At 40.6% G+C, this 576,716-nt stretch overlaps 4 protein-coding genes across 13 annotated transcripts; 2 read left to right on the top strand and 2 right to left on the bottom strand.

The window, feature by feature from the left end:
• Positions 1-152,307: 152,307 nt before the first annotated feature.
• On the top strand, positions 152,308-360,909 carry NR3C2 (nuclear receptor subfamily 3 group C member 2). Of its 2 annotated transcripts, XM_075708790.1 has the most exons (9): positions 152,308-154,082; positions 267,161-267,300; positions 303,632-303,748; positions 324,543-324,881; positions 325,295-325,439; positions 344,284-344,414; positions 348,699-348,856; positions 359,354-359,464; positions 360,856-360,909. In XM_075708790.1, exons 1-9 carry the CDS (start codon positions 152,308-152,310, stop codon positions 360,907-360,909), a joined length of 2,970 nt encoding a protein of 989 aa, XP_075564905.1. The 2 variants fall into 2 exon arrangements, with proteins under 2 accessions (XP_075564905.1, XP_075564906.1); XM_075708791.1 differs by lacking the exons at positions 324,543-324,881; positions 360,856-360,909 and having other exon boundaries at positions 152,323-154,082; positions 359,354-359,509.
• Positions 360,910-367,829: 6,920 nt separating this feature from the next.
• ARHGAP10 (Rho GTPase activating protein 10) lies at positions 367,830-528,153 on the bottom strand. 5 transcript variants are annotated; one of them, XM_075709175.1, is made up of 24 exons: positions 527,965-528,153; positions 484,459-484,554; positions 484,308-484,369; positions 470,296-470,367; positions 466,844-466,945; positions 463,599-463,709; positions 461,387-461,491; positions 457,450-457,579; positions 455,672-455,778; positions 453,900-453,994; positions 450,007-450,088; positions 448,796-448,838; positions 447,463-447,528; positions 440,866-440,940; positions 435,643-435,730; positions 434,225-434,283; positions 431,505-431,610; positions 430,724-430,883; positions 414,688-414,838; positions 413,293-413,403; positions 399,173-399,335; positions 385,971-386,102; positions 384,409-384,500; positions 367,830-368,099 (listed from the first exon to the last, which is right to left on the bottom strand). In XM_075709175.1, the coding sequence occupies exons 1-24, from the start codon at positions 528,116-528,118 to the stop codon at positions 368,011-368,013; spliced, it is 2,451 nt and encodes an 816-aa protein (XP_075565290.1). In that variant the 5' UTR covers positions 528,119-528,153; the 3' UTR covers positions 367,830-368,010. The 5 variants fall into 5 exon arrangements, with proteins under 5 accessions (XP_075565290.1, XP_075565295.1, XP_075565291.1 ...); XM_075709180.1 differs by lacking the exon at positions 413,293-413,403; XM_075709176.1 differs by lacking the exon at positions 447,463-447,528.
• Positions 528,154-534,435: 6,282 nt separating this feature from the next.
• Positions 534,436-554,982, top strand: PRMT9 (protein arginine methyltransferase 9). Of its 3 annotated transcripts, XM_075709172.1 has the most exons (13): positions 534,436-534,549; positions 535,110-535,322; positions 535,854-536,002; positions 537,335-537,571; positions 538,154-538,321; positions 540,232-540,334; positions 541,519-541,625; positions 545,489-545,681; positions 549,385-549,568; positions 551,644-552,352; positions 553,753-553,906; positions 554,368-554,490; positions 554,696-554,982. In XM_075709172.1, exons 2-13 carry the CDS (start codon positions 535,137-535,139, stop codon positions 554,909-554,911), a joined length of 2,529 nt encoding a protein of 842 aa, XP_075565287.1. In that variant the 5' UTR covers positions 534,436-534,549; positions 535,110-535,136; the 3' UTR covers positions 554,912-554,982. The 3 variants fall into 3 exon arrangements, with proteins under 3 accessions (XP_075565287.1, XP_075565288.1, XP_075565289.1); XM_075709173.1 differs by lacking the exons at positions 534,436-534,549; positions 535,110-535,322; positions 535,854-536,002 and adding an exon at positions 536,667-537,177; XM_075709174.1 differs by lacking the exons at positions 534,436-534,549; positions 535,110-535,322; positions 535,854-536,002 and having other exon boundaries at positions 537,527-537,561.
• Positions 554,983-557,449: 2,467 nt separating this feature from the next.
• TMEM184C (transmembrane protein 184C) lies at positions 557,450-568,712 on the bottom strand. Of its 3 annotated transcripts, XM_075709542.1 has the most exons (10): positions 568,596-568,712; positions 566,929-567,059; positions 566,795-566,831; positions 564,665-564,870; positions 563,791-563,865; positions 562,797-562,890; positions 561,242-561,354; positions 560,428-560,527; positions 559,751-559,922; positions 557,450-559,283 (listed from the first exon to the last, which is right to left on the bottom strand). In XM_075709542.1, exons 1-10 carry the CDS (start codon positions 568,710-568,712, stop codon positions 558,991-558,993), a joined length of 1,338 nt encoding a protein of 445 aa, XP_075565657.1. In that variant the 3' UTR covers positions 557,450-558,990. The 3 variants fall into 3 exon arrangements, with proteins under 3 accessions (XP_075565657.1, XP_075565658.1, XP_075565659.1); XM_075709543.1 differs by lacking the exons at positions 566,795-566,831; positions 568,596-568,712 and adding an exon at positions 566,466-566,547 and having other exon boundaries at positions 566,929-567,040; XM_075709544.1 differs by lacking the exons at positions 566,795-566,831; positions 566,929-567,059; positions 568,596-568,712 and adding an exon at positions 566,378-566,494.
• Positions 568,713-576,716: the final 8,004 nt, after the last annotated feature.

Genomic DNA, 576,716 nt, shown 5'->3' with positions numbered 1-576,716 from the left:
GGTGTCTGCCAACTGTAGTGTCTAGTCAGGTTACACTGAATGCAAAGAGAAATGTGTTTTGTATTTGGATCCTTAATACGCTCATCTCTTCCCATGGGCCAAGCAGAATATTAAGCGGTTGCAACTCTAAAAGGCTAGGATGGCAGCGGAAGAAAACCTTAGATTTAAAAAGAATATTTAAAGTCGGCTTTAAAGCTTGACTGAATGGAAGTGCTAGTATAACGTACGCAGCAGCTCTGTACTGGCAAAGGATGGATTTAATAAGTGATGGGACTTTTCCCATCAGTTCTTTCTACAATTTTATTTTTTAATTGTAATTTGCCTATTTATATGTGATTAGAATGTTGTTAAGAGAGCTAATTTTTTTCTTTAAACTCTGCTTGTCCCCTAAATAATAAAAAGGAAATACTAGAAGTCTGAAAAACTCATTATATGCCTTTTGCCAAGTATTTTTCAGAGCAGGCTGCATCAATCTGTGCCTTGCATAGACTGTTTTACACTGTGTATTTTCAGATGAGCCTTCCCCCCTAGATCTCCCCCTTTTCTTTTCTCCCCTCCCAAGGATACCACACAACTGGAAATACAAATGCTTTTGCCAGACCCAGTCTTACCACATTACTGCCACGTGAAAAGACCTATGAGTTATAAGCCCCTAATGACAAGTTTCTTACTTAGCTGGTTTCCTTCTTCTACCATAAGAAGTTTTATCACGGGCTTGCACAATCACAGCAGCCAAGTGCCTGAAGTGGCCATTTGGGGAATTATTTTTCAAAGATGGCAACACTATCTGCCTCGGTACTACATGCTTCTAGGCAGAGCGCATTAAGGGCATGTCCTCCATTGCATTTTGGTGCTTCAGTGTCCCATCCTTGAACAGCAGAAGCAGTCTTTGCATCCTTGAACCACAATTTTCATAATACCACTTGCTCCTGAGTCATGTGCATCAGCTCTTCACAGGCTGATTTGATGGGTAATATTGCCCATGGGCTTGAAACTGGCCAGGAAAGTGCTGTGGGATTTTCATTATTTTCACTGATTTTTATAGGAACTGTAAACTGGCATTGTATTCACTACTTTGTTTCTACAAACTAAAAGAACAGACACAGGGCAGCTGCCCTGCAGGAGACAGCAAGTTAGCCATGGACCCATTTGATTTAAGCCAGAGGGAAAGCCAGGTGTCCTGGTTTCAGCTGGGATAGAGTTAATTTTCTTCCTAGTAGCTGGTATAGTGCTGTGGTTTGGGTTTAGCATGAGAATGATGTTGATAATACACTAATGTTTTAGTTGTTGCTAAGTATTGCTTACACTAGCCAAGGACTTTTCAGCTTCTCATGCCTTATCAGTGAGAAGCTGGGAAGGGGCACAGCCAAGACAGCTGCACCAAACTGGCCAGAGGGATATTCCATACCATATGACATCATGCTCAGTATATAAGCTGAGCAGAGTTGGCCAGGGGCAGCGATAGCTGCTCGGGGACTGGCAGGGCATCGGTCAGTGGGTGGTGAGCAATTGCATCATGCATCACTTGCTTTTTATATTATTATTATTATTATTATTATTACTACTACTACTACTACTATTTTACTTTAATGTATTTCAATTGTTAAACTGTTCTCATCTCAACCCATAAGTTTTCTCACTTTTACACTTCCGATCATCTCCCCCATCCCACCGGGGGAGGCAGGAGTGAGTGAATGGCTGTGTGGTGCTCAGTTGCTGGCTGGGGTTAAACCATGACACCAGGCTGGCCACAGCAGTGCTGGTTAGCCTGTGCAGGATGATGATGGTGTCTGCGAGGGTGCATCTTCTCCCATACCCCCAGCCATCCCCTTTCCCCGGGGACAAGGGAGCAGCAGGGGAGCTGCTGGCTCTGGACGGATTTCCCTGCAAGCCTACCCACTTTCCAGCTTTCCAGGGCTGGGGCTGGGTCCTGTCCTTCAACCCAGTCTGACCTTGGTGACCAGAATTCAGCCGTTAATGCTGCAGGATCTGATAAGCAGCCAAGGTTTGAATACCTGCTCGAACCAGTACAAGAGCAAGGCTTTGAGCCTGCAGCTCTCAAGCCCCAGGGGAGCACCTCATTTACTTGCCTGCTCTCCATTCTGCCTCCCTCTCTGCCCCCGACTGATATTTGAAATTTCATCCAACACCTGACAAGTGTCTGGCCTGAGATCTGGTCTGAAAAATGTGCTTTCCCACAGAAGGTGGATTTTTATACAATTACCTGGCCAGTCCTACTCAGGTTTAAGACCACAATTAAAGCTCAGGTTCCTGCTTTTATCTGTTCTTCAAGATTAATTAATCAGTTCTGCCTTTTACATCAGGGTAAATAAGGAATATCTCTGCCTGTCAGAGGAAGTGTAGTCCAGTAGAGGCACAAATGGAACAAGAATAAACACTTTCTCATCAAAATATGGAGGGAAAACACAGACACGTTTGCTGTTCCACTTGATACCATATAAATTTTCCTTTAGGACATACAGATATGGACAAAGGTTGAAGTTTTGGATTGATTCTTATTTTGCTTACTCAGTTTGCCTGTCTCTTTTAAGGAAAAATGCCTGCAGTGAAGTCTAGCTAGAAAACAAAAGTGAACTATGATTTTTAACCAAGCACAGAAAATCATAAGAAATCAAGCTCTTAACTTCTGAGAGCAAGCTCCTCAACACCAGCATGTTGAGACCAGCTTATCAGACCTCTTCATTTGCTAGATTTTAACCAGGGTTGTCCATGTGTCACACACTTCCAAAGTACAGCTTTGTCCAAAAGTAAAACCCCCAAACAACTACAACGGCAACAATAATAAATCCTAGAGAGGCAGTTCAGACTATATTTACTATATACCATCTGCACCAAGCCCTGAGAGACATTATGTTCCACATTCCCTGTCTGTACTACGGAGAGCTTTTCTGATGTGTAAACCATCATTTATCTTGTCTTTGATTCCCTTCATGTGACCTTTTTCAGAGTATGGCAGTATAACATCCTCGCTATGGCAGGCTCCGAGACCATTTGAGGACAGGCCTCATAAAGCCTGCCTTTAACATTAATCGATCACTTTATTATGGAAGTAAATCAAAGCAGTTAAACTCAGGTCTTCTGGGAGTTGAAGGTCAAACAGGGAAAAACAAACTTTATTCTGGGAAGAACATAGAAAAATTCTTTCAGCCCCATCCCTTTGTTCTTTGCCTTAGAGGCATGACAAAAGCGTGTACTACACACACCATTTAGGGAAGTACAAAAGCAAATATACATTAATATACACAAAATGCTTGTCTGCATCCCATCACTCTTCATCTCTGTATTCCAAGCAGTTTTATAAAGCCCTTCTTTCATGTCCTGGAAAGCTGAGGCTAGAGAGAGGGGGTGATTGAGGGGAGAATACAGACCCTCTTGCCTTCCCAGCAGCTCAGCTGGAGAGGCAGAGGAAACAAGGAGTGAGTGGTGCAGAGGAAGGCTCTAGCAGATCTGGTCTTTATTCATCATTGCCCCACACCGTACCTTCTCTTATATATTTTGAGAAGCGCAGAAGGACCTCCACACACATGTGCACAGAGTCTGCAGAAACACAGGTACAGCTGTAGGTGCAGGTGAACGTATAGATATTTTCAGAGAGGAAATTCAACTTAAAGAAGTTTTACAAATAAGAAAATCAGCAACTTCAGTCTTCCTTCACTCTGCAGAGCTGGATAAACTGACAGCCAGCATTGCTTCTTCCCATCTTCTAGCTAGCCTGGAGAGATATCCCTCTCTGCCACAGCTGAGCTTCTCTGTGGTGCCCCAGGCACAAGTGGCCTCAGTGCTTTATTACTGTAACCCTTTGTATCTTGAACTAAAACTGTAAGGCTTGAAAAAGTGCCACAAGACTGAGTGTGAGGAGAGGCTGTGTGAGGAAAGCCCGGCAGAAAGCTGCTGCTTCACTGTGTGCCCAGCTTGAGGTGATGCTGATGCCCAGGACTTGCTCCTTCCCCACCAGCTGCAGTGGCTGAGGGGCTGCCCACACCCCCTCAGCCTGCAGGAAACACTGCTTCTGCTTGACAAGCACATGCGCAACTTTGAAAAGCTGTCCCTTCCCACCTTGGCAATGGGACAGAAGAGCAAAAGCAGTTGCACAGGCGAGGATGCCCCCTGAGCATGACAGCGAGCTGTCTGCCAGCCAAGGACACACGAGCAGAGACTTTAACATCACCTTGGACCATTCGCTAATTTCTGTGCCTCAGTTTTCCCTTGCTGAAATGAGGAATATCAAATATTATTTTTTTTCTTGTTTTTCCTGGTTCATTTGTATTGTTTTAAAGAAAAAAGTCCTCAGCACTGACTTTGCTTTTAGCCTTGCATTCTTTGAGCCCTGTGATCTGAGATTGAAGTGTTTCCTTGAACTGTTTTGCTTTTTGACTTACCTTGGGTTTTTTCAGGGCTTTACAGGCACACCCAAATGACACAGGAGGGTGTTGGTCAGTAATGAGCTTTCTAGTCAGGGGAACCTGCCAGTTTAATTTGTTTCTTTGTAAGACAGAAATTTGCTGACATAGTAACTAATATGAGTGCAAGCACCGATCAACTTATTACTTACTTATTGTATTTAGCATGCTGAAAACTGTGCCAGTCACTTTAAAGAACACCTGTGAAGACGTTGTCCCTGTCCTAAAGTATCCCAAATTTAAATGTAGACATACAGTGACACAGAGGGTAAAGCATCACTAGGAGCAGGCAGGGTTAGGAGAGGCAAAGGTTACAAAATAAGATGATGCCACTGATCAGTTATGGAATGTTCTTATCTTGGCATCTCCATGAGAAATGTAATAAATAAGCTTATTTTAATGGGATTAGAGCAGTGGTTCATTCACAGACAAGGTAGCCACTCAGGAAAAACATGCATGCGAAGGCAGTGGTTCCCAGCCCCAGGAAGCAAGACACAAGTATTTATGGGCAAAATGACAAATAGACTATTGTAAGCAAAGCTGTGAATGGAGTGGGAAACATGGGTAAATTTATGATAGAACAGAGAGACAGAAAAACAGGCAAAGAAGAGTTATATAGAATATATGTATCTATTGTATCTATTAATGGAAGGCTGAGGAAAGAAAAAGAGCACTGTCAGCTTGAAATATAATACATTTCGTGGAGTTATGTTTTCCTATTTTTAAGTGATTTCATCTCTCTTTGTTTTATGCAGTGAATCATCTGAAAAGAACAGGGAAAGCTGACTGCACTATTAATTAGAAGAAAATTGAAATATAAAGTACTATCAAGTACACAGCACTAAAAACCTAGAATAAGTATACCTATTTCCACATCTCTGTCAATTACGGTATTATTAAAAGTATTACCAGTAGATTAGAAAAATCAGAAAAAAATATGTTTTCAGTATCACAGTGACCTTTTTAGGCCTGAAGTACTGGGAAAGGGAGTTGACTCAAAGATGGCACGATGCTGCCAGTCAGTGCGAGAAAGGTCATTTTTCTAAAGAACTCTCTGAAATTTAGCCAGGTTGATTAAACAGCACAGTGTGGGACACCAGGTTTAGGAACAAGACTACGTGAGCGGTCACAGAGTGGTAACTATTACTCTAGCCACAGCCACAAAGGAAAACTGAGGCTGCCCTAGAAATTATGAGTTCTTAGCTATGGTCATTTCTGATGGGAGGATCCATAGCATCAGAGATGGGCTCCTATCTGAAACCGTGCGCAAGAAATGCAGTGTCCATTTGACTAAGGGTCCAGCTCCAAACATTACAGCTGAACCCCCTTTTGAGAAAAGCACAATAGGACACTTTGGCTCCAAATCCCCCCTCACTTCTAGCAGGAACATCAATCTGAATCTGAATGCTGTGGCTGGGGCCCATACCTCTTCAAAGGATTTCTGGATTGGTTTGGACAGGCATCCAAATCCCAAATGATCTAACCCTCTAGGATACACCCAATTAAGTTTGAAATATTTATAGCAGGACTTCCTGAAAAATCTTGGTGCTTTCTAATTCTTAGCAGGTCAAGGAAACAGAGGACTGAATATTCTAATATTCCGAACCCACTGACAACCACAAATTCAAAGGTCCAAGTAAAAGACAAAAAAATATGGAAGATTTTGCCTGAACTATGATAACTGTCTCAAATCTCAGCAAAAGGTTCTGCTGGGTTTTGCTTTGAGAATTTGAGTGAAAACTTGACTTATTATTTCATCCCAACAGACTCATACACTATGTTAACAGTCAGTCAGCATTGGAGTGCTTCCTTCTGTATTCACATGTGCATGTAAATAATTCCAATAATTTCCCCAGACACAAATTCCAGCTAATGGTTTGTTTCTAACTATAATGTTTGTCTCTGTGTGCGCTCCCTCCCCAACGTGCCATTTCAGCGATATAAGATTTTTTTTTTTAATCTTCTTGCAAACTGACAATGAAGATACATTCCCAGGTTAAAAAAGAAAATGCCCAAATTTTTCCATCAGGATTCCCATCTGAAGCAGTCCTCTCTACCTGAAAGGTATAAATATGCATCTATCTGGCTGAGCTAAAACCTACTCAGCATTCAGTGTGTGGTTTGTTCCTGATGTGGCTGTTCTACAAGGAAAGACAGAGTTATTTTGTCTGACCACTCACAGTCCTGACTCCTCAGATTTCAGTGTTCCCCAGACTGCTAGAGGCCACAGCCTGAACTTACTGGTAAATCTTTTAAAAGATAATTTCCCCTGTATTTGCATTTATGTGTTCAGCTAGACTGGTGGCTACTACTCCTAAGAGTATTTGCAATCTTTATATAGCTGATATGTGACAAAACATGCTCTTTTTTTACATTTGCTAAAATGTTTCTGATTTGCTGGATGAAGCTTAGTGAGCAGAATTCATTGACTTTAGGGTGTAACTTCTTATAAAAGCAGACAGATTTATTAAAATGCTAGCACTCTAGATAGGAAAACTAAGCTTAAATGTTGGCTTTGAGATTGGCAGTCCAAAATAGCAACTCTTGCAAATGGACCCCCTTGTACACCTATATGTTGTAGCTCCACTAGAATAAAATATGGCCAGGAGGGCTATTTTCATGATATATTGCATTCATAATCAATTTTTATATAATCTGTTCCTCTACTTAAAAAATAGAACCTTTCAGAAAATGTAAAACACCGTTGTTTAATGAAAAATATATAATAACTGGCTTGGCAAATGTTGTATGTGAAATTTCAACAGAAACCATAAATTATATTAAATGCCCAATAAAAATGTTCAATCAAAAGCTCATTTTAAGATACATTGTTAATGAACTGTATGAAATGATGCTTAATCAAAACCCGACACCTTGCAGGGGAGAGAGATTCCACAGGACCTCAAGAGCACTATTGTTCTGAACAAAAGATAACAATAGAACAGGGTAATTAATAGTCTGCACCTCCATGGCATTCTCCAGGGAATTCCAATTTCTAAATGAGCTCCATTGTTTTTCAAGAAAGAAGAAATTATGCTGCATGATACCATTAATGCCTTGAACTTGATCAAACATTAAGACATCATTTGTCAGGCAGGGTTTGTTTGCTCTGGAGTTTTGATCATTCCCCCATTTAAAGTTACTGTGTGAAAAAGAAAAGAAACTTTTCTGTAAAGGCTCATTTTGCAAAAGCAGTGCAGTGTCTTTATCTTGTCTGTCTGTAATTTTGTAATTCTCAAATTACATAAAACAAGTTAAAGGAAACATCTAGGAAGAGTTCTTTACCATAGCAGTATTAGTAAGATGTTCAATGTGGGTATATTGATATGCACAACAGATTTTCTTATTTGGTTCCCTTTCAACTGGCACTCTATAATAAGCATGTCATATTCATCATATATAAATTTCTAAATTTTCCTAGCCAAAGATAGAAAAACGCTACTCTTTCTAGCAGAGCAGAAGAGGGGGGGGCAAAGTACTACGAGGACAGCATACTGAAATACTCAAGTCATCCTAATTACTGTCAGCATTTACAGTTGTAAATAGTTTCAAATTCAGTTCTGTGTATATTTTTTCCCCTCTTAAATCTTCCTTCCTTGGAGCAACTTGGAAACATTCATTTTCTAGCAATGCAATTTTTCAAAACAGTCATAAGCTGCTATTATTATTAATCACGATATTCATGTTAGTACAAAGATGGATTTACTGAACAGCAGAAGAAGATGTAGCCCCCTCCCCTTCTCTTCATTACCACCTCCCACTCTGAGCCATGTTCCTGCTCGCTCAGCCTGCAACACTTAGGACTAGAAAAAACACAGACATACCATCACCAACAACGCCTGAGAAGTATTAATGCCTTGAAAGTTATGTTTCCTAACAGGAAAGTCAAGTTTTTAAACTGGACTTGTGCTCCCCTGAGACTACCGGCAGCTGACCAAGTTCCAGGGAGAAGCTGGGGTGCGAATTTGTAGCATGCCGGCAGTGCTGTGGCTGCTCCTCACGCTTGCACCCCCACCCAGCGGGTGTCTTTCCCTTTCCCTTGGGGTCCCAGCATATCCACCGTCACTGACAAGAGGCTGACCGACACGCCACAAATTCGCTCTCCTGCTGCTTTATCCCTGGCAACGTGTCTGCATCCTCAAGTGCTTTTCAGAAGTTGTCCCACTGTCATGTAAGTGGAACAACTCCATTTGATGGGGTGGGAAGTGAGAAAGCCCCTGTGGAACATGCCTTCTTCTGGGGACTTCCAAGTCTGTCAGTGTTATGAAGATGCGTGCAAAAAAATGGATTTATATTAGAGACAGTTAGATGTGAAATGTTCCTACTACAAAAAGCCCCTTTTAATGCATTTTCTGCTGGACTGGAGACAGCTGTACTGAAATGAGCAAAACAGGCTGAGCAGGGAGGCTGTGAAGGGTATTGTATGGCTACACAGGACAGCTTTCTGCATGCCTGAGTATACGTGTCTCGGTGCAGAGAAATAGTTCAGATTATTAAGGTTAGAAAAGCGCATTGGGATGTAGGTTTTGATGACAGAGGCATTACTGTCAACAGCACGTAACATGCAGCGTGTTCGTAGTGGTGGGCTTATTTTTGTTGTTTCCAGCAATGGGGATGGCACTTTGGGCCCCCTTTCTGAAGGGGGCTGACACAGACAGAGGAGCCACTTCTTCCATCTGCTGCAGAGGCAGCCTGGGTCCGGGCCCAAAACTCAGTCCCTGCAGGGAACGGGGCTGGCTGGCTCCTCTGCTGCTGTAACGCGCACGTCAGCAGCTCTGCGCTGCCAGAAGGGTTGTTCCTACTGGTGTTCAGGGTCTTTATTCCACAGTCAAAATGCAGGCAAATGCAGTAAAACTATGTGGAAATTCAGGAAATACAGATTAAGCCAAGGAATCACTGCATTCATCAATCTTGGTGTGTTTTCTGAAAAAATTACTTTTTTCTTCTTTACTTTTGCTCCTTATAAATGAATGTATGTACACAGAGAACTGTGAAGAGCTTAGATATGCAGCCAACGTGAGACGCAAAAAACCAAACCCTGATGTGGCGAGGGACAACACCAGATCTCGCATATCTCAAAGGTGTCCTTTAACCACAACACCACCTTTCTGCTCTATCCAGTTATCAGTTCTAGCTCTTTCCCTCAAATTTCTACACAGTAAATGTGGTACATTGCTATCTTTATTCCTTAAATATATACTATAATTGCTCTTTATATTTTCTAGGCAACGTTCTTCCCAACTAATCATTTAAATGGATTTTCATTTTTTTTTCTTTGCAGTAATGAACACCACTATACCTGTTTCTTATTTTTAATTTCAGCTATGATGCACCTTCCTCTTCCATTTTTTAACCTTTACTTATGATTTCTTTTTCATACCTTGCAGCATCTTATAAAATATAAAATAAAAGAATGTAATGAAACATTCAGAGGTTTATTTTCCTTGTGGGTTTTAGGAGATGCAACATTGTGCTGAAGTTCCAACCTGCATTTTATTACTTCCAAGAAGGTGCAAAGAATAACAATAAACACCTGCCTGCACTTGTAAGCTGACAAATAGAACATGCTCAAAGGTCCTCTCACCTCTATTCTGAGTCACAACTGGATGCCTCCAAGGCAGGGATGTGGACATTATGATATGTTGTCATTCTTCTTTGCATATGGAAGTTCCCCAATCATTAATTTAAATATACAATGCTCATACAGTCTTGACTGATTATTGAAGTGGACCGAAAGCTCTTGCATTCTCACCAGAACAATTCACTGCTGCTACCACAGTCCCAACTAACCAAGCTCACTTTTGGGTTGTTTTTTTTTTAAGGAAAAAACATACTGTGTTTTAGTGTCTGTGGTTGTCTGGGCCTCTGCCGTGATTTCACAGCATACTTTCCCACCTGTCTTGTTCCACTCCCTTTTTCCTGCCCATCAAGATCTTCATTATAACATTCTTTCTCTTAGTCATATGCATTTCTTCTAGGTTACATGAGCTACTTATGCCAACCAGGAAACTAAATGAGATACCATCAGAAAACTCTGGTTCTAAGCAGTTCTCTCCCTCTTCCTCGATCGCCTAGCATGGCTTCTTAGGATTAGCTGCTGCTTACAAGCATGCCTGTGCGGACAAAGCAAAACCTGACAGTGAACACAACTGTACATGATGCTGGAAGTAACAATAGGGCACCACTCTCCACAGAAAAGATGGGTCTGCACATGAAGGACTCTGGAAATTCATTCTGGGAATACAGCATTTCCCTGGGAAAAGACGAGTTTCTGGATGTTTGAAGAGTGATGCTGTAAGAGTCTCCTGCAATCAAAAGTGAACAGGGGAAATGGTACTGGCTAGTCTTTGTTGAAGTATAGAAAGATATTCAGATGTGTATATTAGCTGAAGAGAAAAACTAGCTGGTGATATACTGTTAATAGGCTTTTTAGTGATGGCGTGCTATTAATAGGCTCAATATAGACCATGGCAGGGGGGTTGGAATGAGATGATCTTTAAGTTCCCTTCCAACCCAAACCATTCTATGAATCTATGATTGTATATTCTTGTCATCCCAAAGGTAATCCTAGTGTCCAAAAGCAAAAAATTCTGTAAGAGTGTAACGTTTGAATACACCTACAAAATACTTTGGGAGAAAATTAATGTTCCTAGGTAAGGTTTGTGCTTTTACCGATATATATGAAATGTTGGTCACAGGGGACAAGTCCCTTGAAAGTTCATGAGTCAGTCATGAACTATGGTCTGTTTGAAATAAATCAAGGTTCAAATGCAATGTATTTAAATATGCCAGTGTTAAATCACATAGAATAGAACACAATTCCACTGAAAAACCAAGTCTAAACAGAAGACAACGCTTCATTACAGTTATAAAAAAAATCTGTGCCAAAAGCTAGCAGACAATGAAGCTGTAAACAAAGAGAAGAAGCAGTGGGAAGTATGTGAAACCACAAAACACAGATGAATGTCTAAAAAAAGACTGGCAAATTGGAAATGTGCAGTTCTCAGACAGTCAATGCAGTGGGCTCAGGGTCACAGTATGGAAGGAATGATGCAGTGGACGCACAAGGCTGCATGAATAGGCATAATAGAAGGTTCAGCTATAATAGCACAGTGTATTCACAAAGGTTACCAGCATGGAGAAATGACACCAGGATAAACATTAGTTGATATTTAGCCCACACATTATTTTAATATCCATAAAGATATTTGAACAGGTAAAAATATTCATGCTTACCACAGTCATTGTCTAAAAACTGGACTCATTTTGCAGATTAGTCATGAACGTGCAAGATGTGTGTATGCATTAAAGCAGATAAAATATTTACAATTCTAAATTGCAGATACAATGTCCCACTACTGCTTGCTTTAAAACCATGCCTGAATCTTAAATTGATCGTGTAGATATTAAGACTGGGAACCATCTGACTTCCAGTGCTACCAGCATTGAGCCAGAAGATGTAATGGAAGGATACAGAGATTCATTTCATAAGGCCCAGCTGTTTCCTGGGGAATACAAGATTAAAGTGAATCCTGCACTATGAGAACCATGAAATATCCCTCTTGCACTAAGACAGATTGGCTAGCAAGACTCTTTGAGACTAAAAAACATACAAAAACTCCATGCCAAAAATAGAAAAAGGCATGCATGAGGGAGCTGTAACTGCATCTAAGTCTGTGATCAAGAATATGACTAAATGACTGTATCTGACTGTATATATATTTATATATGCAGTTTAGGCTGTACTAAATACTTCAGATGAAGGATGTAAATGCAGCTCTAGTTTATTGTTCTGTGTATTACATGTTCTTAAATCTTATTGCTTGTCTGCATTGAGTCTATAAATTTTCTTTGACTGCAGTGCACTTTCCAGAGGACACCACATCTCAGATAATTTCAGTTGTGGCAAAGCCACCCCTTTCTTTCCACTCCCATGCAACAACTCTTGGTAGCACACCTTCCCTCGTCAGATGAAAGCACCCTCAGCACCCTCATTTTTCCCCAAGAGCATACATACACGCAGTCATAATTTTCCTTTATGATAATTTAATCAGGCTGAGCTCTTTAAATCTCTTGGATTATTTACAAGGCCAAGCTGAACCATGCCATATAACACTTGTCGCAATCACTAAATGGAACTCCTGCAGCAGGATCCTACCCTTAAGTAAGTAAAACCAGAAACCACAAATACAAGCTTATTCTATGATAAAAGCATGGATAAATAGCAAACTCATTTGCATAAGGGCTTGGGACTAAATGGGTCCAAGAGGGCAGTCAGTAATTGATACAACCAAACCTCTAATTCTCAGGAAAATATGCTGTGCAACAAAGGTATGCCCAGGACATTTCAGCTGTTCTTCCATCAGCAAAGTTATGCCTGAGTTTTGACTAAATCCTCATTAAATTTGGCAAGGCAATGTCCAGTCTCCAGAGAATAATATTGTGACTATGGAAATACAGCAACAGAGATGCAGCAATGGAGAGAAACTCAGATTCAGAGATGGATATGCCAGCTGCTGGCACCTGAAACAGACTGTGGACGAGAATAATAATACAGACAAATCGCTTGAGGCAGGTGATGAATGCGATATAACTAAGGGTTTCATCTAAGCCAGATCATCAGTTATGTCTGTTTCTAGATATTTTCTTTGGGCATTAATCAAAATAAATTCTGTGAACATTGTATTTCCAAACAGGAATGCTTTCTCAAATCTGTGCTAGTTCCAAACATAACAGTAATGGATAACAAATTGATCTATATACGTGAAAGACTGGTTAGTCCATGATCACTGAAGGATCATGTAGTCATTCATATTGTATGCAAAATGCGAGGGCAGTCCCAAAATGTACTCTTCTTACATGTATACAAATGCATGAGTAGCTTTACCAGTCTGTATAATATTACCTGAAAATACCAACACTAAACTGCCTACGGAGAATTTGCTTTGGACTGGGAATAGAAGACTACTTTACAAGCTTAAATTACAAACTTATTTTAATCTGTGTACTTCAGATTACCTTTCATGAGTCTATCTTCAGATTAGATAAGATTTGCCTCACTGAATTTTTCTGATTCAGTCCATAAAGAAACAAAAAGATACAGGAAATCTCTGTTACCATTTTGTGTTGCTTATACTCTGAAACCACCTGAAGGCTTGAATATATGAATATTTGCTCTGAAGTTGACATTAAAGTTCCTGTTGAAAGGTAATATGTAGTGCACTGAAATATTAGCAGAGCGCTGTCTAAACCCCACCTTTAATTATAAATTCAAGGGGGTTTGCTCTCTGAAGCAGGCCCTGAGCTCCTGAAGCAATGATATTTTGGAGCCACCATGGAAGTGGGGAGAACAGAGGCTGTGGGTAGGCACGGGATTTTGGGGAATCACTAGATGGTGTTATGGCTGACACATATATACCACTGTCAGTTCTGCTTAACCAAAGGCAGGGTGAAAATCTTCATTCCCTGCTGTGGGACCTCTCAGAAGCAGCGTGTATTATTGGTTAAAACCTTCCTATTATTGGTTAAAACCTTCAGATTTTTCTGACTAGAAATTATTTCTTAGCTATAGTTATTGTCCCAGGCTAGAGCTACATTTTAAAATCTAAGTCTAGACTCACAGGCCTTTCTCCTGGAGCACCAGCAGACAGGGAGGTGATGCCTGCTCCCCTTCCAGGCTTCGCATCCTTGGAGATCCCAAATTCCCCTGAGACTCTAACTTGAAAGGTCTCCTCATTCCCAACCATTTGTGAGTCCAGACAGATGCAGCTTCAGAGAACAGCAGTGGACATAAATGATGTTGTAACACATGGACCCATCCCTGACTGCTCATTGCCAGCCCCTGGAAAAGGAGCTCTGTGTGTGGGAGCTGCGTGGTCTGCTCGAGACAAGACAACATGGGTTATCAGAGGCCAGCAGTTTAAACCAGGAGTGATGACAGAGGAGGAGGTGATAGCTTTGGTCAGGGAGGTGATGGGGAGCTGCAGCGATGGGATACTCCAGCAGAAGCTCTGGAGATGGCATCCAGCTGCTGCCCTAGTGGCATGGGGGCCTGAGCAGCTCCTCGGTGGGGTTCCTGCAGGAGCTGCTGGTCCTGCATGGCCATGAAGCCAGGGCTATGGCACGAATCCATATAACAATATGTTACAGATGTCCACTCGTGCCCTGCACTTTGCTGTGGGGATTCATTCTTTTATTGTTCAACTACACCAAAAACTTTGTTGTTCGAAGCTGGTTGTGTCTTTGTTGTTTCTGCTGGTCAGGACTCTCCTTCTGGACTGGTAGGAGAAGAGAATGAAAAGAAAGGAATGCAATGTATTGATTTTTTAAAACGTATTTATGATGTCTTTCAAGATACTTTAATAAAAGATACTACATCAGAAGACCGTGGTTTGCTTTTCATTCCTTTCACAAGACTGAGAACTTGTTGCACTCTTTGCAATAAAGGCAGTGATCAGTCTTCCTGCTTCTGCTGCAACAGTTCCAAAGTAATTGGTTGGTTTTATTACTCGATCAACAGGCAGGGTATGAAATATGCTATGAGGAAACAAGGTTTCTGGCAATATATTTATAAATATGTTAAATAGATCTTTAGAATGTTTGGGGTTTTTTTCCAATTCTTTACCATTGTTCCAAAATGTGTCTCTTTCATTGTTACCACAGAAATACATGTGCTTACCTTGAATATCTCATTACAATCTTTCGTACAAAGACCTTCAGGAATTTAAAAGGAAAATAAATTCTCTTATTCAAAATAATCTCATCTTAGTAGACTATTTTCCTGTAGCCAGTCTGGGTACAGTGAGAGTGTTTTGCAGGTGCATTCTTGCTGACCTTGGATATAGCAAATAGGTGTAAATGACATTCAGGCCCCTCTGCTGCTGTCATTATGGGTTCTTTGTTATATTGCAGGAGTCACATTAGCATTACACTGAGAGTACAGTATTGCAGGTGAAAGAGAAAACTGAACCTCATGGATATTACAGTATAACAGCTTTGGCTCAGACTCCTGAGGCATTGAGCCAAGTGATAACAAAATGTATGTTAAATTAAATACAAAAAACCCTCCTACATTAGCATTAAGGATTTGACTTACACTCCTAAAGAAAAAATGTTCTAAGTTAAGTCTGCTTCTGAGTTTGAAAATAAGGCAATATGAGCAATTTAAACTTTCAAAAAATGGACAATTGCTTTGCTTGTTTTTGTGTTGTGGGTTTGGTGGTTTTTTTTTTTTTTTAATTCTGCTTTGGATGGTTTATAAACAACATATACTAGATTTTGGTTTTAAACCTTTATTTGTTTGGTCATAATAATTTTTTTTTTTTCAGAAAGGAAAAATTAAGGGTCCGACCTATGATTGCTGTAATCAAATTCAGTGGACTTTGAGGCAGGCCCTGACAATCCAGGAATATAAGTGAAACAAAATTTTTCCAAATGCATAAGAGGACATGCTGGAACATAGTTCCAAAAAAACCTTTTCACAGAGTTGTTCAAGTTGCACTAATTTCCAGCATTGCATGCATCCATTGTAGGTTCACAGTTTTTACAGTAAGAAATAAAATTTTCCAATTGATAGAGTCTTGCTTAACCATATAATTAATTAATAAACTTTTTAAAATGAGCTTATGTATTAAAAGCCAGAGAGTGCAAATTATTAAGCATATACAAATTTGCCTGAAAAGAATAGGACTTATGTGAGCAAACCACACAGTATGTAGGCTTGTTGCAAAACTGAACTGTTTATTTGACCTGCCGTTTCTTTTTAAGCATAGTCACACACATATAGCACAAGTAATCTAGATAGCAGGTTTAACTTGGAATACAAAAAAAGGGCTGCTAAGAAGTTCCTTCTCTCCTTCAAAAGACAGAACAAAGAAAACACCAAAAGCTATGTAGTAATCTATTCTCCTGGTGGCAGGGAAGAAGCAGGACTTTAAGTCATTCTTCATCCACAGGAATGGAAAAAACAAAACAGGATGTGATCAAATTATAATTCTAAACCTGATTTTAAAAAAAAAAAAATTCTTAGCTTCTTTTTTTATTAATTACCAGATCTTGTGAACCGTTACATATGTCACAGAAATGAGTCAGAAAAGATGTTTGCTTATAATTAAACTGATAAAGAAACATTGAAATAATGTCCCAGTTCAATAAAAAATAATAAAAATGAAAATAGAATACATGTAGTGACAACAAATAATGTGAACATGCTTGAAAGATATAAGGCAGGAGTCAAAAAGGACACCGAAAAACCTGCAGCCTACTGATAGCCTGAATGATCCTGCATGTAGTGAAATGCTTACCTATCAACCTTTCTATGGAAATTTATGATTCTGAAACTTGTGGGAAATGATCTTAGCTTAAATTGAAATTGTTACATCCACCAGGAGACAGAAGTGCTCATGGGGCTTCATTTGTTTATTTCTTATTAACTGAATTCTAAGTAGAAATGAAAAAGGCTGGCATTTATAAAAAAAAAAAAAACAAAAAACCAAACAGGTAAGAATTAACATGAAGACAGATGAGTTTCAAAACAAAATCAATTTCTTATTGATATTGATTAACATAATTTGTCACAACATTTTATACATCTTCAAACTAATGAAATACAAAAAGAAAAGGAAGACTTATCTCTCAATATTATTACTGTTTAATTTGCTTCTGCTGACTGCAACAAACTCTCAAAGGTGACAGAAAAAAATAGTTTTTCCTAACCAACAGTCTGTTTCTCCAATTGATCTTTGCTCTTTTTTTTTTTTTAATTGGGACTAACCAGCAGACAATAAAATGAAAGTCAATAAACAGGTCAGCTTCTGTCCACCTCTGTGGACATTCCTGGTTTTGTCTAAATAACCCAAACCTCCAGTTGTATGGTAAATGTTCTCTCAAAAAAATAATGAGGACAAGTTATGAAAAAAGGTTGAAGAAGTGGTAAGAGAGTTTGAAGAACACTCTCCTTGCAATAGAAAATTTCAGATTGTGAAAAGAAAAGGCAGCAAGTCTTTTTCACGTACTATGCACAATGAGAGGCAGAACCAAGCAGCCAAGCTTGAAGCCATCCTGGTGCTAACCTTGGGCTCATTGTCCATGGTCACATTCTCATGCAGGGGAGAGTCCATGGGCAATCCGTGGGGTTTTGTCCATTTTTATAAATGCCAGCCTTTTCACCTCCAAGTGGATCAGAGGATCATGTTAGTATAAGCACCCCGGCAGTATGTGGTCCAAATACACATTGAGGGTAAAGTTGCATTGACATTTCATGATAATCAACAAAAGATTCTAGCTCCAGGGAAGTAATGGTGTGCTTAGGTGAGCTCATGTTCCTAGAGAAGCCTGGCTCAAGGTCCTCTGACATGTCCTAGGGCATGTTTTAGACGCTTTTCTGCATTTACTGTACTTGTGCCACAGTGGCTGCTGTCCTTGTTCATGGTGATTAATGTGTGGGACAAGTCCATCCGCTGTGCGCTGAGTCAGTCACGGCATTAGTCAGAGGTTTTCCGCCTCTTGTCTCCTCCCAGCAAGGAGGCTGGAAACACGCTTGGTATCCTTGAAACTGAGATCCAAGATGTGAACAGGATGTCATGCTACTCATATTCTTAATACCCTGATGCATGAGTCTCTTCATAGCATCTGCTCCATATGAAGATCCCTTTTCACCCACTTGCTTAGAGTGAGACAGCACTGATATCTCACTGATGTAATTTCTCTAGAACCAGATGAGATGCACTGTTTGGCTGAAGGAAGCATCTTGGTTGCCAGCTGATTGACAGGTAGCGCTGACCTATAAAGTCCCAAATAGGCCTTTCCTGTGCTCATGTCCTCTTCTCTCCCTCTATGAGTCCAAGATGATGAAATAGTTTAGGCAGGCAGTTAAGGAAAGCTTCTGGTCTTGAGCAGATTTTTTTTTTCTAGGTTTCCACAGTTCTTTTATACAGTGATTGTTCAATCATTTATCCAAAATGAGGAAGGGACAGACATTTCCAAAACAGAGCCAAAGGCATAATTGAATTTAGAGTACAGTATACACAGAGTCTTGCCCTGAACAGGTAGAGTAGGATGCAAGCTCACTCCAAAAAGTACAGGGTTTGGGTAACTGCAGCCTCAGGGGAGCTGCTGGGCAGCTGGGTTTGAGGTCCCTCTCAGCCATTGTATGTGAGCTGCAGTGGAGAGCTCGGGGTAGAAGCACGTGTCTTTGCACAGGCAGAGTGACATCAGTGTGAAGTCTCTCATTCTTCCTCTAGCCTGCTCAGAAGTTTCCCCAACCAATAAGGCCTTAATTAAAGGAAAGGTTTTGAGTAGCTTCAGCTACAAGCTTTGGACTGGCCCAGGAGGCCATTCAGCTGAGTCACATCTCTAGGCTTTTTCACCATGCTCAGCAGTCGCTTTTGTACAGTATAACATGCCAAGCCCAATCAGTTAAACTAGCCACAAGGTCTTCATGAGCAAAGATCAGGCTCTTTCCACATTTTCTTTCAGCAGTAACAACAGTGTGAACAAACCTGCCAAGAGGAGGTGGATAAGCCGCACGACTTTAAATTGCTGCTGCTGAATTATTAATTCTCCAAGAAGGTTCTGGGATTTGAAATTTGGAGAGGAGATGTAACCTCCAAACATCTACGGATCATTGAAGACGGACTTGTTCCTGAAAGGGACAGTGTGAGAGACAAGATTAGGAGAAAGGTGCTAACCTGGGGGCAAGTTGAGCACATCTTGCTTTCCTGGAAGGCTCTGAATTTGCCCAAGTTGTACGCAACCATACAAAAAAATAGGCCTTACAGAGTTTGGCCAGAAATTACGCTAAACCAATCCTAACATAATTCTCTGAAAAGACTACTGCGTAATTGCTTGTTTCCTCCTTAACTTAACAGTTGCCCAGTAGTCCCCCAGGTGAACACAGTCAGAAGCCCACCTCTGTGAAAGCAGATTCAACAGCCTTGAGTCCTGCATTCATTTGCAACAGGAGAGAATAAGGTTTAGCCGAACAAGGCTGACTGCAGCAGTTCTGGTAATCCTGCCCTAACCGATGTTAAAGTAACAGCAACAGCCTGCATGAAAATGCCAGTCCTTGCAGACACAGCCCAGAGTGTTAAGACTTAATGCTGAAGAAATTCAAATTTAAAAGAGCTGGAAAATCTCCATTATCCTCATAACTGAGCAAGGGTGGATGGGGGGTCCTAGCTGATCACTTTCTACCTCAGCACCCCCAGGCTCAGCTTGTCTGAAGCCCTCATTAAGACAATGGGTCTGATGAACTGCATGATGAGTCTGATGAATTAGAGAATTAGTATCTTCCAACGAACATTTCAGGGCAACTAGGTACATTAGCAAATTAATTTGGTACATTATTTGTGCCAGATCCTGTATATTTCCATCAGTGCATCAGAAATTCAGTTCAAGCCCTGCTGAAGGCATGGCTTTCTAACACATGGTAAAGTTACTTTCATATGTTGATGCGTCATTTAAAGTTGATGCAAACTCTGTTCCAGTGTACAACCTGTGTAACACAGAGAGAGACAATGGAGTTAAGGCAGAAAATCCAGATTTGCCACTAATGTAAATGATCATAACTTCACTGGAGCCCTCTAAAACAAAGGCAGCTTTAAAAATCCAGATCACAAAGCCACACCCAACATTAGCTTTCATCCTCTCAACAATGAGCCACTGTCATCCTCTCATCATACCCAAAGGAGAAGAGAGGAAAAAGGAGCTCTGGTTGCAGAGCAACAGTTACATTTGCTTAGATATACTCAGTCTGGGGAGATATGGTAGGTTTCTATACATCAGCACATTCATTTCTTTAACTTTCAAGAGACCCTGAAAATAGAAATGTCTGTGTACTGGTTTGTACAGGTGCTGTCTCAACCCTAGCATCAAGATTTCAGAGCTGGCTAAACAGTAAATGTAAGGCTTTGTGAATTTAAGCTAGAGGATATAGTTACTAAAGGAAATATTCAAAATGCATTTGAAGGGATAGTACAAACTACTGGTACAGGCTAAGGCTGGTAAAGCATAAATAGCATTTCTCTCAGAGTACTCATGGCTGATAGCTGAATCAATATTCCAATCACAACAATTAATTTGGCCAGGCCAAGTCAAGTGGTACATCTGACCTGTGGCTCAAGAACTGAGCAGCAATAAAACTAAAAGCAACGGCTACTGGGTGAGGGAATTCGCGATCCAGGTCTGTTCTGTCACTCACCCTGCATAATGGCAATCACTTCTATGTAGAGGGCGTTTCCTGCCTATCAGGACGGATTTAAAACACTGCATATCTGCAGAGCAACTGAAAGCTCATTTCCAGCAGACTTAAGTGAAAGGCCGTGGTTTTAACAGCAGATCGTTACTGCAGCCTCAGGTAGGTGAGCTGCAACACCCCACTTCAATCTCTTCTGCCACACCCATGCCTGGTTGTCAGCCATGTTCAATAAAGCACGCTAGAGCACACAGGCATAACCCTCTTTCCGTTGTGCCGTTACAGCTTGGTGTGCAGATACATCCCATTACATAGCCAGCAAAACGTCACAGCTTGTAAATCAGCAGCTTTTTTTATGTATCTACTGGCTGCGCACAGCTTCTCTGAGACTCGCAGCTGCGTATGGTGGGACCAGTCAGCTGGGGAGCTCACCCAGCCGCACCACGTAGGGCCCGGCAGAGTCAGAGAAATGTCAGCTCTGCAGAATGACCAGATAGGACAAAATCACTCACTTTTGGCACAGGCAAAGTTTGGGGTGAAGGCCTCAGTGATTTGCTTTGCACAAACCCAAGCAGAGTCTAGTGTCTTTATAAATCCCCTACATGTTTTTAGATCTGATGAAAGTTAAACTGGTAATTCAGCAAAGGTAAAATTCCTCCGTGTGCAGGGGAATTGTATGAGGCTGTGTGCTTTACATGCCCGAATACGGTTTCAGTGAGACCCAGAGGTACGCTGGCCTTTTCCAAGCACTCTGCCCAGGGAGGAATTCCTCCCTAAATGAACAACAGCTCTCCAGTAAGTAAAACCTTCCAGAAATAGCTTGCATGACTGATGTATCACACGGTACATCATGTACTGTATTTCCCCCCCAGGTAACCTGCCTGAACAAAGACTCACTTTTGTCCTCAAGTTCTTTTGCCTCCTTGTGTGACTTGTATCGCTCATTCTTCAGCAATGCCCTCCATGCTGGAGAGACGCCGTGAAGGCTTGCTAAATTGTGCAACGTTGTCAAAGAAATTTATGGTACAATATTTTGTTTTCAGAAGGCTGCTCCTCCCATTTTTGCTTTAGCAAAGAATTTACTCTGGCCAAGGTCATGTGAATTTCAGCAGTGGGGATACCTGACTGACAGTCTACTTCAGCATGCCCCAGAGATGTATAGCCTTTCAAAATACATGACAACAATGTATTAGACCCATACTCAGCCTAGAGCTTTTTAATTCCAGGTTTGACTAGGTTTGCACCCTATACTGACAAAACTTTGGTAGTTGCTCCAGAAAAAAAATAAATTGGTAAGTCAGAATAAAAGCATGAATCCATATCAAATCACTCACACAGGTTTATACACAGATAGGTGTGTGGGAAAACTGGAAGAACTCAATCAAAACTGCTGTGGAGAAGAAATGGCTGGCTATATTGACAATGAGGGATAATCACTATAGAGATACACACCAGGAAGACTTACAAAAGGAAGCCTCAGAAATAGTGACATAATTTGAATGAGAAATGTCTCAGGGAAACTTAAATGTCATTGCTGTTCAGGTTGTCAACAGTAATTCTGTCCTTTAGGTAAATGCTCCATTACTTTATTACAAGACATTAATTATTGTTCTTGCATTCTAAATACGTTTTGCGCTTTGAAGCTCAACGATAAAGTGACCCATTATTTATTAAAGGTACAATGGCAGCATAATAGCATACTAGCCCCAAAACAGTCTTAATTTTGAGATGCATTCATGGAGCTAATACTGGACAGCCATGCACAGTACTTCATTAATATGTCAGGTCCGTTGTTTGGTTTGTCTGTTTGTGTTTGTGACATCTTCAAAGAAGTATGAAGATCAGCCTTACTCCATACACCAAGGGCATGACAGTGTATTTCTAAAGACTGTGGAAAGCTGACTAAAAAACAATGAGCATTTGTTCCAGTAATCTGCCAGGATGGATGCATTATAGGGCTCCTAGCCCTCCAGAAGAGAGATTTTATGGAGGAATTGTAATCAATATGCTTTTCAAAAGGAGACTTCGTACCTTGACAAGTACACCTTAAAGAGAGATCACATCAGGTAGCTTTCCAACCCAGGCTTCCTTAAGGACATTAATTCATGAACCTATTTTATAACTGACAGCTGAACTGTGTACTTTGGGTTTTTTTGCACAGTATGTGAGATTGTGCTCCCAAACGCCCAGACGATGCAGTGGAAAAAAACTGGAAAATGCAGTTATACCTCAGTCCCATCACATGACTTGTCTGTTCTTGACCCCAAGTTCACATTCAACTTAACTAAGAAAATGAAACAGATATATAACAAGGGAAATGGGACTGGGGGAGGGGAGTAATAATGGCCACATGCTGCAATACAAAGAAGAACTGGAGCAAAGTATTAACACATGAAAATCACAATTCAAGGCAGGAATAAATCAAACGGGCTGCAAAGACTGCAGTGTATCCAAGGTACTTTCTGTGAGCTAGAGAAAAAGAGGCCATCCAGGGATTTGCAGAAGGGACAGGTGTCAGCCCCTAAAAAAAGTTCCTGTTGAACAAGTAGCAAATATCACCCTCTGATCTAATTTTCTTACTTTGCAGTTTTTTCTTGACCTGCTATAATTTTGCAATGTGTTCTACAACTTTGTGGCTGGTCTGTTGCTTGAAACAAACTGACTCATCAAATGATGCACCTTTACTGCTCTGTACACCACTGTAACAGCCTTATTTACAGTACAATAGTTCACTGCAATACCTGAATATATATATAAAAAAAAAAAAAACCAGACAAAGCTACCAAAGATAGAAGCATATTCTTATCTTAGGGGTCTGTAACAGAACTTGCATAGTGCACTAAGTCCTTAATAGAGTTGGTGAGCGCTTTCCATCCAAAGCACTAAGTATTCAATCCTTGTCGGATCTAAATATATGCAAGGTTGCATGCAAGACTGCTTCTGGCTTCAAGAAGCCTCAGTGTGAAACACAGGATTCAGACTGAAAAGAGGAAGGATGTCAGGGAGAAAAGAACCTGAATTTGATCATAAAACTACATTTGCATATACCATACACAGGGGAAGTGGTAAAGCAGTAAGAGGAACTGCATAGAAAGTATAGAAAGAGTTGACACGAGCTGATTTAAAGAACATACTTAAGCCCCTCCAAAATTTGATCCCCACCCCTTAACTTGCCTTTTTCCTTCACCTTCAACAAAGTTCTTGATCCATCGTAAATGCTTAAAACTTCTTTTAACTTGATGCTTTAAAAAGGAAGAGGTTAACACCACCATCAGGAGCCAAGGAGTAGTTGTGGGTAGGTCTTTGCAAGCTTTAAATACACAGCTCTGTTACAGCACCTCTGCCTTACCTATAATAGCCCTCCTGCTAAGTTTATGGGGTTGAAACCGTAAGTCAGGTAGAAGGAAGTTAAAGCACAAGATGCTTTTGTGATGCAAAGAAATCTTCCTTGGAGACTGTATTTCAGTGACAACCCAAATGCTGTATAAGACTATCTGAGCATAATCCCTGAGTGTAGCTCTGCCCTATGTATCTCAGGCTGTTTTTGTTCAGTGCTCAGTACCAGGAAGCCATTTCTAATGTGCATGAGCAGGAATAGGAACAGAATTAAGCAGTTAATGGGAAGCATTTGTTATTGCTTAATTGCATCAAATATATCAGTATTTAAGAAAGCAAATTATAAATATAACTGACAGTCATGGAATTGTTCAAGGTTGAACACAGTCCTGGAATCAAAGATTAAATAGCCTTTGCCTGCCATGATTCATCATCATGAACCTGCGGGTATAATGGCAGCCAAGGAGTTTTTGGCCAAGGAGAGAATTCATAACATATGACAACTCAGTGGATTTTCAGTTATTTTAAATGTCTTTTTTCTTTAAATATAGACCATCTATATGAGTATCTACTCATTGTTCCATAAGGGTCAATTATTAGCCTTTTGCAATTATTCTTCCAGCCTCTGGGTCTCAATGATGCCTTTTTTCTTCCACATTTTGATCACAGTTCTCAAGTATTCAAGCACAGAGAAACCCTCTGTAGTGAACAACTGCACAACTTAATTTCACATCCAGAGCTGACATAGCTGCATGAACGAGGCAGGCTAAAAAATACAGGTTTTGCACATGATAATAATGGCCCACATAAATGGGACACAGTATTACTTGTAATTTGACCAGTAGGTTTTTTACAGAAAATCAAAATCGCTATTGATATAAACAATAGACTCAAATTTATTTGTTCTTGAGAGAAATAAGTGACTCCTAAGGTCACTGGCTCCTGAAAGCAACAGTACTGTTGCTTGCTTGAAAAACTGTTGCTCCCTGAAAAGTAGCTATCCTCCATGCTATGAGTAGCTATGCTGTACTCGGCGCTGGTGAGGCCGCACCTGGAATACTGTGTCCAGTTTTGGGCCCCTCACTACAAGAAAGACATTGAGGTGCTGGAGCGTGTTCAGAGGCGGGCAACGAAGCTGGTGAAGGGTCTGGAGCACAGGCCTTATGAGGAGCGGCTGAGGGAACTGGGGTTGTTTAGCCTGGAAAAGAGGAGGCTGAGGGGAGACCTTATTGCTCTCTACAACTACCTGAAAGGAGGTTGTAGTGAGGTGGGTGTTGGTCTCTTCTCCCAAGTAGCTAGCGATAGGACAAGAGGAAATGGGCTTAAGCTGCGCCAGGGGAGGTTTAGACTGGAAATTAGGAAAAATTTCTTTACGGAAAGGGTGGTCAGGCATTGGAACAGGCTGCCCAGAGAGGTGGTGGAGTCACCATCCCTGGAGGCGTTTAAAAAACGGGTAGATGTGGCACTTCGGGATATGGTTTAGTCTGGTCTACCCTTGATTAGTCTAGAGTGGGCTTGGTAGTGTAGGTTAATGGTTGGACTGGATAATCTTAAAGGTCTTTTCCAACCTAGATGATTCTATGATTCTATGATTCTATGATTATTTATTTGCATGAAGGACTTGCTTTAAAATGGCAAGATACATAAAGAAGAGTAACAAAAATTACACTGGAGATGAAAAAGAAATGAGATTTAAACTTAATGTAAAATATCTCAAAGATAAAACTCAGCAGAGGTCACAAAAATTATATAATACATTACATAGTAGTAAGCAATTTTCATTAACACAAATGAAACCCAATCTAGTGCTCTTGGGTTGACATCATTAAAAAAGAGTAAAAAAGGGGTACACACAAGATATACTGGAATAAGATATGTTAGGACAAGAATTAAAAGACCAAAACAATTCTGAATATGTGGAATTATCACTGCAGTCTTTAGTCTAAGATCACTACTGTGTAGTTTAACATTATTGGTTGTTAAATCATTATGTGTCACTTTCATAAAAAAAGATCATAAAATAAGACCCAACTGTCAAGCCTAGAGGGTTATCATTATGGCTGCTCTGGGAGTTTCTAGTAGTCCCTTAGAACTGTGATTAGAGCACCCATGACCACTACAAACAGTAGAATGCAGCTGAGGCCTGTTTCCATCTCTTTCTACAAGCCGAACAGTTGATGAGCCATGTGTGTTTTAAACGCCACTAAGGCTATCAGATCATACTCTCAGGGGAAAAAAAGCCAGAGCAAAGATGAATCTAAGTCACTGGCAAAAAATGATGCAGGAAAGGAGGGAGGGAAATGAGCTAGTGATGTTTACCTTGCAGTTCCGTCACCATCTACCACAAGCTCAGCTTTCACAAACTCTGCATGGGTATGAACATCTCCTCAGATGTTCATGCTGACTTTTGGAGGGGGTGTCTCCCACCTCACTCTCCCATGGCACCCTGAAAATATTGGTCTATATAGAACAAATAGGCCAGCACTGTTCTGGTAGACTTGATCATTGCATACTTTTGTGTCATTTGAGAAGTTATGCCATAAGTTCTTATTTTCCTGGCACCCCAGGCAGTGTCTCCTCCATTTATGCATTGAGTCACTTCAAAGAAAACGACTGTGTAAAAGCCTAACAAAAGCAGTAAAACTCATTTTGATGCTCTCTTGATGTGCAGTGGGCTTTGACATAAGTTCTCACAATCATTCCAGCATAAGGAAAAAAGCAGTCCTGTGTCTGCTTTTTTATTACATATTAAACCTCAACAAACAAAACCATAATCAGAAATAGAAGCAATGATCAATTCTGCTATGTGTCTCTGACATTAATGGAAAAACAGAGGCCACAGATAGATTCATTTGGAAAGAAGAAAAAAATACAGAAATGTTCTTCTCAGCTATTCAGGCAAAATCACCTTCTGCAATATTCTAAAAAATTGATATTTAGATGCCATTGTACCAACTGAAAAAATATTCACTGGGTGCTCACAGTGAAATCCACGCTGACATCACTGTTTAATTACTTACAGTGAATTAAAGGATCAAAGTCTTGAGGAAGTGAAAATAAGTTCTCTTGTGCTTTAAAATTATGGATTTTACTAAACCATGCTGAAATATTCAACTTCAATCCCTTTGCAAGTCAACAAACAAGACAGGGGCAAAAGCTCCTGCTCACAAATGTTTGTTCTCTAATATGAAATTAGTTTTCATTTACCTCAATTTGTTCTGTTTGCTAAGAATTACTGGAGCTATTAAAGCTCAGACTTGAATTTTAAGATCAAATGACTCTCTCATGAATTTATTAGTATATTAATGTCACATACCAGTGGCATCTTCCTTTTCTAAGACCTCCATATCTCCTGTTCATCTCTGGAGTGGCAAACTGCATATATTGTCTGTAAATATACACATTTCTCAGCAGTCTAGAGAGTTCATTTATCCTTCCTGGTGCATGGGCCACCCCAAGCCTTGGTCTCAACCTTCAAGTTGAGAAAGTAAATGGGGAAGTAAATGATTTCTATGTATTTTTTTATTCAAACAGTCAAGAGGAAGTTTCTTTGTATCTTTGGACTCCTTGGCAGTGGCAGACCTTGGGAGAGCAGTTTTTAGTGCCCCCCATCACTATGAGGCTGATCGCTCCCAGCTCCCTCAGAAGATTTTTGCCCAGCATTTGCCTTCTCACCCCCCGATTCATCAGGACTTCTTCAGTTACATGTGTATCAATAAACAAACGCATGCACCACATACAGTCCTGAATTGCTGAGGAATAGCTGCCAGAAATAACTGAGCAATTATAGACATGGTGCAGGTCATATTTCTTGATTCATTGACGCCCCAATGCAAAACATAACATCACACAAAGATCCAGAAGTGAAGAAAAGAAAAAGAACTCCTAAAGAAACATAAAAAGTTGCAGGATTATTTTCTTTAGGGTAATTAATTTATATAAAATCTGCTTCCCGGATTTATTAATGATAAACAGTATTAGAAACATTTTTCAAAAGCAGTAGAATGCAAGACATAGTCTTCTCCTGAAACAGAAATTTTAGACATCCTGAAATGAGGGGCATTTGAAAGTTATGTTAACAAAGAGTGGCTGCTAATGATCTTAGCTATTTTGTTTGCCCTAAATCATTTTGGATAAACTTTTTACTGTCACAAAAAAGACATTCCCTATGCTTGCTCAAGAAGTTGACAGAGCTAGTCAAGGACTCCTTACGAATCGAGAAAGCTCACTTCTGACATCAGAGCAGGACATGGGAGCTGGTGGTGGGTTCACATTTCAGCACAAGATGAGCAGGGAAGCCCTGGAGAGGTTTTGATTGCAAGAGACGAACTATTAGATAATAACTGGGATGAAAGCCCCACAAAGACACTCAGCTAATTAATTCATAGGATCTTTAAACAGTATGATCTAAAACAAGTGCTGTTGCCACGTATGCATCAACATCAAACCACTCTCACACAGGGAGATGACAGAAATGTGAAGTTAAACTCCTGAATTCCCAGGAAAAAAAGCTAGAGAGCATGATAAAAACATTACAGACAAGAAAGCACAAATCTGATCTCAAAATGAACATGAATAAAACCATCATCACAAACAACTAGTATGTCAAATCAAAAGATTTTATTATTGTACTATGTCATTGGAGAAAACAGATGACTTTGCAATACCTATGGGAACAGATAAACATTAATGACAGCATGAGAAAGATGAAAGAGATTAACTAGCTATTCTGGCAATGTGTCCTTCCTGCCTTGACCTACAGTGCAATGCAATACAACTTATTTTTTACATAAAATACTTAACATGTCTCATAAAATGCTTTATAGGGAGAGTCAGCCAAGGTAGAGGAAGACTACAGAGAAATGCAATCCCAAGAGAAAGTCATAAGTAATTGAGATAAAATTCTGCACAATTTTCTTGTTCTCCCTTTTCTGTCCACACCTCTTGTAAAATCTGCAGATTTTTCTTCATGTTTTCTACCCTTCTATGCCTGCTTTCATACTTTAACGTCACAAGCCATTACCATAATTTACTTATTCCACAAAACTTATTCTTCTGGTTGCTGCTTAGTTGAGTTTACACAAGAAATAAATTAACACCCCCTGCACCTGGCAACCTCCCAATTTTTTTGTGATGAACCTGATAAATTCAATGTTTAAAAATTCTTAAAATAAAGGGAGATTTATCCACTATTCTGCAAGCAGAAGTCTTACAACCAATTTTCCTTGGTATCTCTTCTCAAATCAAGATACAGCAAATAGACATACCTGGCTACTCCTGAGAAGTGTTACTTAGGTGTTTCCTGTAAACCATCCAGCACTGAAAGGCTTGAATAAGTCTATATTTCAAATAGATAAAGTCACATCCAGAGTCTGAAAAGTTTATTCCTTCTAGGTGATGGCAGCAATTTTTTGTAGCATTTTGTTTCATTTTTCTTGTGGATTCAAGATGAATAGAAAATCATATCGGGCATCTTTTCAGTTAGAAGAACAGTTTACTTTTACCAGAGACTGTAATATGTTATGTAAAAAACTACACCAAAACAAAACCCAAAACACCAAACACCACAAACCCCAGGAATACTTAGGATTTCTATTTCTGCTGATTCCTAAGACTGAGGGGAGAAGGTGAGAAATTGGTGGGGATAGTGGGAGGAAGAAGAGTTCAGAGTCCTTTTTTGCTGAGGGAGTGCAGATAAATAACACAGCACAGGTCAAACTTCCTGCCTCACCTTCCCAAGTCCCTGTAGTCAGACTGTGGAGGGTGGGACCTGAGGGAGGCAGACACCACCATGAGGAGCAGAAACCTGTAGCTAGGCTGGAAGTGGAGCCATGTGGAACAAACTACAGGAAGTTTTCACTTTTATAAGAACTAAGCACAATTTTACAGTTAGGCTTAGAGGCAGCGGTTGTGTGTGAAATTAATAAAGGAGATAACACAGTCATTGGTTTGTGTTGAGACGTGCAGGACATCCCTAGTGCCAAGTCCATCCTGTTATTCATGGCCCAGACAGATGTCAGTCGAGTTGTGCTTGCAGATGCCAAGACTCAGTTGGGCCCACTTACACTTATCGAACATGCCAGGCTACATCAGGTAAAATGGAAAAATAAGGAGGAAGCAATGACAGGAATTGCAATGAGATACCATAAAATAAATAGCTGAGCAATGAACAAAAGCCACAAATCAAGCAGTGTGTTGAAATGAATAAGAAGGTAATGGGCCAGGGCAGGGTATGCATCTATTCTTTTCTCATGGCTGCTGGACCAGTTCATTGACCACACATATATTTTTAAAGAACAAAGTACTGGGATGCCTAAGATAGAACTCCTGGCTTATTTTTTACAAAAGAGATTTGGATACATTATGGCTACAGGTAATGGAAGCAACACTATCTCAAAACACAGCATAAAAATTGGTGATAGTTATTGGCAATTGCTTTTTGTGGATGGTGGATGGAAGCAGGAGCTATGGAAATTCTGCGCCATGGCACACATAATTTCTATGGACCATGTCTGGCAGCATTTGAAAGATCAAAGATGGAGAGCAGAAGTTGCCACAATTTGAAGTTTCTGCTCATATAATAACACATACTGTCCTTTGGTTTGCCACAGAAGACACTTATACTGCTTGACTTATGGAGGAGTTGGAAGTGTTGTTCATGCCGACTTCTGAAGTTAGGACATACTGGCACTGGGGGATGTTTTGTTTCTTGGTACAGATTAAATCACTGGTAATGAATGACATCGCCCATAGCTCGTCCCTAGCACTGCTCCCAAGAACTCTGGAATTAAAAAGCAGGGTTTGCAACTACCCCAACTGAATGCTTGAACTAAGACTCTAAATTTCTGTCCATGAGATCACAAAGAAGGTCAGGCTGGTTGTTATTCAACACTAACAATTTTTTGCTTGTACAGCGAATCTTGCCTATGGTGGCTGTCGGTAGGCAGCCTAGTCCTGGCTTTCCCTATCTATGAGCTTTCACCAGTTCACTGCCCCATAAACCCTCAGTCGGGCAGCTTTTCCCCCCACTGACTGCTTCCTTCAGCAGATAAGGCAAGCCTCAAGCAGATGGTAGGATGTGTTGTCAGTCCATGGAAAGGGTGCTGGAAGAGACTCCTGTAATATGTTTATGTCCATGTCAATCAGGACTTAAACAAGTCTTTATACTATGTTAAACCACGGAACTGTGCAATACCAAGCACACCAAGATAAGATGATCTCTCATTCTGTACTTAGTTCTACATTATTCTGAGATAGTCCATGAACTTATTTTTGTGATTCTACCATCTTGTCAAGCATTTCTTGAAGCAAATTTGCCTATTGCTAAGCAAAGTTTTTGATCCATTATAACTAGGAATTTGATTCCACATACAATTGAAGGGAGTTCCATTTATTTTGGCACAAATTCTGCTTGTGTACTATTAAGTCCTTATTTTTCATTTAAGGCTCAGCATATCATCTAAGACAATAGGAGCAACCTTTAATATCTACCCTTTCAAAGCTGTCACCATAGTTCTAGACTAAGTGAATTTCATTAATTGCAAAATTATAGTAGAATTCTTATGAAAAATACTTATTACATTCACATGAATGCCATTGTTGTTAATAATGATTACATATTTGCAGTGAAGAATAAAGGCCTATTTATGATTTACCATTAAGGACGGAATGCTGTCATCTGGAGCTGACACAAATATGACTAAAAGAGAGAAAGAGAAGAATCGTCATGTGTAGTTGACATTAGGAGCTGTGATAAGCACATGAGGCAGTTGTTACATCTTTAGAAATTAAATCATTGCTCTTTTCTCAATTTTCTTGTATTATGTCTTACACACTTTGCCACGTTATTTCAACAAGCAAAGTTTAAAAAAGAATTAAAATACAGTAAAATGCTCATATCTGTTTGTCCATAATTTACTTCTATGCTAGTCTTGATTTCTTTTCCCATTTTTTTCATTCAGTTGTTTGTATTGATAGCAAAGAAACTCGGAACAGAGCATGGGCAGAAAATCATTTCCCTATCCTCTATTAAGCATATCAGATGGATTCCTAGCTCATATATGTTAAACCTGAATGCAGCTATGAGCTTGTTTCTCATGATTTGAAAAGATTTCCTCTTCCACTTTAAGATGATGGGAAGTCCATTTCATAAAGTGTTCCCACCACTTCACCAGTTAGCTGTAGAGCTCAGTCCCATGCCTCATTTCATGGAACAGACATGTCTTAGGAAGTCCTACCTATGCTTTCTAATCCAGCTAATATCTTTTGTGACCATTTTTTGAAACTCAAAACCCCCCCAGTATTTCTAATAACATGTCCTTTGAAAACTGGGCTCTTACATGATGTGTCTAAGTGAGGCCACAAAGGCTGAGGTACCTAAAATCAAAAATTAGGCTTAAAATTCTTCATCACAGTATTTTAAGGTTTTAAACTTTCATGTCTCAGAGTTATGGTGGCACTTGCAACAGATTCATGTTTCATCGTGTTCATGTAAATTGCAAATATAAATACTCACAAAGTATTCTGAATAGCTTGGGTATGTAACTCATTACCCTGCAAGGGGAAACTTTGCAGTAGCCAAGGAAGGAAAAGGCAGAAACCTTACAAACTTAGTGAGAAGAGGTTGGAAAAAATCCCTAAAGAATCTAAATTGGTTTAATTTCAGCTTTCATCTTCTTCTCCTCAGGATGTAAATTATACTTTCTTGCTGTTTGTCTGGGAGTAGGCCTGTCATCTTTTTGAAGCAGAGAAAAAACAAACCTTCAATAAAAAATCATTTACTTTTTTGAGCCATACTGGCAAGAAGGGAAGTGTTAATTCTGAAAGCCCCTCTTGGTCCATCTTCTAGAAGAGAAGCTGTTCAGAAGAGCACAGAGAAAGAGAACTGCTTGTGGCACATTGCCCCTCTGACAGCTCTTATGAGGTGCCTAGCATGGGTCAGGGAGAAGTGGATGGGATGGCAGACAAACGCTTTACACGTTTGCAATGTGCTTGATCACAATAACATGCTTCAGTGTTAAGAAGTCTTCCCCTGCAAAGAGAAGGGGTTTTTGCACCTGAAGTAGTTTAGCTTGGATGCAGCATCCCTGGGACCAGATTCACTCTCCCAGAAGCTGCAGATGCCAGGCTTTGCAAAAACAGGGATGCTAAGCCCACACATGGTTCTCCAGCTTCCTCCCTTCATGTGTCACAGCCCTGCCCAGCTCTGGTGTGGTTGTCCAGCCCTGACAGACTCAGTAAGGCTCTCAAGGATCATGTGGTTGTCTTCAACCTGCTATCAGACTTGCAAGTTTTCACATTAGATTGGAAACACACTTTTTGGTAGGAACAGCTGAAACCTACCATGGTCAAGGGGAGCTGTTCCTGTTTTGTGGATGCTTCCCACTACTAAATGGTTCATCACCACCATGATGGACAGACACCTGGCAGTCTCACACCTACAGTGCCTGCAGAAGTCTGGAGAAACACATACATGTACAACAGTGTTAAATTCCTCATCTGTGGAAGGGTAGGAAGCTCACCATAAGTCCATAAACTCATAAATTTCTCTTTAGCTCCTATTTGTGGGGCAAATGAGGTGCTGTGACATGCACATCTCTTGAACTAGTTTGGGTTAGAATTTCTAGGATTTCATTCATTAGAAAAGGAATCAAAACAGCCCACAGGGATGCAGGGATTAAACTAAAGACAGCATGCTCCTCATGCAGCAGCCCATAACTAACCAGCAATAAGAGACATTTACCTCAAATCCCAGCCTTGCCAGGTACTGGCCAGGTACATCCCTCTGGAACAAGATCTCTCCACCTGCTAGTCATCTTTTTGGGATGTAGGGGGCCTGCAGTCCACAGCAGTGAGCTCTTCTAAAATAGGATGGCAGCTCCTTGTTAAATAAGCCCCAGTGGCGGGAGGCAGAGGGAGGGAAAGGATTTACACCTTTGCACTCTCTCCATCTTACCAGGACTTTGCAGCAAAACAAATGCAGAAGCCTGACCAGGAACCAAAGACACTCTTCTATTTCAGTGCTGCATACTTTGCTAATCCTATCTGCTTACCTTCCTTGTATTGAGTGGGGCAGGATGTGTCCAAGATTTATAAACTCGGGCTAGTTGTTTAATTAGTCAGGTCTTCAGTCATCTAACAGCATTGATTGGGGGAACTGAGTCACAGCTGAACTTCCACACTGGGTTGCATAGCACTGATTATTATAGTGTAAACAAGAACTGAGTACCACGTGTGTGATGAATACCAGAGTATTAAATGCATTCCTCCACTTACAGCTCAGAGCAGTTTCAAGGATTGTTTTCTGAAAAAAAAAAAAAAAAAAAAAGACTTTGCAATGTCTAGTAGAGATAAGAACACTGCATAATTTTGAGATTTCATGACTTCTGAGTTGTTTTATTGGAAAATAAAACCTTCCTTCAGCCATTAATGAGAATGAAGTATTTATATTTAATAGAGTTTAAGTGATAGTGAGAAATATTGTGTCTTAAATTGAGACTTCAGCTCCTAATTGGCCTTCTCACACTGTATGAGACTATTTATATGCTGAAGAAAGCCGCTGCAGTACCTAGCCATCTGTATAACCCTCCATCTCTGCTTTGTTTGTGTGAATTATAATGGAGATTTACAGGAATGTGTGGTCTGCAGAATAGCTTTGTTTAAAATATAATTTCCATGTATCATCAGGAGTTCTTCTCTGAAGAGGCCTGAACAGCCAGTACAGATAAATATTCTTTTCCACCTGACAAATTATTGTCCTGCTCGGGTGCATGAAACAGGGCAGAGCAAGGCAGACTGGGAGGTCTATTGTGAGGCAGCAGAAATTAGCTAGCCAGTAGTTCTCTATGATATAGCTATTTTAAAATACAAGTGTTAAACCTTTTAAGACATATTTTTGGTGATGAGTTATATGTAAAACAAGTTTTATACTGACAATGGTGCAATGTTTTATAAGACTTCTGGGAAAATAAACAAAAAGGAAAGATGGAAAAAAAGGAGGTTTGATACAGGTGACTTACTGCAGCAGTGACTTTTATTTCTCACTTTGTGTAGCCTCTGAGGACTTGTTTAATCAATAACAGTATCCTATTTGATCACCATATTCCATCCTTTTTAATACAGGAATAAGAATAGATAGCTCCCCAAAAGGTGTCTGAAAAGGAAGAATTTTGTTGAACAGGTCAGCCTTGAGTCCTGCTGTGCTTTCTGAATATAGATCTCCTTCCTAGTGCTTCTCAAATGGTAGTCATCTGATAAGGAGGTATATGTGCTGCATCCAAGTATGTTCTTATATGGCAGGTATATTTGTATATATATGTATATGTGTATGTATACACGTGTATACATATGTGTAAGTAGTAAAATAACATGATTTCTCCTTTACCTTCTGAATTCTGATATATTAATTTTTGTGGTGGGCTCCACGGAAGCAAATGGTTCTAGTACAGAGCTTCGGACAACCTTGTTTTAAACAAGCTTTCTTGTGTGCACAGAGGTCTGTTCAAAGTTTCTCATTTTACTAAGAAATTGCTTCAGGGATGGAAAGTCACATTGTTTTTTCTTTCTTACTTGCTAGTCACATGTCACTTTACTGTAGTAACAATGTTAAAGCTCCTGGAATCAAATATAAGAGCAGAATGTTCTCTATTTTAGGAAAAATAAAGATTCTTTCATATTTGCTATACTGACTGTCAGAGCTTGCACACCAACATTTTTGCTGTGACACCTGATCCTAGGGTATAAATTCATGTATTTGTCAGTGCTGCTCTGCAAAAGACATATTAAGCTTGAACACTAAAATGCACTGGAGACTGCTGAAGAGTAGATTGATTTAGAGTCCCAAGACAGCCTTCATATGATGCATAACTCCTACAAACCAAGAAGGTTGTAGGTCTTTTAAGCCTGTACTAAATCACATACAAATACAAGATGATGAACACACTAAGGAGGTTAGATCTTCACTTTTTAGATACCCTTGAGCACATGATAGCAAAGTGATTCACTACTCTAAGAAAAAAATGGTGGTCAAGCTGTGATTTACAAAGGGAGTAACTTAAAATTTTCACTCACTCATTTGGAGTGAAAAATCACCAATTTGTGTCCAAAGAACAGTTCAGGCATAATTAAACAAATTTACAACAAAATTATACTTGTTTTTGCCTTGAGATTTGTGACTATATTTATAATTTTGCCAGGGGTTGCTAATATTTTGTGATTCTAGTAATTAAGGATGTTAAATATTTCCTCCAATTGAACATTATCTCTATTACAAAAATGTTCTTACAGAGCTAAACCACAGATCTGGGGTAGAATGCAAATGCCTAAGCAAATCTGTTTAATGATATTTTAAATGCCCAGCATGATGCTTTATTGAATGGGTCACCTATAGGCCTTTTGTCACATCTGCCAGCTCTACATGGACACTTCAGACACAGAGGGTGTAGAAAACAACAATAGGTGACTATGTTAGGCTCCTGAATAATCCTCTAGGTCACCTGAAACTTCATTTCTAGAACTATAATTTTCTTTTTTGTTAAAGTACCTATGCACATATTTCCCAGAAAGAAATGTGGTAGAAGTAATTGACAGACCAAAACTAAAACCAAATTGCAAGGTTTTGGCCCTCAAAAATTTAGTGCATGGCAAGCTTATCCCATGCCAGTCCCATCTCTCTAATTCAGAAAATATGATGATCATGTAGTTTGGATTAAAATCACCACACCTTTTCATTTCAGATAAATTCTTAAATAGAATAGTATTGTGGAAGCAAAAATCTGGCTAAACAAAGTGCTTGAGTACATAAGTAATCCCACTACAGAGAAATAGGACTGCTTGTGTGCTCCAAGATAAGCGTATTCTTAAATGCTACATGAAGCTGAAGCCAAAGAAAATAGGTATAGAACAGAGACAAGAAAGACATGTTAGTGGAAATGTGGAGTAAGAGGGGAAACCAGCGCAAGAAGGTGAAAGCAAGACATTTCAATTAATCAGCAGGGGTAAGGGCACGTGAAAGAACCTGAAACTATTTTCTGGGAAAGAAAAATCGAGGTCTTTTTGGTTAATTCTCTAGTGTTTACTGTTGTGGGTGAATGTTCAGCTGGAGAAAATTTTAAGCAAACAGAAGGTAGCATTTGCTGAAGATGAATTTTGCGCTAAGCATTATCAGATTTTCTTTGAGGTATTTCATCATATGGTTTACATTCACCCCAACAATGAGCCGCAATGCCATAAGATCTGTGGAGTCCAAATAAAACAAGATATCTCAAATCAACTGAGAAACTAAGATGCCCTGCCAGGAAAAAAAAAAAAAAAAGACAAAGCGTAAGTAATGAGGCACATTATAAATTTTATAGTAAATACACTTGTGAATTCCAAGCTGTTATGTTCACTTCACAAAAAGAAAATGGTATAGATTTGTCAAGTAACATTTCACAGCAAACACTTCCTTCAGCTTACATTTACTGCTACTAATGTAGTTTATTCTGGGTATTACTGCAGAACCTGCGTGCTCCTCTGAGCCTGATGCAAAGGTAAACCCCATTGTCTTTGTCCTTGTTTTTACAATCAGGGAGCTGAATCATGTAAAGGTGGGGTGTACTCACATGTACTTTAGTGGTAAAGCTGTGTTCCTGCCTCCTTTTCCAGCTGACTTCTTCTCCACCTCTGCTGTTACCCACCTATCAATTGTTCATTACAAGGAAACTCCTTGTAAGCCTGATTTCTAAACCAGATATACTAAATGATGCCTTTAGCATTCATAAATTAGACAGAGGACAGGCAGCAAAGCAAGAGATGGAATACTGCATGGAGAAGAAAATTCAGATTAAAATGCACCATATAGTCATGGTATATCATTCAACCAGCTGGGCTAAATGTCAAAGTGACTGACACTTAACTCATGCAAAACTCCCACAGATTGGAATAAGAGCGATGCATAAGTAGTGACTTCAGGATCAAGTCTGTTCCCAGGAGCTACTGAACACTCTTCACTTCTACTGCAGTCCTGGAATACACTCGTCAGCATCCAAGAATCTGCCCCAAATCCTAGCTCTGTTCTGCACAGCACCAAAGACTGTAAAATTCACATTTTATCCCATTACTGAGCAAAATCTTTGGTTTGTTTTTCTATAAAAATATATGTATGGTTTTAACGGTTTTAAGGATAATTTCACCGATAGGGAACAATAAATACAAATCCCTTGTGGTTCTGTGTAATGCAGAAAGAAAATATGCTGATGATATGGTCTCCAAGAGGCTGAAATACTGTTGGCCAGAGATTGATTGCACAGCCTGTAGCCATTTAATGTCCCTAAATCTGTTTCTTTTCTGACTAACAAATGGGGTAAATAACAGGAAGTCTATACAGTCTACTCCTGACTACTCTCATCACAATTCATTCAGAATCAGTATCTTCTGGACTGACAAAAAACCTCTGTCATTAAAGTAAATTAACTTTATTAATTAGACACATTAAACACATTGAAGATGATGAAACATTTGGGTACTACAGCTACGCAGTCCACAGGAAGGGCATACATAGCTGTTTGTCTCAAGTAACTCTCCTTAGCCTATTGCAACTCAAGAATTTGAAACTTTTCCATGCTGTTTCCAGGAGGACCTTCATATAATGGTTTTCATGTTTACAAAAGTAGAAGAGACGTTTGCACAATTTTTGGCATTGTAAGAGTTGCTTTTCTAATTTTTAGAAACAGAAACATCAATAAAATTAATAAAGATTATTATTCTATTTAAAGCTAAAGCAGCTTCTTATATTTCAGGGACATACACCAACAGATTTCAACTCTTTCTGAAGCTGATGTCATCGCCTGCAATATGAATCATCATATTGCGCCATGGAAAGTGAGGAAATATGAAGATGGAAAAGGGAAACTTTTGCTTTCCACCATTATCCCTGCTCAATGTGGCATGTACCTCTGCCACTTTATTTAGATGGGGCCTGTATCTACCCCAGAATAAACTGAACTACTATATATGATTTACAACAGAGGCAATAATTTTAGTAAAAACCTTTCTCCTTAGCTTCTGTGAGTGATAGAGAGAGGCAAGTTTCTCTTGTAAAAAGAAGAGTTACACAGTTTTAGTATCTTGCCAGTGCGACAGCATATTCATCACTGCTAGCTTCAGTGGAGCGCACAGGCTCACCGGAGCAAAGCGTGGGGCTGTGTTTAACAGGTAGCTATAATTGCCTGGTCCGATGGTTCAACAAATGAAGGCATGTTCATTGGTAGAAAAATAATCTAGTTTTGTCAGAAATATCTATAGTCTGTCTTCTGCAAAACCTGCACCATTATCACATCACCCAGAGCTTTTCTCTTTTAATAGATTCATCTTTTTCTGTAATTTTTTTGGATAACACTTCCCTGCATATGTAGTGTCAGCCAACTGTACATTTTTTTAGAATCTCAAAGTATAAGCAAATGCTTCAGTTTTCATATGAACCTGGATTCTTACTTTCTTCATGAGGGGTGCAGCCTACAAAGGATTTTCTGCTGTTTTTTCATAATTACTCCTTATCATAGGTGCTCTTTGTAAACACTTCAACAGCCACTTTCCCTTCATACCTAGATGTTTCAGGAGCAGCAACCTGCCAGCTCTCTCTGTCTTCAGCAGAATGAAAATTTATAGTCAGTTTTCATGACCTTGCACAGAATTTCACACAGAACTGCCCAAAAGGAATTCATCAGCTTTTGGGTTTCACCCCAACTTACACTGCTTCAAAGTTATTTCACCTCTGACACCCCTTGCACGTTGCAGCCATATTCACAAACTCCAGCTTGCCCCAGTCTCGGTCTCCCCAGTCTCATAAGAGTGCTGGCAGGCAGGGCAGCAACCAGTGAGTGCTGATGGTGCCTCAAATCCTTCACCTTTCTCATCTCTTGCATCTGCCACCTTTTTGCTAAAATTTTCAAGACTTACTAGCATGCCAGTATTGTCTGCAGACATCTTGTATGCTTCAAGGTCTGTTGTCACTGTTTTCCAGTGTGCCCATGCTTGTTATGCTAACTTTGGGGTACCGTGAGGTTTTTTTGCCTCTGTGTTGCCCTTTTCCACATGACAGGCATGATTGCTAGAGAAGGCTGTGGACACTAAAAGGTTGGTGGGCTGTGCTGTCTGCCTGTCCATCGAGCAGTTTCAGGAGGGAGCACAGCTGGCTGTGCATCTGCTCCCTGCAGCAGTGCCAGCCCTGGGCATGGGCTCTGCTATGGCTGTGGCACCCTGCTATATCGGAACCTTTGTTTCTTGTGAGGATGTTTTATGACTAACTCAAAATCAAAGAGACAGTAAATTAACATTTAAAAATGTATACTGAAACCAAGAAAAAAAATATTTCTTTCTCTATTAGCATCTGTTTGCTTCAAAAACGAAGAAATGGAACTTCATGTAAAGAAGAAAATATTTTGTTTTAATTTGAATAAACATTTTAAGTATCTTTCTTTAAGAAAATAATCATGGTTGTAATCAACATATGCAGCCCTCAATTCAATTTTCAGAGATTTGCTGAACATTTGCGGAGAAATATTTGATCTCCAGTCTGCTGTTTGGCATAGTGCAACACTTTCTCTGCAAGCGCCTATAGCAGTGACATTATTTGTTACATTAATTGTGAGGAAGAAAGAAATGGTCTTGTGGTTGAGGCACAGAAGCCGAGCACCTCAGACCTATTCTTGGCCCCACCGCTGATTTCCTGCACAGTCTGGGGTGAGAGACATAACCTCTCTGTGCCTCCATTTCATCCTCGCTAAAGCTTGTCTAGGTTTTTATAGACACCTTTGTCACTGCAGTTGGGGAGGACCTGCTCAGGGCAAGGCAAACAAATGCTCAGCTGCTTCAAGTTTGAAGTCCCTCTTTTATTTCAGCAGAGACGCTTGGAGGCATAGTGCAAACTGTTCTGCAAACCTCCCAGCAAGTGGAAGCTGAAGGCTTGATCAGCAGCCCGGCTTCTTCTGTTATGCAGAGGATATGCACTTCCACCCAGCTGCTGAGAGAAACCGTGGTGTCAGGAAGATAAGGACAGTCAATATTTCGCAACTGATTCTTCTCTCAACTAGAGATGAAAAGCTGAAGCCTTGAAAAGGTCACTGAGGCACAAATCTGACCAATTAAATCAATGTATACGTTACTATTAAAATATTTTATATATTTAAAATGTAGTATTGTTAAGTGAAAAAAAAAAAAAAATCACAGTACATTCTTGAACAACCTGAAAACTGAGACTATGGTATATGCAGAAGTACAGTGCAATCCACGGTCTGAAATTTTAACTCACGTATCACAAGTTACCAAAAGTCTAGAAGTTTCCATTTCCCCTCTCCTGTTTCTGAATTTAAATAAAAGAACACATATAGAAGAAAACAAACTAAAATGTTAAAGTAAAGCTCTGGGTTTAGAAAAAAATTTCTTCTGAAATTAAGTGTGAAATACAGAAAATCACCAGAGTAGCCTGTTCTAATCTTTTCTGCTGTTAACAGGCTGATTTTCAAATTGAACGGATTCTGATATTGCACATAATCAGTAAGTAAATATCCAGAGTTTTGGATGCTATAGCTGAATTAAACTCCGAGTGTTGTTTGGTGATGGGTATCATTACTTCCCAGATACTCAGTTATCCTGAAATGACCTAGAAAAGCAGCATCACAAAAATACATTGTAGATTTTATGAGGTCAGTTTCAATTATATCCAGTCCGTTACTTCTAACACACTTTCCTCTGAGCACTATATCTATTATTTGAAAAACGTTACTTTATGTTTGCTGTGATATTCTCCAGATTTTTAATAAAATGCCTTTGAAAATGCCTATTTATCAATAGCAGGCGTAAGCCTGACTTTTGCCTTGGGAAACAGTGATCTTCCCGGAAGAATTACTTTACACTGCTAGAAAGATTAAAAACATAATTTAGTCTTATACAAACATGAAGTATGACTTTAAAAACCTGCCCTTCTAGATATATGGTTTGTTCTTTGGTCAAAATTAAAACAAAGAATGAAAATACTTAGCTAAAAGGTGTACTTTTCATCTTCTACTTGCTCTTTATAGCAAAAATCCACTTATCTTGGCTTTCTATATAAGGTATTTTACATCATCTAGAATTATGGCCGGGTGTGTATAAAGGTTGTGTCAGCATTTCCATTATAAAACCATATTTTAGGGGGTTTATAACTCAGTCATAAAAACTCACTCCACACTGAAACTTGGCATACAAAACCCCAACCTGGAACACTTTTTTATCACCACCATTTTATAAAAAAACCCATTTTCGTCTGTTTTTCTGTTTTCTGAATGACACATAAAATGAGAAGGATTTTGGGTAGGGGTGAGGGGTAGCGGCTGCCTGGTGAAGATGCTGCTTGCCAGCAATGAAGTAATCGGGAATGGCACGACTTCAGCCCAAGCCACACTGCCTTGTCACTGATGAATATTCACTTCAGGCAGGGGTCTGCCCTACGTGCACAGGAGGTACAAACTGGGCCCGTGCCAGGCTGGCAAGGCTCCCCAGGTGTTCAACCTGCACAAAACAGTGAGGTGACCACCGCTTCCCCAGACCCAAAGCTGCACACAGAAGTAGGAAGGTCAGGAGAAGCCACCTTCAGAGATGCCACCTTGTCTGGCAGGAGGGCCAGTCATCTCCGGTAGCAGCCAAATCATGGGCACTGTTTTGCACAGAAGGAAATGAAAGCAGATATTGAGTGTCCACGCGACCCTTAGATACCCTGTGTTGCTGCTTTTCGGAGGTACTTGTGAGATATCTCATGACAGAAGCAGCCTTTCCTAATTTATGCCTTGAGTAGTGAGCAGGATCATGTTGAAGGTGTGACCTCTGACAAGCGATGCTCCAATATATGTAATAATGACCACACTATTCAAATTCAGCACTGTCATGGGTGGTGAGAAACATCCCCAAATCCAATATTTGGACATTATATAAAATGAGGGAGGTAGATAAAAGGTCAGTGAAAGGAGGAGCAAAAGAAGAGTAAAATGCTTGCAATCAGGAGACGTGTTTAACGACACCAGACGAGACACTCAGAAGTTATACCTGCTGTCAAAGTCTACCACCAGCAAGAAGGCTCAGAAGAGAGCTCAGGAAGCAGAGGAAAGGTGGCTACAAGTAAAAAGATACCCTTCAGAAATGACAAAGTGTGTCCAAAAAAGGAGAAGCGCATAAATCCTGACAAGTTAAATGTTAAACCTCAGGAAGGTATGCCAATTTATTGAGGAGCAACTTATTAAAGGAACTCATTAAAGGAATAAAAGTTAATAATAAAACCTTTTTCAAATGTTTCAGGAGCAGGAAGTCTGTCAGAAAGTCAGTGGGGTGAATCCCAGATCTGAGAGAAGTTCTTGGTAACAATAAAACTATCAGAAATGTTACATGAGTTATTTGCTACTTGTCTCTGCCATGGCAGTCACGCAGGCTCCCAAACCAAACCTGAACTCTGGGACAAATGAATTGAGGGACCTATCTCAAACTGGGTCTGTAGAAGGTTTTTTAAAAGTCTTGAAAAACTGCAAAGTGTTCTATTAAGGAAAATGGTACTCATCCAAAAAAGCTGAAGGGACCAGTTCAACCAAATTGCAAGCCATAGTGTGGAAATTATCGCTTAAACCAGCCTCTGTGTGCGCCAGCATCTCTATAAGATTGGAGGTTAGACTGACCTTTGCTTTGAGCCAGTATGGAGGATCTTATGGTTTACATACTTACAAGTAATTTTTTTCTTAAAATTATATACTTATATCTTAATGCTTTGTTCCTTTTATGGAAGCTCAGCTTCTGGTGACCTAGATACTCCAGCTACACAAGATTAGAGATAATAATATGAAACATAGATTTTTCTTTCTTAAGTCTCCTTGCTAGAGTTTCCACCTAGCATCTACTGGGCTGATGTTTTCATCAGGAAATGGCAAAAGAACCCCTTTGTTTGCAGCAGTATGCAGAAGATCAGTCTTACAGATTCCTGCTCCCTTTGCACCACTGAGCCCTGTGGCCTGGGGAGCGCAGCCCCCACACTGAGAGTCATGTTGCTGGGAGGAGAAAGTTTATGAATGTTATGTCAAAAATCTACCACTGAGCAAAGAGACCATTTTCACAATGACCTTTCTGGCTCCAAGACCACCCATGTTAAAAGGGATAATTCCATTAGTTAGCATCCTGAATCCTTTTGAAACAAATTCACTTCCGAAGCTGACTGGAAATGTAGCCCTCGAGAGTGCATTGTACGCTGAGATCACGCAGGGCTGCAGAGCTGTCTCAACCATAGCAGATGCTTTTGAAGAGGACTCTCCTAGTAGCAGGGAGAAGTGCTGCATCACCACCTCCCCCAGCAACTGGGCTGCAGGCAGCGCCGTTGACTTCCGAGGCCATTCTGCTGGCCCTCAGTCCTGGCAGTGAGGAGCTGTCCTGCCCTGCACCACGTCTTTCTCCTAATAGTTTTTCACCTTGGGAACATTGTTAGTTGCAGAAGCAAACAGTTCAAAGTCCTGATGCTAGGTGACTAGTTATAAAAACTCATTTTTCTTTAAAAAAAACCCCACAAGCTAGTGATCTTTGACCTTGTCATTTAGCTTTCTTCAGTGGTAGACAATTTCCATTCCTATAAGCAACTCTTTGAAAAGTCAGAGTGCCCTCCTCCACCACATTACAGTACAGTCTCACCTACACAGACAGTGTCCTGTGTATTAATTGCAGTTATTGCCACTTAGTAGGAGCATTGGGAGATCGCACAGCTCTGCCATTTCTGCCACGTCCTGCAGAGGAGAGCAAACCTTGCCTGTTTTCTAATAGCGTCCCAGGTTACCTTTGTTTCAAAGCAATTTATTATGAACTTCGGTATTACTTTTGAACATTGTGGTGGCTTCTTATTACACATCTACTAAAGCTTGCTTCTCTAGAGGGAACACACGGGGATCTCATGTATGGAGGCTGTGTCCCAGTGCAAGGCTGGGCCTCGCACCACTAATACTTCAGGTTAGGAACCTTTACTTTTCTTTCACTCTTCCTTTTCCCTATTTTTCCGTTGTGAAAGACCTCCTATAACTCCGTGGTACTCAGAACAACCCATATGACTTCTTCATGAAAAAAAAAAAGGTTGTTTTTTTTCTTCCCTACATCAAAACTGTGGCCAGTGTGCAAGACAACATGACAATAGACTCTCCTTCACGGGTGGTCTTGGTCGTGGCCATAATGAGAGTGCACTGACAATCCTTTGTATCTGATGCACTCAGAATTCCTTCCTGTGGGGATGGGGACAGAAATGGGGATCACCAGCTCTTAGACCCATATGAGCAAGTCCTGTCAAAGGTATTCACTGGTAGTAATCCCGGTTCCTTGTCCAGCATCTCCTGAGAGAGCACTCTTTTTAATTAAGGTTTTGCATCTTCCAGGAAGAATGTTTTTGGCATTTATGATGTAGTATTCCTCCACAAAATGACTTTCCCAGAGCTGTCCGATCCTTATCCCAAGTTTTTATGGCAGTATCTGTTGTGTATTTAGGCATGAGAATATGCATATTCCACTGTGGTAGTGAGCAGAGAAACTGTTAATTTCTCTACTACTGTCAATTCAGCTCTGAGGCAGAGTGCGTCACTTCTTTCCAGCCTTCAGGTTGGATCAATAAGATCCAAGTGCAAAACATGCATATGTTAGGGAAGACAAGGAGTTTAAGAAAGAAAAGTCTGAATTGCCTCAAACCTCTGAAAGTTTTAGTGATGCATTTGATGTTCTCTCTTATAATACTGCATATCATACTGCTGGTTTAGTGCTAACTGTGTCTTCTCACACTTCACAAGTATGTTATGACGACAGTGTTAGTGTTTTAGCAAATACTGACACTGTACAAGTATCACTGGGGTCATCTTTAACCTGTGCTTATCCCATTGCTGATGCTGCTTTCTTAGTGACAAAAGTATATACGGTGAGTTGGTGCTCGGGTGTATTGAGAGACTCCTCTCTTACACAGGCAAGGTAGGGTTGCCTTGCCTGTAAGAGGGTACTGCCCTAAGAATACTGTACCCCTCCTTTCCCCTGTACTCCCAGAGTACACTGTGATGACTAACAGCATTGGGTTGAGTTTGGGGGTTTTTTTGGTGCTCCTCCCACACATGCACACAAAATCACTCCTGTCCATAGCTGTGCAGAAACCCTGTTACCATTACTGCTCAGCTGGTACTCATTAAAGCCTAAGATCCCTTTGTGTAGTTGTGCTGTGGCTCCTGGGCTTCCTCTTAAACTCAGACTAAGCTGCATGATCTCATGGCTGTCGCAGCACTCAAGCTTCTCACAGGTTTCGAGGAAAGGTCCCTATCTCTTCCCCTACAGCCTGCTGGAAGTACATGGCAACACTTTCACAGGCAGCATGGGGGACTTGCTTGACTCAAGTCCTTCCCTAAAATGATCCTAGAAGCAGTGTGTACCTAGATGACGAATTTTAAGGAATGACAGAGGAATTTGTGGTTGTCCTGGAAACTGAGACTAGAGTCCATACTGTGTGTTAGAGATGGGGCTGGGGCTGGACAGGAGAAGACTAGAGAGCTGTCATGAGCCAGGCATTGTCTGTGGCTGACCTGCAGCAGATAAAACAAGAGAGGTATGGATGGCAAAATAATGATAATAGTAATAGGTCACCATAGTTGCTTAACACAGCCTGTGAAGCTTTTCATCTGACAATTAATAAGCTGAGGAGAGGGTGATTGCACTCTCAGAAAGCAGTCAAGGACAGCCTGTAAGGAGATGGGAGAAGGCTTCCCTCCTTCACGCAGTGCTGAGCCCAGGGGTCCTGGCCTACAAGAAGAGCTCCTGGGCACCACGACCCTGCACCTGAGAAGGCCAATCTCTTCAAAGGCTCATATATTTAGGAAATACATTACAGATACTACCTATTCAAGTGAGTTTCTCTTGGTTTATATTACTTGAATTGTATTCCTCATTGTAGCATAGGGAATGAAAACATTCCATTTTCTCATGACATTCAATACTGAAACGTGTAAAGGGAGTCCCCTTGGTTTGAAGAAGGAAAGAATTAACCAACACTGTAAATTCTGTTGATCTATGCTAATACTGGATTTGTTTTCATGGACAGAACCCTATAATACAGTACCATTTTGAGCATAATGTCAGAAGAAAGTCCGCATTTGCTTTCCCCCACTCCCAGGTTGTTGCTTTCTGTATTTTGGCAGGGAATGATCTGCACAGCCTCCAGATCATAAAGCAGAAGTAGCACTTCAACAAAAGAAAAAAAGTTGGACTGCTCATAGTGTTAAGTAGTTTTAAGGCATAGAATATATTTGGAGAAAAGTATGAAATAAGGATTACTTCAAATAGCTATTCACTTTTTTTTTTTTCACTGTGTCACAAAAACTACTTTTTAACTTCTCATCTGCTTTCTGTGTTTCCCTAAGGCTAGATCTAGAATAGGAGAATTTAGGTTCATATTACTGTATGATACAAGGTGGACACTGCTTGTATGAGTAAAACTAATTTTTGCAGGCACAGTTTCTTACTACTTACCGTGAACAATATAATCACTAGCAGTTGAAAAGCAGCTGCTCTGTAACAAATCCAGCAGTGGTAGGGCTTTTGTAGACACAGGCACATCAGTCAACCACTCCTGGCATAGGCTGTTACAGCTGTGCCAGAAAATATTGGTACTGTAGACTTGGTTACGTTGCTATTTGTCAGTAATTTCTTTCCTATCAATCACAACAGCATTAAGCAGGAAAGCCTTACAAAACTGGGTGAAAAACAGTGAAAGAGCTTCATTTTAATTATAGAAAAGAAGGAAGAGTTTTAATCCTGCCCTAATACATGGTAGAAATACAGTGAATTAAAGGTCAAAAGCAAGAACATTGATGTGCTTGTTAGATCACAGCTCCCAATGCATGTGAAAAGAGGATTTCCACAGGAAGAGAGCAGTCCCCCAAGTACTGTCAATCTTAGTTATTCTAGGGTACTTAGCTATGGAAGTCAGATAGGAATATCCATGTCAGATAGGAACATAGGCAACAAGTAATTTATTAATCTGTATCACAGCTTCCACTGTATAGCAAGTGATTAAACAGATTGACCTGCATGTTGAAGGAATATGTTGTCTTCTGTTTCCTTATGATAAACTTTTTTTGCATTGTGCTATCCGAGACATTTCCCTGTCTATTCTCTTCCTGCTAGAAAATCAAGAAAGTGATTTTAATTATTACTTTTGCTATCTGAAGAGTATTAGCAATGTCATCAATGATCAGAACAAGAGATGTAAAAGCCACACTGATTTGAGTGGAAGCATAACTACGAGCTTCAAAGTGCTGGAAATAAGACAAGGGAGGGAGCTGGCAGGAGCCAGAGAAAGCATAGTAAACAGGTTCTTCCTCCACCTCCAAGATGGAGGTGTCCAAACAGTGGAACTCCCCACTGGCTGCAAGGAAAAACTGAGGGACATAGGTTGCCTTGGTTTTAACTTTCTAATTTGCCTTTCAGTAAGCAAATTTCATTGTTCTCAAGGAAGATCTTCCTTTACCCTTACTCACTGCCATCAAAAATTCCCAGGGAAAGAGGTTTACTGATGTGATACCCATTTGACCTGTGATGTTTCCTCTATTGAGAAACCAGGATGGCAATCTCCTGGAGCTGTGGGACTTTGGAGTTCAGATCAGAAATAGGTGTAGGAGGCCGAGCCTCTTGTCTGGTGCCCTTAGGGTGGACGAAGGAATTCAAAACTTATTGGCCTCTTATTCATGCCAGGTAAGCTGGAAAAAGTCCTAGGACTTTCACTAAATAACTAACAGACTACTTCTGCATTAGTTTATAGTGCACATTAAAGTATCTGCAGCTGTTGCACACTTAATAGGAACATACACCAGTTTTCTCTTATTGGGCCTTACATCAGACTACCAAATGCAAATTATTCAAGTAACTAATTAAGATGCAGTCTTCCAGTTCAGTATTTCTATGTAAATATGTCAAATAAGAGGCCTATTTCACAAGGATATGACCTAACTTTGATGACCTTGGTACACCGTGTGCAAACCTCACGGGAGGGCTTCTGGGAAGGTACCTCTTCTGGTCCTGCCCCAGGAGCAAGTCCACAAGCCTGCTCTGCAGCCAAGGGTGGTGCAGAAGTGTGTGTATGCCAGGTTTTAACCAAGTCCAGCCAACATCAACATATACTACAGAGGATAATTGCCTTTAACACCATTACACTGGAGGCTAAAACCTAATCACTATAAGATACAGAAACAAGACACTTAATGTTTCTAACTCCCATGCAATGTTCAGCACTCACACAGCTGTTACGGCCCGTCTAACTTTAACTTTATCCCCTTGAATTTGGAGAAGTACGTGTAAAGGTCAAAATAAACATCCAGGAGATTAAAAATCCCATTTCCTTTTCAGTTGAATTATCTCCAAAGTACTAAAACATGAACATATGCTACAGTATTACTCACTACATAAAAATACATATGTTAGTAGATATACAGTACAGTTAAAACACAAAATTATACAATCTACATATACTTATATAAACCTGCAACAACATCATCTATCAACACACTCAGTCAATCAAATCCTATATATAAAAATATTTTCTTATTCTCTCCCAGACACCAGACAAAAAGTTACAGAACTTTCAAATGTAGGCATTCCTCTTGAAAATTTCATTACATTCATAAACGACAGGATTTTTTTAAATCAAAGTATACAGTGTTGCCATGTCTCATGATTTCAATGAATTCTCATGATTTGATGGTTTCTGAAGTCTCAGTTCCTGAAACTCCAGCTTTTTAAAAACAGGGGGGTTTGTCCTCATATTAGGGAGAAATGGTTGATGACAGTTTTAATACCTAAAAATTCAATTACCAGAAACAAATAAAAATAACTCAACTTAGTATTTTGAAAAGACTCTTCCTTACTCTAACAGGAAAGGTTATCATTAATCCACCCAAATCTGCTGATTCTTTTTTCAGACAGGTTTCCTTCCAAATTACTGTGTTTTAAAATAAAATCTAAAAAACATCTGGGTATTTTGGCTTCTTTTTTTTTAAATTATTTATTAGAAAGGAAAGTCAGTTTTCTAAGCCTACCTTTTCCTAGCTCAAAGTTCCTTTAATTTTTAAAAAGCAGAGGAGTCTTGAAGGCTCGAGATTGGTAGACCTTATTGATTTTAAACCCTGAAAATACTAAATTAAAAAAAAAAAAAAGTCGTCATTGCCTCAGCCACAGGTAAAATGTTTTCTTTGTATCTACAAGTCTTGAAACTTCCTCACTGATGGCTGAGCTTTCGGTGCAAGCAAGGCACTTGCAGAAGACCACCACCTTTTATGCATTGCTATAAAAAGATACAACAACTAACAATGAGAGAGGTTTATGGCTCTCAAATCTCATAGCAGTCTGCAGCCTAAGAAATGGTTCCTTGAAAGCCCTCTAACACGCTTTATGCCCAAACTAGCTGTTGATTGTACTTATTTATGCAGGACACAGGGACTGAATTCTCTGGATTCCTACAATCGAAGTGTCTCACCTGGCAAACCCTTGGCACTGGTAAGGCAGTAGATTGCTTCAAGAATTGTGGTGTTTAGTCAAAATATTTTCCTCCATTTCACAAGCTAGAACCTTTCTATTACTTCATCTCTTCAGTGAAACATTTCCTGGTATGAAGCCCAAAAGCAGCACCTGCATACAAAAATCAGGTTTTAAGCTCCCTAAAAAAATGGCAGATGCTGATTTTTTAAATTTGCTGTTAGGCAGTGGAGCAAAACTGACATGTTTGTGTTTTTGAGCTGGCTCTGTACAGAGCAATGAATTTCAGCCAAAGTTACATGAATATTTTTTGGCAACTGGTTGCATGGCAGTCCTGAGAGCGACCCCCAAGACACAGAAGCTGTTTTAAAAATTTAGAAATTATGGAATGCAGAAGTTCTTTTGTATTATTGGTTATTGACCCGAGGTTTTCTTAGACTGGTTGACTTACCAGTACCTAAGAGTAGCAGTAATTATAATTCCTGAAAAAAGATGGTATGATCAACAGATATGTGCAATTGGTAGGGGAAGCCTTAGGGGAGCCTCAAACTTTCAAATGGATACAGGGATACAAACAATTTTTAATTCTCCAGGTTAAATTTACACTTAATATAAGTATCTAGGAAAATGCCTACTTTCTAACAGCATTTAGCTAAATAATGTTATAATCAAAAAACCCAAGTCTATGTGTCTAATGTTAGAGCTCTACATTAATGGTCAATGGGTAAGTAGTCTGAGCACTTGAAGATCTCGTCTTCACTGTATTGAGGGATGTTTGGCACTTTTCTGAAATAAGATGCTTATATTTTTGTTACTCAGTTTCTATTACTGCAAAAACCTAAGAGAGGCAGTCAGTTAGTTTCTGTCTTTCAGGCTTCTCATTCATTTATTATTTGGTTGCCGTTGACTTTCTTGGGCAATTTTTAGACACTTGACAGATTTTCAGAAATCTTCAAAAAGAAACTTCAGAAATCTTCTATAATTCTGTTCCTAGGTGTTTTGAAATAATGTGTTAATAAAATAAGTAAGTAAAAAATAAGAAGAGGGAGAGGGGAATATATGCAAAGCCTTTTTCCTGCAAAGAAGTGTTCCAATAGCCATAGCATTTCTTTTTTTTTTTAACTAGCTTAGGCAGGATTATTACTTAGTTAATACTTGAATACTTTTTTTACACTGGAACATGATTTAATAAGTCAACACTCGCCTTTTTTTGACCCTCTACAGTTTACTATTCATAATCATGAGAAATAGCTTGGGTATTTGTTGCTGCACAGATCTGTATCTTCTTGGACACCACAAACAATGTAAATCTTTCCATTTATATGCCTGATCATTTTTCCAATGTACTGAAGTGTTTGAATTACCAGGGTCAGAAAATGATTAATCTTATTTAAATGTTTGACACAATGAACTAGCAAAACATCTTTTGATATTATAAAGAGAAGATAAAAGAATGAATTCTTATCTTTCTAATGCTTTAGCTGCATGACTTCTGGGTTCTTAGGCTATCATAATATAGTGTTTATTAGAAGCCAAAACAAAGATTTCTCTCTTAAAGAAATATCAGAATGTAATACAGAAGGCAATCTGATAGATATATCCTATTCAAAAAGGAAGTACTGTGTTTGCAAGATGCTAGGAATATTAATAAAAAGAAAAATGTTTAAAAACAGTCAAATGAGAATCTCCTTTCTGGGCAGGACACTCACGATGTCTAACACGCTAACAATAAAGATTTTCACTGGAATGTATAACAAATCTGGGGGACTTTTATTGAAAAATGGCCATGGGCAGCCATATTTTGGTTTTGGCTAAGCCTCAGTCATCATGTTTTGATTTAGAAGGAGAAAACCCAAACCACCTGTGGTTTTCATTTTTAATTCATGGCCCATAGGAATACAGACTTTACACTTTCCAATTTTTCCTACCCATGTGCAGCCTGTTAGTCAGAAAAATAATATTTTAAAGCTATTCCTACCCATGTGTAGAATTTTAAAGGAACTAAAGTGAAAATATACAGAAGCCATCAACATTATTGCCCATGAGCACTCAGGAGGGATCTTGCAAAATCCAAACCTCCAACCTGGCTGTCACAGGTTGCCCTTTCTAGATAGAGCACATCTGCTGCAGTGACAGCACTCTCCAACTTAAGGTTATATGTTATTTTCTTTTCTTAATGAATAATGATGGAGATGAGTGAAATAACAACACATCTAATGTGACCAGGAGACAGACTTCTCCTAGGTAATGCTCACTTTCTGCAAGCACATTGAATGGTTTTGAAGAGGCTATGGACAACAAACCTCCTTATTCAGTGAGGATCCAGGTAGCAAGCTGCAAGAATTAGGACAGTACCCTGGAAAAGTAAAGGGAGAGTACAAAAAAGAAAAGTATGTACACAGTCTCCAGAGGTGGCAGTGGTGAGATTTCAAGTGAAAAGAGACTACAAACAGTCTGCAACCTGGAAGCTCAGGTGAGGGATACTCACTTCTCAGTTGTGCCTTATGTGGTTATGCCTACAAAGATACACCAAAACAGAAATATCAGTCAAGTGCTCACCCTATGTTATTTTAAAGGAAAAAGTGCATTTTATGTACTAATCTACCACAACAGACTTTCAAAACCTCCATCCTTTGTCATGCAAAGAAATGCTGATATGCATTTCTTTTGTCTTAACCCACATCTAACTGGGTCTCCAGCTGGCAGATGTTACTGGCAGCTCTCTTAGAGAAAATACACCGGGTGAAATCCAGATCCCTTTGAAGACAGTGGGAGCTTTGCCATGGGCTTCACTAGGGCCATATTTCACACACTTCCATTTGGTAAGGGTAGCAAACTAATAGAAATAATTTGTTTTTAAAATCTTTATCAAATTATAGGTACTTTCTTAGCTAAACTAGGCTTCATTTTCTTTGCTACAGCACTCCCATTGCAAGAAATTTGGTTTATATATTTAAATGTATGTATAGATGCACAGGTACATATGAATATAAAATACGCATAAATACAGTTTGTATTAAATATCTTTAAAATACTAAAAACATTTGATAGAAATCCAGGTATGTAGACCATTACCTTTCCTTTTACAGTTAAACTATTTCTATAATAAATGGTCATTTTCCCCACAGACATTAAGAATATGATAGTTAAAAAGATAGTAAGTAAATGTATATATAACCATTACATATATATAAGTTAAAAACACTGAATCTCTTTCATTCCCTCTCATATGCATATCAACATATACATACAATAGTAAAATACCAAAAGAAGTCCTAAATAAGGCAACTTCTCTGGAAAGGTTTTGATGAAGCAGAGAGAGACCACAATGGCAATCAATGACTTTTTGAACAATTCTGTAGTTAGAGGCTTGATCATACAAACTAGTCATGACAAAATTATAACTTAAGGCCCTGGTAAAAGCACCATAAAATCCAGAGAGACTCATCACATTAGTAAAATTACTAATATTCATGTTTGTAGGTGCAGATCCTTTGTTATAATGAATTATAACAGCCTTCTGTAAAGTCTCTGTGATCTGCCTCTCAGTGGCATTTTTCTAAAGTGCTTCCAGAAGCAAATGAGAGAACCAAACCCATACTTAATATTTAGACATCTTGCTACTCTCCCTAGATTACTCCTTCAGTCTTTAAGCAGATGTATATCCACTTGATTTTTATAGTGATTTTGCTCTAAGTTATGCAGCAGGATGGGGTTCCTTGCACACACTTACATTTTTTCATTTTTTCAATTGTCTTACCGATTTGTCACTTAAAAATAGTGAATAACACAATCCACTGACATAGCAACATAACAGTTTCTCCAAAAGTGCCTGAGAAATAAGACATGACTGAGCCCAGCAGTTTTGCAAGGTGGATAAATATTATCCAAGTCTCATAAACGAGGAAGTCAAAGCACAAAATGCTTGACAAGTGAAGTACTTGTCAAGAATAACCAGCAATGCCATGGCAGAACTGAAACTAGGTCCAAGATCCCCATTTTTCTGGGAGGAAATGGCTCGGCATAAAAGTTAGTCTCAGGTTTTACCAAACCTGAAGCATCATGGGTATCCCACTAGCTCCCCGCAGACACCATTCTGCTGCTGATCCAGTTGACATGAAAGCAAATGTTCTGGTTAAAAAGAATGTGTTTAAATGCCATGGAGGGTCACCTTCCATAGTAAACCAGGTCTACCAAAAGCTGAGTTTCAATCACCTGTATGCCTTCCATTTCTTATTTGCATCTGAAGAAAAGAAAATACAGAAGTGAAAGTCAAAACAATTTTTGGGTAATGAATAGCCCAGCTCCTACATTTCACGTGCCTTCCTAGATGGATGCTGCCAAAAAGGCCTGGGGTAGGGAGGGAAAATAGACAGTGCAGATTGTCGGGGGAGAAGAGTTTTGAAGCTGTTTTGATCCAATGCAAGAAAATAATATTTAAAAGCTATTTGTACAGACAAGAAGAAAGTAACACATTATACAGAGATAAATTTATAAAACTGAAAAAATTTTACAAGCATGCCTATACAGTATAACTGAAATTCTCCATCATTTTTATCATGCTGACTTGCTTACATTCATGTGGTTTTAGTCTCACAGATGTTCTGGAGGATAGGACATGTAATATGGCTCCATAGTTTTCTAACCACAGAATATCCAAAATATATAACCAGGAAATCACTTGCAGTCTGTGTGGGGTTTGGCAGATGGTATTTCTAAAAATGCAAATATCCAATATGGAGGTAGTGGAGAAGACGGATTTCACAAGGGAACAGTGTAACTCTTTATATGGAGTGTAAACTTTACACAGTATTCCAATATAGAACTGGTGAGTACTGTTAAAAAAGTTTCCAATGAATATTCATTTCAGTTTATAAACATATTCTCTTCAACAGTTTCAATGCCCTCTTTGTGTTTGCTTACTGTGCATGTTCTAGCTATTGCATTTACTGGCAAGAACATTTGTAGAAACAGTGAATTTTAAGCAAGTATTAGAGAATATATGTGGGAAACAAATTTTTAATTTGGAAATGTAGGTGCCGGCACAAGAAATTTATTCCAAACAGGTATCGTCATCCATTCAAGAGAGGAATGTATGTGATCTGCAAGATCAAAACTAGCTTAGATTAGATTGAATTTGGGTTGTTGAATGCTTGCAACCACATACACTAGCAGTGCACGATTTTAAATTTTGGTCATATGAGACAAAATTGGAAAGTAGTGCATTCTCCTGCTAAGGCTTTTGTGTGTAATGGAGGGAAATCAGGAAGCAGGATGGTGTGAGATACTGGCTGAGCTGTATTCTGATTTTTGTTTAGATACCAGTCAGCCTGATACAGTTATGAAAGGGGTACTGGGAAGAAGGGATGTCTCAGCCGAGGGGCAGCCTCCCAGCCAGCCTGCTTAGGCTATGACCAAGTTTTTTCAGCTATGAGAGCTGCGCTAAGCATCCCTCTTTGCTCTGGAGCACAGTTTCAAGATAGAGCAGGAAGAAAGCCCATTTCTGACTGCTGAGGCAATGTGCTGTGCCCCTGACAGAGCAAAAGGCACCACCTGGAAGGCAACATGGGACACGCTACCTACCCACCATTAGCAGCACAAAGGTTCTGCCTCTAGTTTTTTGCAGCTGGTTGGAAAAATCCTGAAACAAGCAGAATGACTCTCTCAGTTCCTTATAGCTGAAGAAATCTCTACCACTAGTTTTCCTTGCCTGACAAGCCATGTAGCTTCTAGTTCTGGGGGTTTTCAAAGCTAAATGGTAAATATAAAATATGAATACATGAAATATATGAAATATGAAAACGATTTGAGACAAGATTTGCTCACATGGGACCTGAATGACATGAAATCTTTGGTAATGATGGTTTAGATTTAGATAACAGTAAGCACAGAAAAGACCAGGCAGATTTCATATGATGGAAGATTTCATTTTAAGTTGCACAGCTGCAGTCACCATCTTAATATACCATAAAATATATAAGTCCAAGTTCTTAACTGATGCAAGCAATTACTGCTCCATCAAGCCAATTTACAGTGGAATTGAAACATATCATTCGCCTGGCAATTCTACCATAAACAGACTGGATTCTCTGTTAGTATAGCCTAGTAGTTTTATAACATAAATATATTTACTAGAAAAAATTAGAGTGCAAAGCAGACAGAAATGCATGTCCTCACATAATATTGTTGTAAAGTTTAACAGAAATAGAAATTTTTCTATAAGCTTTTTTTACAGACATGCCATGGCTTAACTTTATGTGCATGTATACCCATCTCAAGCACAATACTCTGTAAAGTGTTTTAATCACCTGATAGTGACATAGAATCATAGAATCATAGAATCATAGAATGCTTTGGGTTGGAAGGGACCTTTAGAGGTCATCTAGCCCACCTCCCCTGCCGTGAGCAGGGACATCTCTAACCAGATCAGGTTGCTCAGAGACCTGTCAAACCTGACCTTGAATGGTTCTAGGGGTGGGGCCTCCACTACCTCTCTGAGCAACCCATTCCAGTGCCTCACCACCCTCATTGTAAAAAATTTCTTCCTTATATCTAGTCTAAATCTACCCTCCTTTAGTTTAAATCCATTATTCCTTGTCCTGTCACAACAGGCCTTGCTAAAAAGATTGTCCCCATCTTTCCTGTAGGCCCCCTTTAAGTATTGGAAGGTCGCGATAAGGTCTCCTCGTAGCCTCCTCTTCTCCAGGCTGAGCAACCCCAACTCCTGAGGCCAGTCCTTGTAGGAGAGGTGCTGCAGCCCTCCGATCATTTTTGTGGCCCTCCTCTGGACCCGCTCCAGCAGGTCCATGTCCTTCTTGTGCTGAGGGCCCCAGAGCTGGACGCAGTACTCCAGGTGGGGTCTCACCAGAGCAGAGTAGAGAGGCAGAATCACCTCCCTCGACCTGCTGGCCATGCTTCTTTTGATGCAGCTCAGGATTTGGTTGGCTTTCTGGGCTGCAAACACACATTTGCCAGCTCATGTCCAGTCCAGCTTTTCATCCGCCAGGACCCCCAAGTCCTTCTCCGCAGGGCTGCTCTCAATCCCTTCATCCCCCAGCCTGTATTGATATTGGGGGTTGCCCCATCCCAGGTGCAGGACCTTGCACTTGGCCTTGTTGAACCTCATGAGGTTCACACAGGCCCACCTCTCCAGCTTGTCCAGGTCCCTTTGGATGACATCTCTAGTGACAATGTCAAACTTGATTAAGTTTTGCAGCGTTTTAAGGTTGGGTGTTAGGTTTAAACTTTATTTCTTTTATATCTTTTTTATATTCTTTATATCTTTTATGCCTTTTGTTTTTTATCTCTAACTTTTGTATGGTTTTTCAGTTCATATTTTGTCAAAGAAAAATCATAGAACAGAGAAAAAAGTTATCTATGTCTGAATTGCTGACTTTACTAAAGGGTCAGTTTCTTTCCAAGCCGTATCAATCTCAGACAGCTTTCTGGCAATTTCAGTTCAGCTGCAAACAGCCAAGATCATGTGAGATGATCCAAAAGATTCCTAAAATATTAGATATGTCTGTATATATATTCAGGCTAAATATTTTCATGAATGTAATCACAAGAAAGAAAAAAAATCCCTAATGCATGTGAAGACCCAGTTTTACATACTTTAGACTCTACTTAGGAACCAATAAGCTATATAAATTGGATTGTCTCTTTCTTAGTGGCTTACATGGGCTTTCTCCACAAAAGTTAAGTTCCAGCTGAAGTGAGGTTACATCCCACATTGCATCAGTAATGTTTCACCACTTTGAAAGGACCACACGGTCTGTAATAATGAGAATCCATTTTCTCTGGTAAGAGGGCCTGATCCATGGCCACTTAGGTTTGTTAAGTTGAGGTCATTATGCTAATTCATTTGCAATGTGTTAACTGTCAGTTTGTACAGAAGTTGTTCCTTCTTCAGAAAGTATAACAAAATATCGATACAAATTTCTGTGTATCTGTAATTAAACGTTTCCTATCTAAAATCATGTCACTAAAATTTGTTTGAATTTTTTCTTTATTTTGCATTCTAATATTTAGTATGTGATTGAACAAAAGACTTAGCCTGTGTTTATGTATATTAGCAGTACAATTTTGGTGCAAAACATCATACTTGATCTCCATTTACTTCATTCATTGTCATAAATCAGTAGATATGTTTACTTACATGAAGAAAATAATTATTTCTTGAACCCATGATTCCAAGGTACCATATTGCCAAGTCTTAAATTCCAGTGATGTGCTATGCAGTTTTGCAACAGCAACACCTGAAGACATTTCTAACATGATGTCCCCCATGGCCCGGGTTTCTGGATTTCAAACTTACATCCTATTTCTGGCCCCAGTTAAGTCAGCAAGACTTGTGAGCTTTCATGGCAATGGACCGCTGTTGTAGCTGTGTAACAGTTCCTAACTCCTAAGCACTCTTTCTCCCCTGCAGCAGTGGGAATATAGACTACTTGACTGAGACAGGAAGCCATAATACCAAATCACAGACCTGGAGCACACTCAGATAATGTAGGACTATTATTATTCTTGTTTTTGAAATGAATTATCTAAAGGAAGAACAGATACAAAACCAAAATAATTTGGGGTCATACAGTTCTTCTCTGTGAAACAGAATAAATTATCATTAGCTTTACAGTCAGAGATATGAATATCTGTGACACCAAGCACAGTTTAAAATTTTCAGCTGTGCTTCACATCACAGTATTGGAATTGGAACTAAGCTCTTAGTATTTTTTCCAAGAAATTTTAAAGGAAGAAGGGCTGATCAATGTAAGAAGTTGAATAATCAGTACAGGTCTGACTCATGTGTTGCTAATGCAGTAAACAAGGGTGGTAAACAGTTACTTGTACTCCATCAAACTTGATTCTCATATGACTTACTGCAATTTTACTCCAAAATAACACAGCTGGACTTCTGTGAAGTTTCTCTTTTTCTACTGTGACTGATAGTGTAATCCAAATACAGATTTAAATGCTTTTTCTCTGGACTCACACAATTACAATAGAAATCAATATCTTACACTAGGAGTTTTCTTTTCAGTGTCTTAAAGGCAGAATATGTTTTCTTCCATAATTTTGAAAGGAAGTGATTATGTTTTCCCATTCACAAAGTGCAAAAAGCCACAGTGGCTTTCATTTTAGAATGGATGAAGATAAGCCAAACACAAAACAGCACCAAAGTCCTATTCCTCCTGCAGTCAATGGCAAAGCACCTTGTATGAACAGGATCATACTCTGGAGAAATGCATCTCTGATGTTTTTCCCTAAAAGCCATCAGCAGAGGTCTGGGTACAAGCAACTGTGAAACAGCAGGAATATGTGAAGTGCTTAAAAATTTAAGCACTACTTAGAACCGGAATATACCACTTTTTGCAGATATAAGAACATACCACATTCTTATTTTCTTCCTGTGGGAGGTCAGTGTTTATACTGTGGATGTGCCTGCCAGGAAGAACATTTTTGCGCTTGCTCTTCTTCCAGTTGCTAATCTGCACGTTTATTTGCCTCTGCTTGAAGAATGGTTTGTCTGAGCTTTTCCAGCATTACTGGCATTAGACCCAAACATTTTCACAGATTCATACCATTTCGCTGTCACCCCCTGTAGCAGGCACAGGATGGAAATTTTATCTTCCCCCTGATTTGCCTTTCCCACGGTACCAGCATGTGACTGCCTTCAGTCCTGCCCCAACTGCTGCACTGGCTTTAAAGGCAGGGTCTGAAATTACAGAAACCTTGACAATGGAGGTGTGCCCTGCTCTGACCAGGAGGCTGAGAGGCAGCTTTCCTGACTGCTGCCTTGGTCCTCGCTTCTGGGAACGTCCCTGGACCCCCTCGCTATCCCCAGTTTGGCTGTGTGTGCGCCAAATAAGATTGCCCTCATGCAGCACCATGTTGGTGTGTCTAAAAATGCTCATAAAGCCCTTAGTTATCCCTGACAGTAAGCTGGAGAAGAAGCATAACACTCACTGCCTCATCATTTTGTTCTGTAGTAGTTAAGCTCACCACAGTCTTGTTTTTGCCTTGTGTCAGGAAAATAGCAACAAGATAACTGAACAGCAGAGTTCCCTTGTAGGGATATTTCCAGGCTACCTCCTAGTGGTATTCAATATACATTATTCCATGCTGTGCATTTTACCCAAGCTTTAAGCAGGCTGCACAAAGAAAGATCAAGATGGTTTCTCCTACAAATTTGCATGAGCTTGAAGGAAGGACAAAAAGGCAAGACCTCATTGTGGGACTTTTGTCGCCAAACACCCTCAGGTTTTAGCTTGTTTTAGTGGAGCAAACTAGTGTTGGATGCAAAACAGTCCCCAACCAGCCTGTTCAGGTCTTTTCCCTTCATGCCTTCCCCATTGGTAAAAAAAAAAAAAAAAAAAAAAGAAAGAAATGCATTAACTTCTCAGCCTGTCTGTGCTCTCTGCGGCCGGTCTATCACAAGTAGCAACTGCTGCTGACTCCCGGGCCATGCTGGAGACAAGCTGCCTCTCCTGGTCTCCAGCTGCACAGCCAGGAGCTTGATGGCACACACAGGCTTTTCCGAAGGATCCTGCAGTCAATAAGCCACTCTCAGAACATCTAAGAATGAAACATGTGGCTTTTACCCCTACCCGGAGAGAGCCGAGGCCACGAGTGAAAACGAAAACCTGAGCAGTGCGGTGCCTCACTGCTGCTCTCACTAACCCTGCGGTTTGCGGGGAGATCTTAACTGAGAGTTTCCTGGTTTTCTAATGTTTGTTTGGGGTTTAATTCTCCCACATCCCAGGAGGTACGAGTTGAAGGAGGTATTGTGAGAGACTGCAGCCAAAACTCCATCTTGATAACATTTTTATGGGGGTGAAACTACAAAGAGCAACTCAACAGCTGCCAGCAGGGCTCTGTTAGAATGAAAGAATCACCAGAAGCAGGCGACTAACATTCATGCTGAAAATATGATTGATCGCTTCTTTTTTTTCCTGCAACTCTGCCCTGGTCCAAATCCAGGCTCGGTGAGAAGTGACTTTAACTGGGGCTGAGTTCAGTCTTCAGATGTAGCTGCACTTATTTCCACTAAGTCACCAGTTCACATACCAAGCCCAGGGCAAAGCTGGAGGCTTGTGGATGGCATGTTGCCTCAGTCTTTGGTTTGCGTAAAAATGACAGAAGTGGACATTGGTCATTTTTTGAATTCCATCCAAAAGGCAAGTCAATTAATCTATGTGTGTGCCGAAACGCTGAGGTAGTTAACTGATCACTTTGTGCTTAGAAAATACAGCATGCTTCTAATAAGGTCACTTTACCTTTGTTTCAAGAGGAGCTGAGGGATTTTCCAGACAGGTAAAGGGCTAAATCACTGTTCACCTTCAAATATACCGGCTCACTGTACATGTCTTTCTGAATAACATTTACACTAAGAGAAAGCAGGATTAGCACTGCTAAAGTTAAGGATACTAAAATGATGTGCAACCACATGTGCCCTTTAGTTGACATGCTGATTTGTCCTGATCGCAGGTACCGTATATAACTTGCCTAAGAGTACATTTATGTAATTTACTTAATTTAACATCTGATTTGCATATTCAAATATCTACCAAAGAATTTGCCTCTGAGTAGGGTTTTCAGAAAAAAAAAAAATAGTATAGAATCTGGAAAATATATTAAGACCTTTTTCTTAATTCTTTAAGTTCCCTGCTGCTTACAGGAATTAAGTATGGAAACAACATCTGTGTAATATTGTGAAGGATTTCAAAAGGGCTCCTCAAAAAGGGCTGACACAATCTTACTCCTTTTAGAAGAGGATATGAAATGAATTGCTTACTTTGGCTATTACATGCACTCCCTTCCCCCCAGCAGCAGAGCCAAGAACTAGTGGTACGTCTGAGAAATTTTTTTACGGGGAGTCCTTCAAATATTTTTGACTGTTTGCAATAAGACCTAAGAGAGGTCCCCTCCCATAAACATAACAAAGAAAATTGCTACACTAAAGCCCCACTTAAATGAATGAGTAATAGTTTAATAGAATCTTATGATTAATTATTTATGTCATGTCTTTGCATATGACCCTGACAACTGAAAAGGGTAAATGAGTAAAATACCTATAAGAACTTTTAAAAATCATAGGCACTTGTTAAATGTTAATTAGTTATGCAACAATAATATTATTATCCAAACTGGTAGGTTTTAGACATAAACTGTTAATTATCAGCAAGTCTAAAGAAATGTCATTTGACAGTAGGGAACACCTCCATCGATGAAAATATAAATGGATGCTGCCGTCTCCCCCTTTCTGTGTAGATAGTGAAGAGTTATTAGCCAGAATTGATCATCTGCCCGGAGTCTTGTAACACTGCCCTTGCATAGGCAGACACCCCCAATTTGGCGTACAAAACCAGGTATGTTTCCAAAGTCATTAATTAAAGTCTTAATGTCAGTATGGAACTTGATTTGAGTTTTGCTCAGCTTTAAAGATCACCTTAATGATACTTTCAGAACTTGCCTGGGCCTAATTACATTTATTTTCTATCAACTCTGAGGTTACTCATGTGTGAACACACAAAAATAACATCTTTCTTGTACTTTCCAGAAATATTCCAACTGATTTTAAGTGAGGAGTTTGCCGAAAAAAATAAGGTGGTTTTTTGAACTGAAAGACCACAGACTGATTTGGGATGAAGCTACATGTTACATAAAGCAGCTTGTTTAGGGAAGCTAACCATGAAGTTGCCATTGACATGTAATTAGAATAACAAAACAAAGTGCTTTCTTATAAGAAAAGCGAGTTGCAAACACTATGTATCTGAGCTAGGATCACTAAAGAAGATCACATAATGTATGTCTCTTCCTCCCCACTTCAGGCATGCCCATCTACATGACTTGCTATTCTCACAGCTCCTTTGTATCACAAATGAGCCTTGCTGCACCAATGCCTTACTGAACTGCCGTCTCCTAGCAAGAGTAAATACAGATATTTTAAGACAGAGAGTCTGGCAAAGGGGGACACCAGCATCCTATAGACTCAGACATAAGAGCAGCTTCTGTGATCTGCGATACACAATATCACTTTGTCAGGTAGCTATGGGTAGGTATATTCTACTTATCAGAAAATTGCCGTGATGGCAACTCCACCTGGACACTGTTGCATTTAGAGTTGGAACAAGCTGTCCAATATAGCTCTTTAAATAAAAATCTGTTTTTCTGCAAATGGGGAAAAATAACTGGAGTTGTGCTGTAAAAATGCAGATTCAAAATTTTTAGGCATTTTGACCAGCTGTACTTGAAATACCATAAATGTGAAACATGTTGCAAAAGCAAATAAAATGCAGACTTACATCCCAGCTGAGGAGAGCTCTAGTCTCCACTCTGCAGAGATTTTTTTTGTCCTCCCTGAGGACAGGGGAAGGAAGACCTGGAACAGGATAAAGGCATCTTTTCCAGGAGCATGCAATCAGCTGCAGCATGGCTCCACACCTCTGCTCCCCTCTCAGGGGCCAGCCCCTACCTAACACCAGGCACTGCTTGACTCAATTTGGAAGAGCCGTGGTGGTGAATCTCCCCATGCCCGGTGAGACAAAGTTGCTGTACCCTGATTCTCCATGCATCTCCTTCGGTACCAGGCACTGGAGTCTGGCTCACCCTTAACTTGCCAGTTTGGCAGGAACAGTGGAGTTCACTGAAAAGATTATTTGTAGTAAGAATATTTCCATGCATCAAGCCAGAATCCAACAATGCTCTTTCAAAATAATGCTGTCTGGTAAAATCAACCAGCTGAAAGGCATTTTGCACAGTATCAAAAATGTAAATAGAATGGACAGTTGGCTGGTTACTATGCATTCGTATGAATATGTAGTCACCAGGCAAATCCAAAACACACATGTAGTTTAGAAAATAAAACAGATGCATGTAAAAATTAATTGCATTTAAATAATTATTCTGTACAAGTACAGGGCTATTGTTTTACTGTGTAACAGGAACTGACCAGGAAGGAGAAGGTGCCTGTATTCTCATAATGGTGTTTTAAAACTCTGTGCTTTCTCTTATGTATTTCTTATTCATAGGAAGGTCCCCACTGAAGCTATCAAGACTAAGTCCTCCAGGATCAAGCCCTTAATTTTTGCATTAACAGAGTACTTTAGCCTCCAGTATATTTAATCTTCCATATCTGAAAATTTCCCAATAGTATCACAAATACTTTATGAAAAATAAATATTTAGACAAGATAATGTATATTAATGTAGAACCTATTTAACATTGATTCTTTCTTTCCATTACAACTCATCTAATGCCATGGGCTGATTAGATCAGCCCGCATACACATCAACAAGGCTTGCAATCATCTAATTTATCCTCGGGATACTAACTTCTAAAATTGTAACATTTGGGAATTATTAAATTTAAATGAAATGCTTTCGATTTTCCATTCAACATTCAACCCTTCATTTCAAAAGAGAAAAGTAGTCTGAATCCAAAAAAAAAAATCAGAAGAGCACCAGCAGTATGATCAGAGGACTTTTTCTTCACTTGCACCAAGGACTTCAGCAGCAGCAGCCTAATCAGGCAGGAAAACAGGGAAGGATGGTGGCAGCACCTTTGATCCATTGAGACTTTTAAGGGGATCATGGTACACTGCTGTAAGCTGCATCCATAGGGCAGATGCATGCCCAGACAAATGATTGCAATCAGGTGGTTGGAATAATTTTTCTATCAGCAGCATGCGAAAGATTGGCCAAAGCAACATTTAGGCCCTGAGTTGCTGCAAGCATTTGATCTGCTTTGCAATGCTCTCCTTGTGAGAGAGCAGACCTGTGCCCAGCAGGTCAAAAGGACTGCCATGTGCCAGCCGAGCTTCAGCGGCAAGAGCTGCCATGTCATTCAAGAGATGCTCAGCGCCTTGCCAGGAGACTCTGGTGCCTCCCTGACTCGTGGCTGCTGGCAGCTTCTGCAAACGGACAGTCCTGGGAATGGCTGCAGATTGAAGGTGGCTGACCCACACCCTCTCCCTGCTGCAGCTTGTGCTTGGTTGGGCAAGGCTGTAAATTGCTTTCACTCCCCTGAAATGACGATGCCTTTAGTTGCAAAGAAGAAGAAGTGAAGGGTCGTGTAATGCGGAAACCCTCAGCCCGGGCCCTCAGGTGAAATGTCTTGGAGTCAGAAGCCCTGATAAAAAAGCCAAAGAAGCCTTTGAGCCCAGAAAATGGTTAAGTGGATTTACTTGGTCCAGAGAAAAGCCATGCAGAAACAAGGAAAGAAACACACTGCCTTGGTATCTTCAGCTTACTGCTACTCAAGAGAGAAGAAATATGAGTTACAATGAACTGGGAAAGAAAAAAAAATATGTTATTCGTGCTTATTTTATGTTGTCCAATAAACCACTCTGGGAGAGGGATAGCCATATAGATTTCCGTATTTCATGGAGAGCTGAGAAAAGGAAACTGGGGCAGTGGGTATACTGCTTCAGCCACCCATTACCGGCTGGTGCTGGAGACATCGTTCTTGCAGATTACTTTGTCAGTGGCCATTTTCTGACATGCAGCATTTGGGTAAAGGCTGTCTGTACCATGGCCATGTTATTCAGGAACCACAGAACTGCCCAAATCCTGATTATGGCTGCAACATTGCATGTGCTAATGGATGCAATATAAATAGCTTTTCTGTTTCTCTTATAGTCTCTGTGTTTCTGAGTATCAATAAAATGCCTATGATGGACACTTCTTAAAAGATTCACCTCTGAAATGAGTGCTTGTATGCAGGCATCCTCTTTATATTTGTATTTAACTTTCACTTTTTTAATACCCTAAGTCTGCTTATCTGTAGGAGACACTTTAATAATCTAATGTGAATAATATTGATATGTAAGGATGAATGGAAATTCATGATGCCTATTCTGTTATTCAAAAGTAGGTGCTGAGACTGTGCATTTCTGCTAGTATAAACATTTATTTGTTGGAAGAACAGTATAATATAGGCCTCCATTTCTGTTTAAATATCAGGTGAAGATAGGAAAAGATTAATAAAGACAGACTTGCCACTAATTTATCAGAAAGTGTCATTAAACAGAGCTTTGAAAAATAGCAGAAGTTGCTCTCTGGCTCTCAGTACCAGATCTTCTGGTAAAATTCCCATTCACTCCTCTGGAGTCTTTTCTTTGGTTCGTTGGTTTTCCTCTCCAGAACATACATGGCCTCATCATTTCTGCTGCTCTTCTACATCAGCCCAAACATTTTACTGGTGTAAAAAGCTGTTTGTGTGTCTTTGGATATCTGTTTCTTGCCCTCTTTGGGCGGTTCCTCTTTTAAATCACGGGCAGAGACCTGTTTTGGAAGAAATGCACGTCCACACATCTTTGTATATTCAAGGCCACATTTGTTTGCAGCAATTTGCTGACATGCTGCAGGGTCACGTGCTTATTTCTTCATTTTAAACTTTATTTAATGTGTTTCTATAAAAATGAATATCTGGACCATGAACTCTCCTTTATCAAAGTATATATTTGTAGGCTGTGATATCTCTGAGTACACAGATACCTGATTAGGTAACATGTTTGCATTCGGGCTATTTGTGGAGCTGTTGAGCAGCAAGAGTCACTGAAGCACCGTAACAGAGTGCCAAATTTGCTGAAGTCTGAGAACCATTTATGGCTTCAGATAGCAACGCTTTGCTTCCCGCTTGTGTGCAGAGCAGATAAATAAGTTATTGTAGTGTTCTCCATCACCAGTCAAACAGAAATTATTTTGTCATTACATGGCTTTAGCAATAGGATATATGCATCAGGACTGGCTTACTAACCTAAATGAGAATGACGAATGTGAATAACTCTTGAGTCTGATTCTTCTCTGCTTTTCCTCTAGTCTGTGTACTTAGACCTATGAAAAAAAGGATATAAAATGGTTCATACCCACTCTGCCCGTAGTATACAAAGTGACATGTATGTAGCAGGGGAAATACACAACTCTGGAAGCATGTCTGTCTTCACCTGTGTGATTGACACACAACAAATGCTGTCTTTGAAGAGCTTCAATAATTTTCTTTTGCTTAAAAACTTTCCTTAAATCCTGAAACAGCTTAAAATTTCAAAATAGCGTTTGCTTTCTTCACTGAGGACAATATTTCCCTTAAGCTTCTTTTTTTTTTTTGACCAGGGAGAATCAACATTGCAGGAAAAAAATTTCAGTAAAGGTATTTTCTCTCATGCCATGCTCCTCACGCACTTTCCCTTTTCCTACTCACTCCACCTCAAAGGCATAATTAGTTGCTAAAAAATATGTTTCATTTTGGCTGGGAGAAGACAGAACATGTTTTTAACTAAGGAAGTGTTATTAAAATTAACTTCTAGGAAAATGTGTACAGGGTAATACATAACATAATTAGAAAAATACAGGTTTTTCTCAAAAATGTTTGACTGAAAAGTTGTCAGTCAACGCCAATATCAGCTCTAGACTGTAAGTCTTTTCTCTTGTGCTGTCTCATTAACTTCAAAATATTGCTTCAGCCTCTGTATCTGTGTTGGCCAGGTCTCTCTATAAGATGCTATCAAAAGGCATCAGTTTTTCCAATATTTTCTGACATACTGTCAGCACAACTGAGCAAGTTACGTTATTCAAACCACATGGTAAATGCTGCTCAGGTGGAAACAGCAGGCAAAGCTGCAGGTTGTGTCACACCAAAACAAAATGTGAATGGTAGGGCTCCCTCCCTCAAAGGAAAAATGGCACAAGTCATTATTATTGCAGGCAGTATACCTGGCAGACTTTTGTTTCTAAAGTAGCCATACAGCAATTCGGTGACTAATATCAGGGTTGGTTTGTTTGCTAATAATAGCATCATTGAATAATAACACCACTTCAGAGAAAGCGGTACAAATCTGAATAGTAGCTTTAAGCTATTTGGACCTGTGATAACTTGAAATTAATGAGCTGCATGCTATTGATACATTTTAAAGACTGTCTATAAATGCCTTTTGCTTTTTTACTCCCTGTATAGAGCTGTGTTTCAATTATCATCTTCCATTGTCTTCTGTTGTACTACACAAGTATACTGTTATTTTTCTTTTTTTTCTTCAGTTGAAAGCTGAATAAGCACACTGATAAACCTGTTTATAGCATGTTCTAGCACATTCACAAGTCAGTTTTAAATATGCTGTGGTGCACAGGAATAAACAAAGGTTTCAGGCTAAAGTCACAGAGGAGATTCGGTGCTCTAAAGCAATGCTGATGTTAGGTCCCTTGACATCTACCACAATCCCAAATGTCTAAGTAAGGCACCAAAGCTGTGGTGCCTACAAATGGGACTTACAGAAGCCAGATCAGGATGGGTGTCATTGCTCATTTAGCCACCAGGAAATGCTGAAGAGACAAGTCATATTTAAATAACCCTGATCTCTTGAGGTATTTTTCAGAGTACTCCTGCAGGCAGAGGCTAAGCTCTGGGCAAGCAGGTATAAGGCAACGCCGTAGCAGAAGTTGCAGTGAGTGCTTGAAAACAGCGCTGAGCCGGAGTCAAGGGGTGCACCACATGATGGGGGATGCAGGCTGCAGCCCTGCACCTCTCTAGGGTGGTTACACAGCTGCTGATGGGAGAAGTGTTCTGGTAACATGGGATTGAGGAGGGCTTACTGCTCAGGAGGCACCCACGGTGAAGATTTCATCTAAACCAATGAAACCGAAGCTGGAGCAAGGACTGGTGCCATGGCTAGGTCAGAGCAACAGCAGACAACAGCAGGACTGACAATAAGAGATGCCACCTCTTACATATGCTCTGCCCCTCAACCTGGAGACCCATTTGCACAAGGAGATGATGTCTCAGCAGAGCACACCACTGGAGGCAACAGGGCTTCGCACAAGTGCTAAGATGAAGATGCATGCAGCTGATTGGCAGGTCAGAGTCAAATGCAGGTAAATGTATGTGAACGCATGAGACAAAGTAACATTTATGTGAATTTTGGTGTTCGTTTGAACATAAACAATGAAAGAAGCCATAAAATGAATGAAATGCCATACTTAAAGAAGTGTTAATACAGCGACTAAGGAAGGTAATAGGACGCTTAGAGAATTGGTGTATGTTCACATTTTGTTTTTATTTTATAGCTAAGCAGAAGCAAGATGTATTATTTCCTCTAAAGTGTGGTTAAAAGTGACTGTAAAAATGCCTAATGTTTATATTTAATTTAGTTCCAGGTATAATATTCTTTTCAGTTCATAAATAAAAAGACTCCTTCTGAACTGTCAGCTCAGCAAGCACAAGCTGGCCTCTGAGAACTGGGCATCCCCATGTCTGGTCTGGCCAGTAATAAAAGTTATGCTGTATATCCGTAACCCCTGCTGTGCTGCAATTTGCATGCCAGTTTTGGATAAAGGTGTGCATTTAATGAATGACTTTTATATGCAAATTTTGGTTTATGCAAACAAAGGAGACCGTCAACTATACAAATAAACACGTGTATGCAAATCCTTCTTGTGCAGCAAAATGCCTTTGGATTTGTCAGCAGTTTCCAGAATATATATATAAAAAAAAGACAATCCTGCCTGTTGTTTGCAGCAAATATCTCAGGAAGGCAATGTGATGATTTCCCTAACTTACTATTACCAGCGCAAGGCTCAGCCTGCCCCTAGCATTTAAGGCCCCATCCAGAGAAAATGTACAGGGAGGAGTTTCCAGGAACTAGTTTATTCTCTTTGTTGTCTGATATTCTGCCAGATGACGCACATGTGGAGGGGAGGGATTCACGAAACCCTGACGAGTAAGTGAGGCTAATCTCCCTGACTCCCTCCGCAGTCACTCAAGAGGTAGGTAGCCTCCTCTCTGTCCCAAGTGGGCACCAGCATCTTCCCACGAGGAAGCCTGGAGAAATCAGGGGTGGCCCCTGGGGGCTCTGGCAGCAACCCTGCCCCTGGTCGCCACGGGGCAGGCAAGTCTGCTGGCCGGGAGCCCGGGAGCCCAGGGTTTTCCCCGCTGGGCACAGCCAGAGACATCCCTCGCAGCTCCCTCCCAACTCCATGATCCCCATCCGCAAACAAAGAGGGAACTCTAGGTAACAGCACCTGGTCGGTTTGTGGTGGTCTACAGGGCAGACGGAGGCTTTAACATTTGAGCTGGGTTTGCTTTTGAAAACGTATCCATCGCACTTGAAGAAAATACGTTCTCGAAGTTGCTTGAAAGAGTCAAGAGTCATTAAAATATGTAAATGGTAAAATTGTACATGGATAATAGTCTGATTACCATTTCAGCGACAGATGTTCTAACACAGCACCAGATTTTCAAAGGAGATCCGGGTTAAATTTTCAAGTATTCAGCCCCACATCTGGAGTTGAATTTTCAGATGAGCTCACCTCTCGCTGAGGCACTAAGTGGGCAATTCTCTGTAAAGTCCTCGACATGTAGTTTCCATTGTGGTTTTAGTCAGATCCTTTTTTTTTGGTTGGTTGCAAAAGAAAAGTTGCAAGCAGCTGGACTTGTTTGAAAATCTGGCCCTGGCTGTCAGTGTTGAACACTTGTGGAAATCCAGCTTCTCACATGTACCTGAGCCCCACAGGTACAGGTTGCCCCACACACCTTCTCCCGAGGGGTTTGCCAGTGACCTTGCTACAGCAGAGTGGATTCCCTTGCCCTACTAAAGGCATTCAGCAATGGCCTGCTATACCCCATGCTATGCATCAGTCTCTCTAGGATATCAGGAGAAGACAAAGATATGGGTAAAATGCTAAAAGCCACAATGAAACCAAAGGCAGGCTTCCAAACATTGGTGCAATGAACACTAGGTGCCAGGATCTGATCTTGGTCGCAGCAGTTCAGTACTGGAACTACTATCAAAGTCATGGGAAACTAAGTGTGACTGGGAACTGGCTTTCTATACACATGTACATATTGTCCAAAATGTGACAGAACCTCCCAGGCAACCTCAATCTGTCTCCTTACAAAGTTTCAAGTTAAAAAAGGAGCTTGTAATGACAGCTAACTTCAGGAAGAGCATCGCCATTTGACTTGTGCACCATGCAGCATTTGCACTTAAGCCTGCACTTCCATTCTGCTGAAGTTACTACAGAGGGAAAGTGGCATTACTTGGCTGAGCTACTGTAGAGCCCCGTTGCAAAGAGGGCCATATCACTGAATCACACACCATGAAGCTACGACAGCTTAAACACATCTAAGAATAAACATCGTCACCATGCTGCTGCATTGGGGAGATGCTGCAAGGAAGGGCATGGAGGAGTCAGGGCGAAGCTCCCAGCAGCCGCAGCCCCCTTGGGAGGGCCCAGCACAGCCACCTGCACCATCAGCTGACATGGTGGAATTGCCACCTATAGAAAAAAGAATTTCTATGCATTTCTTCTATTAAAAATAGGCATCTTTCATCAATGTATGTAAATTGCTTTAAGAGGGGGAAACATGTTCAAGTATGATGACTCATTTTCACATTCATATCTAAGAGTATACGGCTAATACTGAAAGTACAGGAGCCGTTCTTGCACATTTGGTTTATTATGTGTTCAGATTCTAGAGTGTACGAAACACTTTCATAAACACTTAACTGTCTGATTTGGGTTTCCTTATTACTGGGAGGCAAAACTTGCCTGCTCCACTCGCTCAGTGCCTTGTGTTGCACCAGTGACCTTCACAGTTCACTCATAATAATGCTAAACTGGTATTCTGGGGGCAGGTAATTCCTGCTGCTGAGGCTTTTTTTTTTCTTTTTCATTGTAATTTAAGCATCTCCCAGCAACTCATTTCCTCAAACCTGTGACTTTTTTTTAACTAATATTTATTTCAAAGTAATATGTCAATGGGAAAAAAATGTGCTTGGCAGGCACCCCCTCTCTGTATTTTGTCACCACCAGTCACTACTGGCTGCCTCATTTTAAAACTGAGGCATGCGTGTTTTCTACAAGAAAATCAACAAGCTTTATGACTGCAGGATTATGACTGTCCTTGCTCAGCATTTGTAGAAGTTTTGTTAATCTCAAATGTCATTAATTTTTAGCACCCAGGATTGTCTATCAAGAAGTTTCATGTTGGAAGGATTTAATTTTGAAAGTCTGTACTCATAACCCTTTATTATGCTGTTTTAGCAGAAGAAAATGTATTTTATAAATGTTGCCTAGAACTAGTGGCAGCATGGAGGGATGGCTAGTACCTGATGGCTAACATGTGCACATGTTGATAGATACCGTAAAATGTGACATCATTACAGGTCTTTATGACAAGCTGCTGGAGGAAGCAGTCTGATAGTTGGCTATCTTAGCTTAAGTTGATGCTTACAGTTGGAGTCAATGACAAAGAAGTAGGAGCTAATTAAGATGTGGAATGGGGGAGAGACTAGAAAATGATTCCAAAATCTTATAAGGGTAGATAATTAGTGACACAGTGTCTAATTGCCAGAATTGTATACAAATATCAATAAGAATCTTTTCCTCTTTTCCTAACTAAATACAAACATTTCTTGTTTGTGTAATAATTACTAGCTGTCTTTTGTCGCTCTTATTTTTGCATGTGAACAACTATTTCTATTAAAAGCTAAATCAAAGCAAGATGATGTATTTATCAGTTCTAAGTATGGTGAGGTTAATAATCACTTTTACCTGCTGTGAGGCGAGTTTCATGCTCCGCATCTAGCTACTGAGAAAGGTCTGTCCCCAGTGTTCACAGACGTCCTGTTTTGCTTGGAAGTTTTGCTGTTAGTGCATTTCCCAGCATTGTGAAAGGCTGTGATGGAAGCAGGTTAAAAAATAAATGTTTCAAGTAGCTAGAGACACTCCTAAAAGAGACTGTGCATTGATTTCAGATTTTAGCTTTAGTAATCATTAACGTCTTGATGACCGTGGACTAATTTTTCAGGTTAACTAGCAGCACTTTTTTCCTATAGACTTTCCTATCTGGACTCACAGAATTTATTCAACTTTATTTAGTCATCGATTAAGAAGCCCAGACAAATATTTCTGTTACATTTTATAATTGTTTCTGAAGATTAAACATGCAAAATATCTATAATATATGTTGTTTCTTAAGTAGAAATCTCCATACCTCAACTAAAATGACTGCTGGGAGCCTGACAAGCATCGGTCACTTGTGAATCTACTTGGCAAAGACTCAGCGCAGTTAACAAGTCCCTATAGAAAGTGCTGTTTGTCGCTGAGGCTGCTGTCAAATTGCACGATGCTTTTCCACTATGTCCAAGCAGTTTGAGAAAAATTTGATCATTCTGTGTCAGGCCCATTCAGAGAAAACTCGTTCGGATCGACAGTAATCTGAGGAGGCACTGTTTGATCAGAAAGATGCTTTCTTCAACATACAGGTTTAGGTAAAGAGAGTTTACCAGATGTCACAGTGTAATCAGTTGCTTCCCATTGAGGTGGTACGTGAGACAAACAGCGATTCTGGCAGAGAGCAGATGACGGCTGTGCTTCTGCAGGTGGGGCATCTCCGTCTGGAAGCGCTCAGCACTGATGTGCAGGAGGTGATCCCATAGGAAATCACGTCTTTTCCTACCCGTGAGAAGACCACAAAGTCACCACATGTACGATCCTCAGTTATGAGCATCTGCTTGCATTTCCTCAGATGCTGATATTATACTTCACAGAGCTCTGGAAATTAGATTAATCTACCAGGAATGTCAGAACAAGAGAAAAACCTGGGGTCCCACCATGGCATGTTCCAGTCAGCTTTTGCAACATCGGAAGTGTGAATTTCCACACGTGCCACCGTCAGGACACAGGGGTAACACCACATGAGAAACAAGCCCCAGGACAAAGGCAGCATCCTTGGTTCAGAGAGGAGGGAAGACAGCCTGGCACCCACACAGGGCGTCATGCCAAAAGGTCACTGACACTGTTGATGCCATTTTTATCTTATTTCTTTTATCTGAATCCTACCACCAAAAGACAAATAGCAGAGGGCAGTCCCGTGCTGGCAGAGCAGTCCTGAGATGGTGAGCACCAAGGTGGGTGGGACTGGAGGTGTCCTCTTTTCTGGTCACAGCTCTGCCCCCGAGGTGTTGCACTGCATGTGTCTCTTCCTTTCCCGATTATGTTCACCAGCCATAAAATATGAATAGGGCCTATTTAGCTCTTAGTCATGTTGTAAGCATTATTTTATGAGTGTGTTACAGTGCTTTGAAAACTAAAGTATTCTCTGAATTACTGTTCTAATGCTGTGCCAGAGATCAACAACATTGATAAACCAGGTTGCCTTGTCATTAAGTCATATTTTGACCAGCACACCACTCAGCACACAACTTGGAGAGCAGTGAGCTCTCCTCTCGTTCATACCATCACCAGAGCAAGAGGCTTACCCGTAGTCGCTGAATCATCTGCTGGAGCCGCAAAATCAATGTCATTTGTTCTAGACACTATTTCCAGTGAAAATAACTGCTCCTGGGCCACACCTCACACTTCTAGTGAGATAAGCAGTTAACCATTGTCTTAACTAAAGATTGACATGAAGCTGATAAAGCCAATAAGCTAACTGAGCATTAACTTCATTAACTGCCTACACGCCAGTCAACCAGGGAGTTTTACAAGCTGACCAGAAACTAAGGCCACCTGAAATGCAGTGCAGTCCTGTTCTTGAGTGTTTACTGAGTAAATCTCCCACTGTTAGTGTGCACACTGTGCCAGCTTTCATGCCTTACGCTTGCCTGTTTCAACTAGCTTTGTAAGCATCTGCAACCAAACCTTCACCATGACTGTATGTCCTTGACACCATGACTTCAGGGTCCCCAGACACCAGACCTTCAGAAAAAGCCCCATTCTCTGGTCTATGCAAACGCACTTTCTTATCTCGCTTCTTGTCTCCTCTTTTCTCCTTTACAGCAAGAAAAACACAGATCAGTCACAACATGGATGGAGTGCCACAGTGGACAAGACACAGTTATACCCTACCCAATGGAGTTGTGCAAGTCCTCGAGATTTCTCTTGCTGTACCCAAAATGAAAACATGGCACTTTTGCTTTTTCCCCCCTCCAGGTGCTCTGTCCAGCAGCCTGCTTGCTGTAACACTGGTGGGATGGAGACACCGTTGCCTAAAGAGCCTGCAAGAGCCTTGTCAAAGCTCATCTGCTTTCAAGACCCAAATCCAGCCCTGCTTCTGGATATCCTACAGTTATCTTTCAGCCTACCTCCAGTGTCTGCATTCCCTCAGCAGCTCTCCGGAGAGGTGGTTTTGTTACCAGCACCTCCCGCTAGCGGCCTGCCTGGGTCAGCCCTCCTGCTGCCCACGTTGCCCTGCCCTGCCCGCACATTGCTGGGTGCCCACACACCACCTCCCCTGCCCTGCCCTGCCCCTCCAGCCCACCCATGCTCCTCCTCACCCACCGCCTTGCCAGCTGCGCAACAGCAGTTCAGCTAAACCTTTGGGACTGGGTGGTTTGCGGTCTTAGAGCTGACCCAGACGTAATTGTCAGGCTTGTTTGCTGTCTTCTCGGAAAACCATGGGCTGAGTGGACATAACAGCTTCTCTGCCACAAGAGTTGTCTTTTCAGATCAGGACTGAGGCACATTGCCAGGATAACATAAAAAAAAAAAAAGTGCTACAGGGGAAAGCTCTGAAAGTCCTGTTGAATCCCAAGATTCAAGTATCCCTCCTGCAAAACCTTCAGTCTTTGCTGTGCAATCTGCTGAAGTTTGGAGGATGATGAATAGCAAGTTTCACTTTCTCAGACTGCTCATCCAGAGTTCCACAGAGGGCCCCAAACCTACGGTGTACAACTTCTGCTGCTTAAAATGTGGCACTTTGTTTTCCCCACAGACTTAAGAGTCTGAGAAACCACCTTGTATATATTACAACAGTCTCAGATCTGTAGTAAGTCATCAATTGCAAAGAGAAAATATTTGATGGCTCCATCCTGTTGGGTAATCAACATCTTGCCCTTGGACTACATCATAACATTTGCAGCATGCCTCTGCACAACATACTCTGCAAAGGGATCCCTGATTCCTTGTACTTGCTATGCGTATATTGCTTTTATCTTTCCTGCAGATGAAATCTCACTGAATCTTTCACACCCCAGGAGATAGGGCAGGGTTTTTTTGAAACAAATTGCAAAGTAAGGAGTTCCGTACAAGAGCAATTATGGTTTATTGTTTCAGTCGGTAAATGTTTAAAAAAGCAGCTGTCTCTTAAGAACATACCATAAAATGTGACGTGCACACAAACTGTAAATAAATAGAAATAATTGCTTGTACTAGAAGATTCAGTCCAGAGCTGATTTCAGTTCCTGGTATAGTTGCAAACTTTCTGTCCACTTATGAGCAAATCAATTAATCTTCCCTGTATCTCATTTCCCTTTCAGTGCAATGAGCAGAACACGTCCCCTGTCCAAAGAATGAGTTCTGTAGCTTGACAGAGCCCCAGCATACTTAGCCCCTGCCCCAAGGAGGACTTTAGCAGGACCAAAGTAAATAGCTTGCAGTAATTTCACATGTTCTCAGCACTGCGGGCTTAATGTGGTTTTTAAAAAGAGAAAGGATTTCCAGCCAGCTTGTGGTTTGACTGTCACCCATTTACACCAAAGAGCCCAGAAAGGGCTCTAGTTGAAGCCTGACTTGGTTAGCAGCATTTATTTTCACAGTCAGGTACCTCACTGTCTTTTAACACCATCCCTGTCCAGAGGAGCAAAGGAGAACCTCGAAAGCCAGGATTTACATGAGGACCACAGACGCAGCTGCTCCCATAGCTCTTGAAACAAGAGCAATCAGATTTGTGCTTCAATGATTTTTTATTCTTGCTCTATCAGTTAATATTGGTAATCATGCAGCACTGACAGTTAGAAGCAGTGTTGTTTGCCGCCCGTTGTTATTACATCTAACCATCCTCCCATAATTAAAGTGCAGGGGCTCCTTCTCCCATTTCCCCACCCACTTCTAGGAAGCATCTGAAAATCTTTGTGTCTCTACAGGGAGACACAATAAAGCCTCATGCTTGTGTTTTTCTGCAGGTTTTTTCCTGCTGAGCTGGTGATCTTGTTATCTGTATAGAAAAAAAGACTCATTTTCAAGGAGAATGAAAAATGGATCTCTGCAATTATGACGGACTCACCTCTCTGTGCTTCACTGGTACCTTCACTAGCATGACAGTGGCTACCTAGCAACCATGCCTTTTGACTCAAGGCAGCTTTATTTATATATATTTGTATTTCTACTGGCGTGGGGGAAAGGTGGCCATAAAAATATTAATTTACTTGGACACAGCAAGCTAAAGCATCTTCTTTCAGAGAATTTAAAACAATATTTCATCAGCAGCTTGAAGAAACACCAGTGTCTTGTTTGTTGGCACGGCAGGTGTACCTGTTTAAGCTCACTATTTAGACATGCTTCCTCCCAGGTTTGAGTGTGCAAAAAGTACTTGCTGTAAAAAGTAAAAAAACCCCAGCCACTTTCCCCCCCGCAAGCCCCTGAAAAGCAAGACCTTACAGTTTTACAGGAGCAAGTCCTCTTCCTAATAAAGCAAAGTAGCAATTAACCCCCTCCAGTGCATGGTTTCTGGGCTTACCTTAACATAAGAATTACTTAAGCTTTACATCTACGTACTTAATGCCAGTTACTTTTTGCCCAGAAGCCAGGGTGGGGTTAAGTGTGCTTGAGATTTGTAGACAGAGGCAATCTAAGGCAATAAATAAGTTCTTTTGCCTCCCTCCTGTCTGAAGGCAGAACTAGGCTAACCTTATAAAGCTATGTAATTGTTCTGGTTGTTTGTATTTTAGATCACTGCCCTCCCTTTCAGCTCTCCCTCCTCCCTCCCCATCACCTATGAAAAACAAAATTAAGCAGAAGCTGTAAATCACTGTATGGAGTGATATACTCATCCGTTTTGCAGCTGACAAGAAGCAAAACCTAGTAAATATAGTTCCTGCCCATTTTCACATGGCAACAGTTTTGTCAATTCATGGGACAAGATACCCTTCCAAAAATGTTTAAGTACAGCTCTGTATTCCTCCCTATCACCCTTCTGCTCTGAGCTGAAGCCTTGTCACAGCGCTCCTCTCTCTGGATTTGTTCCAGACTTCAGACTGGGGTATTAGGTTCTTACCCATTTCAGTGTTTCTTATTTAGTATTATCTCATTAACTTTGAGTTTTTCAGAATATTTATTGACTAACCTTCACAAAACTTCTGTGAGGTAGGAAACTGCTCCTAGTCCAATTTAACATGCAAGGAACAAGGCACTGTATTATAGTGTTATAGAGTATTGGGTAAATTTCATGATTCTGCCAGAACTGGGTACTGAATAAAAGGACTTTGTACAAGCAGGCAGTATTTGGCCAACTGTTAGAAAGACTGAAACAGAAACAGCCAGTAGGCAAATCAAAGGAAGGAGGGGAAAATTATTTCCGTAAAAGGAGACATGGTAATAAACAGATGTACAAATAAACTAGGGCAATTATATAGAGTATTGCAGAGTGAAATGAACAGCCAGTATTTCTGAATATCAGAGTACTCATCCTGGATGTTAGAGGTGTGAGTTCAACTTCAGGCTCCTACAGGAGCCTAAAGGTCCTGTAACAGGTTCACAGTTAACACATAGATATAAGAATCATAGAATCATAGAATCATAGAATGCTTTGGGTTGGAAGGGACCTTTAGAGGTCATCTAGCCCAACCCCCCTGCAGTGAGCAGGGACAGCTTTAACCAGATCAGGTTGCTCAGAGCCTCATCCAACCTGACCTTGAATGGTTCTAGGGGTGGGGCCTCCACTACCTCTCTGAGCAACCCATTCCAGTGCCTCACCACCCTCATTGTAAAAAATTTCTTCCTTATATCCAGTCTAAATCTACCCTCCTTTAGTTTAAAACCATCACTCCTTGTCCTGTCACAACAGGCCTTGCTAAAAAGATTGCCCCCATCCTTCCTATAGGCCCCCTTTAAGTACTGAAAGGCCACAATAAGGTCTCCCTGCAGCCTTCTCTTCTCCACGCTGAACAACCCAAACTCTCTCAGCCTGGCCTCGTAGGAGAGGTGCTGCAGCCCTTGGATCATTTTTGTGGTCCTCCTCTGGACCCAATCCAACAGGTCCATGTCCTTCTTGTGCTGAGGGCCCCAGAGCTGGATGCAGTACTCCAGGTGGGGTCTCACCAGAGCAGAGTAGAGAGGCAGAATCACCTCCCTCGACCTGCTGGCCATGCTTCTTTTGATGCAGCTCAGGATTTGGTTGGCTTTCTGGGCTGCAAACACACATTTGCCAGCTCATGTCCAGTCCAGCTTTTCATCCACCAGGACCCCCACGTCCTTCTCCACAGGGCTGCTCTCAATCCCTTCATCCCCCAGCCTATATTGATATCAGGGGTTGCTCCATCCCAGGTGCAGGACCTTGCACTTGGCCTTGTTGAACCTCATGAGGTTCACACAGGCCCAACGTCTCGAGCTTGTCCAGATCCCTCTGGATGGCATCCTGTCTATCAGGTGTGTCAAGCGCACCACTCTGCTTGGTGTCATCTGCAAACCTGCTGAGGGTGCACTCAATCTCACTGTCTATGTCATTGATCAAGATATTAAACAGCACTCGTCCCAGTACGGACCCCTGAGGGACACCACTTGTCACCAGTCTCCATTGGGACATTGAGCTGTTGACCACTATCCTCTGGATGTGACCATCCAACCAATTCTTTATCTACCAAACAGTCCACCCACCAAATCTGTACCTCCCCAATTTAGAGAGAAGGATGTTGTGGGGGACTGTGTCAAAGGTTTTACAGAAGTCCATTTAGATGACATCTGTTGCTTTTCCCTTGTCCACTGATGCAGTCGCTCCTTCATAGAAAACCACTAGTTTAGTCAGGCAGGACTTGCCCTTGGTGAATCCGTGTTGGCTGTCTCGAATCACCTCCCTGTCCTCCATGTGCTTTAGCATAGCATCTAGGAGGATCTGTTCCATGATCTTCCCAGGCACAGAGGTGAGGCTGACAGGTCAATAGTTCCCAGGGTCCTCCTTTCTTCCCTTTTTAAAAATGGGCACAACATTTCCCTTCATCTTAGAAGGGACTAAGTGAAATGTAGCCCCACATTAAGTGCTTGGGCCCTTGAGATGCTCCAAGTAGGATTCAAAACAGTTGTCACTTTGAGTAGTGACAGAAAAGAAACTGAGATGTGAGAGGAGGGCCACTCTTTCCCAAGGTCTCAGTCATCTCAGGTAAGCCTTTAAGGAGTCACTCCTATTCACCTGAAATGCACAGACCAGTGGACATGTGGACTCTGGTCCCTACAGGTAACTTTTTTCTACATTTCACATTGTTTGAAGGACTATATACAATTTTGAATTCATGGATTAGGTCTCAGATCTTCACCACTAATGCATTAGTCATGTAGTATCAATTCCTGTCTGCCTTTGTGCTATCCAGCTGGATTACACTGGAAATCATTGTTTTACAAGAGGGGGGATGCCAGTGAGTCACCCAAAATCTCCTGTGGTCCTGCCTGCTTGAGACAGACTGAAGCATGGACTCCTGCTGAAAGGAGCTGAACCCACAGGTCTCACTAGCTGGGTGACTGTTTAAAGAGGACAGAGAGTTCACCAGCAGCAATTTAAAACACAGCAGCTACAGCTGGTTTCTTTGTGAGGTGCCCATCCCTTCAGCATTTGAGCCACTCCCTGAGAAGGTGTCAAATTCCAGCTGAACATTGAAAAAAAGATTTTTTTTGGACAGGATTCACTATCCACTTAAATCCTGCTGTAGGTACCAAGTTCTTGTTCAAGACATATCTTTGACAACTGATCTTATTGAGCCAAACATGTCACTGCTTCAAGCCTGCAAAAGCCCATGACGTTGCATCACAACCTGCAGCTCCATTTCTTAGCAGGTTCAGCAAAGAAGAGCTGAACCTTGCCTTTGCCACCCTTACTGCTTTCGTTAGATCTGATATTAAACATGTCGGATGTAAAAAGGCAAAGAGCCTTTGAGGCAAAGAGCAGGTTCAGGTTTAACATGGGTTGTATTGAAGGTCTGTAAAATGGGGATAATACCACTTGCCTAACTCACAGGAGAGCTAAAGTTTGCAAAGCATTCTACAGATGTCAGAAGAATTATAATGATCATTAATTAGAAAATGATCATTCAATTTAGTCTTTGATTCTAGGCAGATTTCATCCTCTACCCTTTCTATTACACTGTTGAATTGCAATTTCATTTATCTTCATTGTCTGCAGTTTTGAAGTAATGGGAAAAGTTCACAGTGAAGGCTTTGAAGTGTCTTCCTGTTATCAGGGGTTCCTATTAAATACATTAAATTGGTCTAAGCCTATTAGTTTACCAAAAGAGCATAATCCTATTCTTTAGCTTTCAAGGGAAAGCAGCAACTACCTCAGTTAATTACTGTTTCCTTGCTGGTACCCCAGAGCAAGCCTTTTCCACAGTCCAAAGTAATTGGTAATGACTGGGAACAAATGTGTACATATTGGTCCTACTAACTAATAAGGTTAACTGGAAAAAGTGTGGACTGCAAAATAACTGAGTTTTCTTCACAAAAGAACATGTATCTTCCAGCTTACAGAAAACATATACATGTTTTACTTGGTACTTATATAAAAAACAGGTTATGAAAACTCCCTAAATGACATAGACATGTAACCTATAAGTTGCCAGACAAATGTATCAAATGCTGACAAAACCAGTTTTGACAAGATGCCAGCCATCTTGTCACAGTACACAAGTGTAATGCAAAGTGTACAAGCACCCCTGTACAGGGACCGAAAAGGTTCAGCTGCCCACAGATCCCGCTTGCCCTCATCATAGGCAACTTTAGGGTCCTTCTTCTGAAGATCTGCTGTGTCATTTTATGAACAGCTCACCTGCATCCCACCAGCCACATGATGCTGTTGCAAGGCGACAGTAAGTGTACAGTGGGAGTGGAGAGGGTGAGTTTGTCCTGGCCATGCTGCCCCAGAGGCGTATTTAGCTAGGAGTGAGAAAGGAGCTGGTGTTTCCTCCCTGATGTGCAGGGTCCTGATACACCTCACCCCAGGTGGACAGAGGAAACACATCCCAGGGTGGGAGAGCTGAACAGGACCAAAGGAATGGGAATGGGTGGACAAAGCAAGTTGGGTGCAGGGAGAGGCTGGTGGCATGCAGAGGAATGATGCATTTTGCCTCACATGGTTTTGAATCCAAGCTGGAGAGTGCAATGAAGCAGAAAGCTTTTTGAAGGGCATTTCAATAAATTTGCCCAGATTCTTAAGAGATTTCTAATAAAATAGTCCTGTCAACTTCAGTGAATCTTTGATTTATACTGACTAGGGATTTATCCCTCTGCTGAGGTATTTCTAAAGTACCTATAATTTTGTTATACTAGAGAGTCAGAGTTATTCTGATATATGTATTATTGGTTATTATGGACTGTCATCAACCCTTCAGTCAGCTGGCCATGATTCATGAAAGAAAATCACTCCTAATTAAACATTCATCTAATTATTCTTGCCAGAAACAAATGAAATATGCAACCAATATGTTCCATAACAGCTTCAGAAGAGTACCACTAGGATTTGTGAAGCCAGATGATTGAATGCACAGGGAAGCTTTTCAGTATGTTACATGAGAAAAGGATCCATCCCTACCTTTTAACTGTCTTCTGAACATTTCAAGCAGTATTTAACGTCAAACTAGATTTTGGAGCAAGGCACATTAATGACTACAGTAATTGCTCTTTGGGAGAACAGATTTGAGTGACAACACTTTCTCTAACCTCCAGGATCTTACTCTCCTATGAACAGCTTAACGTTTAAACAAACTGATTTCTCAATATTTAAAAAAAAAAAAAAAAAAAAATTCCCCACAGAGGCTCACGTAAACATTTTTCTGTACGTAATTAAAAAGAAAAGAGCTAGCATAACATTTTTCTTTGGTGTGTCACTATATTGTTAGTGTTTCATGCACGTATGTGCATCTAAGTAGTAGGATGTTGACCCCTACAGAATGACTTCAAAATGCCTACAGTTTATTGTTCTCCCTGTGTCTGAGAGTATAAATCTAATTACCAAGTGCCTGGAATTGTTTTGTGATTCCTGCAAATTTCTTTCTTGCCCTACCTTATCTCAGCTTACAAAGTGTTGAATATGCAGTAGCTAAAGATTTTCTTCCCAACGCGTGGACGTACGTGATGCAAATTACTTATATACATTTGACTGAAATCAGTTGAACTTCCCTGGTATTAAAAACTAGTCTAACTGAAGGGAGAAACAGAAATGAGGTTTAGCAATATTTCCCTCATCAAAAAGGCAAATCTATAAGGTGAGTGCATGTTTCCACTTCAAATTCACCCCCAAAGTCAGGCCTTTGGGTTTTTTTACTACATAATCCAATAACCATTAACAGATGGGTTGCCAAAAGATATATTGTGCCTTAATAAAAACTACAGTAATGCCATGAAATTCTCAATACTTGTAATTGTAATAAAATTGTAATAAAATAATCTCTGTTAAGAAAATGATTCTTCCTCTCAATCTGAGGAAAATGTAACATGAATTATAGGAAAATAAGTAGCAATTTGTGGGATTTATGCTGTTCAAATATGTGGCAAAAGCCTGGAGATTCAGCAGGTTGCTTCTGATACCATCATATCTGCAGGTTATCAGGTTCTGGCATGCTACTTCTCTGTAATTCTTCATTAAAAGACCTAAAATTAATGTTTCAAAAGAATTTTGGAGAGCAGTTGGAGTTTGGGTTTGTTTCTCAATCCTGCCAGCTTTTATGTGCAGGAATTTTAGAACCACACTGGTTGAAGCAGGTAGGTGCTGATCTCCCTTTGAAATGAAGACTTACAGATGTTTCTTATTAAATCGGTGGGAAGTAGACATCTAAGAAACTTCAAAAATCTAGCCTCTATGCTCTCTAGAACAACCTCCAATTGGAAGCAAGAAGTGCAATGCCTGATATGGCTTGGGAGTTCAATGTAAATTGATTATATCTTGGAGATTTCTTGAGACCAGCTTGGCTTTTCATAGATATCTTAGTGTTCCAAGGACTTCTTTCAGCAAACATAAAATATTCCAGTTTTTCACTGAAAGTTATATTTTGAACTCATAGAACTGACTGTTTAATCATATTTTGATTCCAAACACAATTTGTTCCATATTTGCCAGAAACAGGTAATTCAGCAAGACAAGTGATTGTTGTTGACAACAATTACCGGAGTCAAGGTGTTGAATAGATATGGATGCTGCTGTTGTTTTATACATGGTAAATATCTGTTCTCTGGGGTTGTGTTAAGATTGGGGCTCAAACAATCTCCTCTCCAAGAGCCACATGTGTATCACCTGAAGCTGGTAGTCACAGTACAGGCAGCACACTATTAATATACTTTTACGGTATGGGAATATTTTGTGACTCTTGAATACCACCATTGATGTTTCCTCTTTCTCATTCTGAAAATACAGTCAATTTAGCTTTTTTTTTTCAGTTATCATAACCAGAGATTACCACTGATCTTAATCCACAAATCACGTCTGCCTTACCACATTGACCAGATTAGTCATCAAATAGTCAGATCCGTAGTCATCTTTCTCTCTTGGTTTCCTTATTATAATTTTATTAGCTGCAAGTTCCTGCAAAACCACACAGACTTCCTTTCCAAATCTGACTACCACTGCTCCCATAAGATGGAGGAGTATTTTAGCAAGCTGTGACCACAAGATAATGACAATTAAGAAGTTTCTGCTATGGCTGCATCCTTCTGTGATTGCCAGCAGGCACCAGCTAAGCACTGGAGCATCTCATACAGCACCCAAAAGTGTGAAAAGCAGAGGAAGCATCAAGGCAGTACACCAGCAGCAGACTGATGTACTGGGAGGCTGGAGGTGCAGGGTCCCTGAGAAGTCTGCCCCACACAATTGCTCACGCCGCCAAAGCGCCTGATTTGCTTCTCCTGCTGCCTCCTGCAGCTACCAGCAACATGGAGCATGCTTTCCCATGGGAGATTTCTGCTTTCGCTTGTGCTGCAACACATTAGCGTTGAACTTGTGACTCACTCCTCATGCAGCAAGCGCAGCGCTCTCTCCTCCCATTGCACTGCTGGCAGCGATGCCTGCCCTCCACATTGGCCCTCCTCTCACCACCCTTTAGCTCAGCAATGGGACCAGCCCGGACTTCAGACCCCAGGGGAACAGGACTGCCTCCATGGGTGCTGAGTCTTGTGAGATGGACAAATTTAAAGCCATGCCCTGTGCTTAGTGTTTCCAACTAGCTAGCTCCAGACAGGTCTCTGCTTAGCTGTGAGAGGTTTTTTAACAAGCGCTTTTGATGTGTCTGTGTGCTGTTCGAAGGGTCCAAGCACTTAACTTCAGATTTTTGCTTCTATTCTGGGGACCAGTTGGCTAAATATTCACTTTACAGCATCTAAACATATGGGCATCTACATTCTTTATCACATGTAGCTGAAAGTCCACTGAGCAATAAGGAGACTTATTTGTGCTAACTGTTCATTTTACATTGTTTTTAATGCTGCAAAATAAGGATTTAAATTTGTTTGCATACAGAAAGAAAATTATTTTTATGTTGTGCTGCCAGAGTAAAATTTTGTTGCATGCAGATTTCCTCTTCTTTTCTAAGAAGCTATTTAAAAATAAATGCTGTACACCTGCTTCTTCTCTGTGTACCATCCAGTAATTCTAAAACTAAACATGTATGTAGCACTGTGCTAAAAGCCTCAGTGAAGCCTAGAGAGGGAACTTCACATGCACTGCCTTTGCCAACAGTTGCATTTGCCTCACACATCAGAGATCTTGGACTGTCCTAGCCCAAGCTTCCCCAAAAAACCACCCTTGATATAACATGCTGTAACTTTGGTTAGCCCTGAAGTGGTCAGGCAGTTGGACTAGATGATCATTGTAGGTCCCTTCCAACTAAAATATTCTATTCTATTCTATTCTATTCTATTCTATTCTATTCTATTCTATTCTATTCTATTCTATTAAAAAAAATCCATTTCCTTTCTCTTTCCTTTTTGCAGGCTTGCCCAATCTTTCCGTTCAGTTTACTTCAGCCTGCGTTCCTGCAGCCACACACCAGCAGATGTAGCAATGCAAGGTCAATCACGACATGAACCAAGGCCAGAAGCACATTCCAGCGTTGGGAAGGTCCCACACCTCACACTGGAGCTCCCGCTGGCAACAGGGGGTCACGAGCCAAAACACGACTGGTGCGCTGGCTTGTACGACAGACTCATTCTCTGAGAGTGTATGCGGCAAATTGTGGTTTCTGATTCAGATTGGGCCTCAACAAGTCTTACGCTGTCAGATACACCTCAGTTTCAAGGATTTACGTCATCCGGATTTCTGTTTCACACTAGCTCTTTCTGTCTTCTGAAAGAAACACTCTTGTTTTCACATTCTGGAAAACATTGTGAATGTTGTTATGCTGCTACAGCAATATACCATTGGGTAATAGCTATTTTGGAAATTCATGACAAGTCTGTTCAACCATTTTTATTCTTCTCTTGTCCATTAAATCAGACTGGCATCCTAGGCCACAGTCACTCTCCCATTGATTTCTGGCCCATGCTAGCTAATGCAATGCCCCCAAAATTTCATGGTAAGCTCCTCTTCTCCAAAGTTATATGGATGATCTGCTCATAAATCAAGCACATATAACTGGCTACAATGACATCTGTAAATCTAACACAAATTAAATGCATCTGGGACCTATAGCCAGGATCAATGAAGATCGATGAATCCTGCACTCTTCACCATCACTGAAGGATTTCAAGAAATAATGTGGAGAGAGCCGTACTTCTTGACTTGAAGTTGCTTATTGCTTACTGCTTGGGGTACTCTGTTTAGAGATGGGAGGTACATGTTTGAATGCCTCAGACTGAGAACAGATTAAACTGTGGTTTTCCATTTGCTGGCCCTGAGCAGAGGACCATATGCATATTATACTGAAAGCTGTAAGGTGGCCTTTTCCTCCTCCAGTGGTCCTTACAAGCAAGGAGCAGCTCCTGTTGCATTTCACAGGAACGGATTCTCATGGCATGCATACCCAGCCTCTGGGCTTCTGCAGGTGGGAGACCACCTCTAAAGCATGACCCAAGGAGTACTGAGGTCAGCTGGCCAAATCAGAGCCTAAACTGAAGACCAACCAGTCTGATCTGATCCAGCTGTGTCCCACTGCTTTTGAAAATGTAGAGATTAAAAGGCAAAAAAAATGTAAATCTGAGAAAGGTTTTCCTGCTGCATTGGATAACCAAACAAAGCACACTACTGACATAAAAAAACATTTTCAGGGAAAAGTTGCATTGTTGCTGTCATGGTTTAGCCCCAGTCAGCAACTAAGCACCACGCAGCCGCTCGCTCACTCCCCCTACCCTGATGGGATGGGGGAGAGAATTGGAGGAGTAAGAGTGAGAAACACTCCTGGGTTGAGATAAGAACAGTTTAATAATTGAAATAAAGTCAAATAGTAATGCTAATAGTAACTATAATAATGATAATAGTAATAATAATATACAAAGCAAGTGATGCACAATGCAATTGCTCACCACCCGCCGACCGATACCCAGACAGTTCCCGAGCAGCGATCGCTGCTCCCTGGCCAACCCCCCCCAGTTTCTATACTGAGCATGACATCATATGGTATGGAATAGCCCTTTGGTCAGTTTGGATCAACTCTTCTGTGCCCCCTCCCAGTTTCTTGTGTGCCTGGCAGAGCATGGGAAGCTGAAAAGTCCTTGACTAGCATAAGCAGTACTCAGCAACAACTAAAAACATCAGCATGTTATCAACATTCTTCTCCTACTAAATCCAAAACACAGCACTATGCCTGCTACTAGGAAGAAAATTAACTCTATCCCAGCTGAAACCAGGACAGTTGCATGAATTAAAAGTTTTTTCATTTATACCTGTTACATCACAATGACAATTGTCAATCCCTGCACTTTAGGGCATAAAATAAGCCTAGAAAAATATTCCTGGAGGATGAAAGGTTTGCAAAGTCATGTTAAAAAAGGCACTGTAGAGTAATTTTACCTTCTGCTGGACTACCTATGAAAATCAGTGGAGACAAGTGATTGGACTAGTCACTGGTGTGTGGCATTAAGATTTCTACAGAAATAATCACTGCAAAATTACTGAGACACATGATAGGTGCACACTGTCTTCAGCTATGAAAACAAAAACATTGTGGGTAGGCTGTAGTATAAAACATGTAGTTGCTATCAAATGACACAGAAAGGTTTCTCTTTGGTGATTATTACCATTTTTTAGATGACATGTTTGGGGACAAGGAAATTCTTTTTGTCATTAATTGTTTGCTCTTTTGGTTCCTGGGTCAAGAGCTCTGGAGGCACCAATAATATACGAACTACAGATTTCTTTCTTTGTCACAAAATGTGCCAGCCAGATCATTTTAGGAGAACCCACCAACCTGAATGGCTGCAATAATTTGTCAAAAATAAGAATGGATGTGATAGACCCTGACAAGCAGTAAGTCACCAGAACAATGGGGAAGAATATAGCATAATGCCCCGTAAGCAATATAGATACAGTCAACAGTCACTCAGTGCAGCTATGAACTTCCAAAGCAGTTAGAGAGTTGTGCCCACAAGGAAAATAAATCAGTAATGTAGTAAATGTTTCAGAATGGTTTTGGACTGGAGTCTATAGCATGTCAACATGCAACAATTTAATTAGCCTTCATTCTGCACTAAATACCTCAGAGCCCTATCCTATACTTGGGAAAAATGCCCATGAAAGCCAAGAGGAAAGCTTAGAGCCCTTTAGCATAAGGAGAGAAATACAGTTTGTTTTTTTAATAAATCTACAAATATCTCAGCCAAGATTGGAATAATGCAGGGAAGTTGTTTCCTTCTTCATACAAATTTGTCTTTCAGTGGAATCTCACACTTCCTAATTTGAAATGGACACTTCTAATGGAAATATGGGATTACATCTGAGTGATAATCTTTTGATTCTGGAATTAAAGACGCAGAGAAAGTCTGCTTCAGACCAGATGCAGCAACTTTAAATTGCTTCCTCTCTTCCTTCAGTATATCTTATGCTGTTGTTTAGAGAGGGTGTTATTAAGCTTTTTCAAACTACCATCATAGATGTATCAACATAGCGCCAGCGGCTTTGAAACCGGTGTAAGTTTATAGCAGGTGAGGATGCAGCTTGCAGTTTGTACTTGTGTGTGGGCATGTGTGTGTGCTGAGGAGAAAAACACATGTGCAAGCACAGATTTCTAGTTTTCTCCATTTGTTTATTTTTAGCAATTTCTCGGTTCAGCCACTGTTTGAAGTGTAAGCTCTTTCAAAGCTCTCTTTAAAAGTCCTGCCCTTTTTGAAAGACATTTGAGAGTTTTGAAAATAACCTTTAAAATGTCCATGTCCCATAAAAGAGATTTGACCACTTCTCAGTTAACATATAGTCAATCATCTAATAAGATTTAATCCAACTAGGAGACCAACTAAGAAGTTGTTTTGGGGGCAGCTCTTATAAATCAGGAACATATTTAGATGAGTAGTAGTAGTGGCAGTTGAGTTGTAGTAGTAAATGGGTTTTGACCCACTTCCAATTTATTAGAGCCTTTCTCAACTCAAGGTAAATCCCACTCTTAGAGTTAAAAACTGATAGAAAATAAAATCTAATGTAACATCTTTTCAATGACATAGGAAATGACAGTGGTATTTCATCTTCTGTTGTTCAACACTTAAAAGTACTATTACTTTGAAAAATTGAGAAAAAAATCTGTAGGACAGAGTAACTCCTACATTTAAGATGAAAGAATAACTGTAGATTTCTTGAACTGATTAATCTCCCTTCCTTTCTCATGAAAAAGACTTCCATATGAAAACAAAATTGCATATTTCTTACAGCATGAATTGTCTTTACCTAACTAAATAGAAGACTCTTCCAAGAGTGCTGACGAAAATGTATTTATCCTTAGGCAGCTCATAAGTACACATGGGTATGAAGGTCAGCCTGGTTTCTAATCTGACTGAAATATATGTACCATATTTAGCAGATGCATGTACAAGTATGCCCATACAGGAAGAGAGAGTAAGAAAAGCAATTATAATTGAATCGTGAATTCTCAGATTTTCATATTATGCTTTTACATTCCAAGAACAAACCTTCACAGGTCTTGGGTCTTGCTGTGGGGCGGGGCAGGGGGGCATGGAGGGTAGGGGAGATAAGAGAAGTTTCAGCTTCTCACAGGACTTTTTGCTTGGTTAAATGTTAAAAAAAAATGTAAAATATCTTTAGTGAACAGCAATCCTTTTGTGATCTTTCCAAAAATTATATTAATCCAAAAAGCAAATTTTATTCTAGGCAAAGTTGGATGGCAAAATTCTGCTCTCAGTGCAACAGTTTAGATGCCCACAAATTGCATGACTCTGTCACTGGAAGTTGAATTTGATGCCAAATATCTGTATTTTCAGAGCCTATTGACAGGCCTACAAATAATATATCTAACTAGTCTGCTACAGAGGGAATAGTCTGATCTTTGTACCTTAGCTTTTGTATTTAAACAGCCTTAAGGAAGACAACTTGGTATAAGGATATTAGAGTGTTTTATACATACATACGAAGAAACACAATTGATTTCCTCTTTTATCACTATTCAAATGAAATCAAAGCAAATCCATAGTCCTCAGGTTTTTTTAGGCTTAATACCTATTTTATAGACAAGCTAGGTCCTTTGCCATGTGCACCATTGTTATGGCAATGTACATGGCATGTGCCTTCCTTGCTTTTGCTTTGTGCTTTTAGGACATATGATAAAGACAATTAGAAAATTAATTGCTGCTCATCGGAATTGTTCCCCCTTTTTACACAAATAGACTTTTACACATCTTGAAAGGGTGAAAAAGTTAAGAAGTTTTATGCCGGTACTAGAATGGCACAGCTGTCAAGGTCTGATCTCTCTTCCCTTTTTTAATTCTATTGTAGCACAGGAAGAATACAAGAATTCAATAGAAAAGAATTAAAGTAAAATCATTACATTTCTTATAGCAAATCATGACCAATTGTGTGGTGTCACTGAAGAGCATGAAGTGCACTAAAGTCTAAAAGCTGTAAGTGCCCCATTATTCATTTTTACTGAAGGTCTAAGAGGGCTTCTTAGAAACTCAAAATTTTTCATATGGCCCTTAAAGCAGGCCTTTCAAAATTTCAAGAAGTTGCTTCACTACTGACCTTCAGAACCATGAGTTATTTCTTTGTTTATGGGGTTCACAGCATTTATAGATGTCTAAAGTGCTGTGTAAAGAAGCAAAAATGCAAAGTGAAAACTGGATCTCTTTGGCTACCAACATAAAACTAAAACCAAAATATAAACATATGGAGACTGAGAAAAGAATGGCTTTCCCTCTTCCGTTTAAAGCACTTCAGTGATTTTTGTGTCTTCACTTCTAGCCTTTGCAAGGATTATACTTTTAAGCCAAAAACTCTCAATCCAATAACGGAAAGGGATTTCTTCAAAATCTGGGATTCCACAATACTTTGGAGTTTATTGTTCTCTGAAGTGAAAGATGCAAATGAAAAATAAAACAGTTACCAAAGTGGACTTCATAGTTACTGAATGTTGATTGCTTGGGAAGACGTTGACCTGCATTAACACTTCCCATATTCCTCAATAGACCAATTGGTCTAGTTTAAATTTTAAATTTGCTCACACAAAAAGAAATATTGCACAGGCAGAGAGATCTGTAAAAGTGTACCTGTTCCAGACCCAGTTTATAGGGTAGGTAACATCTCTGAACATCTTCTCACCACCCAATGGTTTTCCTGACTTTATTCCTTGTGCAAGTGCATCTGCATGCACCATTTCAATAATTTTTCAGGATCTTTTTGTAATTCTTTAATCTTGTATAGCCATCTACCACCTCATCCCACTCCATCTCAGTATTTAGGATATTCAGATTGAATCTGTCCCAAGACGTCTGTTTCATAATAGAAAACATCACTGACAGAAAGTCCTACTGCCTCATGCTGGACACGTGCCTCCATACCAGGGGAGACCATTTCTTTCTGATCACAAGGCATGCCTTCATGGTTACTGTGCCGGCCGTAGCCAGTGACTGCTTGACACGTGCCGCTAGCTGCCAGCACCCAGCCAGGCATTACGCTACACCCCGGCACAAGTGTAGCTTCTGACTACAGGCAGACAAAGCCATCTGGCTTGGTTCCTTATTGCTCGTAATGATGATGATGGACCTCAAGCATTAGCTCCTGGCTATGCCAAACTCCAACTTTTTTTTTTTTCCTCTCCATTCTGTAATAGGTAATTAAGAGCTGAAATTGCAGCAAGTAGATGACAAAATGCCTACAGAGAACTATGCTTCTTAGGAAGGAAACTTATAGCCTCAGTACCAAGCAGCAGCAGCAGCCTGCACCCATCCTGTATTCCACAATCTGTAATTTCAGCTACATATCTATTTATTCCAATGCTGCAGTATTCCATTTCTGAATGAGTTCCCACATCATGGTGACACATGCCTAGCATTATTGCATTTTAGACAGCCATCTGTACTGATATATTCAGCCAATAATTTGCCACCAGGAAATTGGTTCCTGGGAATATATTTTTTATACAGAGTGCATGCATGCCTGTCTCTGACTTCTAAAATCCATATATCCTTGACATATCTTCTAGGAAGCGGAAATCCTCTTTCATCCTGAACTGGCCGTAAAATATAATGCTTGGTATTAATTAACAGGCAAGAAAATTTATGCCATAGTTCATCAGCAAAACCTTAGCACTAGTGTAACTATCCCTGAAAGAATAAGTAGTAGCATGGAGATGCCCGTTATCTAAATATGGCAAATGGCAGGGAGGAATGAAATAGGTCTAGAGGGACACAGATCCTCCAACTGATGAAAGATATGGGCTAAAAATATAGTTCAGTGCAGATAAATATAGAATGATTGTAAGAAAAATAATCCGAATGTGGGTTGTGGCATTCAGTGGAGCGATCTTACAGTACGCTGAAAAAGAAAAGAGCCAGGTAGTTATTAATGAATAATCCTTCAGTATATTATTAGACCGGCTTGTAATGCCCATAGGTAGTGAGAAATGGCCACCTAACTTCAGATCATTAAGTCCATTTCCTGTGACACTAGAACATAGTCCACCAGATGGGAGACACATGAAATATTAAAAAGATACTAAACATGTACTTTAACTTTGGGCAGAAAGCCAAGGGTAGTAGAAGCACGGGCAGGCAGCTCACAGGGAGGTCTGAGGAGGTAAGAGTTCCTCAGCTGAAAAGCATGGTTCAAATTATATGGAATGCAATTTTTATGTCTGCTAAAGTAGGCTTTCCCCCCCCCCCCCTTTTTTTTTTTTCCCCTAGGGAGGGGTGGCAGAGGGGGAAAGAATTAAAAAGGGAAAGACTGAAAGGATAGTTCAACATACTAAAAGAGAAAGAGAAATTCTATTACTTTAAGCTAAGAGAGACAGACTTATGGAAATAAAGGGCTTTTTTTTTTTTAATTATCAGACATTTTCCTGTCCTTGCACAGACACCAGGCTGCTAATCAGGGGTTTTCACAGCAGTTAATTCTACTTTGAGTAGGATTAGCTTTAATATTTAAATAAATAATCTCCATGGCTTTGCAGGAGTCTGGGGAGGAGAAAACCGATAATAATGGGAAAAAAGGAAGCCTCCGTCCTCCATCAGATCTGGAAGCTAAGCAGCAAAATTGGGAGAATATCTCAAAGATCATCCACAGCCCTGGAGGAAATTTCAGAGGAACTGGTAACTGGTCAGCCAGTTGCAATAAATGTAAGTTCAGTCTGTTCTTGGAGAAGACATTCATAAGTATCTCTACTCTACTAAGTCTTTCCAGAGAGAATACTTGTTCATAGTGAAGAAGCAGTCTCCAAAGTATTTATGAAACTGTACATAAATATTGTTTTGACTGACACAAAATTGTCTTTGGTGTAGATTAATTTTTTTTTTTTTCCAAATTTACACAATACTACAAAAATACTACATTTTGCAATACGTCAGCCAGGTTTTGTATTTCAAAAAATTATTTCCTGCTCCAGCATGGGCTCCTCTCTCCTTGGGTCCACAGGTCCTGCCAGGAGCCTACTCCAGTGCAGGCTTCCCATGGGGTCACAGCCTCCTTCGGGCACATCCACCTACTCCAGCATGGGGTCCTCCCCAGGCTGCAGGTGGATATCTGCTCCACCGTGGACCTCCATGAGCTGCAGGGGGACAGCCTGCCTCACTATGGTCTTCACCACAGGCTTCAGGGGAATCTCTGCTCTGGCTCCTGGAGCACCTCCTCTCCCTCTTTCTTCACTGACCCTGGTGTCTGCATAGATGTTCCTCTCACATATTCTCACTCCTCACTCCAGCTGCAGTTTGAGTCCCATTGGGGTTTTTTTTGTTTCCCCTTCTTAAATATGTTATCCCAGAGGTGCTACCACCATCGCTGATGGGCTCGGCCTTGGCCAGCAGCGGGTCCGTCTGGGAGCCGGCTGGCATTGGCTCTGTCGGACATAGGGGAAGCTTCTAGCAGCTTCTCACAGAAGCCACCCCTGTAGCCCCCCCGCTACCAAAACCTTGCCGTGCAAACCCAATACACATGTACTTTCTCAGGGGTCATCCATCATTAACTGTAAGATCATGGTTTTGGGAACATTTTAAGCTGGCACCAGCACAAGCACTGGTGCAGCCTTGCACTGCCTCCAGGGAAGGAGTCATTGCAGATTAAGCCCCCCCCAACCCCACTCCTCACTGCATGGCCCCACATGTCAGTGGGCACAGGAGACAGGCACTTACAGTAAGGAATACGGGTGAGGGTAAAGGCAGTCCTGCTTCTTCCACCAGCTTTGCCAGATTTTGTTTGGTTTCCAGAGCTGTGACCTAATACTCGTTCTTGGGACAAAGGGTAAGATTTTCAAATTTTGTCTGTCTGCTTCAAACAAAACTGAGAAAATAGGGAGTGCTCCAAGTTTCTTAGCTCTCCAGGGCTGCAGATCCTGGGATAATCATCCTAGAGGGAAAAATTCTCATTTTTACTGAAGTCCCTCTTGCAAGTACTCTGGGTAAGAAACTACAGAGCTGATGTCGGTTTCATTTAGATTGGCTGTAAGGCCTTTTGGCATTACTAAAATGAAGAAAAAAAGAAAGAAAAAAAAACCCCAGACAGCCATGAGCTGACTTCTAGGCTGAAATTTGTTGCATATGTTCAAAAAATACAAGCGACATTTGCTCCCATGTATTGCAGGCAGCAGTAACAGAAATTTGACATGTCAAATAGAGTACGTGTCACTTAATCTATCCAGCTTGAGATCTGGAACACAGTGTGTTACAAAGACCTGGAAGAAAAAAAGAAACACTAAATATATGTGAAATGCTATGGAAAAAAGTGTAAATTCTGTTTTTCAGCCCCCAGCTTCACAATTCTTTCTTTCTGATGTAAATAGCTTCCAACAGAAAGATTTGGGAGTACAAATTCATATGAATGTTGGCAATTCAAAAAATAAAATGTTGAGAGAAATGACATACTTTGTTTCCTTCAAAATTTCTGAAGTTTTTATTTTTTTTATGAAGCATCAGGAGAGATTTCATAACAGGTCAGAATTAAACCTCCCTGAAATGTTATATATTTCTCTTCAAGTCCTTCAACAGGACAATGTGTGGCAAAAGTCTAAAAAAACCTCTGTATTAAAAAACCCATTTGAAACAGTAATTCAAAGAGTTAACAACCACTGCAAATACATTTACTTCACTTCATTATAAAGTTAAAGTAAATGGAACATTTAAAAAGAAATAACAGATGCCATCATCCCGGATGGATAATTAACAGCAGACTCGTTAACACTTATATTTAAATGGGACAGAAACATTTCAAAAAGATTTTTTTTTCTGTTGCAAAACATTCAGATGTAAAAAAAAAAAAAAGACCATTCTCCAACAACCTTCTTAGGGAAATGAACTTTGGAACAAAACTGAGAGAACACTTCAGCAGTCCAGGTTTCCACATTTCTTGAGACAAGTGTGGGTAGTGTGTTGAGTTCCTGGATGTAGAAAAACAGTGAAGGTGATACCTAACCCATTACCATTCCTTTTGGGCAAAGAGTTTACCTCCTCAGCCTTGTAAACCCCTGCAGACCAGCTTCCCTGCCTCTGGTGGGCTTCCCAAGGCAGCTCTGGCTTGCCTGCACCAAAACGGGTGCTGATACAGAGCCAAGATGGAGCTGTCATCTTCTGCACCATCAGCTCAGGTATAGCTGCATGGGGGCACCATCCTTTAGCAGGTGCTTGATAATAAAAATAATAATACTTTTTTCCATATGCATTTTTCTTCCACCTCCACTTGAGCAACTGCTTTTTTTCCACCTCTCTGGTTTTGTGGAGATGCACAAAGCCAAGGCTTGCTCGAACCTATTCAGCACAAAACTACACCTAGTTTGCCGTCACTTGGCACCTTTTTTGGCTGCAACAGTAGAAAAACTGGCTCACACAGACAGAGGTTGGAAACCTCCTCTGTTTTCTAGAGGTGATCTCTCAAGGTAAGGATTAACACATTGTTCAGACAGTCTGCAGGAACAAAGATGCTTTTGCCGTTCTCTGCCATTTCAAGGTATTGGATAACACCTTTCACTTTAATTTTAAGGAATAAAAAAGCCTTTGAAAAGACAGTGAAACCATCAGCTGCCAGGTTGTAGGACTCGCTCCAAGTTACCTGCTCTGAATGTCAAGGTCGGTGTGTAATGCATGGCTGTCCAGAGGCTGGGTGTATACCTGCTAAGGGTGGACGATCATCCAGGCAGGACATTTTACTCTCATCCTGGGACCCTTCAGCGCATGGCACAGTTCAACCATCAGCTGCCCCAATGTATCATTTCAGGCTCTGAGTGTACGCTGCTTTTAAAACACAGCCTTTCAGATAAACACAGGTTTCTCACTTCCCTTTTCTGTTTACCAGGCTGTATGTGTACAGATTATCTTCTGAATTGAGACACACAGATGCTCTCCTTATTAATGTGAGAAAATAATAGTGCCAAGGGGCAGTACAGATCTGTTCATTCAGTAGGGGGAAAAAAATTGCGCAATATGATGAAGTCAGACAAATACCAGGAAATTAAGGACAACAGCCCCCCCAACTATTTACTTGTCAAACTGATTTTAAGTTTGAATATGTGGTCTGCATATGTAGCCTCCATGTTAGCAGGTGCAAATTAATAATTGAGCCTTTTGACAATCCTAGCACTAGAAACTTAACATACAGCAATAGCAAAGAGTGTAGCGTGTTCCTAGCTTGGTAAAAAAACAAACTGAGACTCCAAACAATAGAACAAAACAGGCTCTATCTCATAATCAGGAACTGCTGCGTTTGCCTGTGCCTACATAGAAAGCAAACCTCCAGCTCGAAGCGTGCAGAGGGTAACTGATGAATATGAACATCCAAGAACGATTATGACAGGAAGTTTACATAATGGTAACAGTATCTGTCATACTTTGCGATTCTCCCACATGTGATATCTGATGTCTGACAGTGACTCACGGGCCATGGCTCTCATGTGGCTGCTCAGTTAGGTATGACTAAAAGGCAAACCCAGAATCATGTAAATGGCATGCATGTGTGCCCCGATGCTGACAGATGAGTGGGCGTTTATTGGTGCTGGTGTCAGACACCTGTATGCATCATCAATATTTAGAGCAAGGCACATGGGCACTAAATTGCATCTTTTATATAACCATGATTTTGAGATGTCTGGGAAGAGAAGTGATACTCAGAGTCACAGTCCCCCCCCTCCTGATAAGTCGATAAGTTAGTATTTCTGTCTCATTTTAATTTTCCCAAACTTCTACGTGTATGAAATTGCTATAGGCAACTGCCCAATGCCTTTGCATCTGCTAGAGCTGTTAAGTAGCTGATGAGGTCTTTTTCACAAGATCTGGCTTTTATTTAATTAATTATTTAGATTTTTTTTTTTTTAACAATTTCTGAAGATATAGAATCTGTTCCAGCAATATGGTGAGTGCAAATGCTCCTACTGGAGACTTCCTGATATGCAAGAAGATGCCTTAGTCCTGCTCATAAAATTATCTTTTGAGCATAAAGGTGTAAATAAGTACATATATATGTATGTGTAGAGAACAGATATTAAGATACATAAATTTCCAGTATCTGAGATTTGTCTATGGCTCCCATGAGAGACATTTATTTTAATGGAAATTGCTAAAGGATAGTCAAGCTCTTCATGATATTAGTATTGAATATCAATATCTTCAATGATACATAGAGAAAGTAATTGGCTATATTCAGTCCTTAGCGCATGGTAAAACTACCACTGAAATTCGAAACTGTTGACTACATACAATTACGATTATATACTTCAGTTAACTTGAAAAACCAGGTAAAAAAACATTTCTTTTTCTTTAGTTAGTCGGGTTGTTTTAATACTATACACAGAACTTTCATCACTGAATGGCTTCCCAGAAATCGTATGAATTGTTAGTTTATAGATGATGTTTCACAGGTGTTTTCTTACACAGGTTTAAGTTCCCTGAAATGCAGCCTGATTTCACAGGTTCCTTCCTTGTAAATTTATTTGTGAAGGGAGGATCTCTGAAGTTTGACAGCTGTCTGCTGCAGATGAAAGCAAGGCAAAGGACTGTAAAACAAATAAAAAAAGGGAGGGGTAAGATCAAAGTACCTCATTCAGAGCAGTACGTTACAGCCTTGTCCAACCTCTGCTTGCAGAGATTGTATAAAAGTCTGTCCCCAAGTAGCTGATACCCTGTTTCTGCAGCACCAGGGCGGGGAGACGAGGAGAGGCTGGGGGCAGAAACGACACGGGTGCTAAAGTTGCCTGTGCTTCCCCACATGAGCTGTATTCTGAGCCATCCTCGCAGCGGGTCGATAAAGTGGGCCAGCACCCTTGCTTGGCTTTTGAGCAAGTTGTCAGACTGCTCGCAATGTTCCCTAGCATCCGAGTTGCATTTCCACCTGAGTGTTCCTGGAAACATACAGCAGATATTTAATATTTATCTTAACAGAAGCTCCTAATTGTATTTGGCTGTGTAGGCACATGTGTTCACACCTCTTCTGACAACTGCATGTCAAGGAAAAGACCGTGGAGGAGAGACTTCTGTATCTACATCATCTCCCACCTGAGTCTGTGACTGAGAAAGGGTGGCTGAGCTGTGCCTGGGCCCTCACACGTTGGCTATCTCTTGCTAACGCCAGTCTGTTCCCCAGCAGAGATGCTAGCCACATTGCAAACTTTCCATGACAATGGCCTCCTCACCTGGGTATGAGGGCATGGCCTGCCTTTCCTTCTTCGCACAGCCAGAGCCAGGAGGACTTTGGACCCATCCTTCCCACCTGACAACTGTTTCTCAGCTCCAAACAGGAGCCAGAAACTCTTTTGAGCTGACAACTCCTCCGGGGCCAGTTTCACACCCACTCCTTGTGAGCGCTCCTCCAGGCTGTCACGGGCTCCTCCAGGCTGTCACGTGTGCAGTGGAGCCCTTAGGAAGGAGGACACATCCCTAGGATTTGAACCAGCTTTCCAGCAGTGTGGCAAGACTGGTCTAAGGAGTTCCGAGTGGCAGAGGCAAGTTGGGATTTGCTCCTCTGTTGAAAAGAAGTAATCAGGAGCAAAAGCAATTGGTTTCCCATTTTGCTGTGTGAGCTAGCTTCTGTCCTGCCCCCTACCAGGACACCTTGGCTGCTCTGCTGCCTGTTGAAATTCTCAGGCATTGCTACAAGGTATGCAATTTAGTTAAGATTAAAAGAAAGTTCAGTGGTAAGTAACCCTTACCTTGACCTGCTTTCAGCAGGCACTGTGTGGCAGCAGCAGCGGTGGCTCTGAAGTACTTCAGGACACTTTGGCTACTGCTTTGGGTGATACAGTACTGCCCGAGCAGGAATACTTGCAGCTTGAAAAGTGTTTTCAGAGCCAAATGACCCTGTTGCACAGCTTACACAGGACATGTTTGGGGCAGTAAGTAGTGATCTTCCTGCCCCGTGCTGGCCTGGCCAGGTGTAGCCACCACAGTCTCCTCTCAAAGCTGCTCTGCCAAGGTGACAGGAGGCACTAGGGCGCTGTGGAGGGCTGGATGCTAATCGTCATAAGTTGCAATGCTCTGGGTCTTTCTCAGTATTTTGGATTTGACCAGAGGACCAGGATAGAAGTTGTGTAGTAATGCTTATAAAACATCAAGGGATTTAAGACAGGGCAATCTTGGCAATCAGGTCCAGGGCTCAGATGTGGTAAGCTCCTTGCAGCAGAAGTAGTTCTTTAGGAAAGACCCTGTTTCAGTCTTATCTCTAGGGAAATGTGCTTGCTGGTCCATCTCAGAGGCTAAGTGAACAGGGAGCCTGCTGCAGCATTTGGCCTCACAGCACAGCATGTCATGAAGCTACAGCTGAAACCGAGTCAAACACCTGAGCATCTGCTCGGGTGGCTACAGCCCTGGCTACAAGCCGGCTCATGGGCCTGTGTCCATCACCTCCCATGCTGCAGGTAGGCACAAGCATACCTCAAATCCTCCCTGAAACACAAAATTCGCATGGTCTTGCCAAGAAGAAAAGGAAAGACAATTTTGCAGCCACCACCACTGCAGCTGCTCATTGCCATTGCCACGTCCCAAAAGGACACCTCCAGAGCCCCATCCCAGAGGTGCCCAGCTGGACTCACCCCAGACCTCACGTGCATAAGTACAAGTGGATTGCAAATGTGAGGAATTTAGAGGCCTAGTAGAGGAGGTGGTTTGCCTTAGGACCTGGCTGCTGACTAGGTGATTAAGCAGCCTTGGCTGTTTGATACACATGTATACGCAGAGGCACCTAGGCTTCTCTGTATGTTTGAATATTGGGGTGCTGCTCTCCTGCAGATGTAAGCTTGACACGTATTTAGCCATCTAGCCTAGGGCCTGTGGTGAGTATGGAAGCGAGAGAAGTCACGAAGATAAATTCCTGCCAAACACATGGATGACTAAGCAGCCTTAGACGCCTAAATTGATAAGATTAATCATATCCTTGATGCTTCCTAGACATGTTGGTCGCACCTGCCCGTGGCTCCTTAATGAGAGGCACAGCAGGTAAGCCCTTCAAATACGTAGGCAGGGGCTGTCTTTTCATTTTACATGCTACCTAAAACATTGGTAACCAAATCACTAGTGGTGCCTTGCAGACTATATTGTTATATAAATAACTACTAATAACAATAGTTCAAATATTTATCAAGCTATAAAGGTCTCCTTGCCACACCCATGACAGCATGATCTGACTCCATTGGAGTGAGATCTCATTTTTTAGCAATCACACCCTTGGCAGGTTTGCTCTGCCATGGCAGCTGTTCACCTGACCTGCCTGCCCAGTGAAGACCATTACATGTCTGCAGCATGGACTCGAGGAAGTTCATGGTTGATCCTTTTTTTTTTTTTAATTACTTACTAATTACCCATTAATAGCCCTTACAAAAATTCCTATTGGTTCTTCTCCAGCTGGATATGTCAGTTTGTAATCCAACTTACAAAAATTAGCTCTTCCATCAAAAAATGTGAAAAACAGAAAGCAGCTCAGTTGCGGTCTCTGCAGCAAAGGATTTACGAGGAGGTTGAACTCCACTTTTAGGGAACAGGTCTGTATTGAGGATGTTTGTGAATGCACTCTCTCTCCCTCATTCTCTTTCTTTTTTATCTCGCCTGTCCCCTGTCAATCCCACTCCTCCTAGGAGGCAGGGACAGCTCTGGGGGCATCTTCTCGTCCTTGTGGAGGCTGTAGCACAAGGTGGCACTGGAGTATTTTTACACCTTTTAGGTGACTGCTGGTTTCCTTCCTATTAAACTGGGATTTTTCCCATAGGGAATACAAACAAATTAGTGTACCATATAAATAATTACCTTTATGTAAATGCATGTGATAAGATAAATGGAATCTGAAATGATTAACTAACCTTCCATTTAACAACATTTCTGACATTTGATTCAAGGAATGAAGCCCAACCAGCTTTCCCATGCCTTTTACTGTGGAATAGCAAGGATGTGTAGTGGTCATTAAAGCAACTCAGCCATGCTTTGATCTTCTTCCTTGCATAGGCTGAAAGTATGAAAAATAAGGGGAAAAAATTAAGGAAGCAAACCAGTCAGCCAATTTTTTGTGTCCAGAGTCAGCTACCACCAGGGGAGGAGCACCTTCTTCTCCATGGCTTGTCTTCATCAATTTCATTTGATCTGTGCTTCAAGTTAGACTCAGGATGACTTGGAGCCTCGAGTCCCAGAATCACCCAACCAGTGCAGCATTGCATGGCAGCCAGCTGGGAACTGGTGATCCAGCAGCGTTTTCCCAGGGTTGGTCCCAAGCTTATTGAAGCTGCCTGTCAGTAGCTCCATGCAAACATGGCTGTTCTGGTTCAAGGTCTGGAGCTAGCTCATTCAGTGTTCATTTGGGGATTTCTGCACCACACCTTCCTGCCCAGTGTAGACATGTCCCAGGTCTATCATCATTTTCATCTGCCAAGCATTCAGACAAAATAATTAACTTAGTTTTGCTGGCACACATTCTTTACTCTAAATTATTTGTATCAAAGAGCATTATTTCAACAAAATCTTTATATTTAAATCATGAAATATAAACATGAGAAGACTCAACAGTAACAACACTGATTAAAAATGTAGAAAAACTTGCCTGTGTTTTCTGGCACAGACAGATAATTAAGAGGATTTTTAAGGGTTTTCTCTGTAACAGGTAGAGATTTAGTGGTATTTTGTGTTAATCACCTCTAGGCTGCAGAGACAGTACCACTGCATAGTGCAAAATAAATGACCAGAAGGCTTAATGGTTTTTGTGTTTTTATTTAAAGTGATTTCATATTACAAGCTCATGCCAAAAGGTTCATTTGTTTCTGAGTTTCTGGCTCTGAGGACTGTTATCCATGCTGTGAATGTACGACTGTTTGTCCACACAGTTATTGGAGTGCCTATGAATAGTTTGCAGGTGCCATTCAAGCTTCTTTCTTTTTTGGTCCCCAAAAATACTTTTGACAGCTACTGATCGGTCCATTTTAACTGCCTACGATGCTGTATCTGCTGTGATTATTACTGTGATTCATGAAAAAAAAGTCTCTTATCAGGCTAGGAATATCTTTTGCATAAGAGCATACCTGCTGTAGGAGTGTTACACAACACCTCTTGCCATCAGTGGAGGAGTCTTACCAGTCACTTACCTACATTGTGAATGAAGTCCTGAATTGCTCATGTAAGCTCTTTTACACCCCTTTTTGGGTTTGTTTTTTGAAGGAATCATTCTTGTCATGTTACCCAGCTCTTCTTTATCCATCTAGAATTTCAGCCACTTTTTTACTTCTGGACATGATGTTCCCACGCCAAGACTTGCCTTGATACCTTTTGCCATACAACTCTTCTGTTGCAAAGTTCCCAAAGGGCAGCCTGAGACACCTTCGGGTAAGACTCACAAGGTGACATTAGCTGCAGCCATCCTCAGTGAATTCAGGTGTTGTTTGAGGCTGTTGGGGCTGCAAAGTCTGCTCCACACATGCAAAGGGTTTGCCAAGTGTTTGGGGACTGCAAGAATCCAGACACCTGGATGTGTCACACCCTAACTGCACCCCTCAGTAGCCCCCTTTTCTCTGAAAGGCAGCAAGAAACTGCGGCTCAAGTGGTAGGAAAGGGGACACCAAAAGTTTTGGGGAGCTGAGAAGGGAGAGGGCCTGTGAATTACAGGTTAATTATTTCAGGTCCTGCTGCTTGATACCCTGCTTGCTGTGCCAGGTTTCCATAAACAAACTTTGGGAATCCTTGTTCTAATAGTATCTTTCCATCTTCTTAATGGTTATGTTTTTTCACTCCATATGGCCACTTCATCTGCATTAAGCCTCCTCACTTATAACAAAAAATCCTTCTGTCGTTTCTGTGTTTAGCCAGGTCTGTTGCTCAGATGGTGCAACCACTGAATGGTTAAGCTGAGTCTGTGTAAAATGTTGTTTCTCTAGCTATAGGCAAGGGCAGAAATAAATATCTTTGGTACCATATCTATTTAACTGAAAATCTAACTAGACCTCTAAATCTGTGCGCTTTGGCACATATGTTAGAGACAGATCCTCTATGAATTGATTTATAATACCCATAACTACCACCACCTCCTCCTCCCCAGAAGCCTGACTGCTCTTGATTATATCTCAATTGTGTCCAAGGAAAATTGTCTGGATTGAGTGAGGCTGAGAGAGGAATTGAATGTTGTTTTAACACCATAACACTTTGGCTGTGCTGGACCAAAGGCCCCATGTTTCCAATACCAGCTGACAAGGCATGTAAGGAAAAGAGATAGGAACAGAGGAGCAGAGTGAACCTATGATGGTACTTTCCCATGCAATCTCCTCTGCTCCAGATATCTCTGCCCATTCTAAGCCATATATAATGTTCTTGCACATGGTAGGTCTTTTCTTCCATGAATTTGTCAAATTACTTCTTGAGCACATTGAAACCTTTAGCATCTGCAGCATCCAATGACAAGCATATTTCAGCCGTATTTTGCATGACAAAGTACTTCCTCATGTTTCTTTTGAACTTGCTGAATGACAGTCTTATCTGGCCTACCCAGTTCTTTTCATATGCAGAACAATGACCAGTTGTTCCTGATTCATTTTCTCCACTGCCACTATTAATTTCACAGATCTCTACCATATTTTTCTTTAGGTCTTACTCTACTGAGTTATTTCTTACAGCACCTATCCCATGCTTTCTTTTGATCACTGTTGTTCTCTGTTTCTCTTCTAGTTCTGCTTTATCTTTTTTGAGAGAAGGATCAGAGCTGCATATGGTAGCAAGACTATGAATTTAGACAGTGACAGAAAGACTCTCCTCTCCTCTCCTCTCCTCTCTTCTCCTCTCCTCTCCTCTCCTCTCCTCTCCTCTCCTCTCCTCTCCTCTCCTCTCCTCTCCTCTCCTCTCCTCTCCTCTCCTCTCCTCTTCTCTCCTCTCCTCTCTTCTCCTCTCCTCTCCTCTCCTCTCCTCTCCTCTGATCCTTTCCTACTAACACTAAGGTAACTGTGCTCATTAAAGACCTTATCCAAGTCACCTTTTGCTCAAGAAAGATTCCCATTAACTGAATTGAATCAGGTGTTGGCTTTCCTACTGCCTGAAGATGGAAGAGGAGTGCCAAAACATATTCTTGCAGCAATCCAGTTGATCAAATGTAGTATCACACTCACTCTATTCTGTGTAAAGCTCATTATTAACACCAGACAAGTCCCAATCCATAAATCTAACAAACACCCAAACCTGGATTTTATGATGTTAACAGGAACCATGTCATTAATTTCAGTATGGACAGGGTCTCTCTCCAGGTCTTTATTTCTCTCTAAGAGCCAGTAGAGTCATCCAGTGCTGCAAAAGCACAATGCTGTACCCAAGACAGCACCCCCGTTGCCTCAGTCCCCAGGTGACTGGACATGTTCTCCATTGCTGTAAAGAAAAACAGATTATTTTAAATTCACTGACAGATTAGCTGCAACCAGACCAGTCATTGTGTTGTGACACTCAAAGACTTTTGCTAGGTAGGATGAGAGGATTTTTTCTTTGAGGCAATCGCAACAGATTGTCGCTACTGTATAATCTTCCTCTTGGTCTTTTAAAATATTGTCTTACATCTTTGTTCCATCCAGCCTTCTTTTGCCTAAAGTCATGCTTACTGTAGACACCTGTATCTAGAGTGACCTATAGGACCTTCATTAGAAAAGGAAGCTGATTTAATCGAGGACTGGGAATCTGTGGCAGTAGCTCGGCTGTTTCATGCTCAGAATTCTTTTTTCAGTTTCTGGTGATGCATTATTTCTGAATTTCTCCTTGCATGTTTTCTCTTAACAGTTCCATTTCCAACATTAACTCACACCTTCATTACCTCAGAGCTGTAAATATGTCTCCAGCAGTCCCCGTGGCAAGGTGCTGCTGTAAGGCATGATGCCTTTTTCACTTTATGTCTTCAAAATTTGCTTCTCCTTTCTACCCTTGCCTCCCCTCCCATCAGTAAACCAGATTTTTCAACCAGAGTATCTGGGCAGCTGGTTCAAAGGCAGGCTAATCCTTCGGTAACACTATAAATAAGCCTGTCTCTCTCTGCTCCTCCAGTTCAGCAGCTCAGGCCTCCTGGTACCATAAAAGTCTCTGTCACTGGTTCCTTTGCTCTGTGACTGCACATTTTTGGGCAATAGGGCATGTAACACACTTTCGAGTCTTCACATGCCAAGATGCAGAAAATCAATTTTAATGTCCCTACAAAAAAGAACTAGTGAAGCGAAAGGCTATCAATATTGCCAGACACCCTCTTGCACTGGAGGTATGAAGAGAAATGCTACAAAAATAAAAAGAGGTTCAGTGCCTTTTTCAGCCAGTTACTGTTGTGACCGTAATTAGCTGTATAACACAGTGCAGGGGAATCGAAATGGAAAAATGACTTACTTCATAATTTTCTTCAGAAATGTTTGTTTCAATAAAATATTAAAAAAAAAAAAAAGGAAAGACGATGCTTTCTTTGCCTGCCTGTTAGTAGATCTTACGCTGTTCGTGTCAGCACCGGATCAGAGATCAAATGAGAAAATCGAAAAGCAGCATCTAGAAACCTACAATACCTGAAGAGAAAGTGTAGAGAAAAATTTCCCAAGACAGAAGTAATTAAATAGTAAAATAATGGTACTGTAAAGATCTTCTGGTAGTTTTAATTAAAATCCCTAGTTCATATCACTCAGTAATAATTGGCTTTATCATATCTTGCTCCATCTGAGGCACAAAACCACCCATATCTTAATTTTTTAAGCCCTCACACTAGCTTCAAAATTTATAATGGTTGAACTCCACAGATGAGAAAATAGAAAGTGAAAAGAGGAGAGAGAACAAATCAAAACAATCAATTCAAACCAAACTGTTTTTTAAAAGCTGAACATTAAAATGTCTTCAGAACATTTCATTTCAGGGTTTTGACAGAGGCAAGTTCTAAAATCTTGGAATACATGGTAGAAAAGAAGTCAACAGCTTTTGTCAGCAAGTAACACATAAATGGGAATTATTTCAATCATATGAGAATCTTAACCTTTGCAACTGTGCCTTTCTAAGGATATTTTGAGTTGTGCATGAACTGACACTCTTTTGTATGCTCATACAAGGCATGTTCTTGTTCTTCCAGTTTTCTTCACCATGTCTGCTGCCGCTAACCTCTTCCTTTCCGGCTCCATCCTGAAACAACTCTCAGTGCACTCCAAGCATTGCACATGGCTATCTATTGGTTTTATTTAGCAATAGGGAAGACTTGTGTTGTGCAAGACTTCTCTGTTAATGTACAAATACTGACACTCACACACAAAATATCAGCAGAGCATTTGGCACAGTGAAAGTCTTTTCAAGCTGGCTATATATCAAAAATAAATGGTTGTTCAATAGGTGGATTTAGCTGGTGTTTTATTTTCCTCTAAATATCCTCTTAATAACAGCATCATTTAAGCAACTTCAGAAAGAAATAATGCTGAGTGCAAAGAGCCAAATATAATAAAGCTGCAAGAAACGTGTTCGTACAGCGCATTTAAATGTGTACCGGATTACAAACTAGGTGATTCCCTAGAAACACCTACATTAAAAAAAGTTTGGTGTGAATAGCTCTTTCTCTTATGAACCAGCTTTTTGTAGAATTATGTAGGTATCGCTGTGCAACCCATTTAAAAAAAGAATTACATAGCATGAGAAAGATTACAAAAGAACAAGTTTGAGGGATTATATCAGACAAAAAATACTCAAGCACAAAAAATTATTGTAAGTACGCCAGACAGGGACCTACAGGCACTTAAAACCTGTTATTTTACAGGGTAACAAACATACAAACATGGTATCAGAAAACGAAGTTAGGCATTCTGAGTGCTGCATGCGCTCAAAATACATAAAGTTGAACATAGATATTCAATATACAATGCAAAAAAAGAAAAATCTGAATTATTAAATCCATGCTGTTTTTCTCTGAGCGATGCTTGCTCATAACAGCTGATTCAATGAAGCTTTCTAAACACACTGCAATAGTCACAGTTTTTACTACATTATTTTACGCTGAAAGAATCATAGCTTAGTGCGTAGCTATGACGTGAAATAATTTTAATATTTGTACCACTAAAAGACATGGTCAGTGTTCTGCTAGTACAAATGGTTATATTTTGTTAGAAATTCACTGGCGATGGGATGATTGGTGAGCTGTGAATGCATGTGTAAATAATGAACTCAGAGTGCACAGAGCTGTTAATTTCTGGAAATAAATCACATTCTGAGTTATTTTACTAAATGAAAGTGTGTACATCATTTCTATATGTAAAGTAATATTATATTTCTATCTGCTACAAGAAGATTTTCACAATAATGGTTTTTTTTTTAATATTGTAACATATACGTATAGCAGGGAAACACACAGAATACAGACTGAGAAATTTGGGGTAGTTTGGCAAAGATGTTTTTCCCAACAGTAGGAAAAATACATATTCTGAAGACGATGTTTTTAAAAAGAAAATCCTGGGGGGGGGGAAAATTATTCTGGGACAATCAGACAGTTTTGGAAGTGAGAGAGAGTATCCATCAGCTCTGCCTCCAGAGCGAGAAACATGCAGAGCCTCGCTGGCAGCCAGGTGTGCCACCGGTGCCCGGCGGTGGTGCTCCTGGCCAGGCATCGGGGTGTGCCAGGACCCCCAGTCATGCGGGAGGACGGGAGTGCCCAGGGGGTCCCCCAGCACCTGCCATCAGCAGCACAGCCATCCCTTGGTGGGACCTGGGGCTGCAGGACCATCACAGCGTGCATCCATGCACTGGAGCTCAGCCTAGGGTCCAGCAAGAGTTTAACCTCTCCGCTTCCCAGAATATCTCCATTTTGACAAACATGCATTATTTCCAGTGGAAAGCTATTTTCTTGCAAAATTCCCAGCTGGCTGTAATCAGGAGTTATAGCTATTTCCTTCCAGAGGTTGTTTTCTACAACAAAGCAATACATGTTGCAAGGCTTGTGACAAATATGTCTTTAATGTCAACGGCATGCCAGGCAACTGCTTTTTACCCGTGCATGCCAAGCTGTGCAGGATCAGGTGTTCGTTGGTTTTCTGCCACTTTTTAAAAGCAAGTGTGTGAGCTATTACTGCAAAACACACCCCTGTCAACAAAATAGTATAGTAACAATAAAAAAGTGTCGCTGCCTTTCACCCAGTATACTCTATCATTATTAGGTTTTGCTCACTGATGGAGCCAAACTAGTTTCTGATATAAATCCACAGACTTCCATGTTTTGTTTTGTTTTTTTTTCACATTAGGAAACAATTCATTTCATGGTGTTTATGAACTGTTAAAAATAACTATACCTATTTTTCTCTTTTCTGCAGTCTCAATTTTCTGCAGAGGATACCACATGAAACTACAGTGATATAAATCTAGATGAACCTGCAGACACATTTATTCATGATTTATTTTAAGAGCTTAAAGCACAAATGCAATGCGGCTCACTAGCTTTCCTTTCAATGGTCCTGAGGCATATAGCAATAGCTTATTATACTGATGTACTCTACAGTTTGCTTTTTGCCAGTTCTCAAAAATCAAGAGAGCCTATATAACCCAAATTTAAATTATAACTTTTTGGTTCACTTCTCTTTATCGTTCTACTTGCAACATGTATGTACTGCAACATACTTGGCTCCACTCACTTAGTATTTATCATCACTGTGAATAGTTCTTGCCCAATTTGTGTATTACTTTGGGTGACTGGCATTAGCTGTACCTAGCACGTTTTCAGGTGTTCGGTTCAGTTAGAAATTCATCCTGTAGAAATGCCTACCAACACTAATCTCTCAGGGCATGTATGTATGACTATGGGTGTAGGTAGGATTAAGGTTAGCTATTTTTTGACTCAGTGGCATCTGGCAGAGCATTTCTTGCAATTCCAAATATACCTGCAAGACTAGTTAACATGTTACAAGAACCGGTATAAGTGTGAGACTTTTGTTAGCCTCTAACTTAGCATTGGTTAGACATTTCCAGAAGCCCAACCAAAGTCGGAACAAGCTGACTACTTGCATTTAACAAAAAAAAAAAGTGCTGTGTCCTTTCTTTTCTGTTTTCTCCTCTCTGGTAGATCAAATACTATAATACACCATCAGTGACAAATAGTGCCTATAATGTTCGCCTAAAGGAGCAAGGGAAGGATTGGAAGAAAACAGAATGAAGAAATTTAGAGAGTGCAGAAGACACCTGAGTGCAGCCTCTGCAGGTGGATGAGGAAGGGAATGGATGCAAAATGGTTTCAATTCCAGCTCCCTTTCCTCCCCACTGGCTTTCTTTTCAGTTTCAGAATCAAGAAAGAGGTCATGGTGCTTTATTCAAAGCTCTTCAAGTCATCAACTAGCTGTTTATCCATCAGGAGCCTCAATGCTCTGACAGAGGAGATCAGTGATAACAGCCACCACCCTCCTATTTCTTTCACAACCTGCATTTGAGAGCATTCCTGATCAGAGGGGAAAAAACCCTTTCTAAGTATTCTGAGTCACAAGCCTCCATTCAAACGGCTTCCTTCAAAGGTGTAGCAACTTTTTGTACAGCAAGAGACTTTTTTCATTTGGAAGAAACTACTTCAGCTACAGAAAACAGTACCAAATACTCGTCCCACATTGCTTCCTCAGCAGGAGCGTTTCAGCCCCACAGCCGCCGCTGAGCCTGCAGGAGCTGGGGTGCTGTGGGACGACTGCTGAAGGACAGTAAACATCAGTCCAGTGCAGGAAAATTACAGCACCCCTCCCTCCCATCCAGCATGGATACCTGTGCATCCTGTCCTGTGGCTTATAATATTAGAAAAATAAAAAATATCTCTAGATAAGCTGTTATTTAGAGAGAGCCTCCCTCCCTGGGTCTCTCTCCAGCTTGCTGCCTCATCTCCTTTCCAGCCACTCCTCCACCCTGCCTGGACACATCCCTTCCCATCCCTTCCCACACCCCAAGCCAAGGGCTTGAAGCAGGTGAAGGCTGCCTGGATGCCAGCTAGGAAAGCGCCTCAGCCCCAGCATGGGTCCCAGGCTGACCCTGGTGTCCTGAGAGCCTCCACAGGAGCCTTGGGGCTCCTTGCATGAGCGAATGGCTATGAAAATTCTCAGATGTGGTGCTCCCATACGCTGAAAACAGTTTTCTTTATCCCAAGGAAAATATTTATTATTATTCAGGTAAGCCTTCCTTACTGCTTTTATTCTTCAGTTTCCCACCTTACAAACAGCAAATGGAATTAAACTCTCAGACAACTGTTGATGTGGGAGAGGAAGAGCAAACACTGACTTGTACATACACAGTTCTTAAGGATCTGCCTCTTATTTTACCAAAAACAACCTTCTGTTATTCAGCCTTACTAAGTCTTGATGATTTAAACTAAAGTTTCTGAGCAATGCACTGCTCCTTCTTCCCTAGGGGGCACATGAGGAGAGCAGACACCTTCCATGCAGCCCTAGACCCACAGTTTAGGTTTTGTTCATCCTTTCTGACTCAAGCACACAGGGACAAAGCCTAAAAACGTATTAACAGAACACAGATTTTTCTAGACATTTCCCATAAGGTCCACGAGGTGCAAGAGACCTAGCTAACCACCAGAGGATGACTGCAAAGCAGCACACAGAGGTACCAACAATCCCAAGGAGACACCATCCTGCAGACGTGCAACGGCAAAGACCCACTCACAAAGGACACAGCCCAGCCACTGCAAAGGCATGGGTTGTCCCCAGACATCCTTGTGCCACCACTAAGCCAGCACGGTGTAGGAGGACTGCAAGCGTTTCCCTGCAAGAGCCTTCCCCAACTGGCGCAGCCGCCCCAGCAGTGCCATGCTGGGTGTGTCCTCTTCCCACAGGCCCTTGCTCCGGCGGGCTGTCCATGGGTGTTGGTTTTCACTTCCGAAGTTGAAACGTTTCCTGAAATGCTGTCAAAACGTGTCATCACTAAATAGGTCAGACTGGCTGGAGCACTGCGTAGGTTCCTCCTGAAACCTCGCCAATATGTCTTAAACCAGTGTCCTTTCGTTCCTGTTTATTTTTTGCCATGTCCAAGCCCAAGCCATACCGACAAATGAAAGTTAACTCCAAAACTCACTCTAACTTTTGTCCTAACGTGGCTTTGAGCCAAAGGCAAAGAGTTAGTGCTTTAATCCACTTCACCATCTATCCCTCTGGGGGTTCATAACTCAGCCATGAATGTTTGTTTTGAGCTGAAACTTGTAGTGCAGGTTCTCCGCCAAAGAGCCGCGGCAGGGCGGCGGGCACCGCTCTCCAGCAGGCACCACGGCCCCCACAGAGCACGCAGTGGGGAAGCAGTGGGGCACGTAGGGGAGAGGAAGGGCAGAACTCCCCTGCAAGGAGAGAGGTGGGAAATGTGCCAAGGTGCAGTCTGGAAAAGGAGGGAGGGAAAAATCACAAGACATATATACGATAACACCTTCGTATTTGGCTTACTCTGTTATGGTTTGGCTGTCTTGACATTTCACTCTGTGAGTTTGTTATGGTTTAACCCCAGCCGGCAACTAAGCCATTCGCTCACTCCCCCCTGGTGGGATGGGGGACAAAATCAGAATAGTGAAAGTGAGAAAACTCATGGGTTGAGATAAAGGCAGTTTAATAAGTAAAGCAAAAGCTGCGCATGCAAGCAAAGCAAAACAAGGAATTCATTCACTACTTCCACTGGCAGGCAGGTGTTCAGCCATCTCCAGGCAAGAAGGGCTCCATCACATGTAATGGCTACTTGGGAAGACAAAACACTATAACTCCAAACCTCCCCTGCTTCCTTCTTCTTCCCCCAGCTTTATATGCTGAGCATGACGTCATATGGTATGGAATATCCCTTTGGTCAGTTGGGGTCAGCTGTCCCGGCTGTGTCCCCTCCCAACTTCTTGTGCACCCCCAGCCTAGTCGCTGGTGGGGTGGGGTGAGAAGCAGAAAAGGCCTTGACTGTGTGTAAGCATTGCTCAGCAGCAACTAAAACATCCTTGTATTATCATCACTTTTTTCATCGCAAATCCAAAACATAGCCCCATACTAGCTTCTATGAAGAAAATTAACTCTATCCCAGTCAAAACCAGCACAGAGCTCTTTGCACAGAGACTGGGGCTTTCTCCTGATCCTGATTAGGCAGTGTTGGTGTCAGCATAATGCTCTGAATCATCATAATCAGAATTATAATAATGTGTGACTGGTTCTTATTTCTAAAACTGACCATTTTTGTATTTGTAAGCATATATTTTTACATCTTTGCAAGTTTTATGCAGATTTTTATAATGCAGAATAAAATTGAAGCAAACAATGCACTTTATCTGAGGTCCTACCACTGGGCTGCCTGCATGTCTCAGGCTTTAGGGTGGGGGGTTTTTTGTAATGCCCTTGTGAACAGTGGAAATGCCATCTCCATTTTACAGGAGAGAAACTGACGTCCAGAGAAGCTAAATGACTTCCCTGAGGCCAGGTAGGATGTCTCACGCAAAGCAAAGAATGCAAATGTTTCACAGAATTCAGATCGCTGAAGTCCTGTAGTGTATTCCCAAGCATGGGGGTGCTGAGATGTGAATGATGACCTTTACTGGCTAAAAAATAAAATTAGACATTCTCTTATCAGAACACAAAGTACTTTATGTATGCCATGTTTACCGACAGTTTTCCTCGGTTTTGATTTCTAGAGTTACATCTTTAATCTCTTTAATGCAAAGCTTGGTGGAATTATATCAATAATAGATATAATGAAAGATTTTCCATTTCTAAAATCCTTTTTCTGTTCTGACATGCACCTTCAACACACATCTTACTGAACAGCTCTCTTGTTTGCTTATGTAGTTATTCCTTTCTTTAGAAATCTTTCCATGGGCAACAGTTAGTTAATCTGAATTTTGAAACTCCAGAAGGAAAACAATCTTTATAACCTACTGTCATCTATATATGGGTATATATATACCACTATGCCTGATCAAAGGTATACCACCAAAGACTGTTGCGGCTGTAGGCATGGTAAATAACATTTTATTTAACATGCTTATATTTAACATGCTTAATATTGATTTAACAGGGGCACAGTCACCCAAGCTGTACATTTCCTGACAATTTTTTGATTGATCCAAGCTGTTTGGTGTGTGGCAGGGACCAAGTTTCAGTACAAAAGTACATGGAAAAACCATATTCTTTACCAACTACTGACGAGCCAGTGTGAGGATAGGCATGATTAAGCAAGTGCATGAATGCGAATAGATGAAAAGTTGAGGTGTTCTTGGAAATGCAGCTCTCGGTGCACAATGCTGCACAAAGATCTGCCCACCTAATTCTGGCTGAGAGAGCATTAAATGATCAATCAACAGCTCACCCACACAGCCATTTACCTTCAACGGAAAAAGGGACAGAGCTTGCACAGGAAGAAGAGCCGCTCATTCAGGCACGCAGTTGCAGAAGCTGGAAAGCTGAAGCATGAACAGTTCTGATGAAAAAAATACATCCCATTTTCCCATGGTACCTCAGTGTTGTCTGCAGCAAGCTGTATCAAACAGGATGACTGGCACAGACTACATAGTTCTGTGCTTCGTACAGGAAAATGGCCACAAAGAGGTGTCAAATGAACACAACAGCCGTAATTGAGCACCTGCACAGGCTCTTGCAGCAGAATATAATCACCAGGTTTGCAGTGCTCTTTGTTCTAAGTCCTCAGCATGCTCCCATCAGTATGCAAATAGCAACACTTCATATGTGGCCACACTGATGAGGTATGTCTCTGGGCCATCCAACTGCATCTCTGACTTCCTGACATCAGCAAGCCCACTTTAGCCAAATATGTTGCACAAGAATAGCTTTTGCCAGATGCCATTTAGCAGATCAAAACCACAAGTGGTCACTCCCATTAACAGGAAAAATAGGCAATGATTCACCGTATATGCATGAGATGGGTGCATTGCAGTGGCTGTGTTGTGCCTTGTAACCAGCTGTCATACCACAAAGAAAAATCATTGTGTACTTTCCAAAGAGTATTTCACTATATGCTAGTGACATAAAAGGCTAGAAAGCTTATTGAGATACCACCATTGATGGCTACAGATGACCCACAAGTCTGAGACTCATTGATCCTTATATATAGGTACTTTGCACTATAGGCACATACACCAGTATACCATCAATAAATGTAGATATGCAAAGAAGAGGTGTAGGAGGGTCATCTAAGGAATATTAACTTAAACTTCTTGAAAGATATGTTCGCATTTCAAGCACATCTGATACACGTGAATACAGAACTGATTTCTCTTCTACATCTTACTCTGTCCCATTCATGGCATTACAGGAAGTGGCTCAGCTTTGCTCTCTAACGCATGCTGCTTCACAACCACCAGTCCAAGAGAGAAATCGAGCCCACAGGCAGGCAGTATAAGACATTACTGAGGATCCCCTTTGAGACAGAAAAATGAACAATCATCAAACCTAGTATTAATGTAGGACATCAAAAGATGCCTCAGCAAAGGTCATGCATCTTACCTGTCTTTTCATTTCCAAAGCGAAATTAGCACATTCTTTGAAGTACCAGTGTTTACTCAGGAGCTGTTAAATCATTGCTGGGTACTAGTAAAGATCTAATGACTAAGCAAAAGCATTTGCACCTCATTTCAACCATGCACGCTGCTTTGAACAGCTGCTCTAGTCACAGAGTGTGCTCTACTCTGCTAGCGCCCAACTGCAGAAAAGGGCTTGTGGCCCACCAAAGAAAAACCCATTCTGGGAAAGCCTTCAGGCCACAGGATCACACACTGGCAGTCACCACCTGCCTGTCAGCACAGGCAATCTGTCACCTCCCCGCTCTGTCACCTGTGTTTATCTGGTGGTCAGTCTGTTTTTCATTAAATGGAATGGGAGCAACATGGGTTGACCTCTTTGCACCCAGTTCCTGGAGTGCTCTGTCTAGTCCTTCTCCACACCCATGTTCTCACAAAAGAAGCAGGAAAAAACCCAAACAAACAAAAATACTTGAGAGAGAGAGACAAGGAGACAGCTACTGCTGAAACATCCTAGCTCTGTCACTCCCAGGAACCAGCATTTGCTCTTCCCGGTGGCCCTCTCTGAATGCAGCAGCATTGGCTGACATATGGTGGGACTTTGTGCTCTGGCTTTTTTGGTGTTTTTCTCTTTCCTTTGGGTGATTATTAAATGTGTTCGCTTCTCTGATATTTGTCTCTTCGGTCTAGAAATAGCACAGAAATAATATTTCAGCTGAATGAGAACACGCTGACTTCTGATGTTTTCCACAATGGATGGGTTGATGTGAATATGAAAGATGATGTACTTGATTTGCTTCATTTTTACCAGCCTCTAGAGAGTTTAATCCATCCAGAGAAGAAGCGTCTGTCTGATTTTTTTTACCCATGTGACTGTCAGTTCATCATCTTGTAAGACAGAGTTATTCTAAAAACAAAAAAGTAGAATTCATAAGGCAACTTGATGAGTTTTACTCATCCTATTTGTAGTCAACTTCCTCTATGAGATTATGTTGTGATATGTTTAATTGGCCAGCTACCATCAAAAAGGTGACACGTGGATTCAGTGCCCAAACGTTGAAAGAAAGTCTGCTTATCAATATTTACTGAATTGAAACTGTTGGATTCAGCTTTATAGAACTGGCCTAAAGCAGCACGTTTACTTCATGTTTACTTACAAATGTAAGTTTATTTTGCATACTTCCTAATATTTATTTTCACTCATTTTATTTCCCAAAGGAAAGAAGAAAAAAACACTTCAAACATCACACAACAACAGAAAGATATCTCAGGCCACAGGGTTTGGGTTTTTTTTATGTTTTATGGGTTTTTATGTTTATACATTTTTTATTTTATGGGTTTTTTATTTTTATAAATATTTTTTTAAAATCCTCATAGTAGAAAAGTTATACACCGAGTATTTTTAACAAGAATGGTCCTGATTCACTGATCTGTGGGGATAAGTCCAACCAGCACAGAAAAAGCTGTAAGGTGGTGCAGAACAACGGGTCTCTTGCTCGATGATCACCAGCAGCCAGACCCCAAAGGGCCACAGCACCTCCTTATACGAGACCCCATCCTTTACCTGAGGGAGCACCAGTTGAAAACATTCAGCTTTGAGGCTTTCTGTCGGCCAAAAAAGGAGAAGACAAATTTAGTTCCTGGTACCTCTAGCTCAAATTCTGGTAAATATGGCCTTTCCCTGCTTTTATTGGACACACAAACCCCCTAGAGACACAAAAATATGTAAGGGCATAAAACAAATGGATGTTGAGCAAGAGCTTCTGCTTTTCTTCCCTAGTCATATGAGGATAAGGTGACATTCAATTACATTAAAAATTGGCAGCTTTGACTAAAGGAGGCCCTCTTTCACATAATTAATGGATGGAAGTCCTGTCCCCAGGATGTCATTGAAAAGAAGTGCTATTCCTTGACTCCAATGAATCTGCAGGGATCTGCACATGCTCCGAACCCAGTCCTGGAAATGCAGTTGTCTCCCTGGGACTTCCCAGATTCAACAGTCTGCAAGATCCAGGGATTTTATAGGAAAAGAACCAGAAAAAATGCCTCCTTTGACATGTCACTAAATGTTTGTTACAAATGACGTCTGTACAGCAGTTGTCAAGATTTACTTCATCATCAACAACTAGTGACGTGCAGTTTTTCACAGCCAGTAGAGTACTAACAACTCTGCTAGAGCTAGCGGCTTCATTGTTAATGATTTAAGAATTTAAGATTATTAATACTTTTAGACAACATTTATCAGCTACAAAATCTTAAGAAGTTCTACATTTTCATTTCCACCATGGCCTGAATTTTTCTGTTGGCTTTGGTGTTTATTTTGATGACCAAAAATCAGATCTGACACCCGCTTTGAGTAGCACATTGGCAAGATTAATAATAAAATAAACAAACATCTCCTGTCAGGTGGATATTTTTTGAAGAAATACTGAGTACAACTTGTGACTAGGGACAATAGGTAAGTAGTCCTAGTTCCTTAGTTACTGGCAACTTTTTTGCCATGCTTTTAACAAACATATTCAGCCACATCTAATTGCATGATAAAAGTAACATCTTCAACGGGTTGGAAGTCACCCATGAAGCTGTCCAATTTGGCTCCCCAAGGCCTGGAGTGGTAAAAATTGAGTATGTTCTGCAGTTACACAATAGTCTTTCAATTCAAGTTTTATTTATAACAGAAGGAGGTGCCTCAAAGGCTGCTTGCATCTAGATAACTAATGGGGGAAATGCAACAACAGGTGGAGCCAGCTTCTGCCCAAGTTGCAGCACAAGTGCACCAGAGTTGTTGGCAGGGAGTTCTTTTCAGAGTATACAAAATACCAGACTAGAATTTAATTCTGTAGTTCAAATAACATGAAAGTACTGCACAGCCCAGGTTAGACTCATAGAATCATAGAATCGTTTCGGTTGGAAAAGACCTTTAAGATCATCCAGGCCAACCCTTAACCTAACACTACCAAGTCCATCACTAAACCAATTAAGGGTAGAATAATAATTAATTTCATGTTTCCTGGCTTGGTGGCTGGATTACTTTTAATGAAAGTAAAACTAGGAATCATTAAGGTTGGAAAGGATCTCTAAGATCATCAATCCAACCACCAACCCAATACCACCATGCCCACTAAACCATGTCGCAAAGTGCCACATCTACCCATTTTTTGAACACTTCCAGGGATGGTGACTCCACCACTTCTCTGGGCACCCTGTTCCAATGCTTGACCACTCTTTCAGTAAAGAAATTTTTCCTAATATCCAATCTAAACCTCCCCTGACACAACTTAAGGTCATTTTCTCTCATCCTATCACTAACTACTTGGGAGAAGAGACCAACACCCACCTCACTACAATCTCCTTTCAGGTAGTTGTAGAGAGCGATAAGGTCTCCCCTCAGCCTCCTCTTCTCCAGGCTAAACAACCCCAGTTCCCTCAGCCGCTCCTCATAAGTCTTGTGCTCTAGGCCCTTCACCAGCTTCATTGCCCTTCTCTGGACACACTCGGGCAACTCAATGTCCTTCTTGTACTGAGGGGCCCAAAACTGGACACAGTATTCCAGGTGTGGCCTCACCAGTGGCAGGTACAGGGGGACAATCACTTCCCTGCTCCTGCTGGCCACGCTATTCCTGGTACAAGCCAGGATGCTGTTGGCCTTCTTGGCCACCTGGGCACACTGCTGGCTCATGTTCAGACGGCTGTTGACCAACACCCCCAGGTCCTTTTCTGCCGGGCAGCTTTCCAGCCACTCTTCCCCAAGCCTGTAGCGTTGCATGGAGTTGTTGTGACCAAAGTGTAGGACCCAGCACTTGGCCTTGTTGAACCTCATACAATTGGCCTTGGTCCATTGATGCAGCCTGTCCAGATCCCTCTGCAGGGCCATCCTACCCTCGAGCAGATCGACACTCCCACCCAGTTTGGTGTCATCTGCAAACTTACTGAGGGTGCACTCAATCCCCACATCCAGATCGTTGATAAAGGTATTAAACAAGGCTGGCCCCAAAATTGAGCCCTGGGGAACACCGCTTGTGACCGGTCGCCAACTGGATTTAACTCCATTCACCACAACTGCCTGGGCTCGGCCACCCAACCAGTTTTTACCCAGCGAAGAGTACACCTGCCTAGGCCATGAGCTGCCAGCTTCCCTAGGAGAATGCTGTTGACTAAGAGGACCAGATTATGTTGGATATCTGTACTAGGTATTGCACCTATAAAAATTTGGGCATACAAAGGGTTGTAGCAGGTGAGACCAAAGCTACATCTCACCCAGTGTCCTGCCTCCCACAGCTGCTCTAGCAAATACTCAGGGAAGAGTAAGACAAGCAACAGCTCAAGTATAAAGACATGCTAGCTTGGCTTAAAAGACCAGCTCCTGAATTTCTGTACTTCAAAGTAAGTATTGGAGCAGCAAATTTAAGGACACTTTTTTCCTCAGAAACATTCACGAGAAGTAGCTATACAAGCAGAGATGTCATTCTCAATGCTGTAATCCAAGTAATTTGAAATAAGTACAGCTGTATTGTTAGAGGTTGAAGAGGATACATGATTATTAAAAAAAATCAGCTTCACCAAACCATGTGTCTTATTTTCTTTGCTTCCAGAGGATAAGATCATGATGGTGTGATCTCTCCTGCAAGAGACAGGCAATTGTGCCATTCTCCTTGCACAAATGGCTCTTTTGGGCAGGAGACAAAACTGCACCCAGTGGAGAGGTGCAAGGTGATGCTACCTGCAATGGAGCAGTGGGCACAGCCACACAAAGCCACCGGGCAGCCCAAAACAAAGGCAGTCTTGGGAGTGTCGGTAAGTTGAACACATTTGTCCCAATGGTCAGTGTACTACAAATACCCACTCCTGCAAGAGCCTTTAAACTTTATAGAAATTTTATGCTTATAAGAAGGGACGGATGATTTAGGCAGAGCAGCTTAGTATTGTTTTAATTCATATTTGCCCTTCATAGCAATTCAGCCCAGTGCCTGAAGTGCTAAAGTACCAAAATAAAATGCATGTGGCAGACCAAATACACCCGGTCAAGATAAGCACCTGAAAGTTAGGATTTCCATGTGAATTAAAGCACTTCATCTTTTGAGGTTTGTGCCTCACTATTTATAGCACAGCTAGGTGGGTTCTGGTCTTGCAGCCTGAGGCATATGAATAGTTCCATTCACTACCACTGCTGAGGAGAACAAGGGCTGTAACAGCATCTTTCACTGTCTCTTTCACCATTAGCAACTGCCAGCACTGAGGCCACCAAGCAGGTGCCATTATAACCCACAGCCCGATCCTGATCTCAGCTTATGGTAGCAAATCATGGGTAAATCCACAGCAGTTGCTGCCGTTACAGCAGGAGTAAAACAGCTGTGAGCTAAGTGGGATCAGGATCAGGTCATCTGCTTACAGCCTCATGTGTTTCCAAAACATTCTCTGATGGGGCTGAAATTTTCCATGATTGATCTTTGGCCAAAGGCAACTCTTCTTTTTTTATTTTTTTCTTTTATGTATAAGCAAACCCTCCATTTTGGGAGGAGAGAAGATGTTGGAAAGAGGGCAGAGCAACCCTGTGAGGGCCAATTCTGTAACCCACAGCCTTTTTGTTTGAGCTTTTGCATCCTCGTAGTGCAAAATGTGATTTATTACCATAAGATAGTTAATTGCTAAAAAAGGCCAGAAAAAGTGCTACTGGACAAAAATACTGGTTTTGTCCCACTTCTTATTCAAACACAATTCCTGCATATATTTTTCCTGTAATTGTATGTATTGTGCAACAGTGGAAATCAGAAAGTAACCACTATACAGCTGTTTACAGAACAGGGGCTAATAAACCTGACTATAAAACAAATAAATCCTTCTCTCTGTAGTTTCAAAAGTGTAAAAGCATCCCTCTACTTTGCAGAGCCTGTGCAGGGGCCTAACCCACAGGTCCCACATCCAGAAGAAAGAGCAAGCTCAAAGCTACTCATCAGGACAGAACCAAAGAGAGGGCCAGCTCATTTGCAAGTGAACAGTTTACATAAACACACCAAAAAGCACAGACCCATTTTAAAAAGTTGTATTACTGTTAAAAATAATTTTTAAAAAAGCTATGAATGTATCCTCTCGCATTTGCCACAGACTTTTGGACAAAATACCTCTTTACTAACTCAGAGCAGAAGATGGAGAGCCTGCTTTAGTTTCTCCAGGTTTTTGTTTCCAGCTCAGTGGTTTCTGCCTGAGCGCAGCCCAGATTCCCCGCGAGGTCAGCAGCCATTCAAAATTGCTCCCGCTCCCGACGACCAGCCAAGCCTCATTATATTTCTGTGCAAACATCCTCCTGAAATCGCAGCTCCACTGACAAACAGTTTTGCACAGCAGAAAACAACAGGGTAAATCACACTGAGCTACAAGTCGCCACTTTAGAGTTTCCAGCGAATCTATAAAAAGCATGTAATAGCGTAGAGGCACAAAATCTTTAAACATGACAAAGGCAGGCAGTGCCAGTCAGGCCTGCGTGTTGGTCTAAGGAGGTGTTCAGGATCCATACAAGGGTCAATTTGGTAAGATGGTCACACATTTAATGATTTTCAAATGCACACAGTGAGGGCCCAGCCCTGGCTCAACAGCAGCATGAGCTGTTCAGCAAAAAGGTTGGTCTACAATGGGAATCTAACACAGAAGGGGAAAAAATGGGAAGATACGAGCTGCTCGAAGGGGAGGTCTCATTTCATAGAGGTGGTGGTACGCACTGCTCCCGCCCCATGCTTCCCCTGCCTCTGGTTCTCTCTGCTGGTGCGTGCAGTCCCCAGGAGGTCATGTCTCCTTCCTGCACTGGGAAGAGGACTGATGGATTTTGTTGGATTTCAATTTAGAGTGTGTATATCCAAAGGTAGAACATTCACGGCAAATGCAAGCAGTATATAGCTGATACCATGGCACAAATATTATCATCTGGGAGGTACCAGTGAAGCAGCCTCAAACCTGGCAAGTGACCTTATCATTCACAGACTGCCTGTGAAATCTTGGGCAAATCACTCACCTGCCCCACAGGACCACAGAGCAGGACTGCCTCAGATATCTGTATCCCTAAATCCCTGCCTCACTGTCCTTTAAGTGCTATTTCTGCACAATCCCAGACTCTTTCAGTAGTGCTGATATCTCACTCCTAAATTTCACACAAGCTTTTCCTTGGCTCCCCTGACAGCCCAATTAGACATATTTCACATTTTAAAAGTTCTCTGAGAAGAGAGATCAAGCAAAATGAGGATTTCCTTCCCACCCAGGGATGCCATAAACACCAGGGTTCAGAGCCAACCTCACTGACATTGAACTTCTTTGTCTCTGCACTACGTTGCTTTGGCAAAGGCCGTGGGGAACACAACCTCCCCCAGAGCCTGCTGCAGCCCCATAGCCTGCTGGCTGGCCAAGGCTGGAGATCCCAGCCCTGTAAAGCACGGGATGCTCTGAGTCCGAGCCTTCCTCAGTAAAGAGGAGGGACACCCAAAGAGGCTGGCTTTCTTCCCCAGCCAGAAGGAAAGGGCTGGCCTCCAGGTGGGGAGCAGGAGTTGGGACTTCTGCCTGCACGGCGCTGGGTGGCGGAGGCTGCTGGGGGACAGGGGGTGGCTGCTTGGCCAATGTGGCTGGTGGCAGTGGTGTGCTGCAAGACAAGCAAGGGTGGCTTCTTCCCACAGTGCCCAGTGGGGACAGCCAGCGTGAGTGGGGGAAGTGGTGGCTGCTGAGTCTGAGGGCACTGGTGAGATGGGGTGCTGCTCCTGTGGCGTGGGTTGCTGCTGGAGTCCCAAAATCATGCTCAGCCCTTGCCGCAGCAGCGATGCTGGGCGGTCCTGACTTGTATGACTAATGCCAAGAGAGAGCTTTGGTTTATGATTCTGGATTTCATCAAGAGTCCTTCCTCAAGTCCAAATTTAAGCCTCTGCCTTCTGTTGGCAAGCTGGGGAGAGCTGCCTCCTCTGCCACAGGGACTGTGCACGTAGAGTGGGTTAAGGCAGAGAGGCACAAAAATAGTGTGGCAATGGGTGACCACAGAAACACCATAGTTAGACATGGTTTGTTTAGTGCCAGAAGTATGCAAGTCACTTTGCCAGACAAGAATCTTCCTCCCAGAGAAGCTCCCAAAGAGCCTATCATCACTTTTTTAAAGTGTTTTCAGTTTGCTGGCTGAAGCTTTCCACTGGAGTTGGTCTTGCCTAGGGGCTGTACACTTGCAGGGTTGGAAAACATAGTGTTGATGTATTCTTGCCAAATTCAGCTTGTTCCTTGGATTGTTTCCTTTCTCTAATCACTGTTTATCTTCACATGGGCCAGATTGGCCCATTTCTTCCACTCTTTCACTAGTCTCTACAACAGATATATGATCTCTGAAATTCTTCCTTGGCTGACCACGGTTCATTCATCAGGGAATAAAATTATCCTTTTGCTGGGCAATTAGTAAGCACTCGGTGAATTTCCAAAGACATTTCTAAGACTTCAGCCACCTTGGATTTCCAGGTGCCACATGAGCACTACCTGATATGTGCCCAGGCTTTTCCCCTTTTAGCAAAGCATCTCCCACCAACAGCCCGCAAAAGCTCTGTACCTCCAGCTCTTGGAGAGGAGTCAGCTCCTCCGGACTCCCACCAGTTTGGCAGGCAAGGAAAAAAAAGAGCTACCCCAAACCTGCACTCAGCTGTGTTTCTAAGCAGGGATTTTCACTGAGCCAACTGCATTTGTGATTTCTACTCTTTCTCATGGTATTTGTTTTGATTCTGTCTATCCACCTCTGTCGCTTCTATACTCCCAGGCCCATTTGCTTAATGTTCTGTTATCATTGCTTACATTTCAGTATATATTCTACTCTGAATAGGTAAGATAGATGAATAAAAGATTACCATCCCTTTTTACAGACAGTGAGAGAGTGGGAAAATCAGGTTATTCCTTCACAGTCTGAAGCACAGTCACAAGCAGAGCCTCAGTCCCTTGAGTTCGGTACCCTGATCGCAATCCCGTAATTTTCCACCTGAACCCATTCCAGCTCTTACTGATTCTGAAGGGCTGGATGAATGTGCTATAGTGGTACCTCTAGCTGCCTGGGACAGCAAAAGCAATACTTTTATGCTGAAGAGAGGGGAAGTAACTGGCCACTAAAGCACCAGGAGGCAGATTCAGCCCTTACATAAGTGAAAGCAACTCTGTTTTGCCAAGCCTGAATTTGCCTCTGTATCCATAGCATTGCATTTTTTAAGTTCTTCTGGCCAGAATGAAAAGGGTTTTGGTAACCCAAAGAAACCATAAAGCCCAGCTCCAAACTGGCTATAACACAGCCGGCTGCCATCTATGACAGCTGGAGATCGTTGGGCTGCGGACGCAGTGCCAGCATGCAGATCCATCACCCATTGCCCCCCACGGGGATGCAAGGACCATCGCCAGACTATTCCCATCTTGCAGCCAGAACCATGGGGCTGAAGCAGCTCTGCTGCTGCCTCATGCTGTGCTGCTTCTGGCCTGCCTCCCTCGAGAGCCTGCTCTCCACCACCGGCAGCGGAAGCCAGGGCTGAGCGCGGCAGTGATGCACAGGGCCCCGTGTGCTTCGCCGTGGGAATTTTCACACATTAGCCTCTGCAGAACTCCCACTTAGAAATAAAAATCGCAACTTTGGGGCAAAAAGTATTTGCCAAGACCCCCTAATTAGATGAATTTGTATTCAATTTCCCAGTGGCTGTGTAGTGTATTTATATACAATTTCTAACTTTTTTCCTCTCAAGCACATATTTAACATTTGGGTGTGCAGATCCTTATGGAAGAAAAGTACTATGACTTTATAAAAGTCTTGTAAATATTGCCTGTGTAAGACAGCGCACAGGGTGGTGATGTCCAGGCAGCTGGCATTAATGGGTAGAGTAATGTCATTGCCAGAGTCATCTCTGTCATCAATGAATTATACTTCATTCAAAATGGTGACATCAGCTCACAGGCAGTGAAGACAACGAAGTTTGCTTGGGACATCCGAACATGTTGTCTTGAAATCCTTAAGGTATGTTGTTTCACCCTGACCTGTGCTTTTCTCCTTGTAAATAAAATGACCAAACCTACTTTTTTTTATAATCTTCTTGCCCATTTTAAAATAAAAAATAGCTGGCTCTATTTTAAGAGCCTTCATATAGCCCCCCTTTCCATTTTCCACAATGAGGCACAAATGCAGCATATACATGTGCATATACATGCAGCATATACAATGTGACAGCATTTACAAAATACAAAGCTCCAGCAAACACAAGACTGTAATCCAGAATAACTTTGACTATTCCAGAGCAAATGGGAGAAATAAAAAAGAAGGATGCTAGGCCCTTGGACGCTGAGGCAAGAAAACCTCTCTGCTGACCATGAGTGAGAAGCAACAAAACCTTTCTGCTGAACTTGAGCAAGAAATCTTTCCCGTCCTTTGCCCTACATCAGCATGAGCCAAATTCAAAGATACCGCAGATGGTAACATGCCCCTTGACCACAGCTTGTAACCAAAAGACTACACCCTTTTGTGGTCACAATTTCAGTGGCCAGCTTGATATCTCAATTTGGGCTCTAGAGACCTCACGAAAACCGTACGTGGTGACTGCTGCATGTAGGAGGAGCATTTCTATGTCCCATTTCCTCCCTAAGACACCTGCACTATGGAGAACTCTATAAAAGACCACAGTTTTATGGAGGGAAAAAAAAAAAAAAAAAGAAGAAAAAAAAACAGTAAACATTTTCAAGAAATGGTCTAATCACATTCAGTTCCTTCAGTGCTTGCTGGAATAATCATGATGAACTCTGTCAGTGTTAATGGGGGTTTTATAAGTATCTGTGTAGGACTGCCTCTGTAATTCAGCATTAATTAGCTGAATCATTATTTTAGAGTGTTACTGAATTATCTTATAATTACCACCTAACTTGGTGCTTGTAAATGAGGCAACAGAAGGAAATGGCAATTCTTTTGAATGTACTTAAAGTTAAGAAGGCATAATAAACACTCCATTCTGTCCTTTTTAGAAGCTTTTTTATCTTCTGTGAGATGTAAGGCTAGTAAACTGCTTTCATCTATGCCTTGTAGATTTATTACAATCATTATAGCAAATGGAAATTAATATTATTCGGGTTTATTACCCCATAGTATATCTTTATGAGCACGCAGGAAACCATATTGCTCCTTTATCCACTGCCTGTGAAGAGAAAGAAAAATCCTGCCTGGAAAAACAGAGTATTGTGATTAAAAAACGATCATTTAATTCTCCTAATATAACTGTTTTGCTAATAACTTATCTGCTCTGATTCCCAACACAATCAGACCTAATTGTCGCTCACTAAGAAGCCTCATTACGGCTTGACTGGGAAGGTAGTTAGGAAATACCATGTACATTTTGTTGTCACTGATTCTGCTCTGGAAGCGTTAATTCTGTGGTACAAAGTCTGTTGCACCATATCCCCCTGCCTGAAATGTGCAGAAGCAAGGGGGAAGAAAGGGAATATGTTTGTCGCTGGGCAAATCAGAAAAGCTTGTAACACCTGGCTGGTTTGGGTCAAGACTCTTGGGATCCTCTCTGAATGCTCTGGACAAGACACTTTGCTCAGATAGCCAGTATAATTTTTTTTTTTTTCAGGATTTTCTGACGGCACAAACACATGCTTATAAAACCATGAAGAAGTGCGTTAAGCAAATCTCTCCTATTCTCAGGCTTTTACTGGAAAGTACTTTTCGTAACTTCTCCACTCAGACTAAAAGAGATTGTCCAGGTCAACAGATCTGAGGTCTGCTAGACCAAAGGGGAGTCAATGTTGTGCAACCAGTTGTACTAGCAACCAGACATTTCTTGCATGCTTTGGTTTTTCAGGGTGTATTCAGAGATTTGCAGCAGGCAGTTACAGTCTGCATTCTCTTACTTTTACCACACACTCCTTATGCAGGAGTCACAACATACCTATAGCCTCCATTTTGTTCGTATTTTGCTGGCAGAGCTGAGGGCACGTTAGTACTTGACTTCTTCAGCAGCTAAGTGATTCTAAATACGAAATAGATAGATAGATAGATAGATAGATAGATAGATAGATAGATAGATAGATAGATAGAGGAATAGAGATACTTGAAAAATCTTTATCATGAACAGATTTTCAGCCTGACTATTCTCAAATACATTGCTTCCTCAACACTAAATAGTATATGCAGTTTGAAATAATGTAATAGTTTATTGCGGGTGATTGCTAGTAGGATGTTACTGATACAATGAAGGTACAAAACACTAAATCACACTTTACTTTTACATCTATGAAAAAAGATGATTTTCATACCCTGGCATGTTTATGAGACCAAGCCTGTTATTTATTAGGGTTCACTCTGTAGTTTTTAGAAATGGCAGAATATTACTATTGTGATTGCTCTTCTCACTAGAATCATGATGGTATTCACTCTTCATACAGAGCATTTTAAATCATGGGAAGAATTCACAGCACAGTTAAACAATTTGGTGGCAAACATAGTCCACAAATAACCACAACTTACGTGTAGTATGGTTTTCCAGGTGACAGGAGAATGTTTTTCTTTCCTTAAGTTTCTCAACCCTCTTAGCCAAGGTCAATCGATGAAAAATGTGTGTCATAGCTGGTCTTCAAAAGCAACTTTCTAAATAGACAGTAGTGATCCATTATTAGGAAGTATAACAGTCCTGAAAACTAGAATATAAAACACTTGGAAGTTTATATGATGAAAGTATGAATGATAGAAAATTTTTGGTTGGAAAGGACCTTGGGAGCTGATCTAGCCCAACCCCCTTCTCACAGCAAGATTAACTTTAAAGTTTTCTCAGGCACCTCAGGATCTCACATAAGCAAACTTTGCTTGCTTCCCAAACTTTCCAAAGCTCCAAATGACAAAATGCAGCTCTTTGTTCAGCTTAATCCAGAACACCCCCAGTCTGGGTGCATTTAGATTTGTGACTCCTACCTGCACTGCTAGTACCAGCACAGGCAGCAGCTTTACATACTAGTAAGGCTGCCAACCTCCTTGAAGAGCCCACTTCCAATTGTGCATAACATTTCCAAACACTACAAAATGTTTCCATACTAAGTGAATTCTTTGCTTTGCTTTTGTTTTAAAAGCCAAATTTCAGCTGAATTAGTGTTTCTAAGAAGCAGACTCAGGAACAAGCTTGCTGCTGAAAAACCTAGTGCCCTCCCATAACTTCGGAGTAAGGACAAGAAGCTGTGTCAAAGAACAGCTTTTCTGTGCAGTTTCTGTGCAGGTCCACCCACATTTGGTTAAAGGATGAGCCTTATAAAAATTGAGATTGAATCCGCTCAGTGTAGACTTGCTAGCCTTTAACAGATACTGTCTGTGAGATGCCAGCCCCACGGAGCATGTCTGAACCTCTCCCCACTTTTTTGGAGAGCAGACTCCAGCTGTGTGCCAGGGTGGGGCTTGGGCACAAGCAAGGCATGTGCGGACCTGCGCACCAGTCCCTGCTACCAAGGGGACAAAAGTCTGGCCACAGGGAGCAGCTGGGAGGTTACTGTCACATGCATCATGTTTGCTGCAGGATAATGCCATGTGCCAGGGATGGAAAGGGGGTGGGAAGTGGCTGTGGCACACGAAGGATGAAGTCTGGGACAGGAGCCTAGGGACTACTGCTGGAGGAACCAGAATGAGCAAGGCATGGATGGGGAGGCTGGAGAGGGGAAATAGGAGGTACTGAGCAAGGAGCCTGTGCCGGGGGCCGGGACCTTGGTATCAAGCCTTGGACCAGCCAAGTGGGGACAGTGCAGGGGCCAACACTGGGAGAGGGAGCACGAAGACAGGAATGAGTTAGAAAGGACAAGAAAGTAATTTGCTCGTAAGCTTCTATATAGTGCTCATCTCTACCAGTCCTGAGTGCTTTACAAACATCAATGATTTCATTTTCACTGCACACTGTGAACTGAGGTGATACTGTTAACAATACTTTAAAATGGCAGTGTAAAACCTGGGGAAATGTAGGTCCAAAGTTCCTACTATTCTTGGTGTCTGTTCTGCGTCTTGTATTTGTTTTTCTTGGAGCATTTACCACTACATAACTTTTGAGGCATTCAAATTTCATTAGAGATGTAGCTGCTCGTATGTCTGAAAACCAAAAGCCATGGTGAAGTGTCCATAAAATAAGAAATGCTGAATTAACCTGTGAAAAACTTGGTTTAAGCAACTACCCAATGTCCTAATGGGACTATTCGGCAAAGCCAGAATAAGAACCATCTCCCACAGTGCAATGCTCAGCTGAGGTTCCCTGTGCTCCAGACTTTCTAGTATGCCATCACTTTCAGTTGGACATCCTAGAAAAATCTACAATGGGCTGGTTTATAAGAAGGAATTTGTCAAGACAGAAGGATAATATGGCAGAAAATATTATTAAAATGTTGATGAATATGCTTAGTTTCCCTCGCTGCTACATCACATCACCATTTGGGCTGACTGGTGCCTCTAACTTACTCCAGTATAGGCATGACCCAGAGAGATCTTAGTAACATCTTCCCTGCTCCCATAAGCACAGACACTCAGCTGTCCAGAATAAATCTCCTGGGAGGTGTTTTTCTTCTCTAGCCCACAATTAAATGACTTCTTCTTTACTGCCTCTTCCTGTTTATGCATTCCTCCTCCCCAGTGATTGGGCTCAGTGGCTCAGGCGTCATGTATTTCTGCATGGAATGGCATCCTTCCTTTCCTCCCTCCTTAAAGTTACTCGCTTAACTTTTCTTCCATGTAGCTTAATTAGCACATTGCCAGCTTTAGGCGTCAGGACACTTTCTCCTACTTAAAGCCTCCTTAAAATACAGTCACGTAACTGCACATTATAGACTATGAAAACATTTAATGATGAAAGCTCTTTTTAAGGTTTATTCTGTTGAACTTGAGATTTTCGATACCCCACTGCGTTAAATCTCCACATACAGAGACAAATGCAACAAGAGGTTTAAGAATGAAATAGTTCAGGCTACGCAGTCAGCATCTCAATTTGTTAGATTAGGGAAACAGCCTTGCACCTGCCCTGTAAAATCAGTGCTAAAATGCACTGGGAGGTTAACTTCAGTTTCGAGGCATTAGCTTGAATGCAAATAAAATACGGTTACTCAGTTAGGTTCAAACATGCGTTGCCTTAGCTGCCTAATAGCCTACGTGATATCATGACATTTATAATTGTGTTGATTCTTACTGTCAGGTTCAATCTTAATACTATAACTCTTGGGGTATTTTTTGTGTGCAAATGAGAAAAAAAAAAAAAAGATGCAAAAGTACAATATGTTTGAGTTTTCTTATGTTCATCCTGAGCTCAGTTAAAATTATCTTATTTACTCTTGGGTTTCTTATTAAGAATCTCATTTCAGGAAACATTTTACATTGATTTCACAGTCTTTCAGGCACAAAACTATTTGCCTGTGAGCTGGTGCCATGACCGCAAAATCCTTAATTTCTGATTTCTAATGATCATTTTGTTGAGATTTACTGACAGCAGCCATTGCCCATCCCAGCACCCCATTTTTGCAGAGCACAGGTGCCATCAGCTCTCTGTAGCTCACCAGAAGCAGGCTTATGAAACAAGCCATGCCCACTATTCACCATACCCATGTAGCAAAACTCAAAGGATGGTTCCTCTAAAAAAGTTTGTCTGACAGATCTGCATACGTCATTTCTTGGCATCTATCTGTCAAATTATTTGGCAGTTCTCTCCATATGAATTGTAGCAGTTTAGCTGCAACAATTTCCAGATCAAAGCTGTCAATCACTAGGCAATTCCCACAAGGACATGCAAAAGGACCTGACAGGGAAATTATCTAAAGCTGCAATAATCTAGAAGATGTGATAAAGAAAAAAAGCAAGATTTTCCAAATTATATGGACTGAAGTGCAATTACTGTTTTCCTTTGTACAATTTAAGACAGTGAGCTATCATAGCCACTCAATCTGGAGGCAAAATTCTAGAAAGTGAATTGCAATTCATCTATTTCCTTGGCATTCCCTCCCTTTCCAATTAAATATGCTTTTCTTTTCTTCTCCATTATTCTGAGGAAGCAGTAAACCTCAGTCTAAATGAGCATTTACATGAAAATCAGAGCTCTCCAAGGCATCCACTGAAACTCCTTTAATACAATATTTGCTTTAATTTCATTTTCTTTCCTGCCTGTGGGAAAGTTTCAATCACATTTGGTATGATCTATAATTGTATGCCCCCTCCTGCAGAGGTCATTCCCTTTCCTAAAACTGCATCATTTGACTAGAAAGAATTCCTTTTACAAGTAAACAGCTCAGCAATCAATATTGTCCACAGATGATAGTGAGCACAGTCCAATTTTTAACAGGTTCTCTCAAATGTCAAAAAGCTCACTTTAATCTCCAAGAAATATAATCTGTTTACATCACCTGCAGCCTCTTGGTTGTCTCCTTCAGCAAGACTGCTTTCTTGGGCTCACTGAATAATCTCTTCTACCTTATTTTATGAAGAATCCAGGTTCATCATACATATTTCAAGCAATCTTTACCTTCCTGAATACAAGTGAATCAGGGAATCATATTCTGTGATTCTCATTTATTTATCTCTCCACTTCAAAATACAAAATCACATACAAGGGTTAGGATGTGAGCATGTTCTTAAAGATATTTAATCCTCCTTTCATGATATCGATCTCACTGTTTTATTAAAATAATCTGCCACATGCTATTGAAACTGTCCCCCAAAGAAACAAATACTTATTTTAAAGAGGATACATTGAGGAAATGTATTGCTCAAAGTATTAAAAAATAGTATTTAGCATTGTATTTGTACAGATATACTAAGCCTTTACCAAACATGGAATGATGTGCAATAAAATAAAAGCTAAAGTCAGTAGCAGAAAAGCAAAACTCTAATAATAATCAAAATAACTATTTTTTCTATTGCTAATCTATGCTATGACATGCCAAAGCACTACCACGCCTGATGGCATACTGAACCCAAAGTAAAAAAATTTGTTTATCTAAAACACATACACTGGGTCTGATTTTTCTCTCCCCATGTTTATCTCCATGTTTTGTTGCATGTCTGCATGGTATTACATACATGTATCGTGAATTCATACATATATACAGTAAAGTAAGCTTCTAGCCACGTCTGCATGTGTGTCTTCTGCTTCGCTATACATGTGTGGTTGCTGATCAGACATATAGCTGATAGAAAAATTAGGGTCCATATCTTTCAGTCAATATATATCCACAGGATCTTGGGGTTTGAATTTTGCGAGATTCCTCTTTCTTGCAGTCTGAAGCTCTTAACAAGTCATTATTTATCTCTCAAACCAGCTTATTTCCCCTATTCACGTATCACAGCTTCAAGACCTGTGGGAAAACCCAGGTGATTTCTGCATAGTTCTTTGGCTTCTTTTGGGGAACTTTGGGCTTTATTTTAGAAACAGTGTGCATTACCCAGCCTCAGGTCAGCTATTTCATCTGTGTTACTGGTTGGCTTAAAAACATTCCCTTCCCTATGCTACAAATGACAGCAGTCTTCGCATTTTTTTTTTCTCTCTTGCTCTTAACAGAATATCTTTACATGAAAAATAAGAAACTTTGCATGCGTGCATTGCATGATAAAGAGCAGTGCAGACACAGCTAACCTGTCTCCAGAAACCAGGTGAGGGACCAAAAGTATGGTACTTGAGTTAATGAACCCTGTAAAATAAATTGATATGCTTTTCTGTAATGTATGTACTCTAACTTGTTTTACTTGCTTTTATAGTGGCTATAGTCCAGCTGCACACAAAGAATATATATATTTGCACACAGCTTCCAAGGGCCATGCCATTTCAGTTGACTGTATTGTTAAAGACAAGGCAGAAAACCACAAAGAAAGCCTGCCAAGCACTCAGACAGGGTAAAAGTTGTGGCTTCTCAGGCTTGAGAAGCTCACGTGAGGGGACATTCCCAAAGAAGACACAAACACATCATCAGTCAAAGATTTTCCTAACCAGAAATCCCCTGCACCACTCAGGAAATCCTGCCAGTCTGCAGCAAAATGCCCAGAGCCACTGGCAAACTGAAGGGGTGAGCAAAACCACTGCACACCACACCAGAGATGCTATCTTACCCCATGGTACTTGGGGAAAGGCTAAAACTGCTGTAGCCCCCTTCCTGGGGCTACGGCTTTTGGCTGGACCATGCTGGCTGACAGGTCTACCAGTCACGCTACTGATCAGTAAACCACTTGTTGGGCTCCACAGGTAAAGAGTGAGAGACCCTGAAATACATCATCCCTAAATCAAAGCTGAATATCAACAATACCACTATCCGTATGCCACTCAGAAAAGAACACTTGCAGGAGACGGTGCCAACTGACTTACGCTGATATGGAGGGGAAAATCCAGAGAAGTGGTGCCTCCTAATCCTCCGGGCCACCCATTTGTCTGGTCACTGCCTGTCTTCATAACACACCCCAAAACCTATTCCACCAGAGCAGTGGGATTTACCTTAAAACTTCCAGTCTAACTGAAACCCTATCAGTCTGCTCAGTATCACACTCCCAGAATGTTCCCTTGTTTATTTATCGTCCTAATAAAGTGAAGCGTCTTGTTTCCAGATGTGTCTGCTGCTCTGAAAGCAGAAGGCACCTTAACTGGATCAATGCACAAACTTCGTCATTCTGTGAGTATGCATTGTTGCCTTACAGTAACTTCTGCCATGCCTTCGATTGCCTTTATCAGTGCCTTTGTCATAGCAAGCTTTTCCTGTGATAAGCAACATCTTGAACAGTGCTCATTTCAATCTGTAGGCATTAGCTGTGGGACAAATCTCCTGTTTTTTCTTATGGAAAACCCATCGTCCTTGAAAAGAAGATATCCATTCACCTGAACCAGGACTATGTCAGAATATTATTAACTTTAAATCCAACAAGTAAAAATAGCAGGGATGCACAGCAATAACTGGAATCATATTTAATATTGCATTCTAGCAAGCCCTGAAGCGACACAATTATGTGGCCACTGCTGCATCAAACAACGAATAACCACTGAACACACTTGAAGGCATATGCTGTCATTTACAGATACTCTTCGGATAAGATTTGTAACATGTAAGTCTGCAGCGTCCCTCTTCCTTTCAGCTATTACAGAGGTGCAGGGAGCTGGGGAAGCAGAGGCAAAGGAGGATGAGGGAGAGCCATTTCTCTGGTTTTGACAGACTCTCTTATCTGTCACCTCCAACTAAGGTTTCTTTGAACTGCTCTTCCCTACTGGTCCGTAACAAGAGTGTCATGTCCTATTCCTTACCAAGGTCACTGGGACATAGTGTTGGAGAGCCTCAAATGTTGGCTGTGAAGGCACCTTATAAGAAACACCTTTCTCACTTCACATGAACCGTATAATGTTACCTTTCCACCTGAGGATTGATATATCTTCGCCAATCCTTTCCCACCTTCACAGAAATAAACTTTCAATATGAGAGTTGTGAATGATTGCCCCTCTGTTACAATCCCTAAGGTGATATTCGAAAACTCCTGCCAGTCTGTTCCCACTAAACCATACCCCTGAAACCCTGGACTCAGACTGAGCTAACAGGAAATTATCAAAGGGATGCTTCAAATGAAGGACATTTCTGCTGCCTCCTTTCTCCAGTTCTACTTCTATCCTGTTTTGACCACTACTGTTCTCAAATCTCTGTCTCCCCAAGGCAGTGGTCCTGGGTCACACACTACAGAAATCTCACCCACCCTGTACTTAGAGCTCTCTGTCTCACCACTGATTCTACCTGCTGCAGGTGAAGGCACGTCACAGGGAGAGGGACCAGCTCGAGACTGCTGAGATCCCTCTGCTCTCCCAGGCAGGACACTGAGCCCCCCATATCAATGCTGACACCGGCCCTCTTTCAATTCAGTGCCCTGTAAAAACTGAGTCTCTCCCCTCCTGAAGGGGTGCTCCAAGTCCCCCAAAGACTTGTGGTACCTCCCCAAGTATTGCTACCCACCACTACTAAAATCTCCACAAAGGCCCAAATGGAAAGAGAAAAATGACAGGGTTTTGTTGGTGTGCTTCAAGTCTTCAGTACGGCTGGGATGGATGCATGGGTCTCCTTGTGTGCCGCACAACCATTAATGAGGAGATACCACTGTCCTCCATGCTCACATTCATTGTCATCTTCATTTTGCCTTTGCAGCCTAAATTGTAGTCATCTTATAACGTCACTGCTGGTATGAAAACCATCCTGCCAAGTATCATATACTCTATAAAGGTCATAGATACCCATTAATTTTTACCACATTTTCTTTTTGTTCTTAATTGCCCAAATACTTTCTGCATTTTATATACATGTTTTCTGGGTTATGTGACACCATATTATTCCTCACTGTCCGTCAAAAGAAAATGCTTTCTTCATACTGCCCTAAGCATTTGAAGTTCTCATATCAATCTGGATTACCTGAAATCCCTCCCTCTCACTCTTCAATTTACAGATTATCAAACTAGATGGGCAATTTTGAACGCAGTATCTTTTTCATACATAAGGCAGGAAGTTGCATCATCTCTTTTATGAAGTATTCCAGTAATCTCTGGATTCATAAATTTCTTGCCTGTGCCAGTTTTTATTTTAACCAGAACTGGCATGGGGAAGTACCTTAGGCTGTTTTGACCCATTACACCTTCAGTCCTAGAAATCATCTTTTTGGCACGTTTGATTAAAATGGATCACTTGAAGGGGACACTTTGCCGTTCCTTGACATAAACGCCTCACTTCTGGTCCCATCCCCTATTTTAGTTCCCAAGAGTCACGGCACCCTTGGAAGATTTTTTTCTGTAATCAAACTGTGATAATACTTTTTATAATGGTGCAATTATCTACTCTCTTCTGGTTTCACCTTAGCAAGCTCAGTGAGTCATAGACCTTTACATCTACTGCATCTACACCCACTAACGATCAACAAGGAGCGACAGTCCCTGGGACTCATTTGCTCTCCACAATGGGTTTACAAGGAAGCACCTGCTTAGAACGAGACACCCTTCAGTATAAGCTCTGCAATAAAAATGCACTCATGGAGTACACTGCCTAGTTTATTTATTCATTTGTTTATGATACCCATTGAAAGAAGGTCTAATTCTTTCTCTCCTGACAGTGTAAATCATGTTACAATCACTATTGTTACAATTATATAAAAGTAGTATAAATACTGCAAATCCAGCTCAGCATCTCTAGTTCCTTAAACAATCCTGTGCTTCCTTTCACTATTCTTATGCATTCCTCTTATGGAAAAGAGTAATGCTCAGGACTTGAAAAGTGAAGCTCATCTGCAGGACTAGCATCACGGTGACAGGTGTCTTTTCCCTAGAACAGAACCAAAGGACCCAGGTTAAAAAGATCAGTACCTCATCTTACTTAGGAGTAGTCATGTCTTCTGTGCAGCTGTTGAACACAAAAGATTTTTGATAGGCTCATTTTTTGAATTTTTAGTCACACATAGGGGACATAATCACACTGGGAGAAATTCTTGTTTGCTAAACCCTCTATCACTCCTGCCCTGGACCAACTTTGACTCTTAAACAAGATTTCCTTTGAGTCCTGGCTGATCTTCCTTTAGAAATCTTGAAAGGGATACATAATTTCCACTCTGTGACAGTCTAGCCAGAGCTGAGAATGGAGTGCAAAATAAATAAATAAATAAATAAAAAACATTCAAAATTACTTTCATTTGGCCATGTTCCTTGGCAAATAGTATGGGCAACTGCCTAGGACAGTGGGCACCTCCAATGTTTTGGAACTTCACCCCTGAACAAGTACAGAATCCTGAAAAACTAGTAAAATATTTGGAAAAAGTATGCTGTCACCCAGGCAAGTGGACTACCATGGAAAGAGGTATCCAGTACCTGCGGGAATTAGGCGTGGTGGAGGTGATTTATGATGACCTGGACAACGAGCACGTATCCAAAAATCCAGATGAAGTCAAGTGCACATGACCCACATGGAGGAAGTTGGTACCGAGTGCACCAGCTCTGTATGCCAACTCATTGGCAGTAATGACTGGGAAAGACAGAGAAGGACAAATGGTAGATGAATTGGCTGGCCAACTCTGGCAATATGAAGAAAGTCTCTCTTCCTCCCTACAGGCCTGCATCTTGGCTGCAGAGAAACTGTCCCAGGAGGCCCAGCAACTCAAAAAGGATGTGTCTACTCCCCACCTGTACAGACCAGTATCTCAGATATTAGGAGTAAGCGTTCCTCTGCTCAAGAGAGAGGATATAATGGGTACACATCACGGGCCACCTTGTGGGTTTACCTGCATGACCACAGAGAGGACATGAGGAAGTGGGATGGAAAATCTACCTCAACCCTAGAGGCACAGGTATGTAAGTTGCAAGAAAAAACAATCACAAAAGGGGGTTCTTCCAGGAAAATTGATGCTCCAGTTTCCAGTGGGCAATTCCCCAGACAGAACAGAAGGGCTGATCTTACTCCTGATCTTAATAAAGGGACTTCTGTTTCATATTTACAAGAAGAGAGTAACGAATACTATGACCAGGACTAGAGGGGCCCTGCCTCCAGCCAGGTGAAGGAAAGGGACAACTGGGTTTACTGGACTGTGTGGATTCGATGGCCTGGCACATCAGACCCATAAGAGTATAAGGTTCTAGTGGACACCAGTACACAGTGTACCCTAATGCCATCAAGTTATGAAGGGGCAGAACCCAACTGTATTTCTGGAGTGATGCAGGGATCCCAACATCTAACTGTATTGGAGGCCAAAGTGAGTCTAACTGGGAATGAGTGGCAAAATCGGGTGATTCTGCCCCATTGTGACTGGCTCAGAGGTTCCAGTGCATCCTTGGCACAGACTACCTCAGGAGAGGGTATTTCAAGGACCCAAAAGGGTACTGGTGGGCTTTTGGTGTAGCTTCCTTAGAGATGGAGGAAATTAAACAGCTGTCTACTTTGCCCAGTCTCTCAAAGGACCCCTTTGTTGTGGGGTTGCTGAGGGTCGAAGAACAACAGGTGCCGAACGCTACCACAACAGTGCACCGGCAGCAACGTTGCACCAACCGAGACTCCCTGATTCCCAGTCATAAATTAGTTCATTGACTGGAGAGCCAAGGAGTGATCAGCAAGATTCGCTCACCCTTTAACAGTCCCATATGGCCAGTGCGAAAGTCTAATGGAGACTGAAGATTAACAGTAGGCTATCGTGGCCTGAACGAAGTCATGCCACCGCTGAGTGCTGCTGTGCCAGGCATGCTAGAACTTCAATATGAACTGGAGTCAAAGGCAGCCAAGCCGTATGCCACAACTGATATCACTAACACATTTTCCTCAATCCCCTTGGCAGCAGAGTGCAGAGCGCAGTTTGCTTTCACTTGGAGGGGTGTTCAGTACACCTGGAATCGACTGCCCCAGGTGTGGAAACACAGCCCTACCATTTGCCATGGACTGATCCAGACTGCACTGGAACAGGGTGAAGCTCCGGAACAACTGCAATACATTGAGGACATCATCGTGTGGGGCAACACAGCAGAAGAAGTTTTTGAGAAGGGGAAGAAAATAGTCCAAATCCTTCTGAAAGCTGGTTTTGCCATAAGACAAAGTAAGGTCAAGGGACCTGCACAGGAGATTCAATTTTTAGAAATAAAATGGCAAGATGGATGTTGTCAGATCCCAATGGATGGGATCAACAAAATAACAGCTATGTCTCCACCAACTAGCAAAAAGGAAACACAAGCTTTCTTAGGTGTTGTGGTTTTCTGGAGAATGCATATTCCAAATTATGGTCTGCTTGTAAGCCCTCTTTATATGGTGACCTGGAAGAAGAATGATTTCAAATGGGGCCCTGAGCAATGACAGGCCTTTGAACAAATTAAATGGGAGATAGTTCATGCAGTAGCTCTTGAGCCAGTCTGGGCAGGGTGAGATGTAAAAAATGTGTTCTACACCGCAGCCGGGGAGAATGGCCCTACCTGGAGCCTCTGGCAGAAAGCACCAGGGGAGACTCGAGGTCGACCCCTAGGGTTTTGGAGTTGGGGATACAGAGGATCCAAGGCCTGCTATCCTCCAACTGAGAAAGAGATATTGGCAGCATATGAAGGGGTTCAAGCTGCTTCAGAAGTGGTTGGTACTGAAGCACAGCTCCTCCTGGCTCCCCGACTGCCACTGCTGGGCTGGATGTTCAAAAGGAGGGTTCCCTGTACACATCATGCAACTGATGCTCTGTGGAGTAAGTGGGTCACACTGATCACACAACGGGCTTGAATAGGAAACCCCAGTTGCCCAGGAATCTTGGAAGGGATCGTGGACTGGCCAGAAGGCAAAGACTTCGGAATATTGCCAGAGGAGGAGGTGATGCATGCTGAAGAGGTCCCACTGTACAATAAACTACCAGAAAATGAGAAGCAATATGCCCTATTCACTGATGGGTCCTGTCGTCTAGTGGGAAAGCATCAGAGGTGGAAGGCTGCTGTATGGAGTCCTATATGACAAGTCACAGAAATTGCTGAAGGAGAAGGGGAATCGAGTCAGTTTGCAGCAGTGAAAGCCATCCAGCTGGCTTTGGATATTGCTGAATGAGAAAAATGGCCAGTACTTTATCTCTATACTGACTCATGGATGGTGGCAAACACCCTGTGGGGGTGGTTACAGGAATGGAAGCGGAGCAACTGGCAGCACAGAGGCAAACCCATCTGGGCCGCTGCATTGTGGCAAGATATTGCTGCCCAGGTAGAGAACCTGGCTGTAAAAGTTCGTCATGTAGATGCTCACGTACCCAGGAGTTGGGCCACTGAAGAACATCAGAACAACCAGCAAGTGGATCAGACTCCTAAGATTGAAGTGGCTCAGGTGGATCTGGGCTGGCAACATAAGGGGGAATTATTTATAGCCTGGTAGGCCCATGACACCTCAGGCCATCAAGGAAGAGATGCAATATATAGATGGGCTCATGATCGAGGGGTGGACTTGACCATGGACACTATTGCATGGGTTATCCATGAATGTGAAACATCCGGTGCAATCAAGCAAGCCAAGCGGTTCAAGCCTCTCTGGTATGGAGGACAATGGGTGAAATATAAATATGGGGAGGCCTGGCAGACTGATTTTATCACACTCCCACAAACCCACCAAGGCAAGCGCCATGTGCTTACAATGGTGGAAGCAACCACCAGATGGTTGGAAACGTATTCCATGACCCATGCCACTGCCCAGAACACTATCCTGGGCCTTGAAAAGCAAGTGCTATGGTGCATGGCTGGGACAGCTGACCCAAACTGACCAAAGGGATAGTCCATGCCATATGATGTCATGCTTAGTATATAAACTAGGGGAAAAGCTGGCTGGGGGTGTGCTGCTCAGGGGCTGGCTGGGCATTGGTCAGCAGATGGTGAGCAATTGCATACTGCATCACTTTTTTTGTATATTCTTATCATTATTATTATTTTCCCTTTCTTTTCTGTCCTATTAAATTGTCTTTGTCTCAACCCACGAGTTTTACCTTTTTTTTTTTCTGATTCTCTCCCCCATCCCACTGGGGGGGAGTGAGCGAAGGACAGTGTGGTGTTTAGCTCCCTGCTGGGTTAAACCACAACACTCAAGAAAAGCAGAGTTCAAAGTGGTGAGTGCATGAACAGCATGCACAGAAGCCAAAATGTAAATGTGCATGTACAAGAATTCATGCCAGAAATTCTTGCACATTCATGGAATGTGACTCTTCTGACCAGGCTCGAGCAGGCAAGGTAACGTCAATCTTTAGTGGCTGCTGCTAATCCATATGATAAAAAGACCCGACAATATGGGTTTTCTAAATTAATTCCAATAATGAATACATTCAAACAGAACACGGTGTGTTTTCCTTCCCCAGACAACAACCAAATGTGTTTTAACTATACGTCATTCATGCTCACGCAGCAATCTTGGGGAGGCAATGGCTGAAAAGGAAATCTGGTCATGTGATAAAAGGCAGCAAACTGGGATTTGGGAAGTACCGAGCTTTGTCATAGCCTTTTTAGGGGACCTGAGATAAATCCTGAAATCTCTTTGTTCCTCCACTCCTTGTCTATAAAACAGTGATAATGCTTCTCTTCTTTCCAGAGCTCGGAAGAAATGTGTCTGTGTGGTACTTGGATGCTGCAAGTGCCAGAATTGTACAAGCACTGACACACTGACAGCATCGTTTTTGGAAACCAAGCTGAGTGACTTTCACTTACGCTCACACCGAAAAAGAATAAACCATAGCCAGGCAACTGGGTTGGTAAGGTTATCAGCTCTCACCTGTGAATCACTGTTTACTTGCATATGTTTGGGGCCATTAGGGACAAACCCATCCAGTGTGTCAAAATTTCTGTCACTCCTGGCTTGTGGGCCAAGTATCAGCAAGAACAGTGGGAAAATTTTGGAATGCATCACCTTTGGTTACCAGATATTTAGTCTAGGCCAGACAAATTCTGGTGTGACCTTCATCTTCAAAGCCAGGACACACTCTCAGAACACCGACTTACGTTTCGCTGTGGCGAATATATTCCTTTCTTAACCAAATCTGTGTAATCAACGTACATCCGACAAGGACCAACTCTTTGTGTCATGCAAGATCAACTGCCCAGCTTGGGCCCAGGTGGCACACTGAATGAGATCCTCAAGCTGCACCATAGCCTGCAGAGGAAGCAGGTATTTAATATATGAAAAAAATCAACAGACTACATCTGTTTCGGAAAGCAGTGCAACTTCCAACAAAATCAATAGGTTTTTTTTTCCTTTTCTGTCTTGGCACATGTTAAATTAACACTTTTCTTGATCAGTCTCTTAACTCAGCTTCATAGCGTCGCTCTCTTCAGTCTCTACTTCACTGTATGCTTCGGGGAGAGCCCATCCGAAATCTCTCTTTTCCAGGAAATAAAGACTTTTAAAAATTGAGAAAACGAAGGTCTTTCAAGTCTCAAAATGAACGTGATCATGCAGGTTAATACCAAACCGTCTCTCATTGCATAATATCTGAGAGCATGTAATTTCAGGATTATAGAAGAATATGGAAAATTATATAAGAATTCTCCTTCTGCTGTAGGAGCTTTAAAGCTGCACCTTCATTCAATCAGGAAGGTAATTTCCTCTATACAGCAAGTTTCAAATTCTACTTATGACCTTGGTGTCATGACAATTTTGGTACTAACTTGTTCCACACTAAGTATTGCTTCTAGAACTGTGAATAATCATCAAAATTAACTAGCCTATAGAGTGATTAAATAATTTCCTCCAATTTGCATTTGATATGTTTATTAAGTGCTGGAGGGTGTTCTTTGCTCTCTTATTTTTACTGCTGTTAAACACTATGTCTGGATTTTTGGCATAGGTGCAGTACTATTATGGTTACTACAAAATTTTAATCAGATTATGGTATGAGTTACCATTTGATACTGTAAAAATGCCAGTAGGTAGTAGATAAATATTAAGATACAGTTAGCTGCCACTACCTTTTATTGCTTGGAATTCATTTATATGGAGATAAATCTGCATTCTGTGGCGATGACAATTTTTTTAATGTTCCATTCTTTTCACAAATTACATTTTCTTGTAAGTAATAGTGCAAATAGTAAACAAGAGAGAAGTTGACCATAAACAATGCAAATAGATACGACAATATTAAAGCTACAAAAAAATACAAAGTACTGCCTGTGTGTTATTCCTTGTGCTTCGTTTGCCCTACCATTGTCAACGAGACCTATTACTCACAGCAAGTAATTCTTTGTGAGACGTTTTCATTCTGAACCGGATGAAACTATCAGCGCTAATTGTCATAAAAAACTGTGATTTTAAACGTATTGGAAATCTGTGTATTCAAATGCATGTCTTGGCCCTTTACACAAGCAAATGGCAGCTAATGCCAATGTGCATTAGAAATGCAATTGTACTATACTTAGATGTGGTTCAACCACAGTTATAACGTGGGCCATTAAGGAGCATTAAAAAAAAGAATTAAAAAAAAGACAGAATAGAAAGAATCCAGGTTAAAAGGGAACATGTTCTGTTGCTCAGCTAAAAGTTTTATCTATAATTAGAAAACAACATTGTTCAAAATTAGACTAAATAGATAACATACTGGTATCTCAGAGAACATAAGCATACCATACAGAAAACATGCTTAGTTACGTTTTCCCAGGGCTTGTAAAGAATTCTAAAGACTTTCAGCATGGCTCAGGAAATTAGCTTTAACACAATTAACTGGTGAGTTAGAGAAGACTGGGGACACCTCTCTTGGAAGACTCGCACCTGTTGGACAGGGAAGGTAAACTCTCATCCGTCATCCCCAATGTTTTCCCAATGTCTTCCCAAAATGCAACTCCTCCCGATCAGCTATAAATCTCAAACAGTCAAAACCACGAGTCAAACGGCATAAAAATTAAATCTACGGTGAATAATATTGGATAAAGGAATAATATATGTGACCATGTGATCGCCTGCTTTCCTGGGCTGGAGCTGGAAAGAAGTGGGAAATGCCCAGCTGCCTTAGTTGGAACCGACTCAAAACTTCATCCGCTTTGGTTCAGTTCTCAAAATAGGGCACATGACCTCTAAGTAAGACAGTACAGTAGGGTGCTTTTACACTACATCGCGGCTCCTGCAGCCCCTAATACCAATTCGCTTGCTTTACTGAGCATGGGAGGAGGTAAAATTTGACACTTGCTGAGTTTCAGTGTTATCTTGTTTTGTAATGCATTATCCATAGCAAAATTATCACTATCTTTAGGAACAGAGATGACATCTGCTACAGAGTGGCTTACACTTGTCTGTCTGCTGCTTCCAGTGTCATGTGTCTGACATGAGTTAACCTCTTGTAAAATCTAATGCGAGGGAAGAGAATTGCTCATCAGAGGTGTTCGCACTGCTCCTCTTGACCTACTTGGAAAACTACGACTAGACTCTTTGCGTTTTCCCCCATCATGACACAGCTGCAGAAGGCAGTAACGGGACCACTTTTAATGGCATTTGAAATGTGCTATATATACATTTGTATGCCTTTGAACAGCATTATTTCCAAACCTTGCAAAGCCCATTCGTTATTTTATCAAGCCCACTATAGGTCCTTTTTTTTTTCATGGAATTGGCATAATGAGCAAAGATAGCCTTTTCTCTTCACAGATAGAGATCCAAATTGCATTTTATAATCTGACAATTGCGTAGTTTGATTTTTTAAATAAAACAGATAATCTCCCTTCCCCGTTCAAGATGAGATCTTAGTTGTTAGTGACAGCTGTTAAAATGCTGCTAAAAATAGATATAGTGTCAACCACTAAAAAGCTAAGTGCTCCTGTGAACCACAAGCAGAAAACAAATGAGGTTCCTACTGAATTTGTGGAAAATCTGTGAGCATCTTGCATGTACTGGGAAAGGTGCTTTATTCTTCCAGCAGCCATCTCTGTATGTAACACAAGGGGGGGGGGGAATCGAACATTTGGTATTAAGACAGATGATAGCTATATTCCCTCAATTTTATTTTCTCTCTCTCCTTTTTGTTCTTAAAAAAAAAAAAAAAAAAAAAAGATGATCCAACACAAAGACTGAGGCTACCTCCAGGCATTTCAGATGCCTTTACACCTTTGCCCTGCAAAAAAAAGAATAGCAGGAAGAGTAAGACAAAAGAAGTGCAACCAATCAGCCAAACACACCATTACTATAAATTAACATAAAATAGTTGTGCTCGGTACAGCAGTTATTGATAGACCAGCCAACGTGCTTGGGTGCTTTCTGCAAGACCGTGCTTTGCCGGGTTACTCGCAGAGTTGCGTGGAACTTTCCTCTGCCTTGGAATTGCAGCCTCCAACCCATCCGCGGTAGCTCGGCTTGATTAATAAATTAGCTGTATTCCAAACCAGATGTATGACACGAAATGAGTAAAAAGAGAGAGAACAGAATTGTTCACATTCGATGTTATAATACATCTCAGTAGGTTCCTCCTTTTTAGCTACATTACGGCTAAAAATAGAGCACTGGTGTAGGCACAGTGAAATATGATTTGCTTCCAATAATATAGCAAACTAATTGTGAAATTAAGCTATTGAATGCGCCGTTATCTCCAAGTCTGGCCTTACCAGCGCTTTATGCTTCCCCGTTTAACATTTATCAAGTTACCCGCAAACTTTGACGGATGCAAACAACAGCTGATAAAACACTCGCCTTTTCCAAGGCCCCGATCCTACAGAGGCTTGGGCACAGGTTAAAATTCCCTCTCTGCGAGCAGCCCTTTTTGCACGTTTAAAAACTTCATTGAGGGTATTAGAATAGGGCCAACTTCTTCCTCCTTTTTTTCCGTTCAGATGTTTAAATGAAGAGACACTTAATGCCCCGAACTTAAAAATAATCCGCTTTAAAAGATCTTTGCCACAAGTGAAATATTAATTTAGAACCAGTAGCGATGTTAGCGCCGATTTTTTTTTTTTCTTTAATTATTAAATGTCTGAAATCGGGATGGGTTTGCTCCGCCGCAGCCGCAGGAGTGCCGCGGGGACGCGCCCCCTCCCCGGCCTTTCCCGAGGGCAGGCGGGGGGCAGAGGGGGGCCCGGCTCCCCCCGTCTGGCAGGAGCGGGGCGGGGGGGGGGGCGAGGGAAGGCGCAGGCCCAGCGCGGGGGCGCAGCCTCCTCCCGAAATCCCGTCCAGGGGCGCCCCGCTGCCTGCAGCCCGCCCGGGGGCCGAGCGGGGCGGTCGGAGGCGGCGGGGGGGGGGGGGCTCCGCCGCCGCCGCCGCCGCCAGGGCCGGGAGAGACGCTCCGCCTGGGGAAGGGCGCGGGGAGACACTCCTCCCCCGCCGCCCGCCCTGCCTCCCTGCCGCCCGCCCTCCTTCCCTTCCTCCGGCGGCTCCGCGAACCAGGAACCGCGGCGGCGGCGGCGGCGGCGGCGGGCTCCGTGCGTGAGAAACCCCGCGGCGCCGCGCCGCCGGGAGCCGCCGGGGCGGGCGGCGCGGGAGGGGGCGGCGGGGGCGGCGCGGCCGCCGGGCGCTGCGAGGGGCCGGGCGGCACCGGGGGGGGGCGGGGGGGGGGGGAGGAAAAAGTTTACACCCTCGCCACTCTCCTCCCTCCTCTTCCTTGGTGGCGCAGATGGGAGTTTTACCTGGAATGACATAAGTTTTTTTTTTTTCGGGTTTGATTTTTTTTTTCCCCCTGGAGGGTGTCTCTCTCCCTCCCTCCCCCGCCCCCGCTTCTCCCCCCCCCCCCCCCGCCCCAAATCCCCCCGCCGGTGCTGGATCCACCCCCCGCTCCCCTCCGCCGGCGGGCGAGGGTGTGACCCGCGGGAACACCCACCCACCTAGGCGTCCATGGTGGGAGCTGTCCGCCCAGCCGCGCCGAGCCGCGCCGCGCCGAGCCCCGGCCGCCCCCGCCGCCGCCCCCTCCCGCCGCCCCCGCCAGCAGCAGCGCCCAGCCCGCTGCCCGGCCCCGCTCCCGGCGTTTCCTCCGCGTACTTTCCCCCCCCCCCCCCCTTTTTTTTTTTTTTTTCTTCCCCCCCCCGTGGCGGTGCGGGCTCTCCGATGGTTTGCTGGCAGTAGCCGGGGGCCGTGCCTCCTCCCGCCGCGCCACCATGTCGTAGGGGAGGTGAGTGCAGCGCGGCCCCTTGCGCGGGGCGCGGAGCGGCGCGGGGGGCGGAGGGGCGGGCGGCGGGGGCCGGGCGGGTGTCCGCCGCACCAGCCGGCGTATCCAGGTCAGGGCCGGTCCCGTCCCCATCAGTGAAAACTTCGCGGGAAGGACACGTCCATTGCTCGGCAGCGCCCGCGCCGCGGGGGAGCGCGGCGGCGGCTGCTCCGCGGGTCGCGCCGCCGGGGGCCGCGAGTGCGGGTCGATATTTGGCAGAATATGAAAATGAGAGGGGGCACGTGACACCCCAAATCCCGGGGCCGCTTTGCGCTTTCGCTGTGACTATGGCATACAAGCCCCGCTCCCCGGAGCATACGCGGATCCGTGCCTCCGTGTGCCTGCGGGCGCGCGGGGGGGGGGGGGGGGACGACACACGGACGATTTGGGGCGAAGGTGCGCGGTGCCCCGGCGCGATGCACGGCGCTGCCGCTCCCCGCCGGGCTCAGCCCCCCCCGCCCCGCTCCCGGGGGCACCTCTGTCACCCTGCGGGGCCGCGGAGCTGTCCTCGCCGGGCCGGGGCCGGGCCGGGGCTGCACCTGGGGGTCGGGCCGGGGCCGGGAGCGGGGCTCGGCGGGGGCCGGGGGGGTTTGGGAGCGTGCGTCAGCGGCTGCCGGCCGCTCGCCGGGAGCGTTATTTACGGAGCGAGTTGGGAGCGCATCGCCTAAAAGTTTGCTCGGCGGTTTTTTTTTTTTTTTTTTTTTTTTTGCTTCCCTGGGAAAAGGGTATTCCTGCAGCCGGGACGCGGGCACCGGGGAGGGGGGGGCGGCAGCAGCCCGGAGCCGGCGGCCGTCCCGGCGTCCCCTCTCGCTGCCCCTGGGTGGGGGGAGGCAGCGGGCGAGGGCGCCCGGCGGGATGCGCGGCTGCCGCGGAGCGGAGCCAGCCCGGCGGAGAGCGGAGGACGAGTCCTTGAACCCTCCCGCGCTCCGCCGCCGCCGCTCCGCTTTTTTTCTCCTCCTTTTTTTTTTTTTTTTTTTTAAATTTTTCGGTTAAATCCCCGCTGCACCGCTACCGCGCATATCCATAACGCCGCTGAAAGGCGGAAATCCCGGAGCGGCGGAGAGGCGATGCGCGGCCCTGCCGCCGGCGCGGCGCGGGCACCGGGCGGGGGCGGCCGCGCCCCGCGCACCTCACCTGCCCGCGGAGGGCCCTGGCCCGGTGCCCCGCGACCCTTCCCCGGGGGCGCCGCCGGGCGGGGCGGCAGCTGGGGGCCGCCGCTCCCCCGGCGGGGCTGGCGCCCGCGGGCTGCGCGGGGCTGCGCGGCCGCGGCGGCCCCTGCGGCTTTAAGGAGATGCGTTTTCCAGCCTGTGTCGCAGCAACTTTGTATCAGTCATGTCGCCCGGCGGGTGACTGACGGCGCGCCCCAGCCAATGGGGCGGCGGCCTGGCCCCAGCCGCGCGGCGCTCCGCGTCCCGCCCGCCAATGAGGGCGGGCGGCGGGCGGGACGTAAACTTGAACTTTATCTGGGCATGTGACATGTTTTTAAAGGACTTGGCACCTTTTCCCGTCCCCTCCCGGGTGCCGCTCCGTGTCACCGGGCGGCGCGGCGCGGCGCGCCTCGGGCGGGCAGGCGGGGGAGGGGGGTGAGCGCCGCCCGCCGAACCGCGGGGCCGGGGCCGGGGCGGGGGGCGCCGCTCCTTTCCCCGAGCCGCACCGGGAGGTGGGGCTGGTGGGGTGTGGCGGGGGGGGGGGGGGGCACTTCGGGGCTCGGCACGGGGCGGGGGGGGGGTGGCGTCCGTGGGGGTGGGGGAGTGTCACGGTGATAGCCCGGACCCCTCTCCGCCGTGGGGGCTGGGGGGCGGCGTTTGCGCGGAAAGCAGCGCTTCTCTGCATCGCGCGGGGGTCCGGGCGGCGGGAGGGAGCCGGCGAGGCGGGCTCGGCCGACAGCGGGTTTGGGCTGTCGGGATCCCCCCACCCCCGGCGGACGCTTGCGAAAGAGGGAGGGAGCTTGCTCGCTCCCGGGCGCTGCTGGGTTCCCCCACGCGTGACAATCCGGATTGTACCTGCGGGGAAGCGGCCGCGGGGGGGGGGGTGGGGGGGGCGGTTAGGGGTGCAAAGCGGTGCCTCCTGCCCGGGAGCTGCGGGGATGCTGCTGCACGTAGCGTAGGGCAGACAGGGAGGCAAGCGTGCGCGCTGCCTGCGTGGTTGTTAACACGCGTGTGTGCGTGCGGGGCCGGAGGGAGCAGCCCCCCGCCGCGGGGGCCGCGCCCGGGGCCGGCGGGTGCCCGGGGCCGTGCTGCCGGCCGGGCTGCCCGCGCTGCCGGCCGGGCTCCGCTGCCCTGCAGAAAGCGGGGAAAACCCCAGCCCATCTTGGACGATGAAACTCTGGTCCCCTGGGCAGTCTTATGTCAGCGAAGCGGCTCGCAGGCAGTGAAACTTGAAGAAAAATTCGTTTACAACCACCGAGAAATAAGAAGTGGGTGGTCGCTTGAGCCATTGGTTTATTTTTTACGAAACTGGATTTACTTCAGATTTTCCCGTATCTAGGTGACCTTTTGGTTGCAGGGATACCAGGTACCATTTGATTTTTTTATTTGGTTGTTGCTGCGAAACTGGTTTCATGCCTGATTGATCGGAGACTCGTACTGCAGAGGGCTGTGTTTGTTGATATGTTTGGGGGTGAAATACGTAACTCGCGGTGTCCGAGTACTTCGGGGGGGGGGGGGGGGGGTCTGTGGTCATAATACAGGCTTCCTTCTGCAAAATATCAGATGTAGATGGTCTCGGTTCTGATACGTAACACGACTCGGCTTCTGTTGTGGTCCGTGGATGTTTTAGCCCACAGTCAAATTCACTTAGCGAAAGTTAGTAAAAAGGCATGTCTGTGCAGTAGGTGAAGTGTGGATACTGTGGATAAACATGCTAGTCAAGTTGTAATAAGTTCTGCTTAGAAGAACAAAACCAAACCCTTACGCTGTCAGCAACCCGCAAGATGATTTATTCGGTTCTACTATCCACCGAGGCTCTCGGAAGTGACAGAAACCAGCACTCCCGCAAAATCTCTTCGCTGCTGCATTCTTACTAATTTTTATCTGTCATTTTAAACCGAACTTGTATCAGGCCACGAAGAATCTCTCTGTGGGTTTTTTATTCTCTTGGACATATTTACCAGGCGGTGCCTCGCTCTCTGGAAGTGCAGGACCAGGGCTTTTTTTTTTTTTTTTTTTTTTTTTCTTTTCCTTTGTGTGACCCAGATTTTTATTTGCTGAAGTTTTAAAGTATGCTCACCTATTGATTATGCATGAAGTTTGAAATTTACTGCTGTGCGAGAGGTCGCTACAAAGCTCGTGCACCAGCTGTAATGTTAGGCCTAGAACTGTGATTTCCTGGTACACAGTGGTGCTGCTGGTGGTTCTGAGGGTTAAAATTCACTTACATCCTAATTTTAAGCCTTAACTAAGTTTCCTGGTTTTCAGAAATGCTGGTCACTCACGGCTGCAATTGATTTCTCTAGGAATTAGGTTTGCTCAGCACTTAAATCGGGGTAGGTGATTATCTGGGAGTGACTTGATGTGAAAGTAGGCACTTCTGTCTGAAAATTTTAGACTATAGGAATGTGATTTGATACACATGATGATGTTCTAATAAAATTTGTGCTTGAGGGGAATGTAGGCGTAGGGCCATAGTTCTAAGTAAGGGCAAAGAAGTATTTGAGTCATTCATTTTAAGTTTTTTTTGTTTCTGTAATTTTGCTTAAAATAGCGTTTTTAAGTAGCATTAAGTAAAGGGGGGGTTAAACGCTAATTTAAATATTGGAAAATTAATACATACTGAAAGGAAAAATATTTGCATAATACTGATATTGTAACTATTGGCACTTGAGTTTCTACAGTTCTAACAATACTATGAGCCAATTCCTTAAAAAAACCAAAAATTGTTGTTACTTATACGTGATTTTCAGAATAATGGAGGCTACGTCATGCATTTTGCTCCCTGGCTCGAGAGTGGCATGCACAATGGGAGGGGTTTTTTAGGGTCTATCTTAGAACAAGGTTTACTTTCCTTTATATATTCCTTTTGCTGGCTGCCATGGAGGCTTGCAGAATTACAGATCCATTTAATAGCCACGTATCCCCGCCTAGTCTGATCCCCTTCCTCTGTGGCAGAAACGCTTCCCATTCAGTTTCTGCACTACTTCTCTCCCTGCTCAGCCCGTCCTTCGTGTCTCCTCAGGTGGCTGTACAAGCAGTTTGTGCAGCTGTGAAGGGGCAAGTCAGCGCCCGGCCCCTCCGAACTGCTGCTTCCTTCTAAAGCATCCTGTGTTACGCTGGATGATGAAGAGAAACCCTCTTAGCACAGCAGCCTCCCTTGCTTTGCTGTCCCTGTAGCATGGCAGCGGGAGGTCCGTGGAGGAGCAGAGCTGTGATGAGCAATTTCCACGGGGTTTATGTCCTGCCTACCACCACCATGTCCTCCTTTCAGGACCTCTCTGGTTCCCCTCCTCCCTTGCTGCCCCCTTCCCTTTTTTCCTTGCAGGCCCCTGGGTGAGGGGCAGCTCATGGTTCTGCTGGCACTGGCCACGGGGCTGTGGCCAGCAAGAGTGGGCGGTTGTTGTGCTGACGTTGCCAAGCCATTCCTTTCGGGGCAGGGCGGGGAGCAGTAATTTGGGTCTCTTCTAACTGCTGACCGGTTTTCTCTCAGAACCCGTAGGGCTGTCGTATCCGTGAGACCTTTTCCCTTTGGTTTGATTGAAATTGGACACGTGGTTGAGAGATGATGGATGGGGCAGGGAAACGGGGCTGGCAGGCAGACAGAGAGGAGGATAGACAGAGTGAGCGGATACGCCTTGTTTCCTTAGGAAATTAGGAAATTTCCTTAGGAAGTCGCGCTGTCCTGTCATTTATTAATTTTACTTTTTTTTGTATATGTCTTTGCTAGTTATGGAGACAAAAGGATACCACAGCTACCCAGACGGCTTAGATATGGAGAGACGGTGGGGTCAAGTTTCTCAGTCTGTGGAGTATTCTTCTATAGGTGCCAGAGAGCAGACTGATGACAGTAACTATATGGAGATTGTAAACGTAAGCTGCGCTGCGGGTGCTTTTGCCAACAGCGGCGCTCAAGGAAACAACAAAGAAAAACCTGAGCTACTCTCCTGCCTGCAGCAAGACAGCAGTCAGCCTGGTCTTTTGCCCTCTGACATCAAAACCGAAACGGAGTCGAAGGAGCTGTCGGCAACAGTGGCCGAATCCATGGGTTTATATATGGATTCGATACGAGACGCTGACTACCCCTACGATCAGCAGAACCAGGGGAGCCCGGGAAAGATCTACCAGAACGTGGAGGAGCTGGTGAAGCTCTACAAGGAGAATGGCCATTGCTCTTCGCCCCTCCGCAGTGCCAGCAGGCCCTTGAGGTCTTTGATGTCGGACTCTGGGAGCGCTGTGAATGGTAGTGCCATGCACGCTATTGTCAAAAACCCTATCATGTGTCAAGAGAAAAGCCCTTCGGGCTGCAGCCCTCAGAACATGGCTTCCTCGGTGTGTAGTCCTGCTGGAGTTAACTCTGTGTCCTCAACTACTGCTAACTTTGGGAACTTTGCCGTGCACAGCCCCATCGGCCAGGGAACCCCTTTGTCACGCTCGCCGAACGTTGAAAACCGGGGGTCTATGTTGCACAGTCCCGCGCACGTTAGCAACGTTGGGTCTCCGCTTTCTAGCCCTATAAGTAGCATGAAATCACCAATTTCTAGTCCTCCCAGTCATTGCAGCGTGAAATCTCCCGTCTCGAGTCCCAATAATATCATGATGCGATCTTCTGTGTCCAGTCCTGCAAACGTGAACTCAAGGAGCTCCATTGCCAGCCCTTCCAATGCCAATAATAGGTCCACTCGTTCTAGTCCAGTGGTTAGTACTGTGGGATCGTCCATCTGTAGCCCTGTAAACAACTCTCTAGGATTCCCGGCTTCCGGCACGCCGGCGGGACCTAGCAGAAGCCAAGATACTGTTCCCAGTCCAGAAACAGAAGACAAGGGTGCTCAAGAACTCGCATTTCCTAAGATAGAGGAAATGGAGAATGCCATCTCCAACAACAGTCAGATGAACCTTGTTCAGTTCATAAAACCTGAGCCAGACGGTTCGTTCGGCAGCGCGTGCATTGGTGATAGCAGCAAAATAAACTCCGATTCCCCCTTTTCAGTACCAGTGAAGCAAGAGTCGGCCAAGCATCCTTGTTCTGGTGCCTCTTTTAAAGGGAATCAAACAGTAAATCCTTTCCCATTTACAGATGGCTCGTATTTTTCTTTTATGGATGACAAAGACTATTACTCTCTTTCTGGGATTTTAGGACCACCTGTTTCTTCGTTTGATGGAGGTTGTGAAGGTAGCAGTTTTCCAAATCCAGGCCTACCTGTGGGAATTAAGCAGGAGCCTGACGATGGCAGCTATTACCAAGAAAACAGTATACCATCCTCTGCCATTGTGGGTGTAAATTCAGGTGGACAGTCATTTCACTACAGGATCGGTGCCCAAGGCACAATATCTTTGTCGCGGCCGGTTGCTCGGGAGCAGGCATTTCAGCACTTGGGCTCGTTCCCTTCCGTCAGCACGCTAGTGGAGACCTGGAAGTCGCATTCGGAGTTGGCATCCAGAAGAAGTGATGGGTATCCAGTTCTAGAGTACATTCCAGAAAATGTGTCCAGGTAAGCAGGCAAATTACTACTTCCCCCTCCACCTCCCTTCTTTTTTTTCTTCTTCCCCTGCATTAAACAAACAAGGCGTGAATTAAAATGGGGACCGGGGTGGTATTTCTCAAGCTGATGCGTAATTATCTCTTTGCATTTCAGTTCTTACCATTAGATTTGCTGGTTTCTACTCTGCCTTTAATAAAAATAAAGTGCTGGCTTTAATATTTAAAAAGAACATATTATATTCTATTGTTATTAGATTTGAAAGTGTAGCTTTAGCATGTTTATGATCTCTTACTACTATAAATGTTGTTTTTCCCATAATGAGAGCTTAGTAAAATTGCTCTCATGTGTCCTATAATGGTTATTCTTTCTTAGCTGGTGCTTGGATGTGTTGTACCTCAGGTGAAATGTTGAGATGAGGATAAGAAAACGATAGTGTCAGGAATCTGTTTTTGTGAAGATGCGTGGTTATAAGTTTGCACTGGACTTTAACTGGTTAAGTTTAAAAACTAAGCCTTACAAGCCCGTGGCAACATATTATTTCTGTATTTTAACTGGAGGAACATTTGGTTTGTATATATAGAAAAATGCCTCCAGAAGGAGGAGGGCTGTTAAAACTTGACGCATTTGAAAGGGATAAATGGATAAACTGATCCCCTCACTTTTGGTGGAAGAAAAATATGCAAGTGTCGTTTGAATTTGTGTTTCTTGGCTGATTTGTGGAAGCATGTACTTCTTCAGCAAACAGGTGTTCGTGTATCTCATGAAGGACGCTTACTTTCATAAACTATCTAGTTTCATTGTCAGTATTACAAGTTATTAAGTGCATCTTGACAGCACAACTGAGTTAGAATAGTTATGTAGCTTCTTTGTGTGTCAAGCAGGCTCGCTAAAGGTTTGTGTTAAAGCTCAGCGAAATAGCCAGTAACAGAATTTGCATTTACTTTTCTCAAGTCTTTTTTTTGTCATGAGATGCACAACTGCCCTCAGTGAATGAAATGTCTGCCTTATTCTTGGAGTGGGGTGAAGAGGATGCGTAGCGTTTTCCATATTTGTATGATGCTAAATATTTCTGAAAAAACAGTCTTGCTGCAAAAAATATAATACCTAAAATAAAGGTGCTTTTGAGGAGGGAGAACAGCCTATCTACCCAGGAGGAAAAAAAAGACTTTAAATATTTCTGGTTTATTCTCAGATCTGTCCAATACCTCTACAACCTCCTTATCGTTTTGCAAGCCATACTTCACTTTTTCTTTGGCCATTTCAACCACGGTCTCTAAAGAATGCACTTTTTAATATGTCTTTCTCAACTTGAGAGGGCTGTATCCCACCTTCATGCTGAACTTTGCATGTAGTTGGATATTTGTTAGCATCCAGGCTGGGCTTAAACGTGCTTTCTTGGATCAAGGAAGGGGAAGTTACCGTTTTCTAGTCATTGTACCTGATGAAATTTTCATAAATTGCATTATATATATAGTGAGAAAAGTTCACCAGAAGACTGATGGGATGCCTGAAAATAAAGACCCAATACTTTACTGCCTTTGTGGTTGAGCGCTGTTACTTGGGCAAGTAGCTCCTGCCCGCCATGAGCGCTCTTGCGTGAGTAAGTGCTGCTTGTGCTGAGTCAAGGCTGTCATCCGTTGCAGGGACAGGCACAATAAACAGGGAAGTGCTGGTAGGACCATGGTTGTCGTCAATAGTTGTGTTTTGAATGACAGTTTCTCATAGGGCTTTCGAAGGAGTCTTCCAATCTGACATCAGTCCCTGGCAGGTCTTGTCACCTATTTACCTTTAGACCACTACATGGATAATCTGTGTCATCAGGCTTGATGATGACACAGATATACTTCTCTGTTCTCTAAGCTGGTATCTCAGTAAGATACGCAGGTGAGCATAGCTGTTACTTTGCAGGATTGAAATCCTGACATTTTTAGTGCTCAGAGCTGCTGCTGCATGCGTGGAATTCTCCTCAGGTGATGAGAGATCTGCAGGGTTGCGACACTTCAGGTATCCTGATCTGTAGTTCAGACTGGGACATGTGTCGTCATTTCAAATCTCTTAACTCTGCCCCATTATTTAACTAAATGTTGTTCTTAATCTGCTTGGCAATGGCTTTATGGTAACAGGTGCAGCTGGGGACCTGTGTAAAGCCCTTACAAGTTGCAAGGTAAATTCATGTAAAGGTCATTTTAGCAGTACAGATTTGTATGTGTAGGTGCCTGTTCAGATATTTGTCTGCTGATGACACAAGTCATAAAGACTCGACGTAGGATGTCACACATGTAAAAAGCTCACTCTTGCTAATGAACCTCAAACTGATCTTTACCTTTCTCTTAATTTCTGTGCCATGTTCCAGCTAAAACAGAGGAAATCACACACAAGTTTGTTCATGCTCCAAAGTGTTTTAATGAAACGCGCATAGTTCAAAACTGAGTCAGACCCAACATCCCTAGGTGGGTCTCAGCTGTCCCATGTCAGCATGGTATGGGGATTGCAAAGTCTGTCTTCCTTCATGTCGTCAGAACAGCAGCATTGCACCTCTGGACTCTGCATCCAAACCAGATCCTTGTTACTTCCAGTTTTTCGTCCTGACATGTCAACCATATCAGGCATCATACATTTTGCAAAATTCTACAGCATGTGATTAACCCTTGAAAGTCTACAATATAAAGTTTCCGGTATTCTAAGTCTTAATCTTTTTTCAGGGGTACTTACCATGCAATGTAATTCACCATAAGTAAATACTAAGGTGAAGGGAAAAAATAGGCTGCATGGTTCGCTGAAGGCAATAGATGACCAGCATCGAATATATCTTGTTTTGGCAGCCTTATTTTCTGAACCTCAATATCGCACCCTTTTTTGACTGCTTCTGACTTGCAGCTTACATTGTGAAAAGGAGTGGGTGACCAGGAATGAAGAAGACTTTTCACACTGAGAATGAATATTTAGAATATTACTGTAAAAAATTGGGGTTTTTTTTCCTATTAGAATATCACCTTTCTTGAGTCAGTTACACTTGATGACACTGTATAATAAACATAGTTTAGGCATTTAAAATGCCTTGCTACGTTATTGACTCTGCCAAGTACCCACTGTCAACTAGAACATTTCTCTTTTTCTCCTTCAGTTACTTTTATTAGATCTCCACAGTTACGGTTCTTTTTAAGTTAGTTGGTGGTAACTTTGTAACAATTACAACTTGTGGTGTTTCGGGAGCCTCTTAAGCAAAACCAAGTTCCCTTATTCCCTTTTAAATGTTTTTCTTCTGCTAATAGGCATGCATAGCATGTCTTTGTCTTTGAAGGATTTTTACATGTTTAATTTTTAATAGAGGGTGAATCATACCTGACTGTCTGTGTGTATAGATCCCCCCTCCATGACTGACATTTCTAAGAAATAATGGTTTCTAAACTAAATAATAGCCAAGTGGGCTTGAAAAAGAAGGTATGTGTGATTTGGTGATGTCAATGATGAAAACCTACACTAAGAATCCAGAGAAGATTTCACTTTAAGGTGATTGCTTATCTGGATCAGGGTACCAGCCTAAGCCTGATGATCATGCCAATTATGCAATTTTCAAAATGGCCTAGGAAAATGTCATGGTTGCTTGAAAGAAAAGTAAAAATTGAGGAGGATGACCTTTCCGCTGCATTAGTTCTTACCTAAAGCTGCTTCTGCAAATGTGCCTTTTCCCTCTAATTTCCATATTAACTCATATATGGACACATACATACTCGCTTTTCTCAGCAGCTGTGGTGGAAACAAAGGGCTGATACCCCTACTGTGGTTTCTTCCTGGCAGTTCCACTGGTGTAATCCAGTCTGGGACGAATTCACAGTTTGATGTGTTATTATTAAAAAAGTTTATTATTTTAACATAAATTGCATACATTTATCAAAAATTATGTTTCAGTTGTCATTCAGACAAGGAGATTTCAAAACAGTGTTTCATGGTATTTTAGAGTCTAATTTATGTCTGTTAAAAGGAGTTGAAACACTGTCGTTGACTTCTCTGGATTTATGGTCAAGTCTTTGGTCAAACATTGACAGTATTTTAGGGACTTCTTGTACCTATCTGTTCCTGAGCCATTCGCATGGATCAGCATTTTTTTCGTAGACCCTACTTGTAGCAACCCCCCCAAAACCCCACCCAACCCAACACAAAAAACCAACCCAACAACATGATCTTCGTTTACGTGTAACCTTCACTAACTTGAATGGGTGATTCTGGTTAAAATCTGATTTTAGGCTATTGCAAGTATTTTTGTAAATAAACTTTTATGTTAAATATTATCTAGAATAGTCACTTATCAGAATTATACCTTCCAGAGAGATAAAGGTCTGGTAAATATTATTTTTAGAATTTATGAATGGCCTTGACCTCTTGTTTGTTTGCTGATGGACTTTATGGGAAAAAGACTGAGCTGTTAAAATATTCTCCATGCTTGGCAGGACTGTTTTCCCCTTTAACTTCCCACAGATTTACTGTGCAAACTTTTTGCACCAACGATTCTCTGATGTTGTAGACTGTAGCCTTAAATCTGTACTTTTTTTTTTTCCAATTTGAAAAGTTATACTTGTTTTTGTAGGCTCTTGTATAATTTTGTGTAATTTTTAACAGCTCTGGGTATAATCTTGATACAACAGGGACCTCTACATATGTATGTCTTTATTTCTCACTAAAGAAGTTAGGAGTCTGTACTAATATCTCAGGCCAGGAGGTCTAAAGGTTCTCCTTAGCGTACCAGCGTGCATTTAACAGCTTTGTACTTTCTACAGCTTTCTTTGTTGTTATTTTTTTGACGGTGCTCTTTTTTGTTGTTTTGTTCTTTTTATTGAGGAGTTGAAAACCTGTATTTTGAAAATGTGACTGCTAATGATGCCTTATTTTGCCTTAAAATTATACACATCAATTGACTCCTGTGCTGTGGCAGGGAGAAGTCCCCATTGCTGGAAAACTGTGCTCCATAAATGGGTGGATCTTCCAAATCTGGGGAAGTAAGAGCTCTGTTGTCAATCCATACGCCAATATCTAGGGGTGGTTTGTTTCTTTGTGTGTGGTAATGAGTGACGTGTATTACTAGAACATTTCTATTGGCAGTTGATACTGCTGAACTTTGCAATACTTGGCTGTTGGAAATCAGTTTGCCATAGTTTATTCTGATAAGAATTAATAATTGTTTCCTAGCTTTTATGTTATTTTTGGTGATAGAATCTCACTATGATATCTTCTTTTGACTGTTTTCTGCAAAAGGGGAAGGTGGGATCACTTTCGTGCATAGATTTTTAGCAAGCAGAAGAAATTTTCATATTCCGACAGCATGGATCAGTCCATTTTAATGAGGACTGGAAGACACTGATGTCTGAAATATGTACTGTACAAAAATGTTCCCATCCTGTTTTATGGGATATGCATTGCAATTACGCAGGTAAGCACACATAGGGATTGCTGCAGTGGTATCAATACTCATGCAGTACTTCTACTGTCTGCAGAGGGAGTAAACTGTTAAGTTCTGATTCAATAACCTGTCCTTACTCAACTAACACTTAGCATTAATGGAACGTAAACCTGCTGTGAAGCACTCTGCCCAGCTGAATTGGATTTCTAGATACGTGTTGGTGCCTTGCTGAACCCAGGCTTGAGTAGCGGTTGCTGTTGGATGTCATTTGTAGCTGAATGACCTATTGTTTGCAGTAGCAAAATATACTGTTGGGCCATGCCTTGTCTGGTCTGACTCTGGTTTTGCCCTTTGTTTGGGCATGTTGTATGTGAGAGCCAGGTCGGGTTCCTGACCCAGTTCACTCTGGAGCTCTAAAAACCAACAGGTCGGTGCAACTTGGTGAGCAGCATGGTGTGACACAGGTGTGAGAACAAACTGAAGGGACGGAAAGGGAAAGGAGCCTATGAAATATCCTTAAGTGCACATTTCTGCTGAAAGATAATGCGTTGCCAAGCCATAATCTTGGCATTTGTGTTTCCAGGGTGTGTTTTTAAAAGGCAGTTTCTGTTTTTTAACAGTATGTATTGCGTCTTCAAACAGAGTTGTAGGAGCTGGAATTAATAGTGGACTGATTTCAACCAAAACTTCTTGGAGAACGGTGGAGTGCTGTGATTTCAGATTTAAGCTCTCAGAGGTCAGAAAATACCACAGTTTAGGATGAACGTAGTACCATAACTTGTTCTTTGGCAAATGTGTCTTACAATATGGCTGTATAAGAGTGATAAAAATGGTCCGACGAGGAAACTAAAAAGAGTGTGTGAAAAACAGGTATTAAATATGTCTAAGTTTAGTACTTCTATCCGTTTCCACATGCAGCTGGTTGCTACACGGTGCTTGGTGCTCAGCATATGAGTTACTTTACTTTAGCTGCAGTCTCCTCTGAGTGAGAGAGATCTGTGGAGAAAAAAACGAGAGAGGTATTTCCATTGTGTGCAATTGTCCAAGTCCTTGCAGCATTAGTGGGCACATTTGAATGCACCCTAAATAGACCATGGCATGATTGGACTGCTTGCCGCCCTACTAGCGCAAACTGCAGCGGAAGGTCACTGTCTGTTGGGTCCTCACGAAAGCCCTCTCCTGCTGGAACCACGGCGGTTTTGCTGCTGGAGGAGACAGGCTGACCTTGGAGGAAGGCATACTTTTTTGATTTATGCTACAGGGCAAGGGATCGTAGTTCAGGAAGGCCCTGCTTATCCATGCCAGCAGTTCCCAGTGTAGCCTGCTCCGGTACCACTACTGGCAAGAGCAGCGGCAGCAGCTCTTGGCTCTGTGCCGGGCTGTGCACATGCTCGGGAGGAGGCACTCCCTTCGCACGCTTGGAAGCAGGGTGCATGTGCATCCTTAGTAATACACACTTCTGCTCAGGGACCCGGGAGTTTTACAAAACCTTGAGAGCTGATTTACTTTCAGGACAAAGTTTTTGAAATAAACTGTCTCTTTAAATGGGAAGCTTTGACCTTGTGGTTTTTTGGTTTGTTTTTTGGGGTTTTTTTGGGGTGGTGGTGGTTTTTTTTTTGCAACTGAGGTTTATTAACATGGTTTACCAGAGCTTAACAGTGTGTTTTCTGAAAGGATGTGATCTGGGTGGTTGTCTTTCTTTGCTTTACTGAAATCAATGCTGAAGGATTTAAAACACCACCCTCCCCCCCAAACCCCAAGAAACGCCCCCAAAACAAACAAAAAAACAACAGAAAACCAAAACCATGCTGTTGATGATTTTGGATTCTTCAAAGGATTAGTAACATTGGTTGTATCTATTCAGTATATGAACAAGTATTTTGCAAGACGCTGTTTCCTTACTGAATTGTATTATAGCAGAAGTTCCCAGACTGCTGGTAGGTCACAAGAGAATAACTTGAAGTTGAATTTTATTTCTTTATCTTAAACTGTGAATTAAGCTCCTGCAATTACATTAGCATGTGTTGCTAGCTGGTTGCTAAATTAAATTTCTATAAATCTGCAGTCTTTAAGCTGCATATTTGCTTCATGAAAAAATTGATAGCTTAAATTTCATATTTGGAGGTGGGGTAACTTAGGGTTAATATATATTAAAGTATTTCTTTGAAAAGGAAAAAGTAAACTTTGGAACATCTGAGCAGAAACAGAATCCAGTATTTGTGGATAATATGTAAAATGGCTTATAGGAATTTGTACGCTCTCCTAAGATGCACGGGTACGCTGCTGATTGTGGTTAGTGATAATTAATAATAGATCAAAGAGTTGCAGCCCTGAGGTTAAAAAGCAAATTTCAGACTAATTGCTGAATGTTTCTGACAATTTTTATATCACTTCACTCATTTCCATTCTCTCTTCTAAACAATACTTTCTACTTGCGTCTGGAGGTGAAATAACTTCTTGAATGGGCTTTCAGGCTAAAATTTGGACTGGACACATGAATCTTTTCTATATTTTCCTTTTCTTTCCTTGTCTGCTTCCGAAAGGTGCTGTCCCAGGTTTCTGAAAGTGGTGGCTTTATAGACCAATTCCTTAGCAATTAGGTTTCTGGAAAAGAGATTAAAAAAATCTGGCATCACTAATAATGTTTTCTGATTCTTCTGGATTTGGGAGTATATCTTACTTCCATTTCTCTGTGTGTGTGTATGACCATTTCTGGTTCATATTCAGTCTTAAGTCTACAAAATAAGCATGCATTTTAGAGGTTTATTTTGGGCAGTGTAATCTGTCAGTGGTCTGAGAGTTTTTAATAACAGGTCAGAATTGGGAAGTAAGTAGCTGCGTTTGTCCTGACTGGGATTTTGGCTGTCCTGGCTGCCGAACTATAGGGTCTTGCTAGCATTTTTGGCAATGGTTTTCTTGAAATACCGTGTTGTGCTAACATGATAGTGCAGTCCTGTGAAACCCGTCGCTACAGTACTTCGTTTCTTTTGTTTGCCAGCTCTCCTTCTGTACCTGCCTTGAAGGGTTGGGATGGAGGGTGCATGGAAACTGTCCGGGTTTTGGCTTGGGAGTCCCTCAGGGAGATAGGAGCAGCTCTGTAGGCAAAGCAGTGTTCTGCTCAATTAGCTTTTGACTTCTGCGTTGCTTCTTGGCGGCAGATTCAGGCCATATAGGAAGAAGGGCAGCAGCTGAGTTTTGCTGGTCTAAGAAGGGACTGAACCGCCTGCGCCGTCAGAGGCGCGTTGCCCTGCCGTGGCTTGCAGCTGCCTGCGCCCGTGCATCGCCGCGAGCTTGCGCAAGGCGGCTGCGTCCGTGTACCCGTGTGAGTGCGTCACCCGGCGTGTCCTTACCGAGACCTGTGCTCTCCGAGCCCTTTGGAAACCTGGTTTCACAACCGGCGAGCCCTGGTTTACTCTGGCAACGTCTCACCTTGAAAAATCAATCGTGTTTGTATCTTTAGCTCTTCGTTAGTACTGCTGCAGGTAAGAGAGGGGGAGGGGAATATTTTGCAGGTGTTTCGCCATATTCCCCATTCAAACACGGCCTCTTGGCTGACTGAAGCAAGGCTGGAGGTGGGACCTGGTCTCCTAGTCAAGTTTCATGTCACTGCCCTCAGACTAGGAGCAGGAAAAAGGTTGCTTCTGGAAGCGTGCCTTAAGGCTGGGGCATCAAGACTACAACCTTTATTTTCCCTTGGGAGGCTTGAGTTCAAATATGAGCTGCTCCAAAAGGTCGGAGATCTCACTTTTAGCATTGCTGAAGGCTTTTCTCTAGAAACCTGTCATGCACTTCAGCATTTTTGAAGACTGGAGTGCCAGGGACCTTGCAAATGAAGGTGGGTGGGAAATTTGCACTGTTTCCAGGCAGACTATCTGAGCTGTCAGCTTCATTATTTTAAACTAAATTAAATTTGTGCTAGAGAGTGCAGTATGTTAGAGCAGTTAGGGAGCTCTTTCTCTAATTGTAGCTTCAGATCTACTCTGCTAGATCTAACTTGGTTGACTTCCAAACTTGTTTGGATAAATTAAAAAAAAAAACAAAACAAAACAGAAACCGTGCACAGATGTTGATCCTGGGATATGTGAAAACTTTCTGGAAAAATTAGACTCTCATTTGAAAACAATATAGTATTATGTTTGCCATGTCTAAGGATCAAGGTCTGTTCTTTTGTTTCTTTTTTTTTTTATTATTTAGTACAAAATAAACATGTGTCATCAGTTCTGGCCCATCGGTCAAGGGATACACGCTTCTGAACCATTGCAGGTGTTGCTTCCCATAACTGGCAAGAGGTCTTGTCCCAGAGTTGGGCACAGTCCTTTGTTACGTGTGTGTCCGTGTCCATACATTTGGGCCGGAAACCTGCTCTCTGAAGCTGCATGTGGCAGGGGGGCTTCTGCAGCTCTGCGGGCATCCCGAGCCCGGCAGGGAGAGGGTGGGATGCCCTGCTGGGATGCTGTTGTAGAGGTCCTCTTCCCCCGTTTCTTGGGGATTGCCCCCCAGCTGGTAGCCTGTTTGCTTGGGCGTAGGGTGCACCATGTTTTGGTTTTGTTGTTTTCATTACAAATTTGTTTGTTTGTTTTTGAGCACTAAGGCTTTCTTAAGTTAATAATGAAAACCAAATATTGGCCAATAAACATTCCTTAAGGATTAGAAAAAGTTACTGAACGTGACTGGCTTGTCAAAATTCTGCATTGAACCTTTGTCGCAGACTGCCCCACTGTACAGTGCATCAAGTAAAACCACATTGCTGCAGGATTAGCTCTGTAAACCCCGTACGGCTTTGCCATACTCTCCCTTCAGATACATGGTGGCAAAACAGAGTAATTCCAATTGATTCGATTAGGATTTTTAAATCCTTATTTTAATCTGAATCCATGTAAACTAGCTGGAAGATGAACAAAGTGGGGGGGTTAGATGTGTCAGCTTCTGCTCAGTGTATGGAAGTAAATATTGGAAGTGGTCCAGAGCTTTATGGCTGCTGCCAACTAATGACATAAGATAATGTTGCAATGAAACAATGCACTTGATTTGCGCTTGTTTCCCAACTAACCTTTCTGATTCTCGAGACTGCTTGGAATTTGTGTTTTTGAGGATTTGACAGTAAAAAGGAGATTAGGCATTGAAAATTTTGACTGATTAAATATGCAGTAATGACAACTTCAAACTGCACATGCAGATAATGAGATAAAGGGCTGTTACTCATTTCATATTAAACCCATTTGGTGGAAGAAGCAAGGAGGATGAGTGTTTTGGATGGACATGTTATTTTAAAAAGAAAAAAACATCGGAGGAGCTAATTTATGTGGAAATAGAAGTGAAAAGAGTTGCTGATTTACTACTTTTTTTTTTTTTTCTGGGACCAAAACTGCAGCCATTGTGGGTCTGCAAATTGTCCTGTATGCCTTTCCTAACATAAACAAGAGTTAACTGTGTGCAGAAGGCTACTAACAAACTTGTTAAGTTTTTGTTAGCGTTTTTATTTGGATCAGAAATGTGCTTTTGAAGTGAATCTTCCAGTTGCCCCCATCTTCTGTGCTGCAGTTCACATCATGAGGCAGCTGAGGAGTGAAAAAAACAGAGACTTCTTAGCCAGCAGTGAATGAAAGAAGTGCTCCAGGAGCTGCCTAAGGCACTCCAGCCCGGAATGGCTTCTGTCAATGGGACCCCGCTGGAGCTGGCCTGAAGCATAGACCTTGCGACACCTAGGAAGTGGATAGTGAATCCTCAGGACCAACCTCTCCTCTCGATAGATCTCCTTCTATTGCACCCCGCTCCCTGTAATGTAGATGCTGCCTGTGTGCTAATTGCATTTTCACCTGTTAACTCAAGGGTCTGTAATTGAAAAAAGATTCGGGGTTACAGGCAGACAAAATTATTCCACAGAAAAATTGGAGGCACTGTTTTCAGCAGATGCGTTTGTTCATAAGTTGTGTTCAGAATGAGCAGAGCACCTACTTACGGTTCCTTCGCAGCACTCTAGAAATCTTAAAAGCAACTGAATTAAATCCTGGAAGTAGGAAATGAAACTGAAGTGACAAATAGGCTGTATCCTGTTTTCGCTTTGGTGAATTTCACTTCTTTTCAACTAGTTGAAAGATCTAGATACAGTTTGCAGATATTCTCATATTTATTATAATACTAATCTGTGAAGGAAAACAGAATTGTTTTGATTATGAGCAGATGCATTAAGTATTTACAAGCAGCTGTAACTTAGGCAAACTAATTTAACAACCTAGAATTGTCGTTTCAGGAAAAAATCTACTTTGTGGATCGATAAATTTTTGTAAAGTAAACCTATTGATTTGCAGCTAATTATATATTGCGGATGTTTGATAAATTAATTTTAATATGAGGCTGAGTTGAGTAGGTGATGTATTAGTGGCTTGTAAATCATTTACAGCCATTAAATCTATTTATAAGATAGATAAAGGAAAAAAGGAGTTATAAACCTATCTTAATTTCTAATGAATCAGCACTGTAATACCAGGATCCAGATGAGTTCTGAGCTCATTCACTAACTTCCTAAGAGGAGCTTCATGTTTTTCTTGTTTTCATACCCTCTGTACTGTGATGAACAAGATACTCCATGTCCTCCACCATCGTTCCATGTCCTTCCACCTGTATTAGCCCTTTCCATGATCTCAGGATGCTTCAGGTTCTGCTTGCTTCAGCACAAACACCTGATATTGTGCTTATCAAAAGAAAGTCTTACTGAGGTTATAGCAAGGTCCACCAAGCCGACTCTGGTGCAGCACAGAAGTTGGGTCCTCCATCTGCCAAGTTCATGTTCAAAGCTGGTGTGCTTCAGGGTGTGAGGAGATGGCAGCCCCAGCCGTGCTTTTGGGCGATAGCAGTGGTGGAGGTCAGTGGGTGGTCTGGGGACTTCTCTACACCAGTGCTGGCAGTGTTGACATTTATAGTTCTTTCCAAATCCTGCTCAAGGTACCTGAGGTTTTGAGCATATCTAACTCCATAGGAAGAGTTACTGCTGATTGGGATATATATTGGCCTTTTTCCATCATGTGGTGTACCCCAAACTCATGACTTAAATCAGTAAGTCAATAGAAATGAATGCAGTTTTCATGCTGAGTGGAAAAATTATTCAGGACCAAATAGGAATGAGCTTGAGATCAGAAATGCAGAATAATAAGAAATATGACTTAATGAAAAAGAAGAGAAGGATTATAGGAGCAAGGAAAATAGCGGGTGTTGGTACAAGAGGATGTAAGCTTAATACAGTGCACCGGATCCTAGGAAAACTTGTGGTTTTGTCTGACATGACTAAAAATTGAGAATATTCAACATCTCGTCAGTTAGGTTTACAAGAAATAGCTTTGATTTTTATAGATGTGTTTCATGTAATCAGTTTGAAAGACAACAGTAAATACACAAGTGTTTCCCATTTACTGTTTTTGGTACAGTCTAGTCTTTGATGTTTCACATGGGGATGTTAAGGTACCTCTGTACTAGGCATGAGAGTTGATGGTGGAATATGTTAAATTATCCATTGTTCAGAGGGCAGAAGTGTAAAAATAATCTGTCATTTGTAGAAGACTTTGCATTAATGTTGTGGCTTTTTTTTTTTAATTAAGTATACACAAAACCAAGCAAAAGAGAAGAACTTTGTGTTCATCTCTGTTACTTTGTCTGCGCTGCCTGCAACGTCCAAAATACCCGTGATGTTACAGGTCCCACAAATGTAAGGTAACTGCATATCCAACTCTTAATTATATTTCTATATTACGTCAGGTCTGTGGATTAGGAAAGTGAGATGTCAAGAGTAAATTTAGGTTGGGGCTTCTCCGCCAAGTCCTCCATGCTCCCACCAGTAGCTTAGTATGAATTAGTCTGTTTCTTTAAAGGCTTGAAGTAAATATTGAGTAGGGTTTCCTAGCAACATTTGTAAGGTTAAGTAAAAATCAGATTTGCCAGGTATTGCTTCCAGACCACACTGGTCTTTCTATTTCAAAATTTATACTTTTGATACGTTATCTGCAGTATGAAATGCTCAGCAGAATCTGGTAGTATCGTAAATTAATTTTGGAGAGTCGTATGTCCAAAGACAAGTCAGCTGAAATATTATTCTTACTTTGGGACACAGTTTTTCTTTTGCTGTGTATTTGTGCTGTACCTAAACTAATGGGGACTAACCTTACTTGACTTCTGCAAGTATTAGTTATGTATATACATGTGTGTATACGTATATATAAAAATACAACAAAAATAAAGCCAGTAGATATCTTCCACTGTTTAAGCCTGCTAAAAAACGTTCGTTCTTACTGTTGGTTTTGTCAGAGTAAACAAAGAAATGATGTGCATGTCCAAACTGGTCTCTTGAGTTAGCAGAGGTCTGAGATACAGGTGGTAGAATCTCTTACAGAAATCTTGATTTTTCTTCAGCTTTGATTTGTAGTGACAGGAGAGAAGGTCAGTGTGAATACTTTCTGTAGTGACATAAAAGTAGAGGATTTATGTTCTTTCAGCCTGTTCAGTAAATTGCATGCAAGGGTCTCCACAGGTGCTTTTGTGCAAGAGGTGTGTGTGCCTATGGCTGTGTGTGCCTATGGCATACCTATTCTGGGTAGGATAGTTCCCCCTTGAGAAACATAGAAGGCTGGAATTTAGGTTAGCCCAGGACAGATAGATAGATAGCGGAGGGGAGCAAGGAATGGAAAAATTTGGTTGGCTGCTTCCAGTCCTAAGTTTTTGAGTCTATAAATAGAGTCTATCAGAATATTTCTAGTTAGTTCTGGGGAAAGTCAGCTGCTGTGCTGGGGATTGGCTGTGCTCCCAGAATGAGGAGGGGAAGGGAAAAAAAAAAAAGTATGATAGGAGGCCTATTGAAAATCTACCAACTGACACCAGTGAAATCAAGAAATTGGAAAATCCAGTATTTGGGCTTCAGTTTATTTTTCTGCAGCTTGTGTCAGTGCTGGATATTCTGCAGAGCGACTCTGTCTGTAGCCTAGTATGAGCTTCCAAGTTAACTGGGTGCAGGAGGTAGGTCCACATGCAACACCTGGCAGGGTTCATAGTTCAGGAGCCAGGACTAAAGCCTAATATCAAGAATGGGTATGGAAGTAGAAGGAAGTGGCATATTATCCTCATTTCATGCCGCAGTGGCTAGCCTGGACAGCCTGAACTCCCTCTAGGTTAGATGCATTATATAAAGGGGAACGGAGAAATGAAAACAAAAGCTGAATTTTGAGCTAATAAAATTAAGTTATCACATAAGCAGTGACTCTTTTAAATAAAAAGAGGAAGGTCTTGCTGATAATTTAGTGTGCAAACTAGTTGTAGTATGTTATGATACCAGAAATAGACATTTAAGGGACTCATGATCAGCTTTGCAAACAGTTAAGATGCTTTCTAGGAAATATAAATTAGGTACTGAAAAATATTCTGAATTGAGATTTAAACACAGTGTACAACTAGAGCATAAATAGCTAGGAAGTTTAAAAATTATAGTATTTTTAGAAGGTTCTTCTAGTAACAGTGAAAGATGACCTTTCAGCAAAACTCCTTCCCCCCACATAACCACAGGATGATCCTTCATATTGTAAGTGGAAAAAGTAGCTTTGGTCAAATGGATAGCTTTATGCATGTAGGCTGAACCAGACTACTTAGATGAGCATGTATTCACAAGTCAGAGTTCATAGGAGCTGAAATTATCTGAACAGTAAATGAGCTTTTTCAGCACTGAACTAATCCCAGAAAAATCTGTGCTCACGTTGAAAATAAAAGTGTTCATGACAACTGTTTTGCTGCTCAGGCTTTGCTGGGAACTCATTTTTTTGTTTGTAATTTTTCAGATATTGGGAAAAGTTGTTATATTGAAAGTTTATGGCAGAAGGAGAAGGGAAGGAGCAGTGTCAGTGCTTCTCAGAGGTGCATGCTGCCTTTTGATGTCCATCGGTGTCATGTACCAGTAAGATGCTTACTTGCTGCTTCTAGATTTCCATAAACATTAGATAAAAAGGTCACACCAGTGTTTAACTTTGTTTCAGGGGATTTTTTGCCTTTTTTTTTTTTTTTGGATAAATTTGCTAACTTCTGTTCATCTTTGTGGTTGTAATAAACCATGAAACCAAGGCATTTTTAACTCTATTGCATCAGTAGGTACTTCAGTTTCTCTGTATTAGTTGGAATAAAATCTTGCACTAATTGATTTCATCGGCTGTCTTATTAAGCTTTTTTTATTATTTAAATATTAATAACATTAGAACCATTTTAGACATTCTTGAGTGATTTTAAATAGGCAAGTGTAGGTAAAATTTTCTGTAGATGTTCAGCAAAAGGCAAGCATTTTGGTTTTGAGGAAATAATGTCAATAAATACTTTGTTATTGACAGTTCTTGAAGAAAATGGGGTAAAATGGTAAAGAACTAATATTTTATCTTGTTAAGGTGTGGGAAAACAGCTCCTTAAAAAAAAACTTGTTACCATTTGAATTAACGAGGAGGAAAATCTGTCAGGGGTTGAAATCTGCCCTCAGGAGAATCTGTGACCGTTCCCACTTGCTTTCCATAGGGCTAGTATTTCACTCGTCATTTCACCAGAGGATGGCTGTGGGAATTAAAACTCTAATTCATTGTGGCCGTGTGTATTGCCTTGAAGAAATGCTGAGGAACAGCTCATCGGTGGAGGGAGGAGGGAAAATCAACCGATGTACGGTTGAGGTAGACTTAACTTGGAATAATGCACTAAGTTTGAAAAAAAACTTACCAATATCAGCTATCTGTGTTGGAAAGGCTCCAAGAATATTTCAGCTTACGATTCCGTTTGTCAAAAACTGAGAAATTGGAAACAGAAGATAAACAACTTACTAATATTTTATTTCTTTTTCAGATAATTTTCTGTCACGTATTTGGAAACTTTACTGAAATATTGGTCTCGTTTAAGGAAGCAGCTCAAAATTCATGTTAACTATTCATTGTGCCACTTGTTAATTTAGATTATACAAACCAACATGTTAAACTGATCTTGAATGACATCAGAATAGAGTTCTAAAAAGATGCTTGTAAATATATCTGATGGCAGCGGATGTTTTACTTCTTTCCAGAGCAGTTCATTTAAGAGGGATGTCACATACCCAAAAAAACCCCAAAACCAAACACAACCCCCCCAAAAAACTCAAATCAGCTCTGGATTTAACGGTGGTTTATAATCCCCATTTTCTGAAATAGCATCTGCTCCAAGTTTTAGAAGCAGACAGAATTGTGTCTTTAGGCAGAGGATTTGATCTCACATCAGTTAGAGTCCTGACGGCTTCTCCTGACACGTTGCTTGATGCATGGTCTGGCAGCAAGGCTCCTGCATGGAGGTTTTTATTTGCACTAGTGGCCCCATTAAAATCAGTGGGACTGGCCGTGTACAAAGGCTTTGCTTAAGCTGCTGCAGGTTGAAAGTTTCCAACGTTTCTAACTTACATCAACTGTTTTATATTATGCTTTTTCCCTGAGTTGTTCTGGCACTTTGATTCTTGTCATGCACAGCGTGCATCTTTTCACACTCCCAATCCCTGACTGTGATGGCTTGAATCCTTCATTATTTTGTGATTAATTGTAGAGATACAAACATTATCAAATCAAAATCCCTGAAAGGCCTCTTTTAAAGGATCTGCCTAGCTTTTTGATTTAGCTGCCCCACAAATTACTTATCTGGTGGCTGTGTGGTTTTTAACATCCTGCTAAATTTGGAACAAGTCCATGAAATACTTTCTGCAGTATCTGGGGAATAGAAAAGCTTGGTAAGTTATTTCGTCCATTGCTTGGGTCAAGCCTTTCAACAGACAGCAGCGCTGAGTGTTGAATCCATTAAGTACGAATCGGTGGGTGTGCAGGATCATGGTTTGTGTTGTTGGTTATTGTATTAGGGTGTTCAGTGCAGATTTTCAAGTGTTAGAAGTCGAGTTTTTGTCTTTCAGATACGTGTAAACTCATAAACTGCCATTGTAGCTATATGGGAGAAAATTGTGATGCAGGTGAGAAATAGCATGGCAAGGAAAGCGCTTTACATTAGCTCTTTCATGTGTTGCTACATGTGCAGGGGTTTTTTTATCCCTTGGGATCTAATAAAAGGCTAGAGAGTTATTTGGTTTATAAACCTGTGTGGTATATTATTTAGATATTCAGAGGGAAAAGGTCAAAGAATGTCTCCTGTGTTATCAATTCCTCAATGGGAAACAATATTAAAAACTAGAAAATACAATACTGTATAATTTAGAAACACAATATATAATGTGGGTTGAGAGACAATTACTGTGTTTCATTTCTCTTTTTTTTTTCCATTTTACTGAATGCATTTCAGCAACAATTGGATTTTGGCTGTAATGCTATTTGTAGCAGTTTCATGAAGCTGCACAGCAAATTACTGTGGTGTACCAGATAAAATCAACTCCTCACTTCATTCCTGAAAGTCATATTATGAAAAGCTCTTACTACTGGCTTATGTAGGTAACAGGTTTTTGTCCACATTTATACAGGTTTGTGAAATCCCCATGATAAGTTTTAAAGCAGTTTTAAGATGGACATATTTTACATATCTAGTCTCTCATTTTTTACAGTTTATTCATTTAAAACTGTCTAATTTAATCAATGTACAGATACACAGAACATGTCTGTTTCTCACAAAATCCTGTTGCCTGGGATGCAAATATTGAAGGAACTGGCCTCATGTATCTAAGTCTTCAGCAGCCAAGCCTGACAAGAAATTAAAAGTGTATTGGTTTTAAGTGTTTAATAACAGAAATATGTTTACTGTCAGTAGCCTTCTTGGCATTAGTGTTCCTGTGTACCTAAGTTGGTAAGTATTTCCTGGTTTTGATGACCAGCCTTGGAGTGCTAAATGGCTCACACCAACATGTTAGAAAAGTTTGGCAGGTTGGGTTAAAAAAGGGAAGTTTGTGTTGCTGACAGGTGATCCCAGGAGCTTGGGATAGCATCCTTAGCAAGTGTCCCAAGGAGCAAACATACCGCTTACCTGTGGGTGGGGACAAAATGGATTGCAGAAGGGTGGCTAAGAGATGGTGTTAAGACAGACTATTGGTAGAAAGGATTAAGGTTTACTTCAAACAAAGAAGTCAAATAGGTCCGTTTGGAGAAAGTAGGCAGACGTCTCAAAGACGTATCGTAATGGATGGCAGTTTTCTGCCTCCATTTTCATCTGGCTACTGCTTAACACCGTTGCAGGGAAATCTGGAAGAAAATTCTTTTTCCTTACTAGAAAGTTCCTGCTGGGCATTCCCAGTGATGTGCTGAAGGTATCTGTGCAGCAATCGCAACCAGCCCTCCTCCTCCTCTGTGTCCATGAGGACACGAGCCCTGCTGACGGGCTTGGGTTAGTGGAGCAGATTTTGCCATTGGGTGCTACTGACTTCTGGAAATGTGTGAGAAGGGGTCCACTCCATCCTTTGGAGCCACTTAGAAACTTCTGGAAAGGCTGGAGGTGTTCTCGGTGCTCCCTTCCGGGGGATGCAGAAGTCTTGGAGACAAAGAGCATGTCTAGGAGGTGGGACACAGTTTTGGCATGCAAGATGTTGTTTCCATCTGGGCAAAAGCCCCATCTTTCTTTTTGATGATGGACTCGAGCATGTTTTGACTGAGGTGGGCGAACCAGATATAGGAGGTTGCTAATGACTGCAAGTAACTCAGGATGAAGGGTGCCGAAATGGAGTCCGTATTTATTCTGTGATCTGTATCCCGAAATTTACCTTTCGGTGTGTATGGATTTCACTCTTTCTCCCTCTCCCCGTTCACTGGTGGCTGAGAGTTGCCCTCAGGAGGAGCCCCTGTCCTCCACCACGTGAAGGAGGAATGTAAGGGGACTCTTGGCCAAATACAACCTTTGTGAATGGTGTCCCTTTGTCGTCGTCTTCAGTTAAGACTCTGTATGTTCCCACATGTGTTCCTTCGGGTTTCACTATACTGGATCAACGTCCTGATGGCCTTTTAATTAGACCAACAAGGAACAGGTCTGTCCAGATTTTCTGGTCTCATTAGGAAGGCTTTAAAAGATTTTCTCTGCAGCAAAAGTAAGCATATGTGCCCTTACTCGCCTTAGCAGCAGCAAGGGCAGAGCACACTGATCCATCTGTACAGTCTCCTCTGGTCATTTGCTAGATTTTCAGTCTCCTCTGCATTTTCAAGGTATCCTATCTACTGTCAACCTTCAGAAAGGGAGGTGAGAAGCAATGAAGTAGTTTTGGCGTGTAATTTCCACGTGTGCTGGGTCTGAAACACACTGCAGAAGTGTGTTCTCCACTGGTAAAGCAAAATATGTGCACAGAAGTCTCCCGCTAGTCTTAGGTCTGAGGTTTCTCTGTCTTTGTAGTCAACAGGAAATTTTGGGTACAAAAATGTGGTATTTACAGAGAGAGTCTATGTTGAGGTGTGTGTATATACTTAAAAGATATTCCTATCTGTCTTCCTGGCATGGGTGGGGTGGCGGTGCAGCCCCTCTGTGCCCCGTTCTGCACGAGAGCTCCTGGGAAGTGCACCTCCTTTCTGCCACTTTGCTTTCCCAACCTTGGCAAATGAAGTTTTAGGGCAGCTACTGTACAACTTCTGTTTTCCCACCTAAAACAAATTTTGTGATATCATAAAATCAAAATTTATCTGATCTTGGGGCTTAGTTTTAATTGAGAATGGGTTGAGGCTGGTTTTGCTGCCACCTTTGTTTATCTAAAACTAATGTAGTAATGCCTGTAAATAATTTTCCCCATTGTGTAAACAATTCACTTTCCTGGTGATACTGACAGCGTCATGAAACCAAGCCTGAGTGGTAGAAGAAGGTTTCTCTTGCACAATAAATGTCAATTCTTCTTGCTGCTCAAAGTATACTTTCACTCTTACGAAAGAGTATTAGAGAGCAGCGTTGTCTTACTCTTTTAGGAGCTGCTGGGTTTAATTAAACCAAATCAATACTTCCTGCGAGCATTAGATAGAGTTTGACTATTCATTATACGGAAATACATGCTCATTTCAATTTTTTTTCAGGTTACCGTATGTGTCATGAAATTCAAAAAATACATATTTTTAACACATAGCCTTTTCTTTATTGTCTTACTGCTCTTTCTCCCCCATAAAGGCAGCCCTTTTTCAATTTTTATAAACCCTGGCATCACAGATGACACGTTTTTGTTTGAAAGTGAAGTTCAGAAGTAGGTATATATTTGCAAGAAGGAGGAGTAAGGCGAAAAAAGGGTTAACATCAATTTTCATGACGTTTTCCATTTTTTATTCTATCAAAATTATTTTATACAAAGCACATATTAAACCATTTCACATCTGTTGTTCTGTTCTATTTTATTCCCTTTCTTTCCTTTTTCGCTGTTTTGGTACAATACACATACATATTTCCACTAATGAAATTTTAAATGTGGAACCTGTCTCAAGTTGTGGACCACAAAACAGTAAACAGGCTTTTCCTCTCTTACCTCAAAAAACTACTCTAGCTAATTTCCCTTGTGTTTGTTGTGAATCCCCAGCAGGGCATGTATGTGTATGACCACACTGAAGGATAAATGAAGAACTGCAGATAATACCAAGCTAAGCTTGCCCTGTTCTTACAGCTCCTTATTTCTCCAGTAAACGTTGAGAAAGATTTTATTTACTTGCTAGGAAATTCAGGAAGTGTAATTAAATGGCAATTAAAGCATAGAAGTTATTTCACGGTGCTATCGCCTTGTTTGAACTCAGTGAGTTCCTTTAAGCAAATACTGTGCTCGAGTGAGCTGCTACTGCAAATGAGACAGGAATAAAAATTACTCTGGCTGGCCAAGGAAGGGATGCAGTTGGTTGAAAACTTGTGTGGTTTTGTAGGAATACTGGAGCAGATGAATGCGGACACTCAGAATATCGTCGCTGGAGAGATGGTGTGTAGGGTCCCAGGTTGAAGCTAGTGTGAACAGAATTAAAAATAGCAAGTATGATAGACCCATTAGTTTGTGAACATAATTTATTTTTTTGGAAAATAAAAACAAAAGCTAAAGTTTAAACGAGATTTGTCCTTGAATCGGTAATAGCATTCAAATGGAAATCTTAGCAATGTGAGGTTGCTGTATGGAGCATAAGAGGAGCGCCAATGAATAATTAAACAAGTGATAGCTAATAAAATATACGGCGCATTGCTTCAAACTTAGAAATTGTAACTCTGCCTAAGGGATGAATGTTTTTCATTACTTTTTAATTGTTGCCAGTATTGACCTTCAAGGTCTTTTTCTGGCAGATAATTTGTTATGGTAAGGATGAGATCATTAAGTATTTTAGCACAAGCCGCATGATGCAAATAGTTTCCTAATATTATAGAAAGCTGATGTGGTAGGGATTTGTTTTCTTAGGAATTTGTTCTCCATATTTAGTGATTTTTCGGATCATATCTTAAAAGAGCAATTCTGCTGTAATCCTGCAGGACAGTGGTTGTAGGTAGTACCGTAGCAAACGTCAGCAGTTTCTGCTGTGAGATTTTTGTGACAGGTTTTGAATTGTAATAAAAAGGCATTACTGTAAAGTCTCGGCATGGTTTTTCAGCTCCTAATGATATTTGTACATACCAAGAACAAATAATGACTTTTCTCCTTTGCTTGATTCCTGAAAGCATCTACGTAGGAGCCGGCAGGTTTTCCCCAGGCTGAAGCGAACCTCTGTGGTGTCTGAGGCTTCAGGGCCTGTATGCGAGGAATTAAGTGTTACTAAATTTTACTAGTTTTGTCCTGTAACTCTGGTTTTACTATTTTAGTGTTTGCATAGGTAGGCACTAAAAATGTGCGTTGAGTAAACACCAAATGCTGTCAGGATTTATGTTTACAAATCTTAGTTTAAATTCTCTACAAGTAAATGTTTTAGTAGTCAACTCTTTTTTTTTGTCAGAGAGTAGAGATGCCTGCTCAGAGAGGAATGGCAGTGGCGGGGAGCAAGCAAGCGTATGATCTCTTTTCTTTAAGTTTACTTGCCATTATTATTTTTCTAGCCTGAGATGCTTGGAACAAACCGAATCAGTCGTCTGCGCAAGTGTTTGTTGCTGGAAATGTTTATTGCTCGCGTGGTTGCTGATGGGAGGTGAACACAGCTATTGTCTTGTGTTCATCTGTGCTATGGGCAGTCACTTGCAGGAAGTCTATAAATAATTCTTAGGGTAAAATTTACCTTGCTACTGCTTAGAAGCTAAAGAGAAAAGCCTGCCGGTGCATGGGGTTGGGGCGGAGAGCTTCAGCTCGCCCGTCTGCCAGCAGCCTGCAGAGAGGACGCTCCGGTCCGGCCTGCCTGTTCCTAAGGAAGGGGTGGAAGAGGGGAGGAAGGGCCGCCGGCAGAGCGTGTACTTTGATGGATAGATAAGGGTGGCCAGCGCTGCGGCGAGAGCGGGAGCGGGCTGCGGGCCCGGGAGGCGACGGCCCGCGGCGTCAGGGCCGGGTCTGAGCCACCGCTGGGCCCGGCAGAGTGGTCCCTGTCAAGGGGAGCGGGGTTGGCCTGAGCCGCCGGGGCAGAACGAGGGGCAAATGGCAGAAACGGAGCCCGTTCGCCTTCAGCGCCGTCCCAGCGCCCTCCTTGTGCCGGGGGCTCCCTGGGAGGAGGGTGGTGCGGCTGGCTTGGCTTTCCTCTCCACCAGGAACTGGGGGAAGAGGGGTGCCGGGTGTGTGCTCAGGTGGAAGCTGAGCGTCTTGCAGCTGCAGCCCCATGTTATGCTAACCTCGGGCGTAATCTCCTCGGGCTTTCCTGCAGAAAATGCACCGCTGCGTTTTGAAGTGGTTAGTCTTGCTGGGCCTTCTCCTGAGCCTGCAGTCGGTTTTGGGCTGTTGTAAATCAGGGAGGAGCCCCAGCAGGGAGCACAGCGGAGTGGTGCAGCTCATCCCAATTTCTGTTTTTTCTGGTGTGCCCCTTTATTGAGCTGCATGATTAGCGGGTTTGGGGAAATGATTCGGGTTTTTTAAATCTGCCGCATCCTGTAGATTGGAGAAAAAAAAAAAAGTCATTGCCGTGGATTATATTCATTTGTCCTTTGGTAATCTGTAGACCCAACAATTTTCATGTAAAAATATTTTTCCTCTACTCTTTTATGATTGAAAATCCAGCATGTAATTTTCTGTCTTCTTGCGAAGAGATACCGGAATCAGATCTGTCACTCATGCTCGTGAGTAAGCCCCGTGCTCTGTGGGGAGCTCCCCGCTCCCAAATCAGTAAGGTTAGAATGTTTTTCCTCAAATACTAATTTGGGAGAATATTCCAACTAACGTAAGTGGAAACAGAAAACCTTTTGAAGGTAACCATCAAATATGCTTCGGCATTGTTATTCCAAAGATAATGTCCTAGCTAAAGTGTCTGAGGTGGCTAAGGGAGTGACGGAGCTGTGATGGTGTGGTGGTCTCTGGGGCGACCTGGGGCAGTCGTCGGTGTGGCTGTGACGTGCACAAATATGTATAACTTGCCTTGAGCGCCGTGACCACGTGAAGCACCCAAACTGGCCGGTGGTTTCCTCAGCAGTGGGGGGCCTCTTTGCTCACCTGTGGTTTGAAGTAGCAACGCCCGGTCCTGCCCTTGTGTTCAGATATCCTCAGAGTGAAGGGTGTGTCGGTGTACGTAGAGGATATGAAGCACATGAAATGAAGGTGGAGTTTTCCAGTGCTCAGAGGTGTACAGCTGTGAAGTAAGTCGATTTAGAATCATAGAATAGTTTAGGTTGGAAAAGACCTTTAAGATCATCCAGTCAAACCATTAACCTACACTACCAAGTCTACTCTAAGCCAATCAAGGGATTTGAACATGTAAATTGTGTTTTTTAGTTACTTTCAGCTTACTTTCAGTGATTTCCCGCTTACATGTATCTCCGAAAGGTTAAATAGCTATTTATCTAACTTCTTTATAATCAGAAGGAAGACTAGAATCCATAGGATCATCAAAGTTACTGACAGCATTAGAAGAGGAGGTAGTGCTGATCAAAATGAGCCCAGTTAATTGCAGAGCTCTTTGGCAAAGGAGTGATTAACACTTGCAGCGATATCAATATGTTGTATCTGTTGAGAAAGGAAGGCAGCTTGGTTATGGAAATACATTGTGTACAGTGGCGGCCATACAGTCTGCCTGCTCCTCTAAAGATGTCCCATCTCCCCAGGGGCTGGAGGCGGGACAAGCTGAGTGAGGGAGCTGCCTCTGGAGTCCAGACCCTCTCCCTCTGGGTTGGTTGGAGAGGAAACCAACCCAAAGGGTTGTGTTGGTGTCCCACTGGACCTTTTCTAGTGCCATCAGCACCGTAGAATCGGTGAAAAAGCAGAGATGCAAAGTGGTGATGAAATAGCATTACTAGCTGGCTTTGGCTTGGGGTTGCGGGGAGTTGAGCAGACCACCCGTCTGCCCTTGTGCATTTTTAACTTAGCAGGTGGCTACAGCAGAAGACATGAGTTAAGAACTGGAAAGTAACAAGCTCCCTCTGAAGATTTGCACTGCTGTTTGCCTGTGTATGTTACTTGTCATACCATCCAAGGGTTTTATTGTTGTTGTTGTTGTTTGTCTTCAGCAGGTTTGCATTCGTGATCTAAATGTGACGTGTTGTTAAATTCAAGCAAGGATGTCCGAGTCCATCAGAAAATGTTCTTTTTGGAACATCCACCTCAAAAGAAGCCAAATGCTGACTTTAAAGAAACTTGTGATTTTGAACCCAAATTAATCAAGTATTTGAATAACGTATTCTGGAAACATACTTGCTCAAGTCAACTAGGAAAGGTACTGCATGGTGCAGCATGCATAATGGCGATGAACCAAAGGAGTTATCAGGAAAGCAGTCTCAGAGCATGAGCAAAATTAAGCATCGTCTAACCATGTTATACACCCTGCAAAACACTAGATTAGAAGTAATGATAATTATTATCAAAGCTATCATTGGATTAAAAATAGTATTAAGTCCTTAAGAGGAAGCACTGTTAATCAACTTGTACTAGAACAGGGAATTCAAAAACACTGGCAGATACTTTATTTTATTACTTGCAGGAAATACACTACTGCAAAAATCCAGAAGCATGAAGACAATGATTTGTATAGACTCGTATGTGGGAGAGAATTTAGATGCCTCTATTTGTTGCTTAACTTGAAGCACACTTCATAGTGATGAAATTCCATGCTGTTGCTGAATTTATTTAGAGGTGAAACTAAAAAGCACTTAAAAAAATCAAATCCAAAATACCATGAATGACACGTGAGATCTGAGACACCTTCAGAAAATAGTCAGCAGCTGTAAAAGTGTCCCATTGACATGTAAAATATCCCCTTTACTTGTGAAATTGTTCAGTTATCCCGTTGACGTTCCCTGCTCTTTTTGCATTTATTTCTCAAACACTGCAAAGAACGTTGCTAAATCAGAACTGTGATTTAGCACACTACAATTAATTTGCATTATGGTATTCATATAAAGGGAAGAAATTTGCCAATTGTGTGTTTACTGGGCCTGTTAAACAGTATCTGGTTTACTAAGTACCATTTTCTCTGCCTGTGGCATTGTAGGAGAGTTATCCCTTGTATTTGTCTTGTGATCTTGTGCCTCCCCGTCCCCCACGTTCTTTTAATGATGGTCCAACTTAATTTGTAGCTGCAATCTTTCGAGAGACTAGAAATGTGTTAGGGGATGTAACAACAATCCCCTTTTCCCGGTTTTTGCAGTTTGTCGTTTGTGCTCATAAAGGGAAATTAGCTACCCTAGTCTTTACTTACATACGTACATACCTATACTTATCTATCCAGTGTCTCTGTGTGTGTGTGTGTATATATATATGTACTGTAGCATTTAGGATATTTTTCAATAGCTAGAATTACATGTATTTGTTCCTCATTTGTGTAATCCAATAGCTCTTTCTTCTAATAAATCACAGACAAAATGCTGCATGACAAGGGAGGGAACTGCTGCCTCTTTGGAGTACGTAATGTATGTGCTTGAATTCCTTCAGCATCGGAGTAGCCCGTACAGCAGTGTCTTCACAGCATCCCTGGTTCCCAGCTGAAGCGATTTCTTGTGTTCCCCTTATTTTGAGCCTTGGGTGTTTGCACAAGATGAATGTTTTTTTGGGTTGGGATTTTTTTTTTTTTCCCCTGCCTGTGTTTATATCTGTAAAGTGGGTGTAGGGAGAGCAAATGCCTGAAGTATCAGGAACTGAAACGGGATGTCTCAAGGCTGGCTTAAGGCCAAGATGAAATGCATCTCTCTTGGCAGCAGGGGTGCTTGAGACAGCCCTGTGATACTGGATAACTTATTTTTTTAATCGGTTAGGCTCTTCCCCTACCTCGGCTGACCTCCTTTGGTGGCTAGTGGACAGGTCTGCGCTCAGCTGCTGGGGCCTTGCGTGTCCCTCCTGGTGTGAGGGCAGGAGAAGAGGAGGTGCACGGAGGAGCCATGCTCTTGGTGTGTTTGATGTTATGTCTGTCGTTCGGTTAGGAGATCGCCCGCGTACCCCTCGAAGAGCCAGCCAACGCTCGACCCGGGGAGGCGGCATGCCAGCAAAGGACAGAGCAAAACCTGCTGTTGCTCCCCGCTTTGGTTGGCGTGCCGACTGGAAATGGTGCCTGCTGGATTTGCAGTGCCGGCCCCGGTCGGCTTCCGGGAGGAAATGTCCCCCCATGTCACCACGCTGTCTCTCGCCCGCGTCCCCTGTCAGGGAGCACCGAGCCCTGTGCCCGGCCGACTCGGGTGTTTCGGTGTCAGTGACAGGCAGCAGCTGTCGGAGTGTCTCACCCCTCCTTAGGACGAGTGTCCGCTCTACTCAGTCGGGAATGCATTTATAACATGTTTTGCTTTCTGTGCCAGAGACAATCAGTGAGGAATATGGTTCGGGTCAGTATTTTCTTAGGGACCTTTCCAGAGAAATGCAACATATGGCTGCTGGCCCAGGGGAGCTGTGCAGCCCGTGTGAGCCATGCAGCTGCGGGGAGCCGTGTCAGGCCCAGGAAGATGCTTCTCTGAAAATTGTGATGAGGCAGAAGGGAAAAGCAAGGATTAGTGTCAGGAAGTGGCTGCAAACATTTTTCTACGATTCCGTGCACCGCCTGCCCCCCCCAGCAGTAGAGCTGAGTGTCTGGGCTGTGTGCTTGGCACCCTTCCTCTCCAAGCTGTGGAAATCGTGCTGGAAGTTGATGCTTCCACTGCTGCTTTCCTTGGGTTTTTTTGGGGTTTTTTTTTCTATTTTCTAGTTCTGCATATGGAGTGAGCTTCAGGTGAGAGCAGAAAAGTGTTGCAGCAAGATTGCTCATTGGGTCATCTTTCCTAGAGAGGGAAGGGCTGCAGCAGGCTGGGGTGCCTGGGAACGCAGTAGGGTCCTGATCTGCAGCAGATCCAGAGGTTCTTACAGCTGCCTGCTTCTGTGCTCATTGCTTCCTGACAGGGGCATGATCCTCCAGCCCGTAATTCCTACGTGAGTTTCACCTTTCAGATGTGAAGGGACAGACAATTTAATTTATGGTTTTAATGGCAAAAAGATGTGGGTCAATCAGGGTATCAATCAGCTATTGCATTAAAATGTTGATGACTTACTGATTTTTAAATGAGTTTTTAAATACTTACTGTGCAACATAGTCACGGCGCGTGGTAGAACAAATTAAGTAGAGAACCTAGTAAGTACATTTAACTAAAAATGTGGACATATTTGCTTATAGCAATTCATTGCCTAGGGTGAAATCAATGGCATTTCATAAATCTTAACAAACTGAAATAATTAGTAGTGTAGTTAGAAGCGTTAGTGTTTTTAAAAGCTATTCTCATTGTTCTGTAATGGTGTATATATAATAATACTACAACTATTGTATAATAGCAAAATACTTGTAGTTGTGTAATATGTATTGTATAGTAGCGTAATTGTATAATATAATAATGTGCAAGATGCATCATTATCTAAGTTCTTCCAGCTCCTGCTTTTTAAAATTAACTCTAGCATTTCTACCTTTATGGAATTCTGCAAACAAAGATTACCAGATTGGAGCAACTTCCCCCCTCCCCCCCCCCCCCCCTAAATTTTTGCAAACACAGATAAGTACAAATAAAATATTTCATGTTTCAGACATAGTATAGGTGGAAGGTTTTGAAGAAGTTAAAGCCTGCTTTCATAGGGGACACAGAGTACTTGAAATTTGGCAGAACAGAAACATTCTGGTGTTTTGTAGTTCAAAATAATGTTTCACTTTTCTGTAATTGACAAAAAGCGGAGGCGAAAGAGAGGTGGTTAACCTGGTGCAGGATTATGGAAATTGCATGCTGGCAAGATTAAGTGTATTTTGTAGGTCATTTGTTTGTATATACAAGAATGTGTTGTTACAGCTGATGGCATTATAAAGAATCTTAAACCTTGAAAAGACCAACAAGAGTAAAAAAAAAAAAAAAAAACCAAAAAAACAACAAACCTTTGATTTTGTGCATTTCCATGGATTTACATACAGTTTCTTTCTCAAAGCTACCCAGGTCAGTTCTCTGGCAGCCTGATGGGAGGCACACTGAAGTTAACTGGAAGTAGGCTGTTAACTTCTAATACATTTTTGGATCAGAGCTCCAGTGAATTCCTTTCTTCTTTGTAGGAGATGCTTCAGCACTGTGTCAGAATAATTTAAAAAAAAAAAAAAAAAAGTCTTTACAAGGTTTATTTTATTTTTGAGTTAAGCAGTGGGGAAAATTTGTAATTGGACACGGTTATCAAAATATGTAAAAATGGTGCCTAGAAATGTGTTCTTATCTCATGTAATTGCTTTATAATTGTTGGGGAGGGGAATCAGATTAGGGCAGATAAATATTTCCAATGCTAAAGTTCATATATTTTTGCAAATCGTGACTATAAGTCTGCATTCCTTGAAGTTGGTGGGAGTTTTGGGGTTTTGCAGAATTGGAGCTAGTATTTGCAAATTCTCAGCTTTATATAAGCAAGTTTGTGGGTTTTTGTAAGGAATAATCAAAACTTTTAATCAAAGCTTTCATTTATGTTTAAAATATTTTTTTAAAGTAGGAAGTGTTAATCTTGAAGGTATAATTTTTTTTCTTGACTTCTCTTTCCTCTCCTACTCTCCTTTATCTCATTTAAAAATAAAATAAAGGAACACTTCCATGAAGCCTAAAAATTGGTAAATTGGTGACTGTTTTTCATGCATACATTGAAAACAGTTTGTTTTTTTTAATTAGCTCAAGTGTGTTGTTATGGCACTCACCAGGACTTGCTGCATTTTGTACCTGAAGTTAAAGTATTTGTGTGGGACATTAGGAAATCATTGAGCAGTTTCAGTGAAAATGCTTTTTTTGCCAGTTACTACCTTTGAACTAAAATTTTGTATACGTAAAGTTACTGTTTTGATGTCAATAACTTCATTTGGGAGAATAAATCATTCTTTAATGCCAGTAAATTTCCTAAACTCTCCCAAAGATAAAAAGAGTATATAAACACATCAAAACTTGTGCCGTAGGTTATGGCGTAGATGAGGATTAGGAAGGTAAAAACTGACCTTCTGCAGAAGTTGTGCTTCACAACCATTACAGAACTTCTGAAAAACACGCCCAAAATATTTTGTTTGCATGCTACTTCCAGCAGAAATTGTTTCCCCAAATTTGGTACAAGAGTAAGTATTTTTGCTCCTGTGGAAGCTGGTTCAATTTTGTTTTCGTGCTAACCAAATTTGCACTTTGCTTGACACTTTATCTGGTGCTTGTCTTCCCTTGCTACTGAGTAGCCGCAGCAGTTGTAATATACGTGTGTCTGTGAAAGGAATACCAGCCCTAGAAACAAAATAGTAATGCCTAATTCATATAAAGTCTGCTTTAAAAGGCCATGAGAGTTCTTGAGCAAAAGAAAATATATTAATGGTTCTGTGAACGCAGAAATGGAGGTGCGGAGAAGTGGTTTTCCTAAAACCACCCTGGGGTGACCTGTGGGTTAGGGGCAGGAACTAAATTATCAGCCGGTGTGTGCTAATGCCTGGCCCCATGCTGTACCTGTCGGCAGCGCTGCTCCCCGTGCCTGGGGGGTACCGGCCAGGTGAGCCTCCCACCTGCCCCGGGAATGGGAAAGGTGCCGTTGTATCCCGCTCTGATCCGCGCCCGTCCCAGGAGGGTGCATGGCAGCCAGGCCGCCAGGCAGCAAATAGGTTTGGTCATCTGTTCAGAAATCCTGCTTGGGGGAAAGTGGTGCTCAGACCTCTTTATCCCTGTTAGGGATTGTTTGTTCTGGAGTATTTCTGTATTTTTGTTGTCCACTTGTGCGGTCTGGAAGGGAATTGGCCCCACGATCTGCAGAATTTATGCTCTGTATCAATGCGGTTTTACTGTTAGCGTCTTAGATTTTTGGTGTGAAAAGAAAGTGTACTTATCCTGCACATTAGACTTGCCAAAATCAAATGCTTGGTAAAGCAAGATGCATGTCAAACAGTGATTTTCGTAGCTTTACAACCTTTACTGGTATCTTTCAAAACTGAGATATAACATGGGACGTTTAGTAAGATGCAAAGGTCATTTAAGGCTGTTGCTGACTTGCAGTAGTTACTCTGGGCAATTTTACTTCCTTAGCGGAGAGGGGGGAGACTGTCAAGAACTTGAAAATCAGTGTTTCCAGCCATTCCAGGACTGGAAGCAAAAGCTGTCTGTTTGCTGGAAAGCTAGGAGTCCCTCCGTTTTCTTCTATGTAAGTTGAAAATTCGTTTTTAGACTAGAGAGACTGCAAGATACCAAAGTTTAAAGATTGAATACTATTAAATGCAGAGTTAAAAAAAACATTTAATTTTTGCAAATTGGGTGTGGAAGTCAAAGAATCAGATAAAGATGCTGCAGTTTGGATAGAAGAAAATAACCCTTTTCTAAAAGTAGGATTTTTTTGGAAAACGTCATGAAGCTTCTGGGGATATTTAGAATGTCTCCAGACATAAAATGGGCAGGGTAGGAGTGAAATAGGCGGAAATGCACAGAAAGTTTCAAGGCTACATAATAAAGCGAAGGCACATCACATGGATGTTCAGTTCACGTGGGTGGGATCAGTGTTCCTTTTATTTTTGCTTTAATAGTGGAAGGAGCACTCAGGCTGTACTTATTTATAATTGTTGATCCTTAACTCTCATCCATATTCTCTGTATTTACACATGTGTTCTCTCTCATAATGCAGCATAGCTATTTTCTTTGTCCTTTAACGACTTGTTTCCTCTTCAGTCATGCTTCCATTCACTTCCTTTTGGCTCTTTCTATTAACTCGAGCGTATTCTAATTCCCTCTTGTCACTGCTTTTTACCCTGTCTTTCCTTTTCTCCCTGGCCCTTAATTCCTCCCATCTTTCTGTTCCTCCTTCCTCCCTGCCTCCTATCACTGGGTCAGATGGTTTTGAGCAACCAAGATGTGGGAATTTTGCATGACGCATGTGGAATAGTGGAATAGGGCAGCGCACGGAGGAATTTATCATCAGATAAATTGAGTACTAATTTCAGGTTTCCTCACTGCTGGCAAACAGCTACCTTCATGGACTAGGAAGCCTTAGGAATAAGCCCTCAGAAGACGGGGTTCCCTTGGGCATAGTCCTGTTGAAGCTGTCCTGTAGAAGTGGGTGCTGGCATCTCTACAGCTCTAGAGGGCATGAAGCAGTGGAGTATGTGCATTCGTGTCATGGGGAAATAGAAATATGCACCAAACTACTTAACCCAGCACCTTGTATTTCTGCTGGAGTAACTTGATTTAATAAGTTAAAATGTCAGTGCTGTGACTCTAACACTTCCATTTCCTTTCTCTGCTTTCTTTACGACGGTACTCCAGGGTTTTTAAAAACATCCACCAAGAGAAGGAAGGATCACAAAAAACACGCTCTTAATTGCACACAGTTTTTAATATTCCTGGGATCTGTTTTGAAGGGTACATTTGACAGAGAGAAACCCAGCAGCCCCACACTGAATCCTTTGTCCTTCCTGCAGGGTGAAACAGTAGATAGCTTACTGTAAGTGTGGCTGGCTGCCAACCCGTGGCGCAGATTCTTTTTTTAATACTGTAAACTGGCAAGAAATCAAGAATTGCCGTTCTTCCTTTTATTTACTTTCCCTTCTGTATTAAAGAGCTCAGTAAATAAGAGAAAGTTAAATGTTGAGTGAAGGTTTCGTACTGATTAATCATTGAATAGCAAAGAGTTATCAGTTTTGGGGTTTTTTTGCTCCCTTTTTTCCATTTCTTTTTGGTTGAAACTGGAAATATCAGTTGCTTCATCTGGAATAGATTATCACAGGGAAAAGTCTGTGCAGAGTTTGAAATGAGGACAGAGCAGAATGCATCCATCATGCATAGTTTAAAATAGTCTGCAAGACTGCTTCTGATTTGATCTTTAGATATACTTCCTCCCGATTTTCTTCCAAACTTGTGTTAATAATGAGTACTCTGTCTCTAGAAAAGACTTTTTTTAAAGTGTACCCCCAGCTTCTGCTTGTAAGTATTTTCTTATTTGTACAACTAAGCTTTCTGAAATAGCTGCTGAGTTTTTTGTTTTGCTGTTATATATAAAAGTGGTAGAGGGGTGTGGAGTTCCTTCTGCTGCTTCTCAAATCCAAGGCATGCCTTGTAAGCTACTTTGCTTTCGCGCTAGAAAGGGAATCGGCATTATTGCTTTTCTGACGACTGTATCGCTAAATTATTGGCAAAATTATCCCCAAGGAAAATAATTATGTTCATATTGATATTGTGCAGATTTTCATGATTTATGTGGAGAGAAATACATTTCTACATGAATAGATACAGGAGGTCAAATTAAATTAAAAAATTACTGTTCCTGTTAAATACGGACTTAATATGAAAAATCTGCCCACAACAGATTGTTTTACATCCCATAGTGTACTATGGTTCATTCAGACGTCCGTCTTACCTAAAACATAGTAAACATTTAGTAATAGCAATGCGTATCTGTTCCTGACTTGATGAACCTACCATATAGGTCATGTATGTACAGCTCTATTAAAGGCATTGTTGAAAGAAAACATGGATTTATGTTTCGTTTCTTTTATACATCTTGGCTTATTGGAAGTTAAGGTTTCTGGAAATGATAAGGAATATTTTTGTTTTTAAAGCAGTGGACTGTGACTGAGGAAATCTGGACTTGATCTGCCAGATTTCTTGAAATAACTTGGTCAAGTCATCGGGTTTTGGGTTTGGTTGTTCTGTCCCCCCCCGCCCCTGAGTTCTTAATCTGTGAAACGGAGATAATCCCGTTCCCTTACCAGGCAGCAGTACAGTATAGGTAAATTCATGAATGTTTGTGGGACAATGCAGTAATACTTAATGGGTTTGGCATAAGTATTTGCATTAATGATTCATGTTAAAGAATGATTGAAAAACTGCATTAACTCGAAAGCTGGGACTGTGTTCTCCCAGAAGCAGAGAATGTCTGAGGCTTAGTTTCCAATCTGCAATGCCCAAACAAGGGAAACAAGAAATATTTATGCAGGAAATTTAGTAGTTTACAAGTTTCCTTCCTTTGGTTCCTTCCTTCCTTTAGTTAGAAAGAATTTTTTTTTTTCAGACTGCTGGTCAAGTCTGGATTTCTGAAGTAAATTATTTTTGAATATAAAAGGAATAGGCACATTTTTGTGGACATTTGTGTAGGACTTGGAATAAAAATTAATGAGTAAATAAACTATTTCAAGACAATTAAATTTGGGAGATAATCCAAAGAATTGAGAGCAACTTTTCCAGGCAATAATTTAAAAAAACCCTCTCCTGCAAAAACATGGATCAGAAAATATCCCCAGTCTCAATGATAGCCGTCAGAAATCTTCCCCTCATTCTCCCTTTTCTTTTGTCTTGAAACTGTATCTCGAGCTCATTCAAGATACGTAGGGAAGATTTCTTGAAAAATGACAGGTAGAACTATCACAAACTTGTTACTGTTTTAAGTGTGTTGGATAAGATGCATAATTACCTTGAATACAGTTTCGGGTTTGCTGCCTTTTCAGTGTAGCACGCCACAGGGACAACTCAAATTCATTCTTCAAGGATCCCTGACGTTAAAGGGAGAAATAAGTAGGTAACAACTCTGTTTTCGCTGGTATTTTACAGTCTTTATTTTTGGTAAATGTGGTTGTTTATTTTAAGTGTAAGTGACATCAGTTCCATCCCTATTTCATCACCCACATTAGGGGAAAATAAAGAAATATCTGCACAGAGTTTAAGTTACAATGTGGCCGTGTGACTTGAGAGGAGTCTACTAATATGTGTTTCTCCTTTGATACTGTGAGCAGATTATCTTGAATAGCTAGCAGATTTCAGTATATATTTTTAAAATGCAGGAATAAGTGCTTGATATAAATATTACAGTGACTTTATTTAATGAAGAACAGTGTATTGCAGTAGCATTTCAAAATGACTTTTACCACGTTCAGGTAGTTCTGTGGATCTCAAAAGCTAGTTTTTTTTGCTCCTTTAGCTATATATTTGGAAGAAACAGAAAATGGTTTATCACTTGCTTCCTACTGACATCCTCAGTTCTTACAGTAACAATTTTCCTTGGCTGTTGCTGTGTGTGCCAGGAGATTGCAGATCCTGTGTCTGTATGTAGACCTGATACCTCAGAAACCATCTTTTATCCGATATACCTGTAAGGCAATTATCATGAGTCAGATGAACCCTCCACCCCAGGTTCCTTGTTATGGGTCAGGCCAGAGCAAGACCTTTTGTGGTCAGGGAGCCAGTCTGTGAATTAATGTCAGTGAGAATTACGGGTAAATCCCCAGCCATGGCTAGTGTCCAAAATTGGTAGCAAGACTGGTAATTTAAATGTCTGCCCCTCCTGGACAAAAATGAGCTGCTTGCATCTTGCTCTTTCTCTCATCCTAACAAGGGTCATTTCTGGTTTGTCCAAGTAAAACCAAGAAAATAAGTTGGAGGAGGAGGAAAAAGTATGCCTTCCTCCTTCCCTTCAGTACGTTCACGTTTGTCCTCACCAGCAGGTCTTCCGCTTTTGTTCCCCAGCTCCTTAAACCAGAGGAGGGATGTCCCACTGATCGTCTCTCTCAGCAGGTCACGGCATAAGCTGATCTCTGTTTTATCCCCCTGGCAAGGCCATATACCACTCACTGCATTCAGTCTTTCCCTTCCTTTGCCAGGTCATGTCTGATTTTCTCCTCCCAAACAGGGCTTAGACCAACCACAGTCCCGGCCAGCTCCTTACTCCTTTTCCAGAGCCAGGGGGTGCCAGGCAGAGTGATGCTCATGGCCCTGGGACCTCCCTCGCCTCCCCGGCTGCCTCCTCTCCACCGCGGCACCCACAGTGGTATCAGCCACAAAGGGATTTTCTTTATTGCATTAAGCTTGTGAGAGAAGATTTAGTAGGTGTGTCACAGTGCCATTAGCCTCCTGTGACCCGGTGTCTCAGCAAATCCTTTCGTGGCTGTGAAGAATTTGTTTTCAGCAAATTTGTCTTGAAGTATGAGAGCCATGTTGGGGGAAACTGTTTTCTCTACCCACGATGCCATCATCTTAATTCTGGGTGGCTGACCTACTGGTGGTATTTGAATCATTATGCCAGTCTTGAGTAACATCCCATCTGGCAATGGGAAATTTAAAAATACAATTAACTGAGTTTCCTTAAATCATATGGTGGTGTAATCTTTTCTAACAAACTTTCACACAAAACCAGAAATTTTATGTTTGTGGTAATAATGTTCATAAATGATGTTTTGGTGTACTTAGTGCAAAGTAACATTTCAACTTTTGGAGGACAACCACAAAATCTATTAAAAAATAAAAGAAGGGAAAAAAAAAAAAAAGTGTTGCCAGATACATAGACAAAAGAAATCTACTGTGGTGGGTTGACCCTGGCTGGATGTCAGGTGCCCACTAAAGCTACTCTATCGCTCCCCCTCCTCAACTGGACAGGGGAGAGAAAATATAACAAAAGGCCCCCTGCTCCAGCGTGGGGTCCCTCCTGTGGAAGACAGCTCTCCACAAACTTCTCCGACATGAGTCCTTCCCACAGGCTGCAGTTCTTCACAGACTGCTCCAGCGTGGGTCCCTTCCATGGGGTGCAGCCCTTCAGGAGCAGACTGCTCCAGCGTGGGTCCCCCACAGGGTCACAAGCCCTGCCAGCAAACCTGCTCCAGCGTGGGCTCCTCTCTCCTTGGGTCCACAGGTCCTGCCTGGAGCCTGCTCCAGTGCAGGCTTCCCATGGGATCACAGCCTCCTTTGGACACATCCACCTGCTGTGGCATGGAGTTGTCCCCGGGCTGCAGGTGGATATCTGCTCCACCATGGACCTCCATGGGCTGCAGGGGCACAGCTGCCTCACCATGGTCTTCACCACAGGCTGCAGGGGAATCTCTGCTCCGGCTCCTGGAGCACCTCCTGCCCCTCCTTCTTCACTGACCTTGGTGTCTGCAGGACTGCTTCTCTCACATATTCTCACTCCTCACTCCAGCTGCAGTTGTGCTGTTTTGGTTTTTTTTTTTTGTTTCCCCTTCTTAAATAAGTTATCCCAGAGGCACTGCCACTGTCACTGATGAGCTCGGCCTTGGCCAGCAGCGGGTCCGTCTGGGAGCCGGCTGGCATTGGCTCTGTCGGACATAGGGGAAGCTTCTAGCAGCTTCTCACAGAAGCCACCCCTTTAGCGCCCTCCACCAAAACCTCGCCACACAAATGCAATACATTTATCAAAGTTTGTTGATGTTTGTCTACAGTGCAAACCAGTTAACAAGTTCTTTCCCTATGTTAATGAGCAGCATCTCGTTACAAAACCTTGAAATCGTTAAATAACTTACAGACTTTTTTTATGTGAAATTCACTTTGTGACGCCTTGGTGACAGGGAGGTTAGTTAATTATTCTCTTTATTATAGGTGTGGCCTTGTTTAAATATCTGCAAAAATACCTCGTCTGTGGCACACTGTTGCTGCTTGAGCACATGTATCTGTTGTATGTGAGCCGCCTTTAGATCAGATGTGCTCATAATGAAGAACAGAAAATGTTCTACCGTCCTTCAGATCCTAAACCGAGCTCTGCTGAAATGTCATTGGGAAAGATTGAAGAGCCTGAGCCTAGCTTGGGAAAAAAGTAAACAAAGTAGGATTTTTAGGTGGGATGCAGGTAGGATTTGGCTGCGCAAGTACAAAAATGAGATCTGAAACAGCAGGTTAGCCTCCTGCCAAATTCCAGATGACACAACGTCTAGAAGTGACTTGGTGTGGGTTTTTTGGTGTGTAAATCCCTGTTTCCTCTATGACTGCAGAGTCTTTTTTCTGGGAATTGCTCAGTCATTATGCCCAGGGGATTGGGTTCCACACAAATGTACAGTTGTACTAGTACTAGGTTCTTTGGAAAAATCATCGGAAGAAGGGATATCGGTGTCTCTGTTAGATGGATACTCTGCAGTAAGACCTGCAGCCCAGTATTTGGGGTCTGAGGTCCAGTTACTGCCTTTGCTTTAGGGTGTTCAAACGTTTTTTCACAGGTGAACATTCAAGGGCTAGAGTCAATCCCAGAGCAAGTGCACATTCACTCCACCTGACTGAAAAGAATTCCTTTTGACCCCGTAAATCTTCATTTATCTCAGGCAGAGACGGAGACTCGCCCTGGCCACACGACGAGGAAGGTGACTCACGCGTTCCAGCTCTTATTCCAAAGACCTTTCATAGACTTGATGTGTGTTAGCCATTGGATAAAATGTGGACCCTAAGTGGAAGGACATACTGCTAAGATGAATTTTCTTTGCCAGATATGGGAAGGATTTAAGACCCGTTCCTAGCATTTTTTTCTGCTAGCAAATGTAAAAAGCTTTCCACTTAGCGTGATAATTTTAGGGGATCTTACTCTGAAGTTTTCATTCTCCTTGTCCATTGCTGAGGAATAATAAGCATGTAACTTTTGGCTATGGATGATTGTTGATGGAATTTAATGTTGTTTAATTGCAATAATCAAAGGGTCAAATAATTTCGTGACTTGCTAGGTATCGTTTCATCTTTAGTACAGTGAGTATGGTCCCTGGGGTTGAAGGACAGTGATTGTTACTGTTCTTTTACCATCTGGCACTGTGACAAAAATACCCTATCTTGTATTGCCCTAGCATGATGAAAAAAAATAGATAAATAAACAGAATTTATGAGTTTTCTTTACAAGGCTTTTCCACAGGGCAATTGATTTCATTTTAGCCTGTACAAGACAGACCAAGATAAGAAAAAAAAATTGTATTTCTTGCTCTCGCTTTCCCAGATCCAGTGTAAATGAAACAAGACTGATATGTACTTACAGATCTTTAAAATACCTTAACAGTTTTTATTTGGCTTTCTGAAGAGAAGATTCTGGTCCTGTATTGTTAGTTACTTCTGTAGAAGAAAATAGGGGGTTTTGCAAGAATTTTTAATGCCCTTGGACCCCCTTATGCAGAGCTCTATACTTCATGACAAGCACCTTGTACAAGGTTGGGGTGGGAACCTTTCTTTTTAATCAGGTTGCAGATAAAGCAAAGGTTCAGCTCTGTCACGTTAATCTGTTGGAAGTTTCTGCAGTGACTTTTCCCATCAATTGTATATTCTCTACCAAGGTCAAAAGTATGTTCTTCAAAAATGAACACATAACCTTTTGTTTAAGGAAGTAGTAGTCTGCTTTAGAAGAGACTTATACAAAAGATTAAATTGGTAGAATCAGGAATTCAAGTTAAATCAAAAAGCTTTTTATACATGTGAAGAAGTTCCATTTAACACTCAGCTGAGGTTTTCCACATTGTATGATTAGACAAATGCAAAATTAAGTAACAGAAGTCAGGATCAGATGCATTTTGAGAGTTTTTTGTTTGTTTTTGAAGTGTATTGTTCTTTCTGGGAGAATATGCTTTGGGTAGATACCAGGTCTGGCTGTAAACTGCAAAATCGGCTTGTCATCTTACTTAAAAGGTGCCTTCATATTAAAGACAATATAGTATCATTAAAATAGTGTTTGCCATGAAGAGAAATGCAATGTAATGCTATATTTAATCACTTTGTAAGAGTCAAGCTGTTGTGATGAGAAAATTTCAATAAAGTTGCCAGTATAAAAATACATTTTGCAAGTCTATAACTTTCTTCAACATTTATCACTTGGAATTATATATTGGTTGCCTTCTTGGAAGGAGGCATGGATGTCTTTAATAATTTTCAAAATATGAATAGAATTAGAAATTCCTCATTATAGGAAAGGTACCAGTTGTATTTTTTAGAGTATAGATGATTAAAAGCTGGTACCAGTATATTAGTCATTACGGATCAGTGTATGTGTATATTTGTGAGGTGAAAAGTATCTGTTTGCTGCATTAAAGATATTGCTGCTTAAAAACTGTGCAGGAGAAAGTTTCCTCATGTCTATAGCTTTATGCTTAAAGGCCTCATTCTATATTTGTACCCAGAGAGCATTAAGCAGAATGGGATGTAACTGGGAAGGTGCTTCAGGACCGATGCTGTAGCAAGACCCGGTTCAGCCTCCGTCACCCTTTGGGGCATGGCATGTTCTGGAGGGCATCTGCTAGATTCAGGAGGGTCGGTGGTTCAGGAGAGCGGTCAAAGTCTCAGGGCAAGCGTTTGTTTCATTGGGCACAGGTGTATCTGCATGAACGTTTTGGTGTGGGTCAAGCAAGTCCGCTCATTGTCCCCGCTTCCTGCAGACGTGCGCGCATTGCCAAACAGGCTCAGAGTGCGCAGATGGGTTTCTTTTCGGGCGCTGCTAAATCAAAAGATGTTTGGAACTTGGTAATACCCATTCAAGTCAGCAGGACCAGACTGGCTCCAGCCGAAAGTGAAACCATCCAAATGAAGCGTGGGCACTGGGTCCTCGCTATGATGTATTTTGCCCTCTAGATCAACTCCTCTGGAGTTACTACTGGCTGTTGTCATAGCCTGTCCTGTCTGGGCCAGTGACCCAATAGCAGGTGCCTCGGGAAGACAGTAAAAGGCAAGCACGTAGTAGTGCTTTCCCAGTATATTTTCCCAGCTTTCAGCAATCTGCATCTCACAAACTTCCTGAAACAGAGATGATATCTTGGGTTTAATAGCCCTTGATAGATTTTTCTTCCATTAGTTTGTCTGATTGTTTTTAAAACCATGCGCATTTTATCATCTGCAATATCCTGTGCAGTGAGTTCTAGGGTAGAACAATGTATGTGTTGAGAAGTACCTTCTTTTGTTTGTTTTGAATTTGCTACCTGATAATTTCATTTGATGCTCCTTTGTTCTTATCTTGTAAGAGACAAATGATTCCTTATCCACTGCCTTTATGCTGCTCCATTTGTCACAGATCTCTTTGATACCACCTTGATCATTTGTCTTCCAGGCTGGAAAATCCATGTCTATTTAGTTCCTTGAACAGAACCCGTTTCATACCTTTGATCATCCTTGTTCTTCTTTCTGCCTTTCCTAGTTCTTTTACATCTTTCTTGAGACTGGAGGACTGCATGCAAGCTAGATAACATATTCAGTGTGTAGTGTCTGTCGTTCAAATGCTGGCTTAATGGTGTGTTCTATGGTGGTCTACATTCCCAATAATTTTTAACAGTATTTGACTTTTGAGTGCTGCTGAAACTAAACTGGCATTTTCTTAAATATGTCCCTAATGAGCACAGGATCTTTCTCTGCACTGGTGACAGTTCACCCAGAGCCCATATTGTATACATAGGGTTGGGGTTCTTTACCTCCCTGCCCATCCTCACCACCACTCCCTACAATTCTTTATACCTGTCAACACTGAGTTTTGTCTTCCATTTTACTAACTAGTCCTTTGCTATGTGAGATCATTTGTAATTCTCTCAGTCAGCCTTCGTTTGCATTGCAATGAGTGACTTAGTATCAGTAGGGTACTCTTTCTGCACACCGTTCTTCCCCCTTTTCTAACCCATTTATTCAGCTCTGCCCTACAAAACTGATGGAACCGTGGAACACTGGTACTGACCTATTTTCATAGAGAAACTGAATGTTTAATACCATCTTTTATATCCCATCTTTTAACTATTTATTTGTTTGGAGGACAAACTAGTTGATTGATCTGATCATGTTTGTCCTCGCATACATTGGTTCTCTAGCAATGCTAGTAGATTCACAAGGCAATTGTGCAAATGCCGTGTTGACTCTTCCCCAGCATGCTGTATCTAGTTCTGTGTTCAGAGACTTCTGTTCTTTGTAACAGTTCCTATCAGTTTGCTCAATATGTACGCCAAATTAATTGTTTTGTAGTTTTCTGGATCCCCCCAAGAGCCCTATTAGGAGATTGGTACTGTGTTTACTATCTCACATTTTTCCGGTACGGAGATGGGTTTAAATAAGATTAACATGAGCAGTAATAGCTCAGCTATGCGTACGTGAGTTCCTGCAGAAGTTGAGGGAACACCATCTCATGCTTGTCATCTGTTACCATTCGTTTTGCCCATATTTTTCCACTGACCTTTATCACTGACGCTTAAATTTCAGACTGATTCTCAACTCACCAAAAAAAAAAAAAAAAATTCCAGTCAGGGGATCATCTACCTAACCTCTTCCATAGTGAAAACAGAAGCAAAAAAATAATTTCATTTTGTTGTTGTTTGGGTTTTTTTGGTTTGGTTTAGTTCTGTTTCTGCTTCAGCCTTTTCTGCTCTGTAGAAATTCATAGGCAGATCCATGACAGGGTTTGTTTTCAGGCAGAGATAGATTAGATTATCCAGGGACAGAATGGATAGACTTTCCTCCTTTGGGATGGTCCATCAGCTTTCTGTTCTCTTTAACCCCAGGCAGCAAGAAGGGACAAGAGCAGAGCTCAAAGCGAAATCTGCGAGTGAACCTCCTTCAAGAATGCGCTGACGAGTTGGAGGAACTTGAAAAACTTCTGAGTTGTGTGGGCTTTTTTTGTTGTTCATTGTTGTTTGTATTGAGTGTTTTTTTTGGGGTGGTTGTGTTTGGTTGGGTTTCTGGTGTATTTGTATGGTTTTGGTGGGGGTTTTGGGGTTTTTGTTTTTTGTTTTTTTGTTTTTTTTAATTCTCTTTAATATTTCCTTTAAAGACAGCTAGGAAACTAAACATGGCAGTTATCTTAGTGCAACATTAGGATTTCATAATTAAAGTCACAATGGCAGGAAATGCAGAAGTTTAGGTTTTGGTAGCAATATTAGCTACATATGGACTGTTTTCACTTCCTGCTTTTCATAATCAATTCTTATTTACGTACTTTGTGACCTACATTAATACTGAGCAACTAGGAAAACATGATGATTTTTATCCTAACGGCGTTCCTGGGAAGTGTGTGTGTGTGTGTGTGTGTAATGTCAATTTTTATGTAAAGAACTCAGGCGCAAGAAGTTTTAAGTGATTTGCTCTATTTTGTGAATGAAGCTTACAGAGCTTGGAAATGAATGCAGGCTTTCCGAGTCCTATCCCAAAGTTAACATATTCGGGTTTTTTTCCCATAATATTAGTAACTTTGCTGAGATTCTTGGTAAGAGACCTCCCTGTAAGCAATGGGGAGTGAAGAGGAGAATAAAGGTGTTTGGATCATGAACAACTCTCCAAGGAGGAGACGTAGAGGTTGGAGAAAGGGGGGATACTGTGAACTCCCTGGCAGACAAGGGTGTGGGCATGTCCTGAGAGAGGTTGAAGCTATCTGTAGGGAGACCACAGGTGACTTACAGATACCTATGTAGAGCTTTGTTAATCAAGGGGACCAGGTAAAATGAGTTGCTGTGATATGCACAAGGTAATTTCAAATTATGCTAATAAGTTAGAGATCATATACTGCAGGAAAGCAGTATATGAAACCCTTAACATGGCCTCTATGTTAAAACAAAGGCATGAACAAAAGGAAGGAAAATAAATGGGTTCAAAGCACACTTTCGGTTTTGTTTTCACTTAGCTCAGGTACAGGAGGCTTATCAGGAATCTGCATGATGGAAATTTGAGTTGTATTGCTCTCCACTAACACAGGTGACAGGGCACAAGAACCTGAAAACGGGGAGATTTATGACAAACCTAGGGCTGAAGAGTGTGGCGGAGGATCAGTTGAAGACTGGCTTCAAGATTTCAGATCTTGAAGTTCAGGGACTACGCAAAAACCAGGGTTGACTTCAGCAAAACCTCTAGAATTTGTCAGGACTGGGCACAAGAGGCAACAATTTGAGAAACTGAAGTTACAGGTCGCAGACCGTGGGTCTCACAGATACTTGCAAGGAGGATATTTGAGCAACAGGCATGAATGTACTCACCACCCTTGACAAGAGAAGTGCTGGTCCTTCAGGAGATGCTTGCAGATCTGCACAGCTATTTGAAGTCTCGGAGACTAATTGAATGTTTTAGGTTTTGTTTAGTTAATGGGTACTTGTAATTTCTGCACTGTATCAATGTTGATGGTTAATTACTTGTACAATTCATTAGGAAAACAAAATGAGACTGCGCCCCTAAGGTCCTTGGCGTGATCTGGTTGTTGCTGGCTATCATGCTGTGCAGAAGTCAAAATTGCTCATGAAAAGAATCAGACATGAAATGAAGCAAAACACACGAGAGTCTTGGGCTTTGAATGATTCTGACCAACTCCATGCTACCTTTGCCCTCTTCTGTCTTAATATATTGTTAATACTGTATGTGGTTCTATTGTGGCTGGGGTATTCGAATCACCGTGGGATTTTTTTTTTTAAGCTGTCCCATATTCGTAACTCAGCAGTGAGTAAATGGTCTATAGCACCATTCTTTTTCTGTCTTCTGTCATTTTCAAGTAATCTCAAGTGTGACTCCTTTATAATATGAATGGTATGTCTTTCCAGTTGTGATTTAATGGTTTGGATAGTGGCTGAGGTAATGAGCTGAAGGACTCAAGTTGATGATCTCATCTTTCAGCCCACCAGCCTGTCTGAAATTTTTAGCTAATCACTGCCCATACACGAATACTCACTTACCTAGAATATTTCTTGGTACTTCAAAATTTTTCATATCAAACATGGTGTGAATTTAATAATGAATCAAATGGGACTTTCTGTTATTTGAAAGAATTTGCTTGTACATTTTTAAGATAAATTAATTCTCTAATTTTTACTGTACTGATAACTCCCTTGTTCACTTCATAACTTCAGAAAATTTTCGAGCAGTGAAGATCAGGCATAGCATTTGATGAAAAAAAAAGTTTGTTTATGAGCAGAGTTTACATGTTATGTAGAGCCTCTCAGTGCACTAAAACTGTTGTATGATATGTTTCATAAGAGTAATATTTTAGTAAAGGAGGCTCTCATGTGACATTGCTTTTCATCATTGTTGAGAAACAGTGATGTTTTTCTTTGGGTGTGAGCCATAGCGCACGGATTTGTAGAATGAACGTTTATAAACTCAAGAGTTCTCAGGTACTTTTTGGGTTTTTTTTGTTCTTGTTTGTTTTTTTAGAGTTGACTGAATTGAATTAAGTCTGCATATAACATATAGATGTTTTGGAAGGTATATTAAAGGTCTGTATTCATCCCGCGGGTGGATTTTTGGATTAAACTGAGGCATCCAAGTTAGCAATGCAGCTGCTGTAGTCTCTACCTGTAATCCATAGAAGCAGAGAGGTACTGCCAGAGGGTAATCTGCAGGTGCCTTTGTTTCTTTTTTCAATGCACAGGTAATAGAGAGAGCAAATCCCTTCCCTTCTTTTTTAATTCTGAAGTACTGTCATCTCTTCGGCAGTGGGGTTTGGCATCCTACCTCCAGAGAGGTTTGCTCAGTCACAGCCTAGTCTGTGTAGGATGCTGTTCTCATACTGTTGTTTTTTCTTGTTAGAGCTTTGATAGTGTGACTGTCAGGTTGGCATCTCGCTCTGTTTTGTATCTACAACCAGCAGAGCTTCATTTTTGCATCCCTGTCATGTACTAATGAACTGAGTCTTGAATTCTGCTGTTGCTCCTTGAAAACTAAGTGCCAAATTTGTTTCCACACAAAGCTCCTTCACTCAAGATGTGAAGTAGATTCAGATGTGCTAGCATATACACTTTGTACAGTTTGTCTTTCGCTGCTCTCTGGCTACTGATGGAAAGATTTGATTGCAAGCCACTTTCTGGCTGTGCAGTCTTCCCCTGTACAGAGGTTTGTAAGAGCAATAGTGTGGCTCTTCATCACCAGTAAATATTCTCAGTAGCATATGGCACTTGGAAACTTTAAACACTAACAAAATACAAACTTCAGAAAGATGCCAATACAAAAAGGGATGTTAACTTCCAAATAATTTTGCACTTATATTAGTTCAGAAATAGTAATTTTCAGGAGCAATGTCTCTACTAATTGTATGTTACAGATTGCTTTGTTTGCAATGTGCTTTACTGACCTGGCCATATGACATCTGTAATGTGACTGGACTTCTGCAATTTTGCTGCTCTTTCTAAAAATGAACACTGAAACCACATTAAAGGAGTCTGCAAATAGCCTTGCTGTTATCAAGTGATAAGTCTAGTGGCAGTCTATGATGCTTTTAGAACTAGCTGCGGAGGGGATGACATGGTTTAAGGTCGGCGTTTTGGATACGTGTTGTTAGAAGAGTTGGCCTACAGAGCATAGGAAGATTTTTGAGAGTTGGGCAGTTGAAGATCCATTTCAGGGGTGGCATCATCAATGCTGCTTCAATACTTCATTGGAAACCTAGTGTTGATCTTTTTGGATATAGCAGATTGTCCCTTTTTGGCTCATTACGCATACACTCTTTATGTTTGTTGTAGCTAAATTAGCAGATGAATTTAACCTACCCTTTGTAGTTACCGACCACCTAGACATACTTTCACTTAATTGAGAAGTGCAAGTGTAGAGTAACGTTCTCCTTATGCAGCCTGTGCTATTAATGATAGGAAACAACCTTGATACCCAGGGTTCTATCTGAATAAGTTTCTGTAATTATTTATAATTTTATGAAAATGAGACAGTAGGAGAAGGCTAGTGTCAGGTAATATAGCCAGTCCATTGGACAAAGGAACCTGCCATAAAGCAAATGATTCAGCTCCTGGATGGAGAACTGTGATTTCTCAGAAGACTTCCTAGGTCTCTATGCCAGGGGTGGGGATGATTATGGTGTAATGAAAGTGCAAAAAGTTGCCTGTTGGCTTGTAACTGATGAGGTTTTAATGTAGCTCTTCGGTAGGCAGAGGGGCAGAAAGCTTTATAATTTGGGAGATGGAGTTTCATCGGTTTTTGTAAAAGGGATGACAGGACAGGGTTACCTCTAGTAGGAGACAGCTGGCCTTGATTACCTGAAAGGTCCCAGCCAGTCTTACATTTTATGTTTCTGGGGAGAGGAGCAAGATGACCTCCCTGTGTGAAGGAGGCTCATATTCTCAGCAGAGGGTCATATAAATGGGGAGAGCCCATGAAAGGAGGGCTTTTCTTTGGGGACAAAAATGGAAGTTTTTCTACAATTCCCTATCTGCTCTAATGCTCATGATTTGATAGGGAAAAATGTTTTTTCGAAATACATGTAAAGGCCGTTTTCCATTCAATTATCCAGATATTCTGCCTATGTTTGTTTGCAACTCACAGTCACAGTGAACACCCAGTTGAGCAAGACTTGCCAATGCAGAGGAGGAGCACTAAAGTGCTAGAAGAAATCTGAACCAGGTAGAAGCCAGTAGAAATGAAGCTTAACTGTGCCTTACTTTACATAATTAAGAGTTTGGTGCTTTTAAAATAGATTTTTCCATCTTGCCTATTTTCCAAGGATTTGTAGTTGCTCGTGGATTTTATTCTCCTGTAGGTCAATGAAAGATGTGGTGAACTTTGAAAGTTCATTAGAAGGGTGAGGTTTGCTATACTTTTTTCAGATGTAAATCTCAATGGGAAAAATGTTGCTTCCACTATATAATAGTGATATTCCCCGCAAATGGGAGTTTTGTTACTGACCTTGAGGGGCTTTGATTTTATTCATTAGCTTATTATTCTTCACACATTCATTTTTCATCTCATTTACAGGGACCAGTTAGGAGCTGAATTTTGCCTTGAAATTTAAAAAAAAAAATTATATTTTGAGAGCTCTAGATGGCAGTTTGTTTGTTTTTATTATGTGTATCCATATATAGTCATACATATTTTATAGTAATTTTGATAATTTCTGCAATAAAACATAAAACCACACATTTCAAATTGTATAAGACAGTAATGCATTTAAGAGTAATGAATAAACAATCTGTGTTCATCAAGTAAAGGGAGGAATATATGGTGTGATACTGCTGCGTATGTAAAAGATATCTTAAAACTTTTAAGCAGTATTTGCACTACTTTGATTTCAGTGGAAGGTCAAACGCGTTTTAAAAGTAGTAGTCCATAGTATTTACCAAAATGTTGATCCTAATAATGAAGTGCATTTCTGTAGTTTGTAATACACATTCTTTATCTCACTGAATATTATATATTTAAAAGTATAAAATACAAATGCATAAATACAGTGCACTATCAAAATGGTAGGAAATACTGCTGTTGTAGGTAAACTAAGGAAATACTTACATTCTCCAGTTGCCAACCATCACCCTTTTACCAAAAAAGATGAAAACGTATCTGAGTCATTGTACTTTATTTGCTAATTTAACATTTTCAATTAAAATAAAAAAGCATAACAGTGAGTGTAAGAACTTTTAAAGATTTTACCAAGAATATCAATCACATAATGGTTAATGAGATTGTAGATAAAATGTGTTAGTTCATAGTGCTCATTATATGATATGATCTCAGATATCCTTTGATAGGGAAAAAAAAACCTAAAAGCCAATCTTGAACTTCAGCTGAATAAAAATACAGCTTTGCTCCTTATCACTTCAGTAAAAGCTTTTTAAGAGAATCTTAACTTTTTTTTTCCTTCACATAGCAGAGGGAGCTTAGGATATACTTGGAGACTGATTCATTTTTCATGGCAAAAGCTAAAGTTGAAACAAATATTTTGAAAAATAAAGGACTAACCACCATTCTTGGGTTATGTATGAGTTACTTCAGGGTACATCTGTTTACTTGTAGTTCAGGTTTTGCTGTGTAGTTGCGTCTTGCCTCTTCTAAATCATGTTCGCTCTTACTTACTAGCTGTGATGAAAGCCATAAAAGTTCAATATACTTCCACATGAGAAACTGCTGGCAAAATAATAGCGGTCTTTGGCCGAAGTCTGAGTCCCAGCTGCTAAGTCATATTTAAACTCATCAGAGGAAGAAACTGGAGGTCAGTCATCAAAATACGAAGAACCCGTATGTTAGCTTGTTAGTTACTCGTCTTTTAATCTTTTGAAGAGGCACGTATTTTTGGAAGGATTTGCTTCGTAGGATCTGCTCTTAAAACTTACTCAGCAATAGAAAGATGTAGAAAGACACTTAGCATGTTTTGTTTTAGGGCTGTAATTAATACTTAACTCACAAAGAAAATGCTGGAGATAAAATACCAACCAGCGTAACATTTTCACGTCATTTGGTCCCCATATGTATGTTAGGCATACCAGATACTGCTGTTTTCCTGGCTAATATTTCTAATTTGCTTTTCAAAATGTAATTTAAATACTCCTGGAGTATTTTCATTTTTCATGCTGTTTCCTCTGTCTGATCCCATGGGATAGGATGTAGAACTGCTAGTAAAGTTTGTTTGTTTTTGTAGGCTTGGGGGGGGTAGGTGGGGGTTAGTTGCATTTCCTTAGGCATTGTTAACTATGTGTTTAAATGTTGAAACTGGGCCAAGAAATTCCACTTCATAATTACATTTGAGGTTTAGTGGCAGAACATAATACCGCTGCCTTTAATAGCAGATATGGGAGAAAGCACCAAAAAAAAATTTCTAGTAAGTCTTTTGTAAAGCACAGACCTCAGGGATAAAGACCTCGTTTTGAATATGAAAATCACATTCCTAAATTTATTTTCAGTGCTTAAGGGAGATAATAGAACAAATGGTTGATTAATAAAGTAATTCTATGAAAGATTGTTTGAAATAACTTAATTCTCAATTACAAAGTAATATATTAGATTAATAATAACAAGAAGGAGGACTTGTTACAGTAGGTCAAGTTGTTGACTTTCAGATTAGTTCTATTTAGACAAAAAAGTAGCATCATTACAAATACTGGAATATGTGTGTTCACAGCAGTGCTCTTGAAGCCATGATACTAATGCTATATATTGAAACAGGGATTATTTTTTCTTTATTTCTTTGTATTTAATTTCTGGACATTGTAATCCATTACACTCTGTGTCTCTAGCGTAGCAGCCATAGGGAACACAAAATGGCAAGCCACGAAAAGGAGGAGTTTTCCTGCATGTAATGTGTAAGCAGCTGCCATGCTGCGTTCAGTAGGAGCCCCCTGACTTTGAAATGAAGGGCTGGAGTTTGGGTCTAGCAGCAGCCATCGGAATTTGCTGTACTGGAGGAGGAGCTCCCAAAGATGTCGTGATCTGACTCACATGAGAGTCAGAATTCTTCCCTGGCTTTTTCTGGGGCCAGCAAAGGTAATACGTACATAATAAAATACAGAGAACTGTACAAAAGCAAGTACTTAAATAATCCCCTAGTATATATTGGTTGCGCAAGTTGACTAGTTGTGGATGGAGCAGCTCCTTGGCACCAGGAATAGGGAATTAGTAGCTACTCCATTCCTAATTCTACAAACCAAAACCAAAGGTACCCTACCTACAAATGAGAAGGGTCTTTTTGTCCCAGCATGGTCCTGTGCCAAGAGCCCAAGGTGCAGCAGGAACACAATGTTCATGGAAAGAGCGGAAGATTAGTTACGTTCACACATTTATTTTACTGGGCCTGTCTGATGAGTTCATCTTGAGTAGGACAGTTCCCTCTTCTGTACCAGGCATCAGAAAGTATCAATGAGATACTTTTTAAGTACGGGTTAGAAAATAAATCTTCATGGGTGTGCGCTAGTGTTATTTCTATTAACGTGATTAAACAAATCATTCTTCACATAAGTCTCTATCAGAATTAATAAAAAAAGGCGAAGGAACTTAATGCTATCCCAAGTTGGTTAACGTTTTTAGGATTATGTTGTTCTGTATTCACCCACCTCAGGCAGGTGAATGTCTTTACCTTTGTGTTGGTTCAGCAACAGTCTTCATAACCGCTGTATCCAAGGGTGAATTTGTATGATCTAGATTTTCAAGGCAGCGAGACATCTGCAGATGACAACAATCTCCTGGACAAATTTTTTTTAAAGTACATAAGCAGAGTAGATGGGCTCATTAGTGGTTAGGCATCTAGCCCACTTATTTATTCCCTATATATCAATTTTGTGGTATTGAAAAAATCTGAAAATCCAGCCCTAGAGGCCCTATAGAAGCGCATTAAACTGTCTAACCAATATTTGTTGCATACTTCACTTTCCGTAAGGGGAAGCATCAGTCTTTGTACCTCCCAAACTATTTGGCCTTGTTTTGGGAGATGGGCTAGATTAATCTCTCTCCGTATGAAATGGACGTTTTAATATCAGCATGTATTTAGTTGGGAAAGCACAAGTCACTATTGAATTTGAGGCACAGTTTACGCCAGTCTGGGCTTAATTCAGCCTGTAATTAAACACATTTATAACTTTAAGCATACGAATAGTTCTAATTAAATTAATGGGTCTCGGTGCAGTTGCGTGATTTTGCCTGCCTGAAATGGACTATAGGATTAGGACCTTAATTTAAAGATTGTGCTTCACAGAATGCCAGAGTTCATCCCTGCTCTTATTAGAAACATTAGCCTATGGTAACATCTTAGAATCAGTAAATATTCCAGCTATATAAAAAGATAAATGCCAGCTTGTTGTAGCTTTTCTGAAGACTTTTATCTATTTATTTATACAAAGGGTTAGGAAAACAGCACTGCTGAGTAATAACGAATGTATTTTTGTGGTTTCAAGTCTGCCACATCAATGTTCTCCAAATGAATTTGGTTTGCAGTAGACACTGCATATTGTAAAGTTCTTCTGAGGCAATATTTAAATGCACTTCCCTGGCAGCATAAAAATAGAAATAAACATGCGGTGTTAACTTCTAATATTATTAATCTGAGTGAACTTTAAAAGTAGCTTAGAAGAACTGTAGAGTTACTTTTGTTGGATTTCAAAGGAGGTGTTCTGTACAGATAGCAATGTTTTATCAATCACGCAACGAAGACAGCAGTAGAAACAGCGTTTGCGAAAAGCCTTGTAGAGTTTTGTACTGATGTGCTAACCCATTCGAATTTTATTGTTAACATCTGTACTGAGTGATTGGAAGACTTAATACATTAGGGGCCCTTGAGACAAGTATTGTTTACATTTGTGTAAATGAATTCGATAAATACATTTTAAAATGTAGAGAACTGGGCAGTTAAGCTATTAATAAAAGTAAAATAATATTAAATGTGAGAAGATGATATTAGTGCTCATTATTATTGTTATTATTGAGATAATATTCCAGATAAACATCACCATGTTGTTTAGCTAGAGCTTCTGTATTTATTAAATGATAATCATATTTGTAAAGAGCAAGGAAGAGTACATTAGAAATTAATTAGGTGATCATGACCGCCCTCCATTTCAACCAGCTGCATAAATTTGCTATTGACATCTATAAAGGCTGTATCTTTGCTGCTGATACAGTTTCCCCAGTGTATCAGGGAGCTTGTGGCAAACTGTTTCAATGGAATTTCCCTACACATGGTGGCAGTGTGCAAGACCTCACTACACAGAAACAATACTTGCTCTATTTGCTTTTTGTTTGATAAGCCAGAGTATGAAGAAGTGGCCTTTTTTTTGTTGTGGTTGTTGTTTTGGGGTTGGTATTTTTGTGTTCGTGCTAGCTGATGAATAAGGTGACTGTTGTCTGTGTGTATTTCTAGCATGCAAATGTAACTCTACTGTCACACTTAATAGAAGTTGTTTATATGTTGTCACGATGCTTCTTGTTTGCAGTGTTACCTGACCAAGTAAGTTAGGCTTAAAGTGATTAACTTGGCAAACATTTCAAGTGTATGTGTGTGTTTTAAGGACAAGCGTATGCAATCCTCGAGTCTCTCTAGAAATTACACAGTACTGAAAATCACACACACTGCGTAGAATGCAAAATTTCCACACTATTGTTTTGCAGATATGGCATTGGGTTCACAACATTTGCAGTTCATTAAAAAAGTGCTTAACTGAATACAATTAATTGTGAAAGCTGTCAAAACTGTTCTTTCCACTGAGACCAAATATTTTCCTGTCTTTCACCACCACTTTTGACTGTCTCAGACCTACCTTACTGACATTTTTAAGTAACAAAAGTATCCAGCTAGTGAAGAAAATGCTAATTTATGCTACTTACGCTTTATATAGAAAAGGGTATCTCTTCCAGAAGGTTACATTTACCAAAATCCTTAAGACCTCGAGATTTGTTTGTATTGCTGGCCTGAGTGAGGGGACCCCAGGAGGGAGAACCCCAGCAGGGTGCTGTGCAGCTGTCAGCAGCCGTGTGTCTGGGATCACGCTGAGGCAAGGGGACCTGCACGCCCCCCATCCATCTCCCTGCCAGTAACGCTGTGGCTGGCCAGAAATAATTGCCTATAACACAACAACAAGTGATCCAAAACCGAGATGGATTTCATAAACAGTTCTAACAGATACAGTGGTGTTTCTGCATTTGTTTTGCCTGTGTTACTAAAAGACTAGCAGTTGATACATATTTACAAAATCAGCTCTTTAAAGAGAAAATGACCACAGCAAGATTAAAACACTGAAGACTTGTACTGTGATATAAGCTCAGCCTTCTAGTTTCAGCTGACTTCTCCCTTTGACAGATGTATTCTAACAGCAGCTATCCAGCCAAGAAATGTTGTGGTTTTTGCAGTAGGACTGGTTTATTTTATTTTATTTTACTTTATTTTATTTTTTACTAGAGGAATGGATGTATTAGTGCATACTTTTATATAAGGATGAGCACGCGGTGTGTCTTTTCTCAGAAGTCTTCACTGTGGCATTGTGAGAGGGCTGTCTGCACCACATTGCAATACAGAAATAAAATGGCTTAACAGTGGAGTTTGGTCTTGGTGAGAATATCTACAGAGTAATTGTGTTTGCTGTCTACGCTGTATTTCCTGTGGTCTTCTGCTGTTAAATTATGATCTTTGTCACATCGTTTAGAAGTACCAATTGCTTTCATATGGTAATGCGGAAAAGGATCATAGTTAAATAAAATGCTTCTTTGGCACTTACTTTACCTGATTTTGTAATTCCTGGAGAAGTTTGAGATGTTCTTAGGTATTTTAGTTTTTCTCCTTTTCCATAGTGTTGAACATCTTGGTAACTTACTGCTCTCCCACCCTCCTTTTCAAGCCAGTAAAGCTGTAGATCCTTCCCCCTTCTGCACGCCCTTGTGTTTCAGGCTACTGAATAATTGACTGTTGTGCAAATGTTTTTCCTTGCCATACTCTTAAGAGTCTTTCAGGCAGAAGCTGGGACCAAAGAGCCACAATTTCTAGAGAAACACAGGGAGCCTGGCTTTTCTCCCTTACCCCCAGCAGATCTGAGAACTGGGCTTACAATAAGGTTGAGAAGGAGCTCGGTAATCTGAACTTTTCTTTCCTTGCTTTCTTAAAAACACATTTTTTAACCTCTCGACTTCTCTTAGATCTGTGCTAACTGACTGTATAGCTGTGGTAGTTACCTGCTCGAAGACTGAGCATCTTGAGAGTAGGGTGTACCTTGCTTCTGGACAGTACCCTTTGTGTATGTGAGGGAGCAGTGTAAATCCCATTCCGAGTTCAGTATTGAGAATTCCTGAAATAGTCAGTACCAACACTGAAAATTATTTTGTGTCCTAGAATTTTTAGCTGTAGGAGTCGTCAGCCTACTGGTCTTGCCTACTGGTATCTTTTAAATCGTTAGCCCCAAGATCCAGCATCTTTGTCGTACTGTAGAAAATTACTCTGTAAGCATTTGATTACTCTCTTCGGAGAAATTGCATGGCTTTTTCCATGGTTGAGCAGATACAAATAACGTAACAGATACTTAGTTGCCTAAAAGCTTACAGAAGGTTTAATAAACTACCAGAAATTCAACAGTGAGGTAAATAACTGGAAACATTACACTTTGGTGCACCTGCTTTATTTGAGCATAAAGTTACTGTTTTCAAGAGTTTATGTCTATAATTTAAATTTCAATATGTAAAACTGTTCTCTATTAAAAGCAATACATTCTCCCAAATTGGGCACGTTACACCAGAACTTTGACTAAGTCGTAATTCACAGCTATCCTCAAAAACTGTGTCATAAGAAGTCGTAAAAAAAGTGTCCTACAAAAGTTTCATTTGGCAAGCAGAAGTAGCGTGGCTACATTAAAATTTGTTTCTAAGTTGTTACTAAAATGTATGGGTATGCCTGTGTGTTTGTAGCATATGCTGTAGTTCAACTGTATTTTTAATAGCCATGTAACATTTTCTCTGTACTTTGCCAGATGAATTCTTTTCAGTTTGAAAACTGTTATGCTTGCATTCATCCCAAGAAAGGAATTATTTTGGGAAGGTTGAGAAAAATGTGTTTAAGCATACTGTGAAAAAAAGTAATCATTTCGAGTTCTTAATGGGTATAATTGAAAGTTTCAAGGAAAAAAAGAACAAAGTCTCCATCCCTCCTGGGATGGGAGGACATGGGATGAAGCACAGGTATGCGTGCAGCAGAGCTTCGTTACAGCTAAGGGAAGCTCTGTGGATGCTGTTGTAGGGTAGTCCCTCACCACAGCAATCTTGATTTCCAGTCCTCAGAACAGGCCAGCATTGGGAATAGCATTTTGCGTAGCATGGACTTAAAATGAACTTAGCCTACCTTCTTTTGGGCCAAGAGTTGTGAGGAGGGACCCCCTCACCACATGGATTTCTTGTTTTGTGTGCTGCCATACAAGGGGGTAGGAAAAACCTTCAAGTATCCAGGGAAAATCTGGTAGTTTAGTGGTCGTGAATAATTAAATCTGAAGCTTTCTGAACCACCTTTGGGTTTCTTAATTTTTTTGTTTGTTTGTTTTCAGTAATTTTTTTTACATATTTTAAGGGCTCTCTTTTAAGACTCTCTGCAGTCAGGAAAAGTGATGTTAATTTCCATGGGATTCGTGCACCTCGCTCATGAAGATTCCTGTGAAAGCTGATGTCCTTCACAGCACCCCCGGGCACCGCTGCACCCCGTCGGTGCCCTGGGTACCAGACAGCGTAGGAATACGCAGCATGGTTTGGCCATGGTGTTAATTAGGCTTAAGCAGAAAAGCCCATGATAAATACAGGGACGGAAGGACTTCTTGTAACATCTGATGGCTTTAGATCAGGTCTGTGGTCAGTCTATTTGATGCTTTCAGTGTACTCTGAAGGGGGTGTGGGGGTGAAGAAATGTGGCTAGCTGAAAATAGACTGCATAGGGGAGACACTATATTGCAGGAGTGATTGCTTTTAAATAAAGAATTTCTGTATCTCTTGAGAGAAATTAGGAAAAAGACCATAAAGTTTCTGTTGGCCAGCAGAAGAGAACCATCTGCTGGAGTTATGAACAGTTGGCTGCATTTAACAGCCAGTGGTTGATGGTCTCTGCTCTAACCAGGAGGAATTAGTTTATTCAACTCAGGTGATTGAAGGTGAAGAATAACACGCCAGAGTTAAGGAAGGGAAAAAAGAAAAGTGGAAAAAAGCTGTTTAAAAACAAAGTTATGGTTCCACAAGGACAGTATTTTTCTATTTCAATTTTTTATCATAAATTTCTCAAATCGTTAAAAGGCACTTGCACATGCTATGTCATGATGTTGGTGAATCATTAGCTTCATCTGCAGAGAGAAATACAACGTTTTGGCACTTCCTCGTCTTTTTCCTTTCTTTCTTTGTGGTTTTCCATTTCTCTTCTGCAAACAGTTAGGATGAAGTAAAGCATTCTCTGTTTTCCATTAGGTCTCATTTGCTACAGCTTTCTGCCTTTAAATTACTTCTGAACCACAGAATCTGGCAGGGCTCATTGGAAGGCATTTGAGGACAACTACTTGATCTGGAGTACAGCCATGTACGGTACTTGAAGGCATAGAACAAAGCCATATAAATTGAGATTATTTTACTAAATGTTTATGGCTCTTCCAGGACAGCCAGTAGAATTACAGAAAAAAAATCTTAATTAGGGCATAGTATGTAAATACTCACTTTTTATTGCATCAAGGAATGCTTTTACCTTCTCTGTTTTAAAACAAAGGCCTGTTTAATGGCTTTTCCTTAGTAGCGTCCCTAATCTAACATTTCTTGTCTAATTGTTGGAGTTCAAGTACACATAAAGAATTGCTAACATCAGGGATGTTGAATAAATGGTTTAAGGAGGACCGGCTAGGTTAGTAGGTTAATCATGCTTCCACAACTTTGCAGCCCAGTTTAAACTCTGTACTGGAGAAAAGTAAATGCAATTTTAATAATACCTAATAGGAGCCACTTTAAACATTTTGGTCTAGTTCTATCCTTACACGTGCCCACACAGCCTCACTAGGTCCTGTGAACTGTTAGGCACTGCAGGTACATGTATGCAAAACCAATACCTCCAGTCCACTTGAGTGCATCTGAAAAGAAAGAAACTTAGTAAAAGTAATGACGACTTAAGTGGTCTAGCAATACAATAATTAGCATCAGAATAGAGAATATTTTACAGTGTCTTATAAAGGAATGCTATCATTGGAGAAAGAGAGGCAGTGGGAAGGGAGAAGTGATGCGCTCAAAGTTGCAGGGAGGGCTGGAGTTGAGGAGGTGTGACTTGTGTTCCCAGCTCCTGGCTGTTCCTCTAGACCATGTCACCCTTCCCCAGCACTGGACCAGTCGGTCACTCCTGGAGGCACTGTGTTCAATGTCATTCTGAATGTGTGGCTGAGAGAGGCAGAAAGAGCGCAGTAAGTAGTACCGCATAATGAAAAATAACATTCCTGCTAACTCGTTTAGCTATTTATGCAATAGAGAAATTCAAGCCATGTAAACTGTTTTGCAAGGTGTTAGGTCATATTTTGTTCCTCTTGCCCATTACAGTTTATGTTCTTCCTGCAACAAGCTTTGTGTGTATTCAGGAACTTTAAATATATAGAAGCATGTTTTCAAAACTTGGCCAGTTACCTGAATGCAAATGAGAGTGATCAAGGTCTTTTGTACAGTTTTCCACTGGCAAAAGAGAGTGCCCATGCTAATTATGTAGATCAGGTTATTCCTAGGCGGGTTCTAATTTGCTTGCATGTTACAGGTTAAAAATCATGAATACAAATGGAGATTGGCTTGAACTCTTGGGAACTTTGATAAATAGACAGTGCTGGGCTTTCTGTGTGTAAGTGTTATTTCTCATAATAAAAGGAACAAATACAAAGTTAAGGACATTCTAGATGGATGAAACATCTTGGGGTTTAGTATTAAGATGTATCTGTTGCTGGAAACAGTATGTTTGTATTTAAAACACGGTTTTTAGGTCTTAACTAGCAATGCGGTTATTTAGTGTTTCAAATTCATGATACTCATTCTGTAATTTTGTGACTTCCTTGCCATTGGTAATAATGCAGTAATGAAAATGATATGCAATGCTTGAAAGGTTAATGATACTGGTTTGATTAAAATACAATGATTATGCCGTAGAGATGGATGCTGTTCGTTTATTTTCTGTGCTTTGTCAAATCTACAGTCCTCCAGCTGAGGAAATGCTGGCTTGTGAAGTGTGCCATCAGTACCTGAATATCCCACCTTTCTAGTCTCGATGTGTCTTGCAGGCTGCTGGTTTTGTGTATTTGTCCCAAATTGTATCAAACGGCTTTTGAAGGATCGAATGCTTTCTCTCATTGTGACTTAGTACAGATAAAGCAGTACGCAGGACATGAAGAATCACCCAGCAGACTTCCAGGATCATGTCCCAGATTATAAGAGTGCGTATTTGGAAGAACGTAGTCTGTGAAGTCATGAAGCCACTTTCCATATATACCTGTAGCAATGTTTTCATTTGAGGAAGGCCATTAATGAATGTTTTTCTTTTGTTTTCTTTACATTGTGAGTTCCTGCCAAAGGCAGCGCTGCCCTGATGGAAAATGCTAATGAAAAAAGTATAAAGACATATTGCTGATTTTAATTCACAGCCATGCTCTTCTACTTTAATGTTGGCATGCCACGTAATTCTGTTTCTCTTATGCATCTTGTTAATGAATAGAATATTCCATGGAGAAGCAGGCTTTAGTTATCTAGCAGCTAATTAGGCAAAAATTACCGTTGTCAGTATTATTTGAGATACGGCGAGGGGTCGCAGGGCAGGGAGTCTGGTTTTACTTGACTAAAATGTAGAATGCTGTTATTCTTACTCTCCAAGAACAGGTTGAAATTTTGCATGTCTTTCTTCATTGGGCCAAATGTGGAATTTATTTAGATCTCAGTCAGATACAGTAGTAACACATTCACATTCAGCAGTATGAAATTTCCCAGACTACTTTAAGTGATGCCAATTAAGCTCACAGCTACATGAGTCACCTAGAATAAAAAGAGAGGAAAGTGACCAAAAAAGCACATAGCCATCTTTGCATGCTGAAGATTTAGGAGGTATGTCTGAACAGAAGAAATAAGTGCGATTTTTTTAAATTTTATACTCTAAAGTGCCAATTAAATATACGCTGATGAAAAGCTGCTCGATTTTAAAAGGTAAATACCAAATCCAGCTATATTCTGCCAATATTAGAGAGAGGACACTTAATGTGCATCAGACTTAGTTTTATGAAACGGAAGGCAAAACAGCTGAAATGCAAAGTTCTGCAGAGTTGTTCCTTCTTTTGTATGTGCTGTCCAACAAGCTATGTAGAAAGAATTCATAATAAGCATGAAAGTTGCCAGGGAAGGTTCACGTCTTAGTACAAGCACTCTGAAAAAGGTTGTAAACATTGCATTCTAAGCGAGTTTAGCATAAAAAAAGAAAGGTTTAACAAAAATACCTCTTCTTCCTGCTCTGGTTCAAAATTAATCGTCTGTGCCACAGGGACTGACTATGAGCTTTTCTTCGTTCTGCTTCGTGTCTAACTGCCCCCTTCTGCTCAGCATGGCATCTCGGTACTTTACAGAAAGCAATTCTGCTTGGGGAAAAAAAAGTGTGCAGGTGATTTCTACAAATCCTTTATGTTTTCTGTAAAAGCAGAGAGCTGTTTAAGTGGCAGGGGGAAACTTGGCAATGTTCGGTACATTTCTGATTTCAGCTCAGCTGCAGAAGAATGAGAGGGAGACAGGAGCAGTACAGTGGCATTATTAAAGAGACTACTGTCCTGTCCTGGTAGTGTGATACACTGTCAGTGTACGACTCAGTGTTAAGGGAATATGGTTGAAATTACTGTGTTTGCTGTAGTATACATCCTTGCAAGACGTATACTGGCAAAAGGTGGACATAGGTAGAATGTAACAATAAAGCTACAAAGAGATGTGCGACAGCTACCTTGCAGGCAAAAAGGGAACAAAATACATTATGAATGGAAAAAAAGAAAACAGAAATGAAATGCAAAAGTGGAAAAGGCCCAAGTATTTTTGTTGTCTGTGATGATCTCAGTGAGGGCAGGACAAAAACCACCCTCATGGAGATAGAAAAGGTCTGTGGGACTTGGCGGCGACTGTAAATGAATGTACACACATAAAGGTGAGATCTGAGAAGAGGAATTGGGCTGGAGAGGGGGAATTCCAGACAGATGAGGCAGCACATGCTGAAGGGCAACCCCAGCTGCGTGGTCATGCGGACGGGACGGGGAGGAATGCATGAGTGGGCAGTAATGGGATGATGGACACAAGATTGGGGAGGCAGTGTGGAGTGGGGCCAAGAAGAGGTTTTGAAAAAAACCGGGATGCGAAATATAAATAGGATTCAGACATTAAGTGTGTCACAGTGACATAATTATGGCCGTTATATTGTTTTAGTCTGGAAGGACAGAACCTCAGTCCTTAAGGTTTTAGGTTACAGGGACTGAGGGACAAACTTAAAAGAAATATATAGTACGAATGGAGGCAGAAAATTACAAAACCATGAGTGGCGATGTAGATGGAGCAGGTTGTTCATGAATTAAGTAAATAAATCCAGCTCTATTTAGTTAGTTAGTTTTAAATTTAGAGTAATTTGGAAAAATTCCAAAATAAATTTTCAAGCTTTTTTAAAAGATAAAACTGAAGACATTGTTTTTTGTTGGTGGGTGGTTTTTTAGATATTCATATTCACTAATGTGTTTTCAACATATCTGCTAACTTAAATGCGTTATCTCAAAGTCCATTAATTCATTTTAAAAAACTGTCGTTCAGATTCTGTGATGTGAATGTGTTTTAAATCCCTAGATGGGTTTATTAGCACAAATTGCATTTCAAATCTTGGACAATCATTGTATTTATTGGCTGGAGGAAAAAAAAAAAAAAAGAAAAGTGTTGAAATAGCAGATTACTGCTAGTTGAAGAATGTACCAATCTAATTTTCTGCTGGTAAAAACGTACTCATAATTGAATTTAAATCTAGTTTAGGCTCTTACCAGGTTACTGACTTTTTGATCCACACAGAAAATTGTGCGAGTAACGAAATCACTTCTCTCTAATATTTGGTAATTATAGCCTGCATTCTCCTTCAAATCACTTTTTTTTCCCTGGACCGAATTCACACTTCTCTGCTTGCTCTCTGCAGCTGGCATGATTTTTTAAAAAACTTTTCCTAACTGTTGGTACTGCAAGCAATTTTCTAAATCCTCAGCAGCTGCAAGGCTGCTTTGTAGCGGAGTGAAGTGCCCTCTCGAGGGGTGGGCTGGCTCTGCTGGATGGCCGCTCCGGTTGGGAAGCAGGAGGCTGCAAGGGGGTGAGCGGGATCACTTACAGCAGCTGTGGGATGCAGACCGATGTTGAGGAGGAAGGAAGGAAGGAAGGAAGGAAGGAAGGAAGGGAGATCTCCTGCAGCCTATCTGGGGAGGAGGCTGCAGGATCAGGAGCGGTGCTGGTGGTGTCCCCAGGCTGCGGAGGTCAGGTTAGCAATCTGCTCTTTGTGGGAACACTTGGAAATGGTTTTCGGCAGTGTACTGGGTCTCTCTGGGCTGCGGGCAGGTGCCCACAGAACGCTCATTTGACAAAGCGGCGAATGCACCACGGTGCGGGTCTGGCCTCGTTCAGGCAACCGCCTGCTAAAACCAGTGCCCTAGATTTTGGGGGCTTGGGGACGACCAGTTTTCTTTGAACTAATGCTGCAGGCGTGCTTGTATCTCTTGTGGGTGGTCAGCGCGTGCTACTTGTGAGCTTCCAACTTCCGATGGTCTGTTCCCACTGCCTCTCCCCTCAGTCTGGCGAGTAAGGCAGAAAGTCAGGAGGATGGTGGGGTTTTTCATCGGCTGGCACCGCATTTGGTAACTGCAGCGCCATGTCTCTGTATGGGAGAGCAGCTCCTGAGCTGGGGGAGCAGCCTGGCAGCGATGCTTTCCCTGAGGCGGCTGGGCTGCCGCGGTGGTTCCCCTCGCCGTGAGGCAGCAGATCCCATGTGGGCAGGATCAGAATGAAACTTCAGTGCTATATTGCCAGTTTTTTTGAGCAATTAAAAATGAGTGTAGTGATATATTGATCGACTCTGCGAATGCTTCCGGGAAGCTAAACGAAAGGTGATAAGAAATTACACCTGGGACTGCAGCACTGGATCATGGTATGAGGATTGCTCTTGGTCTTGCTGTGTGGCCGTGCCGAGCTGTGTTGTAATTCTCTACTCTCTCTTACATGAACATCATATTTTGGTTGGAAGCTTAAGATAAAGAATGTGTGGGATTCTTTTTATAAGCTCCTAGATAGAAAAACAAAATAGAATGTGACATAATATAGCACTGGGTTCACTGGGGGCCTCGGGCTCTACTGTATTACAAATAATAGTTGAAAGTCAGTGTATTCTGGTAGCCTGACAAAAAAACTTGATAATTTTGTGCCAGCCTTTCCACTGACAGAATTTTTAACTTGGAGTTTTGGTTTAGAGGTTTTCTGTTCACCTGCTGAAAACTTAAACTGATAAGAGATAAGCACACTTGATTATTTGCACCGGGCTTGCTCCTCATGTGGCAAAGATACTTTCATCTCTCCATTTAAAGCTTTCCCAAATCACTTCAGGTTTTTTTGACTCTGATTAAATAACAAGCACAACTATGGAAGTTACATCTTGTCTTTGGCGGGGGAGGTTATAATTTTTTACCTTGTTCTGCTTTAATCCCACCTCTACTTCACCAGACAGCTGCATGAGGGCAGAGTCAAAATGGAGGGAAATGGGGTGAGGGGCTGTCTCCTGTGAGAGGACTACGAGAAGATCATTGTTACTGACCTTATGGAAGAAGTGGGTGGTTTTTTGGTGGTATTTTTTTTAATTGCTACGCCTCGGTCTCTACTGGATGTCCATGAAAATGCTCTTTCCCCCATCCCTGGGTATCTGCAGCTCAGTGTGGTAGTTCTCCATGTTACTTCCCAGTAGTGGGGTGCCCTCGCCTGCTGCCGTGCCTCTGCGGTGCTGGGCAGCCCTGCACCCCGTTGCTGTTTTGTTGCCTGTTTTTTTCTGTGAGTGACTTGGTTAATACCAGGTTACTTACAGCCCTTATAAGCTGGTGTGGTGTTGTTGCTGTCTGATTTCTCATTTTATTTCTGCTGCCTTGAGGTATATATTTAAGCAGCAAAAGGGTGGTATGGTTTGTAGCACGTGAGTGCATCCCTGTGCTAGCTCAGTTTAGCTGCTGTGGATAACAGAAGTAGCAAATATGCAGGGATGCGGGCATATCAGGCTGGCACCTAGGACGCGGGTGCCCCAGGATGTTGGGGTACGTGTGCTGGCTGCCAGCCCTGGCCGCTGCATCCTCAGCACTGCTGGCAATGCCGCAGAGTCATTCCAGCTCTCGCTTCACTGGATAGACATGCTGAAAGTGTTAGTCTGGCACTCCTTTAAAACCAGGATAAACCCTTAGCACTCCTTCTCCTCGTGAAGATGTGACCATTCTCCTTGCTTAACTCTGTGGTTCTGCCTCTGTTTTCTTTTTACTCCTTTGCACCTGTGTGCAGCCACTAACAAGCTGCTGCCCTCCTTCCCCACACCTGTGATAATACTCATTTTGCATTTTGATTAAATACATCCATTGGTGCCAAAATAGTGGTATCTATTCACCAACTGGGCCTCACTTTTTCTTTCTGAATTTCTCTGCTTCAGCTACTTCGTGTGCTCATGGTGTTCAGCTCAATTATTGTGCGTGCCTTGCGGCTAGGAGCCTGTGCCATGGCTGAATCTACTGCAGGGCTCTGGTGCTAGAGCAAAAAGAGTCTGGGCCTGGTGTCGTTTAGAGTAGGTTGCTGCAAACTGAACTGCCTGGGGAGTGCAGGCAGCCTCAGGGCAATACCTCTAGTGACTGCAAATTCTTTTTCAAGTCACAGTTTTTACTGAGGCCACTGTTGTGTTGCTGGTTTGCAAAACAGCCTTTACTTCTCTTTCCTTCCTTCAGGAAGCATCACTTCTTTCAGTGATGCCAGTACGGAGATGCTATTTGATTGCATCTTGTGTTTTTTGATTCATGTGCTCTTTGCACACATCCTCATGCAAAGACAACGTGAATCAAAAACCATATGGAAGTGCATCTCAATACATTGCTCCCATTGCTCAGTCTGCTTGTATCATCTCTGTTTAGCACCTCTTCTACAATATCACTTCTTCTATCACCGAGGAAGCTGTAACTTATATCTGTTCATTATTTTACTGTACCCTAACGTCTTGAAAAAAGGGAGACTGAAAACCCAGAAAAAGCTGCTAAAGTGAAGATGAATGAGAACGTCTACTCTGTATGTCCAGCACTAAAAATGGAAGCAAATAGAAATAAGCTCTTTGGGATGTTATCTGCCTCGCTTTGTATTTCTAACTCGGTGCTGAGGTACCTGATGACATACTTTGAAAAATGAGAATATATAAGTGTCTGTAAATCACCGTGGCTTGACATATAAGACTACTCATATCTTTCAGTTTGTAAATATGATTTATATTATGTTGCAAAGGATCTGAAAAGTCCTTCCTAAGCCAGAAATGAACAAAACGTTGGCATTTGCATTTTTTTGGCTCATCACTGCACTTAATAATACTCACAGTTTGGAATATTACATGTTAATGGTTCCACGTGTATGAAATGCCAGTAAACTTGCTCTGCTGCTAGTGTAAAAGACCTCAACGCCGGGAAGTTAATTAATGGGCATTTTTGTTGTCTGAAGAATGGTACTATTTCTCATGGGTGTAAATTCATCATGTTTGTTTCCCTACAACTTGTGGTCCATCCAGTAAATTGCAACTGGCTCATAACAGACAGCAGAGCAGGTGAGTCAGCCCATCAAAGTGCTCTCTGCGAGTCCATCTTGCAAAGGGTGACGTGCCGGCATGGTTGCTGCCAAGTCTTGCTGTTAGATGGTCTTGAGCTGGAATCATGAAGTAACATTTGCCTCTTGACACAGTTTATTATAATGGGCTTAAATGTGTGTGACACCTATTTGGAGTTTAAAATCACTCCACATACTTCTAAAGGCAAGTTGGCTAGAGCTGCTGTTATGGCGCATGACGTGCCTTAGGTCTGGGTGAGTGTTTAGTCCTGTCCTTCTGGCTGGAGGTCAGTTCTTAAAATGGCAAAAGTTTTTTCTCTTGCTGCAGTATTTTTAGAATCGGTAGTGGAAGAATCATGTGTAACTGCACAGGAATACTTTGGGGACTATTGGCATATATAACTTGTAGTATCTTATTGCTTCAGCCTCTATTTCCAGAAGTACGTTCCTCGTTCAGGCAGCTTCTCTGGACCAAGTACAGTTTTGGGCCACTTGGCTTGTGCGGCGAGGTGAGAGCATGCCACATCTGCTGTGGCTTCTTGGTAGTGCTTTTGGGCCTTTCTCTGAGTGATGGACCACGTGGAAATAATACAGGTCACAGGATCTTATCGCTGCTGCCCAAGAGTGGGGAAAAAACAAAGCAGGTATTACTAGACAGGGTTGAAAAAGTAATTAAGGTGCCTGAATATGTAATTCTGCATATGATAGGATTTCCAGAAACACCCACCATTTCAGATGCACAAACAAGTTACAGTTCATCAGCTGTTTATGGTAATTGTATGTGCATTATTAGCCCCTGGCAAAAGCAGGGTCACTTGAGTTAAAGAGCGTGCATGTGCAATTACTGTGTTCATCAGTTGTTTCACAGTAACTTGTTATCACACAGTCTTTTCTTGGATTTTTTTTTTTTTTTTTTTTTTTTGGTCTTCCCCAACTTTCAGCAGAGGCGGTGGTATTTTAAAATTACAGGCTCTACATCTGAAGACACCTGTAAGCCTTTGAAAACTTGGCCCAAAGTGAGTGCCATGCTGGGTGGCTTCCCCCCTGCGGGGATGGGCAGCCTTCCCGGCCGGGAGCTGCAGCCGCGTCCGCTGTGCCGGGCACCACCTCCATCCCACCAAAATTATTTCTTGCAGAAAAGTCCATAACACTGCAAACAAAGTGAAAACTTCGGCTGAACCAGATTTCATTACTGCATCTATTTTTGGACTGTTGGAAATGGCACTCAGACATGAAAATGCTGGCTTGTGACATTGAGCTGCTGCGTTTCCACGGATGGGGTCTGTGTCTGTTGGAGGGGTGGGAGAGCGGGACGTGGCCCACTTTGCACTGAGAAGCCATCTGGGATGAAGCCAGCTTTCTTGTGTGTGTATGTTTCTGGATTAAAAGCCTCCTTTATCATTTTCTTTTGGAAAATAGAGGGGCCTTTCATGTTCATGTCTGAAGAAATACATCTGAACGGTTCAGGATGTCTAATTCGGAGCTTCTGGGTTGCTTTCTGTTTTATATGTGGTGTTCTAAACACAACTTCAAAAACAGTGGATAAAGCAGCTACAGTGAAAGTCAGTTAAACTTTATTTGCAGTACTAAGGTTTGCTTTTTTTTTTTTTTTTTAAATTTGGATTTGGGTCATTGCTTTAAGTGGATGTTACTGTGCCAAAGACAGGGCCTGAGGGCTTTGTTGTTGTTGTTCAGAGGGGCTGGTGTGGGGCTGTGGGGGCTGCTGCTGGACCTGGTCCAGTGTGGGCACCTGGGGCTGCTGCAAAGGGGCTGGGGGGCGAGGGTCAGCCGATACCAGTGGCTATCCCTGTGCAAAGCTGTGCAGGTACGCCTTGGTCTGGAGGTGCTAAACCCAGCATTTTCTGTGTCTCTCGACTGCCTCACCGGATCTGTCCGGTAGCTGAGGACTTTTGGGGTCCCCTGAATAGCCACCCTTTGCTGCCTCAGTGTTTTGCTGCCCAGAGGGAAACTTCTGCAGCGGTCGTAGGCAAGCAGCGTGATCCTTTTTGCTTCCTTCTCTGGCTTCCCTGCACCACAGTCCCCTTGGCATCGGGTGGCTGAAATCTATGAAAGACCCTGTTTTTCTACTGAGGGTAGTTAATTCTGTTCCTGATTCATTAATTTCAAAAAAGTGATGTGAAATCTTGAGTAGCATGCAAAGTCCTTGCTGAGTCTCTCTACCATCCTTAGGGGGACTTCAGTGGAATTATAGGCAGGAAGTCTGCCATGAGGGACGCAGGTATGTTACTACAGTTGTGTAATAAAAATGCGTTATTGTGCATACAGGGTGTAGAAGCATGTTGCATAGGGATATTTATATAGTGCTCGGGTCGAGAGCCAGGCGTTGCATTATGGTTTTGGGCTGTGTAGGAGGGATGTCACTAAGGATGATGAATCTGAGCACGGCTTCCTCACTGCAGGAGCTGCGCTCAGCTCTGCCCCGCAGCTAGAAGGGTGGTCAGGTGCTGGTAAGGGTTAGCACCCAATGCCAGCTGTAGTTGGGGAACTTCTGCATTTGTTTGGTATCACCAAGGGAGTTAAAAACCCATAAATTGAAATTTTTAGTTGAAAATTCAGCACTGAATTTGTTTTTTTACTTGACAGGCCATCAGCAGTCTTCATCAAAGCCAAAACAAAGAGGAGGATTAAAAATAAAAATAAAGGAAAATATTATGTACTTGCATTTCTTTCTCTGTTGAAAGTTGTTTTGTTGTGACATCTCTGAAAGCACTGGTATTTTATGCCAGCTTTGGTTTGTTGGATAGAAAGCTAGAAAATAGGATTTGCTAGAGGAATAGATTGGTTTATTAGAAATACTGTAATGATACCGTGCTAAAAGCAGTTTGTATTCAGATCAGTATTTGTTACCTATATAATGAACATGACTAACTTCATAAGTGATCTTCTTGGAGTGTAACAATAAATAATAATAAATAAAAATACTTGGTATTCATGTGGCTACCACTTGGCCTGACAACTTGCCACTGAAATGGTGAACTTGCTCAGCAGCCTCACAGCTGGGAAAGAGTCTTGGCAGGCAGCCCTCCATCCTTCTGCGTGCTTGGGTGTGCTCGAGTAGCTGGGGCAATGCTTTTCTCAAGGGTTTGCCTTCTGTAGAGGTGAGCGCTATCAGCAAAAGGTTATGGAGAGGGCTGGCTATGAACTTGCTTTTTCCTTTCTTGTACTGAAGGGAAACCTGGAAGGTTTGTGCTCCTGAAGGGGCAGCTGGGTGGGGGTTTTTGGTTTGGTTTTCTGTTTTTGTTGGGTGGGGTATTTTTTGTCTGAGAGAGGACAGTTCCTTATTAATCCCAAGTTAAAAAAGGGAAGAAACATTTTCTTTACAAATAAATGTTTACTCTACAGCTTATCTCAAACCTGTGCTGGGTCGTTTATTAATTAATCGCTGTTAATTTTTGCATCTTTAGAGAATTTTTATTCTTTGGACTTGCTGCTACTCCTGTATTTATTCTTTTTCAGTTATTGATGCCTATGTTCTTGTTACGTATTTAAATTAGTTTGATTCTGTTTCTGAGCTCTTGCCTTTGCATATGCCAGTCCATTTGGCAGTTTCACTTTGCAAATTAATGGAAGGCATAGGTAAAGGGATCTTAAAAGGCCCAGCAGCCCATGGAAGAGCAGAGCTTGTAAGATTCTTCAAAAGGTAGTAGGAAGTGGTCTTCATCAGGTCGCCAATAATTTCTTGACTTATTCTCCTTCAAAAAGAATTGCGTAGGCAAAATGTGAGGCAAGAAAAAAAGGTCAAATACCAGAACTTTCATTTTTTCGTGACAGTCATTTAGGAACTAATCCCCGACCCAAGTGCATCTGGAAAATTGCATGGTAGTACATGGCATAGGCAGTACAAATATTATGAAAATACCTTTAGCATTGATGTTTTTATTGTATGTATACTGTCTTCATCTGCTTTATAGAATCAGCTCATCCGAAGGGACCAAGTCAAGAAATGCCATCTGGCAATATGACCATCAGGATTATGGTGACAAAAAGAGGGATGTTGAGACACCTGGCTTTGGACACTATTGGCTTGTTGGGTTTTTTGTTTTTTAAGGGATATTCCACATTAGAAGCTGTTACCTAGTCAGAAGGAGGGATTCTGTTGCTGGAATTGCTTGAATTTAATTGTGTTTTCTTGTCTCCCTTCTCAGTCTAAATAAGACATCTGTTCATTTTGTGTTAGTAAAATAATATTTTAGTAGCAGAACATGTCCTTCTGGCTATGCCCTATTTGTAGGGGCTAGTTTGCAGCCAACCTCTGGCTAAAGGATGTTTACAGAGGATGTTGTGAGGCCTGAATACAGTAAATTTGGGTCACCCTTGAGTGATAATTCTTTTTTATTTTTTAACTGATACAGTTTCTAATTGGGTTTGTATGTCCGGAGTAGCTAGAGCTGTATATCTAAAGAATTTTTTTCTTATCTGTTCTGTTTTCATGATGTTTTTGTGAAATGCTCTTGCATGGATGTCCTCATAGATCCATCCACTGTTACTATGCATTTAACTTTGCAAGTGGAATGGCATCTTTTTGATAACTGTGTTCAACAGTATTCTATCATTTGTTTTTTCCCCTTTCTAGAACTGCAATGAAGTGGGGGTTTTCACTGTTGTTAAAACCTATGCCTAAACATTACTTGAACTCTTTTCAACTCTGGTAATTTGGATCAAGATTATAGGCATCCAGGGGGCTGACTGCAGAACTCTCTCTCTCTCTCTGGTTGCTTTGAGACTTTGAGAAACAGAAAGGGTTTTTTTTTTTTTATATAAGGTCTGTAGGAGTTGGTAATTTCTTATTTGATAGAGGAACTGATATAGTTTGAAATGAGAGTAGATCCAAAATCCCTTCTTCTTATACGGTGTATGGAATTTCCCACATGCGTCCTTATGATTTAGTTATACTCTAAGAGTATATCAGAAAAGTGGGTTTTTTTAAATAGTAATGTCAATAGGTTTCTATAGCACCTGTGTGTTTGGCGAAAGTCTATGAAATTGTGATTATTTTTGGCATTCTAATTTAGTTTCACTTCCACCTTGAAATAAAACTGTGAAAAGGTTGAGTAGGCTTCACTGTATACTGTTCACTGTGTAGGAAAAAAAATAATTAAGCTGATACCTTTTTCCTCTGGCAGTAGTTTTCAAGATAACTTAAGAGTACTTAGAACTCCTTTTTCAAGATATCTTTTAGTGTTGGAAGAGTGTTATAGACAGCATTGCTTTAACTGTTACTGGTATACCTAGAATGCATGTTTTATATGTATTAAGAACAATTCTGTTATTTCCAGAGATCTTGAACTTCAAAAATACGCGTAATGAGGAAACATAATAAAATAAAAGTCTGAGGAGGTTGTATTTTAGCGGGGGTTCTATTATACTGCTTAGACACTCTGACAATGTATAATTTGCTACTATTTATGTTGGTATTTAGTCACACTTTTGGAACTCAAAAAATGCAGGAGAAAGACAGACATATACTTATCCACCAGGTAACAAGCATAGAGTTGGAAAACCAGAATATTCAAGCAGTTGCAGAGGGTCTCATTAACTTTGTTTTAACCCCTGTGCAGTAATTTGGTATACAGGTTCCTCAAGCTGCTTTTGAATTTTGCAGTGCAATTTCTGCCTTATTTCTGACTGTTCGTTTTTTTCAGTTTGTCTTGGCTTCTCTCCTGTCAGTTTTGGTTTCGAGTGTTTAATCTTCTTGCTTAAAAGTCACCGTTTTGCCACTTGAAAATCACAAGTTAGTTGGAATCCAGAAGTCCATTAGGGGCTTTGTTTAGTCTCCAAACCCTCTCTTCCAAGCCTGCTAGGTTTGGGATTTTTTTTAATTGAGGAGGAGAGCAGGAAAGGCTTACAGCTAAATGAAGAAACTGTGTCCCTGCTTCCAAACAAAGTAGGGAAGGGAGGGAGGTCTTGCAAATGATTGCAAAAGCAAGACTTCAGGATGGTGCCCGTCACTGTGTTGAACGCTAAACTGTAAGCAACCTTTATCTTTCAGGAAAGTTACTTAGCTTCTCAGTTAAGTAGATGTGGAAACAGTGCAAGACAAGATGCACAAAGGTGGAAGCTGCTGGGGGTGTTTATTCTGATGAGTTGATTGGGTATTTAATATTTAATTCAGTCAGTATTTTCTTTTGAGGTGCGTTTAGAGGATATTGTGAAAATGAGAATGGCAATTAACATGCGGTTGCACAAGCAAAAGGGAATTGATCTCACCTTTTGTTTCATTTTCAGCTTTTTTCTGTAAATTGAGTTTTCTAGACAAATGCTTAGCTACTGCACAGTGCCTCAAAATACGAGGGATATATACAGAAAACCCACAAAAGAAAGAGAAAGCTGCTGAAGCCATGCTCCAGCGGGTTACGATCCATGCGTGAGAAACAACTTTTTGTAAGCTTGTTGAAAGCAAGCAAAACGTGCTTTCATTTTACTCTGAATACTTTTCCACCTTCCAGACGCTGGCTTTTTACTACGCTTGTAAAGGAAGACATTTCTGTAATCAAATTTTTGCTTCTCGCATGGGTGCTTAGAGGCTGGTGAAGCTGCTCTGGGGTGGTTGAGACAGACCGAGCTCTGTGAGTCTTCCTCCCATAGTGTCAATAACCAGCTCTGTAGGGACCCTGTGGAAGCAGACCACCTCGGAGCTGGTCTCTATCACAGCTGCTTTTTCAGGCTTGCCCATCACCTCTCAGTCTGCCTCCCAGTCTGCTTTAGTGTTTGCTAATGCTTTTTTTTTATCTTCCTAGTTTCTTAATCAAGATGTTGTGCGGAACTGAGTCAAGTTCTGTGCAGAAGTAGCATATCTCATCAATGCTTGTCTTCGCAGCTAAAAACAAGTCAAAAACTAAAGTTCTGTCAAAAAAAATTAATTAGTTTGACAGGACTTACTTTCCATGAGCTTGTTTGATATTAATTGCTTTAATTACTTGATGCTTAATAATTAAAGTCTTTATTAATAAAATCCTAAATCAAACTTCTCATTATTTTGGATGGGCTCAGTATCCAGATGACAGGCTATCATAAAGTTAATCTCCCCAATTACTCATTTTAAGTATTGCAGCAACCCTAGTTTTCTTCCAGGCTTTTGGAACTTCCCTGGTGCTCTAGGACTTTCTGAAAAGGAGTGTTAATAACTCAGAGAAGTGTCTTGGGTGTGTTCTGTTACTTTGGATACAAGTTATTTGGACCTAGGGATCTCAAAGAGTTAAATGTTAATAGCTGTTGCCTAACATTGTTTAACTCTTCAGATAGAGGAAAAAAAATGTGTTGTATGTCACTGCTTCTTTTTCTTTTTTTTTCCACTTTTAGCAGCAGTTCCACAATTTTAATATGGCTATTAGTATATCTTTTTGCTTGTTCCAGTAAAGTTAAACGAACCTCTTTCTTTTATTCATGGTAACAATGATTTGTACTTTGTCTGTCTTATCTTTTAACACTTCTAATTAATAAAACTTTCTGCTGGCTTCCATTTTTCACATATATACCAGGGTGAGAAGCATAGTTGGGAGCTGCTTTTCCTGCTACAGTTAACTAAGTTGTTTTTCTTGCTCATTTTGCAATGCAATGTATAGCATTCTTAAAAGTTCCAAGTTACCATTTGCATCTCTCATTATTTCTTCAGTAGTTTTTGTCTCAGAATGGTTCTGAGTTTTACAGAGCATCTGGTAAAGCACTCTGTATGAATTACAGGATTGGACTTGATTTTGTTTGCTCATACACGACCACTAATTATTATACTGTGAGAATTGCTGTCTTAACCAAGGTGGGGCCTGCAATAAATTTGCTGCATAGTGAGTGTTATATTTATTGAGTTAGAAAATGGGTGTCCAAATATACAGGGATGTCAAGTGGTGCTATTGCTCATAGCACTTAAATTCCAATTAACAAGTTACTGTGTAAAAAGTTAAAGCAGCAGCGTGGCCTTTTCTCCGGAACCTACAATAACTTGGATCTGAAGGAGATAGTCATACTGGACTGCTATTGTGTATTTTGGGAAGGATGGGGGTGGAGGGTGTTTGTGACCTTTATCAAATACAGCTAACATTTGTCTTAATTGCTTAGATGGAGGTAAGCAATGAAATCTTATAAAGGCCCTGTACTGTCTGCTGGTTTTCTGTGCATCATCTCCTAAGCCATTCATCCTTGCCATTCCAGTTGTGCTGTCCTTCACAATGTATAAAGACTTTCCAGCAGCTTTCCCTGTACCCTGTTCCATGTTAAGAATTAGGCCTTTGGGTTGAGAGCAAGGAGAAAATGCCGAAGGAAAGACAGGGGTTCAGACCCAGGGTGATGGGAGGTGACTTGATCTCCTGGCCAGGAAGGACTTTCAGTTGTTTCTTGCTTTTTTTCCACAAGCTGTATTTGGATGCATTTTCCATTGAAAAAATATTTCTGGTGTCTTTGTCTTTTTCATGAGCTTACAGGTAGTTTTCTTTATTTATAATGAGCAGTAAATCCATGGAAAATATTTTTACAGAGATTGTTGTTTATTTGCTTGTGGAAAGAGACACTTAAAACAATCCATATAGTGCTCAACACATTAAAAATTTTATACCGCAAGCAAAGCAAAACTTTGGAAATAGGCCAAAAATGTATTGAGTTACTTTATTTTAATTTTATTTTTCGATGAGGTTTACCTAATGGAGGATTTAATTCCACAGAGGTATAGAAATGTTTTTCCTGTATGTGTTGGGTACCATTCTTAGCAGAGTGAGACCAGATTTTGACAAACCATTGCAAGCTGCTGCAATTATGCCACTAAAATTGTAACAGAAACCTAAGAGGATGCCGCTAAGCAAAAGCTGACATTTGTACAATGTCCTGCTTCGTCATCCATTATTTGCAAGGCCTCCCTTCTGAAATCTGAAATGGGTTTTTACATATAAAATACCTGCTTGACTTAAAAGACAGTAGCTGGTGCTTTGCCACTGGAGATGAAGGGCTTTTCAAGGACCAGGTGTTTTGGCGATAGGGTTGGAACACTGAGGAAACCAAAGTGAATGGTGCTGTAAGACTTTGGAAATGTCTGTTGCAACTTTGGTTTATTCCAATCTTAAGTATATTGAAGGGGTAGAGGGTGTATGAATTAACATTGTTGATAGTGTGGACTTTTCTCCTGTAACTGTCTGGTGTTGGAGCTATGTAACCACGCTGCCAAGCCCGAGTGCGTGCAGAAAATACATAGTGGGCAGCTGTTGCCCTTGCAATTTCAGGGTGGTGTTTTGGGATATGCCTGGATCTGCTAAACATGCATCTCTGAAGCATATTTGCTGGCACAGCGACACTTAAACTTGTGCTGCTTAAAGGTTTTATAGCTCTGAATAGAGCAGCGCTGCTGTCCTGTGCCTTCTCAACTTCCCAAGGCTTTTGTAGAAATGGCTCTCATGTGGCCACCTCTTACTTTGGTTTTCTGTGTGTGACTGACTGATGTCAGTCAATAGGCAAAATATCTCTCAATTGTATTTCTCATAAATATGTAAATGAATATCCACAGTAAATGTTCAAGGCTGCTCATATTGTGCAGTAGGGAATAGTTTACGTTGAAGCAGTAGGAATTTTTGTCTAGGTCACAACAGGAGGATTAGACTAAGTTAGTTAAAGTATATTAAAAAAAAATCATTCTCATTTAATGAGTCATCCTCTTAAATGCTCTTACATTTTTTGAGAGAGTCTTCCTCATTGTTCTGATCTTTTCTACAGTAAGTTCTCCTTAAGCCACTGAAGTATGTGGAAATGACCTATATTTCTCTCCATTCCCAAATTTAATGGCTGAAGAAAGCAAATGAAACAATGCAGTCTGACATTTTTCCCTAATTTTTTTTTTTAAATAAATGAAAAGCTGAATACTGGAATGCTTACTGTATGGAATATCATCTTCAAATGAATTCTCCCAACTAAAACCATCTTGCAAAGCCTTATATATTTTATTTTAAAAAAAATAAACAAAAAGCACAGATTCAGACTTATTTTTTCTGTTGCTGCCATCACCTAAGGTGACCTGTCAGCATTGTGACTTGGAGCTCAATGGGGATGCAACTTGCAGATTTTTGAGGAAAGATGTAATTTAATGCCAAGAGCAAGGATTCTTGCTCTTTCAAGCTAGAGCTTTTGCATTTTCAATTCGTAGGGCGGTGCTTCCCTGCACCGCAAAGGGACGAAGGTGAGGCTGTTTCCCCACTCAGCCCATGACGCCACGGAGAGGTGCTTTTTGGTGGCGTTGGCCACCTGCCCCGGTGGCAGAGCCGTGGGGCTGGGACGTGCTCTCCTCTGCCAAGTGGAAGGAGCGTGTTGCAGGAGGTAGGCGTGCGGGAGCGCCTCTTCTTTCCTGATTTCATGAAAGCCTTCCCAGATTTCCACCTCTGCCACGTGGAATTGAGATTTTGCAAAACCAATGGGCAATGGAAGACTTCGGTATTAAGGAGTCTGTGGTGGATATGCTTCTGGTGAAGGAGGCGACGCAAGTTCAAGCTGTACATCGGACTCTGTGTGCTCAAAATGCTTTGCTGTTAGGTTCTAGACTGCCTTTAATACTTAAGGTTTTTTTCAAACTCACTCTTACTTTATAAATATATGTAAATCCTGTGAAAATTGAATACAGTTCCACTTTAAAAATGTCCATAAACCCAACGTGATGTTAGTTGTTTCTTTCATTCTACTTCCTCCACTTCAACTAGTTGGGAGATGTTTTATCTTTCTGCAATCTGATTATGAGGTCAGGAAGTCAAGTTTCCTTCCTGCAGTTGGTGCTTCTTCATCAAGAATACAAATTTTTTTAGGTGAGCCTTTTCCCAAGCTGCATCTGGGCAGCCCTGTGTTCTTCAATTTAGGCTGACCAAGATCCCCTGTGCAACCCTGTTGACTTCAATATAGATGCATTTGAGCAGGTATCTGGGACCAGATTAACAGATTTTTTGATGTGAAAAACTATTTCATTTGTCCCAGAGTGGTGGTGGCCTGTAAGAATAAAAGATAAGATGTTTCTGGGAATTTTTTTTTTTTAATCTACTGGTGAGTGGTGCTATTTGTGGTGCCCACAGGAGGCTGAGTTGTGGGTTCAAGGTGTTTTTTTTCCTAAATGAGACTTTTGAGACTGTACTACAGTTGATGTATATGTGCTTATTAATGCTGTTTATATTGGTGGGACATCAGTTTTTGGGTAAAGTTTGTGGACTCTTACTTTGAGATCTGTCACTAATGGGTTAATATTTGTATATTGATCCCATTTACTGAAAAGATGTTTACAAACCAAGGATCTGCATAAGGGTGTGATAGACGTGACTGCAAGCTGATGATTGCTTTGAGCAAATATACGAAATGTTGGTTATTCAGCATCAAGAGCTGTAGCATGTACATGAAGCATTTTTCATGGAAACAACTTCCTCTATGTGACAGTGCCTTAATTCTCTGAAGCATCATTGTGACATCTTGGGGAACCAGGAGAAAGGTAGGAGGAGATAGTACAGAGTAAATTTTAAAATATTTACATATCTATATATTTAGTATAGATCATATTTTGGATATTAGAGAGGGGAGACAGGTTGAGACTTTGCTAAGTTGTTTGCAAGTCCAACAAGAAGGCCTTCACTGAGGAACCCTAACTTGAAGCTTCTGTAGGACCTTTCTGTTGTAACTTATGCTTGAGACAGCCAGGCATAATTTCCTGCTTAGCTGGATAGAAATAATAGTGTTCATTTAAGTGAATGATTACAAGAACCGTTTCTGCTGCTGGTGATACAAAACTATGTTGTTTTGAATGGGGGATTTACCACAACACTGCCAATAATGGGGATTCCACCATACTCAGGAAGGGGCTTGGTATACACTTCCATTTCTTTTTAGCATTGTGAAATAAGCTCTTTCTAGCAAGTTTCTTAATGCTGTCTTTGAAAACCTGAGTAATAATGAAAGTTGAGCAAAAATTTTTTTCTCTGCATAAATATGTTCTGTAATTTACATAGGATCAGTTTTATGAATATTAAATTAACATTAAATATGGTCCTGTAATATGCTTTCTTCAAGCATGAAGACTGTGGAAATAGCATTCATTTGGCTTTATTCATCTTGTGGATAGAAATGAAGCAAATAATAAATTAGGAATAGTCTTTTTTTTAATAAAAGAAAATTAGTCCATGCATACAGCTTAAGCCAGAAAAAACTGTTGCCTCCGTGATGTTAGAAGATTAAGGTGGAATAACTGAGATGGTGTTCTAACATTTAAACAAGGCTACGAGCCCAGGAGAAGTCAACCTTCTGAAGGGAGATGGTGAGCTCAAAGCCCGAGCTGTCGGCAGAAGGCGTTTGTGAGCTGGATGGTAGGTGTTCCCATCCTGGCTGCTGGATTTCAGCCTGCTGACCCCACTGCTGTGCAGCACTGAATTCAACACCACGTGCTTAACAAAAGCACAACTTCTTTAGCCGAGGTAACTTCCAAATGAGACCGTATGTCTTTTTTAGAGTATAATAAAAAAATGGAGGATCTACAGCTTCCCTTCCCAGCTTGTTTCTGTGGTTTATTACCCTGCCTGTTAAAAGCTTTTCTCCTGGTTCAGCCACAGAGCTTGTTTAAAAGCTCTTTAAAAGTCCTTTTAGTATGCACAGTCTCTCTTAAGAAAAGCGAAGTGACCTATTTTTAAATTTTCTGTTCTCTTCAGTCCTCAAATTGTTCTTTTCTGCACCTCTCCCACAAATGTATTCACTTGTGGATGTTTGTGTTGTGTATTTCATGTTAGTTTGCTTTCGCTCATTTCTTAATTGAGTACTTAAGAGAAATTCATCTGAAGAATGGTGAGCTCCTGTTGCGTAACTCTGGCCCATTTTAGCCACCCTAAAAAAAGACAGCAGCAAAAAGGAGGTGGGGAGGAGAGAGAGGTTGTCCCATGGGTGGCACTCCTTTCTAGATGGGTATCAAAAGGCAAAATTCAAAAAGTGTTTGTTGAATGGCCTTACCAGTCCAGAGCACTGCCATATTAATGCTGTATCCTCTGCCAGTCTTTAAATTCATTGCTAATCAAATAATCAGAAAAATATTAGTGATCTGCAGAGCCAGATGCAGCAGCATGCAGTGATGCTCCTTCACCTGCAGCTGCTTGTGGAAATGGCAGCCTATTATTAGTCTGTTTTCTAATGCATACTTTCTCCAGTTTGTACGCTGATAATCTAAGTTAAAATATGTTGAAGTATTAAGAAATACATCTTGCAGAAATCTTGAGTCCATGTTTACGCATGAACTTTTTTTAGTTAAACTCGACCTACATCAGCAATGGATTGTGTGCATGCGTTTTGAGGCTTGTCTTCCAACAGCCTCACAGCTTTTCATTGCGTTTCTTTCTTTGTATTGGCTTTTCCCAAAACTTCTTTAAAAACTATATTCTTTGGGGCAGATCTCTTATTCAGTCAAACTTCTGAATACGGGCTTGTTACAGCATACTCAGGCTTGCTAATCTAAATATGCATATCCCTAATAGACGTAAATTAGGAGGATGCTTAAACAACCAATGGGCTGGAAATTTTTAATCTCCCTCCCATGATGCAAGCCTCTCATTCTGGATCTGTGTAATCTGCCGCTTTCTGTTTGGCATGTCTTTCCTCTGTGCGTAATCGTGAACAAAGTTACCTAGCAATGGGTCTGTTCTTTTTGGGTTTTCCTCAGCTTTCTATTCTTGTTGTCAGTTTTGTTCATAAAGCATGTCACTTGGGGAAAATTGGCCAATGTTTTTATTTTTCCTAATGAATTCCCTATACTTTTTTGCTCTGTCATTTGTCACTCGGTATTCTTTATTTTTCAGTGTGTCCTCTCATTCATTACCAAACTAGGATGGGCTTTTACCCAAAGTCTGGGGCATCATTTTGCGAAGTAGAGCTGTGGATTGGAGTCCCTGTCTGGCTAATTCAGAGATGGTTCCCCATCTCTTACTGCTTGGCCATTTGCGATATGGACACTATGCTTGTTGGAGCAAGTCTTGCCAATTCTGAGGAGACTTAACTAGGTTGGGTGTGACCCTGCATTAAGCGTTTGGGATTCCCAATTGGATTTGGATGACAGAGAGGACTGAGCAGCTTGGCATTGTCTGGACGTGGATAGCCGCAGATATTTGCGTGCTAGGGGGACATAGTCACCAGTGGGCTTACTGGGACCTCTAAAGCCTGTTAACTGTCCCCTTAGTATCTTATTTTAGACAGGCAGCAACGAAGATGGCAGTTTAGCTGAGCGTTGTCTCGTGTATCTGTGACCAGCCAGTGGTGGTGGTTCTCTATAGACAGTTGCTGGCTGCTAGTGTGGTAGCTTAGTTGCTTAGTTTTTGCCTTGGAAAGCAACCCGTGCATTTAGAAACTCAGATGACTTGTTAACAGGCTGTGGGAGGTCTAGAGCATGTATCTTCACATCTGAAGACTTCTGTTTCTATAGCATAATTATTTTCATTTATTTGATAGATGCTTAGTCGATGACATCCATTCTCTAACACAGCTTGACCACAGACTCCTCTCGGTGCCCCCTGCGCTGCAAAGAGTTAGCCTGCAGACCTGTCCAAGTGCAAGATCGAGTAAGCACCTGGGTCATCCGTATAGGTAAAGCAGAAAAGGAGGTTTCATGTAAAATGCCGTATGTGTCTCGTAACCTGTTTAGGAAGGGTAGAACCCATAGCTTTAATATTTGGAGGACGTGAATTATCTCACCCTTTTTCAGTAGTGCTGTTTGTATCAAAACTTCTTCTCTAAAGCAAGCATTTTTGTTTAGTTTTCCCTTTTAGCCAAACTCCTGGAATTCGCGTATAAGCAAGTGGGGGAAGGGGTGGGGAGAATGTTAATATTTTTGGCAGCATTGCTTTGTGTGTCACAACAGTAGTTTGTTGTACCATAGCTGTTACCTTCAGTATGGTGTCCTTCTGGCTAGTCAACTTAATCCTCAGCTGGAGAATTCCGTGATGCTGGAGATAGAACCAGAAAATGCATGCCTTACTCATTTCGGTGCAAAAGAGTTGACTATGGATTTCAGTCAAGAAAAAACAACAGACCTGACTCCTTCCCTTAGTCTGTGAAATATGAGTGGTTGCATTGGTACTGCTCCTTTCCATGCCTAGACTTCAAGAAGTTATTTAATATCCTCTGTTGCAGTTTTCTCTTTTAATTTTAAAAAGGAAACATTTTAATCACTTCCATACATGTGCTAACTTGAAAGGGTAGAATTATTGCATCATCATTTTATAGCACTTGGCAGAGATACTATTCTTGCTAATTTTATCCCAAATCATACCAACTTAAAGCACTTTTCATGCAATCCTGATTTTTTCAGTACATTTTTTTTATACTTAATGCACAATTTATATGCTCTCCATAAAGATTCAGAAGTCTAAATGACCTTGTCCCTGTTTGGATGCCCTTCATTTTATCTAGTACAGATTGGCAAATGTAGCGTGGTGGCTCTTATGATAGAGTAGTCCCAAAAGTGATGGTTCTGTGAGAAAAATACATCAGGGTGACAGTGGCGTACGACAGAGAGAAGGAGATGATTATAATATTTCATGCTAAAAAATGCCAAATGGCCCCATTACAAATCCGGTTGTAAAAAAAATATTTGGGCGAGGGGCAACACGGCTCTCCAGGAATTGTTTTGTATTCATGAATTCAGTTTTGATTTGCTTCTTTTTTCTTTCCTGAATATTGCAGAACCTTTCCCAAGGAAACATAAATATTTGCTTTGAGTAGTTCAGAAAGTAGCTACTGGTTTGTAGAAAGTGGGGCATAACATTTTCCTGCTTGTCTGACTGTAATAAAAATCCCAACGCTTTCAAGGTACAGAGGGCATATATATAAAACCAGTCTCTGCTGTATGGGGTTTTTGTTTGCCTTGAAATTTACCATGAGCCACTGTCCTTTCTCTTTCTTAGAAAGGAGCTTCCTTAATGTCACTTATTTAAAACCAGCCATAAAGATCGAGCAGTCTGTATCGTTTGCTGTTTGGACTGCGTGTTGCACAGCCAGACCTGGCTGGTTTCTGTCCTTGCAACAAATGAGGAAAATCCAAGGCTGAAGTTCACTAAGTTTGCTACGCTGAGAAAGTTGCTTTGTCTCAAATTTATTCTTGCTTTCATTTCTTCTGAGTGAGCTAATGCAGCTTTTTATACACACCAAGTCTACGAGTTTTCTTGGTTTTGATAGAGAAATTAATGACTTTGGGGAAGTTTTGCAGCATATTAGTGCTTCAACAGTATCTGTATTCCCTGTCAGATTTGTATTCCTGTTTAATTTTTGCATTGGTTTTATCTAATTTCAAGTGTATTTTTAACATAAACATTTTATCATGTCAAGAAGAAAATCCTGTGCCACAGAGGAAGTAAGAATACTTTCGTTTGAAGCAAAAAGATGTTTGTATTGATCAGGTTTCCATCCTGCATGGAAAACTAAAAAATGGTCATTTTGCCATTCATATACTTCACCTCGTGTACTTCCATTGTTAAACTTCAATTGTTAATAGTTTTTAAGAGTGCTTGTAAACAAATCTCAGGCATGAGTTAATTTAGTCAGTCAAGTGGTAGAATCTTTTCCTGCATCTTTTCCTGCGCATAACGTATATTGCTGCAGATCTCTTAAGACATATGAGCACAGCTATTTGTATGAACTAGAAAACCATCTGTTCAGAATTCACTGTCTGAAAACTTGTTTCCTGCAATGGTTTTTCATTCTGATTTCAGACCCTGGTGCGTTATATATTTGCATGTAAGGGTAGGGGGAGACAAAAAAGCGTGTCTAACTGGGGAAGTAATTCCTGTGTGATTCACACATCTTCCTTCAGTAGAGAACAGAATTAATAAAATGTTGTGTTTCTTGCTCAGGTCAGTAGCGGTTGCAAGTGAAACTGTTGCATGTGTATGCATTTAGGTAACCTCCAAGGAAGGTCTTTATTACTGAATTTCTTTGGAAGCAAAAGTTCCAGGGGATGAAATTTATCTTTGAAGAAGTAGTAAAATATAGTTGTGGTAATTCCTAGGACTACTCTTCCATTTGTGTCCTGACAAAGTTTTAGGGATCTTTCCTGGCAGAGACCTTCGTATTGCACCAAAATCCGTGGACCCACTCCTTTTTTGATTCAGCCCAGACTGGAAGGAGAGGTTTCAAATTCCTCTAGAGGCTTATTTCATTAGCAAATATGGGAAACCTTTACCATGGCATATTAAACTTTGAGAAACACAATACGTTGACCCACATAACTGCAAGCCTACAAACCTGAGATCTGTAGTATGCAAAGCCCTCGAATAACATTTGTCAGAAAAGTAGGTAGATGCAAAGTAATTGAAATAAAATGTTTGCCAAAAGTAATTGTACCAGACTAAGATTAAATTTCAGTGGAGCCTTTGGTAGAGTGGCAAACTGAAAATATATTACTTTAAACTAGAGAGGAATAAAAAAAGAGGTGTTGGATTAAGACTGTTTCACAGGGAGACATAAATCAGTTGGGCCAGAGAATGCTTATTAGTAGATAAGAACTGGTCTTTGTCTTCTGTCATTTTCTTCTGCCCAAGCTTATGGCAACAACTAAAAGCCGAGAACAACTAAATGCATGATCTTGCATTTCCCATGTTTGAGCCTTGTCTCACTTCTATAATTAGGTATTCAGTGCTTATACACGACTCTGATCCTTTTGTGTGGTGATGATAATCCTCAACATTGTGCTAAGGGAGCACATTTTAGTAGAGCAGTACTATTTTTATGAAAATGTGAAGAAGAAAGACTTGGGACACGATTAGACCACATACAAGTAACATTCTGAAAATAAATAAGAAGATCCATGCAGTAGGGGTTGTACAATGTTTAATAACAGTGTTCAGCACTCCAGAGAGCCCATCCTTCTTGCAAACTCGGGAGAAGAGCTCTTATGACTTGAGATTAGTAAAGCAGGTAATATCTATCTGAGGGAAAGGGAGACTGAGAGAATGTGTGATTATGTGTGGGGGGGCATTGTTTTGTTTTTAAATAAGGCTTTTAGAGGGAGTAAGGACTGTTCTAAAAAGTTTTGGGTTTTATTTTTTTAAGGTGAAGAGCAACAATGCTGGGGCAAGGGTGAGTGCATATAGCTTGGGTTGTGTAATTTAACCTGGCTTTTAGTCATTGGAGAGGCAACGTTCAGAAACGGCTCTTTGAACAGGAGTAATAAGATAAAAATATTTGATCGGTTTTAAAATAGAGCTTGTGAATTTACGAAAGAGATTACGTTGTAAGGTGGAGGACTGCGCAAACCCTGGAATCTCATCTGGTTTCATAACCAGTTCTGCTGAGCACTGGAAGAACTTCAGTGCTATAACAGAAAGATAACCTGTCTGCTGGTTTCTTCCATTCTGCTAGAAATAGGGAAAAGATGAAGTTCAGACTTCTCATTCATTACAGTTCAGTGAGAGAAATATCTGTTCAACTTATTAAAAATGCCTCATAAAAAAAGCTTCTCTGGCACAATTTGAACAATTTAGTTACGGTCAAAAATGTTAGGGTGTGTTTGTATTCTGATTTGTTTAAATACAACTTGCAGGCTGCGTAATGAAACAGTTCAGACAGTCATACTGGACAACCCTACAGCCCTCTCAAGTGAATTTAAATAAAATTTCAGAATAGGTTAGTGATTGTTCTATTACTATTTTTTCCCTAACATCCTACCTAAGATTAATATTATTAATCCCAGACTGAACAGGGTAATTTCTGTATCATTTCATAATTGCTTTTATTTTTACGAAGGCTGTGTGTGAGTAGGCACTTCTTATGCGTTGAAGCAGTGTAGCTGAATCTAGTGCTTCAGTTTTGATTTCAGAAGATTTCTTTTCCTGGATTACTGCAATGACCCAGGAGATTGGAGAAGAAAAAAAAAAAGATAGATTCTTTTCTTTCATTTTACTTCTGTGTTTTCTGTGGCAGTAAATTCTGTGGTTTTGGCTTGGTGCAGGAACATGCAGAATTGTATTTCTGGGTAGATTATCAACTTATTTTTTTCCAGTAGGAACTTGAATTATAAAGAGGAAACTTTTAAAGACATTTGAGTAGCAAGGTTGAATGTGTATATATGAGTCTTATTTTTCTGCAATGCAGTTAGAAAGCTGTGCAGAGAATGTGGAAAACCTTTGGCAGTATTTTCAGAGCAGAGCACTCGTGCTGAATAAAAACTAAGCAGTCAAGGAAAAAAAAAAGAGAACAAGAGAATAAAAAAAAAAAATTGCCTTCCAAATAGAGTCTGGAAAGCTAATGAGCATATGACATCATTTAACTAGTTATAAAAAGATTACAGCTCCTCTGATCCAAGAAGCAGACCCTCAACGTTTCTGATGTTCCCTAGATGAAGGAGGTCTAGCGTTGCACTGCTGAAGTTTGTCCTTGCCAGTAACAGGGCACAAAGCCCCTCGGTGCCGGCAGCGAGGGTTGCCGCTGGTTCTTCTTAGGAGCAGCACCCATTCCCGGGGTTGGCCGCAAAGGGCTGTGGCCCATCTCGGCTGGGACACGCAACAGCAGCCCGAACTGGCCGGCCAGAAATAGTCTTCTGTTCTTGGAGTGCCTCCATGTGCGCTCGGCGAGCGGGAGCCGCTGGAGATGACCTTGTGTGCCACTCGCACGTATCTGTGGAGACCCACGAGCCCCCGCAGGGTGGTGTGAAGTGTACGGGGCCAGGAGGGACATGTCTGCTGTGGGTGCTGCACCCACCCCAGGGAGCCTGCGCCGCAGCTCCTGCCCCTGGGCAGGGTGAGCATGCGGTCCAGAGTGGATCGGCTCCTCTGAAACCCAAATGGCCATCAAGCAGACCTTGTTCATGCTCACTGTACCGTCACAGTTAGGGAGGCAAGTCCCCAAGACCGTACGTGAAAAGTAACTTCACTTCTGTTCTCGCAGCTTTTCAGATAAAGGCCTGAGCGCTCGTTTGCACAGTTGTCAGCTCTTGGTACTGTGCATCTTCCTCCATCCTGGTGGCATGCTGCTGCCTGGGTTACCTTCCCGCTTCCCAAGAGCAGCTTTCTTGCAAAGGCCTCCATGCTCCAGCCTAGGAGCTAGTAAAAACCATGGAAACATCATTTTAATTTTTCAGTCTTAATAATTATATTTCAAGCTAAGAATGTATTTTTAGGAGGGGGAAAAAAAGAAGTTACGTAACTCTTCATTTATTGCCTTGGCTTAAAGAGCTAGCAAACCTGGGATTTTCCTCTCTTGTCGCCTAGCTGTAAGCATTTCCCTTTATGGCAGCAGGGAGGCCAGTGTATAACTCTGTTCTCAAGAGCAATTCAAACTTTTTAATCTGCTGAACGTGTTCCTCTCCATCACATCTAGATTGCATGGTGGGGAACAGCCGCTGTGTCAAAGCGAACCTTGGAGTGGAGACATACCTTGACGTTGAGGGAGCATCTTGAAAGACAGGGAAAGCATCTCAGTCCTCTCTGTGTGGGCGGAGGTAGTTTCAAGGCAGCAGGTAGATTTGTTCCGAATTAGAGAATTTTGAAATTAGTTACAAAGGAACAGGGCACTTATCAGTAATGCGCGTATGCAGATAATTAGGAGTAACTCTGCAGAGGAATCCTGAAAGTTGGAAAATGTGGTGGAGCCAAGATGGAGAGAAGTGAATTATGATACTGCAAAAACAAAATTACAGGTTAGGAAGTGTGTGTGTGTGTGTGTGACTTATTGGGAATAATTTGCATAATAAAAACAACTTGAGAAAAGTAGTGTAGAAGTTAACATGCATTTTGTCTGGTTCATCTGAGACTTGCTTTTATTCTTGCCCAGCAACTACAAACCAAAGAGAAAACTTTCAGTGTTCAGAGAAGGAACAAGATGGGGGGTGGGGGAAACTACAAAAGAAAAATAAGTACTGGATATAATTCAGAAAAGACACGCAATCAAACTGAACAGATTGCTCAGGAAAAGATCTATTCTGTTGCTGAAATCCAAGAAAATGGGGGAAAAACAGGAAATAGTGAAATCTGTTATCGACCATCTGCTAAGCCTAGGAACTTGAGAACCATTCCTATGACAAAAATACTAGATTGTGAACTTAATTTTATATTTCATAATACTTAAAGTACAGACACAGAAGTCCAATGGAGGGTCTAGTATTAGTAAATGTTTAAAAGATATTTAAAATTCTACATATAAATCTGAGAATTAACAGGTTTGAATCTTTTTTCTGAGATCTTTATTGATGGATTTAACAGATTGTGCCTTGTAAGGACAAGGCAGCCTTTTCAAACTTTGAAGAGGAGAGGGGAAATGAACAAGCTGAATTTTCTTTGGAAGGAGGCAGTGGTCTTTATCCTCCAACTCCCATCGCCCTCCCCCTTTGTTTCTTCCCCGCGAGCATTGCCACATCTGTGGAAATGAAGCGAGGACCTCGTAATCGTTACCATCTGATGGTGGGTCATGTGGACGCGCAGCGGGAACTGTTCGTGTGCTCTGATGTTCAGGAGCTGCGCGCTTCCCCTTCCCAGCGCCGCCTTCGTGGTACATGGCGTGTTTGTTCTGGCCCGTGCTGCTCTTGCCTCTCCTTTTACATACATGTAAGAGCTGGAGAAAATGTGATCCAAAATAATTCAAACAGTTTGGGGTGCCGTAAGTAAGCCATAAATTCTTCTGGACTCTGTGTGTTTACAATTGCTCCACATGCGTAAAGGTGCAAATACTGTTTTCTGTAAGCATGTTCAAAGTATGTAAATGGAGTTTAATTGCAGAAAATTGTAATCAAATGTGGCTATTCAAAGGCTACACTGTTCATTAAATTGTCAGTATTAATGAACTCAGGGCACAGTTTGCAAATTACCTTAAATGTGGGCTATTTGCTAGCTTAGCTTTTTGGAGTCTTTTCACGGTTCAGAGATAAAAGCGAGAGAAATCTTTGGCAAAAGCGTGTGTTTGTATGAAAAGTATCTATTATATAGCATATGGAAAAGTTATGATAAATTCAGTTCTTCGTGGTGACATTGTACTTCCTTAACTCGGATCGGTCTTTTTCTGTCAAAACTTTCCAGCCTTGTTCAGGTTCCTGAAACGAAGGAGGCAGTCTCCTTCCTAATGAGAATTTTTTCAGTTATAGAATATACTTGAATTTGCTCCTCCGAATTTGCTGTCCAGATAATGGTTCATTCATCCTGCGCACAAAGCAGAGTTTTAGTAGATAAGGCTGCATACAGTCACAAAGCTATACAGCCACAAGTACGTCTGGGACCTCTTAAGAAAGTTGATGGAAATAAATTCCATTTCATGGAGCAGTGTTGGCATCATGTGGCTCGTTGAACCTTAAAAATGGACATTGCTGTTTTCGCTAACAGACTCACTGTAGAAAGAGGCCTTAAGTTGTAAAGGAACAGGGAGGTGTTCATGATGTCCTGGAGTTTTCACCTCTGCCTAATCCCAGACTTTGGTCTAAATAATCCTGTATTTCCACCGACATTGCTGCAGAGCTTTTTGCTACTCTACCCAATAGCGTGTCCCCTCCTTTCTTCTGCTGCTGTCTTGGCTGGCACATTCTCACCTTGCTCTTCTCCTTGTTAATACTGTATTTACATCCACTCGTTGCATCTCGGTAGCCTCGAGTAAATATCGTTGCCCATCGTGGTCCCTTTGTGTTCAGGTTGGGACCTTCCTTTCCTTTCCAGTCTGCGTAGCAGCAATGCATTTGCTGAGATGAGGTGAGATTAAGTGTCCTTCATCTCAGTTCAGGTGCAGCAGTTCACAACAGCAAGAATGAGCGACATGTACAGAGGGAAGAAGGGAGAAGAATGAACTTTGTTCAGCCCTCATCTACAGCTTGTTCAGGGTAGATAAAATGTGGAGGGAAGACTGCTGCCAAATATTGTGAACCACTATCAAGTGCTTGCCAACAGTGCTTTTAGTGGGTGGGTTTGAGTGGATTTTCCACAGGCTGGAAAAAGCACCACCTCTGACTCCAAGGTCAAGTCAAAGTCTGTGCAGTAAAACATGGAAATACTGGTTTTCAAAGGTCAGTTGTAGGAAATTTGAAAACTGTCAAAACAGTGTTTTCCCCTTGCTTTGGTTTTTAAGAAATGGTTATAGCATTTTTCCAAAACACAAATTCTTTCACCAACACACCCATGCTGGAAAATGTTAATGCTTAGTTTTGAACAAACAAACAAACAAAAACTTCTCTCCAGTTGTCAACAGAAAGAGAAATGTTGGGCAGTTTTAGTTGGAGCCGCTGTTCTACTGGTGTTACTTTGCCACAAAATTAAAAAATGCAGAATGGGTTGCAGGAGTAATTAATATATTACCCTTAATGTTTTATGGTATTTTGCAGTTGTAGCTGTAGAACTCATAGTCATCCTGTGCATGTAACAGATGTTAGTTTTCATGAGGATTTGTGTGGGGTTTGGTGGTTTTGTGTTTTTTTTTTTTTTTTTTTAAATTTCAAATTCTTTCAACTGACCCTAGTGTATCCGATGCTACCCACAGGAGGGCAGGCAACTGCATAGGGGTGACTGCAGGGGTTGCAGATTCAGTAAGGGTAACTCTGCAATGTGATAACCTTACGGAGAGTTACGTACCAGCATTATACAATTCGGGTGCAGCAGGGCCCCCGTGCAGCTCCTACATTTTGGCAGGTTGTGATGAAAGTCTACGCCCTGATGGCATTTAGCTTCTGGCTCCTAGCAATGACAGCCTACGCCTTCAATGGAAGAATAAACTCTGCAGGCTATTTATTTGGTGATGTATCTATATATGCATGTGTGTATATATATACATAGGTATACATACATATCATTTTAAAAAATGCTTAGATGCCGTTCATGTGCAAGCTTTGTCACGCTGCGAGTGCTTGCCTTGCTGCTGTCCTCTAATGGAAGCTGCCATGTCCTTGAAGAGTGTGGAAGAGGGGGAATAAAACATCCCCTGGCCTTTATTTATTCACTGCCACTTCAGCCCACTGCCCAGATGTACAGTTATTACAGTTCCTCTCTGCATACTGTAAATTATAATCACTGCTTAACTATTCCCTAGCTTCGAGTTACACTGAATTGCATGTTTTAAAGAAACCTGTATCCTGAAGCAATTTCAGATTTTGGGGCTTTTTGGGTTTTTTTTGGTTTGTCTTTTTTTTTTTTTTTTTTTTATTCTCCAACTCTAAAACAGAAAGTATTGCAGTATGAAAGAGGGAATATAACTGAAATATCTTTTTTTTTTAAAAAAAAAATCTACTCCCTTGGTCTTGAAGGTTTTGGGAAAAAAATGTATGTGTAGTTCGCTGGTATTTAATACGTTTAAGCTTAATTTTACTGGTCTCTCCTTAATTGCAAAAAAGTGCTCTTCTGTGAGGGTAAAATTTCTGTGAGGAGTATGTGTGCCTCCAGGCTGCTTGCTTGAACGTTGCTCAGGTTCTTACTCTGGCTTTGTGGCTAAAAATTTGTGAGTTGGTTTAAGAGACTTCTTTATAATGCAGCTCAGTAGCTTGTCTGGTGTACTACATCAATTATGAAGTGAATTTCTGGCCCACATTAAATTAGGTAGACATTTTATTGTGGATCTCGGTGAGACTCGGATCTTACTTAAGACTGTGAGACCAAGACTTAAAATTAAGTACTCGCAGCTTGCTGAATTCAAAGAAATTAATTCTTTGTATTTAGGTTGTATTTTTTCTTCTTGTATCAGAAGTTTTTTTGTATAATTTTTTGCTTTTTCATCATACTCTCTAACTTCATAGTATGCGACTCCTGACTGGGAGGTGTGCTCTCTGGATTTGAGTGGATATAGTGCTCTATAAATACTGTTGTGTAAGCCTCTGAATTTAAATGCTTGCATGTTCTGTTTTTTCAACCTGCCCTGCTTCTTGGTAGTTAAACTGGTCTTGCGTTCTGGCTGGATGCAATAGAACTCTGCTGAAGAGGTTTTCCTCTTGTGATCTTCTAGGTTTCAGTATTTGGCTAATACTAGGAACTTGGGCCTCAGTCTGGGCTCAGAGATTTTCCTACCCATCCAGCGATTATTTATCTGAGGTTATACACGTGTGGTTATACTGCTCACCTCTGATGCCATGGCAGGACCACTCTGCTGGGAGCAGTGGTTGATCCCACAGCTGAGAGTGGCTAAAGAGGCAGAGTCCAGGGTTTGCTTGTGCTAACAGTCCCTATAAAAGTAAAATCTTCAATGTTTAAATTGAATATTCAATTTAGTTATAATCAGTAACTTTTTAATTCTGAGGCTCAAAACCCAGTGAGTGCCCTAAGTAGAGATAGGGCAAATTCACATCACCATAAACCAGAAATTGAAATGTCCCTGGAGGTTTTAATAAAAAGAGCTTGAAACCTATCTGTCAACTTCTTTAGCTGCTGACTAGAAATAAAAATCCTTGCAGAAAATTTCTAATATGGTTGTAGAAGGGATGACTTGGGATTCTGTTTCTGTTCTTAACTAAACCAATGGCTTATCCTGTCTCAAAGGGCCAGTAACAGATCAAGTCCATTTGGCATGGAGGAGCATTGTTCCCTCAGAATTCACAAGTGCTTCACAAGGGAAAACCATTCCCTGACCTACAGTTTATTTGGCTTGCTGGTCTTACTTTTTGTCTCTCCAGGAACATGTCAGTAGGGGGTGGTGAATGAGATGACTTTCTACATCATCTGGGCTGTATTTGTCATTGAATGTGATCTTCATTTTATACAGGAAATACATGGAGACAGAATAATAAGCGATGAAGAATAAGTGTATGTTTTCAGAATTTTTTTCTCTTTTTTTTTTTTTTTTTCCTTTTTTTTGGTTTGGGTCAATCCTGAGAGTTAACTGCAGTATCTCCTCCTGAACAAGAAATCTCTGTGGTGTTCTCCCTTGTTGATTTTTTTTTTTTTCTTGTCATACCATCTTCCTTGAAATGGCCAGCATGGGACTCTTTCCTAAATATTTAAGTGTTGTATTTTTATTATTTGTTTCATATCTGGTGAGGTGGGAGCACCTCCCTGTCAGGTTATCTGGTAGCTCTCACCTGCCTTGGGAAGATGGATTCTTCTGGGCATGGTTGTTTTTGTTCCAGTGGAAGTTCCCTGTGACACTTCATTGTTATCTTTGTATTTGATGTCTTAGTGGTCGGATCTCAAGATGGAGGTTAAAAAAATAAAAAAGAGGAAACAGACTCCATATTTCATAGCCACTTAATTTGATGATTATTTATACAGTAAAATGGCAGCATTAAATTTATAAGTAGTGTAGAATCAAGTTGATTTAAGTGCTTGCATCCACTATTAATCTTCAAGGAAACCAATACTAGAAAGGAAATATTGCTGTGTCCCACCTGTCTCCATAATTACTTTTTTAGTATTATATTTTCCTAACTCTGAGACCTAGAAGTAAAATGGTACTGTACAATAAAAAAAACCCCAACTGTATGGTATTGTATCTTTTATATATGTACATATTTATTATATTTTTTATAATAATAGTAATTTTAGTTATGTATATGTTAAGTCTGGGCATGATCATCGAACCTGTGACACTAAGGCAAAGCATCCTTCAGTGTGCCTCCGATAGCTTGGTAGTGTAGAACCACGTTACAAGCCCATATGGCCGCTGGTGCCAAGACATCCTGATGATCCTCCATCCAGCCTGGGCTCTTTAACTTCTGGACTGTCCTTTTAAGCTGCTATAAGTTACAGCAGGCTTGAGGTGACTTCAATTTGTGATTAGAGATGATGTTAAAAATGACCTTGCCTCCCTCATTGTATATGGAAGACACTTGGAAAGTTTGGCTAACCATTCTTCTGTGTGTTCTGACTTCACTGCGTTATGGGGTAATCTAAGAGCACTGTACCTAATGAGCTGTATGTTAGCATGGCTAACTACGAAGTTGTTGTGATGGCATCAAAACTGATTTTTCTAGCTTTCTGAATCTTCAATTACTACTTTTTAGTAAGCGAGTGTGCAGAATTTTGACCTTGATTTGTGTCAGGAAACTGAGCTGCCAGCCTTCATTCCTAAACAAGAATGTGCCTGACTATCCAAGCTAGATTTTTGAGATATACATACATTGGTGTAAGTAGTATATTTGAATTTATCATTTAAAAGTGTGAATTGTGAAGTACTGACACTATGTTGAATATTGCATATTGATAGAAATACTACATAGCTGCTGCATGGCTGCCTGGAAAGCAATGCCCACCATGGTGACCAGATTAGTTTTAGATGTACTCTACTGGGAATTGAGGAAATGTTTAGAAAGAGGAAAAAATGGTGGCGAGGTGGGAGTTGTCTGTTCACAAAACTGGTATCTTAACTTTTCTAAGCATATCTTCTAATATTTGATTTCTTACAACTTTTGAACATCTTTCCTGGAGATCGTCATATTTGTTGTGCTTTTTTTTTGAAAGTGAAAATGTTGGCATAATCTATGGAAACCAGTCTCACTTTGGTCAGTATAGAATTTGCTAGTACAGGATATTTTTGCCAGCTCCAGAGAGTTTTCTTTACTTAAGTATCAAGTTGTTAATACAAACCCAACAGGTGCTGCTTCTGAATTATGGATGATTACACAGTCGCTTTAGTTTGAATAAAGGTCTAGGATAAAATGCTTTGGGTTATTCACAGAAGTAAGCTTCAGCAGATAACCACAAATACCAAAGACAGTATTTTTACTTTCATGCAGGCATGGCATATAAGATTTCTGACTGAGATAGGAGGAGGAAAAACTATCTCCAAGTTTTGTACTTTGATGAAGAAATCTAGAAGAAACCTGGGGAATTGTATAGAAAAATATGTGAACGTACAGTGCAGTATAATCAAACCTCATGATGACACACTTAAGGAAAAAAAAAAATTTTAGCCAATGAATACAACATTTCTTATTTCACCATAGCCAAGGTTATCAAGATGGCATTGCTGACAAAAGAGAATAAAACTTGAAGGCAAGTTTCTGCCTCAAATATATTTATCTTTAGAATAGTCTAATGTGCCAATTCTGCTCTTAAAGGAGAAATAGTTTACTTACCTGACATCTGAGCCCTTTAAATCCTACCCAAAGATGTGTTTAGCATGCAGAAGAGTGAAAGAAAATGTCTGAATCTTAAGAGAAAAGCTTGAGGAAATAAGGAATGGAATACAAACGAAGGCAGTCACAAGGGAAAAACTCTTGAAATGAAAGCTTAGAAGTGAAAAGTATATGTAACTCTTCTAGTCTTCTTAACATACTGAAGTTTAGCACTTGAGTTATGGTATAACACTGCAGAAGGGATAGTTCAATATAAAGTAATTAACAAATATTGACCAAAGACTGGGGAGGGAAAAGGTGTAAAAGATTTTGTGTATTCATCCCTAGATGTAATAGGGAGATGGAAAGAGAGCGAAGAATTGCTTGTAGTCTGTGTACTCTCTTCAAATAATTTGAAAATTAGCTATAAAAGGAGTAAACATCCAGTGAAGAGAATGGCTGTCTCGCATGTTTCAATTCATACATAAATTTACAGTGAAAGTTGTGCAGCATTACAGTTAGTGCTTGTAACTTTTGCATGGGGTGTTTCGTGTCTCTTTCAGTTGAGCAGACACATACAACTTCTAGCACTTGCAGAAGTATTCTGCGTAGCAGGTTAGCATCCTTGTCGATTTACACACAAAGGTCTTCATAGAGCAAACAAGTGATACCTCTCTCTCCTGGTGAACCAGCAGTCCCGTTTGTGCACGTATTGACAGGCTTGTTTGGAATTTCACCAAATATATTTAATCCAAACTGAATGGGAGTTTTGCCATAGACTGTCATGAACTTTTACAGATTTAGTATTTAACATCCTTTCAGATCTGTGAATCTCACTGTTAGGGTGGAAAAAAAAGAAAAAGAAAAAAAAGACGATCATACAAATTTCATGAAGTATGCATTGTATAAAGAATAAATGATTATAAGCATATGGTACCTTTCCATGAACAGACTTGCATATGCATAAAACTTTCTTTAGAAGTAGCTTTGCAAACATGTCGAGCTTCCAATATATCATTCAGACCACTAAATTAGACTTTCTCCTTTCCACCGTCCCTTCCACGTTACCGTAAAATGACAAGAGATAGGAGTAAATATACTCCTTAATTCCTTTCTTCCCTATCTTTTCCCTCCCTTCTCCCAAGAGATTTTAGGGAATCATTGTTAAACATTGATACTCATTCTGGCTCTGTGATGCATAAAATGTGAAGAGATTGCCTTCAGCTGAAAGGCAAAAAGCTAGAAGGTTATTGGAAAGTACAGGAAGAGAATAACTATGTAAATAAATGATATGGTAGCATGTTAAGGAGTTGATCACACGTCTCAACGCTAATTTTGTCTCACTGGGAAAACCAGGAGCGCAATTTTTTTTTTAGTGGTTACCTGTATGACCTATTCTGTATTTCGTATATGCTCCTTGTGGTGATTTAAGGAGGTTTGCCGGGGGGGGGGGGATTATTGTTCTTTGTGCATGTCAGTTGTCCTCTACTCTGTTAGCGCTCTTCTGCAGGCTGACAGCATACGTTATAGTTTTTCTGTCAAACTCTGGAGTAGTTCAGCATTTCATTCCTGTATCTAATCTGAGATGGTTTTGAAGTGGATTGCATTGGCCCTAACAGGATGGTGTTAACAGTGTACAGCAGCTGAAAATGTCACACTTTGGCTCTGTTGCAGGGCTAATCTTAATATTGCCCTTTGTTATTCTTGCATATAATTTTGTTTTTCAGGTGGCATTGTTTATGAGGACATAGAGAAGAGGGGTGGGAGACAGAGAGGGAAATAAAGATTGTTGGACTAACAACCTTAATATACGGAAGTAAGCTGGTGAAGAGTTGGGTCACTGGAGTCATCCTTGGGGATCTGGAATGTGGGTGGGTAGATGCTAAGATCAAGTGTGAGCAATAAGTTAATGTCAGAGTATAACAATTTATAACAAGGTTTTGCATTTATTACATTTTTTGAGTAACGTGTCCTCATGTAGATTATGATTAATCGCATGCTTTGTTGCATGAAAATGTTGTTCTGATGAACTCGCAGCAGGGTAGGATGCTGCAAAATAAAGTGAGGGCTTGAGACAGGTAAACGTGCCAGACGGTATTTCAGATGGGCTCCATCATGTTATCTTCCAGGAACAAATGTGTGGGATGCAGTAGTATTTTAAGCAACAAGCTCATTTGGACTAACATAACTACATGCATTTGAAACAACTGGGTAGACAGTAATTTAGAAGGTGAACTTCAATAACAATTTGACAGATAGTGCTTTAGTGTCACTCATCAATCCGGTAATTTAGTTCGAAATATTTTTGCAATTTGTCCAAAATATCTCTGCCTGGTAGAGCATCAGATGAGATGGCTTCTTGGGTACTTTTAGTAAGGAAATTGCAGAAAACTGGGAATGAAGGACACAGCTTCAAGTAGTAGTGATTGCTTTGCATATGTGAATTTCTTGAAACGCTTGGGGACTGCAGTAATACAAAAGTGATGTATATAATCTTTCTGTACTACCAGTAATAACCAGAGCACCTCAGAGCACTCTGAAGAGTTTAGCAACTCCATGGTTGATAAAGTTAGGCCAGGACAGGTTCTCCCCCCACCCCACCCCAAAACTGCTTAGCATAATCAGAAGAGAACAATTTTGCCACTTCTTCACTTAAATAATTTAATTTTTGCTCCATTTGAGTGGGGAGGAATTTCAGATTCGGAGTGCAGGGTTATTCCTAGTAGCATTTTGGATGTGAAGGGAAGCTGTGGCAGAGATTCTCCCTTACGGGGGAGCTACCTGGAAGAAGTGCCCAGTCCCTGCTTCCCTGCCACTCTGTAGGCTGCACCCACCCTGGTTCTGTACGGCGAGAGAGTGGAAGCATATGTATGCCTAGGGTAAAAGGGCACAGAAATAAGAGATGGAAAAGATCTGCAGGAGTATCTTAACTACGTTTCTGTCAATGAGACATTGTTTCCTATAATACAATCTTAAATCCGTTCTTCATTAAAATTTTAAACCACTCAACTCCAGAGTAAAATGCTTCTGTTCCTTTTCTCCTTAAAAAATAATATGCGTATGTCTACTGAAATAGCATTATTATATTTCAGAATACCTTAACAGGCTGGTTTCTAATGAGCAATTCTTTTCTGATAGCGGTGCACTTTTTCTAGAGCACTGGAACAGCTCATAAATAGTTAATTGGAGTGATAGCCATACTTGTGCACTTGAGTAACAGTCTTGGTGGATAACTTCTCAATCATGCAAACAGGCGCACTGCAGCCTTACCAGGAACAGCAACAATACGTCAAATTTTGAAGAGGAATGGGAGTCACCGACAAACTTTCCCATCTAATTCTAATTAAGTATAAAGCTGAAGTGCATTTTCTTAAGACAACAGTATCCAAAGCAATCCAGATATTTTTCTGTAAACATTTTTTTTAGGACACGATACCCATTAATATAAATTTGGACTAAGTTAAAATGTTTAAGTCCTTGCTTTGTATAAAAGATTGTGTGTTTCTTTTACATCGCCTGTATTTCAGCTGTTCAGTTTATAGTTCATCCTTGTCATCTCTTTCATAGCATTGGAATTTAAATATGTATATCATGTTTTGTTAATAATATGGCAGCAAATTGAATTACTGTATTTTTAATGAAAGTTCTTCAGGTTTAATGAGTAAAGAAATAATGTAAAATATAATAACCCAAGTCTTAATATTTTCTTGATCACAAGTCAAGCCTTCTATATAATTTATTAAAGTAGCATAATGTCCTTAAATTTGAGGTCAAGATTTTGCAGGCTTAGCAGAGATTTTTATGCATAAGGGAAAGATGAAACTTTAAAAATATTATTTCAGCAGTTTCATAATTTAGGATTGTGACCTCATGCTCTAAGAATACTTATGGCACATCACGATCAGCAGTTTATCAATATTCATTCATAGACTTCTTAGACTCTCTTCTTATCATGGTTGCTTTTTTTTTTTTCTTTTCATGCAACCGTAGTGACTTTAAGATAGCTAATATGCCTTAAGAAGCACAGCCAATTGCTTATTTATTTGGGGGGGCTCTAACCATTATCTACAGTATTTATGAAAGCCCTTTTTATTGTTGTCTTTTCCTGTACTTTTATTTAGTTGTTATACCTTCTGCTGCCAGTTGGGACCAGGTTTTTTTTAGGAGCTATGACAGTGACCACAGGCAGCCCCTAGGGCCTGAGTTTGTGGTTGCCTGGTAAAAGCTTATCAGCTATGCTTTGACTGTGGCCACCAAGAATTTGTTGTGGCTGCACAAGTGGTTCCTGCGAAAACCTGGGGGGTTGCCATTGGTTTAAACTGTAACTATAATGGCAGAAAAGGCATGAGAACTTACATAAGCTTCTGTGGGTGCTTAAAACTAGTCCATGGCTGTAAATTTAGTGGTGTTGCATCGGTCCATAGTCAGGATGGTCAAACACTGAGAACTGGCTACAAGGAAATCCCAAATCAGTGGCATGAACACTTCACCAGTTTATTAAAATGTCCATCTGGCGTGTCTGATGAAGTATTAAATGCAGTTCTTCAGCCTACCCCCCCCAAAGGGCAGCTGGCAGCAAAATAGCACAAACTCTTGCATCTATCCTGCAAATGCTGCAGAGAAGGGCAGCAGGCACTCGTGGTACTTCTGCTGGAGTAGCTGGTCAGTGGGCACCACCTGGCCTGACAAAGGCACAGCTGTTTACAGCCATTAAGGACAACAAGATGATTCCTCAGAAGTTCAAGGATGCAGAGATTGAACTCTACAAAAAGAATAGAGCTCATGCATTGGAAACTAGTGTAATGGTTCACTTCTTGCAGGAAAAAGAAACTTCTACCTTTACTGGTCAGCAGACCTGGAGGTTTGGTTTGGTTGAGGAACAGTTAATGAAATTTTGCAGCCAAGGAAATCTTAGAAAAGCTGAGAATAAAGGCCTGTGTGTCATCTTTGTCAAGTAAACCAAAACCTGCAATGCCGTTAATCTCTAGGGTTTCTTTGGGCTTCAGCAAAATTCAGCTGTTCAGGCAAGCTCTTGAATTGGCAGCTCTGGCGAGTGTTTCCAATCAAGGCAGAACATGGCAGCTTTTCGCTGTCAGAAGGCTACGAAGCAAGGCTTCGTCCCCACCCTGGTCTGCCTTGGTATCTTGTAGGCAGAGCTGCTTCCTGACATGTTTAGAGACTGCGATAGGGGAAACTGCATGCCGTGTAATGGGATTGGGGAAATTTTCAACTTTCAGCGATTTTTTTGCATCAGATCCAAGGTCACGCAGCTGATAACCTGCAGCCTGCTCTCTGCCAGCAACTGCAGTTGGTTTCCAAATGCTTGAGAGCCAGGAGGGACTGACTCTCCAGAGTATTCTGCCAAACAGCTTGGCCTGAGCACTTTCATGAGGAGAACTGAGGTCCTGCTTCAGCCTCGCTCCGCTAGAAAATGTGCGCATTAACAGCACAGGCTTGACATTTGTAGGCAATTTCTGCCGCTTCTGCAGCAAGTTGTCCGAGCGCTGCGCTTGACAACAGAGTCACGAAAGAGGATAACAAAAGGCAGAGCAGCGTTTGCGAGATTAAAGCAGTGTTTCTGGAATGAAAGAAGCGCTGAACTTCAAACAAGTGCTTGGTATGCGTTTACTTTTATTAACATTCCTCTGTATGACTGTGAAATTTGGATAACAGCCTTGTTTCTTCCAAGCGTTAAGCAGTTCCTCGTGGATGATCTTTGAGTCCTTGCTGGTGTAAAAGGCCTGGAAAAGGTTTTAGGTGTCCAGTTCTTACAAGTGTTTTCAAATACTCAGTTTAGAAACACCGTTTTTGTAGATACGGGAGCACAGATGTAGGTTTTCAAAGAGAAGGATGGACAGTGTGCTGTCTGAAGCTAGTTTCTATGGACTCATTAAAAACAGAATGGCTCTGAGGCAAGTCCAGAAAATATTGCAAGGACATGTTCAAGGAAAGTCCACATTTGGAGTCCAGAACCACACAAAAGATGATGACACTATCCACTGTGGTCAAGCTTTTGCAGATTCAATAACTAGACTTCTATAGGTGTATGCAAAACTAGAATACATTACTTGGGGAAAACAAGAAAAAAATACATGAATCGCATAAGTATCTGTAGCTGTTAATGTGCTGCAAAAATGGGGTTAATTTTTTGCCAGCTTAAGTAAAAAAAAAAAAAGCAAACTCTTCCTACACAGAATAGTAGGATTTAATTCATCGTAATGGAAACTCTTCTTTCCAGAAGCATGCAGAAGACCTTCAGGGATGTGTAGATAACAATGGTTAGCACCACATCTGATGTTCAGCGTGACAGACACGCTGTCTTGTGTGTGCCGTTTTTAGAGGAAGTGGGTACTTTGCTTCAGTCATTTTGAATTACCAAAAAAAAAAAAAAGGTGTGAAGCAAAGCAGTATCTGATCCCTTTGGGCCTAAGCCTTCTACTTGCTTCGAACTGAAGAGCGGGGTTTCCCCTGTGGGCAGTGTTCGTGGTGGGGACGAAGAGAGGAGTCGCGGGCTGCAGTACGGCAGCACAGCTACCTGTGAGCTTCATTCACGTGAGGTGGGGCGAGGGCTGCTAACAAGATTTGTAATTGCTGGTTTCACCGAGGATAAATTAGTTTTGCATGAACTAAATCAAATATCCACTCCGGTCACAAAGTGGTACTCCCCACCCCTTTCCCTAAAGAGAGCCGGAGGGTACGAGGGAGACGGCGGCGATGAGGAGCCAAAAAAAAGCGATGACAGCTTTTTGAGCACTTTTTCCTACCCAGTTATTGGTTACAGTAGCAAGTCCAGAATCCTAGATGGAGCCGAAGGATATTAAGTTTTATGTAACTGAGCTGTCTGTGTGTTCCCGCCTAATAAGTTTTGAATGTCAGCCAACTTCAACTAAATTTGACAGTGGGTAGCAATTACCTCTTTCAATTTTAGCTGCTACCTCTTACCATTTCCATTAAAATGACTGGATGGAAGAGAGATGCCCAATTAGTGCCCCCACTAGAGGAAAGGTGATAGTTCACGTTTTTCTCCTGCTAAGTGTTGCAAATGGGAAGGAGGAAACTTTAGGAAACAAAGTTTCATTATTCCTGCTCCTGGATAACAACTTAATAATTTAAAAAAAAAATAGTAAAACCATTTTCATATACTTTGGAGCTCAGCACTTGCTTTATTTTGTATATGTTAATTGGGAATACGGAAAGCAGGTATGGAAGTAAGAAGAAGTTGTAAGTCTCTTTGTGACTGAGGTGGGCTCCTGTGCCAGGAGCTGCCTGGAGTGGTCTGAAGCCTGAAGGGGTGCAAGTGGGGATAGCGGGGGCTTCTGGGGTCCTCCGGCCATGTAATAAAGTTAACACTGTGATTGCTGCAATGTTTGAAACCGTGGGTCCTCAAAACTTGCTCTCTGTTGAGTCATCTTCTTTCTTTAAGTGCTTATTCTGCATATTGCACACCTGTTTATAGCAGAAATAATTTCGGCGGCTACAGGGGAAAAAAAAAGGCAGATTGTTTCAGAATAGGCAGAAATTGCATAATGGAGCAAAGAATGTGTGTCGTCAGGTTTTTTCTGTTTGGTTTTAATTGCACTCTGTGTAGGACCTGTTGTGTCAGTGAGTGATACTGTGACTTAACAATGAATGTAAATATCGCGGTCCTTCTATAGAAAATTGACAGTCTGTGCCGCAGACAGGCTGCATAAATGAGATCTGGGGGGTGATGGCTTAGGGAGTAATAATGTTTGCTCACTCTGCTATCCACCTTGATTACTATGTAAATTGTGTAAATTTATGCATAAGTGCATAATTATGCACACTCAAATGTCAGTTTGCCTCTACAGTAATGTGCTTTCGTGCATAAACAGTTAAACATCCTTTTCCTGAAACGGGAGGGGTGGTGGTGTTTTTAATTATTGTACCAGCTCTTGTTCCCACTGAAGTTAAATGAAAGCTGCCTTCCAAAATCAAGGCCTGCTATATATTGCAAGAGAGTTTGACAGTATGCAGCAGAGGATTGAGGAGAGGCACAGGAGCTGTGTTAGTTGCAGAACATAATTTCCTTGGGCCGTGTTTTGCTTAATACTCCCGTTTTCTTTTAGTCTTTGCTATATGAGTTTCAGCTATTCAGCCAGAGTGTGGTAGGTACAGTACTGTGTATCATTAGTATGTGAGCAGTAGAGTGAATTTCAGCTGAATAAAAATGAATTCTTTGACTTGCAATTGTGAACATTTCTAGTTTGCCTTGACAATCCTGTCAAGACAAATTTGAACTTTGTCAGCAATTGTGATTGCTTGTGGGAGAATTACCAAAAGCCTTTGCTCTAGGTATCAGTCAGTGATTGCAGCCCTCATCTGCTATTTGACCAAAATTTTCCATGGCACTCAGCAGGCTATTACTTGTCACTCTGACATATAATGGAGGGGTATTTTAATTGATTTAAAAGTTAAAATCTATAGTTATTTAATACAGTATAACTGTATTACGTGTCAGTGGTTACGCTTGCTGTGAAAATAGGGAAAGAGGAGTTGAAAGGACTTGGGGTTTGGAATCTTTTAAAAATACACATGCAATTGATTTTACCTTCTACTTATACAGGCTATCGATAGAACTTTTATTTAGTTAATGGGAGCAGAGATTTCCTGTTATGTAATTATTGTTGAATTTAAAAGGGATTCTTGAATGTTAACTGTGTGTCTAGTTACTAAAACCCGTATTTTCCAACGTGCAATAGAACTTCTGCTCCAAAGTCCTCACTTTTGTTTTATGACCTAAACTGTTCCTCTGTCATGATCTCCAAGTGTCTAAAGTAGGTATAATTCTATCCAAATCCAAGGGGTACGTAAAATTAAAAATTGCAAATCACTCTAAGGCTGTACAGCATGAGTGCAGTTGGTGCATTTGCACACATGCAGATTATGTGTATGCTGGAGTATGAGATCAAATGCTCTAGCAATACTGTCTTCTCCATTGCTCTTGCGGGTGCAAGTATGCAGTGTCTTTCTAACTGGTGATGGTGATGATTAGTTCAAAACATCTTTTTCTATGTGTCCATTTCAAAACAAACTCTCTTTCAAGAAAGAAAATGAAGAGGGGAAGGAAGGCTCTACAAAGATGAGTGGCTCACATCTTTCCCCCTCCCCCTGTCATTCAACTTACCTGGCTTTCTAGGTTAGGAAGAAGGATAGAAAGAATATGTGCGTTCCTTCTACAATAGTAGGATGAGAAATAGGGCTGTTGAATACTCATTAACGTATCTCTCTTTTGGCCCGTACTGCTTGACCCTCTGCCTAAACTATGGGTAAGGGAAAACAGAGGGACTTGAAGTGTACAAATAAATGTGGTAATCAACGATATCACCACCAACAGGAATGACTGTACTTTACCTTGGTGTAAATATAAAATAATAATGGTCACTTTGTTTAGCAGAGGTGGGGCAAGTGGGAAGTGATGTCCCTGTCTGAGCTGGAGCTGCTCCTTGCCGTATGCCCTGCTAATCACAAACTTTACAAGCAGATACGAAGCCTGGAAAGAATGTTTCACCTGTGGCAAAATTCACAGGTTGGACTGGGATCAGAATACTTTTTTAAAAGTATTTGATTTTCTATCAGTGTATTTTCTGAGGAGGTACCACAGAGCCCTTTACCAGCAGCTGGTCATTTTAGACAAGGAGTTACATACTTGCTAGAGCTGTGCAGGGTAGATGTTTGCCTCCTGAAGGTAAGGCAGGAGGAGGGTTGCATAGCTACTTGTTTGCACTGAAGAGAAAATGGGACTGTTTTTATTATTTCACCCTGGTTGGTGAATACTCTGTGAAAACATGAAAGCATCCTCTATGGAAAGCTGGCCATTATGGAACAGTTTAACTGAGGAACTTCACGGTGTGCTGGTGAAGAAACATAACGTATGGGTTATATTTGAAAACCGGGTTATATGTGGGATTGCATACCTAGAAGTTATAAGCTAGTACGTGATGGATTTGGGTTTCATTTTGTGTTTCCAAAACATCAACTCTTCATCCCCAGCCTTAGAGTGACACCTTTATATTAGATACATAATTTGAAGAAATGATGGCTGGACAACATGCTAATATATTGGAGGAAATCTAATTGCAAACTGTTGGTAAGCATCCTGAGAGACAGAGAGACTGGGTGATATTTGCAGATAGGCAAAGGCCACTGGAGATGTAATTGGCCAAGCAAAGAAGCCACAGTCAAAAAAATGAGGGATTGTTGCATGAGGGCCAGCTTCACCACTCACAGAAACAGGCCACATGAAGACCTGCCTGAATACCTGTCCCTATCCCATTTTTCCTTCTTTGCTTTTTTTCCTTCTCCCAGAAGCTGACAGGTATGAATCCCACAACCATTTGCCCTGTATTGGCTACTCAATGCAGGCATATTCTGCTCGCTGTAACCCTTGCGTCTTCCTCAAGAATCATGACTTGTCTTTTTATTATGCTGTCAAAAGTAGCAAAAGCCTGTGAAGGTGACAGGAGGGGAACAGTAAAGAAGATAGAAGTGGAAACCGCCCTGCCTTCTCCGTCTTCTAGTTTGAGGAAGATGTTTTATTAGGGCCATGGGACCAGGAAGGTGGAAAAGACAAATTTACAAACTACGCCAACATCTGTGTAGTTCCCCAACCTAGAATTGCAAGAGTCATCTTATTTCTTGTATCAAGTAATAATTATATGCATTAAAACACCATGAGCAGCTTGAATGTCTTAAAATGGAAAAATGGAGTTAAAACGAAGCCTTCATTATTTCAAATAGTGTTTTTAGAAGTCACAGAAGATATTTCAAAATAATGTGACTATTTGCCTTTTTTTAAAATATCTGTTAATCAGAGAAGATGATAAAATTGGAGTTCGGCTTTTACTGTATTATCTGAAAGAAGTGCCAAGCTGGAAACGTCCAGTAAAACATAAAGCACTGTGCCTAACCTTATTAAGGTTTATTACCTTTTGATTAGTAAGATGATCTTTGGCAGATTATTTCTTTTTCCAAGCTTCCTTTTACAAATGCACGTAGAACTCGCTGCACATTGCAAGATATTTAAGGCTGTTCATGTCAGGAATTTCTCTGATACGTTTATGGGCTTGGGTCTTATTACTCTGTTCCGTGTTGGTAACTCATACTAAATAATATCGTGAGCTGTCTGTTGCCTTTCATTTTTCCCTACGCCTTGTTTATGAAGTTTAGGTTAGTGTGCAGACTTTCCTACTTCTATTTTCTGTTCCTATGTGGAATTATGATATAGCATACACTGGTACGGTAATGCTGATACGCTTTCAGCATCCATACTAATTTTGTCTTGTTGGCTGTGGGGGGCACAAGGGAGTTGAAAGGGCAAACCCCCCCGCTTTCCCCCCATTAGATTCTTTTGGCTCAAGCAATAATTATACATGTTGCCTTTCAAAGCCTGTGGGATTGCTCTTATGAGTAAAGGTCTGCCATACTGGGGCTTTTATTTGACAAGTTGGAAAATAGCCTTTGTTCCCATGGTAACCTTTTTTGTGCTTTGGTGCATTTTTTCCCTATGGTTTCATGGTTGCTCTGGAGGTTTTTCTATTGTGGTATTTTAATCCCCAGTAGACTGGGGATGGCAGTTCAGTTTACTTTTTGCTATTATGAAATATTTTAATCTTTTTCTTTTCTGTAATTTGATTACAGAACTCTTGTAAACTTTTTATATTGTGTGGTTAGGACATTAATGGTGTGGTGGCTTTCTCTGTGAGGATATCATGCACTCAGAAGATAAAGCAAACAGTCTCTAATAGGAAAGTATGTATGACTGGACCAAGCCGCTTCTGTTATAAACTAATGTTTTTTGATATAGGTATTCTTTTAGGGCTTATGGGGCCGAGCCCTTGCCAGACATACCAAGCAGATTTTTGTCTCTGCAACAGAATGACATTTCTTAAGGTTGAAAATGATCAATACTCTGGTCATCAATGTCATTTCAGGTTGCTGTAATAAGGGTTTCGTAAAATAAAGCTTTCAAGCAAAGGCAGGTATTTTTAGGAGTTGCTTGTTTAGACTCTGAGGGAGGAACTTGAAAAAAGTAGTGAGCTTTATTTTGAAAAGAGGAGGCTTTTTAAAGAGATGTTCTTATTACTGGTAGCATCTCCCCGCATTTGGCTTCTGTGTGTATTTTGCTTTTTCCTTGCTTGTTCAATTTTTCGTTGTCCTCAAATAGCAGAGCAAAATAGTCACGCAGTCTTGTCTTGCCTGCAGTTCCTCATGATAATGGCTTCCTACTGGTGCCCCTATCAGCAGGTGAACCTCACTTGAATCACTGCGTTTTATACAGTGTTAAAATATTGCAGACCAAGAAGGCAGCAGAGCCTCACTGAATAGACACTACTACGCTCTCGTACAAGAGTGATCAGGATGCGTAATTAGTTTACTTATTTCTCAGTGGTGGAAAATGAGATGGTGCTATAAAAAATCGGATTTTCAAAGCTGCGTTTCTTTCCTTTTAGTCATGACAGGTGAGCGGGTGCAGGAAAAGAAAGAGTTAAACAAACTCCCCGCCCCCCCAATAGACTTTCAATAATTAACTAGATCATTTTCCAGATAAACCGTTCCTGCCTTATCTTGCTATACAATACATAGCAATTTATAAGCAGTAGCACAAATACCAACATTGCATGCATTTAAACTGCACTAATTCTATAAGTGGACCAAATATGAAAAGTTAGAGCTCCAAGAAAAGCAAATGTTCTGTGAGGCTTACTGTTCTTCTCTGGCTTCCAAAGTTGGAGGTTTTCTCCCAGTAGGAAACTCCCTGTCTAGGTTAACCATTCCATTTCAATAGATAACTATATGTACTAAAAAACCAGCAGAACAAGTAAATTTTATTTCCCTGGGGCAGTCGGATCTTGGTACATTGTGACAGTACTTGGAGGAGAAAAGTGCATTGCAGAATAATATTAGGAGGACGTTATACTTCTCTGATCACTAAATCAGTGGGTAAAATGTAGATTTATTTCTTTAGGAGATAAGTGCTCCTCAGTTTCAGTCCACCAGAACACACGTTTGTTTGTGCTTAGTTTGTTTGTTAAGTTTATATTTTTCTGTAGTCCACAGATTACTTTGAGGTAAAATTTGGATAGCCAGCTATAGTTGCTACCGAAAGATTTCAGTAGAGAAGGTCAAGGAAAAGTCAAGGCTTACAGCTGGACTGAGGAAAATGCTGGGTCCTGTCAGCATCCGCTAAGGTAAATGGAAATTGAAAGGGCTTAGTGCGCGTGCTTCATTTTGTAAATCAACATATGCCTTAAGGTTAAACTAAATAAAGGAACCTGTTCGCTGGTGACTACAGCACAGGAGAACCCATCAGCTTCTATTCGCAGAATAAACACTGCAGTTTAAATGCTTTTTTAAAATCCTGAGTGAATCTTTTTAATTGGGGGGTGGGGGGGGGCTTGGGAGAAAGGGTGGAGCCTTTTCTTTTACCAATGCACATCAGAGTTTGTTTGTTACCATAATTAAAATCCAGGTATGAAAGTGTGGTATATGACCCTTAGGCATTGCTAAATGAAGTAACTTAATGTGAAAGCTGGAGCTGCTGAGGAAAGAAACCACCTGATTTCACAGTTTGCTTTCTCTTAACTAAATGTGCTTTCCCCTCTGATTCCTACATGTTTCATCATACTAAGCATCTCTTGAGAGAAAAAAAAAGTATAAATACTGGGTTAATTTTGTAATTTAACCATTTGTATTAGGGTTGTAGTGTTTGACGTTCAAACAATTGAAGGTTTTCTGTCTTGGAATAGAACATCTCTGTCCTTAAAAAAATTGAGACTAACCGCTAAATTAAATGTAGTATCACAGCTACTGAATTTTCTGTGGTGGTTTTTTTTTTTTTTTTTTAAGTTTCTTAAAAATTATCTTCAAAGTCATAGGTGGCAGAACAAGTTTATTTTGGGGAGATACTGGCCATTTTTTTTTTTTTTTCAATTACAGCAAGTAATAGTGGATTGCATGTGTTTATCATTAGTTGAAACAAAACAAAAATGAATAAATGGTAATCCAAGTAAGAGCTTCAGGATCCTGAAGTTTGGGACGTTTCAAAAATAATTGATTTATAGCACAAGAAGGTACTATTTTCTACGTCATTTTTCTTCCTTAATTGAATTTCCTGAATATTTCACATGGAAAATGTATTTTCTGTAGATGGTTTTTACGTTATTTTGTTATTCTAGTAGAGAGAAGACATTAAAGAAAAAAAATAATTTTTTCCCTAACCACTTACACTACTTATGGATTGATACAATACTGCAGATATCAGAGTGAGTGTGCACTGCTTTAGATGTTACGCTTGATGTCTATCACCCATAATATGCACTGTACACAGTTAGCTTTCCTAAAATATTTAGACCTTGTTCAAGATTTCCGATTCTTACAGGTTTTGTTTGGGGTTTTTTTTTTTAATGGTTTAGTCTTTAAAAAAAAAAAAAAATCTTAGCCTTTTCTTTAAGGCTGCAGGTATAAGGGTTGGTAGTGGCCGTATGAGTCCTATTGTTTTATCCGGGGAAACATAACCGTTTCTGTAATGTCTGTCTTCATCTCCACAGGAGCAGGATAATGCCCTGAGAAACTCAGCCAGCAGAATTCGCGGCTAAGTTATTTAGCAATTTGTATGCCTCTCTGCTAAACATCAGAGGGTAAATGTTGCTCCGCCTGCATGCAGGAGCGTTGCTGCTGAGGCTCAGGGGTGCTTTGGTTGCGGCGGTCCATCCTTAGCTCAGCGTTCATGAGGTCCCATGTGACTGATCGTTTCATCTCTGCACCTTTTGACTTCTCCGTGCTTTCTTGGTCTGCTGACAAGAAGATTGGTTTATATAGTCTGACATTTAAGAAATACCATTTTCCAGTCTGCTAATCTGCTTATGCAAGTAGTTATAGGAGAGAGCCAGGGTGCCTTCCTGCAGTGAAACTTCTTAAAAAATTCAGGTTACACAAGGTGAACCTGATACTGGTCAAACCTTAGTATTGACAATTAAAACTACCAGCATGGAGCAAAATCTGGGAGATGATACGTGCCCCTGGTGGAGGTCGTGACCAACAGAATTGTGTAGTGGTCAAATAATCTATTGGACAACTTTTTGACCAGTATAACATTTTCCAAATAACTGGTAGAGTTATCCTGGGTAGTGAAATTACTGTTTCCATGTGAACACGCACAAAAATAAAGGAGGTAATGTGAAGAGGAGATGGTTATGCTATATGCTGTGACAGCTGAGTGAATGATGAGTTAAGGAAAGGAAGATACTAGGAGACCTGCTACAGAAGGAGGGGGGGGGGGGCAATTTGGAGGGGGAAAAGAGTATATTTCCAGGGTGGCATAAACTTGGTACTCAGTCTCTTGATTTTAGTCCCAGGTTGCGAGGAGTTGTGCTGTCGTTCCGTGCGGGAGTTTCTTGTCTCCCTGAGGCGGCATCGTCTGGCCTGCTGCATTGGGGTTGGTGGGGGCCAAGCACGTGGGGGCTCTTGGGCAACTCCTGGGCAACTCTTGGCTGCCTCCGGACTGAGCTTCCTTGGGTGTGAAAGGTGGGCCAAGCTCTGGTCTCCATGCTCAGCCAGACCGTCCACGTCACGGCTGTGAAATGCCATCGAAATACACAGTTCTTGTTCCGGGCCACGGGAAGGTTAGTTTGAGTATCTGTATGTACAAAGTTAACTATCGTATTTTCATGTGCCAGTCCTCAGCAGAAGATGACTCTCGTTGGAGGTTACACCCCTTCAGAAATGAGATGAGAGGGTAGAAGGAAGATGCTGGCAGTCTCTGCATCTTGAATCTCCTGATTATTCTTACTCTTAAAGGCTTTTTTTTTTCTTTTGGTGAAAATACGATGCGGATCTCAACTTCCTTTTACCTTTTGTTTTCGTATAACTTTATTTATTGAGGTGTACCCAGGTTCCTTCTGTTTGTTTTACTACCAGAAAATTTCTGTATGAAAAAGTCAATGATGTGGAATTAAAAAGGACTCATCTAGATCTCATAATAATAAAAGCGCTTGGAACAAATGAGTTTGGGATTCATATTGTGGCTTATGCTTCTTTGGAGTGCTTCATTTTGTCATCAGAGAGGCATCGTTTGTTTAAACTGTGCTCCTGTATGACATCTGGTTTGAAAAGCATAATAACCTATATAATCAGCTTTTAAAATGCTGGATTAACTGTGGGTTTATTGACTCTTCTTTACAAAATCTGTTATTTCTAATTAATTCTCCGTGTAACTATCACTAAAGCCAACTTGCAGAGACACAAATGAGCTTGATGGCAATGGCTAGTCAAGGTCAGCATTTAACTGCCAGCATTTGCACTGTTAAGGATAATAAATCAGGCTTACTCCTAATCACATACCCTACAACGTGACAAATGTTAGTGGAGCCATCTAAGCAACCATTTTACAAATCATTTAGAAGATAAGTTTGGCATTGTTAAACTGTTCCATGGTGCCCTTGGCTGTAAAAGCGTTGTGATAAAATATGTATGCTTTGTTAGATCTCCTGTATTTGAATCCTGCAGAGTGTGCATGGGGGGGGGGGGTAGGGGGGTGTTTGCTTTTTTTTTTTATATTGGAAATAATGAGAAGTGTGAAAGTAATAATACCTAATCAACCTATGGAAACCACTGGCTTCTGAAAACAGTCATGAGTAGCCAGCTCTGTGGCACTATTTTGTATTTCTTGTGTTTTCAGTTAGAAGTTTATATTCAGAGTAGGTTGCTGCCCACAGGAAATTTTCTGGGTCAACAATAGTCCATTGTGTGAAAGTTTAAAAAAACTGTTAAATATCAGAGCAAGAGTTGTTAGAGCCCTAATTTGGATTTGGAAAAATATGTAAACACAGTGTTTTCACTTGGTCTGAAGTTTAAGACTCAGTCCTGCTGTGGCCCACAGATGTCATTAGATTTAATGTGTCATTCAAATAGATACTTGGCAGTAGGCTAATTGCTGTCTGGGGAGTCAGTTGTAAAGTTCCTGATCTTTTTTTTTTTTTTTTTTAATAGTATCTGTTCTTATTTGGACCAACTCTTGCATTTTTCAAAAGAGAGAATGATGTATTACCTAAATAATCTGGATTATTGTAACTAAACTTCTCATCTGGAGCAAAAAATCAAACTGAGCTCCAAAAAAGAACTAAAATAAAATTAATGTATATGTCTGTTATAATCAACTGAATTTAACACTGAGTTTTTACCTGTTAAGTGTTACCTGCCTGTAACTTTTCCCGCATACCAGTGTACGTTAGGATTACTTGATAGAAATTTATGGGATGTTTCTGTGGAAAATTAATGAAAAGGGAAATATTTAACTTGGAGCATGCATAAAAAGCAGTTTCAAAGTTTGGAGGGGTTGGTTTTTTTTTTTTAGTATACCATTTCTCCCTATATATATTACAGGATATAAAGCTATACTGATTAATTAAATAATTGGTTTAATAAAAGCGATGAATAAATAAAGGTGTTTCTGTGTCATAAACACTGGATATCTGGCCTTGAAATGAGGGCGGAGAGGAATTTCGCTCACCAGTCAGATCTTGAAGCAGATCTTATTCACCGCGGTCAAGCTACTAAGAAATGAATGGCAGCCTGAACGTAGGAGAGATTGAGGAGGAAAAGGTGTAACCATCCGTGCATGCCTTGTTGAGAAAGAAAAGCTTCCATGGAGAGAGAGGCTAAATTTGAGGTTTAGCAATATGATTTGAGCATTTTTTTTGGACTCAGCCTTTTACTATTTGCAGGTATGCACAAACACCACTTTACCTTTGTATGAGGTAATATAACAGCATTTTGAACTGGCAAATACTTTGGTGTAGAATGGGTGAAAGAGAACACAAGAGATTTTGAAAACAAGCCAAACATTGTTCATTAGAAGACAGTCATAGCTAGAGCTGGCACAAGTTGGACAAGATTTAAATATCAATGTTTCTTTGCAATAGAGTATTTGAGAATTGCTCCATGTTGGATACTCCTATTAAGAATGAAAATACCTCATTTTGTGTTTTAACCTATTCCACTTTTAAACTGATTAAAAGGATGTATGGGAGTTAATTGAATTTTCTTCCAGAATGTTAAGTTTCCACCTGTGATGCTGTGGCTGTGTAGTTGAATAAGTGCTTTGTATTCAAGCTATACCTTCACCTTTCAACTATATTCAAGCCCTTTGTTTAGGGAAGCACTGTATAAAATATGCTATAGGTTATGTCTTAAGTAGGCATTTAATAATAGTCATGGATCAACTGGTGTCTCAATGTGTCTTTACTAGCTTTTTTAACCCAGTAATTTTCTGCAAGTGAAATTTTATAGGGTAGCTTGCATCTTAAAAAAAGGCTCTCCCACCTTCTGCAAATCCTAGATGGCAATTTATTTTCAACTAAAAATAATACATACTTATGTATATATACAGTATGTGTATATATAGAGAGAGTGTGTGTATCTCTGTGTGTGCGTATATAAATGAAAAACATGCGCACTGCTGTGATACCCTGGAAACCTCCATTTCTCCACAGGAAAAGCTGTCTAGCAGAATTAGCTTTTTTTATATATTTAAAAAAAAAATACACTGACCTTTTTCAGAGTAGAAAGATTAGGAAGATTTTTGCTAGTCTTATGAAGGAACGGGAACATGCAGCATCAAAATTACAAATGCCCCAAGACACTTTGGTGGTATGTCAGAATTGAGATGTTTCCCTTCTCAGACAAAATACCACTATTTGCAATGAAAAAGGAAAAAAAAAAAAAAATTTCCAAGGAGTTAGTTTTCCAGGTTATTGACTTTTTGTCTAGAAAGCAGACACCTTTTGAAGAATTTTGTTTAATGAGAGGCTTAATGTTTTTCATGCAGTATGAAACATGCTAGAAGGAGAAAGTCCTGTTCGTTGCCTAAACAAATCCAAATGCAGAGCTGAATACCAGCACAGTCTTGGCAAATCCCGAAGAAGGATCTACCCTTTCCTTAGGGGTAGATTAATGCAGCGTGCATAGGTATGACTGTGACTTGAGCACACAGAACTTATTTTAACATAGATCTGGTGAGGCTTTCCTTTATCTCTCTAACAGATGAGCTAATGCCATCACCTAGCAATTATCAAGTAGTGTGATGTTATGTAATGAAAGTATAAATAGCACGAGGACTAAAACTAGTAAATCTAACAGACTAGCAAGCAGACAAGAGAAGGAATAATATTTGGAACATTTTGATTAGCATCTGAATGTTGTCATTTAAAAAGACATTTAGATTTGATGTTACAGTAAAGCTGCAGGCCAGGAGAGTTGTGGTCCTTGATCTGGAGTGACATTCGTGCTGTGCTCCTGGATAAATCACTCAGTGTCTGTATAGCTCTTTTAAAGGAAGATAGAAAATTGGAAAAAATCAAAGCGTGCGTACTTGAAATTTCTTAAGCAACCTGGTTATCTTATGCTTGAATGAAGACTACCAGTGAACTTTGTTTCCCAGTGACTGACCAACAAATAGCCTGTGACCTGCAGTTTGAACTATCAGATTATTTCACCACCAGTGTAAAGTCTTTTAGGGTTGTTTTTGTAGTTGTTTGGCAGCATTTGGAGACATAATGTGTGAAGAAATGCAAGAGGTCACGTTTACCTGGAGAAGAGAGGCTGTGTGGAAGGAAAGACTCTCCCCAGCCCTCCGGAGGCGTGGGAGGGACCCAAAGCTTTCATCTCCTTCAGTATCTGGCACGTTTCTCCAAGCATGCCGATTACATTAGGGTGGCATTTCCAGTTCCCAGGGGAAGGAGGGTGGGAGGAGACTCGCTGCATCATAAAATGTGACTTGTTTGTGAAGAGTGCTGTCTTTTACAGTTGCCAGTGGAAAATACTTTCTAAAGATACCTTCGGAGAGTCATGGTTTAAAAAAAAGCTAACAGCAGAAATGCCCTGTATTTTACGAAGGTGGTAGATGGTTGGAGGTGGGTTTGCAAGATGCATCAGTCTGCGAAACTTCGGGATGGTTTCTGAACCTCTGGTGCTGCTTTTCTGGCACCTACATTCATATGGAAGGGTCTTCTGCTCTTGCAGAATGTAATAAGGCTTCAAAACTACTTCGGAAGCAAGCTGTTAAATTACTGAAATATTAGATACAAGCTCAAGGACCACTGTAGTGGTAAGCAGGAATGCAGGCGGGAGAGTACATACCACTTTGCTGTGCTACTTCATAAAATGGTCTTAGCAATTTTATTGCAGGTATTCCTTAGCTGTAAAGGCTTGAAACAAACAAGCAGAAAGAAAATTTATAGCTATCAGGTCGCTGCCAGAGTGGTTTGTTTGTTTGTTGTTTATTTTCAGTTTTAATCATCTGCTACCAATAAATTCCACTGCCCTTGTGGTAACTTCTCACATTAACATTGATATATTATGGGTGTTTTAAAACAGACAATAAAAATATTGCACTTACTAATTAAAGCAATTCATGTGCTCAACCAGGCACTGCCAGAAAGAGTTGTGGTTTTCTAATTGTTAGGTGCCTTGAGCAATATACCTGTTATAAATTCTTAATTGAACTTTGCATTGTGGCCAGTGTGATTTGAAATATTCATAGCTGTTTTGTTTGGTTTGTTTTTTTTACTCCAGCTCTTCATTGAGAAGTGTATCAACTGGATCTTCAAGACCTTCCAAAGTGTGTTTGGTGTGCGGAGATGAGGCATCTGGATGTCATTATGGGGTGGTTACATGTGGCAGCTGTAAAGTTTTCTTCAAGAGAGCAGTAGAAGGTAAGAAAACTCAAAACAACAAACATCAACAAAGAAGAAAAGACAAAATATGTGTGGGGTTTTTTTTTAATAGATATATATATACACTCGCACACTCATGTTTTCCTATGTGTTTTCTGCCATTGATAAAATTCTGTGGTGTTAATCTTAAAAAAAAATGTTGAATGAATTCCAATTACGCGTGGTATAATTTATGTAGAATGTGCCAGGGTGTTTTGCAATGCACACCTTCAAAAGGATGTGTTGTTTTACTTCATGTTGCTGCTGAATCAGGCTTCTTCTCCACCCCTCCAAGTGGATTTTTGTAGTTTTTAATGGACACAGGTACAATTGATGTAAACATACTCCTGCTTCTCCTGTACTGGAGGATGAATATGGTTGTCTCGTCATGCTTTGGCAGCCTTGTATGACAGTACAGTTCACTCAGGTCGGTTATCTCCCTGTGGGTACCTCCAGGACTTTTGACTCAGTGGTGCATCTGCTTTGTCTTTCAGCAAGAGAAGTGGCTTTACAGTACTGTAGTAGATTGGTGAGGAAGCAGGAATTGATCATGGTGCTTTTCTCATGGATTGTTTTCTTCATTAAGGACTAGGACTTTCATGAGGACTATATTTTGATAGCTTTATCATAGGAGTGTTTTGCTGACATCTCCCTATTGTATGTTAATTCTGGTATAGCTAGTCTTTCTGGGCATCTCAATAGAAAGAAGAGTGCTACAGGACCTGTGGCAGGTGTTGCCTCTCCGTGACTTGGGTTGTTAGGGTAAAAGAAAGTGTTTGACTTCTACAGACTTTGTAAGCAACTTCTTCAAGTGATAAAAGTTAAGTTTTTAATACCTGATAAAGAATAAGAGTTCATGTCATGCAAAGGACATAGATACTGTGTGGGTTTTTTGAAGTCTTTGCTGATGAGTAGATGTTTTTACAACCACTGGTGAAGCAGGCGGTATCTACTTACTGATTTACTTTCATGAAGAAAAACCTAGAAGGAAGAAAATAGGCTCTTAATATGGTGTCCAGCTTGTGCACTGAGAAGAATGAGGCAGTGTGTGATGTGATTAATTCCTTCTGTGATCATTAAATCTGCTGCTGATGGCAATAAAGATTTAGCGCTCTGTTAAATAGACCTGGAGGGCCTGTGCGTCATTGAAGTCAAGACCTCATGTAATATCTCTCTATCAATCTATTTATCTATCATCAAAAGTGTCAATCTAATTGAAATGAACTTCCCAAAGTTATAAGGACACGGAAAAGGTTTCCCCCTTCTGAAACCATTTTCTCTTACTGTTGTGCAATAGGCGACCTTGATACCTTCATACCCTAACTTCTTCCTTGAGTTTTCAGTCACTTAATGTAGCACATGAACTGGAAAACCTTACTTATTTTCAGTGACTGATTTCCTCTATGTGTTTCCATGCCACATCAGGGATGGGTCTTCAGACATCCATGTCTAAGTTGGCCTCTGAATCATGAGGATATTTTTTTGTTTTGGTGGTGGTGGTGAGGTTTTGCATACACCTGCACATACTGTGTGAAGTAACCACCTTTTGGTACCTTCCTTCTTCCTTTCCTGCCTTCCAAGAAAGCTTCCTTTCCAGTCTTGAATCACTGTAATTTCAAGGTACTGTGTATCTAAATTTACCACGCCCCTCTCTTTTGATGTCCTTTCAGACATAATGTGATGTATATCCCTATCCAACTTTACAGGAATTTATGAAGAATTACCAAGTGTTCCCTTTAAGAATTAACAAAGTAGCAAGACAATGTTTCCGAGCCTCAGAAGGCGAAAATTATTAGGAAAGAATTACTCTAATCAGGCATAGAAATAGGTTGTTTTTTTTTTTTTTTTTTAAGATGTAGTTAAAAGTCATCAGTAATTACTGAAAGTTTACAAGTTAAGCAAAACAAAACTCAAAAAATGAAAGACAAAACAACCCTATCATCCCTAAAAATTGAAGATGGGGGTTTAAATTAGCTTGAAATACTTTTTTGTTGTTATTGTTTTTTAGAATTATTATATTAACATACATGTTCCTACCAGTGGTATGTGAACACTGTCTACACTTCTGCTTGGTATGCACATGACTGTGAGCTCTTGATGCACCAGTAGCATTGTTGTTATGCAAACACTGAAAATTTGGCTTGCACTTTTCCGGTTTTATATATAATGTTTTTTTCATGTGTGTGTATATATATGCATAAAAGTACATTGTAGGGTATTAGCCATAAAAGTACATAGCAAAAACATAATATACATTTTGGCTCCAAACATCCTGAAACTATCAATGTGAATAAAAATTTGTGTAGGTAGTTTTGTAACAACAAAAATTTTTTGTAGAGTGATCATAAATTTTTCAGTCAGGTACATGACCAGTAAAACACCCCATCCTGAAGTTTCCTATTTTAAACAAAATATTTGTGGTAATTACTCTGTATCATATGTTCATGAGGATGTTTTGAAAACTATGGTGGTTAAGTGCATGGTATAAATAAAAAGTAAAAGTCAAAGTGGAAGAACTACCTTAAATGCAGATCCTGGGCATACCTGTCTCAGTTCTGAGCTAAAGCTGTATTCTTTACTTAAGTGCTTGCATTCTTGTCTTTATTACAAAGAAAACAGTAAAACTCCCTCTGTGAACATAGAAACAACTTTCTGGGGGATTTATAAATACAGTGGCTGATTTTTTTTGAGTAAAAATTAATTGTTTCCTCTCTAAAAGATTGTAGTAAAAGAAGAGATTCCTCAAGTTTCATTCACCGTTGCCCTGAAATCATGTGTATAGACTTTTTAAAGATTTATGAGTACTTTTCCAGTTATATTTTTACACACTTCATATGCGTGCACACACACAGACACATACTTCTTATTTGATCCGCTAAATATTCTTCAGTAGAAAGTGGCACGAGAAATTATATTCTTTCAAAAATGGCCGCCACTTCCAATTGTTATTTAATATGGTAGCTACGGCTGGTGCTGTTTTCACAGAACCGCAGAATGGCCGAGGTTGGAAGGAACTTATGGACATCATCTGGTCCAACCCTCTGTGCTCAAGCAGGGCCACTTAAAGCCAGTTGCCCAGGACCATGTTCAGATGGCTTTTGAATATCTCAAGAGGATGGAGATTCTACCACCTTTGTGGGCAACCTCTGCCAGTGATTGGTCATCCTCACAGTAAAAAAGTGCTTCCTGATGTTCAGACCGACCCTCTGTGTTTCACTTTGTGCCCTCTTTGAATGGAGCAACTCTACTCCTTGAAGGGGAAGAGTTTTTTGGTCATTAGTTTCTACTGATTAAATGAAAGTTTTATTTAGTCTAATTTAAAAAGTTGCATGCTGATAGCCCTTCAAAAGATACGGTGGGATGGAAATCGTGGGAGGGAGCAACTGGTGTTCAGGTGGAAGGACAAGAACAAGTGATCTAGTTGAAGATGTCCCTGCTCATTGCAGGGGGGTTGGACTAGGTGACCTTTAAAGGTCCCTTCCAACCCAGACCATTCCATGATTCTATGAAGTGGGAAGACATACTGTGTCAAAAAGCATGGAAACAGAGAGAAGGGGGATTTGGAGGGAGGTACCGCTGCACAGCACCCAGCTCTTCGGGTCTCGGCTAGAATTGCTAAAGTTGTCAGCCTGCCTTGAACAGCTTTTGAGCACCAATTCCTGTGTGCTGCTCTGAAATATTATAAAAGAGAGGGATTATAACAGAAAAGAACAACTGCATTGAAATTCAAAAACAAGAAAGTACACAACAATAAAGAAACTAAAGCTTGCATTTCCAGTTATAAATCTGGTAATTGTATTCTCAGTGAACCTTATTTTGGGGACTTGCAGGAAATGTCTAATGAATTTATGAAAAGGAGAGCTGTAGAGCAAAAAAGTATTAAACTGGGCTTATTGGTGAAATTTCAAAAGTAAATTTCAGATGGAGTTCATTACAGGGATGTAAATTATCAAAGTGCTAAATTTTGGTATCAAGTAACCATGAACTTTTTGCTTGACTGACTTGATGAACAGGAGTCTGGTATGAGGAAATGTGATTGTGTCATTAATATAAATTTGATCTGCCTTGCAAACACTGAAATCTTTTAACCATAAAAGTGTTGATAAATGGTGTCACTGCAAAAGTTAAGACATTTGTATTTGTAATACATTTTTACCGAGGATAACTATATTGTATGATTTTCTAAATTACAGATACGGCCAATCATGAAGTTATTTAAACTTTAATTTATGATCATTAATAGAGTTATATGCTGAAAATACACTATACTGTGAGGGAACCTAAAGCACCTGGACAGTCTTGTCTTCTCTTTTCCCACTGAACCGGCTTTCTCTAAGGAGAGTAACAGGCTTTAAGTCAGAAATCACAGCTGTTCTTGCGTATGCTTTGCATTTTTAGTCTTCATTTGTTCAAGTTCCAGACAAATATGAGGTAATCTGTCCTAAATCAAAATTTATATCGCTTCTTAAGTTGCTGAAGTTAATCTTTCATTCTTCCTTTGGCTTGAAGGTAAGAAAAAAGGAAGGCATTTTTTCATCTCCAAATGGTGCTAAAGACTACAGCAAAAATGACACTCATCTTCCAGTTATTTTGCATATTTGCTGGGAGATTTTTGGCCACTTAAAATGGAATAATTAACCAATTATATTAGTTATAGGGAAGCTTGTTCTTTCTTTAAATACAAAGATGTGATGTTCAATAAATTTCAGATTCTGCTGTTGATTTCTGCTCCAGGAGATTTGCCTTAAAGCTAGTTCTGCTATTTTAAGTCAGAAACAGATCTCTCTTCACCTCTGGAGTAGAAACACAGTCACAGCAACAGTTTCTAGGGTTGCATTTCTTTTTCACCTGAACATTTGCTATTTGCCTGTATAAAATAGGGGGAAATTTGGCTGAAGTAAATTTTTCAAAGTCTAATCTGATGCCGTCTTACTTAAATGGCCTCCTGGATATAGTAAATGTGCTGTGCACCTCAGCAAGCAGCGTAATAACAAAGAAATCCTACCTCCACTGTGTGTTTGAACAGCAGGTTATCCAGGGCTTTGCTTCAATAGCGGAAGGGATGAAATTTCTTGTGTAGGAATCTGCAGGGACTTGGGACAGCTGTGGGAACCGAGGTTGCCTCAAAGATAGGGTTACGGAAAAGAAGTGCCATTCTTCATCTCCCTTTGTGCCAGGCTGCTCTGAAAACACCAAAACAAAGCAACCTGGGCTGCAAGATCAAGGGTCCAACCCACCAGTCATGTGGGGTGACTCCCAGTCTGCCTTGCTAGGCACCGAGGCCGGTCTTTCTTGCCATAACCAAAGGGATCCAACAGCGTTCTAGAGACTCATCTTTGCGTGAAGGATTGCAAGCTATTGCCAGCCTGAAAATTCAGTCGTAGATAAATTCAGTTCTTTGGCAAGCAAAGGCACTGTGCAACTGTTTAGAAATGGGCCAGATGCATAATATCCCAGGGATATTTTTTTTTTTTTTTGGAAGTACTTTGTAGTCTCTGTTTCCAGAAGGCCACGCAAGAGGGAAAGTGATATGTTATATGTAACATGTTTTCTCAGAAACAGGTAAACTTCCTGTGGTTTTCCCATCCACTGTAAGTGAAAGAACTTCACAAGGCTCTACCCCCTGCCCCAGTAGAAAATAAAGAGAAACTAAAGCCTCTGTGTGTGCTTCCTAAATCTTTTCATTTGAATTGAGGTGGAAAAAATAATAAGGTATGAGAATTTAAATGCTGAAATACATAGCTCTTGAATAATTTGCTTATTTAGCATAAGTTAAATTTTTGTAAAATACTACTGGTGAACAGGAAAGTTTAACCTATTGATCATTTAAAGAAGCGATATTTTTTTATGCTATAGAAGCTGAAATTGATACATTATACAAAGGCTTTTTCCACACCATTTTGCAGTGTGTGCACCCACTAATTTTGTAGATCTGTATTACTAGAATTAATTATACATACAGTTCTTCAGTCTCCACTCTTCTGTTCATTCACTGTAATGGAGTCAGTGTTACTCCATCACAGGCTGCAAGTTTCCTTTTATCCACTTTCATAAGGTCAGTGGCCTCTCTAAATTCGACATCACTCAGTATAGATGTCCATATGTTTTCATAGAAATTTCTATGTGGGATTTGAAGTTGACTCTGTTCCTGACCTGTTGCAAGAATCTGTTTTACAACCTATCAAACAGAAATATTAGGTGAAGAGCAAGCAGATGGGTGATCTGCTGAGGGCAAGTGAGCTGGTCAAATTCATGTAGCAGCTGCTACTCTTACTTGATATACTATGGTTAATAGGTGTAAAATAAAATTTAAATAATTAAGTCGTCATAGGTTTGAAGCTGCCACCAGCCTTCCATGCTTTCATAGATAGAAAAAGGACTTTTTGTGGTTTTTGCTCTGGCAGGCAGCGTTGCTTGGTGAAATGAAGTCTTCGTTCCTGCTCCTGGTTGGCTTTAGTTACTAGGAGCTCGGGGTTCAGTAGGCTGGTAGGAGGAAGGAGCTAGAAAGGTTTGCACAGGGACCCCAAAAAGGGGAAAAAAAACAAGCAGCAAGAAGTGTGACGCAAAAAAAGGAAATACTAATAAAGGGTGGAGCCTGTACTACAATTGAATATTTTAAAGCTGGGGAGAGTTGGAATGGGAGGAAAAGCTTTCCTTGTGGCTCTTGGAATATGTGGCCTGCATGAGAAACTCTGACTGATGCTCAAGAATAAATGCTGGATGCATGTTAAATGTGGAGTGCAACGCTAATAGAGCAAGCATACTGGGGTAGTGTTTCAGAAAGCAGGAGGCAGGTTTGGGAACTATCTAGGTGATACAGTGTCTTGGTTTTAAAACAAGCAAAGAATTGGGTGGGTTTGGCAGCTGTAGTGCCACTAAGAATGACAGGTTGGTTAATGGCCAAGAAAATTATTTGAAAAAATATTTTTTTTATCAAGGAAGCTAAAAATCTGCATTCATTCCTTTCCAAAAGCATTAATAATTTCTTCTCTCCCCCAAGACTTTCCAACATTTTCAGTTTTTTTGATCGTAACTGTTATTTACCAGTTGTTGCTTAAGAGAGGGAGAGAGGAGTGCGAGGATGAGAGTTTAAATATGGGCTGCTGTCTAGCCTTGAAAAACCCTTGCACAATGCTGGGAGGTCTGCGTGCAACTATTCTTCTCCTGCACTCTTCTGTTTGTGTTTTGTTCTTTGTTTTATGAATACTAATTTCTAGACTGCTTCATCTTTATAGGTGAATAATATATTCATTAGGTGATAGCCAGCATGCGCAAGCACAGTGTGCAGTAAACAGAACATATATGCAGTGGTAGGGTTGGTTTATCTTAGGTAACGACCCTCCATCGCCACAAATTCAAGCATCACACAGGCTTTCACGTGCTTACCTTCTACATCTGTATAAAAGAGCGGAAATTTTCCATTCCCATGATGCGACAGGGAACTGAGTTGCAGTAATTTTTTTTTAGTTGTTTTCTTTTTTAGCACGTCACAGGGTAATGTTCTGATAGATCAGAGTCTTCGTGCAGGTGGGATTGCCCTGTGAATGCATACTGATTTAAGGTAGCCACAAATATTTTGGCTAACAAAAGTTCAAATGTCACAGCCATTAATTTATTCTTGAATACTTCAACTGCCTTTTCTTTAAAAAGGAGTGGATTTCTTCCATATGCCGCACAGAGAAGGTAGACAGGGTGCTTCCTGGAAAATTCATCTTTTAGGTAATAGTTCCAAGATGGCTGAGCCACTCGTGTAACGTAGTTATACAAAATCCATATGTTCAGATGCACCAAGTATTTCAAGCAAACAGGGAAGTATTCACACCATTATGGTACAAATGATGGTAGGAATGTTTATGTGGAGTATTCTGTGTACTTCTGGTCACCAGCACGTTAAAGGCAGTTTGATTGAGAGTCAAGTAAACACATTAGGAGAGCTTCTGAAATGATGTGGGGAATAAAAAATTATCTTATGTCAGGTGACTAAATGCTTTTATCTTTTTTTAGCTTACCCAAAAAGAGTCTGAGTTGGGACATGATTGCTGTCTATAAATATTTCACAGTTGAGGAATAGACAACTGAGAGGGAGGAGAATTTATTTTGAACTAAGAACTGTACTGAAACAAGAGCAAATGGGTACAAATAACATTAGTTACTTTGATGTTTTGAGAAGGCTGCAAACCACCAAAAAGAGGGACTTTTAGGGGCACTTCCCTGAAAGGAGTCGGAAGGATCTAAGTACCTTTGAAATGGAGTGCAAGGGAAGTAACTGATGTTTAGTATGATTTGGTTATTTGTGATAGAAAAGCATAAGCCAAAGAGGTCTCTTTTGGTTAATATTGTGTCCTGGTAGGGCTGGAGAGTTCATCTGACTCCAAAAATGAAGCAGCAGCAACAGAGAGGATGAGCGAACTAATACATCTTTAGGTTATTCCACTTGTAATGGTGGTGGATGCCCAGATCTTCACAGGGATACAAGACTCCAATTTTTAAAAATTGATGTAAAGTGCTCAGATCTTGCATAAGGCAGAATTGCTTTGTAGCAGATGAATGTCTGTCTCCTGCAATGACTTTTCTTGGTTTTAGTTCAGAAAAAAGCTCAGGAGAGTGAAGTCCTTTTGAAATAACTGCATCCTATTGAGCTAAACCTCTGCAGGTACCCCCAGACCCCATCAAGTGACCTCCTGCTTGGTTACGTTTGCTGATATTCCCCTCAAGTGAGAGCCTGGCTACTGAGAAGTCCTCTGTCATTGAAGTATAATTGGTCTAGCTTCCTGGACACTGTGCTGCTGGGGTTTTTTTTGTAATGCTTAGTACAATACGGCTGTAAATAGATAACTAAAGCACGAACAAACATTCAAATTGGAGTTTGCAATTGGACATAAATATATGTACAGGATCTTCTATATCCAACAGCATAAAGCATATCGAATATCATAAAGCATCATTAGTCAGATGCTTTAGCTCCTTACAGCTGTGGTACAGCTTCTTAAGAGATACCGCTTTATAAAATGCTGTTATCTGCCTGCCTTGGCAGCCCATTGAAACAATGTTATAATTTTCACTTTAGTAGCAAATAGCACTTCTCTTCTACAACCCTCAAGGTTCAGAAAATTTTTAGAGCCTGACAAGGCTCTTCCAGTCTCAGGTTAAGTAGTTAAGAGCCAAAAGAGGATAATCCTGCAAGGTGCCTTCAGCGAAACAATGTTAGAGATAAGGAATTTTGCAGTGTCGTGGCTGAAAGAAATTCTAAATAGATAAAACCTCAAAATAAATATATAAATACATAAAGCCAGAAACAAAACATCTTTTTGTACCTCCTAATCCCATTTTAAATAAGAGGGTGGGAAAACAGGCTCCAGACAAAAAAAAAAGAGATAAAATGTACATACAGATCTGTCTGTTACAGAGAGAGGGAACAAGGCATCTGCGAGCATCTCAGATATAAATAGAGTGGGAAAAGGTAATGGCAAATCTCCCATTGCCTTAAAAGAAGCCAGGATTTCAGCCTTTTTTTGCAGCACAGTTTTAGGTTGTTGAAGGTTGGGAGTGCCTCTGTTAGGTTTGAAGTCTAGACTTAGGCTGAGGCAGTTTTGTCAGGTTTTTTTGGAAACAATAATGGCCCATGGTCAGCTTTGAAGCCCACAGCTTTTTTAGTGTATAAGGAGAGGAATTTCTGTAAGACAGAACTATTAGCTGGTTTTAACCCATAAAATTGTTTGGTGCCATCTCTCACGGCTGAGTTGCCAAATCCAGGGCCCTGAGAAAGGGAACGTGGGTTAGTCAGTCCATTCCCACCTATTTCAAGAGCGATGATGATGATGTGGGGCTTTTGTATGCGCCTTGTCCACACTAAGAGCAAGCAGAAACAAGCAGGCTTCTCTTCAGTCTCCTCAGGTGTCAGGTGAAGGGCTACCAGGAGCTGCTGACACTGTAATGGAGAGAGCTCTGTACTTGCACAACTTATAGAGCGGCTTGGGCAGCTGTTGGAGTGGCCAGTACGTGAGCTTTCTCTGTAGCGTGTACGTCACCTGCACGTGTGTGATGTAAGTGTAGCTGAAGCATCAAGTCTGTGTTTCGGCGCTGCATGCAGCAGATGAGAGCACGTGCTTGGGATTCGTGTGTGCTGTGGTGCCTGCGCAGTACACCTGGCTGCTCCTGTTCATGGGCGGTGTGGCAGACCCTTTCTTCTCCGGTTCCAGAGTTTTTGGAATGGCAGGACCGCCTGAGGTCGTTGTGTCCTCTCCTACCCCTTTGTGCTCCTCTGTGTGGGTTCTCATATTAGGTGCAATGGTGGGTTTCAGGGGTTTTGAGCTGCTTGGGGTTTTTTTCAGTTTGCTCTTCTAAAAATATGTTGGGGAGAGAAAAAATCAAGCTTGCAAAATCACAACTAAATATGAAAATAATGAATGCTAGTGGCCTGTGTGGTCTTTGTTCATCTGCACCACATGTAATGATTTCTAATTCAGCCTTAATTACACAATCACATACAACTTTTTCCATTAGACCTCTGCCTTGTTCATTGAACAGATTGGATAACGTTCAATTAATGAGCAGCTATTCAATATCTTGTATTCTTCTCATTACTCAATGTATGGTCCTGTGCCTTCACTGCTGATTACTATTCATCCGTTGCTCAGAAGACATAATTACTCATTTCTTACAGAGCTTTTCTGTGGTGCTCATCACTATAATATCTTAGTGGTTCACAAACATTGTTTAATTTATCCTTGCAATACAAGATAAGATGAGTGGTTATTACCCCTGTTTGATAGTTGAGGAGTTTAAGACACAGATTAAGCTCAGACATACCCGCTGATTTGGGGTTCATGATTTATGCTATTTAGGACCTCAGCGGGCAGAAGAACTTGCCATTTTATAGCACTTAGTCTGTGCAAAGTGCAATTTCCATTGATTTTACTTGTAGCTATGATCGCTTAAACCACTGCAAATCAGACTCTGGATCTCAAGTTGGATATTCAGGAAACAAGGATAATTAGTGATTTTTCTTGCATATTATTATAAAAGTAAGTCCATGGCAAAGGAGAGACAGTCCAGTTCTCCAGACATTTACTTACTCCGCTCGCTGCCCTCACCCCCCCCACCCCCGGCCCTTTCTTCTTTAAATCTCTATAATCATTTCTCTACATCATTTTTGGTAGCATATGAATGTAGACTCCAAGGACAGGAGTCCTGTTGACTGTGGTCCTGAATCATCCTAACTCACGATCCACATTGTCCCCAGGATAAGCTAGAGGTCTGGCAACGCGGGACCAGCGGTGTAGAAGTAAGACATAACGTAGTTAGGGATTTCTGTTAATCTGTTGTGAGGATCACAATTCAGGTTTTCAGGTGTTGGGAAGTCTGAGACTGCTTACCTGTTCAGCGACAGCAACCAGAGCAAAGTTCCTAGGTGATGATTGTGTGCAGGAAACATTGATGATGATGGTGCTTCCTAGCAAAGCTCCTTGCAGCTAAGTAGTGACAAGGTGCTTCCTAAGAATGGAGCAGGAGCTATGCCTAAACCGTTTGACTGAAGAGAATTCGGGAAGACTGTAATCCAGCTTCTCTAGTACATACTGATGCTTGCATTAGAGGGAGTTTATGGTATGGTGCCTCAAATTCATCCTTCCTTACCTTTGTTCACTCAGTACATCCCAACATGTTTAATGTTTCAGTTTGAGCCTTTTCACTGGAAAAGTTTTCTGCACAGGTTACTGAAACACACTATTATGATGTGGTTAATTTACCATCTTTTCCGGATATGCTGCAGGTGTTTCACAGTATAATCTTTCTTTTTAGAAGCTATACTTTTCTTCCTGTTGTTTTGTTTCAAGCTTTCTTGTGTAAAACTTCATCTAATACTGGATACAGCATTTCTTCGATATGGAAGATATGCCTTAATCACTTTGTGCCTTTAGCACTGTCCTGGTTTTGGCTGGAATAGAGTTAATTTTCTTCCTAGTAGCTGGCATAGTGCTGTGTTTTGGATTTAGTGTGAGAAGAATGTTGATAACACACTGATGTTTTAGTTGTTGCTAAGTACTGCTTATGCTAGTCAAGGACTTTTCAGCTTCCCATGCTCTGCCAGGGGCACAAGAAACTGGGAGGGGGCACAGCCAGGACAGCTGATCCAAACTGCGCAAAGGGCTATTCCATACTATATGACATCATGCTCAGCATATAAGCTGTGGGGAGTTGGCCGGGGGGCAGCGATCGCTGCTCGGGAACTGGCTGGGTATTGGTTGGTGGGTGGTGAGCAATTGCATTGTGTGTCACTTGCTCTGTATATTATTGTTACTATTATTATTACATTGTTATTATTACTACTACTATTTTACTTTATTCCAATTATTAAACTCTTCTTATCTCAACCCAGGAGTTTTTCCTCACTTTTACTCTTCCAATTCTCTCCCCCATCCCATTGGGGTAGGGGGAGTGAGCGGGTGGCTGCGTGGTGCTTAGTTGCTGACTGGGGTTAAACCACGACAGGACTATCAAAGGCTGTGCTAATGTGCATAGGTTTATGAAAAAAAGCAGGATTTTGTGTGGATTAACTTTGTCCAGATGAGAGAGCATTATCATATGATCACAGAATTGCCGAGGTTAGAAAAGACCAAGAGACCTCTGGAGATTATCTAGTCCAACCCTCCTGCTCAGAGCAGGTTGCTCAGCATAGTGTCTAGGTGGGTTTTGGGTATCTCAGGGGGATACTCAGAGGGTAGAGACACCGCAGCCCCTCAGGACAACCTGTTTGATGATCCTCCCTATTAAAAAAAAAAAAAAAAAAAAAAGAGTATTCTTACTCTTCTTGAAGATGAAGTGACACCTGCATCCTTCTAGTCCTTGGGAGCCTCACTCAATTGCCATGACCTTTGAGAGATAATCAAGGGTGGTCTCACAGGGGCAGCCCATGATGTCCCATTTGTTATATGCTCCCTGGGCTGATCCTCCTCCTCCCAGGGCAAGTGTTCCTTGCACCAGACTTTCCCTCCACTGTTGCTTTTCAAAGCAAAAGGATCTGCTTTGGATTAGTTGATTCTCATCTAGAAAATGTCCCTGACATTTTTTGCTCTATCAAATCGCTTTGCTTTCATGCTGATGGGCTTTGCAATGTGTTTGTTGAAAAGCAAGTAGCTCAGACCAAAGGAAGCGAGTGCGGGAGAAAAACAGCCAAGAATCACCCTCTCAGAGCCTGGTTAACTGCTAGAGGAACTCGGGCTTCTGCCTGGACCTAACGAAGATCTCCCGCTGACTCACATTGCTAGTTAGTATCTGGTTGCAAATGGGAAAGACAGACTTAAAAGCTCTGTCAAGTTTGAATGATATTCTGCCTCTCAAGATTGACTCCCATGCTTCCTAACAGATTATTTTTTCTGATTTACTAAATAATAATTTAAAAAAAAGGTCCATCTACAGATTTTCTTCAGTGGTATACCAGATGACCAGTAATAAGAGCAAAAAGCTGTAATGGAATTACTGTTTCAGGCAGTAGCTTTTTATGCTTATTGAAACTACTCAATTACTCTGGAAAAGAATACCTGAAGAAATTCAAAAGGACTAAATAAATGCCTCAGAAAATAAATGTGAAAAGGTTATGTTTTAGAAATTTATTCTAGAGATTGAGAATGTAGGCTGGCTTTCAAGTTACAGGGTGAGAAAAATAGCAAAGTGGAAATAGCCTCTGCAATAGAAAGACAGATGCATTATTTTAAAACACAATGTGATGTCCATAAACCAGAAAAACAATATAACATTGGTTTAGAAGAAAATTGGGTTTCTTTGAAACTTTTGGTACTGTTCTTGCAAGATGCCAATAAAAGATATTGCCATTTGTGTGTTACTGACCATTCTGATAAACAGAATATTTTGAATTCTTGTAATTTAATGTTTCACACCTTTTCCAGAAAAGGTGTCATTACTATCAGCATTAGTGCAGTTGTATCAGACTTCTACATCTTGTCTCATTTGCCTTCAATTCTTCTTGATTCTTGCTGAAAACCGTATCCAGAATAGCGGAATTTTCTCCACTCGTTTGCTGTTCATGGCATATTTGCATTCATTCAGGCTACTACCAAGCATAAGAACTAGAGCATAGTTTTCTCATTTGTACCTGCCTATTTATTTTACTTCATCTGGAAATTGGTTTATGTTGCACTTTAATACAGAAATGGACTGGACTTGAAGTTTTGTACTTCTGGTTGCAAAGCCCACTCCTTCATTTCTTTACATGTAACAAATAACTCATGCGACTCGTGTATTGGAAGTAGACATATGGCAAGCAGTTCTTGCAACGTCAGAACAGCGATGCTTATTACAGAGCAGGGTGGTAAATGATATTAAAAAAGGTAATGTTACTTTCTTAGGGAGAGACTGTATGATACGGTGTGTGGGAACAGATCAGAACAAGCGAGCTGTACCTTTTTCTAACAGGAAAAATTTAAACTGCAATTTGAAGGTTTACAAACCTTTTGCATGCTCTGCACAAGTACTCTGCTAAGCCTTTTCTTCACTATGCCGGGACGTTTTTAATGTAAGTCTAACACCTGTGGGGAAGAAGTGCAATAGTCCTGTACTTTCAAAACTTGGGCATTTATGCAAGTTTTCTATAAACATTTTAGGAATCTAACTATATTATTCCATTTCTGAAAGGGCATTTTTTGTCCAGGGTATTTAGTTGTAGATGAGTATTATTATATGTATTTTCACAGGCTTGTGCTCTAATTTTTTTTCGAAGAATAATTATATATTTGGAGCTAAGCATTCAATTATTTATTCATCCATTTTACCACGTGGACTTAGCAAATGGACTTGTGTTAGCCTATACGCCATATCATGCATGCAAATTCCACTCTTAACAATACTGCTTGAAATTATGTAAGTGATAGGTGCTAATTTTCTCTGATACAACAGAATGATAATGATGGACTATTGGGAAAAAATAATAATAAGTACTTCTTAGGTTGTGTGCACTGGCATACTAAACTATTCATAAAATTAAAAAAAGGGAATGAAAAGACACTAACATATTTAAAAATGATGTCTTTTACTTGCAGTCTTTTTAGTAATAACAGGAAGACAGTATTTCTGCAGTGATAGCACTATATTTGTGAATGAAACTATCAGGTTGTACATTCATTTGTTTGGGGGGAGGGCGGTTGTTAATGACTTTGTGTGCAAGGTGCATACTGCCAGGCAGTTGAATTCTAGATATTCAAGTGTTTTATAGAGTCCTGAGAACTACAAGTGATATTTCACATTCTCATACTTCTGCAGTGTCATCATGCAGGTACTCTGTGCTGAATGTAGGGCAGCAGGCAGTCTGTCAAGTACAGTAGATATGTGTATATTTTAATACAGCAGCATTGCATACAGCTTTATAAAATAAATTAGGGTGTTGGAAAACAGTGCAAGCACTTGGATACAGTGGTCACACTGAGCTGCATCTTTTCTTGTTTCACTTCTATTTTGTGAAGGAATCCACTTCCATGTAAGAAGTTTAGAAAGAATAGCTACCAGTTATTCCATGTTAATTATTCATTGAAAAGTAGGAAGAGGAAATATGACAAGGATGAGATCTTTCACTAACTGTTTAATAATAAAAGATCATTCATGGAAAGCTTATGAAAAAGTGAAGGACATAAAAGTACAAGCAAAACATACATATTAGTACATGCTCAAAGAGTTCTGTGATGAAGACAGAACAGGGTTGAACAGCAGAGGCTTTTTGAACAGTATTTGGGTAAATTTGCTTACTTGAGAATCCCTTTTCCACAGAGTTAGAAAATGTTCCAGAAATAGAGAACTGAAGGACAGTATCATCTTTCTGACTTCTGTTTCAGCCCTTCCTATTGCCGTTCTCACACTTGCTGTATTTTCTATTACCGTTCCATTAAGAATGGGAGAGAGTCCTTGTTACTGTCACCATTCTTTGTGTCCTTGAAGCCTTCAATAACAAGCTCACAGTGCAAGAACAATGAGACACCAAGAAAAAAAAGTGGGAAATGCTACATGTGCTTCTACAAGCAAAGGTGCCTACTTATATTCAGCAGGCCAAGACAGATCTAAAGTATTGCCATATAATGCAGGTGGGGGTAATCCAAAATCCATATGCATGTGCATTATGTGGATTATGCAATCCATAATCTGAAATCAATATGTATATGAATTTCTTGGAGGCTTCACTTAAAATGAAGATTGTCAACTGAAGAAGTGAGGGAAATCCTTAGAATTAAACTATTTCCATGTAGATGTGGGACAAATTAAGATTTCAGCTGAAATTGGAAACAAAGGTTTAGAAAGAGAGGGGAGAAGGGCCTCTGGCATCCAGAAAGGGGCACAGAGCAGGCTACAGGAAAAACATTTCTCCCATTCCAGTCATGGAGGTAACATCTTAAAGTGGGACTTGCCAGACTAATAAAGGAAGATTAAATTTAAAGTGAAAGAAGAATACTTGTTCAGAAGAAACTCCTGGCACTCAGGCCCATCCAGTCTTTGTCACAGAATGAGCTGGCACATGCTCGTGGGCATGGTTAGCTTGTGTATTTCTCCTGTGCTTTTTCCATTTGCTCTCCGTGCTTCCTCAGCATTCTGCGTCTGATAGGAGAAAGGTTTACAAGCAGAAAACCCATTTGAGAACGTGAGGAATACATGTGACAATCCAGGCACTGCCAAAATTCAGCCTAAGGGGCATAGGGGGCCATGTGGCTGAGTCTGTAAAGGGTTAAAATAGCAAACCTGTCTGCAGAGGAGGGCACTCAAAAAGGATTTTGGGGACAGGGGTCTAAGCAGGGTCATCTGCAGCAGTGCAACAGCTGTTCTGTAGTGCATTGTAGTAGGCTGCTCCTGAACTTGGTGATGGCTGAAGTCAATCTCTTGCTTCCCTTTCTTTAAGATGTGGACTTTTTCTTGGTTAATATGTGCAGGGCAGGTATTATGTTTATTCAGCATTTGGTCAAATTTATTGTATGTATTCATTTTAATTAATCGGCCTGTCAGGATTTTTTTTGTTTGTTTGTTTCCCCCATGGTATATAAGCATACCGTACCTTTTGTTTCCTGGGAACCCTGACCCTCAGCAGAACTGTGGCTTCTCAGTGCTTGATTAGCTGGGTTAATTTCATTTTGCGCAACTATAACTAATGGCCATTTAAAGCTGCCAGAAGCCCACTGTGGGTTTCTCCTCGTGCCTGACTGTATTTGTGAGCAGCGCATTAATCAGCACTCTCTGACACGCTTTATTGCTTAATGATGAGGGTTAACTGACCACTTCCTAGTAATAATGAAAAACAGAGGTCAGCAATCACTGACTGAGCAAAGAGAGGATCTTTTCCGACTTGTACTTTTACTCCTTCATCCTCAGGCAGCGACAAACGTGTCTGCTCCACCACTTAAACATGAACACTTGTCTTTAAAGTTCATCTTAATTATCGATCAATCCATGTCACGTGTTTACCCAATCGAAACAATCAAAACCACTGAGCCAGTTACCTAATTAAAGTCAATGTAATCGTACGTGTGGGAAAACATTGTTCGATTTAGCAAAGTCTGGTTTAGGAGTGTGTAGTTACAGCTGTAATGTAACGTGTGGATGTGGCACTGGAGCTTCCCCAGCCCAAACGCTTTTATGGCGGTTCAGTACTCCATGTCCCTTCCAAGTGCTGTCGTTTAATTTCTGCATGCAGATACAGAAACTGCCACAGTTTGCCTTAGAATCCTAGAATGCTTTGGGTTGGAAGGGACCTTGAGAGATCATCGAGCCCAACCCCCCTGCAGTGAGCAGGGATTGAACCTGTGAACTTGGCGTTATTAGCGCCATGTTCTTACTTGCAGGTTTTGATGACACTGGTTCACAAATTCATGTTGAAGAATACTTTCAAAGTTTTTTTTTTTTTCTCAAGTTTGTAGTTTTACTACTGGTTTTGGTTTGTGCAAGCTTCACGTACAATGGGACATCATGCTAGCTGCCATGGTGGGTGGCCTCGCTGGCCAGTGAGCACCCACGCTGCGGTGAGCAGAAGGTTAACCCTGTACCTGAACAGGCAGTGTGCACTGGTGGGGGGGACAGCCAGCATTCGCCTGCCCCCCGTCCGCCCTAGGGTGTGCTTGTCCCTGCCCGCCAGCCAGAGGTGTGGGGGCGGCTGGACTGCACAGGGGGTGTGGGAGCGCAGAGCCTGCTCCTCCAGAGCTGCTCTGCTGAGTGGTTAGGACCTGAAAGCTCCATTTCCTCTTCCTACAAAGTTTTAAAAAAAGCAAAGAATGTAAATTAAAAGCCAATGTTGTCAACATTTTCTAAAGTAAATATTTATTTGAACTCCTGAAGCTGAACTCCAGGTTATGAGGGAGATTTTGCGGTCTCCTGTACCAGCACAACATTTCAGGTGCTGTGGAGCTGCTGTAATGTCTTCTGCTCTTCTCAGGAGCATGCAGGCTAAAGGGGGACAGGTGAAACAGGATGCATGTGGGACATCCATCTCTTCGTGCAGCACTCATCTGCAACAGCAGCACCTGACGGACCACTGTCAGGCCATGTAGCTATCTGGTAGAAGTAACCTGGGGTCCAAACAGTGTTTACTGAGGTCTTTCTTGCTTCCATAAGTCTCTGTGGCTGCCACCAGCTGTTTTCCCCATGCCCACAGAGAGCAGCAGAGGTGGCACTGGGCCTGTTTTGAGCTCACCACCTGAGACAGGCTCAGCAAATGAGGTCCCAGGGACTGTGAAGGACTGTGGGCAGAGCTGGAGTTGCATGCAGCAGAGCTGGAAGCAGAGGTGCCTGGCTCCAGCTGTCTTACCAGCAGCCACTGCCTTGCATGGAGACCGGTACCCCAACCAGGGGGTTGTCAGGCTCCTTGGAAAGCAGCCTCTCTCAAAAACACTAAACGTTCAGAAAAATCAAGTTGTGAGAGTGACAGGTCAGGCTCAACGCATTAGTAGACACTTTTAATATTTTTGGCTTTACTCTCCTTTGGCTTCAGTTTCCAATCTGTAAAGTAGAGATGGTTGCACCATCTTCTGGGATAATTGAGTCTTAGGCTTCCTGCATCCAGCCCTAACGGTGTAGAGAGAGATACTCTCTTGACTTTCTTCCCCCAAGTAATTTTCTTCTCAGCTGCTTGTGTTTATCCAGTTACCACCCATCTGTATCCCTTGCCCCTTCTGCTTCTGGCCAGCACTCACCTCTGGACCTTTTCTCCTTTAGTCATCAGCTTCCGCACTCTCAGATTCTTCTGACCATTTCCCCTCTTCCCCGGCTTCTCCAATATCCCACTGCCTACATCTCCTTCCTCCCACCACTAGCTTTGCTTTTTTAGCGGTTTTTCTCCATTCAAGTCTACTACCTCCCCTGACTCCTGTCCTCTCTCCTCATTAAGCTCCTGGCAGTTGCCTTTGCTCTTGCAACCTGTGCCTCATTCCCCTTCCATCCTAGTTCTTTCCTTGCCGCATCCCGAGACCGTGATGGGGGTTTTCTGCATGGAGTCCCCATGCCAAAGCATCGTCTGATGTTTGGAAGAGATGGCTGGAGCCCAAGCTCAGCTGAGACCCTCTGCCCTGGTCCACGCTCTTTGCAGAAGGAAAATTTGGAGGTTGGCAGCCAACCTCCACCAAAACCTTTGCAAATCATATCACGTACAAACTGCAAATTGTCAGTGTTTTATACTGTGATCCGTTATAATTTTAAGTGATAATGTATGAGATGGCAAAAGGCACATCTGTGGTATCAGAGCAGTGATGCTTCAAAGGGTCTGTCTCAAAGTGTGAAGGCTCTTGAGCTTCTCAAATATGTCTGCAAAAAATGTAACACTGGGAAAAACCAACATGTTTCTCCCTACCCTTATTCACAAACTTACTTTTGCACTAAGCTTAGTACTTCTAGCTGATACATTCTTACACTCGCAAAATAAAATTCAGCCTGAGGCAGACATCCAGCATGGAAAATTTCAGCCCTAACTGCTAATGTGTGGTAAAGTTATAAGCAATAGAAAATGAGGTCTTAAAATGAAAAGTGTCAGGCAACCTTAACTATATGTAGTCCTACAAGATTAACTGATGATAATCTGCTTTTTGACAGATTTCATCCAATTTGCAGATTCATTTTGACATATATTGTACAAAGAAAGGGGGGAAAAAAGTCCCTGGAGTAGGACTCTCAGGCTTATAGATACTGTCTTGTAAGTAGTGAAAGCAATGATCAACCATGCAGTCATTTTACCTTCTGCCAAACCTTTAAAACTGTACTGCAGAAAGTCCATGAAAAAATCGTAATATAAAATCAAGGCATTGATGCACTGAAGCTGAGACCTGTTGACTTTGTGCCAATTCTTATCTCATTCTCATAAATCTAAGTGTAGGTTGCAGGTAAATGTTGAATTCTAAAAATATTGCAGAAATTGTAACATAAAGCTGCATTACTTGCATAAACAAAAGCCTAGGCTAGCATGCTCTTCAGATATGCATATCCAACACAATTTTAGTAATAAATGCTGACTTTCCAGTAAACACTGCAGACTTCTCTCTTGTTCCAGGTCTCCCCCTCCTGTAGGTTTGAGGTTTTTTCTTTCCCATTTATGAGCTAAAAATCTGTCCAGGGTATTTCTCCAGAGTGGGACTATGAACTTTGCTTATTTGGAGTATCAAGAAGTGATTTTAACCACAAGATGGGTGAAGGGGGTGGCGGAGGGGCATGGGGGCACATGGTCACCTTTAAGGCAACGTTTCTGGGAGGCCTCACCTATCGGTGGAGGGGCTGGAGAATCCTACGTGCCCAAACATGGCTATTGGCCTGGAATGTTGTTTGGGGATTATATAGCAAGCTACATCCCAGCAGGCTTGTTTGCAGGCTGCCTGCAGCTGGGCTTTGCTTTTTTTCGGTTGGGGGTTTTTTTGGTGTTTGATTTTTTTTGTTTTTCCCTCCCAGATTGCATGCAAAACCTGTGTGAATGGTTATCAGACTTTGGCAGTGTCTACATGACTTTTAAAGTGTCTTTCAGTAGAGTCCTGCTGACAGCTGAACAATTATATAAAATGCCACCTTCCTAAATATCATTTCTCAGCAATGTTAGTCCATGAGGAGCTAGGAGAATGTAGTTACTTTCCTGCTGAGATATAATTTGTCATTTTTCAGAACTGTTCCACCTGGCTTACACAGTCCGGGGTAAAAATGTTTGCTTAGTCAGGTCTCTTCACCTGGGCAGGACAACTTGGTGCTATATGTTTGTGGCAAAGACTTGTGTACATGGGTAACACTGTTTATTTTGAATAGTCCTGTTGTCTCATGGAAAATAAACTTTAGATGTGAATAACTCTTTCCATTATCAGCAATAAAATGTGAAATTTCAAGCAGTACAATCTCCATCTTTTATGGTAGCTCTGTTAGTCATAATTCATTCCTGGGAGGATTTCACTGGTATGTAGCCTAAATTTTTTTTCCTTCCTTAATCTTATTCTTTCATCAGGTTAAAAGCTTTGTGTACTCTTTATTCTTAAAACCAGGCACATGCTTAAGTGCCCAAGGCAAAAGGGCTTAAGGCACGTGACTGGAGACTTGAACTAGGCTGTTATCATTTCCCGTCTCTAATTACCAGAGAAGTTACAAGCGGGTAGAGGGCTACTTTAAATTTTCTTGGTAAATCACTCCCTCCGGCTTCTAATCATTTCCGTTCCACTTCTCTGGACTTCCTCCAGTTTGTTTATATCTTCCAGTAATGAAGTGCCTGAACTGCATGCAATATTCCAGGTGTGGCTGCAAAAGAAATGCATAAAGGGAGCACTGCCATGCCAACCTGCTCCGCTGTGTAATGCTCCTACAGAAAGAGCCAGAGGTGTTATTGACGCTTAGTTCTCCTCTGCTGCATTGCTTCTTACATCCAGATTATCCTCTTGTTCCTAGGTGTCTTTCGATGTTGACGCTTTCCAAATTTTGCTTTGTTATTTTGCTTTGTCATTAACTCTTTATTTGGGATTACTCCCTTGATACATGCAGTAGCATTTTTCCAGCTGCAATTTTATTGCTTGTTTCTTGTTTCTCTACACCCTTTTGTATTATTTTTCTATGCACACTTATGCTGACAACTCCTCCTCCTTTCTTCCAATGAAAAGATCAAAATAAGCAGTAATCCCTCTGATACTCCATGGGGTATCTTCCCAGTGTGTTAAACTGTCTGCATTTGGCAGTGGCTTATCCTCAGCAGGAATTTGCTGTAGAAGTTCTTAATGGTAGGGTTGGTATAGGGTCTTCTCATCAAGTAGATCTTGCCAAATAATAACAATGAACTGGATTTCTTGCTTACTGTATAAACCATTTTTTCAGGTGAGGAATAGAAGGAGAGAGAGGTTAGTGGATGAGGAATGTAGTGGATAAAATGAACTGGGCATTCTGCATCAGTGAATGAATAAAATACATTTCCTGCATGAGTGCATCTTCAACAGTATTTCCATATCTGTGTACTTCACCCTTTAAAGTAAGTATTCCTGATCTGCTAGATGGCTCAACATCTTCAGGGACCGTTACCTTGAAACACAAGGGGTAAGGATGCTCCTAGAGGCAGGAGTATGCTGTGCTCAGGAGGGAACTGCTGACCAGCACTATTTTTTTTCTACAAAGAAATAGTGTATTTCTTACAGCCTGATTTCCCCTTTTACTTGGTGTAGACATCTAAACTTGGGTAAAAAAACGGAGGTAAAGCACTGTCACTCCTATCCTGCAGAGTCTTCTGCTTGCTTTGTACAGGTATAAATGGCTTTGTACCCTTGGACTAGCTTGAGCTTTGCCTTGCCAAAAACACTACTGTAGGAGAAAGTGTGGACCTTCAAGCAGTCCAAGAAAGCCCATGGGGACGATGGTGTGCCTCTTTCAGAGGCCAGAGAAGCTTTGTGGAGGCATCATCTGGTCATACGCTCTCCCCACCATGACCTATGCACTCTGCTTTCCAGCTTCTCTTTGTCCTCCTGAAACTCATGCCTTCCATGCTTCTACAGTATTTTGAGTTTTATTCTCTTACCATTTTTTGCCAATTCATGTAGCTGATGGGTAACTCAAGACGAGCGCATAGGTGCCATCTGGAAAAACCAGTGTTTCCCCAGTTGCATCAGCATTAGCATAGAGAGGTCTTTCTCCAGGCTTAGAGGGGCTGTAATGGCAGGGCAAGTCAGGCACCAGTTACCTTTTTGTAGCACCTGCTCCCTTTCAAAAATTAGTTCACTTACACACTTCGTCTTGTGTTACAACAACTTTGGTCTTCTGGTTAACTAAAAATCAGTCTGTCTCTTTGGAAAACCCCTGAAACCCAACAATGTCCAGTCTTTCCACGTAACTTCTTAATTATTTCTGCATGTGAGTTTTGGCTGTGCTCCAACTTTGGAATCATTATGCTGCTTCAGAGTGTAAATAAGTGGGACTGGATTAATAAATTGTATGAAACATGGTGCCACACTTCATTATAATCCACTTATCAAAGTGGAAAAACCTTTTAGTACATAAAGTGCGTCTGCTTTTCATTTTCATTTTGATCTTTTCTATGTGTGTTTTCAGACACGAGTGTACGTTTTCAGAGAGGCTTTTAATGCTGGTGCCTGGCAGGTTCAAAGTTAGTTCTGAAGATGGCAAAACAGAGCTAGGAAATTTGGAATGTATTAGGAAAAGCATAGGACTGGATTGTCCTCTCATAATTATAAACTGGGGTGCACTACATCACATTGAAATCTGGCATAAGTAGAAAGCAGGTCAGGTTTTTGATGTAAGTGATCTTTTTAAAATTTCCCTTTTCTTAATTCAAATTTTATAACTTTTACTTAGAAAACTTGTTTCAGACAAGTGGAATTTTGCCTTTAGTCATTATCATTTTTCAAAGATAAAACAATTGTTTTTGAAGCCAGTAGTGAAACCCATCATTTATGGAATACAAAAATACATTGTCAACCACGTGAAACTGAGGTTAAACTTGTACGATGGCTTTACACTAAATGACCACCACCCTTGATCATCCATTTGCTTCACTGACCTCTCTTACCAGCTCTAGATCTGATAGCTGTTGCTGAAGAGATTGGGCTTTGGCAATGGCTAACTTCTGTCACTTTAATGAAAGAATTGCTGCATTTTATGAAGGTTAACCCAAAGGATTTTCGTGCTGTTCATACGCTTCTTGAAAGCAATGACATTTCAGTTCACGTGAGTTTGTATTAAATAGCTACTTGCAGGAAACTAAAATTAATTCAATCTGCTTAGTACTACCGGAATTTTAATTATGAAAATTGAACTAGAACTTTAAAAAAATCTGTGTTCAAACAGGCCCCTTGTGAAGTTAAATGTGAATAGACTGAGCAGTTTTTTATTTTGGTTTTCTTAAATGTGTTGAATGCAAGGGGTGAGGATACATACCATGAAGGAGCAGCTACCCTAATCCAGGGGTGAATTTTGGATATAAATTATGTAGTAATTGGTCCTCAGTTTTCACTGAGCAAAACAAATTTTGAAACAGCAATTACGTCAATTAGGCAGAATGATCTTTGAAAGTAGAATGGAATAATTTGATTTGTGCCTTGGTGATGTTGTATATACACCTTGAGATGACTTTTCTCCTGTTGTCCTGTTTCTTTTTTTCAGTTTTGTTTTCAGTGGCCACCATCATTTGGGCTGAAATTTGGCATACTTGTTTTTACCTAAATGTCCATTCCCTTATAATGAAGGGAAAGCCTAATCCCTTCAAGATCTCACTCTGGCATATGAATTATGTGTTTGAAAAATTTCATACGCTTTAAAAGATTACTTTTTTTTTTTTTTTAAACTCCCAGTGGTACCTTTATAGGTGTTGAAAATGTCAGATGCAGATTGAGTCATCCATGGCTTTAGTTGTTCAAGACCTAGGATGATTCCAGCATGAAAGATCACCACTTGATTTATTTCTGTGGCAAAGCAAGTTGCAATTCCTGGTGAAAAGGTGCGGTAGTGAAGGTGTGGGTCCGGCCCCAGGGTGATGGCTGTCACTGAAAGGCAAGCTTTGCTCTCACTTAGAGGTCATCCTGGTGCCGGTGCCATGGCCGGAGGTGTCAGATCCAGCACACCTGGCTGAAGGGGGCCACAGGGGTGTCACTTGTGAGGTGATCGCCAATAAAATGTGGGAAAATTAGACGAAGCCTCAATTCATCAGTGGTTTTGCTGCTGTGTGATACTTTGCTCAGCCTCCTGAGGTCGGATGAGTAAGCAAAGGGTGAAGTAGCTGTTCCCAGGGGTGTGGGAGGGTTGCCCTGTTGTCCTGTGAAATTTCATTATAATAGTCAAATCTTCTGCTATCACCTCATCCTCTTTCTACTGACTGTTTTTTCAGATTTACCTGGAATAACAGAGCTGAGGTTCCTGATTAAAATAAATAAATGGAGAGAAAAATGAAGAAAATAAATAGGCAGACATGTACATATTTCAAAGGGTAAAACAGACTCCTTTTTAAAAAGCCAGCAAACAAATGCAGAAAACTTTTAAGTTCACTTTGGTGAGCATCTCATATTACTTTCATCAACATTTCTGTGCTTGGGATCTCAAGAGATTCTGCTAAAAGGCTCTGTTGTGATGGTCTTGCTTGCAGCCTTTAAAAGAAAGTTATTACTGACCAGGGTTCCAGAGGAGATTTGTCAACGTATGTGCTGACAATATTTTAAATTGTCACTATTATTCATAATAATATTCATTATTATGAATTTAGCATATTTCCAGTCTGAGCTGTAGTAAACTGTACATGAAAAATGCAAGAGAAAAATATGCTTTGAAGATAATGTGTCATTCACACAGAATAAAATTTATGATCTGCTGAGCATGCTAAATGCAAGAACATAGCAGACTTGAACTTCAAAATATTTGCAAAAAACAAAGGGTAGCTACTTTAAAAAAAAAAAGTTAACGGAACATTTTCACTGAGACCAAGAGTTGGGAAAAGTTTTACTTTGTGAGACAAACTGCCTATTTTTCTAGTAATATCTTACATAAATAGCATGCATTTCATTGAAGGAGTCGCTCCAGAATTGCAAACTATAAGATGGAGTTGCAAACCACAGAATTAATGCTGTATACGTTGATTTTTCAGTCTGTCCTATGACACTAGAAGTTCTCTCTTAGTTTGCGTGTTCCATATGATTACTACAAAGACAGTTTGCTACATGCCTGAATGTTATCAGTAAGATAGTGGGGCATACTAAGCAGTTTGAAATAGTGGATAGAGTGTAACAGGCTTCAGCCCCATATACGCTTACAAATATGAAAATTTTTATGGAGGTGAATATTTTCAGTAGAGTATTCACTGAAGGAGCTTGCCTTAAGGAGCCATACAGTCAGCTAGAAATCCTTACGTTACCAGTTAGTGTTCCATATTCCAGGATACAGCCCCCACACACTCTCTCAAACATTCCCTTAAATGAACTTGGTATATCATACAAATCTTATTTTCCACTGTGTACTTCCTAAAATCCAGTTGTAACAGTGAGCTGATTGTAGAGCAGGATACTATATCACATATGTAAATGTAGCAGAGCAGTTGACCACTTTTACCGGCAAAAATGGAAGGGCATTTCAGTTGCAGTTTAAGATTTTTGCATGACGCTTATTTAAAAAGACTTTCCAGTCCTTCTAGACCATTTCTGGTACATTGAAATTTTCCACTAAAGTGCATTGAAATTTGTAGTATGTCAAGAATGCCTTATCAGATTTTTAGCATGGGAAAGCAGAAATAGGCATCATGCATGCAACATGATCTCTTATAAATCTATCATATGCACTACTCTGCAGGTAACAGTATCTAGAGACTTCAAAATTAGTCTTCAGTTAAAATTTAAACAAAAATGAAAATTTGGAAACTTGCTGTGAAAGAAAATGCTGTAAAATATTAGATGTGTGATTTTGTCAAAACAACATCCTCTAAAGCTCTGATTCTCACTCTTTATAGTACTGTATCCATTATAATCTAAAATCAAAAGCAATTGAACTGAAAACTGATTTCAACACAGAAACAAAATGATTTAGCTCAATAACGGGATTATTTTGGTGTTTGTAGATATTTTTCCTTCGTTTTCCTCCTAAACAGATTTCCAATGCTGTGTGATTTCACTGAATCAGAAGTGCTTTGCAAAGATCAGATACTTCTCCTATTCCTGTTCTGTGCTATCTGGTATCATTCGGCATTTCTTTGAGCACATGCAAAGGGAATTACTGCATAGTCAGTCATGCGGCCATGTTTAGACTTCCAACATGCTGAACTGAAAGCTTTCTTAGCTCCTGTGGTTTTCGGGAGGCTCCAGCTGTCCTCCGTGACCAACTGCTACGTGGCTGGTTGGCACGAACACTGCCTCGGTTGTGGAGATGACAGTGGGAGCCCCAGAGATGGTTTCAGTACCAGTTTGGGGCATACCTGGTCTTGGTGGCTCAGTCCCTCTGGATAACAGGACGGCTGGAGCACCAGGCAGAGGCTTGTAGAGGCTTTCAAAATTCTGCAGCATGTTTTAAGCATGGCCGAAGAAAATGAGCATGAGCGCATGTACCTCAAATATGAGATATTTATGTATATTTTCTTGCTCACTAGTCTCACTGTTGTTAACAGGTTTAATCCCTGCTGGATGGTTTCTCCTGCAAAAAATAGTAGCCTCTTTTGGGCTACATCCCATGCTCCCTTGCCAAATTTCCTCCCTCTCCTTGATCCCTCTCATCGGTGCCCTTTCAGTCTGCTTAAAATAGTGAGTGAGAACCATTTTTATAACTTCTCGTCTCCTTTGCCAGGATCACCAGACCGTACCAATTGTTTTTGTTAACCTGGTCTCAACCCAGTGTGAAAGCAAGTTTCCTGGGAAGGTGAAGGGGCAGGAGACTGTCTCCATGTCAAGATTGGCAGTCTGTGCTCTTAGATGTGTGTAGAGAGTGCGTAACAGTACGGCAATTTGAAAACTTTCACGTATAAAGCGTCCGGGGACACAGCCCTCCCTGCCCCTCTTCCAGAAAAAAGGGGAATCGGCTTTTATCTGTAGTCGCCGTTGGAGGAAGCGCTGGTAGTTCACCTGTGCTTTCAAAATTTGGCCTTCTGGAGGAAACAAGTGTGGTAGTTAATGCACAGAGCATTAAGTCATTGTTCATGATGTAATCACCCCCTAAGGACAACCTGCAGCTCTTTCTCCGGGATACTGAGTAAGAATTGCTAGCGTATTTCAGATTAGGCAGAGAAAGGTCGGGTGATCACAGGCCAGCATGCTGGATTTGAGAATGTTTTTGTCAACACTGTTTAATTAGAACATGTTATAATTAAATAGCAGTTAAACACAAGGTTTAAAGCACATAGAAAATTTAGAAAAATACTGTGTTGCCGAAGTTCATAGACTATGCTCGCTATCTGAGCACCAACTGATGCGCCTGTGTTTTTTAAAAAGCCCTAGCTGGGTTTTGTAGACCCTGCAGAAAATGATGCTGTTGAGACCATGTTTTCATCCATGTCCCAGGTAGTTTTAATATACTTTGCTTGGGTAGATGAAATGAGCTGTAGCCATACCTTTGACTGCAGTGTAAATGTGCCCTGTGAAATCACCAGTTACTGGCTGAATGGAGGAAATAATACATTTAGAAGGTAAATAAGAAGACTGAAGAAACAGTTGTGGAACAGGAGAGGGGTAAAAGACTGAAGGTGAAAGTAGGTGAAGGAGAAGGTTAGAAAATAAATTTTATTGAAGGAAAGAAAAAGGAGGGGGGAGTGGAAAGTAAGGAGACTACAAAAATATCATAAAAATGGCAGATAAATTAATCCAGTAATATATAAGGGTAAGGAAACTGAAAGATGTCTTGGGATCTAGAAGTAGCAGAAGGTGATTGAGAATGAGAAGCAAGCAGGAAATACCCCAGATGTGGTGAATATTTTGCCAAAATCAAAACAAATGTTAATTAAGTCTCTAATTTATCATAAAGGAGGGAAAGCTCTAAATTCTTGCTTCAGAGAAAGATTTAGACTCTACCTATGTTATAAGCACACTGTGTAATAATGTTAATAATAGATCGATATTGTTGTCGTGAACGATTGGCAGATGCAGCTGAAAAGCGTCGTGTCTGGGAGTGATACGGTCAGATGAGGAAAGCTGTGGAGTAATAAGGGAGATAGAGCCTGAAGTCAGACTGAATTTTGGGAAACCCTGAGATTTGATATCTAAAATACAACCCCCGAGCATTCGCTATATAAAATGAAGAAGCAATATTCATATCTAAGTTCTGTACCTTGTCTGTGGCATTTATAAGCTTATTCTGCATTGTACATAAATCTCAGCGTGAGGAATCAAGTTTATTAGTTTACCGTGGTCAGACTGGACTGGTTTAAACAGAGCCGAGGAAGTTAATTATCAAATGTCTCAGGTGGGTCTAGCAATAAGTAACTAGTTATGGAGAGAGGGACTCGGCATGGCTGCAGCCTTTGGAGCTGCGGCGGGGGGACGGGTCCTGCCGTTGCATGCGGATGGCCGGCTGGGAGGGACTGCCCTAATCTGTTTCCCAGGTTGTTCGAACCAGTTCAAGAGCAGTAAAACAAGGTTATGTAATTGACATGTGATGTAGCCTAAAATAGTGACTGCAAACATAGGCTGCTGTTGCTGGGCAGTTGTCAACTGCTAAAAAAAAAAAAAAAAGCCCTCAACTGGGTAACAAATGGACCTTTTAAATGAAAATGCAGTTCTGATTTCCATTGAATAGCAGGCTATTTTTTTTTTTTTAATTGCAAGAAACAGAGGCTCTGTGAAAACTGAAATTTGGAAAGAGATTCATCATCATACCTATCGCGCTGATTTATTTGAGAGTACCTCCCTGCTGCAGATGGTGAAATAAAAACGTCAGGTATATGCAGTTTGTTTCTTGATAGTGTGATACAACTCCTGTCAAACAGAAAATCCTTTTCTGTGTGTGGAAAATCATTGTGACAAGTCTTATTAGTAATTTTATTTATATACTGGCCATTAAAAAGTAGAAATCGTTTATTTTTATTAATTAAAAGAGCTTATATGGATTGCAGATATAACATCCGTTTCACAAAATCTTTGAAGGTTTCGGAGCTGGAGCAAAGCAACACATCACATAGCTCAGTGAGCACAAACGAGAGGTTAGGATGTGCTGATTCTGTGATTTCTTGCTGTAGGAGGCAAAGCCCTTCATCAGGGCTATACAAGAAAGCAGAAAAACCTGGTGTTAAGTTCTGTTTGCTGACCTGTTCTGGAGGTGAGAGGCCTCCCTTAGAAAATCCTGATGATTTTCCGTAGCATGTTTTCTTTGTCTTTCCTTCAGCAGGGAAGGTCCGTAGCCCAGGTCAGAAGGGTTGCAGGGGCTGGGCTCGTGCAATCTGATGGGCTGGTGGGTAAAGGGAGAAGGGATGGAGTTGAGCGGCAAATAACATTTATGGAATTGAGGGAAACAGTATAGGACTACAGCCATTCAACCCAGATTTTCTTCCTCCCCCTCATGCACTAGTGTTATCAGGAGTAACTTCAGTAAAATGGGTGGTTATGCTGGTAAATACTTACAGGAGCAGCAGGAGTATCTTTAGAGGAGTTCCCTGAACTAAGGATGCCCAGTTTAACACCTATACAAGCCTGCTCGAGCAGGTGCCGATAGGTACTCCAAGCTGTAAGGCTTTTACAGGTATCATTGTTATCGTGGAGATAATCTTCACACTTGGGAAACGTGGAGCCATCTAAGCACTTATTGCAGCCCAAAAGCTGCGAAAGGGATCCTGGCTCCGATGTGCAGATCCGCACGGCAGGGCTGGAGGTGGCTTCCAGCTCCTCTCTCCTCAAACCCTGGAAGAAGGTTTGGCTGTTCTGGCAGCCCGGAGGGAGAAGACGACTTTGCCTGCAATTTTATGAGTTAAAGTATTAATTCTCGCTGTGGAGGAAGGAGGAAGGTTTGGGCATTTTACATGCGTTTTGATGTGCTTCAGTGAGGTGCTATTTTAGAAGTTGAGGGTTTTTTAAACTAATTCTGCTTTGTATGGTCCTTAGCTACCACTCCTGTTTTCTCATTTTCCCGTCCTTTTGCGAGGCTTCCTCAATCATGCCTTTGTCTTGAGAGCCAACGCATGCTCCGGTTTCAGATGTCATCCGCGGAGTGGCTTTTGGACTTCTCCCTTACCTTTCCCAGGGGGTGTTGCAGTGAGTGTGTAGCTCTAGCAGAGGGAAAAAGAGAGTTGGCTGCCCAGGTAAAAGCAGGAAAGAACGTATGGAAGGCAGCGGTGCCGCAGGAGAGGAGCTGGAGTTAGCAGCACACAAGCAAGTGTGAGTCAACAACCTAATGCCATTGCAAAAGCCAGATCTGGTCCAGAATTGCAGTAGCAGGGCTCTTGTGTGCAAGATACAGGAAGCAACCATTTTATAGGGCTTAGTGATGGTGAAACTCAGCAAGAAAAATGCACCCGGTTTTGGGCACTCTGTTTTATGAAAGAAGTTGGAGGAGAATAAGAGGAATGAGGACAGATTTAGGAAACATTGAGAGAACTGGATTTGTTTAGTCTAGCAAAGAGGTGGGGAACATAAATCTTTCTATAGCCATGAGATTGTTGTTAAGAAGGTGGCGATCTATTACTCTGTGTGTCTTAGGGGGAGTGGTAATATCTCTTTCAGTTGCAAAATATTCCTGTTTTCATTAAATGCAAAGGAAAAAACACAGCTTCAAGGCTAGCTAATCACTAGCCTAATCCCATGGCTTGTAGGGAAGTTGCAGAATACCTTTCCTCAGAAGGCTTTGAGACAAGTTTAGAGAAAGGAAAGGGAAAAAAAACCCTGCCTGAACTTTTAAGCTAGTCTTATCATGCTTCCATGAGTGGGCTTGAATTAAACAGTCTTTGGATCCTCTTCCAGCCAGCACTACACTTTTTTTTTTTCCTTAGAAAATTTAACATTTGAGCATAGTAGTTGCTATTTTAACAAGAGAGGAGAAATGTAGAAGACCCATTAATGATTTGCGGTTCCTGACTTAGACTTCAAAAAAACTGGGGAAAAAAAATAATTTTTAGGGGGAAGATAAAACATGTGCAATATTTCAGAAATTTCTGTAATTTTCTAATTTTGCCTTAGACAGTAACAGAAATATTACTGACAAGAAATATCTATACCCCATTCCTGTGGCAGCCTTACATGTCTGGAAGTGTATCGCAGCCCCTTGAAGAGTGCAGCAGCGCTCTGCACACGTACATGAGCTCATCTTAGGAAGTCAGTTTTGGGGACCAGTGACTCAATCATTGTGCTGGAGTTTTAAAATGGGGAAAGGCACAACTTCTGCTGCAACCTCATTTTGGCAGTAATTCATAGGCCAAAGAACAACAGCTTTTTTCCTCCCTTCCTGAAAAGGAAAATCCCTTCCTGAAAATCTGAATTTTGCTTGTTCAAGAAAATGTAGTAAGAGGGAAGACTGAATTTCATTAATACTTCCTTTTTGTTTTCTTTTCTAAGCCTATAAACACAGGGAATTAAAGAGTCTTTGCAGGTGAGAGAGTTGGAAACATTGAAGTATTTTTGTGTGTACATTTGGATGTGTCATTCTGTGGTATGTAGTGACACATTAACCTGGAAACTGCAAACTCAAATATTCCTCTAGCTCTACTGTGAATAGGACAGATCTCTATTTCTTCTTAGTGTGCAACTGTGTAGTACCTATTAATTATTTATTTTGAACAGGACATTTTCCTGGCATCTTTTGTAACTCTGCATTTTAGATGGAACCAGAATTAGCTCGTATAAGTGCACTTAAGGGTGGCATATGTAAAAATTACTTTCATCTTAATGCAGTTAGCACATTGGAGATGAGAATTCGATATCTACTCTCTCACTTTCCAGCCCACTTGTGGGTGATTAAACTGGATAAAAAGAACAAGTGGATTAAGCTAAACACAAACTACACAAGCAGATCGATATGTGTCTCGAAGGAGTTGGAGATCTAGCACCACAAAAATATCAGCCTCTTTGCAGGACTGTCTCCATCACCTCATTGAGATCCTGAAGAGCCCTGGAGGTCTTGAGAGAGTTGCATCAGTTTCAGATGTGTAGGTTTCTGTTTTGATTCTGAAGTTGAGGGGCATGAGTGAGGCTCATGCTACACAAATAGGAGGTACTAATTCATTATGAGTGTCTTTGCTTCACTAACTTACTTTACAAAATTGGTTTTATTTGAAATGCACCGTTTTTACATGGAAATCTGAAGCCTTTTTTTTCATAATTGATAATAAACTTTTTAACTGAAAAATTGTTCATTATTCTTTCATAGCTGTACTCTATGTAGAGGGTATACCTGAATGCTGATCTGTTCTGTTTTTTTAAGGGTTTTTGAGTTACTTCTAGTAGTGTAAGCCTTAAGATGACTGTGGTTATTTAATTTTTTTTTTTAGCAAATTAAAAAAATTGTCAAGATGACATTTGCGTTTTGGAAAGACTTTTGCCTTGCTTACTAGAAAAACTGCATACAGGTTTTGTACCATACGTCAGTATTCAGAGATGCATGAATCAAAAATTCATGAACCTTTACTAAGTTATGTTTTCCGAAATTATTTGGTCTAGAGTAGATATGCCAAAAAGTAATAATTGCAGGCTACCTAAGCCATTTGAAGGGTGACTTATGGAAGTATTCTGCTATTGTGGGAATATTTCTTGTGAAGTCACAGGGTGACAGTGATTGAATCCAATGAACATTTCCACAATATTTAAGAATGTGACCCAAGTAATTATCCTCGAGTACACAAATGTTAACCTTATTTTATTAAACCCATTAGCTTTTGAAAGCAGTAGTGAAAAATGTTGACTTAACAGGTGTACAATTTTGTAGAGCAAACTGCCTTCAGGGTAATTCTGCAATGGGGTTCATTTTGCAGCATTAGAGCTGACTTGTCATATTAATAGCCTGCACCCGCCTAAAATGGAAGCCTAAAAATGGTATTGCAGTACTCTGTGATGTACAAAGGACATTGTATGAGCACTGAGCAATCGTACTTGCATTCCTAGCAGAAAATAACCATTCTTCCGCTCTCCCCACAAAAAGATAGTATACCAGTATTTGTAAGGGCATATAAACCATCTTTGTACTATATATAATTATTTCAAACACTTTCGCTTTCTTCTTTAATTTTACTTTCATGCTATCTGCATGATATTTCTTCGGAGATGTGCTCAAGTCAGTTCAGAGCAAAAATGTAAATAGGAATTAAGTTGACATTTCTGTTCTGTATCTGGTTTTTTTTTATAGATCACATCACAAAATAAATATTCTGTGATAAGCAGGCTTTCATTTTGTGATTAGCTGAGAATTTTATCTTTTTATTGTTTAGCAGGCCTACTTAAAGACCAGCTGATAGATAGTGGTGCCATCGCTATACTATACAACTTGATTTTTTTGCCTGACGTAACTTCAAGAGCTCATATTCATGAATTATTTTGCCTAAGTTTTATTGTTTTTCATTTGTGTCATGGTGCTAGGTAAGGTCCCTTAATAAAAACCCTTATTTGCCCATCTGCTTGTTGTTTAAACATCTAAAGCATTATTTTAAATGATGATAACTTTGTGATATTACAGTAACACTTCGCTTACTTAAATAAGACCAGTTCTCTTTGTGTGAGATGCTCAGTGAAGAGGTGCAAGAAACAGCCCAAACTTCAGTTCACTGTCTAAATAGATAACATTGGGTAAGGGTGAAGGGAAGTCAGATGCAGAGATAGAAAATGAGTTATCTGAAGTTTTAAGGCAAATTCCGGAAAGAGCCCAAACCAGAAGCCAGGTCTCCTATGTCCCATGAATATTCTCTTTCCCCAAGGAAGCATGTGTGTCTTGTGGAAGATACCTTGGCAAACACATTTTTGTACCTCTTGTCCTACAGCAGCTCTGTCCCCTTAATGAGCCTGCATCTTTGCTCCCAGTCCCCGCACACGTCGGCCTGCCACGCATTTCAGTGCAGCTTTGCTTCTGAGCCCTGCCCCGGCTTCCTCCCCCTACCCACGGCTGGTGCTCGCTTCCGTCATTGGCGTCAACTTTGACGTTACTTGTACAACTATTGGGTTTCTGCACATCTTGCCTGCTTCATTCATGACCTACTTAGGAGTCTCTCTGCTTAGCTGCTGGTTGGTGTTATTGAATTTGCAATCTGATTTTTTTTCTCCCCCTCTACCTTGCATTTCAGTCATCTTTGTTACGAACTTGTGTTGAGTTTACAGAGTAATGAGTTTCTTACCTTATGTCTAAAATGCTTGTCCCTGAGACTTGATAGTTCTTACAGCGCCCGCTACATAAGCCTGCAATACACTGTTGTATTTTACACAGGACTGTTTTCTTCAGCTTCCCATGCTGGTAAATCCTGCAGCTTGCCTTAGTCTGTTGTACTTCTGCGTGCTGTGTCCTCTCCTTTCATCCTTGCTCTGGAAACCCTCTGCATTGCTTTTTGTCGCATGTGCTGCAGACCGTTTGTTCTGGCCGCCCTGGGTCCCTGTGTGCCACCTTTGGATCAAGGCAGCTAAAATAATCTTCTCCTCTCGCTTCTCCTGTCATGCTGCACCAGCCCCTTATGGCTTCCTTTATTCTTCCACATCAACTTCAAGCACCTTACTTTGAAAAGTCCACCTGGTAGTGCTCTTGTCTGATACACTGCATCTGTTTGCTCTACCTATGTTCCTCCCACGAAGCAAAACGCCTTGTGAGTCTCCCAAGTTGTTAAATGCCAGCCTATTTCCCCGGTTGCCGTGTATTTCCCTTCTGCTAAATGTTGTGTGTTAAATACCTGCTGTCTCCTCAGGAGTGCTTCTGTGGGGCTTTACAGAACTGAAATAATATGGTTGTGCTTTAAGCCTGTTTTGGTAAACCCTTCAGAAACCTTCTGCTGTGTAGAAGATAACTGATTAAATCAGAAATCACACGCTCGGTGAACTGGTTGAAGAGAGTGGAGTATATTGGGAAAGCTAACCTCTACTTTGCATTTCTGCTTTAGATTGTGCACTTCTTTGGCATGAGAATGGCCCCAGGTTTTGTACCAAAACTGAGTTGTCAGGCTGCTCTGTGATAAGGCGCATGTTGAAAAAGCGCAAACCAATCATTTATTTAAAAAAAAAAAAAAAAAAAAAAATTCCAGTCCTGCCTAGAAAAAAGTAATGAGATCTCTCTTGTGAGTGACACACTGAAACTCTTTCCCAAATTAAACAGAAGAGATGCTCATAGTAAGGCCTGTGACAAGTCACCAAGATTATTGGGAAGGCTAAAGAATGGCATTAGGAATGTCTACATTAATAAGTTCAAAATGACTGCAAAACAGAGAAGAACAAATTGGAATTGTGTAAATACATCCTCTAATAATGTGATTTTGTTTTGGTTCATTCAGGACAGCACAATTACCTGTGTGCGGGACGGAATGACTGCATAATTGATAAGATTCGGAGGAAGAACTGCCCAGCCTGTCGATTACAGAAATGTCTGCAAGCTGGAATGAATTTAGGAGGTAAGCAGAATATTAATAGTTTGGTCTCTTAATTTGATTACGCAAAACCATTGGAAGTGTGCAGCCTTTTAATAGTTCTGGCAGCTGCATAATCTCAAAAGTTTAAGGTGGAATCATCCTGAAGAAGTGCTTGATAGCTAATAAACTCTATTATCATTCTAAATCAGGTTTTGGAGATATGTATTTTATGGCTCTGAAAAAAGAAAAGTGGGTGTTTTATGATGACAGTAATTTTAGTGGAATCTCATATAGCTAAAAGTGTTAAGCTTTCAAGTATTGCGTGCTTTTTTTTTTTTTTTGGTGATGAGCATTCTCTCGAATACCGAAGAACATTTTACACTATCACAAAAGCAAATTCACACGTAGTGAAACCTCTCAACTTTTTTTGTTGCTTATTCAACATTTATATTCATTTATTTCTGCAACTGTTTGGATATGGAATAATTTTGATGACGTTACTCCAGCGTTCATATACCAACAACAAAAAGGCAAAATCTTTTCTTAATAATTATCAAAAGGATTTTGACAACCGTATGATAGCACAACTTCTAATAGTTTTTTCCGTTGTTTTCATTCTTCAATTGCAATGTCTACACAATTCTGGCTGTGCTTCAGTGGACATCTTGTTTCAAGTCATCACCTGAGCAAATTGTGTTACAAATCACTTTTTCCCACCACTCTTAGGTTTATTATGTTGTCTGTGAACAGGGGTTTGGATACTGCTGCAGGTCCTTTCCCTGATGCACAGTGACCCTTCCCTTAGAGTGTTTTTACTGTTCCAGAAAATTATAACACGGTCACATTAATTCCTCCAAATAATTTCCTATCTTGCAATTTGCTTTTTATCCTCCTGGACCTATTCTCCTAGTAGCTTAGTTTAGTTCTGCAGACCGATTTAGCTCCTTGTCTTTCATAGGTTACATGCAAAATCCTGGTTGCTGCCTGGTACCTTTTTCTACCTCCCAGACTTCTTTTTCTGTCTTGTCTCCTGGCAGAAATACTCAAGCAAGCTGCTGCTTACTTTTTTGGGTAGAGTAGCCCTGTTAAGACCTCTTTCAACACCCTTCCTAATTTTGAGATGCTGTGTTGCCCCCAGGCCCCTTGTTTCTGCTTCCCAAAGGAAAACAGGGCCAGATTGTGGCATGCTGGGGGCTGACAGCTTTCCCTTGATTTTGATCTGCACTGTTGAATCTAGCAAGGGAAGCAGAACGGCACCTTTGTTTGATGAAACGGGAGCTCCATGGTAGTAGCTCCTTCCTCCCAAAAAAAGGTGCTGCAAATGTGTGTGGGGCAGGAAGCCCAGCTCCTTGGAGTGCTGGAAATTTTGCTGCAGCCCGCCAGCAGCTGGTGCAGGGCATCCTCCGTTGCCGTGCCCTGTGCAGCACCAGCAGAGCTCCTGCAAGCCTGCCTTCCTGGACAGGCGTGTGTGCTTAGCACTCCAGCAAAATACAGGGCTGCCATCCGACTTGATAACCTTTTGAAAGAGCAACACGTGACACCTTGTGTACAATGTCATGAGTTCATCACTGTGATTTCCTGGTGTGTTTCAATGGATGTGTTCACACAGTGTCATCTTCAAAAAAACAAGGGAGGGGGTAAACTTTATTTGGGGGTGTTGCTTTTTTTTTTTTTTTTAATATAGGCTGGAATGCTGTAAATGAGGAGTGCATTGAAAAATCTTCCCTGATGTTGGAGCTTGGTAGTCTGCTGGAAATTGTAATTAGTGATCTGCATTTAATGACCTAGAAGGCCAAGTCTGCCTCTGCAGTGTACAGCTGGCATGCGGTTGAGCTTTGTGGTTTAGCTGTTTTGGTGATTTTCTTCACGTAGAGGAACTAAGGTGAAATTCCCATTCCTGATTGATCCCTTTATGCCACATAAAGGAGCTAAAATAGCATACAAAGGTCCTTCCATCACTGCCATGAATGAGGCGGTGGGGAAATGGCTCTGGATGTCAGTGCAATACGGTGCCTTCTGCATGGTCCAGGAGAGAAAGGCCAGGTTGGAGACAGAGGAGAGCCCTGCCAGAGAGAGGAAAAGCGCTGCAGCCCAGAGACAGTGTTACTGTTTAGAGGGCCCCAAGGGCTGCCAAATTATGCTGATGGACCTTTCAGCCTTTGAGCCAGCCCGGGTCTGGCAGGAAATGTTGGTAGGTTAAGGCCATTTGCTGCTTAGGGCATCCTTCTTCCCTGGTGGTGAGCTTTGCATTGGGCATCTACAGAGGAGCAACACAGCTTCTCGGACTTAATTTGGGGAACTTTGTTGTGCTGTTGCAGGGGGTTTCTGGTATGGTGGAGATCATCACAAAAAAAGAGGTGGAAATGGCAAGAAGAGATATTAATGCATATTTGAAAACAGTAATTTTCTCTTCATATAAATTTCCAAGGTTTGGTATTAAATAACATTTTTTCATAATTAGCTTGAATAGACTATGTTCATATTATTACGAAGATACATCGTAGCTTATAGTTTCACGTGGTCAGCCTAGTTTTGCCAAGAGTATTACATTACTCCAATAAAAATGGACTTTTACGTGTTTCCAGTTTGGACTTACGGGCAAAATGTGCAAGTATTTTGTTAGGCAGCGTGATCAGTAAGGAGCTGGAGGAAAATTAATTTATAAATGCATTTAGTTGAAGTCCTATTTGCAGACTCTATAGCTGAGTCACACTGCACAGTGCTGTGCTCTTTGTGCAGTAGATCTAATTTAAGCTCTCACCCTCCAAATGGAAGCAAAGGTAAACACAAAAACCAAACTGTATCAGAGATGCCAGTGTGTGTGGTTTGTGAGAGAGAGAGTAAGATGATATGCAAAAGGGTCATAAGCAAAGCTCAGGGCTGAAATGTGGGCAAGCTGCTGAAGCCGTGGACATTTCTTTTCCACTTGTACATAATTACAGTGTTTTATCCCCTCATTTTAAAAAAAACCCAAAACAACAAAAACAAATGAACAAAAAACCCCTCCAGTTGATCCAGAAGAAATGTTGCCTTAGGGAACAAGGTCCTGTCTGCCATGGGCTGGAAAAGAACTTGACGCTCCTTTGCAGCTCTCCCCATCTATGGATGGGAGTGAAAGACCCCAGGCTGCCACCCAGCTCCTCCAAGTTACTGCAATAGGGCGTTTATAAAGCAGATTTTGTAATTTGAAAGTCGGTGATTGTCATCTTACTGTTACTGAAGATACTAATCTCCATAGTGGAAAACTGGAAATCAGAAAGAGAGTTTCCATGTTTCCTGCAGCACATTTTTGCACAATCTCCGATTAATCTATTGATCGTTTTTTCTTTGGATTTTTTTTTATTTTGATTATATTCTTTCTCAATATTTTAAAAATGTTTTCTTTTGTTTACTGTGTCAAAGTGATACAGGTTTGTTTTGATGGCATATCTTCTACTTCCCGGCATGCTAACATTTTTTTTCTAAAAAAATAATATTTTAATGTGTGGCAGCATGCCATGCTTTAAGCACCTTTAAAAAAAAAAAATGTGTAATTCAGTGATACAAAATACACCTTTTCATGAATGCTCAAGCAAATTAATTTGGCAGTTTTATTGTTTATCTCCTCCTTTTGTTTGTTGAAAAATTGGAGCATTTTCCAAGCTCTTATATCCTCTAATAATCTTTAGAAGATTATTCATCAAGTCAGCAAATAATTTACCTAATTATGTTCTCTTCTCAATTTTTGTTTTGATTTTATAACAAGCATCTGTAACCTGTAATTTCTGCAAAGTTGAAGTTGCCAAATAATTCAACCTCCTCATTTCTAGAAAGTATGTGTGTGCACTGCAGACAGACATAGCCCTTGAGCAAGTAGGACTCCAAAACTTTTTTGGGAATCATAGTTTGTTTGTTGGTTGTTGGTTTTTGTTGGTTTTTTTTTTTTTTTTAACTCCAGTACCATATGCCAGACTTAATTATTGGAAGAGATTCAGAGTGAGCAACTGCACTATGAAGGTATGCTGGCCCATTTTTGGTTTATGCTCTTTTCAAGATTTCTGTAATTAATTTTCAGTTAATTATGGACCAGAATGACTTCATGAATTGTGAAGTTTCTTCCAGCATACGCTGTGATCAGATTTGTCGAGTCTCTCACTTCCACACGAGACATTTTCATTTGACTCCCACCTCATGCTGCTGTGCCTTAGTCGAGTCTGTCCCCACGGTGGCACCGGGGTGGGGGGGGGGGGGGCGGTGTGTGTGTCGCGCTGAGACCCCCCCATCCCACGCTGGTGCTCAGCATGGTTTCTTGTGCCACCACAACATGAAATGTTTTATAGGGTGTGACTTGAGGGTACCCCCACCCCCCCACCCACCCCTTTTGTTGGCAGGTTAGTCCTTGCCCCTCTGATGCGACCTGGTGACCAGGCATCCCTCCTTCTTCTGCTGCGTGATCAGGGAAGGTCCCTCTTCTGCTGTGTGATGTGCCGTACGTGCTTAGGGGACAAAAAAGTGTTGGAGAGGTCTATACCGTGTAGGTAGGTACAGGTCTAAATCCGTGCAATCCTTCCCTGCCTCAGCTCCCATATAAAACACTGCTGAGACTTACTGGTACTGGTTTCCCACAACAGTGAGAAGCAGCTTGCTGAAATACCCTTTGGATATCGAAGGGATATAAAATAGACTTCACCTTGCAAATTACATAGTTCATCGCTCTGTCTGCAGAGACTGCCTGTGAAATTTGAGTCTTGGGTTTGCATGCATTTACATATGTAAGACACTTCATGCGCAAGATGCTGCGCGTGATTTGTAGTCTTCGCTTGCAGATATCCTTATTTTTTATACATTAAAATATTTCAATAATCTGAAAAATAGATTAAATGAGAGAATCAGTAATAAGATACAGTACTTCACATTTTTGCCCAGCTTTCCATTTTCTGTTTAATAACTTGTAGGGATTTAAAACTGCAGTATTATTTTCAGTTACTGCAGCTTATGTGGTTTATATTATCGTTGTTCCTATCTTTTTAAGAAAAAAGAAAGCAATAGGGAGAAAAGGAAGAGAAAAAACCCACAAGTATTACAAAACTGAAAACTAAGAAAAACTTAAATACAGCAAAAATGTATCATCTTGTTTTTTTTTTTTTTTTTTAAAATGCCTACCAACTTTCTACTGACCAAGGTTTCGTAAATTTGAAAGGAAAAAAAACCCTGTGTGTAAGAAACTGAAGCAATTTTGGGTATATGTATAGTTAACTTTTATTTTTCATTTAAACTTTAACTGCAAAGTATTTTGAAATGCCCAATAACTTTAACTGCATTTTTATTTGCATTTATTATGTAGCATTTTCATCTGAGGGAATCTAGTCAATTTTTTTTAACTTGAACATTCATCTGAGTTTGTGACAGTTCTTCCAAGAGGCTTTTACCAATACACAGCAGTATATTACAGTTATTTGTGGGTTGTGTGAAGCAAAACCTCATGTTGTCAATTTTTCTCGCATTTTAGGTGGACAACTTAGTTGTGGTACCTACCAATGCCTAGGTTATCACTAGTATTGTTTCAAAGAACATTTGTATTTTTCTAGGTGTGACGATTTCAGAAAACATTTGTGTTAGAAATTCATCAAGTTATGAGATTGTGTAAAAAATCTGTGCTTTCTCTTAGCAGAGAAGCACTGATTTACCTACTTTTATTTGCATGTACAGTGTATTGAGCCCAAGCGAGTAATGTAACCTTAAGAAGTAGCCTGCAACCGTGCTACCTTGTGCTGTTGATTATGTTAGGTCTCCCAAATTGTCTCATGGATGTACTCATAAGAGGGATCAGCAGGGAAATTCGTGGTGCTGCATGGAGGCCGTGCTGGTGACTCTTCAGAAGAGGACATCCTTCTGCCTGAGTAAGGGTTAGTTGTTCTTAAGGCACTGCTGTTGCTGCACCACCACCCCACAACTTGTGAATATATATTTTAAAAAAAAAAAAAAACCAAAGAAAAAGAAAGTCAGTCCTGCTGTTTCAAACCTTGCTGCAACGAATTTTTCCTACTCTTGTGTCCGTCTTCCTCCATGTTACAAGATACTGCTCTTGCCCCACTCGTGATGTGACCCTCTAACTTTTCAACTTGAACCATCCTCAAGAATATTGTAGATAAGTATTAGAACAGTCACTTGCCACAACTGTTAAGAAACTATTTGGGAATGATGATTAAAAAGGCAGAATTTTGAAGAGGGCTGGTAATGTCAGAGTAATCTCTTGGGCAACGATTAAAAAGCTGCGTTGAAAGTGTGTCCTTGTACTTCACATTTTGCTGATGATTTTATTTCGTATGTGAAGGCAGCTCAAGAAGATGCATTGCAGTAGTCCAAAAGCACACAGCTCGCATCCAGGAATCCTTGATCAAATTCCTAATCAGGTTCATGTTCTCAGTGCTCCTTTGTTTTTTCAAGTTTTGTTGGTTTCAGCTCTGCCTTCTGACAAGCGCCCAGCTGCCAGCAACGTTTGTTTTTCCTCCAGGAACAGCCTTTCAGGCTTTTGGCACAGGTCTGCTGAACTCCAGACTTCCCTGTTTTATCTGCTGGACGCTCCATCGTACCATTCACGGCATAACACCCTTGGTTGCCAGCTTCGCAAAGGAGCTGCAACTTTTCTGGGCTCCTGCTGGGAGTACGTGTCCCAGCCTGCCTTGTGTCACATGGCAGCACTGTGCATGCAGGCTCTGTGGGGTTTTGTCTGATTTCAGCAGCGTACAGCACTCGGTGTACAGGCTCAGAGGTTGATCTTTCCCGGGCGGTTCGTATTCTATACGTGGTGTCTTGCTTCGGTTCAAAACACAAAATGGAGAGGGGTGATCACAGCTTTCTGAGAGGAAGGTTTAGGTCCTCACAGAAGAGGTGCAAAAAAATCTCCTGCCATTGTGCTGTTGTTAGGCGATACGACTGAATCACAGCAGTGGCTCTTGCTTGGATGCCTTCTGCCAGGCATTCGCTGGCTGGCTTGTATGGATCCCCTGTGCAGTGCCCATGAGCTTTTAAGATTTTCTGTCTGTTGTCAGGACTCCGGCTTTCATCTCCAGGATACTCCCAGGGTAAATGACGTTTGTGGCCTCTTGACTCCTAAGGACCCAGGCTGACCCTCCTTTTGCACCTGTGCCCTGGTACATCACTTCTCTGTCTTGTAGGGCATTTAAATTTAACAACCTGTTTTCCTGAGGATCCTGGAATGAATTGCTGTTTATCTTTGTTGCTCATACAGACGCATAAAAGCAAGCAAACCCATAACTCCTCTTGTTCGTTGCTTTGTCTCATCGTGCTGGAGCAGACCAGAGTGCTTCAGTGTTTCCGAAATTCGTTACACGCAGCTCTTGGTGATGTTTTGTTTTTTCCTGAATCACCAAATTATCGTGCTTCCTTCCACAGTGCTCTAAGTTCATATCCTTTTTACTCTTCCCCACAGTAAAAGTGTAGTCCCTGCTATGAAAGCATGCCTGTGTCTCCTGTTCCTCTTTCCAGAGCTTCTGGTTATCGCCAGAGTCCTTCTGAAACCTCCCCCTGTGGTCTGTGGTGGTGTGTTTCCATTACTCACTTCCCCATCACTGTGAGAAGCTGTAGGAGCAGGAGGAACTTGTCCTTTCGGCTTCCGCCAAGCCATTGCTTCAGAGAGTTTCCACCTGAGTAAGAGGGCATGAAGATTTAACTTGCCATGCCTGACACAACCTTGTCCAAAGTATGGTGGGCTCACTATGCTGAATAGTGGGTTTTGTGAAAACCATTGTTAGTTGCCTGCAAGTGTGCTGTGGACCAATTTGGAAGAGCCTGGAGTAGAGCAATGAGAATAATCAGCAGTCTTTAAAACTGGACTGGTGGGGACAGATTGAATTACTTGGTATTGTTTAGTCCAAAAAAAGGCTGGAGGGATAATTGAACAGAGGGGCAACAAGTGTTGCTTTAGCAACAAGTGTTGGTAAAGAGGAAAAGGAGATGATCAGCTTTCCATGTCTGTGAAAAGCACAACAAGAAATAATGAGCAGCAAGGAAGATGCAAGTGAGGAAACGGAAGAGTATCTGTTGCCATAAGGCTAGGGAAGCACTCAAATAGATGGTCTGGGGAAGAGGTCGAGCCTGCCATTGGGTGCCTTAAAGATCAGATAAGACAAACATTTGTCAGAAGTGATGAAGGCACAGTTGGCTCTGGTCTGAGCAAGAAGATGGATCGTGCGACTGTCCCAGGTCTCTTCCAGACTATGATTAATATTAGGTAAGTGGAATTAAGCTAGATAATTTGTGTGCAAATCAAAAATAAAAAAAGTGGAAATGTTATTTCCATGTACAAAAAGACTTTTTAGATCTTGACATCACTCATTTTCATTGAATGAGCTATTCTGTATCCCTGCCCTCTGCGTGACAATATGTCTTGAAGAAGCAATGATGCAAAGACTATGCAAGTCGTGCTCTTTCTTCTGACATGGTGTTGCTTTTTTGATTGTCTGCTACTTTGGCACTTCACAGGTTTTAAATTGACTCTAGAGTTGTGGTTTACTCCAGTAATGTCACAAGGAAAATTTATTCAATCACAGATTGCGCCTTAGCATGTGAATCTGTTGTTCTTTCCCCTTGTCCTCTCATATGTACTTTACTTCAGAATTACCTTAGTAAATTGTATTTTGTTTTGAATCTTGTTTCCTGCCTTTTTTTCCCCACCAATTCCCAAGTGCATGCTTTTCCATTTTTATTATCTGTGTTTTGCTAAAATAAGCGTCAGAAGTGGCAAGGATACCTGGCTCAAAAAGCAGACTTTAGAGTTTGATGTTAGTAGAAAGAACAGTCCACAGCAGGTTATGAAGGAAACGTTGAGCACATTTAAGCCTTAGAAAGGTTAGAAAGCCTTAGAAAGCTTAGAAAGCCTTAGAAAGAACAGGCAAGAAGGTGGTGTTTAACAAAGAGGAAGGCAAGGTGAAGGCACTGGTTGGAGCATACCTGAGCCAGCCAGTACCAGACCTCCTCCTGCAAATTGGTGCTGGTGATTTGCATGCTTTTGTGGTTCTCTGCACCGGTTTTCCCATTTCCCTCAATGCTGTAATGTTTTAGTAATGCGAATCATCTTCCCTGCATAGTATCCCTGCAGAAGGTGCAAGAGGAAGAAGACTGTAGAACCTGAGCTCACAAGACTGGTCTACCCTGAATGGACAGTAAGGGGATTTGTCAGTAGGAGGTAGAGAAGATACTGATGTGGGGCAACTCTCCTGCCCTCAAAACCATGCAGTTGTCAAACTGGAAAGAAAGAGCTGAGGAAACTCACATGTGGCTTCTGGGTCTGTCTGCACATGGACCAAATGCATTCAGACATGTAATTTAGACATCTTCTTAGAGAGCCATGTGTCAATTTTAGTCATTAGTGGCATTTCATGCACAACTACTTCAACTTCAGGAGAATTTAGAAATGTACCACACTGTCAGTCACAAAGAGATACTCGGTTTCATGATTCAGATCGTGCATATGGGTAATATTGCAGAGTTGCGTTTTCCCGGGAAAGGTGGTTAATATCATATACAGGGTGTTTCACTAGTGTTCAGGGTGATTTATTAAAGCAGGAGATTAACATGTTTGGGTTTTTTTTTTTTTTTAATGACTAATCATGAACTGGATGATGAAAAATATGGCTGAGACAACTGCAGAAGATAAGCAGCAGCCAGCTTGTATTTCACAGATAGTGTTGCTGTTCTGGGAAGCAGGGTAGATGATTTCTAGAATGTGAGGGACAGACCAGCAGCATTGAATGTATTAGAAATAAGGTCATTTCAGAGAAGTCTGAGTTGATAAAAATGGGGGATATGGAAATCGTACAGGTGAGGAGACGAAGTATTTCGGAATTTTTGTTACTTGGGAAAAATACACGTGAGGATGTGGTGCATTACGACGTAACCAGAAAGGCCGCAGAGGGAAGTGCAGCACTTACCAAGCTGAATTCTAGTAACAGTAGTGCAAAACCAAAAATGAAGCATTTAAGCATGGCACACTCTACCATGGAGTGGAAGCGTGAGCACTCAAGATACAGGATGAGAGGTGCTGCGGCAAAGTATGCTTATCAACACTTTTGAAAAACTCTGAAAAGCTTGTGGAGTACTTGTGTCTCCAATGTAAGTATGAAGAGGAAATTTCACACACAGTAAATGTCTACAGGACTGTATAAGGGGCAATCGAGATGGCTTAGTGTTATGGTCAGGATGAAGGGCGCATAGATCATGGCACAGACTTAGCATTGGGTGTCAACCCAAATTAAAGCAAGAGAGAAGACTTGGACGAGGAATGCCTGCAGAAGGTTGGACGGGAATGGGTGTCTTTGGAGGAAGGTTGTCGCTTGGCACAAGGCAGAAACCAGTGTTCATAGCCAAGAGCATTCAGTCTGGTACAGTGGAAGATTTCAAAATCTGTTCTTCAAAGTTTCCCTAACTTTGTTTTTAACCAAATTATTACCAATGCTAGCAGTTCAAGCTGCTGATACTTCATTGCCGCAGGTGTCTTAGAGTTGTAGGCAACAAATACTGGAAGTATAGGTGACCTACTCTTCATATTTGTTGTTGGTATTTTACTGCTAGTTTTTAAATCTGTTTGCTGAATAGTCAAAACTACTGATGCATTTAGTAGACAATGCTTAACTCAAAAATCATTGAATTTGCCATACGTTTGAAGAATGAATGAATAGTCAGTAAAGTATGAGTTTTGGGAACATCTGAAAAGGACTGATTAAGATTGGCTTTCATCAACATTATAATTTTCCTTTGTAAGCGTTTTTAAGGCTTTGTTTATTGGATGATTTAAATATTTAGTAAATACATTTCTTTTGAAATTAATGAAGAAGTACAAGAGGGAGTTTTATATACCAAAAATGTTAGCTGTGAGACTGTATTATGTCAGTTTGGGATTTTACATGAAATATATGTGGGGGAAATGTTCATACTTTAGCCATTTCTCATTAAAAAGCTTTATCAAAAACAGCTTGATTTGATTTTAACAGGAAACCACTAATTGGCATTTGGTAAAAGTTGTTCCCACACGGGGAGGAGTACCCCTATGAAACTGTTATTTTTCAATTAATTATCACTTTGAGGATTGCTGAGAAACAAGCAAATGTGTTAGACATTTTCCCTGACAACCTAAATATTCCTGTAAAATGCACTTTGGAACTCAGCTTTCTTTTGTCACTTTTGTCCGCTATCTCTTCACAAATGCGTAGCCTGAAGCCCGGCACAGCCAGAAGAGGGATTAATTCCCTCTATCTCTTACCCAAACCCTCTCCAGTGCCTTCCATTCCTTGATTGCTGTGGACATCACTGTCCCAGTCATCAGACAAGTGGGTAACCTGAGCTTCATCATTGAGTCAGACCTCAAAATACGCAAGATTTGATCTGGGATTTCACCTTAGTTTTTCAGAGGCAACTGTGATGGCTTCTGTGCCATCTTTGCAAAGCTCCTGCTTTTATCCGTGCTACAAAGGCCATCCCTGTGAGCAGATCTCCATGGCTGTGGATCCACAGTCCTGAATCCTGCTTGCAAAAGCCAGCGCACTGCAGAGGAACCGTGTCTGTTCCATGAGATGTGTGCAGGCGCTGTCATGAGGTGCCACCTCTCTGTAGGTGTTTGTATTTCACCTCTCAGTATCTCTAGCCGTAAGTATAATCAGAAGGAAATGCAGAATTCTCATTAAAATATGATAAGATTTCTCATTAAGAGGGTGCATAATTATTTGAAATAGCATTCTCCAAAAGTAGCTGTTAGTGGCTTGCTTTCACACTGGAAGGGCACCTCTAGTAGGGTCCTGTTGAAGGTCAGTTCTGGGTCTACAATTTTACTAATTACATAACAAAGTAGAAAGTAAATATGTAAATCTGCATATTTGGAAATTCTCTTCTGTGGCCAGAATCAGAATTCAAAAGCATCTTAGGTTCTAGTGTCTGAAACCAACACGATGGCATTTTCAGTAAAGTGCAGAGGGTTATGTTGAGAAGTGCAAGTTCAGGTGTGCAAGAATGGAATACCTGAGAGCAGGTGTTTAGAGACTGCAGTGAAGAAAGAAGCACAGTTGCATGATGATTGTACGTCAAATTTAGAGTCAGCGATGTAAAATTGTTGCAAAAATAAGCAGGTCTCATCTGATACTAAGACATTATTCTGTTCTTGTCAGAGCTGGCAAGTGTGGGCCTGGTGATTATGTCTGGTTTTCAGCACTGCTGGTCAGGGTGGTGGGGATGGGTCAACCTTACGAAATTGTCTCCTACGTTCCTGTGCCAGTTGGTAGGGTTAGCAGTACCAGCGTCCTTCCTGATGGACACATCTCTGATCTCTTCTTGAAGATCTCCAGTGTGGAAGTCTCTGCTGTGTCCCTTGATAATATGCTCCAGTTTTTCACAGACTTTTACATTTAGAAAGGTTTCCTTAACATTAAAACTGAACCTGCCTTCCTGAAATTTCATATCATGTGCCTGAAGAAAGGTGTATGCTGACTAGAGACTGCCCAAGGAAGAACAAGGATAATAAGAAGCTTAGAAAAAAATCTGTAAGGAAGAGTTGAATAAACTCAATTTATTTTAGTGTAGAAGAGAGAAACATATTAAGAAAGCCATGATGCTGGTCTTTCAATACAAAACTGGTGTAAAAGAGGGGACAGGAATGGTAAGTTTTTCTTTATGGCCGCTGGGGAAATGAGGAAGAGAAATCAACTTTACTGCAGAAAAAATGATGCGACATTGGAGATGTTGGGGAAAAACTGAGTGGTGAGATGTTGGAGGAAGATGGGGGATATTGTGGGATTCCCTTTACTGGAGATTAATAACATACTGGGTTGGGCAAAGTATAGTGGATCCTGCTCAAAGCAAGAGGAAAAACTGCTTCACATATATTATATATGTGCTTTACAATGCTGTACTGGAGCAGCATTGCACTGCATTGTGTATTAGAATCTGTTCCAAACAAAACAAAACGCAAACACTTCTGAAATTGTTGTATAAGTAAGCAAAGTAATAAGCAGGAAATATTTACCTAGTTACAGACAGTTTTATTGGTAGTTTAAATCCAACTAGAATAAAGAACCAAAATAGGTTTAAATGAACACAATGAAAATAGTGTACAATTATGTAGATTAAAATGTGCATTAGAAGCTCTTTCTTTCATCTGTGCTGTACCTCCCTTTTTGGTATACCGAGTGTGAACCGAGAACAAGAATTACATTTATGGATGTGCCTGGATCTTTGCAGGGTCTGACCGAAAGCAAATAAAATGTGACATACCCATAGATCAGACTTCATGCACGTTTATTCCTTGTCTTTAAGCTGTCCAATCCTGTCAGATTAAAGTGTTACTTATTAATTAGTAAGCAGTTGTGAATGATGTTGGCAATGCCAAACTATGTCATTATTTCAGTTATGCCTACCGTTTCATTCTACTGAATTCAATCATTGGCTCTGAGCTTATTCTGCAGGAAAAGCTTGCTTCTGCTGGTGGAGGATAAGAAATTAGGAAATTTTCATTGCTTTGTTAATTAAACTATACTGATTCCTCAGGCTTATGACAAGTGATACCATTTTCTATCACTTTCTATCTCCTCTGGGTCACAGCTGTCAGAAACAGATTTTAAAATTTATTTTGCTAAGTGAAGGCGGGACCTGTATTTTCTTCCTCACCAGCTGCAGTCTTCCTTTCTTCGTATATTCAGACAAACTACTTGGTCTCTTCAGCATATCCCAAATGCCACTGCAGAAATCACCCTTGAAAGGTGCCCTTTCAAGTGCCTGCTTTGCAAGACCAAAGTTCTTTTTTTGGTAGTGTGTCTTACATGATAAAATAATCTTGTGCTCTCCTTTTAAGTTGCTGTACAGCTTCTCCCCTGCTTCAGTAGCTGCTTTTCATTTGCTTCCTCCCCTTGGTCTGTCCAGTCAAACCAGTGACCCATCCACCTGCCCATGTGTCTCCCAGATTTGTACCTGGCCCTTCCCCTTATGCACGGGACGATGCTTGGGGTCATGTTTAGAGGTTCTTCATCTACCGCAGCTCTACCTGAAAAACAGTGGTTTCCTTCCCAAAGTGGGTAGTTGGTTTATGGAGTCTTTAGGGTCCTGTCTTGCTTGTTCCCTTCTTTGTTTCCTGAAGAATAAAGGATGCGTGCCTGAATGCACACTATAGAGTGAATGGGATGATGCTGTAAGATCTTGTTTGCATTACTGCTTTTTCACTTTATTCCATGTATTTGTGTGCATATATGTGTGTGTGTGTATATATATAAAATGTCTGTATTATTATCTCGAAATTTCTCAGCAAAATCTCATACCCGTTGTGGTAGACACTTAAGTGAAAAAATGTCTGTACCAAGATAGCTCAAAATTTTCATATATGTCAAGATACAACAGATTTTGGGGGAAGGGAAACACTATTTGTGGTAGCAGTAAAATAGCTAATGAGAACAGATGTCAGCTCACTGAAGTAAGCGAGGCAAAGGCACCAGGCAAACATGACAAGATTCAGAGGAGGAAAAAGTGGTATTTTGATGGAGCATTTATCTATACAAAGGTGGAAGCAAGCGACAAAGTGTGTGCGCTTGGTGTGAGGGCTCAGAGGAGAGTCTACCCAAAGGCTGTTACGGCTGCCTCAAGGGGAGAACCGGCAGCTTGATCCTTTGGTGACTGGTGCAGCAAGGGGCTATAGGTTGCTTTTGGAGAGGAGAGGCAGGCGGCAGTGAAGGGGTGTGCGGGAAAGCCCTCAAGCACTTGGCTGGCATGGAAGGGGCCAAGCTGACAGCTCTTGAGGGTGGGAAGGAGGTGGTGGTTGTAGCTCGGGTGCAGAGCTCGAGCAGTGAGGTTGTTGGGACCTGGATGGAGGAGCTCAAGTATTTGAAATGCAGGTGTACGCCGGCGTGGCGGCATACAGAGCCGGCACAGTTAAAGGTGGTTGGAGTGTGTTTGTTTTGCAGCGTATTGTCCACCCTCAGGCTGCCCAGGTCACTGATAGTACTGTACATACTTTGGAAGAGTCCCAAATTATACCTTGTTTGAAGTGCATATCGTGATTTTTTTCCCCTTTCTCTTTTACATGTATTTACTCAAATTGCCACTTTCTCTTCTCCTTTACCTCTTTTTTAAACTTCCATCGCTTTCTGTGTTTTGTGCTGTGTCCATTTTGTTTTCCCCTTTCCTTCCACTGATGTTCTCTGCTATACACTAGAGATAGCGTACATTCTTATAATGTGCTTTTGATACCACTTCAAATTCGTTCTGCGACATGGATAGAATAAAGATCTTTTGGGTCAGGATCAGTTTGGTCCTGGCTCTGGCAGAGCTTTACACATGTGATAAATAAAGCTCTTAGTTGTCTGTATCGTGTCTTTAGCTATGCAAATAATAATTGTTTTTTGATAGGCAGCAAGGCAAGCTCTGAATATCATCTTTTTAAAAAACATCTCATTCCAGGGGATTATCATTGCAAGTCTTGTAATTCACTCTATGTAGAACTATAGATAATTTTCTAAACTTCAGATTTCGCTTCAGAGCACTGGATGCCAGCATGAATTTGCAGAGCATTTTGGATTGGTCATTTGCTAAATTTGAACACTGATACAATTCTGCAAACAAGATACTCTGTTATAAAACTGCTGAGTTAAATCATAATATTTATGGGTTCTTTTATCTACTATTGATAGCATTTTGTTCTTTGGCATTTTTGGATCCCATTTTTTTAACAATAATGCTGATGAAAATTATTAATTTTAAGCCTATGAAAAATAGTTATCAGATGTGTGGCTGTGTGGAGTCCGTAACTTAATTTGTGGGTATTTCCCTGGGGACGAAGGGAGTATAGATTAGCTCCCTCTAGACCCAACTTGTATAGCATGTGTAAGTTTACTATGGTATTTTTAAAAAGAGCGTATAGTAGCTTACCTGTTTTGTAACTACCCTAAAACCTCAAACTTAACCTTTAAAAATCGGGAATGCCATAGATTTGTAGCTGATGTTCACATTAATTTGTATTCAGAAAACAATTCACGATAGGGTCCGTCCCATGCGGTTAATATCCTGTTATTTGACCTAGAGTAGCATTCACTGTTGCAGATGACCAGGAGCCTATTCAGCGTTGTACACACGGCATGAAAATTCCTGATCCTGAAATTGCAGGCCTCCCTGCTTCAGCTTTGTGACAGGAGTCTTACAGATGAAGGGTCAATACTAAGGAACCAGTTGTACAAATCTGAATTCACCTCAGTCTCCTGCCAGTAGCTGTTTTCAAATGATTAAGTCCCGTCTTGTTGCTAGACCATAAGGCTGAGGCTGTAGTAAGGGGAGAAAGATATTAATTTGCCTTACGGTCTTAACAGTGCTCAAGACTCTGTTAAGCTGGTTTTAATATGGCATCTCAGCCTTCCTCAGCGCCCCTGCAGGAATACCGTCGTCCCTTTCTAGGCAGGTGGGACTGGCATCGAGGGTGATAAACGGGCAAGCTGGTGTTTGCAGGCTGCTCTTGTTGAGGTCTTCCAAGCATGGGGAACGTGTGGTTTTGCAGAATTTGTGGGCTTTTCTTTGAACATGCTGGACACAGGCCTGATCATATTAGATCCAGGTAAAACTTTGCTATTGCTTCCAGAGGAACAGGGACTGCTGTTTGTGGTCAGACTTGTAGCTTACTCATTCCTGTTAGTTACGCTGTAATTTATTGTTAGAGCTACAGAGGAGGTCTGTTGGACATGCCTTTTTAAAGTCCAACTTTCTGTGACGTTTCAGATGCTTCACCTTACTTTTAGTTATTGCAATCTACAAGACCTTCTACAATACTTACGCAACAAAAGTCGTGTCAGGTATTTGAGGTGTTAACCTCGGGTGTATCTGCAGTGTGGCTTTCAATATTGTTTGTTTTTCTTCAACTATTACTCTGTCTCAGATGATTTGAAATACAAGGATTATAATACAATATCCTGGCTGCACAGGATGGCTGCACATAACACGGAACAGGAGGGGCAAGAAGTCCTGCAATTAGAGATAATATGCAGTCACTGGCTGTGGGAAGTCTTGTCCTAACCCCAAACAGGCTTCAGACTTCAGCTTTGCCACGTGAAATGCTGCCACGCATGCCCCATCTCCTGGTCTGTGTGGAGAGCCTGTGACTTCTTGAACATTTCCACACAGCAGTCCTGATGAGCATGGCTTTTACCCACCGATTCAGAGGTGGCTTTGTCGGTTTTGTAGCTGGTATTGCAGTTAGAGAGCAAATGTGAAAAACAGCTTCAAAAGACCGACTTGGAGTAAGTACTGCTCAGAGTTTGTATTTAATCTTTAGTTGTTGGTTTCTGTGGGAGTTACCAAACCAGTTGAGCTACAGCACTGGCATGAAGCCAAATGAAAAATACAGTTTTCTTCACTGTAAACATGACTGTCAAGCAGTAATGTTTTTCTCAGCTTCATTTTAAAGGCATTATAATGGAAGAAAATGAAACTAAAACACGTTTTTATGCCAGTATTATACATGGAAGAATGTTATTTCTTTTTTCTTTTAATGAAAAACTCTTAGAGAATGGAACATACAAAATTATGTCTTAATAAATACATAATCAGTTATCTGTGTTGCTAGATACTTGATGGAGTTGGTAAACCAATACATTTCTTATTCTGGTGTAGTTACAGTGAGAATGCATTTTCTTTGCCTCTGCAAACATGAAAGATATGTAGAGTTCTTTATTTTTAGTCCTGTTTTGATAACAGAAAAAAAATAGTGCCTGATAAAACTTAATGAATAATAACAGCAAACACTAATCTCTATCCACTCCTCCAGGCTTATTTTTAAACTCTCTTTTCAGTGGCCAGTAGCTCTGTTAACTCATCATAAGGTATTCTGCTGAACTTGGCCATACTTGCTTTGCTTTTGGGATTTATTTTGTTGAAAAATGTGTAAGTTCAGCTTTGCTTTTCTAAGATAAATGCAAACTGTATTTAATGCTCACAGTGATTTCACCAGGACGTCATCACGTAGGTGCCACTATACCAAATGGGGAACAGCAGCATTTTCACTTACTTTTCAGAATTAAATTTATCAGAGTTGTCTGCTTTGCCTGTAACTCCCTCCGTTTTATTTTGCAGAGTGAGGAAAAAGCCTGTTTAACAAAATGTCTGATCAGCTGCTGCTTTGTAAAATGGCTTTTTGGGTACTAGGAACGGAAATTGCATCTTGAAGAATGGATGTCAGCATCCGTGTAACTTGGTGCACCGGAGGATGAAAAATCCTTCAGTTGTGCTTCATTGTTTGAATGAGCTTTTTTAAGAGTTTCATAATAGAAAAGTAAGAAAGAGGATTGGAAGGGACTTCTATAAGGGTCTTCTCATCTGTTCTGTCTCTTGAGACAGAATCAGCTGCAGTGAAACCTTTCCTGACAGATACTTGTCTCGCCTCTTCCTTATAACCTCAAATGACAGCGATTCCTGTGTTTCCCTATGTAATCTGTGCTAACGCTTCAGGTAATTAGGAAGTTTTTGTTAAGTGTATGTGGATAGTTGAACAACAGAACTTTAAACTAAGTTTTATTAGGACCGGCACATTTTTATTTGCATATCTAATCCTTTTATTAAAAAATTGAACCCACCTCAATTGGTATGGATGTTTGCAGGCATAGAGAAATTACGAAATTGTTGGAAGCAGACAGACATGCTGTGGGTGAATTAATGAAATGGTGTCCAGATCGCTAAAGAAAAAATGATGAAAGTTACACAAAGATCTCTGAAGTTCTGTGTAGATCTCCTGAGCGATGCTGGTGCTGAAATCAGCCAGGAAGATCCGTCTTTTGTTGTGTGATGGAAATGACACCAAACTGACGTTCAGATTTTGCACTTACTGCTCAGTGCAATACGTGCTGCAGTAGTAATGAATTGTATTCAGGTTTTGAAGGTGATAGTCAAGGAGCGGCTGTTTGGCTGGGCACCTTCGAGATCGTGTGTATGAGTGGTAACATCGCTGTTTTCTATAGCAATGTCCCATGTTTACCCTAACAAATAAGCTTTTCTTTTGGATCTTGGGATGAGCCAGCTCCTTAGAGTTCAAGCTACTGTCCCAGCAAGGAAGTGTTGGAAACAACAGGCTATTGTTGCACTTGGGCGTGCATTGTCCTGGACCCTGGGCGTCTGTATCCTGCCTCGCAGGCACTACGAGCTCAGTCACAGCCACTGGTTCTGGGCAGGCAGCCCCAATTTCAAGGAAACAGCAAAACACTAATGGCTGCTGTCGCCAGCAATGGTCTTGGGGCAACAGCAGCTCTGCTGTTGAGGAGGGTTTTCTTAAAACGTGGGTTTTAAGGAGTTTGTAGAAGAGTAATGAGGTAGTTTTGTGGATCTTTGTGGGGAGTTTTCTGCACTGTAATAAGAGGATTAGGAAGAAGCACATAGAGCAAGCTTTGAAAACTTCCCTGGAGGCAGTGGCATGGCATGCTGAGCTGGAGTGGAAGTGAACATTTCGATAATGGAGAAGAGAGGAGGGGTGAGATGGAGGGTGGCCAGAAAGGATCTTGAAACTGCAGAAAAGGCGCTATATTTAAGGAAAGATAGGGAGGGGAATTGATGACGGGGAAAAAACTCGAGGAGATAGACTTGGGACAGGGCACGGACTAAGAGGGGTGTTTGCAGTGGTATTCTAAGTAGGAGTAAGGTAGACTTGTATTTACTCATGCCAGTAAAAGGGATGTTCCAATAATTGAGAGAGACGGGAAGATAAAAGTCCAGACAAGGGTTTTAGCTGTGTACAGATAGATAAGAAAGACTATATTTGAGAGAAGTTACGCTGAAAGAGCTGCGAACATTTAAATTTAGTTCATTATTTATTGATTTTAAAGATTATTTTAGTTACGTTTTCCTATTGCAAAAAGGGGGGTGATGGGCTTTTAGTTTGTTTTTTTTGTGTGTGGTTTTTTAACTTAATTGTCTTGCTTTTTATTTCCCATTCTTTCCTCACGCTAGAAGATGATTTTGCGGGACAGGAGCAGGGCTTTCTGCCTGCTTATGTATCTGTGCTTCACAGGGCAAAGTTGGGAATGCAACCCACAGAGAATGGCTGGCATCTCTGCAAAGAGTGGAAGCACACTAGTGTTGCTGTATTCTAAGAATACTTAGTAAAGAAAAGTAGGGAGGGTAGCATTAAAGAAAAAAAGAAAAGGAAAATAAAAGGGAAGGCAAATCATTAGAGAAATGTTGATAGCAGTGAGAAAGGTGTTACATGAGGCTCAGTGTTTTTTCTTTAGGTAAATAGTTTTAGCGTTATTAGAGAACTACTCAAGAGAAGGGGACGAAGATCTTATGGAAGTATCAAAGCAGCAAAAGCAAAGGGATTTGACTAGCTTAGGCTGTTCAAAATGGATTGATGGCATTTCAAGTTGAGGCACGGCCAGGGTGGGCGCTAGGACTCAGAAGCTTAGGAGGGCTCCACGTCTGCTAATTTTAGGCATTGCCAGGGAGATTTCTTTTGAGGACCAAATTCAATGGAGAACATGAATTGCAGACTTGTAGGTGATAAGTGATTAATTTAAGCTACAAACCAAACTTCTGAAATGTTTAATTGGCACCGACCACAGTAACTAGGATGTTTATGCATGTCTGTATGGAGACAGATACTGGACATTCTGTCACTTACAAAAACATCCAGTAAAGCAATGAAAATGAGCTTAACATGTGCCTTTTGGTCCTTCTTCCCGCATAATGATGCTGCAGACAGTGAGGTATTTCTTAAGGTCCTGCACCTGGTTCACTTGAGAACTTTGAGATGATACTTCTGCTTCCATTTTCTATAAGGCCAAGGTTACACCAGCTTTCTGTACTGACTTGGTTCTCGTGCTGCTCATCTTCACAGCCCGGAAGTCCAAAAAGTTGGGGAAATTGAAAGGGATGCACGAGGAGCAGCCACAGCAGCGGCAGCAGCCACCACCCCAGAGCCCTGAAGAAGGGACGACGTACATCGCACCCGTGACCGAGCCCCCTGTAAACACAGCACTTGTCCCCCACATGTCTGCTATCTCACCAGCACTTACTCCCTCTCCTGTTAAGATCCTTGAAAGCATTGAACCGGAGATCGTATACGCAGGATACGACAATTCGAAGCCAGACACAGCGGAGCACCTGCTTTCCACCTTAAACCGCCTGGCTGGCAAGCAGATGATTCAGGTGGTGAAGTGGGCAAAGATACTTCCAGGTAGGACCACGAGACATTTGGTGAATGGTGTTTCTTTTAGCTTAATGAACTATTTGCTTGACAAACTGCATCTTTAATCTGTGGGCTGTGTTGAAAATCCTCACAGGGGGGTGTGAGATGAACATCTGAGAGAAGATTGTTGGGTTTTTTTTATTTTATGTAACATTTGTTTCATATGTCTGTGATCGATATTTAAAAAGCTTTCACTTTGAATAATAGCCTCTTAAGAAGAAAACATGTTTTGTCACTGGAATGAAAAACTACAATTTTGTTTTTTCAGAAGTATACTTTGTGGGAGTGTTGCTCTTGTGCGTTAATACTGGAAAAATAATGAGCAATATATTCAGTGCTGGTTTGGCCAACCCTTGTAGAGCGCAATGTAGTTCATGGGTATTTTCTGGTTTGATCTCTAGGATTTAGAAACTTGCCTCTCGAGGACCAAATTACTTTAATTCAGTATTCATGGATGTGTCTGTCATCGTTTGCCTTGAGTTGGAGATCGTACAAACATACAAACAGCCAGTTCCTCTATTTTGCTCCAGACTTGATCTTCGATGAGTAAGTATTCCTTAATCGTCCTTTTCGGTGCAGGCTGGAAGGATTACTCTGTCTTTATTTGGTCTTCAGGCATACCTGCAGTCTAAGAAAATTTCAGCTAATTCCGTCTTAAAAGGTAGCTTTTTTTTTTTTTTTTTCAGTGACTCAGTTTTCAATTGTCAGAGCTTTGATACTGCCATCCGCTTCTCCTTATGTATGTGGATGTGTTCTCAAACTAGGACCATCCTGCTGGCTTGAAATATGAGTGATACATGACCAAGTTTTATAGGAAAAATCATTTTTTCGGTATCTCCTGGAGCTTGGAAAAATATCTAACTTCTAGGAAATGTGAATGTTTAAATTGCCAGTTTTTTTCAAAGCAGTCATATAATGGTGCTTTTGTTAACAATATACAGCTGTTCAATGTGTTTTCTTGACAGTCTTAATTACCCTTCTTTGCAACCATGAAAAAAGCCAAAATGTTTTTTCAGTAATGAAACACAACTTCTTTTATGATGCATTCAGACAAAAAGAAGGATCAACCAAGGAACCATTCCTTCTGAGTGTGTGTGTTCCTTCATATTTTAACTTTGTGTTTTAGTGCTTTGCTTTTGATGAGTATAATTTAATTTCTGTTTCATTCGCCTAGTGTTTATTCCAAGACAGTAAAGTCAAAATTTAAGCGAATAAACAGGCAGTCAAACTGGGGTCATGTCATATCCTTATCCCAGAAGGTATTTTTTTTTTTCTAGAGGTAAAAATGAGGCATAATCAATAGGATATGGGTGCTCATGAAGAAAAAAAGAAACGCAGGAAAAGAATGAACAAAAACCTTACCACTCAATCTTCTGAAGCTTTCTGAAATGTTTTTTTTGGAGAAGATGCTTTGTTGCTGTCCATCTTAATAGTCTTTCTTTGATTTAGGAATTCCTAAATAATTAATGTGTATGAGATTGGTCCCAAAGCAGTGAGCAATATCAAAGGAGGATCATTTGGTTGGGCTTTTGTTTTTTAAGAGGAGGAACTGGTGATTCACTGCATGTGGTTGAAAATGTAGTGTCAGCCATTTTCCTTGTTGAAAGCACCTCCACTGTGACTTGGACATTAGAGAATCATCACAGAAAAAGTATCTGTAGCTAAAGCTAAGTGAAAATGGGAACTTCGAAGAGTTTAGTTCTCCTGGGGAAATGTAGACTAAAAGTTCAAACACAGAAGCAGCTTTCCCTCATCTGAAGATAGTCACTTGGGGGGTCAAAATTTATTGGACAGGGAAATCAATCCCGCTTGCAAATAAAAGTGTATGTGCATTGCCAGCATTCTTGATACTGCAGCTAGAAGTGGTTTCCAGAAGTCAAGATCAATTGTGAGTTTTATGCTGCAAGCCTTGAAGGTAGGTGCCTGCAGAATTATACTGAGGTTGAGGTTGGGATGCAGTCTGGAAAAGGAGTGCAGTGCCATGGAGTGCAAAATAAAAACATCCAAAATCAGGTATGTATGTAAGATAGTGGTCAGCTCTTCTACATATTTAACAATATACTCATTGCAGAGTTACCAGAGGTAGCAGAAGGCAGGTGTTTCTAAAGGTAAGAAAAATAAATTACCAGGAGCTGTGCTGAGCTGTGAGATGTGGGACAGGGACTTCTGAAGTTGCTTATCAGGGCAAGAAATTTCCTTGGAAGTAAAAGGGTAGGAGTTCATTTCTTACTCCAGAACGGTAATGGACGCATCTCTGGAATGAGAGGATTTCTTTCACTTCGCTTATGTTTCATACTCAATGGAGATCATGGGAGACATTTGTTCCAAGTTTGTCACGTTGCTGCTCAGAGTGGTAGTTGTGAGACTGCACCTGGAGTCTGAGTTTTGGGCTCCCCGGCACAGGAAAGTTGTTGAGAAATTGCAGAGTCCTGTGGGGTTTGGTCACAGTGGTCGGGGGCTGGCTGGGACAGCGAGGGAGCTGGGCTCGTGCAGCCAGAAGACCGTGCTGGGTGCAGTGGGAATTTAATTGCGTCTTTCAGCTTCTTGAGTTGTTGTAGAAAAGAGGGAGCCAGGCTCTTCATGGAGGTGCCCAGTGGAAGGATGAGAGGCTACAATCGCAAGTCTAGGACAACAAACTGCCTCCTGGGCAGCAGGAGAAGACATTTCATAATGAGATGGTGAAATAGCAGACCAGGTGCCCAGAGGGACCCTGGAGTCTCTGTCTTTGAAGATGTCCAAGCCTTGACTGGGCAAAGCCCCAAGCAGCCTGCTCCAACTTTTGACATTAGCCCTTCTGCGAATAGGGGGTTGGACTTGAGACCTCCAGAGGTCCCTCCCAGGCTAAATTATTTTATGATTCCAAGCTTAAGAGATGCAGCGCTTTTCCCAATTTTGACATAAGGTTAGAGGTAAATTACTGGAATTGTACAAGTCAGCCAATACAGTTCAGTGTAGAAAGCATTCAGATAAGCACAGAACGCAATGTATATTCCTGTTTGTGAAAATATACTGCTTTGGAGCTTTGCTCTGGAATTGCTGAAGGCTGGTCTTACCTTTACTTTTTGAGTACCATGAACTTGGAAATGTGGTGTGTAGTTATAAACACAGGCCTTCATTTCTGTGCCTCAAGGTTTATCAGACCTCCTTAAGGTTCATATGGTGCAACTTTTTGAGTGTTTTAGTGCCCTTGGCATTTTAGGACATGTATTAGTTGATGCAGAATGAAAAGGAGATGCTTTAAAATTACTTTTCCTTCTGCTGGCTTGAGAGAGTTATGTTACTGTTATCATCTGGCCAAGATTTTCTTGATATTTCTTCATATTGTGTCTGGAGACATCATTTCCCGTCTCTGTCTCTAAGTAATTAGGAAGGTCCCTGGCCAGTAGCATGCACTGTGTACCCCACACAGGGTTCAGAATTTTCTTCAATGAACAGTTAAAAAAGAGTGAAAGTAGAGGTTGGCGTTAGCAGAATTATGTTGCTTTGTTTTACGTTAAATGAATTTTCCGTTTACTCTTAGCTGCTGTGAATAAAAGGAAGTTGTAATGTTTCTGGAAGGCCATGGTATATGATCTTGTTTTCTTTCTTATTCTGAAGGCCTGTAAACAAGGCAAATAACAAATGAGGATCTCTGTTGTTAATAGCTGTTAAATGTGCCTTTGATTGTATAAATACAGTGCAAAATGCCTCCCTACTCATACGTGGTTTGATTAGGCTTATGGAAGGCTGGAAATACTTGTTCACCTTCATTTAGTCGTGTTACATATCTAATTAAGTGTACTGTTTGTCTTTATGGATCGTGCATATATTCCATTGCTTTAATTGGGCATAAGTAAACACGAAGTTGTGAACTGAGGGATGAGAAGATGGCCGCTCAGGCCTGTTACAGAAATGCTTAAAAACAGCCCAAAAAGAGGCATAAAATAGACCAGTGTATTTTATGTAGTGTGTGCATAAGTTACAGTATGTGGGTTTTTTTAATCCATTTCTTCTGTGGCATAGTAGTTGTAATCAAGACTACTATTGTCTATATATAGCTTTAGTTTTAATCCACAGTAAATCTTTAAAAGACCGTCATATATGTGATGCCACATAATTCCTGTTGCAGGTAAACACTCTTAAAGGATGACTGTTGCATATGACACTCAAAAGATGTTGCAGTAATTTTCTTAAGGCTGCAAGCTCAAATCCAAGAAGTTGCAAAATTCCAAAATTAAGGTGGTCTGTGAAACCGTAGTTTGAGCCCTTTGCGTATGTGCTTTGAAAGCTGTATCCATAACCAAACCTTTAAGTTATGTTATCCCATAATATTTTTCCCATGTGACTCCTTCCTTTTTGGATTAGGTTGGATGAGTTGTAGGGATAATACAGGATTATGTAGTGAGAGACTGTTGGATTTTTGCTTCAGTTTTTGCCAGCAAGGAAGCCTTACCTTGAATGGATCTAGGGATTTGGGAGAACAGAGAAATATTAATGGGGAAGATCTTCTTAAGACATGGCAAAAGGCTATCCCTGATTCAAGACCTAAGCTCTGAGACATTTCAGGTTCCTACTGCAAAGTAACAGAAACCCCGCAGAAAAAAATGGCTGTTGTTTATTTAACTTGAGGGAGGGAGAAAATTTCTCTTAAGACTTAACCAAAGACTTCAGCTGAAATTTTCTAATCTAATTCAACCTGAGGCAGGCAGAGGTATGGACAATTGAAGTCTGGAGCATTAAATTGGTAAAATTATACACAACTGAAAGCAGGAAGCTGAGTGGTGCTGCTTGGAATGGATGCAAGAACAAAGCAAGGGATGTAGCAAAATGCAATGTTTTTTAACGCTAGCTCATTTTCAAGGATTCTGTCTGAAGCTATGCAAAATGAACTGTTTGCTACAGGGAATGGCCTAAAACATGCTTTTTAAGATGTGGTCCTGGAAGCTAGGGAAGTTAGTTTCAAATTTCCTCGGTCTCTCCCTTTCTGGATGAATTCATCACTGAACTAATAGCTAAAATGACCCTTTCTCTGGCTGTGTCCTTTTGAAGGAAAAGTCCCCAAAGTTTTTGAAAAGAGGCAGCGTGACAGTTTAGGTCCTAGAAGAAATCTGATGATCTGAGTCTTTCAATAGTAGGAATTTATGTGTTTGCAGTGCAGAAGTCAGATGCCTAAATCCCGGAGGAAGGCAAGGGATGCTCCTTCTCGCGCACGTTTCGGTGACGGGCTCAGGCAACTTCCCAGGTATCTGCTTCCACCCATACATTAAGTCAGGGCATCGGCTGGCAACCTCTCAGAGGCTCAGGAAGGGATAAAAAGCATTTACGAGTGCAGCGCTGCCAACAGAAACCCAGCAGGAGCCAAGACGTGGTGCGGCAAGGATCCTCGCTCCCCCAGTGTGGGAAACCAGTGGGAGCAGTGGGACACAGGCTGCCTTCAGGGCCACGGTTTGTGCTCCCACCGCGTATCCCCCTCCCAGCTGGAGGACAGAAACTGCATCCCCCGTGGCGAGCTGCCCTGCTTATCCATCCCTTCCCCTAGCGAGAAGAGGGATGGTGGCTCTTCATCTCTCCGTAGGGCAAAAACCCAGCTGATGGCATTGCTGACAAATATTAAAATCAAGCCGTGCGTCCTCTTTGGCAGGTGTTGGTTTCTGCTGGTGTAAAGAAACCAAAGGGCCAGCCCGACGCTGGAGTTCCCCTGCAGGTCTCGGTTTTCCTTTTGATTTTAGGTTTTACAGAGTCTCTTTGTAGACTTCTAAATCCTTGGGGACTTCTGAAGAAGAGACTCAAATTCCCAAATCATTTACTATTTTTAGCAAATTTACCCAAATTATCTTTCTTACCATTCCAGCATTATCTAGCTGTAAAATAGCAATGATGTGGGATACTGAAAGAGTTCAGGAATGCTGAGACAACTGTGTTGAGACACTTTAGTACATTAAAGTACAGCATCAATATTTCAGCAGTATTTTGCAAATGCACCGAATGACTAATGTGCTGTATGTTTTCTTGCTCCTTTGATTTTTCTTGGTTTGTCATCTGCAGCATAAAGAATAAATCATAGGTGCATAAGTGTGCGGGTTCTGAATTTCCTGGCCATTGTACTTTCTAACTGTCATCGGATTTTTACAGAGGTTTTTACCCTAGTCAAGGACTTGAGGTTTTGCCTGATAAAAACAGCACTAGGTGTTGCACGAGGTACCCAAAATTATTAAAGTGAACTTGAAAAACTGAGTCTAAAAACGGGCCAGTTTTCACAAGCATTTGGATCAGCCATATCTTTTTTCCATCTCTGAAATTATTGTATTACATCATATACAGTTCAATCCTTACAGTAAAAAGGTTTCAGTAGAGGCTGCAGTTTATCAAATATTGTGTTCAAAACATTAAGAGCAGAATAGACCAATTGACATATTGGTTGGTGCTTTTGACTGGTAAGGCAAAGCTTCAGGCTATGGATTTTGAACTAAGACATGGTTGTCCTTTCATGATTGCCATTTCGGGCAATTGTGACACTACTGGCCACTTTTCTAGTTTCTAGTGCAGTATGGATGGCTTTTTCATTATGAAATTCAATCATCTACTCCAGATATTTTTAAATAACGCAATAATCTGTGTATGTAATGTAGTTTAACAACCTAACAAAGGTTACTACAAATTAATATAAATCCTTCCTTTAAAGTGCAAGATTTAACTTTCAGTAAAATAAAAATGTAGTACTGCAAGGATTTTTCATGTTACGCCTTTGGTAATTGCCCCAAGTTTTAAAATTTAAAAGCAGACAGAGGTTGATATTAGCAACAGAGGAAAAATACAGAATACACTTTTCAAATGAGAAAGCTGAGGTAGAGCAAATGAGGTATAGAGAGGCGGAAAACCAGCTTCAGTACATGGGGATTTCTGTGAAGTTTCTGTGCTAATGCTGTCATTGGATGTGAATGGGCAGAGGATTTTGTAACATTGAGGACAGGCGTAAAATTAAATTAAGAATTAAGATGTAGCTTGGCTGAATAGCTAAGATTTTATTTAAAATCTGCATTTATTAATTATGTGTATTTTATTAGTAAATAGCATGTTCATTGTCTTTTCATTATGTTCATAATATCCTCTCATAATATACTTGTGGAAGCTGGGGCCATTAGGATTTCGTGTTGCGTAAGGCAGCGCAAGGATGCAGCTGCCTCTCTGTGCCCTTTTGGTGCTGAAGCCTCTAAGTCATTCTGGTATTCTGATTTCTATAGTAACAGCAGGAAGATAAACGTAATAAAATAAGCTGAATATTTAAGAACAGCAGATTTTTTTAACCTTATATAACCTCAGGATGGGGGGGATGATTACTTAGATCATCTGCGAGTGGTGATTAAGCCAATAAGTAACTTCTTTTATTGTTTAAAAGATTACTTTTTCCCTGCTTACATTTTGCATGATGATGGCTGTTAACCCTTTTGGTTTCTTTTGCAATCTGTTAATCCTGTAGTGTCTAAATTTAGATACATTTTTGTAATCTCTTTCATCTGGCAGTCTCCAAATCCCTCATTTTTAATTAGTATTGCCACAATGATTGTTGATAAGAGTTGTCAGTGTTCATTCTTCACTAATAAATTGTGTGTGTGATGGTTGATCTTGTTAAAAGGTCAGCAAGCACTCTTTGATATTCCTTCCTGCATGATTTTTGCTTCCATGTATTATTTTGAAGAGCAGTACCACATTCATACAATCTAAACTGTCAGTGCAGTGAGAAGTGGGTATCTTTATCAGTAAATTTTTTATATACGTTGTTACTATTACTTACTTTTTCACAAAGTGCAGCTCAGTTCCCATCCAGAGAAATATGTGGAAGGATTTTGTTACATACCCACCCCAAAATAGTGCAGACACAGAAGGAAATTTTGAAGAACTACTGTCATACCTGTACGTAATATATGTAATACGCTTTAGCTGGATTTTCCAAGTCTTATTTTGCTTTTTCTTTGTAAACAGGTCAATGGTTGGGCAAAGCAATAGATTCTTTGCATAAATTTCTAAAGGTTTGCCTTTTAATGCCTTTATCTCTAAACACTTCTTAAATTTCTAGGGTGTTTTAATTAAAACTGTGAAACTATAAAGGAAAACAGGAGATAAAGTAGTTTTAAGGAGATCCGTAAGAATGTGAAAACTGTCAGAAGAAAGGTCCCTCTAGCACAGTTTCTCATCCTTTAAACTGGCCATTTGCAAAGAAAGCATAAGATCGGGACAAGGGTAAAATGATATTTCTTTCATTTGCTTGTTCCAGCAGTCAGTGATTTAGGTACTTTGCAAATGGGAGATTGCATTCGGACAGTTGTGCTTAATAACCGTTCTGTATCTTTCTTCTGTGAATTTGCCTAATACCTTTTTGAATACATTTATAATCATGACATCTAAAATGTTCTGTGGCAGTCGCTTCTGCAATTTAATTATGCATATTTGTTTGTTGGAGATGTTTCTAAAGCAGGTAGCTGATAATTTAATGGAGTGCCACTTCATTCTTGTGCTTGTAGTAATAGTGGATATATTCTTTTTCATCCTGTGTATGCCCTTTATCACTTACAGGTCTCTGCCAAGTCCCATCATTTCTTCTATGAGCTGAAGAATCAGCTAGCCAATTTAATCTCCCCTTGTATATCAGTTGTTTGCTACCCCTGGCCATCGTCATCTCCCCCCTCAGTGCTTTTGCTAGCCCAATTTGTATTAATTTTGGGAGCAGACCAGAGTGACACACTGTGTTCAGAGGGCAGTAGATTTATGCAGTAGCAAAATTACGATTTCTGTCTTGCTCTCAACTCTTCTTCTCTCACCCTTTGCTTTTTTTGACCATTAGTAAATACTGAGGAAGCATGTTCAAAAGACAGAAGCCCCACCAACCTGTTCCAAGTTACACTTAGGTCTCTCTATTGCATAATGTTTGTTAATTTAGAGCCAGTTTTTTTGTATGTATGGTGGAAGAGGATTATACTGTCTGCATTGTCTTGCAATTACTGATTTTCACCTTCCGTTTTGTCAGCCAGCCGCACGGTTTTGCAAAATTTTTCAGCAGTTGTTCACAGGCAGCTCTTGATTTCATCGTCTGGAGTCATCAGCAAGCTCTGTCACTTCCATAGGTCTGATTTTTTTCAGATGATGTACAAGCCCAGGCCCCGGTGCAGAGCTCTGTGAGACTTCCCTGGTAACCTCCATTACTTCTGAGAGATGGCCATTTATTATTACCCTTGGTCTCCTATTTTTAAGATGCTAATAATCCATGAAGAACCCTCCTCCTTATCCCTAAGCTCTCTTTAAGAGCTTTCAGGAGATCTTTTTAATAGCTTTAAAATCCAACTTTGCCGTGATTGCATCCCCGCATACCTCCTGATGCAAAGCACAGTGTGCAGGAGGTCCTAGACCAGTAATTACCCATGCTGGCATGCCGACAGACGGTATTGCAGCCCTTACCCAAGCTGCATGCCCCAGTTTCCGTTGTGTGGAAACCAGGGCAGAGGCGAGGAGGAGGAGAGGGTTGGTGTTTGCTTAGGTCTCACCCCATATGGCTGTGGGATGCAGCTAGACCTGGCACGTGCAAAGCATTTCTGTTGTACAGACGTTGCCTGTATTGACCAGAACATCCTTGTGCTATCATCAGGGTGCTCTTACAGATTCGTGAAACATGACCTCTCTTTGCCAAAGCTGTGCTGACTTTCTTCCCTTATAGCATATTTATTTATCTATTAATGCTCCTCTTTCAATCGTTTTGCTAGATATGGAAACGAGACTTACCAGCCTCTGGTCTCTCGAGTGCTTCCTCCCCACTCCCAGACCAATTTTAAGAAATCAGTCACGATTGCCACCTTCCACGCCTTTTATAAGGGCAATTTAAGCAATAAGCTGCACAGCAGAGTTAGTAGTTCAGCAGTTCTGTATTTAAGTTACTTTACGGCTCATGGATGGATGCCATCTGGTCTTGGTGATTTATTACTATTCATTTTACTGTATTTTTCTTTTTTCTTTCTAGACCCTTTTCTACTCGCACTTTAATCTGAAACTAGTTCTCACACTCGCTTACTGAAAAGGGAGACTGGTGCAGAGCCTTCCTGGACTCCTTTACACAGAGCACTGATGCAAAGATTCTATTTAACTTTTCTGCTATGGCCTGATCTTTCTGAAACACTTCTTTTTCATCTTGATCATCTGTTGGCCCAGTGGATGTTCTGGCAGGTTTCCAGCTTGTGACGTGCTTGAAAGGGTTTGACTGTTAGTTTTTATGACTTTAGCATGAAGACTTGCCCAATGATTTTACATTTAACTTGGCATAATTATGCTCTCTTAGTATTGTCTCAGCATGACTTTGGGACATCCACAAGCCTTTTGGGAGGGCGTCTTTTCTCTTCTCTCACGGTCCTTGGTAGGAAGGGCTAGGATAGAGAAGAGGTTTGTTCCTTTCAAGTGTCTGTCTGAACATGGTGCTGCTTTATTCTTTCTGCACATCAGTGAGCTGTTTGGTGGCATCTCCAAATGCCTTTCACATGCATAGTGCTTCCTTTTGCTACTTCCCCTATGGAGTTAAATACTAATCTTCCAGATTAGAAGAAAAATTAGGAAGTAGTTTCTCTAAACTGGTAAGAGAGGAAGGCATGCCTTAGTTGACTTCCAGAAAATGCCAGGCTTTGCATGACAGCGCAAGCAAAGTCTTGATTTCTGAGGCATTGATGGCACAAGAGGAGAATTGCTGCCACATGTGGAATATAGCAGTAATTTTGCTGATGAACCACTGCAAGTGACAATGAGCCCTGGCATAATGGATGTATAAAACTGTACCTAATGGGCACCTTTTCTGGCTGGTGGTACCTTTCTCTGATCAACTTTGAAAGAGTATTTATTGTCATGTGTATGTTATCATCACTTATTATTGAACATGGTATTATAGAAGCATTTTGGTAAAGGCATAATTATGTATTTTCTCATTTAAACTATGATTTGCCTCTTTTGGAATGCAAATGCAAACCAAAAGAGAGTATTTGGTATCAGCATTCTGCTAACTGCATAATTAACCGTTAATTCCAGCAGATATTTGAGGTTTTATGCTATTGATGTGCTTGGGATTTTAGGGTTACATAACTGGGTGATTATTAAGTTGGATTGTAGCACAAGTTCTCTGTTACTGATTGGGAGCTGAAACTCTCCTTTGGCAATCATTATGCACGAGCTGTTGCCAGTTCCTTTGCTGATAGGCGTATAAGAGGAGGACACTTAGTTGAAGCTTTAAAGCAGCTCTAAATTTCTTAGTGTCAGTTACCTGGGATTGTATTCTCTAGAATCACCAGGGGGACTTCCTTGGGAGAAAACTAATTTTCAGAATTGACTCTGTTAAAGTTCAGTGTAAAAATTGCCAAGTTTGTATGCCTGGGTGGCTAAAGCCCACAAAATACCAGCTATGTCTGTAGGTCTGTTTTAATGTGAAATGACCTTCCTTGTCTGATTATCAGTGTTCGCCATTGGTGGTCCTTAGTCTAATCCGTGTTTTGTCCTGGGTTCGGCAGCTGCTTCTGCCAAGGTCATTGCTGTAGTGCCAGTGCTCCCAGCTACGCACCCCTTCGTCTGCAGCATCCCAGTCACCTGGAGAGAAGCTTGTGGGGTTAAGTGTTTTAGTTCGGTAACAGTGGGTTTACACATTCATGTGGCAGGTTTGGTGGGGGGAGATCATTACTGAAGTACTTTCAGCAACTTTTAGAGTAGGAAATCTGTCTTTTTTGCACAGTGTGCTTCCTTGCAGGGAGCAGCTTTCTCCTGTTGCAGTCAGATTCCTGCAGGAACACAGCAGCAGGAGGCATCTCCAGGACCCTCAAGCCAATTTCCTGCTGCTGCAGGAGGATCTCACCATAAAACCTCCTTATTTTCAAAGTAGAAGGTAGGGCCAAGGCCTTGGCTGCTATGTCAGATTAATAGGGCACGGGTTTTTTTTTCTCCCCACCTTCTATGTAGAGAGGAGAAATGCTGACTGTCAGTAGTGGCAAAAGTCAGGTAGGACATGGCAGAGGGATTTGGGGCAGCAGGAAGAGCTGAGGGGACATTTGGTGGCAGGTCTCGCAGCTTTGCTTTAAGACGTGACTGCTGGCACCTGCCTGCCTCTGTATGAAGGAGCATGTATGCGGGCAATAGCTGCATCAGGCAGTTCAGCAGTATCAGCCAAAATGGCCTGGGAATGTGGGAGTATGCTGAAAACCCAGACTGTCACTGGGGGCTGAGGCAATGGCATTTTTTGTTTTGTTTTGTTTTGGTTTGTTTTTTTTTCCTGGGCCTGGTTCGAGGACAGTATTTTCCAACAGCACAATAGAGCGGGCATCCAGGGGCTGTGATGTTGTAACCTGGCTGAGATCCACCATCGCTTGTGTAGGCGGCAGGGTGGTTGTCTGAGGGTGTCACCTTTATGCTACCTCTAGGCTAAACTTTCCTAGATAAACCACCTAATTCCCAGCCTATGTTTATCCATGGCAGTTTAACCAGCTGCAGGGTAATAGTTGTACTCTCTACCCCGTGCTGCTTAGGGAGAGCATCTGCTGCCTTATCAATAGGAGGAGGAGGTCGCTGGTGGTGCCAAAGATGGGGTATTTATTTCTGGTGGCTTGCTGGCAAGTTAAAGGAAAAAGGGGCATGACCCAAATTTCTCTCTGGTAGAAACTGATGACAAAACTGCCATTAGTTTCAACAGGACTGAGTGCCTGCATTTGCCATTGATGCAAGGCAACAGGTATTTTTTTCCTTCCTGGAAGAAGATGTCTCTAAAGCTTGAAGAGTGGAAGGCAGCGTGTTGAAGGGAGTATGTTTTTGTCTCCTTCTGCTGTGGCTTGCAGAGCAAGCAGAGATCAGAAAGTGCTGAATAAGAAGTGCTGAATGAAAAGTCATAATTGGATTTTGCCTGAATTCTGCGTGTATTTTGGCTTGGATTTTGATTGGTGCAATAACTTAATGATGCTGCTCCAGTACTGCTGACTTTGGTTGCCTTTATAATGGCTTCAAGATGGGAGACAGGTGTCTGTGCATCATTCTACTCAATGACCTGTACCCAGTGTTGCCCAATGCCGCCGCACACAAAGTAGTGCCGTGATTGCCCCTTTGCACAGAAGTGCAAAGATTAGTTTTGTGCTAGGTAGTGTCTTTCTGTTCCCACCGTTCTTCATCATGGAGCTGTTGAAGTAGAGTAGTCCCTCAGGAAAGAGTAAATTGTTGTTACAATAATATGTTTGGTTTTTTCTTTCCCCAAGAACCTTAAAACTTCTTCCAGACAAGTGAACCCCTCCTAAGGCAGGTAAGATAATTCAGGCCAAGGGCTTTTCTATTAGATGGTTTGAGCAGCTGAACAAGGGACTCTGTGATCCCATGTCCCTGGTCTTTTTCCCCCTTAATCCACACTTGCCTGCCTTGCCCTAAAGGTGTCTGGTGATGTTTCACTCCTCTCTCTGCCAAGTTCAAACTGTCAAACCTTCTGGCATGGTGGAAAGCATACCTTGCTTTCTGAGGTTTCCAAACTGGTTTCGACCTTCAGGCCTTTGGCAGGTTTTCTTGTTGGGTTGCATTTGTTTGTTTGTTTATTTGGTTTGGTTTTGTTATACTATAACGTGTTTTCTTGCATTACCCTGAAATAATTTTAAATGATGGACAGGCTTCAAATGGATACAGGTTTTAGTCTAGCAAAGGAAACACTCTTAATTATAAAATTGGAAACAGTTCTTACAGGGGGGAAAAAAATGTAAAGTCAGGAAAACCAAGGAATATCTTTGACATCAGACTTTTGCTACAAGTGTTGCTTGGTCTTTTCCTAAGTCTTTTCTGAGCTGCAGAGGCCAAGGGACTAAGTCAGCTGCACATTTGTTCCTCTGAGGTGCTGTGAAAGGGGATGCCTTTGCCCAGTTTCTCTTGGGATTATCAGCAAGCCACTTGAGTACTGATGAAACTTCAAAACGCCCATCACAGCTTTCCCTTTCTTCGCTTCCCTGTCTAATTTAGGAAGATGCCTTGTGCTGCGGCTTTGGACAGTATCCATGAGAAAGTAAATAAAGCATGGTATCAGGTTTGGTTTGGGGCTGAGTTTCGCCTGTGAGTGAATATTCCATGATGCATGGTTCCTCTTTTTGGTTACGGTCAGTTGAGTTGCAGTTTCCATCCTCAACAAGGAGATTTACGATGCTAGGCTTCATGATGACTTCATAAATTATAAGTTACTTATTCATAACAAGTTGTTTCTGTACAGTATGCCTGTAGTGTCACAATTCTTGATGTGGCTGTTTGGTTTCTGTGGAGGTCACATAAGGGTGTATGACTGGTTTGGTATTTAGGAGGCCTTGTCTTAAACAGTTTCCTTAAACCATCGCTCCTCTCATGGTGTGACTGTTCAAATCCTACATCTCTGTTGTAGTTGGGTGGCTCATGCCTTGGTGATTTGGCGCATCAGTCCCATTTTGGCCAGGTGCTCAAGCCGTTTGCCTCGTCACTTGCCCCTGTGTAAAAGGATGGCTACTTCCACGGAGTAGGGGAAGAGGAGGAGCTGGGTTGGTTTGCCACTTTCTCCCCCGCGTATTCAACTCTCCATGGGTAGATGTTGAGGGTGAAACAAGTTGAGGTGTTGGGCCGGTACCACAGAGCTTGTCTCCATGTAGCCTGCCCGTGGAAGGAAGATAGGAGATCTGGAGTCAATTTGGGAATAAGGGTGGCAGAGATAGAGACATAGAGATTGCGTGGGGTTAGGGGGAGATCCCAGATCAAGTGGGGAGAAAAAGAAGGCGACAGTACTCAGGGAAAGTACCAGGGAGTGTCTCAACTAGGAACAGGTTTGCTGCAGTTCATTGAGAGAAACCCAACATCAGGAACAAACCCCCTCTTACCACCAAGGTGGTTGAGGTGCCGTGGAGGGCTTTGCCAGCAGAGGTACGCACCTCGCCTTCCTCCTGGGGGGAGGGGGGAAGAGCAGCAGCAGTTCAGTTCCAGTGGGGATGTGGTGAGCAACTCAGTTAACGCAAGGTACCTGTGGCCAAAGAGGCTCTCCAGGAGCAGGTAGAAATTGGGCAGAGCAGTAGCTGGGCGGGATGGGCTGGTTGTAGCCGCTCTGCCTGCCCACAGTATTGCGGCTGCGGGAAAGGTCAGGCAGAATGTGAGCCAGGCATTAAATTAAGCCTGTAAGGAGACACTCGGGGAACTTAAGATGGATTAACTTAAGGTGTAAAGTTTAAAGCATATTATTATGAAGGAGGATTAAGCTAAACTGAGCTAATGACACCACTTTTGAATGCATATCCACACAGCGGATTCAGAGCTTTGGCTCCACGCCTTTTATTACTTAAAAGTACTTACCTTCTTAAATGTCCCCATAAAGATACATGCCCTTATATTCCAGATCTTCACATTCTCCATTTTCCATATTGAGACGTTTATATGCTATGTCAGAGGTAGAACTGCTTTCGGTTGGTTAGGTTTTGCCTTTTTTTTTTTTTTTTTTTTTCCCTTTAAAAAAAAAGGCAGGGGATGAAGGCAACATAGAAGTTTGCTTTCATTTTTCCCCATGGTGGTAATGGCATGTGTGATGACTTGATGGTATTTATTCTTAGATGAGGCATTTGGGAAGGAAAATTTTGTTCATGTTATGTTGACGTGCCCTAATTTCTATGTGCCCCATCTCTTTTAATATATAAGCCATTTCTGTTGCTTTATTTTGTTGATACTCTCATGGTATTGGGATACCTGCGATGTCAGCATCTGAATTTTCCAAAAGCTCTGTACCCTCTTACTTTACACGGTGTGGTTTAAAAATCAAATGCAAAGTTGAATAATGTTAAAGTCCGACAAAATGCTTATCTTACATTAAACAGAGTCATGAATTAACTAACATAATTTGTAGTTAGTAATAATGTGTAAATAAATTACTAAATCAACTGAATTGATTTTTCGGGAGGGAAACTGATTTGAAATTACAGGTTTGCTGTATGTTAAACAAACTACTTAGTGACTAGTTCTGTGTATAATTTTATCTCGCTACAACCAACCAGGTTTTCCTTGAAGGTAAACTAGAGATCAATATTTGTAAGTAGATAAAAGACTAAATATTTAAAAGACAGACAAAAAAAACCCAACCAAAAAAACCCTGACTTTTACTAAAATTCTTCTATTTAGGCAATCATACAAAAGCAAAATAAATACGAAGAAAAGCATAAGAGAGAAAAACTGAAATGTCACCAGAAGTGCAATGCAATGAAAAAAAAAAAAAAAAAGGTTTTGAGTCAGGATACTTTCAGGTTAGCTGTCACAGAGAGTGTTTTGCCACGCTGTTTAGTGAAAGCATAAGAAACCTGAGACAAAACATCAAAATGTTTCGTTTTACTTGCTGTGTGGCTTGTGGTATCGGATGAAAGGTCTGGCGCTTCTCATGTCTGCGGAGGTCAAATGCAGGCAGGGATGGTGGCAGCTGCTTTATGTTCTGAGGCTGGAGGAACTAACTTTGGTGTCCTGCAAAAGTAAAAATGGATATAATAGACTGTTCTTGTTTTGAATCCTGCTAGTCTTGAGATACACCTTAAAATGCATTTTTTAAAATAGAAATGTCCCTTATTAATCATTTGCCTTTCACCTTTACTACGTATCCCTTTAAGCCTCCTGGGAGAGGTCAATTAGGAGCCACCATTATCTGTGTCCTAGACCTGGATGTGGTAATTTTGGGAAGAGGGAGGGGAGCAGGAAGATCACTCCCTGGGGTCTTTTGGGGTCTTTTTTCGCCAGCTCTCTTTGGGTCAGCTCAGAGGTGCCTGCAGCCGTTTGGTCTCTGGGCAATAACAACCCGACAGGCAGGAGGACCTCGGGCTGGTTTAGGGTGATGTCCCCAAAGTGGGGTAGGCTGAGTCATGCAGTGGCCAAACATGAAGGACCACCCATCCCTGGCACACTCGCTCGTCCATGCTAAGGGCACGTCCAAACACCAGGAGAGATCCAGGTGCTGCTGTGCTGGATTGGCCACAAGCCTTGGATGGTGGCCACAAGCCTTGGATGGTGGCCACCAGCCTCGGGCAGGCCCAGGGCTGGAGGGGGACGCCAGGCACAGCAGCTTCAGAAACGCCTGTTTGTGTGCATCTGACAGCTTTTAATTCTGCAAATCTTTCTCTGTTTCACCTGATCCCAGTTTCTCAGGGTCACTCTGTGTGCATGCATAGCATGCGACCGGCGTTGAGGGTGCAAGTGGCATCTGTAAGTCCTCTGCAGCACACAACTGGGCTTGCGTGCTCCAGCAGCGGAGGCTGCTCTTCTCAAACAGAGGGCCAAGTGGTATTTCAGTCACCGTCCAAAGCGCTCAAAGACTATTTTCTTCTATTCGTTTTCTCCCTGCAGTCCATGATGCATAATAAAAATAAATAAACATGGCATTACTACTACTACTATTAAATTAAAGAAAAAAAAAAAAAAGAAGCTGGAAGTTCTTAGTCTCAAGAAGAGGGTGGAGCAGGAGAAAAGTGCAGAGCCCATATAACAATGGGGAGTCTGCTTTATTAGTATTAAGGAGGAAAATAAAATCTGCTCTGGCAGTAGTGAAATACAACACCAGGAAGATTACGTCAGTCTTTGTTTGCACACAGTATGATTCTTCTCTTTCACCAGCCAATTTGTATATTTGAAAAGGCGGTTGCTTGGTTAAAATAATTAGCTGAACTTCATCCAATTCTCCAATTATGTGAAAAAATGTTTGAAGAAATATAGACAATTATTGTTGAGCAATTAAAAAAAAAAAGTAGTGGTCACTGAACAATTATAGCGCCTTGTCTAAATACCCGCATATATATCGTAGTTTCAAAATGAGACAGGCAGTTCTCAGTGACTCTTTGCTGTAGCTGTTGTGGTTTGGGATGGCGGCTTTAGAAGTATAGCAAAATCCTAACTAATTCTGCCTGAAACTTGTGCAGGATATGTTAGCCTGGGGTTACCTCAGAGAAGAGAGAGAGGGTCTGAAGCTAAATGTATCAAAGCATATTTAAAGAAAAAAAAGAGTAAACTGGATACAAGTCATGTGTCCTTATTATTTTATGATTTAACAGGCAAAAATCTGTATTAATTAGTAAGTTTGTCGTCTTATATACTCCTTTATTCCAGACAGATTATTATTTTGGGAAAAAACATACAGAATTTTTGAATATTTCAGTGTTCAAATAAGAGACCATTGCAACAATTTGACTAAGAATTCCCCATAGGAGGTCCAGTGTCGTATATTAATGAGAACTTCCGTGACTGGAAAATCTTTTCTCCTTGTTGTTCCTACACTTTCATCCTTGGAGCTAGACCTGTTGTATTTTCAGGAAAAGGAGTAATCAGAGATTTGAAATGGAGGTTACTTGGGAAGGATGCATAGGTGGTGCTGGCTGAGGCAGTGGTCATCCCAATCATTTCTTAACTTCAGACTCCTCAGTAGACATAAAGGCAGTAACACGAACTCATGCATTTTATTTTATTTTTGTTAAGCCACTTCCCTGTTTTCCAGACCTGCCAGCCATATTTTTACGGGACAGTGCTATTCAGGATGAGCAGAGTCAAGATGTCTGCTGGCACGGTGGAAATCCCTGATCCCGGGGCCCTGCTGGCTTGTGGACCCGACCGTGCACAGTAGGCAGCGGAGCTCTTAGCCGTGGGTTTTCCCGTTGTCTGTGGCTGCAGGCAGCCTTGGAGGCTGCTGGGCTGGGGCCGGGGCTGACTGCCCTGAGTGGTGCAGGCTGTAGGTGTGAGGCTGTCAGTCCTCCTTGGCCATCCTTTCCCCAGCTCATCTCTGCACCAGGCACTTCTGAAACCTGTTTCCACCTGTATGTCAACTGATGGGGCACGTATCATTTAAAAAAATGCATGCAATGGGTGTAGGTTCCCCTATTGCACCAGTTTTGACCCCTTCAGCAGGCTTATTTCCATCAGCCAGGACAGAGTTGAACAAACGCTGACAAGTCAAACACATTTTAAAACATTTTTGCCAGTTCATTAACATCGTCACTATGTAAAACTCAGATTACATTTGTTTCTGTTCCTTTTAGGGGGGTGAATGTTAATGCTGCCTGGGGTCTGCTGGGTAGCGAAGTGAACTCAGCCATCCATTGTGGATGGCGTAGGAGTTGAGCAAAGGCGATGCCCAGGTCCCCCGAAACCCACAGGCAGTGGGTTTTTCTGCCAGCCTTGGAGCACGGGGACCAGGCTGCCCTCCAGGGCTGGCAGGGCTCCAGCTTCGCCTCCGTAGTCCCCAGCTCCCTTACCTAACCTGAACTTTGCAGCTGCGGTGTGTCTTCCTGACCTCTGCGCGCTCAGTGCTTGGTTTCCAGGTCACACCTCGCTTTCCTCAAGCGTGGGCTGCCCCGTGCGTGTTGCGCTCACCCGTATTTATCCTCTGGATTTTGTTTCTTTGTCTTTGCAGGGAACGGATGCGCCAGTCTGCTATGTTTGAACTGTGCCAGGGGATGCACCAGATCAGTCTGCAGTTTGTTCGCTTGCAGCTTAGCTTTGAGGAGTACACTGTAATGAAAGTTTTGCTGCTGTTAAGCACAGGTAAGTTAGATTCACGGTTACATGGGAATACTTGAAAATAGTCCAATTCACAAAGAGGTGCAGTGATTTTAACTAATGTGGCAAAAGAGCCAAACTTTTCCAGCAGGGCCGCAGGAATAAGCCTGGTTTTATGTCTTAGGGTTTATCTGCAAGATCTCACTCTGCACGGGAAGCGTCTTTGTAGTTTGAATGTGTCATGTGCATTGGAAGGACAGGAGTGGCCGGGAAAGGGGCTTTGGCCCCGCCTCTCCGTACAGGAACCGCTTGAGTCGGCCAGGTGTGCCAAGAAAGTGCAACAGCTGTGGGGATTGGGGAGAAATCCCCACTCAACACTCAAAGCCACCGGCTGGGGTGGCTTAACGTCACCTTCAATGTCGAAAGATGTACATTGCCTGTACTGTAAAATTGGTAATTTTCCAATGCCAAGTGAATCAAGAATGGTAAGCCCTTTTACAGGGCTCTGAAAGTTTAATAAATGACAGTGCACGCTTTATTTTTCTCTCGAGTGTCATGCTTTGAGTTTTCTTAAGATACGAAATTACATCTTGGTGTTTGTTACGGCAGTGTGTAGTAATTAGCAGATCTCTTGATCTTATCTTACTGAAAATATTGAAAAACTTCCATCCCAGTACAACTGTATAAATACACAGGCAGTTTGTACCTTTTCCATCAGTCTTGATGAAAAAGCCAATCACCTGTAAACAAACTTTCTTCTGTATCATCGTGCTCCTTTTTGTGGGACGCCCTCAGTGACATCATGAGATAACTCATCAGCTTGATTGGTGAGCATTCATGACGCCACTTCAGTGAACTCACCGGGCAAGAATTCCCCCAGCAGAAGGAGGCTGGATGTGGGGGCATTGCACGGGAAGAGGACGAGCAGGAGATCAAAGGGGCTGCTGCGCTTATTCTGGCTTTCGCTTGCAAGCTGCTGGCAGCGGGACCCGTGCCCGAGGCTGCCGGGGCCAGGGGCTGCCCGGGCTCGCGCTGCGCAGAGCGTCTCCCCATTCAGCGGCGAGCAGAGCCCAGCCTGCCTTTTGAGACCTTGCGGTCTTCTCCCATCGCCCCGTCTTCTGCCCCAGCAAGCTGAGAGAAGAAACAAATGGCAAGCGACAGATGTTAGTTGTGCAGCGCTGGGAGGCACTTATCGCCGAAACCACTAAAGGATGCCAGAGCGGGCTGATGCAGCGGCAGATTGAGATGCCCAGCAGCCTCCCGAGTCGCCAGCCATGGCGTGGGCACGTTGGCTGCAAGGCAGAGTTAGGTGCCTACGAAGGGATTTGCAGCATCCAGCAGAGCCAAGTGGCAAGCCCTTCGGGCGAGGTGGTGGGATGGGCACTTTCTCCCCGTCTGTGGGTGCCTTTTGTTCAGACCCCGCCCGTCCCACCCAGCTGGTAGCTCTGTGGTTAAAGTACTTGCCTTTGAAGGAGGACATGAAGCTGCAGTTCCTGTCCCAGCTGGAGGGGATTTGGATCCGCTAACAGAAACCTCCTGGGGCTGTAAGTTTTTTGGGCTTGGCTGTCTCCCTCCCTCCCTCCCGTTGAAGCTGTTCCAGTTCTGTGGAGAGAGGCTGCCATTTGGGGAGCGCTTTGTGTCCCGGCCCATGGGGTCTGACCCCCGGGTCCTGCTCCACCGAGGGTTCGAGGAGCTGGTCTGCTGGTGAAACTGGGACTGTGGGGAGCTGATACACTCCAGGGTAGCCCTGGGGGGTAAATGGGCTTTTTTGAAGGTTGTCACTTGCAGTCCTTCCAGAAGCAACTAGCAGTGCTTAACGTGGATGTGCTCGGGGGGGTCTAGCTCCCAAAAGGTTCTTGAGAGAGTGTCTGGATTGGAGATCTGGCTCTGCTACTTTTTAATCAGCCCTACAGGGGGAGAATCTTTAGAAAAAGAGCCTAAAGGCATTCTAAAAAGGTAGCAAAATTTCTCTAAGCTAGGTATTTATTATTCTACCCTCTTGAGAGTGTTAACTAATGACTTGAGCTACTGCAAGAATCTGTTAGGTGAGATCAGCCTGGCCAATTAACTTCAGCTAGCTGGGTCCCTTTGAAACACACACCACGGTCACTAGAAAACCTACTAAAAATAGTTTGTTTTGGGAGAATCAGGATATTTATGTTAGAGAGAGGAGAGCGAAATGGAAATGAAGACAGCGATAAAACCCAGAAAGTGTCATGTGAAGGGCAACAAACTGGGTTTCTAACGATTGCACCTTGATACAACCTTACGACGGAAAACACCAGGTTTGTTGTCATTTAAAATGTTTTATTGAATCGTGTGATGAGCAGAGTACAAGTTATTCTGAAACTTTCATGATGACCACATCAAGGAAGTTTCACTCCATTTACATGTGGAAGAAACCACACATTACAACTCAATTGTTTTCTTGCTTTCCACAGACCATAGATTTTGGGAGCTTGCCAAAAGCATTGCTGCATTTAATAAGCAAAATCAGAAACACTGGGCAAACCTCCAGAATTTCATGTTTTGCTTGAGTTCTCTTTATTTGTGGTCTTTCTTTCTTTCTTAATAATCTGGCTGGAGTGATGGTATAATAATTTTCAGACAGAACAGTAAAATACGTAGTAGTAGACAAAGAAAGAGTGGCTCTAACAGTCTTCAAGCAGCATGTAGGAATACAGGCCTGTAAATATTAAAGGAACTGTAAAGCCCGTGCATTTTGTGTAAGGGCCACAGTATGCTCTGATGGCTTTACTCATCTTGATTGGTGTCTCTCTATTCATTCAGCTTGAACTGAATTTGTACGTCTGTTCCAGACATTTTCTTCTGTCAGCTGGCTGACTATTTGGCATCTAGAATTTACAAATTGAGTATTATCTTTATATAATATAAATATATAATATTTACTGAGCGGTAGGCAGGTTGGTGCATTACCTCCTAGGCATTTTCTAAAGATTCCTCCTTGTGCCTCCTTCCAGCACTTGATGGTCACAGGTCCTTGCTGCTCATGTGGTGGTAGAGCTCCTCCTTGTTTGCAGTGCTAAATTGCTCTGGTAGATACTGGTGATAGAAGATACTGGTGCTTTTTCTTAAAGCTTCTACTCTGGAGCCATTTGAGTGGTTGTTACATGCTTTTGGTGTGATTGCAGTGGGACAGAAGGCAGTTCACAGGATTTTAAAGAGAAGGGGATGGATGAACAAGGCAATTTCTGTCAGGATGTTAAGTCAGGGTAAGCTAAATTGGAAGATCACCTTTTTTTTTCTTTCCTTTTCTTTCCTTTTTTTAATAAGTAACTTCCCATTTAGCATACTCTGACATGGCTTTCTGGCTTGCTTAGAAAATAAACTCGCTCCTGTACAGTGCAGTATTTTATTTTCCTTCTGTGGACTAGCCTTAAGAGATGCAGAGTAGAAAAATATTTGATGGTTAAGCAGTATTCAACCAATCCAGGTATTAAAACAACAGAACACTTTATGTAATGTAGTTAACAACCTCTTTGGGGTTTTCCTAGAGATCTGATCCTGTAAGCCATTCCTGTTTGGGGCAGAACCTGCTGGAGTGCAAGAGTATTTGCAGTTTGTAAAGAAACAGTGTATTTGCTTTTGTAATTAGCCTTGCTGATACCAGTCACAGTAAAAAGTATCAGAAAACTCTACTTTTAGACCATTTGTGAAATGATCCCTCTGGCAGACGGGAACTTTGATAGGACACTAGAAATGCTTGCAACTGTACGGCATGGTCAAACACTGGTCAGGATGCCTGTTTGGAAAATAGTCTTCTGTTTCATGTAGAATAATGGCTCTGTTTGTTCTAGGTGTTAATGCAGATGCTTACTAACATTCAAAGAAATTCTAGATGTTACTGGATGGCATAAAAACGTGTTACTTGGTCTAGCATTTCTGCACATAGTAGCTGTAATTCTGTACCTTCCCCTCCTCTGCCAAGTGTGGGGAATCATTCAAGAATGATAAATCACTTCTTCAATTTCTAAAAAATTATCCTTGATCCATCTGCCCTTTTTTTGTGTGTATGTGTGTGTTTGGGTTGTATTAAAACCAGTTTCAGCATGAGGTTAGCATGTGTCATATTTCTGAGATGTTATCTTGTCCTCTGCCACAGCTTCTGCTATCACAGATCTGGAGAGGATGCTTGAATCACTTGAAAATCTGTATGATGCTGTTGATTCCTTACCAATGTGTGTAAAATTATGGACTTTGCTTAAAGGTTTAATTCTTTCATCCATTAACTAGTGTAACTTTTTAAGTGTGCACATCAAAAGAACAAGCAATAATAATATTAATATAAGACTGTCTTTTCAATGACAGTTCCCAAGGATGGTCTCAAAAGCCAAGCTGCATTTGAAGAAATGAGGGCAAATTACATTAAAGAACTAAAGAAGATGGTAACTAAATGTCCAAGTAACTCTGGGCAAAGCTGGCAGAGATTCTACCAACTGACTAAACTACTTGACTCCATGCATGATGTAAGTATAACTCCTCAGGGAGTGCAGACAAGTTAAGCAAAAAAACTCTCCATTAAGGTAAACCAGTAGTCTTTAATTGTCTTAACTAACAGGGAGAAAAAAAAATGAAATTCTTTTTAAAGGAACATCTGAGAGAAGTTGTTAGATGAATTTAAGGACAACTGCCAAGTAAAATAAGAAAATAGAAGTCATTAAGGGCTGGGTCCTGCTGCCTTCTCTTGTGTTAAATGGTAACGTGTTCCTCCAGTGATTCACTGAAGGTCGGTAGAGCTCTTAGTGGGGTCAGAGGCTCTTCAGCAGGAGAAGTGATGTTAGCCGAGACCCTACGTTAGATGCAGCACGAGTGCGCCACGCAGAGCATCCCACGAGTCCCTTCTCAGTGAAAGGTGCCGGGTTAGCGTGTCGCGCATCTAACATGCCTGATGTGCTGATAAACGTTGAATTAATTTGGCGATCTTTTACAGCTGGGATTGTAATAGTGATGACTTTAAAAGACGTATTAAGACCTTGGAGCCATCTTGGGTGTTTGAAGCTTTATTTGAGCTTTTCAAGTATAAGATGCACTGTCCTGTTGTTGGGTTATTTCTACCGCCCTGTCTCATTCCAGTGAGAGCTGTTTGCTTTACATGCGTCTGGTGTGAGATGTGATGAATGACATGGGAAACTAAAAGTTTAGTCCCAAAACACCCAGGCTGTTGGTGCCTCAGCCCGGAGTGACTCTGAGGGCTTGCAGTAGGTGCCTAGTGCAAGGGACCGGCTCGCGATTTCAGAAGGAGCATCCGTAACGTGGAGCTGTTGAGTTGGGAGCAACCCGGTTCTAGCCAGGAAAATGCTAAGTGCAGAGATTTACCTCTCCGGATGCTTTGAGCGTCAGCAGGGGTGTATCTCCGTGCTCTCCGTAACGGAGCCTGGAGTCCCCACAGAGGAAGCCCAGCTGTAATGGTCTCCTCGAGCTGAGGGGTCTTCCCCAGTGCCCCTTGAGAGTGCCGGGGTGGGCGCCTGTCCTCTCTGAAGCTGCGCCGTGGTGCAGCACGTGACGGGACACTCGTGGGGCCCGTGACAGCGGCCTTTAGTCGTGTTTGGGTACAAGAGCGGAGGGGTCCCGTGAGCAGAGGCTGAAGCCCAGCAGCACGCGCTGATCACCTCCCAGTAAAAACTGGTAAACTGCAGCAAAGGGGAAAACTGTCCTTCTCCATCCTGGGTGGGCAGGGAAGTAACTTTGCTGCATGAAGAACCTACAGCACTTGCTTTCAGAGCCTGCATATGAATGTACTTCTTTGTACTCGACTTAAATTTCATTTTTGTAGAGACAGTACAGTACAGTGCACTTCAGGTCAAATCTGTATAAGAGCCTGAGGTCTGTTTACAGAACGTACATATGGAATTATTTTTCAAATATTGTTCTGTTGTTCATTAAAACATTGCAAATCTTAGTGGGAGGCAGGGAGAGTATTATTAGTACTGCAGTAATAGCTCATTCTTCAGAGATCGGGTTTCACTTGCTCCGTGCCAGCAAAGGAAGTTGTAGTGTTTTAGTGGAAAGAAAGGGGATGGGTGATAAAATCATTTGCAAGATACTCACATCTGAACCTCAGGGCAGCGTAACAAACCCCTGCATTTATGGAGTTTTCTGATCCTCTTCAGAGTAGGCCGTGTCTATGATTTGTTATTTAAATGGGTGTGTTTGTGTGGTTAAGGTGACTGGATGACAGACTCATGCTTACTGAGAACGCTACCATGTCCTACAGACATTTTCCAAAACACAGCATTAACCATTGGGAGCTGAACTAACCAGAGGAAGCAGACTGCTCTTGCATTTTATTTAATTTTTAATTAAGCTATTTTTATATTGCTTTTGTTTTAATAGAGCACTTTCTTACAAAGGACTTTTTAAAGAAAGTCCCATTGTCAGCATTCTCCGTTAAAAGGGCTGGTTGTCTGCACAACAGTGCTTCCATTCAGAGATGGTATTGGAGACTTGTTCAACAAATGGCACTTGTTTATTTTTTCTCTTTAAAACTAATTTTTTGCTTTTTGGTTTATGAAATCCATCAGAATAAATTTAGAGTGCTGATAATATTAATGAGAAGTGAGAATTACTCTTCTCCCCCCACTGCCTGTTAGTGCAGAATTTCTCTGTTTTATCACTGTAAATGCAAATTGTCTGCTCGATTCCTTAGTACAGGAGGAGCACTTTTTCAGCTGTCACCTATCTATTTTTAACTTACTCCATTATAATTTTAGAGGATCAGAATATATTTGGTGCTGAGCGGTCTAACTGGAGCTGAGGCCCCATGTTTACATGCTGCTGCAGCCACAGCATTGGCATTTGCAGTGCAAGCCTGAAGGAACCGGTGCAGAATTCGTGCTTATTCAGCCCTCCTGCTGCCTCCAGCTTTTCCATCAGAGCAAAGCAGCATCTCATCATTCGTGGAGTTCGCTTTACCTGAGTGTAGCGATAAACAATAAAAAAAATACTGCTCCTTCGCACCTTCACACTTGCTTTCATCGACCTCATTTTTAGGTAGTCTTTCTGAGGACTACGTGAAATAAAGCGCATGGGAATATCAAATTACAGTCTGCTTGGCTTATATAATATGAGGAAGGAAAAAAAAACCCCAAACAAGATGGTTTTACATTGCTCAATATACTAAATCATTCATCCACACAGCGAACATATGTGCAGGTAGAAAAGTGCCGAGGCGAGGAAAAAAGAAAATTTTCAAGAAGGCCAGGTAGGCACTTAAGTATTTGAAAAAATCAGCAACTTTATTTAATGATCCATAAAGCCTCAAAGCACCAAAAGCGCAACCGAAAAATGAGAGATCGAAACCCATGCCGAGTAGACGAGGTAAACGCGGTTTCACGCGTGTTTCACTGCAGGCTGCCCCGTAGTTTGTGTCACTGCTGCCGGGCACTGAAACGCTCTCAGTTTGCATGGTGCTGTGCGGAAGCAGCGGTTGCTGATACAGCAGGCGCTGGCCGACGGCGTTGGTCCGGTCACACAGCGCGCCCTTCCTCCCCCTCGGCACGAGACGACAGAGGCGAGTGGGTTGTTGCCATCGACTTGCTGTTGTGCTGTGGCTCAGCCTTGCTTGCGCGGGCGGACCCCAGCGTGGGTACCTGCTGGGAGCGCTGAGGGCAGCAATGTAATCGACGTATTTCCTTCTTGTAGGGATTGTATTTGTACTTTGACGGCTGGCCTGCGTGCATCATTTCACAAAGCAGCGTTAACGCGTTGAGAACCGTAGCGTAGCAAGGACAACCGAACTCTCTGCCCAGGACACAAAGGTTTCGGTCTTGTGCCCACGGGTGGCCGTGGGCATTTCAGGGAGAGATGCATATGCAGCGCTTGAACGTAGGTGAACTGCGTTATGTGATCAGACAAACGGCATGCAGGAACATTAGAAACAGATGTACTACACGTGGTATCAAAAACTTCATTTGGATCCTCCTCAGCATCTCCTGTTGGCTTTGGCAGGAAAGGTCGTATCTTGCATGGCAAGCCTCTTTTCATATAGAGAGCGTAGTGTATGGCTAGGCGGTTTGCAGAACAAAAGCTGAATTTGGTTTCAATCTGGCTGATACTAAACAGACTTTGAGTTAAGAGGGCTTTTGTTTCGATGCCATGACATTAAACCCTAATGTGAACCTTCCCCTTGTCTTGGCAAGGCAGAGCACTGCACTGTCATTTGCTTGTTGATATTTTCTGCCAAACAAAAATAAATTCTTTAAGGCTCATGCTGCTGAATAATTAATTTTTTATGGTTCCTGAAGGGAATACTTTATAGCTGAGGTGGATCTTTCCATAGGCTGAGGCTGCCAGGATTACGCTCGCTGAAAAAGCTGACAGTGGGAAGAAGGGCACAGTTCCTCGAGGGGCAGGTTTGCAAGGCACGCTGCGGTGGATGCAAATGTGCCGCTGCAGGTGCTTAATCCCAGAAATACGAAGCTGCAGATGAGCCCATCGGCTGTTGCCAACACTTTTGGGTGCGCTTACTCCTGCTGTTGATCTGCCAAAGTTGTGTCCCACAGCTGATGAGTTTTTTGGAGCCATGTTTTAGTCCCAGTGCCTGAATTCTCAGAGTAGGCATTTCCTCTGTTTACTCAGAGGCTAGATCCAGTCCCTACTCCCGGTGTGGCCCCTACAAAAGCAGCAGCAATGTAAGAGTGTGCATGGGTGTGTGTTGCAGCAGCTAATACGCGTCTGTCAAGTGAGAAATTGATTCCCAGCTCCCTAATGTAGACAAGGGGCTACTCTGAGGGTCATCTTGCTTGGTTTGTGATGGTTGGATCTCTTCTGCTTCATGTTACTAGGTGTTTGTTGGAGGAGGGTGGAACCCCACTACTGTTGACAGAAGAGCAAGGGAGACTTGGCTCAAAATTTGGCCAAAATCCTGGCCAAGGGCTGAGGATGCTTCATTGGTGTGTGATACTGTGGGTTTGCATGCATCCTCCAAGCATACAAAATGAGTTCAACTCAGGTCCCTCTGTGTCATGTCCAGGTACCGAGTGCTGTGGTTTTGGTGTGCACGTTTATGAAGAAAACCCGAAGAAATTACTGCAGTTCTTAAATCAGATAGATGCACCTGTCAAGGCAGAACCAGGTTCCACGTTTGCTCTGGTCAGATACTGTTAGTGCCTAATCCATACGCATTTTATCCACCTTTTACTCCTTGCTAGCGTGAGGTAAATACACTGCATAGGTGGAATCAGAGGCTTCATCCCTCGGTCTTACCTCTTTTTCCCCATGTTCGTGGGAGGTTTAACTCTTTGGGTTAGAGTTCAAGATTTCATAAGCAGCTAGGAATTAGCCACTGTGGCACCAAAGGACATCTGTACCTCTGAGAGTCAGCCTGCGAGCCATCCCAGGGCGGGGGTGAGGGGGGAATAATTTACTTCCTGAATCCTCCGAGTAATAATTAATTTACGTCATGGGATTTTCATAGGACTGGAAGCAAAAGGGAATAAAGTGGTAATGGAATAATCAAGACCTGGCTGGCAATGGTTTTCCTTAACCCTACCAGCTGTGAAGCAAGAGTTTTCTATCCACAAAGGGGAAGGGGAAAAAGCCCCATGAAGGAGAAAAAGCAGGAGGTTGCAATAGTCCCATACTCATCTGGGGCTCTTTGCTGCCCGGGGGAAAGGAGGCTGGCTGGCCTCGGCTGCTGCTTCGTACTGTAGCAGGGCAGCAGGCTCCCGACCCCTGCGCAGTCTGAAACACGCAGGTTTTGAAAGCAAGAGGCAAAATACCGCTGCTCGGCTGATGGGCAGCAGCTTGTCCTTCCAGGGAGCCTGGCTCGGTGCAGGTACTCACCAACGCCACGCAGCTGCATCGTGTAGAGCTGCAAGGTTGCCTCCTCCCAACACACACCCGCTCCGTGCTCCGTAGGAAACGGGCAGAGACCCATTCCTGCAAGGGACAGCGAAAGTTTTTGGAGAGTCATTTTTATATGAGAACACTGAGGTTTCTGACAGTAATAGCTGTAGCTAATAATAGGACGAAATTACTCAGCATCGTGTTGTCACCTTACTGCTGTCTTAATTGCCGTATCAGTAGGCTTAATCGCAAAGATGCTCCTGATGGAGAAGTGACTGTGGGCTTTCATACCACACTCGGAGATTGTGAGAGATTCTGAAGTCAGAAAATTAACTGAGCACAGAAATGTGCACCCTTGCGAATCAGACAGTTCTTACCGTTTCTGGAAATACAAGGGCACGGTGCGATTGCCAAACTAAAATAAATTCTTTTTGCTGTAAAAATTCTGCAAGTGCTTGAAGGTCACTGTAACTGTATTAACTTCAGGGACTTCATTAAAGGATTCATTTTTTTTAATTATTAAGAACAGTATGGGTGAAAAAGTCCATTTTATGGAAACCCCACCCTAATAACAGAAAATGATGTTTGATTAATATGCCTATTTCTCAGAGGTGCTTAATACAGCATACAAATGCAAAGATTGATGAAGTAAAAAAAAAAAAAATCTCAGAATTACCGAGACTGCTGTAGCCTTGAAAATGTTTAAATGCAGCACGCTCTCTGTAGGGTAGTGATGAGCAAAAGCTTCATAATTAATGACTGAAGCGGTGAAAGGTTATAGCTAACAGCTGATCCACTTGCCGGCAGAAGAGCTGTCATGTCTTACAGCAGTCTGCATGATATGGACGTGATAATTCCGACCTGTGTGTCTGCATCCCAGCTCCTATTAATTTATTTAGTGGTATTTGCCTGCCCGGAGAGGCTGCAGTCTCCATCCTGGCACTGCCTCCCGGGAGCAGGCGGTACCTGAGCTCCCGTCCCCCGTCTCTGGCCCGATTCCCCCGCGTGCGGAGGGAGGCTTGCAGTGCCGTCGGAGGTACCGAGCCATGTTCTATTGCCAGCTCCAAAGACAGTTGAACAACTACCTACTAAAGCAGTAAGAACGATGCCCTAGTTACATCCCGAGGAAATGGGAATTATTTTAGTTGCGGCCTTAACTGCACTGTCCGCGCTCTGCTAAGCTGTAACTCTTCAGCAGCGTGCTTCAGTAGCTGAAATAATTGGAGATTGTAAAAGTAAATACATTTCTAGTCGCTCTTGTGCTGCTTGTGAAAACAGTGGTGCTTTCATTCACACTGCTTAATTAGAGCTGCCTTTCATGCTGCTGTACTGGAGGAGGGGTCTGCATTTCCAGTATAAACTACCAGAAGCAGAGGGTAAAAGTGGTCAGGTAAAATGCAGTCAGGAGTTCTTAAGAGCACAGGGATTTTTACAAGCCTTTGAAGAACAATCAGAAGTATATTTGATCTAGAAAATTCATAAGCCAAATTTAGAGGTGCTGGATAGCTTGTGTGACCTCACTTAAAACCTGCGGTATGTCAGTCACTGTCCCTGCCATGACAGAGCACGTGTGTTACAAAAGAAAGTAAACTTTTGTCATTTCCTTACTGAAGAGGGAACTTCTCTTTTAAAGCAAAAGACTAGCTAAATTATTTGCCTCTTACAAATCAAAACTGTGTCAGAAGAATGTTGCTTGGGATGCAGAGGCAGGCGCTCAAATTTCAAGATTAACGTTGCCTGTGGAACCTGAATTTTTCATCCTTTCAGCACATCTTCGTGCCAAGGCTGCCGGACTGGCAGTCGGGACCTTTGAAACCGGATGAGAACGCGCCTGCAGGGAAGAGCGCTGCTCCTGGCTCAGTTCGCTGTCCTGCAGCCTTCTCTAGCTGACCTTGTCATGTTGCTTACATTTTAGTACCTCTGAGTTGGCCTTTGAGTCTCCCACATTCATTCCTCTTTGTTTTAAATTAGTGCTAGAAATACTTCCCCAGCCCCAAAAGCCACACAGCTTTTAAGGTTGCAGTTAAAAAAGATCCCGACCGCAGGCACGTGTTCCTCGTGACACACGCAGCGTGCTTCCTAATACTCCTGTTTTCTTAAAGTGGCTGACTATTGTCAAGTGTGTTGAAGTTGATAACTTTGCTTAAGAAAGAAAGGAACAAAAGTTTGAGCAGATTAAATAGGTATAGAATATATATTATAGTTAAGGCTCCAAACTCAAATATTACATGATGGGGGGTGGGGGGGGGGGGTTCTAGGTATTTTCTTTTACATTGCTGTGTAAGCTTAACCTTTCTCCTCTGTGGTGAGACTCCTGATGTGCTACGTTACAACAGTGTCCGTGATCACATCCTGTTCCGCTCCCTGTCCCCACCCCGGACTGCTAACTCATTTATTGTACAGACTGGATTATGTTCTTGTCATGAATGGTGTTATTTTTCATTTCCCCTTCTGTCTGCGTATTCACCAGACATACGTATGTCCTCAATACCACTAAAGCTTGCTAAGAAGGCAGAATTAATAGTTTCCATGTAGGCTTTTCTGTGGTACCTCTCTCGCCGCGTTCAGAGGCTTCACACGCGTGCAAGGAGGCAGGACTGCGCTTGGCTTGCACAGAGGGCAAGCCATCAGCACGGCGGGGATGGCTGGCGGTGTGACCGGGGTGGCCCCCAGCCCCCTCACATTCAGTGACGTGAAACCACTCAAGTTTAGGAAAAGCAGTACATTCATCAAGCGTTATCAAGGTTGTGCTGGGGTGCAAGGCTTCGTTTGATTAGGTGCTGGTATTTGATGGCACAGGCGGGGAGGAGGTAGTGGCCATTATACCAAGGGACGGTTTCCTTCACTTTGTCTGGTTTTGTGTTACGTTTGGAATATTTTTTGGCACACGGTATATGCAGAAAGAACCTCCTCCTAAGGGGTAAAGTAAAGCTTTGAACATCAGCATTTTTTCCCCTTGAAAACCAAATTATGCCTATGCTACTTATTTAGCATGCCTCTGTTTAATTAATTAGCATTGCCTCATGACATGCCAGAACTAAGCAACAGCAGGCTCATGTGGTGCTCAATAGCAGAAAGTCATGTGTTCGAGTGATGTCAGCACTTCTCTGTGTTGTTCATAAATTGCTTGTATGTTTGCAAGAACAGCTGTGAAAGTCCTGAAAATAAGGTATGGCGCTACAGGACAGTAGTCTGTTCCTGCCTGTATTTATTCTTTTTTAATTTCCTTTTCTGCTTTCCAGAAGTTCATTTTTATTCACTCTATTTTAATTTTTATTTATTTATTTACGTAGAGTGCAACTCCACACGTTAAGGATTGAAAAGCCAAACTTCCGTTTGATAAACTACACAAGCAGAAGTGGTTTAAGAAGTCCTTTGCAAGGGCATGAGGCACCAAAATTAAGCTGTGCATAACTTTTGAATTTCTAAACAGCAGAGGCTCTAGTTTTTCTTCAGTCGTACAACGCAGTAATTTGGTGAACTGCAATAGAAATTAATACGCTCACTGAAACGCAGATGCATTTCATTCACGGGTGCCCCAGAAGCTGACTTGCCTCTGCCTCTTGACTGACTTGCCGTGTGTTTTTCATAAAGATTGCAAAGGGTCCAACATACTGTAAGGCTTTAGGAGCTTCATTTAGATCACAGCAACCATAACAACCTAGTTTTGAAATAACATTCTCTTGTTACTACTAAAGGTCATGAACAAATATTCCTCGATTGTATCAAAGTACTATGTAAAACGAACCCAGCAAAAGCCTGCATGCATGTAGGCTGAGCCATAAGATCGCTTTGCCATGTTTTTATCATTAAAATAGAAGTAATTCCCCGAGCAGTGATGCTGGAAGAGGTCTTTTTGTCTTCACGGTTCTCTCACTCTAGTGGCGTGTTGTTTTATAGCAAAGATAATTTTTTTGTGGAGAAAACAGCGCAAAACGAGAAAAAACAAAACGTTCAAAAGCCAAACTTAAATGTTCATTCTTGTAGTGTGATGGTCTGCATGTTACGGGAAACAAAACTGAAGCTCTGTACCTGACAAATGAGAACACCAGGACATGAGACAAGGTAGAAGTCATCAGTCAGACTAAATTTATTGGTGCTTTGAAGACACCTGGTATTTTTTTTCCACACCCCAAAGAGCTCACGGTACCTTGTGTGCCATTTAGTACTTCAGCCCCTTGTTCCTGTTCCAGCTGGAGGCCACCTGTGTTAGGATTACACAAAATGGCTGTCAGTGGCCATTTGGGAGAAGCGTGGTACGGTTTCACCTGTGAAAATCTTTGCCCCCCAGAGTTGGCCAAAGGAGTGCCCTGGCGCGGCGTAAGGCGCAGCTTTGTTCTGCCGGTGGAGGTGGTCCCGTCCTAACAGAGAACTCGGTACTTGTGGTGTTACAGAACAAAGCTTCCTTCTCTGTCATGGAAGAGCTAATTAGAAAGTTTTATCTTTAAACTGCTCAGCATTATGCTTAATCTACTGAGAGGAAGCAAAAGCGTGGTGTTAGCCACCACTACAAAAATAGAGAACTCGGGGATTTTTTTCAAAAAGAAATACTTCCCTAAATAATGCCTCTGTAGCTTAATGAGTAGTAAGCAGAAAAAAAACCGCTTAGGGTGTGTGTATTAAAAAATGCATTTTTATATAAATAGAAATGCTTTACCAGATGAACAAGTTCATATGGACTGTGATGCTATAAAACCTGAAATGCTACAGTGTGACACAGCATTCAAGTTGTTGAGCTAAAAACATCAGCTGCTCTGGCAGGCGTAGGTTCTGGCCCCTGGAGAGTGCACTGAAATTAACCAAATAATCTGATTTAACGAACATGCGTCCAGCTGAAATTTCGAGATACAATAGTTTATGGCTGATCTCTCTCTGGGCAGGCGGCTTTATTTTCATAGACATCGAGTACCTACAGTTTTCACGGTGGCCAGTTGCCTGTTAGTGAAATGAAAAGTGCAGTTACGCTGAAAAATCAAATCTGTGGTATCTTGGTTTTCCCTAGTTAGCGGGCTTTGAACAAGTTCAGTAGGACTTTGGGATTTGAGTTCGTTCGTTTGCTTTTTAACCCCTGCAAATGGACTGCCATTTCTTTGTAATAATCCATTATCAATAAGCTGTTGTTTGCATGTGAAATTCTCTGTGTTTTTCCTAAAAAAGTGTTTCTTTCTGTATTTCAGCTTGTTAGTGACTTATTGGAATTCTGTTTCTACACCTTCCGAGAGTCTCAGGCACTGAAAGTCGAGTTTCCAGCCATGCTGGTGGAAATCATCAGTGACCAGCTACCAAAGGTGGAATCTGGGAATGCCAAGCCCCTGTACTTTCACAGGAAGTGATAGAAAATGTCTTAAATGGAAGAACTTTGCCTTAAGTTTCCCTGTGTTATTCCACACCCATGAAGGACCCAAGAAACCATATTTTAAACATGCTATTTACACTTGTTCAGCAGTCTCTGAATAGTCTAAAATCATATGAAGGGTTTGGGGAATGGAAAGCAGTTGACTTGGATTTGGCAAGACCTAAATGTTTGGAAATTATCCCATAACCCTAAAACACTTAGAAAATGTTCCTGTTCCTCTGGATGAAAAGCCATATCTAGTCAATAACTCTTTGATTTTGATATTTTAACAGATGGAGTTTTAAATATGCCATGTAGTTTCTGGTATTGTTTGCTTGTTTTAAAAGGGTTCAAGAACTAATGAGAACTTTTTAAAGCTTACCCTTGGTTTGCACATAAAACGTAAAGTCAATATGGGGCATTAATATTCTTTTCTTGTAAAAAACAAACAAAAACTATATATATACACACATATATACACACACACACACACACACACAAACCCTAACGTGTAAAGTAATAACAGAACATTTGGTGTGGAATACTCTGTTATCCCCACCTGTGGCATTTGTTATCCCATGTTATCCCATCATAGATGATACACACTGTGTTAAGTGTCCATTTACTATTTAATTAAAAAGGATAAGATGTGAAAACAAATGCCCTGGTATCAATTTATGGTATCTATTGTGCTGGCTTTACAAATAATTTTTTGCAGTCTTTTGCTGTACTGTACATTGCTGTATGTATAAATTGTGAAGGACCTGAAACAAGGTGTAAGGAACTTTTGTAAATGAGACAAAAAAAAAATCTTTAATGGTTAATAGGATGAATGGGAAAGTATTTTTGAAAGAACTCTATTTTGCTGGAGACTATTTAAGTACTATCTTTGTCTAAACAAACAAGGTAATTTTTTTGTAAAGTGAAATGTTCTGCATGCATAATGAACCGTTTACAGTGTATTTAAGAAAGGGAAAGCTGTGCCTTTTTTAGCATCATATCTAATTTACCATCCTACGGTATCTGTTGTAAATAACCACACTTAACCTTTTTGGTTGTATTTAAGCCTTTCGATTTTCCCCTCTATATTTTTCTCCCTTTTGTCTCGCTTGCAAGCGTATGTGACTTGAGCACATCTTAGAAGTCCTGCTTCATATTTCTGTTGGAAACTACACTATGTTGTGTTTGCCACTTTACGAAGGTTTCATTTAACAAGACAAATTACGGTCTCTCCAAAGCTTTTGCCAGCTTAATGACATAGTGAGTTCTTGCCCTCTGTTCCCTTTCTCTCTCAGGGGAACAGGGGCGAATAAGATGTTGAATGATTTTTCTTTTTTTGTTAAGGTTTCCCAGATTGTTTGTTTTTCCTTTGAATACTGGATTCAGAAAACATCTTAAAAGGTCAGATTATTATTTCAGATGGGGGAGAGCGATTTCTGATTATGATGAAGGGAACATGCAGATCATTACAGTAAGTATACTGAACAGATTTGTACTGGTGAGAGGGCCGGTAAGGTACTGATACGGGCAGATTAGCTGAGTAGAATTTTTAGTGATAAGCTAAAACCGTATGTAGTTTTGTAAGCATTTTTGTAATAATCAGAATACATCTGAGAAGACAAATGTTCACACTACAAGTTCAACTCAGTTGGTCTGATTTTGTCTCAAAAATGTTTTCTCTAGAGTAAGACTGCAAAGAAAAAAATTTTTGAGGTGATTTTCACTATTTCACGATTTATAAGCAAATACAAAATTTTGGAGTAGAATAGAGGACAGGTGAACTTTTCTGAGGCTCAACTGTTGCTACCATATGCTCATGTTTAAACAGAATAGTTTTTCAGAGTCCTAATCTATAGCGTTCTCTCTGGGTGCCACTGGTATTTCTGAGCTCCAGTTTGTCCCTTGGCTGGTCAGAATGTAGCATTTCTTTTCAATGGTGGTCAAATTACGAATTCTACACCCTTTCCGAGTCCAAATTTTGAGGTGCGCTTTGGTGCCCTGAAGACAGTCGGCACTACTTGTCTTTTTAAATGACACCTGCCTTATGCAAAGGGTAATCTGTAAAGACTGTATTCAGAGAGGTTTTTTTATATATAAATATATACATACATATATTATTTGCATTTTGGAAGTCTAATTCATAGGCAGATCTTTAAATACTGACCTGCACAGCAATATGAAAGCCAAACTTCCAACATGAGATACACAGCATGCAGACTGGTTGTTTACAGTAAAGACACAGTCATACATCCATCTTCTCATTTACCTTTTTTTTAATGTCTAAAGTAGAAAACTTCAAAGCCAGGTTCTGGGAGAATACAGTCTGCAGCAGCTTTTTATATTAACAAAGTTACTGCCTCCTTTTCTGTCTCAGAGTAACTTTGCTTGATTAAAATAGCAAAGCCATATTCTACACTTCACTGTTAAATGCCTGTCCCAGTCCAAATTGTTGTCTGTTTGCTCCTATTTTTGTACCTTATTACTTTTAATCTTGGTTTGGTACAATTCATAACTCACAGAAACTTCATATAATTAAACACACTAAATTAGTTTTAAAAAGCAATTTATATCTTTATGCAAAAACGTATGTCTGTCTTTGCAAACAACTGTAAGCAGATTATAATAAATCCTTTACTTTAATCACCTGTTGTTTATGAAACCATTCATTGATTATTATTTTTTTGCTAGAGAGCATTGAAGTAATAGATACAATTGGATATAGATGTTGTAAGAGGCAGTATTCTCTTATCAAGGACACTTAAGCAGAATAGCCATCACTTTTTTTATCTAAACCTGTGTACAGAAAAAAAAAAAAAAAAAAAAACCAACCCAAAACCAACAGCCCTAGTTTTTAGCTACTGGGAAGTTATGTTCTTTTGAATTTGTTTAGAATGAAATAGGCATTTGTCTCCTGCAAAATACAAGACAAACTAAAACACCTTTTAGAAGTGGGCTTCTGTTCATTGAGCTAAATTATTTTGTTGTAAGAAGGAACGGGGATATACAGCAAGAGCATTGTATACACAGTAAAAAATGTAAAATAGTGTTAATGTACTGCGGTGGGTATTTCAGGAATACTACACATCGTGCGACTGAACAGTTGCGCACAATAAAATAGAAAAGACTAAAGTTTGCAATATCAAAATCTTATTAAAAAGATACTTTACAATCAATAATGCAAAAAGCTAATTCACAGGGTGGTGTTTTTCACTGACTTGTTTAAACATTTATGAAATTAAACAATTCTACAGTTAATGCACTTTTAATTGTTTATTAAAGATTTGACTTTTTCTTTTTTTAGAGCAATGTTTTCAGCTGGAGGTCAATGACTTGATAAGATAGACAGCAGTTCTGAGGCCAGGAAGCTCAGAGGAATGTTTAAGAATTCTTGGAGTTTAAATAGATTCCTGGATGAAAAATAAAAGCAGCCAGCAGTATGGTGTAAACAGTAAAATCTATGCATAATGATGCATTTATAATTAGGGGTTTGCTTCTGTATGTTTAAAGCTTTTTAAATAAATAGAAAATATTGTTTGGTCTTTATGTTAATGTCTGCAAGTACCTATTTTTTTTTCCTTTTTTTATACAAATTGTACAAATATACATGAATTAAACTGGTTTGATTGCAAGTATTTCTTGCATTTTAATCTCAGATAGGTGCTGGGGCAGTGATATCCTTAGAGACAAGCTTCTGCTCATCTAGAAACGATGTTAAGTACCATAAAGTAACTAACAAGGTAATGTAACATCTTTCTTCCTACATCTAGACATTTGGTTTCATCAAGCTCTGTTAATCTGGATGATGCAGCACATACGAGGGCTTCAGCCAGAGAGCTGCTACTCACGCTGTAGAATGAGGAATGCCCAACCGTGAGGAATTTGGTGCACTTAACCTGGATAACTGTGCTTGCCAAGGGCCGTGCTGACATCGCTACATGCACAAGCTACATCCCACTCTCAAAGAAACAAACCCAGCAACCTGCAATAGCCAGACAAGTCTGGCTCCCCGTTTCAGTTAACCTAGAGCTGCTGTACCCATTGACCAAAGTTAGAATTCCTCTCATGGAAATAGGGGCTCACTGTTTTAAATACACAAGGTTTCCCCAGTGACTAAACCAAACTGCCTTCTCAGGGTCAGGTCTTTTCCAGTTATAGTAAGATAGAAAGGGAAATAAAACTCTTGCTATCCTGGTTTGTTCTGCGCACTATTAATCTCAAAAATTCACCACTAAGTTCTGCGCAAAGGTCTTTGGTGCAAGACCACCATTTAATTGCATTTTGGTTTTTCAATAACAAGTTACACAAACTTTTTATTGCCAAAAATCCTTGCACCTGCCTTCTGTTTGCTGAATTGTCAGAGGATCAGCAGTGTTAAGAAAAATTTCCCATATGTTTACAAGCAGATGTATCTGTCATATGCTGTTCTAGAAATAAGAAAACGCTATCGCTACTTAAAAACATAATGAAACTTGTATTCTGACCTCAAGCTGGGACACTGCCTTTCCTTCAGGTATCTACAGAGACTGGGAGTTTATGATGAGTACAATATTACTAAGGTAGAAAGGAGTGAAAAATGCCCTTTCATTTCAAAGATTTTTGCTAGGTAAAACATGCCATGCCATAAGGTTTCTAAAAGAATGCTTTAATTGTAGATGTTGATGGGATGAAGTTTATTTGCTGTTTACCTGTGGTTACTGCAAGCACAGATGAGGACACACTGTTGAACTCTGATGTAGAAAAAGATGTCCAAGGCACATTCAGCTTAAAAGGTGAAACTCCAGTGAAGACTTCCAGTTAAGCCATGTTTAGCACTGGTCCATTTACAGCCTACATCAGCCCTCTCTCAGCAACTTTTCTCTTTAAATTGCAAACCAGGTAAGAATTGTGAAATGGGTTAAGAGAAAGAGAACAAGGACCAGAGCACTGAGAAAGGCAAGTTTCTTCCCAAGCCTTTTCTGTGATACAATTACAGAGGCTCAGCTACCAAAAGCTGTGAGCAACGTAGCAGGAACACTTACTTTCATTACAAGGCAGATAAAATCAGGCAATGAGATTTTTTTCTTTCACTCCTGATGAAGGACTGAGCATCAGAATGAAACCTGCCATGAAGATCAGCTGGGACAATGATTAACAACATTCAGCAGCCCAAAAACCCCAGGGTTTTTCACCCCGCAGAGTGAAAATGCTGCCCGGCCAAGGCGCAGAGCTGCGCCCTGTCCAGTGACTAACACAGACCGTAAATTCCTACCGATCCCAGCTAGTCAGGAGTCTCAGCTTTTCCATTAACTATTCAGCAAACAAACACCCATTTGACGTTAATCCCCAGGCTGAGGGACTCAATCTCAGGCCCCACAGTGATGGCAAGGCAAATGTCATTTTGCATAAAAAGCACAATTTTTTTTTTTTCCCCTTCCCCCTCAAAGTCATCCTCTCTAATTTTCAGCCTGTGTCATGCATTCAGTACCAGGAGTCTCAGCTTTTGAAAACTGTAAGTACACGCCCCCCACGCACAGTGACCAGCGCATAGCAAGGGAGGGGGAACCCAACCTCAGGATTAAGCTGAACCTGTACCCACAGCTGTGACACGAGAGCAGTTCCTGTGATGACAGAGTCAGGCCAGACCCATGGAGAAGGACCACTCCTGCTGCCAGACCAAAAAAGCTTCCTTTGACCAGCTTTCTCCACAACTGATTCCTTGTCCTCCTTCCTGCCTCAAGTTAGCAGTGCATTACTCTGCTCTTCCCAAATCTACCAAGCCATGGAAAAGACAGACAAGAGGCATGCCCAAAGGATGGAAAAGGGGCCTGGCTTTATAAAATTTTTAATTTTTATCATCCTTTAATCTCTACTTCCAAACAGTCAATATGAGGGCATCATTTACAGTGCTGTTCAGCAGTTGAGGATGACGAATGAGATCTGCCATGGCTACTCGGCTGTGCAAGTCTGTACTCAGCATTAGTATGACTGGGCTGATGTGGAAACCCATACAGTGGGTAGCAGTTACCACAACTAAATTCCTAAGAGGCAGTGTGGTTAGCCTGAAAGCCAGATCTGATCTGGCTCAGCTCACACCACTGCCTTCAGACAACGTCTAGGACGTGAGAAAGTTTGGATTAGTATTACCTCTGTTCAGTGTATCACTTACTTCTCAGTAGAAAAGTTTTCTTCTTCTTTGGGTTCTGCGTGGCTCCAGAAGTAACAGGAGTCTCAAACCATCTCACCTAAAGGCAAATAGGGTCACAGAACTGGGTGGAAGAGACACTATGTCTTTTATTCCTTCTCTGTATAATCTGCCTTTTTAACCACCTCAGTTAAAAGGGGGGGGGGGGGGGGGGGGGAACCCTAACCCAAACCACAGAGCTAGAGCTGAGAAATACATTGAGAATTTTGGAAGACGGCAGCCAGAACAAGATCAAACACGCACTGCACGTTTAAAACAACAACAAAACAAATGGAAGGGACTTACAAAGCTTGTAAGCTTCAAGTTATCACAGCTTCGCTATCTGATGAGCCAGCATACTTAGCTGCCACGCCTACCAGGCTAATACCAAAGATCTACATTCTCGCTCCTCTTTCAACATTTTCCAGGAACTGGTAGCCATGAAAACTCAGTCGGGCCACACAAACACCATCCTGCCTCCAGAATGACTCTTAAGGCCACAAATGAGTTGATAGAGCCCAGGCAACGCGATACCCAGCCAGAACAGCGCTTTTGCCACATGAACAAATCTGAGTAAGGAAACCTGCAATCTGTTGCTGTATGTACTGGTGCAACTATTTCCTTAATACTGAGTTAAGGAGCAAATTGAAGAACTTGATCTCCTACACAGAAGTCCAAAAGTCATCTTCAGTGCTTGGGTCACTTAGCCACCATGCCAAGACAAGAATTGCCAAAAAGCTGTATGGCAGAGAGTCGCTGCTCAAATACCACGAGAATACACCAAATGAAACTTCTCCAAGCTATGAGGTTTAGTGCTGGAGAGCTGTACTGACTTGGCCCACCATTGCTCCATCTGGAAGTGATTTGTGCGTACTCCAATGGCCTATACAGTCTGGGCAAAGGAACAAAATAACGGTATGGAGTTAAGGGGGGAAAAAAGCCATCCCAACCGTAAGGCAGCATTAACCATTAACTGGTTTACTAATCACATCATTAGTTACAAAAACTTGCAAGCTAAGTATATCTGCAGTAAATGACTCAAAATCCACAGAGTCCAATTTAACAAATAAGTGAGCCTGCATTAGCATGTCATCCCGTCACATTTTCCTGCATCCTCTCCACTGCCTCCCAGAGGGTCTTTCTTGAAGGAGAGTAAAATACAAAGATTAATGAGAAACTGCATGTAACTTTTTTTTTAATCACAAGGCACAGATTTATACACCACAAGATTTCTGGAAGCTTTTTCTGTGATCACAGATAACTCTCTTACAACTCAGAGAGTCCTACAAATTAGGAGGCAGCTACTTGAGGATTCTCATACTCTGAAGTATCATTAAGACCTTACAACTGACAATTACAGAGGAGGAAGAAAGGGAAGCTCAAGAAGGAGCTAGACAGACAGACAACAGATAAAATGCGAGATGCCCCCAGGATGTACAAGGATCATAGCCAGAGATTCTCTTTTCCTTTTGGCTTGAGCTTGCGGAGTTGCCTATTTTAAGTCAGGAAAGTTCCTCATCCATTTTGGAGCCTGCTTGAGGCTGACTGCGTACAGCTGCCAATAATTATTTCACGTCATAACTTACAGAACCAGAGCAAAATACTCTCCAACATAGGAACGACTTAGGTCAAATAGCAAATAACATTTTATTTCATTTACAGTGATATTTTTGAGTAGCAAAGGAACCATGACATATAGGAGCCTGTAATAAAAGTTCATGTGTCTTATCTTTATAAAATAAATGAAATCATACACACAACATAAACCAATGTGTTCTTTGAAGACATTTGAAAAATGTCATGTCCTGACACCCATTATTTTACTTACTGGTGTCTGTTCCATACTGCCTATTCCACTTGGAAATATAATTTAATTGTCAGCATGGTAGCTTTTTTATCCAACAGTATTTTCCAAACCCAAACAATATTCTGTTAAAAATGCTAGTTATTGATGCATAATCTCCAGGACACTAAGCTTATAAAAACCTTCTTCAACTGATAGCTGAGTCACAGATCAACCAAATGTTTGACTTAAAATACTAGTTGCCGTGCAAACAAACATACCACTACTGCTCTTTACAATTGAAAAAAGCACCCTATTAAAAAATTAACCTATCCCTCCATTCCCCCTTTCTTGTCCCCCCCACCCATTCCAACCCTTAAAGAATCTTTTTTTGTAATTCATATTTGGCAACACTTAATGTCTTTATACAGATTAGGATCTTCAACCCATAGTCAGGCTCTTCGTTGATTAAAAGCAGTCACAAAAGTAGTGAGAAGTGACTATAACAAAAATCCATGGATACCATGTACACCTTCTTGGCGTTCAATGCACAAAGCTATAAAAACTGAACATAATTTTGTGGAATAAGTCCTCTCTTGCCATTTAGCGTGCCTTCTAGCCATCCTGGTTCTCTGGAAAATTGCACTGCAAAAGAAAAAGAAAAAAATTACTGCATCTTTTTATGCTTGAATTAGTACTTTTAGCTTTGGCTCCATGACACCAGGCAGAGCAGCCATAAAAACATCCAGTCTTCTGCAATGACCAGTTTAAGAATCTGGCTAGGAAAGATGAAGAGGATGATTAACTTAAATACTTGCATAATATAGGCGCTTGAACGATATTCTGCAAAGTACACACGGTGAAATAGCTCTTAGGTGCAAGAGACCTCAGTAAGGAAACAGTTAATGGAACTTAGGATTGGTTTATAAAATAGAAAATCTAGATGCCTTTGGGGACAAGTCAGAATTCATATCAAACAGTAGCATACAATTCCAGTAACTGGCGTCAATGTGAGACCAAAAACCTGTCTTGAGCAGAGGCGATGAATCTGTAAGCTCAAAGCCACAGAAAAACAGCATAGGACCTGACTTTGCATGAACAGTAAGCATGTAAAGGATTACAGGGGAAACAGAAATGAGCCAGATCTCACTCCAAGTATCATCTCTTCACAGAGTAGAGCTGCTCTTGGAAGAGACCAATGGACAAACTCTGAATCATTCTTCCGGTTAAACCCTCTCTCTGAAATTCAAATACATAGTGGTATTCACGAAACACGAAGGAAAGGCTTGAACGATACGCCTTGTTCCTTATGGCCATCCTAAGTGTTTACCACTGCTGATCCCAGTTTATGCAAGAGTATCCATGAATCTAAAATAAGACAAGTTTCAGCTCAGACTCTAAATGCCCCACAAGTTATTCTGTGAGCAACGGAACTAACGAAATCTGGCTTCCTACATATATTTTGACCATATTTGACAGGAAGTTAAAAAAAGAAGCATAAGCCTCATTTCTTTGGAAAACAGACTAAAAAGTCCTCAAATTCCCCTATCAAATTCCTTATAAGAATATGATACAGGTACCTACTTACCCATGTAACTAAAATCCCACACTTTTAGTGACCTACTTCATCCTCTACCATATTAATTTATCCTCACAGTGCTTCCGAGACAGACATTATTTAGGGAAGAGATCAGACAAATGCTGAAACATGCTGCCAGCCATGTCAGTGCTTTATTTAAAACACGTTAACACATTGGGGTATGTGGTATTTGTAGCCTTCTACAAATCAGGGAAGTAACAGTTAAGAGAGAGCAAGATGTTAAGTCTCACATTCAAAAGTATTGTAAGGCTCCAAATTTAAGCACTTAAAACATACTTTCCCCTGTTTTTTTCCTTGGGTCCTGTTATTGTCAGACAGTGAAGCTAGAAGATGTACTCAGAAACCACAGTTTAAACAACAGCTATACCTCCAAGAAATGCAGAAAACAAAACTGCTTTCAAATGATACTGATAGTTTAGATTCAGATCAAAAGTCTGGGCTTATATTTATAAGGAGTATGTTTGACAGAAAGATTCCAAAGGAAAAAAAAAAAAAAAAAAAAGATAGAAAATTACCTTTTAGGATCTCTGCGCACACAGTAACTTACAGTACTATTAGACAGTACTATTAGTAATTAGCAGGCCCTCCTCTCCCTTTGTCATTTTTATTCCACAATTACAGAGTACACATGCATTTGAAACTGCATCGCTGACACCACCACAAACCTCCCCCCAGAAGCTCCACCGCAGCGGCTGTAATTCTACCGTTTCCAGCAGATACGCCAGCAGCTCCAGCGGGCAGCCAAACCTCTCCCTAAAGTCTCCCATGCCGACAGAGCACCTCTCTATTACAGGAAACAAACTCCAAAAAATGACAGATTAGGAAGAAAACCAACTAGAAAACCTGGAAGCAGGAAATTTCTACTTGTCCTCTGGAGCTCAACCTCAATTCACATTAGAGAGAGGACAGATATTACTGGCATGGGAGTGTCTATAAATCAAAGGCCCGTTCAAACTGAGGGTAGCCCTCATCTGAGGGGATCACACTGAAATTTAAATTTACCTAAAACTCACCCAGGGGAGGAAACATTCAAACTATGCTGAATCACTTGGCTCAACACAACACCAAATTTGAAAAGAAGTATTTTCTAAACAAGTTTGATAACATTAATACTGAACTCTGCACGCTGCAGCACGTTCAGACATAAAGCACGATGGCCGAGCAATTGGACTTGAGTGACAATTACCATTTTCACCCCAGACTACTAGACATGGATGGTACAACTGAGCTCTGTGCTTGGGAAATTAAATAACGTACATGCACGTTACACAGCTCAGGGCCTCATGATTTCTTTAGCAGAAGTTTCTTGTATGAAGACTGAAGAAAGAATTAGCACTCAGATTACACATAAACTCACCATTTCTAGAGACGAGTCGTTTTTTAAAAAACACACCAAGAAGCAATTCTTAATATTCAGCAGCAGTGGCAACTGTCACGTCGGGTAAGACTTTTGCCCCCATTCAAATCACCTTACGCAAGAAGGGTTAAGATACCCACATACATCACTGACTTCTTCTGTAGGTAAATGCTATTAATGGGGAAGCCGTCCAAATGCAGAGCTGCTTTAAGCTCCAGTGATCCTGTTTTCTTTGCTAATCCATTTCCAAAGTTTAGTGTACAACAGCATTCATTTAAAATAAAAACCACTTTACCACACCAAAGATGTTTTGCTATCATGCACAGCTCTTCTTAAACCCCTGGGTTCCTGAAAAAATACCCTGCTCAAGAAAATAAGTTCCATAGTGTCCCCTTTCTGTCATTTCTTCTCCGTCAAAAACAATTACAGTTCTTAGCAGTTTCTCAGGCCTGCCTCATTTAAAAATACCTTGCTGCAGAAACCACACATTTGGCCTTAAAACTACAACTCATTATTGGACTAAGCATCCCATAGGGCTAAGTCTTATATTGGCTAGGGACAGGAGGGGAAAATACTTGTTGTGTAAAAGATATGGAGCAGGGAACTAAAATTAAATCTTTTCAGGAAGGTTTAACAAGTGTATAGCAAGACTGCACAACAAGACCAATCAAAGAACCACCACAAAAAGCCATCCCCTCTTAGGACAGTGGAAATAGCAGCAAAGTTGAGAGCCCCAAGTGGGACAGCAGCTTCCTCAATACCTGCTGCAAGGCCATTTCAGCAGTCTCACTCTAGTGGAGGCAAAGCGCAGAGAAGGAGAATGTCTGACCATCGGTAGGGATGGCAAGTGCTACGGAACAATCACGCCAACTCTAACGGACAGACAAAATCAACAGACTTTCAACTTGCAATAAGATCTCTAAGTAAAAGGTTTTCTGATTTAATCTAATCAAGAAACACAGTAAGGTCAACATGGCATTTACAGCATTTCTTCTTGCTTTTCTGTATTCTCCATAGGAAATAGCTTCAATATTGCCAATGTTATGATCATCTAGCTGCAAGTACATAGAATTTGCAAGCAGCTCTTCCCAGGGACCCAATGCTATAAGCAGACCTTGTTCTGCTTTGGCAGCTCAGAAGTTTCATGGATCTCGACTACAAATGAGACCAAGACTCACTTCCACAGTGGTATTAGTTCATTGCCTAGGTGCCACTAACTTTAGCAGAACTGAATCAGACACTGATTGACACACCTCTGCGGAAACTAGCTGTTTTGGGAAGAAACAGAAATGGGGGAGGCAATCTAACATGCATAGTGCCTGGCACGAGAGGGCCTCCCTTTCTCATGGACTACTTTACCAAACAAAGTAAATGACCCCAAAGAGCTACATAAATGAGGTCTGCATTTTGTGGGCAACAGAAATCTCACTGCTAAAACTACTACAACACCAGAATACACTTCCATAGAACTCAATCACGTTGGCCAATTTTTCACCAAGAAATTAAATAAAAGCAACAAAATGTGCTTGCAAGCCCTCCATGTTTAGAAATCCCTATGGGCTTTTGAAACAATCCCTATGGGTAAAGTTGACCACAGAAATACACAAACATTTAGCATGCTTATAGTTAGCACAGAATTTGAAATTTTAAAACTTGCTGTTTCCCTTAAGTATGTTGTGAGAAGCAGAATTATCTGGTGGACAGGACACAGGGCTAGGAGTCAAGGGATCTTCTTCCTGACTCTGCTAAAGATTTACTGTGTGACCACAAATAAAACAGTCTGCCTATACAGGCTCAAGCTTGTGAACAAAAGCAAACACACTGATACACCATGACAAATTAGTGAAGGAATTAGTGAAGGAATTCAGCTTGCAGACTGAGACTTCCCTATATAGAAGTGCCTAAGCTCCTATTACAGCTGGTGGAGATCTAGTCAGTCCAATGAACAGAGAGAGCATCCAAAGAATAATTTGGCTCACTCTAAAATAGAGGCAAGTGGTTGGTCAGCTGAGCTGCTGCTGAGTTCCCTGCGCTGTAACTTGGTGACCTGTGCACAGACAATGAGACTTGGGGTCTTTCCCCTGAGTTGATTCCCATCCCACCTGACAGCTGAACATCGCCGATAGTCACACACACACACCAGCTACAAGGTAAAACGCATGAGTTTAAACATCTTCCATTTTAACATTTCTCTTCTGGAGACCACTGCTTCCACAAAACTGTTGGCAGGAGCAAAGTCAAACCAGTTAAGGTCAAACTACCTTCGGTGACTTTTTAAAACTTCTAGCAAAGTCAGCAGGTACTTTTTGTTGGTACCAGACTTTAGTCATCTGGTACTTTTTATCAGTGAAGCGACTGTAAGTTTCAGCAGCAGTTTGAGGTAACTACCTCCAAATGGCATGCAGGTATCTGAAAAGGAGAACATCTGTCCACAGACCGTACACTCAGTTTGTCCAGGTGTAAAATGGAGATAATTAATGCACATGAATGTTTCCAAGTGCTTTGAAATCCACAGACGAAAGGTGCACAAAAAAGCAGCTTTATCCTCATTTTTACCTCAACAAAACAATTATTTGCAGATAGAGTGCAAAACAGTATTTTGAGAGTACTACTTCTCTTTGATGTAAATCCTTCATTTGTCAGTACCATAAAGAAAGACAGTCCAGAAGCCAGAGCATGAGTAAGAGGGAAGAGAGTGCCCTGGAGTCAAAACCAGGGACATTAACTAAGGCTGGCACTTTGTTACCCTAGGAAAGATAGAGAGGGATGACAACGGCTGTGTGAACATGGCTTTTTGTGTTCCTACTGTGCTTCGCAGGGACAATCGGTACCACGCCTTTCCTGAGGAAAATTACTATACAAAACACTTTCTCAGTTTTCCCCATATTTTCTCTCCCCTAAAACCTGATTTTTAAAATTGTAAAAAGCTTTGATGAGAGCTATCTTGACAAGTGTCCTGGTTTCGGCTGGGATAGAGTTAATTTTCTTCCTAGTAGCAGGCATAGTGCTGTGTTTTGGATTTAGTAGGAGAAGAATGTTGATAACAGGCTGATGTTTGTAGTTGTTGCTGAGTACTGCTTATGCTAGTCAAGGACTTTTTCAGCTTCCCATGCTCTGCCAGGCGCACAAGAAACTGGGAGGGGGCACAGCCAGAATAGTTGATCCAAACTGACCAAAGGGCTATTCCATACCATATGACGTCATGCTCAGTATATAAACTGGGGGGGGTTGGCCGGGGAGCAGCGATCGCTGCTCGGGAACTGTCTGGGTATCGGTCGGCGGGTGGTGAGCAATTGCATTGTGCATCACTTGCTTCGTGTATCATTATTATTATTATCATTATTATACTGTTACTATTAGCATTACTATTTTACTTTATTTCAATTATTAAACTGTTCTTATCTCAGCCCAGGAGTGTTTCTCACTCTTACTCCTCCAATTCTCTCCCCCATCCCATCGGGGTAGGGGGAGTGAGCGAGCGGCTGCGTGGTGCTTAGTTGCTGGCTGGGGCTAAACCACGACAGTCCTTTTTGGCGCCCAACGTGGGGCACGAGATAACAACAGATTAATCAGAGTGTATTAAGGAGTCTGTTAACAGTTGCCGGTCACGATATTAGTTCTTCTGATCTGCACCATGTTCTTTTTTTTGCAGCACGCGTTAAAGCTTGCTGTCAGTTTGTGTAGTGTGCTATGCTCTGCAGTGATTCATGATCTTTTGCTTGGGAGGCTCCTTATCAAAGCCCTGACCTTGAGCATTCTTTGGTATTTGGGTTTCATACAGAAGTCACTACTGTACTTCGGGTACTACCTCATAGAGAGAGTTAGCAATTATACTTCTTACTCTGAGAGGCTTGTTGTGGAGGAAATACAGAATGGCACCTTTGCTGCTTTCTTCTATGATGTTTCCTCCTTCATTACAACAACTTTCCTGTATCTTGAACACCCCTGGGCAGTTAAGATACTTCTATTGATAATTCTTGGGAATGTTGTTTCCATTTTGATAAAGGTCAGTAAGCAGTTTAAAAATACCATCCAAAGATCTACCCCAAGGCTGGATAGTTATGAGTGGCAGGGTGTGTGGGATCGTATGCGCAAGTACCTAGGGCAGTGGGGACCTCCAGTGTTTTGGAACTTCACCCCTGAACAAGTGCAGAATCCTGAAGAATTAGTAAAGTATTTGGAAGAAGTATGTTGTCACCCTGGTAGCTCCAGAGAGACACAAATCATTGCAACATGCTGGGGACTGGCCCATGCCTATCGAGCCGTGGTCAACGCTAATCAGTACCCTCAAAAGAAAGAGAAGGTCTCTGGATCTGATGACAAAACAACAAGCACTGTGGCTACTCAAACCCCCACTACAGGCCCTGCGGCTACTCCAACCCCCACTACAGGCCTTGCAGCTACTCAAACCCCTGCCCCAGGCACTGTGGCTACTCCAGCCACAGCCATGAGCACTGCGGCTACTCAAACCCCAGTGACAGACACTGTGGCTAAACCAGAGAACCAACCTGCGCCGGTATCAGTTGCCCCTATACAGAAGAAAAAATACACGAGGAAATCAGTTCGTTTAGTAAGGGATGAAGATGAACCAGGGCCATCACGAGAACCAGAGGAGGAAGAACCCATAAATGAGATGGTGACCACCCGATCCCTATCCCTGAGTGAGCTGCGAGATATGCGAAAAGATTTTGGTCGTCATCCAGGCGAGCACATCATCACCTGGCTGCTCCGATGCTGGGATAACGGGGCCAGTAGCCTGGATTTAGAGGGTAGGGAAGCCAAGCAGCTGGGATCCCTTTCCAGGGAAGGGGGCATTGACAAAGCAATTGGAAAAGGGGCAAAACCGCTCAGCCTCTGGAGGCGACTTCTGTCAAGCGTGAAGGAAAGGTATCCCTTCAAGGAGGATGTTTTATACCGCCCAAGCAAATGGACCACCGTAGAGAAAGGTATCCAGTACCTGAGGGAATTAGGCGTGCTGGAGGTGATTTACAGTGACCTGAATGATGAGCGGTTAACCAAAGACCCAGATGAAGTCAGGTGCACACAATCCATGTGGCGGAAGGTGGTACGGAGCGCACCAGCATCGTATTCTAACTCGTTGGCAATACTAGCCTGGAAAGACGACGAGGCACCAACGGTGGATGAAGTGGCTAGACAACTCCGGGACTACGAAGAAAAGCTCTCTTCCTCCCTACGGGCCTGTGTCTCGGCTGTGGAAAAACTGTCTGAAAAAATATGCCAAGAGTTCCAACAACTCAGAGAGGATCTGTCCTACTCCCCACCTGCACGGACCAGTGTCTCAGCCATTAGGAGTCAACGCCCCTATGCTCAAGAGAGAGGATATAGAGGATACACACCACGGGGCACCCTGTGGTTTTACCTGCGTGATTATGGAGAGGACATGAGAAAGTGGGATGGAAAACCCACCTCAACCTTAGAGGCACGGGTGCGTGAATTGCAAGGAAAAACTATTAGAAAAGGCGGTTCTCCCAGGAAAATTGCAGCTCCAGTTTCCAGTGAGCAGTTCCCGAGACAGAGTAAGAGGGCTAATTTTACTTCCGACCTTGATCAGGGAACTTTTGATTCACATTTACAGGAAGTGAACAACGAATACTGTGACCAGTGTTAGAGGGGCCCTGCCTCCAGCCAGGTGGAGGAAAGGGACAACCGGGTTTACTGGACTGTGTGGATTCGATGGCCTGGAACGTCAGACCCACAGGAGTATAAGGCTCTAGTGGACACTGGTGCACAGTGCACGCTAATGCCATCAAACTATAGAGGGGCAGAACCCATTTGTATTTCTGGAGTGACAGGGGGATCCCAACAGCTAACTGTACTGGAAGCTGAAGTGAGCCTAACTGGGAATGAGTGGCAAAAGCACCCCATTGTGACTGGCCCAGATGCTCCGTGCATCCTTGGCATAGACTACCTCAGGAGAGGGTATTTCAAGGACCCAAAAGGGTACCGGTGGGCTTTTGGTATAGCTGCTTTGGAGACAGAGGAAATTAAACAGTTGTCCACCTTGCCCGGTCTCTCAGAGGACCCTTCAATTGTAGGGTTGCTGAAGGTTGAGGAACAACAGGTGCCGATTGCTACCACAACTGTGCACAGGCGGCAATATCGCACCAACCGAGACTCCCTGATTCCCATCCATAACCTGATTCGTCGACTGGAGAGCCAGGGAGTGATCAGCAAGACTCGCTCACCCTTTAACAGTCCCATATGGCCAGTGCGAAAGTCTAATGGGGAGTGGAGACTAACAGTGGACTATCGTGGCCTGAACGAAGTTACACCGCCGCTGAGTGCTGCCGTGCCAGACATGCTAGAACTTCAATATGAACTGGAGTCAAAGGCAGCTAAGTGGTATGCCACAATTGATATTGCTAATGCATTTTTCTCCATCCCTTTGGCAGCAGAGTGCAGACCCCAGTTTGCTTTTACCTGGAGGGGTGTTCAGTACACCTGGAACCGACTGCCCCAGGGGTGGAAGCACAGCCCCACCATTTGCCATGGACTGATCCAGACAGCACTGGAACAGGGTGAAGCTCCAGAACATCTGCAGTACATTGATGACATCATTGTGTGGGGCAATACAGCAGAAGAAGTTTTTGAGAAGGGAAAGAAAATAGTCCAAATCCTTCTGAAGGCTGGTTTTGCCATAAAACAGAGTAAGGTCAAGGGGCCTGCACAGGAGATCCAGTTTTTAGGAATAAAATGGCAAGATGGACGTCGTCAGATCCCAATGGATGTGATCAACAAAATAACAGCTATGTCCCCACCAAATAGCAAAAAGGAAACACAAGCTTTCTTAGGCGTTGTGGGGTTTTGGAGAATGCATATTCCAAATTACAGCCAGATCGTAAGCCCTCTCTATCAAGTGACCCGGAAGAAGAACGAATTCAAATGGGGCCCTGAGCAACAACAAGCCTTTGAACAAATTAAACGTGAGATAGTTCATGCAGTAGCCCTTGGGCCAGTCCGCGCAGGGCAGGATATTAAAAATGTGCTCTACACCGCAGCCGGGGAGAATGGCCCTACCTGGAGCCTCTGGCAGAAAGCACCAGGGGAGACTCGAGGTCGACCCCTAGGGTTTTGGAGTCGGGGATACAGAGGATCCGAAGCCCGCTACACTCCAACTGAGAAAGAGATACTGGCAGCATATGAAGGGGTTCGAGCTGCTTCAGAAGTGGTTGGTACTGAAGCACAGCTCCTGCTGGCACCCTGACTGCCGGTGTTGGGCTGGATGTTCAAAGGGAGGGTCCCCTCTACACATCATGCAACTGATGCTACATGGAGTAAGTGGGTTGCATTGATCACACAACGGGCTCGAATAGGAAACCCCAGTCGCCCAGGAATCTTGGAAGTGATCATGGACTGGCCAGAAGGAAAAAACATTAGAATATCACCAGAGGAGGAGGTGACACGTGCTGAAGAGGCCCCACTGTATAATAAATTGCCAGAAAATGAAAAGCAATATGCCCTGTTCACTGATGGGTCCTGTCATCTCGTGGGAAAGCATCGGAGGTGGAAAGCTGCTGTATGGAGTCCTATACGACAAGTCGCAGAAACTGCTGAAGGAGAAGGGGAGTCGAGTCAGTTTGCAGAGGTGAAAGCCATCCAGCTAGCTTTAGATATTGCTGAAAGAGAAAAGTGGCCAGTCCTTTATCTCTATACTGACTCATGGATGGTGGCAAATGCCCTGTGGGGGTGGCTGCAGCAATGGAAGCAGAGCAACTGGCAGCGCAGAGGCAAACCAATCTGGGCTGCCGCATTGTGGCAAGATATTGCTGCCCGGGTAGAGAACCTGGTTGTAAAAGTTCGTCATGTAGATGCTCATGTACCTAAGAGTCGGGCCACTGAAGAACATCAAAACAACCAGCAAGTAGATCAGGCTGCTAAGATTGAAGTGGCTCAGGTGGATTTGGACTGGCAACATAAGGGTGAATTATTTATAGCTCGGTGGGCCCATGATGCCTCAGGCCATCAAGGAAGGGATGCAACGTATAAATGGGCTCGTGATCGAGGGGTGGACTTAACTATGGACAGTATTGCACAGGTTATTCATGAGTGTGAAACATGCGCTGCAATCAAGCAAGCCAAGCAGTTCAAGCCCCTTGGGTATAGTGAACGATGGCTAAAATATAAATATGGGGAGGCCTGGCAGATTGATTACATCACGCTCCCACAGACCCGCCAGGGCAAGCGCTATGTGCTCACCATGGTGGAAGCAACCACTGGATGGCTGGAAACATATCCCGTGCCCCATGCCACCGCCCGGAACACCATCCTGGGCCTTGAAAAGCAAGTCCTGTGGCGACATGGCACCCCAGAAAGAATTGAGTCAGACAACGGGACTCATTTCCGAAACAACCTCATAGACACCTGGGCCAAAGAGCACGGCATTGAGTGGGTGTATCACATCCCTTACCATGCACCAGCCTCCGGGAAAATTGAGCGATACAATGGATTGTTAAAGACTACCCTGAGAGCAATGGGTGGTGGGACGTTTAAACATTGGGATACGCATTTAGCAAAAGCCACCTGGTTAGTCAACACCAGGGGATCTGCCAATCGAGCTGGCCCTGCCCAATCAAAACTTTTACGTACTGTAGAAGGAGATAAAGTTCCTGTAGTGCACATGAAAAATATGCTGGGGAAGACAGTCTGGGTTACTTCCCCCTCTGGCAAAGGCAAACCCATTCGTGGGATTGCTTTTGCTCAAGGACCTGGGTGCACTTGGTGGGTGATGCGAAAGGATGGGGAAGCCCAATGTGTACCTCAAGGGAATTTGATTTTGGGTGAAAATAGCCAATGAACTGAATTGTATAATATTAATTGCTTTATAATACTGTATGTTATCTCTTAACTATATGTTATCTCTTAACTGCATGTTAATATAATAATATAGTAGGTTAATATTAAGTATATAATACTATATATTATGATTGCTATATGCCGCATCAATGGTATTGCAGTAAGAATTGCCCAGCCTAAGGAAAATGAACTTTGATGAAACCATGTTGGAATGAGAACTGACTTCAGCATGCAACAGTCCAACACTGCACACCACCTGTCCTGCTCTGAAAGACTGTGATGACAGATGGAACCCAAAGTCATGGGCTAAATGAACTCAATGGACATTTTAGAGGGATGGGCCATAGACGAAGGGAATGATATCTGTGTGTATATCAAGATAGGGAAAGGGGTGGTGATTAATTGGAACACATTGGAAAGGGGAGGGCCTGTGCATGACGTAGATGGTATAGAATAAGGGGTGGATACTGTCCTGGTTTCGGCTGGGATAGAGTTAATTTTCTTCCTAGTAGCAGGCATAGTGCTGTGTTTTGGATTTAGTAGGAGAAGAATGTTGATAACAGGCTGATGTTTGTAGTTGTTGCTGAGTACTGCTTATGCTAGTCAAGGACTTTTTCAGCTTCCCATGCTCTGCCAGGCGCACAAGAAACTGGGAGGGGGCACAGCCAGAATAGTTGATCCAAACTGACCAAAGGGCTATTCCATACCATATGACGTCATGCTCAGTATATAAACTGGGGGGGGTTGGCCGGGGAGCAGCGATCGCTGCTCGGGAACTGTCTGGGTATCGGTCGGCGGGTGGTGAGCAATTGCATTGTGCATCACTTGCTTCGTGTATCATTATTATTATTATCATTATTATACTGTTACTATTAGCATTACTATTTTACTTTATTTCAATTATTAAACTGTTCTTATCTCAGCCCAGGAGTGTTTCTCACTCTTACTCCTCCAATTCTCTCCCCCATCCCATCGGGGTAGGGGGAGTGAGCGAGCGGCTGCGTGGTGCTTAGTTGCTGGCTGGGGCTAAACCACGACAACAAGTTTTCAGGAAGCCTTCCTGCTAGCAATACTGCCAAGGAATTTTGTTGTGTAAACACCATTTACCCTATCTCAAACACTTGTCCCTAGTGAAATTCCCATTTACTGACTTCTAAGCAGTCTCTTTCAAGAACTAGAAATTTAATAACACTTGGCTCCAAGGCTGGCAAGGTTTCAAAGCCAGGCAGTCTGATTATTCTTTCCATGATTATTGGGAATATCTGCTTCAACAACAACAACAAAAATATACAGCCAGCATATGTCTCTCACAATCTCAGATCATACTCTGCTTCTTCCCATATGTGCCCTTATCCAGCTGCAAACTCTTCAAGCTTTGCCTCTAACCACTTGAATTATATTGTTATGTGCTGTCAATAATATAGCCTGTAGCAACTGGGAAATAAAAATATTGGCACAGCCTCAATTCACACTGAATTGAAGATTTAAAAAAAAAAAAAATCCAGTGGATATTGTTCAGATTACACTATTCATTTTCTTACACAATTCAGTTAAATAGAAAACTTTGCCTTTTTAACTTACAGATGGCACTAGCATTTATATTCTATGACACTTTAATGGAAAGACTGTGGGATTCGGGGTAGCACAACATACATGCAATATTGAAAACACTGGAATATGCAAATGTTCAGACTCTATACAGATTCCTATCAGGTGATGTAGAGCTTAATTTAAAATATTAGTAAATCTAACTTTGCCAGCCTGAGACACAAACAGATTTTTTTTTCCCCATTTAGAAACAGGAAATGGAGGCAGGAGTAAAGGTTAAACTCTTACCTTCTTGCACCAATATTACATTTAGCAGCTATTACAGGTGCAAGACTGTACTTCACTAAATGCCATTATCCTGTCTCAGGCTAGAGCAGCCAGAAAGATTCATCCAGGATAATAACAGGTAAGAGAGAACTGCTGCAATCAACATCTATGGACCAAGATACACGAAATGGAAGAACAACAGGGAAAGGAAACAAAAAAAGAGAAGGAAACAAAGCAGAAAAGAGAGGGAAGAGAAAGGAAGAAACTCAACAAACAAACAGTGAGACATGAAAGAGACAGGATTAGAAAAGTGAGACAGTCAGGGTGGAGAGAGACGGATAAAACCTTCACTAATGGAAGCAGCACTTTTTAGTAGACATTAATTTAACAGTTACTTTAATGGTTGATACTAGCTGTACGTCAACTTGATTGATGCGTTGTCACTTTGATAGTTAAGGTTATTGGTAGAGCTGCAGAATTGATGTATTATTACTTTAATTCTTCATTTGGGGGCTTTATTAGGGCATATGGGAATTTAAATTGAGTAACTAAAGAACCTGAATTGATTCACTGGAATCTGATCCCAGCATAGACACAAGGGTGCCTAGCACAAGAAGAAGAGGCCTATGTGAAGGCATTTCAGAGGTTTCAAATATGGAGACTGGTCTGCACTTTTAATGAGAATACCTTTCTATACTGACAGAGCCATCTATCCCAATAATCTATTGGGAACCATTATGGAATGACCATTAAGTTACTACATATGTCCTGTTACTGCGTTATTACTTGCATGCTCTCCTCCTTTCTTCTGCCAGTCCAGAGCCTACGTTACGCTGAAAGCCCTGCAGGGCAAGGACAATGCCTATAAAACAACCAGGATACAGTGGAATAAATCAAAACAAATGTATTTAAAGAAATGTGATCTTTCCCATTGGAAATCTGCAATTAGGTTTTCAATATGCAACCCATGTAACCTTTTCCCAAGCTTCCAACCTTATTTGTATGATGATATGGAAAAAGAGTCTTACAGTTGAAATATTTCTCCACAGCTGCCCATGAGTCTGTACTTGGTCGTGGACAATCCAACTCTCTAGTTGAAAAACTCAGCTGAGGCTGTAATGCACCAAAACCATGGTAGCTTTGCCATAACTTCTAGCGATCTCTTCACACAAGAAAAGAATCTTAACACTGCTCTCACACAAACGTGTGACACAGAAGCAACTGCTTCTTGAAAGACTTTCTTACCCCATGCCAACACAACAGGTGTGCGACCCTTGCTGTTCTGTGTTAGAAATGTCTCTCTTCTATGCATCAGATCTTATCCCCCATGCACTAGACTTCTTTTCCTATACACAGTTTTATGTCTGCTGAAGATCCCTATCAGTCATGTTTTAAAAAACTTAAATTAAAATAACTGGTGCTATAGACTTTAAAAACAGCAATCATTTAGCTAATTCATCTTTAAAAGGTTTCCCACCTAACTTGATTCAGATGTGATTTGCCTGCAAGGAAGCTCTAATAAGAAACATCAAGTATGATTCTGTAAAGTGGGTACTAGTAGGCAACAACCTAGTGGGGACCCCAGACCACCTTATGCTGCAAAAAAAGCAGAACTGAAGTCTGGACCAGGCTTACTATTTATTTGTTTGGGAGGATGCAGAGGACAGGAATGTCCTATGCTCCGTCTGCTTTAAAATAAGCATCACAAAGAAGGGGAAGGAGATGTCTATGACTGTGATTTTGTTGTTCTTGTTATACATACTAAAAGAAATAAGATTCTGATGAGCTTCCCATTTGTTTCAGCTTGTTAAACAAATCAGGAACGTTCTACTGGGGTTGGAAAGGACAGAACAAAAAGATTTTCATTTATGAGAAAAACTTTCCCACACACACTTTTTGATCCAGTGCTAACAGACTTAACAGGGTGCATTTTGGGAAATACAAGACATATTTAGTTAGCTTTCTAATGCCTGCAGGTTGATGTTTTCCAACTGTTTTAGACTGTGTACTTTTCTCTTTTTCCTGCTGGATGTAAACTGGGAATTTGGAATACTCCCCCTTTATTGGATATCCAACCAAAGATTCTCACATGTGCTATTTGAATGACTGGGCAGTACATCCCCTAAGTGTGTTTGGTCATACAGAATTAAATACCACTTTCCCCCTGGAAAGCACATATCAGATTTCTGACTTGGTAGCAAGCTAAAAGCTGACAATGGATGAGAAGAAAACAGGCATCACTGCAGAATTTCCAGATTCTTTAGAGGGCAGGATGCCTCTTACTAGCCCCCTGCCTCTAAACAGACTGAAAGACTGAAATACCGGTCTCAGTACTCACAAGGTTCTTAGGGATGTAATTCTCAGATTACTTTGAATCCCCCAGTCTTCACAAAACTAGGATGAAGATTTGGCCAAACTGAAGCATCTTCTGGTTTTTAGTATACGAGTAATTTTTTGTCAAGGTCTTGTAACAAACAATGGTCTTACTGTGCTGCTGCTATGAATTAATTTCTGCTTAGAATTATTATTAAATTGCATTCAAGTAACAAGAATTGCTGAATTTGTCCAGGCCCTGTTGAGCCACTCCATACCATCTCCTTCTTATAATAGGAATTTGCTTGTGATAGGAAGAAACTACACTCTAATGTCATCTTCTGCATCTTCAGAGTTTGTATTACAGTAGTCATTGGCATAAGGTTTAAAAACTAAAACCATTTCTATCAGTTTGAAGTCCCTGTGCAGTTGCTGAAGAGTAGAGCCATGGAAGCTCACTGAGGAGCAACAGAGTCTTGAGCACAGGAATCACCTTCTGGATGTTCATATGTAATACTATATTTGGGTCCACAGAAATCTTTAAACACAGGCCTTCATTCTGCGCCTTAGTGAATATTCCTTTTTCTGCAAGTACATACACACACCAAGGCACCCCCTGATCCAAAAAGTAAACACTCCCTTTTCTCTCTGGTGGTCACCTGATTTACCTGGAGCTCTGCTTGCTTGAAAATCCTTAAACAGGTTTTTTTTCTTTAAATGAAAGCCCATATGTTATTTAACAATGATAGTTCACATTTCAAAAAGTACCGTTTCATAGGCCAAGATGTTTTTCTCTATTGCTGAATAACCTTTTTTGGTACTACAACACACTTAAATGCCGCTGAAAAATTAGACCAGAAATCAAAGGCATTGCCTCACAGTGCTAAGTACATGCTAAGTAGCTTCTGCGTACCAGAAATCTTCTACGTCACCAACTGTGTGCCATCAGCAACGCTGGCAGAATAGCAGTTAGGCTCGCATTTTTATCCAAAGCCATTTTAGCAGTTTTGTCAATTTGTTTTTCATTGTTTTGTATTTACTCAAGCAGTACTTACCATCTTCAAAAATTGCTCCTATCTGAAATGATAATTCAGAGCTATGTTCTGCTTCGCATGGATAAACTGCTCTTGCTTTTCGGTGGGCAACGCTGAAAAATGAAATTATGAGTTATAGTCATTTTTTACTATTATGAAGACACTCTCCTTTCTCATCCATTCTCTCTCCATTCTCATTTGGAGATGACTAAAACTTTAAACGCCATCTCACATGCATCATTACAGGCTTATCATTCATACACACAAATGCCAAAGCTGAAGCTTCACAGCTTACTGTTGGCACTTCTGAATATCATACTCCCAACTTTATGCACACTTATTTTTATGATAGTTAAACTCAACTTTCAACTACAGTTAAAATTTTGCCAAGTGCTAATCAGCAGTGAAATCAATAGTAGGCAAAGTATACTATACTTAATTTACAGACTAATCCTCATGATATCTTCTGAAATGTTTCTTCACAAATCTTCCAACTCAGCTTTTCACTATCACTGTACAGAATTTGCTTTTTATATTTGTTTACAATACAACATTACTAGACTACTGGAGATGCTGTTTTGTCCTAAATGCAGTAAAATTTCTAACATTTCAGGCAGTCTTTTAGAGGTGTTCTCAGGGTGCTCAGTAATAAGCCATCAATATGAATTTGTCCAAAGTACTCATTTCTCCAAGTACCGTAAGCAGAGATCTTGGAATATATAAGTATTTTTGGCACGTCTTATTTAATCATGCCTTTGCAAACTGACAGTTTGCTGCTGCCCAATGATGCTTTGTTTAGACACAGCACCCACACCATTAAATCATCTTTTGTTGAGCCCAGGCAACAACAACTACACATAAAACATTGGGAAAGATTCTCCCTGCCCCCAAGGAACTCGCAGTCAAACAGACAATGCAGTTCTGGTGCAAAATGTGACCAGTAATGAGAAGTGGAATTTTGTTACCAAGTGTTGGAAAGAATTTATGAATATACCCAACTACTTTAATTAGAAAAGCAAATACTATAAAACTTGAAGGAAAAAGTTAAGATGGTAAAGACCTTCAAAGGAAAAAGTGAAAATACTTCAAAAGATCGACAACAACGCGGAAGGAAGCAGAAACAGGATGGAAGGAAAGCAGGTCAAAGGAGTGAAAGGAAAGAATGAAACCACAGAGAGAGGTAAAGACATGAGAAAGTCTTTCAGAGGCAAGACGGCTAGGTTGAGAAACTTAAATTTGGCATGGATGGCTTTGGAAAAGAAAGAATCTGTATTTTAAAAGACATTGTAAGAGAATCACTGCAGTAGACAGACTCTATGAATTGACCACCCAGATCAAAGTCTGCTTGTATTAACCAACAAGCCACGGGCTCAATCTGGGTGCCTTCTACAAGGAAGGTGTTCAAAAGGAAAAGTAAGACAAAGTAGACAGTTGTTATATTCTGTAAAAATTGCTAAGGTTGCATTTCTTGATTTGAGATAATCATTCACATACTATGGAAGACATGAATTAGGTATTTTTAAAAAGATACAGAAAAAAGGAGGCAAATAAATAACCAGCAAAAGTTGAAGCGTACATCATACCTTTCCACTGCTCTGTCACTCCCAGCGGCAGGGTTAGGGAAGAAGAAAGTGGATGGCGCAGTATTTGTGGCAGCAGGGTTAGCAGATGGAGTATTCATCCACGAGACCATCGACGGGCGGCTTTGACCAGGACTAAGAGGAAATATATTCAAGCCAGAATTAACAAGGTGAATAAAATTTCTTTTCATACCAAAATGTTTGAATCTTTATAGCTAGATAACTGGTTAGATCCGCAAATTCAAAACCAGTAATAATGTTGAGCTGCTTTTGCAAACATGGCCATCGTATGATTCTGCATTTTCTCCTTGAAAGTATTTCTCCTACATGCCCTACATCCTAAGCTAAGACGAATTACCTGAGATGTATGACATAACCAATAAAAAGACAAAATTCCACATTCCTTAACTAATAAAGACAGATACAATGAAACTGCATATAGCAGGCTATTATTTGAGCTGCCACTTTGCCTTTACGAGTTTTGATGAATCTATTTAAAAATCTTCTCAGTGCTGTACTAAGGCATGTACAACTGGGAAGATTTCAAAAGAGGCTGCAGCTATTACAACACTGGGATCACGACGCTGGCTCTGGATTGAGATCTCATTCGCATAACTACGTAGATACTGCCTCAGTGGCTGCCCTCACAAACATGCTACTCAAATATGTATTAAATTAATGACTGAACACACAGTTGCCACAAGAGGAGAAGAAATAGCAGCCAAAGTTAAAACTTTTATTAGTCATTATAAAACATACAAAGCCCTCCCCGACATAAAGGGTGTTCCTAATTTTACACCTTAAAGAACTAAAGCATTCCAGCACTGGAAGGCCTTCTTTCAATGCATGGACAAAACAACAAATAGTCGAAACATTTAATGTCAGCATATCTTTGGAACAAAGAGATGGACTTCAAGCAGTTTCTAAGCAGAAACAGAATTAAAATAATTTGCACACAGCTTTCACACAGGAATCATCAGTCAGAAGTACAGACTTCACCATACAGCATTTATCAGTTTGTCTTATTCCAAGATTAACCTCTTAGCATAGTCTGCAAAGTACCACCAAAATCTAGGAATCTAGTCAAGAAGGTTTTTGTGGGGGTGTAAATGCACACCTAATCAAGGTGGATTGACCAAAAGCAAAAAAGGGATCAACAATCACCCCAGTTATAACTATAAATAAATAAAAGAAAGCAGTTCCCTAACTTAATAGCTGATTTTGCTCTTCTTGTGCACTGGGATATTTAATTTCTAGAAGAAAGTATCACTATCGTTGCTTTGCATAAAATGCTTTACAACCAAATTCAACTTCTACAAACCGATTTTCCTAGCCAATATATCTCATAGTCATTCTAGCAATTACATAGTTAAGCAGACATTTATTTTGATTATTAATTTTTAAATTTAGTACATTACAAAATGGTGAATGGCACATTCCTAATTTAACAAGACAATAGTTTTTCCTTTGGATCTGTGTCAGGCAGCATTTGGATGAAAACTGGAATTCACAGCACATGAAAACAGCATTCTGCAGTTAATTCCACTAATAAAACTGAAACTTAAATGTGCTGGAATCATGACCAGAAGGGTTTATCAAAACATGCTCTGCTTTTAAAACTATCAGATTTACCAAATAAAGGAAGGAATCATCATAGTAAACTGAATTAAAAGCTGGATTGTGCTGACTAGAAACATATTTCATGCTTAACTTTTGAAAGAGGACATCTAGTCTGCTTCACCACTTCCGAATCTTCCACTACACAATTATTTACATCTTCCAATAACTGCATACCTTTGAAGACCAGCACCTACATGATTTTGGGGTTTACTTTTACTTGAACTTGTCTGCTTCCTCCCATTTTTATCTAATCATTGAAAAATTTTCCTCAGGTAAAACAAAACCCTTCCGCTAAAAGTGACTTCATTCAGAAAAGAAAAAAAAAAGTTAACACCAGCATTTGTATTATTTTCTCTAAATACTGAGGATAAAAAATTTATCAATGGTACTGTAAAGTCTGTAAAGTTTGCTAGAAAGTAGATTATTTCTCCCTTATTCTGTATATAATGTATACGTGCAAATTAATTTTAACTCAGTAACATAGAAGGTGAACCTAAGACAAAAGTTTTTCAAAGTGACTTAAAAAAAGTATCCCACTTGCATAGACTAAAGTATTATAGTTAAAACAATCCTGATATTTAAAGAAAAAACATTTTCTGTGTGCTCTTATTTATTCAAATCAATTCCAGCATTAAGATTGGTGTCAGGCTCATTTCTGAAACCTGTAAAACTACAGAAAATAGAAAAATAATATGCCAAGTATACTGCCAATAGAGTATTAAAATGTCTCTAATGCAAACTAATCATGATTCAAGAATATTCTACTAAGTCGTCTTCTCTAGTGCATACCTCAAATGTGTATTGTTTGGTTTTCAACAAGTGAATAATAAAATCTTCCATTTACTAGATATTTCATTGAAACATGCGTCATATTAATCTATGAACTTACTTGATCAGCTCTAGAACACCACACACCGTCTGCGTGTAAGACACAGGATTAATGATTTGAAAACAATAGTCAGAACAGAGAAGACACAAAAGATACCCTCTGACCCAGGAAAGCAACAGTCATTCATAAGAATACTTGGAATAAAAACCAGATGGTTTCTCGCTGAGACTTGGAGAGGAAAGAAAAAGGAAAAAAAAAAAAAAGGGAGGAAAGGTGTGCAAATAAAGAAACAGAAGATGAAATAAAATGTTCAGATCCATGTCATGGTATGTTTATTTCTCAAGTTACAGAGACTTAATAAGAAGGGTAATCTATTAACTACTAAGACTACACTGTCCTTTACCAGGCAGCATTATATGAAAGCACGTAAAAACTGGCAGGTTTTCTATGAATTCTGAGCCACTCCAACAGTTCTAGTGGAAAAAAAGTTCAGAAGTACAGGTACGTGGAGCACTGGGCTGTTCCCTCCCCCACTTTTTGATGAATTCCCTTAATACAATTCAGCTGTAGCAAAAGCACTGCAGCATGGCTCCTGAATTCGCCTGTCACTTTCAGCTCCTGGTTACTGAGCAAGAGATCATACTCTAGGATCCAGCAGGGCGGGGGGAAACAAAACATTTTTCAATAGCAATAGTTTCACCATGTTAGGAAGAAAAAAAAGGTAATAGCTTTAAATATTAAGCACATTCTAGAATTTTGGGGGGAGAAGTTATTTACTGTACTTGGCTGTCTCAGGAACCACTTAATTTTATTATTAAAACAGAAGGTTTTACTCAATAGGAAAAATCAGTTCCAATGTTGTGGCGTGTAAGCAACAAACTGCTGGATTTTATTTTTTTTTCTTGAAAAGATTCTTGTGATAGCAAAGTTACCTTGCTGTAAAGCTTTGAATGCCTTGTGTATCAAGATGATGATATATTAGCAAGTATTGCCTATCTTATCATATAGCATCTCAACTTTAAGAAGGTATGTTGAAGAAATCCTTTCTCCTAAGGGCTAAAACGAAGGCAGTGCATTTCCTGTGGGAAGGGAAGGAGAGGAGAGGGAAGAAAAAAAAAAAGCCTGACATAACCATCTCTCTGAGAAAAAATGCTATTGTCTGGCATAGTGGACGTTGGGAGAAGGGGGAAATGGCCTTACTGAAAATAAGCTACAGATTTTTGTAGTGATATTCAGAAACAAACTCCTGAAAACAAGATTTTATTGGATGTTTATCTGGCTGGTTCCTAAGGTAACACAGCTAAAGAGCAGCCTCTTATCTTGAGTGTGAGGAAGAGACTCTGTGAAAAGAATCTACACTGCAACTCTTGAGAAAAAAAGGGTTGTTTCATAGACGGGTTTGGCAGCCCCATGGCTGTCGTATCACAGTGTCTGGTTGACATAAACTCAATGAAAGTGTTCTTAAAAGGTTTCATTATAAGATGACACAGTATATCAAAAGGTGTCGGCTATTTCTGATTCAATATGCAATCCAACACTGTCCACCACCAGACAATGATCTTCCTGCATGTTAAAACCCCTATGCCTTGGTGAGGCTGGGGGGCATAAAAATACATGGACGAAATTCTAGAAATGTTATAGCTGCAGCAAAGCTGGAGACAAAAGAGAAGGGCAGAATTTCCTCATCCGTGTTCCCTCCGAAAAGAAACTCCACCCCCAAAATTTAAAGTATGTAGCATACATGCAATGTTCCTGAAGCCTCATTTATACAGAGCACATCAGCCAGCACTGAAATAGAAGTTTTGTTAAACTTGGATTGTGAAGTCTCAGTGAAGCAGCTAACACATTAGTGAAATGATCTTTCACGCCAGTCTGGTAAATCTGAAACTAACATCTACAGCAGCTGTCCTAAGTTAAAGCATTTTTAAATGATAATTCAGACAAACCAAAAATGAAGTATGTGCATCTATAAGCTGTACAGTATGTACATCTATAAGCTGAACAGCATACTGCTGTTCCTTTTAGAAAAAAAAATGAGGGGGCTGTGTTCCCTGGAATCATGCAAAGAGAAGAAAAGAAAAAAAAAAAAAAAAAAAAGAAGAAAAAAGTGCAGAAGAGAGGGGGAAAAAAAAAAAAATAAAAAAGAAACTCCAGCACATCACAGTGGTTACATCCACATCTCTCCCTGCTCCGAGCACACATACTGCTTACCCTGTACCCACACAGCAGTGCTGCTGTCAAGCCCAGCTGGCTAGCCCACTGGAAGACAAGGAGATGGCAAAGTCTATTTTGTATGAACCACATGACTAAGTTATATTATGCCTGTTTCAAAGGAGCTGCAAAATGAGGGCTATTGCTCTGCTTGCATAACAAAAGGGTACAAAAAGCCTGCTCCGTTAAACCCAGCTCTCAAACTGCTGAGTCACTGAAGAGGTGGCAGCTGAAACAAAAACAAACTGCAAAATAAGCATAATGAGCGAAAAGCACTGCTACATACCTGGACTGTGCCTTCTGCAGCTGTTAAAGCATCTTCTGTTATTAAAATAAGATGATGACATTAGATATTATAAAAAGTTTTCAAGACACTGAAACTGAAGTCACTCATCATTTATTTGAAATTGCAAATTCACACCACTGCCAGAAAGTACAAAAAGGAACTATTCCAATTTTAAGGAGACTATGGATGCAGTCTACTGATGTACGTCTAACAAGGCTGATGGGAATTCATTCAGCAGTCAAACAAAATTAATAACTATCTTCAAGGCTTCTGTTATGTGCTGAACACCACTATTTCTGCCCTCCCTTGCCATCTGACGGCTCTTTTAACATCAGTTTGCTCACCGGGAATTTGAACAGCCTGAGATTTCACGAAGAACAACTAGCTTCTTCCCAGCCTGGTCACAAAGACTGAAAGCACTTAGGATGCTGTGCAGCACGGCTCTCACCACCATTTTCAAAGCCTTTGTGGGTATTAAAAACCCAAAAATGATGCCCATAGTGTAGCACGTATACACCATTGAGCTGGGTAACAGAGTATTTTAGTGTCAGGAGAACCAATAAAGAACAACTGCAAAAGAAATGAAAGACTGGATTATTTCCTCTGCCATCGGTCCCTTGCATATTCCTGAAAAGCCATTTTCATTGATGCTTCTATTTCTCCTCTGAGTTTTGAGTACCTTCAGTGTTTGGACTGTCAGGGCTGTATCTTACATGCTCCTACAGCAGCATCCAAGGTGGGATTCAGTTTGAAAACTATGCATCTTACTATTCTGAGCCCAGAAATGTAACTGCTTTAATGAGCCGTGCACCCCCACTCATATACACACTGAAGAGGTCTGAGGGACAGGATGCTTTCCATCCCCTCCAGTTGCAAAATCCCAAAGTCTTGGAGAGGGAAAAAGGAGGGGGCAAGGTCAACAGACACTCGGTATCATCATCTTGACGAAGGCTACCCTATATCCTGCACCATTCATCCAGAACAACCATCAGAAGTCACCATGTTCCAGCTCCCTAGGAAACCCAGAGACCCTGCAGTCTCAGATCCCAAAAATGAACTCTCCAGCTGAGGAACAAGACATTAGTTTTCATGATCTCAATGAAGAAGAGATCATGCAGATAATGCAGGGGACTTCCACCCAAAAAGGAAGAGACTGACCCGACTCTGAAAAGCCAGCACTGTGAGAGGTAAGTCTGTAAGCTCTGTAGATAAGCCCTGGCATAGGGCATTGTACTGTAAGCACAAATAGATCTCATGACAACAATGGGCCAGTTACAGTAACAAATCTTTCCTTACCAGAAAAAGATCCTCAGAAATATTAATTACAACACATACCAAGTGTTCAGCTTTTTTGGTTCATTCCAAGGTCAAGTGAAAACAGACATAAGGCAGTCCACAACGTTTTTAGGACGTGACTTTTAATCCACCTTTCAACATATCAGTCATTGTGATAAGGGAAACCTACACTAATCCATTGGAGGTGAGCTGTCATTATAGCCAGCACTCCAGGAAAGGCTGAATAAGAGAGACCTCATATCAAGAAATGGTTCTGGCCCACTGGGAAGTCAGGGAAGAGCTTGATGAACACCATCATCTGGATTACTGAAGGTTAAGATGAGTGAAACTAGTCCTTACTCTGAAATTCTGGAATTACTGCAGGTAGCCTGAGTTTGTGAATTAAGACAACTCAATATTCTCAAGAGCCATGTTAGGCACAATCTCCTTTCCCTCTAAGATACCAGCAAGTAGCTGCCTTACGACCCCTTCTGCTAGGAACAGAAGAAATAGGCTCTACAGCTGCAGGGAAGGACCTCTTGTCAAAGCAGCACCTCAGAAAAAAGAACCATTAGTGATGTGAGCACGCAGACACATATGAGACCAGGCATGGGAGCAAGAGTCCAATACCTAGCCTAGACGTAAAAAGGTAATATCTCAGTCAGAACAGTCATAGGAGGTGCAGAAATTGGAAGGAGGAGATGGAAGCAGGCCATGCCCAAGCCTTACACAGATTCAAGAGAATCAAAATGCACTGGGAACTGAGTGTACACAGGCCATACAACCAAAACAGAGTAAGTAATATTTTCTCTGAAGAAAATCTGTTGCAGCACCTGGAATTTCAGATGGATTCAAATACAAGGTCCTATGGTTTAAGACACAATATGCTTCCATTTCTCAAAGAGACATCAGTTACCATAATTACCTTTTTTTGGCATAGAGAAGGTTAGTTATAAATGTTAAAAAGCCCAAAACTATGCTCAAAAGTAATAATTTCTAATGCATAATAAAACAGAGTTGGGAAAAAAGTATCTTAATAGTACCTAAACAATATAAAACAGGCCAAAGACTGAAAACAATTTTTATATAGGTAATGAAAGCCATGCAGTAAATTCTATAATCAAACCACAACAGCTGCAAAAAAGTTCCCCTGGCCCTTTTTTAATTGAATTATATCACTTCATGTCTGATACTGCATCTTTTGCACTATCACCTACTTCACTACAAGAGGACATTAACGAAAAAATTTGTTGTCTTCTACAGACTCTTAACTTACACTGTACCTTTACTTGTTTAGATATATTTATTAGACACAGATGTACATACCTAGTTTAGCTATCACTGTATCTATAGATGTTTGCATGTGTAAAGCCATAATATAATAGGATGAAAGTTAAATCATGTATCACTGGCTTTCAACTGCATGTAAAAGGGAAGATCGACTATTGTTCCACAGTTCAATTGCACTTTAAGAGCTATCCATAACCCCTTCTAATACATATCTCCAAAACCAAGACCATCACTATTATCAAAACAGCTTGGGGACTAGCTTAGAAAAGGCAGTCAGCTGCTTAGTACCTGAAATCCTGAACTGCTCTTTGGAAACTACATATCTTGAATGATTAAACATTTGAGTTTCATACACCACAGGAATAAAAATCTGAGTGATTAAGGTGCATATTTTTCAGTGCCAATCAGGAAGGCAGAAAGTAATGTCAGGGTTGCATCCTCCAGCAAAGAGCTATCAAGCCTGTTGCAAAAAAGATGTGGCAGATTTATTTACTTTTTGGGCAAATGCAATAGGAAAACCAGAAGCTGCGTAGGACAGAGAAATTAAGCCAGTGGATGTATTTCATTACATTACATGCTTCACACTAATATTCTGTGTGGACTCTTCTATGCTATGATGTGATGCCATAAAGTATTTCACAGAAACATTGGCTTAACTCTCTGTGTGGCTCAACTATGAGGTGGATAAAGGGAACTAATTAAGCTGGTTTACAGTCTTCACCAAAAAAGCGTTAGAAACAAATACCACCACCCCACAAACCAGATTCACATGCACTAACTGGGGAAGTGAGAAAGAGAATAAAAGTAGCAACATCAATACCTTAAGCAAAAATTGCCAAACAATTTGCAACACCACTATAAAGCTCATACTGCATTAAGTGCATCCTTACACAAAATTTCAGGCTTCCTCCACTTTTAAAGCAGCCACAGCACTAAGTATTCACACAAGGAGCGTACAGTGTCTTATATGCTATAAACTCACACTATAGCCTACTGAGCACCTACTTTCCTTTATAAGCAAATCCTAAGTAATTAATTCCTGACCTTTTATTCTTGTTAAGCCCTGTTCTCTCCTACTGCTTTTTTTTTCCCCTCCTCCATGAAATTTGGGAATAAATTCAAATTTCCCTCTTACTGCTACTACTATGGGCTATTGGTCACAACTTGTTTGTATTTTTGTCCTCCTCTTCCCCTCGCTGTTGGTTTGATGGCTCAGTTTTGTATGTCAACTCATTTTATTTCCTGAATTTCCAGCACGGTGTTTTTCTTTATTCACCCTTCCCTTTTCCACTCTATGTCTTCCCCTCATCTATCGTCAGTAGATTTCCTGGTGCTTCTGGTGACACCTTTATATGAATACTTTTCCTTACCAACCCTGCCAACTGACTGCCTGTTGGCACAGAATCTGCACGGAGCAGCAACCTGCAGCAGCCTCCAGAACAGAAGAAATAGCAAAAATATTACTAGGGAAGAAAGAGAGAAGATGACACAAATTCATTCACCATGAGAAATTAGCAATAACCCTTCCTCGGATCAACCACGGTTTGAAGCAATTGTGAAAGAAGGCGCAAAGGGTGGATCGTGGAGTCTAAAATCCCCAAGTAATTTGCAACTGTAGGGTAGACAACAGTTTGGGGGGAAACTGATGGCCATGGATAAAAGATGGTTGGAAGTTTGCTTGGTTAGGGTTGGGGTTTTATTTAAATCCAGGTCAGAATAATACTACGGGCAACTCAAAAAAATGTATCTATTCTGTATGGAGAGAATAAAATGTAACAATACATGACCTACTTGTTAAACCCATGGCACAACATGGCAAATATCATGGTATTTGTACATTTTACTTTACAGACTTCTATATTGGCAAATTCCTGAAACAGGGAATTTTGCCTATTTTCCAGTGTCTCAAATAGCAGAAGATAACAGATCAAAGAAAGCTGCTAAAGAATGACTATACAGATAATTGCATTTTATCTAGAGCACACTGCTTACCTTCAGAACACCAGCTATGGTGGCAATCTGAATTAGAAGGAATGTGCAAGGAACTGGGTGCATTTAACATGGAAACTCTTTTTTTTTCCCCAGAACCAACTGTGGCTTTGTGGGAAATAAAGAGCATTTTGAGAACGTACTGCTGTACTTCCGAAACTGAAACTGTAACAACGTCAGTCCCAAAACAGTCTGAAACATGCTCTCCTTACAGAAACAGTAACCACCTGGACTTCTGTCAGAGCAAAGCGGACTTTGACAGTGGTTCCAGTGGAACCTGAGCAAGACAGATGGGTGCACAATGTTAATTCTGTAGCTTGAGTGCAAGCGTGTACAGACACTTAAAGCAGAGAGGAAAAAGAAAGAATGCAAATGCTTTGGTTAACATTAAACTGAGATCGCCATTGCTGCTCTGCCTTAAAGGGGAAAAAAATGCCCCTATCAGTGGAGAGCACTACATGGGAGGAATACTTGATCCAGCTCACTACCATAATTATCAGTCTACATCTGCGATTAGCTTGCGCTAAGCATCCTTGGATAGAAGGAATCTTCAAATAATACATGTTTATGACACGGTGCTCCATCAAGCAGAAAAGGTAATTTGCCCATCCTGGGTTATTTGGAGTTTGAATCCTGTGACTATATAAATTCTCTGTAACTTTGTGATTGACAGGGGAAAAAAGCTCTGTATGTTCTACCGTAGAGTGTATGTAAAAATAAAATGTATTTATTTTTAGTATTTGGCTCTAGATGGAAGTGTGAAGTTAAAAATATCTTCAGGAAAAAGGTGGAAAAAAGTTTAGGGTGCAAGGTAATGTTAGAACAACAAACTTGGGTCTCCACTGAGAACCACCGCTGCCATGAGCAGTAACAGCCAACCATCACCCAACTCTCTACTTACCCCTACAGCAGTACATGACAACGCAGGGCATATGTCTGATCCACACAGAGCTTTCAAAGAAAATCTAGCATCAGGCAGACACACACTTACAGACATGAAAACCAACAGCTTAGCAGGGCTTCAAAATGGCACATATGTGAAACATCACCTTCCAATTATGCCGTATGCATAGTACATCTTTAAATACTGACATGACAATTGAGCAGTCAGGGCTTTGTGCGACATTTCGAATCGGTGGTATAGCCCTTGCTCTCTTAGCTTCTTTCACCACTCTGGCCATGCAGTGCCCTCCTAGTGCCAGCCAGGAGGTAAGGGTGTATTTGCCTTCATTCGGTGCTCCTCTCACCATGCTGGAAGCTGTAGCTCCTTTTGTTTTTAAAGGTGGGACAAGGAAAGGGCATGCATCACAAAAAACTCTGCCAGGAAACATCATGGTGACAACAGCTATCATCCAGGAAAAACAAGCTTTTCCTTTCTTGAAAACAAATACCACAAAAAGTATTCTTGCTATCCATCACATGTTCTTGCTTAAAGCAAACTGCTGATATAAACCAGCCTTGGAATATCTGACATATCTTGACCCACAATGCAACATCCCTCCCCCAGGAAACAATACAAGCAACTCTTCTACCACAAATAAGTCACTATCACCTTGTTGACTACATAACTCCATAGTGATCGATCTCTTACAAGTAACACCCATGTGTCATAAACATCAGCAGAAACTTGAGAAACCAGATCCTCTTGTATTTCCATCTCCCCTAGACTCAGTATGATATTTACTGTAGCTCAGTGAAGACCTGCAAGACCGTTTCAGAGACTATACTGAGACTTTAAGAATTGGTTTTTTTCCAATTTGGCACAAAATGCAAAACATTTTGAAATCCTGCACAAACAGAAAGAATTGTTCTCCACCTAATTCTGGGATAGTCAAATTTGTGAGAATAGTCTATGAGCAAAGCAGAGTTCAACAGCTAGTGCTATATTTCCTGGAGCTGTGAGAGCTACCACAGCTACACAATGGCAAGTCAACCACCGCCTTTCCCTGCCCACAGGACCCCATGATGCACAATGACTGCTGAAGTCCACCGAGTACATTCTCGGTTGCTGACATCTACCTCTGCCATTCATATAGTGGGGCTGGTTTGGGTTTTGTTTTGGGTTTGGTTTTCTTTTGTCAGGGCAAGGCCCTCTGAGTCATCAGAACTAGAAGGGGAAGAGAAGCCAATTTGGTGTGAGAAAGTAGAGGAAAGAAAGAATGTATCATTCACAGACTACTCTCTGTCACTGTCCAGGCTTGTTACAGAGGTAGCTCTTAAGCAAACTTCACAGACAGGTGAGTGGAAGAAAAAAAACTGCTTTTGACAAATAATCTAGGTGCACATACCATGCACTTTTTTTCTTCCTTCCAAACAGATCTGTTTAAGTACTTTTTCCAACGGAGCACAAAACCTCAAGCCATCAAACAAAGTTTCCAAAACAGCAGTACAGTATAGTTTTCAATGAAAATTAACAAATGGAAAAATGCAATGTTCCCTTAAACATCTGAAGTTCCTGAAACCTCTGGATAAAACCAACACTTCCTTCTTTTATTCTCTGGAGTGACATTATCAGTGTTCTGCTAACCCTATGTTCCTTAATTAGCTATGCTTGCTTTCATATTCATTCCAGTTTTATACCACCTACAGCATGTTTTCCACACCTCTTTTCGTCAAATACAAATTATTGTTAATCCTACCCTCTACTAGTGGACAGTACAAGAGGATAAGGAAAAAGTAACTTCAGTCCTCTACTGAAGAGACCACATTTACGTAAAATACCTATAAATCTGGAATTCTCTCAACACATGTGAGAAAATACTGTTCTAGCTACTAAGTACTCTAATCAACAGTTAATTATTTGTGTGTGCACATAGAAATATAAACCCATCATATGGCTATCTACATATTCTCATGTGTTACGTACACCTACACATATATTTTACACACTTGCTTCATCAACAGAACAGGCTACTCAGAATACCATTATGGAAAATATCTGTAACAAATCCTTTCTCCAGACCTGCTCCTTCCATATTCTTGGCACTGAAGGCTGGAAAACCTTGTCTTGATATGTTAAAGTTTGTATGAATAGCAAACTAGAGAATTCAATTCAAGTTCAACTTCTATTTAAAAAACAAGTTATGTTCAGCTTTTTGTGTATCAAACCTGAATATGTATTACAGAGATAAGACTAACATTGTAATGTCAATTTTTGCTAAACTGAAGTCATGCTCAAAAACTGAACATCTACAGAGTCTACTGAAAGTGACAGACTGCATTTTCTTTGGAGAACAGGCATTTAATTTGTTAAGAAGAGATTAACAACAATAACATTCTTAGATAACAGCATCTGAGCACGCACTCATTGCAGTGCATTTATCCAAACACAAAATTTGGCCCTAAATCTTAATAACCCTGCATCTAAGTGTAGCTTAACAGTCTTGAAATAAAACTAGGGTAATACATCATACACAGAATAACTTACATATTCATTGCCTGAATAAAAAACATTTACAATTTTATAACACGTTACAGTAAAATGCACTAGGTTTCTGTAGAAAAAGAACATTTCTTTCCTACAAACATTCAAGTAGCCTCTAAGCTCCACCACAACATATAAACACATACCTTTTGGTAGCAGAAGAAAACACAATTATATGTAATTTCTAAAAATCACTCGCCACCAAACTGAAAAGGGAAATGTGTTTCATGTGCACAATCATACTAGTGGAAAAATCATTACTTAATATTCAGGTTACTTACAGATTTGTTGTCCAGCCTGCAAGATCTCCGCTGTCCATAATAAGGTGATTTCCATCCAGGAGCCCGGGGGGGCTGCTAGAGAAGGCAGGTGTCGGAGACTGGGAAGAAAGAGAATCCATGCTCCCAGTCGGGGTGTCTTCTCTGGGAGACCTGGGACTGTCAGCTAGAAAAGAGCACAAGTCAGAAAGATACTAAAAGAATTTTCTCATGAGCCAAAGAAGCCGCTTTCGTAACAATGTCCTGAAATATATACGAGGAGAAACCTTACCGTCCCATCTTCACAGGATATTTTGGAGAACAAGCAATCCCCCAGCATTTCCCCAAAAGGTATCATTGCACAACTTCCCCCATCATTATCACCAGGCTATCTTCACAACATACCCAGTCCCCCAGTCCCCTTTTCAACATGAGTTTTATGTGGATGAAATGCTAGATTTTGGGGGGTTATTTTTAGACAAATGCATCACTTCAGATAACAAAATAGTTTAGGCCATACACATTTGTGCATCCCTCTAAAAACACAGTCTCTAAAAATAATTTAATACACATTTGAGGAAATGATTGCTCTCAAGTACCATAAGCACAATTCTATCAAACATGAAACAATGAATTTTAGAAAGGTCGGAATAAGCAGGTATCTAATAAACACACAATACCCAAGAATGTTACTTTTATTACTCCTTTTTAACGGTGTTACTTTTAAGAGAACTCACTGTATTCTACTATTTGTTTTCACAGGCTACTCAGAGTATTACTCAGGAGGCAACACATTCAGATACGATTGCTTAAGAAAACGTTAAAAGAAACACCATTCCTATCCTATAGACAGTAAGAAAAAGTTGTCAATGGGTCACAGCACTCACTGCAAACCATGCTGACACATCTAGTCAAATGGCATATTCTTCACTGAAAAGCTAACCTTCACACACATAGCTTTTCCCTTCTAAATTTTTATTTAAACATCAGCTGTACATTTTATAAATTCTAAAGGAGGTGTATGAAGTGAGGATGATTGCAAACACTGAATTGTCCAGCACAGCTAAACCTGCTGCCTCAAATGGGGCCTATGGCCATTTTCAGAATATTAATATTTAACAGTAATAAGGATAATTTCCAGCCACCCTTTACAAAGGTCCCTGCATCCTTTCCTTTCCTACTCCCACTAGCACTCATGAACATGGCCCCCAGCCTTGCTAAATAACATCATCACAAAAGATTAGATACCACTGACCCCACAGTCTTGATAAAAGAGTTCTGCTCCTTTCGGGCCAAAAGCTTTGGGGAAAAAATGAACAACCAAGTCCTAACACAGCATCACAATATTATAATCAAAAGCTGTCAAAATGCTGTGCTTGCTTGACAAGCTGTATCTCCTATATACAGTACTATACAAGACAAAGTCCTGTACAACATTACTTTCTAATTCTAAATGAATTAGCATCTGCACAGCAAACAACTGAGCTTAATTCTACTCCATCAAGCTAAGCAGTACCGTTGCAATGATTTCTTTCATTTTTTTTTCTTATTTAATTAAAAATGCAAAAACAACGAAATGTGGACAGTGAAAAGCCACCTTCACTGGATAAACTCTTTCTCGCAACTTTATTACTGCCTCAACCAATTCAATTCCTTCTGCTTCAAAAGCAGAAATCTAACAAAGCACTAACCCGCTTCCCCAGCCCTCTCGTCCTCACCCCCTCCCAGCAACTCTCAAGAGAACAACTTCCCTAGAGAGTAAAATGACATAAAACTAAAAACACCGAAACAATAAAAGTGATCATCTCGAAACTTCTCCCTAAAGCAGCTGCTAATTTAAGGATCTAAATTAGCCTGTAGTAACAAAGTATGATAAGCTTTGAGGAGGAGAACGTTAACCTGGGAAAGTGAGTCACTTGCACTCCAGCCCAATCCTGCTCACCTCACACCTCCTCGCTGCACCCAGGCCACGATGCTGCTGCTCACGTTTACACGATGTGACATGGCAACCATAGGAGTGTCGGGTAAAAACTAATTAACTACATCTCATCTGCAGACATATGTGTCACAATGATCAACATCTGAGAGATTAGACAGTAATACTGCAATTTTACTTTATAAAGAAACTAAATTCCTTAAAACTAAGTAGACTTAAGTCCTTTTAATTCATCACAATTTCTTTTCAAAGTAGTAGTATTAATGCAACCCAGATTATCAAACTACATACACCGTATTAGAAGGCCACATTTACCTCAACCATTCACTTAACATTACTAAAACAGCAGTAGAAAGAAATATTGCTCTGTTCTTTAACATTGTGAGTATGACCAATTCACCGCACCTCCCTGCAGAAAGCAGAGGTTTTTCTCTCGAATCATTTCTCAAAGCACATAGAAAAAGTAAAAAAACCTAACCACTTCAGTCACACACAGTAGAGTCTACATTGGAGACTGCAATACACAGGCAATTGCATTTGACATTATCATAAATTAAACTGTGTGATAAATCTTTCCTCAAATTTTACTTCTTCCTTCCCTTCCTTCCTGAGCCAGTGTTTTCTCACGGTCAATACTGCGCTGAGCTCTCAAGAATAAGATAGGGTTTTGAACACTAAAACTAAATCAGATATTTAAACAGGAAAATGCCTGCTAAATTCCATGGGATTAAGTGAACACTCTCTAAAAACATGTTCAAAGATACTTTACATTTCTGATGTTTTCAATTATCTGTTTTTGTAAAGTAAAACACCACCTTTAGTCAGGAAAAGGCAATTCTGTATAACTGCAAAAACAGATGACTAATGATCATATAGCAGGTTTTCATGATTACAAACAATATATGCTCAAAACCTAGAGTCTTTGAAATACAGCGTCGTTGCTCTAATTTCAACAGTACAAAGATTTCACTCTGTACATCAGTGACAAAACTTCTGCTAACTTCAGAAATTATAGGAACTCCTGTACCTGGCAGAGGCCATAGAATTGCATCTAGTTATCTCTCTATTAAGCTTAATAACCTGATTTTGATTAATGCCCATCTCATGTTGGGCCAAACTGTATCTTCCAAAGAGTCTTTGTCTGAAGATATCAGCAGATGATAAAGGTAATGGAGAATCAACTGGTTGCTAATTAACACACTCACTGATTAATGCATGTACCTTCCCTTTGTTAGGCTTTATTTTCAGGCATGACCCATGTAATATGCATTGCTAATAATTATAGTGTCTCTCATATCCACTTTTTGTGCTGTGTGAAGGTATTTAAATGATTTAAGTTTAACGCTAAATCTCTTCGTGTAAGGGATTTTGCAGTTTTGGAATCGTGCACCTGTTTTATAAACCTATTACAATTTCCCAGTGTTCTTTCTGAAGAGTGTACATCAGATCTGAATTCATGATTTTTTTGTTGCGGTCCCACGAGTGCCATGTTGCCCGTTAATTCCACCACTCACTTCTACTCATCAATCCCCTGTTTGGCACTTTTTTGCCACAGCTTTAAATTAATAGTTTATGATGAGCTGATTGCCCACTGTGACTAACCAGCTTAGCAGAGTCACCATTTTTAAGGATGTAGTCCTCCATTCTGTAGCTACAGGCTACATTTTTCCTCTAAAATATGTAAGTTTATTTCTGAATACAACCAAGCTTATTTTGTTCGAATGGGTGCAGCTTAGCACATGACCACAACTCCTACGTATCTGCCTTTGTCATTAACTTGCAATTCCTCCTAACTTTGTCCCATATGTAAATATATCATCAAGGATTTGTATTTACCTTTCTAAATACTGCTACTACATTAGCATTCCAGCAGTTTCTTCAAACTTCTTCAGCATGCTACAAGATGTTTTAAAAATGAGTATCGCCAAGCCATACAACCCCATGACCAGAGAACTTCTTTAGGATAAGTTAGATGGCTTCACAGTATTCAAAATATTCACTTTGCAACAGGCCTACCTGTAAAGAGATCCTGCTGATTATAAATCCCACACTGATTTTCATAGCCAAGTTCTTTTTAACAATTCTTCAAACTTGTAACATATATTGACTGCTAGCTATTTCCTCTTTTTTCCCCCTGCTACCCTTTTTCTGTATTTTGCTTCGTGGAGCCAGTAAAGATCCTAAGCTGATGGAGATTAAAAAGCCTATAAAGAAAGTTTTGGCATGATTTGTTTACTAAAGAGCATGTTAAGGACATTGCTGGAATTGAATTAGCTTTATGGTTTTCATTTTACCTCAAAACTCAGGGGCTCCATAATACTGATAGTCTAATATTTTTACTGTTTCTCTCCTCTCAGTCCTCTTTACCTCCAGCATTGTTCTCCAGTAAGCAGCATTGTCAGGTTTCCCACTTCTATGAAAAGGCTGACTGCCACATTGGACTGACAGGTCCTTTCGAAGAGGAGCTCCAGAAACTTCCTATTCTTCTTCGCTACCACCTGAATTTTAATGAGCTCTTACACTATAAAATAGGGAAGATGTGATTTCTTTTAAAGCTCATTTATATCATTCTTTGAGCATACAGCTTGGCTGTTCTTGGTGTCTTCATTTTCTCTCCCTAAAAATGCCAATCCTCCTCCCTTTTCTCTCCCATTACGCTCTTATCTTTGGGTGCCAAAGAGTACCAGAATAGATGAAGGACATGAGGGTTCTCAGTATAAAAACAGTAAATGTGTATGACGTCTCTCAAATTTTTGTCAACACTCCAGCCATCAACTCTTTGCCTTTTCTTCTGTATATTTGTGGGAAGCTGCTGAGTGCCTTCAGCCTTCAGCTTAGCCATCTTTCTAGACATGCCACCAAGCTGCTTCAACGATTCATCTCCTCATCCTACGCAAATAGGTGTAAGATCCAATTTTACTCTCAACAGAGTTAAAACTTGTTTCACATTCTTACCACCTTTTACATACTATTTAAATTTTTTGTCTGCTCAGATCCTTTTAAACTGTCATCTAAATTATCTTCTTGTTCCACTGTTCTAATCACAACACTCATCCAAGCCTTAGAGCTTTCACTGTGCCTCTGCAACAGATACCCGTGCTTTGCCTTTATGGCTGTTCGTAGTTCAGACCAGCCCTATCTAAAAAATAAGATAACTTAGGTTGATCCTAACCATTTGCTGGTTGTGTCTAGCTGGTACTGCTTACCATTCTGTTTCTAATCCAAATATCCTTCCTCCTTCCCCGCCCTGCCCCACTTTGTGTCACCCTTTCTTATAATGAAATTCCCCGCAAGGTAAGAAAGTACCTATATAGACTAAGACTTAACTCATCTAGCTTCTCTCTAGCAAATATGTAACCCTCAATTCCTTTTCTGAGAGCCTCAGATAGCAAAGGCTCTCAGACCCTCCATACCAGAAATCTGAACTCGGCTTCTACCTATCTGAGCATGACATACCTCCAAGTTGCCTTTTTTCCTCCTTTTTCCATCTGCTTAGTCTAAGAATACTTTTTGTTGGCATCCACAGTTGAAAAAAAACTGAAATACTTTGGCAGTGTCAATAATCAGATCCTTACTTTACTCCAAGAATTCTAAATAAGAAAAAACATTTGTAACAAAAACTACGAAAACCAGAGAGCTAACACTATCAGTTACTTGCTTGAGTGAGTTTTCTTCCAAATTCAGCTTAACTAAAAAATTACATACTTTACTATTAAAAGAAAGACTAATCTTTAACATCAACATTACAACCAATGCCTATAGTTGAAGGGTAACTAGAGGATGAAACGAGTTTATGAAAATGAATGTTTCTGGAGTAAACGAGGAATATACAACAGTTTCTACTGAGATACACAGAATGGGCAGAACACAACCGTTGTATACATTTTAAGTGCTCATCGGATACACAAATCGTGGCAAAATAAGAGGATAAAAGACATGTCTTATTCCACTTTGACAGTCACACAGTTCTAGTCTTAGAAAAGGGGTGACAGGGAGAATTATTGAGGAGAGTAAATTAAAGGTGCTGCAAAATCCCCATTACCACCTTCAAGTCTGACATTTTCTGCATCATGAGATGGAGAAGCAGCAGCTGCACTGCTGTGCAGCCACCCATCCTCCCCCGTCAGCATCACAGCTGCATCCAGCTCTGAGATAACAAACATTCATTCACCATAAATAGCTGACTTCCCACAATAATACAGAAGTTTAACCAAGTAGAAGGTAGCTTTGCTCTTACGTTAATTTGTGGGTATGTACTATGTTTTCATTTTAATAGGAATCTCATAGATCAGGGATAGAAAAGAAATATGAGTATCATAAATATCCTCTGCCAAGCAAGAACTTAGTTCCATGTGCTAGAGCTTCGGCATCCACAGAAAACAGGCATAAAAAACATAACCAAAGGTAAGTTCTCTCACACAGTTAATAAAACCTGAAGTGATCCCATGATGCAAAGTACCAATCACTCCAGAAAGGATTCAGCCGTTCCTGGAAAGCTAGAAGTAACTCACTCAAGTGGAGAAAGCTTTATGTGATAGAGTGATCAGAGGACTCTGCAGTCAAGAACGGCCTTTTCTAGAGGCAGGGGTGCATCCTTTGTTCACTGTTTACAGTACAAATCATCCTGCGGTAATCACGCTAAGCACCAGGTGAAGTCATACATTCTTCTACTTCTTCAAAGTTTTCTGAATTAATGAAGTCAAGTTATCTGTTTCTGGGTAAATTAAGAAACTGTGTACTTTATCACACCACTGAAACTGGTCAACAGAATTGTTTATTACTCACCTCCAGACTACAGAAATTGTGTTATTTAAACACATAAGTTTCCAAACGAAGGTGAAAACACATAAAAGCAAGCTAATAATGATCTATTGTTTGGTTAAAAATAATCATAGAGAAGCTAAAATAATCATAGAGAACAAGAGAGTTATTTCACTGTTCCCGAATAACGGGTACTTTGGAGGTCAGATTCCTGTAAACACTCAGAAAAATAGCTTTAGATTACCGCATTTCTCTATCAAAAAGTATCCATTATCCTCATTGTGTAGCAAATCCTATACACTGCAGTACTGCCTTAGTATGCAGTTAGTTCTTACATAAATTTAGACATCATAGACTCATACACTCTAAAACCAATAGCGCTTTCATGGAGCAAATGGACAGCAGACAGCCCACGTATCCATCAGTTTCATGCTATCTTTCAAAACACACACAGTAAGAATTAGATCTCTATGCCAGCTATTTTTCTTCCTCTCAGACAAAATAATTAACACAACTATTAGAGTTGACTACATTTTTTTCCTAGATGAAGACCAACTTTGATATATTTTTCAAAGGTGTGCATGTACAAGCATGTGTCTCTTAGGCACAAAGTAGCTTTCCTGTAGAAAGATTGTTTTTCCCAACTCCCTAATGATTCAGATACGTCAGAAAAAGGAGGAAGCTGCACTACACAGGATTTGCCCCAAGACTGGCTGATGCAACTCAAGAATTGTAGCCAGAAAGGTGGGTGTCTGAGTTGGGGCTAAGAATGGTAAAGAAATGTGCTCATCTGCAAGTTACTTAGGGGCAAGTGGGGTTTTGGGACCATGCCCCTGCCCTCCTCCTTTTTGATACTCTTTTTATTTCTAAAATGCAAAGTTCAATTTTAAACAAGCATCTTTTTAGACATACATTTAACCTGTAATAGCAAGCAATTATTTCAATAAATATCTCCCTCACTGCAGGACCCTGCTCAAAATTCAGGACAAATACTGCTTGGATTACTTCTCTACATCAATAAAATCCCAAAGACACATAGAATTGTAGGTAAGCCTTTTGCTGAGCAAGCTAAAACTAAAATGGGTAAAGAATTCAAATTTATTCCTCAAGCTGTGGAAAAACAGTTCAAGACAGAGTCATGGTTGGGGTGTTAATTTATACCTCATAATTAAATTTTGAAACACAACAGAAATCAGATACAAGCATGCAGAGGGGTTCCTCTCTTGATTTGTGTATACTCTAATAACAAGAGCAGTATCTAAACTCAAAGATTACCTATTTTTTACCAGAGCTTGCTTGGCAGGAAACCACACATGACCTTCAGCCTTACCAGGCTGGCCAGATGGCACACATTAATTTCACAGCTGAAAAACACAGTGATGAACTGAAGCTACTTCCTGAAAACTCTGCCAAATAGTAAGACAAATGGATTGTCCCACAGCTTTCATAGTTTTTTGGTAGCACTGAGTGTTTTGGGTTTCCGTAAGTCCAGGCAACCTATGGTCCAGACCTGTATTGAAACCTACCAACAGAACAACTCTAGTGTAATCAGCAAGAACTGAAAAACCAAAGCAGATCAAAAAGGGGTACAATGCTATAATTAGGGCTAAAAGTTCCCTAATTCAGCAGCACTTCTTAAAACTTCTTAAATGGCATCAAAAACTCCAAAGTCCATGAAAATATTCTTCTGTGTTTCCTTTTCTGTTGTGTTGGCAATTCAGCCACTGATCAGCTGGAAGATGTCTCTTTAAGGGTCCTTCCATCCCCAAAAGGTAGGGTGTTCAAAAACTCTTTTCCTGAGCTGTCAAACAAGACAGTATCATGCTGTTGTCTCCTCTTCTCTTGCTATTTAGTTTACTGCACTTGCAATTACTTCCCATGACTTATTAAAAGGAGGTTTCTTACCAATAATTCCACAAGCCATGGTGGTACTTGGATAATGACAAAGACTAACTGCTCTCATGTTGTGTATGTGATTTGTCTCTCATAAGAAAGCCACTCTGAAACATTTTCAGTATGCTGCTGACACTTGTCTGTGCCTCCCTTCCTCATTTTGTTCACCTCTCTACTTTTGCCCTAACAGTGACTTCAATGGAGGGATGGATGAAGCAGGATGCCTATGGCTTATTAAAAAGATGACTGAAAACAAGCTAAGCAGCCCTTAAGGAAGTTTTATCAGCTGTTTTAACTGAACATCCAAGTGACATGTTTGTTGAGGAACCTCCTAATCAACCAGCTGATGATTTAAAAGGCAGCAATTATGCAGATTTTGCTGCCTCAGTGTAGTTCGGTCAACGTTGTCTTCCACGCCTGGATTCTTCTACCACTATCCATGCCTCTGACACTCCGGGGTTAGATGTCTGCAAGTGGAATTTTTTTTTGTTTGGTTTGGTTTTAAACACATCTGGTAAGGGATCAGGGTTGGATGCAGCTGCACTGTGGAAGGGAGGCTGTAAGGCTGTGCAGCACACAGGCAGCACCAAGCAGCATTAATGGCTGGGAAGACAGAATAAGTGAACACGCTCACCATCAGTGAATTTGCACCCATTACAGAACAGAAACCCACTTGCTCAGTGGGATAGCCAAACTTGGCTGGTATCATGCATCTTTTTGCTTGCAGATTCCTACTAACATGTTCTCTGAGGCTAATTTGCTTGGCCCCAATCAGGTAGTCTTAGATGAGACTGCAATCCTAGCCAAGCTAGTCCCACAGCTGTTACTTCTCCATAATATTCCCTAAGTACTCCTTCAATCTCCCTGTCAGTTCAGCAAGTTGCAAGTACAGCTGGGAAGGAAAGAAGTGATAGAATGTAATTCACCTTGCACTAAGTGCAACTTTCAAAGGAAGAAAACAGAAAATAAAAGGGAAAAAGAAGAGCAAATAGGACAAAGACTTCCCGGAGCTAATGGAAGAACAAGAATACATTTTTTTCTGACCAAATAAGAAACACCAACAGAATGGGAGCAAAACAGGAAGAGGAATCATATTTTCTAACTTGCGTATCAGCCTTTCAGAAAGTTCACCACCTGCCCCCTCCAAGATCTTCTCTCCTATCCTTGTCACCAGTGAAGGGAAGCAAGAGCACCCTGTGTGAGGAGACACCATACTCAGTGAAATGCAGTCTCATCCATAGGAAACTGACTGAAGAGCTGAACAGCTTCAAGTCTTCCTTCTATACTCTTGTGTGCTGGTGACAGCATTTACTTTCAGCCAACAGAGGTTGGCCAGGGCACAGCTGGCACGTAGCAAAGATACGTCAGTGACTTCCATGCCTGGGATTAATGGCTTTGAGCATGCCAAATTGGCCTTCTTACAGTATTATGTGCCCTTGCATGTCTGTGTGCAGAAGGTAGAGAATTAAAGAGAAGAAGGATTATTACAGGAGATCAGAGATTTGTAATAATGCCTGGCCTCAAGGAAAGACTGACCCTTTCTCCTGAACTCCCCATTCCTTCTTTAAATTCAGATTTTAGTTTTAAGTCTATTCAAATTCCCTTTCCATGCACCTCTGACTCCTGCTGCATGCATGTGGATGTGTTTACTTTGAACATTTCTACAGCCTCTAGATTTCATATACTGAAAGCGGACAAGCACTGGCCATGATACTATGGCAATTCTCACACCAACCATGAAGATTTGACACACTTCATTTGAAAAGAAGTAGAAATTAGGAGATGTGTACTACATTATGACGGTTAAATTTGATTTCAGGTAACTGTGCAGCAAGTAGGCTGTAGCAGTAGATTACTTACAGGTATAACAATGGCCAGACAATGTATGTTGTGTATACAAAGCACGGACCAAAATTATTCCATACCTCCAAGAAAATAAGTACCTTCTATGGACCCAAACTTTCCAAGTTGATTATCTGATAGGAAACTGGGACCCTAATACATACCCACTATTACCTATGAAAAAGCTTCACCTTTACTGGCAGTAGCTCAAAAAGACTTCTACTTGGTATAGCACTCATCCTACTCGGTCATCAGGTGGAAAAAGCTGTGATGGATCGCATAGAATTGCAGGAAATATTCTTGCAGCAAGATGAAATACAAACGATCTTCAATTCTACATGGCAGACAGCAATCTTACTGATCTTCCCCTCACAACTAATATTGGTGCACCTATTTTGTAGCAGCATAGGTCTGTGTTCTGCTCAGCTGTTAACAATAGCTTTGTAAGCAAGTGTTGCAAGCCCTTATGGCTTTTTGATATGCCTATGTAGCTGCTTTTCTTTCCATTTCCCCTACTATGTGCCAGGTTACAGAAACACTTCCAAGCAGCAGATTCAGAAATAGAAAGAGTTCAAGGCCAGGTTTCACACCTGCAACCTTGCAGCTCTGGGCTGTTCCAGCCCTGAAGACGAGTCTCCTTATTATAAATCTAAGGCTTCCTCTAACATCCAGATTTTACGTTCAGTAATTCCAAATGAAGTTTATGGTTTCTTACTTGTTTGGGGCAGGAAGGGATGGGAGGAGGAGGGAGAGGGAATACCGCATGGAAGCTACATAACCCTTACATGTACCACATTTTACTTTGATGAAGTAATTTAACCAAATGCCACAGTAGTTCATGCAAATTAATTTATCAACCAATTTAAGACACTGTCTCACTCCAATTCCCACCGGGGGAAAAAAAAAAAAAATTAAAAAGAGCTACTCCTGTTCAACACTAACATACCATTCATACTTTGGCTTCCCTAAATACTTCAGAGGGTAATACAAGTTAGCACAAAGTTTTAAAGGGTTAAGTAGCAGTTCTAATTTTTATTTCTTTTAGAACTCTACACAAGAATCTGTTTTCTAAAGCACTATAAATACAATATTTAGCTTGCAGCAGCAGAAAGCTATTGCAAACACCCCATATGCCTCCTGATTTCCACAGTGGGGGGATAGGAGACAAATTCCTTAAAAGCAAAACAAGGAAGCACGCCATATGATACTAGTGTGCTATGTCCATGTATGTGCCAATGAGAAATTTTGACACCTAGAAAGTATTCAAATAGAATAAAGCATCAGCAAGCACTGTGGCTTAAGAAGTATATTTTGGTTTGTTTAGAAAACAAGTTGTTCTGTTGTTGGGACAAATAGCCAAGCAAGACCCACTTCTTGACCAGGTGTGATTTACACAACTCATGCTGACTCTGTTCATCTTGGATGCACTGCATTACACTGCCTACCTTGCACAAGACTTTTCTTGCCATGTTGCTCTAGTAGCCCTGCAAAATAGTTTAATAATCTCTAAGTCTCTGGCACAGAAAAAGATTAAACAAAAATCCCACTGTTTATTTTGCTACAAGACAAGAAAAGTATATAAAAATTAAAATAAAGTTGGGAGGGAAAAAACCTGTAAGTCTGCATTGCTCTCTAGAAGAAATACAAACAGAGCTCTCTTCTGATATATACTGACTGTCCAAATGGAAAATAAAGACCCAATGACATTTTTAGAAGAACAGGATAAACAACTCCCTGTTCTAGCTAACAGTCTTTCTCTTTCTCTCTCTGCATAGAGAGACAGAGATAGAATGCGAAGTCATTTGTACATAGCTGAGACTGTAAGCCACAGGAGTTTCTGCACTGCTACTTAATTCACTCTAAAATTCATTCAGGGGGGGTGGGGGGGGTGGGGTGGGTGGGGGGGAGCTATTTCCAGAAAAAGGAAAAAAAAAAAAAACCAAACCAAAAACAAACCACCCAACCAAATCCCATGTCTTCATTTTAGAAGGCAAGAAAGCTCTGGAAATGATTCTAATGTAAATCTCAGACAAATCTGCATTTTGCTGAAACAAGAACTTCAGGTTTAGGCCACATATGAAAGTAGCTCAGAGTTCCCCATTAAGTCTGGTTCTACTTGAGACACTGAGATGTTGAAAAACTGCAGAGTGAAAATTTAGTAAGTGGCTTACCACAGGAAAGAAGTTGAAAGAAAAACAGACAGTATCATCTGTGACTTAAGTTTGTCTTTCAGGAAATGAAGATCCTTACAGTAGTAAATATAATACTTGAATTGTTTGCAACTAGGTTTAATCATCTAATTGCCACGTACAAGGAAAATCTATGCACTATCAGAACTCAGTACAGCTAATTACTAGAAGGCAAAATAAAGATGTTTATCAAACATAGTGTGTGTTCTTCAGCTATTATATCTATCAATATTTATGTCACTTACAGCTCTTTCTGGGTGGTTGCTGCATACATTTTGTGTGCAGTCAAGAAGCTTCCTAACTGCAAACATTTTTTAAAAAGAAAAGCTGGCCCGAACCCTGCATTTCCAATTCAAGCAGTGGATTCTGAAGCCTGTTAACTCCCTGGAGCAGCTGATAGTTAAAGACTTGTTTCCGCTTTTCTAACAATTTCCTGGTTTGCATAACAATCCTGAAAGAAACACACTCAAGAAGTTTTCCAATGCAGAGAGATTTTGTCTCCAACATACTTCTAGTTTCAAGGCATAGAAAATATTTATATATAATTACAATAACTTTAGAGATATATTTGTCTACAAATATATTTACATATGAATATGTATCAGCTACTTGGTTTAACACAAGATTATGATAATTTTGCCATATCCAGGAAATACAAAACACTGGCTTATGCCTGGTGCTTAACTCATGCCATTGTGAATAAAGAGGGGGGAGGGAAGGGGTTTAATGTTTAATTTCCTGTTAAAAACACACACAGGATAAAATCTTCCAAAGAGCAGTTATAAAACATGCATTTGTTAGCCAAGAAACTAGGTAAATATGGAACGAAGCCCAGGCTCACTTTTATTCCTTATCCCCCTCTCCAAAGAACAAAGTAACTGAAGTCCACAGCACATATTTGGAGGCACTGAGCTCTACTCAGTGACTAGATAATTTATCAGCCTGGCTGATTTATGCACCCTGTATCCATTGGGGTAGCTCCTCAGATAATGCAATGACGTAGTTGGGCTCAATGTACTGTATTGCCACGTATACTGTACACATGCCAAACAATGATTGTACCAACTACTGACTACCTTACTGACACAACTATCTGGCTAAACACAAATAAAGTAAGTCTTAGCATGTAGTTGGGACCTATCAACAGCCAGTTTCTAGCAACAACAGATTGAGAATACTGCTACCTTCAGTAGCAGCTGGAGACACTACAGAGGATATTTTCTTAGAATTTACAAGGGGAAATATTATTTTCACATCCCACTGAAACTCAGTGCCATCCATCCTGGAACTGTGACTTTACCTGCAGCAATTCAGCATGCATAATCACATATTAGGTTATTCTGCAATTCACCACACTAGAACTCTCAGACTCTCTGTATGATATATAACAATTACAGCCTTTAACAATCCCAGCTCCTCTCTTTGTTGAGATGCCCAAATTAGACAAAAATACGGACCGTATTTAGGAGAAATCAAACATATACAACAGTTTTCAACAGTAAAACTGTATTTTTGGATCTTACAATAAAAATGATCCATCCGACACTTTCTGTCTACTGTGTTAGGGTCAAAGTCAGATCCCCAGTGCACACCTTGCAGCATGGAATTGGAGAAGTTGTGGTACTTCTTGCGACCTGCTGGGATTCACATTCAAAATTAGATGTAAACAACTCTATGAGTGGCTTCAATTTTGTTTTTCAAATGAGGATAAATTTATTATTGCCGATATAGCTCAAGAGCCTTCTTAACTTTTGGTAGCATATTATTCAAATTAACACAGCATAAGCTTTTTAAGTAGATGCACCTTAAACACCTTCTAGACAAGGCATTTAGTTTCATAGTTGATGTAAGAAAAGAAAGGCACAGAGATTATGTATCTCTCTGGTGAATTAAATCGGATGGCATGCATGCTGAATTTCTTGCAGAATCTTTGTAAAACTGGCTTTGAGACAATAAACAGTCCTGAGTTTATTTCTAAAACCTGCACTTAAAAGCTGTTGTAGGTATTTGTGCTCTTTCCTTAAGAAATCAACCACTGTTGGCCACTGATTTAATGACAGTTTCATCAGTGAATCTCATGATGTTCTTGAATCTGCATGAGTTCAAAATCTTCCTGTTTATTTTAATTTACTGATGGCTGGACTTTGTGCCCTAATTCCATGATTCTTCACGTGAAAAGACAGTTGACTAACAACATTAGGAAGGAGAAAGGGAATAGGGTGGAGAAAATCTGTAACATAAAATGAGCCCTGACTTGCCTTCTCAGTACTGTACATACCCCCAAGCAATGACATTTCAGGAAAATGATTATGTTTCTGGCCAACAGTCAGAATATATAAGATGTTATACACCCTTTTCCTCACTGTATGTTGCTACTGCAGACTCCATGCAAAAGCAAGATTATTTTTTTTCCTTTCCTTCTCAACAGTAAGGCAAGTTTACAAATATTTACTGCTAGTTACATCAAGGTATTAAAGATTCAAGTGAAGTAGTACTGTTCTCTAGTGCAGTGGTGACCTGAGCCTTTAATCCAGATGAATTTAACTGTAGAGTGCATTAGCTCTTCTCATAAAAGATTTGCTTTAATTTTAGTTCTCTCTCCATTTATCTTATGGCTGTGTAATCTTCAGTAGAGGTCAAAGAGATTTCCCCAAAGAAACAGGAGCTGCTTCTTTTTTAGAGGGTAAAAGCATATTTAAGACAGTTCATCCTACTTTTGAACATATGTCACAGGACAGCACTCTCTATGCTCTCCTTTCTCTGTACTCTCCTTGCTTCTTTACATGTTCCAAAGCAATTAAACAAGCACGCATGTGCACGCACACACATACAAACGAAATATGAAATGAAAACACCTACTGAAGATAAGATACACAGCTCATCTGCTGCAAAGACTGAAATTATTACTAACATCTTACCATCATCCAGCTCAAGACAGAGATTGTAAACAGCCAGAGGCCTCTTAATACGTTGTCCTTGTCTTCTTGATTGCCTTGGTGGGGCATTTGGAGGAGATACTGACATAGAGATTGGCTCAGGGAAAGTGGCATCAGGCAGGGTTTTGAAAATCTGCAATCAAGAACACAAAGGGTGTTAATTATTTATCACGAAGAGCAACCTGTGTAATGCAACTGTAAACCATTATCAAACAACATTTGTTTTGGATTTCATTCAAAGCAGGCAGGAGCCAAAAATCCATTCCTTTGAGTTTGGGAGTATGCCGTGGGTCTTTAATGAGTGCTTTTAAAATAAATAAATAAATACAATATAATATGAAAATAAGCAAGAGCACTGTCTACACACTAACCAAGCTGCAAATCGGTTAATCCAAAGACAAAACATTTTCAGCCACGCTTGCCAGATAGGATGGAGGAGAAGGGGAAAAAGGAGGATAACTAACTTTATGAACCAGTAACCAAAAAGCTTTATAGCTTTAGATAGGACCTATATTTTGCCAGAACACCCATTTTAATTTTCAAAACTTCTGATATTATCATAATATTGTCTATTTTTATTAAAAAAAAACCAAAACGTACTCTTGAAGAGAGCAAGGGGAAAATTTTGAGGGGAGGGTTTTTTAGTGAGAGATACCATAGTAACATACCATGTGAGTATTTTTTCAGTTAACTATTGCATATTGAGTCACATTTACATTAAATTATGATATTCACAAAGATGCATATAAAAAGGATTGCATTTCTTGTCATCATTTTATGTTTTGAGTCATGACCATTAGCATATCACCACTCCATACAAAATACCATGCCATTTCTCTCTGGATTAACCAGCAACGCAGATTTGCTCAACCTGATAGCATTTCTACTTTAACTGTCACATACAGGGTACAGTCTAATGATGCCGATTTACTTCCAGAAAATGATCAGCATGCTGATGTACAATTTAGCAGCAGTCTTTTACAAGTGATCATGGCAGATTCATGTGAACAAATTACCTTAATATGTATTTCATCAAAGACAACCCAGCAGATAAAGAAAAACACAAACAGCAGCTGTACGAGAAAAGCTCTGTGTCTGTACAGCACCTTACAGAAATGCAACACGGTAATATAACAAGATATAATGAAACAGTATGTGGTGTTCTTTTACTCTGCAACTTTACATTGCCACGTATCTGTATGGGAAATATTACAAAGAGGACACTCATCATGAATCTTCGAAGGAGAAGCTTTTTATAAAGTAGAAATTCATGCAGAGAAAGAGATGCCACAGATAACACATTTTTGGATTATTAGAGCATGTGTCAGGTGCAGCATGAAGCTAAAAGCCAGCCAGCCTACTCTACAGGTGAGAAAAATGCCATAAGCATCGTGTGATAAGGCACTCAAGACACCATGTTAAAAGTGTAAGGAACTCTACATGCCATCATATCCTGGCCTGTTAACCCTGAATATTAACACATGTAGAAATAAGATGACCCAAGAACCCACGTATGCACCAGCTTATAGCCACTTAATCATCACTCTTACACTGGCAGGTAGAAGACTGTACTAGTACAAAATAGTCAGAAACACCATTTTCCATGAAAACTGTGGAAGAATGATCATATTGCCACAACTGGGTCGCAGTGGGCCAGAAGCCTATATATGGTGTGCAAAGGAAAGCTCCAGTGGAAATATTACCTTCCTTCCCAATAAGTGAATGTTGCTGTGGGGGAGGTAAAATGATGTAATTTGAACTTCCCCATACCAGTGTTAAGAAAACTGGCTCCCACTCCTTCACATGCCTACAAACAAGGGATTACAAGAGAGACACAAGGTAGTGCAAGGAACTCTCTAAAACCAAAAAGTTTATAAAGAAGAAAGGAAACAGTCCAACGTGCTTCTCCCCAGTACAGACATGGCAGCACTCTCAGACGGCGACAAAGCTCTAACTGTGCTCAGAGTGCTAAAGCCATTTCTTAAAACATGATGCAATATATAATAATGAAATCTAATGTGCACCTACATGGCACTTGGCTAACAGTACCACACTGCCCCCTTATGTGTAAATACAAAGCTAGATTGAGCAGTTTTAGGGATAAATATTTGCTTCTGAAAAATTGAAAAGTACCAAAACTTTAAATGCCATCTTTTCCATGGACTAAGTGTTGCATTTGGGCTCTCTGGTAAATAACTCTCTGCCAAGAGGTTTCAGCATGTTGTTTACTATGTCACATTCCACAGCTGTGTTTATTTATACAGCCTTATCCACGCATCTCTGCTGAAATTAATGATGGTAAGAAGAACAAGTATTCCCCAGGAGTACTTCATAAGAGATGAGCTTTCTTGTACGCATTTAGGTAACTTGCACAGGTTGCGGTAAAGTTCTTAAGTGTTTTTTCCTCATCTCTCACAAATATTTCAATACACTTTTCTAAAACTATTAGCATTAGAAACTAGAAGTCACAAAAGCAAAACATAATCAAGAAAACCATAAAGGTGATCCTTACTCAATGATGCCCAGTGCCAGACGGGCAATTGGATAATGAATTGGAGACAGGTATGACTTCTAATTGCAAGTAGCTATGTAATGTGAAAAAAAAGTTGGTGGTTTGTTCTGTTTTATGGGGGGGAAAACCTCTATACAATAAACAGCAGAAATAACACGAAAGCAGTGAAGTCCAGCACACACTAGCTAACTTCATAGTGATACCAGTGGCAGGTAGTCATAAGCTGCCCAGAATAGTTCTCTCTCCTCTAATAAAACAGAAGTCAGGGGTGCCGAGTCCTCTCTTTCACTGTCAGGATAAGCGTATCACCTTGACTTATAATTTTTTTTGTGACAGAGCTGTGCACAAATGTTTCCGAACAGCACTGCTCAGCGCAACCCAGTGCTACCCAGTCAAGCGCTGGGCTCATGGCAGGCAGTCTAAGTTCCCTTCTGCAGACAAGACGCTCAGGCAGGCCTCAGGCCCGTCCCCTATTTTACCTCACGCTGCTCTCAACTTCTTATTATAACAGACTGGTTGGGAAGTTTCATTTCTGGGATTAGGCCAGCAAGCGGTATATTGCTTTCTAGGGATCAGAGATCACCTCCTGAGAGCTCCTGGGTAGCACAAGGCCACCTGTTCTCCACACTCACTGGGACCAGGGCAAGGGTCCACACAAACTCCATCTTCTCGTTCCTGCATTCCTCTGATGCAATGTTACAAGCTGTACCACTTTTTCCCTTGTGCTCACATTCAGTATCTGTCTCCACAGAGAAGAAAGGGATTCCTGAAAGAAGTATTTAGATATGAACTAGAGAATGCAACCTCTTGCCTATCTGCAGAGCAAATTTACCCATGCAGAGCAAATTGACACTAATTGTCATACTCAGCAATGAAATCACCAAGTATCATGAATTGCCCTGCTGCACTCCAAGACACACAAAAACAACCAACCAACCAACCCCTACTTCCCACTCCCAAAACTCCCCCCTCCCCCCATAACCACCACTAGAAAGATCACTAGGGTTTTTTTTATATAAAAGAAACAGGAAACATCCTGCCCTCATGTGTTACATTAAAAAGTACATTTGGGGTCATTTTTGCTCTTTCAAGCAACTCATATTTGTCTTCATCCCTACTTCGGTATTTTCTGTCTTTCCAGTAGGAAAATAAAATCCAGTACAGCCCATCCATATCTAGACCTGCTTTTTCAGCAGCAACAATCTCTTTCTGTTGCAGGCCAAAGCTACAGCTCATACCACAAAGGTGAGCATCTGAAAAGCAAGCAGAAGGTCAACCTATGCCCTAAGAAGTGCACATACAGCATTCAGCTTCTCTCTCTTGCTTTATTTTCACTTAAACAGACAAGTACTTTTCATCATGCTTTAATGGATATTTGTGTGCTGTACTGACAGCAGCATTGTAACATCTGCCTGAGAATGGGGGGAAGAGGCATGCTTTATTTCAGTTGTGGGGAGGAAAGTTTTTGGTTTTGGTTTTATTCAAATTTGCTTCTAGCCTTATTAATTATTTAAATGCCATTGAAGTATAAATGTTTCACAGCTAATAAAAGATGCCCGCTATGAGTGACCTGTTGTCAGAAGCACACTGCACATGAACAGAAGACAGAATTCATAATCATACACACTCCATGTAAGCACCTGAAAAAATGGTACTAACATTGCTGTGTTTTGACTGACTTGCACAACAGCGTGGGACCACACCTGACTAAGTTTCAGAATATCTTCTTGCACTGCAAGCTGTTGCTATCAGATGCATCCAATTGGATGGAAACCCTACCATAGAAGAACAGGATTGGAACATGCTATTTAATAGAAGATCTCTTTGCTACTCCAAAAAAAGCCTCCCTTCAAGTAAAAGCCAGATCTACCACCATCACTCATCTGGATTGCAGAAGTTACCACAGCTTAGACTAATGCCTGTATAAAGACAAGAATGAAGTCTGTCATTGCATTACCTCATTCAAGAAGCAATAAAAATGTACTAAACCAGCCTCAGAGGTTAAGGAATTCACAGTCACATCCAGTGTTACACAGTTTTTGAGACTGTGGCCAAACTGCATTAGATTTATAGAATATCAGTTCTCTACAACTTAGCTCTCAAAAGACTGTCATCCTCCTATTGACTTACTTGGGGGCAAACTTGGAAGCTAAGTGAAACAATTCACATACAGGAGAAGACGACTTAACACATGGAACACTCAAAATTTTATCAAGCAACAAATCCGACTGTTAGTCCTGTCCCAGTTAGTCCAGTATTTTAAATGGTTATTTAGGTCTGATCTTACATGAAAGCAGAATTTAAAAGTGCACACTAAGTGGTGGATCAGTCTTCAAGGCTGCAGTGTAAAAATTACAACAAAAAAGATGAGACTGTTGCTGAGCAATTTAAAACACTGCTATGTTTGACCTATTTCTCTCTATGCAGTAGTACAAAATGGATGCTTTACACGGCTAAACAAACCACAAACTATCTTGGATACACACCGCTAGTAACAGCTCTGTCTAGAGCAGTGAGCCCAAGACCATCCCTACATACAACCATTCCAATTCCTAAACCTGTGTCCCACAAAGTCTATGGAAGCATTTCTTGAGAGTAATGAGCCAAATTCAACATATTATCACACTGCATTCTACCAGCAGATCCACATGGCAGCAGCCCAAGGAATTTTGCCAGATTCCCCTTAATCTGCAACAACAGTGTTGGACTCTAGATCCTGAGCTCTTACTAGAGCCGATTTTAGAAATTAAAAAAAACCATGGCTGGGAGGATTTAACTTGGCCTATTCCACGAGTTTATGACTAGATATATAGTTGTACATGGAAATGTAGATTAGAGTCTGCTGCTACAAGAGAATACTGATCTGTTCTTTCTGGTCTCAAGCAGAACTAATTAATGAATTTCAGTATGTTTGCCAGGAATCACTTTAGGAAAAGACCCAGACATCAGGTCATCTCTGTCTGCTTTGTATCACTGGGGTAATTAAAATTTCCTCTAAAAATCAGTGGGAGGCAAACAGCAAGGACAGAACGGGATGAAAAAGAGGGGAGAAAAAACTGGAAGCTTAGTAATAGAGCTAATGAGGATAAACTTATAAAAAAAATCATTAACAGTTTAAAGCTGTGCCATGATTTTGTTGCAAGACAAAACCCCCATTCACTCTCATAACACCTACCACACAGAACATGCATCTATTTCCTTTGAATACATGAACAAGAATCAGAGTACCAGAATTTGCTGTCTAATGCAAAGGAGGCTAGAACCTGCAAGGTCATTCCAAATTCTTTGAAATTCAGCTAGTGGCATAGCCTCCACTACTATAATCATATTTTTTAGAGGACAGTATTTCTGAAGACAAGAACAAAATCAGTGCAAGTTTTTATTTGAGTAATTTCCCTTCAATACATAGTTGATTTGCAGTTGGTAAATAAAAGAAACAGAGACAGACACTTCAACTAGTGTTTATTGAACAATATAACACGCCATCCACCTAGGCCACATATACTGCTCTGCCCTTATACATTTTATGGCTATGGTACTCCTTGCATGTCCATGACAGTTAGCTATAATATATGCTGACCAAAGAGTATTTTATAAATTAGCAGCTAATGGATAGTACAAGAGAAACTTATCACCACCATGGTCTTTTCTTGACTTAGCTTCTTTTCAACGTAATGCAAACCCAACTCAGGTTCGATCCAGCAACCTGTACAAAACCAAAAACCCATATATTTATATCAGAGACAAAAATGCTCAAAAAAAGAGGCCAATTGTCTTAGCGGTTCACAGTGTGCTCTTACCCCGATAGACTTTCTAAGCTTTTTTTCCTCTTAAGATAAAAGACGACAGTGGTTGTGCCATTCTTTTTGCCATTTTCTGCAAACATAAAGTAACAATGTCTTTTATGTCAAATTATAATTTTACTGTAGATATAAGCATTTCAGGAAGTGCAAGGTGAAAACAACCATCTTAAAATACATTGCAGTAGCTCAGCCACTAATTGTAACTACTAGCCAGTAATTGTAATCCATTTTTTAGCAGTAAAAAACCCACATTCAGTAAGATGAACAGTTCTAGATTTTTTTTTCCCCCTACTTAAGGGATTGCAGAAGCTAATTTGAGCTATTAAAAGTTTAATCATAATAGAAATTACAAAAGGTCAACTTCTGGAGAGCTAGGACAAAAGTTTCACTTCAAAACTGATTTCTGCACCAATTCTAACAATTTTATAAAAATTCTAGTGTACTGAAATCTTTAAAAAATGATCTTTTGTTACTGTAGTTTCTTTCTTTTTTTGCATTTTACTTTACTATGGACAATGTTAGATCAACCTGCTTCAGCTCTGGTTTTCGTCAACATGATCCATTTTGTCTTCTGGTTCTCAAACACATGATTCAATAAATATAAAATACATGCACTAGAAATTTTTGACATCTAAACAGAATCTGTGTTCACTGTACAAAATGCGATAAAGTTGATTATTTCTAAAAAGCATTTTAAATATTTTTTAAAAAGGTCTACAAAATCTTCAATAAAAATTATCAACAACTTAATTAGAATCCTTAAGAAACTTACCTCCCCAAGGTTACCATCATGTCCACTCCAATACAGGTGTGCCTGCCTCGAAGTAGTTATCCTGACTTTTGCAGTTCAGCATCTATACACTGTAAAATATTATTTGCTGTGCACTGGCTTCTATGAGATTGCACAGCATGAAGATTTTCTGAGGCTTTGGATTTTGAGGCTTGAATTCCACTACAAACCACAAAATACCTTTACACAATATTCACAATCATTATATTTGCCAAAAAAAAACCCAACCAACCCTACAAACCAACCCAAAAATTAGATCAAGAGTTGAAAGATACCTGAAGCTAAGCCTCTAGAGGGCCACCAACGAGAAAGCATCAATAATGCTCTTGATGTTGCCTGGCACGCTCTATTTAGTTATAGTGCAACAGAGGATGCAGCCTGAAAGTAACCCGGTATAAGTCAAAACTAGAAACAGGAAACATCCTTGGCTGTGAGCCAAACCACAAAGCCCTATAAATAAATAAATAAATAAATCCATCCAAGACAGCCTTTTCTTCATTGCAAAGATATCATTTGCTGAGACCATCTGCCTAGCAGCCTGACTACACATAACCAAATGAAACACTGCTTTTATGGATTTGTGCACACAGATTGAGTCTCAATCTCATACTAAAACTGGAATATCTGCTATCTGCTCCTCTTAATACAAAAGGAACGGGACAAACTGCAAACTACAAGAGTGACAAAAGAACTGAGGGAATTTTCAGACAAACATGATGTATCTGCAGACCCTAATAGCCACTCATTTGGCCTGACTACCTTCAACCATGTAGTCCACATTTGAGCTTTAATGAAGAAACTAAACATAGCCTGTAAAACATGACATTACAGTCTGGAGGACAGCTGTGAAAGGATGAAAGGGAAAAAAAGCATACCAAGGTTAAAAACGTGTGTCCTTTGATCACTTGTGAATTATGAGTTTGTTGACTCAGCCTTTCTAAAAGTAGCACTCCTGATACAAAGACTGCAGCTTCTACCATATCACGTCTCGCTCCACCTTTTAACAATTCATGAGAAGAATGCTCCTGATAGCAGCCCATTCACTTCTATCAACCAATCCATTTTCTCCATTGAAGGAAATGAGAGCGTTAACCGTACACCAGGCTTGAAATACGTACACATTTGTCCACTGCACCAGCAGAAACAGCAGATTCACTTTCTCTTCTATGCTCACCTACTCTAACTCACACCAAGGACAGTATTTGAAAAAGGCTGTCCTTCCCTATTACAGCTACACACATAATAGCTTTGTCTCCTGTTTAGTTACAGGAAACACTTAAAATAACCAAAAAAAAAAAAAAAAAAGCTTTCAAATGTAAAGATTAAATACTCAATCTAATTACCTAGCTTTCTAAAACATAACACTCCTAGTTAACTAAATGGAAAATAATGCAGAAGGAGAATGTTTGCATGTACTGTCTTTTGCAAAGAGTGTGAGAAGACCTGAGAAGATAAAAGGCAGAACTTACAAACCTAAGTCAGGAGCCAGCAAAAGCAACAATCATGGCCAAACACACCACAGGTAAACATGATCTTCCCTTCATTTGTAATAAATATACATATATAAACATTTATATACACACACAAATACAAATAAATATATGTATGTCACACCTAGTTTTCTACAAAATTTATGAACATAAGTACAAATAATTACAAATTGAGACTAAAACCCTACATTTGACCCCCTATCACATTGTCATTGTACAAAGCATCAGAATGAAATGTCAAGATCTGTGCAAATGACACTGTTCCAAATGTAGCCAACCATGCAGCCTCACCAGTATTTTCTTCTCCACAGATCCCCCTGCTGCCATTACAAGTATTTATATCATCATTGCTTCGTACAATATTTTCTGCTCTTTGTTTTTGTTAAAATACATTTTTTATCTTACATTATGACTGTAGGATCTTTGGAGGCAAAGAACATATTTTTCATTTGTATGTCCAGCACCCTCTGCAATGAAGTACTGATGCTTCATTAGTGTAAATGGCATGAAATAAAGTATTATCAGCTGACTACCACATCTTGTTTACTCAAAAATCTGTTAAATGGTTTGAAATACACTAACCACTCTGGCAAGGCAAAAGCTTACTAGAATTCTGAAGACTACGTACAAAAACACAAGCACATATTAGCAATGATCAGACAGTTTAGCCAATATAAAGAAAAAACGTTTGTCAATTCAATGCTTCACTTACCATTGAAAGCTGCAATAAAGTATAATTCTTATGTCACACAGCTTCTGCATAAGAATTTACTTTTTAAACTCTTCAGGAGCACAACAACTTTTCCCCTCTTCACGCCCCCTGCAGCATTTCACAGAATATTTTCTTTGACTAACAAAATTTTATTTAAGAACATCCATTTTAGCATTCTCCATAAGGACTTGATTAGTCTAGAGTGGGCTTGGTAGTGTAGGTTAATGGTTGGACTGGATGATCTTAAAGGTCTTTTCCAACCTAGATGATTCTATGATTCTATGACTTCTCCCTTGCCGCCGCCTCCACACATGCAAGCACAGCACCCTGACCATCAAGACTGAAGCAAATACTAATCAACTGAATTCCACTCCCTTATCATCATTTCTGTTTACTTACTTAGGAACATTGCCTGTGGGCAGTGGAAGATGAGATCTGTATCACTTGGAAATTTCATACAAAGTTGAGGGAAGTTTCCCAAAATTAACGTAGGCAAATCAAGAAGGCAGAAGTCTCCGTCCACAGTTTGTATGTGCCATGTATGTGTAGTGCAGCATCTCAGCAGACTGCTTCTATCGCTGAGAACATGACTTTTGTTTTGATTTTCTTTTTTAATCTAATATGGTTACTCACAGTACATGTTTTGTTTCTTTTGGAGCAGTCTAACAGCATACTAATCCAGGTATTGATCCAGACTCAGTTCCTTTTAATGTCTTCAACTGCAGTCACAGACGTGAGCGGCAACTTGAAATACAGTCTTCTTACTATGCATAAACTACATCAAGATTTAGAAAACTGTAGTCTTTTAAACAAACAAACAAAAAGAAGATTTGCAGTCAATTTACCACACCATGTGTGCGTGTCTCACATGCAAGGGCTTTCTGCTATCCATAGGGCAGAGAAAGGGTTTAAAGAATTTGCACACACTATAGTGGAACGGAAGAGCTGCTGTGACTTCTACCAGAAACAATGATGAATTTCTTTGTTGTGGCTGCTGCCTGTCCTGGTTTCGGCTGGGATAGAGTTAATTTTCTTCCCAGTAGCTGGCATAGTGCTGTGTTTTGGATTTAGCATGAGAATAATGCTGATAACACCCTGATGTTTTAGTTGTTGCTTAGCAGTGCTTACACCACTAGTCAAGGACTTTTTCAGCTTCCCATGCTCTGCCAGGTGCACAAGAAACTGGGAGGGGGCACAGCCAGAATAGCTGATCCAAACTGACTGAAGGGGTATTCCATACCATACAATGTCATGCTGAGTATGTAAACTGGGGGGAGCTGGCCAGGAGGCTGGGATCACTGCTCGGGAACTGGCTGGGCGTCGGTCAGCACGCGGTGAGCAATTGCATCACTTGGTTCCCTCCCCGGGTTTTGTTTCTCTCTCTCGTTCTTCTCCTTTTCATTACAATTTTTATTACTATTATTATTATTTTATTTCAATTATTAAACTGTTCTTATCTCAACCCACGAATTTTCTTACTTTTGCCCTTCTGATTCACTCCCCCTCCCCACCGGGGAGGGGAGGGTGAGCAAGCAGCTGTGTGGTGCTTGGTTGCTGACAGGGACTAAACCACATCACTGCCCTTTCTGCTACAGACTCAGCCAATCATTAGGGCATGTAATTTGAATTAAGTTCAGGAATAGTTTCAATGATGCTTCTGATTACTTATGTGCTTAAAGTTAAGCACATGCTGAATACCTTCCTGAACTGAAGCTCATGTGTTTCTTTGCGAACTCTGCCTTAATGGAGATACCCGATTGTAGTTTTTTCCCCCTCCAAGTCAAATGCTTGTTGACTTGAGAAACATTCAGCTTGGGGAGGTTTCAAATTCCTACACCACAGCAAACCACCACAATTACAATGCATTGCTTCTTGGTCCTCTGTTGCAGCCAGAGGCAAAGCAACACAAAACCTGAAACAAGCCCTCTTCAGTACTTCTCATGTGTCCCTTTACCAGGACTTCAAAGGATCTGCTGTGTTGTCAAAAAATAGTCTTAGTTTAGATGATAGCAGTGCCACTGTACCCGAAATCATTTACCTGCAACAGAACTGCTTTAAACACGCAGTGATTGCTAAGCGGAGAAACGTGCCACACCTGTCTGTGCCACTTCATAGTCTCAAACAAACCACTGACTTCACCTGCTTCCATTTCTTCTGTCTCACGAATATTGCATGTATTATGCACTCTAATGTATGTTAAGACTAAAGATTTTCCAAGTATTACTACACGAAGTTGATGTTGGCTTAAGAGCTCAGTAGTACTAAATTCATCTCTCCCTTTAGTTTAAAAAAAAAAAAAAATCATGAGTGCCTAAAGTAAGAAAAATTAAAACATTGTTATTTCATAAAAAAAAAAATTCTCCATAAACCTGTTTTGAACAAAACAAAGCTAAAACAAAGACAGTTTGTCTAAAGTATGTAAAGCCTTTGCCCTTTATAAAAAGTTTAATACAGAAAACAAGTGAAAACAGTATCTGCCTTATATATAGGAACTATTGGGTTTTTCAGAATGAATGTCTTTGAGATAATTTTGCCCATAGGTTGTCTGGATTTTAGAAAAAGGTATCTTTTACAATGCTTATTCATTTTCAGCACTCTTGCTTCCCAGTCTCCATAAGGGACTTCTGTCTAGCCCCTCTCTTTTTTTCTTCTCATTTTCTTTCACTGTAATTTTCATCTTCTTTCTGTTTTTGCAATCTTGCTATTTGTACTCACTATTCTTTCCTCCCCCATATGCTGGTTTATATATTCCAGTCCCACTGAGATTTTTATTCCAACCTCCTCCCTCATCTTCTTTCATTTCTTAGACTTCTTTTTTTATCCTGGGTTTTTTTTTTCCCCCTCTTAAAATAATGTTCAGGGAATTGAGAAACCAAAATGGCTCACATTACCACTGAGGCATCTCTAAATGGCAAATAAATAAGCCCTTTGAATAGTGACATTCATTCCAACAAGATGCCAAAACATTATAACAAACAGCAAGATGAACACGTGCATGCTCTTCATGCTGCCGTGGATTGGACTTGCTCACCGCAAGTCAGAAAGAAAGACCAGAAGAACTGAGATGTCCAAGATTTCCAGTCTGTGTAAACCTTGGGAAGAAAAATTAATTTATACCCTTGAAATTCATTTAGGGGAGGAGGAGGAGGAGAGATCAAAACCTTTTTTTTGGGTCCAAGTGGACTACCACTTTTCATTGGAGGATTACCTAAAGGCCAAGCAAAGATTGTTCCAGGCATTGTACAAGCACAGCTGCAGTCAACCCCTGAGGTTGTTACCTCAAGAAAAGGAACGCCAAGGCAACGTATAGCTTCAAAGCAAAATGAACAAAAAGATGAGACAAAAACATGAATTTCTTGATGCTTTTTTAGTGAAGGGAAGGACATGGGACATGGAAATCAAGGGAGACCAGACAGATAAGGCAAGGGAGGAGGGGTTAAGACAGCCAAGTATGAAATGACACAAACCTTAAAGACCTGCAAAGCGAAGGGAATCAAGAGTGCTGGTGCACACAGCCCAGTCAGCACCAAACATGAAAATTCCAGGCAAAAATATAGAGATGTCATTTAATATCAAACCTGAACATGCTCCTACTTTGCCTGGCATATCTGGCTGGCCTTCCCCTACAGCCACATGACAGAAGCAAGCAAGACAATTCACAGGTCTCATTTTCCTCTGGACTGGCCTCTGTTCCACAGCAGGTGGTTCTGAGGGTCCTGGGTAAAATATTGTCTCAGCCTGAGTCTAGTTTTTGCTTTTCCTTTTGAAGTAGAGATTTGCTTCTACAGCTCATCTTCTGACTGGATGCTAAGAAATACTCTGCCTGGAAGAGACTTACCCATAACTGACAAGAACAAAAGCTAAACAGTTATTTCCCTAATGCTGTTCTATCTCCCTTCTAGTCTTAATCATTGTGCAATTCTAACGCCAGTTAAGCGACACATCAGGCTGCACAATCTAGTTGTAGCATTCAAGTCTCAGCATTGGTCTGATTTTGCAAAACATCCCCTCCTCAACCTACTATAATTGGTTCACAGCCATGGTTTGGAAGTGAGTATGCAGCCTATAAACAAGGTGAAAGGTGAAAGTGGTACTGACTGGTTTCTAGCTAGCAGGAACTAAATATACATATCAACAAAGTTTAAAAAAAAAAAAAAGGCAAAACCAAAAAACCACCAAACAAAAAAAAAACAGCTTATGCACTAAGCATGATATTCTTATTTCAGGGCAAGTCCCCATATCCAGGTTTCCACACGTAAATTGTACAGAAATTCTCTAATTAGGACTCAGCAGAGTGATGACAGTGGAATGACTGCACCAGGATTTCCAAGCTAGTAACCCAATTAACCATGCATCGTCCTAAAAATGAATTGTGGCTCTACTTCAATAAAGCTATCCACACAAGACATAATGAACGTTTATGGAATTTAAAAATATTTGAGTAATCGTAACAAATTTTTACCATTTTGCCTACCAAGTTACTGTATTTAAACGAGAAATGTTGATGGCTACTGCTTTTACAGTTTTGAATTTTGTTAGTCATTTCATTTGCTACAGGGAATAAGAAATGCCTCTGCAGTCTGAGCCTTAAATTACATACGCATGAAGTGTGAAGCATTGCTTCAAGTTTGTTTGTGTCAGTGTACCTCCATCTTGACTCCACCACTCTTCTACAATTTCAAACTTCAATTCTATTAGCAGAAGCTGCTCAAAATTAGCAGAGGCTGAATGAAATATTTGAAAGTATTTTAACCCACAGCTGGTGACTCTTCTTAGGACTTCACCAGAGCTATAAATAAAAATACCTAACACAAGACTCTTAGAAAGTCTGAAATGCATAGAAATTCAAAACAACAATATAAAACGAACATTAGGCTGACAATAAGCCTGCCTGCCATTAAAAGTAGGTCCTTGGTCTGCCCTAGATGAAGAAGGCTCACTTGTAAAAGCAACATATTCAATTCAACTCTAACATTTTTGTAGTGCCTTAACACACACCTCACCATTGCCTTTGCTATAAATACACGGAGGTCGCACTCAGGGTTTCCTTCCATCTTAGAAGCAGCTCTAGCGTGGGAGAGGTTGCTGCAGGCAGACCACTGATAGCAAGTTCACTGTTAGAAATGACAGTGAAATGACAGAAATCCTTTAAAAAAATTATAGCCTTCTAGTTCTAAAGAAGGCATAAAAACAAGGAATTATGGAAAATGATGCAGTATCATTTTGATGTACTTTCCATTCCCTGCTTCTCTACATTTTCAGAGGAGCAAGAAAGGCCACTACAACTAATGTTTCAAATGTGAAATTGATGTCCAGTTTTTAAAGACATATGACTGAGCTGGCATAAGAAAAAGATGGTGCTAATCTGTGGTGATCTAGTGATTTGAATAAGCATAACTCAACCTCAACTTCCGTGTTATTAAAACACCCTGGCTCTGCTCTCTCTCTCTCCACTTGTGGTCACTGCAATAGGTTCAAAATCATGAGCTTACTGCAAGGTTTACCTTCATTTCTAAGGTCCAAAATGAATAGCATGGCTTACAATTCTTGGAATATTTATCACTTAGAACTTGAACCACATCTGCAGCACAGTATTTTTCCAACAGAACAATACCATATCTGCTCAATGTGTGTGTGAGGGCAGCATTACACCCCAAGTCAACTGAGCCAACAAACCCACCGTGTGGATACAGCTATGCCAACAGCTTTGCCCAGCCTGTATCATTCAGGGAGGTAGCATAATTGTATTGCCAGAAAAACTTGAGACAGATATTATTTAGAGTAGATAAGACTTGACTTAGATAGCCAATTTCAACACTGTTAACCTTTAAAAGAAATAACTATTTCAAAGCTCGGAGTGCTTAAGAAAGAAGGGAGGAAAAAGCATGTGCTGGAATTTTTCCAAAGCACTTTTTTTTGACAGTAAGAGTGAGGGAGATGCTGCCCATCCTCCCAGTACAAGCAAAGTACCTCAAACATCCAGTTCCAGAAGTCAGCTTAGACACAAGAGACTCCCAAAGGAGTACCCAAACAAAAGAGACCAGTAAAGGACTTTTTTTTTTTTTATTTTTAATTTCAGATCCCAGATTACATGTGGTGACATTCTGGACAGTACCTTGTACGTGTAAGGCACCTTAGCAATTGGCAGCTGCCACAGCAGCAGCAGCAACTTCTATTTTCAGTATTACCTCAAATGCAAAGGCTTAAAATAACACACATGCAGCTGAAAACAAAGGAAATGTTAATACCTGGCACTCTCATAATGTTTTTTACCCATAAAATTCAGAGTATAGTAAAGTCTTCTTTTTACTCTGTGAGCTCTGAGAAAAATGAAGACATAGAAGAATTAATTCACACTGTGGTCAAAGTACTTAATGGAAGAGCTAAAAACCGAGCCTGGGCTTTCTCTTCTCCAGTCTTGTATCACTTTTGCTCAGAAAAAAACATATGCAAATATCATAATGAAAATCTATTTGCGTACTATACACACAGAAGCACTGCTATTGCCAGAAATATTCATTCTGAAATGTCAGTTTACTGATGAACAGGAATACTTATTGAGTATAAATAGCCAAAAGTGTACAGTGTATAAAGGATATTCTTTAGAATTAAGCTATTTTTGTAACATCATACTTAACTCCACACTACCCATTAAGCCTAACAGATCCTTTTAGACAATGCTCAGAAATGTGGAGATGTATCAATGCTTACCTTCTCATGATTTTCTATCAGGATTTCGACAACAATATTCTGAAACTTCAGGTCCATGATAGCTGCTACAGTTTCTTCCTGTGGCCTCATTAAGGTTGGTCCAAATACTACCCCTAGATTTGCCACAGTCATTAGATTCCTCTTGGCATGCTTTGAAACACTTTTTGAAAAGAATTGAAGGAAAAAACAGGAAATAGGTTATGAAAAATTTCCATTACTGTTGGAAACTGCAGTCTACAAATGAAAACATTACATTTCCCTAATCTATGTTTTAGAAGCTTGTTTTGTGCAAAGTTTCTTCAAATAAAGTCTTACTGAATTCTGGAAAACAGAAAAGCCATTCTTCCACTGCAATTTGAAAACAAAAGCAGCCTCTTACTGAACTTAGATATATAAAATGCACTTAGCCTTGGACCAGGGTTAGTGTGAAACCAACTTAAATTTGCTAACAGATCTCCACTATTCACTTTGCCAGAATTTGCAAAAAGAAAGTATAATGTTCCCTTTCTCACTTCAATCAAACCCTCAACTGCTGGCAGGACTGCTAAAGTAAATACTTATATGGCTTCATTAATGGATTAGATTTCTGCCTTTCCCGCCAAAATATACACAGCATGAGTCAAATGTCTTGTCTGCTTTTGCACATTTGATTCTTGGTATTGTGTATGACAGCATCAAGATGGGCTTCAGCTCTAGCCACACTTAACTAAGGCCCTTTGTAATTAAATGAAGGCAAGGACAAGAGTTCTGACAAGGTAGGAAAGCAGGTCATAACACTTACTTCGCTAAATGTTTCACCAAAATTTCCAGCATTTCTTTGTTCTTTTCCGGGAGTTTATGGACCAAGAAGTGAACAGCATTAACTCGAGATTCAGGGCTCCCACTTTCTATGGGACATAGAAATAAATAACTATCTCAAAAAAAATAAAAATAAAGTAAAATCCACAGAAACACAAAGCTTCTCCCACCCCTGCATGGAAACATACCGCACACACTTTGCTTCACTACTTATGTATCTCCAAACATAGCAATATTGAACATATGTGCTTTGTTTTCACAAGTAATCTTGTTCTAGAATTATCAACTTATTTGCTTATACTGTGAACTCATCTTTCAATCCACCTGCAAAAGCATGCCTTTGTTCATCTATTTTTAAAAACCAACAGATGTAGTTATTGTTTTGCTGCATTGGACTCATCTGCTTACAAATATACTGCAAGGTGAGAAGCAATGTTACTGGGTGCCACAGAGTGGAACTGTACTACTTTACATTTCAGCATCATTAACTGATTGTCCTCATCATTAGAATTCAGTTTTGTTGGTACTATGCAGCTAATTATACTGCATTTATGCTACCTTGCATTAGACACTGCCTAAGACAACGCGTGTGGAAGATTCATATGCTCAGAAAGAAAAAAAATCTAATGACCTCTGAAGACACAGAGGAATAATCATACAAAAAACCTACTGAGTGAGATTACTACAATAAAGGGCCCTAAATAACAACAGCATCCCTCTCTAGTGCAGTACAGAAATAAAGTAAAAACAAGCAAGGAGCTTTTTATTTTTGTGTGTTGCATGTTGAATTAAATAATTTTGGCCCCTACAGGCTTCACTAGTACACAGATGAAAACAAGAATCTGTAAACAATTAAAATAATCCCTCTTCCTATTTCTCAAAGTTGTATTAAATCACAAAATTACATCTCAGTAGTGGTTACAATGAGAGGAGTGGAAGTATTTCTCTTATACATAATAACACTTAGTCCAAGATACAAAAAGAGAAAAATTTAGAAACTACTCTGAATGCAAGACATTTTGACACCAGGACTACTCATCAGGTCCCATTTTACTCTAAGGCAACTTTGATTGTTAAGTGCTATTTCATATAAAATACCACCATATTTCTTCAGTGCATATCAGTACAGATTTTTCTTTTTTTTTAATTTGCATATTGCTACAGATTTTAGGGTGGGGTTTTTTTTTTTTTCTTTTGCAGTGAACACCCCTGCACAGATTGCAAGAAAAAAGGCTACCAAAATGCAAAATGTTTAGCTTCTAGTCAGCTAATCAAAATTCAGACAGCCAGAAAAACATAAGCCGCCTTTAATGCAAGACTGTTTTACATATATGTGAAATCACAAACTCTAATTAAAGAATGGCTAAGCAACTTAATCACAAGATACAGTCAAGGCTTATGTAGTTTCAATCTACATAATACGTATAAAGAAAAGAAAATTGAAAGGAGAACCTTTTAACTTTGGCTTCCCCTCCCCATAGTTTCAGAGAAAAGGATATTCCTTACTATTCCTGGCGTTGTTGGTTTTTTATAGCCAACATAGGAAACAACGCTGACTACCTATTTTTAAGTATACCGTAACTCAGATCTGCAATGTTGATTAAATTTCCCTCCCCACTACATAGAATCAACCTTCTACAAAATTGTTTACTACTTATGAACACTGTATTATTTAAAACATGTAACTTCAACTGAATTCCTTCATTGAAAGAGACTATAAAATAGAGAAAGGAAAATAAAGTGAGAAACTGCTGGCAAAACTTCATAGGTCACAAAATTATTTTAACACTTTCCAATACAAACAGGAAGACTCACCACCTAGGTAAGTATGTTGAATTTTGTTAAAGCACTTGGCCTCTAAGATGTGCTTTGGCAATGAATTTCAAGGGCTAGTTCTCATTTTGAATTAAGGACCACAAGTGAACGCATTCTGCAGTCCTGGAAAGTCATTACAGCAATCTGAAGATAAAGCAATTGTCTCAAAGTTTATTTTAATTTTGCTTTCCACAGTTTGCCAGAAGTGCTACAGGCTGGAAAGAAAATCAGCTAAATATCTGTTTGATACTTTGCCAAAAATTTTCTTACACAGTTCCCCTCCATCCTCTTCCAAAAAATTCCATGTACATTAGATACCATACAGCTGAACTACAAATGCTGTTGTGTCTTCTCCAAGTCTGTATTTGAGCTGCCATAGTGTAATCTGGACTGCTCTTTCCTTTCTTCTACTAATATGTGAGGAACATTCAAGCCAGCCTGGATACAGAGCTAACAAGGCACTGAAAACAAGGGTCAGGCAGCTATGCCTGATTCAAATGAGCCCAAATTAGTGTATTTTCTTTTACTAAGCTTCATACGCTTTATAAATGGAAGGAAAAAAAAATCACAATCTAAGTAGATGTTTATCATTATATAATTAAGATAATAAGAATCTATGTTTACAATGTCCATCCAAAAGTTTTTCCATAAAAGTAAAAATGGTGCTATGCCAAGTCTGTCACGAGCTTGTCAGTCAATAGACACGTCATATGTGACACATACTAGAACTGAACACTGGTTAAAACCTACGTATTTTTAAAACATTTATTATTCCCATATTTTTACTGGGTTGAAGAATTTTTCTGAAATTGCATTTGCAGCACACTCCTGACGCCACAGCAGTACTACAAGAAAATATTTCTATTTGAACTACAGTCATATATTTACTGGCAGGAACGATGAATTCTCCATGCAACTCGTACGTCATCAGTGGCTCTGGAAGGCTTCTGTAAAACAAGGATGACACAATAAATTTAGCTATATTCTTTTCTACCTGTATTTACTCTAAGCAGGAAATCTTTTTAACATTCAGTAGCATAATCCTCGCGCTGGAGGCAATACAGTGGCCCTTACATTCAATGATTTCCAGCGCAAATGGAAAATTTGGTATTATCAGGAAAACAAGACTAAATACATCCATCCACCCTCCATGAGCTGTAGTGATGCCTCCAGTCTATCATAAGGCACCTTTTAAATTACACCACCAAGACTGTTTCTCTGATGAGGACTGTACACATATACTATGTAATTGATTTTTCATTAGTGTTTTTAAAATACAAAGAATCACAAGTCAATGCCTTAGTGGAAAGAAATAAAGGTCCTAAACAGTTAAGTTTGCTGAACAGTAGCCATCAAACAGTACATCAAACAGTAGCCACAAATCAAAATTCTAAAGCATTTTAAATGGAAAAATTGAAATTGAAAACCTTAAGTCATCAAATGATAAATGTACTGAATAGCAAAAATCAGAGTTAAAACATCAGAGTTAAAACCTTCATTTATTAAGTTGACTTTACTGATGCTTATGAAATATTGGAGTAAACACTCAGATGGAAAATACTGTAGGCGGGAAATACTTCATCATGTGCACTTTTTTTTTCCTCTTTCCTATTTTTTTTTTTTTTTAATTCTTTCCTACACTGTAAGAGAGACTTTTGTCTTGATAACGGTTCTTCAGCATTCTTTTAATAGTGGTTGCAGTAATACTTTATGTAACAAAACCAGCAGATTAAAAATACTGTATTTCTGCTACACTGCAACAGATACACAAAAGTTCTATGTTCTTAGGCAATTTATTAAAATATCTTGATCAGGAATTGGCCAAGCCATTTGAACAGAGAAAACATCTAAAATTTTTACTTTTAACACTCAAAATATTACTATTGCACCTAGAACATCAGAGCAAGGGCCAGAAGGAAAAGAGGAAAACATTAAAAATTTCATAACCTTTTTCCTTTTCATTCTACCACTTTAAAACACAAAAAGGCAAAAAACTCTTAACAATCTTAGCTGACTTTCAGTAACAACTCTCAGCAAGTTTACTAACAATTCAGGTTTCTGAACCATCAGTGAAATGCTTATGTATCCAACACAAAAATGTTTTGGGGTTTGTCTCATACGAACATGAGTATTAGCATTGCTAAGTTATTTTGCTTCCCCCAAGAAAAATAACAAACATTATTTATTTACACAGAAGGAACCTCTATTCCAAAATGTAGGAAAATTTAAGTAACATAGTTTAACACACTGCATTGAAGAATTAGAATACATATTCTAAAAAGTAAATAAATAAGAGACAGGCTTACCGCAGATACTGCTTCATAGCACTAGTAATTGTCTTCACTTCCCAATCTACAGAGTTTTCCAGGTCAACTTCATTGCAGGTTTTTGCATCTAGACAATAATCAGAAAGAGGAGAGGGGCATGAAAAAAAGGGAATTCTCAATCACTATGCCCTACATGAACAGCAACACACTGAATTTGATCATTATGTATTTGCTCACATGACCGTAGAAGTAGTATGTCCTTCTTACTGTTACTTAATACTAAGAAGACTTAACATCCAAACCTCTTTATAAATTCTATTTCCATATTTTCTTTTAAAAAGTATTTACTGCTGTTTTTTTCTTCAATGAAGGATTAAAAAACACTTTCATGTAAAAAGATCTCTATAGCAATTGATACTTTCACACCTTTAATTGAACAGAAAGATGTACAAAAACAGTTTAGAAAAAAAACCCCACTAAGCATAACTTATCTTTTCCTCTTTTCTTTCATTATTTAAAATGCAAGTACACTGAGGTATCTTTTCAAATTCTTTCCATAGTTTTGCTTGTAAACTGTTATCTTGGATTGCTGATGAAAATAGCCAAAGTGCAGTATGACCCTCCTTACTGTGTGAAAACCTTAAAGAGGTGTTTCAAAAGTAGAAAAAGGACTCTATCAGTAAGTTTCCTCTACAAGATGGCCTGAATGTTTCCCTTACTTGATCAGTTTTAGCCAAAGGGAAAAAAATACTTGCTTGCTTGACGATAAGTCAGGTTCACAGAACTCCTCTCATCTTTTACCAGGTTAGGTGGTAGAGTCTTACAATGAGACAGATCAAATTGAATGGTCGTATGTCTGAATGACCCAGCAGGTGAAGGATCTTTTGCCAGAACATAGAACACAGCACACTGAAATGTTTTGCAATCAAAAAAACCCCTGTTGACCTCAAAACAGGAAGTTCACACAGCTAGTTGACACAAGATCACATGTACACTGCCAAACTAGCCCAATGTATCTGGTAACTTCAAAGTGCTTGAGCTTCTGTTATTATTACTGCTACATGTTTCCATCAGTCACTACAGTAAACTGTAGCAGTAGCTGACACAGATTACGTGTTGACCAGTTCATACAATTCAGAATTCATTTGTTACTTTGCTTGTCAGACAAACGACAGACATTTAAAAAATCAAATTAGGATCCCTGATTAAAGGTGCAGTCCTTTTACTGGGACTAAATAATTCTGTTCTAAAGACTGTGCCAAGCAATTATTTCTGTAACTGAATATTCTCCCTCATTGTATCAATTATTTAAATCTCATTTTAAAATACAAGTCAGATAACATTTGCTACCAAGTTGTTACTAGCCCACCACCACCCAAAAATACTCAAGATTTTCTCGCGAAAAAGTTTCTTCTTTTCTCTTTTTAGCATGCTAGCTGTTTCTGTGTTCAAGTTCTCTTTTTTGAGGAAAAAAAACCTTCCTACCAAAATAATTAAATAAAAACTGCCACCACATCAGAAACTAGTGAAATCTACGGGGATTTTGTTATTAAACTACGTAATATCCAATTTTTAAGTAACTGCTTCATAATCCTCAACCTCCTTTGCAGTCAAAGGATGCACTCAGTTACTCGAAATTTGTTGAAGAATTTGGGGAGCAAAATAACAAGCGTCTGAATTCCAAAGCAAGCCTCTTAAAATAAAAAATAGAAGGTATTGCTGAAATATTTCATTATCCCCTGGGGGAGGGGTGGGGAACCCAACAAAATTTGGCCCTGCTACCAACCCCAAACAATCCCTAGTCTGACTGTAGAAGCCATCAAGACTTAAAGACATGTTTTTCACTTTTGGTTTGACAGTTGCCCTACATAGCTCTGTTCCCCACCACCCCATATATTTGACTGTTCCCACTCCATTTTTCCCCTCTACTTCAAACATCCCAGGCCATTATATGAACTGGAACTTCAACTGGGATTTCAAAAAACTCTACTAGTTTTCATGCTACTTGTTCACATAGCAGCCACTGTGCACTGAATGGCAACTTTACACATATAAAAATAACCGTGCACATTTATGGAACAGCTTTTGACAGATCAGCTCTAAATTTTATGCAAATCTTTCTGACAATAAGGAGCTAGAGTTTATAAAAACAGTCCAGTTCACTAAACTAGGTTAGGTGGAGACTCTCTCTGCTTTCATATGCAATATGCCCACTTGTAGGAGTATATGCATACTGTCATTTACTGTATATAAAATAATAAGGAATTCACTGTAATTGTTTTGAAAGCTGCTGGTTTCGAAAAGGCAGAGGTACCTGAAAGTTTTCTTCTACAACATACGATGTCTGGCATTTTTCACACCAGGCAGTATCAGAAATCAAAACTGAACTCATCAGTAGAAACTCCAGGTCCTTAGCAGTCACGTCATCACAAGCAAGGGTCTGTATGAAAGCTGACCTACGTAGTAGTTTGTATGAAATCTATGTAGGCAGCTTGTATGAAATGAGCCACATCAGATCTGTAACACAGATCATAGATGAAACAGGAATTGGTCCCTGACACATTTCAAGAACTGAGCCTCCTGACAGCTGACAATGCACCCTGAATTGCTTATAACAGACTCCCATAACATTGGAAGTCCTAACTCTGTATCCTTGTTTACAATGAGATAGCAGATTAATTTAACATTTTCCCTTGAAATGTAATGAGCATTTTCTTTACCAAATGCCACACTTAAATTTAGACAAGATTATTGCTGCAAAACAGATCACCATAGCACAATGCTAGTCACAAGTAACTTCAAGGACTAAGTTAATTGCAAAAAATAACTTTTTTTTTTAAAAAAAAAAAAGCAGCATCGTATATATAATTGCTGAGCCTCATTTTACAGAAGACTTAGTTTCACTAGATTTTTACATTAAAGATGAAAATTTGTGCATTCATAGTATCAGAAAAGCATATATTGGTCTTCCCATACTCTCTTGAGTCTCAATGTGCTTTCCCAAATTTTATAGAAAATATTCTGAAAAAGAGACAAAACTACATGCTATTACGTCCCTGGTTACCATTTGGAAGACTTTTTTTGCTCTTTGGGCCTTTCAGACTGTGAACCTCATGGTCAGCGAAAGGTAGCTTAAAATACTTTGAAATCTTATCAAACATTTTAAAATACAGCAAGTTAATATGAGTTTTTTATGATTCTGAAAAGATCTTTCATATAAAAGGGTATCTAAGAGTATACCCAGAGACAAAGGATTAAAGATTAATCAGTCATTTTAAATTCTCTGTACCACTGTATATCAAAAAGAAACCCTCTTTATTCTTCTCTGAGGACAGACAGATAAAGAGCACAGATAGGATCGCTTTCAACAAATCATCAGAAAAAGAGCACCTGCTTGCACCCTAACTTTTTTCTGTTCGGTATTTTGCCTCATCTTGATACCACTGTATTCTTCCTACTTCAAATAAATATATGAATCTTGGGAATGACAAAAAATGTTTCTAATTTTAAAAAATAACTAAAAGCAGATGCTGGAATCCCCAGTAAACTCTTCCAGCTGCTACTGAACCACTGGCAACCTGAGTCTATTTAATTTGGATACCACTAATGGCAAAGAGGAAAATTTGCCTGCCAGACCTGCACGCTCAAACTAAGCCAGTAAGTACAAAACTGGAAAACATCTTGTGATATCAAATGCATTTAATCAAGACTCTCTGAGTGATAACACATCATTCTTCCTACGGTCAATGGCTAAAGATGGTTATTGTTTATTGAGGCTAACTCCAACACAGATAAACAACCATGAGAATCTGTTATAGATCAGTCATTTTTATTAATCCCAGTTCATATTTCCAAAAAAGAGTCTTTTGCTACAATACTTTAAAGATACAGGCAGGTTTATGTGCACTAATGGAGAACTTCAGGGTGCTGTTAATATTGATTAAAGTAAGATATCACAAATTAATATTTAGCAAGGTCATTATGACAGATTGATATGACATCCAGGTCCTCAAGCCTGATGTCTTATCATTTCTGAAGAGACAGCCTGTTTGAAAAAATAAAGGAAGGAAAAGAAAAAGTCTTACAGGTGGCACCGAACTGACAGCAGCATATAATATAAAAGCGCTTTGTCATTCACATAATGTCTGGGGTAATGAAATGAATTCACTTTCTGGCTTCCTCCAGTTTGCAGTGCCAAAGAACACTGTGTTATCAGCACAGATGGAGCATGCATGGTTCTGGAGAAGAGCCTGGTGCAAACTGCAAACAAGCTTCTTTGCATACCAATGAATGCCTGAGAATCAGACCTTTGCTGTCAAGTGACAGGTTTGGAAGCTCTATAAAAATGAACTAATCCCAGTGGTCTTGTCTGACTGCATGTACTGTCAGTGCCTCAGGACAAGAAATTGGGAAACACTGCACATCTTGCAGTCATGGCTACTACTTTGGTGAGAGCTATCAGGCAGACAAGGGATTTCATCCAGGTGCCAATACCTTTTTTTTTTCCTCCCCTAGGGACAGCAGAGTGGCAAGAGAACTACAGTCACTGAGATTAAGAATGCATCAAAATTTCCAGAAAGAAAAAGGGGGAAAAAGTTTCTGAGAATAGTTTTATGAATCAGAAAATCTTAAAAGCTACACATGGCTAAGTAGGTATAAAAGAGTCTAAAATGTTACCCACATATAAGAGCTATACTACTAAGTTTATTAAAACAAATCCTTTCTCCATCTGTCTCCCGCCTTGGCACATAGTTATTAATACATATATCATATTCGTCCTCTTAAACCAAAGAGTTCTTTGCCACTAGGCTTAAACTAAATGTCTTACTTTGCACAGTGATTAACTAAAGACATGCATGGGTGTGTACACCTGTACATCTTAGACAAGGGAGAAGAAAGGTGGAAACTTCAAACAATGAAGCAATAAGCTTCAAACTTCCTTGAATTTGGTATTTTGAATTTTCTGATCAGACCCTTCAACTTAGGCTGCTTTAATCCCACTCATATCAACCTTGCACAAAGCCCATGATTTGCTCCTACATGTCTCATAGCAGTTCTCTTAGTTTATTCCTACCAACTCATCTTGGTCTTGCTAAACCAGGAGAATTTACAATTGTATGGGGATTATTTACATGGACTAAAGCAAACTAGATTTAGCTGACATAAAGAACAACTACAGGCAGATGCTTTTAGAACTAAATAATGACAGTAAAACAACATGAAATAAAATATTGAAAAAATTATTGTAAAATAGAGGCATACCCATTAACAAACTCAGAAGTCTCTGGACCTTTGAACTCACCCCCACAACTCTGTACAATCCTTGGTCATTTATACCTATTATGCAAAGGAAAAAAAAAAAAAAAAAAAAAAAAGGCAGATCAACCACAGTCAAATTTAGCATTAAAACTTCTCACCAGCTAACAAATTCTCCTCAAATACAGACAGATTACATAGTATTAACACAGTTGTGAGAACAACATTCTAAATACAGTATTGCAAGAATCCTTTTGTTCTTCTGTGTTTTTAAGATAAGTTCATGTTATCTTTTGATAAAGGTTTCATGTACCTCAATTCCACTTCAGAAACTGGGAGTAGAAGCAAACAGGGACAAACCTTTGCTTGAAAAAAAAATCACTAGCTGTTTTCATATTTTTTAAATGACATTTTGGATACATCAGCATCCACATTCTAATAACACAAGAACTGAACCAACAAACGCTACATTAAGATTTCTTTAAGAAATGTAATTTTGCTTTTTTCCAAGTATGTGGCTGACAAAGAGTTTGGATAAAATAAAGAAAAACTTGAGCCTATTCCCAGTCCTCAAAACCAATGCTTTTTCAAGTTTGTAAATGCTTTTCATTCCAACCCACTGTGGCCCACATACTAGTTACGTCCAGAGGCACCACCACAGGTTACTGAAATCGGTACTTCTGGTTTTGCTTGGGATGAATAGAGTAGCCATAACCGGCACATTATTTTCAGTCCCCTACTCTCATCTCATGTGGACACTGGACCACTTTCCTGTCATTCCTCTGCACCCTTCTGTCCTCTCATACACATTCACTTCTCTACCCCTTTTCTTCCCCTCCTTTTGCCTTTGTTTACCACACTGTTTTATCCCCAGGGAAGTAAAACTATGAATATAAATTGAAGGAAGATGTGAAGGAGAGAAGGGGCAGGGAAGGAAAAGAGCAAAATAAGGTGTCTTCGTTTGCTGCATTGTTTCAAAGCCAGTATCGTGGGAGGTAAAATACTACAGTCCTGAAGCTGACACAGATGTTCAAGAGGTCACATAATAAGCAGCAAACACCACCACAGTCTACCTCTATATTCACATTGGCCTGGAAGTGTAGAAATGCCACAAAATACCTGTCCCAAGGAAATCTTTTCAAATAACAGATTATGTGGTATTCTTATTCAAAATATCCTTCAACAAAGGAAGACTTGTGGAGAATTCCCAGTTTCAATAACAAACCGTTCCAACCCAGAGAAGGAAAATGAAAACCAGTCATATGAGAAAAAGTTTTTTCCCAAATAAATATTAGATGAAGTATGTAAAAATCATTAGCCTTTTAATGAATTACTGTCAGACACAACCATAATACACAGCAATAATTCTCAATACAGTGGAGAGAACTTCGCATATTCTACTTCCTCCTCCTGCCTAGCCTTTCTACATCTTTTCCTTCTTCTCTCACCCTCTCCTCTTCCTCAGTGTCTGCAGCCTCCTCAGCCATCCCAGATCTCTGAGAGCCTGCTGAACTCCTCCCTGTTAGCACTGCTCCATCCTCTGTTCCAGCAGGGAGCTGAGGGCCTACGGCAGCAGCTGCTATGCTACTTCTCTCGGTTGCTCCACCTGGGCAAAACTGGCCCTTTTCTTTCCCCAGGATGCAGGCACCACTGTAATGATGCCGAGTCTTAACTAGATGTCATGTTCAGAGCTGGCTCAAATTAACAGTATAAGCCAGATCTCCAGTATTTCATCTGTGGTCATCAAAAACCACAACTCTAGAGTATGCTCACAGTGTAGCTGTGCGCAAAAGAACGAACCGCAAAAAACAGCTATATGGCCACAATACTATTATTCTCAAAATATGAAGTTATCAACCCAACCAAGTAAGTTTTCCAGTGATCCCCAGAGCGACAGTGTGATAGCATACTATACACCACTTAAAGACTGCCAACACTAAAAAATAAACAAACATAGTCCTTGATTGACTTCAAAAAAGGATGCACTAGGAATCTGTCCTGAGAGCAGCAATTATTTTTTACTTCAAATTTCTCAGAGGTGTCCAGGAAAATTCTGGTACAAAAGTAACACCAAGCATTTTAATGCTCTGCCAAAATGCATCACACTTTTTTTTATACAATGTCCTCCACTACTTTCAGTACCACAGAACAAGCCTTCGATATCATATGCAAGAAGTTAAAAAGCTGAAGAAATATTGTCACCATCAAATAGAGCTCAGCTTTTGCTTTTCTCGGAAGTGTTTTGTGACTTCCAATGCTTCTAACATTAAAACTAGGGGGAACCAAACTTCGCTGACCCCAAACATACCATGTACAGGCTTAAAATTAATTAAGGTCAAACCACAGCAACTACTGCTCAATATTAAAACAGATGTGATATGCAAAAGCCTCTGCAATTATGGCAGTATTGTAACTAAGACAATCCTCCAGCAATAATCATGAGTCTGTGATAGTAATTATGAGATAATTGATCAGTTTCAAATTCATCAACCTGAAAAAAGCACAGCTAATTGCTAGCAGACATCAAGAAGTACAAAGAGGAATTAATATTTCAACATAGGTTTAACCTATACCTTTAAACGTACCTTTAAATGATGGGGGTTTTTAAATATACAAACCTGGTTTGAAACAGTACTATTTCTGATTTAATCTGCACATTTCAGATCTTCAGCACATCCAAGACTGATAATGCTTGGCATTTACAGAAGACAATTGACAAGATGACTCATTGCAAGGAATAGCTTACCACTGACTAAAATGTTGAGGAGTTCAGACGCTGCGTCTGCCGGCTCAGCCAGTCACTAACGGCAACTTTGAGCAGTAAAGCCCCACAGCATAATTTCATTCATATTTACATTATCTCAAGATGTTTGGCTGTCTGATACCAGAATTTGGCACAGGTACACAATTTGTGAAACATGCTTGGAAAAATAAGGTATTGTAACTAAAATAGTAATTTATACTATTGTAAGCAAGGCATGTAGACAAGTTTACTTTGTGGTTGGCATTGTACATGTGGCTGACACAGACTAGTAATATAGCTGCAAATACAACTTTTTACATCAAACTCCATAGTACAGAAACAGCCATACAAGTGACACACTAAATTCAAGGTAATGCCAGATTTTTTTTTTGTTACGTGAAAAGGTTTTCTACTTCCTCCTCACCATTCTGTGTCTTTCACATAAGCAGACACACTGGACAGACAGCTCAATGCTGCCATCTCTCTTTGCAGCTCAGATTAGCAGCTCTGGTAGTTTTAAGACAAACACTGTTCTGGCAAACACCTTCCACATCCTCCTCACAAAAGGTACAACCATGCACACATAAACATGCACAGAGTCTTTACTATCGGAGCAAAAAGCTCTTTGATGTTTCTAAAAACTTTTACCCTGTCGTATTATTCTCAGTACAGAATTATAAATAAAATATCCCAAACAGAATCCCAAAATGTTCTCTCGGTGACAAAACATGGGACCACATCCAACCAGCATCGTGCTTAGTATACGAGAGACAGGCTGCATATCTTTGTGCCTCAGTGTCTCCCACCAGGTAAAGCACAGCCAATGTCTTATAAGGCAACGCTGAATCAGAAGCTTACATGCATTTTAACCAAGACACTGCCTTTGATTGTTCTATTCATTCAGAGCAAATAATTTCCTTCTTGGCTTTATAAAAGGGAACGTAACTGAGAAAAAATTATCCAGCCATTGACAAGTTTATGTTCAGTATCTCTGTTATGCTCTTCTCTCTCTGAATACCAGACTTTTTCTGCTATGACATGACAAGACTATTCTCAGTTTCCACCCACACTAGACTGTCCTCTCTTTCCACCCACGCCAACCTCACACCCATTATGATTAAAAGAGATAAAAACATGGCACACAAGCACAGCCTCTGAAGAGGCATCTGTCCTGTTTTCTTCTGCCGAACATAACTTGCCTTTGATGTGCTATCATTAAAGTAAAATAATCAAGTAAAAATTGTTTTAAGAACAAGTATAGGTATAAAATCTGAAAGATGGATTTTCTTCATCATACAACTATTTGGCCAAACCCTTCTAAGGCAAACAACTGAATGTTCTCCTGGCCCTCTGTTTAGTCCAGCAGACATCAGCAGAAGGTCCCGCAGGTTCTGCAGAAAACAGAAGCTGATCCTTTAGAAATGCTTCACTTAGTCTCATGGATGAAATCAGGATTTTGTTTGTTAGGCTTTTTCTTTTTTTAAATGCAGTTGATGTTAAGTTCAGTATCGATAAATAGAAAATCATCAACAACTGTTTGAAATGCAATGGACGAATCAAGTGAATTGAAACAGAGCTAGGTGGATTGCTGAGTTCCTGGAAGGTAGTACCTCACCTAAACCCATTCCTGAAACACTGGGAAAAGAAATATTTATTGAATACTGATTTTTTTTTCTTCCCCTTAAGCACTCCCCAAACAAAAATTAACAGATAAAAGCCATTTTCATTGCTAGTAATTAACACAAAGCACTCTATTGACTGCAGGTCTTACAAAGGCTGCGTACAAGGGATAGTGAAGCTGCAAGGTCTCCAAAGACAGGAAATACTGCAGCTAACTTTGGTAACTTTAATTCTCTTCCAAGTATGCTTCAGGGCAGATCCCACTATGGTGACACACGCTTCTAACCTATGCAAGCTTATCATCTGTCTTGAACAACAATATTAGGTGGAGTTACACATATATTTTGCACGTTCTTACAGGCCCCTAAATCAAGGCATAAAGAACAGACTGGACTTGAACCACCACTCAGTTTAACTTATCCACCCACAGCCATGCGAATACACCCCATGTCTAACCCATTTTTCCAAATATCCACTTCATGAAGAAAGTGTTCACACTTTTTCCATAGTTGTGCTCTTGTTTCACTTTCCTTGCAGGGTACCAAAGAAAGGGGAGGGGGGGGGGGGAAGACTGCTTGAAGAAAACTATTTGAACGCACGTATAGATAATAAACCAAAATATAGTGTACTTCACACTGCTTACAGTAAGCATGATTCATAAGGTATTGTAAAGTAACCATTCACTGTGCTGTAGACCACAACCAGATTTTTCATCACATGACCACATGCTACCCTTTTCATAAAGTCTCTCTCATCCAGTGCAAAGAGAAGATCCATTCTATAATGAAGCAGAGGTTTGCAGTGAAGGCAATTTATCTGTACGATGCCAGCTTTATCTGCAGTGTTTCCCAGCTGAAATATTCAGATTGTAAATGCCCGTAACTAAAATATTTAAAGTGATGAGATAGGTAAACCTTATTTGAAAAATATTCAAAAGAACAGAATGAACAAAAATAACACCAGATAGAATATGGTCTAATCCAGAATATCATCTTTAATGCATTAGACAGGACTGATACAAAAAAGCCCAAGAGAAAAAGGATTTCAGACACTTCTTGCTGTTTAAATGCTAAATTCTCAATATCACAAAGGCTGCTCAGTCTTACTAATAATATGGTATAGTAAGTGCACACGTGGAAGACACTGCCTTTAAGTAAGACCCTGCATTGACAGTAAGTGTGACCAACCCATTCTTTTCTGTTCAGCTATCTTATATAAGCTGGACTGTGATACAAAGATATAAATATTCTGCCCTGTGCAATGCTAAATCTCTAGGAAAAAAGATACAATTCCTGAAAAAATCGTAAATTTCCCCTTTGGGTGCGGAAAGGAAGGTCAGCGATTTAGGAGAAAAACAAAATTCACACAGAGAAATTTCAACATCTCTTTTAACAAACTAAGAAATACACTGTAACCAATTACCTATTTTCATCTCTCCACCTCTTTTTTTAAAAAACACAACCAAACAAGCAGGTTCTCCACACAATACCATACAAAAAGCAGTGAGCCTCGGAGTGGCTGGTCACCTCACATTTCAGCATGTCCATACAAGGATGTTGTCTCCTCACATGGCAGCAACATCAAAAGCAACATCAATTACCCAGTGCCCAAGTTACACATGGTCTGTGACACAGAGCCTCTCCACAATCATAATCCCAGCTACCTCTTGGATACTGTCTGCATACTGACCTTTCTCCTCTGTCTCCAACTTTGGAGGTACAACAGTGAGTACATGCAACAGTAAGCCTGACAGCATCCTTGTCTCTGGTGTGAGACTAACTCCACCAGAAGTACTTCAATACTTTTTGTTATTCACTTGCCTGATCAGCTCCCGCTCTTCTGTCTTAAGTGACTAAACAGAAAACCTCCATTCAAAGTCCACAAGTGGAATACTAAAATTAATTAGTCTGTTCCAAAAGCAAAACAAAGGTACAGGAATTGCCTACAAGATGCAGGTTTTTTCTTAGCTGTTGCGCACAAACATTGGTTTCCTTTGTCAAGAGAGGTGCTATTACCCCCTTCTGAGCACTTCTTGAAAACACGTTTCTTGAGGGAAAGCCATACAGAAAAGGCTGGGACTGGACAGAAGGAAGCTCCTGCCCTGGTCAGTGTAATCAGTGTAATATCTACCATGTTAAGTCTTTCCCAGACATCTACAGGAAACTAGATCACACAGGCCTTCCTCAAAGAGCAGACCAGCTGCTCCACCCCCTCCACCAACAGGTAGGGTTGATCATTACCTCGTGTTTCAACAGCACTGATGCACTTTTTGATGACAGTGAACCCTATCTTATCCAACTGTGCACCTACAAAGAAAAAAAAAATTGGAAAAGTTTTAAAGCACCATTACAATTATGTCTTTCACTAAAAAACAAGGTTGGACTTAATCACATAGCTAGTACTTCCCAGGCAAAACTGTAACAGGAATACTTCATCACTTTCTCTAGAGAAATTCCCCTTTTCTCCTTCACAACCCTGCCTAGCCCAAGTAAAGGCTCGTTCTGGTGGTAGTGGCTTCACTGAATCTGTTCACAGCAGCAGCCTTTGAAGAATGGGATCTCTGATTAGGGACGTATGTTGGCAGATGCAAAATGGAATTTAACAGTACTTACTGCAACATCGACAACATCTGAGAGAGTTAACCAAATGGGACAAGGAAGTACTTACGATGAAAAAACATAATCATCAACAGCAGGGCTTTTACTGAGTCCTACCCTAAGCCAAAGAAATTCCCACACTAAAGATACAGGACACATGTATATCATTTCACAGCAGTTAATGATCTGACTACATAAAAGCAGATGCATTAACAGGACAACAGCTGAGATCCAGCATTCCTTTGTTGTTCCTATCTTATTCTTTTTCTTCACATCAAAACTTCATTTAAAAGCTCATATTGCAAAACTGCCCTTCCCCCCAAACATCTGGCCTTCTTGCTCCTGGGGACCTGGTCTTGCACCATGAAAATAAAAATCTGTGGAAAAACTTCTATTAATAACACCAAGATCCAGCTTTAACCAACAATTCAATAAAAAAAGAAGCAAGCATAAATTGCCTGATACTGCAAGAAGGATAACTGCTTTCACCCATATACTTCGCTACCAGAAGAAAGCTAATGTCGTTTAAAGAAAGCCATCTCTTCTACTTCCATATTATGATTTACATTTTAAACACATGCATTCAGTTTTTTTGCTGACCTTTATGTTCAGCTGTGATTGCTTTTAAAACCATACTTATGCATTCTAACAGATGTGTACACACAGTCTGGATTAAGAAATTGTGATGCATTTACACACAAATTGACCCTTTTTTGAGTCAATTTCAAGCATGCAGTAAATTGGCAAAAACAATCAGATTGTTTCTCTAGCTTATGTCCAGTCCTACAATTCTTATGTACTAAATTGCATTACTGTGAAAACCCATTAATTACAAAATCCACAAAGTATATTCAGAACTCGAGATTAAAAATAAAATATTTAATTACGTTGGATCCACAGAAAAATATTTACCTTTGCCTTTCTCAACTGTAAAATATTAACAAAAATCAGCTTTAGTAGTAATTCAAATACTTACTTCCCTCCCGTTTTGCATTTGCTCTATTCAAATTGATGGACAGCTAACGCAAAAAGAGTAAAAAGACATAAATTATTTTAAAGAATTTTATGAAACCAGACACAAGACACCCCCAATCTTAATACGCAGTAGGCACCAATACAGCTGTTTAGCGCTAGAACATATCACTTCTAACTACAGCAGCTCTAAAGGTAGAACCAGAGGTCCATACCCCCTCAGAAAGTAGGTAATTGCCCTTTATAAGAAGTGAAATTTTTAAAAAATTCTCAACAAAAGCAGCTCCTTGGGGAGCGGAACAATGTTAGTTATAGCCACCGAAATTAACTGTGATTTACGTGCTCCGTGTTCCTATGTTTCTCTGCAGGTTAATTTCCCACAGTTCAAGTTCACTCAAATCGTTGTGAACTGCTTTGATGAATCCTGGGAGTTACGTCCCAGCTCAGCATTCCCAGAAGTTGTGAGCTTACTGGGGAGTCCAGCTCAGACAACATGTGACGGTAATAAACACCTCTACAAATGAAACAAGATTTTCACAACAATAATGTCAATAAAACCTACTGCTAAAATCCCCAGTAGCCAACTCCTGGGGACAGACACATGATTGTGTCGTTGACTAGAAAACACCATTATTTTTGGCCCACAAGACCAATATAATATTTCTGATTGTAAGAATAATCTGCAGTGTGTTTCAATTCTGCAGTTCAGAACCGTTTCCTCACGTGAACCACAAATTAAGCAAATTCAAGTACAGCCTCATTTCCATTGACAAAGATTTTTTTGATCTAGTTTAAAAAAAAAAAAGCCACCACACACACATATAACTAACTCACACAAGTCTTGCCACTGGAATGCAGTATGTCAGCATAAGGCTAAGTGGACATGCTTATACTAGACATTTTCTAGAATACCGATATCATCATTGTGATGGGAAACCATTTATCAAAATCAATGCTGTCACTACAATGAAAAATATCTCATATCAGCATTAGCAGTTATCTATGCTGAGCTTTACCAAGTTACTCATCTCTCCTGAGTTTTATTTCACTTTTATTCTTTCTTCATTGAATCAATCATTTTGCAAACTACATCATCCCAGTTTATCAAAACATAAATGGGATCAGGAAGCAGGGAGTGAGAGAATTTCTCCATTACACTATAAATGAATATTAAAAAAAAAAAAAAAAAAAAAAAAAAAAAAAAAAGACGCTCACAGCTTCTTTTCCATCCAAGGCTTCCATCCACAGCTTCCTGTCTTCCTCAGAAAATGCCTGCATGGTCACAGGAGCTCCAGGCCTGCAAATGTACCAAACGCACAGAGTAACTACACTCACCAGCAACTAAAAAAGTCTTGTCAAATTCTACTTCCAACTACAAGCAAAAGCCCATTTGTCCTAAAAGTCAGGGCTAGTTTTTTTGCTTAATTACTGAACACTGCTCATCTTTAAAATAAAAGGTACTGATACACACAGTAGGAAATAGGGAGGATAGGGAAGAAAAAGGGAAGTTAATGTAATCTGCAAAGTATTTATTTGAAATAGCTCATTGTTGATAGCTTGTTGATTCCAACACTTGCTGGGAGTTACTGAGTTTTCTGAATTCTAAATAAACTTGCTCTTGTGTTGCTGTGCTGTTACATAAAAAATGGCTTTTGTCAACTTACTTGATGTGTAGTCTTTAGCTTTAGAGCAGTGACAATGATTATAGTTTTCCAGTAAATATCTTATAAAAAAAACAATCAAGTTTTAATGCAGTATCTCATCACAAAACTCCACTACTATAACTTTCCTAAAAAGGAAGGATGGACAATTCTGGGACACATGGATTAGTGAACAAAGATTAATATAAATCTACATTTATGTTTATATAATAGGAAACTAAAAAGAGTAATTGTGTGGTTCAGCATAATGTACAAAGCAAGGAGAGTTAAAAGCAGAACAGGTTATTTGGGTAACTACTTTTCTGCCAATTAAAAAAGATCATTATATTCAGCCTGCCAATAGTTTTGGCAAATTTGTAAATCTCATTATATAGAGATGGATAGAAACAGAGAACTAATTCATAACATTCTCTCTCTCTCCCCGACCCCGTATTGCATCTATCTTCAAGTAGCGAAATAGCTGTAGCAGAAAATGTCATCTAAAAACAACAGCACAGAGAAAACCAGCACAAATCCCACTTTTACTTAAAACTGTAACAGTCTACACACCATATTTTTACAACTAGAGACATTTCTAGTTCATTTTCACCTTGCCATGAATTTTATCAAACCACATAATTTAATTGCAGTGTAAAGCAATTTGTATTTGTACCTATAGGTACAAATACCTCCTGCTCAAAAATCTCTTTTCAGACAACATATGAGGACAAGGCATGCTCACACCGTCTACCAAACCAGTCTAAACTCAGGAGACCCAACTATAACTACGGAAAATGGCAGCAATCAAGCAAGTCATTCTCTTTTCATCACTTAAAGCAAGGAGACTATTAAGCCATAAAAATGGAATCTCTTACTATTCTCAGTGATAGACATAGAGCTCTTAAGAGTGGGTGAGGGAAGCCTTGCCTTAATTTCTGCAACTAATAACCTTTATGACTAAAACAAGCTAATATTGGTATTAGTAATAACAGTAAGCAAAGAAGCTTCCCAAGCCATACCAGCTTTTTTTCAAAGCAAATTGGTCTGCTAGTAGCACAGAGCTGCAACCATCATAAATATGCAAGCTTAATTACTCAGTAGGAAAAAAATACCCTAAGTAATTAGCTAAATTAACTAAAAAAACCCCACATGCTGATTTGTTTCTCTCATGTCTACTTTCTTTTACTAGTAAAAACTAAAACCATACCAGTTACTTTTTATGCAGGGCAGGCTTTCCTTCTTTTCACTAAAATTATAACTGTTGAAGTATCAGAGCATCACCTAGATGCCATACATCAAACTCGGTACATGCTGCACGAAACATTATTTATTTGTCTTCAAATTGAAGTCAAAAGAGACAAAGGCTTCCCTTCTCTTTGTCCTGTACCAGTACAATTAAAATCTAAGTAGTAAGTTCAGAAGGATAATGTTCTTTATCAATAGAAAGTCTTTTTCCTGCCCCAAAAGACCTCTGCTGTCTCCTTAAGATTTAAATTTCTCTACATTTATGACTAGTAGCCTCCAACTAAACATGATGGAGTACTAGAAACAGAAAAAACATCACTTTCCAGAGACTTAGCCAGGGATCCTAGCACCCTCAGTGGTTATAGTCATTAAGTATCAGAATTTAAAGAAAAAAAGAATCAATCTCAGCTTTCTTTTTAACAGAAAAATCCATAAATATTCAGCCAGCTCTAAACTGTGCTCAATTAATGCACAAGGCTGAACGTTTGCTACTGAAAAGTCCTTCCTAAAATTTTACAATCTTGCCTCCTACCATAGCACAGGAACAAAGAAAACCCCATGGCCAGCCGTCAATCTGTATCTTATTTTTTAACTTGGACAAGCTGAGGGATAAGTGTGCCCTGAACTGATACCAAGGAAACAAGCTAATGGCCTGCAGCACAGAACTAATCTCCATGGGAACATCTCAGTACTACACACATATATTATTAAAAGAAAAATGTCTGATATCAAGGTCACAGTGGGCCACTTGTGTCTATTATATCTGGACAGAAAGATGGATTAGATTTTTCCCACTTTTACCAGAGAAGAGAATGAAAAAATGTTTTGCAGGATCAAGGAAACACTGCTCTCCATCCATCTCTGCTCAAACTCCAGATACCCTATTGAGCAGGGACGACACACAGAGGGAGGCAGACTGACATTTCTCACGGTACTTTTTTAGCAACTTTATGAGACTCAGTTTGAAATCTGTTATTCTTACTGACCAATACAATGACCCAAGAGGAGCTGATGCCAGGAGTTTAGATCTTTACTCACTTTCCTACTGTTGGGACACAGTGTTAGAATAGTTAAGCCACATCCTCCTCAAATCAAAAATGCAAGTTCAAACCATGCTGCAGACTTGTCACAAGTGCCACCTGAGCTGTAAATGAGTATCTTGTCATCTGTCATGTAAGCTGGAAGTTTTCAGATGCAGTGATAGTTTCGCATTCCTTTACCCATTGCTTGTTACAGAAACGGGCATGCCTCAAGCAGGCCGGTCTGAGTGGCCACGCAAGCTAGGCATATCCTCTGACCTAAGACTGTGCACATGCATATGGTCCTTATCACAGATATATTTGCAGACCACTAACAATCATAGAACAGAGGGGCCTGACAGCACTGGCCACACTGCATTTAAAGTGAAGGGCACTATGAATTTGATTGGAAAAAAACAAAAACCTATAAAACTTGAAGACATACTACATTATAAATAAGAATGTAATCAATTGGTGTAAGTAAGGAGCAAATGTATTGATTAAAAAAAGATCAGAAGGGGTGGATGCAAAAACCCAGCAACAGTCCACTAATTTATGCTAGATATGATCCTGTTCTGCACAGGTACAATCTGCACCAAAAGAACGTGGCATTACCACAGCCATATTTATTTGCAGTACCCTATTAAGTTGGATTCTCTCACCTTCATAAACGAAGGAAGACAATGCTGACCAAAAGCAATATTTATCATATTTTTAAGATCCTTTTAGCAAAATAAATAAGCAATTCTTCTCTTTTGAAATAAAGCAACAAAATGGTGGTGTTTCAAAAGGCAGTGGCAATAATGTTCAAGATGCACTGGATGTTTACACTAGCCACAAAAAGTCTCTAAATCCCAATCATCTTATTTGCAATCTGATAATCCAGCACAAACCCTCAGACACATTTAAGCCATGTTTCTTCACTACGATAACAGCAATTCATAATAGTTTCTCTAACTTTTTCTATTCTTTTCTTTTATGTGAGCTCAGACAAGGTCTACGTTTCAGTTTAGATCCTCCCTGCTTCTGCTACACACAACTGAGGTAAAATCCAGTGAGCTATGGCAGCGCTTGCCTGCTCCTCCAGTGACTATTTCCCACTGGCAGTCTGAACGAGCACTGAAAACAGAAGAAAACACAACAGTAATACTAATGTTAACTACTACTTAGAAAGAGTCCTTTCTAGTGTGTTTCATGAGCTTACCTGTCTGAAGCTTCTAAGTCAAAACAGAATCGCCTGTCTATAGTATCTATATTTCTTTTGGTACAATACGTAAGGACGAAGAGTTCCTCATCACCCTGTGAAAAGAAAGTTTTTACATGCTTGACCCAGTAATTGAAAGCTTCAGTAAGCCAGCTATACAAACCAAGTAAGGTAAGTTTACTTTAAAACAATGTCAAACTCTATACTGAAAACTGACACTTGCAAAAGAATTCACTCATGGTTGCCATTCAGGTCTCTGCACAACAGCACATGAATTCCATGGTCATTTACGGGACATAAATGCAAAAATATTGAGTCCATTTTAGGTGGTACTTTACAGCACGACACAGTACCACACTAATTTAAACTAAGAAAAATATTTTGCTATAAAGATTTTGCACGTTACAATATAAGCACACAATGAGTGTAAAAGACTTCTCCCATTTTATGTCAGACACAGCAGTTTCTGTAGTAAAGGGTATTGCTACAGTAACTAGAACAAAGTAAGCGTTCTTCACTGTCTGTAAGCTGTCTTATGGTACCAGTCTTTCAAGACCAACCAACACAAGGATCATATTTTACCCTTAAGTATTCACAAATCTAGTAAACTCATCTGTGAATGCTGCATGAGTTGTACTGAATTTAATCAGGATTAATGGTACATTTTAATTATTTCTTGTCTTAGTCAACATCTCCAGACACAGGAGGTTGCCACTGAAGGAGTAATTGCATTGTGGGTTTCACAATGGGAGACCTTTTAATGCAGCAAAAATGGCTTCATAAGTGTTTTAGAATGCTGAATGCTTACACACATACTGTATTAAATAAAATGACTTATTACAATTAGAGTAAATCAGCATAAAAAATTCACAGAAGTACTGAAATGATTAAGGAAGCCAAGTGCCACTAATTTTCAGTATGGCAGATTTTCCAGAGCTTTTGAAAGATTCTTCCAAATTGAATATATTTGTAAATATACACAGCCCTCAAAATTATGAGAGCCATCTCCCCTCTGCTCAAACTAATGGGATATAACACCCTGATAAAATTCCAACAACACGATTTTCTAACCAAATTTGAAGATAGGGCAAGGTGCTGTATTTACAGGAATATTGACTCAAGCATTATTTTCCAGCTTCAGATATCCTTTTTCCTTGCAACAAAATGCATTTCATCCATATTAATGCATTCATTTAATGCATCATCTCTGAAGGTGCTGAGTGCCCTCAATTCCCAACTATTTCAATAGGAATTAAAGCCATTTAAAGATCAACAGAGTCTTGGGTCTTGAATATTTCAGATGGTATCAAAGATACCTGAAATTACATTCAGTTGTCAGTACAAATTATATTCATATTAAAATCCTCTTTTTTAGTCCCTCTTCTAGCACTTAGATCTCTGAAAGAAAAATCTGAGTAGAGCATGTAAAAAAGAAATTTCTAAGTCTATTATATTTTCCCAATTTCTACTTTAACAAGTTAAATGCCTCATGGGTAAACCAGATTCTAAATGGTGAAACACTGCATGTTATCTGTACCATGTTCTCTGGTCTTCTAAAAGGAAGCAACTGAAAAGTCTACAGAATTCTTATCTATTAATCCATCCATTACTTCAGGTTAATGTCCTTAAATGGCAGCCTGAATTGCATGAAGAAAGAAGAAAAAAAAGGGGCAAGGAGGTAGAGAGGGAATGTACTTGACACATCTTATCTGACACATCCTCTGATCTATAGACAGGGCAAGTATAAGAGTAGAATGTAAAAATATACTTACAACTTTCCCTCCTGATCTGTGCTCAAATGGAATCATGGTGAACTTCTTTGTCTCTTTCCTATACGTGCAATAGTGCTTCACCCAACTGGAACCAAAGGGAGCAGGCCCTACATAAAATGGGAGCATTAAATAGTATGTACTTTTTCCAGTTTGTGCATTTTCTGCTGCTGCTTTCCAGAATGATACTTAAGAGTCCTACTTAATTCCTAATAATGCAGTATCAAAACAAAAGTACGAATTAAGAACTTTTGTATAAGGTAATACAAATGTCAACCAGTGCTTACTATTTTAAAAACTGATGTATGTAGTATTTCACATTTATGCTGAATGACAAATGGAAAGAATTATTAACGCCTCTTTGTCTCACTACTACAGACAAAATCATTTTCCCTATAAAATAAATATCCCTTGGAAACTTTAATTAAGCAGAACATGGAAACGTAGTTTTATACTTGATAACGTGAAACTAAATAACTGCAGATTAACACGCCTGTGTTGCAAGCTCTACATTATCTACTGATTAAGGCCTGATCACATTTTCTGACACCAAAACTCACTCCTAACTATTCATCAGCACACACCCTACATAAAATACACTTAAGAGCCCAGCCTACTGCATACAGTATTACTGAGATTTGCACCATAATGTTAACTGTTAAAATTTGGATTCTGATCCTCTGTAACTCCTCACTTTTATAATTTACTTTTTTTAAAGAAAGGTCTGCAAAGGAATCTTCTTTTTTGAAGGACTCTGCCCCAGAGCAACAGGGAAGCCCTTCATAAGTGGCTCAAGCTGACAGGATTTCACTGCTCCTAACCTGGAAGGTCTCACTGCCCTGCTCCTCCCCAACTCAGCTTCAGGCATACCCGCCTCTTCCAAATCCTTTCAGCTGATTCTAAAGCTCACGATGAGCAAGACCAGTGAACTGATCTCACGCAATAATGATCTGTCTTATTTTTTACTGCTAGTTCTCTTAAAACTTATTTCTGAACACTGTAACACCAATGTTACCAAACATCAAGAGTGTTTTTAGAGACTTCAATTTGTGAAACATTTTACAGAAGTCTTTACTTAAACAGTAATCAATTAAATATCATAAAAGTAAAATCTCTCATCAGAATAAGCAAACAAGCTTTCTATAAGGGCACACATAGAAAAAAATATGATTTATGCAAAATGCTTTTAAAAAAAACAAATATAAATTACTCTGTGGGTCATTCCTTGAGCGGTAAGAGCTCTGTATCTTACTCAGCTTTTTTACTAGAGTGCGAAAGATTTATAATTGATCAAAGTATTGACAGGATATGATTTGTGTGACAGGCACCTTCACAGCAAGATTTTCAACACCAGCTACCTAGCGTATAGCCTGCTTTATTTGACCCTATGTCCACCATTAGGTAATGAAAGCATATCACTGAACCAAGGAAATGACAGTCAATTTCAGCATACTAAACTACCCCAATTTTCAGAGGCTAATTTGACATCTCATGTTGTTGTCTGACAACAAATGTTGGACAGTTCTAGGGGAGGTTATTAATAAGGGATTAAAAATAACATGAAATACATCCTTTGGTAAAATAAAACCTCCCCAAATTCAGTCACCTTTGCTAAGAACTGTCACTCCTTCAGCACCATGCTCTTTTTATGAGCCACGGTATTACTGCCATTAGAGACTTTGAACATTTACTCAGAAGACTCTTCTTCATGTTACCTGTAAAAACAAGATTAGCCTGTATGCACAATACAGGCACTGTAGGAATACAAAAATACACCTTACTTTTTTCCTGTACATAGAGGTAGCCTTCCATCGTAAAGTGATTTGCTCTTTTATGTTCCTGAGGATTTCTTCTGATCTTGTTCATGAGCTCCTCTACCTCTGACCTTGTTCCTTCAAAACGATTTCGTGTCTAAAACAAGACAGCAAAAACCCATTAGTAGTGAGCGTGGAAGAAAGACTGACTTACTCTTCCTAGCAGACAGGAGTTATATTAGCTGTTGTAACTGTGGAAAGCACACAAAGATTGCCAGAATAGATTTCTAAAACAATGCACTGACCCATTCAGAAAGAAGTGAAATACTGAGTGCAAAATTACTTTGGATTTGAATATCCAAGTTTCCTTAGAAAAATATTACTACAGGTGTTGGCTTAAGTCATGAGATTCTTACTAGTTGTCAGGAAGGAAAGGATTTTCTGTGGTTATTGAGAAAAAAGTGACAAGGTCACCAACAATGTATACACATACCAAATGTTTTGATCACACATAAGCAGAAGCGCGGGGGGGGGGGGGGGGGGGGGCGGGCGACAACGACACATACACCACAACCACCAAACAAAACAAAGTCCAGTTGATTATTATTCCTGAATATCACTCATTCCAAAGTTTGCAAGCAGCCACAAGAGAAATACGTATTAGAATATTAGTAAAAATAATCAGAAAGTAACCACACCATTCACAAATTATACAATAGGACTACACAAAATAACAGAGCAGCTCACACCTGACACAAGAAACTCTTCAGTTTGGTCTGAAAAACACTGACAATTGGCCAATGAGCAAACAACAAAACCAAAACAATCACAGTAATACCTAGTTTTCTCCATATACCCACTTGCCCAAAATGCACAAACTGAAAACATACGTTTAAATTCCAAGCTGGTATTTTCCCCAGCTGGTACATGTGTTTTGAAGAAAGCACATAATTCCAGTTGTGTCTTCTTGTTTTTTGAGAGCACCTTTATTTTTCTGAAAATGGATGATCTTCTGAAATTGCTGCCTCACCTTTTTTTATTTTTTTCCCCCAGGACAAGCATGGAGTTGCATACACTGACAAATATTTCATGAATATAAACAAGTATCCATTCTTGTACATAGACAGTTAACACTATGCTCCTGACTGGCCATCTGTACATGCAAATTCCAGATTTATGCTTGGAAGGAGTTTATTCATGGGCACAAACACAGTCCATGCAAGCTGGTCAGGGCAGCCACCCATACTGCTATGTTTTATAGAGGAAAGCTGAAAATATTCTTTAGGTGATGACTAAGAACAAATGCCACCTTACCTCTAAAACAACTGCTCTGAACCCTCCCTATATCCATCATCTCAATTTCAGGTCACATATGCCTGCAAATTTTGAAGTTAGACCCTGCACTTAAACTCCTTTCTAAGGCTCCAAACAATTTTCTAAGGTCCTTTTCATAATTTCCTAGAAAAGCTGCGTTAAAAAATATACTCTGTACTCAGGACATTGGCAAAAAAAAATGATAGTGACAGACTGCTCATACCTAAACCTCCCTGAGCACTGATCACTCTGAGGTTAGCTGCTTTAAATGATCCTGCCAGGATCTTTGCCTTAGCTGTGCACAAATCCAAGTGTGTGAAATGCACCATGGGAATGGAAGGATGAAGCACCATAGGCTCCAAAAACCTCAAGAAAATGTGTATCTCCCTTTGTGCTGTGACAAAACTGAGCTTAACCAGGGGTCGACCACAGCCGCTGCACCAGCGTGGCTATGCCTCCTCTTCCCAGGGAAGGCCAGGTTTGCTTGCAGGGCAGGAGAGCGTGGTGAAGGCTGCAAGGATTCTTGTATGGGATTGGGCACAGAACTGAGATAACAACAGGAAAGCCCTGGGAGTGTGGGGGAATCTAGTGGGAGACGCGGGATTTTTGCAAGAGAATAAGACTGTTGGAAGAACCAGCTTACTGGAGCTTGGGCTACAAGGCCGGGGTAGGTATTTTTCTTTCTTTCATTTGGGGGGGTGGGGGGGGAATGAGGGGAATGCAGGGTCTGGGGCAGGGTATGGAGAGGAAATCCACAGCGTAACTCTCAAAGTAAAGACGACCTGAATGAAAAGGAAGGCCATTACTACAGCTATGCCGGCAACTCTCAAATCACTCTTCATATCCAGCCAGGCTCTCCGTACTGAATCGTGTACCCTTCAATTTCCAACGTGTCAATCCAGTGTTCTGCCAGCAGCTCAGCTGTACCGCAGCCAAGCCCTAGTTCATTTTTCCTTTGGCATGTTCTGTTCATCTTCATCATAGTGGAGAATGTGTAATGCCCTCTCATGATCTTTTCAGATGCTTCCTTCTATTCTCCTCTTACCTCAGATAGTTGTTAAGCCTTGCCTCCTTTCTCTCTACAGCTTTTTGAAATCCAGGTCATTCTTTCTATCTATTCATAAAACTTGAGCTGTAATGCTCAATCTCTTTTAGATTTCCTGGGGCACACTATAATACCATTCAATCAATTGAAAATAAAGCTGTTGAGATTAGCTTGCTTTCTTATTGCTCATCACTTCTTCAGACCACTTCACTGGCTCTTTTCCATCTGTAATCCGAAACCCAGCTCTTCAAAACTGTATCATAGCTTCCCTCTCATGTCTCATTTCTTGCTCGTCTTGCATCAGCTCCCCTCTATCCACTGCGGCTCCATGCTGCTCCTCATTCAGTTCAGCTAAGAACACAGAAGCAGCAAATCTGTCCTGAAATTTCCTCCAGAAACACTGAATTCTGCCATGAAGTCTGCTTATGAAGTTACCACTACTCAGTTCCCCTACCCAAACCAAACAACAGCTCAAGAGGAAACTTGAGACTTAAACATATGGGAATAACATTAAAGGAATGGTTTCATGACACATGAATCATGTCACTATGTATTACAGCAACTGTAATCCTCTCTTCCGCCTTTCCATCTCCCTGCTAGTTAAACCATTTCTAAAAATAGATTGCAACCTCTGAGAAGTAGTTTCTGTGTCTTAATTCCAGGTGCCCTTAGAGGTCAACAGAACAGATGCACCACCATGAATTGCATGTTTGCAGTAAGGTGTATAGTTTGTTCCCTAAAACAGGCCTCTGGCACATCCAACATCCTCTGAGTGAGTTTATTCTTCAACAAATCTCAAGAAAGGAAACAGATCATCTGACTAGTGACTCTGTCAGTCCCACTGCTTCAGCCTGTCACCTTGCCTGCTGCTCTCCCGGTCCTGAGCAGATCACACTGGGCAGTTTGGTGTGAGGGAACACTAACTAGTGGTGGGCCCCAGTTAGCCTGCTCTTGAAGGAACACACCGTCCTGTCAAATACATCATGGGTGCTAACGCCAAGTCTCCTTATACAGTTCTGCACCCCAAACCAACAGGGATGTTTTTGCCTAAAAGGGCTGCTTCGAGACATACAGAAACTCCAAGTCACACTGCTGGCAGAGATGCCAAAAACAATGCTGATAAGCCCAGCTGGTTTTTTTTCCCTTCTCTTAGTTACAGATAATATAGCCCTACCAAGCAATGATCACCACATACACCATTTCAAACAAACCTAAAACACTGAGAACCCTGGCATTTCATTACCCCTCCTCTGGATTTTCCAGCCTTGTATGCATTTTAACAGACTTAATTTGTTTTTAAACTCTTTCATTATAATCTTTGTGTTATGTATCTACAAAACACTGCAAAAAGGAGTGGGGGCCTTTTACCTGGTGGTTGTTTTTTAGAGGAGTATTAGAAATGATGAAATAAGAACTCACTGGAATTGGCAATGATTTGTTCGGCGATGTGGTTGATTAGCCAGGAGATGGCACTATATCCCCAAAGTTCACAGGCAATGCACTGGCACCGAGGTAAGTATTGGCAATACAGATACTATATAGGGTGACAAGTGTGCGATTTTATTTTTAAAATTAGAAAAGGCATAGATATCAATCTCAACTTACATTTTGTATATTTATCTGCAGAGCCATTTTGTAATGATTGAAGTCTTTAGCAAGTTCATAGCCCTGATGATAGAAAGTGAACAAACCCTGAAAAAAAGATAGCACCTGAAATAAAAACAAAATACTTGTTAGAATGAAAAATTCCATTTACCAGAATATGATTGCTGCATGTAGCCTTTTCGGAAAGATCAGAGATGACAAAATGATTATTTTTAAACAAATTTCCACTAATGCCTACAATTTATGAATACCTACTTAGATCCAAACGATCAGCTATGTACATAGACATTTTTGGGTGGTCCTGTTTCTGGAATTTCACAACTGAACTCTACTTTAAATTTGACTATAGGCAATGTATATTGCCTATCTACCAAACTTTCCTATGTAATGTTTTCCTACAGCTGCTCTGATACCAATGATGTCTGGAATAAATATTCGTCCACAAGGAAGTAATGATCATTCTGTCTTTTAGTCACCATCTCCCTGGTCATTCCCCTCCCTGCTAATGACCACGCTGAGGTGACTTTCATAACAGAGTCAGCTGGTTTGTTCGAAGAAGGAAGCTCTCCCTCCAGTAACTTTAGCCATCACTGCCTTTTGTATGCAGATCTGACCCCCTATCAGAACCAGCAAATGATCCATGTTGCAGTTTCTGACTTCAGTGTTTCAATTTAAAAGAATGAACAAGTTATACTATATTGGAAACAGGGTGAGGTGCAGTACTGTCCACCTCTCCTGTTTGGTTCAGGTTGGTGGAAAGAACAGAGTGACACAGGAAAGAACAACTCTATTAAAAGAGAGCAAACCGAAGAACGTATTTAATAAAGCCTGAAGTCATGTGCAAATAAACCATTTTCAAAAATGCAAAACCACATAGATTTAAAGTATTATGAAGGGGAAAGGGGTAAGAGTTTGGTACTAAATAATTTCAGTTTACCACCCTAGTGAAAACATCAAATACAAATTGAACAACATAAAGTTCAGTCCCATCCAGAGGGAGCTTTCAGAAAAGAGAAAGGGACATGTTTCAAAAACATAATCTGAACATTCATTTCTCTAGTCTGGCTCTGAGGAAACTTCAAATGGTTTGAAACCCAAGAACTGAATCCCAAACTACTGAGGATTTAAAAAAAAAAAAAATTAAAAACTAGAAAATAAAAAACAAACCACCAAAAAAACCCCACCAACACATCAACAACAACAAAATGCTACCTAAGCATTTTTCACAGCATTTTCCCATTCCTTGAATAATGCTAACATATTTAAAGCAATTTTTTAAAGCAATTTTTTCCCATTTAAGGATTTTAGCAATTTTTTCATACAGGAATAAGCTATATTAAAATATACAGCTCTCATTAACTGCATAATGACCACTACTTTGATTAGGGTCATGTGGGACTTTTTTTCATTATTACATTAAAATAATTGTATCAGAATAAAAGGACAGACTTGGCCCCAAAACACAGACTTCAGAGCATGAGTGAATGGAAGTCACGTCTGCAATCCATCCTCCCTTTATTTCAGTATTACCCTTACTGTTCTCTTGTTGTTTCATAAAGTTGCATTTATACCACAAAGCTAATGCACATTTCAAAAAATTTTAGAGTGAGCTCTTCTTGGAGATTTAAGTAAGTCCGGTCAGTACATGTATGGTTTTCACTGAGATTCAGTGGAACCCCTTGATTTCTGCACAGATTCAATTGCAATTGAAATCAAACATATCAGACTACCTGATAATGAGCTTTTTAGCCAGCAGCACCCTCTGAATTATTTTATATCTGCACTTCTTTACTAACAGGCCTCTAAGTGCAACCTTCATATTGAAAATGAAATTCCTTACATTAGTCAGGAATAACATTTCAGTGGTTAAAAAAAACAAGAAGTCTGACCCCAATATCATCTTGAATCCTCTATCCTAACTCACACCATAAATCGAGGTTTTTGCAGTACAGCACAGGGTTTCACACATTTTCTGAAAATCAACATCAATGGATCCAAATAAACTGTAATTACTGAGGTAAGCTTTGAGATGCCTGGTTAAGTGTATCTGTACTAGGAATTTGCACAGATGTCACAAGAGTGCTTTAAATTCTGTTAAGTCACACAGTTGCATACATTTTCCCAGAAAACAGAGCTCCTTGGCTTTTGTCCAATTGCATTCCTTCTCCACCCCTTATGAATGACAGGGTAGGCTGAATTCACTGGTACTTACAGGTTCCACACACTCAAATTTCTTCCGCTCCTGTATCTCTTGCAACTTGCATACATACTCAAGGGACAGCTCATAGAAGTGTTTTCTGTTCTGCTCCACTTGGTTATCTGCCTGCACACAGAATACAGCTAATGAAGTTTCAAAGACATTTTGCAGACAGCTTCAAAATGACACATGCATAGCATACAAGTGGCAAGCAATAAGATAATTTTCTCCAGACTAGGATTCGTTCCTTTACAACACAGCTCATTCATTTACTTTTAAATGGCAGCAGCAAGTCCCTTTTACTAGATAACATACGTTGTTTTGAATCATGAGGCTAAATTTTTAGTAACATTCCAATAACGCTTCTTCGAGCTTCTTTTCTATGGAATCCAAGCCAAATACATCAGAGCAGGTACTTGTGCACTGCTTTAATAGCATTGAAAAGGTGCCTGCCCAAACAGAGAGAGTGGGTTAGCAGTGTCTTCCCTTAGAAAAGGGGGAAATCATCTCTCCAGTCAAACTAAGGAAGAAAATGTTATTGTTGAAAACCACATTGCTGGTACTGTAAGCTTTACTCTGTAACTCAAATAACTGCTGTAAATGCCCAGAATGCTATTGTACTCATCCCATACTTGTGCTCACTCTGACTGGCAAGAAAGGCAATTAAAAAAAAATTCACTTATTGGTAAGACACTTCACAAGTTTCCACAGAGCATCAAATATTTAAAAATGCAGCCTTATTAGCTGCAGCTGACTTTTAGCTCAGCTTTGTTGAAATGCCAACACCATATTGATGGTGAACAGTTACATTTTAGCTGCCATTCATTTGTACATAAATATTTAACTTTCTAGCATATATGTATTATTTCATTAGGTTATTATTTAAGGTACATGTGCCCTCATTAAACTGTAAAACTTCCAAGAACTGGGTAACAGAAACCTTTATTAAAATACATTAAAGAAAGGCTACAGAGGGATACTCTAAGTGATTAACACATAGTCTTTGCCCATGTGGTAATACCAAATGCTTCTACACTAAATTACAAAAAGGAATGGAGGAAGGGTTAGGTGAAAGGGCCAGACTTACTGTTATACTCTTAAATACTGAGACTATAATCTTCAGGCAGAACAGTGACTGCTATGCTTTAAGAGGATAAGTCAAATTAGCTTTAAGACAGTTTTGTCTTAAGACGTGCTTCGCTTTGCTGCTCTGTGCTAGAAATCTGTCAGCAGCTAAAGGGGCATAACAACAAATGCCATTAAAAAAAGTAAAGCACTGATACGCACATCAGTAATGCATGCATTTCAAAAAGCCAAGCCATTTCGATGCATCCTATAAACCATGCAACATAGGAATTGCCTGAGTTGTCAGCAAAGCTTTTAATGATATATACATGTACTGAATGAAGGGCAGCCATAGAAAAAGACTATGAAGTGGGTCTCCTAGGACATCTGGCTAATCAATAGTAAGACTGCCCTATATACACCAAAGCCCCATGTCAGCCTGCTTCTATCTCTCTTCCCTGGTTTCTCTCTTCCCAACACGGCCATTTTATTAATTCCTCTCAACTCCCCTGTAAATAAATCACCACATCTCTCCTCATTTTTCTGAGGCATAAGCCTCCCCGTGCACCCAGCAAGTTCACTCACTGTTGCATTGTACTTTGTGTACTGCTGAAGAAATACACAAATAAGGCACACACCATGCCTCAGTGAAATTTCAGGAATATCCCTCCACTAAGAGAGTCAAATGTTAATGTAAGACACACTCTTACATGGTTTTCATCAAATTTTTGTCAAATTTATACCTGCCTCCTTTATCTACTCCAGTCAGGAACTGACACAACTAGCCATGTATGACACTAAATTAGGAAGCTCCCATGCAATTATATACATCTATTTTCTAAGCTTGTGCAAGAAAGCTTTTCTTATTTAGCACTCTGACAACATGCTGCAAGTCCTTTTTTTTTTTTTTTTAATACATTTATACCCCAAAATTAAATGCACAAGTGAAGGAGCTTGACTGAAGAATTTCAGAATAGGGACATTCAAAACAAATCTATTTGCTCATTCCAGTCTTCACACATGCTTTAAAACTTAAGACTGTATTTGATACAGCTTCAAAATGCCTCTTGCAGGAATTTTGTATTTTTCCATTGAGGTTAGGTCTCATTTCAGACTTTGAAATGTGGTTCTCTATATCATCAAGAGATCATAATTAATACTTTTTCATTTTTTCTGCATCAAGTTCTTCAGCAGCTGATCAATTTGATAAAAGTACAGGTCCTGACACATGAGCAAGCCCATTTACTTCACTGGGACAACTCAACTCCCCAAAAGACACTTGTTTATGCATGTGAGGGCCTATGTTGCAAAGACAGTACAGAGAAGTAGCATCCTAGTGAAACTCGAGAACAATCCAAGTTCTCAAGTTCCTAGCTAACTTGCCAGTTACATTAACCATTTTTTATGAAAGATGGCACAGACTGTTTGGGGTGGGGTAAAGGGCAGGGAGAAGAGTTATCTCCAATGAAAATATTGTTTATTGATACAAGCCATTCATAGACTAAGCATTAATAATGCTGACATAATTACATTTCTCTGGGGGGAAAAAAAAAATCCTGCTTACAGCAAGTCTGCACGATTTCTCTGCTATCTTCTCATGTACTATTTGCTGTTGCTCCAGAAATAAAAGCTATTACAAATAAGGATGATGACAATAAACCCACAGGGACAGAAAGAATGTCAGGCAAAACAGATCTGTTTTTTAAGTTATAATTTGTCAACAAACTTTTTTGTAGCATTACTTGAAAAAAAAAAGCAAACAAACAGATCTTCAAAACATGAGAAGGGAAAAAGAGCACAAACCCACTTCTTTCAGGAATATGTCTTGCTGTGCTTTACATTAAGCATTAACACAGGACATTCAGTTAATACATGCAATGCAAATTACATATATGGTAAAGTCTCATAGGAAATTCAGAGTTTTTCAAAATACACTTGTACTTTGCTATTCCCTTAACTATATAAAAATTTAACATGATATTCAATACCTCATACACACGTCAAGTAAAACCCTTGATTTAGAAAATGGTAGGTGTATAGCAGTAAGTTCAGCAAATACTGATTTGCTCACCAACCTTTCCAGTTGACAGAAATTTTCCTTTTACCACTATGAATGCTGGTTTTGCATTTGCATAAAATATATTTAACTATTCAAAAGCCTGTAGCTTGCATAAAAAAAAGAGAGGCAACAATACCTCTTGTAATTGTAGCTCTTTCTTCTTAGCTGATAAACTCAAATGCTTTTCTAACAAACTGTAGTTCTTCTCTGTCTCTTTATCAAACTTCTTCTTTTCCTCCTAGACACAGAAACAAAGTAACATTCATTTATATAGAAAAATGTAAGAAAAGCCTCCTTCTTTCAAAATTCTACTTAATCAGAAAAACAGAGAAACAAACTATCATAGCTCCAATAACTAAGGAAAAGTATGTTTCCAACTCATTTTTTAAATTTAAAGGCTAACTTGAAATGAAATCCCATTGCATCATTATGGTGAAGTTTATCACATGAATGCTTACATCTTCTAAGTCAAAAAAGCAAAAAAACCCACCTCTTCCTGATCGATTGCATTTTATTTTGTTTTCAGGGATTATCCACATCATCTTGGTTTTGAATAGAGGAATTCAAGGGAAATATCATTGCACGGAAAAAGTTCTTTTTTTCAATAATTGACAGGGGAAAAGTGTAAAAACACCATCTGAGTAAGTTCCAACAGTTTCACAGTTCAAAACCCAAAGCAAATACAGCTCCATATTCCTTAGGATTTCTTGATCTTAAAGCTATACAAAGAACTCTGTGCTGAATTCCTGCTTCTACCAGACTGTTGTTGCACCCGTTAAAAACAAAAAAACCCAAACAAACAAACAAAAAAGACTTTGTTTTATAAACAAGAATCTCCATAAAACATAAAATCATGCTAGTAAAAGAGAATCACAAACACATATGAATAACATTTGCACGTGCAAAAAAAAATTTTCTGACTATCAAAAGCAATGTATTGGAAAAGGGACAGCCGTTAAATGTTTCTAGGAAATTGGAGTTCTTCAATCTAGTTTAGTAGAAGACATTGTAAAACAACCCTTTCATTTCCTCAGTTCTAGTTTCTTAACTCTGTGTGTTACAACAGAGATCAGTATTGACAAAAATCAACCAAGCAGTTTTGAAGCTATTTTTAGCATAACTAATTGTAGTTGAAAATAATCTAAAATAAGTAAAATCCAATATTAAATTATATATTCAAGAACTGACAGGTTTACTCATCAGAAAGAAAACAGTTCAATTAAAATATTTTTCCATCATCTGCCACTTTGGAATTTCACGAGTATTGAATGAGTATTCTAACCCAACACACTGGTTAGACTCTACAGACGTACCTGCTCATTTTTTTCTCTTAACCTTTCATTTTTATTAAGTAATACTATATATAGTGGAAGTGATACATGTTTTTGTTCTCTGAACAACTGGATTCTGAAGATGGCATTCTATTAAACATGAGATCTAAACTGTTTAGGATTGCTTCTCAGCAAGGAATTTTACCAAAAAATGTTAGTTTTTTTCTCCATTGTGAGTCTAAAAACTTCCTTTAAAAAAGCAGCCACAATATTCCTTACCAACTGAGACACATTAAGATATGCATATGGTATTAGTGTGATTAGAGATAACATATTAGGATACGGGAATTCAGGAAGGGGTGGGGGGAATCTTTGTGTTTATATTAGCAAAATTTCCATTGATCTGGTCAACATTTGAGTGCTGCCAGAAAGAGAAAGAGCTATTGATTTCTAAATAGGGAAAGCCAGAAACTTTACACATGTAGTTTGGGATTAGAGCAGCAACATCTTTTACTAAGGGGTAATTCAATAAGGGTCTCAGCTTCCAGCACTACGGCGTTAACTTTTTTTCTTTTCTTTTTCTTCTTAAGCCTAACTCAGACCATTTCATCAGCAGGGGAGGTAAGATGCAGGAATATCAGAGGCAGCAGATTCGACTTTTATTTTGTAATACTAGAGCATAATTTTCTTCTAAAATGTTCCAGATATATTTCAGTAATAGATGCCATAACCTGGTTTTCAGAGCTAAGCAGTGTTATATTTCCAGTGTCAGTACTTTGATTATCTTGAATAAATATTCAGTTAAGAATATTCAAAGAGTTAAATATTTTTAGAGGATTTTTATTTAAATGTTACACAACTATGCAAGACTATTCTATTTAAGGTCACTGAGAATTCTGTCCAAAAAAAATGGCTAAATCAAATAACAGCTTCAACTTCACAGAAACAGTATGCAGGGAGACACAAGGGAAGAAACATCCATCCAAACAAAATCCAAGATGTAGACTGTGTGAATGTGACTTGTCACGTTTGAAACATCGGGGACAGAATTCTGACTAGTAAATGAGTGAAGATCATGAGACAATTTAAAGCATTAGGAAGTCTCACCCCAAAAATGGCAATGTTCTTTAACACCAAAAATACTGTTGAAATAATCTATTCATTACAGCTGCTTCTACGACAATAGGTTACATTTAGAATGAATTCTCTTTTTCCTTAGCAGACTCCCTATATTACAGACCAAGTTTTTATTGCATGTTGGTTGGGATGTCTGATGTACTTCTCAGAAGTCCATAAAATTACACAAAGCTCATTGTACTATTGAACTGTAATGATTTATGATCAGCAGAGTATTTTCCATTCATGAACACTGAAATCATGTTCAGAACATGTTAATCATTTATGCTAAAGCCAAAATGTATACTGCTCTTGTAATTGAAACATTACCTTAGCTATTAATACCACTGCTGATGAAGTCATGAAATTATAAAACATCTGCAGAGTGGTAGTTTAAAAATGTATGAATTCAGTTTTGCAACAGAAAACTGTTAAATAGCTGGTGGGGTTTTGTGGTTTGGGTTTGTTTTTTTTTTTTTTGAATAAACATTTGAATTTCTCACTGGAAGAAGGAAGGTAGACAGGTACAAAGAGGTAAAACTTGTCCTTGTTACTTTTATCCAAAGGTAGTCTGTATTTAATATATGAAGTTTACTTTGCCTTTTTTTTTTAAATATGAACAACATACTGACAATTTAAAAAAAAAAAAAAAAATCTTGAATGCTTTCACCAAAAAAAGAAAAACCCCACTTTGAAAGAGATCCTGTCTTTAGTCTCTTCACCTCTATCTTCTTCCACTCATACAGAGGCAATGAGTTAGTTATTTAAAACAAAAGTAACACAAAGGCGATTTTCATTTCGCACATGGTAAAAATACGATTAAAAGCATATGGATGAGCTCCTTTGGGTAGTTAATATTTTTCAGCCCTTGATTGTGCAACTGCAAGCAAATACAAAGCAGAACAGGGTTACCCATTAGGAAGGAGGGCAGGCTGTTAGCAGGATTGCTCCTATTCTAGACACAAGAGATAAAAGGGAGGAGGAAGAGGGAAGGAAGGGAAAGGACACATTCTTCTCTTCTTGAAACACACTTTTCATTTGTTTCTGAAGCAAGTTCTCGGGGGGCGGGGGGAGGGGGCAGGGGGGGAGTGTGAATACATGAAATAGAAACAGTATCTCTGCCAAATACATGCCATTACTGCAATGCAATGCAAAGTAGAGAAATTAAACAAACTTATCATAAGGACAATAAGGGACAAACCTTTACAGCTCCTAGCTGCTCTTTCCTAAATCTTTCCAAAGGTTTGATCAGAGTTTCAGTAACACTGAGTGCCTAAAGAAAAAAAAGCATGGGTTATGTTTCTGTAGCTGGACTGACAAGTCACTTTAGCATCAGCAATAAAAAGAAAAACGCAAGCAAGCTCTGGAGCAAAATAAAGGAGAAGCATGCAAATTAGGAGTCTTAAGTCCTAACTCAAAAAAAAAAAAAAAAAAAAAAAATCACATCTCTGAGTTCATTCAAGCTTTCAAAGTTTCTATCCCCTATTTCAACTCACTGTCAGGAAAATGAAATGAAATGAAATCTAAAACAAATGCAAAAATTTCAGAAATTCACAGGCTGCAGCCAAACTGCAACTGCTTTACTTGTGCCAGCCTTGCAGATCAGGCTGACAGTCTCAATGACTGAACACCTGAATGAGACACAGGATAAATGATTTTCATTTGGGGACATAAAAATTTCTGCAACAAGAAACACTACAAACTACAGAATGGACTACTGAGTAGCAAATAATAAGCCTTCAACACACAGCTAAAGCCATTAGACACTGATATACGTATTCCCAAATATTTACATTTAATTACATTAAGAAAACCTTAAGTTAACCTAAGTTGTAAAATCAGGAGGTGTAAAGTTAAAAAACAAGAGGTTTAGTTGACTGGGTGAGCAGCCACCAGTGCGCTTACAATACACAGGCTCATAACCATACTAAAGAGAAACAAAAAGGACACAATATGCCATTGTAAGACAGAAAACTGTAGATTATTAGATCTGGCCAGCAAACACAGTTTCTAGTTCACATGAAATTTCACTGGAGACAGAGCGGGGTTGGGTTTGCTTTTGGTGCAAACAAGACTTAAAATTTTTAAAAAGTTAGATATTCAGCAAAGTTTGGAACTTCTTGAGTGCAACAGCAGCATGGAAAAGATTGCAAAAGCATCGAAGGTGTGGAGGAGCAGGTGGGATTCTTTTGGTCTCAGTCCTAAGGCAGACCCACAGAGTAAATCGTGCCCAGGACTGGGCTTATCACAGCCTCAGGGCTGAGCTGCCAGGAGTCCAGGCAGAGTTCCCTGGAAGCCCACCTTAGATACAACAGAAGGCTTTCTCTCTCTTCCCGCCCCCCTCCCCATCCGCCTTCAAATGTGAAAAGTTTCAGATAAAACATTGCAGCCTTACACCAGCCTTCTAGAACACTTCTGAAAAGCTCGTATCATAAAACTCAAGAGGGATGTATTAGAGATCTGGCACAACACAAATCTGAACAGCACTGTCTGCTCCCACCCACCCCCAGAGCCATGCAGGGATTACTGTGGGAGTCATCCTGCCAATTCACTGTAACCAGAGCAACCCAGATTTTTAAACAGCCACGGCAGCATGCTAACCTATGTAGCTAACTGGAAACCCAAATATCTGGCAAGTCTGGGCCAAACTGCATGTTGCACAGTCATCCACACAACAGATACTTCCTAACTTCAGAGCACTTTTCTCACGACCCAAACTTTTTCTTTCTGCATCCATTTCCTGATTTTGTCAAAACCACTTAAAGCACCCCTCAGCACACCCTTGGTGGGAGAAAAAGAAAAATGAAATCTAACAATTTTGTCTTCCAAAAGTATACAGCAGAACTGGGCTAACTACAACACAGGAGACCCTTGCATCAAGCTGGAGGGCGAGGGAAGGACAACAGAGCAACTTCTGCCACGTCTCCAGCCCGGCAAAGAGAGATCCTGAAGAGTTCATCCCAAGGCTTTGGGAATGCTCTTGGCAGCTGGAGTACCATTCATTCCCTGAGCTGCCTCCGCTCCCACTGAAAGAGAGCCAGGGCAGTCAAACGCTCCGAACAGGAACTGAACTGTGGTTCTAGGAAGGATTTAGCCCACCTGGCAGCCTGTGCACATATATCTTAACTACTCGAGCAGTTACCAGGAGTCTCGAGGGCAGTTTTTAGAATACTCAGGTTTTTCGAATTTTGTCAGGCTCCCAAAACTTTCCTGGAAGTTCTTAGGGGAAACAGCAATTTGGATTTATAACTGGATCAAGCACCAGAAACGATTTCCTGGGACACAGCAGGAGCGCCTGAGGACTGAAGTATCTCTCCTTGCTGACTGCAAGCATACTCACAAGTCAGAGTGGAGAACTGCTCACGGAAATCACAGAATAGTCCTTCTATATTGCAAAACTTAAAGAAGTTTAAATTGTTTCTGTCAGTTTCCCCTATACTGACAAAGTGAGGGAGAAAGCTATGAGGCCTTCTCAGAGTACAACTCAGAGAAGATGATGCCAGCTGCCAGGACGTAAGAGTACCACGTTTAGTGGAATCATTTAAAAGCATTTAAAGGTAGCAACTGAGCACTGAAATGGTCCAAAGGTTAAAAATAAATACCTAACGACAAGTTGCTTATTAGTTGTTCGAACTTTTACACAAAAAAGTGAAATGTAAGATCAACAGGCACAGAATGTATGCTGAACATTAAGTCCGAGTCAAAGAAAACCACAGCACCTTGATGTAACAGAAAGGGAGAAGAAAAAAAGGAAAAAAAACACACTCACAGAAAAGGCTGTGGTTTATAAACCAGCAGGGCTGGCTGCAAATCACTTGGTCTGCTACACTCCTGTGCAGCATTAACCATGGGAACCACTACAGGAATTTGTTTGAAGCAGAAAATAATCTTTAAATCAAAATGGGATGTTCCCTCAGCGACTGCCAACGAACACAGATTCCACTGCTGCCAGTGGTATGATATGCCAGTAACTCTTTCATTAAAAGAAAAACAAGCCTCTCCTCCTTCCAAAAAAGACATTTCTCATTTTGTGCAACTTGAACTTTTGTTAACAGATGCCTCTTCAGCAGAATTTTGCCTGCCATACAGGTATTTATGATTTGTCACCCCCTTTGCTTTCTGTGTCTGGGTTAAACAAAAGGGCTCTTGAGTACTTCTTGGTGAAGTGGGATTTTGTAGCTCCTTGATAATTCTCATGGAGCTTCATACAAGGCCCATATGTAAAAATGTAAGAGAAATATTTCCTCCTCACTGAAATGAGCATGTATGTGAGTTTATGTGTGTATAACGGAAACTGTCAACCAAGATGTGACTGGTAAATTTAACAGTGAATTACAAAGCTGTTCTTCTGACTGGCAGAAATAACAACAAAGTTCACAATTAAAATATGCACAATACTAGATTAAATAAGGAGGCATTTGCACTGTTTTCCAGTACTTAGAATCCACGCTTGTCATGAAAAGCTACAAAAAGATGTCTACATGTTTATAGAACAAAAACATTATTTACACTGCTATTCATCATCAACTTAGTTCATTTATAGCTTGGGAACTCAAAACAATGAGCTTTTTTTTTTTTTTCTTAAATATGGATAACAGATCAGTAGGCAAAAAGTAAAATTCTCCCAGTATAAGGAAATAAGCTAAGGATCACTTGATTATATTTGTCATTATCACTTGCACCTTCCTTAAGAAGTAGGACCATGTTAAAATACAACTTTTCTTGGAAATTTTACATTAGGCATTTAAGTTAAATATTCATTAATGTAAAATCACACGTTCCTTCCTCTTTCAACTTCTGTCTTGACTCTTAAATTAATTTTCATCCCTCTAATCCTCTAATCCTGGCAGATGATGATGATAGGAATGTATTATTTAAAGAGCACAAAAAAAAATCCTTTTTTTTTCTCTTTATATCTCTGATCTATCCAAACCTACCTGAAAGGAATATATACTTAATTTTAAAATCTGGCAGGCAAACTGTGGTAAGCGTACATCATAAGTTAACCAATATAAAGAGGTGATGTCTCAGGCAACAGTATCTTAACCAGCTTTACGAATGTCAAAGTCTCAAGAGTGCTTTAAGAACTGTTTAACCCAATAGGCACACGTGCCTTGGGCAGACAGTCTGAAACTGCTTATCCCACTCCTGTTCTATATGCTGCACCTATGGAAAGGTCAAAGAATTAATTTTAACTTAAACATAAACCTAGCAATAGCAGTAAAAAAAAAAAAAAAAAAAAAAACAAAACATCATTGCCATCATCATCTGAGAAGATCACTGTTACCCAACACTTCCAACATCTTAAAGCAGGCTTCCAGCTCTGTGTGTATCTCCTAATTTCAGCTGCCTTTGCAAAACTCCACCTATTCAGGCAGAGAAATTGAGAAATTGCCCAGAATAGCGATAATCCTGACTTTTCCGCTTCGTATTTTTCAAAAGAAATAAGTAACAGGTTGTAGATTAAGGGGCCCAAACCAACATTTCGCAGAGCAGCCCACAAAGACCCAAACTAAACCCACTAGCAAGTGCATTCACAGCTGCTTGCTACTTCATGAGTCAAGTGAACAAGATCAAAGAGCTAACTTACCAGTCAGTGCCAGTCTACAAGGTGACTCCATTCAGCCTGTCACTTGTTCCCTTCTCACAAAAGGTGGGAGTATAGCTGTTTAGGGAGAAACCACTTCCCCAAACACCTCCTCCTGTGCACTGTAACCTGACAGACGCACCATCCACCAGCATTCAATGCTCCTCTTGCTTTCTCACCCTCCTGCAGTAGGCAGGAGCAGTTTAAATTCCCACTCCTCCTGTGGGCACAAGCAGGCTTGTCTTGCAGAGGAGGAAGGCTGCTTGCATGGGCTGTAAAGGAGTATCAACCCACAAGAGCTGTCCCAGAACTCAGTCCAGCCCCTGTGGCTACAAGGGCTAGACCAGCATAAGTTAATCAAAACTTGTTTTGGTTATTAGACAAATGCAGCAGTGGTCTCCCTCCTTTCCTCCTAAAAACATCCTTAGACCTCAGCCTTTACTGGAAGAACTGGAAATTACATATTGCTCATCAATAACTTTGGTGGTGAGGTAAATATGTATGCTGGCTCTGCTCCATTCTGAATCTAAGCACTTTCCCATACAAGACAGGTTTACTGAGAAAGAAAAAAAAAATATATATATATACACCTTGCTGCAGACTGCACAGCGACACAGGAGTGCTGGGTTCCCAATTTTCATCCCAGGAACTGGAATGCAGATTAGATGCCAAACAGAAAAGAGGGCTTCAAGTTTCCCACTGTGCCGACTGGAAAGATTTATTTGTAGACAGGAGCAGAATTGTTTCTCCCCTCCACAAAGCAAAGAGGGAGGCTGCCAGTCAGTAGGGCAGAGCTCATGAAACTGAGCAAGTGTCAATGAAACTAGATCTGGGAAGGAAGTTTTGCCCTAGTCAGTGCAACAGAGAATGTGGAAAGGAGGACATACCTAGCAGTGATTCAAGAACAAATTAGTTAACACTGCTGCTGCTAAATAAAGAAATCTACTTGATAATAAAGAAATTTACTACCTACAGCTGCACTTCTGCTTCCTGAGGATATAGCTCTTCTGTGTTTTTCCTAAGAAACTGCAACATTCAGGCTAATAAAAAAGCTGATTCTGATACTTCCAATGTTGGGGGAGAGGGGAATAAACAAAAACTGGTTTTTCCTCCAAAAAGCTTTCCTGCTTCACATAGTGATTTGTTACTGAAATTTCTCAAAGCATTAAGATCTATGCCTGAAACCCTGTATTACATAACTTTGCAGATACAGTTCCACTACCGAGGACATCAAATGTTACTTGTGAAGCCTTAATCTCTACTCTTTCTTTTCCAATGAGAACATGATTTGCTCTTACAGTTACACAAATGTGCTCCCAGTTGGTTGCACAGCCAACTCCTATCTGCAGGGCACACTGGCAGGAGAGTGGCATATCTCTCTAACCACTTCTCAGCACTGGTTTTGTATTTAACTGCAGCACTGATGATTGCAGTCAGTGCAACCCACACCCAAAGCTCATCTCTTTGTTTTCAAATGCAAGTTTTCTTCTTGTAAAAGTATCTGGATTTTCTCACTGGTCTAGAGCTTTCCCTGTAGCTTTACGATCTTAAATAAAGACCCTCAGACACATATTGGGACTACAAACACAGTGTTTGAGTTTTTTGGGTTTTAGAAAGACTGGAGTCTATAGACTATCGGATTTTTAAGGGGGTCTCATAGCATGTTAATTAATACTTGGGTGTCTTTGCATGTGTGCAGAAGCTATAAAAAAGAACTGACGTCCATTCCTCTGGGTCCATTTGCTGTGAAGGAAGCCATCTGGTATTAAAAGAGTCAGGCAGACAGATATATCTGTCTTGGATACAATCTATTTTGTACATTTCTGAGATGCCAGGAGGCACCTGTAACAAAACAAATCACCTTCCTCTTAGGTGTTCCAGAAAACTACCCCTGGGGTTTGGTAAGACAACGACAACTTTCTCAAATTGTGCCAGGGGGAATTTTGAAGACCATCAGTCCACTGCCCCCCAACTCGTGATGCAGGCAGACTCCTGTGCTTCGCACTTTCTAGCTCTGTTACAAGCAGCAGCCTTGGCTTACAGAGAATATACTAGCAGGACTCCCGAGTCCCTCCTTCTAACCAAAGTTATTTCCTCTTCAGTGGAAGTTTATGAAGGATCTAAATGACAGCTAAAAACGCCTCCTATGACCTATCTGCTATGCTGTGCTCTGCTCTAAAAAACTGTTTGCATTGATTCACTTGCCATGAAACTGCTGGCCTCAAAAATTAATTTGTATCATAAGCAGACAATACAAACAATAAATTATTTCATTTTTAAAAAATATAATTAAAATAAGACAGTATTTTTTAGTAAAGATTACTTACTAAAAGCTATTTAATAGTCCTGGCTTTTGGATAAGTTCGTTCTTATGAAATACATTCCACTATGAAGAGAAAAATACTACAGTCATAAACATAACAAACAGGAAAAGGAATAGAGACAGAGTTTCACAAACAGCAACAAATCAGCTTTTCCCCATCTGAAGTGGAAGAAAGGTGTGGGTAACTCCTCCAAAGAGAGCTTCCTTTAGCAAACCCAATATGCAAGAGCTGAACAGTGTGACACACCAGAACATTGGTCTGGTTCTTGTACAACCAGAGAATCACTTCCAGTCCACGCTTTGAAATCAGCAGTAATATAAAGATCTTCACTAAGTGAAAAAGGCTGCTCAAGAAAGGAAATAGTTTAATGCCCATTTTCTTTGTTCATGGCAAAGCTCATCACTGAGCATAAAGATGCCACTGAAAGGCAAGGAATCCAACAGCAAACAACAGCTTCAGTGTTCAGTCAAGAATGAACTGCTCGATTATTGTCAGTGCTGTCCTCCACAAGAAACAGTGGTGTTATTAACCACCAGCAAAATCCAAACTGGTGACAGCTTTACAATGCAAATTCCAAACATTTCCCATTGATGAAATAACCGAATGAAAATTCTCTAGTGAGTTATGTTGATGCATGTGAGACCACAAAATTATCTGGAAGAAGAAGGTAGTGGTAACAGAACTTTTCAGCCACATTCACTCAGAAGTGGGAGGAATGCACCGAGAACTGGCTTTGTACTTTTCTTCTATTGTATAGACAACAGTCGTCTTTATTTTATACATTGATGTGCACAAGTTCATATGTAACTCATAAAACAATTTCAGAAGACTGTATACAACATTCAAAAATAAACAAATATGTAAATCAAACATTCAACATCAGGAATCACCAAAACATAAGAGATGTGCCTGCAGTAGACTTAATTCCGCATTTGCGTTCCATATTCCGATAATTGTATGATTGCAATCTGGCCTCATGCCACGCAGAGGAAAAGTGAAGGCTGGGCAATGAGATACAGCAGCAATTTTTCTGCTTGTTTCTAAAACTGGAAGATGTTTTATTAAATTGGACAATTTGCAGGAAGGAAAAAAAAGGAGCTAGGTCCTGTGATTAAGGTAGTCAAATGCTGTTCCTGAGAAGTTCTGTTTTATCTGTGTCTGTGTCTCTGCATCTGAGATGTTCAATATGCTGCCAGCAGCCTAATTTTCCAGAACTGGTCACCAATTATGCCTTTTCCACTGTCTTGGCAGGTATATTTAGCAGTCTGTGCTGAGTGGACTTAGCAGGATCTGAACATACAGAGTACTATATAATGCCATGAACTCTTATTGAACAGATCTTGAATGCATCTTACATCCAAAACTATTGGATTTTTTTTTACCCTAAATCAGTGAGTAAACCGATTGTTCCTTCACACAGATTTCTTCAGATTACTGTGAAAAGAGATTAAGATTTATGAACCCTTAAACACCCATGCGCAGAGGGCCAAAGAAAAGCTCAGAAAAATTAACACTACCATCTTCCAGCAGAGTAGGAACAGTGTAAACTAAAGAGTCACAGAACAAAAGGTAATACTAAGCTATTCATGAACACTACATGTTAAGTGAGCACTTAATCTGTGAAATAAATACTCATGCAGTTAAATGCTTCATGATAAGAGGTAAGTATAAGCACATATTTGCACAGATTATTTAAATTCTACCTTTAACCTTTTGAGTGTATGCCTTTGAACCTTAACAACTTCTTTTAACTTGGGAAACCACAACTGGGAAACCTACCCCCTCTTTTTTTCTGTTTTTTTTGTTTGGTTGGTTGTTTTTTAAGAGAAAAAACAGGAGGAAAGAATAAAATAGTGACTTCACTGAGATATTTCTTTAAAAAACCATAGAGAAACAGTTTCTCATGTTCCTGATACATGCTGAGAATAATTCTGCTTTCAGAAAAATGCATTGGGAGAGATGCTATTTTGAATTTGATTCTGACAACCTGGTAAAACTGATAAAGAATGAAGAAGGATTTTTGAGAGGCCAGGACTGCAAAGATACCTGTGGCATAAGAACAACAGTCTTTCTTTTTTGAAAAAAGAAAAAAAGTTCAAAAAATAACCACGTAGCATCTTTCCTCCAAAGATATCCGAAGGAATAGAAGCATGCCAAAACTAGCAGGAAACAAAAGAGACTGTATCCAGGTAAAACAGTGAGTTTATATTGCCTTGGGGAAGTGACAGGAAACATAGTGAGGTGAATATAATTGTATCAGAAATCCTATACAAAGGGAAATATGATGGGAGTAAAAAGGAAATACACAAGTACTTCAGGACAAAGTTAGAAAGGTTAAGGCAAAAACACATTTTTATTTGGCAAGGGGCAAACAAAACCCTAGGGAAAAGGGGTTCTTAATATGTGTTTCAGAAAACAGAGAGAAAGGAAGTTATAAAACCATTATTTATCTGGAAGGAGTTAAAACAAACCAACAACTGACTGTAAGACAATGGCAGATTTAAAAAAATCTTCACAAAGGAAAAAAAATCTCAGTTAATTATAGCAAGCCATCTAACAAAGTGGGGAAAAAATGGATGTTAAGGAGAGTAAGGATTTCTTAAGAACAATTAGATGTATTCTTATATTACGCAACAGAAGAATTAATTGCATTCAAGTCAGAAGGGGCTTTGCTTTAGAGTAGTTGAGGAACTCAGCAAACTACAGGGAGAGGCAGCAAGGTCCCAGAGGATGGCAGAAGGGCAAAGACAGCAACAACTTAAAAGTGAGAAGAGGAGGAGAAAGCAGGAACTGAGAAAGTTACAGACCAGATGCAGTAACTCTGACACTCGAAAGTCCTGGAACACACTACAGAAGGTTAAAAGCTACTTTAAATTCATTAAGAACATCTAGTTTCCTTTTAGAGATCAGCACAATAGCCGACCTCTTCAATGAAGTCTTCAATGCTGACCCACATGACATTCTCAACAGCAAAGGTGGCAACCTGGTCTTAACAAACAAACCACAGGAAGAATGAGAAAACAACATCCTGGTTGCAAAACTACCCTCAAAAATACCTGTTCAGCTAGGAGAACATTCCAAGCATCATATAGGAAACTACAACCAACTTCCCTGCATCATCCAATTTTCGGTAGCAATTTATGGAGTGACCTACCAATAAGTCCACACATATGTTAGTCTGGTGGAGTGACATAAATCCAAGAGAAGATGTCAGTGCTTTCAGAAAGCAGGAATAAAAATAATTTTGACATAAAAGAGAGATGGTCTAAACTCAGTGTAATTAAAATTGAATAAGGAAAAATACAGATGTAAAACACCACTTTGAAAGGGTAACAGTGAAAACATTACTATGAAGGAAAAAAGTGATCAGTTTTACTCCATGATTGCTGTAGAAAAGTTTCCAAAAATTTCCCAGCTTAATTTGCAGTAGAGGAGACTTAGGATGGATATCAGGTGAAAAAAAATAGGCGAATAAACATTGGAGTAAAACTGGAGAAATCCCTGTCCCTGGAACTTTTTTAATGAATAGGTTAGACCAGTACTCACCAGGGATCATCAAGGTACAGATGCACGTCACACCTCTGGCAGGGCTGCAGGCAAATGCAGCCAACTCGCTCAGTCCTGGCATGGGAGTAAGCTTACCGAATAGGGCATGAGAAACTACTAGACAGGACCCAAGAGACAGCTGGACACAGCCCGTAACTGTGAGAGAAGCTGACAAAAGTTACAGACAGAGCCGTGAGGGGTGACTGGACTTCCAGCATGGTTAAGGGAGAGTTATGTGAGAAACAGCTGAACTCCAGAAGCAGCTGAAGGGCAGGACGGAGGACCTCCAGGGAGTAGAAGCATGCACAGCCAGCACATCAGGGTGACTGCACCGGTAGTGCCAAGTACTGCTGAGATTACTGAGGGAACAGTACAAACGCTATCAAATTTGGTTGATTTAGCAACACTGGAATCAAGAGGGAAAAACTAATTACAGCAGGCTGGTCATTTGGGAGAAGACTGGGATGGAGGAAGGGAGGTATGAAGGTGGTGAAAAAGAAGGTGAAGAAGGAGGAAAAGGGGTAGCAACCACAGGTGACCAGTACGTAGCAGGTAGCCCTGAGCTGCTCATCGCCCCACAGCTTAAATGAGGGCAGCCAGCGAAGTGTGATGGGCTCAGAATAACAGAAGAATCAAACCTGCTTCTGCTGTCAGAACTGGGGCTGGGAGGGAGGTTTGGTGCTCTCCCTGGCAAGCAGGAGAATAGCTAGAAAGTGGGACAGAGCATCTTAGCATCGCCATGTTGGTGCTTGTTTGTCCCCAACCTTTTCCTACTACCCTTGTGAAGTTCTCTTTCATCCCTGGACTTCTGTAACGTCAAAGGACCAGAATTGTACGTCCTATGACTCCATTCATGCTTAACACATAAAAACCATTTCCAGAATATCCTCAAAGACAAAGTGATCTATTTCCTGTCTGCCCTGGAGAATGTCACCAAGCTACGGTGCTATGGAAAAACGTAATTTGTTTTTGCATTGGCCACTCTCTAATAATTTCAGTGAAATATTTGGATTAGTGATGACTTCCCTTTTCACAAGCAACTAAATCCTTTGACAGTTGGGATATAATTTCAGCAGCCTTTGAAAGAGATGGGACAAATGGTAAAACCATGAAGTGCAAGACTCCAAGATCTGAATGAAATTACTAAATATCCACCAAATAAATATTCACCAGACAAATGATAACCAAACAAGTAAATTTATGGTAAATGCTAATATAGAGTTTTATGGACTCTGGATTCACCACAAACAATACTTTCAGAAAACCATGAGAAGTGTAGGTGATGAGTATATAATTTCAGTTTAGAATGTATTTTAAGTGCACATTTGTTTCATTTACCATATGGTTGTGAAAAAAAAATAACCCTTTTCTCAAATATCTAAAAATTAAAATGCACAGCAAGATCTGAAATGCCCTAAGTTCTATAATTATTCATTGATTTCTTTAATTTTACTTTATGCGACTGAAATTTATCTGCAACTCTGCACTGAAACTGAAGTGAGCAGTCAGAAACCTTCTGGTCATCTCCAAAATAGTAAGGGGAAAAAGCTCAATAAAGAGCATTCTTAACAAAGGTGACTGAATGCTTTTGAAAAAAAGTCCTGCTATATACTTTGCATCTTAGTGGAAAGTCTTTGGATCCCTGACCTGATTCCAAACATCTGTGAGTGCAACATGCCCTAATATTCTTCACGGGCATATCCCTAGAGCTCATGCCACTGTTAAAACATCTATTGAAAAGTCAAAAAAAAAAAAAAAAACCAAACCCAGAAAACAACCACAAAAGTGAGAGCAGCAGTCACTGAAAATTATCTTTACCAGTCACTGCACAATCATTTTCTCAGAGACTTAGGGCCACTGTTATATTAACTCACTCTAGAAATGATACATAACATTTGCTAGACTACAGATGCAACAAAAAGGCCACACATCTGGTAACCAAGAGAATATATTCTGTTCCTGTTCGGAATTAAACACTTGCCCCACAATATTTTATACTCCCCAGTTTTTCAAACTGTCATTGTTCTAACAGATACTGCATTTCACACTTTTCTTATCAAGAAACCGACATTAATTAACTTCTAATGTGATAATGCCTTCTGCGTAAGCATGGGCAGCATACCAAAAAAAAATATGTAATACTGTTTTGTGGCATTCAGTCTGAAAAACAGAAGTGTTTTACTACACAGACAGTACTGGATTCTGCACAGCCTACTGTGTTGGTAATCTATTACTGCTGAAGCTCTATTGATACAGTCACTGAAATGTGACACATAATTCTGACGTCCTGAAGCTGACATCTCTCAAAAACGTGGTATCAAAATAGTGTGGAAAATAATGTGACAAGCTATAAAGTATTTTGCATTGTAAAAAGGCTTCACTAATTAGATGTATGCAACTTCACTAAAACAAAACACAGCTACGGATGGCAGACAAGAAAAAGCAGAGTAAAGACTATACTTCAAAATTACAAAAAACAAAAGCAGCATTCAAACATACTTCAGCAAATCCTTACAACTTGGCAAAACAACTTAAGATACTGAAGAATTGTGTCTACTCTGTACAGACAGTATTCCTCAGGAACGTGCAAGGAACCACATAGACCCTAATTCTGACCCAAAAGTGATTCCAGATCAGAACACGACATACTCAAGGAATCATTACTATTACTGGGCTCAGGACTGCCAGAGAGAGACATGGTTTTTGTTTTGGTTTGGTTTTTTTTTTAAAAAAAAAAAAAAAAAATCATTCACAAGTTCTTTTCTCACTTATCTACATACTCCTACACTGCAGGCACAGCTTCTGGCAGAGAAGAGCACAGAACACAGATTAGTCTCAGTTTCCTCTCAGTGATGCCAAGTGGCCACTGACTTCCAGGAAGATAAAGATATAATCACACGGCAAATACTGAGGAACATAATTGCTATCTAGGCAGATCTAAGAGCATTTCCTAGTTGCAAGGTCTGACCACACTCCAAAGAAAACTGGGCACATATCATCTGCTCTATGAATCCCCACTCTGAAATGAAAGCTGGGCATGCAACCACAGAGGAGAACCATGGTACCATCCAGAAAGAAACCTCCAATCATCTGGACAACTTAGGAAATCAAGATGGCAAGGTGTACTGCAGAGCTCTCAGCCCATGTTCTATGTGCAGCCCAACCTGACCCATATTACACTAAAACCCTAAGCAATCACAAGCATGTGAATGAAGAACACTCCCTTCTACACAACAGAGCAACTAAATGTTTGCAGATGCAACTCCCCACCAGAAAGTTCACCTACGAAGAAAAGGTTTGCAAATCTGCTACTGCATCCAGCCAACAGATTGCATTCCAAATCCACGTAAGTGTTGAAGCTGCAGCCACAGAGATCCTGGATCCAAATTTGGCCAACTTCCCACCCTTGGGTGTCCAGATGCAGTACTAAGTCTTTCATCTTGCGTTTTACTGTAAATGGTAAACAACCTTATGATGGTTTTCCCATTCACCCCAGCCATAATTTATCAGGGCACTACCATTTTAAACCAACTTATAGTTATCTGTCCTTACCAGAGCACCTTTCTTCTTTAACGAGAACTAGCTACTGTCTGTAACTCTAGACTACAGAATCAGAAGCGGCACAATGAGAGCTTTCACTGTTAAGTTATTGATATCAACATCTTGGTTGTTAACAAAGCAGTGAGTGACTTTAGCTGACTTTCATCTTACTCTTTGGTATACGTACAACTTTTCAAAATTTTTATTGCAACTCACCAGAATTTCTCTTTGTTCTTCCAGAGTTTTTAAAAAGTTTGAAAACTCATGAAGTGATGCATCTGTAATACAAAACCAGAAAAAAAAAAGTTTAATCATGTTGCAGGATGGTATGGCAAAATATAGCCACTTATAGCCACTGCTTACCTACCTATGTATCTTTCATCATCTGTCTCTGCATCACCAATGAATTCAAATTTAAAGTCTCTCAGAGAATGGGCAAATTTTCTCTGGGCTGCTGAAAGGTCTGCAAGGAAAAAAAAGCACAGATTGAAGGTTAGGGAATCATTTTAAGAAGGCTGGAAGATCCTCATACCCCTAGAATAGTCAACTTTTACAAGAAAGTCTTAACACAGGTCTGCCTAAAGACATTACAAGACATCCAATATTGTCTAACCCTCTTCTGATCTCATCTGGGAATTTGTCGCACAGATTTCTTTATACAAGGCTGTAGAGTAGAAAGCAAGTGTGATCATGTGTACAGTATTAAACCTATTCTTACACTTCACTATACCACAGTTTAGAGCACAGGCAATACAAACAGATCTGTAACTACAGAAGTTTAAGGCACAACACTCAGAGTAAGTTGTACCAGTTGTCTTACTCTGCTAACCTGAATTCGCTAGTATATTTGTCAGCACAAATATGCATCTTAGGATTTTCTATATACTTTACATAGATAGCTCTGCTACCGAAACTTTTTTATATAAATCAAATTTAAAAGAATTTTTGCACTGGAACTAGAAATTCCATGGAGCTAAACCATGCCAAAAGTTAGTTAAATGCACAGCATTAAAATTAATTTTGTATAATTGTTTTGTAATATTCCTAAAACATTTTCTTCAATCCAGTTTTTATCTATAAGTGTTTGACAATTTGGGGTCAAAGGGCTGCACTCTTACATCCCTCAGGAAGTAATCAAGACTCTATATTTAGCCACAATATGATCACTATAAACCCTTATTAAGATTTATGAGGCTGAAAATAAGCAGTGTACACACACTTTTCTGTTGTGCTGACATGTGCAGGTTGGGAATGTCACGAGTTCTGGAAGGGTGGAATTACTCAATGGAAAAAAAGGATGCGCATCCTGGTACACGTCTACCCAGTAGTAAAGCTTTTACTCACATTTTTGTTGTCAGCCAAGGTTAAGGACAATTTGAAATGTTTAGTTAACCTATAATCTTTTTCTTATCACATGCAGTTCTGAAGAGCTAAGAGCAACTTTTTTAACAGACCAGCTAAGCATTTTGTTCTTTAATATTAACCAGACCTGAAAGACCACAAACTTGGGCTTTTTTTATTGTTCTTGTGTTTTGGGTTTTTTTAAAACAACTTTATGACAGGTCCTGCATCCAGCACATCATATGGTTTATCACGTGTCATAGTCAAGTACAACTTCGACATACAATGCTGCACTGAAAGTTCAGTTCAACCACTTAAAAGGATAAGTCACGAATTCTCTAAAAACAGCAAGACACAATCTAAATTGAAAAAAATGCTTTCTGTTCCTTGCCATTCCACATTCCTTTCTTTTCATCCATTTCTCATTAGTCCTTTCCTCACCTGTTGTGTAACAGCACCGTTCCCTGTGATGCTATGCTGCCAGGTACTCGCCTCCCTTTTGCAATTACTTCTAAAGCCTGTACACGTGCCCTTCAACACATGAAGCAGCAGGATGCTGCACAGGGTTGAAGGAAAAAGGATAAGAAGGTTGAAGTAAAAAGCAACATAATTGCCATGCAAAAGGAAACATGAGTATTTTAACTCAAATGTCTTGTGGGCTAAAAAGCTGTTCATAAAGAGGACAGCAAAAGAAACAATTTCTGCCAGCTGTGAAAGACTTAAAAATGGAAAATAACAAGTTTCTTAAGCATCTACTGTTATGCTTATTTGTGAGCAAGGTCACAACACAAGGCTGAAAAGAGTTTATTTATGGGAGAATGAGTCCAACAACACACACTCTCCAAAACTTAAATTTAAGTTTCTTGAATCCGATAATCCCCTATCAAAGCCCTGTCATATGAGAGCTAGCCCCATGCTAGAGAAAAAAATTGTTTATTATGTTCTCCCTCACTTGTAGAGGTGAAGGATTCCAATAATGTTGAGCAACGTACATGTTAAGATAAGGCATGCAGCACCGCATGCATGCATCACCCCCCTCTCCCCTTCACAGACTGAAAGCATACCAAAATACCGAAGTGGGCTATGGACTTTGGTGAGCCCTTCTAGAGCGGGGCAAAACCACCCCCTGCATGGCTGCATATCCCACCTCTCCACCAAAAGCCACCTCTTTGGTGACAGTGGCAGCAGACAGAACCTGTGCCCACACCCCGATTCTTTCAGTGCAAAGTCCACCATCTTCGGTCAAGTTGAGAAGGGGCTGAAGTGAAACACTGAGCTTCTCACAGGATCAGAAAGCCACATCCATGCATGTCTCTTTACTGAATCTGCTAAGTGATTGGAAATCATTGACCAAAGGGCCGAGTAGGTGGTTGGAAGCAGTAACCTTTTAAACATACCAAAGCTAGATTTGCAGAGTTCCTGTATTAAAGCCATGGAGACACACTAAATTTTTGCAACGTCTTTCCACAAGTCATCTCTTATATGTTTAAGAACTGTTCCAGAAAATTTTGGAAAGCGTCAAGGGTTAAGGGGAGGTTGGAGGTTTGGGACACAGAAGAATGACCTGGTGGCTCAAGAAAAGCTGCAGATACCTGGCTATTGAACCAACACCTAGAAGAAAAGACAATGAAATAGGAAGAGACTTTCTGACAGATTTTAAGAACTTGGCACTTTTAACAAAGGTGAGAAGTCACTGGAGAAAAATAAAAACCAATCACATGGCGCAAGATGTAACTGGGAAGAAACAAACCTCCTGACTGGGGGAAGAACACTCCACTCATTTGGTTCAACAGACTGCAGAAATGATCAGAGTCCTAACTGTTGAAAAAATAAAGAGATTTTTAATCCTGCTTAGTCAGCAGATGTTAACTACAAGATTCATCCTTCAAAGTTTATATATCATCCATCAGTCTTGTTTTATTTTGGATAAATTTACATTTAAGGTCACATTCTGGTTTCATTCCCTATGCCAAAATAGCACTGGTCTAACATAAAACTAGCACCTTGCCAGGCAGAACCAGCGGCACCCAGCTATTCACAGGAATGGAAGAGCCTCTGGTCTGCCTCTTGCTAAACTAAAAGAAACAAAACTGAGTATCAAGTAGAGATGAAGGAAAACTTTATCAAAAGGCCAAAGCAAGAATACTGAAGTCATTCTGCTACAGCACAAGAAAAATCACGAGGATGGTGGCTAGACTCAAAAAGGTAACACAGCCCTGGTGTTGCATTTCTTGCTGTCTGACAAACCATGGCCAGAGGGAGATACCTGAGACTGTCTGCAGTCAAACCTTCCACTGTGGGGCAAACACCATGAAACTGCTCCAGCCTTTACCCTAAGTTCCACATATTCTGCAGTACATACACAGATGTTCACATAATTATAAGCATTTATAAAACTCTGTAAAAACAAACTAGATGCTGATATCATCATACATACTATACTCTCTTACTATTGTGTTACAATTTAAATGCTGAGCATTGTTGCTTAAGTTAGAAATTTCATAAATGTAACTTGGCTCTCTTCCATCCTGTGTCAGAAGACCTTTACTACAGCAAAATTATTCAGCTGGCACTGGCAGATACATCCCAGTATTGTTCTACATCAGCATTAGAGTTTGCAAGACCAGCATGTGCTATATAACAGACGATAAACATATATGGATTCCAGCTACATACATTAGAATAAGACAGTTACATAAGTACAGTATGTATTAAACAGCATGGCTGGTTACGCTGATTATCCAAATAATGCTGTAGCCTACCAAAAGAAGAGAGAGATAATTTAAAGGGCCAGAAAGTAATTATTTTAGTCCCTTTAATCTCCACATTCTACACAGTAACACCAAATAGAAAGATATAGGAAGCAGTAATAGGGTTGTTGCTCGAGAAAACTGCTGCTATCATTTAAAGGGAGGAACAAGGCATTCAAGGTCAAAGAGCATTTAAATATCAACCAAACGCTAACACTCTTTCCTGAATAAAATGTAATCCTGGTGGACCCTTAAAACAGAGTCATTTCAAAGACTCACTTTCTTAAAACACTAAAAGAAACCAAGCATCTGCTAAATGTTTTGACCAAAAAGACTGAAGAGACAGACAGACACATTTCCAAAGAGAGAAGGGAGGGAATAAGGACAGCAGGGCTTTTAATTTTCTCTCTTTGTTAATGTTAGTATCAGTACAACGTATTTCATGCGTGACTAACTCCTTAAAAACACATCAGAAGAAACGGGAGCAGCCGCCAACTCCCCCACTTTGCTCTGAAACGCTTTGGTAACAAGCGCTCCCATCAGCTTGTCCTGTGCCAGACACACTGCTGGTGCCCCACACAAATAACACTGTATTTTTCCATTTGGATTTGGAGGAAAATATTTTTGTTCCTTATCTGAGTTGAGCTGAGCCAACACGACACCATTAGTTGCTAGGCAGTGGCCAGCCCTCACTTACAGCACCAGACTCCAATTGCTCCCTTTATCAGTACTAACTTGAGTGTTAGCCACCTAAACTAAAACTCTTGCACGAAGAAAGACAATACTGCTTCCTAACGCTATCCTAGATCTCTTCTGCATGGCAGGAGAATTATCCGCTTGCAACCGCCCTTTGTATTAGTGTTAATATTTTTCTACAGCAAGATACAGATTTCTACCTCAAGCTTCACTTTTACTGTATCATGATGATTCTTTAAGAAGAACTGGTATTACATTGCCATTCCTCATCCCTAACTACAAATCTCATTGACACTAACAGATATGCTCCAGGAATGACAGATTTCTAGGGGCTTTATTTAACAGTGGTTAGAATTGCTCTGGTCTTGGTCAATAACATTATCCCCAAAAAACCTAAAAGGTTAACAAATACTTAGATTTAACTACCAAGCTCATGTTCAAGTTACATTACTACATTAAGAACTAATATTAGACTTCTCGATCTATTTTTCCTCAGAAGTAGGCCAAGATCAGGCAAGCTACACACAGTCATAAAACAGGCAAGGACAAGTTGAGTGACAGTCAGCCTCTCCCCTCTTCTTCCCAGGCATCCATCTCACTTGCAAGAGCTAACAAAGTAGCTTCAGGAGGAACAGAGTACTGAAAACACTTTGTCCAAGAGCTGCAACATGGAGTTGTACGACGTTTTGTACAAAACACGTGCCATCTCAATGCTTACCAAAGCAACTCTGTGTTTCTCTTCTGCGTCCCCTTTAGCAAGGTGAACAATGAATCTAATATAATCCACAACACTGAGAACATGAACAGGATTTAGTTATATACCTTAGTAAGGTGGATAAACAAGATTTACTTATCAACTTAGCAGATGCAAGCCCTGTGGCAGATTCTTAAGAGCACTAACATGTTCCAACTTCCTAAAACCAAATAAAATTTTTACCACTAATTATTATCTAATACGTGAATTGAAAGAATCACCAAAACAGGAAAAAAAATGACAATAAAGCTAAAATACAAGGTTATTCATTTCCCTCCAAAACCAGAATGGAAATCAAGTTCAAAGACTAAAAGGCTTCTGGAGTCCAGTTTTGACAATGTCACTTAACTCACAAGTTTCTGAAAGCTTAGCAAATCCAGGTATGAGGATTAAAAATCAACTCATCACTGACTTGTCAAGTAGCTCTCAACTTTTTATTTTTTCCCCCCAGCATAATACAATGTAAGCATATTTGGACCATCCCACACCTTTAAAACAAATAAGAAAAACTGCAACGCCTCTCCGTTTCAGTTAAAGTCAACCAGCAACACAGCATTCTGCTTCTGCTGGCCCAAAGGCACCTTTCCAGCTGCAGCTCCCGAGTGTCCAGCAGTTGACAGCTTCACACCCTCTGCATTCATATGCTCAGGTCTGAGACAAATCTACATCAATTGTGACAAAGTTATGACGTGTTTTATTATTTACTAAAAATCCTCAGAAATTTGGTGTCAGAATGAAGTTACTCCAGATTAAGTTTACATACACATGTGCACACAGAAATAAGAGTTTAAATTTTCCAAATATAACAAAAAAGAGGAAGAGCTAGCAAACAGCAGTAGTAATATTTTAGGAAAAGTCTTTCAAATTTTAACATGGAAGGGTTTCTGTTACCAAATTGGGGGGGGGTGGGGGGGGGGGGGGGTGTGCTTTGTATTTCAGCATCAAACAGAAAAAAGGAAATTGCAGGAATAAAATTAAAAACAAACAACCCTAAAGTAATTCACATGTAAATACAAGAAATTAATAACAATTTTAGGAATCTTAATCTCTAATGGAATTTTTCTTTTTAACTCATCACAGATAGGAATTGATGTCATTCTTCTGTTACACTAAAAGTCCAAATTTTGTCATGACTCTCCCAACTAATGACAACAGGAAGTGAACACCTACAAGCCAAAAAAGAAAAGCATGCTTTTATTGTCCAATCTGAGAAAAAGACAGAAAACTGAATACTGGGGCAATGAAGATCATTCTTCAGAACAGTGCCTCCGTTAGGAACTGACTGATCTAAAACGTTTCTTTCACAGCGTTTGATGTTCCCTGTTACCAGTTTTAGTGCATGCTGGGGTCATTAATTGTGGCATAATTATGTGACAAGTAAAAACACGCCATTTAGCCTGAACAAGCCACATGTAAATGGCATGACAGAGATATTCTAACCTTCTCCCCACTTCTTAAGAGAGAGTCTAAATGCCACTATTTTGCACATTGATCAAAACAGGCAAGTTAAGAAAGCTTTCAGATTTTAGTAGAGTAGACCCTTACTTTCATAGGTATGCAAAACCTTTTAGATGCCATAACCTCCAACCATTGTTTTCTCTTATAGACACTATGCAGCATAATAACGTAAAACACGTATCATCTTATCTACCTTCTCTAGTTCTCCAACTTCTACCACTGAAAACAGACTTAACTCATTTCTCTTCTTTCTACCCTTGCAAGTACAAGGGTACAAACTATATTCCCCCACACCAAGAAACAACTAATTAACATGTTAAGTATAATATATGAAATATCACAAAGTAGCATCTTATGCAAGTATGGGCCAACTGCCAAATCATGCTGGTATTATCCCTCGGTTGCACCACACCTTCTTGGGCTCTGGTTATTTGCCTTTTTAGCTGGATCTTTGAAATCAGCAAGGCAGTCCTACTCCACCCTGCTAAGGGCATTTTCCTCTTTGCCTTACAGGCATTAGGCAAAAGAAGCACATTTTGTATCTCAGCAGAGATTAAGGCTCTCCTAGAGCATCTCCAACAGCTCTTACAAAAAAGTGCACCCCTCTGCCAGCTCAGATGGTGACTAAATCTTTCAGTTCTGCTCTTCAGGAACACAGCATAAGTTACAATTCATGAAAGAAAAAGACAAGCTGCATCCCTGGCCCTACAACCCTGCCAATAAATTTAATGCTTCGGGGGTAGAGAAACATTCCTGCAAACAGCCTCACATAAAGACTGCTGAAGGGTCAGGCAACTGTGATGGAAGTTACTGCAGAGTACCACAAAGATAATTTGTCTTCAAAGGAATCATAACCATCTTCCTGACCTCACAACCTCCATGTCTCTGACAACAAAACAGATGAAAAGAAGTAGTAAATGAGAAAGCAGGGACTAAGAAAAAACAATTTGCAATGCAGAAAACTATGAGAGCATTCCACCAAATTCACATGGTTCCCGAAGATAAAAACTAGCAGTTCAGGATTTGCTGCAAAGCTTTTCGTGTATCATACTGCACCAAAAGGCAGCAAGATGGACACCAATGTTACGTATATAACCTGTTTCCAAAAGAAAACTCTGCATCAATCCAGAAGCAACACTCTGAATACACAATACCAAAACAGTTGTACCATCAAAGCTTTCACTGGTAAAACTTTCTACAATACCTTCAGCTCTATAAGTAGCACAGACCTGGGGACTGTCTTCCAAAAGTGACTGAATTAGAAAACATGAGATGAAAACATTCCTTTTCACAGATCAGGATTTTACTATTATTAATGTAAAGATGTATGAATTCAGAAGGTAAGATTACACTTCTAGTAGTGAATTTTCTAGCAGGAATTTAAAACTGACTTAAGTCTTTTATAAGACAACTCTGATCACTAAATGGAGCATAGATTTCCAGATGTTGTATTCTTCAATTCAAATTTTTGCCAAACACTACAGATTTGAAGTCCCTCCTGCATTTATTCATGGTTTCTTTACTTATTTATTCTGTAGGATGACTATGTTCCTGTTTCACAAACCATTTATATCCTAAATGAAGCTATTGATGTCTCCAGGACAATTTGAAATCAAGCAAGGGTGTTCAGTAGCAAGTATATCAGGAGACCATATTGCTTAAGGATGAAAACTTGTGCTAGATAACTGAAAACATTCTCCTCAACTGGGAAACTGTAAAAGAAAGAAAGTAGTTACAGGGAAAAATGTGTTTATTGTACAGATACTGATCCAACATCAGCATTCTGAATGTTTTAATTCTGGAGTATTGCTTTCTTTCCCAGACAGTAACCATAATGTTTACATAAAACAGAATGTATTGTGTTGAAATACTATTTTGATTGCAAAAGAAAAGACCAATTCGCTGTTGGGCAGAAGCTCAATTTTGCCATTATATTCTCCAACTTATAAAAGAGTTTCGTGGGTGAGGGGCAACCCCACATAGTCAAATCTCTGAATATGGACAAGGAAGCATTAAACCCTTCACAGCTCATCTTAAATGAAATATTCTCTGAATTCTGAGCACTTTACTTTTCAAAATGCAAATAACTAACAGGATACGTCTACCTAATTTCTTCAGTCATCAAAATTCACTCATGGCAGCCAGGTAAAGTGTTACATCAACGCAGCAGAAGGACCTGACCCACCTCCAGAGCAGCGATTTCCCCCTTCCAAGAAACAGGACTGACTTCGTTATTTGAAGTCTATTGTTTTAGAAAGCACACGTGCAACCGAAACATGATGGGGCCGAGAAAGCTGGAGGGGGAGCACAGCTCAGCCTGGGATGGGAAGGTCACAGCACACAGGCCAGCTTGCAGGTTTTTCACATGCCACATCCTCTGCCGTCAAGCACGATCATCATGTCGGAGAGTTCACATCCAATAAATAGTTTCAGCAAGATCCTTTTCTCCTCCACAGCAGCAAGCAAGGGAGGGTGAAAGGAAAAAAAAAACCCACACCTTTCCCCACAGTCTGTAGCTAAATGAATCCTGAATAGGATTTCCCACAATAAAGGCCCTTTTCCAGACAGAGCTCTCTGCCTGCTTAGTTCCATCTGCAAACAATGCAAGTGTTAGTGCTTTTCATGAGAAGTCAGAAGACAGCTCCATAACGGGAAGTGGACAGCCAAAACACAAGGAGAGCTCATAGCCACCTCCCTAAGGAATGACTAGAGCAAGTATTTTTATCATCTTTAAAAGCACACGCTGTTCAACTGACGGTTTGAAATATTTTATGAAGCTGTATATCAAGTCTGCAGATATGTCAATATTAAACATGAAAACCTTAAAAAAAAAAAGCACCATTCACAATGTTTTCCTCTTCAAAATCTCAAAACATTGTCACTTGTATGGAATTACTGCCTGTCTGAACATTTGCATATGTAGACAAAAACCCACAAGGAGATCAAACTTGCACGATACTGCGATTTCTCCACAACATGTCCAAACACACACTCAGCACACCTGCACACATATAATTAGAGAGTTATATGAAATGGCTACCAAATACTTTGTCATCACTAAGACCATAAAAGGTTCAGAAAATCAAGTTACATTTTCACCAGTTCCTCTGCTCATGAGTCATGAGAATTAAGCAAAATTCTTCCAGTAGGCTGAGAAAGACCTTAGATAGTACACCTTTATTTTCCCAAGTGCAACAGGATTCAAGTGAGAGAGGACAGAGGAAAACACAATGAGGAATCAGGCAAATGAGCAGCTGGGATCTGTAATTCAACAAGTAATGGCCAAGTGCCCAACCTTCAGGCTATTTATTTACTTATTTATTTATTTATTAAAAGGTGAGAGTATGAGTGCATTTTGGAAAATACTTGACAATTTAGTGCATTTCTACACAAAAAACTTGAAATCCAAATTCAAAACGTAGAGGGTAGGAATTCTGGCAAGATTTGCATTAAACTCCTTTTATTGAGGTACAGACTTTTTTGTCCACCATAGGCAAGCCAGGGTGAATTTCAGCATCAAGCAGGATGGAATCACCACAACAGGCCCTTGACAAGGGAAGAGTTCAAGAATAACTTTGCTGTAGCTAGACATAGAAGTGAAATGAATCCAAGTTTTGACAGAGAAAACAGCTGGCAGCAACTGTGGTGCAGAGGACAGCCTGTACTACATCATATATAGTTTTCAGAAAAAGCACCAGGCAGCATAGCAGTAGGTAGCTAAACTAGATACCCAAATTAAAAAAAAAGTTTTTACTACACACTTTTCCAAAACTGTCAAATGGGGATTTTACAGGTAAAGCAACACAACAGTTGTGTGTCAAAAAGAAATTTTTCTGATAGCTCTCACATGAGCTGTATCTGGCTAAACCATATTAAAACTGAAGCTTCTCATTAGGTCAGACCAAAACCATATACATACACCACAGAATATTCCAACACTGGTACACTGAATACAGGATTCCTGTAAGTAAATAAAACCAGCAGAAAGCACTGAAAAACATGAAACATGAACATAAAGGATGAGCTTCCTATTCCCCCTTCATTGCTCTCACTGTTGCTCTTTTACAGTTGTTGTTAGAGGAAGCCCTGATGCTCCAGCATCATTTCACTTGCCAGCTTCTCTGGCTATTGCAATTTATTTGCCTGGGCAGAAGAATAAAGTTATTGCTCCTGCCATCAATAACTGCTAACAGAGCTTGCCATGAAATATTTATTTAAATATTCAGCTATGTAGTATGGTATATGCCAAAAGAGAAACTTTACTCATCTCTGGTCTGGATAGTTGTGCAATATTTGAACTCTATGTGCAAAGAAATCCCATAATCCTTCTGTCAGTTTCAGATTAGAAATTTTACAAGAGGCCAATAAATCAACTGTAGGATATTACTATGTATGTAAAAAAGACACACAGTCAAGCTTACTAACTCTGATTAGGAAAAAACCTTTGACCTTAAAGTTACCGGCACACAAGCATGTGAAAGCCTCATCGCTGTGGGATTTCAGTACATTCCTCCAAAATGAGTATCCAGTCTGTATATCAGCGGGGACTGGTTCCCAAATCAAAGATCACTAAATAATCAAAAACAAAACAACTGAGCAAAAGCAATCTAGGATAGTCAAGAGCAATCGCCATATCCTCATGAGAAGCACAAGGAGTGAAAGAAACATCTTGCAATCCTACACAGCTATACCGACATAACTTATAAGCAGAAAACAAAGTCATTTGTTTAGTCTTCTAATGCAGCTTTCATATTTTATTCTGTTTTCAAACAAAAGGAAGTCTTAGAGTATATAACAGTAAGAATCTTTTTCAGATTACTTACACGCTTTATGCTTTGACACAAGAATTAGCTTAAATTTACTATCGCAGTTTTAGAGAAAAGTCAAGCTGGTTTTATGTCTACATGAGCATAACGTAATTTTAGAGTGAAAGTACTAGCCCATGTAAGTTTTTCTTATTTTTCCATAACTTAACTGTTTCAGCTGCATTACTACGCACTCTGCAAATCTGACGTAAGGTGTTCTCACAAAAGAGAAGATAATGAAGTTTCTTGCATAAGTCGAACAGTATTGCGAAAGCATTCACAACCTCCCTTAGAAACTTCCACTTCCTACACTGGAAGTGACTATTCTTGCCATTTTGATGATATGAGGAACACAGTAGGAGTATGGAAGTTCAGTACTTGGTTCAGTAGTGTTTGAGATACACTGATGGAAGCTGAGGAAAAAAGAGCGAGCTAGCATTTCCAAAGAGAAAGTTGTTTTATAAAATGTTTGGATTTGTCAAGTTTCTATTACCATTTCTGGGGTTGAGGCATTACTAAGCTTTGGATAATTTGTTTATAAAACAGAAAGTGTTGATTTTTGCTTTGCCTCTCTTCCCTGGACCCAACAACAGTTTATATTCAAGTACTGTCCCTGCTTATCATCAATCAAAGGACGCACAACTCTGCCTTGCTAGCCCAGACATACTCAGCATACTCAAATCTTTAACTGCACTTGTCAGAGCGAGTGAGAAGCGGACAAAAGGGGAGCAGAAGACTAAAGCTGACCCACAACTGACCACAAATGTTGTCAAATTAAAAACCTAAGCATGGGTTACCTTCTCTAAAACAAGACAAAATGAAAAAAATCCATTCTACCAGCCTAGTAGCTCAAACAAGGAGCTGTTTGGACAGTGACAAGCTATGCTATATGTACAATACTCACAGAAGAACCCGAATTTCAAGGATGTTGCCTGAAGTTACTACAACACAAATAAGGGATGACAAATCATGCAACAATCTGAAGGAAATGCTTCAGCTTTCAGCAGTGAACATACTGTATCTGTACAACACAGAAAGGGAGTTATGCAAAGCATGTACACCTACATACACAGAATTGTTCTACAGAGGAAAAAAAACCAAATCACTTAAAAGAAGCTTAAAAAAAAGAAAAAAAGAAGGTATGCCATACCTTCTATAACAGTTATCTTGGAATAGGATCATGCAAGAGCACTACCAACAAATCTACCAGGAGAAATGCTAGTTAGAAAGTACATCAAAACCACAGGACACTTGAGGGTTATTCTCAATAGCCAGAAGACAGACCCCAGGTTTGACAACTGTGAAAAACTCTTAAACCCAAACCAGCGCTGAGAATAAGCAGGAGACTAGTCATCAACGCTTCCTAACATGGCAACCTCAGCGGTGCAGAACAAGCCCCTTTACAGGGTAGCAGCGGCTTGCCAGGGAGGTGGGCTCTGAGAAGAAACGTCACCTCCATCTCCACTTGGTACCCGGCATAAAGCCTCGCATCTCACGCCCCGCTGAAGGCAAAGGGCACTCACCACCCTCCCATGAGACCTTAACCACGTGCACGTTGTACTGTAACAGCTTCTTAAACCAGCATAGGGAGAGAACCACCGCGGCATGTCGCCCACCCGGATACCCAGTTCCTGTGCTGCCACACCGCCCAGAGTGGTGACCAAACTGATGCCACTGCTGCTGGGCCAATAAAGAGCAGCAGGAAAAGAGGGAGCATAACTGCACCATTTCTAAGCCAGTCTGCAGCGTTTTGTCTAAAGGGTCTGTGCAAGCAGCTACTGCCAGGCCCTATCACATTGAAGAATTTGTAGCCTAAAATTATCTACTCCTTTTCTTCAAATTCCCAGTCCCACAGAGACTGGATTTGTTCTGGAGAGGTATGAAGTAAGAAATAACACTTTATTTACCAAAACTCATTCATGACTTGAAACCTTATGCTGAAATTACGTATGAAGAGATTACTGCTACTCTACGCCACACAGCTAGCAGTATATGCTTTATTACTTCAAATGCAATGTTTATTTTGGTTATCAAGGAAACAGTAGTATACTTCACAGCATTATACTACTAAAGTATTTAGTGCAGAAGCACTTTGTGAGGTTTGGGGATGAAAAGCATGAGAATTCACAATTCCTTCTCTCTGACATCTTGGGAAAATTCACAAAATCTATTATCCAACTGGGCTCAGACATGCACCGGGGATAAAAGGGTGGTGTAGGCTGACCGCTGAATATTCAGCGGCAGCTATGTTAATTATTCAACTTGAGACTGTAGGATAAACACTGCATGTCTATCGTTCTGCACTCCGGCTGTACTGGCTTTATAGCTCAAGCTTTAGCATTCACTGGTACAAACTGTCCTGGCTGCTCACAAAACTTTAAATGTGCATGCCTTTTAAATCACATTATTTATTCATACATCAAGCTTGGAAGCAGGCAGAAAACAGCCAAGATGACGGAGTAAAGTAATTAACTAACAGTCCCTGACACCAAATAAAACAAAAATTTGAAAAAAGGCACCAAATGTGAAATATGACGACAGCTGTGGGGTATAATTGCCTGACTAGGTCTAAATTTTGCCAGGCTGACAGGGAAGACTAAGTAGTTGTCTTCTGTTTGTCCCGCCCTCTGCCCCTGCCAAACATTACCAAAAAAAAAAAAAAAAAAAAAAAAATGTTACCAGTTAAAATCATCATTCAACTTACCCAACTGCCATGTGGTTCACCTCAGTTTACAAATTTAGAGTACAAAATCAACAAGAAAGCAATTTCTTTGGCAGAGATTTCAGTAGAAGAGGCTCTTTTGTAAACTGTCTTAAAACTAATAACCGGATTTAAACAATTAGTTTTCTGGGGATCCCACTGAAGAGATGGTGCTTAAATACTTTCCAATCTCTGGTTTGAGGCAAATCAACAGACTTTCAGTCTAGAGTGACCAGCCTGTCTCTTTTGAAACAGAAATGTAGGTGACAAGATTGCTACATGAAAACTACTGATCTCTGCAAAGAAAAAAAATCATAGGCTGTTAAGGAAAAATAGGCACTTCAGTCTTTTTTTTCTTTTAAACCTTTTTTCAGTGTATCACAGGCTTTTAAAAAATAAACACTTTGGTTTTGAAAGCAAAGTCACTTTGAGTCACAGATTCTCAAGTCCCTAGAGGAAAAAGGATTAGCAGGGTAAACTGACCATATACCAGGAACCCACAACCCAGAAATCTCAGTATAACAGCAGTAGGATCACGGGGCATTCTGTGCAAAAGACAGGCACGGCAGAAAACCCTAACCAAGCAAAGCCACATTTAAGACAAACATCAGGGACTTGAATCACAACACCCATGCTGGGACACTCTGGTTATCGCATGCTTCAGTAGCAATTTGCAGCCTGTGTGTTTTAGGGAGATTTATTTTATTTCTCTATTTTTAGTACTTACTTTCAAGGAGTAAAAAAATTAGATGGGAGAACATAATTTAAAATGAACCAGGAATTAGCCTGGACAGTAGGAGAAAACCCCTTCTCCTTTTTTAAAGCCTTCTAATTAGCACAAGTGACAAGGATGGTCATAGAGGCAGAGCAGGATACATATCCCTGAAAGCATGTAGAAGTATATAAGGAAGACTGATTAATGTTGCTACAGAGTTACTGATAAACATTAAAAAGAACCTGATCCTGGTGATGGGGGGATTTTTTTGTTTTAGTCCTCTCCCTTCTCTTAAGTGAAAAAAAAAAAAAAACCCAAACCAAACTCCTATGTCTTTCCTAATGCAACACCCCTTGATTTCTCATAAGTTTTATATTACATTGATTCCAGCTGCAAAAGCAAAACCTTTAACAAATACTTATCAAAGTTCCTTATCAAAACACACAAATTAACTATGACATAAGAGTCATCTGAGCAGATGGGTGAAGAACACCCTAAAATTAACCCCACATTTCAACAGATATGGGAGTGGCAGAGTTATTGGACAATGTAAGATACATATTTCCCTAAGTTAGACCTTTCAATCTAGCTCCTTCAGTAGCTTGTTCCTTCCCACACACAAGGGAAAAAGAAAACCTACAACTCAGGCTAACATGAGAGAGGCACAATCTTTCCATATATTCAAAGTCATAAGCTGAAAGCAAGAGAGCAAAAGACAGACTGACTGCCAGCACAGTGATTACTCAGCTAAGTCAAGTCACAGGACAGCACGGGTTTCAGCTACAATGCAGTATTTCCCCCCTTCTTTAAGCACCTAACATAGTATTAAAAAAGATGCAATATTAAAAGTTACTTTTCCAATCAAAAACACATTTCTTGTCCTGGAGAATTGAAATAATGGTATTCTCCTCCTCTCCTCCCTCAGAAAGATAAACCCAAAAGAAAGCATTACTAGAACTACTTGAACAAGTTCTGTAGCTAGAGAAACAGCAATCCTAACACCAGGCATAAAAGTGTTCCCTCAGATCTTGGTCTCCTGTCTCACCACAACCATGCCCAATCTTGCTCAGCAGACAACAGCTATCAAGGTGACCATCTGGGACGCAGAATGCAAAGTAGGGATTTAATCCCACCCCACCTTTCCAAGTGCCACTGTAATCTAAACACCTTCATTTTGAATACACACACGAGAGAGGCATGCATTGGATGTACAGCTACACAGACAGTTATTCTGGTTGGACATCCTGCTATGCTTTCTACATTCAAAAACAAAACCAAAACAAAACAACAAAAAAAGAAAAATCCACCAGGAAATTCTGCAAACATTTCACAGCTGGTCTCCTTAATGCAAGATAAGCATCTTTTAGCATACTTGAAAAGTCTGTTCTTTCCCCTGAAGAACCACTGTGAATGAATGCAGCATCCTCAATCCAGCCACAACTCACAGCAGCCTCTGCTCTTCAACTGACAAAGCCTGCTCCCAAAATTCTGCTAGAATTTCTCACAGGCAGTTTCAGATGGCTAACTGGAAGAATCTGTGAAGAACATTTTTTAGCTTTGGGAACAGTTTACTTTGTGTGTCTGGAGCACCACCTTTATGAGAAAATTTCCAAGCACTTGGAACAACAACTATGTATTGTTGTTACAGAGCAGTTACATGGATGCTCTGCCATATCAAGTTCAGTCCTGCAACAACAGCATGCTTGAGAGCTACTCAACACACATGTATTTAAAAAGCAAACATAATTAGTAGAATATTGTGAAGCAGGTATCCCATGGCAAGCTTTTGAAAAGCTTGTTTTTTGAGGTTTTCTGAGGAACAAAGAGTAGTAGTAGTAGTTTTCTGAGGAAAGAAGAGAGTCCATCAAAAGACAAAATCAAGTATGCTTTCATTTGCTCAAACCTTATTCTGGGTAATTCACAGCTTGTCTGCTGTGACAGGCAATAGAGCCCAAAAGAAAGGAGTCAGGAATCCCAGTTCTGTATCTCACTTGTGCTGCACTGCTGCTTTGTAGTTGTGGGACTATGCTATCAATAAAATGTCCATAAAAAACCATAAAAATCAATAAAAAGTCTGTACAACAAAGGAGCTAGCCTCATTCAATTTACCACACATGGAAATAAGGCAGCAAAATACTGGAAACCCTAAAGTGTTCAGTGAATGTGTTTGCCAGTGACAACTGGAAAAGATATTTGTTGATTTCTGTAGGAAGCAGGAGCTTCTGACCTAGTCCTAATCATGTAAATTAGAACAGTTTCTAACAAATTGGGGTCTGTGAACTGCTGGCAGATTGCAAAGACAGAAGTGGTCCACAGCTGGTCCTCAGAACCACAGTGAACAACCTAATGCACTCTACTGGTACTAGCAACTATCCTACTAGGTCACATCATCTAATGCAATATATTTTTATGTTAGGATGAATGAATGAGAGATGCATTCAAAAGTCAAGCATGCTCACCTCCCCTGAAGACAAAATTTGAAATAAAAATTGAAGACAAGGTGGCAGTTCATAGCTTCTTGCTTTTTCTTCTGTTCCTCACAAACAAAAGCTCTTTATGAGCGTTGCAGAAAGCTGCGACAGATGTGAAAGATCCCATGGCCAATTAACACATTTGCTTTAAAATTCCTTGTTAATCTCATTTTCTAGTCCCAGTTAGCACCAAAAAATAATTCCTACACAAAAAGTTCCTTAATGCATTTCTTCCTTCATTTACTACCGTTTCTTCTCATGTCCAGGTTTTATATTAAAATTATTGCTGAAGCAGAGGAAAAGAGCCCCCATTTTAACACATCAGCTGTGATACTCCAAAATAAACTGGATTCTTAAGCAGCATTAGGCTCTACAATCATTAGTCAAACTCAGACCACCATTTTCTACTCTGCCCATTTAAAGCAGCACTTTGCCGTGACTTACAAGAACAAGATGCAATACACGTACACAATCTACAAATGCAACTCAATGAAAAGCACTCGTTCAAGGTCTAGACTGTTCCAACCTGTTCCATGGCCCTTCTGAGTATGTCTACTATGAAACAGTTTCAACAGTCACAGACCATGGCACCTTGCCTGCTTCACAGACTGTCTACGAACAACACCTCTGCTTTTCTCAGACACTTTCCTGGGCAAAGTTTGCAGGTAGGCAAAAGAAAACCTCTTCTAGCTGGACGGGATGGCAGTCACACAAGTAGCACCTTCCAGATGCTGGGGAGGGAGAGGAACAGCAGATAAAGCAGCTCAGTAGCACGGGCCAGGTCACTAATACAGCCACAGTAGGTTTGTACTTGCTCTTACTAGTATCACAATGATTTAGGGTTACCTGCATTTTTAAAAAAATTACAATATCATAGCAGTATTGTTTCTCACTATCCTGCAGAGATGAAGGCCATGCTGGCACCAAAATCTCAGGCAGGATCAGTCAGAAACTATGTAACAAAGAACATTAAGCCTTTAATGATGATTAGCTTCAGCAACTAAGGCTGCTTTACTTTTGAATTGGCACTTTCAGTCAGGAGTCACCCTGTTGATAAAGCTTTAGAGCTGTATGCCTATGCTACGCTTGTGATTCTCCAACTGCAGTCCACTGGACCTCTAGTAACCTGCAAAACCTGTTAGATGTGGTTCACTGCAACTGCATAAGATTATAAGCTCCCCTACCTTTCTATCCGAAAGACCAAGGTCCATGAGAAATTTTGAGGGTTGACACCAGCCAACAGCCAAAACAGATGTGGGGTTTTTTTTGAGTGGTTGCGTATGGTACAAACTCCATGGGGAAAAAAAACAAAACTATGCACAGACCTGTAACTGCCACTTCACTTCATCTTATGACAGAGGTGTTTTGCAATGCTATTTCAAGAGCAGGAGTGGCCAACTAAGAGAAATGCAACAACCCCAGTTCTACACAGACTCACTGACTCCTATTTACCTTTATTCTTATTTGTGTTGACTGAGAGCAAGATGAGAAAATACACGACTGCTAGAGAACAGGTATCAAGGATCTTTGCTGGTCAATAATAAAACTCTTTATACCAGCATTATGACTGCAGCTCTCCAGAAGCAAGAGATCTAATGAGAAAAGTGACTGTAAATTGTTGTGCTGGGGTGGTTTTTTTTCCAAATTCATTCCACCGAAGTCAGGATATTTGCAGCTATACCAGAAATAATTAGTAAGATGCATAGCTAAGACACAGATATTTTATTTGAATCTTCTAACTTACATGTCTACCAGCATTTCTTAGTTATCAACAAAGGCAGGGTCAGGACCAAAGCCTTTCACTGAATAGAAAAACAGTCCTGTCTGCTTTGACTACCTGAAGAAATTTCAGAATTACCACAAGGGGAATAAGGAAGAATAAAGAAAAATGAAGGCAGGACACAGGTACAAATTTGGAGAGTATCTGCCTGACTCAACATACAGATGGCTAGTTTTAATTATATATAAAAATGTATTGCTGGATAGACAGTGTAATCAATTCATTATATAAACATGCTTAAAGCAGACCTTTGTGACCCAAATTGAAATAATCAATGTATAGTTCAAAAGACTGGAATGAGATTATCGTAGAACATTTAGTAATCTCACTTTTTCCAATTCTGTAACCTCTTTGTTTCATTACACACTCTGGAGTATCTGGATGAGTTACATTTTATGCCACTATCACAGCATTATACTTCAGTCATAAGCACACAGCCCAACAAAGCGCTTGCGGGCTAACGAATTGAAACTTTTTTTTTTTTTTAAATTTTATTTTCATGACACTGGAATACGCCACCTAACCATGATGCAAACATGAAGGAAATTACTCACATAAGGCATTTGGAGAGATCCTGCACACAATTGTTGCACTGAACAGCATCTTGAACTACACCTGCACCACAAAACATTGAAAGATCATGTAGCTCCCCCCCTTTCTCCACCAATTCATTCAGGTGAAAGAAAGCTAGCAGCTCTGAAGAGCAACACACAGAGGTCCAGCCAGCTCCCTCGCTTCCATGTTTTCCATGTTATGAAGTAACATGAAATACATCCCCCCTCGGACAGACAGTTTCCACTTCAAAACTAAAGACTGATGACCTGTGCTTTCACTAACTGCTGTCTTGTTGATCCTAGAACATTTAACACATTCAAAAGCCAGAACAAAGTTCAAACCGGGCATTAACCCCTGCACATATAACTGCTGAATATTTGAGCTGGGGAAAGGCCTACAAACAGAAAGAAAACTTCTCTGCCCCGGTTCACCAAGTATTTCCAAAAGTAGATCAGGGAAAACATGATTGTGCATTTAGTGCAAGCAAAAAAAGCAGTTTGAAACACAGAATTCACTTCTCAAAGGGTATAACTGGCAGAAATACATGCAGAAAAGCTGTTATTCAGTTAGCACCCCAAACCAGTATTTCATAAGGCATCTCCAAAAGTCTTTGTATCCATTACTCACGTCCCCACTAGTACCACTAGTAACGTCAGGAGATGATGCGTGCAAATGGATTTAAAAAACCAAAAGAACAAATTTTTCATTTTTTTAAACACCAACAGAATTGAGAAACTCTTTTGTGACATAAAGCATGTATACATAACACCAACAGGATTTCTTTTCCAAGAAAGACTCTGTATTAGAAACAGTGAGTTGGTAATTTAAGCAAAATAGCAGATTCACCAGACATACCCAAAATCCTTGATCAATGTGCAGCACTACCTTTGTTTCTGCTACTTCCCCCATGTGCAAACATAACTCCACAACTAAACATGGGACCAAGACACAAACGGCCATCCCTGGGCTCATGCAAATCCTGCACCCATGGGAAATGTACCACCGAGGACACACAGCTCACACAGAGCAAGTGACCCACCACGCACATTCTTTTAAAAGGAACAGAAGCAAACTGATGTGGCAGTATTGCAAGGAAAACTGGATTCAAACACGAAGCAAGTCTAACCTGCTGTTGGTTAAAGATAACTGATGAACCCATGGCATACACACAAAGGATGACTCTGATGACATCATTTATAGCGGCTCAGCAACTTCGCAAGCACTGTGCACATCAGCGTCCTGTGCACACCCCACATGGTGGAGAGGTCCCTGGGCTGGCCGCAGCCCTGCCACAGCACTGGGCCATACCTTCTTCCCAAATCAAAAAGTTATCTGCATGCTGCACATAGCAAGGGTGTCTCAGCATACTCCTAGCTGTAAACCACCTGCCTAGCTTCCGTACGCATGTTACAGTTTGACCATCCCAAGCTCAAAACAGCTGTGGTTAGGCAGGAATTCTGAAGGAGCAGGGAGTAATGATTTCAAGCTAGTGACATGTCCTGAGAAAATAAAAAAAGAAAAAAAGAAAGCAATGCATGTCTACCAGTACTCAAGTACCTTGACATAAATTGTGTTTAAAAGTAGAAATAAATATGTTGAATTAGGAAAGCTGGCTTCGTACACAAAACAAAAGAACAGGGCTCAAGAGACTTTATTTTACGTTCCAGCCCATGTATAGACTTTGACAAAGTCACTGACTCACACTGTGTGCCAGCTATTATTCAGGAAGGTACCTCAGCCTCTAGGGTATCCACAGGCTAAAATCTATTACTGAACAACATACTCCGCTATTCAGTTTGCTACGTCTCACTCTCACCACTTCTGCTACAGGTACATTTGTAATGAAACAGTGTACAGCTATTTCACTGGAGTACAACTATGAATCTTAAATACCTGGTTTTTAAAACAGTGGGTAGAACCTACACTGTTTGTATGTTAAACAGAGCACTAGTTATTTTCAGGAAAAAAGATACACAAAGCCACAACTAAACCCTTTGAAAAAGACATCTATACTATAAAAAAATAGCACTTTCAGGATTGAGGGCTCTATCTTTTCAGGCAAATCAGTCTAAAGGCACTGCCATAATTCCAGTGCAACCTGGAGGCAGAGTTATGACAAACATTTAATCAGATCTTCCATTATAAGAAATAGATAGCCACTATAAACCTTAACCTCGCTGACTCAATATAACGAGGTTAAAGAAGCAGTAGCTTCAACTACATATGAAATAATTAATACTCTCATCACTACTCTTCATTCATTTTAAATGTTGAATGAACCAAGCTTATAACATAACCTCATATTAAGGCAGTGTCTTCATGTATAATTTTGTTTCATTTCCTGGCTCTATTTCACAGTAACATTTTTCAAGAATTCTGTTAAAAAGTTCTTTTTAATACTACAACAGAACAAAAACGGATGATGCTGCAACTCTATATTCACTTCAACATAATGTCAGACAAATGCACTAAGCTGTAATTTACAGTGAAGGTCTGCTGTGTGGTAACTGCCAACAGTTTTGAGGTTTATTATCCAGATCACCAGATTCGTATCTGACCTAGATCACAAGCAACTAAGCAGATGTTTAATCCTCCAGCTGCCAAATTCTTCATCATGCTCTGAAGGCATGCCCATCAAGTCACATTCACGTTGTGCAAATATGTGAGATTAGTAAGTCAAATATTTATTAAAAACTTTTTAAAGTTAGCCATTAAGGTGCTTATTTTAGTAACTTAGGACTCATGAAAGCTGGAAACAGTTTAATTTGCTCATAGCTACACCTGAAGTTCATCCAGCATTTTCCAAGTATTAGCTTTTAATTAGAGAAAGAAGTTGTCACAGTTCCCACTCTTGCATACCATGTTGTGTCATCAGTGCACTATGCCCTCTTTGACAGTTAAACTACATATGGAACTTCTGCAAATGTTGGTATCCTTTTCTGCAGTAGTGATATGATTCAACTAATTGAGGGGAGGGACATTTCATTAGGCATCAGGCAGCATGCTTCCCTACCCATTCTGCTAATCCTGTTCACAGCGCACAGGTTAGCTAGATATGAACTGGCAAAACCAGAAGGCATTATAGCACTTTCCAGGATATCCAGCCATCTTCAGGAAAAAAAGTGTTGATGCCTGTATAAATAATATTCTAACATTTTTATAGCACTAATTCTCTCATGGATCATTTCTTCATTTCTGTACCTAGTATTTACATACTAGTAAGAAACTCCCTTTCAGTAAGAAATTGGAGTTATACTTGCTTTAAAAAAAAAAAAAAGTCAAACAACATCACAGAAATCAAAGGGAAACAAAAAGACAACAAAAGGAAAAACCAAGAGATCTAGCAATATGGGGGGGGGGGGGGGGGGCGGAATAAACCACAGTACTAATTCCTGTGATGCAACTTAAATAATATGCTGTGATACAGCCAAACAGACCAAATGGAATAAGATGCAAACATTTGTTCCAATTTATCTTCTATTTATTTGAAACAGCAACAGGGCTCATGACTCAATAAACCAGAGTTAACACTTCTTCAGTGAAGCTCAACTAACCTCTTATCAGCCGGACCAAATGAACCTCTGGCTGCTCATAGCACAGTGCCGCACTGAAGCAATCTAGCAGCCAGATTTGTATAATAAAGAATAGAGTGTGAGAGTGCCAGGTTATCAGCTGGAAGTTGCTTTAGACAGCTGCAAATGTAGTTTTTCTTTGGCATTCTTTGTGCTTTCAAAGGGGTTTCAGTCACAGACATTCAAGTTCTCTTTGTGTCCAAGGCTTGAAAAGAGTTTGAGAAAACTGGAAATACCAAAGTAAAAAGGAAACTACACATAACGCAAGTCACAAGCTCACCATATTTTTTTCTTATTTGTGTTTTCTATATTTGAAGTTTCATTTGACTGCAGGGATTTCATAATCCATTCTGTGGCTCCAAGCAAAACATTAACAGGCGAAGTTGTTTTGCTCAACTTGTGCAACTCCTGCTACCTGCAAGAATGTGTAATTCAGAAAAATGCCAAAGACTGTTCCAATCCCTTCTTTCCTTGAATTGTAGACTTCTTTTTGAGCTAGAAAAGAAGCCACAGCCAACCAAATTAAAAAGTGGAGGAAAGAATCATGAAGACAATTGAGCAAATGGCCACATTTGGTTGAAAGCAACCACAACTGTGTCTGACTATATCCATTTAGCCTTTTTGTCTCAGTAATGCACAAAGACTTTTCCTCTGATAGTGGGAAATTAAAATTAAGAAAGTCTTAAAGACAGAGAGCAACAAAACACACCCATGCAAAGCTCTTTTAAAGGAAAGGAGAAAAGACTCTTTACTCCAGACTGCATCATGGATTTATCTTCCCAGCATCTCTCTTAGGAATTTGCTTACAATATGAATCATTTCCATCTGAATTCCTTTAAAGCAGCTTTCTTTCATTTATTAGCAAGTTAAATATGTTTTCACTTCTTCCTATAAATGAGAAAATTTTGATGTACAGAACACAGGAAGGCAATAAGGGAACAGAAAATAATTCTTTGTGCTTTTTCTTAAACCTAAAAGCCAGCATTTGCACATTGTATATTTCTTCAGCAGAAAGAATGCCAGTAGAAATCTCAGGTTGCTAGAGGATTCCTTTATCTAACGGGACAGTTACGTGATCTCAGTCATGTTATCCACAGTTTCAGCTATCGAGCATGGGGACATTCCTGCACAGTTATGCTTTTGTTGCTTTTTCTAAATTGCGTCCCTTGCCATTAAAGAATGCAACAGCAGCACCTGATACACTGTATGACAGTGTTACTTAATCCAACATTATAATCCATTAAAAAAAAAAAACCACAAAAGAGGGGAAACACTGGAGGTCAATAGTAAATAAAAAAGATACGTGGTTAAATGTTGCTGTGCCTGAATTCACCCAGCACCAGGAAGGATTGACAATATAGGCACTTCCTGTGACTATCAGAAACTCAAAATCAACCTGTTTGCAGTATTTGACAATGTCTGCACATACTAAACAAGGGACACTCTTATACTCTAATTAAATATATAAATAACCGTTTGGCATAGAAGAATTATAGTCTTTTATTTCAGCATAGAATGGACAAAGTATCTACAAAACTTTCCTAGATGTTCTTTATGTAATGCTCCCTTCCCAAAAACAACACAGGCAACTCAATACAAACACATTCACTGCTGACAAGCCATGATTTGGCCACATGACTGTCCTGCCTGTATTTCAGGTATTAGCTATGTCAGACCTAATTACCAGAGACAGCTTGACAAGGTCTTTCACATTATTCAAAAAAGGTGCACTTGCCAAAGCCCTAGCAGAGGCCACAGTGTATAACAAATCTCACTCAGCTCAGTTGAGGCTTGCAGTTTTGCTGACAGTTTTTCTCCATAAATTACTCTACATAAATAATCGCTGGCTAGCAAGCCAGAGTACCATCAGGAATTCGGTGACCCACGATGTATCAGAAATACTGCCCATCATGTTTTACAGTAAAATGTATGAGGTTCTTTTTCTACGCGATGACCGCTACAGAAATTATACTGTTCTCAACTGTACCAATTGTGAAGGTTTCTCTGCTAGTTTGACAGAGTGCTTCAGGATCAACTTTAAATCCTGCAATTTAAGTAACAACACTGTCTAGGAAAGGACAGCATATTAAAGAAGGTATACAGACAGAATTACAACTTTTTCTGGTTAGTAAATTTTTCTTCCCTTCGTTTCCTGTCATGGATGAGGGGAACACAGATATCAGGATACAACACGTAAGCACATATAAAACACCAGCAGGAGCTCAGAGGATCACAATATGAACATTACTCATATTACCACAGTTTTCAGGCAGAAATACCCATCCAAAGCGATTAAACATTCAGGCAATGTTTCAAGCATACGTGTCTAACTTAAGAGTACAAGGAAAATTATTCAAGGGGAAGCATACTGGCACATCGGATTAAGCAAGAGTCCAGTATAGTAGATACATGCTACAGCCTCATACATGCAAGACAGGAAAGCACAATATCCACTTTCCCCAGAGACCTTACAATAAAAGTTCTGCTATAACTTATACTTCCACTCCCTTGCTTCAGCGCACAGGAAGGAGAGATTATACAAACAATTGTTTAAATAGAAATGATGGCTACATCTTCCAGAGGAAGAGGCAGAGCAGGCAGGGAAAGCAAATGTTCTACAAGGACATGCAAGAGCAGACACTTGGAAGCATGGCTCTGCAATCATTACTCACGTACAGATTGTGCGAGACACCCCTACAGCCAGGGTCCAAGAGAAAACCAATCTGTGCTAATGACAGGTGGCATACCAATAGTATGGTAACACTAAAATTCAAATGTATACAGCATGAAAGCCATTTAAGCATAAAAACTACCATCACGCCCAAGATACTATGTCACTAAACCACAGACAGAAGTCCCAAAAGCCAAGGGGGGAGACGGGGATGGAAAAAAGGTCAAGAAGGAGGGAGTTCCAGAGCCTGCCACCTTGCACCGAAACCTTCAGCACACAACAAAGTATCTCACGGACAGGCTCTGGCCTTTACAGAACTTGTATCACCCGGGGACTTGGGAGTTTGCATTGACAGTGAGAGATTTCACCTAACTCCAGGCACAGTACTGCAAAGCATCATTAGCTTTTCCTCTGGAAGCGACAGCAGGGTTTTACTACCTTCTACCATCACAGTTTTGCACCTAATGTGTACAAGGCTCAGAATACAAATGTGCATCTAGGTAAATGTAGGCACTCAGTACATCTCAAACATACATTTCTTTCTTCATCTTTACTTCTTTAGAGGCACATTTAAAGTTGGAGGTGCAACTTGCACTAATACGTTATTGACCACAAGAATGCTCACAAAAGTACTGTATAACTCTGGGGTGATGCAAGAGAAAGAAGAGATGTACTAGGATGTCAAAAAGAGACAGAAGTTTGAAGGGGAGGAAACCTGTAAAGAAAAATAGGAAGAAGGTCAGATTCACTCCTTTGTGAAGACCTCTCTGCTCCTGTGGCCAAACCCCACAGTACATCATTACGGCTTTTCTCCAGCAAAACCTGCTCTTTCAAAATAAGTGATTTGATCTCATATTTATTTAGAGTATAGAGTTAGCAATAACAGAAGCAAATTACAAACAAACCTGAGTATCACACGCTGATCGCTCCTATTTCTACATCACCACAACCTATACCAAACAAGATAAAACATATCAAAGACCAGCCTGGGAACTTTGGACAACAGCAGTAAGGTAAGTTTTGAACAGTGTTCACGGTTGCACAGATTATATAGAACTGAGGGCAGAAAATAGATGGTGATTTCCTAATCACAATCTGTAACCAAACAGTTTTCCTCACAGAAATGAATTTCAGTAAAAGATACATGAAATTATTATCTACTCACTCCTTCTGTATTTAAAACTTTAAACAAAGTGCAACAACAACAGATGAGACAAATCATTCACATACAATTGGCTATATGGATACAAAAGGAAAGGAAAAGCACTCAGATGTTTTTTCTCATATAAGGTTAGCAAGGGCAGGGGCGGTGGATGAATCTTCCCAAGCTATCTGTCTCAATTCAGAGACCAAATCCCAAAGCAGGAATCTGCAAATGGGAACCTCTGCATAAACAGTATTCTTGAGTTCTCGGTGTGAGGTCAACTCAGAGCACAGCCATTCTCTTCTCCTTATTAGTAAGAGAGATTAAGAAAGTGCTTTATAAGGCAAGTGATATTACTAATACCAAATTACCTTAAAAATTTTACACTTTGTGACTGTTGGCAGCTTACAATTAAGCTGGCTTGCTGACTGTTGCCCATGAAAAACCCCAACTCTTGATTCTCATTTTATCATCTCTCTGATTGGTGTAAACAACAGCCACATTTGTTTTACATACAATTTATAATTTTCACTCCTGGTTTCCAAATATTCATGCTACTCTAATTTAATAATTAATCAATGTAAAACACTGGAACTAAGCAAGTAACATTTAGATTTCAGTTCAGTGGGAGCCACCTGGTTTGCGTTAGGGCAAGACTTGAGTTAGGATTCACTTGCAGGGTTTTCAGATAATTTTTATTTGTTATTAGTTACCACTGTCAAAACACAGAAAGGGAAGGATCAAAAAATTCAGTCAATTACTTTAAGGGCTGGGTAGCAGCCAGCAGGAATACTCATTGCTGGGTTCAGCAAGGGTTTGCCAAATGATGAGAGATGTTAGCGTCGCCAGGGAAAATTTTCTTTCTTGGCTTGTATCTGCTAAAGGCTGCAGTCACCAAATTAGGACTAAGGATGGGTCCAGAAGGAACAATTTAGGGCTAAATTTAGGACTGGTCTCAGTAGTAACCGTCTGTTAGGACAGAGACTAAGTTGGTAGGGTCACTGAGATGGGAAAAGGAGAAAAGTGAGCCAAAACTGGCAGTGAGCTTGGAAGGGCGCAGCTGGCTATGCCTGCCTCTGAGGCAGACTGAAGCAAGTAGGAGCAGGGAGGCCGCACTAAGCCAGGGGACTGCTGCCAGCGCCAGGGTTAGCGTGTGCACAGGGCAGGACAGCCGCCTGCACCTTTGGCAGGAAAGGACTGCTAGGCACACAGCAAGGTTTGGGTAAGTCCAAGCCACTGTACTAAGACTAATACAGTATCTGTAGATTATTGTCTGACTAGATGTAGTTCTAGAATTGACTGATGGATTTGGGGTAGATTTCCAGCCAGCAGAAGCCCACACGTTTCCGATTCTAACAGGGCACCAAGGTAAGCACAGTCCCAGGTCCTTCATATTCCAGAAAGTACAAAGAATCAAACAGATGCAGCCGCTGCCTCGCTGAACATTTAACACAACTGTGCACTAAAACCGAGCATTTAAAATTCAACACATCATCTTTAAATCTGCAAGCACCTACACCAAAACAGTTCTGATCCCTGCTTAGGGAATTGAAAAGTAGTCTGAGACAGTCATACAATTCACAGTGCAATCCCAACATCTGCAAGCTGTCTTACAAAACAGAACATTCTAATGCACTGGTAATAGGGTTAAATGCCAGGGTCTCCTAATTACTAACTCCACCTCCAGTAAAGACTTGATGTGCAATCTTATCTAATCACTTCATCTCTCACTTCACCCATCTGTAAACAGAACTAGCAACCCAACCTACTTCACAGGATGGTAAATGGATAGCATCTAAAATGCTTGATGCACTTCGGACTTTTTTAAAGTCCTATGTAGGTTAAGAGGTTTGTTTTGGTTTTTTTAAGACTAGTGTCGTATTTATGCATTTTAAATTGTACATATTTTACATGTGTGCCGGTTTTAGCTTGGATAGAGTTAATTTTCTTCATAGTAGCTAGTATGGGGCTATGTTTTGGATTTGTGCTGAAAACAGTGTTGATAACACAGGGATGTTTTAGTTACTGCTGAGCAGTGCTTACACACAGTCAAGGCCTTTTCTGCCTCTCACACCCCCCACACCAGCGAGTAGGCTGGGGGTGCACAAGGAGTTGGGAGGGGACACAGCTGGGACAGCTGATCCCAACTGACCAAAGGAATATTCCATACCCGTATGATGTCATGCTCAACATATAAAGCTGGGGAAAGAAGAAGGAAGGGCGGGGAGGGACATTCAAAGTGATGGCGTTTGTCTTCCCAAGTAACCATTAACGTGTGATGGAGCCCTGCTTTCCTGGTGATGGCTGAACACCTGCCTGCTGATGGGAAGCAGAGAATGAATGCTTTGTTTTGCTTTGCTTGCATGCGCGGCTTTTGCTTTATCTATTAAACTGTCTTTATCTCAACCCATGAGTTTTCTCACTTTTACTCTTCTGATTCTCTCCCCCATCCCACTGGCGGTGTGGGGGTTAGCTGCCAGCTGGGGTTAACATGACAGAAAAAACAATGCTACAAACAGAACACCGGAAACCATTACCAAGAATTCAAAATGGGTTGTGACTGGGCTGTTCAGAAGCAAGCAAACTCACCTCTAATTTTCCTGATGATGTTTCCTGCACATAGCTCCTTCTACTGGGTTTTTCTAGTGGCAACTCTAAGTAAGAAACTTCTTGCTATCAAGAATCCCCACCACACCAAGCTGTTCACTGTATGATTATTGGGGTAAATCAGGAATTCACGTAGAAGGGAAATTCCTTAGTTATTTCATATCACTAACAGTATGCAGAAGGAATAGTCATTGCCAGACAGACATGCTTCATTTTACTTAGACACAACTGAGGGTGCATATATAAAAGCAACAACTCTCAATTCTCACCATCCCATTCATTACCCACTTACAATGATAACCATGTATCTTACTGGAATCTAAACGATTCCAAAAACATTAAACCACCTCACAGACAAACATCATCATAACTTAGGAAAATAAACAAAAATTAATTAAACTGTTTACTGACACCAAGGATTTCTCAGCTCTCTATACTACACATACCACTAAAATGTTCCTGCAGGCTTTGATCCAGAAAGGAGCAACAGTCCATAAAGCATCAAAAGACAATTTGCAAAGTGACTGCCAGAAACCAAACCCAACAGGTTTAAGCAAACAAAAAACACAGGGGAAAAGGAAAACAAATGTGCAAAATCCCTCAAGAATGCTCAATAAATGAAAGCTATCACAGCAATATTACAATTTTGTACAAAATCGTATGGATTTTTTCCCCCCCTGGAAAAGGTCAGAGAATCCTTCAACCAAAAAGGCTGAAGAAAACTGCGCTAGAGAGCATTATAATGGGTCCCTCTCTGGAAGCAAAGCAACTGTGAATAAGCAAGCAACTTCAAAAAACAAGGCAACGAGAAACCCCATCACACCCCTCCTGAGAAGAGGACTCACGTGCTGTCTTTCTCTGACATTACTGATTATTGACATCAACGTATTCCATCCACTATTTTTTAGGGCTAAAAAAGCCCTGGTTTTCCCCATCTCATTGCTCTCCTGTGAGTAAAAATTCAAGTGACATTGGCAACACTGGAGGTTTTGTAAGGGAGGGATGTAACTGGGAGAGATGGCCGTTTACTCTGGGTAAAGAAAAAGAAGAAAAAAAGCCTTCCTATTGGTTTTGTCATTAACTTGCCAGCAGAGAACCCCCTCCTCTGTAACTTAAGTGGCCTGTGGCAATGCCATCACCAGACAGCATTCGTTCTGTTCTTGCTCTTTCAGTAAATTACTCCTACTCAATAAATTACTACTGAGTAGGAAAGAGCAATGGCAGATGCATGGAAGCAACGGAAAAATTATTTTAAAAATCTAAACCATATCCCTTCCAAAGCATGTCAAGGGATTAGAGGTACATACTTCAGAGAGGACTTGATTCAGCCCTTATCCTGTCCTAGTAGCTCTATCCCAGACTCTCTTAGGAACCTTGAGCATGTCTCCGTACCAGCATGTGCTAAACCCCATGCTATTGGGCCTTTCCTGCTCTTCCTTAATATTTGAACTAGAACATTCACGTAAGTTTGGTCTATAAATTTTCACCAGAATGGGCAGCTAAAGACATCAAACAAGGTGAGGGAGGCAGTAATCTCTGGCAGGCTATGGCAAGAATAATCTAAAAAGTCATGCTACTAAGACCTCTCAGAAGGGAGACGGAGAGAGAAGGGACAGACACACCAACCACTGAGCTAATGTCAACTATTTTCCAAGCAAAATTCCTCCCTGGCATCCTCCAGCACCTCTGCTTGTCACTCTGGGAATGCCACCCCAACACACCCATCCAGGCACTCAGAATGAAACTCGGCAGCTGCTCATACCTCTCTCAGCTACTACACTAATAATAGTGTCCAGGAAGCAATGTTCCAATAAGGCCATTCAATAATGCCCTCGTGAAATGTGAGATCAGCTCCTGGCCACTATTAAAATACAGGAATTTTCCATGTTTAAAAGAGAAACTGAAGGAGGGCACCTCAGGAAAAAAATTTCCACGATGAAGAACGGCATCCTTTCTCAAAAGATAACTCTCTTTACACTTCAAGACACAAATTCTCTTCATGAGGATTTACTTTCAAATCCAAGACATCAAAAGCATACAATCCCTTTTGCCTGCTCACAAGCCTTCAAAATCCTCAACACAAGCAAATCATAGCTATTACAACAGGAACAGAATGCATATACAGAAAGCTTTATTTATAAAAGGATTGAACTTGAAACAAATGTTGATAGAATTGTTTCAGTTTTGCATGATGCTTTTGGGGCATCAGAGGTTTTTGTTTCAGGAGGGGCTTTGCTTGTTTGTTTCTGTTACATGTTGCTTACAAACACTGTCAAGTTCCATTCAGAGAAGTTTTCCTCTGTACCAGAGAGAAGCTGGGGGAGGGAGAAGCTATCAGATTAATTGCTAATGTGGTCCAGTTGCTTGCTCCATCCAAAACAAGACTACTACTTTTCTTGAATGACATCTTAATTCCTAATTTTATTTTAAAATGCAGGGCTAGTAATAATGCCAAACTAATTTTCAAGAAGGTATCAAAGCCATCTTCCTTCTAAACACTTTAAAGAACTACAAACAAAAGGTACAATGAGGAAAAAAACTCAATGATGCGAGCTTTGCAATAACATTACAAATCTGAAGTGGATTTCAGTATGTCCACGGAGCATTATAACAAGGTTGGCATACCTAAGTTTTTGTTCACATATGGATACTTCCTATAAAAAAGTGAATGATGATATGCTATAAACCTTAGAAAAGCCAAACTGCCGACTTAAATTTCCACTTGAATAATCTGCATGGCAAGGGAAGAACAGCTGCTTTCTGCATTCATACTGCCATGCCCTCCATACTGAGATGTCCAAAACATGACTGTAGGAGAATACAGCACATTCTCCTATCAGATTCTATATTAAGCTAATTTAATCGAAGAGGATAAAAAAGAGTTTATAACTACTGCTAAATTCAAATAATGACTACAGAAAAAAGAGCAGCAGGTGCAGTCTCACATAATGCAGAAGGGACCAATATACACCACTTCTCTATGACATTTCAACATTTGTGAAATGCTTTATAGATAAATGTCCCCAAGTTTGAGACAACAGCTTAAATAGTGATGGAAAGAAAGAGATAAAGATGAAGGGCTTGCCCAAAGCTGCTCCCAAAGTCACTTCTCTAGACACAGTTTGCTCTTTTGTTCGTGCTATAAAATTATCCGTGTATATGAAAAGAAAAAACGTTTTTGGCTTTAAGGGAAGAAGCTTGGATGAAGGGATGAAGACATGTCATCATTCCATTAATTTAATTCACTTGTTTGCTGCTTAGTGTCTGGTCAGAACTGTGCAAATAAGAAGCTCTATCACTACCTGTTCTTTTTTTTTTTCATTTTATATTATGAAAGACTCAGGTCAGTTACAAGAGGAGTAAGTAGTGACCTATACAGGCAAGATGTGGAGAGGAAGTGTAAACCGTATTGTGCTTGCCTCCAGATAAAAATCAAGTTGTATAAAAAATGAACATTTCACCCCTCTAATTTCACTAGCCCTGCAGACATGAACCATGTCCACTATAGAAAGATCCTCAGGACTGAGAGCAACCTATAGCAGCATTTAAAAAAAAAAAAAAAGTCCTACATACAATATAAATTACGTTGCACCAAAATATAAGGTACTTTTGTAACTAAAATAAAGGAATTCATACCTAAGACACATTCTAATTACAGACATATGAAAGTGGTTAATGGAGGCAGGAAGAGAAATAAAATCTCTAGATAAGTGAACAGAAAGAATCATTTCTGTTGAGTCACAAAGCCCCATTTTCAAAATAATATTTGCATCTAGGACAGCAGCTTGAAGGAGTCCTACTTCTTAAATATACAAATTAAAACTCATTTTCTGCTAGGTCAATCATCATGATTGCTAGGCCAGATACAGACACAACCCTTCTCATGGGTCTTCCAAGATGCTAGTCATTAGATCTCCACCCTCCGGGGGCATTTCCAGTCATCAATTCCCTCAGAGCAGGTTATGCTACTTGAGTACTACCTACAGAGAATGGCCACCAGTCCTCAGGTGCTTGGGCTCTGCAACAGATGGATGAGAGCTTCCAAGACAAAGAGCACATTTCAGCTCTTCGTAAACCACAGTATCCTGGCTTATCTAGGTTCAAATCTCCGGTTTTGCTCTAGGCCCTCAGCAAAGTCCATCTGAACAGAGGACCAAGCTCCTACACATGAGATTCAAGAGTATAACACAGACATTTCCTTCGTTCACTATATTAACTACACAAAAACTTGAGCTGAACGTCTGGAGCTTAGTCCCATTCCTCCATAAAACATAACAAAAGACTGCAGTAAGAGGAGAGAAACAGGAGCCAACAATAAATTTTCATGCTTGACTAGCTAGTTCCCTGCCCCCCAAGGAAGGCAGCCTTCCCCCTCAGATACAACCCTACAGAACCCCACGGGAAGAGCAGTAATGGTGCTGGTAGACACATAGATGTGTTCTGTTAAAAAAAAAAAAAAAAAAAGAAAAAAAAAATTGGCCATGGGACAGAGAAGTGCTTGCAGATTCTTTTTAGCATTAGATTCTTTTACTTCTAGAAGTAAAAGAAACTACAAAGGGTGCAATACATCCAGGTAGTTTTATTTCTTTTAGTAAAGGTGCTGAATCAGCTGGAACAGGGGAACAGCTAAGCAAGAGGCACAACAGAAATTTGAAACTGTGAGTTTTGAAACGATGGAAAGCACAAAGTGAGGCACAATAAAAGTACAGTAATATTACCACACAGCAAGAGCATGTAAGAGCAGTCTGGAAGAAAGTCAGCTTTGTTCCAGAAAAGCTCACAGGCTAAAGAGTTGAACAGACAAAGGTTTGGAGAAACAGTCATTTGGCTTCTAACTGAGCTTGTCAATTGGACCAGGCCTTTTCGACAGAGAGAGCATACAACCTGATATTTTAACAGGAAAAAAGTATTGACAGTGTAAATTATACTGTTTTGTTCTCAGAGCACTGATGTGTTTCAAAGGCTGAAACTACGCAGGATTCACAGTCTGTTAATCCACGTAAGATACAAACTTAGCCCCATGACGGATTTCTAAGAACAGTGACCTGCTGCCAAAATGGTATTTCGAAAAGCTTTTCTCAAGTCCTCAGTGACCTGGCAGCACGCTCCCTCTACCTGTCTGCAAGATGGTGAGATTTTTTTTTTTAAAGAAGCATTTCCTAAGCAATCATATTTTCATTTAAATCTGCTACAAGTTTCCTTATCAAATTTAATTTTTTTCCATCATACCTACATTCAAATATTAATATTTTTCAAAGCATGCAATTCTTTCTAATGACTGACAAAATCACAGATTAAGACAAACGAGCAGAATAAGGTGCTCTCCCTCTGCTTGGGAAGAGAGCCCAACTTTTGAGATTTGATACATTACAGTCTAACTTTTCCTAAGGGTGAAATGCTGCAAGCGCAACACAAGCTTCAGATTCTTCACCATGAATTCATTCGTCACTTCTAAGCCCGCATGCATGACCCTAATGGAGGAAATGGACAAATTTCAAAGCTAAAAAACACTCACCAACAACAAAGTGGCCGAGAACCTACTCCTGAAAGCCACACATGGTACAATGTCCTCCAAGGCCCAGGTCTGATACACAGTCCTGCTCAGTTTCATCCTGGATACTCAATTTTCCTTGCCAAATTAAACAAAGCTTTTTTCTTTTTTTTTTTTTTCCCCCTCCTCAAGGACATGCAGTCCCGACCAGCCAGGTGTATATACAAAAGCTGGAAAGAACTAGGAGAGGCTGTAACAACCAGATCTACTGAGAGGCAAAGCCTTCTCTCTGACCTACCTAATGAGCTGATAACACCCACCTGCCCAGCCCTCTCAACTAAAGAGGCAACAAGAAGACATTTATTCAAAGGTGTGGGCAGTAGTAAAACCACAATCTGTTTAATAACACTGTGATTTTCCATCTCTGAAGATTATTTTTCCCTCCCACTGCTCCTTTCTCACAGAGGACACCACCAGCATGAATGATTTACAGGAACTTCTGATTTGGCCTTGGCCTGCGATGGCCACATTGCTTCTGAGGGCCTGGATGTTTTCTCTCTATGTTTATCCTAAAAGATAAGCAAACACACAGGATGGAAAAGAACAAGGGGAGGAAACAAAAACAGAGCAGAAAGAGCAAAAGACATTCACAAAGAATAGGGTGGCTGCAAGAAGCTCCATCCGTAGGTGCAAGTAGGTATGGAAAAATGACAACATGACACTGAGGTTGTCTGCCAAAAATTGCCAAAAATGTCTGTTTAGAAAAAGAATTTGAGGAAAGCATAAAGCCAGCCACAGACTTCCCCTTCCAGTATCTTCTTTCCCAGTGAGATAACTAAACATGCACTTTGGCTAGCAGGCATACATCTATCACAGACATATTACATGGGGCATTTTAAATTGCAGCCACTGTAGCTTGCCCTCTCTTCTATCAAAGTTACACCCAGAGGGCACAACCTCCACAGGAGCGGCTGGGATGGAGCACATGTGCCTATCTCAACTTACTGCAAAATGTGATGGCTTAGTTTAATCTTGGCAAAGATGGGTTTGACTTAGCAACAAGACAGATTTTGGGTGCCGGTTAAAACTGACAACTACAGTGGGTGGCAACAAGCACTAGCAGAGTCCCTGAACAGTAGTTTCTTAAACTGTTCTGCCAATATGGGCCCAAGCTCATCTGATCATATATTTTACACTCACTAGATATTCCAGGAAAGCATTCAACTGTTCAAAGTGTCTTAATTTGCCAAGTCAAATACATGAAGACTTTTAAAAGACGATCAAAACACTGAGCATGTCGTAACATCTCGAGAACAACTGTCATAGAATAACAGCAAATCTGGTCTGGAAACTGAGAAAAGTGGTATTAGACCCAAAAGGAAATCGCATCAAACATAAGCAAGTCATAAAAATTATCTCAAAAACCCACAACCCACCCTATCAAAACGTTAAGCATATCACCAACATTCACACGCTGTGGATTATCTCTCTCAAACAGCCAAGCCTCTGTTTTTTTAAGTTAACATGTTAAGTGCTGCAGTAGTGACTGAAGTTGATATTGTAAAAGCACTAAAGTCAATGTACGCTATATACATTAATTATGCAATGTTAAAAAACAGCCAGGGAAGAGGAGAGAAGTAGTGAGATGCAGCATTTCTGTGCCATTCCAAAACATGTTTCCAAGCCCTCCCTGTCCAAAGTGAGGGCAGATCACCTGGCCTGTATGCTACTCCCCTTGCTGTACATCAGGAAAAAAACCCCATAGCACTCCGGAACAGGTAGTCTCCCCTTCCTACCCATTATAATAAAATCTGTACTGATCAGAAAGAGAAGTTCTGCCTCAGTAAAGACTAAAAGTTGCTTTTAGACTGACCAGAGAACTGGTATCACAGTGTCATAAGCTCTGCTCGTTAAAATTTGCAACATTTTTGCAATACAGCATTTAGGAACAGCATTCACCTGCAGCCTTAGCAGTGCCTCTATTTTTATTTAATTGCAAGCAGGTGTTTGCACTTTACAGACTATAGGGCAAAATGCATCCTTTTGTCCAACTCCTTAAGATGGATTCAGATTCCATAAAATTCAATATTACGTTTCTAAAAGGTTTGTCATTAAAAAAGAAAAATATCAGGAAAAAACTTTCCAACATGATCTACCAGACACCTTCTCTAAAAATTACAAACCACACTAACTTATTTCTATTGTTTTTCTCCTGAAGACTGACAATGACACTAATCACTGATGTCCTCTTTAGTGACCGCTTACACAGTTTATCTAAAGCTGAACAATTATATATTTCCCCCAAATGATTAAAAGACAAAATCACTTCATTTAACAGCCTGTCACATCTCTTGTCACTGAGAAAATCCATGTAGAATCATGAAAATTCATATTTTCTGAAATCACATCTTCTAGTTCACTAGCACAATGCTCTGCTTTTAATACAGAAAAAAAATGAACAGTGGAACATCTACAGGACAAAGAAGGTAATGGAGCCAGTTAGTAATCCAAGCTGAAAAGACATGATTCAAGATGACAAACTGACATCCTCCACAGAATGAGCTTGACACTTTTTATAGCTACTGACACAGTAATGAATGCTTTACTTCGGGTGGAGCTAAACACAATGTTCTGCAGCGTATTTTCTTAACAGAAAGCACTTCCCTGATCCTTATACAGAAGCGACTTTACCTACAAGCAGAAAAAAAGGTACTGTCTTAGTTAATTAGGCCCTAGCTGTAGCAATTATCTTGAAGGATAAAGCAACATTCTATTTTGTTATTATAAGTAGTTCTTTCCTAAGGGAAAGCTGTATCAGATGGGCCCCAAAGTACCTGTTTGCCTTAGTTTTCTAATGTTTCCATTACTGAGTTGAATTCCAATAAAAAGGTTTCTTTTAAAAGGTATATACTGCTCAGTAGCCTTTGTGATACAGGATCTAGCACTGCCCTAGCAGGAATTTTTATCTGTGTCCTAGCAGAGCATATTTCAAATTTAAATATCAGAGTGTTCACTTAAAGCATTTATTTGCTTACTGTTATCATACTTAAAGCATGCCTTACAACAGAAATAAAGCTCATTTTTGAGGTACTAATTGAAAATTAAAATGGCTTTCTAAAATGCTAAATGTGAAGATTTATTAATTCACAGCTGTCACTGAATTCAGGGTGAATTAACCAAAGATAGAGTCCTAACTCATCACTGCTGATTTAGGAAACTTTGCACACGAGTTCAACTAAGGCCCTCTCACAGTATTCCCCGCTCCACCCGCCTTGTTAAGTAAGAATGACATTAGGTTTTGCTTGGTCTTTGGATTCTTTCTAAATCTTTAGTCAATATCCATTTCTTTTCTAGAAGTTATTAGTAAGTCCTATATTAACTTTTTTGCCTTACTTCTTTGACATGTACTGCAGTGTCAGTAGAAAAACATTTCTGTTGCAGAAAATTCCTAAGGCTTTGAGAGCTGGCACACATTAGACGTTCAGCTAAGTGGTTTTGTAAGTGCAGATTATACTAAGGAAAGCTTTAAAAAATGGACAATTAGTGCTTAAGAAAAAAAAGCACCATGGCTCAAGTGACCGGAGTGGCTTTTATGCTGTGTTATTATGTGGGTTACAACAGCCTTTACAGTTACATAATAATATCCATACAGGGTCAGACCAAAAGCCTACCTAGGCCCATATCCGAGAGGTCAACCACCACCACATACCAAGAGAACCAGCCAAGAAAAAGAATATGGGTTTGGATAACTCAGACATCAGGCTTGGGTTTGTATTAGGTTTTTCCAATCGACTTTGTTAGAAGAAAGACTCAGCCTATTCTACTAGGTCGGAGATGGGACTGGGAATGGCTTTATTCCCATTGCCAACAAGATTTCCATTCTGCTTAACTTCTTGATGGCAAACTTGTAAATAACCAGTGACTAATAACACCTCAGAGGAAAGGAAAGAGAATTCACTGGGTTTTTTTCTCATGAATGCAGAAATATTCCCTGGAGTAACCCAGCATTCTTCAGTAACAATTATCAGTAACTCTTTATATTCCAACAAACTGTCTACAGAAAAAATAAACTCGTTTCTTGTTTTGTATTCTGTCTGGTAGAGTGCAAGGAATAACTCTTCTGTAAAAAACATGAAACAAAAACAGCAATAAAAAACAGTCACCAGAAGCCTCAGCAGACTGATCTGCCTGCAGAGACCAGCACCGGGTAGCAAAGGTGCCTGGTTTCCTCCTCTGCTGCACCAAATACAATGGCCAAGACCTCACAGAACTGAGCTCACAACCCAAAACCCTCAGGGTGCAGGAGGAATTATCCGGTTCTCAGCCAAAACAGAGACAGCAACGTAATGAGGGACAGATCTACCCCAGTGAAAAATGCACAATGGGGCTGCTGGGTAGCAAGTTTCTTAGGGTGGAGGAAGGTGGCTGCTCTGCATTCTAGCACAAGTGATAAGAGTATTTGAATACTGTGGTGCCCACATGGTAGCAGATGCTCCTGACTTGATGAAAGACTTCATGATGCATTTTAGCTGAGACCCACGTGGGGCACCCTTCCCTATCAAATTTTGTCTAGTCTTCCCTTAGATGGGCACTGCATACAGACGACCCCTTGAAAGCTTCATAGGAAACTCAACTTTTCTGTTTTTCTGCCTTCCCCACCTTCTGTCTTCATCAGCCCATTACAAAGTCACTGCAGTTGACCCAAACGGAGTTCTGCTCTGCTCTGAGCCTAAATCCAAGAACAGGGAGGCTCTGCTTTCAGGCACGTGGAATAGCTGTGAGCACGCACTCACAAGTATCCTTTGCAAACCCCCCATGAGATGCGCAGGGCAAAAACCTAGGCTCACACTGACTCTTCCTACTCCACCCTGAGGTCTCATAAAAAGTGGCAGCTCCTGCTGTACATGTACGGAAAAGTCTTGCCTCCAAAAAAAAAAATCTTCAAAAACCCTAGACAAATCTCACACTCACGTCAAGAGATCAAGAGTTGGACCAACAGAGGGAGAATTCTTCAGAAGCAAATATGTAGTATTTATCCAGTGTATTCTTTAGCTTCCAACAATTTTAATCTCAGAGATTTTAAGAGCTCAGGACTAAACCTCGCAAGTTCCTTTCACATTTCAGAATAAGGATTCTCTGATCAGGCACCTTTAAATTCAGTTTCTCTCAACAGAAGAACAACTAACTCCATCCAGAAGTTATTTATAAACTATTTTGATCCTCACTTGTTTAGCTGAACTGTAATCCCCTGAGAAATATTGCATTTCTATTTTAAAAGGCATATGTGTATACTGCTTGTATTTACTGATCACTAACAACGGAAAAAATAATTGTCTTTCTATACTCCTTTTAAACATACTTAGCCATCATAAGAGCTACCTATTGTTTATTCATTTTTCTAATATTTAGCTTGAACTAGACAACTCAGTGATTCAAACCATTACACAGGAAACGAGACAGCTTTGAGTCAGTCTTGTTTATCTTTCTATCAGATTCTTGAAACAACTGAAACTTAGAAGTGTAAAGATACACTTGAAGCATGCTTCATACTGGAAACTCAACAATTTAAGAATGCAAAAGATCCTTTTTTTTCTTTTTTTTTTTAAGCAGTACAGTCCTGTGCTATCAAGAATCAGTTATTCTGAGGTTTAGGTGGAAAATACACTCCCATACAACTGAGGAGACGAATGGCAAGGAGCCAAAGAGAAGATCCACCTCATGTTACTGGTTTGTCCTGTGAGACACTGATGACTCCTGTGATTAGAGGGAGCGGTAGCAGTATCCGCTTACCACCTCTCAAGATGTAACCCAGTGCAGGCAGAATCAAAGTCATTTTGAAGGCTGTCTGTCAAGCAGGAAGTGGGATCTATTCAATCACGTCAGTTATTCACACCTAAAGAATCCTCGCAACATTTCTTGTAAGCCACTGCTTTACAAGTGAAATAAGGAAAGCGCTAAGGGAGGGAAACACAGGCAGCCTCTTGCAGTCACTTCATTTCCCACAAATTCAAGAACAATAGTGCACCTACAACATTTTATATTTTATAGCCCATTCAGAAAAGCTTATTATGCTCACATATCAATTAAAACAGATGTAAATTTTGTAATTTACCTGGTTCTAGAAACAGAGAAATACTTTAGCTATTATTAAGATGACATCTTTTGTTCAAAAGACTAAAACCATTTTCAAAAAATTGTAATCAACTGTTGTCTAAGAGGTAGTCATCTAAGCTCTCAAAATGCCCTGCTTTATTATCACATTCTCTAGATTGCAGCAAGCCAATCTTTGTGCAGAAAATGCAGTTTTGACAAAGGTGAATAGCTAGCTCTGTGTCTCAACCACTTCTCAAGCTTGGTTTTTAAAACAAATATTAATCCCATTTGGTTTCCTGACAGCAAATGAATCAGGTTCCTCAAGGAATTTAGATGCCAATGTTTTCTTCTGAAAACACAAGGAGGACCAATGCCCTAACCACCAGGGTTTCAATGGGCTTTAACTCCTCCTCATCTTTCCTCTGGTTCAATTTGTCTTTTAACACACCAGCGGCAGAGGAAGACAACTCGGCTTCAAACGTGTCATGCAGGGCACTCTAAAGGGGAAAGACAACTGCAGAAACCTGAAATGTGCAAGGAAGGGTCTCATCTGTCTCCACTTCTCAAACAAGTATGCTGAAGCACAGATGTTTGTTAGAATAACGTACAGCACGTAAACTCAAAAAGCAACTTTCTGTCATCTCAGAAAGGAAGGAATTGCTTAGACCTGAACACCAGGCAGGATCTCAGATAGTTTTTCTAAATATTTCTCATGGGCTAGCCTAAGTATTTCATCAAGCTCTCTTAGGCCAGGTGGCTCTGCTTGGCACGCTGACTCCCTTGGCTCCCACCACACACAGCTAAGCGTGCTGAGCACTGCACACCAAGGCAAAGTTACCAGCACAGGATTCTGCTGTGGATGGGAGGCTCATACGAGTTAGGGCTTATCCTCACCACCATCAGCCCCACGCTTTCAAATTAAGTTCTGTATATGTAACCGCACATGAGAAACCAAGGGTTTGGGGCAGTTGCCAAAAGACTGTCTAGATGCTTGAGGAATAGAAGTGAAGTGGAATGATTTCCCTCTACCGTTCTTATCCAAGTTCAGGGACACTTTTTTTACTTTGCACTCCAAGTTAAGATGATTTATACTGACACTTGAAGTCACAAATTTCAAATAATCCTCAAGCAGCACCATTTGCAATAACTGAATATTAACTGGACAAAGAATGAGAGTTACAAACAAGTGAAATTTGATATGGCATTTTCTACCTTTTTTTACCCAGGCACATCAAACAGAGACAAAACCAGGAAAGAATGTTTCTTTATTTGCACAAAATGAGTTATCTCAGTTTTTAAAACCCTCACCATACCCAGGCAGCTACAGTGCTCACACAACTGGCCAAATCCTTCTCAGTTTACTTTAAAGGAAATATCTTGAAAGCCTGGTTCCCTGCCTTCAGAAGTTTTCCATGACACCAAAGATGCAGTACACTTTTGAGAGCACTGTGTTAGTGTTTTATTTGAATAATTGGTACAGTCAGTCATCCTACTAGATATTTAGGAGACTGCACTACCCTATCTTAAAGGGGAAAAATTATATAACAATACTACATTAAGAGCATGCATTAATATGGTCATTCAAGGAAAAGAACATGATTCTCACATAAACCACAGCATCGCTAACCTTAAATATAGAAAAATACATATGTATTCAATGACTCAAATGCAAAATTAAAAATCACCATCACATTTTAAGAGATCAAAGACATAGAACTGGTAACTAGTGCTGTCACCACAGAAGTACAATTCCTGAACATACTTAACATTTTGACAAAGGTGTACCGTCAGCAGCCTCTTCACAGGCTACAAATGCATATACACGTACATCGTTATGTTGAGATACGCAATTCACAGACGCCCAGCTTGCAACGCACCGGTAAAACCCGAAACCGAGTTCTCAGCGGATTTAGCATCGCAGCTCCCTTCGGGCTCGGCACCGCCAAACACATAAGCCAGGCCCGGCCAGGAGACCGGGCAGAGGCAACAGGCGTTACAAGAAGCGGAGTCACCCGGCGCTCCCGCCGGCTTATCCCCTCATCCCCTCTCCACGGCGAAGGGCTGGAGAGGACCTGCGTCCCCAAAGCGGCTGGCGGGGGACCCGAGGGAGAGGCTGGAGAAAGCCCGTGCAAAACTCGCTGCAACAAAAGCAAGCGCTCAGAGGCCAAGCCTCTCGGCGCCGGGCGAGCGGCTGCAGGCGCCGGGCCCCGAGCCGCCGGGAGCCGCCCCCGCAGCGACCCGGCGTCTCCCCCCGCGCCCCTCCACTCACTTTTGGTGGCGGCGATCAGGTTTTTCCCATCCTTGAGCAACTCCTTGATAAACTTATTGGTCTTCTCCAGCTCGGCCTCGTGGGCTCTCACCCGCTCCCTGAACCAGGGGCTGTCCAGGTAGCAGTCGCTGAACTCCAGGGGCTGCAGCCCCATGGCTGCCGCTGCGCCGGGGCTCGCCTCCCCGCCAACCTCTCCCGGCTACCCCGCAGCACCAGCGACCTCCTCAGCAGGCGAGGCGCAGCGGGCGTCCCCACGGCGGCGAGGCGGGAGGCGCGGCCACAAAGAGAGAGCGGCGGCGGCGGCGGCCCCGGCGCAGGGCTGGGCACGGGCAAAGGCCAGGCGAGCGGAGCCCCACGCCCCGCTTCCCGCTGCGAGGCACGGCGCGGCGCGGCACGGCGGGGGGACACCCCGCTCCCGGCAGCCCCGCCGGACCCCGCCCTGCCGAGCGGAGCGGCCGGCCGCGCCGGGGCCCGCCTCCCGCCCGCCCCTTCCTTCCCGCCCCGCGGCGGCGCTTACACAAGCGGTGGGGCTCGCAGCGCCCGGGCGGGCCGCCCGCTCGGCCCTCAGGGGCAGGCGCTCCCCTACCAGCCGCCGGGCCCCCCCAGGCGAAGTCCCCCGTGTTCGGGGAGGGGGCCCGGCAGGGAGGGCCCGCCCTGCCGCGGCTTGTCGCAGCAGGCCGCGGGGTGCCCGCCCTGTCCCCGCCTGGCAGGGTGGGGAGGCCGCCGGGTTTGAGGTGCCGCGGGTGGGGGATTCACGGCGCGGAAGCGTCCGTGGGCTTTCGGAAGGGGCAGAGCAGCGCCCGGGCTGCCCGATCCCAAATCGGTCGCGGTGCTGGTGTCCGCTTTGCAGTGGGGGGGTGTGGGCAGAGAAGGCTGGCGTGGCTCAGCCGCCCCTGTCCCGCTGGTGGGTCTGGCCATGAAATACCCAATAAAGTAGATGCAAGCCTCACCTTTATGGCTTCATTTAATAAACTAATACCAGCGGTTCTCCTGAACAAGTGCTGCAGCGAGATCTTGAGAAGACCACTCAATGCTGAATTGTTTGGGTTAAGAATGTTAGGAAACTCGTGAAGAAAATGGAAAAGCCTTCTAATTATACTCGTAGCTATAACTTGATGGTTTTAATGGTTTAAGAGTAGTGCGATTCATAGTGATTTGGTGGGACTTTTTTAGATGATTGGGAGATGTATATTTTAGTCATGAATACATGTCTAGATTTCTTCTTTGGGAGTAACTTAAATTATTTTATTTTCTGTATTTTGCCAAATTCAGTGTTGGTTCCTGCTACTTTTGAAGCAATGAGCTTTGCTATTAATTTAAATGTACTATCATTGGGCCCACAGTTAAGCCTAGTCTGCGTTGGCCAGTGAAAAAAAAAAAATAGAGCCACCTTTTTTGGATATACCTTACATTTTGAAGACCTGCAGTAAAAAAAAACCTACTGTTAAAAAGTAGCACCTGAGATTTCTAGAAACGACTGAGATGAAGATAGCTGGCAGTGTTACAGTCAGCCTTCCTCTGCATGACCCCAGGCACTGACCTGCAGAAGTCATGTATGGAAACAGGTGGGCAGTTCAGGAATATCTTTTAAAATTATTCCTATTTGTAGAATCAGTGTGTTGGGTAGGATGAGGAACATAAGAAAATACAATTGTATAAAGAAAGGGGCAGGGAGAGGATGCTTGACATGGAGGCTTATGAGTAATTGTAGTTCCTGAACACAGTCTGAAATCTGAGTGTGGTCCCTCCAAATCAGCTGCTTCTTGAAGTGCAGATGATTTGTCTGAAATCACAGCAGGCCGGAGGTGCTATTGAGAGCAAACACTGAACATTCAGCCTTTCAGCCAAGTGTCCCACCTGCTAGATCACATTATCTGCTGTGATATTTATTTTCTAATAGTATTTAACGAAGAAGTTACTATGCTACTCAAAACTCCATCTAAAAAGAAATAAAAAAAAAAAACCAACCCAAACCTTAAAGAAATAACAAACAATCCTTATCTATGTTTAGATTACTGGAGCAGCATTTCAAGAATAAGTATGCTTTCCATGAGTACTTTGTTTACTTTGTCCTGTAGCTGTCTCCATGATTAAAATTAGAATAATATTTTTCATGCTTGTTTATAGTTATGAGATTTCCCTATTAGAATTCCACTGAAGTGTTGTAAAGTAGTTGGGTTGCATGCATTGTGTGCAGTTGCTTGCATTCTAATTTTGAAAAAAGAAGAAAAGAATTTGAATGTTTAGCTTAGCCCTGAGTTTTTTAGCTGGCAAAAAGCCACCAGGTCTAAAATTTAGATTTGTCCTACCATGACAGGCCCATTAGGGGAAATTGGTCCACCTACCTCAGTCATGTGAAGTAAAAATGTACTCCATTCTAGTTGCAGCTAAAACAAGCAGCGGGTGTCCAACAGAAGTACATACATACACATAACACATTTTTCCCAGAATAAAAAGAGTTAACTTGTATTTACATAACAAAGCAAGGAAAAAAGTTCACTATTTTGTTGATATTCTACACTGTTTATCCAGTACTGGTATCCAGACAACATACTGGATTCCTTCCACCAAAAATTAAGTGTATCTTTTCCTGAACTTGACCCACCAGTTCAAGACACTGTCAGACCCTGAAAGGGCAAAATTGTGATTTAAAAAAAAAAGACAGAAGACTGAGGAGAAACAAGAACCCATTAATTTAAATAGACAAAAATTACCTAGTGAGCACTAAAAGGAGTTGTGTTTTCTTCACTAATTGAGGCTACAAGTGTTTTTAGATCAGCAGTGTAGAAAATTCTCCTGTCTGCCATTCCCTACTCAAGGTCATCACATTTTACAGCCTTCTTGTAGCCTCTTTTAAGAAGCTATGACATGGATTGGCTATGTGAAGCTCTGGCAACATCCTGTCCATATATCATGTATTTATCTTTGCTTTGGTTATTTTCCCTCGACATTCATTGCAAGCATGGTTTCAGGAAATACTCTTTTCAAGTAATTTTATACAATAGGCGCACACCAGCATAGCATATGTTTTGTTCCATCTTACCTTCCTTATGTTCTTGTCTGATCACTTCAACGTCCTCATTTTCACAAAAGACAGTGTTCTGATCTGTGGCTGATTGTGTCTCCAGTCTGTATGTTATGGAGAGATGGGTTAGAAATTAGTGAATTTAACTTTTGGTTTTATTGACATTTTATTACAGAGCATTGATATCAGCCCCCACCATTTGCAACATGCAGCTGTATCGAGTTGTTGAAAACATCATTAGCAACAGCATCCTTCCAAGGTATTGTAGTTTCTTCTCTTGGCTAAGCACTTTTACCTCCATTAGGAGAAAAGTCCTGTCACAGGTTTATAGAAGGTTTATAGAGTTTCCTTCTAACTCCCATCTTGCTCATGACTGTGTCATCACTGTTGGCTTGCAAGATGTTAGGGGCCTTATGCATATGTGAGGTACCACCAGGCTGCGTGCTCCCTCCCCTCTCATCCCTCAGCAGTGCAAACAGACACAGACTAAGCTCTGACCACCCATCATGCAGACCAACATTATTTATTCTACTGTTAACCAATTTGATTATTATTATGGCAATCATGTATATATCTGGTAAGATAGGCATTCCTTTCTGGCACTCCTTTACAGCACAAGCTGTACCCAACAAATTATTTTAGTATGCAGCTGTATGCTCTTTCAGTGTTGCAAACGTTATATTCTGTGGCCATTTTTTTTTTCTGAAGTGTTCCGTTAAAAAGTTGTATGAGATTAACAAATATCCTCCCCAGCCTTTGAACTGAACTAACTCTTGCGAATTGCAAGGATTTTACACTGATACTTTTTAGTAAGCTTCTCCCACAAGTGCATCAAATTAGCACACCCTTAATTTATGCTTAAAAATAGGCACTATAAAGCATTTATGCTATCCATCTGGCATTTGCTCTGACCAAAAAAAAATACAGCTGAACAAGTTTGGAGAACCATTGCTCATTACGGTATTTGGTACAGTCCAGCTCCTGTTACACCTCACTGTCCACAGGTGATAATTGCCTGCACTTCTCTCTCTCTCCCCCCCTCCCCCCATATCCCACAGGTGCTAATATTTTCTTTTTCCTTATACTATCATCCTCCAGCTGGGAAGTGTAATTAAGCTAAATTCAGAGAAGCTTGTTCCTCATCTGTACCTAATTTAACTTTTCTTTCAGAACTGAGAGAAGGCTTGGGTGCTTGTTGATACCAGTTGATTTAGTAAGATACTACATCCTCCTTTAGAGCTCAGGTCACATATAAAATATTTGATACTTTCTGACACTAATATTTGCATATCCTCATGGACTTCATTCAGCCCCAGTGCTTTACCAGTTCTAATTTTATGTTTTTCTAGCATGTCTTTCCTCTACCAGAAGTTCATTCTAGTGTTATTCAGGTTGCCTGTTTCCAGTTTTTTCCTTTGGGTTACTTCTCAAAACATTTGTAGGCTTCCCCCTCTTATAATATTATAGAGTAGTAATGAAGTTTACCATGGATTATGGTTTAATTGTCACTGCATTTCATTTAGACTCATGTTCCCCCTCCATATGTGATATTTTCATCTTGTTCAAAATGTTGGCCTGACATTTTTAAGAGGTACTCATTTGTTTCTCAAAAGTGAAGGCATATAAAATATCCACAGCTGTAAAAGCCTGGAAGAGCTGCATTCATGCTTTAGAGAAGGAAAGTATAAACATGAACAGCTTCCAAACATTTCATAATTAGTAAACAATGCCATGGCCTGTTCTTGTCCCAGAAGTAGGACAAGACCAAATGAACTCTGCCTTTTTTAGGGCCCTGCATGTGGTTGCTCCCAGGGCAGGCAGCCTGCAAGGCTCCACAGAGAAAGAAGGTAAGTGGTGTCATAAGCACGGGAGGGAGCGAGATAAGGGACTGGAGATGTGGAGCAAACCTCTGAATTTTCCTTCTCACAATCCTGTTACTGCAGTGCAGAGTTGTTAGTCAAAGGCCCAAGACAACTAGGACTTGTTTGTGACTTAAAACTGTGTAGTGCAAACATTATCCTCAACTGTCATTCTTGGGACTTACCAACAGTGGAATTAAAACTAAATTTTAGGAACACCGTTAACTACAGGGCAGTTATAGGCAGTGTCTGCGCAGCATGCAGTTCTTACACTACATCTGGTAAACTTTTAAGGTGGTAGTTCTTATCTGGCAGGCCTGAACAGGGGCTGGATTTAGAGGGTCACTTCTACTGCTGTGTTTGTATGAGCTGAATTACCAGCTTTAAAAGATTGGATGTGGATGGAGGAAGAACATGGACAATGAAAATACCTTTATTCCACATGTGTATATAGATATGAAGACATGGTGAGACAGTTTCTAGTCAATTCCCCATGTTTCACCTGAAAAGTAACAAGCTAAACAAGCATTAAAAAAAGTTCAGAGTTTTGTCTGTACCGTTCTCAAACCTTTTACTTACCAATAAAGATACAAATTTTCTTTCAGTCACATAATGCCTCCTTCTTGTTATCTTTCAAAGCGTTAGCTTTTCTGTAATACTAGTTTCTGGCATTCTGGTTTTTTTTTCTTGGTTCTTAAACATGTAAGTCTTAGCTGTTCCTTTAAGCAAATAAAAGGTAAAGTAAGTTAATATCTACACGTTAAAATTGTAGGAAAAAAAAAAAAAATGGGGGGAAACCTCTTGCCACAAACTGAACAGAAATAAAGATTAAGCAGAATGGTTTTTTCATCTTCCTGTGCGCAATCCCGCGTTAGGCCTTAGGGTGCTCGAAGGCCGCCGTTGGGGAGAGGCGCAGCTCCCGCCCCTGGGACGGAGGGGAGCGGGGCCTGAGCCCGGACCCGCCGGGAGCAGTTTGCGGGACCGACTCCCCGGCGAGGGCGGAGAGCTCCGCGCCTGACCTGGCGGCCGGCGCGCCCTGAGGCCGGAGGGGAGGCGACGGGCCGCCCCCTCAGGGGCCGGCCGCCAGCAGGGCGGGAAGGCACCGCGGCGCCTCACTCACGCCCGGCTCCGCGCCTGCCGCCCTGCGCATGCGCGCTGCCTTCTGCCCGGCACTAAGATGGCGGCGGCCCGCAGCGCGCGCGTCGGCTCTCTGGGAGCCGCGTTCCGTGCCGAGCAGGTGATGGCCCCGGGAGCGCCTGGCGCCCTGTCCCGGCCGCAGGGAAAGCCCCCCGCGTCCTACCCCGCTGCTTTCCCTGCGCCGGGCCAGCGGCCCTGGGGCGCGCCCCGCGAGTGGGGCGGTGTCCGGAGGTAGCGCGGCCTGCGAGGCTTCCCGGCGGCGCCGCGCTCCCCGCCGGTCGGAGCCGGCCCCCTCGTCCTCGCTGCCCTCGGGCCCCCAAATGCGTACGGCAGGCGAGTTTGCGCGGCCCTCCCTGGTTTTGCATGCCCCTGCGTAAATTACTGGTGCTCATTCGAGACGTGGGCGATGTTTGTTGTCATTTTTTTTTTTAAGCAAAAAGCAAAAAAAAAAAAGCCTAGTTGTGATGGTGGTGTGTTTGTTCTAGTCCCTCTCCATGTAACGTTCACTTTCTTCAGCTTTAGGATACATCTGAAAATCCCGAAGACGGTATTGGGCCTTCTTGTGTAAGTAAGCATTAAAGTGGTAACCAAGGCAGTTATAAAAATGTGGCATTAAAGTGGTAACCAAGGCAGTTATAAAAATGTGCATATTTGTTCTGATAACTCTTTAACACTTTCTTATAGTCATGTTGCTTTGTGTAAAATACAGCGTGAGCTCGTTAGCTCTTTTTCTGGGGGTCTTTGCTTTATGAAGATACTTTTTTGAAGTGGAGAAGTTTTAACGTGCAGATTTTGTGGTTGATTGTGAAACTTCTGAGTGCGTGAACTTTTCAGTGCGCAAAACTGGTCAGAGGCGTGCTAAAATAAGTATTACAGAAATTAATTTTAAAAAGCAAAAAAGTGTAACCTGTTTCCAGAACCTGCTCTAACATAAATGTGATGCGCGCTTGGCTTGAATGGTGAATGCTCACTTTAAAGTTGATGGAATTATCAGTGGCATAAAGGTGAGCATGTTTTTGAATGCTTAGGATCTGGGGGGGAGGGAGGATGTCTTTGCTAATGCCAGTGAAAATTAAAATGTTGTTTGATCTGTCAGCTTTGTGTGCAACCTTTTGTTTTTTTAGGAAGAGTGAGTATCTACATCCTTCAGAATGCCCAACTCCAATGCTAAATTTCATAGTAACCATAGAGGTGGTCAGGAAGCTGGCAGGCGGGAGTTGGTGTCCAGGTCTTTGCAGAGTGCTCAGCATTGCCTGGAGGACCAGGATTTTGGAACTGCATATGCTCACTATCTGCTAGTACTAAATCTAGCTCCCGAGTTAAAAACTAGTGTCAAAGTAAGTGCTCTTTGAATTGCTTGAAACAATTTTATTTACTGTATTCCTTTTGAGGCTTTGTGACATATTTTGTGCTTGTGATTTGTTGTATGTAACTGATTTTCCTATTGAGTCTTCAAAATAAAAGCAGAAGACAGTAATAATGGAGACAGCCAGTAAGTTGTTTAATAAGCTCTGTATGTCTGTGGGAAGGGAATTGACACACTTTTCTTTTGGTCTGTGTGTGTCAAATGAGTTTAATAAAAATAGGACCTTATTAGTATTAGCTTGTAGTATAGCATGCATTAATATACATGCAGGCTCTTATTATCCACTGCTGGGTGATGATGCTCTGTGTGGATATCTGAGAGCTTATTTCTGCCTCTTCAAGTGAGCCAACTAACTTGGGATGATAGCAAACGATTGTATGCTGCTGCTTAGGGAAAAGAGGGTGTTCAGGTGCATGTCAGGATACCTCTAGAGGTTTTCAGGGCCCAGTTCCCTACTTCTGGTAGCTACCAGCAACTCAGTGGTATATGTTTTATTTTCCAGGAAACATTTCAGTTTAGCCTCTTTAAATGGGCAGAAGAGCTAGATTCTCTGGCACGGATTCAAGATCTGTTTAACTGTTATGAGCAAGCACTTGAACTGTATCCGAACGATGAAGTGATATGTAATAGTATGGGAGAACATCTTTTCAGGTTTGTGGTAATGTATATTCAGTTTTTGTAAGGTTCACGTTTAGTATTGTCTGTTAACAAACAAGGCCTGATTCAGGAGAGCACATAAAATGTGTTTGAAAGAAGTAAATGCAAGCCTATGCTTAATGCTGTGTAGTGTGTACTGTTGAACTTCAGCAGATCTGTTTGTCAGCTTAAAATAGAGTAGCCAAGGCCAAAATAAATGTTGATAGTCACAGCAAAAGTAAAAAAAAAAAAAAAAGGTAAAAGCACTTTTACTAAGGTAAAAACTTAAAAGCACAGCCTTCAAATATTTTCGAACGATTTATTAAGGAATTACTAAACAAAAGAGACCAAAATTGTGCAGTCACTGTGTTAACTATTGTTGTGGTTAACCTGCAATTTTTGAAGTTCTTCGTTTCTTTCCTGTTAGATCCTTGAAAACTACTGCCTTTGAATACTGTCTTTTAATTCTGGTCCTTCTTGAGGTGACACATAACAGACCTTCGAAGTGAAGAAGCTGGTCGTGTAAACTGTACTATGTAGGGCTGTTCTTAAATGGTTTGAGCTTATGCTTTTATTTATTAGCGTAAAGCATTCCTTTCCTGCTTTCTCCAAACAGTGCAAAACATGATGCTTTGCTGTTGCTCAGGATTCTAAGGTCTTCCGAGACTGGAATTTTTAAGATTGAAATCATAAGTCATGGATCCAGATAGTTTTCATTAGGTTTGCTTTTTGTGATTACTTTGTTTATTTAAGGAACAATTCTCTCAGCATTATATTAAAGTGTGCATGTTTCTTGCATTTCATAGGTTTTGGGTTTTTTCAGTGCTGTCTGATTTGAGAGTATGCTATAGGTATCATAAAAACTTGCTTCCAGTTCACAATTTAGTTTCAAAATTGCCACTTAATGCAAGCGCTGGCAACTCAAAATTTGGTTGGTTTACAGTATGTTCCAGTTAAATACGGTGAAGTGTTTTTGGGGTTTGTAGCATTCTCTTGACCTGAAAAATCTGTGAGACTGGATTGCAGAGTTGCTGCTGTCATATTGTTGCAGCAGGTTCTTGTAAAACTTGTTCTAGTTTGTCAAAGGATGTAGCAGTGGATGAAGACTGGTGCACACGATGGTATTTTTGGACTACCTTTGCATTTTAAAGTGATTTGAAGTAGAGCTGTAAATCATTCTTTTTCATAAGGTAGTATCAATGTTTCTAAAGATAATCTTTCAAACTAATGCAACATATTGCCGTTGTCTTTTAACTGATGTAAGACCTCTTTACAGACCCACAGATATTTACACATACTTGGCAGCTGAATGCATGCTTTCTATTTATTTGTCATTTTTACTATTAGGATGGGCTTTAGAGATGAAGCAGCTGGATATTTTCATAAAGCAGTGAAGCTTAACCCAGATTTTGCTGATGCAAAGGAAAATTTTTACCGTGTTGCAAACTGGCTTGTGGAACGCTGGCACTTCATCATGCTCAACGATACCAAGAGGAACCTTACTTACCTAAAAGCAATTGAGAACGCTGTCCTCTCAGGGTGCAAATCTGTCCTTGATATTGGAACAGGAACAGGTATTTTGAGGTGTGTCATAAGTGCATATTTAGCATGAACTTAATAGAAACATACTTCTTGTCTAAAAAAATTTGGTTGCTAGTGAAAAAAATAGTTTACTTTCATGGCTTTATTGAGACAAAACTTAAGAAAGGAAACAAAGCTTTCAGAAGTCAATGTGTCTGGAGGCTAATGTCTAGTAGTACTTTTTGAACCCTTTTATTACTATTTGTTGCAGATGCTTTTTTTGCCAGTAACTGCTGTATAAACTGAATTACTCCTGTTGGTTTTGGAGTTGTAATGTCATGTGTCCTGTTTTTAAGTATTGAGTGGAGTATAAAGAATTGGTTTAGCATAGCTGGGGGAGTATCCTTATGCTACCTGTATTTTTTTTTTTTCTTGGTGATAGCATATCAAGGGGATATTGATTTGTGCAATATCAGTGTTCACATGAGATGTTGGTTCCCTTGATGGTGATTTTTAGACTTGAACTGTGTTCTTAGAAATACGAAGCAGATGCAGAAATAGAACTTAAGAAAACTCAGTATCTTGTCATGCTTTACCTAAAATGATTTAAACTGGAGGGGAAAAGCCATGATTCTTGTTTTTCAGTATGTTTGCAAAAAAGGCAGGAGCATCCTTTGTCTATGCCTGTGAATTATCAAAAACAATGTATGAACTTGCCTGTGATGTGGTGGCAGCAAATAATATGGAAAGGGAGATCAAACTTCTTCATCTGAAGTCACTTGATATAGAAATTCCAAAGCACATACCTGAAAGGTACGTTGTTGCGCTCTGTTGTGATATTATTTTTAATTTGCTCTTAATTTCAAGAAAATAGAAAATACCCTGTGACCTAAACAGGAGATAACTTTGCCTGTGATATTACCCATAATGTGAGAAGGTTCTCTTGAACGTTTTTATAGGGCAATGCAGAAATGATAACATGTGCTTTAGATCGTACTAATTTCTATGGTAGATCAACAATGTCATAAATTAAGGAGTTTAATTTTTTGACGGTGGGAGCTTTGGGATATATGCAATTATATTGCAGCAACAGCAAAAGAGAAATTAGATTACTGCATCATAAAAGTCATTTTAACACACTTTTATTCTTAACTTGTGGCTCACTTCTGCAGCCCCTGAATAGGACGGAGATATGTAATAGGGCCTGCAAAGGAAGACTATTTCTGGGACGTACCACACCCCTGCAACTCCATGTCCATTTCTGTATTTGTCAGAGATCAGAAATTGCAGATTATCTGCCTCTTCTGATCAGGAAGTGAGGGAAACCCAACCCTCCCCTCCCCTCTGTCCCCTAAGGAGTGTGCTGCTGTGTTTGGGGGTGAGAGGGTGCCACGTGATGTGCATGGGTTCCTGGTTGGTTGTATCTGGAAGGCTGGCGGTGGCTGGGCTGACTCTAGCTGTGAACGCCAACACCCTGCCATGGGAGGGATCCACAGGGCTTTGAGTGTGGCTTTAGATATTGGCGTAAAATTCAGTGGAAGGGTGTTGCAATTTGTCCTGTGAGAACAGGTTTTTGTGTTTGTGTTGAGCTTTTTGTTCGTATATACACATCTGACCACCTGTCTGTATAGCAGAGATCCGTGTGCTTTGGAAAATTAAGTAGGTCATTTTTCCAATATTAAGTAATGTCTTCTAAAGCATAGTAAGAGCTACTGGGGCAAATCAGCAGCTTGCAATTGCTCTTGGCAAATGAGAATTTGATCAGCATTACAGCTTTCAGTATATGTGATCTAGGCTTTTTATGCTACCCTGCTCCTCCCTGCTCACTATCCCATTCAGCAGGCGTTCTTCAGGAGGATCTGTAAATTTTTAGCAGGTAGAAATCTGAGGGGATTTTTGTTTCTTTTGGTGTATGCGAAGGACTAGTTTAGCACTTCAGCTCACTGCTTCTAGGGATGCAGATTAACTGTGGGAAAGAAATAATCCATTTTACTTTTAATTACTAACATGTAATAAAATGTCTGGTGATGGTACAGGCTCATAATCTGAAATGATGAAGCTCCCATGGTTTAGCATGCCAGTCAAGCCTTGTCTAATTGTGTCAGCTGAGCTACAGTAACTGATCATATGTGTCCTCTTAGTGTATATGATGAGTTACTGGATGTCACCTGTCAGGAACAAATCGTTACTGTTCTGGAAATGTCTTGTCTTACAATGCTGTATGGTTTTTGGTTTAAATCCAAAGGATTTAGGATTTTAGGGTCCATTAGTCTGTGTAGTAATTTTATTGTGCTTTGATTATAGGGGATTTTTTAAATTCCCTTTTTAACACATACATGGATGCATACTCTTGCACAAGACTCAAACAAAATACATATTCTGCAGTATCACTGGCTGTGTGCCCAGGCTGAAACATCTTCCTGTTTTGGCTAGATTCTTCCCACGCAATTTATTTATAAATGCTGAACAAGAAGCTTTATGGTAAACTCTTGCTCAATATTTATTCGCTCTTATCTGCATCTTGAATAACTCTTAACAACAATTCAAAACATGTCATTTGTTGGAAGAATTACATTGCCCATCTGTATTGAAACTTCAGAACGCTGGTAAAAGTTCTGCTCTGAGCTCACATTGGTATGGTGGGGTTCTTTCTTTAAAAGAATGATTGTTAACAAGAATGTGTGTTATGCATTATATTTAATGGTGTTCTTTTTCTTATCTAGAGTTTCGTTGGTTGTCACAGAAACAGTTGATGCTGGTTTATTTGGAGAAGGAATTGTGGAGAGCTTGATACATGCTTGGGAACATCTACTTTTAGAACCAAAGGTAGGTGATGTGAGTACGTATGTGTAAAGGGATTCCTATTTTGATATATATTTGTGCATATATATGTGTGTGTGTGTGCACGCAAGTGCACACATTCACAGACGTGAATGAGGAACAACTGTCTTGTAAATATTTCATAGCTATTGATATTTTAAAAATTAGTGATCTGGGTTTGTTCTATGAATTTGATTTTGGTGAAAGGCGATGAGGCAGCTGCGTACGTTGTACTTCTGTGAGCTTATGTTCTGAGTAGGCAGGTACTTGTAATGCATGTTTCCCTGATGTAACCTTCCATCATACAGAGATGGTTCACTCTTGATCACTGTTTATTCCTTCCCCCCACCCCCCTCTTTTTTTCCCCCACTTTGAAAGTAGTACCAAAGGGGTTTGTGTGTATTTTAAAGGCACTATTTTCCTGCAAGCTTGATTACAACCTGGTCATTTTGAGATACCAACTAGTAGCAGAAAGTCATGTCAGTCTAAGCAGAAAATGCTGAATTATGGTAGAATTATTTCTCATCATAACACTAGGGAATAATCAATTATAATTTGGTAAATATGCCATATCCTTATGTTCTTAATTTACTTTTGCTAACTTTGAACTTTTTTGGAAGACTGAACAATTCCACTGGGTGTCAGATTTTACTTTGTGTATTTTGCATATTAGCTAGCATAAATTAAGCAGAGTAATATGACAAGGAGTCTTACATGGGTTAACCTCTGTTAGGTCTTATGAAATAGAAGAACTTTTATTTTGATGTTGTCTTGATTCCAACTACTTTAAAAAAAAAAAAAAAGTCTTATCTGTCTGAAAGCTTTTGTATTGTATTGAACTGAAACTGATGACATCTAGTGTTAAGTACAGGAATGATGCATAAAGGAAAGGTCCTCAAATGTTTCAATATATTCTAACAGAATACAAATTAAAAAACACTTTTAGAATTACACAGAGGAAGTAGTAGACTGAAAAGTAAAGCTGAAGCATGAATATATTGAAACACAGTATTTAAGAAACTCCTTCAATGGTCAGCTGGAATGACAAAGACCAGAAACGTTACTTGTCACTAAGAACTTACTGATGTTTTGACTCTAATCTTGAATAGCTCATTAATATGTAACCTAGGCTTTGTAGTAATGGTAGAAATAGGTCATTGTCTCATTGCATGTTGTTCATGTTTTCACAGCCTAAAAATCAAGATGTCAGTACTGGAGACTATGGCAGAGTTATTCCTGCAAGTGCTACAATATTTGGGATGGCAGTGGAGTGCAAAGAGATACGTAGACATCACAGGTATGTTTAAACTCTAACACAGTTTGAACCCACATTTGTTATTTGGGAAGAGAGACCGGTGTTTTTTGTTGAGGATTTTTCATTTACTGTTCTCTTTATTTTTTGGATGGCTGATTATCTGTTTCACTAAACAGGTTTCTGCTCTCACCCTCCCCACCCCTTTTCCAGACCTTTTTTTTTTTTTTTTTTTTTTTTTTTTTTTTTTTTTAAAACCCCTTTGTGGTTCAGACTTTCTGGATCACTTCATCAGAAACTCTTGATTTTCAGTTACGCTGACATACATGCCTTTAACACATACTAAAGAAATTTAATTCCTTAATAGTAAAATTACTTCTCCAATTTATGTATTGGAGATTCTTGGATTAACACTTGGCCTTTATCCTCATTTTGCCCACTTTATAATCTGCTTCGTACCTCACTTCTGGATTTTGCCCTTTCAGAGGATGAGGACAGGATTTTGTAAAGCCTACGTGTTAATAACCCCACCTAGCATTATCTTTTTGAATATGTGCCTTGCCTAATTCTGAACTAGCATACAGTAGGGTTTCTTTGCTGAGACCAGTTCTGACTGTTTATCACTTTCATACTCACTTTTATTCTCATCTTCTAGGACAGTATCACTGTATGGAGACAGTCTCTGTCTGAGAGGTTTGGACTTGATGTATTTTGTTTAGGATTAATCTTGTTGCAGATTAAAGAAAACACTAGCTTTTACAGGAGTTTCAGTGTACTGAAAAATGAAAAATAGCCAGGCTGCCTCAGTGATTTTTCTAATGCAGTTTACCTGGACAGTGGCGAGAAAGAGACAAGTTCCCACAGTAGATGGTCATGGAAGAATTTTCTTTTAGGAGAGGTTAATCATTCATCAATTAGAAAATGGGTTTTTGCCTTGAAACATGGCATTGACTGTTCCTTACAAAATTTAAACAAGATGAAAGTTAATGTATTGTAATTTTGGATTGTTGAATTAACAATCAGTTCTAATAGTATAGCTTAAGGTCAGGTAGCTAGCAGGACTGAAATGACTGCTGCAAATTAATTATATGCTATAGGAAGAAGAAAAATGTCACTTTTAAATTTCCTGCCTTTATTGTTTGAGATCCCTTTTTGCTCCAGTAACAATACCCGTCTTAAGTCTATTTTATCAAGTGCTGTTAAGTGTTATGTAAAACACTTGCCTATCCTCAGATTTAAACTGTCCACATCTCTTTGAATTATTCTTATGTGCGGTCCCCACATTTCCTTAAGTGTTTTCATGATCTACAGCAAAACTTTGGGGTTTGGATGTTTTTTTCTGAGCTGGATACCTAATGAAATAGCAGTGTGAAAGTACCTTTTCTCATGCTTTATATATCATCTAGCACAGTTTCTGTATTGTACAATTAATGCAACTTTTCTTTGGGCTTTTCCTCATGATTTAATTTCTTTTTGAGTGGTTATAAGTAGATGTAGAGCCCAGAAATCTATGAATATCTGAGGTTTTTTTTTTTTCTGAAGTACATTTAAAAGTGCGTTTAGTTTATCATCAAACACTGATTTATCTTGCTGAGGGAGGGAATCCCCTTTCACTCCAATTGTTGATAATCTTCCCTATCACAGTCATCTGTCTGTGTCTGATCTGGTCTTCCGCTTTGTAGTCTGTCCCTTTGTTTTAGCAATTTGAAGTTATGCTGCATTTCTTGTGCTCTGATTGTAAAAACAAACAAACAAAAGTTTTTTTCCTAGGATCTAGTGAAATTCTAGAGAAATCATACAAGTTTTCTTGTAATTCTGTTTTTGGTGCACTTAAGCCAACTTTACAGAAAGTTTTGTGTTGTTTTACCCCTTACTGTAGCTTTACTACCTGATGCTTTAGTAATAATTGTAATGTTCCTTTACTGTAGCTGGTGCTGCTTCTACCCATTGCTTGTGTTCCCTAGAATGACTATAGGGCCTAACTCTGCAGTGGTGTTACGTCTTTTTTTTTTTTTTTTTTTTTTTTATGGTTAACTTTAATTTTCTCCTGAAGTCATTGCTCTCTCTTTGAAGGGGTTGTTTCACATACGTGTGACGTGTTTACTTTCAGAAGAACAAATTAAATGACAAAGTTGTAAGAAGACTTGTTCTACTGAGGATAAATTCAGACTTCCACAAAACTTTTAAGATACCGGAGTATACTACATATTGTTTTTCAAGTTTGAACTAGATATCTTTCAAAAGTCACATGTAACAGTAAAGCAATATTCTAGAACCTAGGTCTGCTACATTAGTGCATCTACATTTAGTAATTTTGAATAAAATATGCCAGAATATGGGTTAATTTACTAATTTAAGTCACTGTAAGAATTACAGGTTTCAGGGTTTTTTAATGTTTAATTTTTAGTCAGTTAGGCCCCAGAAGGAGAGGCAATAAAGTGGCTCTACTTCTGTGCTTATATATTGAAGCCAGAAGTGTTCATGATAATATAATAATCTGCTGACCTCTTCCACAATATAGGCCTTGTACAGCAGCTGTTCTGTTTGAGTTGTATTTCTTTTAAAATAATACATGGGTTCAGTTTCAAATGAAGAATACATTCTCATCCTTGTTGTTAAAATATCTAAGTTACTTCACTGAGTAGGTGAGAGGATTGTAATTGTTGATAATGTTGCTGTATTTTTTAGTATTTATTGTGAAGTACTTACTACTTTGTGCTTTCTGTGTCACATATACTTCTATTGCTGGGGAATCTGCTCCAAAGATGGAGTCTGATTCATTTTTGTATTTTAGCTACGTATAATGGTCAAAATATATTTGCCTAAGACTCCAAGTTAGAACAAAAGGCAACTTACTCAGTTCTGCAGTTGTGAGCTTCAAGGAGATGACTGTATCTGATGAGATTATCAGACAGCCTGTCTAGTCATCCTTAGTTATAGGGAGATCTTTTGCAAGGAGGGGAGGTCCTGAGAAACTGATTCAGAATTGAAAATAGTTCTAGAAATAAAAATTTAACTAGTTGTCATTTGGACTTTGCTAGATCTCACTATAGGAATGTAGATTTGCTTGATAGCTGTCACTTAAATGGGAAACACTAAGTCCTTCACAGACAAATGTGCTTTTTCAGAATAATCTAAAGTGTAGCTTGTGCCAGACTTGTCTCATGTAACTTCCTGACTCGTACTTTGAAAATGAGAATAAATCTTAAGTCCTCAGACCTAAAAGATGGACAGTGTATGTAAGTAATTGTTTTAAAGCAGTTACAGCATTCATTCTTCCTTGAAGCTTTTCGTATAAGGTTGTTTCTAGAAACCTAATTGATCTGTCTTACAAGAGAGGATACATGTATTCTGAGTTGTGAAAGCTTTTTCCACTAAGAAATCAACACTTAGACTTTCTTTGCAGCTATGCGACTATGAAAAATGCCTTATCTTGCATAGATTGTGCTTGATAAATATATAGAAGTACTAAAAAATGAAAGTATTATGTCAAAGAGACTTCAGAAATACCTTTTTCTATTGTATATCTATCTTTGTTCTGACTACTCTGTTCACCTGAAAGAAACATCTTCATTATCTGTCTAATGCAGCAGCAGAAGAAAAGTTTTATTTGTTCTTATTATCACAGGGTATGCGGCCTTTGACAAAGGACATATTGGGCTTTTTCTCAGTTTCTAGTGACAGCATTCAGTTCTCATTCTTGAAAGTGATGTGCATTTTCTGTGCTTTAGAGCCGCTCTGAACATAACAAAAACCCCACAGAACTGGGTTTGGTTTTTTTAGTTTTTCTATTCTTACACTCTGGGCATTTAAAAATACTTAGCCAGCCTGGGAAGCATTTCCTTTGAGGTTTTTTTTGGTCAAATTATTTGAAGTTTCATTTCTTCCCTTTTTTCCTTTACTCCCAGAGTGGGAACGCAAGAAGTTGCTGGCGTGCGCTTGCCAAATTCACTGCAGTTCTTTAGTCCAACATACGCTTCCGCTGGTTCAGAGGAAACTGTCGAACCTTACACCACTGAGAAGCTCAGTCGTATTCCTGGAGGTTACATATGTCTGACAGAACCCTGTCAAGTAATGACAGTAGATTTCAACAATCTGCAGGTAATCTTTTTTTTTATGTCCTTTATAAGTAATCTATTTATGAATAACAAGAGCCCCATATCTTATTTGCTTCCCGGATCCAATTTCAGAACAGTTCACAAGTACAAAGCTGGCAGGGCTGTGCTGAAATCCTCTGCTGGTTTTAGTGCTTGTCTGGTTGTGTGGTGATGTGAGTCATCAGATGATGATCTATGAGTTTTTGAAGGTGGAGGGTTTTTTGTTTGTTTGGTGTAGTTTAGGGAACTAAACTAGCTCACCATAGGATCAAACAACTGCCAGCCTCAGTACAGGGAGGGCGAGGAAGAGTGCAATAGACCCATCTTAAATGACTTATGCAGCTGTGGAGCTGACTTAGTTTATTCCTCTGAAGCTAGAGTCTCCAAGAGACTCTTGAAGACAAAAGAGAAAGGATGTATTTTACATCTGGCATAAAAATGTCTGTAAGTGTTGATGGGTAAGTGTAAAAGAGAGAGGAGATGAAGAAATTATCTTACCCTATTCAACCAGTTTGATTCCACCAATCAACCTCTTTGGTATCTTATGGTATTTCTTTAATATGGCGTTCTAAAATAGGGTAGCTTTTCTGTATTTGCACAAAATACATTTGTATGCATATACTAAATAGGCCTGAACTGTAAGGCAAGGAACCCTGATCTCTGGTGTGTTTCTTGCTCTTTGACCTGTGTTGAGGAGTTAGCATTGAGTCAGAGCTTAAAATAATTTCATTTATATAACAGAATCTATTCTTGGCTCCTGCTTGGCCAGGAATTGCAGTGTTTCTGAATCAATAGCTTTTCCTAGTTGGCTTGTCTGACATCCTGAGATTAAAAATGAAATAAGACAAGGCTCTTCAGTATACTACTGGGAGCAATCTCTCTGTGACCTAATGTTGCTTCTGCTTCTAGCATCAATAAGGAATTATTACTGTCATCTGAGAGATGCCTACTCTTAAGCATCTGCCTGCTGGCAGACATGTAAAGATAATTTTAGAGAGTAAAGAACAGTGTTACTCTAAACCATGTTTCAGAAGTGCTCCTTTGAAGTTTCAGTTAGACTAATGGAGTGTTCCTGTCATGAAATGGTAAGATATCATAAGGAAAGGTGAAGGGAAGAAATGCAATTAATTTATTTGGAATCATTGGTTACTGTTTGTTGTTACTTTGTCACTGGGCAAGTACAGCAGTTCCAAACACTGGTAGGTTACTTTCAATCTGTTTTTTTTGTTTGTTTGTTTGGGTTTTGAGGTTTTTTTTGTTTTGTTTTGTCAGGACCACCCCTGGATGTTCAATCAGTGCAGCTAAAAAATAGAAAAAAAAAAAATGTCTGTGCTCCCATTGGAATTAAAAAAAAACTAATATACTTACAAACAGTAGCAGAATTACTAAAGATTGAAATTCGGATAAGAAATCACTTAGCACTAGTAAGGTAATTTCGAAGACTCATTTTGTAAATTTGTATTTCAAATAATGAGAGGGATGTTGCAGTTATTCTGCTCGTACTAACTATCCAGACCTAAATTGACAGAAGTGAGAAAAAGACTTAAAATGTGGTACAGCAGTGTTTCTCTTGAGTTGTAGGAGGCTTGAAAGACATCGGTACAGGTGGGAGAAATAATGATAAGAAGTCCAAATTTAAAAAAAAAAAAAAGTAGCTGAGTTATCCTGATTATTATTGCTATTATTAGCAGCAGCAGCTGCTCAGTTCCTCCCAGGCAGGGGAACAAGAAGTGGCTATAATTACAGGCTGCAGACACTTGCACCTAGCCAGGTACTTACTACCTGCGTGCATGTTTGCTGGCAGCAGATCAGTGCCACTGGGAGTGGAAGCGAGTGTTTACCTCAGCAGCCAGTAATTAAAGCTCAGTCTCACTTTCAGGCCCTAAAGGAACTGTGCTCTTGCCAACAATTACAGATACTGGCTCTTTCTAATTTTCCTGAGAAGTTACTGTGTGCAATATTTGAGAAATTCTAGATCAAGACATAGGAAACTTGATAACTGCATTCTTTCTGTAGTCTTTCCTTCTATTTGTAGTCCCATTTACTTTTTTTAATGCAAGTTATCTTTTTGTCATTCAGAGGATATATGTGGCATAGCAGCATTTTGGATTTTTTACTGCTTATTCCTGTTGTTGCTGTATTTTTTTTTGCTGTCCCTTTAACTACACTCGTTGATAAATTGCCATCCTGATGTGCTAGAGCTGTTCAAGTCTGTAATTGTAATAAATAATAGAAGAAGTTTATGCAGTAGACAAATGTGAGGAATAAATACGGGATGAGCAGGGAAAGCTGAAATAACTGCCTTCAAGTGGGTTTTTAAGTGTTGTGTGCCACAAGATAGGGATGTAACAGTACAGTTACTAGAAACAGTGGATGAGAACCTTGGGCCTGCTGCTTTTAAGGGATAATCAGGAAGAATATTTTTATATCAAATACACTTCTAAACAGCTATAAGTTCACAGAAACCGAGAAACATGTATGCTTGTGCTCTTGCTGTCTCGCTTCAAGGGGCTTACTACCAGGAAAGCTTCAACTTATTACTCTTTTCCTCTCCGTTTGAGGATGTACAGGAGAAACAACTAGCAGCAAAGCACTTTTATTGAAGAGCAGTGAGATCTTATTATGAGCTCTATTGGCATCCAGTAATTTTAACATGTGCATTGTTCAGCCATCTCTCAGTTGTGAGAAGAGAGGTAGACCAACTCTTGGAGAACACAGAATGAGAATAAAGAGGGAAAAATAAAAAATGCAGCATGTGAGAGCTACTCATGTTCTTAGAGTGGAACTTCTCTTTTGCCGTGCGTATTTTAAGATTGAAACTTCGAGAGGACAGATGTTGACATAAGCAGATCAGGAAGCTGATAAATGTTTAGGAAAGGCTGTTACTAATCAGAATGGTTGTGACTAAGAGAATCTTTGGTCCCTTGTGCTTGACCTCCTGTTAATTGGTTTATGCCAGAACTGTCTTAAGATACTAGAGATGGGCCTTTTATGTTTGTGAATATTGGTAGCAGAAGGTAATTACTGAGGAAAATAATTGTAATAGGAATTAAGTCTTCTTCCATGTACATAGTCAAACCTTTTTAGGAGTATTGGAGAATTTATAACCTGATCCCTTTAGGGGAGATCTTAGTTCTTCCCAGTAGTGAAATTATACATGCCTGAGCTTTCACACAAAGCCTGTAGCCCAGGTAGCAGCGAAAATATCCTCAAAGATGTTTGACTTCGCGTTTTTGTAATGATTTTGCCGAACCTCTGTTCGAGTGAATTCAGTGCTTACGTACATATTTCTAGAACTGATTGAACACAGGTTTTAAGTGAAGCATGTGCCTAAGCATTGGCTTGAATCTAGCCCAAAAGACTGGCTCTGTTTTTATTACTTCTCATAAGGAAAGCCTTGCTAGTCTAAAGCCTTTCTTGCAGTTGTCAGTGTTTTTAAATATGTATGTTCTTAGATGTAGGCATGTTTCTTTTAATGGCTGATGGATGCAGATTGGTCATGTGGATAATTGCACTTGCATGGGGGAAGACAGTTCCTATGCTAGTGAATACTAATGATGATAACTGGTATTGTAGCAGCTTGTTAACTTCAGGTTTCTGCTGGATGCCCTCATGGATTGGTGCAGAAATTTGGGTGACTTAGTGTAATAAAAAACACTTTATGGAAAGAAACTCTCACACTTTTTCTCTCTTTCCACTTTGGTCAGGAGCTGAAAAGCCTTGCAGCTAGGAAGCCATGGAAACTCAGCCTGCCAGTCACTGAAGGAGGAATACTAGATGCTGTTGTGGTGTGGTTTGTACTACAGCTTGATGATGAGCACACTCTATCTACAAATCCCTGTGAGGAAACTTGCTGGGAACAGGCAGTCTATCCTGTGCAGGGCCTCCTTGGTACGTCCTGTGGACTTTTCTGTTGTGGTGCATTAGCTTGGTTTCATTTTTGTTTTGAGCTACTTAGGTTATCTTGGAGATGAGGAAGTGGCAGCAAATAGGTTTCAGAGAAGTTCAACAGCAAGTAGCTGTGAGGTGGTTCGTGATCGTGTTTCTGGACTGTAGTGCACAGTCCCTGTATCAGGGCTTGTTCATGGGACTCTGCTATGAAGCAGATAAGGGACCTGCTTAAGATCTGGGAGCACACTTCATTAAGGTGTTTTTTTTCTATACTGAATTAAATGCATTGTGGGGCAACTCCAAAAAGTGGGGCTACTGATTGGCTCTACTTAGTCAAGATGTGACTTATGAAAGGGGGGTGGGGGAGGTGAGGTAGGAATTGCTAGCTGCTACTGCCACAAAAACAAAACTAAACATTCCCACCTACCCCTCACCCCCATTTCGGGCTCAGCTTGAATATTGTTCCACGTGCACACAGTGGCAGTGTCATTTCCAGCAGCCTCTACTCTCCATTCACCCATTTTCCATTCTCCTGTTTCATAGAATCTTAGAATATCTCGAGCTGGAAGGGACCCATAAGGATCATTGAGTCCAACTCCCTGCCTCTCACAGGACTACCTAAAAATAAATTGCGTGACTAAGAGCATTGTCCAGATGCTCCTTGAACTCTTGACAGGCTTGGTGCTGTGACTGCTTCCCTGGGGACCCTGGTCCAGTGACTGACCACCCACTCAGTGAAGAACCTTTTCCTAATGTCCAATCTGAACTTCACCTGAGCAGCTTCATTATTCCATTTCCTCATGTCCTATCGCTGGTCATCAGAGAGGAGATCAGCACCTCCCCCTGTGCTGCCACCCTTGAGGAAGTTGTAGACTGTGATGAGGTCACCCCTCAGCCTTCTCCAAGCTGAACAATCCAAGTGACCTCAGCTGCTCCTCATAAGTCTTGCCCTTGAGACCTTTTACTATCTTGGTCACCCTCTGGACAAACGCTAATACTTCGATGTCATTCTTATATTGAGGTGTCCAAAGCTGCACACAGGACTCCAAGTGGGGTCACACCAGTGCAGTGTAGAGTGGGACAGTCGCCTCCCTTGACCGGCTAGCTGTGCTGTGCTTGATGCGTCTCAGGACATGGTTGGCCCTTTTGGCTGCCAGGGCACACTGTTGACTGATACTCAATTTGCTGTCCACCCAAACCCCCAGATGGCTTTCTGTGGGGCTGCTCTCCAGCCCCTCGTCGCCCAAATTGTACATACAACCAGGATTACCTCATCCCAGGTGGAGAATCTGGCACTTGCTTCTGTTAAATTCCGTACAGTTGGTAATTGCCCAGCTCTCGAGTCTATACAGATCTCTCTGTAAAGGCCTCTCTACCCTTGGGGTAGTCCACAGCTGCCCCTGATTTAGCATTGATAGACAGTAGGGGCAGCTGTGCCATGGACTGGTTCAACTGAAAGTGTAGGGGAGGGAAGAGACTCTTTTAGACTAGGTTGCCATTGAAAGAAATGTTTGTCAAACTATGGCACGTTTGTTTTGAAATTCTGGTCTGTATCAGTGGATTTACTTTCTTAGAACGTACACAGAGAGTATCCAAAGACTATCTTGAGCTGTACACCATAAATGTTCCGGTAAAATTTATTTTGAATAGATTACCCTTTCTAAACTGTAGCTGTGGTTTTCCATGTAACTACAAATTTACCTTTGTCTACAGGAGGTATTAAAATGTAAATAATATTTAACATTTCAAAGCAAAAGCAATTTCTTTACCAGAATGTTTTTGTTCTGCTCTGCTGTTGACAGAACACTTAAAGTAATATCTATTTATCATAGAAAGGCTTGTTTTGCAAATAAATGGATTTTGCCTAGTGTGGGACAGTTTAAAGCAAATGTTAATGTGCAATCACAGATTGTAGCTTGTGGGGCTACAGACTAGAACAATGCTTTCATACACACTAGTAACAACTAATGAAGAAACGAGATAATGCCTTTTTTTTTTTTAAGTGCCATATGGCCGCTTCACTGATGTTTGCTGTAAAGTAACTGACACGACTTTCTTTGTGCTGTTTTGCCAAGATTATTCTGTGAAGAGTGGAGATACTGTGATGATGGAAGTTTGCTGCCAAGACTGCTACTTGAAGATCCAGAAGATTTCTTCTTTGACTTCAGAGTGTGGGATGGACTTCAGTGACAGAGACGACACACTGAGTTTGGGCAATGAAGCTGAATTATGTAATGCTTTGGCTGGTCTTCAGACGACTAGCAAGCAGGATGGCAGTGGTCGAGTATGTGTGCTGGAATCCACAGAAATAGCCCTGCTGAACAACGTACCATACCACGAATGCTTTAAAGCTGCCATGGGCAAAGTGCTGTTGTCGTTAAATCCAAGTAAGGACTTGCAGTCCATGGATGTTGATGGACATGGCAGTGGGATGAACCTCCAAGAGAGTCAAAACAAGAGCTCTCTAGATGTGGTTCCTGATCCTTTGTACATTTTAGATGTGTCCGAAGGCTTCTCCATCCTGCCAATTATAGCTGGCAAACTTGGATCGGTTAAAGCCTACAGTTCTATTGAGAAAGAACAGCATCAGGCAGCACTTAATGCAATTTCAGAAGCTAACCATTTCCCTAAGGAAACATTAGAGTTTTGGCTCAGCCACTTAGATGAAAGCATGGTACTACAGAGACCCAAATCAGACAAATTATGGAGTATTATTATCTTGGATGTTATAGAGACATCAGGTTTAATCCAGCAGGAGGTGATGGAAAAGGCTGCAATATCCAGGTACAGTATAAATGGACAAAAGTATTTCTAGAAATCTGTAATTATCTGAAAACTTTTGAAAATATTCCTTCTAACGACAAAATTAGTCATGTTGGTTCTGTAGAGCAGGAAAAGCTTGTTTTCTGAACGGGTTGAACCTCTCAGCGTGTTTCTAGTGTGACCATTGTATACATGTATCTCTTGGGAAAAAAAAAAAAGTGTCAAGATACCACTTTCATAGACTTCTTTATATACTGTATGCAAGAATATGAATGGAAGATCTTACTGCTTGGTCTGTCAAAAGTTCCCAGGATAGCCAGCACATTAGTAATAACTGAGGTAGTTTTTAGTGCAAGGTTAGAAAAGCCCAGATTCACATGCGTGTCAAACTGTTGTTGGAACAAACTGGTACTGCTGAAAGACAAAGACATGGTGTTAGGACAGCCAGGGAGGCAGCAGCAAAGCTAGCTGTTACCCACGGCAGGAGGGATGGGAAGGAATGCAGAGCAAGAGAAATAAAATAATGGAAATAGGTAGCTAAAAAAGAAAATGCAAAAGAGGTGTATCCCCTTTTGTGGTGCTAGGGAATCTTCTGTTCATCTTCACGCTTAGCAATGGCAGAATATTCCAGACTACTTATGTTCATTACCTTTTCTAAATCTTTGGATGAAAGATTTTTTTTTGCTGTAAGAACAAATGGGAAATTACTCTGATTTTTATCATACGCAGACTCAAATCTGTTGGCATGAAAATACATCCAACAGTGCGCTACTTAGCTACCCAATTCCTATGAAAAGCAGCCTGCTATAGGAAAAGGAAACCTAAAAGAATCTGTATTGAATTGGAGGTGTTTGATATTATGCTGAATGACAGCTTCTGTTGTGCTGCTGCTCTCAGCAGTGTGATGTTCTGTAGCAAGAGACCAAGCAAGGCTCAGGTGTTTTTTCAGGAACAAATGCTGTCTCCTGTATTGCTGTCAACTTTAGTTGAACACTTCAAGAAGGGTGACTTAAATTCCCACGAGGTTTTGTTTCTCTGTGGGTATGCTGCCTCCTTAACTGGTGCCCCCCCGCCCCCCAACAGTAGGTACTTCCTGACTTCCAGTTTTATTAAGCGTTTCTGCCAGTCCTTCAGTATTAGATGCTGGTGCTATGAATAAATCCCACTATCTTCATCTTGAAATATTGCCGTTTCCAATACTGACACTGAGAAAAGATTGCTAGTACCATAGTTTAGGTATTATGTGACAAGTTTTCCCTTTTGGTACGATACGGCTGTCTGGGCAAATGGGATCAAACTCAAACGCTTATGAGCACTTGACTTCAGAGGAAGAACTAGTGTGCCTTTCTTAAATGTAGTTAATGTTCTTTCATTACTGTTGAATGACGTGCTTTAGAGGTGAAATCTCTCTCATTTTACAGATGTTTACTTCACAGTGGAGGGAAGATTTTCCCACAGTATGTGTTGGTATATGGCATGCTTGTAGAATCAGAGTCTCTGTTACTGGAGAGTGCTGTTCAAGGAACAGAACCAACTCTTGGGTTTAACATAGCCCCTTTTATCAACCAGTTCAAGGTATGAAGTTGGTGGGAGTCTTCCAGGCACAGTTCCAAAGCCTGCAGCTGCCTGGCTGTTTAGTTTCGGTGTAAACTGCAAGAAAACTGAAGAGCTGAAACTTTTTCATATTGTTGAAGTTATCCAGAGAGATTTATGTGACCAGATGGGGACCTTGAGATGAAACTAAAATGGGTAACATTTGTTTTGGAACTGATGTGGGAGAAGTTTTGTGTGAGTAATGAAAGATGCAGCGTTACTGTACAGAAGAGTGACTGTGCTGTTACTATCTCCTTCATCACCTTGTATCCTAACAGTCACATTTCAAAAGGGATTTGAAGGGTGTATTTTTATTTTGCATTTTGGCTGTCTCTTACAGGCACTACAGTAATTCCTAGAAACTTCTGCATTATGCTTAAGTCTTGTAACTTTTCATTTTTTTAATGACTATTGATGCCTGAAGTTACGGTGTATGCTCCTAGGTACCTGTTCGTGTGTATTTGGACCTCTCTACGTTACCGTGTCTACCCTTGAGCAAGCCAGCAGAGCTTCTAAGGCTGGATCTCATGAACCCTCTCTTGAACAGCTCCAGCAAAGAAGTGAAGGTGAGTTGGGCGTACATAGAGTTAGAAGTGCGCTTCACTGCTGTTCTGCAGAGCTGCTTGTTAATTGCTCACCTTGGCTGAAAATTTCAATACAAAATTTACTTGTCTGCAGGTATCTCTGAAATGGATTGAAATGGTTTGAACTACTCTGCTTTCTTATTTCTTTGAAACGGGTGTAACTGATTAATACTTTAAATATTTTTAGGTACAAATTTGTAAGTCTGGCCGAGTCACTGCAATTCCCTTCTGGTATCACATACATCTAGATGAAGACCATAGCTTGAATACATCTGATGAGTCCTCGCACTGGAAACAAGCTGCAGTTGTTCTCGATGAGCCCATCCAAGTTCAGGCGGGAGATGAACTTGTGCTTGATGTTCAACACCATAAAAGCAATATTAGCATTACAGTTAAACGGTGAAGAATGTGTGAACTGAGTTGTGGTTAATTACCTATGCATAAATTGACTGTTCATAACATCACTGATGTTAATTTATATTAAAGTCTAAATTTGATCTACTGATCAAAAAGGCTGTTTTGTTGCTTTAATAGTAGATACTTAAGTTCCACTGATGGGCTAGAACTTGCTCCGTAAGGCTATGCTTACCAAGCATTGTCTTCACTGCAGCAAAAACCTGATTGCTGGCGATTGCAGCGACTACAACAGTGGGACAGACTTCTCTTGCTACCACATCATTTGTAGTAAGAAAAAAAAGCATCCAGATGCCGGTACCAGGAATAAACAGCTGTGCCTGTTCAGGATAGACCTTGTTTCTCAAACCGTAGTTCCCGTTCTCACTTGCCAGAGCATCCTGCTGAGGTGTATTGAGATGTTAGCCTTCTGGTAGGGACTGCAACGCCATTCCAGTTGCAGTAGCACAAGTTAGTGCTGCACACAGACAATTATAAAAAGTTGTAAAGGAGTGCTGTTGAATAACTCAAGTTGTATAGTGGAAGGTAAAGCTAGCAAGCTCTTTAGAATCCCTCAGAGAATAATTTTTGGTGATATAATGGGCCTGAACTCTTGTCTATATGAAAGTTGTATAAAATATTACATCAGTCATCACAGTACTCCTGCATCTCTTCTACAGCATTATACTTTGGTTTAATGCAGATAACAAGTTCCTTCTATTCAGTTTATATCCAAATGGAAGACTGACGAAGCTTGTAACTCAGCATTGATTCTGCCTCTGTATCGATAGGAGGAAGACTGTTAGCAAGGTATTTCTGTAGCTAAGTTCCTTTATACTGTGCTGTCAATTCAATGGAGAAGAGGCATTTCTCTGATGTTTCCTTAACAGGAGCCTGTATAAAGAGCCATCCACAAATAAATTGTCTAGAATCTCACTGCATGCAAGATCCATATGTACTCTTCACGAGGTCAAATGTTTCAGATAGGCTCTCTCAGTTTAACTTCAGGGACTGGTGGAGCTGTGGTTGCCCCAGCCTGCCGCTGAACCTGCACCTGATAGACTGCTGTAATGAAGTTCCTTCTAGAAGAGTGGAGGAAAGGTTTTTGGTTTGTGTTGGTTGTTTGTTTTGGGTTTTTTTGTTTGCTTTTTTTTTTTCCAAAACAGAGATAATGACTGAGTCAAGTTTTCTGAAGATAAAGTAACTGGATACCATCCTTTATCCAAGGGGTACAATGCATAACAAAATATAAGTGAATTACAATGGGACAGAGGCTTTTCATACTACATAGAAAACAGCTTTTCTTAAAAAAATAAAACACACACACCCCCACCACCACCACCCCAACCCACCCCAAAAGAAAAAAAACCTGTGATCCATAAAATCTACTGTGTGACACAACTAAACCTAGCAGGTGCAGGATATTTTCACCAAAGTGCAGTTTTGTAGAGGAATGTTTAGGCTTTTCATGCTGGAAGACCTCTGATAAAAGCAAAACCATTAAATAATAGTGGTTAGGTATATTTATTAAGCTTTTTAGCAATTAGTAAGACAATAAAATGAGTTAAAAATTAAAAGACATATTCTACTCTTACTCAGCTTAAGTAAAGGGCTGAAAATGAGTATTACTGAGTTTAAGTAGTGTGTTAAGTAAGGCAAGAGCAATCTTTTAAGACTTCTGATTAAAAGCTGGGAGAAGATTAGGCATAAAACGAGGGAGGAACAAATATGGTTAATATAAAGGTGAAGGGCTATTTGCAAATTAACTATATATAAACTTGACGGGTGGTGCTGTAGAATATGTTGTAGTAGTTTTCAAGACAGGGTAGGTGTCATTGAAAGATTTCAATTTACTTTGGAAATTTAGTAGCAATTAATGGAAAGGTATGATCCTATAAGCTACTGCAATGAAAAAAATAACTTTTCTCCCAGAAAAAAAAAAAAAAAGCAGAAATACTGTGCACATGGAATAATTAACTAATAATGAAATAACTTACTAGCTTTCCAGAAATGCTGTGAAAGCAGCAACAAAAACACTTAACTGTTTTCCTATCAAAGTCCCTTCTCTGTACCTAAGTTTTACACCAAATAGACATACCTTCAAGTATTCAACTCTTCAGTGTGAGGTTTTTGAAAAGCGAGAGCACAGCAGCTACCTAGCTTCCAGCAGCTCTGATCCTTCAGATACTATTTCTACCAATGCCCCTTTTTACCATGCAGGAAATCAGATTACTTCTAGTAGTGGCTCCAGTGGGGACTGAAGTCTCCAGGTGGTGCCAGCTTTTCCAAGTTGCCTCCTTTTAGAACATGGCTATTACATGGATAAAGAGAAACCAGGAACCAAGCATAAATAAGTAGATTCTGATTCTTCATAAGCTCAAACAAGAATTTCCTTTTCAATACAAGCCTTAAAATACTGAAAGCACAAACTCTTGCACTAGTTGTACTTAAGGTCCCCTTCTTCCATGGAGAAAACAGTTGTATTCATGTGTCATTCACTCTCTTAAATTACTGTAGCAGTAAATCAAATTGAAAGAAGGTGAACGGTTTAAATAAAATCTTTAATTCCTTATTTACAACAAAGGCAATGACTTGGCAAATTGAAAATTATGATTTGCACTTTCCCACTAACTTCAGATACAGCAAGTACATAGTCAATTATGGAATACGCAGCCTAGTGAGTAAGGCGCAATATTTACATCACACTAGTACTGCAAAAAAAGCACTTATGAATTTACTGTAACAGCCAGAAATGAAACATTTATCCTGTAAATGCTAACAATGCTGAAAAAGAAACTTCAGATGTCACTTGAAAGGTCAGTGCTCTAGGTTGGTGTTTGGGTGGGGGGTTTGGGGGTTTTTTTTGTTTGGTTTTTTGTCAGATTGCAAGCATGCAATAGTAGTAAAAATCTGGTAATGGGATAAAAACCCCTTTTGTCAGTTTTTGCAAAATAACATTTTGATACAAGTGTACTTCTTGGTCTGAAATCTAATGCTAGTAACTCCAGTATTAGACTAGCTACTTAGTTTTACCTTAGCAAAGGTCTTTTCTGGGGTGGGGGAAATCAACTATTACATTTGAATCCAGGCTATACTAGAAGCATAATACAATAATCGCACACACACAATTTATGAATACAAATTACTACAGACACATTGTCAAGATATCCTGCTTTAACAGCTTAAAAAAAACTTAAGCGTTAAAAGAATTTATTGCAGCCCAAAATAAAGAAATCGGTTTTGGTTTTTATTTCCTTTTTGACACCCTTTATCTCCCCTGGCTCCATGTATTTTAAGGTAGTGACCATTATGCTTATTTTAGAAGGACAGGAAGAAAAAGTAGTCAACTGTAAGGTATGAATCCAAAACCTATCATCCTGGCTGTCTCTTCTGAATGTAAAAGACTTAATTACGAGCTACAAGGACAACAGATACACCAACCATATGTTCTGGGCATGGAATTTTATAGTGAGGCCTGTAGGGAATGCTTGCTTTGTATAGATTCTTCACTGATGCTCTGTAATAATTATCTTCATGAAGGGGTTTTATTTAGCTACACAGGAAAGGGAAGAAGATGGCATCTGTACAGAAGTTACCATTTCATCTCACCCCATTCAGCATTAGGGTATGGAAGTTACCGTCATTAAGAGGACAACCAAAGCTAATACAAAAACTTTTCACTACTGCCCTCCTTAAATTACATTCTTGAAATTAAGTTTTCCCATCACTAGTAGTACTTACACTTCATCTTTAAAAGAGAGATTATTTTTTAAAATGTTTCTTTTGTATTAATAAAAGTCAGTGTAAGTTTGACATGATGTATAAGTGTTCAACAGTTTAAGGAGTTGATTCTCAAACTTCGCAGAAACCTTTACAGTGTGCGTGTTTTATATTCATGGGGTACTTGCAGATACTCACATCCATTACAGATTCAGAATTCAGATGCCAGTTACAGCCATATCCTCTTCTTGTCTGCGCAGTAGCTTTTCCAAGCTTTTCAACTTTCATCACTACTAATAGTACATGTTAATAGAACATGTGTGGCGAGTATATAAAGGACTCCTTGACACATTAAAAGAAGAGGTGAGTCTAACTTTTATCCAAAGCTTTCTCTGATAAATTGTGCTCCAGTTCAGGTGACTCCTCAGCGTCTCGAATGGCGGAAGTGTTATAAATACCATCAACTGCAGGGGCTGTCGTCGGTGTTGTGAGAGGTGTCACAGTGTGTCCAAACCCCTGATAATGACCCATGGGTGAAGATGGCATTGAAGCAGCATCAGAAATTGGGTCTTGAGTAGATGAAGACAGCAGACTTGTGTGCTCATTTTGTTCATGATCCTCGGCAAAAAACATTTTCCTTGGCTGGCCCAAAACTGTCCTTCCTAGAATTGTGCCAAATGAAAATACTTTTTAATACTTCCAGCACTATACCAAGGTCTTTGAACACATCAACTCTAAAACAGGCATGTTAAATTAGAAGATGAGTCTTTGTTTTATAACAGTTTTACATGGCCATTGTTAGCTTTAATAAATAAAAGGATGTCTTTCCATTTAAAAAAAAGAACAAAACAACAAACAACCAAACAAAAAGGACATCCCTCTTCTACCTAACGCACCTGAAACTTGCCCTGAGATCCATCTATTTCAAAGAAAAATTAAAAACTATAAATCAGTCAGCAGTACTGGAAAGAGCAAAATGTCAAATAAACCATGAAATCCTCTAGGGATGCAGCTGCCACTAATTTGGTATGGAATGTTCTCAAGGTACTATAGAGATGGGCAGTAGTGTAAAATGGAGCTGGAAATACATATGCTGTTAACAGACCATACAAATCCATCTGTTACTTACCAACATTTCGAACTTGTTCTGATATATCTGCCCTTATATCAGAAATATCCCACATTGCAAGAAAAGAGTCAAAGCATGACCCTTCTTCAGCTTCTTGAACATAAGGTTTATAGGAAAAACTGTAGTGATGCGCAATAGCAGCCAGGAACATCTCAACACAAATGATAAAATCCTGCAATGAGAGAGATACTGACTGAAATCTTTCATAACTGGAGAAAAAGAGTTCCTGGGTTTCTTCTACAATTGAAAGACTGCAATTGCCTTGGGATACTGGCATCAGCTACTTTTCCACCACAGGCAGGATATTCCTGGCAGGCTTCAGAGCGCCAGGTGTACTACATACATACTGGAATCAGTCCTTGCCTGATGGACTGACTTGCTGGAAGCAGATATTCAACAAGCAGCAGCTCTGCAATGAATTCTTGCAAGAAGAAATGCAAGGATATCCAACAGAAGTATTTAACTGGGGCACATTCCCTCTGCCCAACACATGGACATAGACATGCTGAGCATAAAACTCACTTGGGATGACTGGCTGAAATTTAGCCCAACTAACAATAAATTCAGTACTAATCTAGCCTGTGTTAATTGAAGTGAGCATGACAATATTTGCTTGAGATCAGCTATGTCACCTTACACATAGCCATTCCTCCTAAGAAGTAATTGTCTGCTCCTACCTGTAGGCCTGTAGCCACAGCTTCCACACTTTGCCATTCCCAGGTGTGTTTCTCAGAAATAACGCCAACTTTCACCAACAATGCAATAAGCACAGCTTGCCTATAAAGATTATTTATTATTATTATTATTATTATTGTAACAGTAGTGCCAAAAAACCTGCAAGCAAATCTGGTAAACAAGCCTATTTATATGTGTACATATGTATGTACATAGGAAGAATCTTACAAAAACCTTACTGTTTCTATATTGAGATTTTAAGAGGACGAAAACAGACTTAAAAAGAGATGTCATTCATCCACGGTCCTAAAGACAAACAGAGAACACAACCAAAGAAGATTCTGTTGTTCCAGTTAGTTACTAGAAGTTGTTGCTTCTCTTTCAGGGTATTACTGCAGCCCACAGAGTAATGTTCAGATAGTCAAATGCACTCACTCATTAGCAGCTAAGTGTGAGCAATGCTTAAATAGTAATTTATAGTTAACTTATGGTAACTTCTCTTGAAAAAGTTAAAGTAATTTCTTTTATTTTTGCTTTAAAAAGTAAAAAACAATTCTTGTTTTGAAATAACTGCAGGTCAAGATTCTAAAATAAATTATGTTCTTGAGAATCAGCTTACAAAATACCAAGTCTAAGAAGTAATCTCAAGTAAACAAGACTGCTCTGTCCCATGTACTAGTACCCTTTTCCCCTCACAGCACTCCACTAAGATTATGGGTAGATTTTTTGAGCCCTCTAACCTCAGTAAAAAATCCAGCCTTTTTAGCTCTTTTATGATCCACTCTGAGACCAAGAAGTAATGAGTAAATAACTCACCAGAAAGAAACAAAAACTACCATCTTCACACAAAGGAACTTGCCAACAGGTTGGATAGGGTTCAGTTCTTCACGTAGTACTTTATAAAACAGCACCAGACAATACATGGCAAACTAACAAGGAAAAGAAAATGAAGAAAAGCTTTCAAATCCCTGTTTATTTTGTGAGGGGGTTGTTTTACAGCATCTCTTCAGTTAAAATATACATTACAGTATAATACAAACTTAAAAAGCTATCTATTTTAGAAAAGAGGCTCTGGATTTATGGAATCTTTGCCTTACTGTTTTAAAGCAGGCTTTTGGTTTTTTGCCTGAAATTGTATTTCTGAAATGCATGGTATTGGCAGACGGAGACTGAGGTCATCTATCTACACACTAAAGCAAAGCATAGGAAGGTTGCATACAATTTTTTCAATGCCAAGCACATCTCTAGGGAAAATGGCACAAAAAGCATGTTCTTTCCAGCTTCTGTTAAGAACGCTTCAAATGTTGCCTCTTTATGAGAGATGAGGCAATGAATGCAATCTTCACTGCAAATCTAAAGAAGTTTCCTATTAATGACAACTGCAAGCAATGGAACTGATGTAGAGCCAAACCTAAGGAACTGATCTCCCCTTTTCACGCACATTGCCCTAGCCTCTTAATGCTAAGTTTCTTTAAGCAATCATGTCAACCAGGACATGCAGAAGTATGTGCTGCTGCTCGGACTGTTGTCACAGCAGAAAGCAGTTACAGTTCCTCCCCTAACAGTCACCCATCAAACACAGGGGTGGCAGTAGGAGGATAACGCCCTTTCTGGATGGGATGTCGTGCTCTTCTGACTCCTGCTGCTGTTGCCAAGAGAAGTAAGAAGCTTGGAGGCTGGAAGGCTAAGCAGCAAGGAGCCAGAGCTGCTGCTCTCTCCTCTTGCTCATGTGTTATGTGCCCTGGGTGAAGCAGAAAATGATTCCTCTGCATTCCCATCAAGCCACTAAATGCAATCCCTGACCTCCAAAATGAAACTTTCACATCTAGAGGCTGACATCTTACCCTTACCCTGACATCATCTGTCAGCTGAACCAACAAGACAAGGTGTTAGGCAGGCCAGAATCTCAGCACCGTATGAACCATTTCCATTTTTTCCTGTCAATGTTTTTACCACCAGCTTTGTAACACTACTTTTAACACAGCCGCTGCTGATTCTTTGTATGTGTGCTGGGAAGAAGCTACGGGGGCGAGTGAAGTCATCTCTTCTGCAGAGGGGCAAGTCTGCAGCTCTAACATGCCTGGCCCATACCACTTCACCCATCAAATAATTTGTGGTAGAGAGGTGGGACACTTTATTGCTTTATGGAGCTTCATTGTAAAAATAATGTAAGTTTTAGATCATCCGTTTTACCTAGTATTTTGCATATATAGTATTTAACAAATAGTAACTTTGACTTACAGTGGGAAATATTCTACCTCTAAGAATTATCAGACATTAACAGAATTATGGTCAATAGTTCACATAGAAGATTCACATAATACTAATATGATGACTTGAAAGAGCACAAAAATGTACTGTTGATACTCACTAGCTGTGACATGTTGTTAAGTATAACCAAGTAAGTCCAAGCATTGTTGAAGCTGAAGTTTCCTTCATCATACACTCCCACTAGTTCACAAATTCTGAAAGAATTTTTAGAGTTAATCACTATGTAGTAAAAGATCGCTTTCTTAAAGTGCTAAATCTTCATTACATCAATCAACTGTCAGAATCCAAAATCTCTTTTGGTACTCAAACATGGGCACTGGGAGTCTGCACAAGAATCAGTTTCCAACAGCATATGGCATAGGAAGTTTGTCTTGTATTTTCCACAGGAGAAACACTGTTTGAATGCAGGGTTAACATATCCCATTGTTGAATGAATTCAACAATGAAACATAATTTTTTTTAGCTGTTTTGCTTTTAATTGTTAAAACACATACAGCTAATATAAATATTTATATGGATATTCTTTGTGAGTAGCAATGTTTTCCAGTCCCACAGAATTAACAGCAACGACCATCAATACAAAGTTCGTGAAATTAAGCTTTCAGCATCAACACTCATAACTGCCTGCTATTTCTTTACAACAGTGGGTTATATGATATATATGAAGGCACACAGTCAGGCTTGTCACATGCAAAGTTTAATAAAATTTAAAAAGTTACATGAAACCTGACTTTAAAAATACCCAACTGTTGAAGCCAATGAGAAAAGGGAGAAGGAGGGGAAAAAAAGACTCTAAAAACTAAGAGATCATAAAAATGTCTTTCCCACATAAACAGTACTTCACGTTCTCTCCCACTGCTTCAGCAGCAGGCATTAAGTATTTATTATTTCAATTCTGCAAATAGTCCTTTGCTATAGAGAAGTCATAAAGAAATCATAGGTTGATTCAAATTGCCAGGACCCATTTAGCATGTAACACGATGACTCTGCTTTCAAACTGCCTTGATTCAATACAAAGGGCATGAAAATTCTTTCCAGTGTAACTCGAAATTACATCCTGAAGATCAATATTAATTATTTATGAGCGTACTTACAAAGCAATAATGGTAGTAAATGGTCTGACAACAGTGTACTGCAAAACACCCAGTTTACATCTAAATAATAAAACTCTGCAAGAGAAACACAAAATTAATTGTACAAGAATGTAAAGACAATTCACTTACGAAGTTTCCTGTTCTCAGCAGTTTCACTAGACTAAATTTTTATTTCACGGTAATTTCAGCTTCTGCTTCCAGGACTTCAGATGCTACAGTATATGGTGTGTATATAGGCAATACACAAAAGACCTAGACTTTTACAGTTATGTAACAGGCAATACCCAATGATTCACTTCTTTTAGCCATGGAAAGCTTCTGGCTGGGCTAAACAAAGAGAATGCCATTTTCGCTGTGTTTGAAGATGTTTAAGAATGACTTACATTCATAGTTTGTCTTTAACATTTAAACAGCTTTATCCAACTCTCTTAAGAGAGATGCTTATCAGATTAAGCATGCAGAAACAAACAGTGCAGGGGCATATGGCCTTTCGTCCTTCACCTGTGGAAGTAAAAGCAATAGGCTATCTGGTCTACCTGCGATTCTACATGACACTTTTGGCAAATATTATATGATAGCAAAGGAAGCAAATTCAAGGAGACATTTTTCCATTATTTTTCAAAAACAAGGAAGTTTCCTTCTGCACCACCTGAGTCAATGCATGTTAGTGACTAAGTGCAATTTATAGGATGTTTTACAGCTAGATGAAGACATGTTCACAGCTTTCAATAGGGGTTCACAGTTGATAAACAAGATGTGTGCAAAACATAAACCAACTCTGCCAAGCAACAACAGTTATACCACTAAATATGAAAACACAATGTTTGTATCTGATTACACAGCTTAAAATTTTAAGGTGGTATCATATACTCACTCTCCCATAGCCCATGATGGACAACAACATAGAGGCGGCAGATGTCTCTGCTGATCTTTCGCTTCTATTATTAATACGAGGTTTGGATACCGGTTGGTTAGATAATTTGAAAGAAAAACCATAAAATTATAGATGACATAAGCTTCATAGCATTCTCGACATGTATCCACATATATTGCAATGTTGGGGTATTTCAAAGCTATCCACTGTAAGAAGAGAGGTACACAAAAGGTTACATGCAAGAAAGACAAAAATTATTCTAATGACAACACTGGCTGGCTACTTCAGCAAGCAATACTTCATTAGACAGCGTGCACTAATTAAACAGGGCTTGCAGCATTTGGCTAATGACAGTGTGATGCTACAGCTAGAAAATAACGTTCTGTAAAAATACAAGAACTTCAGATTGCATCTCTGCTGCTTCAAATTGAAGCGTGCTTAAAGCACTGCGCAAGAGATGCTCTGTATCTTTGACCACACAATTCAGTCTTTCACTTAAAAGTAACTAAGCAGATGGTTCCCTACATATAACCTACTCCTGTAAGGGGCAGACAAGATAGAACTGTTTCCTGAAATTCACACAGTCATTGTCAATATGGGTTTGAGAACTAAGTTTTTAGTCCGTCAATATAATGACTGATTTCTTTTGGTATCTAACATGTAAATGTTTGTTCTGGCATGTTTGTAAAATATAGAAGAAAGCAGCAGATTAACCTTAAAGTGGTAGTCATCCCTCTAAATCAGAATTTCAGACAGAAAAGTGATTTTTTTGCAAAACTCTGATTATGGATCAGCTGTCAGAGCTTTCAATTTTTAGTTTTGAGTATCACACTGCTGTTGCACTGTTCAGGGCAACCTGTCCTACTGTGTTTTTTTGGTTTGGGTTTTTTTTTTGGGGGGAGGGGGGAGAATGGGATAGAGGCAGGTCTTTTGAGTTTACTTTGCTTCCCTAGGTTGTAGTAGAGTGAATGTTGCGACTTCTCTGACCTTCTTATTAGAACTACAGGAAGATGCTTCACATCCTCATCACAGTTAAGAAATACTAGAGATGACAGATGCTGTAACACCTTTGTGGAAGACATAATACTGCATCTAGTAAACTGAGAAGACAGTATTTGAATCTGAGAAGAGAACTTTATGTTCAGCTCAGATTAAGCTCTCTAGGAGGATACCATATATGCAGCAAAGGCCATAAGATCCCCCAGAAGACTGCGGAAAGATTTCAGTGTGTCAGAAATGTCCCTGAATGCCTGGCTAGAGCTCATTTAATTAGCAGGCAATTTTCTTCCAAAGGAAAACTGAAATTGAATATCAACCTGACGTAGTTGATATTCCCTACAGGAAACAGATAATGTTGTTTTCTTCCCTGCTCCCCTGTACTCTCAGATACTCTAAATCGCAGTCGTTCAAAAAAAGAATTGAGAACATACATAAGGGTGACACTTCATACACACTCAAGAGATCGGAGAAAAATCAAAGCAAAAGTTCCTGGAACTGTCTTTTATGGGGGAAACAGAAGTATTTGCAATGTCAAGAGGTGATGACAACATGCGAACACGCATCCTGTGCAGTCCACAGATTTAGTCTGTTGCTTAGCTCTGGCTGAAATCATCTCCACAGGTGATGTATTCACATGAACCATATCTGGTATGGCCAATAGAATCTATTGCATAAAAGTATTCAGAAAGAAGGATTTTTTTTGTGGGATCTTACCCTTGGTCCCTCAAAGCAAAAAGGAAGAATTTTAGCACTAAGCATAACTCGGGAAAGAAAGGTAAGGCACCGGATTTTGAGCCAGTACTTGGATCAGTCCGGTTTCCAGTTCAGCTGTTACTGAAGATGGAAGGACCAAAGGCAGGCTCTTGTCATACCCTTTTCCACACCTGTCATAAAGGATACTCAAGGACAGGGTTAAGAAGGGTTACCAAAAGCGATCCCACAAGCTCCGCAAGAAGAATGTAATATCGCCAGAACTGTGCTTCTGACATATTCCATAAATAGGAATGCCCAGAAGTTTCTAGGACTATGACTCTCCATGCAGCACAGCTTCTGCTAACTGTGACACTGGTTTCCCTCACTCCCACAGCAAACAGAATTTTATTGAGCTGTTAACAGTAAGAGAACACTTACACTGTCTAAACTGTAAATCGGCACCATCCATAGAATCCTGTTACAATAACAAAAGAACATTTAATATTACTAGAAGTATTTTTAGTCTGAATTAAATTCAACATTTATAGCACAGGTAAAATGTGAAATGTTACCTTATTATTGGTTTCTGTAATTCAGGTTGAGTATAATGGACTAAGTGTTGCAGTATTCCCCAGAGGGATATTGGTATAGTCATTAGGAGAAATATTCCAGCAATAAACCATGCCTTGGTATGAATTCCAACCTTGCAAAGAAAAAGAAGAACACAAGATCAAAGTTTCAGTATTAATACATTGAAGTTTTACTAGTATAGTAAGAAAAATAGTTTATCTTTCCTTTTTTATTTTTTACTGTGAATAAAGTTTTAAGATGGACATTAAGTACATATCCCAGTATTAAGTTTCATTTTTCTAACTCCTTTTCAAATACACAAAATCCCAAAGCCTCCCTTGCAATCTGTTGATGTGGCTTAGAGTAAAATTTAAAAGAAAAAAGATGAGAAATCTTGCACACGCAAACAAAACCATCACCAATAAACACAAAATGTTCTACAAAAACACAGTTATGCTCACTATTTAATTTACTGAAAGCCACAACAGATTCCTTGCTTTAGGTCTGGAACTTGTCTCAGCTCTGCGCTTCATTATAAAGTTTCTGAAAGCTTGTGGATTTCAAGTATTTTTAGCTTTAGAATCAAGTTCCAACTAGTAATCAGTTTCAACTAGTTTCATGTAACAATCTGAAATAGATGTGCATGTATATAAACATATAATATCTGCTAAAACACAAGGCTAAGATTTTAAACCAAAGCTCTCTGAAAAATAACTACGTTAATAATCCTAAGTACCAAAAACTGAGAAACACAGTGGACTCTTCTCAAAGTTTTTTTTTGAGAATTTCTTCTCTGATCCCCTACTGTACTTTAACATCCCACGTCTTCTGTTGCTTTCCAGTTCAAAGATCGCTTCGGAGTACTTTCTCTACCAGTATGAAATTTAATGATTTTGAAATGTCAGATACCACTTATTACAAACATCCATTATGCTGAACATACAAAGGCATCAGAACAGGGTTTCAAAATTGGAAATTTAAAATACACCCAAGAGAGATCTTACTGTCATTAAGTGCTTAAAATTATACCATGAAAAAGCTTACCTCCAGTGGAATAAGCCTGTATTGAACTGGACAATATATATTTTAAGGTTAAAATTTTACTTTTTGTTAGAAAAGTAATGCTATCATGTGTGCGCGTAATTCATACGCTACTGTCATGACATACTATGGTACCACCAGCACGAAAGCGAAGCTTCTCTACCTACTGTCTCAGTTCTCCCAGCTCAGACAGAAGTACCTGAAACATGAGGTTATGAACGCCAGCATGACTACTAAGTGTCAGAACAGGAGTTCTGGGCAGGGCAGCGGCAGAGCTCCAGCCGTGCTCCCGTAGAAGCTGACTCCAATTTCTTCAGCGTCGTATCAACTGCTTAAACACCAACTATCACTGAACCGGAAGGAGAAAGAAATCCTCTCCTGTTCCGTCTGGCTTCGTTTGTGCTTTACCAGCACGACAAACGCGCACAGCAGCCCCGCGGCACTTCTCCACCTTCTCTTTCCCCCGGCGGGGCTCTACCGGGGGCTGAAGCGCGCTGCCAGCTACCTCAGAGGCGCGGAGCCGCCCCGCGGCGGCCCTGAGGGCGGGCCCGGGCTCCCCCCCCCCCCGCCGCCGGCCCAGCCGCAGGGCTCCCCGCCGCGCCCCGTCCCGTCCCGTCCCGTCCCTCACCTCCAGCTTCTGCAGCTCCCAGACGCAGAGCGGCACCACCACCAGCAGCCCCACGATGTACAGCAGCACCACCAGCGGCCGGATCCACCGCCGCCAGTTCCCGCAGGTGCACGGCATGGCCGCGCCGACGCCGCCCCGCCGGCCACAGCGGCACCGACAGCTCCTCACACCCACCCGCGGCCCGCGGCGCCTCAGCGGGCCGGCGCCGGGACCGGCAGCTCCCGCGGGGCGCGCATCACCGGCGGGGCCGCCCGCGCACCCCGCCGGCTCACATCGGCCGCCGGCTCGGCTCGGCTCGGCTCGGCTCGGCACCACACCGCCCTCCTCAGCCCCGCTGGTCCCGGCCCACCCCTAGGCGCCGCGGGGGGCCCGGCGCTGCCCTGGCCCGCCTCACCGCGGCACCGCCCCGCGCACCCGCCCCCGCGGCACTTCCGCCTGGCAGCGCTTCCGGCTGCCCCGCCCCAACCCCAGCGGCCGCGTCGATTGGCTTCTCGCCCTGCCTATCGCGGCTGCCCCGCCCACCGCGGGGACGCTGAGAGCGCGGCCGGCGCAGGGGGCAATGGCTGGTAACGGAGCGGCAGCCCCCCCCCCCCCGCAAGGGTGGTCTCTTCCGCCTGCCCCGTCCCCCCCGGCAATGGTCTCTCCCGCTCGGAGGCGGGGCTGGCGGTTGCCGCGGAGCGGGTGGCATCGGGCACGCGCAGCGCGCACCTGCCCGCCGGCGGGGCCCGGTGTTTCGGCCGTGGTAACGGCTCCGCGCGCGCCCAGCCGTTAGTCGCGCGGCCGGTGCGCTTCAGCTCGGCCGCTGTTGCCGAGCCGCGCCTTGCTGGCGGCGGAGGGAGAGCCTCCCGCACCGCCTCTTCCCCGGGCAGAAAGTAACGAGCCGCTCAGGGAAGGAGCCGGCGGGCCTTTGCCGAGGTACCACAGCATGCCTGCCGCCTGCGCGGGTGGTGGGTGCCTGTCACAGCGGGGGAGCACCGCGTCGCGCCAAACCCGGGGACGCTAGGGAGAGCTGGAGCTGATGAGGTTTAGGTTAGGAAGCGTGAAGTTCGGGCAGAAGCTGCAGGAATTGATGCCAAGAGAGACAGCTATGGTAACTTCACCGCTGGACACAGCCGCTGTAAACAGAGTCCCGTCTAACACGCCTCTATGGATGCTCACCTGAGGGCGGGACAGAGTGAGCAATCTGGTGTAGAGAGGTACTTAACAATTCCAAAAATGGATGGCAGGTTGTGACATGAAGACTCCAGTGGACATAAGAATAATGCAAAGTACTTAATTTTAAGAATTTGTTGGACTTTTTTTTTTTTTTTTTTTGCTTTAGAAGTGCTGTGTGAAAACTGCTAAAATGCCAGTCAGCTCCATAGTAGTCACTGACAAAACAGGTGCTGAACTAAATTAGGACCATTGGTGTTACTCTGTCAAATACCCAAGGAACTGCAGCTGTAAATTCTTGGAAGGAGGCAAATGCAGACTTTAGTTTGAGGCATGACTGAGAAGTGTATGCTGGAAGAAACCACATGGAGTAAGAGGTACTAAGGAATAGTGACTGGGGTCCTTCCCCCCCCCCCCCCCCCCCCCAACTAAATTCTTGACTTTTTTTTCCGTTTTTTCCCTCTGCATTGCAATTGTTTGCCCAGGCTTTCCACTATCAAGTTACCAATAATGCAGACATTTATTCAAATAATGAAGCTACATGGTTTTTGTAATAGTTGCTGTCTCTGTATTGTGGAAATGACTGAAAACATACTTTCATTGGACGTATGCACAGTGAACGGAAATTTCCTACTCTACTCAGTGAATTGCAAAACCCCTTAAAGGTGTCAGACTGCTTATCCCAGAGTTGACATAATTAGCAGCGTGAGGCCAGATTCTTGTTTGTGAGGTCTCTTTTGCCTTTCCCATGCTGCATTGCTGTGGCATCTAATAGTTCACAGGGCTACGTGCGTGGATGAGGCAGCAGCTCATCTCAGAAGGAAGCGTTCAGTTGTTTGGCTACTATGAAATGCTGAAGCAACTCTTCCCGGTCTCCTCCAAGGAGATGTCAATGAGGCTGAACTCAGCCCACAAGCCAACAGTTGAACAGAAATTGAGGTTGTGATAATGGGCTGTTAAATTTTCCTTCTGCATCCAATGTCTTAGGAGGCAAAGCAACCTAAGGTATTATTGATATCCTCAGTAACTGGTAGGTTCCTCTACAAGTGATGGCGAGTTATGAAGTCCTTTATTTTCCACCTGGATAATCATCTATTTTATTTAGTGCAGTACTTCCCTTTCCCACCATTATCTAGAGCTTAGAAGAGTGGTCTGAATTAGTCATCTCAGCAGCAGCAGTGGCCATCTTAAGTAAAGTCTGATACCCCAATTGCCATTTCTACCATTTTCTACCAGTCGGTGAATTACCTATAAATTTGATTTTAAAGCTTAAGGATAAGAAACATTTTAGGGAACTGAAAGATCATCCCTGTGTTACAGCTGCAATAAAATTCAGTGGAGCTAAGTGATTTTCTTGAGGTTATGGCAGACTTGTGAACAGAATCTCGTTCACTGATACTGGCACTAAAGAACGGTTCTTTCTATACTGTTTTGAGTGGGAAGACTGCATTTCTGTATTGTATTACCAAATCAGTATTAAGGTGCCTATTCTGCTCACCTTTGTTCTTTGTACATAACTTATTCTTGGCAAGACAGTACAATAAGTAGGTCAGTTAGAAGCTACCAAGCTCAGTCAATAATAAAAAGTAGTATGTAAATATAAATACTTTTCTGAAACATGTAACAGACACAAAAGCAAATGTTTCCAACATTTCCAGAAAAGCAGACAACACAAATGCATGACTACTAGAAATAACTATGATGGTAAATTTTCCATAATTATTATATCCAAGATGACAGAACACATTTTACATAATTAATGAATAAACACAGTATTTTTTTGAGATTCAGGAATTTTTTTAATTCCCCCTGTACTTTAGTTCATTGAAGGCCAAGCACTGGTTTGGTTTTTTGTTTGTTTTTTACTTCCCTAAGAATACCAAGCTGAGAGCTGGCTTCTTAGTGATGTTTTTGGTACAAGTTCTTGCATCATTTGTAGGACTCAGGTTTTCTTCAGCACTTACTGGCCTAAAAAAAATCCTTGGGGAGAACTTAAGCACTTCACAGACTTAAAATCATTGTTCTGAGCTTATCCAGTCTTTTTCTGTCTAGGGGTGTTTCGTGTGCTTGCCTCAGGTTCCAAAGTAGGTATCTTTGCCAGGACAAGTCTCGTCTCTATAGTTAGATTCCTTCGAAAGCAGAGCTTAACACAGTTGTGCCATATGGTTGCTGACCTGACCTCCACCTCTAGAGAACCTGGAATCTTTTGGCCAGTTTCAGCCAAATCTGAGTCAAGAGTCAAAGTCCCAAACTCCAAAATACATTCCTTTAGGTTTTGTGAAAGCTGGTAAAGGGGAAACAGCCAAACTAATGCTTATCTCTATGCGCGGAAGGGAACCTCACTTTACTGATGCTGCTTACCACAAGCATACTCACTGGCCAGTCACTGTAGATTGGTTTTAATTAATATTTTGTTAGAATAACGTTGGACTAGAAACCCTAGTAATCTTTTCAACCCTGCTGTCTTTGATTTCCTGTGATGCCCTAGGGGATTGATATACTAGTCTGAATCTATGCAAGAAAGGTAATAAGGTTATTTAATTGGATGCCCTTCTCCAGTGGCAGTTGTTACGTGAAGCCATATTGTAAATATGTAAGTAACTATAAAACCCCCAAAAAAGGTTAAAGGAATGCATTTCTGCAAGTAGATTGTTTGGAATACTTTCAGAAAAGTTTTTCTACAAAGAAAATCAAAAGTAGATTGCTTTTTTACCATAAATCCGAGGCCTTAGGGTATTTGAACAGTCTAGAGGGAAAGCAGGTTTTCCACCAATTCAAGTCAAAATACGTGAGCAAGTAGTGTTCAAACAACTTTGGAAAATGCCAGCACTATACTATAATATGTAAATAAAAATATCTTTCATAAGAGAGGCAAAACAATCATTCTGTTCTACTTAGCATTGGTAAGGGCTTAACTGGAAAATTTTGCATGATGTTAAAAAAATAAATAAATAAAAGGAAAGATGTGTCTGCTGAGTATCAACCAGCATGATCAGAAGTTAAAAATGCAGACACCTTCAGGAAAGACTAAAATAACTGTGTTTAGAGAAGACTTAAAGGAAACATGATAAATGTGTAAATATTTGCTACAAAGATAAGAATTATATTCTGTTATTTTTGATGTAGATAGCGGAAGTGTGTTGAAACTGCAGGGAGAGGAATTGTGTATACTTAAGCACTGAAATCGATTAGTTTCAGTGATCTCCACCATTGAAGGTTCTCTTGGAAATCTTCCACTTGATGTCCTAGAAATGATTCTGGGTTTTGATCAGCAGAGGAACTGTTCCGATCTGTGAGGTTCTAGTCTTTTGTTAGGAAATCTTTTGTTAGGAAATCCCCTTTTTCACTACCCTTGTCTTTTAAGAGAACTGAGGGCATGTTCTGTCTTTGTTGTGCCAAGCTTCCACTGTCAAGAACCAATTCTTCTTCTAAAAAAACTTCATAGACCAAAATGACTTTATATCAGAATGAATATGAGTTAATAACAATATAGCCCTGAAAATGTAGCATTCTTGTGAGCTGATAGTTATAGATATCCTTGTTCCTTAATCGTGTTTCAGTAACACAGGAAACAACTGTATGAAATCTCATCCTCACACATAGATTCATGTTCAAGGATTTGTAATTTTTCAAAGTGTGCAGTGAAAAGTTGTAATTGACACATAAGAGAAGGGATCACTTTCTCAAGTGTTGTATGGGTTGTCAGTGAACTAGCACCACTGTGTGGGACTAATTCTGTCTCCAGAAGACACGCAAGCTTCCTTGTTTTCAGCAAGAGGCTACATGTGAAATATTGCTAAAAACCAAACCGACAGAGTTCATCTTCACTAACTATTAAGGTTTCTAATATAAGAGAAAAGAGTAACAAAGCTACTCCCCAGAACTTGGAGATAACAGCTGTACTAGCATCATTCACCACTACTGGAAAGACTGATGTGAATTATTGTTGATGTCAATCATTATGTACATTCTGCTCTCATGAATTTCAAATTTATTTAAAAGAGAGTTATGTCAAAACGTAATAAACTGGGATTATTCCTTAGTATATGGAACCTTATAAATAATTTACTAAATTAAAATGGCAAAGAAAATAGACTATTTTATAATTGTGGTTGGAAAACTGTGGTATATATTATTTATGAATTATATTTTTATTTATATGCCATTAGTTTCATAGGTTTCCTCATTTTTCCTTCTTACTTTGTATTATGCAAGTGCAGACACTTAGTGATAACTGGGCTGTCCATCTTGCCTGATCAGACTTTCACTGTGGGGGTGGGCAGTAAGGATTAAACTCTCATTCTCATACTATGAAAATCACAGATTTCCCCTCTCGTATTATGGTGGTATTACTGTCAGCTATTTGAGGTGCGCATCCAATAGCATACAGCTGATTAGTTCATACTCCACTCTGGTGCTTACTCACACAGGCAACCTTTCTAGTGCATTTTTATTTCATTTTATTAAAACTTAATGAGAGTTAAGAACTCAATTTAATTTCTTTTTTTCTTCCCATCATCAATTTTCTGTCACAGGGCTGTCATCAGTTCTAAGAAATTGATCTTTGTTATGGAAATGCTGCCATCATATTCTGATTAGTTCCTTGTTTCTTTGTGGATGATCATTGAAAGGAATGGCTGTGGTTCAGATCCAGCAGTGTCTGTAATCAGCTGTTTGGGTGGTCACTCAAGATGCAGCTTCTTTGTTTTTGTGGTTACTCAGATTTTTGCATGTTAGCTAGCTGGGGACTTGTTAGCTACCTACTGTCACTAGGCTTTTTGGCATTTTCAAACATGAGCTCCTGTTGCAGTGAACAGAGTAAATGGACATCTGTCTTTGCTTGGCAAAACACTGATAGAGTTTTATTCATTTATTTTATGTATGATGCCTCAAAATACATTAAGCAATGTAACAGTAGGTGCTGTGTAAAAGGAAGTAGTGAACATGAAATAATCAAGTGTAAATAACCCCTCATACACAACTCCTCAGAAGGGCACATCTATCATTCCTGTGAAAGAATGGAAAGAAAACATACCAAATGTTTGGAAATTCAGCAAGATTATTATGAAGTCTTCTTGCCACTTGGTTGTCAAAGGAAGGATCTCCCTGTAGAATTCTGTAATACAAAAACCTTTCCAAAATTTTATCAGATGTGACTTGCAGTAAAGAACAAACAACATTTAGATTCAGTTCCAGTATACCTCTTTGCTAATAGTCCATGCTCCAGATGAAGGACAAATTAAAATTCACAGATTTGGGGGATGTTTTCTGTAACATAGAGGACTACTTAGTGTGATGTGTTAAGGAAGCACTTATTTAATGTGAGAGTGACTGAGCACTGGAACAGGTTGCCCAGAGAGATTGTGGAGTCTCCATCCTTGGAGATACTCAAGACCTAACTGGACATGGTCCTGGGCAACAGGTTCTAGCTAGCCCTGCTTGAGCAGGGGGCTTGGACAAGATGACCTCCATAGGTCCCTTCCAACCTCAACGATTCTGATACGGCATTCACAGGAATAAAATATATGCCAGAAAAATATGGTGGCATAATATGGTGGAAAAGATGCTCAACACCTTCTATACAACAAAATTTTTCAGCTCTGACAGAGATCATATAAACAAATCACTACCATACCCCATCACCTGTGAAGAAAGAAAACTGTCACGTGGACTATGACCAGAGGTCCCTTCCAACCACAACTTTTTTCATTAAGCATAAAATTATATTAATTTATAGTAAATAGCATTACCTGCAAATCATCTTTTCTCCTTTACCTGTTATGTGCCTTTCTGTTGAGAAGTTAGCAGATTTTTATTGAGAACTCCCATTGTTACTGTTAAGGTTTTGTTTGCAACAAGGATTCCGAACTCTGGTATCTAAGTTATTCCAGGAAATTATCTGGCCTGGTAGAGAAGCAGGCTGTACTCTTGCTGAGGTTGTACCTGCTGTTACAGCCACTGTCAATGCTCATTCAGAAAATTTGTGAACTGTGATCAAAAAACCTTCTGTCATCTCTTCCCTTGCAGCTACAGATTTAAAACACAGTATACATACCCATCTGGGATTGTTAACAGAGTTTCAACTGCTGGAACCTCTGCTTTCACTCCCCTTCTTAGGAGGGAATATGTGGGACCTGCATATGCTCTTCAGCATTACAGGGACGGATGGACTCGCCTGTAGGTGGGGCACAGGGACTATTTCTGTGCAAGTTTTCATCTCAGCCAAATTGAGACATTAGCATTGCCAGTAACATAATGAACATGAGTCAGGCAAGCAGAAGACCATGAAGCTAAACTAAAAACTGGGGATCCTTTTAACTGAGTTCTGATTTTTGGGTCTTTGGAAAACCTGTATATTAGTAGCAGAAAATGTGTTTCTCCCATATAGTATGATTTTAAACATTTTAACCATGAACAAAATACCAAAAATATATCAGGCAATAAAATGACCTTAAAATAACTGAAACTGATTCAAGAAGGGGAAAGAAATGTATGAACCCAAATATAAGAGAAGAACAACATGGAAGGGTCAACTCCATGATCACCACCTTCCCTGTATCAGCTTCTGTTGCAAAAGTGTTCTTCCTTGTGATTAATACTGCCACAGCAAGAAGCAGATGTTCAGCAGACAAGTGGGTGGAATGGAATGGAATGGAATGGAATGGAATTAGAATAGAATAGAATAGAATAGAATAGAATAGAATAGAATAGAATAGAATAGAATAGAATAGAATAGAATAGAATAGAATAGAATAGAATAGAATAGAAAAGAAATAGAATAGAATAGAATAGAAATAGAAAAAGAAAGAAAAAAAGAAAAGAAAAGAAAAAAGGAAGGGAAGGAAGGAAGGGAAGGGAAGGGAAGGGAAGGGAAGGGAAGGGAAGGGGAAGGGAAGGGAAGGGAAGGGAAGGGAAGGGGAAGGGAAGGGGAAGGGAAGGGAAGGGAAGGAAGGGAAGGGAAGGGGAAGG

This window comes from Pelecanus crispus, chromosome 4 (genome assembly GCF_030463565.1).
Source record: "Pelecanus crispus isolate bPelCri1 chromosome 4, bPelCri1.pri, whole genome shotgun sequence".
Lineage (NCBI taxonomy): Eukaryota > Metazoa > Chordata > Aves > Pelecaniformes > Pelecanidae > Pelecanus > Pelecanus crispus.
Note: the sequence above shows the minus strand (reverse complement) of the source record. Positions and strands in the feature narration are given on the sequence as shown.

Excerpts from the sequence above, each read along its gene's own strand:
- TMEM184C (XM_075709542.1), bottom strand. The coding sequence starts at position 568,712 with ATGCCGTGCACCTGCGGGAACTGGCGGCGGTGGATCCGGCCGCTGGTG. Across the intron at positions 567,060-568,595 it reads GGGAGCTGCAGAAGCTGGAG|GTTGGAATTCATACCAAGGC; the intron begins GTGAGGGACGGG and ends TTTCTTTGCAAG. Across the intron at positions 561,355-562,796 it reads TTAACAACATGTCACAGCTA|TTTGCCATGTATTGTCTGGT; the intron begins GTGAGTATCAAC and ends TTTCCTTGTTAG.
- NR3C2 (XM_075708790.1), top strand. The coding sequence starts at position 152,308 with ATGTCTTTGCTAGTTATGGAGACAAAAGGATACCACAGCTACCCAGAC. Across the intron at positions 267,301-303,631 it reads CTTCAAGAGAGCAGTAGAAG|GACAGCACAATTACCTGTGT; the intron begins GTAAGAAAACTC and ends TGGTTCATTCAG. Across the intron at positions 344,415-348,698 it reads TTTGCTGCTGTTAAGCACAG|TTCCCAAGGATGGTCTCAAA; the intron begins GTAAGTTAGATT and ends TTTCAATGACAG.
- ARHGAP10 (XM_075709175.1), bottom strand. The coding sequence starts at position 528,118 with ATGGGGCTGCAGCCCCTGGAGTTCAGCGACTGCTACCTGGACAGCCCC. Across the intron at positions 434,284-435,642 it reads GCTATGAAGCAGTATCTGCG|AAGCCTTCCAGAGCCACTGA; the intron begins GTAAGCCTGTCT and ends CTTGTTTTACAG. Across the intron at positions 430,884-431,504 it reads TTGGTGAAACATTTAGCGAA|TGTTTCAAAGCATGCCAAGA; the intron begins GTAAGTGTTATG and ends CTTTTCAAAAAG.
- PRMT9 (XM_075709172.1), top strand. The coding sequence starts at position 535,137 with ATGCCCAACTCCAATGCTAAATTTCATAGTAACCATAGAGGTGGTCAG. Across the intron at positions 536,003-537,334 it reads ATGGGAGAACATCTTTTCAG|GATGGGCTTTAGAGATGAAG; the intron begins GTTTGTGGTAAT and ends TTTTACTATTAG. Across the intron at positions 538,322-540,231 it reads CCAAAGCACATACCTGAAAG|AGTTTCGTTGGTTGTCACAG; the intron begins GTACGTTGTTGC and ends TTTCTTATCTAG.